This window comes from Zootoca vivipara, chromosome 8 (genome assembly GCF_963506605.1).
Source record: "Zootoca vivipara chromosome 8, rZooViv1.1, whole genome shotgun sequence".
NCBI classification, from domain to species: Eukaryota; Metazoa; Chordata; class Lepidosauria; order Squamata; family Lacertidae; genus Zootoca; species Zootoca vivipara.
In genome coordinates this window covers 22,465,193-22,929,582 of record NC_083283.1, presented here as the reverse complement: position 1 = coordinate 22,929,582, position 464,390 = coordinate 22,465,193, and the positions used below count along the sequence as shown (strand labels likewise).

General features: G+C 40.8%; 3 protein-coding genes and 1 long non-coding RNA gene across 13 annotated transcripts; 3 read left to right on the top strand and 1 right to left on the bottom strand.

The window, feature by feature from the left end:
- Positions 1-21,970: 21,970 nt before the first annotated feature.
- OSR2 (odd-skipped related transciption factor 2) lies at positions 21,971-38,266 on the top strand. 3 transcript variants are annotated; one of them, XM_060277691.1, is made up of 4 exons: positions 21,971-22,039; positions 28,531-29,309; positions 30,836-30,935; positions 32,557-38,266. In XM_060277691.1, exons 2-4 carry the CDS (start codon positions 28,609-28,611, stop codon positions 32,737-32,739), a joined length of 984 nt encoding a protein of 327 aa, XP_060133674.1. In that variant the 5' UTR covers positions 21,971-22,039; positions 28,531-28,608; the 3' UTR covers positions 32,740-38,266. The 3 variants fall into 3 exon arrangements, 2 of the variants coding, with proteins under 2 accessions (XP_060133674.1, XP_034981307.1); XR_009557992.1 differs by lacking the exon at positions 21,971-22,039 and having other exon boundaries at positions 28,555-29,309; positions 32,557-36,436; positions 36,720-38,266; XM_035125416.2 differs by lacking the exon at positions 21,971-22,039 and having other exon boundaries at positions 28,555-29,309; positions 32,639-38,266.
- A 53,810-nt stretch (positions 38,267-92,076) lies between these two features.
- On the top strand, positions 92,077-450,235 carry VPS13B (vacuolar protein sorting 13 homolog B). 8 transcript variants are annotated; one of them, XM_035126123.2, is made up of 62 exons: positions 92,077-92,317; positions 93,824-93,990; positions 102,152-102,295; positions 126,806-126,923; positions 127,135-127,302; positions 127,691-127,872; positions 130,326-130,500; positions 133,252-133,508; positions 135,828-135,923; positions 136,807-136,929; positions 137,346-137,483; positions 140,742-140,829; positions 144,000-144,197; positions 145,742-145,911; positions 146,183-146,377; positions 147,450-147,574; positions 158,387-158,568; positions 200,052-200,186; positions 205,364-205,537; positions 237,321-237,430; positions 247,587-247,731; positions 254,042-254,172; positions 263,634-263,868; positions 268,877-269,097; positions 275,435-275,641; positions 281,022-281,193; positions 282,276-282,390; positions 285,055-285,196; positions 287,233-287,641; positions 291,265-291,376; positions 312,353-312,556; positions 317,171-317,297; positions 318,936-319,079; positions 337,166-337,868; positions 344,705-344,842; positions 350,854-351,258; positions 367,624-367,826; positions 371,400-371,607; positions 371,909-372,093; positions 382,664-382,860; positions 387,557-387,738; positions 389,758-390,107; positions 402,301-402,462; positions 411,098-411,253; positions 412,900-413,163; positions 413,802-413,885; positions 414,049-414,224; positions 415,078-415,248; positions 415,877-416,075; positions 417,512-417,700; positions 418,447-418,593; positions 420,363-420,646; positions 423,993-424,120; positions 424,435-424,634; positions 429,697-429,812; positions 430,915-431,738; positions 435,844-436,020; positions 436,789-436,959; positions 443,075-443,251; positions 446,711-446,813; positions 447,386-447,635; positions 447,728-450,235. In XM_035126123.2, the coding sequence occupies exons 2-62, from the start codon at positions 93,844-93,846 to the stop codon at positions 447,974-447,976; spliced, it is 12,087 nt and encodes a 4,028-aa protein (XP_034982014.2). In that variant the 5' UTR covers positions 92,077-92,317; positions 93,824-93,843; the 3' UTR covers positions 447,977-450,235. The 8 variants fall into 8 exon arrangements, 7 of the variants coding, with proteins under 7 accessions (XP_034982014.2, XP_034982012.2, XP_034982015.2 ...); XM_035126121.2 differs by having other exon boundaries at positions 415,874-416,075; XM_035126124.2 differs by lacking the exon at positions 285,055-285,196 and adding an exon at positions 284,457-284,523 and having other exon boundaries at positions 415,874-416,075.
- On the top strand, positions 205,547-210,319 carry LOC132592537 (uncharacterized). Its single transcript, XR_009557991.1, has 2 exons — positions 205,547-205,754; positions 206,138-210,319. It is a non-coding gene; the product is annotated as an uncharacterized LOC132592537 (long non-coding RNA).
- A 2,400-nt stretch (positions 450,236-452,635) lies between the features above and the next one.
- Positions 452,636-461,733, bottom strand: LOC118090416 (cytochrome c oxidase subunit 6C). Its single transcript, XM_035126128.2, has 4 exons — positions 461,596-461,733; positions 453,901-454,028; positions 453,657-453,782; positions 452,636-452,754 (listed from the first exon to the last, which is right to left on the bottom strand). The coding sequence occupies exons 2-3, from the start codon at positions 454,012-454,014 to the stop codon at positions 453,663-453,665; spliced, it is 234 nt and encodes a 77-aa protein (XP_034982019.1). The 5' UTR covers positions 454,015-454,028; positions 461,596-461,733; the 3' UTR covers positions 452,636-452,754; positions 453,657-453,662.
- Between the last annotated feature and the right edge of the window lie 2,657 nt (positions 461,734-464,390).

Genomic DNA, 464,390 nt, shown 5'->3' with positions numbered 1-464,390 from the left:
GAGGAGGCAGGCTCCGGCGAAATTTGAATGTTGGTCTTTTGACTGCCTAGGACGGTAGTACTGTAGTTGGAAAGCATCCGGGCCAGAGGCATCAGGGTACCCAATTTTGTGCCTGTATTTGGTTTCTAAACTGGGGTCATCTGGCCCTAGCCTTGCATTTAGGTCGCCCACCAGCAAGACCTTTGCTCCCGGATAGTCTGCTAGCAGTGACCTAAAATAAGAGTCCAGTCTATTCCAGTTGCTCTCAATGTCGTTTTTTTGCTAGTTGGGAGAATATATGCTTTAATTATTAGTAAACTGTAGTTTCCCCAGGATATGAGGAGGGCCATTGCTAGTTGATCTAGGGGGGACAGCTCCTTGCAGATGGCATTTAGGCATAATGAGATCAGTATGCATAGCCCCCCTTTGAGCCTCCCTGGTCCTCTGCCTGCAACCGCTCTAACTGCATATGAATAGTATCCTTCCAATGATGTTCCAGTGAAGTTCCAGTCACCACACAAAGGCAGCTTAAGGTCCAAAATAGTTTACTGCTATAGAAGATACAGTTCCGGACAGAGAGAGAGCAAGAGCACTTGTAGGCTTTTGACTTTGGCAGATGCAAGCAGAAAGTATTTCTGTTGCTCCAGCTTCAAGACGTAACACAGACTCCGACTCACAGACTCCCAGGGGAGTGGGCTCACACTGACTGACCCCAACACACAGCGCAAGACCACAGACACTAGTGAAATGACACACCTTAATCATACAGTATAGACAACACTAAAAGGGACCCAGGTGGCGCTGTGGTTAAACCACTGAGCCTAGGGCTTGCTGATCAGAAGGTCGGCGGTTCGAATCCCTGTGATGGGGTGAGCTCCCATTGCTTGGTCCCAGCTCCTGCCAACCTAGCAGTTCGAAAGCACGTCAAAATGCAAGTAGATAAATAGGAACCGCTACAGCGGGAAGGTAAACGGCGTTTCCATGTGCTGCTCTGGTTCGCCAGAAGCAGCTTTGTCATGCTGGCCACATGACCTGGAAGCTGTCTTCGGACAAACGCCGGCTCCCTCGGCCAATAATGCGAGATGAGCGCGCAACCCCAAAGTCGGTCACGACTGGACCTAATGGTCAGGGGTCCCTTTACCTTTACCTATAGACAACACTAGGTTGTTACTACAGTGGTACCTCGGGTTACGTACCTGATCCGTTTCGGGGTGCCGTTCGCACCCCAAAAAGTACGTAACCCCAACAGCACTTTTGCGCATGCGCGCAAGCATGATAACGTGCTTCTGCGCAGAATGCTTCTGCGCATGTGCGCGCAGCGAAACCCGGAAGTAAACACTTCCGGGGCGGCCGCATTCATAACCCGAAAGTACGCAATCCGAAGCGTACGTAACCCGAGATATGACTATACAGTGGTACCTCTAGTTACGAACTTAATTTGTTCTGGAGGTCCGTTCTTAACCTGAAACTGTTCATAACTAGAGGCGTGCTTTCGCTAATGGGGCATCTTGCTGCCGCTGCGCCGCCAGCACACGATTTCCGTTCTCATCCTGCGGCAAAGTTCTCAACTCGAGGTAACTCTTCCAGGTTAGCGGGTTTTGTAACCTGAGGCGTTTGTAACTCGAGGTACCACTGTATAGCAACTGACTTGGCTGACGTTGCACCTGTTGGCTTATCTCAGACCGTGGGGTGATTTATGCTCATTAAGGAAATTAACCCCTTCCTCCATGTCCAGTTCCTCCAACATGCAGCCCTCGGTTTGAAAAGGTTACTCCTCCCCTACAAGAAATACTGTCAAGAGGAAAATTAGCAGTTATGATATGAGATAGGTGACCGCAGCAGGGAAGAGTAATATTGCACTCAGGTCTTGCTTACACTATTCCTATAGGCATATGGTTGGCCCCAGTGAGAACATGATGGTAGAATAGACGGGCTACTTGCCTAATTCATCAAGCTCTTCTTATGTTCTTCACTGCCTTTCAATTATATATAACGTATATAGATTGTGAATTATACATGGTTTGATGTCAAGTTAATATTTCAGGTTATTGTATTTCCAAATAGTCAGTAGAGCTGAAGATAAGCTGTTTGCATCTTATTCAAGGTTTTATCTTGGAGATAAGAGAAGCTTATTTCTTTCTCTGTTTTGTATTTCTCCTCAGAGGGGGTAAATTCCAACCGTCCTGTCAAACACAAAATAACCTTGCAAGCTTATCTTAACATGTACATCCTTAACCCTGGTTATAAATAATACTGTTGCAATCAGAATCTGAAGGATCTTCAGGGAAGAGATTGCCCTTCAGTATTTCACACAAAATGTAGGTTTGATTGAAACAAACTGTTGAAGAACCTTAGGATTATATTGAAACTGATCCATATAATTTGTACTTGGCTGTCCCTTACTTTCACACTGGCCATTATAACTGATAGAATGGCTGCTGATTCAGAATTAATCCAGCTCTAAAGCAATAACAGCCACAGGTTGCCCGCAACACACACTGATTTGCAATGTACAAGCAGCCTGCAATCCATGGGGGGGGAAACAATTTTTCTTTTAAAATATTTTTAAAGTTTTACACTTTTTTTAGTCCCATCATGCATATTCCATGCAGATTTTTGTTCTTAATTATCACACATTAATGGTGGTTGGACTATTAAGGTAAGTGTAAAATTTGGGGGAGAGGGAATCCTAACTTAGAATGCAGACCTAACCCCAGTTAGCTGAGAGCAAGTACCATTGGATCCAGTAGGATTTCTTAAGTAGACCTGGTTGGCATTGTCCTGATGCACAAACAGAGTCTGAACTGACTATGACTAGCCATTCTATTCCAACTTGTTGTTATAAGAACTCTGTAACTAAGAGCTAGTGTCTGAGCTTGCTGTTTTACTCCTTCTCCCTCACAATTCCCTTTCCTTCTGAGTTGTGCCTTTGATATTGTAAGCCTATGAGAAGGGATTGTCTCACCGCTGACATTCGTAAGGTGCTCTGGCAGCCTTGCTTGGCTAAACACCAGAGTTAAAATGTTTGAAATGAATTAAGAGCTATTGCAGTCATGGTGGAAAGCTCAGCTAAAATGCTGTCCAGAGTGCAATACATGTGGAAAAGATTAATTCCATCCTAGGAGTCTTTAGGAAAGGGAACAAATATGTAACTGCTGATATAATGTTTTCATACAAATCTGTGGTGTGGCCACACTTAACAACTACTATGTTCAGTTAGATGCCTCTTCTCAAAAAGGTTATTGTAGAGCTAGGAAAAGGGCATAAAAAGTCAGCCAATGTTATCAGGGACCAGAGCATCTTCCGCAAGAGGAAAAGCTAAATCATGTGAGGCTTTTTAGTTTATTTAAGAAAATGCAACCAAGTGGAGACGTTATAAACTTATGCATAGTGGAAGTGGAGAAAGAGAGAGGTCTTCAGACCTTTCTCATTATAATAGAACCTGGGTGTTGTGAGTGTCAGGGGTGCACTTCTGCTTGCACTGTTGGGTGATATACCTGCTTGGGGAGGGTCGAAAAGAGAAACCTTCTTGCTTCTTAGACTGCCCTTCCCGTGCTGACCTCTTGATCTTCCTTCAGTGTTAAACTGATCTGATCTTAGGGTTGCTGATCTGACCTCCCTTCTTCACTTCCTCTTTATTCTTCATCATGCATTCCTCATGAGAGGAGACATACTTGAATCTCTCCAGCCTAATGCGCAAGAGCAAGCATGGCTTTAGGCATCTCCAAGAACTGGATAACTTTCCTATCAACCACGGATTTCCGGTAATAAACATTGCTTTCTTATTTAACAAAATAATAATAAGAAGAAAATTCCTTCCAGTAGCACCTTAGAGACCAACTAAGTTTGTCATTGGTATGAGCTTTCTGTTGCACACTTCTTCAGATACCTTCATGCACACAAAATCTCATACCAATTACAAACTTAGTTGGTCTCTAAGGTGCTACTGGAATGAATTTTCTTATTTTTTATTTTTTTATTTTGGTTCTGCTATGCCAGACCAACATGGCTACCTACCTGTTATTTAACAAACTCAGAGTTCCAGTGTGGTTGTATGTTGCATATCCTGCAGGGATTTTGCAGCAAGTTTATGTCTGCTGATAATGTAAACTCAAAATGCCATCACTGGGATCATCCAGTTAATCTGACTGTGTTTCATGACATGGCACATAATTCATTTATGGAACGCTATGCCACAAGATGTCACATCCAAGATGTACATCACTACATCTTAAAAGGGAAGTAGACAAGAATCAGGCCATCAGTAACTAATTGTCATGATAGCTGCAGAGCACCTCCTTGTTCAAAGGCACTGTTTTGTTTGGTTGGTCACTGCAGAAAAGAGGGCGCTGGACTAGATAGACCTTTGATCTGATGGTGTTGCAGGGCTTCCCTTACACTCTTAAGCCTGTGGATCATCCATACAAGGAATTCAAGAAGAAGAAACAGGTGGGGAAATGGTGTCCAAAAAGTTAATATTTGTATGCAATCTATGTATTCAGGAAGTGGGGGTGCTGGTTACATGTTTTTAAGTAATTCCTGATCAATATGTTGCTGATTGTCCATCTTCCTTTCATCCCAGTTCTGTGTTCCTTCCAGTTTTATTCTTCTTTGTATTTGTTATATACAAGCTGGCTGGAATAACTAACCACAGTTATTTTCAGTTTAAATCAAGACACTGCTGTAATGATTGGTCCACTTTCCTTTCATACAAAATATTTAAACTTCTTTTTTTATAAGATATGGAGTTACTTTATCTGAGAACTGGAGTTTGACTTCAATGTCAGAAACCTGCAGCTGCAACAATAAGAAGTAGAAATTTGACCCCCTCCAGGTTGAAGGTGATGTCGATTAGAAAAATAGTGTTAGAGAACCTTGCCCTGTGAAATTGTAGCCACCGCATAAATCAGCCAATAGCCTTGGCTAGCTTTTCCACAAATAACATGAAGATCTGTAGCCTCCCTGCTACTATCAGGACTGGTCATCTTGTTCACTCATACTGAGACACCAGATGTAACTAAGGGGCCCAGAGGGAAAGTAGGAGATGAGTTGAAATTAATAATTGCAGTGGCAACAAACATGTGCTATTCTGATATGAAACGGAAACCTCTGTGATATTTGGGGGCATATTCAAAGCTCCGATAGTGCAGAAAACCTAACTGCTGACTTCAAAACAACCCCACTTTCAAACACTGCTGATAACAACTGAGAAGAGAGCAGGTGAAACCTTGACTGGATTTATGCTTTCTTCTCCTCGTTCATTCCTAGATCACTTTTTTTTTTTTGCAGCTGCTTTGATCTACACTTCATAAGTCCTTGTACATCTAACTGAGGGGGAGGGGGAGAAGAGTGAGAAATACATATCAGCCCTATTTGCTTCCTAGATGTGTTGTTTCTGTCACTGTGGGGTGGGTGGCATTTTAATGAATGAAAAGGAAGGGGGTTTTCTTACATTTCAATGTTAAGCCAGTTCAGGTTGTTGTGAGACAGTGAGAGGTTTCATTTCCTGCTTTTGCATACTGAATGAAGCAGCCAGGTAGACCAGAGGGGAGATTATAATCCTCACCACCATGTGTTACTCGGGATAATACCTTGTGCATCTGATGAAATCTGTCCCACAAAAGTTTATGCCGTAATGTGTTTGTTGCTCTTTAAAGAGCCAAAAGACTCTGCTGTTTATGCATTTATAAATATATCCCTGTATCCAGAAGAAACAAGATGGAAACATATGATAAAGTGGATTCTAGCCCATGAAAGCTTATGCCATGGTAAATTTACCAGTCTTTAAACTCGTGTCCCAATATGCTGTTGGTTTTGCTGAAACAGGCTAACAGTGCAGTCCACAGGAGCCAACTCCTAGGGGCCAAGGTCCCTTTGCCCCCCCATAAAATATTGGGGGGGGGGCTGTGGTGCCCAAAGTTGATGGGCATTGCTATTCAAATGGTGTTTGTGTGCCAAATCTTGTGATTGATTACCTGCCTCTTCCCAAAATATATTATTCAAGTTGACACCCCTGCTGCAGTCCCAATCCCATCTACTCAGAAGTAAGTCCTTTTGAACTCAGTGAGGCTTGCTCCCATGTAAGTGAGGCTAGGGTTGCAGCCTAACCCCTCTGGAAACTAAGATTAAAAGGCATTCTTAGCCTCTGCTGAGAAATCAAACAGTATTCATGACCAACTAAGGCTTGTTGTTGTTGTTGTTGTTTAGTCATTTAGTCGTGTCCGACTCTTCGTGACCCCATGGACCAGAGCATAGTCCTGCTAATATTACTTTTAGACTGAAAGCTTAGAAGGAATAACTGTGCTGTTAGAGCTATTAAAAATGCTCACTCATAAACCACAGTAGGGTAATACTTTCATTAAAAGTAAAGGTAAAGGGGCCCCTGACCATCAGGTCCAGTCGTGTCCGACTCTGGGGTTGCAGCGCTCATCTTGTTCTGTAGGCCGAGGGAGCCGGCGTTTGTCTGCAGATAGCTTCCGGGTCATGTGGCTAGCATGACAATGCTGCTTCTGGTGAATCAGAGCAGCACACAGAAACGCTGTTTATCTTCCTGACGGAGCGGTCCCTATTTATCTACTTGCACTTTGGTATGCTTTCGAACTGCTAGGTGGGCAGGAGCTGGGACCGAGCAACAGGAGCTCACCCCGTTGCAGGGATTCAAACCGCCGACCTTCTGATCAGCAAGCCCTAGACTCTGTGGTTTAACCCACAGCGCCACCTGGGTCCCTCTAATACTTTCATTAGGACCAACCAAAATGTCACAGCAGGGTTCACCTTTTCCATAACTTAACTTCAGCCTTGGATGTTAAGCCAAATGGCATCTATTCTTAATAAATGTTCAGGAGAACTTGGAAGTTTCAGCCCTTGTATACCCAGTCAATTGCAGTAACTGTGGGTGAGGGCCTCTTGAAGATATCACCTTATTAGGAGGTCCATTCTGATGATACAGGGATTGGGAATTCCCTCCTGTTATATATTAGACAGGTGCAGTCTCTGTGGTCTTTTCAATGTCTAGTGAAATCCTTCCTCTTTCAGCAAGCCTTTTAAGTGGAGATCTTTATCCCATACCTTATTCATATTGGAACTATTTTTAACTTTTTTAAAAAATGTGGAAGCTGTTTTAAATGTTTGTATTGTTTTTTTATATATGGATTGTTCTTAATTGTTTTATATATGGATTTTAAAATTATTTTAACACTTGGTTTTATGGTTGTATATGTTTTCATTTCATCTTATTATATATCTGTGTACTGTATTCTGTTTATTGTCTTAATCTGCCCAGGAACCTTATGGTAGAGGGCAGGTAGGAAATCTAATAAATAAGGATATAAATAAAAGTTTGTTCACCATTCCACGACATTTGGATTGGCTCTAATTACTTCATAATGGACCAACATGACTACTTTTGTTGATCGTATCTACTATTCATGATAATCCTGTTTCTCTTCAATTGAGTAGATTTCAAACCTTTCTCTCCTGGAATGCAAATTCACAGTATGACCATGGCTGCTCAGGAGGTACATAGCATAGCAGAATCAGAATCTGGGGACGTAAATGAATAAGTACTAGGAAAGATTGGGAATATCATGATCTAGGTCAGTGATGGCAAACCTATGACACGTGTGTCAGACGTGACACGCAGAGCCCTCACTGCTGGCACGCGCCCCATCGGGCCCATTCGTGCTGTTGTTGTTGGTTTTCCTCCTTTTGTTCTCCCGCTCTTCCTACAGCTTGTCTCCGCTGTTAAAACCAGGATCCTTTTTTGTTGTTGCTGCTGGTAGCCAGAGATTGGTTTTTTAACCCTTTCTGTGCTGTTTTTCCCTGGCACTTTAGCAGATTATGATTGGGTGTAACAGCGTTAGTTTTTTAATCCGTTCTGTGCTCGTTTTTTTGGTGCTTTGGCAGATTATGTTGGTGCTGCGTGTTAGTTCCAGCAAAGGTATTATTCGTCATTTATTTCTGTTCTCTTCCCCCCCCCAAAAAAAGCGCAGCAGCTTTGGGGCATCCCCCCCCAAAAAAAGCAAAGCAACTTTTGCACGCACCCAAAAAACCTCCGAAACTTTGGTCAGCAGCTCAACAACTCTGGGCACTTTGTGAAAAATAAGGGGTTTTTGGTTTGGTTAAATAATTAGTGTTTGGTTTATTAAATACAGTTATATATTACAATTAAACATTTTTGTTATTTAAACTATAAATATCGTGAAATTATGGTTTTTTCTCGAAGTGACACACCACCCGAGTTATGCTTGGTTTTTGGGCGAATTTTGACACACCAAGCTCAAGAGGTTGCCCATCACTGATCTAGGTGATCATATGAGAATAAACAGTAGGTGGAGACAGTAGTGTCACCAAGGCAGGACTTTGAGGCAGACATTGAGGACCTCTCTCTCCAAAAATCAAGAAGGAAGGCCCTCAGATATAGTACTGGATTATTTTATTTTATTATTTAAATTTATACACTGTTTGATTATACAAAAGCCTGAAAGTGATTTACAAAGAAGATGAAATTATCAATTAAAAATGACAATAATTTAAAGCCAATGCATGCAGAAAATGATCAGATGCCTTCAGAGTAATTTCTGAAGTAAGTGGAATAATAGACATTATCATTAAAAGAGGCCCCTCCCATAAATGCATTAGGTAGTCCACAGTAGTATAATTGCACCACTGGGTGGAGAGCAAACCTATCTTCTTCAATTCCCCTTTCTAAAGCTTCATTCTTGAAAGAAAAGCAATTATTAGTTCCTCATAGTGGGAAAGAACCACTGATTTAAGCACTGAGTTCCCTCTTCAGATGTTATTATATACCCCCCAAAAAAGCAATTTCATATGTTAGCCACTCATACTTTTGCTTTCCCCCATATCATTTAAAATCACTTAAAATACCATAGTTACACTTGCATATAACTTATAAATTTCCTACATTGAAAACACTACCCTCTAGAAGAGAAGCATGCAAAACATATGTAGGTTGTCATGTATGATTATACACACAAGCACAGAGTTTGCAAGATGCACATGGAGGGCACACATACTGTACTACAAATCTGAGACCAAAGGTGGTTTCTGGTGTGTTCCTATTCAGAAAAAATAGATGCGAGTGGAGGTGATTGTACACAGGGAGCAGAAAACTTGTAATATATGAGTGGCCCTTGGATGCAGTTGTTTTGAGGGGGGGAAAAGATGCTTAAAAACATAATTAAGCCACATCCTATTGAAATATGCACCAGCTATCCGATGCTATCGGACTTCTGAAGATTTTAAAAATAATTTAGGGAATGTAGCAGTAACATGTCTCCGGCACCTCCATCTTTTTACATCTTTACTTGACATTGCTTGAAATTGGCAGATTCCCATTGAAGTTACTTCCTAGAGGACATGACAAAAGTGATATAAAAACTATTCCACCATATACCCAGTCAAACGGTAAACCTAATAAATCAAGTGCCTAAGCAAACAAATAATCAGAGCCTTCCACGTTGCATGATGTTACCCCCTTTTTTTAATTCTAGTACAGTATGTTGAATTAGGGGGAGGGCATAAATTCAGACAGGGCGCGCACTGAAACTTGCAACGATTGTTTTTGCTGAACGATTCCACTTCCCAGAGTTACTTCACGCTACAGAATGAAAAACTTTAACCCAAATGGTAACAGTGGAGAAACTCACTCGCCTTGGCCCAGAATGTGCTGTGGAACATGGAACAACAAGCGGTATCCCCTACGCTACGTGGATATACCTACTGTTCAAAACAGTATTTGTGCGCAACGCGGACAAAATTCTACCGGATCTCCTCGTCGTGCATTCAGGAGGACCAGGTAATGTGGACTTTTGCGTGGCACTGCATCTCCCTGCTGGAGTTGTGGGCTCTACACATCCGAATATAATAACTAAAGCACGGGTGCATAAGGTGTACAAGGATCAGAGTTGCCTCCTCCTCTGCAACCCCAAGAAGCCTGGAGAACTTGAGACGTCTCTCACGCGATTGGCTGCGCTCCCCTTTCTATACGTCCAATGCTACGTCCTCACTTGTTTCTCTCGGTGAAAGTCGCTTAAGCGAACAACAGGAGGCGTGCAGAGACTCGCAGGGCTTCCATCAGATAAGGTGCCCTAATACTTCGCTCCTCATCCCATACACGTTAATCTCGGCACGTTTGTCCTGGGATAGATCCGTAGCCGCCCAGCTGATTATGGGCCGAGCTTAAGATGGCGTCAATCAGCTGATCGGTTAAGATTCATATAGCATATTTGAAGTGATTTAGCAACGTGTGGAGCAAAGCAAGATCGTGGCTACCAAATGCCAATAGTTTTTTATTGTCTCCAATGTTCATAAACGCTGGGGAGGGGAGCATCCATCCAGTGATTGGAAGGATTGATTCCTTAACGCCTAATTTAACATTTTGATCTGAACTGTTTTACCCCATTTAGAAAGTTCTGTTACGTTCGCTCTCTTTTTCTCCTCTTCAGATAGGATTCCTCTTTTCACTGCTGCTGCTGTGGACTTCGTAATAAAAATCTTGAAATAGTCAGGTGCTTTGGCGTCCTGTGGCCGTTTTAATTGGCTAATCCACCAGGCAAAAACTAGATCCTTAATCTCCGAACATTTTAAGGAATAGGTAGTACTGTAATAATAATAATAATAATAATAATAGCAGCAGCAACAGCAACAGCAACAGCAGCAAATCAGAAGCCTAAAGTTAAATAATTGCATCGCCTTGTTTTTGCATAAAACAAGTATTTGTCCATCAAGGATTTTTTTTTATCCTCTTCTTTTCTTAGTTATGCGCACAGACCACTTAAGGGCAACTACAGTTTGGGATTCAGCTCTCTCAAATCCCCGCTGTCCCGTTTAACTACCTTGTGGCTCTCTGTCTGCAGGGGTGTTCGAAGATTAAATTCCTAGCGTTAGGTATTCAACCTGCTTTGCATATTCTCTTTTCCTCGACCCTTAAAGGAGAGAAAATAGAAGGTGGGATCGGACGGGATGAAACTGCGGAGCCTCGGTTCGCTTTTCCCATTTCCCACATCGTCTTGTTTCCCGTCTGGGCCTTTCTGAAGTCCAGACCCAGGCAAATTCCTACCTGAGCGCAAAAAGCCCAAGGCTCCTGCCCAATTATCGTAAAGCAATGCTACCAGAATGTATAGCTTATGATTCTTAAACGGATCTCACATTCACCCTCGGCTGTGTTTTTCCCCTGAGCCAAGATGCAGCTGCAGGATCGGGAGGGCTGCGCTCCTGGAACTCTGCCCTAAATCTACTTGCTAAGTTTACTCAGGAGAAATCGCATGGATTTCCATGTGACTTGCTTAGTTTTGCAGTATATTTAGGAAACAAATCCCACTGAACTCGGTGAAAATCTATTTAGGAATGGTCTGTGGGTGATCTTGGTCCGAATGGTACATTCAGAAGGATTAACAGCGCACAGCTATCCAAATGGTTAGTGTGGAATTAGGGGCGCGGAGGGGGTGCTAATTAAATCCATGCCTTTTGCTAGTATGGGGGGCGGGGGCTGGCGGAGGAGTTAGAAGAGACTTGCTTCGAATTCATGGTTCACGGTAAAAGAAACCAGCCCTTTCCATGTATTCCTTTCCCAACAGGAATAAATAAACCTAAAATATTTTCAAGCTTCTGGGACGAGGTCCAGAGATTATACAAACGTTGTCGTTTTGAAAACTCAATAAATTGAATTAAAGTAGCAAAGCTCTCTTGCAGCCTGTAATGCACATTTCGCAATGTAAAGCCTGCATTCTTAGGTTTTGCTCTCGAAGGACGTGGGAAGCAACTTAAAGGCAAGCGATTCGATTTAACGGGGTCTGACGTCGATTTGGATTGTTCAATAGAGTAGCACGTTAGGAACAACAAGCGCGGAGAGGCAAGTACCTAACTACAAAGTTCCCGGGATTTGACTTCACCAGAAACTCGAACGCAGGAAATACGTGTAAATCCAGATACCCCGCCTGGGCTCATTTGGAGATCAAAGGATGTTATATAGGGAAGCTGCCGGCTGCTCCGGGAGCCTTTTTCCTCTCGGGAAGGAGGCGGCCAGGTGAGAGAGGATTTTAGCTGTAGTGAAAGTTTCTGCGGCGCAGGAGCTTATTTACATTCGCCATAACCACCCCCCTTCTAAGACTATGGATCGAAAGTTAATTTCCAGCCTTGTAGACTGAAGGCTTCAATATCAAGCCAAACTTTTTCTCATCGCCACCCCTCCTCCAGCTTTACTGAGCGTCATCACGCCTGGCGAATAGTTCTGTTAGTCTCAGAAGCTTGCTCCCTGTTTTCTTACATTTTCATTGGTCGTAATAAAGGCGCTGGGGATTTCTCGAAGTAAAAGTAGCAGTTTAGACCCCCGCCCCGCCCCGTCATTCCTGCCTCTTTCTCTGATAAGCCCCACCCCAAATAAAACTTATCTATTAAGAAAAGGTGGAGAGGATTCGCCAAGAGCGCCCCAATAGATGGCCCCGTCGCCCCTGCGGCAAAGGAAATGGAAGCTGAAGGCCAGGGTCCCTGCTCCACCTTATGCCACTGGTTAGCTGGGGATCAAGACCAATCCGCAGTCGCTCCTTTTCTTCCCGTGGGAGTGTCTCGACTGAAGTCGTGTATTTTGAATATCCCGGGGGATATTGTGGTCTCCTTTCTGGGTGAAGACGGTTGTCAGTCCTGCTTGTTCCTAACTCAACCCCACCTAGAAGAAAAACCCTACAGACCGCTGCTGCACCTCGAGACCAAGAATGGCAGGTGATGGGAGCAGGCAAACAGGCCCGCTCTCAACATCTGGTCCACTGGCCTGATGTTATTACAGCCCCATCTTTTATTTCTTCATCGTCAGGGATGGAGACGCTCCTTGTGTTTTTGTTTTTTGTTTTTTTACTTTAAAAACGTTTTATTATTTTCTGCAACAAATTGGTGCTGCCACCTAAGAGACCCAGGTTCAAATCCCCCACTCAGCCATAAAGCTCTCTAGGTGACCTTGGGCCAGACACAGTCTCTCTCCACTTAGCCTTCCTCGCAGGGCTGTTGTTGCGAGGATAAAAGTGGAGAGGAGGGATTCCGTGTGTCGGCCACTTTTGAGCTCCTTGGAGGAAAGACGGGAGTATTAAGAGAAATAATAAATGTGCTTTGTCTCGGGGCAGCAGAAGCAACTCAGTTGTATGAGTGCGATTATTTATGCGAGATCAAAAGGAGAAGCTCGCGGTGTGTGTGTGTGCTCAGAGTGCTTTTTTTTTTTTAATTCGGGGTTGGCAATTTCGGGAACGAAAAAGCAGTGGAACGAACGGCTGGGGAGAAGATAAATGTTAACGGTGTGCTTCGCAAGTGAATGCACATCTGGGTCACCTTAAAGGGAGGAGCCGTCAAACCACTAAACCCAGAACTACCTATATGCGCCACGCATGGGATTGGGTCCGGTTGTGCCGAGGACCGCAGCCTGCATCAGACAAGCCTCTCGTTTCTTGATCTCTCATCTCTGAATCGCCGACACTTCTGCAAGCTAAATGTGTGAACCTTCCCCCTGAAAAGCACAGCAATTATTTCATGAACAAGGCTACATGTGGTGTTTGACCCTTAAGAGGTATTTCGCACTGTATCACCGGGCGACTTTGCAAGCCGCCTGGGCATGTGTGAATCAGCTGTGGCCCTCGTGTAAAATGAAAGAAGGGCACCGTTTCTTACAAGCTCTGAATCCCTCCTTTCCTATTGATTTAACGACACACACGTGTCTATCAGAACAGTAATGCACTTAAGTAATTTTAGACTGGGGACTTAAAGGTCTTAAAGCCCCCTCCCATCTTAATGTTGCAGCTCTTTGCTTCAAAACGTAGCCAGACAGCCCTGCTACGGGGCAGAGACCTGAGACGCAAATCGATTGCTTAAGAAAAGTCTCAGTTGGGTAAATGAAGCTGCCTCAAAAATTAGTAGGTGTCAAAGGGCTTGATTTGCACCAGCCCCCAACCACATAATCTGTTTTCAGCATGAGAGCCCAATTCTGGGATATATGAAGAGCGTATCTGAGCATGGGCAGAGAGCACTTGTGACCACCATACTGGCTTAAAATCGTCTAACTGTGCATGTCCTGATGGGAAAATCTAAACCCTATTTAGTGACCTAACAGGGGTGTTTAAGCCACTAGCAAATGTGGTTTAATGTTGTTTTTCCTTGGGCAAGTAGTTTGAGAGTTTTTATTCAAACGCAGCTTGGGAGCGCTATGAAATCGAAAGCGTGGAGATTCTTCTTCTAAGAATCTCCTTTTGAGTTGCAGCAGAAGCCGGGAATCTGGATTAAATGGCCCAGAAGCAGGTTAGGGAGCAGATGGGACCTCTGCAGCTTGTCGGTTCCCAGGCTGTCGCGCTGGGAGTTTTTGCCGGAAGCGCGAACTTTTGAGGTCTGCGCAGGAGAGGCTTCAGCCGAGCTCCACGCGCTGAGACCTAGATCCAACCTCCCAAGCAGAAACGCATCTGGGAAATGCGCAAAGCTTCAGCGGAGACAACAGGTCCATTGAAAAGACAACGTGGGATGAACTGAGCTGCAGTCCACGGGTGTCCCTCTGGGCAAATGAGCCGAGGCCATTTTGCCTTCAGTCATTACAGCTTTATACATTTTGACACTTATTCAAACCCACGCCAGTCTCTTACGCATAAACTAGCCCTTAATCATGTTGCTATAGGGAAAAATTGGTAGCCAAAAAAGGGGGGGGGGAAACAGACGCCAGAGCATCTATATTGGGTTGTTGCTACAGCACCATCAAAGCAGGACAGGGCAGTCAGATTAATTTGTTTGTTTTCACAAGTGTATATGTAATGGTTATTTCTTCACAGTTCTTTTCTATGCGTGTTTATTTCGAATTCAGGTCGCTGTGCATAATGGGATTAATTCCTAAGGGAGTAAGCCACTTAAAAAGCAGCCACTTTGTTTATCATATTTAACCGTATCCAAATATTTTAAAAGGGGGAGTAAAAGAGCTGTCACGACATTCCTTTTGGAAAGGAACTGGGGGGGGGGGGTAATAAGACCCAACTCGGAAAGGGAAGTTCAGGTAATCAGAGCTTTATTTTAAAACTGAAGGGGGCTCGAGTTCAGCCAGAGGTGCGACCTTGCTCTTGATTCCAGGTGTCTGAGGAGGGCCGGGTTTGTAGAAAGAAAGGAGCACTCTGCACATGCCTGGATGCACAGCCACCTTTCTTAGGCCCTCACGTCTCCCTCCAATTCAAAAGGCGATCTAATCTGAGGGCTGTGCTCTGGGTCCTTGACTCGCTTACCTGGAGACGAGATCACCTGCTGTAGGAATTGCCACACCTTTGCCCCGGGTTGGCTAGCGAGAAATATAGCATTTGCTTCATTGGCTGCAGGGCAAGGAGCTACTACTGTATATAACCGGGCACACCCAGTTTGTGCCCTCGCGCTGTCCATAGGGTTTGTTCTCCCATCCCCACCCCCGGTCTGTCCTTCTTCAATCCGTTCATCAGTCCCCATGGAAAGCCTTGTGGTACCTTAAGAACGCAGGACAAAATAAAAGTCCGCTGGATCCGGCCAATGGCCCGCCTCCTCCAGCGTCGTGGTATCGCAGTGGCCAACCAGATGCAGGTAGGAAAACCCGCAAGCAGACTTCGAGCACAAGAGCCCTCTCTCCTCCTGTGCTTTCCATTTTATTTATTACCGTAGATTTATATACCGCTGTGCATCATAAGATCTCAGGGCATTGCTGCCTCCCAACTAATAGTACGTAACCGATAGCCCCCTTCTTCCATGGATGTACCTAATCCTCTTGTAAAGTCAATTAGGTTGGGGGTCATCATCACTACCTCCTGTGGGAACGAGTTCTATATTTAACTATGAGCTGCCCTGAAGAAATATATACCACCTTTTATGAGTTCTAGAGAGGGAATAAAGCTTTTCTCTAACCGCTTTCGCCATGCAATGCATACTTTTGCAAACTTCTATCCCTTCACCTATTTCACAATGTGCGTCGATCCTTGCAGAGCATCCTTTCGGGGATGCTTCAGAACAGCGTTTTTGTCTTGTTGTCTCATAGATGCCATCCCGTTGTCTATTCAGAAGTAAGTCGCACCGAACTCAATGGCTGCAATCCTAACCCCACTTGGACAGTGTTCTCGAAGCTACCAACATGAATCTGACCAAACTGCGGGATGCAGTGGAAGACAGGAGTGCCTGGCGTGCTCTGGTCCATGGGGTCGAGAAGAGTTGGACATGACTAAACGACTAAACAACAACAAAGCATCATTGAATTCGATAGGATTAACTTATGAGTAGACATGTCTAGGATTTTGCGCTTGGCACATCAGCTCTATGGCCTGCCAGCGTCCAAACGAAGACATGTTTACTCAAGAAGTAATTAAGTGGCACTGAAATCAATGGGCCTTATTGCTCCCGGAGAAGCAAGCACAGGAAAGAAAGGCGCTCTCAGCTCAGTCTGCAACCACACATGCACTTTATTGGGAGTAAGATCCAGTGAGCTCTGTGGGGCTTACTTCTCAGTAGGCATTTATTGGAGTGAGCTGTCCGACTCAGCCGAGTCAGCCCTTCTGAATTCCATAGGATTTATTTCGGAGGGGATCGCGCTGTTCCTTAGTTAGTCCTACGAAATGCTGATGCCGAGCCCTTCTTTTACCTGTGTAGATAAAAGTCTTTATAGAGTGCCTCGATTCTCTCTGGTTTAGATCTCATCCTTAGTCTTTCGTGCTGTGGTTTTAAATACACACAACTCCCCGCGCCGCAAGGGGCACAAAATAACCTAAATACAGTGACCGGGGGGATCCTCAACCTTAGAATCAGTTAGCGAGGAAGTGCAAGAGTGAGCCGGAGCTCCGCCCAGCCGCTTCTTTCTTGCGTGTTAGGGAAGTTTCCTTAGCCTTTTCTGCCCCGGTCGCCCCTCCGCGAGCTTCGACCTTACGGCCGCAAAGCAAACAGATGCCTCCAGGGGGCGCTGGAGCTCTTCGTTTCCCTGCTGCTGCGGCTGCTGCTACTGCTGCTTCCTAAGCAGACCTGGACAGCCGCTAACCTCACCGCTTCCCTGCCTTGGCCCTCCAGCCGCCCCCTCCACCCGAGTGCCCCGTAGGCATTTCGTGTCCCCCACCCCACCCTGCGGGCTCCGTCCCCGGTGCTCAGGAGTCGTCCTGCTGCCCTCGCAGGCTTCCTCTGGTTCTGCCTGGACCCCTGGAGAGGAGAGCAGGGGGCGAGAGGAAGGGGGGCGCGCGCCGGCGCTGCGCAAAGCAGGCAAGTAAGTGGCTGCGTTGCGCGCGCGCGCCGCACCAGGCAGCTTGGCAAGCAGGGGAAACGACACGCCGGGAAAGTGCCCAGGCGCCGGATGATTCCGCCTGAGACTTATTTTATTATATTATTCGAGTCGGAGGCTGATGTCCCTAGCCACGATTTCGGTCTATTTGGGCCTAACTGCCTTGGGCAGCTGACTACTCGCTGCCTCTACCTCTAAAGTCCTCCTCCTCTCCCTACCTGCTGTCCCACCCACCCGGCTCAGCCAGCGCGCCTAGTGGTTAGGGATAAATCGTCGTCGTTGGAGCCCAGCAGAAAAGGTCTTGGAAGGTCACGCAGGTTTCCCCACGGCTGGTCTTGCAAACAGCGAACCTTCCAAGGCCTAGAACGCGTCACTCCGACACAGTGTCTCATAGCTTTTAAGAAAAGCGTGGCGGCGGCGAGAGAGCTTCCGAGCATGAGCAGAGCGTCTTCCGCTCGTCGGGGTGCGAATCCCACACCGCACTCCCCATCTATGAGATCGGGGCAGAAAGCGGAGCGAGGAGAAGGGCCCAGCGCGCGCCTTCTTGATCTTGCAAAACGAAGCAGTGAGCTTTTCGGTTTGAAAACCTTCCCCTGCTTCATCGCTTCCCTGCAGGACTCCGGATCGGGCTTTCTGGGTGGCATCACCGCCTCGGGGAGAAGTGGGTCCCGCTGCGCTTGCACTGCTGCTCCCAGGCTCGCGGGGGGGGGGAGGAGAGAGAGAGAGAGAGAGAGAGAGAAGCGGGCTGGGGGCGAGCAAAGGGTGTGCGCACGGCTTGGATGGGGAAAGCCAGCCCCAGCGAGCGAAAGCGACGGGTTTAGAGTGGGATGATGCCCTTCCCATCTCATTGCCCTTGGAAAGGAACGCAGCCAAGGCCGGATCCGCTCCCGGCGGGTCTCCTCCGGCTCCTGATTCCCTGACTGACAGCGGCCACCGGTGAGGACTTGCAGCCGCTTCTCCAGCACGCGGACTCGGCTTCGGGAGCGCCTTCTTGCTTGGAAGTAGAAAGCTCTGCTGCAGCCAGAGCGAGCAGTTGCTTCTTGGTCCTGGGATCCAATCCTGGGCACATGAAGTTCCTCGGGTGGCCCGGGGCCTCTCTCTTCCCCCCCCCCGGCCTATCCTACCTCACAAACTTGTTGTGAAGATAACACAGAGACACACACAGCTCCCTCCGCCATCACCCGCCGCAGCTCCCTTGCACACTCAAATGCCCCGCAGAGATTGCGCGCAGAGAGAGTGCGGAATCTTCCTCCCAAGGTGTAGGATGCAGCCGGTCTCGACGGCGCCCAAAGGGTCTTCCTCGCAAGTAAGTGTGCGGGGCTCAAGCTTCGTCCATTCAGAACCAACAGGGCAGGTCCCAAATCCCTCTACAGTACAGTATTTAGGGACCGAGAGGCCGAAGCAGTCGTGCATTTGTTTGTGTGTTTGTACATTTGCTTGTGTTTGTTGTCGTTGCTATTCAGCGGCGGACCGTAAGGAAAAACACATCCAAAACCATTTTCAACATCGAATGAATTCGACCCCACTTTGCACCAGATGCTTGGATTCGCTCTTAAGGTCTGATAGAGGGAGCGAAAAGTCTCTGGCGGGGAAACCAGAGCGAAGGAAAAGCAAAATTTGCTAGCTCTCGCCCAGCTTCTGCCCCGCGGAAGCACCTGTTGAGCCTTGTATGTATGTAAATGAAAACAGTCTCAACCCAAAGGATTGGGGCCCAAAACATTGTGCTCTCATCGTCGCCGTTGCTCTCTACCACTTGCGACTTTGATAGCGGCATAGAGGCAACGGCATATTATTTATTTATTTATTTATTTATTTATTATTATTAGCCTCAACAGCAGCAGCAGCAGGATCAACCTCGTGAATTGTTTTGCAGATTCCTTCTTTCACTCCAGTGCCAATACCTTACCCAGCCATTGTAATCCGTGGGTGATTTTGTTTTCTATTATTGCTGAACCTAGATACTGTAATATGGAATCTAGAAATAACAGCGGGGAGATATGGTCAATACATTTCCTCTCTCTTTTCATTTTGGGGAAAACAACAACAACAACGACCATGGAGCGCTGATGGGAATTTAATTTATTATGGCTAAAGGGAGTCAATATTGCGCGGGGTGCGGGGCAGAGACATTTTGCTCAGATCCTCCTGCTCTCCGGACATGGGTCTTTTTTTAAAAAAATGAGGAAAGGTAGTGATTGTTCCTCCTAACATATGTAGCCATGCCAACACATTGCAGCTATGGCCACGCATACATTTATCGAATAAAAATAGAGTAGCCTCGCCGGAGGAAAAAGCTAGCAACCCGGTGGGTCGCTCCTGTTTCTCCGCGCCGTCCTCCGTTCACCTTTGGAGTCAGCCGTCGAGGGAAGGGGTCTCACTCTGAGCCCATGGTGCTGTTGCCAAAGGCCGCTGGCGAGCGGGAGCAGAGCCACTAAGTCTCACAGCTCTCCATGGAACTGAATTAGAAGGTTCCTTAGGATTGCAGCCATTGGGTCAAGGGGGCAAGATAATGGCCAGGCAGTCCCTTTAACCCCAAAGATGGGGACGAGAAAATGGTCTCGCTGTCTGCCCTGGTCTTGCATTCACATCCATTATTATTATTTCTTTCCGCCCTTGATTTTCCTGCTCATTGCCATTCTCCCCAACCACCCCCCGCCGCCGCTGCTCCCTCCGTCCTCTGCATCTTCCTTTCTCAGTTTCTAATCATCTCCTGTTTTCTTTTATGTGCAGGGAAATTCAGGAATCCTAATTGCTCTAGGACAGGCGCTTCGGAGGAACGGATCCTTCAGTGCCCACTCAGTTCCTTATCAATAGGAGACTGGAAACAGGGAGATCTGGCTTCTTTTCGTTGCCTCACTCAGCTTCTCACATTTTCCCAAGTTTCCATCACTGGCGTGTTTATTGAGAGTATTTGTTTCGCGCTCATCGTTTGAACCAGACGCTCTTTAGCATCTGGCCCATTTGCCCGAGATCTCCCTTTCTCTCCTTCCCTGTCTCTCTCCCCTAGCTCTTAAGCAGCACGATCTTCCTCCAAGTCCCGAGAGGTGGAGGGTGATTGGGGGGGGGTGTATGCCTTTTAACGTCATTTCGCCATGTGGATTGTTTTAGGTTTCAGGGAGCCGGTCCTGCACAGTTCCGTCTGGGGGGCATAATCAGCCCTCCGCGCTGCGCTCCGTGCCATTAATGAGTAGTTAACAAATATTCGTCTAAAACGCCGCTTGCATGCAGGGAAAAAAGGAGCCCGACCGCAACTTAACCACGAACAGTAATGTGTTTCTATTTATCCAGGGGCTCAAGTTAAACAACCTGTGATTGGTCACTTGGGATAAGTAAAAACAACAACAACATAAAAAACCCCTCTTGAACTGAAAAGGAGGAAAAGTGGTAGCAAAAGCCCCCGAGGTCCCTATAATCTTCATGCATAGGCTTCCAACAATTAAATGTATATAAAATATATTTTAATATATATATTTGGGGGAGCTTTCTAATCTAACAGAGCAAAACCATTTCCGAATTATAGTCACTCAGGAAGTTTTAAAACTACCTTTCAAGATTTTCCTAGATGCGAGATATTTATTTATTTTTATTTATTTCGCCCGGGTAATGTTGGCGGTTGTTCATTGGGATTCACCTGTTTCGGGTAGAATAAAATCGTTTGTTCAGGAAAGCCAGGTTTTGAGAGATGATTTCTTCAGCTGGGAGATTATGATTATGACACTAATACAGTACTTTGAAATGGCTATAACAAAGCGGCGCCCTACAGTTTTGTTTTAAAAACACGATTCTCTCGGGAACCTTACAATCTATAACAAATTAAATAAAGAAGAGGCAAGGGGGGGGGAGAGAAAAGAGGGGAGGGAATATATAGGATTAGATAATTCAAAGAAGCCTTCTAAACTATCGAGTTCACCTTGATCTGCTTCACATGAAGCAGGGGAAAAAACGATAATGGCCTGAAGTATTACTCGGAGTGTATATACAGAACATATAGCCAGCATATTTAATCCATGAAAACGGTGTGTTGGACACGTTCAACTTCTAGAGCTTAGCCTGAGATAGCTACTGAAGTTTCTGCAGTTGGAGTAGCCAGCGACAGAAGCATTAAGGAAGGAGAAGATCTTGATTTATGCACTGATCGTGTTTTCTCAAAGGGAGAAAGTCACCTTAGGTAACGTTGGGGGTGGGGAGGGAAAGTGGATGGGGGGGAGAGAGAGAGAGAGAAAGGAGCTCTGCCCCTTTAAAAGCCAAGTTGCTATCCAAACAGAAGTAAACAGTGGTGGTAGAACAGAGAGGCGGGGGCGGGGCTTCGAGGGGCGGCCCTCGGAACGTTCGCAACCTCTCGAGCGTTCGGAGAGGGGCGTGGCTTCGAACGCTGGGGCAGCGAGCGTTCGAATTGCTGCGGCTCGGGGTGGGACTGCGGGCGGGGACAGAGCCCCGCGCCACGGCGAGCGCTGAAATGCGATGGACCCGCGAGGGGGAGGTTCAGACTCGCGCCGAGCTCCGCCGGAGCCGAAGGCAGGACGGGGCTCCCGGGGAAGCTCTATGCCGGCACTTGATTCACCGCCTCCCAGCCGCCGGAGGAGCCTGAAAGCCCGGGCCAGAGGCCTCCTGGAGCCGCCCCTCTGACTCCTCGGAAGCAGCCCCTCGGAACATGCCCGGAGCCCCCGGGACTCGACGGCTCCACTGAGCGAGCTCCTCTTCCGAGTGGATCTAATGACACCGCGAAGGCACTTGCTGGCCTGAGGAGCGCCGGGAGGACGTGGGTCCGGGGAGGAGGCGGAGGCGCCGTCGGAAGAAATTGGCAAGTGGGAGGTAGGTAGAGTGACAGCTCCGGGATGGTCGCCTTGCTTGGGAACGGGGCACCTGCGGGTGGGAAGTTAGGGATCTGGGCAGGAAGGGGCTTTAGCGGGGCAGAACAGGGGAAGCACCCGATTCTAAGCTCCTAGCTGCACCCGCAGAGAACCCCAACCCGAAGAATTGTCCTCGGAACCGTCCAGGAACGGGCTTCTCCAACAAACAGATCCTTCTTGCACTTAATAATGTGACTGTTAGGATCCTTTACGCGTTTTACCTGGAAGTAAGGCTCACTGAGCGCAGAGAGACTTCTTTCCGAGTAAGCGCGCTTGTAGAGCTCGGGCTGGCCCCAGAGGGCTTTGTCAGTCAGCTCGGTCTCTTGCCGAGGAGGAGCGAGCAACACCTCGCCTTTACTTTCGGTTTGAATCCCGGCGGCTCACACCAGAACAGGGGCAGACCTGTCTTTTGGTGCACAGAGCTGGCTGTGTTCTGCGCGCTCCATAACGCTCCGGGCATGTGGAAGGGCCTCCAGGACCCCCCCCCTTTAGAAAGTTCGCACTCCAAAGGCTTCCAGGAAACCCAGGTGAAGTCGCATTGCTCGTTCATCAAATCTTGAGCGAAAGATTTCCTTTCCTCCTCTTGATTTGTTCGCGATAGCCTTTGGGAACGCCGGAGCGGGACGGAGGTCTTGGTTTTGGCGAGGATAAACAAATACAAATCTGTGGAATCTGGCAGAGATCGTTTCCCCCAATTTCAGCCGGCATTTGCCTACCTGATAGCTGAGACCCTCGGCTTGATCTTAGCCTTCTCCTACCGAGAGTGGTTATTTATTTCCCTCTGACATCCAAGCAAAAGCTCCTTTCAAGTCCTTGGCCGTCGGAAGCCCTTCAAAAAGCAAGGCAGAGGCAGCCAAAGATCACGCCGGGAAGACACTTGTTTCTGCAGACACTGGCCTTAATTAAATTAAGGATTCGGAGTGGAAAGGGAACTGGGAAGTGACAGTGTGTCTAAATAACATCCGTGTTTGATTCGCACCCTGACTACCAGTGGGCTCTCAAAGGAAAACACTGCACTTTCTGGCCTAATTTCTCACCCCACGCCACCCCCACACTTTCTCATTGTCAAGTTTGGCACCTAAACGTATTTACTTTGTACTACGCTGCTTGCTTTCCGTGGAAGGAAGGTTGTGAATATAGGACTGCAGCCTGCAAGATGGCTCAGAGAACAGTAACGTCTATATCTAACGTTGTTCGGGGTGCAATCTTACGCCTTGTTTTTATTCGATTCTGTGAAATACTGCCTTATGAAGGGTGAAATAATGAAGGGTCAAACAGCAGGTAGAGAATTTCTGCTATGTCTTATTTTAAAAAGACACCACCTTTCGGTTGTGTTGAAGCAAAAACAAGATCGGTGTGAATATTACACAAGTTAAACACGTGGTTTTGAAAGTAAACTTTAGCGTTAAAAAAAAACTTACAGGCTGTAGTGGATATCCCATTGAATCAATGAGCAAACGTGTGCAGAATCTTGTGTAGAGAGGCGATCCCATGTAAATGAGCATGTTCTCCTAAAACCAGCGCTATTATTTTCCACGTAAATGTATAAAATGTACTCCTAAATATCATACTTGTATGAACACTTACTATGGAATGAAGTTGCAGTGGTTTAACTAGGATCAAACCTCATTTCTGAGTAGCAATGGTTAGGATTGTGCTTAAATAAATGGGACCTACTTCCAAATAAACATTAATCGAATTGTCTTTTTTTCCTTGCAATGGGAGGCTCTGAATATATTTGCATTTTTTAAATTTTTTTTACTAAAATTATATTCGAAAAGTGACGTATTTTTTCATCATATGCCTTTAATCAGAAACGAAAATGTCGGTGTTAAAGAAACAAAAACCCGTCAACTTGGTTGAGAACAATTCATATAAAATAAACCATAACTGGATTTTTATGTGAGCGGCCTAACCCCAGAGTCCTGGCCCTCGCTCTTACAACAGGTTAACATTAAAAGTAACTCTCGCTTGATTCATTAGGATTGTTTCACTTAGTGTGTATTAAGCAGCACAACAGGAAGTAAACTCTAATTAGATCAGTAGCTCTTAAGTTTCTGAAGAATGTGTTTTTAGGATCTGTGAGGGAATCATTTAAAACGACTCAAATATTCAAGCCGCTTGGAAGGAAAATGCCAAAACGAAATTGGAGGCTCTATCCTTAGCACATTTGCTTGGAAACAAGGACCATCGAAATCCGAAGGACTTCTAGAAAATGTGTGCGGTGAAAGTGTTTGGGGACAAATTGCATCGAGGGCGTGTAAAAGCTGCACATCTGAAATATAAATACCTAGGCATAATACTAGTACTTTGGTGCTATGCATTACAGCTATTTTAATACAGAACAGAAAGTTGTTGTTTTTTTAATTTAAAAAAATCACGTGCTTTCTGGGTGCCCCCCTTTAATCTCCGAGAAAACATTTGTCTTTTTTTTTTTTTGGTCAAGCATACATTTCAATTTTTTGTGTCAAGGTCCTGCTGCATGATGTTTTATCTAAATCAAGCAGTCCAGCCCAGATGGAGAGGGGATCCCCGCCCCCTCGTTAGGAATGGACCCCCTTGAGTAAGTTTTGGAAGCCCCTTGACCCTGGCACGATGGGAACTCCAGCAGGAAAAAGTAAACGAATCTTTCCTTTTTGCTTCCCATCTCTGCGTGGCGACGTCTTTTATCAGGATAGCCAGCCCTTGTGCGGTAGCGTTGCAGTGTCGAGGGGGTGGGTGGGGTGGGCGCCATGATGTATGCATTTATTTATTTGCAAAAGGGAAAGTGATGAGTGGTGGGAAAGTCGTCGGGGGGGGGTACGGGAGTTAATAGTTTCGGTTGAACGGACTGAGTGAAACCCTCTGACTGTCACACACCTCTCATTAACTCCCTTCCCTGTGCACTCGGATCGCATACCAGAGGCAAGGAAGAGGCTGCGTGTTTTGTTTTGTTTTTTGCTTCCCCTTTTTAGCGCTGCATTAATTTAGAAATGGTCGTCGCCGCCCCCAACAACCCCCAGAAGAAAAGTTCTGTTTAGCCCGGGCGCGAGTGGGAAACTGGGCCGAAGGCAACCAGGGCGCTACGGCCCCTTTGCCCATCATATGTTGATGCAAAATAGGAAAATAATGCACGATCAAGTGCGCTTTACGTTGGCACACATACCGTATAAGACCCTGATGGTCTCTCCTCCTCCTCCTCCTTTCCTCTTTGCAAGCTGGCGGTGCAGAGGCAGGCCTACAGCTGCCATTGGATAAATCAATGAAGCCTTCTACCCAAACTGGCTACCCCTGCAGACTAATAACCCAGACTCACGATCCTCTATTTTTTGAAATACAAAAACAAAAAACGATGCCTTTAAAGAAGGGGGAGAAAGCAGATTGTTTCCACTTCCCGCCCCGGTCGCAAGGCGCAATTCGGGGGTAGAGAACCGGTAGCTTTTTTCCCGACCTGGCATTTGAAATAAAGCTTGGTTAAGCTCCTGTGAGCATCTTCCAACTGGATTGTTGTTATTATTTTAGAGAAAAGTATCTGGGGATGCATATAAAGGAGCATCTGAAGGCTTTTTTATTTTCTTTCGAAAATTGCCTTGTGAGAGCGAGAGGGACTAACAGATGTGGCCGGGCCGAGCCCGTCCCAGAAGCCCGTTTAAATGCTTAACTCCCAATTGGATTTTAGGGCCGCTTTTATTTTTCTCGAAGTATCACATTTCCCACACTCCTTTCGGGAGGCTGCAGGGACGTTCCAAATGCAATAAGAAAGCGGAGCAGGGAAGAAGAGCCAAGATCCTGGGGCAGGAATGGCCGCGAAACTGCCGTGCTCGAAGAGAGAAGGGCAGGGGGGCGAAAGAGTAGGCTAAGCCTCGCCTGCCTCCTCGAGCGAGCAGGGCAGTGTTTGCCAATGCTACTAATGCGGGGCTAAAGCACCCCCCCAAAAAAACCCCTCGGCCCCAGATTAAGGTCCGGCTGCCTGCTGGAAGCCTAGGAGTTGAATCCCATGTAGGAGATCCTCGGGGCAGCGCCCTGTTGCGCTTGCCTGTCGCAGAAAGCCATCCCCGATCGAGGTGGCTCTTCCTAAGGACTCCCAATGGAGGGGGGCGGGTGTTTCCCCATTCCCCCCTTGCAGAAAAGCGCCCAACCGGGCCCTTGGCCAGGGCGCGCGGCTACTACTGGCTTTTCCCTGAAGGCAGTCTGGGAGAGTCCCCCGGGCTGCCCCTCTTGGGTGGCGCCTTGGCCAGCTGAAAGAGATCTGCGAAAGAGAAGGAGGGAGGGGGTATTCCGAGCCTGGAGCGCTTGGCGTCGAGGGGCGACGGGGGAAGTGTTGCTTTTCTCTCTTTCAATTATCTTGATTAATGAGTTGTCGCTGAGGGAAGAAAAATAAGCGCAGCAGCACCGGGGAGGGCCAAGGCGGGCAGCCCCACCGCAACGAGCCACCAAACCCTCCTCTCCAAACGCCCCCGCCTTTCCTCGCCTCCCGCGTTGGGTCTTTGCTTCCCCGCCCATGGAGACCCCTCTGCTCCCCTCCCCCTGACTTAACCCCACCAGGCCAACCTCAGCCGACGACTTCCAAGGCCCGGGAAAAGGCGCTATGCCAGTCCAGGGCCCCCGAGCCTCGCCATTGAAACCTCGCGGACACTTCCGACGGAGCCGGTGGAACTGACTTCCAACGGCGAGGAGGATCCCAGGCGCTGACCCCCACCCCTATATTATCTATAGATGCGAGGAAAGAAACAGCCCCCAATGTGAGAGGCGCGTTGAAATTGTTCTCGCCCTTTTATTCAGCACCGATCGGCCCTGATCGGTTGGCGTTTTATATCCCCTTTGCCAATTCGAGGCCCAGGCTGCGATCCTGGGTCCACCTGCTTAAAAGCAAGTTCCGCCAAGGCGAACGAGCCGTCCACCCATGTTTCCTCGGAAGTAGGCTAACGTACATTAATTTGAACCGGATTCCTCTTCCATGAAAGCATGCGCCAGGTCATCGGCCTTACCCGTAGATGGAGTTGCTTACTTGGGAGCAAGCCCCCTTGTAGTCAATGAGACCCCTATTTGTTACATAATAGGATACTTTGGTGGGAAATGCACTGGATCGGGCCGCGCGCATTTGGAAGTGTTTCAAGATGGGGCATCGCCTTCTTCATTCAGTCTTACAACCAAGGCCAGCTTCCCAATGGATTGCTGGTACGGTAGTAGGTAGCTGCGATCCATAATACAGCCAAATTCAAAGTAGCTGACGTCGTACCGGTTGGACCTAGTGTGCCCTTTGCATGGTGGAAGGAAGTTAAACCGACCCAACTGAGTCTTACTCTTGGGTAATGTGTTTGGGATCGGGGGGCCCTCCGTTTTCACAGGTTAAATGAGTCGGGAGCCATGTTAGACGCACTGTGCTCGCACTTATTTCCCTGTGCAGAGGAGGAATCAGCGAGTATTTATCACTTTCCCCTCTCCGCCCCTTCCCCCGCAAGCCCCTGACATGACTTATCGCTTCTTCACAGGCATCATGAGTTCTTAAAGAGCCTCCTGCTCCCCACCTAGGCGCATAAAAAGTCCATTCGAGCAAGCAGGATCGCAGCCAAACGCCTTTAAAAAAATCTATTTGTGAAGCTCGCTCACGTTGGACGGGAGTCAGTAGCTCGCTTGTAAGGGCGCGCGAACTTCCCTACTTACACCACCAGTGTGTGCGCTATGGCAAGGACACAGAAACCGCACACCAAAGCAGCCCCCTCTTCCAAACGGCTCCTGTCCTGAGCCTCCAGCCTTGCAGGACAACCGCCTCGAGCGTTAAGTGGCCGGCACATCGCGCTCCTCCTGGGTTGTTTCAGAAATATGGACTTTGTACGTAGTCAGTTCGGCCATCAGTACACCTCGCATTCAGAGGGGGCGTCCTGAAGACGTCGAAGAAATGCTGGATCTGGAATCTCCCCGCCGCCGCCGTTTTCAAAGATTCTAGTCCTCGTGACCTTGCAGGCAGACGCAGTCCTTGCCAGGGAGCTCTGCTTTGATTTCTTGATTCATCTAGATATTGGGAAGAAAGAGTCACACTGCCTAAACGAATTGCGGAGTGTGTGTGAGTTGCAGGGGTCCGTGCGCTTGCCCGGGTTCATTGCTATTTGATATTTTCAGTTGTTATTGTATTTGGGTTGGCCGTTCCTTCCCAACTTTGCTTGCATCTCTGAACTTTATATATGATTCCGCCGGTTTGGGGCCCACTTCACCAGCGAGATCAATTCGGAGTCTGAATTATTCGCTGATCTAACGACAGTCCTCTCATTTGGGTCCCCTAATTATTTATCCTGGTTGCATATTATTATTATTATACTGTAGTTGCTGTTAATTTTATTGTTAAATTCTACGTCTTAAGGGGACCTTCAACTAGATTAAAACTCTTGTCAAATCCATGTGTAGACGCTGCCCTTCCAATAACCTGCCTCTCCTTGTTTCGTTTCTGTTCCCCTCCCTCCCTGTGTCTCTGCTCAGGACCTGCGCCCGTGCGTGCGCCCCGAGGAGCCGCGGGTCGCCTCCGGCCCTCCACGGCCAGGCCAAGCCGCCGGGAAGATGGGGAGCAAAGCCCTGCCGGCGCCGATCCCTCTGCACCCGTCTCTGCAGCTGACCAACTACTCCTTCCTGCAGGCCGTCAACACTTTCCCGGCCGCCGTGGACCACCTGCAAGGCCTGTACGGCCTGAGCGCCGTGCACACGATGCACATGAACCACTGGACGCTGGGCTGCTACGCCGCGGCTGCCGCCACGGCCGGAGGCGGCGGCCCGGCCGAGATCAGCCGCTGCTCGGCGCTGAGCGAGATGGCGGCGGCGCAGGGCCTGGTGGAGCGCTTCCCCTTTCCGGCGCTGCCCTTCGCCACGCACCTCTTCCACCCCAAGCAGGCGGCCGCCATCGCGCACGTCTTGCCGGCGCTGCGCAAGGAGCGGCCGCGCTTTGACTTCGCCAATCTGGCTGCGGCGGCCACGCAGGAGGACCCGCCCAAGGCGCACCAGGCCGCGGCGGCGCACGGCGAGCTGGCCAAGCTGAGCGGCCCCCTGTCGGCGGCGCTGGGCAAGCTCTCCCCGGACCGGAAGCCGGCGCGCGGCAGGCTGCCTTCCAAGACCAAGAAGGAGTTCATCTGCAAGTTCTGCGGGCGCCACTTCACCAAGTCCTACAACCTGCTCATCCACGAGAGGACCCACACGGACGAGCGGCCCTACACGTGCGACATCTGCCACAAGGCCTTCCGGAGGCAGGACCACCTCCGCGACCACAGGTCAGCTCCGCCTCTCCCTCCCTTCCTCGCTCTCTGGAGATGCAAAAGGGGGACTGTTTGGCCACTGTCCTCACTCCAGCCTCTTTGGAGAAAAGGGTGTTATCCCATGCAGGATCCAGCCACTCCCCGACCCTCCATTTCCCTTGGAAATTAAGCCTTATGATGGATGGCCTAGTGGTGGTTCTGAGGTTGAGGTGCCAACCAGCATGTCCTGGGCTCCAGTTTACCCCTAAACCCACCTAGATAGGCCTAGAGGAGAAAGAACTGTGTTTCTCAGCCTCCTGTCTGCAATAGGGAGGTGGTTGGTGTTAATAGAATGCTGCCCTAACTAACACTAACAGTGTAGTTCTAAATATGTAGGAGGGACTCCGATAGGATTTATTTCCGAGAGAACAAGGTTGGGACTGGGATTGTTGAGTTGATTTGCATAGAAGCAAGTGACATTGATCAGAAGCAAGTCTTCTTCCACTTCAGTGGGCCCAACTGAGGGTGAGGGGTGGCTTCAAGGTGGTTTGGCTTTCATGGCATTTCCTGCATTCTGCATCTGATCCATACCTCCTGATGGGCTTTCCAATCTTTTCCCTTTTGCTTTCTTTTCTAGTCTGAGAGGTACAGCTTTAGGACTTGATAAAGGCTTGGTGATCCCAGCAAAAAAGCAACAACAAACCACTTTGCCTCTGTAGGAATAGCACTTGATAGAAGTCCAGTAAGGAAGCTGCAGGAAAAATTCAGTAGATTTATAGCCTAGCAAATGTGGATCAAAAGACGAAGGGGAGGGGCAGAGAGAAGGCAGTATGTTCCTTGAAATGAATATTTCCTAACACTAATGGGATGTTTGTTCTTTTCTGTCCCATACATGCCAGAGAAACAACATTTACAATGTGTTTGTAACAATGTACAAATGGCCCCTTTCCTCTATTGCTTGCTCTGAGAAGCTCAAGGGCTTTCTGCCTTTTCTCATCCCATCAAATGATAATGAACTGTGGGCCAGATCCTGTGGGGGTCTATAAACTTAGTAAGGCAAAATTCCAGCTGACCTCAGCTGGAACAAGTGGGACAACAGCCTTTACATGTTCACCTGAAAGCACGTCCCAGTGCACGCATGTGAGAGATTGCATACTTACATAGGACTTTTGTGCATTGCTACTCAGAAGTAAGTCCCACTGTTCTCAGTAGAGCATACACTGTAGTAAGTGTGTTTAGGGTTGTATCCTTAATTTGTTAGCAGAAAAAGGCAGTGAAGCCCTTTGGAGAGACTACTGTTAAGGGGCTGTGGAAAAAAAATGTATGAAAAGAAAATTGGAAACGTAGATTTCAGTGTGGCGTTAGGCTTAGGCTGCAACCCTGTACCCTTACCTGGAAGCAAGCTTCATTGACCTCAGTGAGACTTCTGAGTCAACATTTATAGCATTGTCCCATTAATATAATTCCCCCCCAGATACTTGAGCTACATAGACTACTGGGAACTGTTATGGCTCTTTCTGTGTCTACACATACTGATTCCAAATGCCTGTATTGGCTTCTAGATACATCCATTCCAAAGAAAAACCGTTCAAATGTCAGGAATGTGGGAAAGGATTTTGCCAGTCCAGGACTCTAGCAGTTCATAAAACTTTACACATGCAGGTAAGGTTAGATCCATATTGCTTTAGACAATTTATTTTTATCTTAATTCTGTTTCAACTCTTTATACATAGCAATATTCATTGTGGATAAGTAAAGACATGTAACTGTACCAGAGGAGTGGTGTTGATGGTTATTTAAATTAGATAATTTATCCACTACTGACCTCCACTTTGCTTCATTGTGCAGAAAATATGACACAGTCTGAACTTTTATTTCAGTTGTTCAGAGACATTTAATGCATTTTTGGGGGTGTGAATTGTCTTGACTCATTCTTTATGATAAAGAAAATAAGCACACTGGGATCTTAAAAGGATTAAATAAGCCTGCAGAAGTTGTTTATGGTTGTGATCCAATGCACAATTACTGGAGAGTAAGTCACATTGAATTTAACAGGATTTTATTCTGAGTAAATGTGTGTTGGCTTGAACATCAGTTCATTTAAGACTTGCATATTCCATAGCTGGAAATTATTCATTGGGAAGTCTGACACTTCTGAAGCAGATGAAATGTATGCTCTGTTTTTAAAAGTTCAGACTAAAAAAAAGACTTGCTTTGTGGAAAGCTTTTCACTGATAGAGATGAGGCAAGTATCCCTGGGAAGCTGGGTGGATTAGCAAGAAGCATTTTTCAGTAGATCCTAGAGATGGGGAAATGTGATGAAGTGAGGATTGTCCTTGACAGGCAAGAAGATATATCCGTGCTGTTAAGGCTGTAATCTTAAGCATACTTACCAGGGAGTTAGTTCCAGTGAGCTCAGCTGGACTGACATCCGACTAAATGTCTATAAGGATCAGACTGCAAAGAATTGTGATCTTGTACCTACAGCAGATAACAGTACATGAGCTGCCCCCCCATGCATTTACTGGGAAGTAAACTGTTAATAAATTCAGTAGAACTTGTCTTCAAGTAGGGCTGAACTCCTAAGCATACTTGTTTCCTCCCTCTTTGTTCATTTTTATCTTCATAACAACCTTGTGCAGTAGGTTAGCTAGAGATATAGGGCTTTGACAGAAGTTCACCTGGTGAGCTTTCTGGCCGAAGAAGAATCCACATCTCCCAGGTCCAATCCAAGCTTATATGTACTATCCCTGACTAGCTCTCTGTTTTATTTTTAGGGACTTACTTCCAGTTAAATGTGCTTATGACTGGGCAGCAAGTATGCTAGGGGTCCTCACCTTACTTTCAGGACTCTAATGATCTTCAAACTTATGGATATTTACTTTGGAGTAAATCCCACTGAATGCCATAGGATTTACCTCTAAGTAAACACACATAAGATCAGGCTACAAATGCACATACAGCCTAATCCTGTTTTGGGTTTATTTGTTCTTTTTTTAAAAAAAAAAAAACTAAGAAGTAAACATTGTTTTCCGTGGTGTTTACTGCCCATTTAAATGTGCCTAGAATTGCAGCCTTATGTGGAAACCACTTCCATGGCATTTAGGCCTGAGAAGGGGCACTTAGGATTTGTGAAGATTTATTTCCCTCTATGGCATTGGTGTTTTGAAGGGTAACGAAACTGGGGAGGGTGTGTGCGTATAACGAGAGAAGTTTTGAGAAACTCAGTAAACCAGGTAGTGTGTAAAGGGTTTAATCCTTTGCTTGCTTCAAATCTGAACAGGAATCTCCACACAAATGCCCCACATGTGGAAGAACCTTTAATCAAAGAAGTAACCTGAAAACTCACCTTCTCACCCATACAGACATCAAGCCCTACAACTGTGAGCAGTGCGGCAAAGTGTTCAGGCGAAACTGTGATCTGCGGAGGCACAGTCTAACTCACACCCCGCGGCAGGACTTCTAGAACCCTCCACAGGGAGCTAACTCTGGCTCAAAGGACTTGAACTGTAGAGAAATCTTTAAGCCCATGCACATGTGGACAGATGTATGCAGGGCCCCATCTTCTCTCCCTTGGCTCCTGCCAAAAGCAGCTGGGGTGGGCAGCACAGGGGAAGTGACAGCAGCCCCTAGCTGCCTTCATCACACCCCTCCCCTCGCCCAAGAGCACCGGCTAATCTCTTGTAGATAATAACATCGCAGCTCATTTTAGAGCTCTGTACAGAAACTGTGGCGTTATGTGTACTTCCTTCTTTTTTTGTCTTACCAAATGCACATTGGTAACAAAGACGAGAGTGAAAAAATATTTTTAAAAAGTGTATTGCAAAGTAAACCAGTTTCCCCCCCAACTCTCTCACGTTTGATAATTAATGATTCCACGGACAGTGTGGTTATTCAGTCCTCCTTTTGGTGTCAGTTAAAAAGCAGGAGAGTAACTGACAGGTAAATGGTGTTTCTACTTAAGCTGGGTGGTTTGGTTTCTTTTTTCTTTTATGTAAAAAAAGGTTTTGATTTCTAAATATCGTCTGTATGTTTGTAAAAGGGATCTACATTTTCAAGTGTTTTAATGGTGCAATACTTTGCATGTTTATTCAGAAGTGAACTATTATTAAGTTCAGTTGGACCTCAAGATCAGTTTAATAGTACATCCCAAGACATGTCTCTCTTGAGTAAGCTCACTTGTGTTGTATAGGATTTACTTTTAGGTAATGGATTTCAAGGTACATATTGGGCACTGAGCCTCATTGAGCAAATATGCAGGGGGAAATGCTGCAGAACTGCCATTTCTTTACTTGAGAAGACATATTACAAGCATGCATACGCACAGAACATTTAAACTACACCCCAAAGAATTTTGGGGACTGTAGTTTTTAAGGGTGCTGGGCTTTGTAGTTCTGTGAGGGGCTAAACTACAGTTCCCATGATTCTCTTTTTGGGTTTTTTTTAATGTATGGTATGTATAGGGCCAGGCTGCATTAAATCTGTAATGCAAAAAAACAAGCAAGCCGGGTTGCTTTCCTTAAAACGTCAGCACGTTTACCTATATATTTCCTCTCCTACGATTCCCCATGCAAAGCTTTGAAAGAAAGAGAAACAGCAGGACGGGTGGTAGGCTGGGAAATGCTTCAGAACCCTAAACCCTGAAGTTATTTATTAGTAACTTATTGGCAATCGAGCCTCAGAAGCAATAATCAGCTCTTCTCTACAGATTGCCTGAGATAGCGCCCCTGCTTAGACTTTGAACGCGGGTGGCGATTTGCCCCGTTTGAGACAGGGACTTTACACCGCCCAAGACGAGGCTGCTGGCCTGGCAGCTCCCTCGAAAACAAATACAGCGCGGCGCAAAGGCGCCTGCCCGGAGGGGTGGGGAGAAAGGACCCTGCCTGCCCCCTCCTACCCTCCCGGCGGCAGCCGAGCGGGGCTCCGCGGTGCCGCATCCGACGAGGCTGCCCAGGGGGAGCCGCGGAGGGCGCGGGACCCACCCGATCGCCAAGGCGCAGCAAAGGAAAGGGAGCTCATTTCCAAAAGCGAGGATCGGGGCGGAGGGGATCGGCGTTCACGAAGCGGAGGAAGGGATGCAAAGCGAGCACAGCAGCAGCTGCCGAGGGAAGCCAAGCCGACAGCTCCGGGCAAACGCCTCTAGGCGGAAGGCTGCCAAGACGCGCTCTGGCCGGCTTCCCGCGCTGGGAAACACGCGGCGGGGGTGCAGAGAGAGCTCGAGGGAGCCTCGGCTCTGCCCGAAAGGCGGAGAGGTGGAGGGTCCGGTTGCTAATGGGTAGATCTGGGTTGTTATCAAAGGTGAGTTTTTTGAGGAGGGTCCTCCTATATTCCTAAGAATAGATTCGGTTGCACTGCATAGGATTTTTCCCCCTAAAACGTGCTGCGGTTACTTGTTTCAGCAACTATAGTATAGCAAAGTTATCAATACAGGCCTAGACATGGGCGCAGCCAGGATTTTCGTAAGGGGGAGCAGACCTTTTGTTAGAGGGGGAGAGCCTCAGTTATATATCTATCTATCTATATTGGGGGGGGCAGCTGCTCCTCCCTGCCCCCTGGCTACACTCATGGGCCTAGAAGCCCCCTGTGGAAGGGAGGGGTAACCAAAACAGTTGTGTTGGATCTGGGTGCCAAATTTAAGGGCCTCACAACATGGATGTCCCCAAATGACCGTCCAGAGAGTGACCAATGTTGGGGGCAGAAGTATCCAGACCCCACATAAGTACCTAGACTGGCACCTGGGCACCTGGGACCCAGCAGGGCCTACGCTGATTGCCGCAGCATCTTTTTTCTAAAAAAATTATAATCCCACATTTTATAGTTGCGTGGGGGCTGGGGTTGATGGCCTTGTCTCACTCTGACCAGGCACATACAGATGCTCATTTTATAATTTTTATTTTGAACGCGTAGTATCTTTTTCCACAAAGTGGTTTTTATTCCCAAGTGAATGTGCTTTTTAACCTTAAGAGATGCAGAAGCAAACCCTATTTTGTTCAGGGTGGTGCTATGATTTAAGCGAGTTTAAAATGAGAAACTCCATGTGTTCAGAGTATTCCCCCCCCCCCATCAGGGTTGGCAAACTTTTTTATTTGCTCTAATGTATCAGGAATGCAGAAGCAGCTGTAAAACATGAAGTGATGGAGGAAGTAGAGTAATGTTAATTTTGTGCTTCACAACCAAAATAATACACGTGGCTATGTAAAGGAGGGAAAGGTTGTAAGACCACCGAGTGTAGGGACTAAAATTTCTGAGCTGTATGGGAGGGTGGGGGAAGGCCAAAGGGATTTGGGCCTTTGACATGTCAGATGAGTCTACATATGCATAAGTATAACCATATAGGTCTATTCTACACATTTTGAAGTGCTAGCAAGAAGGGATTGCTACCTATATACAGTGGACGCTCGGGTTGTGAACGTGAACCATGCGGGAGGCACGTTCGCAACCCACAGCATTCGCGACCCACAGCGCCGCATCTGCGCACGCGTGGGTCGTGATTCGGCGCTTCTGCAAATAGCGCGAATTAGTGCTTCTACGCGAGTGCCAAAACCTGGAAGTAACCCGTTCTGGGACTTCTGGGTTCAGCACGGTGCGCAACCCGAAAACGTGCAACCTGAAGTGGCTGTAACCCGAGGTATGACTGTATATGAAGCTGCCTCATACCGAGTCAGACCATTGGTCCATCAAGTGGATTGTCTACACTGAAAATTGAAACAGGAGTCTTTTTCAATCCCACCTGGACATGCTGGCTAAGAAACCAGGGACCTCCTGCACACAAATTATGCGTTCTCCCACTGAGCTAATGCTTATCCGCATTTTTTCCTTTAAAAAAAATCTCTCTGAAACTCAAAATCTCACACAACAAAGAAGCGGGCTAGAATACATGTCGTCCTAGTCTGATATGTTTTTGCTTTCAGATATTTTTGTGTGGTGGTGGTGGTCATGTAAAGTATGGGAGCATATAAAAATGACACACACACACACACACACACACACACAACTACTGTACAGCCTCAAAGTGGTAACAGTGTTCTGCCGCCTCGTTCTGCTGCAGGTGTAGACCAGGACCCAGTGTGAAGAACCATTGAGTTGTCACAAAATATAGGTGCTTCTGTGAAAGGATGCCATGAGATCTGAAAGACATCTGTATGTGACATTGATGCAAATCGGTGAGGACAAGATGTGGTTACTCAGTAATAAGGGGGGAGGCTATTCACGTGCTCCGAATACTGTATTATGACTTCACATGCTCCAAAGCTGAGCCATAGTGTGGAAAAAGAAAGGCTGGCTTGGAGCCCTGTCTAAGATTAAGTATAATAGTAACAGGGGCAGTAAAATGTTACAAGCCAATGTTCCCAAAGTGGGATTTCAGCTTTGGCGTGACAAACTCAGAAGCTCATATACTAGCTACTTAACTGACACTGCTTTCTCCCTGTATGCATTATTTTACAGAGTGACCCTGCAAACGCTACAACTGTTGTCTGTGAAGGTGTTTTCCATATCTCCATATTATAGTTTTAACCCAAACGTGTGAAGCATTTTACATTTATACTTTAAAAACCTAAGCAGAAACCCCAAGGCAATCCTTTCCCTCCACACCCAACATTTCAAACCACACTTGCTTATTTCTTAAGTGCTATATATTTATAAGACATTAAAGGTAAGCACAACAAGAACACTTAAAATGCAGTATGTTGGGACTGTTTAATCCTGGATATAGTCAGCCTTTGAACGTTGGCCATTGAAATCTCTTCTTTGCCCATCAAAACATCAAATAATATTGTTGCATCCAAACGAAGCTGCTCTGTAGTTCCACTGAAATCAACAGGAGTAAAGACTGTGACAGCTAAATTGTCAGAAAGCGTGATGAACAATCTGGATCCAACAGATTTCTCCTCCTTCACTAATCTAGTTCTCTCCCTCTCTGTAGATACTGATTCCTATGTTCAGCCTGCATTTGAGGAGTTAATAAATATAATGGTATAAAAGAGAAGGAACATTTGCGCTCAATATCTTCTTTAGCGTGGGTATTATGTAATAGCCTTGAGGACAGACTTGTATACTTGGCAAAGCACCTTGACATGAGCGGAATGGAGCTGTCTTCTCTGTGTAGTTTGCTGTTTCATTTACAACTGTATGTTTACAAGGCTTATGTTTGTAATGCTGACCTAAACATTTAAAACTCACATAAGACCATTCAAATGCCCTTTGCTAAAAATATTCACACAGCTGGGAGCAGCAGTTCTATGAAGTGCGAAGAATGGGCCACTCATCCCCTGTAAAATAAAATTTCTGCATAATCCTAAATTATGGACCTTTAGGATACATGTTACCAGTTTCACTCACAAATACATGCTATATGGGGAGACAGATAGCAGAGCATTTCCTTCAGCATCCCTGGTAAAAATGGAGGGCAGGACCCAAATCTGATGATTGAAAATTATTACTATTATTTGCCCACACTTTACTCTAAGGTCCCCAGATAGGTTACAACATCTTGGGGGGGGTGGTATTTTCAGCCCCCAGAAATGAGTGAGAAATGTTGGGTGGGCCTGGAATGTTTTGAATTTAGAAGAGGGAAGGAGATTATTACTATGGGAACAAACAGCAGTGGTTTCCTCTCACCGCCTAAAAAGATGTCTAAAATATATATTTGTTGCTCCCTGCGATAGTGGCAGCTGAAGAGTTCTTCTCAGCAGTCACCAAGAAAAGCTATGCAAAAAAAAAGCATTTTAACATTTTTTTCAAGGAAGGAAAACACTGTCACCTGCTGCTAAAATTTCCCACAAAACCAGGGGTATAGTCCCACTCCTTGACAATCTACAAATTCCACCCCTCAAGTCTGCCACTTTTTAATATAGTGGTGTGATGGAGTAATTCATTTCAGCCCTAGTACAGTCAGGGGGATTCCAGAGGAGTATTGGTACAGATTATGAAACATTTCAAGGTGCTCCCTCTTTCTATTCTAATGTTCCATGAAAGTAACACATAGGGGAGCAGTTAGAACTCTTTAAGAAAAAGCAATCTGACAAGTTTTAAAGGCATCCTTAAATGCTTAGAAATAAGAGGCTAGGCACAATTAAGTGGAGAGGGGGATTCCATAGCTATGGGGCCACCACGAGGAAGCTCCTGTCTCTCAAGCCTGCAAACTTCATTGACCTTACTAAATCTTGCATTGTCTTCAACAGGCAAGGAAGAGCAGATATTGCATAGCACATATGACAATGGAATGCTCATATATTCACTCAAGGTTCAGTCTAAACCACTTTAAAATGTAGGTAGGATGGCTGTTTTTCATGAAAGAAAACATCCTTGCACATAGAAAACTAATGTGTCACAGAGAGGGGTGGAGGGGTAGAGTGACTCAAACATCCCTAGTTGATGTTTTTGTGTGCTGAGGGGTTAGTCACCTATATTATAGGAAACAGTATTCCATCAGGGAGCTACCACCTGCAATCTGAAATAGTACAGCCTAGACCAGGCATCCCCAAACTTCGGCCCTCCAGATGTTTTCGACTACAATTCCCATCATCCCTAACCACTGGTCCTGTTAGCTAAGGATCATGGGAGTTGTAGGCCAAAACATCTGGAGGGCTGCAGTTTGGGGGTGCCTGGCCCTAGACCCAGGTTTGCTATTTCAGTGGGCCCAAGGATAGGTAAAGGGACCCCTGACCATTAGGTCCAGTCGTGACCGACTCTGGGGTTGCGGTGCTCATCTCGTGTTATTGGCTGAAGGAGCTGGCGTACAGCTTCCAGGTCATGTGGCCAGCATGACAAAGCCGCTTCCGGCGAATGCCGTTTACATTCCTGCTGTAGTGGTACCTATTGATCTACTTGCATTTTGACGTGCTTTCGAACTGCTAGGTTGGCAGGAGCTGGGACCGAGCAACAGGAGCTCACCCCGTCGCAGGGATTCGAACTGCCGACCTTCTTATCGGCAAGCCCTAGGCTCTGTGGTTTAACCCACAGCGCCACCCGCTACCCAAGGATAGGACTGCTCTAAGTCATGCTGTTTGAAAAAATGCAGAGCTATTTGTCCTAGACAATCACTCCATAACCATGGAGAGCAGTCATCCGGGATGAATTGTGCAACCCGTCCTTAACAAGTGCTTCCAGCTAATGGATGGAGCTAATTTTCTGTGTCCTGAAAGAGAGAGGTTAAAAATTAAGAACCAGAGCAGCAGGCCTGTGGCTTTATCACATTGAAGTGGAAAAGAATAGCAGTGACACAGGCTATCTCATAGCTGGATATAGAGCGCCCAAACAGTGCAACTATACATGACAAGGAATCAAACCAGTCTCAAACAAGCCAGACTTTTTTTAGGGACCCGAAAAAAGAATATATTGAACCAGTGGGTTATTGAATGAATTGTCCAAACAGAGAAGCAACATACCCACTTTAAATGTAAATTCAATATTATGAATTTTGAAGTGAGAAAGATTAGCAGCTGGAGCAGAATCACACCTATTCCAAATTACAAAAAAATTACAGGTATGAGTATCAAGGACCTTGAAAGCCTCCTGCTGCTACAATTACAGCCCTACTAGACAATTTTCAAAAGAGATGTAGTTGGCCTCAAATCTGCTATCAGGCAAGTCAAGACTCTTCATGCAGCAGATTTGGGGCACAATTAAAGGAGATAAAAGTTGTTGGTTCTGTGTGTGGAGTTGGTTAGATTTTCTGTCCCTGGAGTTGAAGCACCTCTTGTTTGGCCCTGTTGGAATGTCACATTCTTTGAGCTGGAACCCTTCCTCTGTAATATGAAGCATGCTGCAAACTGTGGTTGCTCAGTGATGATAGGAAATGCATTCTGCCCATGTTTAGAAACACATTTTTTCTAAACTACCGCTGTGTAGTCTGGTATCTAGTTTTCAGCCTAAAAGTTTCTCCTCTTCCCTGCTCCACTGAAACACACATTTAACAGCAGGCATTCTGAACCAGCCGTCCAAGTGAAGCTATATTTTTTCCTCCAAATTCTTCACATCTCTTTGGACCAAACTCTTTTACAATTCAGTGGATCAAAACATGACTTTGGAATAAGTTTGATAGCTTACTCAGCATGATGCCTGTGTCATTTTAGATCGCTTCTCACACTGTGGGCAATATAAATGACATGAATTTGTTAGGACAGTGGTTTTCAGTCTCTGGTCAATGGATCAGGGCCAGCCCACAGATTGCTTGTTGCTGGCAGCAGAGGAGTCGCAGCTTTTTGCTGCCAGATGGAAACTTCACTTCTCTCTCCTTTTTGTATTCTAGCACCAGGGATCAAGCACTCAATATCCTAGCACTGGGGAGCTGAACCAGCCAGCCTCTGTTGATTGGCTGGACTGGAGCAACATGTTTTCTCTCATTAAAGAGGACCAATGCTGTATGGGGAGAGTGTCTAAGATAGGGGTGGTTGACTATGTCAATTTCAGTTTCTCATTATTCTAAACTTAAGTTCGGAATATTTTTTGCATCAGTTTGTGATTTTTATACCAAAAAAGAGAATTGGCATAAAAAGTTCATACACATTTTCCTGTGCATTTCTCAGCAGACCAATAAGTGAGGGAAGGATTCACTGAGGGCAGGAAACCTGAAAAACACAGTCATATTTCAATGTCAATGAAGAATCATCTAATTCTAGTCCTACTCAGAGTAGACCCATTGAAACGAATGAACATGACGACAGTAGCTCAATTAATTTGGTATCTGAAGAAGTGTGCGTGCACACGAAAGCTCATACCAAAATAAAAACTTAGTTGGTCTTTAAGGTGCTACTGAAGGAATTTTTCAATTAATTTTAGTAAGTAAGTAAAACTTAGTTGGATACAATGCAAAGTCATTATGGCTGCAACCCTATCCTCCTTTACCTGGGAGAAAGTCCCACTGAACTCAATGGGGAGCTCTTCCAAGTATCCATTATAGGATTGGACTGTTTAAGGCTTACAGAGATAAACAATGGAAGTTGGCTGTTTCCCCCCCTCCTTAAATTTCCCCAACCACAAATCAAAGGAAAATATTTTAATTAAAAATCAATAGAACACTGGAATAGGATACTAACACCTTTTGCCTATCTTCATTTTACACTGAGACCTCACTAAAACTCCACTACTTAAGCACCACCATTTAGAGCAATGCTTTTTTGACATTGAATGCACTGGGTTGCAATAATATGGCAATATCCTTGTTGCTCATTTAGAGAAAATGGCTTCTGTCTCAAGCTTCAGTAGCTCTTAGTTATGAGGTTAAAAGGTCTCATCATTTTCCCGTAGTGGGAAACCTTTAATGTTTTGTATGCACACATAAGTGAATGGGGCTGAGTGATTTTACTAAAAAAAGAGAAAAGGTAGCATTTTTCTTAAGAAAAAATAATCTGCGGTGGTTTACAAGGTGCAATCACTTGACTTGTCAACCAACATCCTTTGGAGCATTACTCGCTTGGTGAAAGGGTCAGGATCATTGCCCGAGGTGTTTGGAAGGTGCTTCAAGGTGTGTCAGCATATTCATCTCATTTCTGCACCTCTCTGGCATGGATTGAAAAGTACAGTTTCGAAATCTCCCCGTGACCCATTATCTATGGATCACTGATAAGAGAGAATGCAATTGCTCTTGTCTGTCATATTCATACAAGTTTGCCTCTGTGCAAAGCAATGCAGCTGCATTTCAACCTTGTATCTGGAGCTTCAAAGCTAGGGCAAAAACGTGTGAATTTATTTGCAGACTGTGTATTAAGCAGTTTCACTTACATTATGCAATGTTTAGACTAGCTGTTGCATAAGTAAGTAAAACAGACTCCAGCTCTAATCCTAAACATATAATTTATTTCTCACATGTGCCTCTGCCCTTTTTCCAGTGAACTCTGGGTGCTGCACACTTCGTTAATTTGTCTTATACTTTCAACACCTCAGGGAAGTAGGTTAACAAGAAAAGGTAATAGTCATGTGCCCAAGACAATCTAGATTGCTCTCAGTATCGTAGGGATTTCCCAACTTCCTGGTTTCCAGTTTTACCCCTTCCTGGTCTAATCCTTTAACCTAAGGTTGACCATATAGTGCTTCCAGATGTTGCAGAACTACAACTCCCATCATCCCCCACCATTGGCCATGCTGTCTTCTCGCTCTCTTTGGCAATCACTTGTAGCCGAGTAAGTTTGTCTTCCATAAACACGGTTTTAACAATGGGTCCGTAAGTGACTGTGGAGGCCAATTCTGGATCCACATGTCCTTCCACAGTGGAGACATTGGTTTCCAGGCAGGAGTTGATCATGGTGTGGATTTGCCAAGCGTGCCTTCCTCTTAGCACGTTTCTCCCTTGCGTCCTGAGATAGTTTCTTCAAAGCCCATGACACCTTCGGTAAAGGCTGTTCTCCAGCTGAAGCGCTCGCAGGCCAGTGTTTCCCAGTTGTCAGTGTTTATACTTTTTTTTTAAAAAAAAAAGATTTGCCTTGAGACAGTCTTTAAACCTCTTTTGTTGACCACCAGCATGACGCGTTCCATTTTAAAGTTCGGAATAGAGTACCGGTAGTTGCTTTGGAAGACGATCATCAGGCATCTGCACAACATGACCAGTCCAACTAAGTTGATGTTGAAGAACCATTGCTGCAACACTGGTGATCTTTGCGTCTTCCAGTACACTGATATTAGTTCACCTGTCTTCCCAAGTGATGTGTCAAAATTTCTGGAGACACTGTTGATGGAATCTTTCAAGAAGTTGGAGATGGCGTTTATAAGTGGTCCATGTTTCACAAGCATATAGTAAGTTTGGTAGAGCAATAGCTTTGTAAACAAGCATTTTGGTTTCCCTGCGAATGTCCCGGTCCTCAAACACTCTGCACTTCAATTGGAAGAAAGCTGCACTCGCAGAGCTCAGGTGATGCTGGATTTCGGCACCAATGTTGGCCCTGTTTGGGTTGGGTTTTTGGAAGACGCCTGTGCGTGAATTTGTTTTATGTGTGTAGATCAGTGCACGCTGACCAACGCACAGTTCTCGCAGTAGGCCTTGAAATTCACTTGCAAACAAGGCCACAAATTTGCATTTGTTTTGTGCAGTGTGCAAATTTATGTCCTCTTCTGCAGGTGGGTTGGGGGAGCAAAAGATAAATCAGTGGCAACACATGTAATATACTGTCTGACATGCCAAAATAATGTCGGATTTTTAAGCTTAGCCGCTTTAATAAGGCGTCCCTATAAATCTGCAGTTGCTTTCTTCTTTTTCTGCTTCAGAATATTTTTATAGCATTGTTTGAGTTCGGCTACTTGCGTTAATTTATGTGTGGTGATACCGAGCCATTATTTTTAAAATTTGAATATGCCGCCATGAGGGCTTCTTTGACCTTAATACAATCTTTATCAAACCATGGTCGGGATATAGGAGCGGCCACTCTTACCATGGATTGGGGATCGTGGCCATAGTAGGGTGACAATACTCGGACCAGAATTTCGTAGGTCCTTACTGGATTTTGTTCTTGGTCTGAAGACATCAGTTGCTGTCTCAACCTGGTAACGGTTTTATTGGCTAGGTCCTAGGACTTGCTTCAACTGGAGGTCTAGTTTAGTAGTCCATTTTTTCCCTGCATTTGATTTTCATTTGAGGAAAAGCCATTTTTGTATTGTATATCTCCAGATGTGGAGATACTTGTGAGCAGCAAGCGCTATCTTAATATAAATAGGCAGATGATCACTGTTAATATAAGGGAGAACCCTAAAGGTCTCCACCCTAGCTAGTAAAGGTTTAGAGATAGCAAAATAGTCTAATGTTGAAGCTCTGTTTCCAGATAGGTGAGTATATTCTCCCGGGTAGCGTGCAAGATTTTGCGCCAATGCTATTAAGATCCGGCGCGCTTATACAGGAGGCACTCAAATTAACTCCTGATCAGAGTTAGAAAGATTCCGTTTTTAATTTATAGTGTATAGTAAAAAATGCTTATGTATTATCTAAAGATCAAATGACGGCTGATGCCTTTTTAGATAAATGATTTTAGTTTATTTAAAAAAATTTAATTTTGAAGACGCAATGCAATAATTTACTGTGCTGGTCGGTGACCATAATAAAGATTTGATTGATTGATACTGTCTGACAGACAGACAGAATGTGAAGCTTTTCCTATAACATGTTAAACTTCTGCCTGCCACATACTTACTGTAGCTGTTAAAGGCATAAGAACCCTGCTTTTCCCCAATGCCAACCCTAAACTAAAGCTTAGGTTGCAATCGTGTGGCTACTTACCTGGGACTAATCCTCATTGTTAAAACCGTGTTTATGGAAGACAATCTTACTCAGCTACGAGTGATCGCCAAAGAGAGAATCCTCATTAAACACAAAGAGACTTACTTCTGGATAAACATATTTAACAGTGTACTGTATTAACTATACAGTGAATTCTTAATGAGTGTTTGATCTTTAGCTCCTACCTGGGAACTATTACAGCAGGAAATATGCCTGAGCCTTATTGCAAAGTTTTCATATTTTGCACTTACTATTGGAGGGAAGGATTCTTTAACATCCCTCCCCCACAGTTGTTGTATAGCAGTATTTGCAGAAAATAACTTTTATGGCGCACCAGATCTCAGATGAACTCACCACGTGAAAGAGGTACAGTATATGGGTTGCTATAAAAAGAGGAACTGCAAATTATGCAGCTTCCAATGGCTAGAAAATAAGACAGAAACAGGAAATGTTCACTAAAGGAAAGGTGGGGAAAGACATTTGGATCCCAGGGATTCCTGTTGGGTAGCTGATGGTTCTCAAACCCTCAGTGAATTACAGACTTCCCCTGCGTGCACATACTGCCTCTGGCAGATTGAGAGGATGAGCGCAATAGTGGATCCAATGGTCAAGAAGGCAGTTTCTGCACATGCTATAGAGGGAAGTGAGGGGCTGATGGGACTTGTCAACCTGGGAAGGTAGCCCATCTAGGAAAAGGAAAACTGATCCTAAGCCTCCACTGCCTTGCGGGACATCTTCGGGAAAAGAAAAGGCTAAGGAATAAACCCTACACAAATCTGGAGCAGAGTCCCTAAGATGTTTGGATGGCGCCTTGTATGCTGGTGCAAAACGTCTTGCTTTGCTTTCCTTTGGACCACATCAGCGGGGCTGAAAGGGGGGGGGTCTTGTTCTCTGGGCAGCAGCACAGGACTTCCACACACACTGCCTGGGCTTGCGCTCTGGGGAAGTCACTTTGGTGCTGTGAACGCAGTGGTTTGACTTCACTCCCAAAGGCGCACTCCATTGTCTCTAGAGAAAGGTGGATGCCAACAACTGATGTCCAAACAACTCAACTTACCATTCACAGCTCTGCCTTCACTCATTGTCTAACAACGCAGATAGGTGACAGCAGTCGGGCTGGCTCATCTCACAGTAATCACTTAGAATAGTATCTACATTATACTCGCCTTTCAGCAGCCCTGCTTGATAGTAGCATTAAGAAGGCTTTTCCGTGGGAATTCCTGGGCCACCACCCTGCGTAGTACCAGGAAATATATTCAGTACTTGCCTTGCCAATGAGGTTTGTGTGACACATCTCTTCGTTCCCTGGCTATTGTTGCCAAGCATCTATGATCATGCTTCACTGCTTCCTTTGAGAGATTGAACCATTGATAAGCTGCACTTGTCACAGTAGTGTTGACAAGCATCTTCCTTCAGCCCCGTGCTAGTTGTGAACAAAATTCAAGCCCACTTTTGACCGACTTGTTTGGTGGCTCCACCTCTTCAAGACTGCTGATATGACTATTTTTCTTTTACCAGGCTTCTCCCACACACTTTCCATTAGCGGTACCTCGGTTTACAAACACAATTGGTTCCGGAAGTCCGTACTTAAACTGAAGCGTACTTAACCTGAAGCGAACTTTCCCATTAAAAGTAATGGAAAGTGGATTAATCCGTTCCAGGCAGGTCCACCGAGTACCTATACTCTTTTCGCTGCACACTGCTATTTTGCATTTTGCCTTGTAGTGACACATCTTGATTTATTGCTCTTCAATTGTTGCCAGGCACCTTGTGCATCTCTGATTGGAATAACAGCCTCTAGACATGTAAGGAAAATAAAAAATAAAAAGTTGTATAAGGATGAAATGGTAGTAACAGCAGGTAATTGCCTTCAAGCTCCATAACCAGAACACTTCTATGTGGATAAAAAAGTCATATCACTGAATACCTTGCTCTTCTAAGAGTGCATATAGAAACTGACCACATCTAAGCAAGGTCCATTGAATCACTCAGCTTCTTTGGTCTCTCCACTACAAGGTGTCAAGTTGCCCCACTCTGGCTGCAATCCTGTGCACACGTACCTGTGAGTAAGCGCCACTGAACACCCGGCAGTGGGACTTACTTTCAAGTAAGCATTCAAAATATTGGACTGCACAAGTTGATTGCTGGTAGCATTAAAGAGCCATTCTGTCATTGTGCAGATCGATGTAAGCAGCCGCCTTTTAAAACTCAGGCTCCTTGTCGATTTTCCCATATTGTGTGCCTCCTCTGCGAGAGTTCAGGAGGACGGCAGCATGAGAACAGGCCTTTTCTGCGGTGGCACCCTGCTTGTGGAATGCTCTCCCCAGGCTTGCCTGGTGCCTTTGTTACATATCTTTAGGTGCCAGGTGAAAACATGCCTCTTCTCCCAGATCTTGGGCTATTTAAACAATTGATGGCCTTTTAAAGTGTGTGTGTGTGTGTGAGAGAGAGGGGGGGGTATTGTTTTTGTTTGTTACTATGGTATTTTTGCATTTTTATATTGCAAATTGTCTTGTGATCCTTGGAATAAGGGTGGTATAGAAATTTAAACAACAACAACAACGGTGATGATGCTTCCTCTGACAGGCTGCATGTCTCTGGTGTCTTAGGCAACACCTGCAACCTTATCCTTTTAACTGGAGACACATGAAAGGGTGTGCTCTACCACAAAGCAACGGTCTCTCCTCAGCTTAACATAGGGGTTAGAATCCTCATTGTATTTGTCCTACCCGCCCTGCATGACAATCCTTGCTCTGATCCAGTACAATTCCTCATGGTGGGTGAATGGAGATGGAACACTCACAGATATGTTGAGACCTGTGCTTTCAAAGCAATGTGTCTTGTATCAAAGGTGAAGTAGCTGAGGGCTAGACAGCCAACCTGGTGGGCCTCTTCTGTCAAGCACTTGCTGCAGGTGGATGAAACACGGCCCCGTGCTTCCATTCTCACCTTTTTACCTATTGTTTTTCATCCTATCTCTGCAGATCAGCTTTGATCAAATGTCCTAACATATTATAACACCTGCCTCTTCCTCATCTCTTTTTACATATTTTGCTGTGATTTGCCCCCTGCTCACTAGAATGAAAGTATTTAATTTTTAGCAGATCATAGAATCATAGAATCGTAGAGTTGGAAGAGACCACAAGGGCCATCCAGTCCAACCCCCTGCCAAGCAGGAAACACCATCAAAGCATTCTTGACATATGCCTGTCAAGCCTCTGCTTAAAGACCTCCAAAGAAGGAGACTCCACCACACTCCTTGGTAGCAAACTCCACTGCCGAACAGCTCTTACTGTCAGGAAGTTCTTTCTAATGTTTAGGTGGAATCTTCTTTCTTGTAGTTTGAATCCATTGCTCCGTGTCCGCTTCTCTGGTGCAGCAGAAAACAACCTTTCTCCCTCCTCTATATGACACCCTTTTATATATTTGAACATGGCTATCATATCACCCCTTAACCTTCTCTTCTCCAGGCTAAACATACCCAGCTCCCTAAGCCGTTCCTCATAAGGCATCGTTTCTAGGCCTTTGACCATTTTGGTTGCCCTCTTCTGGATACGTTCCAGCTTGTCAGTATCCTTCTTGAACTGTGGTGCCCAGAACTGGACACAGTACTCCAGGTGAGGTCTGACCAGAGCAGAATACAGTGGTACTATTAGTGTGATTAACAGTGCAATCCTATGCTTGTATACTCAGAAGTAAGTTCCATTGTTTTCAGTGCAGCTTGCTTCCCGGTTGAGTGTTCAATTTACAGGAGGTCAACTTGCAATCCTGGGAATCTGGGAATAAACCTCAGTGAAAATAGCAGAAATTACTTCCAAGGATCGATAATACTGTGTGGAAGCTTTCTCTAGCAAGGATTTTCTTTACCTTTAAAGCACTTTTAGGGCTGATTTTTTATCATCTGAGGTCCATCTCTATGTGCCCTCACCAAGGGAAATGTGGAGGGTGGCAACAAGATATGGAGGGTGGCCTTTTCAGTGGTGACTCCCTGCTTAAGAAATGTTCTCTCCAGGCAGCCATGCTTGGTGCCATCACTGGCTACTTTTAGGCACCATAACAACAACAACAACAACAACAACAACAACAACAACAACAACAACAATTTTATTATTTGTACCCTGGCCATCTGGGTTTCCCTAGCCACGCTGGGCAGTTCCAACAGACTATAAAAACACAGTAAAACATCAAACATGAAAAGCTTCCCTTCAGGTGTCTTTTGAGGCAAAAACATTCTCTTCAGCCAGGCTTTTGCCCTTTAACATAGAGGGTTTTAGATATTATGGTTCCTTTAATGTGTGGGATATGTTAGACTGCCTTTTATGCATTGTTGTAGTTTTCATTTCATTTTTATTTTTTATATTATAACTCGCTTTGAGTTTACTCTTTGAAAATATGTGACTAAGAACTATATGGAAGAGAAGTGAATGAGATGGATTGAAGAGTGGCAGCACTAGTCCTGGACGACCAGGAACGAACCCTGAGAGCCAAAGACATCATAATAACCAGCAACTTTTGGGGTTGGCTATTCTGCTTCATTGAGAGGAAAGCTTCTGGCAGTCATGTCTGCCATATTTTATTCCCCAGAGAGCTCCTGGGTCCCATTTGGGTCCACTGGCACTCTAAGAAAAGGAACATATAGGGGGCAAAAACAAAGAACTTTGCTCCACTTGATGCAGTGCATCTACTCTCTAAAGGACTTTTAAAAAAGGGAAATGAGTTGTGGGGGGCCCCCCCTTCACCCCCATTGCAATTGCCCGATAAACAGGAGGGGAAAGAGAGACTAGGGAGACCGACCAGGCAAGTTTTGAGGTGAGGTCAGGTAATGAGCAGGTCAGCTGGGACTTGTCATCCAGGAATTTGGAGTCAACATGTAGGCAACACCCATCTATCTCTTTGTTTTATCGGAGCTGGGAGAGGCATGGCTTGGAAGCAGTCCTTGGAGATGGTGATGGACCAATAAACTGAAGCTGTATCCTGAAACGACAGAGGTGTTACCGGTATATTTCCTGAATTCTCAAGTCAGGGAGGTGGGGAGATGGCCTGTCCTGGAAGAATCAGGTCTGCAGGTTGGGGGAGGTTCTGGATTCATTGGAGTCTCAGGTGTCCTTTGGTGGCTAAGAGTGCCCTTTTCAGCTGTGTCCAGTTTGCCAGTTACAGTCCCTTTTGGACAAAAATGACTTCAAGTGGTCCAAAATGCAGCAGCTAGGTTACTGGCTGGGGGTTCAGTTTGGTACTAGCATAACCTCTGGCTGCATTGGTTGCCAATTAGTTCCCGGAGCCCAAATTAGTGTTAAAAGCCCTAAGCATCTGAAAAACCACTTATTTCCCTACAGAAGCTCTCAGGTGTTAGGATAGGCATGGTAGTTCCACCATGCTCAGAAGCTCAAGGTGTGTAGGTGTGTGTGGCCTAGGAGAGGGCCTCAGTGGCAGACATTGGGCTCTCAAATTTCAGCATTGCCTTATGCAATACCAAAATTACTCCCCACCCACCCCCGGCCACCACTCGTGCTCCATTCTACAACATTGTTTTACTGCCCCTTGCAGTGTGGTGCCCTTTGGCAACCAAACCAGTCACACCACCCTAAAACCACTTCTGAGGGTCTTCCCTGTAGGAGCCCCTAAATTGTGGGACTCCTTCTGTATGGATGTAGATCTGGCACCTTCACCAAACAACTTTTACCTTTGCCTTCCTGCCATTTGCTGTCACAAAATAACCCCTCCTGAGCTGTATTGTCCCCACAGGAGAAGATATTACGAGGTTTGAGTCAGGTAGGTAGGAAGTTATAAAAGGGGGGGGGGAAGAAGGGTACATTTTGAATGAGCAAGGAAACAGTTAAACAGATCCTTACCTCTACTGTTATGAATTCAGCATCCCACAAGTGATTTCAATTTTTTTTAAACAAATCTTGACAGGAGGAAAAACCACTGAACTGCCCATCACATTTTTATTTTTTATTGGCTTGTTCCATGTGTGTTTGTGTGGAACTTCAATTCCAGATAATCATGAAACAAATAAAACATTTCCTCTCTGGAGTGAGGAAAATGAGTCAACTGAGATTTGAGGCAGCCTGTCTAACGTTATTTTGATATGCAACAGGCCCAGAGTCCCTGTTTTTATTACCTGCAAAAGACTATCAGAGAAAGCACCAGCTATTCTTACACTTCTGAGGTTTGTCCCGTTCATTTGCTATTCCAGAAAAAGCAGTTAGATTGCAATTTCTCAATGATTACCTTCGCAAGAGGCTGCTTCAGAGGACTGTGCAGTTTCGTATGGGCTCCATCTTGGAAACATCAATAATAATAATAATAATAATAATAATAATAATAATAATAATATTTATACCCCGCCCATCTGGCTGGGTTTCCCCAGCCACTCTGGGCGGCTTACAACATAAAAATGAAATAAAATAATCTATTAAACATTAAAAGTCTCCCTAAACAGGGCTGCCTTCAGATGTCTTCTAAAAATCTGGTAGCTGTTTTCTCTCTGACATCTGATGGGAGGGCATTCCACAGGGCAGGCGCCACCACCAAGAAGGCCCTCTGCCTGGTTCCCTGCAACTTGGCTTCTCGCAACGAGGGAACCACCAGAAGGCCCTCGGTACTGGACCTCAGTGTCCGGGCAGAACGATGGGGGTGGAGATGCTCCTTCAGGTTTACTGGACTGAGGCCATTTAGGGCTTTAAAGGTCAGCACCAACACTTTGAACTGTGCTCGGAAACGTACTGGGAGCCAATGTATATCTTTCAAGACCAGTGTTATGTGGTCTCGTCGGCCGCTCCCAGTCACCAGTCTAGCTGCCGCATTCTGGATTAGTTGTAGTTTCCAGGTCACCTTCAGAGGTAGCCCCACGTAGAGCGCATTGCAGTAGTCCAAGCGGGAGATAACTAGAGCATGCACCACTCTGGCGAGACAGTCTGCAGGCAGGTAGGGTCTCAGCCTGCGTACCAGATGGAGCTGATAGACAGCTGCCCTGGACACAGAATTGACCTGTGCATGCTTTGCTGATGAGACCAAGGAAATACAAAGGAACAATTTGCATGACGAACAATAGCTAGACAGGCGTACATGGGACCAGGATAAGACCATGTCAAAATTCTAATGCATTTTTAAGAACAGGTGGTTGGGCTCCTACTTAAATTATCACAAGACCAAACTAGGCAGAACTTTAGCTCCATATTTGTGCCTTAAAGTCAGTGCTCCCCCCCCAAAAAAATGTTTAGGAGTACTGTACTCTCATTTTCCTACTCATATTGAAATACTGGCCCTCAATGAGGCCAAACTTAGATTCACAAAACGTTTAGGGGTATGCGTACCCTTGTGTCCCTCCAGAAAAAAGCACTGCTTAAAGTGCAGGATTTTTAAAAAACATAGATTGCCCCCCCCCTCTCTCTCTCTGTGTGTGTGTGAGAGAGAGAGAGAGATCTGGATTAGGGGGGGGACTCTGGTGTATGGCTATGGGGCTTTATTCCTTTACCTCCTATCATAGTTCCAATCTAGATCACACCTCTTGTACAGAAGAATAAGCTCCTGTTAAAGAGAATGGGGCTTTCCCCTCCTCCATGCCTGCCAGTATTAGAAGTACAGTGGTACCTCAGTTTTCAAACGTAATCTGTTCCGGAAGAACGTTTGACTTCCGAAACGTTCGAAAACCGAAGCGCAAAGGGCGGTCTGCAGAAAACTGGTAAAAAAATAACATGTACACGCAGCAGAAGCCTTTCGACTTCCGAGGCAGGTTTGAAAATGGAAGCATTTACTTCAGGGTTTTCAGCGTTTGAAAACCGAAATGTTCAGCTTCGAGATGTTCGAAAACCGAGGTACTGCTGTATTTTTAACTGGTATTAAGGGGGGGCAAAGGGTTAAAGTCCCACTACCCATATCCAGATAAGGCATCCTGCGCAGCCAATTTATGTGTTTTAAAAACCAAACAATCCCCATAGTTAAGGGCACAGATTTGGAGCTAACATTATCAACTAGTGTGGCCCTTGGCTTTGTGGCCCTAATTTTAAAATTTTTCATGCTGACGAGCACCACATAATAATTAGATAATAAAGCAGCACACCATGTTGTTATCGTTGGGTATAAGCAACCTTGCATACACCCGGCCAGTAGAGGGCAGGCTTGAGACTAAGAGATAGGGGGAAATACACTTTGTGGTTTCCCACTAGCTCTGCCCCATCCCCCCATCTCTCTTTCTCTCTCCTTGATGAAACAGCCAAGAAACTTGCTCCCACCTGTAGGCTTAGAACATGGGGAGGCAAACTAAGGCCTGGGGGCCAGATCCAGCCCAATCGCCTTCTAAATCTGGCTGGCGGACGGTCCGGGAACCAGCATGTTTTTACATGTGTAGAATGTGTCCTTTTATTTAAAATGCATCTCTGGGTTATTTGTGGTGGGCCATAGGAATTTGTTCATCCCCCCCTCAAAAAATAGTCCGGCCCCCCACAAGGTCTGAGGGACAGTGGACCGGCGCCCTGCTGAAAAGGTTTGCTGACCCCTGGCTTAGAATATGAACTTGAAGAAACGGTAAGTAAAGAACCTTTTCTTCTTCTTCTGCAGTGGAACCTCTATGTGTATTATTTTACTCTTTTAAGCAGTACTGGTGAATTAAATAGAATGCGTGGTGGTGGGATTGGGTAGCTCCAGCTTTCAAGCTTTTAACTCTGCTATAAACTAACCATTTAAAAAACAACAACCCAATAGTTATTGATTTATGGGCAGAGCAACCCTATTCTCTAATTACACCAGGAAGCGGGAGATACTCTGCCATTTTGGGAGCAGAACAGCTGCCATATCTTATACCAGTGCACCTAAAAAGGCAGGGAAATGGCAGATATGCTCACAGGGAACACAGCCAAAGTCCACCAGTCAGGGACTGTGTTGGTAACAACACCCACTCATAGCGAGAGCCAATGAACCCACAAGAGCAAGGGACATTCTTTCTTCTTCTTTGGCGATCACTTGTAGCCGAGTAAGATTGTCTTCCATAAACACGGTTTTAACAATGGGTCTGTAAGTGACTGTGGAGGCCAATTCTGGATCCACACGTCTTTCCACAGTGGGGACCACAGTACCTTGTGGAAAGGTAACTGCCTAGGTAGGAGGCCAAACTACAAAATGACACCACAGCACCATGAATCCATCAACCCCAATACTGTAGTACTAGAGAGAGAGAGCCAGTGTGGTGTAGTGGTTAAGAGCGGTGGACTCGTAATCTGGTGAACCGGGTTCGCGTCTCCGCTCCTCCACATGCAGCTGCTGGGTGACCTTGGGCTAGTCACACTTCTATGAAGTTTCTCAGCCTCACTCACCTCACTGATCACTGAGTGTTTGTTGTGGGGGAGGAAGGGAAAGGAGATCGATAGCTGCTTTGAGACTCCTTAGGGTAGTGATAAAGCGGGATATCAAATCCAAACTCTTCTTTTTCTTCTTCTTCTACTACCAGCCACAAGCTAGCTACATCTGAAGGCAACCCTGTATCTGGAAATTTTTAATGTCTAATGTTTTACATTTTTTTATGTGCTGTAAGCCGCCTAGAGTGGCTGGGAAGACTTACAACAACAACAACAACAACAACAACAACAACAACAACAACAACAACAACAACTGCTGCCAGTCCCCAGGCACATGTCCAGGGCAGGCAGGCGTTCAAATCCCCTTATGCTGCTCAAAAGCACTAGTTTGGAGCACAACACACAAAGGGGAGGAAGGTTCGCTCACACAAGATGCCAAACATAGCACCACACACACAGGGGAGAGGAGGAGAGTCCACCTAACATACAGTAGTTACCTTAGCAGCAGACCTGCCCCACCAACTGCTTCATAGGCTCTGGAAGCAGCCCGCGCCCCACTTCTGCACCCTAGGAGTTTAGGGAACCTGACTTAGAAGACACTAGAGGGACCACTACCCCAGAGCCCATCAAGCGCTTTGCCTGTCCACCTTAGGATCCAACCCCAAGACCAGCCGAAGCTAGTTGTAGGGCTGGTGTAAAGTTGTTCCACCAACTTGGGCATGGCCATTATATCTGGATAGGTATAAGAAACCACAGGTGTGCTCCTTCCCTGGGCCACACCCATCTCACCCACAGCACCACCCTATTTTAGCTGTGTCACCAGCACATCTTTCGCAGTAGAATCACTATGCTTTTTGAGAGTGTTCCACCAATGCATCTGTCATGGTGTCCAGGGATAAATGTGATGGCCACCAGATTTTGCTGGACTACAACTCCCATCAGTCCCAGCCAACATTGCCAATGAGCAGACATGATTCAGCAACATCTGGAGGCCTCCACATTGCCTACTCTTGGCATATTTGTGTTCTGCCGGCATAGCGGAAGTTCCGCCAAATCTTAGAGCCCTTTAACCAGCAGAATTTGAGCATAGGACTGTAACCTAATTCATTTATGTGGATTCTGAACATGCTTTATCGCTGATTGCTCATCAAAGAACAGTATAATTTTTCCACAACTATAGCTACTCATGACACCTGGAAATTAATCCTGAGAATATGGCACATTTTCACAAAACGAAGTAAAAGCAAATAAATGGATTTATATTTATATTTTTAGCTCTGGTGTCTCCTGTGAGTTAAATTATCAGGGCTTGATCTGGCTCCCATTGGAAAGAAAGGCAAAGCTCACATACATTTTCAATGTTTTGCTCATAGAACTATGAACAACTTTGCCTACGGTCTTAGGAAGGCAGGGATTACACATGATTGGAATGCTGTTGTTTATACTTCCACATGAACATAACAGGAATGTGAGGAATGCATGGTTTCATTAATCATGCCCAATCAAACCTTTCATTTTTCTTTTAGCATTTTAATTGCAGAATTATTCCAACCACAGGGTTGTTTTGTTTCTATCTACTGAGAGTACACATCTCTTTTCTAACAGTCTGCCTCTTTTTATTGGCTCGGACCTAAAAGCCTGTCAGTGAAAATAGAAACTATTGTGAGGATGTGATCCTATGGGATGGATTAGTTTGCTGAGCGGCAGAAGGATGCTTGGGAAGACATCTGAAGGCAGCCCTGTTTAGGGAGGCTTTTAATATTTAATAGATTATTTTATTTCATTTTTCTGTTGGAAGCTGCCCAGAGTGGCTGGGGAAACCCAGCCAGATGGGTGGGGTAGAAATAATAAATTATTATTATTATTATTATTATTATTATTATTATTATTATTATTATTAGGAAGGCCTCGAGATGCCCAGGTTTTGAAAACACTCAGTCTGCCTGTGGGGCAGCTCTGTGGCAGGAAATGCCTTGCCGTCTAACTAGTGGATACATAGGGCCCAGAATTCAAGTACGCCATGGGCAAGGTGGGGGGTAGATGTCCATAGTGGATACATGGCTGTTGGGGGGTTGAATTCAATGCCAGTACTACCCAGCATAGACCCACCGAAATTCATGACCACGGCTAACTCCGTTCCATTAATTTAAATGAGTTTGCTCTGAGTAGCACTTCGCTACAACCATAGTACTGCTCAGGGAAAGTTTTACAAACAAGGAACAGGGGTCCTGTGTCAAAAAGAGAAAACCAAATTGCTATCATTTTATTTCATTTTTATTTCATTTTACCATTTTACAGGAGTGCCTGGCGTGCTATGGTCCATGGGGTCACCAAGAGTCGGACACGACTAAACGACTAAACAACAACATCATTTTATTGCTGTCATTTGATTCAATTTATAGGTAGTCTCTTTCAGCTACTGTAAGCTGCTCAACACCTTACTAAAATAACAGCATTATAAACCCCACAGTTATCTGAATCCAACATAAAATTGATAAGGGTGGATAAATAACACTGCATGGATCCTGCTGTGATGCTTCCATAGAATTACAGGGGTAAATGTTTGAGGGCAGCTTCTCTCGTTCATATCAATGGAGCATATCTTGGGAATTTCCCTCTGGATTGTGTTCCCAGAACTTCCTGCATATATATCTGGGTGCCGATGACATATATTAAAGAAAAAGCTGAAAAGGCACCATTTGCCGTATGCTGGACATCTATCGCCACAAGCAATAGTAACTGTAAATTCACATTGGCATGCATAATAAATAAAGTTATCCTTTACTTTGCTGACTCCATACTCTCCCCTGCTACACAAGCACATACACACCTTCACACACCTCTGTTAATATCAGGTAGGATCCTAGGTCAGTTCTTTTTCATCATTATGTGTCTGTTGGGGCCACTTTTCTACCCTGTCCAGTTCGGTGTACAGAGAGGATTTGTCAATGTATGTATATTTTAAAACAGCGGTCAGCAAACTTTTTCAGCAGGGGGTCGGTCCACTGTCCCTCAGACCTTGTCTATATTTTGAAGAAGAAGAAAAATGAACAAATTCCTATACCCCACAAATAACCCAGAGATGCATTTTAAATAAAAGGACACATTCTACTCATGTAAAAACACACTGATTCCCGGACTGTCCGCGGGCCGGATTTAGAAGGCGATTGGGCCAGATCCAGCCCCCAGGCCTTAGTTTGCCTACCCATGTTTTAAAATAACAACAGTATCTTACTTTCATTAAGCTAAGCTTCCTGCTGATGTCATCTTACATTACAAAGGTCTTAATTTAAACCATGACATAAATGCTTTTCATCAGTTTAATTCTTTCTTCCTTCTCTCCCCCCCTTTGGTTCTTTGTGCCAAAGTCTTGTATTTTTTTTTAAATAAAGGGTATGCTGTGTAATAATTGCTGCAGGACAGGCAGCTTTATTCTTAAATATGAAAGACAAATGGGGTGTGACATGCATGTGTTTCAACATGCAGAAGTTATTTCTACAGGACCTCACGTTTTTCCATTCTCCCCCCCCCCGAATATTCAGCTTCCTTTGAATTTGACCTAATAATAACACTAGATTTCAAGCACAATTCCCAGAAATGATTGGACCAGGAGGTGAAAGCTAATTTGCCTTTTGAATTCTCCATCTCACTGTCACACATGCTCACACTTCCACACAGGTACTTGTGGATTATATTTAATGACAGCCTTTTAAAAGAAGAGATGAGATGTTTCATTACACACACATATTCTGCCTTGTGTGATGCCAATAAAGGCCCTTTGCAGCAATGTAAGGAATAATATAAGTGGTTTCTTTTGCTTTGTTTGACGCATGACAGACATACAGCACTGATTAAAGCTTTTCAAAGGTAACATTCCCCACCCCCCACAGAACGGACCCTAATTCAGCTTATGTACTGCAACACTTTATGGATGTTTCCCAGGAGTTTTAGAATTCATGAATATAAATTACGAAATGTACTTTGCGTTAACACCCAGATGAGGACACCATTCAGCACTTTCATTTTATAGCAATCTTTATGTTTCTTTTTAGACAAAAATGGATAGCAGTGGAGTTAGATTCATACTAGACATTGATTTAAAACTTATCGGAGATATTGATTTTGTTTATCCTAATTTATTATATTGTCTTTCTCTTTGTCTGCGAACATATAATGGTTTTAATCTCTTTTTGTTCTTCTGAATATTAGTGATCTACTGTGTTTCTGTGTATTTTTTTTTACATTTTTAATTGTATTAGTTTTAATTGTATTAGTGGAATTGTGTTCCATTGCGGGAGGCAGTGGAAGACAGGAGTGCCTGGCGTGCTCTGGTCCATGGGGTCACGAAGAGTCGGACACGACTAAACGACAAAACAACAACAACAACAACAACAATTGTATTAGTTATTTTATTATCTGAAAAGCTTAGATGGCCTTGGGAATGTGTGCATACAAACGGACTCACAATCATAATATGCCAGGGCCTGTCATGACTTTTAGTCTTTGAAATGGACCTGGCTTTGCCATGCCGTAACTTTCTAAGAATGTGTCTCAGATTGTTTTGTCTCTGTCCTTCCTACACTACACTGAATTTGGAATCTTGTTTCCTTCCCTTGGAAGCAACCAGGTCTGAAAAGAATAGCAGATTATTATTGCAGGGACCCAGGTGGCACTGTGGTTAAACCACTGAGCCTAGGGCTTGCTGATCCGAAGGTCGGCGGTTCGAATCCCTGTGACGGGGTGAGCTCCCGTTGCTTGGTCCCAGCTCCTGCAAACCTAGCAGTTCGAAAGCACGTCAAAATGCAAGTAGATAAATAGGAACCGCTACAGCGGGAAGGTAAACGGCGTTTCCATGCGCTGCTCTGGTTCGCCAGAAGCGGCTTTGTCATGCTGGCCACATGACCTGGAAGCTATACGCCGGCTCCCTCGGCCAATAATGCGAGATGAGCGTGCAACCCCAGAGTCGGTCACGACTGGACCTAATGGTCAGGGGTCCCCTTTACCTTTAATGCACTTGCAAAAACAAATAAGGCGGAATTAAAGCACAGAATACAGTTATGCTGAAAAGCAGGCTTTGTTGCATTTTTTTTTAAAATACATTTTTACAAAAGGGCAAAACTTGCTTCCACCCAACCAAAGGGATGTTAACTCCATTCATTGGTGGGAAGGCACAGCTTGAACATATATCCCTTTCACATAGCACTGGGGCCCCATCTGCTGCATACAATTAAAGTGGGATCATACCACTTTAAACAGTCGTGGTTACCCCCAAGGAATCCTGGGAAGTGTTTGTTAAGCATGCTGGGATAAGAATAACAATTGTTTGTTAAGCATGCTGGGAGTTGTTAGGAGACCCTATTCCCCGCATAGAGCTACAAATTTCAGAGTTGTCTGGAAAGAGGGATTGACTGTTAAACCCCTGGAAATTGTAGGGCAGGGCATGGGGTCTCCAAACAACTATCAGCACTCTCCACAAACCACAACTCCCATAATTCTCTGGAGGATGTTTAAAGTGCTATGATGTTGCTTTTTAAAAATGGTGCAGATGGGGCCCGGAACAGACTGGAGAGGAATCTTGGCTCTTTGTACCTAATCTCCAGCCTTTTCCTGCAGAGGAGGGGAGGCAGGTTGCTTGTGCTTACAGTTTGGCAAATAGGGATTACAGTTTGGCAAATTAGGGCAGCAGTGACCCAGCTGGTTCCATTTAACTCAGAATTGTAGAGTTGGAAGGGGAGCTAAGGATCATCTAGTCCAAGCATCCCCAAATTTCGGCCCTCCAGATGTTTTGGACTACAATTCCCATCTTCCCTAACCACTGGTCCTGTTAGCTAGCGATCATGGGAGTTGTAGGCCAAAACATCTGGAGGGCCACAGTTTGGGGATGCCTGATCTAGTTCAATGCAATGAAGCAATCAGAGCTCAACAATCCCTGCAATGCAGGAGAGTCCACCACCTCCCGAGGGAGTGTGTCCCACTGTCAAGCAGCTCTTACCATCAGAAAGTTATTCCTGGTGTTTAGTTGGAATCTCCTTTCTTGCAACTTGAATCCATTGGCTTGGGTCCTACCCTCCGGAGCAGGAGAAAGCAACGTTTATGGTGTTGCTGCTGAAAAATTTAATGCAAGTTAAAAACAAAACAAAACAAAACTGTGGAGCCCGGAACTAGAAATAGTACTCCAGAGTGGTACTATTATTTCCTCTGATCTGGATGCCATCCTTCTGTTGATGCAGCCTAGAATTGCATTAGTTTTTTTTGCAGCTGCATCACACTGTTGACTCACATTCAGCTTGTGGTCTGTTAGGATCCTTTTCACACGTAATGTTGTCAAGCCAGGTGTTCCCCATCTTATACTTGTGCATCTGATTATTCCTGCCTAAGGGTAGAAGCTTACATTTGTCCCTGCCAAAATTCATTTTCTTAGTTTTGGCTCAGTTCTCCAATCAAGACAGTAGACTATTCTCCCATCACCCTTGATTTATGATGGTGATCTAATTCATTATTTAAATTGATTTTAACAATAATGAAATTTTCAGTTTCACAACTTTTGCATTGAGCAATTTGTATTCGTACTCTTGCTGCTCACTTTAGGAAGAAGCAAAGCATAGAAAAATTCAAATTGTTTCCCCCTTTTCTTTTTACGAAAAAAAATGATTCCCTCCACAAAATTAAAGTGGCCTCAAAGTCTTCTACCCTGAAGTTTATCTTTTGAGGTTTAAATAGGGTAAGTAGGAACCTGTATGGGATTCTTAGCAGGTACTGGAGAGTCTTATGTTTAAGATATAACCTTATATTGTTTCAGAAAAGGAAACAATGCTCCTGAATACCACTCACTCAGAACATAATGAAATCCACATCTCCTATCACTGGATGGCAAAAGAGGACAACAATTGCCCTAACAGTCACAAGTTGATCTGGTTTGGGCAGATATTTCTTCATGATCTCAGGGATGGCAGTTAAGAGGAAAGGAAATTTCAGGAATGCCTCCCTACAGTGAATTACTTTTGGGTAAAGCTATTCCACACATTACAACAGTGGCCCTCGGTCTGGACTTCTTGGGAGTGTAGGACACTTGGATGGGGGCATGAACTTCCAGGAATAGATACAAATGAGATAGGTTGAGCTTTTGTTTGCCCCATTGCCTAGAGTTGGGTGGTTAAATGCCCTTGGCACTAATCAATGTTGGTCTTCAAGGGATGACTACACCTGTGTAGCCCCATCTTGCCATGGGAAGAAGAGAAACTTACAATGTATTCCTGGGCATAATTTTAAAGGGGGGTGTGTGTGTCAGAGAGACAGAACCTGTTTTATTCCTTTTCTTATGCCAGTGTTAGTTAGTGCCCCAGTCTGAACACAGCAGCAAGCTGGATATACTGTACTACCCTTTGCAGATACACACAGCCTCTCAGTATTCAGGTACTCTGTCATGCAGCCAAATCTTTTGTTTATGTCTTGTGGTTATCGGAAAATACATTGTTCGCCCTTATTTTGAGCAAGATTTTCACTCTGTGTTTATTAGATCTTACCACAGATCTTTGGCAGCCACTCTTAAGTCACAATAAGATAGAGAGAGAGTGTGGCGGGGGGCAGGGGGGGGGCTGATCTCTGACAGTTAAGTATCTTCTATGAATGCCCTCATAATACTTGCATTCTCATGTTTCAAAGAAGCACTAATTTCCATGGTTCTTGACAAGCCATCTCTTTAGATCCACTATCACATTCTGATAGGAAGCTACAGGGTGTAATGTCATAAGAGAGATAATAATTCAAAGGCCTTTTCTCCCGTTATGAAGGGAAAGGAAGAAGCCCATAAATCGAAGAAGCAGGCATGTACATGCAAAGTATCTGTAACTGCACCAATGCTTGTGTGATGTCAGCCACTCGACTCATTCAAGTGGAGAAACTATAAGCTCAGTTGAGCAGCATTTGTTTACATTACTGAGGTGCAAGGGAAGGGCTGGAGCCGGTTTTACTCCTCTGTCAAGACCAGAAGAGGCCTAATTTGCTTCGTAATAACAGAAGAACCATGCGGCATCAGGCTCAAGGACTACCTAGTCCAGCTCCTATTTCCCACACTGGCCAGTCAGATGTTTATGGGAAATCCAAAGCAAAGCAAATATTTAATAAAAACTAATTAAAAACAAAAGAGATCCCAGCAACTGGTGTTTGGAGGCAGGCTGCCTCTGATCCTGGAGGCAGGATATAACCATCATGACTAGTAGACATTGACGGCCTTATCCTTTATGGGTTTGTTTGATCTCCCTGTAAAGCCATATAATCAGCAGAAGTGTGTCTGCATTCCCAGTGTCTACCCAGTCTCCAGTCTAAGCGACTTGTCTTGAAAACCAGTACACAAAGTTATGCAAACAAACAAACAAAAACACCCTGCGTAAAAGGTGCTGTTTCCTGTTTCTCTCCAATACTTTAGGCTAAGATTTCTTAGGTGAGGAATTCCATTTGCAGACCAGGAGGTTGGCCTTTTAAGAGACTGTCGTTCTCAAAGAGGTGGAGCCCAGGAGAGCTGGTCTGGAGGCAGAGGCTCAAAAGGCCTCTAAACTTCATTGGAGCAAGTTTCTCACTCCATGGTGCTGCCATGTCTTGTGGGCTTCTCTGCATGACAGAACAGGGTACTGGTTATTTATTCTCTGGTCCTGCCTTTGGGTTTACCTTGGATTCCTCCTGGCTCACTCCAGACTTCTGCCCATGACTGAATCCTGGTAAACACACAGCAGGCTAGCAATACAACTTAAGAGTTCCCTTGTGTCTGACCATTTGCTGAAGAAACATCTGTCTCCATTGGGAGCTCTCCTAGGTCCTGAAAATCCCGACCATGCCCTTCTACAGTCATACCTCGGTTTAAGTATGCTTCAGTTTGAGTACTTTCAGTTTAAGTACTCCGTGGACCCGTCTGGAACGGATTAATCCACTTTCCATTACTTTCAATGGGAAAGTTCGCTTCAGGTTAAGTACGCTTCAGGTTAAGTACAGACCTCCGTAACCAATTGTGTACTTAAACCGAGGTACCACTGTACATGGAAACCACTCCCTACTATCTGATTATTCCAGCTTAAAGGCCTGCTCTCTTGCTGAGCGTCCTGGAGGATGTCATGGGCCAGGAGTTGGCTTCACCTGCAGAGCAGCAGCCTGAAGGAGCAGAGGCAGGAGATCAGTAGGGGAAAAAACGCCTCCCACTTCACTTTCCCAGGGCCTTCTGTTGTTCTGCAGTCTGAAAAACAGCCACTAGGTTGTTGTACGGTGTCTGGAGTGGATCCACCCTTCTGTATATTCTGCCTACTTTTTTATTCTGCTGTAGGTTTCTGTTTATCATTGCTCTCTCTGCCCTTGCCTTGCTGAGTCAATGCACTGAGTCCATGAGAGTCCCTGACTTCTTCACCGCATAGGTTCTGTGTAGTCTACATTTTCTAAGAGGTTGAGCCGTGAACCAGAAAGTCTGTGCTTCAGATCTCATCTCTATCAGGGATTAAGTGGAAGCCTTAGGCAAGCCACTATCTCTGTCACACTTTCCATTAGCAATATGGCAATAATAATAACAATAACCTACCTTGCAGGTGTGGTGTAAGGGTTATTGAGAAAACTTATGTGAAAATAGCTGCCACCATCATCTCATCTACATAATTGTGTTGCAAGCGCTCACATTTATCTAGAACAAAAAGCTACCAGAGGTTTTTTTAAAAAAAAATTAGTAATGTGTCTGTAACCCAGTCCTTTAAAATGCCACAAATCCCAGGACCCGAATGCTGAAATAACTGAAATACATTTTGCCAATTAATCAAACCTCCATTTGCTTTTGAAATTTGGAGTTTATTTACATGAATGTTTTAGAATATGGTGGAAATGAGGCTTTGTATGTAGCAGAGCAACTCCCACAGTTGTGATGTATTTAAAGTCACCCTCCCCAAGTCCTAAGGCAGCATTCTTCAGATAGGTAATTGCATTTTTAATATTCTTCTAGGGGGGGGGAATCCTGCAAGTAGAAAACTAGCAGAATAGGGAGTTGGTACAGTAAGAATCTTGCTTTTAGATGGGCTAGTGTTTTTAGGGAGTTTAAAAATAAAAATAAAGAGAAAATTATGCAGAAGTAGCTTCCAATATCTGCAGACTAAAATTTCCAACTCATTGAAAACTTTTTTTAAAAAAAGTGGTTTCAGAAACAAAGAGACTGAAGTGAAGAGCCTCAACAAAACACCATAAGTTATTCAGATTCATCAATAGAAGAGAAAACACCAGTCTGTGCCTTATTCATGTTAGTTGTGAGAAACTTGTGTGGGGAGAAAGGCTTAAAAGATCTGTTGCATGCAGAAGCTCAATCCCTCAATGCTTCTAAACTTTTAAGAAAAACACCACATACATTTTTAGTGTTTAATCTTCTACACCGAATAATCAGGACTAGAAACTTGCTTTTTAAAAACCTGACGTTCCCTGAATTCTTCAGGAACTGTTTTGTGATATGCCAATTTTGGGGACATGTCTTTATGGGAGTGTCCCACACTACAAGTTTAGTAATTTACCACAGTGCTTGAAGCATGGGAATGAATCCCTGAGAAAAGTAGGGTAGGCTGTGGCGTGGGGATTAATATGCCAACAGTGCTCCTTCCTATTTGTGAATTATGATTAATGTTACTGAAACGGAACAACCCACCCCCATGTGGGGGCATGTCACTAGACACTTTGATGTGAAGATACCCTGAGGCTCATCAGTCCTGATTCATAGATGGTTTTCTGTATCCCAAGTTACAATATGCACATCTGATAAGGCTGTATCTTGGAGATGTTTGTCCCTAACATTGGAAGCTGTCAATACCCAGGGCAAAATAAACAATTTAAAACATGAACAGACTACGGTGTTTAGTAATCATGGAATGTTTCTAGTTCATGCAGGGATTGTCCTCAGGCAATTCAATCATCATAATTGCAGTTTCACATTGTCTTCTGACATATACTTCTCTGTGTACTCCAGAATCTGGGATTCTTTATTTTGAATAATCATGGTTGTCTCCTTCAGGGTCTAAAGGAGCAGAAAACCCATCAACTACATTCCAAAATAAACTCTCATAAATGAAAAATGACTGCTTGCAGCACTACTTCTCAACTTCATTATTATTATTTCAAGTGTGTACAAAATTTGCTCTTCTTCAGAAGCAGTGAGGCACAAAGGTGATAACCATTAGGCTTATAGTCAATTTTATGTTTGGATACTTCCTAGTGTTGCTGAAATCAGCGGGAGATTTCCCATTCAATGTCACAGAAAGTAGCTTTTCACCATTTAGCAATTTATTATGACGCACAGGCCAGTTAGTTGCAGCAGGCTGCAGGTAAACAGAGACATTTAAAGACTGGGTTACAGGAGCAGGCATTAGTGTCTGCTTGTCAACACGCTCAACAATTGAAAGCTCCCTGGCAGCCAATAAATTGTTAGGAAAGTGGCCATAGGAAAACTGATGGCTGGGGGCTGCTGCTGACTGCATTCAGTTAAACTACAGAATTCTCTAGTACAGTCATACCTCAGTTTAAGTACGCTTCAGTTTGAGTACTTTCAGTTTAAGTTAGGGTCCCCAAACTAAGGCCCGGGGGCCGGATGCGGCCCAATTGCCTTCTAATTCCGGCCCGCAGACGGTCCGGAAATCAGCATGTTTTTACGTGAGTAGAATGTGTCCTTTTATTTAAAATGCATCTCTGGGTTATTTGTGGGGCCTGCCTGGTGTTTTTACATGAGTAGAACGTGTCCTTTTATTTAAAATGCATCTCTGGGTTATTTGTGGGGCATAGGAATTCGTTCATATTTTTTCTCAAAATATAGTCCGGCCCCCCACAAGGTCTGAGGGACAGTGGACCGGCCCCCTGCTGAAAAAGTTTGCTGACCCCTGGTACTCCGCGGAACCGTCTGGAACGGATTAATCCACTTTCCATTACTTTCAATGAGAAAGTTCGCTTCAGGTTAAGTACGCTTCAAGTTAAGTACAGACTTCTGGAACCAATTGTGTACTTAAACTGAGGTACCACTGTACCACAAGGTGTAGTAATGGCTGTCAAGATGGATGGCTTTAAAAGAGGATTAGACATGTTCATGGAAGACAAATATATATGCCATCTCCAGGGTTAGAGGTAGCATGTTTCCGAATATGAGTTGCAGGGGAATGACAGCGCCTGTGTCCTGTTTCTGAGTTTCCCCATAGGCATAGGTATGAACAGGATGCTCGGCTTGGGTGGACTGTTGGTGTAACTGGGCAGGGCTATTCTTATGGAAGATGGAACAGGATATATCACTTCAGATACATACCAATAGTTTGAAAAGTACATGGGTAAGCATTGAGTGCTTTCTCCCAATTAATTTTTTACTCACATGTGCGAGACTTCATGTGTATAACTCATGTAGCAAGCAGCCCCCAGCCTACTTTAGAACAGTGTTTCCCAAATGGTGGGTCCTGGTGTGTACCTGGGTATGTTGCACAATGTGGAATCCCCTACCCCCATTTCCAGCGGTTTTTAAGACTCTAGACCAGGTATCCCCAAACTACGGCCCTCCAGATGTTTAGGCCTACAACTCCCATGATCCCTAGCTAACAGCACCAGTGGTCAGGGATGATGGGAATTGTAGTCCAAAACATCTGGAGGGCCGAAGTTTGGGGATGCCTGCTCTAGACACATATGCTTTGGTCTAGAAAGGATTTTTGAATTATACAAATAGAAAGACTGGAATTGGCCCAGCACAAGCATCATCCTGGATCCAAACAACTGCACAGCAGTTCCACATGCCCAAGGGGGCCCTGAGCTTTGGTCTGGCTGTATGCCAAAGCTTTTTTTAAAAAAAAAAACTACTGAGAGAAGTTTCTCAAAAGCAGCTTGTGACAGGCATGAAAGTCTGTCATTCAAAGAGCAGGGGAGTCAAAAGTCCCACAGGGGATGCCAAAAACCACGGGCGCACCCAAAATCCAAAACAGATCTTTGGCCATACAATGCAGGAATACCAGAACTACATCCTCTGCCCCTTCTATTTTTCTTCTTACCTCACAACTATTCAGTTTTCAGGGCATAACAATTATCTACAGTCATACCTCGGTTTAAGTACGCTTTGGTTTGAGTACTTTCAGTTTAAGTACTCTGCAGACCTGTCTGGAACGGATTAATCCACTTTCCATTACTTTCAATGGGAAAGTTTGCTTCAGGTTAAGTATGGACTTCCGGAACCAATTACACTCAAACTTTGGGTTAAGTACACTTCAGGTTGAGTACTCCGCAGACCCATCTGTAATGGATTGATCCACTTTCCATTACTTTCAATGGGAAAGTTCGCTTCAGGTTAAGTACGCTTCAGGTTAAGTACAGACTTATGGAACCAATTGTGTACTTAAACCGAGGTATCACTGTACTGTACTTACTTTTCTTTCCCAGCTCTCTCGTTACTTCTGTTTTTCTGTCGTTCTCATGACTGGGCCAGTGGGCTAGGAAGAGTTGAGTAATTCATACCTTGTAGGCAGTAAGCCTTCTTTTGTTTGATATTGCTGAAAAATAAAATAAGATTACAGATATGTGGCTTAGGACCTTAATACCCCAAGGACCACCACTCCTCACATAAACCAACCCAGACACTGCATTCATCATCTGAGGGAGATGCGGAGGGAGGTAACACGAGAAACAGACCTTTTTAGGGGTGGCTTCCCATTTGTGGAATTAGTTCCCCAGGAAATAACACCTGGCACAATCACTGCCTGCTTTTAGGCAACAGGCAAAACCATCAGTATTTACCCAGGCTTATGTTTTATAATTGAGAAGGTGGTTACATAATGTCAGTGGGTTTTGTTATGACCATCCTTTTAAGTGGGGTGGGTAAGACTTGTTCCTTCAAAATATGTTGTTGGAAGAGTACAGTACTTATAGTTTTTGTTTACTGTTGTTTTTGTCTGATTTTAACGCCGTCGTTATTTTATTTTTACTATGCGTAAGTCACTTTGAGGCACCTGAGTGCAAAAAGGCAACTAATAAAAACAAACAATTTGGACTGAGCAACAGCAGCACACATACAATCACAGCAGCTTTTAGCCACAAGTTCATGTGGGTTTGAATACCCCCCCCCTCCAATTCTGTGCCATAAGCCTAGAAGTTTGTGCAAATTGCAATTAAAGTATATGTCACATGAACAAGATATCTACAATGTATACTGAAATAGATAAAGATAGAAGCTTAACCATGATGCTAATTTGCTCATTGCACCCCTGCAATTCCCATTAACCACATCTGCAGATTATAGGTTGCCAGTCTTCTTAGTCATTTTTGTCCCTTCCAAGGGAGTGTCCTTGGCAGATAGCATGAATACATATTACCAACACACAAACATGATGGGTGGATCTATTTACCTTATTACTGAGGACAAACAGATGAGCTTGAATAACAGCCCCAATGCCCAAGACATATTTTTATTTAAAAGTGAAGTGAAACTAAGGAGCTTTGCAATATTTGAAGATGCTAGGAACCTAGGTATCAACCCTGAGTTTCAGGTTTTGCCAATGAGATCACATATTGAATAGCATTGAAGGTGAAAGTACAGTAGAATGTTAGTAGCCAAAGAATGGGTGGGAACTGATTATATACCTACCTACCTACCTACCTACACGCACGCGCGCAGACACACACACAAAATTATAATAGAATGTTGCAGTTTCTGTACAATTGGACTTTGTAGGAAGCAAAAAAGGGACTGACAGCTAAAACGATAAAAGTGCAGTACAGGCAGAAGCCACACGTATTTGCAAAGAGAGAGACTCGATAGCTTAGTTGGTTATAGTGTGGTGCTGATAATGGCAAGGTTGCAGGTTTGATCCCCGTATGGGACAGCTGCATATTCCTGCATTTCAGGGGGTTGGACTAGATCAGGCACCCCCAAACTGTGGCCCTCCAGATGTTTTGGCCTACAACTCCCATGATCTCTAGCTAAGAGGACCAGTGGTCAGAGATGATGGGAATTGTAGTCCAAAACATCTGGAGGGCTGAAGTTTGGGGATGTCTGGACTAGATGATTCTCAGGGTTCCTTCCAATTCTATGGAACTTCTAGTAGTATCTGTTCCCTGGTAGCCTATTGAATAAACTCAGCACTTGGTCCTGGAGTTACATTCTCTGTTGATGCTCCTTGGCTTTCGTTCAATCAAAATGTTCAGAAGTGTAGGAGAAAATCTTGAGCTTCAAGGGGTACGTACAAAAATTACTTACTGTAGGAGCTGGAGCAACTCCCCTGTGAGGAAAGGCTGCAACACTTGGGACTTTTTAGTTTAGAAAAAAGGTGAGTCTTGGGAGGGCATGATAGAGGTATACAAAATTACACATGGTATGGAGAAAGTGGTTAAAACATTTTTCTTCTCCTCTTATAACACTGGAACTTGGGGTCTTCCAACATTCAGCTTCATTGAATGATTCAGGACAAACAAAAGGAAGTACTTCTGCAAACAGCACATGAACTACTAGTCTTTTTCACTCCTAATCTTTAGCACTTCTGAGAAGATATAAATGCACTTGGGCTGTTAGTACTTCTTTTTGTCTGTCCTGAATCATCCAATGAAGCACCATTGGGTTGAATGGGCTTACTCCAAGGTAAATTCATATAAGATTGCAGCATAAATGATTTAGAGATATCTCGTTTACAAAATCTAGCATACCTATATCTCTAAAAAATATATGCTTTGCAGTGTATTCAAACAGCTTAAGCAGAAGAAAGAATAATAATTTTGTATTAGATTTGTTCATCACTATTTATGAAACATCTCAAAGTGACTTACAAGACAATTAAAATACAGTACAACTTGCAATTGTTGCTTATCAAAACTTGCACTAAGTATGGAAGTAAAATCCAGACCGAATTTGAAAAACATGGCACTACACCTGCCAGAGTTTGCACAGAGGGCAGTGACTGCCCTCGTTCCTTGTGTCCTACTGCCTAATGAGACTGACGCTGGTTCCTACTTCTCAGTTCCTTATTCAACACGAGCTGCATAAACTGCATCTCAAAATCCTTGGGGACATACCAAATTATATGCCCCTATTTCCGGAGACAGTCCCCTTAAAGAATTCCCAGCATTATTTTTTAGCTTCAATATGTCCAAGCCACTGAAGGGTTTGTGCCACAAATCCAGCTTCAACATCATCCCATTCTAGCACCTTCACTATAACTGTTTGGGTGAGTCTCCCTCCTTCCATGCCACCACTGCAGCCTTATAGCTCTGGGCTGTGAAAGGTACCTGTTCTGTGCCTAATGTCAAGATGACAAAGTTAACTCTCCAGTTCCTTGGGGGTGAGGAGAGTTTTGGTTCTGCATAAATCAACCTGCCCACCAGTGTCTGCATGTGCTTCCTGTTCATCCGGGGAAACTGTGCATTTCCCAGCCTTGGGGTTTACTTGTGCTGCCTTTGACAAGCTCTTTCATCAGTCTTGTGGTTCTGTTTTCTGACCTGTTCAGTGGGAACAATGGAATGCTCTTGTGATGAATTTGTGGTGTTTGTGCGGCTCTCCTGGGAATGCATTGTCAAGCGTGGCACAGGGTGGCATTTAGGTCTTTTTACCTCATCATTATTTGCCTGAAATCAAGTAATATTGGCAAGGAAACAAAGAAACAGATCGGGTGGGGTGAAGACAGTGCAGCGATTTGCTTTTCACAAACCAGAGAAGCTCTTGAGAAGCCCTTGTAATTTCTCTCTCTCATCATTCATTCATTCATTCATTCAGCCTGCCTCTTAAAGTCAAGCACCACCATTCCATACCTGTATTTACACTTCTCAAGTATCCTTTACCCTCAGCTTTTCATCACTTTACAACATTATGTAAGATGGAAGAGTGAGTACTCATTTCTCTTATTAGGGAAGGACATCATACTCAAAGGTTACAGGCATAATTGCAAAGCTGTTATAAATCATAGACTGTCACTGAATCTTAGCCTCCCATGGTGCCCTATCCCTTTTGTGTGCTTGTTACTTTAGTGCCTTCTTCTGTGTTTGAAAACTAAAAGGCTCTCTTTGCTCTTCTTTTCCACATTAACGAAATGCATTTCTCCCATTTATACCACACAACGGCATTGCTGACAGCTGTGAACCCGTCCTGATCCACACCCACACACTTGTCAATCAGGCGTAATATTGCAAAAAAGGGAAAAAGTTTGTGTTGCAACATTAATCAACATTAATCAATGGTTAATGCAGTCATGGTATGACGTTAATGTTATAATATATTTACTTTGAATTTGCTTTGATTAAGCAGCAGCTACAAGCTGAACACAAAATATGTTGCCACTCCTCTTAGATATGCTGTAGAAATGGGGCTTCGAATATTACCTATCTTGAATAGTCAACATAAGAAGAGTCTGCTGGATCAGGCCAGTGGCCCATCTAGTCCAGCATCCTTTTCTCACAGTGGCCAATCAGATGCCTATGGGAAGACCAAAAACAGGACTTGTGTACGAAGGCACTTTCCCCACATGTGATTCACGGTAAGTGTTATTGAGGGGCATAGTTTTGAGATACCTTCCGGTTCTCTAATCCAGAGGTAGACATCATGGTGCCCTCCAGATGTTTTGGACTCCATCTCTCATTAGGTCCAGCCAGCATGGCCAACGATCAGGGAAGAGTTGGAGCCCATGGCATTTGCTCTAAGCTATCATTTCACACCCATCCTCATCTTCCTTTGCATTTACACAATATGCACCATAGCAGACATCTAGGCATCTTTTCCCTTGGCTGTTGAACATTCCAGTGCCATGTCAGGCTATGCCTGGTCATTTGCTACCAGTGTTTGAAATTTCTGCAGAACTGGGGACTTGGCACAGCCCTCCATCATTCAGTAAAGGAGCAGCTGAAGTTTTAAATAAGCTTGGTATTAAGTTTCACTTTTCTGTTTTAAGTATTGCTAACAAATACAGGCATGGAGATGTACAGCAATTGATTGATTGGGATGAAGAAGGAACAGATCTATACCGTAATCTGTCTCCTAGCCCAGTGCAGATATGTATACATCTGAGTTTGAGATAAAGAGGTTTCAGAAGAAGCTGGCATATTTCCCTAACGCAGCTAGGGAGATGCATATCCAACTTTTGGAACTGTGGATTTTTAGTGCCTACATAACTGTTAGATTGCATAATGATTTTATTCAAGGCAATTAGCTTTTAACATTCCTCAAAATAAAGCAGAACTATAAAATGTGCAACCGTACGAAGGTAGAACACTTTACCTGGACAATTCACAATGCAAGTATGTATTTGGAACACCTCATAGCTCGGAGATAGTTAAGCTTGCTATCAGGAAGAAAATATGAAATAACTGGGAACTCTCAAGGTAAACTGTATACCCCGTCACCTGTGTGATAACTTCATGTACAGGTATTCACACCTTGATCTTTGCACAATATTACTGCATTCCTGGCACAGATAATACATGGTTTTTAGGATATATATTATAAATAGATTCAAGATAAACTCAGCCTATGGACAAGGACTGATAGAGTAAGCAAATATTGTGTGTGTGTATAAAATACCTTGTTACATTTCTTACTAATCAAGGCTGAGTAATCTCATGCCTTTGTAAAATGCTATCTTCACTTAGATCTTCTTTAGTAGTCAATCATAGAACAACCGAGTTCCAACTAAACTTTTTTTTACTAACAACACTCTCATGTCAACGCACCTCTGGATTCTGTATTTATTCACATTCACTTGCATTTATTCATATTCTGCTATAAACTAGATTAGAGATTTCATCTGAGTTACAGGAATATATGATCTTGTGCAAACAGGAAGTAAAGGAAATCATCAGCATAAGTACTTCCCTTTTTCATACAGCAGTCCTTCCTTCCTTCCTTCCTTCCTTCCTTCCTTCCTTCCTTCCTTCCTTCCTTCCTTCCTTCCTTCCTTCCTTCCTTCCTTCCTTCCTTCCTTCCTTCCTTCCTTCCTTCCTTCCTTCCTTCCTTCCTTCCTTCCTGGCGCTTGCCACTTTTACACTTAGTGAAATTGACAACCTGCTTCAAGGTACTTTCTTAATCTGTTTTCCATCCATATAATATATTCATACGAGGGACTTGCAGGAGAACTGTACAAAAGGGGAAATGTTATGTAGGCAACTTGCAACTTACACACATTAAACTCGTGTGTACTGTATTCAGCTTTACATGCATGAGAACATTTTTTTCTAACTATTAAAAAGAGGGTGGAAAGGGAGGGGCATATCCTTGGGGAGGGGGACTTTGGCAACCCCACCCGCCATTGCACCCAATGTGTTTTGACTATATGCAATTTTGGGTTTATGTGCTATCTCCAGAACATAACCCCTGCATACACTAAGAGTTGCCTGTATGCAGAATCGCAGAGTGATTCTGCAAAGACCAAAATGTGGTAAAGCCATACTTTCAAGTTATTATCTGGATAAGCTGCCAAGGTAGATAGTACACTGGGCCAGATGAAACACTGATTTCTTCAGTATAAGACAGCCTATAACATCTGGTTATCAGTATATATTTTAGCTACTGCACAGACTTCCTGGGTGTGGACAAATGTTTGCTGGCATAACATTTGAGCGAGTTTTGCAAATGGGGAAATGGTGTCACTGTGGATGTTGTTGGACTCAAACTCACATCAGCTTCACACAGCAATTCCAATGACCAGGGAGAATGGGTTTGTAGATCAACAATATTTGAAGGGCCACGTTCCCCATTTCTGCTTTAAGCACAATACAGCCTATGCAGTAAGTGGCATCTTGCATGTGCAAAACTATATTAATGGGGTTTAATGCAATAGAAACAGCTGTATGGAACCCTACCTCCATTCTAGCATGGGCAGCAAATTGTCTTCTCTTTCTTGTTTGTTTCATTCTCTTTTGCTTAGTTGGTACTCTCTTTTTCTTCCCCCACCCCTGTAGTTCATATTTATGGCACATAAAGTGGATTGCTTAAAATGCTTACAAGAGCAAGTCAGGCAACAGTTTAACCTTTGACAAAGGGAGCATTTTTAGATTTAACTGAAAGCACTTAGTTAAGAAAAATCTGTTTCCACTTTGCTGATGAGATATTTTTAAACAAATGGCAGGTTACAGCTACATGTGGCAAAGCTATGGTTTTTCTAAAAAGCCTGAACTTCCATTCTTTATTCCTGAGAAGTCCAGGGATGTAATCAGAGTCATATGACCAAGGGTACAGATTACACTTCCAAACAAGAAAAGGTACTTCATCACAATGCATGCCCTACAAACCCATTAAGTGCCCTCTGAATCTTTCCCAGTGAGACTATGAATGCAATCCTATGCATACCTAAACAGAAGTATATTCCATTAAGTTCAACAAGACTTTTGCCCAGGTACGTTAAGTGTGCCTAAGGCAGCAATCCTGTACCCACTTACATGGAAGAAAGCACCACTGAACTCAATTTGGACTTTTGAGTAGACAGTAACAAGATTGGGCTATAACTCTCATAAGATTGATGCTTGGTAATCCTGTGCATGAGTCATAATGCAGTCTTAATATACTAATATAAAACCCTGCATGGTGGATTATATGTGTGTTTGATGTACCGTAGGTGTTCTTGTAAACCTGTTGAAAAGCCAAGAAAATAAAGATATTACCTGTCAAACAGGTCAGATCTGGAGAATACAGCATATCCAATTTGCATGGCCAGATCACTCTCAAAACAGGAGAAACAGAAGTAACTCATTGTTTTGGCTAGCTATAATACATCTCAGTTAAGGCACAGGCTTTCCTGGGTACGAAGGCTTCTGGGAATATTTTTGCTTACCAACCATTGGTTTTGTGTTTTTTTTTTAGAGATACAGCACTACTATAACATTGATGTCTTCAGAATTTTTATCCACATTGTTCTGAATTCCTGTGCAGTTTCTACTCCACATAAGAATGCAGTCAGATTTGGCATTTGGAAGGCATATGTTATTTGAGAAACACCAGCTTACTCCATTGGAAGACAACATGGAGTTGTAGAATGGCCACCACCCTGCTCTGGCATATCTGCCTTGTAGGAAAGGTGGGAGGGGGGTTATTAGTTTTTGTTCGTTCGTTTATTATGGTTTTTTGTATTTTTATCTTGCATTTTTATGCTGTGAACTACCCGTAGATTTTTCGATGGTGATAATAATAGTAATAATAGATGCATTATTTACAGTGGTGCTGAAAGGGGATAGTTGGGGTGGGGGGTGCTGAGCCATGGGTCTCTTGCACTGGGTCCCAAAACTACTGCAGGAGATTTGTTTTCTCACATTGTCCGAGTCCATGGATTTTCCTTGTAAAATCCAACTAGACATGGAACCCCCCACCCCCAGTGCAGTGTTGTTGTTGTTGTTTTTGACTTGCAATGATCTGTCAAGGAATATAACTTATACTGAGGGGAAACATTACATCAGAATCTATTCTGAGCTGCTGATTCCCTTTGAAACATATCATCTTTGTGTCTCCATTTGCACATGCAGCATAAGCAGCTGAAGATGCATCTCTTAACACAGAAATGATTTAAAAGATGCTGGGAGTGGAATGGAAGGAAAATCTGTGTTACTGTCATGCTAAGCTGGAGTGTGCAATGAATGATCCCATCCTTATTGGTATTTGGGATTCAGAACAGGCAGAGCCAGCTGTTTAGGAGTGTTGACTTTTTGAGTGTTAAAAGACACATTATGCCGCATTCTGTGACCTCCTTCCAAAATTGTTCTTAATATATCCAAACCGATAGTGCTTAGGGAATTTGAGGAAACTATTCTACTGCTTTGCATCATCAAGCAAAAATGTATTACAATGCAATCCACTGTGTGCCTATGCAGAAGTAAACTCCTAGGTGTGTGTTTATTTCTTTTTTAAAAATTATTAAAACAACCACATTTCTAAACTACACCTTCATCCAAAACATGGATTCCGATACAGTAGCAAATGTAGAAATACATTTTTTTTAAAAAAAAAATCAAAACAATATATGAGAAATAATAGGATGCACAGAATTGCAACTTTAGTTTAATTGTTGTGGAATCTTTATTTTGAATGCTGACAAGAACTAGAAAAAAAGGGTACTGTACTGGGCATGAAGTTACAGAATTAAGCGGTATATAAATGATTAAAGCCAAACAAGTAAAAATATGGGAAGTTCTGGCCTTCACGTTCAAGCCTCTGCCTGCCGTGCAGCTCACTGCCTTGCAATTGGATTTCAGCCCAAGCTGCCTCGAACGGTTGCTTTTGCGATGAGAAAATGAGATAAATATGACAAAGTGCTTTAAAAGGATTATGGAAGCAATTAATAATAATCCTCCCCAAAATTAGATTATATTCACAAACCTATAGAGCAATTCTATGAATGTTTTCTCAAAAAGTAAGCAGAAGTAATTCGCTTCAGTTAAAGAATACACTGTAAAGCAGACATAAAACATGCACTGAATTCTTCATACTCTTAAGGTGAGGATTGGGGCAACGGGGTGGGGGTTCTGCTGCCAAGAGCAGTGGTGACAATTACAGCCACTTGCCGTTTGGATGGTGGCAGAAGTCACCTGCCTTTTCACAAGAGCTAAATGTTACTATGAAAATAACCTGGGGGGTGTGGTAAACCATACTTTTCTTTGTAAATTTAAAACTGAAGACCATTAAACAAATGCATATCCAAACTAGCAGAAAAATGAGTCTATGGTGTTTGGTGGTGTAGAATTGTGTTGTTCTCTTTTAATAGGAAATTGTCTGGTTACAGGTAGGTAGCCGTGTTGGTCTGGGTCGAAGTATACAGTGAAATAGAAGTTTAAATAATGAAGAGTAAACCTGGGCTGAAGGAAATCTAGATTTCCTGTTCACTGCCGCTGACTTTAAAATGGTTTATTTTTTTTTACAGATGTAGCCAAGTAAATTTTACTCAGAGTAGATTTATTGAAATCAATTAACCTAATGTACTCCTTCATTGTCTCCTGAGGCAGACGGATGTCAACAGCAAGAAGTAAGTCATGTCCAGTAATTTCAAGGGGCCTGCTTTGAGTAGGACTAACACTAGATACAGCCGTGCATTGCTCCACGTTAACCTATATATTGGTCCTCATGACGCTTACATTAATGCAACTACAGCTATTAAAGCTTCAAAAATAACCAAATATAAAAAGGATATTAACACATCAGACCAGCAAAAAAGGCGGGGAAGGGAATTCCACAAAGAAGTATCTACAGCTTGAGGGGCCTTGCTTCTGATCACCCACCAAACATATACTGTACCTTACATGCAAAAGTCCCAGCAACTCCAAGTAAGACTGAGCCTGGGAGAGACTCTCTGAGACCCTTGGAGAGCTGTTGCCGGTCAGTGTGGGCAGCACAACAGCTGATGGACCATGTTCTGACTCAGTATAAGGCAGCCTCCTATGTTCTTAACTGACTTAGAGACAGTTCACATTGTACTGTTTTTCCTAATGTAAGATGTCATTGGCTGTGCCTGTGGTCACAGGGAGAAATGTTAAGCGCGATACAGGGAGAACGTGGATGCAGTCAGACTTTTATCCAGCTGCATTGATCACAGGAAATGATACTGGCTGTGTTCATGCAGATCAAAGACCATCTAGCTGTGAGACTTGCTCCCTGTTTTCCGTCCGACTCATCTTCCACCTGACCTGTAATGGCCCTCACTGACTCCAGCTACAAAGTCTCCTCCTGCTGCTGAAGGGCCTTAAGGACCATCCAGCAGTCAGCCCTTCAAGATATGGTCCCTGCTCTCCGGCTCATTTTCCTCCAGGTGGGGCCCCAATTTGATGTAGGGGTTGTTGCTTGAGGCAATGTTTCCTTTTGTTTTAAGGTTTATGGTTTTTGTTGCTATTTAGATTTCATTTTTGTATTTCTGTGATTGAATCTTACGGTAGTATGAATGATCAGTGGATTGTTTCATTCTGTGACAGCTCCGTCAACAGAACATAAGGTTGTGGGTTTGAGCCCCACACTGGTCAAAAGATTCCTGCATTGTAGGGGATTGGACTAGATGATATTCATGGTCCTTTCCAACTCTACAATTCTATGATTCTGTGATCTTAGTGCACAATTGTTAACATGAGACTGCTTTTGTAACGGTTAGTGAATTATCTTGAAATATTGCTAGGTTTTATTATTTGAGCTTTTCTAACGCTGTGAACTTCTCTGATCATGTTTTACCCTGGAAAAGTAGTATATAGTACACTGGTGGTAGTGATGTGTTGTTGTTTTTACTCACACATACAAAAAATGTCACGAGACACTGGAGTTTCTGCTGCAGTTAGTCTCATGCTGTATCATCCAATTCCACTTGACATGAAGACGTTTTAAGGTTCATGTTTGGCTTAAGATTAAAATCTGCTGATACTGGTATCCAGTACACAGCACTCTCTTCCCAGTCTACCACAGACCTGACACAATCCTATCTTCAGGTAAGAAAAAAATCAGCAAATAATTAGCAAAAATATTCCCAGCTTTGTAACACACAAAGACCTGTGTCTCCTTCACAGGATTTCCTTACCTCTACACACAACAAATAAAAACTAACTTGAAGCACTGTTGTAATAATATATAGATATATACTGTATATGCATATATACACACCAGAAACTTAACTTTCCATCCAGGACAGAAGCAATGAAAGCAAGCAGACATCTTACTTGCTACTAGTGTTAAACAAGAGCAAGTCCCCAGCTGCCACACTGCATTGTATGGGGATATTTTTGGAGTTTGTTTTGTATGGGAACCCAGGTTTTATAGCCAGATTTCCTGGCAGCACGCTGTGCAGGTTGCATGTGAAATCTGATTGAGGTGAGTGAATTAATGTGGTGGCGGTTTGGAATGTCGTCCAGCTGCCAGTTAGAATTATGTTTGTTTGCCTTTGGCATAAGTGTGAACGGAGCAGCCATACATTTCAGAAGTGTGAGCGTACATTTTTACATCTCACACTAATGAATACATTTTTTTGTATCCTTCTCACTTGGGAGAATGCATTTGTGGCTGTTGTTTACCACTTGTGCGGTACGGGGGTGGGGGTGGGGACTTTGACCTCAGATTTAATGCGGCAAATACAGCACTAGATAGATGAACAAACTTAATTATGTCTGCAATTAAAAACATAAACGAGGCCATAAGATTTGGGGCAAATTTTGGATGGCTGAAAGGCAGTGTTATAAGAATAACAAATCTTTAGAGACAAAGTTATTGAAATATTTATTTATTTATTTATTGCAAAAAAAAAATGTATTTTCTTCAGAGGGACTTTTTAAAAATAAAAATAAAAAAGCAACAGTTTCACATGCATACCCTATGTCTCATCCTCATGCGCAACCTCTTTTATCAACAAGCTGATAGTAATGCAATTTACAATGTGTTTTTCATGTGGAAGGTGCTATATAAAATTAAATTGCTGTTGCTGTTGCTATGGCCAGAATTTTTTCCCCAACCAAAGCTGTCAATAACTGATACTAAACCAATAAGTTACAAAGTACACTGCAATAGTGTCAGACACCGTTGGCTTCGCTCTTTATCCTAGATAAACTATTTTCTTTCTTTTTTTTTCTTGGGGGGTAAGTAGGAGAGGTTACATTTATATACGGTATAACTCATTTTTATCACCTTCTAATTAATGCATACAAAATCCCCTCTTTTTATGTGTTTTGTTGACATGATTTTTCTAATATAATGTAGATGTGTCTGTCTGGCCCTGTCTAAATTACTTCAGGACATGAACTTGGGGATTTGAATATGTAACTTACTTTCACAACAGCTGACACGCCAAATTGTGTAATAACAATTACAATTGGAAATAAACTCTTCTTTACGCTGAGCAATTATATGCAGTGTTTTCTTTATTTGTTTTTAATGAGGATTTTTCCTGTGTACCAAGTGTCAAATACTGGTAATCTAATCAGTTGTGAAGGACACATTAATGTGTAAATCAGCAGGAGAGGATCATGCCCTGGCCTTCATACATTTTAGAGATTTTAGAGAATGTAGAAATCTTCAGGTATTATGTAGGGCACACGTGTTTTGGTACTCAGACTTGTAGTACAAGACTATAAAATGTAGAAAGTCACGTTCCGACTGTTGCAGAATGCAGAACGTGCAGAATGCAGAACGTGCAGAAAGTCACGTTCCGACTGTTGCAGAATGCTTTCCAAGTTGAAAAGAGGGTTTGCAATACTGCATTCAGTTTAAAACAAAATGTGTTCAGTACTTACTAGAAGAATGGGTAAATCAATCACAATAGATATAAACAGAGGCCATTTTGACAAACATGTTCTATAAAATATGTACAAAGTTCATTGCTTCTCCCATGTAACTATAGCTCTGGATTTTTTGGCACTTTACCAATCATTCTGTTTTCATGCACAGAATAAGTCAGGGGAAAAAATATCTCCAGATATTTGTCTTTGACCACCCCCACCCTCACCCCAATCCATTTCGGACCAAATGTGGACTGTTGACCTATGAAAGAAAGCTAAAGCTGCTTTAATATGAAAATAGGGACATTTGATTGATTTGGAACAGAATGTCTTCATTTTAATGCAGTGTTGGAGAGAATGTGATTGAGTGATAGCCAATATGCAGATCCTGTTAATTCACAGGCCTGTGAAAACACAATTTAAGGACTGTAGGACCACATGATAAGAGAGTCATCCTCCCACAATGAACTCGATCCAAGTCCCAGGTATGAAAGCACTTGGAACTGAGGTTCAAAATCAGAATGCAATGTTCCAAAAATTCATAGTATATGGAACTGGTATTGAGATTTGATAGGTAAGTCTCAAAATGCTAACACTGTGGATTCCATTTTCCCCCTTTTCATTTTTTCCCTTGTAAGTTCAATAACATTGCGATTATAGTTGTCTCATGAACATGGGAACTCCTCCTACATGTCCTTTCTTTAAATTTAAACTTAGACCAATCCTCCTCTCCTTGAGTACTTCCTTGTTTTTGCCAAAATGGCTGTATTTGTCAGCAGCAAAACCTGAACAGAATTTTTAGCTGACCTGCTCCCTCTTCTGGCTGGCATCTAGCTTTTGCGGCACCAGAAGGAAAAATAAACAGACTACACGTGCATAGGTTTATTTAAAATAATGTTTTGTGTTTATTTCTTCTGATTATCTGCAAGTTTAGTGGTGTTATTTTATCTTATTATTATGAGAGATATTAATCTTGAGTGTGAAAAGAGAGGGCACTGGTGTATGGGTTGGAGTAGGTTCAATGTATCGTTGGGTATTTCATTTTTTGAAACAGTGAATAAGTTGAGGTGTAGTGTGACAGCACCACAGGAGTGCAAGATGGGAAGTCACAACTACTGAGGACCTGTAACCAGTAGTGGCCAATTTATCCTTGTTCTTTGCGAGTCTCTGTTTGGGTTCCTTCATCGAAAAACTCCCTTTCAAAGATGGCAGGTTTCAGTCCCACTGTGTTCTAAGGACACCATAGACCAGGGGTTCCCAACAAAATTTTCTCGAGGACCCCTCATCGAGCCGCTATTGTGACAAGGACCCCCATTAATTCCTAATCCTAAAATTAAAAAGTGGGAGCCAAATTAAGAGTCTTTTTATATTTATACGTTTTTTACAGTTACAACAGAGTACTCCATCAGTATACAGTTAGTTTTAATTTTCAGTTCTTAATGAGATGAGTTAAAGAGGCAGCGCGTGCCAGGGAGGAGGGAGGGGAATGGAGAAGACAGGGTACCTGCGCAGTAGCGCACAAATGAAGCCGACGCGCGCAAAGCATCTTGGGGAGGTGAGCGTTAGTAGAATTCGCGTGCTGCCTCTTTGCAAAACAGTAGTGTTTGTAAAGCGCCACCTAACGGCATACAGCAGAACTACTGCCTCTATCTAATTCTAGTTTTGCACTAGACTCTGCTCATGCAGGAAGCGGCCAAAACAAAAAATCTGTTATCATACGAAATATATTTAATATATTCTTTATTCTAATAGCATCTTGCGGACCCCTCTGGCATAGCTCGCGGACCCCTGGGGGTCCCCGGACCACCTGTTGGGAACCACTGCCATAGACGCTGCAGTGTCAGGCTTCCTGCACACCCAGTCAGCTGGCTCCCAAAGACCATTCTCAGGACACCAGGCCCTACACACCCCCTGCTTCAAAGCTAGCTCCTCAGTCCAAGGAACTAAGCTCTGGAATTGGACTTTCCCCTAGCCCATGCTCCATATTCCATGTTGCTGCTTTGTCCGAGCCCACTCCTGCTTCTGGCCCATTTGGATAGATAGTCAACTCCTGAAACCTGAAGGGCCAGATCCCACTGAAGCCAGAAACACAGCAGACCGTGTATCCTTTTTACTCGGCTTGAGATTAAATGATCAATATTTCACAGAAACAGAACAAATACAGTGGTACCTTGGGTTAAGAACTTAATTCGTTCTGGAGGTCCATTCTTAACCTGAAACTGTTCTTATTCTGAGGTACAACTTTAGCTAATGGGGCCTCCTGCTGCCACTGCGCCACCGCCGCGCAATTTCTGTTCTCATCCTGAAGCAAAGTTCTTAACCCGAGGTACTATTTCTGGGTTAGCGGAGTCTGTAACCTGAAGCGTCTGTAACCCGAGGTGCCGCTGTAGCTGATTCAATTCTGTCAGTGGAGCTGATAGAGAGTAGGTACCTGTGCCCAGGGTTGTGAACCACCAAGCCTGCAATCCTAAGGCAGAAGATGAGGAAGAAAAGACTGTCTTGCCCAGGCACCCCCAAACTTCGACCCTCCAGATGTTTTGGAGTACAATTCCCATCATCCCTGACCACTGGTTCAGTTAGCTAGGGATCATGGGAGTTGTAGGCCAAAACATCTGGAGGGCTGCAGTTTGGGGGTGCTTGGTGTTGCCTCTTCCAGCGCTCTGCTGGAAGTAAGGGAGAATGAGCACTCTTGTGCTTCTCTGTAGTTTCCCTGGTATATATATTATATATATTATTCACTACCGTTGGGAAGACTCAATATATTCACTGCCCAGCTATTTGAATACATTGAACACTTTTCATACAATTTATATTGTTTAATTATGCAGTGACTGAATACTTAGGATTTCTTCCCACCCCTTCACCATTAATTATACTTTGGAGCTAAAAAAAGTAAAGAAATGCTTGTAATTCAGCATAACAGCAAGTTAAAAAAACAAAACCAGAAGTTGAAAAATACATGCAAACCAATGTACTGAATCTGCATAACTCGGAGAACAAATTAATACAATTGCACTCAGACAGAAGGGTACTCTGTGTATATATGGGCCAAATTAGGATCCCTGTTTGTATTAAGCATATTAAGGCAAAAGGAAAATACTTACTGCTGGTCAGTTTTCCACAATTATTGTGTTTCTAACAGTGTGCTAAGTTTGCAGATTACTAGGATCAGTCCCAACCCATGCTTTTGTAAAAAATAAAAACTCTTCCCATGTATTTGGCTGTAGCCTCCATAATTTACGTTTTTAGTGAAATAACATTTATTGAAACTGTCCATATTCCAATGGGATTCTTCACAATGTAAAACAAAGCACTGTCACTAGAAGCACACAATTAAGCAGATGAAAAACAAAGGTATTGCTGTTGTGTCAGCATGAAATAAATCTGCTTAACTTCTTCACCGCTCTTGTGAGATACATGTAGCCCTTTATACAGCACTTCTGCTCTCCAAGGTGTCAAATGCACTTACTGCCTTTTTCCAAGAAGCCTGATGTTTCTCCACAAAGCTCATTTCATTGTTTTTGGATAAACTTGGGTGGCATCAGTCATACTACAAAAAGACATTAAGCACCTCCCTGGAAAACAACAGAATCATGCATATCATGGAGTAAATAACTCTTTTCAGATATTTGTATTGCATTAGGATAGGAGGAGGAGGAGGAGGAGGTCCTGCTCTGATTAGAAAGGAGTAGGAGGAGAGCAAACCATCAGGATGTCAAGTCCATTGAAGAAGAAAAGGGAAAAAAGAACACATCTGTTCTCTATTCTCCTTCTCCCAGTGTCTGGAAACACACAGATCTAATTTCTCATTGCAGCTGGCCACAGGGAGGTCAATTTGAGTGTATTCCTATTCTCTGAAGATTATCTCTAGAATTCTTTGGTTCCAGTCCCAATTTCTAGCTGTCTTCTGCTTTCAGCCCGGTTTGCAGAGTGCATTTTGCTCAAATGCATTTTGTTGAAATTTGTATGTGATTCTTGAATCCACTACAAAGTTGACTCCTGAGTTCCGCAGAGAGGAATCTAGTATCCCCCTTGTTGGTTCACATGTGGCTGTTGTTTCGTATGATTGCCTTTAAGCTCTCATCCCATGTGATTCGTCATGAATCACTGCCCACTTAGTTGCTCTTCACTTCCTCTGCTTTATGTTTAGATTTTAATCATTTTCCTTAGAATGTTACAAGGGGTTCATCTGTGCTCCTGAAAAGGAACTCTCCAAGGCTATTGACAGGATGTTTTGGTATTTGGTCAATAGGTTGCATTTCAGAAACAGGCAGAAAGAACTCTTGTCCAAATAGCACATGCTCTGAGCTGATTGGGTAATGTCCCAAAGCTCCCCTTTTTGAGGGGGAGAAGGTTCAGCAACGGACCAAATGACTTTAGTGTGCATGTATTGGTCCTTTGGGGTTCTGATTATTTTTAGACTTTCAGGTTCAGATTATCTGAAGAAGTGTGCATGCACACGAAAGCTCATACCAAAATAAAAACTTAGTTGGTCTTTAAGGTGCTACTGAAGGAATTTTTTTATTTAGGTTCAGATTAGGCATACTGAAAGAAGACTAAGAAATTTTGGAAGGATGGTGCAGAAGAAGATTTGCTCATAAATACTTGTTGGAATTATGCGGCCTCAATAGTTCTTTCCAGAGTGATTTCTACATATTCGGCTGCTTGTATTCCAAAAGTAGTTAAATAGACATTTCCTGGTTCTGAAAGGATAGGTCCACCAGCACAACCAAATACTTTGCTGCCCCAGCCAGTATGGCCAATGATCAGGGATGATATCAGTTGTAGTGCAGCAGCATCTGGAGGGCATCATATTGGCTTATCCCTGCACTCTACCCGTGGGCTCTAAGTAGTATAAATGCATGCTGAAAAATCATTTAAAAATAAATAAATTCTGGAACATCAAAGTGGAAGTTCTTCCTTTTTGAGATTCTAGTTTGATCAATCATATCTAGTCAGAACCTCTTGGCTTTACTATAATCTGTTTACTAACAATATGACCTATCAATTGATTCAGCTGGATAAAGAATGTATGGGTAGCTGGGTGGTGGAGAGACAAAATGTGTTAATGGATGGATTTGTCTAGTTTAAACAATATTTTTTGAATTGTTTGGCATTAGGGTGAAAGAATAAGAGCCGGTAGGTGTACGGTGGGAATAAAGATTTTAATTCTTTTTGGGTATCAATTTATGATACTGTCAGGCTGTTCTTAGCACTTTTGGCTCAGGAGAGGAAATAGACTTTAGTCTAACCTTAAAGACTTGAGATTTGGAAAAGTCAGCAGTTCCTTAATGTTTGCTGCTCACATGGGAGTTTTAACTGTTTGCCAAATTAGTGAAGCAACCTTTCCATCTCCTTCTCTAAAGATGGCAGAAAGTGTTTTGTTTCTGGAAGAAGGAAATGAGGATGTTGATCCTTTGCATTGGGAGCATTTTCCTTCATCTCCTCTTGAGACATACACTTACATATGAGCAGGATTTACACAGCATTGTAGGAGGAAATGGTCATGCAAAAGCAGCATTTTTGAATAAACATAAATAAAAATGTGGGATCATTGCATATGTAGTATTTCAATAAGAAATCTACTATTTCTAACATCTATGTGATACTCTTTGAAAACAAATGGTTTCTCAGAAAGAAGCTGCCATTCATGTTTCACTCTGCAATAACCTTGTACAACTTTAAAAAACAGAATGAATATTTAATACTGGTAGAAATGTTTCATTCAAAATGGCAATTTCCCATTTTGGGGAATAATATTCATTTGTTGTAGCTCAAATCTTCCCAGAATATCTAAATAAATGTATGTATTTGATTAAAAACAGGGTAAAGCTGCTTTTGCAAGTTCACAGATTTTATTTTTTGTAAGACCAAGGGCATAAATCTGAGGACATCTGGAGGTTACAATAAATCATGGACCGTTCCTTTAAAAATTATTTTAAGGCTATTTATCATATTTGTATGTCATATACTGCAACCAGAAACACTTTTGGGTGGATGCTTCCTGGTTTCAGAAGTATTCACTCATGAGATGTTCAAGTGAAATATGTTTTGTCCAACGGAACAATAAAACACAAAATGGAAAATTGCAAAATGACTTCATATGTTTTGGTCACGAATCTGATAAAAAGGTTGAGAATTACTGTGCATATCCTTAATCCTCACAATCAATTTTACGTTCAGGATTATTTTGCCAGCAACACATTGAAGCATAGCTCCTGGAATGCTTTTTTTTAAAGGTTGATTAAGAATAAAGATGTTTATGATGCTTGTTACAGTATAACATCATAAAACACTCCAGTAGAATTGAGATTCCCCCTTCTCTTTCCACTGCATCCATGGATAGAAGACTGAAGGTTGTAAAGACATTATCAATAAGCTTCCAAAGTTTAATGCTTCAAATGTCTGTCAAAAGGAGTCATACCTGATAATAACTTTAGTCTCATACATGTTTTAATAGTCTGTTATGATGTCCAATGTAGTTTGAAGATAATCTGCCTGTCCATGATATTAGGTGCAGAAAATAAAGGACCACCATCTTGTGTGAAATGTCACTGTTTTTTCTTTTCCATGGGAAACCTTAATATTATGGGTAATCGGGAATACTTTACTGCATTTCTAATCAAAGGTACAATATAAGAAACGGCTGTTTATTGCTGGCAAGATACAGCAAAATCTAAAAGATTGAAATTCAAGATACACACGGTATAAGTTATGTACAGTACTACTTTTTAGGAGTGTGGAGGAATCATATTATTCCCTCCACATTAATATTTTTTATTCTGCGTAGAATGTAAGGATTAACAGTTCTGTAAGATGTCTTGTGTTCCTGCTAGGAAATGTGGAGATACATTATGTCAGCAGGAGGCCAGCAAGTTGCCTCAGTGACACTTAACTTGCCATTGCTTACATTGTTTTAAATATTAGATTGTTATATCTTCTTATTCCTCTTCCTCAAGTTACAATGGTATTTCAAGGCCAAAGGAAGATACCCTATTATTGCCACCTACTGGCTATAACATAATACTTCTCAATTATAATTGCCCATAAACTCTTATCTTCTAAGAACTTCCACAAAATTGCCAGCCCTTGACCCTAAAGATTTTTGTCTGAAAGATATGACCCAAAGCTAAATCTACAGTAAATGCTGAAGTTATTCAATTTATGGAAAAGAAGCTCCCTCTCATCCCTGCATCTCAAATAACCCTATACTGTACTTGATAATCAGCTCTTTCTTCTACCCTGAAAACTTCACAAAGTGCCAACCTATCCAACAGTGAGATAGTTATATGAGGTTATATGAAGGCACCAAGACATCAGAAGCTGGTAAATTCTAGTTGGCCAGTTGGTATACATTCTGCTTCATCCTATTGGATCATAGTTCTAGGCCAATGACATGGCAGAATCCAACCAAAACTGAAATGATTGGCTGCAGGGACTATGGCTGGAGACAATAAAAGAGCAAGCTTTGGGCAAGGAAAAAGTGCTGAAGGAAGAGTTGGAAGTCAGGTAGTGGGTATTGAGGAACTTCAGAAATGGCTTGGAAAGGCTTGAGAACCAAGAGCTAACATCACTAGACTAGGACTGAGAATGTTCACAGGGACAGTATATTACTAGCTTATTAAATAACCAAACATACATTACAATCTGTTTATGGTAGCAATTTAAAATAAAATGTAGTATACTCTGTATTTACTTTATATTTGGATATCTGTGCTGTTTTGCCCTATGCTTAATCATAGCTACTGACGGATAAACGTATGAAAATACTAAATGGTAGTGAGATAACATGGTTGGTAGCAATAACAAAGGGTTAAGGAAAAACGTGCTGGGTCATAGCAGGGAAAACCGAAAGTGTGAAATAACCCCCTCAATAATAAATGAGTGAGGTATTTTTCATGAGGTAAAGTACATGGATGGGTTTAAAACTATAAAGTGAATAATATTCCAAATTCCTTTGTCTCAGAACTCAGAAAAGGATTTTCATCAGAATTTTTTATGTTCCATTAAAATTAAATGTATGCTATGTAGTGTTTCCTGTAATCCTTGCATTTGGCCCTGGACGTTGTTGCGTATGCCCATCTCACTTCAGCACAGGATTTCATTATTATTATTTTTTAAAGATTTTAACCCTCACTCTTCAAGAAGTTCCCAGGGCAGCTTACAAAATTTTTTAAATTACAATAAGATTAAATCAAATCAAAACAAAACATAGTATAAATGAAGATATACCCACACACCAGCATAAAAGCAGTGTACAAATTATAAACCCTGGGAAAATAAAAAAGGTGTCTGCATGGTGCCAAATTTACAACAAGGCATTTGCCAGATAAGCCACCCTGGGAAGAGCCAGAATGCCATTCCACTGAAGCTACCTGCCACACCTTACACAACTGTGCATTGCATGAATACTGAAACAGTGTTATAGTTAATGAAAAAATAAAAAACTGACAAATCACCAGGTCTGGATGGCATCCAGTTGAAAATTATTTAAAGGGACCAACCTGACTCTGCGATCATCACCTGAGGCCTTTCTTTGTGTGCCTCCTCCATGAGAGGTCCAGAGGTTGGCAGCATAAGAACAGGCCTTTTCTGTGGTGGCTCCATTTGTGGAATGCTCTCCCCCCAGAGGCATCAGGTGAAACTGTTTCTCTTTAACCAGGCCTTTGGCTAATTAACATTCTATGCCCTTCTAAATGTGTTTGTGTAAGGGCGGTTATGTATTTTGTGTTTTCACTTTGTATTTTTTTGTTGTGAACTGGCCTGTGATCTTTGGATGAAGGGCAGTATACAAATTTAATTAAAAATAGTAATACAATTAAAAAGTATGTGAAAATATTCAAAAATATGCAACTTGCTTCTAAGACCAGGCTCCATATCCTAGAATTGAAAAGTGGCCAACACAACACCAATGATAAAAAGCAGATTCACTGGTGTTCTTGAAAGTGAGACCAATTCGCTGGATATCTCTCTTGGGAAAACTAGTGGGAAATATTATTAAAGATAAAATTATCAAGCATCTAAGAGATTTTTCCCCCTCTGAAGCAGAACCACCATAGCTTCTGCAAGGGTAAGCCATATCTGACAAATATTTTAGTTGTCCTTAAAAGGGATGAGAGGGGAGCATATACCGGTAAATCTTTCTGTACCTGTTGATCCAAAGGATTGTGTTACCATGCTAGGAAGAAACATGTTGTTGTTGTTTAGTCATTTAGTCGTGTCCGACTCTTCGTGACCCCATGGACCATAGCATGCCAGGCACTCCTATCTTGCCCTGCCTCCCGCAGTTTGGTCAAACTCATGTTCGTAGCTTCGAGAACACTGTCCAACCATCTCGTCCTCTGTCGTCCCCTTCTCCTAGTGCCCTCAATCTTTCCCAACATCAGGGTCTTTTCCAGGGAGTCTTCTCTTCTCATGAGGTGGCCAAAGTATTGGAGCCTCAGCTTCACGATCTGTCCTTCCACTGAGCACTCAGGGCTGATTTCCTTAAGAATGGATGGGTTTGATCTTCTTGCAGTCCATGGGACTCTCAAGAGTCTCCTCCAGCACCATAATTCAAAAGCATCAATTCTTCGGCGATCAGCCTTCTTTATGGTCCAGCTCTCACTTCCATACATCACTACTGGGAAAACCATAGCTTTAACTATACGGACCTTTGTAGGCAAGGTGATGTCTCTGCTTTTTAAGATGCTGTCTAGGTTTGTCATTGCTTTTCTCCCAAGAAGCAGGCGTCTTTTAATTTCATTACTGCTGTCACCATCTGCAGTGATCAAGGAGCCCAAGAAAGTAAAATCTCTCACTGCCTCCATTTCTTCCCCTTCTATTTGCCAGGAGCTGATGGGACCAGTGGCCATGATCTTGGTTTTCTTGATGTTGAGCTTCAGACCATATTTTGCGCTCTCCTCTTTCACCCTCGTTAAAAGGTTCTTTAATTCCTCCTCACTTTCTGCCATCAAGGTTGTGTCATCTGCATATCTGAGGTTGTTGATATTTCTTCCGGCAATCTTAATTCTGGTTTGGGATTCATCTAGTCCAGCCTTTTGCATGATGAATTCTGCATATAAGTTAAATAAGCAGGGAGACAATATACAACCTTGTTGTACTCCTTTCCCAATTTTGAACCAATCAGTTGTTCCATATCCAGTTCTAACTGTAGCTTCTTGTCCCACATAGAGATTTCTCAGGAGACAGATGAGGTGATCAGGCACTCCCATTTCTTTAAGAACTTGCCATAGTTTGCTTTGGTCGACACAGTCAAAGGCTTTCGCATAGTCAATGAAGCAGAAGTAGATGTTTTTCTGGAACTCTCTAGCTTTCTCCATAATCCAGCGCATGTTTGCTATTTGGTCTCTGGTTCCTCTGCCCCTTCGAAATCCAGCTTGCACTTCTGGGAGTTCTCGGTCCACATACTGCCTAAGCCTGCCTTGTAGAATTTTAAGCATAACCTTGCTAGCGTGTGAAATGAGTGCAATTGTGCGGTAGTTGGAGCATTCTTTGGCACTGCCCTTCTTTGGGATTGGTATGTATACTAATCTTCTCCAATCCTCTGGCCATTGCTGAGTTTTCCAAACTTGCTGGCATATTGGGTGTAGCACCTTAACAGCATCATCTTTTAAAATTTTAAATAGTTCAGCTGGAATACCATCACTTCCACTGGCCTTGTTATTAGCAGTGATTTCTAAGGCCCATTTGACTTCACTCTCCAAGATGTCTGGCTCAAGGTCAGCAGGACTTCCTTGAGCCAGGAAGAAACATATGTCTTCCCTATTGCTCAGTGGTCGGAAGACTTACCTGGTATTGGGGCCTGTGCTTTTTAACTTGTCAATGTATTCATTATGATCTAGAGCTAGGGGTGAGCAGTGAGGAAGCCAAGTTTGCCTATGATATCAAATGGTTCAGAGTAGTTTAAACAAAAAAGGATTTTTCACACCAGGTGAATAGGTAGTATAAAGGCAAATGCAATTCAATAAATACAAGTGCAAAGTGATGCACATTGGGGCAAAACATCTTAATTTCACATACATGCTCAACTGTTGGTGACTGGCCAGGAATGAGACCTTGTGGTCATAATGAATTGCTCAATTAAGTTGTCAACCCAATGTGTGGCAGCTGTGGAAAAGGCAAATTCCATGTTGGGGATCATTAGGGAAGTGACAAAATAAAAATGCCATTATACAAATCTATAATGAGACCACAATTAAAATATTCTGCAAGGTATTGGTTGCCTCACCCAAACAGGGTATTACAGAGCTGGAAAAGGGTCAGACAAAGGGCAACCCAAATGAGCAAGCAACTCCCCAATGAAAAAGGGTTACAACATTTGGGGCTCTTTAGGCAAAAGGTGCACAAGGAGGAACATGACAGGTGTATAGAACTATATACATAGCTGCCAAGTTATCCCTTTTTTACAGGGATTTTTCCTTATGCTGAATAGGCTTCCTCGCGAGAAAAGGGAAAACTTGGCAGCTATGTATATATGTTGCGGAGACTTATTTATTTTTACATGTTTTACTACTAGTGCTTTTTTCTGGGGGGACGCATACCCCTAAACATTTTGTGAATCTAAATTTGGCCTCATTGAGGGGTAGTATTTCAATATGAATAGGAAAATGAGAGTACCCCTAAACATTTTTTAAAGAAAAAAAGCACTGCTTACTACCCACCCCACCAAATCCTGTGGTTCCTAATCCGATGTAAGAGTACACTCAAATACACCAGTGCATACACTAAAACAACTTTCTTTCTTTCACCCTCATCAGCGAACAAGCCAAAAACCAGTACATATCCATAAACTCAAGATAAACCAGCACATGGAAAAGTAACGCAGCTGCTTACGCTGTGCGGGCAGCGAGTGCGAAAAGCCGACAAAAGGCGCCAGCGAGGGAGCCCATGGCATATCCAAGAGATATGAAGAAGTAGTTAAGAGATGTGGCCAACGAATACCGTGCTGTCTGAAATCCTTCGTTTTAAAACAGCACTTTCCCCTCTCTCCCTCCTTTCCCTCTTGCACAGCAGGGCAGGAAGCCGTCGCCGGGAGCACCGCGCGCCCCTCTCCCTTCTTCCCTCCCTCCCTCCTGCAGCCTTCCGCGTCCCCAGCTGGAGCCTCTCTCCGAAGCTTTCCGCCGGATGGTGTCACCGCCAAATGTGTCCGGCGAAACGGAGGCGGCGGCGGTTGTTGTTGTGAGGCTGGAACCCGGAACTGCCTCGGCGGCCGACCAAACAAACCTCAGGCTCCCTTGGCCCTTTGGCGACGCCTTGTCGGCTGCTGAGCATGAAGGGGCGAGCTGCGGACGGGGCGCCTCGCGGGGAGTGAACCACCACCACCGGCGAGCCGCCAGCTCCGTTACGGGCAGGAGGAGAAGCCCCATGAGGAAGCCGAGGCCGCGGTAGGGTGAGAGGCGTCTAGGTGTGGGGTGGCAAAAAGGGCGGCGCGCGCGCTCAGCTTGAGGGTGTCGTCGGGGTGCCTTGCAGGGAGGGTTGAAGCAGGAGGAAGGCGGCGGGCCGTGGGGCAGGGAGAAGTTGTTGAGGAGGCGTGTTGGAGAGAGTCAATGGTCCTGAGCCTGGGGTGGGGGGCATGAGAATCCAGGGACGCTGTGGTGGGGTGTGTGGGGTGGTGAAAGTTGCACGGCGCCTGGTTGGGTTCCCAGTGGCAGAATACGCGCAGGGCGACTTGCCCTCTCGGAGCCCACGTGGACGAAGAACCTGCTAAAAGTTTACACCTGGTTGGTTTGACGCTGCCCTGGTTTGGGTCGCGCGCCAACAAGGATGAAGTTTGTATGATGGTGTTGAGTTGACCTTAAGAGAGAATAGCGAAATAGCTTACAGCTGTTGTCACCTGTGACGCTGTGTGCGAATGCCTCGGTTGTGTTTAGGATGAAGAACGTTTGGGACATTACAATAATCCCATATGTTCTGCATTAAACAGAACCAACACATTATTATTGTAGTAATCGGCAGTTTGATAAGAGGATATATTTAAAGTAGGTGAACAAATGAGGAAATAAAGTTATTTTGGATATGCAGAAGATATTAAGAATAAATTTAAGGAACTGCAGGAAGAGGGGGGAAGGAAGTCAAGTTTTGAAATGTTAAAATAATTGTAAAATTAGTGAAATATATAAACCTAAAAAAGAAAAAGAATATTTGGGACAGAAATGCTACCTCCCTTAGCAGAAACCCATATATGTTTGAATGTGTTGCTTCAGATTTGTTCCCTCATACTAGGCACTTTAATAGGAGTTGTTTTAAAGTGATACAATAGATGCTTTTATTATTATTATGGGTTGCATACAAAACTTATTATATTTGGGCTGCAAATTGTCATCGGAAGTGATACACAAACTGGTGGTGAGATTATGTGAGCTACAAAACTTATAGCTTTGGAATTGTTGCTTAACAGCCTGTGCTGCAAAACAGTTGAGAGAGAGAATAACATTATTTAAGTCAGGCATGACCAAACTTGGCCCTCCAGATGTTTTGGGACTACAGCTCCCATCATCCCTAGCTAACAGGACCAGTGGTCAGGGATGGTGAGAATTGTAGTCCCAAAACATCTGGAGGGCCAAGTTCCAGATGGGTCTGTTCCAGACGGGTCCACGGAGTACTCAACCTGAAGCGTACTTAACCTGAAGCATGGGTGTAATTGGTTCCGGAAGTCTGTTCATAAACTGAAGCATTCATAAACTGAAGCGAACTTCCCCATTGAAAGTAATGGAAAGTGAATTAATCCGCTCCAGATGGGTCCGCAGCGTTCGTAAACCGAGGTGTTCATAAACCGAGGTTCCACTGTACTCTGATTTGAAAGTTTCTGGCAGTGGCAGTAGGTTAGCTTTCTACAGTAATTTTATGCATACTAGGAAGATATAACATGAGTTTCTTTTCTTTTTTTAAAGGTTCCATCAACAAAGACACAATGCTTGAGTCGTATGTGACTCCTATTCTAATGAGCTATGTGAATCGCTACATTAAGAACTTGAAGCCTTCTGATCTACAGCTATCACTCTGGGGAGGAGATGTTGTTCTTAGCAAGCTTGAGTTAAAACTTGATGTACTTGAACAGGTATGTTTTTTGTGCTTAACCCTGACCATTAGGTCCAGTCATGACTGACTCTGGGGTTGTGGCGCTCATCTCGTGTTATTGGCCGAGGGAGCCGGTGTACAGCTTCCAGGTCATGTGCCCAGCATGACAAAGCTGCTTCTGGCGAACCAGAGCAGCACACGGAAACACCGTTTACCTTGGTACTTGGAGCGGTACCTATTTATCTACTTGCACTTTTTGGGGTGCTTTTGAACTGCTAGGTGGGCAGGAGCTGGGACCGAACAACGGGAGCTCACCCTGTCGCAGGGATTAGAACCGCCGACCTTCTGATTGGCAAGCCCTAGGCTCAGTGGTTTAGACCACAGCGCCACCCACGTAACATTAAATAAGCTGTCCTGAATTTACTTTGGGTGAATGATACCTTTTTAAAGCATTATTGAGACTAGTGTATATTCCATGTTTCTCAGAAGTAAAATCAGGTGAATTTAGGGTGCAAACAGTGCCTTACTACTCTGGAATACTTTTCTATGTTAATGCATGAAGGTATTTTTTCCCCATCCTTCCATGTTTGTGAAGCCTGGCCTCAATTCCTCTCTCAAGACCCTCCATAGCTCTGTCTCAGGCTGCCTAGTTCTATATTGGTGGCATCTCTTTCCCATCAAGCACCTTTGTACTTACATCTTCTGTTGCTGAGTATGCAAGAAGCTTTGTGGTACAGAAGCCACAAATATTGTGCTCCCATAGCTTGATCTCAGGGCTTCATGAAGGATGATCCTTCTTCACATAACGTATTGTTAACCGAGTGGACCTGACTTTTTCATGAATTTAAAAGGAGCTCAAGTCTATTTCTGCATTTGTCTGAAGTAATGAGCCACCTGCTATATTAACATAATTATTTACAATTAAGTATAGTAGACAGCAGTCTTGTGTTGAATGTCAGTAACATCTTGGTACTTGAGGAAATTAACTTTGGTTAGGATCCAGTGATGCAATGTATGTATAGGGGGAGAACCATACCTGCACCTGTTGCTTGCTTTGGTACAGCAGTTCTATTGCTGAAGAGACAAGTTGCAAATCCTCAGATGTGGGAATTGTTGCATCATAACACAGAAATGTAGGGATGACTGTTGTGGTTCTCCTGCTATGTGTGAATCTTGAACATTACTTCTTTCCTCTGGAGCAGTGTTAGAAACTGAGATATGAAAGCTAGGAGCTAAATGGCACCTTAAACCTAGGTTATGGGCGCAACAATGGAATGTCTAGGCACACTTTTTTATAACAAGAATACGAAGCTGAAAATGAATGAACTGCAGCTAAAAACGCAAGTTCATTTTTCACAAGGGCTAGTTCTTATCTGAAGACTGCAAAAAACAAAGCCATGCTTCCCCTGCCCGCCTCCCTAATAGGATCTCTTCTCCAGTATTCAGAGAGTGGCTGGAAGTGGGGAGGCAGAAAAAGGTCCCACTCTGCAGACAAGCCCTGGATTCTCCCTACACCCCCTTTCCTTCATATAAATATGTCTTTTTTGACACCACAATTAACACATACAAAAGGCCTACACATCTGATGGCAGAAACACCCACCTTGAGTGTCCAGTTTGCAAACCTAAGACCTATCGTATTGGAAGCCTAGCGGGGAGAATTTCTCCCCCCACACCCTCAGTGCCAACAGTGGCAGTTTTAATCTGAAATCTTAGGCACAGTACTGCGCTCAGAGCTCAAAAATTCCCTGTCGCAAAATGTGCCTAGAACAATGGGAGTTTTGAACGCTGCTCTGGAGAATAAACTCTGGTCCTCAGTGGATATTACTTCTGACTCACTGTGTATTTTTATAATTGTCCTTTATAATATAAAAAAACTTGCTTTAGCATACTTTCCCGGTAAAGGTAAAGGGACCACTGACTGTTAGGTCCAGTCGCAGACGACTTTGGGGTTGTGGCACTCATCTCCCTTTATTGGCCAAGGGAGCCAGCGTACAGCTTCTGGGTCATGTGGCCAGCATGACTAAGCCGCTTCTGGCGAAACCAGAGCAGCGCACGGAAACACCATTTACCTTCCTGCTGGAGGTACCTATTTATCTACTTGCACTTTGATGTGCTTTCGAACTGCTAGGTTGGCAGGAGCTGGGACCGAGCGACAGGAGCTCATTTATCTAATTACTGTTAGTTTTTTTTCCCTTTTGCCAAGTGTTTTTTTCAAGAATTAATTTGATTCAGTTTTATTGGTCATGTGTTCTGTGCTTTATGATTTTAATTTTTTTATTATACAGAACCCTGATATATTTTTATGAGCTAGAAGTTTATAAATTGTTTTATAAATAATATATATAGGCCTACATCATATTCATGTGATTAAAATGAGGAATATTTTTTATCTCATATGGATGTAAAAAAGATTAATAGATGAAAATTCCCTTTTTTGATCAATGTTTATGAAGTTTAAAATTGCCACACTGGTGTTTCTGAAACACAATATAAAGAGCTACAGTAGAGCTATATTATAGAAAGTTTTTTGAAATTGAGAAAAGATTCAAGATCAAGTGTCACACATGGTGTGGAGGAGGCTAAGGAGGAAACTGCTTTTTGAGGAATATGTTCTGTGTTCTAGCATAAACATTAAAAAAATATCTTCTGAAGGATTCTCAAATTGCTTGGCTAAGTTGAACATATTTCTAGACCTAGAAATGATATTTAGAAAGAAGGTGGGTATGATGTATCTGTTTAAACTTGCTTGTCATTAAAATGGATGTACATATTTGTTCTGTGTAGCATCAATCAACATACTTAATAAAGATAAAGTCTAATGTAAGATATTGGACTATATTCTTTTTTGACACATATATATTTGGCAATCTTTCGGTCAGCATATTAAAGAAGCTCTCTTCATCTAAACAAAAGAGAGCATACAAAACAGATGTTTTGTTTACTCAGAAGTAAGTTGTTCAGTGGACTTGCTCTCAAAAAATGCATTGGATTGCAGCTTTAAGTGGTGTCTCCTGGGTTGTCAGCGTTTGACATCTGACTTGATTCTACATTTTGACAACTTTGACACTTTGTTAAGTTGAAAACGTTTGTTGAAAAAACACCGAGCTGTATTTATACAACAAATAGTGAGTCAGGCAGCTGTCATAAAAGGCAAGCAAGTTGTTTTCAAACTTTCAGCACCTTTCTGTTATCCACTTCTATGTTTTCTTCACTGTTATTCTCTACCCTGATGGAGGCTGAGCTCCTGTGTTTCCTCTTGAAGCATTAGGACAGTGGCATTGAATCTTCTATCTTTTCCAAAGTTGTGAAATTGCTCTACACAATAGTAGTAGTTCATGGGAACTTATGTATCTTAAAACCTAGCTTATAAACACAGTGGACCTGGACCTGATCTTGAGAAACAGTTGCACATCTTTTCATAAAAACAGAATTGAACAGTAGCCCCTAAAGTAACTTCTGTCCCCTGCACCATGGTGCTATCTCACATACTGCTGCTGTAATACTGTGCACAGTACCAACACACACACCCCAACACTGGCTTGGGCATGTGTACACTCACACCCTTGCCTGAATGGTTGCATGTCTATGTGTAATAACATATGACCTTGATGGATTATCAGGAAGGTTCCTTTGATGTACTGTTTTTGGTGCCTGCTTAAATAATTTTTGTTTAGGCAGGCCTGCCCAGTCCCTGACCTATAGATGTTAACATGCTTTTAATTATTTTAACTGGTTTTATGTAGAAGTAGATACCATTTCTCATTGGCATTGCTTCTTGAGTACATGCATTCCTTGGTCATTTGGCCTCTGTTACTCAATTCAACAAATAGCAGTTCATGTATATGACAGAGTGCTTATGAATCAAGGCGATTTTATGTAGGATCAGAATATAATGTTTCTCCTAGGCTTGGCTATACAGTAGCTCCTAGGATTGCCATACTCAATAGAGGACAGGACTTCTGTGCCTTTAATTGCCCTGCTCTCTTTTGAGTCTGGAAACCTTAAAGAGAAACCAGCAGACCCTTTGCTTGGAAATTAAGCAAAGGGTGTGCTGGTTTCTCTTTAAGGTTTCCAGACTCAAAAGAGAGCAGGGAAATTAAAGGCACAGAAGTCCTGTCCTCTACTGAGTCTGGCAACCCTAGTAGCTTCTAATGTCTGTTGTTAGTGTCTGGAGTTCCTTTTATATGTCAAAAGTGAACTGCAAATGTGCCATGCAATTCATAGTGCAACATCTCTTATTCATGACACAGTTGTGGAATAAGGGGCTGACTTGTTATACATTATTGAAACCTATTGGGTGAGCTAACTGGGCCTCACCTGACTCAGATTGACCTGCCTGAGTATTTGGTGTGGCACCAATCCAGAGGGTGGAGGGCGGTTGCTCCTGGGGGTGGGTGTCTTTAATATTCAAACTGAGTCCACCTTATTAGGACCACCTCAGAACTTTATGGCCACCTTAACAATTGTGGGGCTGTCTCAGTACTGTATACCATTGACCCAGCATATATTGCATGTCTGACGACTGATCTGGAATTTGCTGGAGAGTGAATTTGGAATGATCCAGTGGCTGTGCGGAGTTTGACCCTGTTGTGGGTGGAATTGCTCACTGGTGAGGTTTGGATTGGCTGTGGCTGTCTCCCCCTGTGGAGGTGCGGGACCCATTAAGATGGATCTTGGAGCAATGAATCAGCCCAGTTCTCAGTCTCAGGTGCTACACATCACAGAGCAGCTACAGCCTACCATGTGGCAACATTGAAAACACCTATTCCACAACTGTTGCCTCCTCAGTGAACTTTTTTTTTAGTGGCAAATGGTCTGGTTAAATCAAGTTTGGTAATAAAGTCAGATAATTGTGGTGGAAGCTGAATTCTGTTTGTGCTGACTAGTAAGGAGGAGGCAGACTACTGCCGAAGCCACAGGTATATTGTATGAAGCTTTCCAAGGAGAGGCATGGTGGAAAGTTGGATTTAATTACCTGTGAAGTGTTATTTTAGTCTCTGGAGAGTAGAGCATACAGGAAAAGGTTGTCTCCTCTTCTGGAAGGCAGGGTTAAAACTGGAACAAACTGTTCAAGGTGGCAAGACTGACAAAGAGGGAATCTTCTTAGCAGCCTTACAGACCTCAGGGCCTGTGAGTTTTGTCAGGACCACGTAAAGAGGAGAGAAACACCAGCTGTGGCATATTGCCACCTTTCTCTTTTGTGTGTGTTCTTTTTCTACTATGGAAAAGGAGTGGGAGATCTTTGCTGTTTATACTTGTGGCCGATGATTCATACCACTCAGGATAAGGTCCTGGATGAGTTGGAGAGAGGGGTGAAAGTTGTTAAGTTGCGCAAAGGTCACAAAGTAGAGTGGGGACTTTGTGTGACTATCTTGCTGGGTTTTATTAAATTGACATTTGTAATTGCTGCCCTTATTGCAGTTGCTTTGTTTGCATTATCATGGAACTGTTTGTTGTTTACTGGGCCTGTTGATATGATTTTGTAACTGCTGTACATGGTTATATTTTTCTGTATGTCCTTTCTACTTTGTTCTTTTGTTTCCGCACTCTTGGATTGAAAATATTCAATGAATAGCAGGTTATAAATATTTCTAATAAAAAGTAAATCACTCAGAAGCTCATTGTGGTTTATGTAGCTCTTTGAAGGCAAAGTTGCAGCAAGCCCATGCTATTAAAATCTGGAAGGAAGGCCCTGGTTTTCCCGTTGATGGGGATGAACCCATGTGCTGATTATACGGAGCAAGGACTCCTCTGTGGCAAATGCCCTATATGTGGAACACCTTTCCTGGGGATGTTTGGTTGTTCCCTTCCCTTGATGGCTTTCAAATGCCAATGAAAGACGTGCATCTCATCTTTAGCACATGGTTGAGGAAGTTGTGTTATGTTTTTATATTTGTACTTTGATACAAAATTTTAATTGATCTCCTAATTGTAGTTTTGAGTATATTTTTGAATTCTGTTAAGCATTCTGAGCTCCTTGGGGAGGAAGGAGGCATAGAAATTTGATAATAAGTGTTTATTTGAAGGCAACCTCAGGATCCACTTCCTAGCTTGAGAATTCCTATTCAAGTTTACTTTAAGTGTTTTGTATGTGTATGGGGGGGGATTAGCAGTGTAAAACCATGTCGTTCATTTATTTTTGTTGAATTTTAGTGGCCATTGATAATTAGGCAGAGGGCCTTCTCGGTGATGGCGGCCGCCGTGAGGAAGGCCCTCTGATCAGATGTCAAGGAAATAAATAACTATCTGACTTTTAGAAGACATCTGAAGGCAGCCCTGTTTAGGGAAGTTTTTAATGTTTGATGTTTTATTCTGTTTTTAATCTGTTGGGAGCCACCCAGAGTGGCTGGGGAAACTCAGCCGGATGGGCGGGGTATAAATAATAAATTATTATTTTTATTATTAGAAGTTTGGGTTAACTATATAGTTTATGGATTTTATGTTTTATAAGTTGTGCTTGTTTTTTCAATGAGTCTTCAAGCTTAGAACTGAATAAAAGGCAAATGAATTAATGCAGTGTGTGTGATGTGTCAGAATAGATACAACCTGACACACATTGATTATGTTCTTGGTTTATTTATATGAATGAGGTTGTTGTTGTTGTTGTTGTTTAGTCGTTTAGTCGTGTCCGACTCTTCGTGACCCCATGAACCATAGCACGCCAGGCACTCCTGTCTTGCACTGCCTCCCGCAGTTTGGTCAAACTCATGTTCGTAGCTTCGAGAACACTGTTCAACCATCTTGTCCTCTGTCGTCCCCTTCTCCTAGTGCCCTCAATCTTTCCCAACATCAGGGTCTTTTCCAAGGATTCTTCTCTTCTCATGAGGTGGCCAAAGTATTGGAGCCTCAGCTTCACGATCTGTCCTTCCAGGGAGCACTCAGGGCTGATTTCCTTAAGAATGGATAGGTTTGATCTTCTTGCAGTCCATGGGACTCTCAAGAGTCTCCTCCAGCACCATAATTCAAAAGCATCAATTCTTCGGCGATCAGCCTTCTTTATGGTCCAGCTCTCACTTCCATACATCACTACTGGGAAAACCATAGCTTTAACTATACGGACCTTTGTCGGCAAGGTGATGTCTCTGCTTTTTAAGATGCTGTCTAGGTTTGTCATTGCTTTTCTCCCAAGAAGCAGGCGTCTTTTAATTTCGTGACTGCTGTCACCATCTGCAGTGATCAAGGAGCCCATGAAAGTAAAATCTCTCACTGCCTCCATTTCTTCCCCTTCTATTTGCCAGGAGGTGATGGGACCAGTGGCCATGATCTTGGTTTTTTTGATGTTGAGCTTCAGACCATATTTTGCGCTCTCCTCTTTCACCCTCATTAAAAGGTTCTTTAATTCCTCCTCGCTTTCTGCCATCAAGGTTGTGTCATCTGCATATCTGAGGTTGTTGATATTTCTTCCAGCAATCTTAATTCCGGCTTGGGATTCATCTAGTCCAGCCTTTCGCATGATGAATTCTGCATATAAGTTAAATAAGCAGGGAGACAATATACAACCTTGTCGTACTCCTTTCCCAATTTTGAACCAATCAGTTGTTCCATATCCAGTTCTAACTGTAGCTTCTTGTCCCACATAGAGATTTCTCAGGAGACAGATGAGGTGATCAGGCACTCCCATTTCTTTAAGAACTTGCCATAGTTTGCTGTGGTCGACACAGTCAAAGGCTTATGCATAGTCAATGAAGCAGAAGTAGACGTTTTTCTGGAACTCTCTAGCTTTCTCCATAATCCAGCGCATGTTTGCTATTTGGTCTCTGGTTCCTCTGCCCTTTCGAAATCCAGCTTGCACTTCTGGGAGTTCTCGGTCCACATACTGCCTAAGCCTGCCTTGTAGAATTTTAAGCATAACCTTGCTAGCGTGTGAAATGAGCGCAATTGTGCGGTAGTTGCAGCATTCTTTGGCACTGCCCTTCTTTGGAATTGGGATGTAGACTGATCTTCTCCAATCCTCTGGCCATTGCTGAGTTTTCCAAACTTGCTGGCATATTGGGTGTAGCACCTTAAATGAATGAGGTAGTTCCCCATTATCCGGGAAACTATTTTGAAATGCACCAAAATTTATGTCAGACAGCTTGCAGCAGAAAAACTTGTTAAATTGAATTTGGATAACTGTAACTATATGCTCAAGCTGCTCATTTTATTTCATTTTGCTTTTAATTGCTAGCTTGGTAATTTGATATGACTTTTGTTTTCAAGGAGCTGAAACTACCATTCACATTTTTAAGCGGACACATTCATGAACTGCGCATCCACGTACCATGGACAAAGCTTGGTTCCGAGCCAGTTGTGATTACAATAAATACAATGGAGTGCATTTTGAAGCTGAAGGATGGAGTCCAGGTAAGAAAACAACATGAAATCTTTAAAAAGACAATATATATGAACTTAATGGATTTTGCAGGAACTTGGATACATGGTTAGTTTCCCTAGCAAAAGGCTACCATGATGCTCACCTTATCCTTATGGGGTTTCCTCCTGAAAGTCACTTTCTATTGCTGTCAAGTTGTGATTGGAAGCTCAGTTTCTTGTTGATTTCACTGATTCTTTGAAGAAGGTGAAATGTTTTTCTTGCTGTAGCAATCTTTTGGACTAGCTATAATTGTTCCAGTTTTCTGTTAACTAAAAATCTGGATCTCATTGCTGGAGTTGAGTACTGACATCCTTCCAAAATGAGGAAGTGAAGTAGGGAAACTAGTACCGGTAGTTTTTTATTATTGTGCTTCAATATTTTCATACCAGTGCACTTACCACATTTACATTTTGATTTTAATTTTTATTTCACTTTTCTTCTTTGTCATCCTGGAATGGATCTTTGTAGTTGAGTTTTTTCCTTTCCCCCCTTTTTTATACTTTCCCATCATTAAGATGTTGAATGTGCAGAAGGGATGTTGAGATGGAACAACAACAACAACATTATTTTTTTTGTACCCTGCCCATCTGTCTGGGTTGTCCCAGCCACTCTGGGCGGCTTCCAGTATAGTGAAATAGATTCTGGTGTTGAGTAGTACACCAGGTTTTACTTTCTCCTAGCTGCTAAACTTATGAATATGTGCTTTTGCACAATGGTAAGCAAATATTACTGGATTTTTAAATAAATAAATAAATAAATAAATAATAAATAAAAAATAAATAAAAAATAATACTGATTATGAAAGAAGGTGGCCAAGGAGTGGAGCAACACGTGAGGTTGGTTTAAACCAGTAATGCACAAAATTGTGTTTATTTAATGAAGTTTAAGATCAGAGGTCTTTGGTACATTCCGAAAATGGGAACGTACCTTTCCCCTAATACCTTTCTTCAGTTCTACTATGCAAAGCTGCTCCTTCTACCTGTTCTGCCCACACAATCCATTTTTGTATCCCACAACAGTAAAGGAAAGCTTTGTGTTGAGACACAGTACATCTCTGAATGCAAGACATGGAGTGGGGCAGTGGAGGGAAGACTCTTGGCTTCATTCCCTGCTTGTAAGCATCCCAGAGATGCTGGGTGGTATCCAACTAACTTGTCCCATCAGCAGAAGGAATTCGGCTCGTGCAATGGAATGTCTACCCCCTCCTCCCCGCACCTCTCATTTCCCCCCTGCGCAGACTTGCCATTAATCTCTGGAATTCACCATCATAAGATGTAACAGTGGCCACTAGCTTTGATTACATTAATTATCTCCCCACCCCCTGATTATGGAAGATAAAAAACTGCTAACATTGAGTTTCAAGGTGGTACACCACTAAAAAACAGATGCTAAGAACTAATGGAGAAAGGCCATTACTTTCATGCTCTGCCTTTGAGCAGACACTGTTAGGAGCACAACCCCAAAACACTCTTATCCCTCACATGCACTGAAAAATACCTTTGTCTTTGAAGATTAGCTTTCCACACAGATTTACTTAGAACATTTTTACTCTGCCTTTCAAAGCAATAGTCTCAAGACAGATAATATAAATATAAATAAATGTTCATTCACTCATAGTGGTGGTTCCCCCCCCCCCCCCGGGGAGTTTTCTGAACTTGATGCAGTGATAAGACAAAAAGTGCAAGCATTCAGGTGCTTAAAGTCTTGCACAAAGACTTGCATTCCTTCCATGCAGCAAGCTCTACAATAGCAACCAACTGGAAAGGCTTATAAAATTCCAGTATTTCCGGGAAGTAACACCTCTGGAGCCACTTCATGTGGAAATCTGACTAATCAAACAAAGAAAGCAAAGGGATGGGTTAAGCCAGAAACAGTTTGAATCTTTTTTTTAAAATCATGCTATTCACTTATACATTGTGGCAGATAGAAAAACACCATTAGGTTGTTGCAGGATCTTCAGTGACACATGAATTTCTTACTGGATTGATATACTGTAATTGTGTCCAAGTATGTTTTATACACTACCTGTTTCTGTGTTAGATACATAGATATTGCAAAAACAAACAAACCCCAGTGAAATAAAAAGTAACCATTTGAAGCAGCAATGACAAGCAGTGATTACAGCTATAACTGGTATATTTAGTGGTCAAAAATTAATCTGAATGAAAATATTTTTAAGTCCCTGAAATGGACTGTGCTGCTAGATTTGGCAATTTCTTGTGGGAGATGGTTCTATAATCTCAGGGCAACATTCTCAGCTGTTGCCACTAATTTTTAGAAGGCAGTTGAAATTACTATTCTTCAAATATTCTACACCTAGGCTTTGAAACTAACTCTCAGCATCTAGAATCAATCTGACATCTAGTTGATTGTGTACTTAAACAATTGGTTTATTAAACCTCTTTACTCCATTATATTCTCCTAAAAATTAGGATCGCTACTAAATAAATACATCTATACGTACTATATATGTGTACATTTTATTCATTTTGTATTTGGATTGTCTACAAAGTACCAGTGCTACTAAGGGACGCAGGTGGCGCTGTGGGTTAAACCACAGAGCCTAGGACTTGCCGATCAGAAGGTCGGCGATTCGAATCCCTGCGACGGGGTGAGCTCCCATTGCTTGGTCCCAGCTCCTGCCAACCTAGCAGTTCGAAAGCATGTCAAAGTGCAAGTAGATAAAGTGCAAGTGGGAAGGTAAACGGCGTTTCCGTGTGCTGCTCTGGTTCGCCGGAAGCGGCTTTGTCATGCTGGCCACATGACCTGGAAGCTGTACGCCGGCTCCCTCAGCCAATAACACAAGATGAGCGCCGCAACCCCAGAGTCGGTCACGACAGGACCTAATGGTCAGGGGTCCCTTTACCTTTACCAGTGCTACTGCATACAATGCTCTAATCTCCTTAACAGGCTCGTGTTTAATAATTAGCATGGAAAAATCTGACTACATCTGAAACATCATTTGCATACATTTAGATTATTTAGTATTTCAGCATAATGATACAGTATAAATCTCTGTTTAAGAAGTCTGGTCCAATTATGCCACCCATGCAGTGACACAAGCACACATATATTTATGTATTTAAAATATTCAGAACACTAAGTATTTTTTCCATGCAAAAGGTAGACGTTTCAAGGCCAGATGTCCCATAAGAAACACATTTTAGAAGCAGCAAATTACAACTAATTATAGAAGCTGCAGAAACAGATTTGTAACACATGACTTTGTGCAACCCAGAACTAATATTTGATATTGGACCATGCAGATGGCTACTGCTGGAATGATCATATTTCCTGCTTGCATGGTATTTGAAACTTGAATTTTGTGGTGCATACGGCAAAAGGTCAAATGCCACAAATGTAAAGCACTCTCAAAACAAGTATTTGTTACAGATGTTTAAGAATCTATAGTAAGAAGGGGATTTTGAAAATTACAACTGACATTTGGACAAATTATTCCATGGTATGTACAACCTTAGAGAGTAACATTTGGATTCATGCCAATGATAGGATTTATCTTTGTAATAATAAGAATGTAAATGAAAGCAATCTCTTCTCTTTTTTGAACATGTATTTAGGAAGTTATAAATTCACTTCATTTCATGACAAATAACTCCTTTTGGATTTCTGGTTCCCAAGCTCTCTCTCTCCCCCACCCAGCTGCCTTTGAGAACTTCAGGTACCAGCTTAAGCCCCTTCTTTGTATTTTATAGTATAATATATCTTAAATTTGTAAAGGTTTTGTAAAAGTTGATTTATGCATATGGCTTCCATGTTGCCCTTTACCCTGATAAGAGATGTAATATCTCCAAATCCACTTCCATATTATTTATTTATTTATTTATTGTATTTCCCTGTTGGAGAATAAATCTGATTAGTTCATAGGTTTAAACTTCTGCACCAACATATTTTTTTTTTAAAAAAACTGTACTTTTGTTTTATAGTTAATCAACATTTGACTTTAAGTCAGCTTTTGACTATAAATCAACTTTTGAGTATATAAGATAGCAAATACGTAGCATTGTGTCAAGAACCTTGTGGAAAATTACAGTAAGTAGTTAATTGGCATGAACTTAGTTAAAATTTGGCTAATTTTTATAAGGCTATTGTCAGGGAGTTGTTGCGGCTACTCCCGAGTAAAGACGCTCCAGTCCGTTGTGTCTTTAAAGGTTTTATTGTGCATGCTATTTACAGTGCAGAGATAGCAGAAAACATGACCTCCTAGTCACTCTCAGAACCCGGCAATGGCACCCGTTGGCTTCGGGGCCAGCATAATAACCTGGGCACCCCGAAACGCCGCCCCTACGCCCTGTGTTTGGGTGTGCACCTCAATTTGGGCACCGGAAGGAGGGTGCCCCTTCTTCCCCTGGCTGGCTCGGGCAGTGCCTGGGCTCCAACGTCTCCCTGAGCCGTCCCCCCTCCACTTGTTGGTCAGAGTGGTGCAGGGGCTCTGATGCCTTGCTGAGCCCTTCCTCCACCCGTCTGTTCCCCAGAGCGTTGCCAGGGCTCTGGTGCCTCGCCGAGCCTTCTCTCCTCCATTCTGCTTCCCCCTGACCCACTGCTAGTGCTGTCGCTGGGCGAAGTGCTGGTCAGGATGATGGGGGGAGGCTTCCTGTTGGAAGTCCCCCTGACAGCTATCATATCATAATACTTTATGCCACATTTTTCTACTTGTTCATGAATCATATTGTTGTCATAGTAAAGTCTTAGTATGCAGTACAGAAGAAGAAAAAAGATGGTAAGAGTATAACCAGATCAGAGGTGTAAAACAGGGTCTGGTCTGTGTCACAGAGGTTTATTTCCCCCAGCACTCGCAGGCATGGTTTACAGGTGGAAAGTGCCATCCAAGTGGAAAGGGCCATCCATCCAATCACATGATGTCACGATGTCATCAGATGACTTGGTTTTGACCAATCAGTCATCTGATTGTAAAGTGCTGCAGATCCTGATTGTTGGCAAAGTGCTGTGCACAGTTTTTCAGGTGTCATTGATCACCTTCAAACCCCATTTGACACTGCCATGTCTTTCTTTACCTGCTTCACACTTGCAGGGCAGGTAGGTGTGGCTTGGCCAAAATGGCACTCCTGGCCAAATCGGGAGGTGTGGAGGGACTAACTAGGCATGTGGACTGGAGGTTCTTGTGATCTATATATTAAAAATGACTGAAAGAGGACCGTATGGACAAGCAGTGAGAGTGTGTACTTGTTTTCTAAATACAGTAGATGGCTTCTTATCTCTTTATTTTTCAAGCCTAATGTTTTGCAGAAAAATACTCAAGTGCTGGGGAAAATAATCTTTAAAAATGGGCGGGGGAGGGTCACACATGCTTTGTGACCTGTAGATATGACAGTGGTTTGCTTTGGTTTTCAGTTGCCTGCAGGTCATCCCATTATTGTTAGTGACAGTTCCTCAACCACAAAGTTTAGGAAAGAGAGTGATTGTTCCCAAGTGAGGTGGACCTGCAGAAACCTTACAGATTTCAGCTAACTAGCATGCCAATCATTGCAATCCAACCTTACAACCTTCTCCTGTATACAGTATACCTACTATGATGCTTCCTGCATCTGAAGAAGTGGGCAGAAAAACTTATGCCACATTAGTGCCATAAGACTCATTGATTGTATATGTGTTGTGAGTGCTAAATGTGACATTTCTCAAGTCCTCATTTCTCTGTTCTGTTACTAAACTTAGTAAATTGCATGTAGTTATGATGTTGGAGCACAGACCTGGATCAAGTTCCAAATGAAATGAGTACTTCTGTAACATCCATCTCCAGTTGTTCAATTTGCTTTCGATATGTTTTAATATGTTGACCTAGTAAACAGTGATGGAAGTTGTTGTAGACATTGTAATAATAAGCAAAATGCATACTTTATGGCAAACCACTGATTCCTTCTCCCAAGTTCTTTGGTAAAAGCTTTCAGAGTAAGCATTGCTGTCAGGAGGACAAGAGTAGCAACGTATCTGAAGAAGTGTGCATGCACACGAAAGCTCATACCAAAATAAAAAAAACTTAGTTGGTCTTTAAGGTGCTGCTGGAAGGAATTTTTTTATTTAAAAAGCAATCAGCTAAACTAGTATGTCCATTTGCAGCAACATAGATGTTTTGGAAGAGAAAGTAACCTGCATGTTGCAAAACACATTTATCAGTTCCTAACACATGAAGGGTGTGTGGTTCCCATTTATGGGGAGGGGAATGCTTTCTGTGCCTACAGCTCTGGAACCAGTCTGCCTCAAGTCATTACACCAGGCAGCTGAATTCCTTCATCCCTGTATCTTTTCTCCTCTGCCCCAGCCAGCTTTTAAAATGCTATTTCCCCCCCTGTGTTGTTTCAGAGTGGCTGGAGCAACCAAGTTAGATAGGTGGGGTACAAATAATAAAATTATTAAAATTGTTATTATAAGAATGTAAGAAGGGGCAATATTTTAGTTGCTGAGATAAAGGGTGATACCCAGTGACGTCATACTCCAGGTAGACTTCTTGAAATCAGTGGATTTGTCTTTGAATTTCATTGAGTGTACTCTTGAGTATGACTCAGTTGGATATAATCCAAATCAATGCTGTATAGAATTTTTATTCTGGTTGTGTTGCTTAGGGGCAAAGAAAGTCACTTGCTGAAGTGAAACAGGACTGGGCACTGTCAGTACCAAGTTGGGAGATGGTTTGGGAACCCCTTGCATGTTGTTTTGAGCTTCATGAGTGAAGAAAGGAAGGGAACATGAATGCAAATAAGTACAAAATGCATCTAAGTTGTTATATCTGCATAGCTCATAAGAGCAAGAAATGCAATGCCCCCAATACCTTGGCATGTTAAAATGTATAATACTAGGACTGAGTCTTGCCCATCCTTTTGCTGTGGGAAAACATATGTTATCAATGATTTAAGGCTATATTTAAGCGAGTGCACAAAGTGACATTAGAAGCAAGCCTATTATGTCTGTATTTAAAGATTTCATTTTCTTATCAATGTAGTCAGATTACTAGAAATAATGGGAGGACTGTTCAAAATTAGACCTAATCTTTTTCAAGCTTAAACTTCTAAGATGGCTCTACTTTTTTTTAGCATGCTATGAGGCATGAAAGTAGGAAGATGCTTCCAGAGGAAAAAAAGAGAACTTCATCAGAAGTTCAACTATAAAGGAAAAGAATTAATTCGCTACGGTAATAAAAGAAAAAAATTGCTTCAAATAATTATTGTAAATTTGCAATGGGTAACTCAGAGGGGAACAAAATATGATCCACGAAAAGAAAAACAAACAAAATCAGCAACAGAAAGTGAACAAAATTAAAGAAGGAGGAGGGAACAATTCAGAGTATAATTACATGCTTAAGTCTTTACAAACAAACAAAATCTGAAACACATGTAAAAAATGAATTTTGCAAGAATATAACTTGGCTTGAAAAAGTGAAGGAATTGTGTATCATAAAAGCAATGTGAAAGAAAAAAGTCCCAAGGACCCTTAAAACATTAACACACTTTGGTTATGTAATTTTTCAAAGAAATCTTTAACGTCAACCGGTATGGGATGCACCAATTTAAGCTATACATTTAGCCTTCATTTGCATGTAAAAGTTAAGCAAAGTTAGTATGACTGTAGTGCTAAGATTGATAGCATTTTAATAATACTTACATATATATTTCTCTTTTATTTTTGAGGTACTATTGCATTCTGTTTGGGACGCGGGTGGTGCTGTGGGTTAAACCACAGAGCCTAGGGCTTGCCGATCAGAAGGTTGGCAGTTTCCCCGCGGCGGGGTGAGCTCCTGTTGCTTGGTCCCAGTTCCTGCCAACCCAGCAGTTCAAAAGCACGTTAAAGTGCCGGCAGGAAGGTAAACAGCGTTTCCGTGTGCTGCTCTGGTTCACGAGAAGCAGCTTAGTCATGCTGGCCACATGACCTGGAAGCTGTATGCCGGCTCCCTCGGCCAATAATGCGAGATGAGCGCTGCAATCCCAGAGTCGGTCATGACTGGACCTAATGGTCAGGGGTCCCTTTGCCTTTAAGCACTAAATACATGGATTGAATGTATGGGAATGGTTCAAACTCTCCCCCCCTGTTTGCTTTTGAGCCTAATAGTGAATTCCCATGACTTTGGCAGCAGTGTTAATCACAATAAGGGGAATCAGGAGCACTATTCAGGGGTTAACCGCAATTGCACGTAAGCATATCTGGGATGGGGAGTATATTATCAAATCTTGCTCCTCTGGCATATTGTCCCCATTCTGTGTACAGCTGCCCACAAGCCTTAGGGTGAGTGAATGTCTGCAGTGGTGAGCTGCCTCTGTGCAGGAACATTCTATGTGTGATTTAGATCAGGGTTTTAAAATGTGTGGAGTCTGTTGTAGGTCTTCATCTGCAAACATGGGGACGACTGTACATGGATTCTGCTGTCCAAAAACCCATAACATTCTAAAATGATGAACTTATCAATAAACCTGTGGTATTTTATAGCAATTCAGCCAAAAAATATATGCTGCCTTGCTTTATTTTTTAAAAAAATGTTCTTCTAAAGAAGACTTTTTTTTTTGGCTCAATATGCATTTGAGAAGGAAGACTATTAAAATAAAAAATAAATAAATTCTAAATAAAGATTCCTTGACTTGATAGCTTAATTTTCTTGTCACTTGCTTAGCCATAACGTGCAGTTGTTCCATACATTAAAAGCTGAATCATGTCAATCTGTCATTTCCTGCAGTGCTTACATAGTTCAATTTCCACGTATTTACTTGCTTTGTAGGCTCTACTAAATCTTGGGTGTATTTCCTTTTATTGGTTTTAGGAAGCTGCCCTTGGGAAAGAATGTATAGAATCTTCTTAAAATTTAAATTTATTTCTCTTGCTGGATAACATTTTATCAAAGAGGAAGGTTTTGCCATATGCCCTAAAGTTGCTTAAATTCCAAGTGGTTGAGTTCCTAGGGGAGAGCATTCTGTAGCTGGATCCTCTCAACCGATAATGCTTTAGCTCCGGATCGCATGCATTTGTCAGGAATTCATAAATGTCATTGTCCCACAAGAGTGCAGCTGTCTTGATGGGTCATGGGGATGTATTTGCAGATGTATTGGAGCCCTAATTAGTGTGTGTTATTTTATGTAGCAATTTTAAATCTTAAATGGAATACATTGCAAACTGTTTATGCTGAGCTGATTTGTTCATGGAATAATGATTGCACTAAAGGAATGTATTTAATGTTGGCATTAGTTTTAGCAGTTCAGCGGAAAGCAACATAATGCTTGGTGATTAATAGCATAATGACATTTTTTTTTTAAAAAAAGGAGCATGACAACCTCTTTATATGGATCAGGTTCTTAACAATTTTGTTGATTGTTGAAATAACCTTATTTGCAGTCCCATTGATTTTCAGTAGGACTTAGGGCTGCAATCCTAAACATACTTGCTAATGAATAGTTCCCATTGAACAAAGTAGAACTTAAATGTTTACTCTGAAATATGGAATTGCACTGTAAGCATTCCAACGTCTGCACTGAACTGAGTCTGCACAGTCCTTTCAGCTTTGTGTCTGATCTGACCAGTTGCAGGTTTTTATGCCCTTGCTATGGGAGAGAGGTGTTCCCAGATCCTTTCTCTTGGTAACAAATTTTATTAGTTTTCAATTACAGTCCAGTAATAGCCTCATTATAACAATACCAATTTATAATACAGTTATTAATACCAATCATTTGAATACTGAATTACATAATTTAGTTAAAGTGCGTGCTAGATTTGATGATTTTCTTTATTTCTGCCTTCCAAAATCTTACTAGTTTCAGTTGCATTCCAGTCATAATAATAATCCCTTATACAGCAACTGCAATACTAATAGCTTCTATTCGTGTTGACACATTAAATGATATATAAAACTGCAAGTGAAGAACTCAAACTATATCCTTGTTCATCCTATGTGTGGCAATTATTCTGTCCGTGGTGTTTCTTCCTGTCCTTGTAAGATGTTATGTCTTTCTTTCTCCTGATTGTTGCTTTTGTCCGTCATGCTTTGGGCAGACCTGATATCCCATTGTTGTTCCAGAAATTTATCCATGTTCCCAGATCCTTTCTGCCGTTTTCCTGTCCCTCCACCTTACCAAAGTCCACTATCCGCAAATGAGCTAGCGGGACCTATTCACAAACAGGAGGGAGAGGGAGGAGGATGTGTTATCACTGTGGACAAGAGGAATTGGAAACAAGTGGTAGCATCTTCAAGTAGGAAGGGCAGCAGCAAGGAGGCAGTGCTGGGCTTGCCTATGACACAGTTCTGTGTATGCCACATATTACTTTAGCCAGTTAATGTTCAAGGTGCTCTAGAGATTAACATAAGTAATAGATAGATGCCTGTTTCTTCCAGGTTTAAATAGTGCCAGATGCAGGGAGTATCGAGACAGCAGTGAAGGAAAGGCAAGGGCATTGTCTGCTATCCAGCTTTTAACTGTGAACCACTTTGGGTGGATAGTTGGAAGCAGAGGTCAGATCTACCCACTTTTGTTGCTAAATTATGCGGCCTAACTATTAATACATTGTGCTGGAAAAATATATGACACCAGTTACTGAAAGTTGGTATCAATGTATTTCTCTCTATGTGTTACATTATAATAGATTGTCTTTAAAGCAAACAAATCAGTTGATAGCAGTCAAAAGAGTTAGTGCATCTGCTTTGCATGCCGAAGGTCTCTGGTTCAATTCCTGGTATCTCCACGTATGGCTAGGAAATCCCCCTGCTTAAAACCCTGGAGAGCCACTGCCAGTCATTGCTCTGACTTGGTATAAAGCAGCTTCCTGTGCTACTAAATCCTCGTGTTTGCTTAACTTACATCAGGCATCCCCAAACCTGGCCCTCCAGCTGTTTTCGGACTACAACTCTCATCATCCATTGCTAACAGGACCAGTAGTCAGGGATGATGGGAATTGTGGTCCCAAAACAGCTGGAGGGCCAAGTTTGGGGATGCCTGACTTACATGAAGGAGAAAGGAGAACTATGCCAGAAGTTTCATATTTGGTAGTTGGAACAAATTAAACATTTGCATCTTAACCAAAAATGTAAGTGTTTCAGTAAAAACGAGTGCTTATTGGCGAATTGTAAAATGTTCTGAAAAGGGAAGCTGAAATTCTTTGATTGAATGTAATCTACGTAATATATTTTCAAGGTGAACATTATTATTTTTTGCATGCCAATCATCAAGAAGTAGGTGGGATAAAATAAGAATTGGAAAAGGCAAAATAACAGCACTTTAGTACTTCACAATGTACTTTCATCTGTTTTCTACTTTGGAGAGGCAATAAAGTACGCATTGCTGCCCTTTCAGCCTTGCAATCTCTTTAGAGACATTGCCATTTGTCCCTACTGATTTCCTTCCCTTATTTTTGGCTGGGTATAGAACTTGCAGAGGTGAAGTTTGCAGAGGATGGTAGAACTAGGCACCTTTCTTGACTGAATCATAGTTTCATGCGTGATTTTGAGGACCGCATTAATCATGTAACTTTGGAAATTGCTTTAGTTGTACAGTATGTGTTTTTGAATGATAGTGTGTCTTAAGATCACTCCAAGGAAAGAAGTGAGTGTCTATTTACAGGCAGATTTTGAAGGGACTAATTTACTCTCTTGGCATGCTTACAAGAAATTCATTCCAAGATTAATGCCTATTATTCTTGTGTATATCTTCAGTGATTTATACTGGAATTATTCCAGATTTACATTAGTTCAGAACAGATCAAATTCTGGCCCTTAGTGTCCCATTATATTTTGCAAAGGCCTTAGATTGGTGCAGTTTAACATTGAAAAGGTGAGGTAATGCATTTAAAATTTTACCTTAGAGAGGAAGTGGGTTTTCCTTATTTGATGATAGATTAAAGAAGAGTTAAATTTCTGGGACTGTGTTTTTAACATGTTTCTAGAGCAGAAGTGGTAGTTGTGCATTAGGTATAACCACAGATTTTTGTAGTGGGGAAAAAGTGTAATGTGCCTTAGTTTAATTCTTTAAGTGCTTTCTACAGGTCTTGTTACAGGTCTAAGTATAATTTTCTTATACAGTACTTGAGAATAAAGTGGGTAATGACTCATTTCTATACCAGGCCAATATGATCCCCTCTTTCACTTATAGTCTCTTAAGTCAGTAGGGTGGTGTTCTCTTAACCATTGCTAAGAGATTGGGTGGAAGGAAGTGCTTATATTGCATTTGGTTTAATTTCCTATTAGACCTATTTCAGAGCATGCAACTGGTGCTCTTTAACTCATGGAAGAGCTTTTGATTCAGTGGATGCTTTCACTAACAGAAGTGGAGTGCAGGTCGTTTTTGCTGATGTACACTCCCACCAAGTGCCCCTTGAAAATCAGCTCTGGATAGAACAGTGGGGAGGGTGGTGTGGGGCTTCAGAACAAAGGGATACAAGCAAAAATTGGCACCCCTCTTCTTTTCATGGATCAAAGCCTTTCAGTGAATAGAAGGGCATCAGTTGTAGTCCACTGTCGTCTTATTTTTCCTTGTTAGGAGATGGTAGCCTGGCTAATTAATTAATACCGTATTGGCCCAAATAAAAGCCGCACCCAAATATAAGCCACATCTTTAAAATTCAAGAGAGAAAAAAAGACAATACCTGAATATAAGACTCCCTTAAAATTCTGCAGGCACTCACACCCGCTACATTTTACCATGTCTGTTTCAGCAGCGATAATGTCAAAGCCAATTTTGGTAAGGTAGTGAATTTAAGCCACACATTAACTCTTCACTGTCAGAATTTGGAAAAAAAAGTGAGGCTTATATTCAAGCCAATATGGTAAGTTGTTTGCTGGCAACACTTTGGTAGGTACTTGATGGAGCCCAGTATTTCATAGAATTGTAGAGTTGGAATGGACCATGACGGTCATCTAGTCCAATCCCCTGCAATGTAGGAATCTTTTGCTAAACGCAGGGCTCGAACCCACAAGCCTGAGATTAAGAGTCTCATGCTCTACCGACTGAGTTATTCCAGCTCAGGTCTGTCCCAGTCTGTCATAAGTAGAAAGGTCATGGAATGTGGGATGAACACAAAAATGAATCCCACTCTCCCCATAAGCATGCATTGAAAGGGTGAGGGGATAGTTTAAAAACTAGTAAAACAACAGCAAAGTTTTATTTCCCAGTCTTAGAAGTAGTATGGCTAATTCATGATCCTTGTCTGCCAAATGCCCATTAATCATCTGATATCACAATGATGTCAGGTGATTGGTTGCTTTGAAGTCCCCACTATTTGCAGTGATTAGATGCACAAGGGGGTTCCTTGTGCAGAACTCCCTCATTCAGGGCGCTTTGTGCAGACATTATGTATCCGAGGGAGTTCCTTTGGGAAGCCAGTGGGTGCTTTCCCCTGCAAATACACAACCAGGAGAGCACTTTAAGGCTACCAATTTTTATTGGCAACCATGTATCTACCTGCCCCATACTATCATCACATATATATCTACTCTACATTTTTCACTTTATGCTGCAGATGCACCTCTTTACCCTGACCCATGACACTTGAAATGTATATATTTATGACCCACCCAGTTATTGTGATTGCAATTTGTTTTTAATTGCTTTTAATCTTGAATTTTAAATTGTTGTGACCTGCTCTGGAACCTTAAGTCAGGTAATAAATAAATGCCAGTTAGGTGGCTGTGGAATTTGAATCCCTGGCAGACCTGGTTTAGCCTGTGGGCCAGAGCGCCCCACCCACCTCTGGTTTATTGAAAGGGAAACAAGCTGTGTTCCTGCATGCTTCCTTTTTGGCATGCCTAGATTTAGCATTGATATAGTGGTTTATTAACCATAGTTCTCCATGATACCCAAACCAGGAAACTTTGTTTTAACCACTCCTCACAGAGCAAGATATTTGCCAGACAACAACAGCAACAGCAACAACAACAACAACAACTTTTATTTCTATCATAGTCTCGCTGCTTCATGAATGTTGCACATAAGCATGCATACACAGTCTTATATTCTGTACTACACCTGTGATAGACTTAATGCAGGAACTTAATACCAGGACTTAATGCAGGAACCTGTTTCCATTGCTGGAAGTTGATTTTAGAACACTGTAGGAAAGAAAAAATAAGTTTGTAGCTGGTTGTGTGCAGAATATTCTAATTTTATTGCTGAATAAAAGTAACCATTCACGTAAGACATTTTAAATTACTGGTTCCTTTGAGAGTGAACAATTTACGTTTCTTAATATGTTCTGCTTGCTCAGAAAACTGTGGTTTAACAAACCACCATATGTGGGCAAAAGCTAGGTGTGAAAGACAGCACATGAGAACAAGGCTTGTTCTGTATTCCGTGGTGAAATTTAAGAGCTATTTAAGTAGCACTTCAGTGCTAGCGAAAGATGTAAAACAACAGAGGTGTAACATACTAAGGGAATTTTCTCTTTGCAACTGAATTGGGTAAGAAATTTAAGAATCAATGTAGATAGATGCAAAAAAAAAATGTTAGGGAACAGTGATTTTCCTTGAGATTAAATGTATAGTGCTTTGGAAAATGTTTCAGCAAACGTAATAGTGTTTTCTATGCTGTTTAAACATTGTGGAATCTATTTTTCATGAGACTAATAAACTTTAGTTTTATTTGCCACACAGAAATTATTGTAACCACTGCTTTGTCCTCAATAAATCAAAAACCAAAAACTCTGCATTCTTTTTGAGGCTGTGGCAACTAACAGAGACCCACATCATTGCGAATAACATGGTAATGGCCTAATTCAAACCAACTTTTGAGAGAGAGAAGCCAGTGTGTGCTAAGTGAGGTATTTGGAGACAGTAAATGAAGTGACTTAATGATTCACTGCTTTAGAAAATGAATCCTTTCCCACCAGTAGTGTCAGGATTCAATTAATATATTGCTACAGTAGGTCTGTGGTGTTCATAGAAGCATGTGATTTATTCAGACACAGATATGTTACTTTTAACATTTCTAGTTTCGACGCGTGGGTTCCATTCCTGATAAATACAGAAGATTAATTCTCAATGTCTTTGTGAGCTTTTGCTTCACTTTTTATACCATTCTGTGGGCAAGGAGAAACCTTTGAATCCCATGGCGTTTTGGCAGGTGGAGTGCAGCTCATCAAGGGTTTTCGAAATGAAGAATTCCAACCCAAACTGGATGACTCCCTGGAGATCTGCAATGGGATCTCCTGTCTCTCTTATGCTGAGGGCTGATAATGAGCTGAAAAGCAGGATAGATGTGATAAAATAAAAGTGAAGCAATGTCATGTCTTAACAATTTTTAAAGATCTAATGTAATTACTCTTTCTGTGGCTATTGGTGGTTCAATCTACATCTTCACTTTCTAGCAGTGTTGGCCTTATGCGTTCTCAGATTATTTTTCTGTCTTTACTGGTAACACAATCTTTGCTGGTAATAGTAATCAGCAAACATTGTACAAAACTTAACCCTTTTTTACAGAGAAGGATGAGAGGCTAAATCTGCTCTGCACTATGAGGGCCTAGGAGATCTTGCAGCTCTAGAGTTCACAAGGCCTAGAGTCTTATGACGAATTTCAAGAGAGGAAAAACTATATGGAAAAAGAACAGTTACCAGAATCCAAATTTTGTAGAAATTTTACTCAGGCAAGGCGTCTGAACCCACCTACACACTACCCATAATTTGAGGCCATTCATTTTCATGGTAGTACAGATATTCAGGCCAAAGCAGTATCCTTATATAGTCCTTGTAAATACATTTGGGAATCGTTGGGACCTGCTGGCTGATCATATCTCACTGAGATGTGGACTCAGAGGCAGATAGCATATTCCAAAGGGATATTTGCAAATATATGGGAATTACACATGAAATAAGAATAGCACATGAAATAACTTGCCCTCCAGTTAAGGATACTGTCAATGCTAACTGAAATAAGCAAGGTATATGACATCCTTTAGCTTTAAAATTGAGACTTTCAGTATTTTGGCAATTACTTGATGTGCCGGAGAATAATTCATTAATGTTTGTTCCTGCCTTTGATTTAGAGATCTGCCAATGGAACTATTTGATTTCTGGCAACTCGGCAATAGAGTTGAGCTTTACAGTGCTGCATATATAATTGACTGAAATGCTGCCATGGGATGCCTGTGGGAGTTCTTTTCATACTAGCTGGTTTGGCTGTCGCTCAGGGAGTTGCTTTCAAAACTGTTTCAAAACTATTTTGGTAAACTTAAGGATCATATGAATAATGAGTCACATTGTAAAACCGAGAGCCCCGAGCTCTTGCCGTCAGGGGATCACTTCAAAAGTGGACAGGAGAGCATTAAAGGATTTGAGATCACTTGTATTCTTGAATCCAGTGTTTTGATTACCTTCATAAAACTCATTTTCTTAACTGAACAAAAGCTTCTGCTTTAAGTGGTGAGCACTGGCTTGGCCTTCTAATTGTAAACTTGTTGATATTTCTCTAGTTTTTTGTGAGACACTGAATGCCACAGTCCCTCTCACAAAGTAGTTGCTAAAGGTTATCATTTAGATTTTTTAAAAAGAGTTTGGTGACTGTATATTAAAATGTAAGATTGCAGTCCTTCTCACACATTGAATTCAATAGGACTGACTTCTGAATAGATGTGTAGGCTAGCATTATTAGCTACAAAAAAATCCCAGATATTGCAATTCTTACATGTTTGGTACTGTACACATTTTAGATCATCAGTTAATTTTATAACAATAGCATTTAGCATGTCTGTGAATCCACTGGAGTCTCCCATCAGGGAGTCTGTATGCTTGCATGTTCACACCAAGACATAGGTTGACTTAGCATTGTGTGCAAATCAGCTCACTGTGTTCTTTCATTTAAGGCTTTCCCCTCTCAAATTATATTTTTGTAAACTAGAAGAAACAGGTTCCTAAATCTTTACTCCACATTTAATGTGCTGTTATATCCTGCAGTATCTTCATGTAGTCTCCCAGCAGATGTAAGCACTATTAACTTAAAATTCTTTTGATCCAAATCATCCTCCAGAGTCATTTTTAAAGCACATTTTTACTACTCGCTGTTGCTAAATCTAGCAAAATATTTATTTTTGGGTTGAGAAACATGATCCTGCATCTCCAGGAATATTTTGGGTTTATCAAGATTTGCAGGATTTGCTTTTCTGTATTTTTTTAGCGGAAAGTTCTCCATACCTATACACTACGGATTAATTTTCCATGGCATTAAATATATTTTCCTGACTATTACAACCTAGAAATATAGGAAGCCCAAAGCTGAGGTTCAATAACCCATAATTGTCTAAAGTGATATAGTTTTTAAATGATTTTGGTATCCAATTAAGTCAGGACTAGACCCATTGAAGTAAATGGACTTAAGATCATAATGACATACCACCCTTTATTTGGGCTTTTGTCATCTTTTGGTACTGCATGTTCTCATTTAAAATATCCTGGTAAATGTTCTAGGTTTATGTTATTTCTGTAGTAGCTGTTATAGTCATCCTAATTCCAAAGCCCATGATCCTAATTTTTCCACTTTGTTGCTCCAGTATCAATACCTCTAATTGGTCCCCCTTTAACCATACCAGTACTTATTATTTTAAACTCCATGAGTTATGACTTACCTGTTAAGACCCAAGATATTTTATTATTATTATTCAGTGTGTTTGTTTCCACTCCAAATTATTTTAAAGCTCTCCTGAGGTACATTATGAAGACTTCCATAGACATTTCAGCTTGCTTTTAATTAGGTGTGCTGTATTCCTTTCCAACAAAGCTTGGGATCTGTGTAGACTACATACCTATCAAATTGCACCTGGTTTTCATACATCATTATCTCCTTCTGACTTGTGAGAATATTACTTCTAAGGTCATGCCATTGAGTTTGTGGCCTTACCCTTGCATTTCTACAACTGTATTTGTCCGAGGAACTAAGTGACACCAAAGGATATGAGCCATGCATATGCATGCTCAGCAGAATGCTTTCTTTTCTTTCGTTTGTTCCTTTAAACATGTGGCTTTGTTGTTGCCTTGTAGAACCTAGAAAGCAGAAAGCTATTCCTACCCTTGATTTACATACAATGGGAAATCTAAACTAGATTCTTAATCTGGACCATGGAGAGCTTTGTGGTACCCCGACAAAGATGTATGTGGCAGGAGTCAGTCATGCGGCAGAATGTCAGTATATAACATGAAAGAAAGCAATTTTAACATTTAATGACAGAATAATACTATAATAGTAAAATTTGGCTCTACCTTTACTATAGGCTATTACTATGGTTTGCTTTAATTTGAAACTTTACATTATTTTCTCTGTAAACACTCAATACTCCCCAAGCTGCTTCTATCTGGCATTATGTATGAAAATTGGAAGATGCTTCCAAAAATTTACTTTCCCACACTTCCCTTTTCCCCTATGTTACTCGTAAATCTTTCTTACTCCATTCTGTTAACCCTGCTTTCCATATTTTTAGTAAACCTAGTTGAATACTGGAAAGCAACTCTTTGTTTTTTCCATTTCCTAAAGTTTGAAGATCCCCCCACCCATTATTCCTCTTGGTTCATCTGAAATAAGTACTTAATAAAAGAAATTTATTTATTTGCTATAATTATGGCAAAATAATCTGGATAATTCAGTAGCAGAGAGAGAGAGAGAGACATGTGAATATTGCTTTTCATGTAGGCTGTAAAATCTTGCAACCTTGTGCATAACTTTTTGAATGAAATTATTTACACTTAATGGATGATTATGTATCTATACAAATTATGTAGCATCCAAAAATAAATATTGTAACTCTTAACAATTTAGAGTGCAGTAATCAAGACTAGGTTGGATCCAGAGAAGAACAAGCAAACTTACCTAATGCAACAGTAAGCTTTCCTGACTCCTCAACCCCAGTGACCCCTCCCCAAACTCCTATTTTGCTTGACTGACACAATTCCAGAAGTATATTGGTGAACCGGAACATATTCAGAGAAAGGTTATAAGGATGGCTAAATATCTGACCATCAACTTATATCAGAAAAGTCTGAGGGAGTAGAAAAAAATAAAAGGAAAAAGCATCAGGTTCTTATCTCAGTGCTTTGCCACACCTCAAAACCTGAACAAGGACAGCACAGGAAGCTTTCAGCAGGTGGCTACAAATGATGGCTAGGCTTGGTAAGCAAGTGTTGGTTTCTATAGGTCAGCTTATAATGTCCAGTCCCGCCATAATATCACAACAGTACATTAATTTATTAACACAGATATTCATTGAATGAACTGATGTAACTGTTGATATTTTTAAACAAAACTCAAAGATTATTTCCACCACTTTTGACATGGTTTCCCCTTTCCAATTGTACAACTTTTTTTTCTTTCTTCCCCACACCCCCAAACAAGCCCTCCACATGTTTTACACAAGTTAAAATATATTGAACAACATTTCTGTTCCTTTTTTTTGGTACAAACGTGGGAAAAGTGTGGCTTGAATTAAGGTAGACTACAGAGGATTTCTCCCATTCACCCCTTTTTGAACCAAGATCTACATTGATTTCTTTTAAATAAAAATATTTGCTGTTATGAATGTTAATAAATGGAAATACAGTTGATTCAAGCTACAATGCGATATAGCTTTTCTAAGTTGCATGGGCAGAGAGTTTCAGTGATACAATCAGGGAAAAACTGCGTCTAGAAGTAAACTCTAGCCTTAGCCTATGAAAATTCATGGCATTCTAAGCACATCTCCTAAGAAGTTAGCTACACTGGATAAATTGGAACTTGCTTCTAAATAAACATGCATAGAAATTTTTGTTAGTCTTCAAAGTGCCACAGGACTCCTTTTTCAAATGCAGCTCATTCTAATGGCGAAGCATTGCCAGCATTGCAGGATTGGACTTGATGCTTCCCTTTACTTTTTTAATAAACAAAACCTAGGAGCACTTACTGCACTAGTAAAAACTGCTTGTAACCAGTTTGAAACCAGAGTTTCAGATATTAAATGGGGTGTGCATCCTCTGGGTTTGTATTAAACATGGTTCATGCTGGTGCAAACCATGATGAACCATGGCTAAGGACAGTGGGAGGAAATTCCTGTGGGGGTGGATAGGGGTTGCAGAAGTGAATTCATGGCCCTGGGACCAGCTTCTAAACTTTAACCCTGTTAAGGGCCTAATGACATGACATCTTTATTTCACTCTATGCTGATCTGTATTCATGGGACAGTGCCATTTGAAATTGGTGTGTTTAATGTGCTTCCTTGTGATTTATATTTTTTAGCATAGCATCAAACTGTTTAAGCCTTTTAAAGTACTGATGATTATTTTTCCAAATGTCTATGCTTTCATTAGTGTGCCTTAGCTTTTGGTATTATTTTTGGCAACAACTGAGCAGAAATAATCTTGTTTTCAGTTATTTGATTTGTATGTAATCCAGGACATTTTATTTAATGTTAAGCCACTTAAAAATGCTACTTGTCTCTGCTTACGACTTATGAAGCAAGTACCAAGGCCTGGCTCTATCAACTTGGGATTGAGGCCTTTTGGATCTTAGGCCAAATTGATCCACTGAGGATACAGCCCATTGATTGCCCTTCCCGTATCGAAACCGCTTTCTGTCTCAGGAAACATGGAGGAGGGCAATAATTATTTAGAGGATGCAATAGGAAAGAGAAAGGGGGGGTACACATGCATGAAGAGGGGTTAGTTCTTTAATGCATATAGATAGCTGTTTTTCCTGCTCCTGCCTCAAATCTACAGAACGATTTCAGAAACTTACTGGGACCTGTGCTAACAAATGCAGGATAAGATGCTGGCATGTGTGGGCATAACACTAAGTTAGCTGGCACATTGTCATCAGATCAACTTGCAGCCCGTATTCACTGGCATCTGTCTCAGGAGAGCACTTTGGAGTTGCAGAAACAAATAAATATATAAAAAGATACAGTGGTACCATATTTTTCTGTGTATAAGATGTCCCCATGTACCCTGTTTCTCCGAAAATAAGCCATACCCCGAAAATAAGACAGCCCCTGAAAATAAGCCACTGTGTGTTTTTTTGAGGAAAAATAAATATAAGACGGTGTCTTATTTTTGAAGAAACATGGTATAAGACGACCCCTGTTTTTTTAAAACTCCAAATTAAGTTTAGCTTTTGGGGTGGTGGTGGGGGAGGTCACTTCCGCCAATCGCTCACCTGCCTGCTTTCCACTGCCAGTCGCACACCTTGCCGCCGCCGCCAATTGTCTGCTAGCTCACCGCCACCAACAGCCCCCCCGCCCACTTGCCGCAGCCGCCAATCGCCTGCCCAATTGCCGCAGCCAATCGCCAGCAGGCCTTGCTGCAGCCACCGATCACCCGCCCAATTGCCACTGCCAATCTCCTGCTTGCTGCTGCCATTAATCGCACGTCCCCCTTTGCATTCACTATCCGTGGACACCCAATTTTTGCCTTTTTTTTTTTTTTAGCAAAAAGCATAATCTTTTGCACGGAAAAATACGGTATATTGTATGTTGATAATATATATGTAAATATATACAAGCGTAATATATGTAAATAAATATTGGGCAAAGTAGCATTATTTACCTCTGAAACCAGCTTTTCTCCTTCGTGGGCTATCCCTCAAATACTGTAAGCACTGACAACCCCCTTTATCTTCTCCATATTTCCAATAATAGTCATGCAGACTGAGAAACCTTCCATTTTACTTACTAGCCACCTTTCATCAGGTGGCAGTCCCAGAAGTGTCAATGCAAAAATTAACGTTTGTCTGGTTTTTTTTAAAACTTGCTTCATCATGAATGCCATAGTTACAAGGGGAAACTCGGCAAAAGTAAATATGAGAGAGGTGGATTGGGAAACGATTATAGGAAAAAAGTATTTAGAGTTCTTTCAGATTTAGGCACCTACAATCACAACTAAAGTTTTTTTGGAGTAATTCTTACAGTTATTGAAGCCTTTTCTTTTATGAAATCCTGTATTTGAATTCAAGCTAATAAAATGGATTTTGAAATGGGAAAATATCATTTACATTTCTTAAACTTTAAAATGTTTGTCATATGCTGTGACCTAGATTTATTAGACTGTAGTAGTTTTAGTGCATTTTGGCTGGGAAGTGTGTCATGACATCAGTGTAATCTATGCAGTATGTGATTTCAGTTGGTCCCAGTGTTAAATATTTTCATAATTATGCTGGTTTTGGCAGTTAACTTGGAACTTTTAATGAACATGTTTTATTTCTGGGCTTGTGAGCAGCCACATATGTTTCAAAAATTAATTGTGTGTTTTCAAAGTTAACATTGAGCAGAAATATGTATGACTGCAGATTGCTTTGACATAAAAGGTCTAAATAGCAAAATAGTTCTTGCAAGGTCATGGCCACACGAGTTGTCTTGTAATAATTAGGGTTTACATATTGTGTTAAAGATATCATTAGCTGTTGTTCACTTAAAAAATAATATTTTGAGAGCTTCACTTTGGGGTGATTTCCCCCCGCCCCCATGTAGATAAGAACAAGCATAACTTGGTTTGCATATCACATCAGCCATCATCTAAAACAGGTAGGAAAGTGGATCTGGCTAGTGGGTCCCATTTCGCCAGGTGGCAAGCTGTGCTACAGAAGAATTTCCAAGCCAAGCAAGGCTTGAAGTTACCGCCTGTGGTGGTGACTCAAACCTGCTTTCTGCAGGGATCGGCTGTGCGACTGAGTTCTTCATGGGAATCTTGGTTGCACGGCTGACCCTGTGGGCTTGGAATCACTGCCTCTTAGCTGATAGTTGGTGACTTCATGCCCTCTTTGGGCAGAGGTCAGCTGTGGTACCCAGCAGTCTTGTTCTCACTGCCAGTCAGCCTATAAGCAGTGACAGAAAGTCTTCTTTGCCAGTGAACCATCAGGAGTACGGTTTGAGGCTTTTGATTTTCTGTTGACAGCCACATCTGTGCTTGCCCCACATATGACATCCAGTTTGGGGCAGATGTGCATGGTTTGTGGGAAGACTGTCTCACATATTAAATTGGGATCTGTGCTGGGCCTTATTAGGTCTGTGGGGCAGAGTGCTACTATAGCATTCCTTAGAAGCCAGTACTTTTTATTTCTGTCTATCCCAAACAAACCACAGAAGGAGGTCAAGGACAAACCTTAGCTGCCTCTCATGGATTGCTTTGAGAGAAACAAAGCGCAAGCGTGTTTTTTTGCACCGAACACTAAGCTAGTGCTGCAGTTAGTTTTCTCCTGGTTTGGCAAAAGTAGGTGTAGTGTGGCTACACTTTGAGCAGCAGGCTTTATATGCTGCTCTTTCATGATAAACTATAGTGCAGGGGTCCCCAGACTTACCGCGCGGCGGGCCGGTGCCCGCCGCGCCGACCGCGCGGTGGGCCGGAGGGCAGGGGAGTGCGCGCGCAGCGGGCCGGAGGGCGGGGGAGTGCTCGCCCGTGCTCATGCGCACACGCACACGGGCGGGAAAAAAAATCGCCGAAAATCGCTTGTGTGCATGCGTATGGGCCTCCCCCGACCCGGAAGTGCACCAGAAATGACCTCTTCCGGGTCGGGAGAGGCCCATACGCATGCGCACAAAGGATTTTCGGCGATTTTTTGCCGATTTTTTAGATCGTCGCTGCGCCGCGTGCCGTGAGAGCGGGCGGCGGCAGCGGGTGGCGGGGGTCGTCGCGGGCCGGATTGGAAGGCCGATTGGGCCGCATCCGGCCCGGGGGCCGTAGTTTGGGGACCCTGCTATAGTGTATTTTAGACTATGGCTTCCTATGATGTGCAAACAGGGCTAGAATTTGATAGCCTTAAAATATTCCTTTTGAATCCCACATTATTCAAATATTAATTAGAGATAAACATAAATACAGGGCTTTTGTCAGCCAGAACTCTCCAGAACTCAGTTCTGGCACACCTCAGGTGGGCACCATTGACATTCTAAGAGAACGAGGGAGTCATTCATGGTGAGTTCCGGCTCCTACTTTTCTGGAAAAATAGCACTGCATAAATGACTTTTTCACATCAACAAATACAAGGAGTTGAAAGAGGTGTCAAAATACCAAGGTTCTTTGTTTATTATATTAAATATATTTATATTAAAAAGAGATACTTCCGTTGAAAGGGAGAATTCTAGGCATCTTACACTGTATAGATGTAGTACCCTTTTGTATTGCTGTGAACAAGTACAAATGGCCATTGTGGCGATTGTGTAACTGTAGTTTGAGAAATTTAAGCCATAACTCCCTCTGAGCATGCATATTCAGTTCTTTGAAACTGTTCTGTCCACCAGTCAGTCCAACCATTATAAAATGTTTAAAATGGGATAAGCAATTATAGAGCACAGTTGTAAAATTGTTAGGACTTTTGTTTGCTTTCATTATTTCGTAGTCAACAGCTTTCATTTCTAAAGTACAGTATTAGACCCCCAACGTATCCATTCTGTTGTTCATTCCTTTTCCTATTACATATTTAATTAGTTTATATCTTTCTTAGCTTTGTTACTTTTCACCAGCAATCTGTTTTTATTCTTTATTTTCTTTTAAAAAATTAAATGATTTCCCCCCACAATTTTTCCCCTGTTGTGGATTCAGTATGAACATTTGCTAACTTTTATAGGATGATCATGAAAGCTGTGGTTCAAGTTCAACAAATCGTAGTACTACGGAAAGTGCAAAAGCAGCAGTGAAACCAAGAAGAATTCAACAGGCTACTCCTGATCCAGATTTACCACCAGGTGCTTTGTGATAAAAATATATATTTAGTTATTTTAAGGACTCTGTTCTTTTGGCAGTTGTTAGTTTGCTTGAAGCACAGAAAGGCTGATGTTTTGTTTTGTTTTATTTAAACACTTGATATCTCTTCAACTGGCTTTTTTTTTTGTATTTGGCAACTTTCTAGTAAGGCTCCCAAGCAAAGGGTTTAATAAAACCATGATTTCTTTTTAGGCTATGTACAGAGTTTGATCTGGCGGGTTATAAACAATGTCAACATTGTCATCAATAATCTCATACTCAAATACGTGGAGGATGACATCGTTCTGTCAGTCAATATCACTTCAGCAGAATGTTACACAGTGGATGAATTTTGGGATCGAGCATTCATGGATATATCTGGTAAGCAGACTATTGAATTTTTAAATGACATTGTACATTTTTTTTACGATAATGTTCTAAAATAATTTTGCAGAAAAAGTGACCAGAGAGACAAATGTTTATCTATTTTAGAGGTGAGCTTTATTCTCTTGAGTTTCCCCATTGAGTTCTTATAACATAGTGCATTGTACAGCTTCAAGCTTTTCAGATTCTGCACACTTGAAGTAGATACCAAGTAGGCAGCATTTGAAAGCTCCTCACTCCTGCAGTCTCTCCAGTGTTTTGAATAAAACTTTGGATATGTTAAACTTGTGAAGGGTCCTTTAAAAATGTTTCTATGTATTAAGTAGTGCGAAGTAAATACGAGCGTTTGCATAATATTTACTTTGTTTTATCTTCCTTTTGAAAGCAACTGATTTGGTCCTAAGGAAGGTGATAAATTTTTCTGACTGCACGGTTTGCCTAGACAAAAGGAACGCTAGCGGCAAGATTGAATTTTATCAAGATCCCCTGCTTTACAAGTGTTCGTTCAGAACTCGTCTACATTTCACTTACGATAATCTTAATTCTAAGATGCCATCTATTATTAAAGTAAGTACATTTCTAGATCTTTTAAATTTGATGTGTGAATTGTTTTTCACCATGTACTCCTAAGAAAAATAAAAAGCGACCACCTAAAACAGATTAATTTCTGCTCTGCCTTTGGGGACCACTCATTTCTGAGCCTCCAGATGTGAACATTGGGTGGCTATAGCCATTCCAGGACTTTGTGTCCCAGGAAGAGTAGTTTGCGGGTTACTTCAACCATTCTATCCATTTTTTGAGATGCAGTTTCTAGCATCAGTGTGGCTAATTCATCTTACTTAATTTAGTTACTTCTTCATAGTGTGAGCTTTTGCATACTTAATTCTGGTGCTTGTATGGATAATAAAAAGGCTGACTGGGGTAATAGATAAGTGAGAATTCAAAAAAATTATGATGCAATTCAAGGTACTTAATAGTCTTTAATGAGATTGTGTATTCTAATCTACTTCAAGAGAGGATGCACATATGTGGGAACAGTGGTGCCGGAGCAGTCTGAAAGCTCATAACAGCATGTACTGTGGATCTTTTGTGAATTTTTGAAATTAGATTGAGAAAGCGAAGTATTGTCTGTTCTGAACATGTTTCCAGATGTGCCCACGAGTACTGTAGTTTATCTGTCCCTGTGTGCAGCTAATTATCCTGATACTATTGATGCCAGATGCTGCATAGGAGTTGTTTTGCACATACATTTATCCAGTAGCATGTGGCTGTAGGGTCTTAATTCAGACTAACAATTCATTATTAGGTACTTAAAGCTATTCAGTTTAGTTTCAGTTTGTTTAACTGTAACAAACTTTCTCCTGTTTCTAAGCCAAGGATTGGAAACGGATATCCAGAGTAGTTCAGGATCTGTACGGCTCTCTCTAATCAATACAGCTATCAATCTGGCATTCTCTGTGGCATTTATCCAAGCTTAATGTTCTCTTAGATCAGGCATAAGCAAACTCCGGCCCTCTAGCTGTTTTGGGACTACAATTCCCATCATCCCTGTCCACTGGTCCTGTTAGCTAGGGATGATGGGGACTGTAGTCTCAAATGTCTGGAGGGCTGGAGTTTGCCTATGCCTGTCTTATATCTTCAGAGTTTTCATTGCATGCATTAGTTTTTAAATACTGTACTAAAACGGGGGTAGGGAACCTTCTGCAGTCCAAGGGCTGCATTGCCTCACAAGCAACTTTCTGGGGCTTCACCTTGGTAGGCAAGAACCATTATCACAGCTCAATGACACATTCCAGCCAGGCAAAAACACTCAAGGAGGGAATGAAGCTGGCCTAGGGAGCAGTGTTGACTGGTGAGAGTATCAAGGACCAGGCATTCAGCCCCCAGCCTGAGTTCCCCACACCTGTCCTAAAGCCTAAGACAAGCACTATAGACAAAATTACTTGTCAGATTCTTGAATTGATATTTTCTCAATTTGTCTACAACTTTGCTATGCATACTGTAACACTAGATGGAAAGAGATGACAACTAAAGTCATTTTGAGATTTGTGCTCAGCAGCTTCTGAAACATAAACAGGTTCTTGTCTTCTATTAATCATAATAAACTCTGACATGCTAAATGCACTTCACTGCGGTACTATGCGGCCATTGTAAGTAAGCAGAATATTAAATCTTGGCCTTCTCTCTCTCTTAATCTTAAAGTTTGCCAAATTTTTGTTTTTGATCGAGGAATGAAGTTCAGTTGTGGGCTTGTTCATTAACTTTCATGCCAGGTTTTAGCAGAGGGGATATTGTAATGACAGAATCACAAACTTCTGAGAGCATATAATGGAAATATTGACACAGTCTTCACTAATGTCAATTGGTGCTGTGGTTCTAATAAGGAATTTCTGTGTTTTCTATTCCTTCATTACTTACATAGATGGTTTTAATGAATTCTGAGTTATGTAGCATAAAAAGCATGCCAGGGAACATAGATTAGTGTGAGCATAATTATAATTATGTTTATAAATAACTTGCCTGGTTATCTCTATTGGTGGCCACAGTTCCTCATCAGGGTACCCTGGAATATCTGTCATTAAAAATGAAATCAACACAATGTTTAACATACTTCATAATTACAATCTTCATTTGCCTTAGATGTATATTAACATTTACTTTTAAAATCTGAATTTTGTCTCTTGTTGCTTATGTGGAGCCTGGTCCTATATGTGTGTTTAAGTCTGACTGTGCTCAACAGAATTTATCCCTTATTATGCACAGGTCGCCATCTAAGACTGCGGGAGATAGGCACTACTGCTTGTGCAAGGCAGTTCAGCTGAATTCTTGTAATTTCCCTGTCCTCCTGCAACTCCGGTAGCCCACTTAGGCGGTTCCAGAGGATCCATTGTTGCACAATTGGAGTTCCATTCATTCTTCCTTTCATGTATTGTAGGGGATTGGGCCAGATGACCCTAGGGGGCCCCTCCCAGCTCTACAATTCTTCAGATCCAATTCAGTGCTTTTCTCTGTACTTGCAGATCCACACTTTAGTAGAAACCCTGAAGCTCTCCATTACCGATCAACAACTCCCTATGTTTATTCGAATAATGCAACTTGGAATTTCACTCTACTATGGAGAAATAGGCAACTTTAAAGATGGAGAAGATGAAGACTTGGTTTGTCACACTAAGGATGTTTTGGGGAACATCTCAGGTAAAACAGATTGAATTCGTTCGCAATCCTCCAAAAGCGTCAGAGAAACAGGGCCGTCTCTAGGCCCGGGTCCGGTGGCGCGGGGCGCCAGGCCACCAGGGGCGCTGCTGCACCCGCTGCGCCTGCAGAGAGGCGCGGCGGAGGCGGCCCCAGGCACACCTCTCAGCTGTTCAGCGGCTTCAGGCCGCTCTTCGGAGACGCGTGGACCTGGGGCCGCCTCTGCCGCGCTGGGAAACGGGACGGGGGGGGCGCTGGAGGGATCCGCCGCACCACGGCGCCAGGCATGCTGAAGATGGCCCTGCAGAGAAAGAACATTTCAAGTGCAGATAATGCAAAACTAGTTGTTACATAGGTTCTTGGGCAATTTTGTAGGTTGGTTTGAGGCAATTTAAAGACATAATCAAAACTTCATGTTTAATTCTCTTATTATGGTTTAAATAACAAGTAATTATTCTGTTAGCTTCCTAGAGAAGCTATATGTAAGATTGTGAAGGCAGAACAAATTTCCATATTAACCATTTCATTTTGGTCTTTTATGGAACAATTTTTCCAAGGTTAAATTGGAACTTTATAATCCATTCAAACAATAACATTGTTTACTGTATTATTCTTCAGGCAATGACAAATATTTCAAATTGATTGCAGTCTGTGTTGTATTAAGGGCTTGATTCTTTTCTTGGGTTGGTTAAAAGAGCTCTGTAACTGAGTTTGAGGGCCTTTGTACTAAAGGATAGCCACCAGTCATTTTCAAAATATGTACCAAAACATGAAGTAAACAGTTCAAAATTCTTTCTTATTCTTACCTTAAAAGTACCTGGAATAATCTTGCTCTGATACTCTAGATTATTCTGTAAACCCCATATTTTAATTTATTTGGAAGTAGTCAGCCCTCAAGTCACATCAGCTAACTTTATTAAAGAACTGATTTAATAAGTCAATAGAGCAGTTTTCGTCAGAAGCTATGTACTAAGTATTCTTTTTTATTATTTATAACACCTCATTACAGTAGTATTAATAATATCTAAAATGCAACCTAACTACAGTATGTAGGCATGGTTGTTTGCCACAACCTGTCATTTTTGTGTGTGAAAATGAGATATTTGCAAGAAATAATGTAGTTACAGATTGGTGTGGTATCCCATGGTGCCACCTCTGCTAACAGAAAGCATTTTTCAATGGAATGGGGAAGGAGGCAGTTTTTGATGATGATTCCTGCAGCCCCATACAGAATCCCAAATTTATTTAACAATATTTATATACCGTTTGATTGTAGTAAAACCGCTTGAGTGGTTTACACGAAATGTTAAGATTATTAACAAAAACCAGTTAAAAACAATTTAAAACATTTTGAAATAATTAAAATTAACAATAAAAGAGATTAAAACACATCGGCAGCTACATGCCTGGATAGGTTTGCCTAAACAAAAATGTTTTAAGCAGGTGCCAAAAGGAGTATAGTCATACCTTGGTTGTTGAACGCCTTGCGACTCGAATGTTTTGGCTCCCAAACGCCTCAAACCCGGAAGTGAGTGTTCCAGTTTGCGAACATTCTTTGGAACCTGAACGTCCAATGCTGCCTCCATGGCTTCCGATTGAGTGAAGGAAGCTCCTGGAGCCAATCAGAAGCCACACCTTGGTTTCCAAACGTTTTTGGAAGTCAAATGGACTTCCGGAACGGATTCTGTTTGAGAACCAAGGTACGACTGTACAAAGAAGATGCCTGTCTGATGTCAAGAAGCTGTGAGTTATAAAGTGTAGGTGTTGCCACACTAAAAGATTGATTTTATACAACAGTGGAATGAGTACCGGTATTATGTGGCACCTGTAATAGTATACGTTCTGCAGATCGAAGCAGTTGAGAGAGCACGTAATGGGGTAACGTTATCATGTAAGTAAACTGGTCCCAAGCTATTCAGGGCTTACTGAAGAGGGTTAAGGAAATCCCCTGGGACAGATTAATGAGGCACTACCAGTCAGAGAACACAATCCTGGCCTAGATGGTCTGACTCGCTGTAAGGAGCCCTTATATATTTGATTTCATTGTCCCGGTAACTAGGGTAGGCTGGCTGCTTTCACAATTTACATTGCCTTTATTTTTATTGGTCTTTCTTATAGGCTCTTTAAAAAGCACAAGATTCTGGAGGCACAGTACTTTTAAAGGGTTTACACATCTTGCAGAAAAATTATGGCCTAAGGCATCAGTTTGTCCGATTAATATGCCATGTCACTCTTGACATAGGAATCAAAAATAATCCCTACAGTTCCTATCATGTTCGGCTATGAGACCACCAGCTAATTCAGACTAATATAGTGATGTTTTATTTGTGGGGAAAGGGCATTTATAACAATGTGAGGTTTTTCCTTTTAAAAATATGCATCTGGACCGTAGCTCTGAGCTATGCTTCCACTGCAGTGGTAGAAAAGCCAAAAGCATCTACTTCGGTTGCTACTCATGTAGGAATGTGTTGTTGAAGACTTTGTCTGCTTTTATTATGACCTACATTATAATATTAAATCCAATATAAATATGTATAGACAGGGCCTGTGCCTAGGCAACATATCACATACCATTCAGTATGTACAGCCTCTACTTTTCACGTTGTTTATACTGCCTTTCTCATAAAATAGGTATAGCATATATTGTTTAAAATACATGTTGTATATAAGTATAAAGTAAAATGCCTCTTGTTTCTAGCTTGTGGCTAATACTGTATTTCAAGCTGAATAATCACTGCTTTGCTTTTTTTAAAGGTGCAGAAGATGAAATAGGCCATGATATGCAATATATTTCTCCAGAATCTTATGTTCAACAAGATGATGATCAGCAACAGGGATGGGTGTCATGGGCCTGGTCGTTTGTACCTGCTATTGTGGGCAATGATGAAGAAGAGGGAGACTTCCTTGGAACAGATGATGGAACAACAATGAATCAGCATAAATCGCCAGCAGTTAAAGATCCCATTGTTTCTATAGGATTTTATTGTACAAAGGCTACTATTACCTTCAAGGTAAACATTTATTTTTTTTAAAAAAACAACAACCCAGAAGTATATTTCTAGTTGTTTTTGCTAAGTGCTAGGACAACAATAATAGATGGCAGTATATGGTCATTGGTTCTCATTGCGGGGAAAAATTTATGCTGGTTCACATATAGTTGAATACCTTTAACAGTGCAATCCTACATATGTCTGTCTCCCTGTCCCCCATGCTGCCTACACATGTGTGGATCATCTGAAAGCCAACTTTGTTAGTTTTCAGATGATCCAAACGTGTTGGCATCAACTTTAATTCTTCCAGTCAAGGACTCTGATTGATCATTGGGTGTTCAAAGTAGATCTATGTTCTACTCTGGGGATATGAAGAAGGGAGCAAGTATATTTTCTCCCAGAGCACCAGTCTCAAAACAATGATTCTTCAACATCAACTTTGTTGGACTGTTCATGTTGTGTGGATGCCTGATCATCGTCTTCCAAAGCAACTACTCTATTCCAAACTTAAAAATGGAAAGCATAATGCTGGTGGTCAACAAAAGAGGTTTAAAGACTCTCTCAAGGCAAATCTTTAAAAAGGTATTATAAACACCAACAATTGGGAAACACTGGCCTGCGAACGCTCCAATTGGAGAACAGCCTTTACCAAAGATGTCATGGGCTTTGAAGACACTCTAACTCAGTGTGCAAGGGAGAAACATGCTAAGTGGAAGGCACGCTTGGCAAATCCACACTGTGATCAACTTCTGCCCGGAAACCAATGTCCCCACTGTGGAAGGACGTGTGGATCCATAACTGGCCTCCACAGTCACTTACGGACTCATTGTTAAAACTGTGTTTATGGAAGACAATCTTACTCGGCTAAAAGTGATCGCCAAAAAGAAGAAGAAGAATGTTCTACTCTGGGGCTATGAAGAAGGGAGCAAGTATATTTTCTCCCAGAGCACTCACGTTCTTCACTATCCATGGATTTGTTCGTACCTTTGTTGTTTTGTAGTTGCCTGATCCTATCAGTCACTTCTTACAGCAGACTTGTAGGATGAGCCTGCCCAGTTCAAGAAGAAAAGGCCACTGCAGCACTTTAAAAAGATGCTTTTTTTGGTAATCTAACATGGAACCCAGTGGCGTCAACTCTAGTTCGGATATTATTCCCACTAAATCTCATAATAAACTACTAGTCTATTCAGCGTCCTTTGCTGAAGTAGGTAAAACCCCTCAAAAGGAGACTGTGTTTTATTCTTGTGCATTTAGCATTATACATTAAAATAATTTTACCACATCCTAACATATTGAGTGTTACATTTTTTACACTATAAAATGGTAAGCATAAGAGAATTATGCTGGCACTTAGAAGGAAAACATTAGAATTCATTGTTCTGCTTGAATGCTAAGAATGTATGGAATTAATTTGTGCTTCATATTTTGGTCAAAAACAAGCTCAGGTTTCTGCATTAGCATTCTGAATAGCTGATACTGCTCCAGCTTAAAAAAAACCCCACCATGCCAAATTAAATGTTGCATTTTCCTAATAATGTCGAAAATTGTTCTTGCAATGTTTGAGTTCTTTTAATCAATTAATTGCTTTTCCTCTACAATGATTGCAGACAGCTGAAGGGCGGGTTTTTAAATCCTGTTTTACTTGAGCATTTGCTTTATAGAACTTAGCTTCAAAACAGCAACCATGTGTACACACAGTTGGAAATAGCTAAGTAATGAGAGCTTCTAGGAATTTTATGTTATAAGAAAATTAGAAGGAATTAGTTCAGCAGTTAAAGATGCCAGAGTTAGGAGCTGTTGGGGCTAAACATTTAAATGTTTCATTATTTTGCCCTTGTTTAATGAATGATGTTGAATAGTCAAAAGTACACTGTTGATCTCTTCTTGCTGCTTTATTCATGGTGATCAGAGCATAGACAAAAAGGTAGTATATTTACTTATGATTGAGGTTCGCAAGGGTTGCTTAAGTACATCCATCTTGTGAATTACTTCCTATGCTATTATAATAAACTGTCAAGTTCTGTCAAGTTCATAAACTGAGTTGCACCTGCGTATCTGTTAGATTACCTTTTTATTCATTGTTTATGTATCTGAGAAACTAAAAATGCTTCAGTGTTTTTTAAGGTATTTTTAAAAATTGTGCCAATACATAGATTAAAGTTGTTATTTCCAGTGTGGATAATATATTGCAGCTGTTTTAGTGCACCTGTTTCCTGCCCAATCATATTCACCAATAGTAAAATTTAATTTGTCACCATCTTTTCTACACAGTAATAATAGTTTATATGTAGCTAATACGAATGTTGACTAATGGTAAGTGTTTGGCATATTGTTACACAGCTCACAGAAATGCAAGCTGAAAGTAGCTATTACAGCCCACAGAAAGTAAAATCCAAAGAAGTATTATGCTGGGAGCAAGAAGGAACTACAGTAGAGGTAATTTTCCATTACTTTTGTATATTTATAGTAAATTTCTTGGCATCAGTATTTATTTCATCAGAGTCATTACTTTGGACTGGCAGTTGCCGTATTGATTTTATATTCACCCATTATTGGATGGCTATAATAAAAACATAACTGAAATAGAGCCATTCTTGCACTTTAGCTGTAGTACTCTAGGCAGTAAATAATAAGCTCTCAAATCTAGTGTACATTACTATTATTCTTCTACTTCATTTGTTTTTTAATTACCGGTAAGTGCAAAAACTGACCACAATAGTCCTGCTTATACATTCATCCACATAAATATTAATTTTGGATAGATAGGTGTGCAGTTATTTATGTATGTATTAGATTCAGACCCTGCCCTTTATTCCAAAGGTACCTAGGGTGGCAAACAAGGGATAAGACGATAAAAACGTATTTTAAAAATCTTTAAAAACAATTCCAGACTGGGAAAATCTTAACTTAGAAGATTTGTTGATAGAGGAGAGCCTTCAGTAGACAGTGCCTTTCTAATATTCAAGGGAAGAGGATATTCAAGGATAGGCTTGGAATAGTCTCGGTTCTCATTTTCTCTTCTGTCATTGTCCCCTGTCCCATTCATTTGTTTTCTTTTAGATTGTAAGCCTATGGGTAGGGAATGTCTTACTTTGATTTTATGTAAGCCTATCTTTTGGAGCCTTTTTAGCTGAAGAGTGGAGTGCAAATGCTATTTAAATGAATGAATGAATGAATGAATGAATGAATGAATGAATAAATAAAGGCGACAAATAAAGTTAGATAGGTGAGCCCAACAATGTGTTGGTTCTTGGCTAGAAGCTTAACTCTCTTCCAGTTTCTTTATGTACACACTCAGCATGTTAACATTTTCCCCCAGGTCCTCATGAGTGGAGAACCTTTCTTTGATTGCCAAATAGGCTTTGTTGGTTGCCAAGCTCTATGTCTCAAAGGAATTATGGGAATTAAAGATTTTGAGGATAATATGAATAGAAGTGATGCGGTAAGTACAAGTTATGCTTTGCTAGCTTGCAGACGTGCACACAAAGACATGGTTCACACAAAAAAGACAGGTAGCCGTGGTAGCCGAATTAGACAAACCACGAGCCTCGGCTCACATGTAATACTAAGCCAAATCATGGCTTAGCTCTTGGTAGTGTGGCAACAGCAGATGCAGGGTGGTGTTGTAGGGAGTGAAGAAGCTGCAATTTCCTGCTGTGTACCAGCAAACTTGATTGTTCATTCTTAGCTGCTGTTTGGCTTATCATTGTGCAAACAAGACCATGGTTGGGAGGGGGGAATGGTTTCTTCATGTACCATGTTTATAAAAAAGAAATCAAATAACATGTTATTTTGTTTGTTATGTTTTGTTACTATCTTTCTACTCCCACTCATATATTTTTTCCCCTTTTATAAAAGGAGGCCTACTTTTTCAACTGTGGTGAAAATCTGAGCACAAAAGGGATGACATACCTTACCAATTCACTATTTGATTATAGAAGCCCTGAAAACAATGGTGTTCGTGCAGAATTCATTTTGGATGCAGCCGCTCATAAGGTCTTAAATAAGTTTTCTTTTAAAATTTTGGATTTATGCTCTGTGTTCATATTCTGTCACTTATTTTATACACATCTATGTTCAGGAGCTCTGATTATGGAGTCAGTGTTAACACCTTATTTCTGCTAAAGTATTTTGTCACTTAATGAGTACATGAGTTATGTCACTATGAGCTGCTTGAATTTACTTTTATTGCACATTTTACTTGAATGACCAGAGGCCATAACTAATTTAGACTTTAAAAAGGTAAAGGTAAAGGACCCCTGACAGTTAAGCCCAGCCGCGAACGACTCTGGAGTTGCAGCGCTCATCTCGCTTTACTGGCTGAGGGAGACGACGTTTGTCCGCAGACAGTTTTTCCAGGTCATGTGGCCAGCATGACTAAGCCGCTTCTTGCAAAACCAGAGCAGCGCACAGAAACGCTGTTTACCTTCCCGCCAGAGCGGTACCTATTTATCTACTTACACTTTTGATGTGCTTTCGAACTGCTAGGTGGGCAGGAGCTGGGACCAAGCAATGGGAGCTCACCTCATCGTGGGGATTTGAACCTCCGACCTTCCGATCGGCAAGCCCTAGGCTCAGTGCTTTAGACCGCAGCGCCACCCACACACTAATCTAGACCTTAGTATTCTTAAATTAAGCCTTATTAGCTAAGTTGGAAATTGATTATTCAATAGCTGGTTTAGCTCAGTTTGTAGAGCATGAGTCTTAATCTTAGGGTCATGTGTTTTGAGCCCCCCGTTGGGCAAAAGATTCCTGCATTGCAGGATGTTGGACTAGATGGCCCTCGTGGTCCCTTCCAACTCTACAATTCTATGATTCTATGAATGAACCACTTTTAGGGCTTCCGCTGGGATAGAATTTGAAGAGTAAATAGATAAGAGTCAGTCTTGAGTAGTGGGTAAATGCACAGAGTGTTTAGTCTGGAGAAGAGAGACCATGGTTCAAATCTCCTTCAGCTATGAAGCTCACTGGCTAATTATTAAAGAGTTTATCTCTTTCAGCATAAACTACCTTTAAAAAGTTGTGAGTATAAATGAGAGAACTGAGAAAGCTGCCTTGAGCTTCTTGTAAGCAGGGCAGACACCTGATAAAAATGAACATAGCTTTAGGGCTTATTCATTCCCACTATAAATTTTTGTACTCGGGCATGTGTATCAGAGTACAAATTGCACAATTCAGCTATGTTTTGCTCAGAGTAAACCCATTGAAATGTATTAATATTGACTAAGGTCCATTAATTTCAGTGGACTCTGAGTAAAACTTAGTTTCTAACATCCTACAAGTTTTCACTCAAATATAAAGTGGTAGCAGAGGTAAAAGTAGATACCTCTTCTTTTAAAATATTCAGTATTTGAAGAGTAAATAGATAAGAGTCAGTCTTGAGTAGTGGGTAAATGCACAGAGTGTTCAGTCTGGAGAAGAGAGACTGAACTGGAGAAGTGGTTCCCAGTTGCCACTTGCAAGTACTTTAGAGAACTGCAGTTAATAGAAAACTGTGAATCTATACTCAAGTCTAAAATGCTGAAATTAATACGTTAAAAAGAAATCAACTCTTTAATCCTTAGTGTCCCTGCACATTGAACTGAACTGTGCTTCATATTTGTTTTTTTGTTTTTAATAAGATGTGCCCTTGTGAATTGGACTAAAGGCCCATTTACTCTAGCTTCTTGCAGTGGTAAACCACAACAGCACAAGCAGGGCAAAAGCTTGTAAACTACAGCCTTCTTTTGCTGTGGATTGCCAGCAGCTAGAATTCAGTAGCATACTTCCTTTGAACATGAAAGATCTATATAGTCACTGATAGATTTATCCTCTGTGAATTTGTCTAATCCCCTTTTCAAGCCCTCTAAGCTTGTGACCATTACCACATCTAATGGAAGTGAATTCCATAAATGATGTGAATAAATACATTATTTTGTCTGACTTGAATCTATTACTTATCAATTTCATTGGACTAAACTTTTCCCACACCATACATCACAACATTATGCTGTCCCTTTAACTGCTTTCTCCTGAAACAAAAAAGCTCAATCTGGTTTAGCCTTTTCTTGTAGTAAAACTATTCTGGTTGCCTTTTCTGTGCCTTTTATAGCTGTGTGATACCTTCTTTGAATTGGGGCAGTCAAAACCACACACAATTTTCCAAATGTGGCTGCACCATAGATTTCTACAAGGGCATTATGATATGGGCACTTTTATTTTTAATCCCTTTTTAATGACATCTAACACAAAATGTACCCTTTTCACAGGTGTTGTAGAGGTTGATGTTTTGATTGAGCTGTCTGCCACACAACTCAAACTGTTTGCTGGTTAGTCATCACCTATTTGCGAAGTTAGGATTTTTTTGCTGCCTTGTCATCATTTTACACTTTTTCATATTGAGCTGCATTTCCCATTTTGCTGCCCATTCACCTGGTTCACAGAGATTCTTTCATAGCTCTTTATAGTCTGGTTGGGATAAATTGGTATTATTCATTAATCTGGCCTCAACTCACTGCTCATTCTTAAATCCAAATCATTTCTGAGCAAGTTAAAAAGCACTGGTCCCAATACACATCCTTGTGGGGCATCACTCTTTTTTAAATATCCGTGTGTTTATATTATATACTTCTTTTTATTTTCCTCATCCTTCATAGAGCAGGAGAACAGAGAAACACTGAGAATTCCATGTATCTCGTTACTGCCCAATAAACTCATTTTGTTAAAGCTGCGAATTCTCCTTCTATTGGTAGTAATAATAGATTCCATTTACTTAAATGTCAACCTTCATGTCTAATGACGTGATTAGAATGTTACTTACGACTCACTGCTTCCTATGAAGACAAGAGCAAACAAATACCTACTGAGTCCAATTTCTAGCTAGATGTCCTAAAATGTTTCGGAAGTTGCAAATGTTAGATACGAAGTTTGCCATAGTCAGCTGGTTTACTAGTGAGTGAGAGGTCAAGCTGAATTAATTGACTCTGCTAAAGATACTAATTAACTAGCTGCTTTGGAAAAGTGGACAAAACATCCAGAAGAGTTATAGATGTCCTTTTGTGTGGTCTAGTCTAGATGTTGCATTAGCTATCTGAAGGATGAATTCTTTGGCTAACCTCTGTCCTTTGTTTTGATAAGGTTTACCATGTATTCATGCACAAACCCAAACAAGTATATATCTCTAGTACTTGACTATAGCCCTGATACCATTGGGTTGTAATCTCAAGATTCTTTCTTAAGCGAACATTAGTTGTATGTACTTTGCTTTGTTGGTAGGAGATGTACACAGAGATAGCTGGAATGCAGAGGTTTGGGGCTTTCTACATGGATTATCTGTACACAATGGAAAGCACCAGTGGCAAAGGTACTTCATTACTTTGTTTGCTTGCTTTTTGAATAACAGAAACAAAGGCTTCCTCAGAGGCACCTGACAGTCCTTGACCGGCTGTCCTCAGATTTACCTTTTTGACCTAATTTAAAATCTGGATAGACTTGCTGAAAATTCTGAATTATAGTGTGCTTGTTTGCTCATATACCCTTTTCCTGACTTTGCCCTGAGAAATGCAGCAATGTGCGATTTGATATGACTGCTTTGCCTGTGTGCTTTGTTATCATGCAACGATTTAGCTTGAGAAAATCTGGGTTCAAATTGCTGTTCAGCAGCGTTGTTGTGAAGGCAAATCTGGAGGTGGGCAGAAGAACGTACTTTAAAGCAGCTTTGCAAGCTTTATGCTGGTTTAAAGGAAATAATCTAGTCTGCAAGGGTGATGATTATGGTGATGAGCAATTAAATTTGTATACTGTCCATTTAAGATGATAGGGCAGTTTACAACATTAAAATACAGAATGAGAACACAAAATACCTAACAAAAACGAATAAAAACAAACCAGTAACCCTCTGGGGAAAGCATTCCACAAATAGGGAGCTACCGCAGAGAAGACCAATTCTTGTGTTGCCACCCTTCAGACCTTTTGTGGAGGAGGAACACGAAGAAAGGCCTCAGGTGATGATCGCAGGGTTCGGGTCGGTTCATATGGGGAGATTACATTAGAGAAAGACAAAAGCTTCTCTTCTGTGTGTGTATATTACAATCAGTGCTTCCCCCCCTAGAAAAATAGGTGCCAGTACTCACCATGAAGTTGTTACAGTAAGTGCCACACTTTTTAACAACAACAACAACAAAAAAGGTGCGAGTACTGTGTACCCTGAAAAAAAGAGCACTGGTTACAATATTCCTTACAGTGGCATCCTATGCATGTGTAAGCAGCAGTAAATAATAGTTGCCTTCACAGTGTCATGGCAGATGAATATGATCTGCTTTATATAAAGGGCAGGAGTCTAATAATCTCTCCAAAGTGAAGGTCCTTGGGCTTCCTTGTTTGCTTTCTGCTTCCCTCTATGAGGAGGAGAATGGTCACTGGAAGCTCCCATTTCTGTTTTAGGTTAACCCAGGCATCCCCAAACTTCGGCCCTCCAGATGTTTTGGACTACAATTCCCATTATCCCTGACCACTGGTCCTGTTAGCTAGGGATCATGGGAGTTGTAGGCCAAAACATCTGGAGGGCCGCAGTTTGGGGATGCCTGGGTTAACCAGAATTTAGAGCCCTATCTAAACTATGCTCTTAGTCCACCTCAGTGTGCAAGGCCTCTGCGTGATCAGAGCACTCATGCTTATGGGTGTTCTAGTTATGTGGAGTCCCTGCACATGAACAGGGGTTTGCATGTTGGGTCTTCTTTGTAGACAACTGTGTTCAACATGAAGCTGAAGGAGGAGACTTGATATGGTTGGGGTAGTACTAAAGGCATGGGCCTGATTTCAGTTAAGTGCAGCATTGCCCTATATCTGAGTAACATAAATAGGGCTTAGTACAGTGGTGGGAAACTTTTTCTAGCCCAAGGGCTGCATTTCTTCCAGGGGTTGCATGCCACTGGTGTGCAGAGCAAGTCCTTCCAGGGGAAGAGCAACAGATGTGTCTTCTAACTTTGTACTGTAGGATACATTCCATCCATGCAGACGTTAGAGATTTCTGCCCCCCCCCCATTTCTTTGTCTTCCAACAAAGCAAACAAGAGGCATTTCCACAGCTTGAGAGCACATTCCAGCCAGGCAGAAGCACTAAGGAGGGTACTGAGCAGAGCCTGGAGACAGCCTCAAGAGTTAAGAGGGAGAGGCCTAGAGGATCCACATTTGACTCCCAAGCCTGAGGTTTCCCAACATGTTGTAAATTGTGGTTAATCTTGACTGTGACCAAAGTTCTAATGAACTTGAAATCAAAGCAGCTTTCTCATCCCATTAAGTGGTTATTTAAAAACACAGCTGAATTGGAGTTGGCAAAAAAGCATGTGCACTATGGATATGGGTGGTTTAAAACCCTGTCTCCAATTTTGAGTGTAGTATAGTTGTTGAGAGCATGTGATTTGAGCTTTAAGTTTTAGTTTTCAGCTCAATATTGCCACTCACTGCCTACTTCATCTTTCCTTCTGTAATGGACATGAAGAAAGAAAAGTGGGCCTCCCTGTGAAAATGCATTGGTGATCTTGCTTGTATTAGTTTATCACGAGGAAACAAAGTGCAGTTAAGGCTATTGTGTGAGTGTTTATAGCTAAACACTGATAATTGCAAGAAATTATTTATAGCTAACCACTGATAATTGCAAGAAATTATTTTTCATAAGTAGCCCCCCCCCAATTGTCCCAATCAGTGTTAGAAACTGAGATATGAAAGCTAGGAGCTAAAAGGCACCTTAAACCTATATCATGGGTGCAACAACGGAATGTCTAGGCACACTTTTAAAAATAACAATAATACAAAGCTGAAAATGAATGAACTGCAACTAAAATCTTATATTCATTTTCCCCGGGAAACCCCCATTTTATCGTACCATTTCCCGGCGGTCCCCTGTATCAGTTCGTCTCCTGTTATTCTCCCTTATTCCGCTCCTGCCGCCGGCCATTTTTCCCCCTGCTTTGCCCATCTATGGGCACCGAAAATGGCCGCCGCCGGCACCGGAAGTCGCGTCTACGCATGTCTGGAAGTGCGTAGACGTGGCTTTCGGTGTCGGCGCCGGCCATTTTCGGTGCCCATAGATGGGCAAAGCAACACCGGAAGTTGTGTCTATGCATTTCTGGACATGCGTAGACACGACTTCCGTTGCCGGCCATTTTTGGTGTCCATAGATGGGCAAAGCGACACCGGAAGTTGCGTCTATGCGGCTGCTGGTCCCGGATTTTGCAGTCCAGGACTTGGCAGGTATGCATGGTCTAGTTCTCATCTGAAGTCTGCATAAAGCAAAGACATGCTCCCCCCCCCATATTCTTAGAGAGAGTGTCTGGAAGTGGGGAGGAAAGGAAAGTCCTCCTTTCCTTCCACTCTGCAGTTTTTATCTGAAATCTTAGGCACAGTACTGAGGCCAGACCTCAGAAACTGCTTGCGCTAATGAAATTCCATGTAGCAAAACGCGCCTAGAACAATGGGAGTTTCAAACGCTGGTCCTAATGCATGTATTAACTATCTGTAAATATATATGTTGTAGTTTTAGTGTCTGGAAACCAGCCAGATGTGACTTCAGTAAAGAGTGAAGACTTTGGCCATGTTCAGGAGATGTCTACAAAAACCCTTATTGTGGGCCCTCTCAGTCTTCGGCTTGATAGCAGTGCAGTGCACAGGATTATGAAAATGATTGTTTGTGCTCTGGAACATGAATATGAACCATATAGCAAGTCTAAGCAAGGTATGTCGTGATTTATTTCTTTATTCTTTATTTTTATTTTTACAAACAAAGCAGGAGAGCTTCAGTGGAAAACTGTTAACTGCAAATAATGTGTGTGTGAAGAAAGGAAAGCTTAGTAGTAGTTTATTTGAATCTTTTCATTATTGTCTGTGGTAAGAGCTCAAACAGAATCTGTTTGTGGCACTGTTGATCTGACCAATGTGGTGTTCGATTAAAGTAGCCATTTGCAGCACTTTTTGAGAGAGCAACTTGGCATGTAAGACAGTAATAGGCAAGTATCTCCTAGTGGCATCATGGGGTCACCGGATTGGGCTCTGACTCCACTCTGATCAAGAGCAATGACTTCTTGGGAAAGTGGATGGCTCCCAGTCAGATTTTTGCTCCTGCCAATTGAAGCAGTCATGTCACCTTTAGCTCCCATTTTCCCCACTCCTACTTCAGGCTAGTTTCTTGAATATTTTCTTTATCTGTTTCCTGTTTGCCTTCCCTACCTCCCTTGTTTGCTATCTCTACTAAAAAATACTTTACATAAAAAGTTCTCCTTTTCCACCCACCCCACCCCTCTGTTAGTTCTGTTAGTTCTCCTAGTTTCGTTGGTTGTTACTATATTTGGGGAAAGTGGACTCCTGTTATTTCCCTAATTATGCTGTCTCCATGGACTGTTTGAGCTTGGCAAGTCTGCAAAACCTTCTCAAAGAATCTTTGTTGCTTCCTCATGATCATGGTGCAGTCAGAGCCCAATCGGGTGACCCCCATGATGCTATTCGAGATCCACACTTCAGATGAGTACCAATTGTAGTCTTTTTTAGGAAACTGGAGAACAAGCAAGCTCTAACATAGGAATATCTTATTTACCGTACTCATTTAGCTAGTGCTATCACACTTTACAACGAATAAGAGGTCCTTTCCCCAAGAGCTTGCAGTCAATCTAAGAACTGTCACACAGTGGATAACGAAAAAAGCAAACAACAACAACAACAACAACAACAACCCAGAACTAAGACAGTCCCCACCCTCAAGTTCACAGTCTAAAAGGATGTAGCTCACATGGGGAAAAATGGTGGTAGAAGCGAAAAGCAAGTTCAAGCAGAAGTTCTTCCAAGTTATAGTTCTTACAAGACAGTTATGGAGTTCTGGCTGTGTGGAGTCTGGCTGTCCAGAAGAGCAGCAACTCCTCACCAATGTCAGTGGCAATTCTGTCTGTCCTGCCCATTCTTCTTCCAGATAAGATTTAGGAACAGAGCAGGTGACAATGTCCAGGCCAGAAGGACAGGTGAGCTCCTGCCACACAGTTCTTCCCTCATGCAGCTGCCTAGATGGTGGTTAAAATGAACTGTGGTGACAATTTAAAGGCAAATATATAAAGAGAGCCCACTTGATGTTCCTTGTGAGAAATGCAACAATGGAAATCTCTTTGCCCTTTTGACATTTAGAGGAGCACAGAGTGATCAAAAGAAAATAATAGTTATGGAAGTAATTATGGAAGACTATGTACATTCCCATTGATAATTACGTTAAATTTGAGTAATTATAATTTATTACAGATTCTGTAGATGGAACCAAAGCTATGCCAAGCCCAGAAGAAGTAGCAGCTTTGGAAGAATATATTCCAACTCGGATCACAAACTTCACAATTCTGAAATGCACTGTGACAATCCCCATGGCTGAATTCAATTTGCTGGACCACTTGTTGCCTGTTATCATGGGTCAAAAGGTATTACAATGTAGTCTGTCATGAACTATATTCGGAATTAAAACATATGCACCCAGTCAGTTACATATGCTTATTTCATATAGGTTAATTTAGTCTGTATATATTTGCATACATGATAGACTGATTTTAAAAAAATACTGTGCAAACATCTAGACATCTAGAATGAAACTTTTTTAAAAGTTAGATTTGGAAATGTTGGGCTGTATTTTTAAATGTATGGGGTGTTACATTAATTTGGCTTGTATTTTTCCCCCTACTATATTCCCTGAAGAGTTCAAGCAGCCTCTTAAATACTACAAATCTTCAGCCTTTGCGTCCTCTGCCTTGTATCCAAATACTGGTGGACAAAATGGCCCTGGAACACTCCATGCCAATGTATGCTGAACAGCTTGTGCAGACTGTCAGCAGCCTTAGCCAGGCATCTGATAACTTACTTCACTACTGTTATTCACACTGCTATCTTAAGGTAAAACATTTTCAATACTTTTTTTTGGTTCATTGAAAATTGCCGAGACTTCTCAGAAACATTATTACAGAGCGATCCTAATTCTTGCAGGGAGGCAGCAGAGTGGAAAGGAGTGGCAGATCATCCACCACATTCCAAGTCCTGATGGACGGGTGGTGCTGGTTTTCTGTTCACTGCACCATTTTCAAGCTTGTGCAACCGAGGACTCAAGGATCAGGCCTCTCGGGTTAACCTCGGGGCTTTGGATACAGTAAATTCAAAGGCTCTGGCATCCGAGACTTGACCTTGGGATCATCACCTGAGGCCCTTCTTTGAGTGCCCCCTCCACGAGAGGTCTGGAGGGAAGCAACACACTAAAAAACCTTTTCCGCAGTGTCTCCGTTTGTGGAATGCTCTCCCCAGGGAGACTTACCTGGTGCCTTCATTACATATCTTTAGTCACCATGCAAAAACATTCCTCTTCTCCCAGCCCTTTGGCTAATTAAACAATCTATGTGGGGGAGGGGGTTATTTTTGTTTTGTTACTATGGTGTGTATATTTGTGTTTTTATATTGCAAACTGCCCTGTGATCTTCTGATGAAGGGTGGTCTAGGAATTTTTAATGATGATTATGATGAGGATCATCACCATCCCAGGCAGAAGCCCCCTGTTTGCAGCTACTATTGGCAGTAGCCCTCTGTCTGCGAGGACAAACCTGGTGCTTCCACCATGGTGGAAAACTGCCATGACACTCCTTTCTACCAGCAGAGGCTTACACTGCTGCCTCCCACAAGCCATCAATGTGGGTTGTTAGGATTGCACTGTTATACTGACATCATGATAATATCATGTAATTATAATACTCATTGTGGTTCAGATTTGTTAATGTTTAGTCAGTTCTTTCAAGTCAGTAGGACATACTGTTCCTGTGATATAAGCTGTGTGTGTTTTTATAGAAACATGATTTTCTATCTTACATTTTTCTTGGGGATAAAAAAATGGCTTAAAATTGACATTGGTTTATATTAAAGTAAAATAATTTGTACTGATACTTTTTGTTAATGTACAGCTTGATGTTTTGGTTTGTTTCAGATATTTGGTTTTCAGGCAGGGCTGTCATCACTGGATATTAATGGATCTTACAACTCACCAGTTTCAGTTGTTTCTCCATTCAGTACTGCTGTTTATGTCAAAATGCTTAAGCTTCCTAACTACTGGTGAGTATTAAATGCTTTATATTCACAAGCACTCTACATGTGGGTCCATCATGGGTACATTTTTATTTTTACTGTACTGTACTACATTATATTATACACTTCTCTCTTTCTCTAGATACAGATACATACACACACACATACACATATACAATTTTCCGCATTAATGTTTTAAATATTGGTGTCTCTGACCATATCACTTAGACTGCCATTACCAAAAGCATTCTTTTTCTTCTTAGAATTTTAGACCAAAATGTTTGCTACTAATGCATGGATATTGCTGTAGACTTGTTTTCATTTGTTCTGAAATGAATACCATAACTTAGAGGTTGACACCAAGAAAAATGTGCTGAAGATGTCTCTTCTCATTCAACAGAGTATCCCTTAGCCCTGAGGGCTGATGCCAGCTGCCGCAATATCTTAAGTAATCTAGAGAGATGTGTGTGTTCCTTATTCACAGCTTCTGTGAATGATATTTTAATCCAGATATTAGTAGTACTTTGCCATATTTTCATAACTGTCACAAAAATCTTGCAATGTACTCATTGGCTGCAACCTCGTTTTCTTCATATTTTGTATGGGTCTTGTCATATTTTGCTTCATTTGATAGTTCTTGTTTTATTAAGTAAAACCTTTGTCCATTTAGGTCTGTGGACAAATTCTGCTGTAAGTTCTGTTACAATATCAGATATTCAATAGAATATTTCTGTATAATGACTAATAACCACATTTGAACTTGAACAAATAGTAGCAATTTACACTTGAACAAATACTCCCTGTTTCATTTTCTTGCTCATCTGTTTCATTGGAAACAATTAATTAATTCAAAATGATTGCTTTCCATTCAGCTACTTTTCTTAGTAAAGGAAATGCTTCATGCATTCAAGTTTTTGAAATTATGTCAAAGCTGAAAATAGTATTTATCTTTCTTGTGATGTGTATGAATACAAAAACCAGTTTCCAGCGGATTTCAGATCACTGTACATACATGGATCTGTGTGTGCATGTAACATCTTGGTTTACCCAGGTGTTTATAGATTGCTGGCTTGTTTTGCCAATCTTTACTGTGCTAAGTGATTTCTTATTTATATTTTGATTGTTTTAATATAATAGTGTTTTAGTCATGTTGTACACTGCTTTGGTATGCACATGAAAAGTCACATAGAAATCTGTTTTTATAAATCAATAATATATGTATATGAATGATTAATTCATATTGGTTACTGGTATTTTAAAGTTAGTAAGAATAGTACAATGGAGAAAAACATTAGTTAAGCAGAGGGAGATTAATATAAAATAGATTTAACCTGTTTGTAGCTAGTGCAGTGAATAAACTGGATTAAATCATTGCCTTTTAATATATGCATGTAGAAATGTGGGCGTGCATGCGCACGCGCACACACACACACACACACACGCAAACACATTAATTTGTACTAAGAATGTAAACTAAGACCAAAATATAATAATTTGAGGATAATGAAGTAGAAACAAATGAATACTGCAGCCACATTGTTAAATGAAGTGCAGTATGAAGTGAATAAAACACCAGATGAAATACATCAATAGCACTTGAACTAAATCGAAATCAGCATGCGGACTGAAAGCTTCATTGAAGTCATGAAATGAGTGGGAACTAGTCTGGTAGAATAACCTGGTAATGTCATTAAACGTCCACTCTTTTTTTTCTCCAAAAAAATTATAGCACCTGCTTTATTTGGATTTTGAGATTTCACATTCCAGAGTTGCCTAAAGTGCACACATCTGATGATACATATGTTCTATATACACAACAGGTCATAGTTTTTAAAAACAAAGACACTTTATGAACTGTTATGGAATCCCCTAGGTAGTATGTTTTGAATTAGCAGTGAAAATCTCAACTTTATTTCTGACATAAATCTGCAAAATAGCTTTCATTTTTCTTGTTTAAAAATAATTCCAAGCGATATACATCCAATATATGGTATTACTGTAATATTTGCGCTTTTCAAAATGTATTTGAAAAACTTGGATAACATACTTCATTGCCTAGATGAAATAGCGTCATTAGAAAGGAGCAATATTAACTTGTTTTAAAAATCAGCATAGAAAAAATAGTTCTATAAAGTGTACTACTTGCTACTCTAGCTTTCAGTGCTAAGATATACTGAATATCTCAGAACAATAAATAATGTTTACAGATATGACTTCATTGTCAGAATGATAACACTTGCCTTACTAATTCCACATTTTATATACTTGAATTTTCAAACACTATGCTCATATTTTGCAGGCAAGTGAGTTGCTCCTCCATAAGCCATTTGAGTGCTGCTGCTTAAGAGAATTTAAAGTACCTCCATGAGAATTCTCTCCCCAGAGAGAACTAATATTCAAGATACATTACACCTACCAATACATAATGATGAGGGAACATCTGAGTAAAAAATTGGATTATTTTTGGTTTCTACAAGGAAACATTCTCAATTCTCACAGGGGAGAGACATAATAAAAAAATTCCTTCCAGTAGCACCTTAGAGATCAACTAAGTTTGTCATTGGTATGAGCTTTCGTGTGCATGCACACTTCTTCAGATACACTGAAACAGAAGTCACCAGACCCTTGTATATAATGAGAGGGTGGGGAGGGGTACTACTCAGAAGGGTGGTGGGAACGGGTGATTGATAGGTGTGGTAAACCCATTGGTGACTGTTAACGACTGCAATTGATCTTACAGGAAAAAGCAAGGGGTGAGATGGCTAAAAGAGAGACATGTCCAAGATGCTTAATAGACTTTTGGCTCTCTTGAAATGAAGCTTGGGTCCTTCCAAAATAGAACGTCTTTTGGCTAAACTTTTAAAAGATGCAGCCTAGGTTCTTCACAATGATGCCAACTGCGGTTGATAAGTGATCCCCACACCTTGCTTCACATCAGTCTTCTTATTCAGCTTCAGTTTTGCTGCACTGAGGCACCCCATTACTGGAAAGCCAGGTGTTCACCTGCATTTTGACTTTCTGCATAAAAATGGGAGCTCTAAGCCAAATCTCTGGGGTTGCAATGTCTTCACTTTTCCCCTGAAGCAGGCCTACTTTAACAACAGGAATTGTGTGTGAACTTCGGACTGGTGTATATGATTTGCCACCAACATTGGTACAACTGAGCCTGCCTAAAAGAGCAGTGCGACTCTCAATGGCCAACTACTTTTAGGAAAAGGAGCATGTCCCACATGCTGAGGAATGCTGGATTAAACATTCCAGGGCAGAAGCATCGTCTTTCAAGATGCATACCTATGTCACCTTAAAGACTCCATTACTATTCAATATCATATACATTTTTTTCCATTCCATTCCAGGCTCTCTCACTGATCTGAGGGATTGTTTGGTAGTATACTGTTTTTATTTACATAAATAAAGTTATTATTTACATAAAGTTTATATTAATTATTTTATTCATTAATAACACTTATAAATACTTCTACCCCATTTTCTACTGCAAATTCAATATTGATAAACAATATATCAACACACTTAAATTAATTTTGGAATGCTCCAAAATCAGTAAGGCCCATCAGTTAAAATTTAGTTGGCCTTGTGTTATTTTTCCTAACGTTTGGAAAGCTAAGAGTGCATGTTTCTTAGGTTCATTCACAAATTTTAGCTCAGTGAGTAGTCATCTTCTGCTTGCTGTTGCTGGACTGAAGCCCAGAAAAGAGAGACTACTTCCTCATCCTCAGATTCCAGGTTTTTGTTTTTCTGTGCAGCCTTGAACATTTTCTCTTAGTCTCACATAGCAGATAGAGTTACAGTAATTTTTCCTCTGGGACTACAGCTTCTGGCTTTACTGTGCATTGTTATTGTGTAGTGTTATTCTTTGAAATAAGGAATCTGAATGTCCAGGTCTGATAATTTGAATATTTTTGACAAGACCAAATATTCCAGTTGTTATAGCCAAGTGATCATATCATTGTCTTAGGGTTATGCAATATGTTAGGTTTTTAATGTTTAGTTTGTAAGGTAAAACATGCTTGGTGTTGCAAAATATGTTTTTGGTACTGGTGAACACAGTTGGAAGGTCAGCAGTTCGAATCCATGTGACGAGTTGAGCTCCTGTTGATCCCGTTGATCTGTCCCAGCTCCTGCCAACCTAGCAGTTTGAAAGCATACCAGTGCAAGTAGATAAATAGGTACCACTGTGGCGGAAAGGTAAACGGCGTTTCAATGTGCTCTGGTTTCCATCATGGTGTTCCGTTGTGCCAGAAGTGGTTTAGTCATGCTGACCACTTGACCCGGAAAGCTGTGTGTGGACAAACGCCAGCTTCCTCGGCCTGAAGCGAGATGAGTGCCTCACCCTATAGTCAACTTTGACTGGAGTTATCCATCCAAGAGTCATTTACCTTTTAACCTTTTACATTTACACAGTTGGAAAAATGTTTTTTTGGTCTCCCTGAGATCTCTCCCCATATTAAATGTGAAACTGTTCTCACACCGGATTCCTAAAATGATTTTTCTTTCATAGTGGTAGTATACAGTGGTGCCTCGCTAGACGAATTTAATCCATTCCACAGGTGAATTCTTATAATGAAAAATTCGTCTAGCGAATCCCATAGGAATGCATTGAATTTTTTTTTTAAAAAAATTGCCCATAGGAACCTATTAATTGAATTTCAATGCATTCCTATGGGAAACCGCAATTCGCTAGACGAATTTTTCGTAAAACAAATTCGTCTAGCGAGGCAACCTCCGCTCGAAAAATCCTTTCGTTAAGCGAAAAATTCGTCTTACAGGGCGTTCGTTTGAGAGGCATTACTGTAATATAAATCAGCCTTCTTTGGCGATCACTCGTAGCCGAGTAAGATTGTCTCCCATAAACACGATTTTAACAATGGGTCCGTAAGTGACAGTGGAGGCCAATTCTGGATCCAGTATGAATCAGTATATTCATATTGGCACACAACTTTTCATAAAACTAATTGGTTGAATGATAGCATATTCTACTGCATTCCCTTTTTAGTTTGAGTTGCTTCCTTATTCTAAATCTATTTAGTTAGAAATGTGTCCTACTGATGTTTTTGCTGATTTTGTCTAATCCTCTTTTAAAGCCATTCAAATTGGTGGCCATCACTGCCTCTTTTGGGATTGAATTTCATAGTTTAATTTTATGCTGTGTGAAGAAGTATTTTCTATTGTCTGTCCTGAATCTTCCAACATGCAGCTTCACTGAATGCCCCCGAGCTTTACTACTGTGAGAAAGGGATAAAAATTCTGTATAATTTTACACGTTTATCATGTCTTTTCCTCCTCTAAACCAAAAAGCAACCAAACTTTGTAGCCTTTCCTAATAGGGGAGTTGCTACATCCCCTTTATTATTTTGGTTGCCCTTTTCTGAACCTTTTCCAGCTTTGCAATATCTCTTTTTCAGGTGAGGCGACTAGAACCGTGCACAATATTTCATGTACAGTTGCACCATAGATTTCTATAGCAGCATTATGTTTTCAGTTGTTTTCTGAATACCCCTGGCATGGAATTTACCTTTTTCGCAGCTGCCGCATACTAGGTAGACATCTTAATCGAGCTATACATTACAATCCCAAGGTCTTGTTCCAGGTCAGACACTATTAGCTTCAGACCCCATGGGGGTATATGTGAAATTTATATAGTTTTGCCCCATTGTGTATCATATTACATTTCCTTTCATTGAATTGCTTTTGCCATTTTCTTATTTCATTAAAAATGCTGCCCATTCACTCAATTTTGAGAGATCCTTTCAGAGCTCTTCACAATCTATTTTTGTTTTAACTACTCCAAACAATTTGGTATCATAGGCAAACTTGTTTACCTTACTTCTCAGTCCTCACTCTAGATCATTAATAAACAAGTTAAAAAGCACAGGTTGCAATACTGATCCTTGAGGGACTCCACTTTCTACACCATAATAATATATAATAGATTTGAGAGCAAGAAGCAATAGCCCCTTTCATGAAATATCCATGTGGATTTTCAATTGTGGACATGTATTTTAGTTAACTTACCCATCAAGCTGCTCTAAGAGCCAATCCATATCAGTTCCCCATGAAACAGTATTAGAAATGGTGTTGTGCCTGCCTTTAACAGCAAGAAAAATATGTTGGGTAGTGTTCAGAATCATTTTCCCACCTTAAGTGTTTGTCTCCCTACAGCATCTCTGCCTGAATGCTTTTCTTCTTAGCCAGGCTAAGCTACTAAAATACTGGGCCTAAAGCATTTGGGATATTTGCTGTGGAATGAAATTGGCACTATGCATGGGAGGGTTCTCCACCCCTCTTTTACACATCCCTTCTGCTGTTAAAATTTGATCTCTTCCTGCTTTTTCTATATTGTTGTTTGTTATTTAGTCGTTTAGTCATGTCCGACTCTTAGCCTTTGCTAACCTGATGGCCTCCACATGTTTTGGACTACAGTTCCCATCAGCCCTAGCCAGCACAGTCTGGGACTAATGCAAGTTGTAATCCAAAACATTCAAAGGGCACCAGCTGGTGAAGGCTGTGCTGTATGGTTGGGGAAGTTCTTGGTTTAAATGAATTGAACTGTTACCACATCTAGTTTGGCACCATTCAGTAAGTATTATTGTGAACAAATATTTCATCTAGGGAGCACTGCACCCTTTCTCTTACAACAACACTACTACTAATAACAATACAATGTTATAGTTTTATTAATTGGCATTGGTATTTAATAGTTGGATCCTACATCAGACAATAATCAATCAATCAGTCTCCTTTATTGGCATAGGAAAAGGTGCATCACATACATGGATCAGTCTTTAATACTAATTTGTTACCCTGAATGAACAGATTTATATGGAAAGTAGATAAAAAAGTACACATATACATGTATATTTAATTTAAAGACATGGTGTTCTGTCCATTATTTCTATGTTACAAGATCATGAGCATGTTTCTTCTTGTAGCAAAAGAACCTGTTCACTAGTGATCCTTGAAAACTGTAAGCTACATGGTGTTTGAGAATGGTAGGGGAAATTGAGGTTGGATTTACAAAGTTAAGTGTGACATTCATATTCCAAAGTGTTGGTCTATCCATATGTGCTTGGGGATAAGTAAAAAAATGGCAGACCTGCATATCACTCTTTATCATCACCACCGCTATCATTATTAAATTTAAATTAATATTACTTCAAAGGTGGCAAGGAAAACAAACAGCCTTATGATACACATTATTTGGCTGTTGACATGTATAACTGGTTGGTTGAATGAAGTTGGTGTTTTGACTAGATGATCAATACCACTATCAGTATACTTGCAAATATTTCTTTTTCCAAAGAGCTAAGCATGTTAAAAAATGTTTTAATCAATTGTGTAAGTGCCAACTGAAATGTATCCCTTAAAAAAAAAAAGCAACAGCCCCCCCAAAAAACTTGGCCCCAAGTCATCACTAGGTTCTAGTAGCAGGTTTCTGGTCTTGTGTTGGAAAAAATGAACTAATCTTATTTTACTGTACAGGATATGAGTAATAAAAAAAATTAATTTTTGGAAATACTTGGCAGGTTCCAGTCTTACATTTGGGGACTCTGTATAAACTTTTGGAGCCAGCTGTTCACTGCTATGTTCATTCAATCACTATGAGGTGTTGATTTTAAAGGAATGGGTTGCTGTTTCTAAAGGTACACATTGCTAATATTTCACAGAGAGCCTGTGGACTTGCATGGATTGGTTACATTAGTCCCTTCACATAGAGGGTCAATTCATTTTTACATTCAAGAACAGGGATTAGAATTGCTTTAGCAGTATGTCAGATTTATTTAAACTCTTTAAGGCAACTTGCATCAGGGTAAGCAAACTAGAGAGAAAAACAAATGAATTCTAAAGTAATTCACTTAGGACAGAATCTTTTTTTAAAAGAAATACCATGCCAAAGCATGGCAAACATTGCGTGTTCTTCTTTCCTTAAATTTATACTGGAAATGTTCCAACTTCAGCTTTAATGAGTGGCAGATTCCCTTAGCTCTACTAAGGTTTATTTCACCCTAAAGAATAATAATTGGATTGATAGTTTTTTAATCTGTTCTGCTAAATAGGCATATGTTGAAGGTCCATTTTTAAAGACAGAAGTTGTGAAACAGATGCTTTATAGACAATAAATGGAAATACCTTTTAAAATAATGTAGTGTTACAACAAATTCATAGCAAAACATTACCAAAACTTAAGATAAAAAGATGAGAGATCTGTTTGACATGATAATGATCATTCTTACATTCATTTGCATTTTACTCTGACTACAGGAAAATATTTTCAAAACTTTATATTTCAAAACAGTTATACAGTAATAAAATTATAAAATAGCTTTTCATCTAAAGGCAGCTTACAGAAAAATCCTTTCAGAAACATTTGCTGCACGTATGGTACAGTAGAATGTACTGATTTTTTGTATGTGGCCTGCTTTTGAGAGTGTAATATTTTCTTTAAGTTCTTCCCATTCACTGAAAATCAGTATCTTTCTCCCAAAGGAAGTATTAAAAATACAGTAAGTTTTAAAATTTGCATATTGTTAATTCCCCCCCCCCCCATTTAATATAGTGTTACCAGCCATCAGGGAACATTTTATGTGAAAGCTGTAAGTTTAAACATCACTGTAGTTCAGTACAGTAGCTGTATTCCACATCAAACCAGAGGTTTGTTGTTTTTTTAAAAAAAAGTTATTCAAAGATTCTGCATTATGAATAGTTGTTATTGGTACTGATGTCAAACCCACGTGCGTTTATTTTCATCAAAATGCTTCCTTGAAATTTGGAGATTGTCTGTCTCAGTGCTTATGTCCATGCTTAGTTCATGACACTTTACATTCCCGCTATGTGGTCTGCTCACAAATTACATGTAGTGTTCAATATTCAGAAGAGCAATTTCATCCAATAAAACACAACTACATAAAATATTTGAATTAGAGTAATAGATTAGAATCAAATAATTGTAGAGTTGGAAGGGACTCTGAGGGTCATCTAGTCCAGTGTTTCCCAACCAGTGTGCCTCCAGATGTTTGGGGACTACAACTCCCATCATCCCTAGCTAGCAAGACCAGTGTTCAGGAATGATGGGAGTTGTAGTCCCAAAACATCTGGAGGCACACTGGTTGGGAAACACTGATCTAGTCCAACCCTCTGCCTTGCAGGAATCTTTTGCCCAACGTGGAGCTTGAACCGACAATCCTGAGATTAGGAGTCTCATGCTGCATTGACTAAGCTATCCTAGTTAAGTTGTTACACTTCAGATATGGTATAGATTCTTAATAACAACAACAGAAATCTGCCCTTCACCAGCAGGGCAAGTTACAACAATATTTAAACAGTCAAAACAGAACAGAATCACAGGAATAAGGTGTAACCTGAAATCATGTGTCAGGTGTGAAATTGCACGGTAAAGAGCTGCTTCTTTAGCATTTGCCGAAAGCTCTATAGCGACGAAGCCATAGACACCTCTGTGATCAGTTTATACCAAGATCTGCTAGTTCCAGAAGTAATAATAATGATAAACAAATAGCATCTGTATGACTTTCAAGTGTTCAAAGCACTTCACATACTTTATCTCTTTGTATAGTAATCCTTGCAAAACGTCGTAAGGCAAGTCAGTATTATTATTGACAAATTAAGAGAGACTGGCCACCTAGGGAGTTCATGGCGGATGCAAGATTATTCTAGGACTTCCTGATTTGTAGTTCAGCCTCTTAGCAGTCAGCTCTCGGTTTCATGACTTTGGCATGGGCCTTCTAAAATCCTCACTAACTTATCTTAAAACAAGCTTCTTGCAGACATACCCCAAAGTAACAAACAACATGGTGGCTAACTTTTAGTGCATGCAAATTGGCATATTGGGGCCAATTTTACTGGGAACTTCTGATGAACTAAAGGTAGAAGTACACATTTTGATAAATACAAACGTGCTGAAGGAGAGGGCAGCCCTCTGTTGAGTTGTACCTTTCCCTGCTCTCTCCATAATGTATGATAACACTTACCCATGGCAGTCTTTCTCATTGGGCCAGTTCGGATGTGACAACCCCAGCTTGCTAAACCCATGGTTTAGCAAACTGGGAATAAACACCCAGTTGGACCCACATGCTCTTGCCTCAGTTCTCTCATCCTCCCATTGCAAGCTGGTTTCAACTCTATGATCTAAGCTTGTTTAGATCAGAGTTCCCTGTTAGATCCCAGTGGGGATACCAGGCTTTAATGTCACTTTACAGAAACCTCAACCAGAATTGATTTCAGTCTCTCTAAATGAACAATCTATATCAGTGGCTGTTGGAGCCAAAGAATGGACAAAATGAGAACACGGTAAGTTTTATTATGTGTTAGAGGGAGAACTTGACATAGGTTTCTGCTTTTTGGCAACAGCTCCATGTTGCTTGTAGTATGAACCCTTGTACAAGTTGATGTCCTTCTGCCTTAGTTTGTGTGGTTGTCTTAGTATGTGTAGAACTTTTGAATTGTTGAAGAAGTGTCTAAATTGTTATATGCTGTTCCCCTTGTCTACATCAGGGGAAGAGGTGAATATTGTAGACTGGTTATAACTAAACAAATACAAACCAGCTAGAGGTTTTGTGAGAATGTGAGGTTCGGAGATTCATTTTTGGAACATGTTCACATTCAATGTATAAACTTTAGCAAAATAATTGTACTATTGCCTTATGTCACTAATTTTTAAAGTTCGGATAAAATGAACATCAACTAGCCACGTTTTCAGTGAGCTTTTCCAGTGTTGTCTCTCCTAGGGATTTGCCATTAGGCATTTCTGCCAATAAGCCTGTATACAGATTTAATCATTTTTTTGGTTTCTGTTGTATTTTCTAGGTTCAAGCGTTCTCATGTTGCAGTGAAAGAATGTATATTTGAGCTTCCAAGTCTGACAATTCAAGCAACAAGAGCCCAGACCTTCCTAATGCAAGCTATTTGGCAGAGTTGGGCTTATACTGGAAATGTTAGTTCACCAGTTGTGAATGAAGCTTTAGTGAATGAAGTCTTTCAACTATCAGGTAAATACTATTTTTTTTCTTACCAGTATACTTAACTGATATCTCTGCCCCAGTACAGTATTGCTTTTAGTTTTCATATACTGAACTTTATCTTTAGAATCTAGCATTTAAATATATTTTAGTTGGAAAAGCAGTTTGAATGTATTATCATTCAAACTTTCTGCTTATAGATTAAGAAGTCACCAGGCTTCACTTTTTGCAAAAGCTTCTACATTCATTTAAAATTGCTTTTCTTCATTTTGGATGTGTCATAATATAGTAACCAAAGGAAATTTACATGTAAACCTTTGGAATAAAATGTATAGAACCAGGAGTGACTTGAATCAGGACACAGAGTATATATTTTACTGTATTATATTGGTTGCAGAATTGTAAATGTTTAGAGGTTGCAATGTTTGGAGGGAGGGTAGGATGTTTTGTCTTTAAAGTATGAAGAGAGGCTTCTGTAACAGCTTTATATGCTGTAGTGAATGTTCATGTCTGTCTACTAAATGTGTTTCTATCTTGCTCTGTTGTTATGCCCGGGGAAAATGAAAAACAACTTTATGTGTACAGAAAAATATGGAAGATACTCTGTTTCTTTCACTGCATGCGCCATTGCATCCACTCCACCTTTGACTTTTCTGTGTTGCTCATGGTGTTTGGGGCAGGTAATAAATTGAACTAATGAGTGATTAAATACAGGCATCCCCCCACTTACGTGTGACCGTGTATATGCATGGCACCAGGAATAGAATCATACCAGGAAATGGCGGGAGCTGGAGAGCCCTCGTGGCTCACGAGGAGAACCTCCGCAGAGCCCAAAGGGGACCTTACTGAGGGCATAGGAAGCCCCAAATAGACCTCAGGAGCACCGGAAGTTGATTTAGGCTGCTCAGCCTCCCTGCCTAACAGCTGACACACAGGTTAGCACAGCAGCAGCAGCAGCAGCAGCTTTCCTACACAGCCTCCAGCTGACTCAAAGCTCAGATGTTTTGGTCTGGATTGGAGAGAGAGCAGGGAAAAAATAGGCATTTACAGGCTTTTTAGAGGGTGTTCCCCACTTTATGTGATTTCACTTATGCACACAGGGGTGCAGATCGTAACCGCATAAGTGGGGAGACGCCTGTACACTTTAAAATCCTGAGAAGAAAACAGCATTCATCAGGAGAGATTACCCTCTGCCCTGTGGCTTACGTGGCTTGGTTTTGCGCACTTGGTTTGTGCAGAGCAGGAATACACCCATTGCGCTGAATCAAAGAAGCTTTGGGGGGCTGTGAATAATTACTATTCTTTATTAATTTATATACTGTTTAATGTCAAAATATGTTTCAGAGCAGTTTACTTCAGAGGTTTCTCTTTTCCTCTCTGCTTTCCACCTGCCTGGGAGTCAAGGCTAAGCAATAGAGCAGCATTACGGCACCCCCTGCAGTTGTTCCCTCACAGTGTGAGCCCTTTCCTCTCCTCCTTTGGGGGAGGGAGATGAAGGGACCACCCAAGATCCATGACTGTGGTGTGACCCACCCAGCTGCCACACTCCCACAAGCATGCTCCAAGCTTCCACGTGGTTGAGGAAGGAGAGTTGGTATGCCAATTCTGGTCCAGCAGCTTCCAGAAGCCTTAAGGTGGCATCCAGCAGCAGCAACTAGAGCTCACAGATGCCAAGAGAAGCAGTAAAGGTGCTGCTGCAATTGTTGTTGTTTAGTCATTTAGTCGTGTCCGACTCTTCATGACCCCATGGACCAGAGCACGCCAGGCACTCCTGTCTTCCACTGCCTCCTGCAGTTTGGTCAGACACATGTTGGTGGCTTCAAGAATACTGTCCAACCATCTTGTCCTCTGCCGTCCCCTTCTCCTTGTGCCCTCCATCTTTCCCAACATCAGGGTCTTTTCCAGGAAGTCTTCTCTTCTCTTGAGGTGGCCAAAGTATTGGAGCCTCAGCTTCACGATCTGTCCTTCCAGTGAGCACTCAGGGCTGATTTTCTTCAGAATGGATAGGTTTGATCTTCTTGCAGTCCATGGGACTCTCAAGAGTCTCCTCCAGCACCCTAATTCAAAAGCATCAATTCTTCGGCGATCAGCCTTCTTTATGGTCCAGCTCTCACTTCCATACATCACTACTGGAGAAACCATAGCTTTAACTCTCCGGACCTTTGTTGGCAAGGTGATGTCTCTGCTTTTTAATTAATACCTCCAAAATAATACTCCTGGGAATTTCTCCTAGTTTCTCACCCTTTTTAACCTCAAGAATTTTACCAACATCATTGTGGTTGCTCCAGTCTGTTTTTTTCCTCTCAGTGTCGCAGTTGCTCCCCCTTCCCCTCATCTGTGGGGAAAGTGCCTAACTGCAGTACTGAGGCCTAGTAAATTTTATGGGAAATGTGTAAGCAGTAGTGTACTGCTAGTGAATTGAGGGTTAGTATGTTTCTTAGTGGAGTGTAGGACGCAGCACCTTGTGGTGGGTGCTTAAAATGGCTGCTGGAATTAAGTGTCATGAGAAGTTCAGGATGGTTTCCCATCCAGGGTAGGCAGGTTGTTGCCAGAAAGCCGGTGTCTCTCCTTTGGTGGAAGCTTGGTAACCCTCTTAAACTCCATTGCAGCTTTGTGTGAGAAATGAATGGGTCACCTCGCTCCTTATTTGCTCCAGAAAATAGTACATTTTCTCTTTCAGTCTTGAGACACAGAGGTAAGAACAGCATGTAAAGGAAAGCAGCTCTTTTTTACTCATGAGCAGATAACCGCCCCCCCCCCCGCTGCCGCCACCACATTTTTGCCCTTATGTGGTGCAGGGTGTAGTACGAAAAGGGGAATAGGCAACCGAGGAGATAGCCTTTGAGGAAAGGAATGGTGGCTCCTAGACCCAGACTCCCTCCTTCCCTCAGCAAAGCAAACCATCTCCCACTGAATGATGAGCCCAATGTTGTCAAGGAGTTGAGGCACACACTGGAAACAGGCACACAAAGGGACTGACCTCTCCCCCCCTCCCCCTGTGTGTGTGTGTGTGTGTGTGTGTGTGCAGGATAAACTACTCCCCCTGCAGACTCCCATGTCCCCTATTTGTGTTGCTGTTCCATGTTCAGGCTTAATGTGATAGGGCGATAGTTGTGTTGTGAATGGAATAGGATGCTAAAAAGAATGTTCCTTCAGAATGGTGGGGTGCTTGTGGAGGTGGTCTTATTTGTTTAAAGTTAGGCTAGCCCTCTCCAGAGAGGAGGAGCTAGCCACTTGAGCCTCAAGTGACACTGGTGGAGCCATAAGTATTCCCAACCTAGTTAACTCCTCCTTCAGAGGGAGTGTAACCCCATCAAGAACAGGCTACTTCCCACCCATCTGGTCTAGGGAGCCACTGTAAACAGTGCCTCAGTCTTGTCTGGATTACCGGTAAGTTTCAGTTTATTGGCTCTCATTTCAGTTTTTCCCCAACCAATTTATTCTAAAGAAAAATTAAAAGTAGGTGAATTCTCTTTAATACTCTTTCTAAGAACCATTTGGGACGCGGGTGGCACTGTGGTCTAAACCACAGAGCCTAGGGCTTGCTGATCAGAAGGTCGGTGGTTTGAATCCTTGTGACGGGGTGAGCTCCCGTTGCTCATTCGAAAGCACGTCAAAGTGGAAGTAGATAAATAGGTACCGCTCCGGCGGGAAGGTAAACAGCGTTTCCGTGCGCTGCGCTGGTTTCACCAGAAGCGGCTTAGTCATGCTGGTCACATGAGCTGGAAGCTGTCTGTGGACAAACGCTGGCTCCCTTGGCCTATAGAGCAAGATGAGCGCCACAATCCCAGAGTCGTCCACGACTGGACCTAATGGTCAGGGGTACCTTTACCTTTTTAAAGAACCATTTAAAAGCAATGAATGATTTTTGCCCAGGGAATGCTTATTGGCTGTTGAAGGACATACATTTCAGAAATAAATAAATACAATGGGATATAAATATATTGCCAGAGTTACAAGAACTACCCATAAACATTTATGTTTCATAATAAACTGTTTTTGTTAAAATACGTTTGGGTAAAAATTTATTTTCCTAAGTAAAAATCATCTCGGGAAAGTTATTAAAGTATATTGAATTAGTAGAGTGTGAAGTGGTCAAGCTTTTGTTTCAGCCCTGAACTATATTTTGGTTTGCCTGTAATAATTATATTAGTAGCATAATTTCATTTGTATTACTGGATAGAAAGCTTAGCAAAAAAAACCCAAAAAACTTGCTGCATACATTGCACAACAGAATGAATTTACCAGTGGAAGATTGCCATTGGCAATCTAGGCCTTTCAGTATGCATGCATTATGCATTATGTTTTCAAATTTCTGTTTATCATAAACCTACTTTACTTCAACTAGAAAGGTACTAGATAAATATGTCCAAAGTGAAGATCTAGGTTTAATATTATTTGTTTTAATTGAATAACTGCATTAATAAAAGCTATCTCCTGCTTTAGAGTTCTCATTAAATGGTTATATTTAGTGCACCTAAAACGTCTGGCAATAGGCCTGCTAGTATGCTAGGAAAGCATAGATGCAGTTGCACATGCTTTGGTTTTCTCAGGAAACTGGAATTGCTGCTGCACTCTCCTTGTACTGTTCAGGTAGTTCATAATTTTGTTGACAGTCCAGTTCCATTAATCTGGTATTTTTTTAGGAAAATTGCTTGCAGACCTTAAATTTCTCTGCTTAAGGTGATCAAATAGGCATTTGCATCCTTCATGTAAATGATGTATTAAAGTTAAAATAAAATCTACTTTCCAGAAAGTAACTGCAAAACTATTTTATGCAAGACTTCATGTGGGATACCTTAATGGTTGAATAATAAATTTTACCTCATAAAAATGAAATTCAATAATACAGTAGCTTTCTCAGCGCAGTAGCATCTGGTTAAATCTCAGGAGAGCCAATATTTTCCAACTCATTAGGATCATGTCATTCTGTATGTCGTCAACATTGACTTAGCCAAGCTACCTTTACTTACATAACCACCAAACTATTAAATAGGTCTCTTGTGGAGTGAAGTCAAATATTCCTCTTATTTTCCTTTTGCCTTAGAAGAAGAGAAGAAAATGTACATGTTGTAACATTTAAACATCTGGTCGAAACCACATCAGGGTAATGCTGAGGAAAGTAACAGGATTCAGAATTCTTCCCAGGTGTGCATATAAAAAGGGTTTTGGAGTTGCTGCATAGTTCTTTAACCACTTAGGAAAAAGATTGAAATATAGTGATTTGCTGTTCTAATGCCCCTGTTTGAAATCTGCTTTCCCCCTCTTTCTCCTCTTTTTAAAAAACATTTCTGAGTTCAGTTGTAATGCAGGTTGTTGAGCTTTAATCATTTCCTTCCAATGTACTGGTTGGAATGTGTGTTCCACATAATACGGCCAAGACTGGTGCTTATTTTGGGCGCTGCAAGTTTTGATTTTAAGCAGTGTGCAATCTGTGTTCAGGGTTGTGTTTTCATGAGTAATTGCTTGGTTGTGTTCAGAGCACATATGGAAGAGCCTTGCAATGTGTAAATGTTTCGTTGTCTCCTGTAGATCATTGTACTTCCAAGAGTTTTGATCCCTGAATAGGCTCCTGTGCTCAGAGCTATTGTGCTGTCTTAAATCTGTATTTCACTGATGGGTTTAGCATGCCATTCCAGAGAAACTCGCGTTTTGCCTGTGGCTTGAAGTTGGTATGGGTTGATATCTGTCACCATAAGGACTCTTGGCATTTCCTAGCCTCTTAGAAGCAGATTTTTGCTGCTGGCTGAGCAGCAAAGAGGTGATCAGAATAGTTTGTAGCAGGGGTGCCAACTTGAATAAAATATTGTGGGGGTCCTGGTAAGCCCTGCCCCACATAATTGATCACATGACGCAGTGCAACACGCCATTTGAATGGGAATGCCCATCAACTTTGTGGGGGCCCAGCCCCTCAAATATTTTATTGTGGGGGCCAAAGCCCTTACGGCCCCTAGGAGTTGGCTGCTATGGTCTGTAGGGATACCTCAGAGTGATTTAAATGGATCTCCTACTCAGATTGTCATGAATTTGGAAGATCACTTTAGGTACTTTTTTAGAATTGGGTTGCAGGTGGAGAAGGAAGTGGGAGAGATAGGCAACACTGCACAAGCAAGGTTCAGAAAGAAATATAGGGAATTACATAGAATACGTGTGGTAAGCCTGCTCAGTTTCGCTATTGGATCAGATCATGTCTCATGTAACCTAGTTCTTAAGCATTTAAAGAGCTTATGCTTAAAAAGTTTTCTTCAGTTTCTGTAGAAGAAAGGCAGGATATAAATTTTTAAAATAAAAATAAATTTCATTATTTAGAACCCAGCTTCTTCATTGATCACTTGGGTAGCTGCCCACGTTCAACACAAGCTGCCTGCCTTTTTGTCTACTGTAAAGCCATTGTAAATGTTGCTTATTTCATTTAGTTCCTGCAAGTCTAGGTGTTTTGTTAGCTATCCAGGATATTAATGCCCCAGAAATGTGAAGTGTAAATATTGTAATTAGCAATCTGAAGATAGCACAGCTGATTTAAGATGACTGCAACAAGAAAATGACAGCCAAGCACAACTTCCTTGCAAATCTGTGCAAGAAATACACACTGTAGTCTTGAGCCAAGATAGATGCTGACAGCTGAGATAGCTTCAAAGAGTTGCTGTTCCAAATGCTCGCAGTAGAAAGAGCTTCAAAGGCAAACTGACTCAGCTGTTCCTCCCCCCAAAGTATTCTCACACTCTTAATCCTGTGCTTTCATTACCTGTCACCTTTTCCCATGCAAAGTTGAGTAGTAAGGTTGTGCTATCACTTAATTGGTAGAAGTAAGCACTGAGATTGTTGAATTGTGGTACATTGTGGTGAAAGAGAGAAACAGGGAGCTTTGTTAAGCAAATACCGTAGATCTGCAGTTCTGCTCATTCTGCTAGGTATGGGGAGCACTGGTTATGTAGCATTGTGTGTTTTCCTGTGCTCCTTGAACAGCTAATTCATTTTGCTGTTTCCCGGCATCCTCTACCCCAGTGGATTTTTGATTGCCTCAATGTTAAGAACTGGATGAGAGCAGCAGTGGGTCTCGTGTCCAGGAGGCATAGAAGGCAATAGAGAGAGGCCACACTAGACTTCATTGAAACTGCTCTACTTGGTGCTTTTCATGGGCAGTGAGCAGGATTCCCTCTCAATGTTATATTATAATCCTAAATTTAATTATGTATGTGGGACCCAGGTGGCGCTGTGGTTAAACCACTGAGCCTAGGGCTTGCTGATCAGAAGGTCGGCGGTTCGAATCCCTGTGACGGGGTGAGCTCCCGTTGCTTGGTCCCAGCTCCTGCCAACCTAGCAGTTCGAAAGCACGTCAAAATGCAAGTAGATAAATAGGAACCGCTACAGCGGGAAGGTAAACGGCGTTTCCGTGTGCTGCTCTGGTTTGCCAGAAGCGGCTTTGTCATGCTGGCCACATGACCTGGAAGCTATACGCCGGCTCCCTCGGCCAATAATGCGAGATGAGCGCGCAACCCCAGAGTCGGTCACGACTGGACCTAATGGTCAGGGGTCCCTTTAGCTCCTAATTTTTGGCCACCTTGTGAGAAGAGAAGACTCTCTGGAAAAAACTCTGATGTTGGGTAAGATGGAGGGCACAAGGAGAAGGGGGCGACAGAGGACGAGATAGTTGGACAGTGCTATAGAAGTGACCAACATGAATTTGACGAAACTCGGGGAGGCAGTGGAAGACAGGAGTGTCTGCCGTGCTCTGGTTCATGGGGTCACGAAGAGTCAGACACGACTAATCGACTAAACAACAACAAGCTCCTAATTTAAATTCATTAGCCTCATAGCTGTAAGCAGGAATACTGTTGTTGATGATGATGTTGATGATGCAATAGTCAAAGCATCAGTCATCAAATCACAATAATCAATAAATACAAGTAATCTTGCCTGAATTTCAGCAGTGCATGATTCCACAGTTAACACTATTGTTATTATAGGCGACCAACTTGATTATGAGCCCTGGAATACCTGCTCCCTGCCTTGCAGGCCTTTTCCCACCTGGCCTGGGAGGGTGGGGTTCTGGCTGACTCCAGCTACAAAAGCAGAAGCTGCTGGACAGAATCTTGGGCTGGGCTATTGTTAAGCAGTTTTTGTTGGAGGTGAGGAGTTGTTGCCTATGGCAATGTTTTGTAGCTTTACTTTGGATCTTAAGATTTATGTGTAAATTGTTCAGTGTGGATGTTTTATGTTTTGTTTATTGTTTATGACTGTTTTATGTTTTGTTTATTGTTTATGACTACTTTCATTATGCTTGTAGCCCGTACTTTTTTCCTTTAAAAAATGTTTAGAGGTGCTCTCATTTTGACTCAAGAAAACCACAATTTTATAGTTCAAATTGGGAAAAATAAATACAGTAAATGGATAAAAGTACAAAGATTCACAAAATGTTTAGGCATATGCATGCCTCTGCCCCCCCCCCAGGAAAAAAAGCACTGCTTGTAGCTATGCGACTTTTTAATGCTAGAAGCTGCCTTGAAGATGGTTTTAACTTTGGAAAGGTGGCATACAAATAAAATGATTGATTGGTTTCTTTTATGTGTAACTCCAAATAGCCAAACCTCAAAAGGTTTGTACCTCCAAATACTTGGGTTAATGTCAGTCTGGATCTGTGTATTTTGTTGTTGAGTCGTAAGAACCCCAACTTTCTGATAGATAGTTTATATTGAATTTGCTGGTTTTGGCAAAGATAATTTTGGCCAGGCCTTGGAAACTTGCTAACAGTACTCTTATAAAGGAATGGATGATTAAAACGAGATAGGTTGGTTTTTACAGCCAAAGTGTAGGAATCAAAATCCAGAATCTGTTGCTCATCAGAATTTCCAGGCTCTTACTACCAAAACACTTTAAGTTTATTCTTGAACCCGAGTTTCATCAGTATTGCTAAGGGCTGTTTAATGCTGTTACTTTGTACATTTCGGCACCTGTTTCACAGAAAAGAGTCTTCTTTCTAGGATTTATGTGCACAATAGAGTTGTCTTCTAGATTGTTTTCATCTGTGTTAGGAACTGTTTGATATTTAAGTTGCACAACTGTTTCCCAACAAAAGTCATGTGACATCAGCACTGAGGTGCAATAAGAGCTCTCTTAGGATTACATTAAACAGAATGGAAGACTTTGAGTATGTAAGGTTGTGTGGCCTTGAGTACAGTTTATATTTGATATATGAGCTGTCACATAGCTGTTGCATGACTGAGATGTGCCTGTAAGCAATGTACTATGCAGATGGGTTTTCTCTGAAACAAAGCCAGAGACTAAATCTGAATGTGTTCATTTGGAGGGTAGAGAAGACTTCATAAAACATATGGAAGCATTTCCATGTTTTTATTAAATAGGCCTTTTAGTATTTAAGTGGTTTTGATAATAATGTTGATGCCAGTTACCTGAAATTTCAATGTCTGAATCTAGATGTGGGAGATATAGTTAGAATAACATGGTGAGGAATTGATTTCTTTAAGTTATCAGGTTTTTTTAAAAGTATTGTTAGTTATTAAGTATTGCAGTTAGTAAATGCCTCATACGAGTTATTTTTTTGTCTTCACTAAGCATATTTATCCAAGGACTTCTTGGGTAAATTTCTTCCTGCTCATTAAATAATAATCTATTTTTGCTTTGGATGTAATCCTTTGGGGTCCTATGTAATTTATGGACCAAATTCCGCCCATGCATTGTGTTTCACTGTGGTTCCCAAGACTGACTGGACAAGGCTTCCTTTCATGTTTCTCAACTGTTTTAATCTGTAATCTGATCTCTGATAAATTTCTACTCTTCTTTGAGTTGCATAACCCCTTCAAGCTTACACGTGGCCTCACCCCTTTTCTTATTTATTTTCTAATTGTATCTGTGGCTTGCTCATGTTCTTTATACTTTCAATTTCCCCTCACTGTTATATTGGACTAGTCCTCAGTTTCCTAGAATGTGCTCTATGATACATGATGGCCTCTTCTTTACACTTGGCACCAGTCCTCATCCCTTTCCTGCTTCATCCAATATTTATTGGTTAGTTTTCCTTTCTCAACTCACTTTACACATTTTTCTCTAGCACCTCCATCCTTCTTCCCTTTTTGGGTTTTCTCCTAAAGTTTAAATTATTTCTCTTTTCAACGTAGATTGATTTTTAATGTCTTTTACCATACATACTCTGTTTTTGATTTCTGCTCTCTATCTTCTAACCTCTTTTAAAGTGAGCCCCAGGTACATCCGTTGCAGCATGCAATTTCTTATCTTTTTCCTATTTATTTCTGTTTAATAGATCATGCAACTTTTCTTCTGTGTCTACCATTACCTTTTATTTGAATGTAAAATATTCAAACCATTATGAGATCTTGATTAGTTGCGGCTCCCATTTTTATAGCAGTGACTAGGGCTACTCTGAGTTCTCTAGGGCTACTCACCTAACATCTTATGGATGTCAGTGAAGATGTGCAGTATGCAGGAAAGGGTTAACTCCTCTTCTGGAAGGCAGGATCAAAACTGGCCAGTCTGAAGAGGAGCGAACCAGCCTGGACTCTGCCTTTGCCGGAAGAACAAAGTTAATTTGTGGCTTCTACATGCCATTTCTGAGGGTGCAGGGCAGCTGCTTTTTCTTGAAAGATGTAGGGAAAGGGGTTGTTTTTGTTTGTGGTTTGTCCTGTTGCCTCCTTCACTTCTGGTATTCCAGTTGCTGATGTTGGTAGGAAAGGCAAAGAAAGGTGTTTGAGTGGGAACGGCAGGCATTTACGTGTGGAAAAATGGGGCCCACAAAGCCGCAGAGGTAGGCAGCAGCATGTGTCTAAAAAGCGGCATGCTGCAAACCATCACCACAAAGCCGGTCCAAGGAGAAGAACAGTAGAGCGGCTTGGCACCCTTACTGCTTACATGCCAGGATTTATTTTCCCAAGGCAGCAGGAATGCTTGCTTCCCTGTCACTCCTCGCAGGGGGTTGATCTCCTCCTGCTTCTGTAGCCCACCCTCATGCTCATTGGGATTCAGCTGGGGGTTTCTGAGGAGAATCAGGCAGGAAGACAGTCTCTCGCTCATCCCTTCCTCCACTTTAAAGGCTTCTATTACCTGCACACCCCTGCTTTGACTAAAACGTTGGGCTGCTACAACTTCTTGCCAAGTCATGTCCACGAGGGAGAGAGTAGGCTATGTATGGGAGGCATGTGTCAAACTCTGGCTTTTGTCATGGGCACCATTTTGCTTCCCACTTCAGGGAATGAAGGAGGCATGGACAAGGACTCAGAGTCCTCAAAAAGGATGTAACCTCCAGCTTGAGGCAGAGCCTTTAGGAAAGAAAACAAAATTCTCTTCAGATACGTTAGGCTGGATTAATAGGGAGGCAGTTTTCATGTAATACTTCAAGCCCCGGTAAGTGATGTAGAAATAAAAGGTGTAGAGGTCATGGCTCCATTTCATCCTTCGTACTCTTCCAGTTTCTCATCTAGGAGTGTTGCAATAATGGGAAGGGGTAAAGTTAGGTGGCACAGAAGTCATAGAAACAGCTGTTTCATGGGGACTGGGAATAGGAGTTCTTCTCCTTCCCAGTCCAGATGTTCTCTTCATGCCAAGGAGTTAACCTCTAATTCACAAGGAGAGGATATTTTTCCATTCCCTGAACAGCCACTATCACCTCCAGTTCCACCCTCTGTGTCAGGAGGGGGTGATGCAGAGACTTCTCCATAAAAGTTTGCTTCAGGGAGAGAAGAGTGCAAACTGTCAAGTGAACCATTATCTCCCCCTGCCATTATAAAAGCATCTTTTCCACACTGAAACTTATCTATAAAGACCTTGCTGATAGAGCCATGTAAGTAGGCTACCAGTATTCCTGAAGGCTGAGGAGATAAGGCTTGGGGAATCACTCAAGGTTTTCCCCAGAACAAGTCTTTTAGACCCAGTAGTTTATTAATGTCCTCAACTCTGTAATAGCACTTTGTCACAGGAATAGGGAGAACCAGACAAACCCAATATGCCTTCCACTTTCACAGAAACTCTGTGCATCTTACCCAAAGCAGTTATGGACATTCTGAATGTACTAGCTGTTTCAATTCCTAAATCTGTGATTTCACAAAACGGTGTCGAATTTCTATTTGCCAGGCCATAGAATGGTATAGGTATCTTCATGAGTGGCCATTAGACCAATTTCACCATGACAAGGACTTCTTTCCTCTGTGAATTGCTGTTCTACTGAAAGCCAGCTGAAGCATCTCTCAAACTCTGTTTGCTGCACCTCAACTAGCTCCATCCATGGGGCAGCTGCCACAGTCAACCCACACATTGGTGCTTCTATAAAGCACTGTATGGCACCTATTTTGACTCACCAGTCCACCAGTTAAGGTTTATCAAACACTGTATTCCTCCACTTTTGGCAGAAGGGTCCTTCAACAGGTAACACAGTTCTCCCTTTCTTCTGGGCATCCTTTTCTTTTATCACCCTCCTGTTCCACTGACCAAGAATGGCAACTTGGATTTACTGTGAAGTGTTTTTCGGGTCAGTGGAGAGTGGATAGTTAGGAGCAGCAGCAGCAACCCTCCTGTTTAGTTCTGTCTACCTGTTTGGTTCCTTGTTTTGTAATTTAAATTGGCCTGAGTTACAAGGTTCTTTGAATTGCAACTATGTTCTTTGTTGAGGCTTAATCCGGAGACTGGTGGAAGGTTGCTATCTCTTCAGGCTGGTCACCACGCTTGAGATGGTTGACAATTTAGTCTGCTTGGGTTCCTCCATAATCAACAACCTCTCCATCGACACTGAGCTGGATAAGCATATTGGCAAGTCAGCTACGGCAATGACTCACCTCTCCAAAATGGTATGGGAAAATGTGATGCTCATGTCCAATACCAAGATGGAAATCTACCAGTCTTGCATGCTAAACATGTTGCTTTATGGAAGTGAGTTGCGGGCAGCTTACAACTATTAGGAGCAGCACCTCAATGCCTTCCACATGCACTGCATCAGAAGGATTTTGGCCATCACATGGCAGGAGAGTCTCAAACAAAGAAGTGCTCTCCCAAGCCCACATTCCCAGCACGTTTGCACTCCTGTCTCAGAGTTGTCTATGCTGGCTTGCTCATGTCCACAGAATGGAAGATGGCAGGATCCCCAGTGACTTGCTCTATAGTGGCTTCAGGAAAGAGGCCAGTTAGCAGACCAACTCTGCATTACAAAGATAATCTGCAAATGTGACATGAGGGCTGGCATCATGAAGCCTGCTGTGTAGAAATCCCTTGCAGACGGCTGCAGTGCCTGGAGACAGGCAGCCTGGTCATGTATCCATAGCAGTGACCAGAGGAGGAATGACTCCTGGGAGAAGTGCAGAGAAACACCATGGTGCATCTGTAGCAGCACAACCCAGACGCCTTCATCTGCCCCTGCTGCAGCAAAACATGTCTCTCCTGTAGGTGCTGTAACCTTCCAACAGTTTGACTTCAAGGCGCACTGTTCCACTGTCTCCCAAGACAGACAGATGCCAACCAAGTACAAATTCAAGTTCTCCCAAACCATTCACAGATGGCTGGCATTTTGCACCTGGGAGGTGCATTTGTTGTTCTTTGTAAAAAGAAAAAGAAAAGAAAAGAATTCTATCTGTTCTGAAATGAGCTGGGAATGATGTTATTAATCCCATATTTTTCTTTCAGTGTAAGAATTTATTACCATATTTCCTTGCGTATGAAATGAACATAGGAACTCTTTGCAATAATTGGTGTGTGGTATAGATTTGTAAATAAACTGTATTTATGTAAGTAAAGGTAATTCCCCCAGCTCTTAATCAGCTCTAACTCCCCCAGTGCTTAAACCTCTCATACTGCTGTTGTTGGGGCTCTGGGGGCTTTCTTTGTAATGCATACTTTAGTCAGTTTTTGGGGTGTTGAGCCAAACAGATTTTTTTCTCTTTGTTTGATTTCCACTTTTAATTTCCCCTGATATTTTTTATTTCCTATGGCAGGGTTAGCCTTTATTTCAAATGCTTGGATATTTAGAGTGCCCACATACTGTGTAGTCACTGGGGTGGAACACCAACAACTGTTTTCTATTGTTCCCATCTCCTCTCCTCCTCCTCCCACTCCCCCCCCCTTTTCTCTCTACAGTCAGTGTTAGAAGGTGAGATATGAAAGCTAGGAGCTAAGTGACACCTTAAACCTAGGTTATGGGCACCACAATGTCTAGGTGCACTTTTTAAATAACAAGAATACAAAGCTGAAAATGAATGAACTGCAGCTGAAATCTTATGTTCATTTTTCACTTGGTCTGGTCCTTCCCCTGCCCACCCCCCATATATTCTCATGAGGGTCCCTTCTCCGGTCTTCAGAGAGTGGCTGGAAGTGAGGAGGCAGAAAGAGGTCCTCATTTTCTTCCAGAAGTGGCAGTTTTAATTTGAAATCTTAGGCTCAGTACTGCGCCCAGAGCTCAGAAACTGCTTGCATTAATGAAATTCCCTGTTGCAAAATGCGCCCAGAACAATGTGAGTTTTTGAACGCTGTCTACAGTATATCTTTTAATATATAGATCCTGATATGCTCATTTTAAAATACCAAGATAATGGCAAGATACTGATAGTTCAGGTTGTAGAAATGGACACAATGCCTGTTATATTTTAAGTACATTTTCTCTAAATTCTTTTGTCATATGTTCTGGTCCTACCGTATTTAACAAAACTGCTTTCAGTTTCTTTGAAAAGTTAGAAGAACTGCACACTCTTGATTTTTATGTTCCTTATTGATCAACTTGTCACCTAAAGATGAAATATTTGCAATAAATGTTAGTATCTAGGCCTCCATGGTTGCAATCCTGTACACACTTAGATGCTAATAAGTCTCATTCAAATTAGTACATCAAAGAGGACAAACTTCTGCCCTCCAGATGTTTTGGACTACAATTCCCACCATCCCTGACCACTGGTCCTCTTAGCTAGGGATCATGGGAGTTGTAGGCCAAAACATCTGGAGGGCCGCAGTTTGGGGATGCCTGCAGTAGTACCTCGGGTTAAGAACTTAATTCGTTCTGGAGATCCGTTCTTAACCTGAAACTGTTCTTAACCTGAGGTACCACTTTAGCTAATGGGGCCTTCCGCTGCAGCCACCCACAATTTCTGTTCTCATCCTGAAGCAAAGTTCTTAACCCAAGGTACTATTTCTGGGTTAGCGGAGTCTGTAACCTGAAGCGTCTGTAACATGAGGTACCACTGTATTGTGTTTAAACTTCATTGTTGCCTACCTGGATTACAGTAAACCTGCACACTGTACTAAATGCTCTTGATAACTGGATTCTAAATGCAAGTTGAGAAGTGTAACGTTCTGCTTAGTATTTTTGCTTAGTCCGAGGAATTTGTATGTGAACGGGTTCATACAAATAGCCCTAGTTTTAAGAAGTGGTACAGTTGTATGCTTTAAGATAGTAAAGTTATACACTGGTTGTGCATCACTCAAATTGTAGGCGTCTTTTTGCCAGACAGACTGGAGACCTTGAAAGTGATATTACAAGTCCTGAATGTAGTGGTCTCATTGCAAGTGTTCCTGAGAGAAATGTGGGTAAAACTCTTAGTGTGATGCATTTCAATATTGAATTAATTTCTAAAAGAATGTCTGCTTCTTATTTTGAAGATAATGCCATATTAATGTATGCTTGGCATATGAAAATGATTATGGAAATAAGGGTGTGAGATCTGAGCTGCATTTTCGGTTGGAATGTAATACAGCTTCTGTTAAAGACCCATGTAATTCAACACCTCTGCTAATAGAAATATTAATGTTTCTTGTTAAGGGTAATGATCTCTTCCATCTTTATATGTCTCTCTTGTTTTTGCTGGGAGAGCTATTATCATACATAGTCATAGATAAATTGCAATTTGATTTTGACACATTTCCTCCATTTATTGTAATTGGGATAAAATGGATTCAATTTTGCTTCCCTTTGAAATGTATCTTGTAGACCTTCCTTTGAATGGAGAACCGGTGGCTCTTTTCTGCAAAGCAAGATATTAAAAACATTATATATCATAAGAATTTCACTTCCCCCAGTATACTGAAGAGCAGAAAAAGTACAGTGATTAGGTTTAACTGGGTGACCTTGAACCATTAGTAACTGTCCCTCAGCCTAACTTACATCACAGGGTGGTTGTGAAGATAAAATGTACACCACCTTGAGCTCTTTGGAGAAAAAGGTGATATATAAATGTAAGAAAGGAAGAAAAATTGAGATTGTTACTTCTTTTTCAACTCACTAAATGATCCAGGGTGGCATGTATGTACCTTTGCACTAGAAAAGCATCATGAAAGTTTACATTGTTCGGCAGCTACAGCTTTAGGAATGGAAAAATAGAAGATATCCGCCCGTATATTTATCTATAAATATATCTTAGACATGTGTCTCAAGTGACAGGATCCCAGTGCTAAAAGAGGAAGGAAGTTTACCAAGTCTCAATCCTGAATCTGCAGCTTTTCCCCTTGTACCCGTGTAATGAAATACTGGTGCCCCCCCCCTTTACGTGTGATTGACTTGCATGTGACTGCATGTGCACATGGTGCCGGGAGATAAATAGATTCAAAAGTGAGGAGACCCTTCCTGGAGCCCAAAGAGGACTTCATTGAAGGCGGAGGAGTCCCCAAACAGACCAGAGGCACAATGGGGCTTTGTTTAAGCTGCTCAGCTTCCTGCCTGGCAGCTGACACGCATCATGGTAGCAGATTTGCAGGTGCTGATGCTGCTTTTCCATGCATCCTCTAGCCTCCAGCCAGCCCAGAGTTTCAACTCTAGTTGAAGAGAGAGAGTAAGACCAGGATAAAACTGGTGTCTATTGGCTTTTTAGAGAGTGCTCCTCACTTATTGGGGGGGGGCATAACGCAACCCCTGCATAAGTGTGTGGGGACACCTGTAATGTGCTCTTGTTTATGAAGCAGAGCAAGGGTCAGGATGTCTGAGACCCTTTCACATGCAAGCTCAAGGACTATCAGAGCAATAAAAGAGCACCAGCTTCTGCATAAAGTTTTCCAACATAGTGTCCTCCAGATGTTTTTAACTACAGTTCCCAGCAGACCCAACCAGGTTGGGAAGGCTGATTTAGGTAATGGAGGCAATAAGTGTCAGCCTCTAGTGTAGCTGAGGGAAAGAAGGGAGCAAAGGTGTAGTGGCAGTAAGTGTCTGTAGCTAACACGACCAGATCTTCTCATTGGCCAGATCAGGAAGCATCCTAGAAGTTTTTACAGGAGGTTGGTGAATATTTCCTGAGCTGCTCTTGTCTGTTGGTGTGTGAAAGCGTCCTCGTCTGCACAAATGGGATTGGGTGGTGGTACATTGGCTAAATTCCCACCTGAGTGATTTATGTCACCAGTTCAAGACCTGCTACGTGCTTGAGTCCTGAAAATAGGTCGGGTTTAGGTGACAGTAATCAGAGGTGAAACATAATTACATCACCCCACTCTCTAGTTCTCTCTGTGTGATTTACCCTTAAATTAAGTTCAAACCTGAGAGCTGAGCTGAGGCCTATAATAAGGTAGTTGCTTGAATTAAATTCACTGTGTTCACTTTTGTCTCATGGATGAATTCTGCTGATATAATATTGGAGTGGAAACAAATACTAAACACATAATTTTGCATACCAACAGGCAAGAGCAGCACTATTTCCTGAACACCTGTAAAATTTTCTGTGGTGTTGCTTGCTGATCTGGGCAATGAGGAAATCTGATCCTTTGTGATATATTATAGGAAGCCAGAAATGGAATGAATGAATGAATGAATAAATAAATAAATAAATAAAAATGTGCTAGAGAAAATGAGGTTTAAGCCATGTTTTAGGTTTCACCATGTTTGAAAACCATGGTTATGACTGATTGTTGTTGTTTAGTCGTTTAGTCGTGTCCGACTCTTCGTGACCCCATGGACCATAGCACGCTAGGCACTCCTGTCTTGCACTGCCTCCCGCAGTTTTGTCAAACTCATGTTCGTAGCTTCGAGAACACTGTCCAACCATCTTGTCCTCTGTCGTCCCCTTCTCCTAGTGCCCTCAATCTTTCCCAACATCAGGGTCTTTTCCAAGGATTCTTCTCTTCTCATGAGGTGGCCAAAGTATTGGAGCCTCAGCTTCACGATCTGTCCTTCCAGGGAGCACTCAGGGCTGATTTCCTTAAGAATGGATAGGTTTGATCTTCTTGCAGTCCATGGGGCTCTCAAGAGTCTCCTCCAGCACCATAATTCAAAAGCATCAATTCTTCGGCGATCAGCCTTCTTTATGGTCCAGCTCTCACTTCTATACATCACTACTGGGAAAACCATAGCTTTAACTATACGGACCTTTGTCGGCAAGGTGATGTCTCTGCTTTTTAAGATGCTGTCTAGGTTAGTCATTGCTTTTCTCCCAAGAAGCAGGCGTCTTTTAATTTCGTGACTGCTGTCACCATCTGCAGTGATCAAGGAGCCCAAGAAAGTAAAATCTCTCACTGCCTCCATTTCTTCCCCTTCTATTTGCCAGGAGGTGATGGGACCAGTGGCCATGATCTTGGTTTTTTTGATGTTGAGCTTCAGACCATATTTTGCGCTCTCCTCTTTCACCCTCATTAAAAGGTTCTTTAATTCCTCCTCGCTTTCTGCCATCAAGGTTGTGTCATCTGCATATCTGAGGTTGTTGATATTTCTTCTGGCAATCTTAATTCCGGCATGGGATTCATCTAGTCCAGCCTTTCGCATGATGAATTCTGCATATAAGTTAAATAAGCAGGGAGACAATATACAACCTTGTCGTACTCCTTTCCCAATTTTGAACCAATCAGTTGTTCCATATCCAGTTCTAACTGTAGCTTCTTGTCCCACATAGAGATTTCTCAGGAGACAGATGAGGTGATCAGGCACTCCCATTTCTTTAAGAACTTGCCATAGTTTGCTGTGGTCGACACAGTCAAAGGCTTTTGCATAGTCAATGAAGCAGAAGTAGACGTTTTTCTGGAACTCTCTAGCTTTCTCCACAATCCAGCGCATGTTTGCTATTTGGTCTCTGGTTCCTCTGCCCTTTCGAAATCCAGCTTGCACTTCTGGGAGTTCTCGGTCCACATACTGCCTAAGCCTGCCTTGTAGAATTTTAAGCATAACCTTGCTAGCGTTTGAAATGAGCGCAATTGTGCGGTAGTTGGAGCATTCTTTGGCACTGCCCTTCTTTGGAATTGGGATGTAGACAGATCTTCTCCAATCCTCTGGCCATTGCTGAGTTTTCCAATCCAATCCTCTGGCCATTGCTGAGTTATGACTGAAGTTATTTAAATTCTACCTAAATTTAGAACTAAAGGTGTTTCAAATAGCTCATTTCTTCTCTTAGTTTTTAACTATTTCAGTATATGCATGAGAAATTATATGGGTGAGATTCCCCTAACTAGCCCCATTAGTGGAAGCCCTAGTCCAGGCATAGGCAAACTTGGCTCTCCAGATGTTTTGGGACTACAACTTCCATCATCCCTAGCTAACAGGACCAGTGGTCAGGGATGATGGGAGTTGTAGTCCCAAAACATCTGGAGGGCTGAGTTTGCCTATGCCTGCCCTAGTCAATAAGTTTTTCCCTGTGTAACAGGACTTTCTGCTGTCTGCTCTCACTACAAAGCCCCCTGCACACCCCAAAATTGACTCTGGGAGGGGGTCTGTACTGTATGCAGAGGGAGGATGTTCTGTCTGGCAAGCTGAAATGCTTGTGCAGATGGGATGGTTATACGAGCCTAGCATTGAATTCCATCCTGTGTGACTAGTATTGGTAGATAATGTATTAACATGGACATTTTATATATATTTTAGTGACAACAGACAATTGAGGATTTTCAGCAAAGTGATAAGTGCAAATTGAGTCACAGTGTCTACAGAAAGAATATACTGTACTTGGATGTGAGACTGCATACCAGTTTCTGCTGTATCCAGCAGAATCTGTATCCAGATTTTTTAAAAAAGATAAAACAACCATTTTATATCTCATTGATCTTCCCTCCACATCCATGAACCTATTGAAGACAGATCCACGAATATATAACCTAAGTCTGTAGAAACAAAAAAAAAATCCCTCAACCCATTTGTATTGTTCTTTCGCATTAAAATAATGCAAACTCAAAACAGTGGTAGTCCACTGATTTAATTATGAAGAGATGCAAGAGATAGTATTTACTGGAGGCGAAGGAGTTCTTGAAGATTAGGCAGTTGTGTAGGTTCCAAACAAGTAACAGAGCACACATTTTGCTAACTTAAGACATGGCTTAATTTCATTAACTGTGGTCTAATATGTTGTGCATCCCACTCTTGGTAAACCACAGTGGCATTTACTGGCTATTGCTTCAAAGCACTACTGTTTTTCATCCATTTTCATTGACGAAATGTGTCATAGCAACATTAACTAAAGTCTGGAAAATAGTTCTCAAGGCTTTTGCTTTAATGAAAAATCTAACATGTATTGCACTTGCTGATATAATCAAGTCAATGGAATTTCCAAAATCTTGACTTAATGTCTTCTGAGTATGAAGCAATAATGTTTTTTCTTTTTTTTATGAAGTAGCTTTTAAAAAGCATTTGTTGAAGCAAAGAGCAGATGGATTAGAAGGGTCTGTTTGTAACAGCAATCAGCAGTGATCATGGTATACTATTACAATCACCCTATAAAATAGCCTGTATTAAAAAAAAAAGTGGAAAAGGAAAAGAAAGGTTGTGGGAGAAGGGGAAGCATCCATATATGTGAAGCCTGTGGGGGATCTGGAGCTCCTTATATTTTGAGATTGTTTCTCCAGCTGTCTTGATGAACATTAGTTTTCAGTCTGCAAACTTCTGTGACTTTAGCTTTCATTTTAACTTTGTTTATAGTAATTATGGTTATGGTGACTAGAAAGATATTTAATTATAATGTTTCCCAGACCCCTGTTCTCAAAGAAAAAAAAATGCAAAAGCTAAGTTGTGTTTTAAAATGCTTCCATTATTTTTTTTTGCCTGCACAGTCATGACAGGGTAAAATATGCCTGCCCGTTTCTGACTCTATAGCTACTGCCAGCTTCTAGAATCATTGGGCCCTTTCTGAATTGTCTGGTCTGTTTAGCTCAAGTTTGCATACTGCCTCTGTTATTTCTTCTGTTGTGTCTAATAAGATAATCAAGCAATCCTAGGCTCTATTTAAGCTGTGGAGGCACCTATTCCAGTGTTGTGAGTGGGGGGGGAGGGGGAGAGAGAGAAATGTCACTGCAGAAAACACAGTTGAGGAACATTATCAGCCACACTTGGTGTAATAATAATAATAATAATAATAATAATAATAATAATAATAATAATTTATTTATACCCCGCCCATCTGGCTGGGTTTCCACTCTGGGCGGTTTCCAACAGAAATATTAGAATACACTAATTTCTTAAAGATTAAAAACTCCCTAAACAGGGCTGCCTTCAGATGTCCTCTAAAAGTCTGGTAGTTGTTTTTCTCTTTGACATCTGGTAGAAGGGCGTTCCACAGGGCGGGTGCCACTACTGAGAAGGCCCTCTGCCTGGTTCCCTGAAACTTGGCTTCTTGCAGCGAGGGAACCGCCAGAAGGCCCTCGGCACTGGACCTCAGTGTCCGGGCAGAGTGATGGAGGTGGAGACGCTCCTTCAGGTATACTGGACCGAGGCCGTTTAGGGCTTTAAAGGTCAGCACCAACACTTTGAACTGTGCTTGGAAACGTACTGGGAGCCAATGTAGGTCTTTCAAGACCGGTGTTATGTGGTCTCGGTGGCTGCTCCCAGTCACCAGTCTAGCTGCCACATTCTGGATTAATTGTAGTTTCCGGGTCACCTTCAGAGGTAGCCCCACATAGAGCACATTGCAGTAGTCCAAGCGAGAGATAACTAGAGCATGCACCACTCTGGCACAAATCACTGTACCACACCAGTTATGGGGTTCATGAGTGACAGTGCCCCATGTCTTTCTATCAAGGAAGGAACTAGTCTACTCACAAAGATAGAGACACGCTCTCCAACACCTCTCTATTTCACCTCACACACAACCCAGCATGCATGACTAAGTCCCTGGCACAAGTAAGAGTGCCATTCTGTCAGAGTTCCTGGCAAGCCCTGAATGCAGTGGCTCAAATGCACACATGCATTTGACATGTGTACACTCCTCGGAAATATCTTTTTGACAGAGACGGATTTAGGGCATCACAACCTGTTTCCCTGCACAGGGCTCAGAGCCAAGAGGAGTGCCTTCGGGCCTCCTTCCCAAAGCCTAGTAAGTCCTTCCCAATGGGGAAACTGTGGTCCCCAAGAGGTTGTTGCTCCCACATAATCCAGCTTTTCCCTTTGGCTCACCCCTCACCTAGCAGACCATGTGACCATTCCCTTCCCTGCTATTTTGTCTGACAGGCCGCTGTATTATCAGTGCAATTGTGCTGTCCTTGGAATGTGGTTGATTTTTGAAGGGATATAGGATGTGACATGTCTGCTTCTTCCCTGTTCCACCCATGTATGTACCCCGTTATAGGATTCAGACACTCCATGTATCACTGTGGTTGTGTTGGCATAATTTATTTCTGCTGGCACAATGGGGCTTCTGCTATATCCTTTTGTATCTAACACTCTTATTTCTGTTTAGGCAAATGGATCTTTTCTGTCATGCCACTACTAATTTAAATGGCCTCTTTCTAATTTATTCAGACAGTAATGAATGCCTATTAGATTGCAATTTTAGGGGTATGTCCAGTGTTCTTTCTTAGATTGTCATATTCATTTTTTTGAAATGTTTTTAGTTTCTGTCTACTAAATAATATCAGGTCTTGATATTTAATGTTTCTCCCCGCCTCTCCCAAAATTTGAATTTTTATGAACAGATTTTGTACAGATGAAATGTGATCTCTGAAGAGCAATTGTATTAAAGTGTGTATTAAAAGTGCCAATGCAGACATAATCCTAAATTACTGGGGTGGGTGGAGAATCTCAAGTTTCTTTATTGGGCATTCTTTTAATTAGGATTTATTTGTATGTGATGAAATCACTGATGCAGTTAGAAAATGCACAGCAAAAAGGTTCACTGTTTCAAAAACTCACACAGGAAAAAACTGAAAACGCAAATAGTAAGAAAGCAGTATAGTTTGGGAGAGACATCTCAAGTGATTGTAGCTGTGAATGTTGAGTTTTGCATCTTTTAAAATTATTAACTAAGTAGACTGAATGTAAGAGAAAGCAAATACAGTATAAGCTCCGAAATGTTACAAATAACAGCACCAACTAAAATTAGTTTTTCATTGTGTAATGCCTTTAGCCTTATAGAGGAACAGTAAAACTAAGTGGGAGGTAAAGCTCTTTTAAATAACTTAACATTTGTCGTTGTGATCACCACACACCTCTCTAACTTAGCCTAGGATCACTTGCACTGGGCACATTCCTAAAAATGTTTCCTACTCAGTAGAAATAATGATTTGATTGAAATACCAGAAAACAGGATCCAACTATAGTGACTCACTAGCAGACTTGCTTGCTAACTTTTATTTCCAAGAAAGGCCACTAACCCCATTGCTTTAATAATCCTCTGTGTATGTTCTGGCAGGAAGGTGTGCCCCACAGCTGTTTTGCCCTCTGTAGGGCAGTCCTGTTCTGAAGAAGCTGCTACTTACACATTCTGGCTGGGCATTTGTCGTGTGTTCTCGCACATCCACGCCCTTAAAGGATCTTCTGACTTAGAGTGGGGAAAGTTGGTTTTCATATTCTTAATAGATTTGTTCAGAGAGTGATGGAAAACAACACTAGGTTATGTAGACTCAAAGAAACATCTTTCACCCAGTTGACCTCGCCCTTTACAGAAATGTGGTGTTCTAATGATAGATAGATAGATAGATGATAGATAGATAGATAGATAGATAGACAGACAGATAGCGGTGTTTACTTCTTGGTAAGTGTGTTTTGGATTGCTGCTAAATGGGAGTTAGTTCTACTGAGCACAGTGAAGATTACAGTATTGCTGAATACCGAATTTGGATCTTTATTATTGTATTGCTACATTTCTTCTATTCTGGATACACTGGGTTCAGGTTCCATCTTTAGAAGCACATTTGAAGAAGTAACCCCCCCCAAAAAATAATAATCCTCCCCTGTGTTCATTAGGAAAAGTAGCTTAATTTATATGATAGGATAAAACAAAGATGGGTATGTTTAGCCTGGAGAAGAGAAGGTTAAGGGGTGATATGATAGCCATGTTCAAATATATGAAAGGATGTCATATGGAGGAGGGAGAAAGATTGTTTTCTGCTGCTCCAGAGAAGCGGACACGGAGCAATGGATTCAAACTTCAAGAAAGAAGATTCCACCTAAACATTAGGAAGAACTTCCTGACAGTAAGGGCTGTTCGGCAGTGGAATTTGCTACCAAGGAGTGTGGTGGAGTCTCCTTCTTTGGAGGTCTTTAAGCAGAGGCTTGACAGGCATATGTCAAGAATGCTTTGATGGTGTTTCCTGCTTGGCAGGGGGTTGGACTGGATGGCCCTTGTGGTCTCTTCCAACTCTATGATTCTATGAAAGATTCAGAGAACTTGCTCAACAACATCCTTTTATGTTTCTACATGTCTTCCTTAGAAAACCTTTAAGTAAAATAATTTCCCTTAAAAACAACAACCAAATTCTATTTTCAAAATAAAAGCCTAACTCCAGGGAGAGTTTTCACAGCACAACTTAATATATTATTAACTAAGCCTATAAGTATCCACATAAGGATCACAATATTTAAAACATGCTTGCAATTGAGCTCCACCACACAGAGAGATTCACATTACCAGGCATGATCAGGGCTGTCTTGGGATCTCATCTCTATGCATCTTGTTATAGCATCCCATGAAACCTTCATTGTCATGCAGATATTTTCTTGTCAGGCGCCTCATGCCAGTTTTAATGCGTGAAGCAACCCAGTGTCTCCCTATGTCATCTCTCTGGAGATGGTATAGCCTATTATGGTAATTTGTTAGAGATCAAGGACATCAGATCCTAAAGCTGTTCTGACTTCACTGTCCTTCTCTTCATAGGGTAAGCAAGCCATATTCCACCAGTTAAGGAGAAACCTGTTGACTCAGCTGCCTACCCTTAAAATGTGCCCTTAATTTTTGGCCTTGGACGCTGGAAATTTTTGGGTGATTTTGTAATTGCCAGATTCAAGCCAAAATCAAAGCTGTCAAAAATTTGCATAAACACATGATACTAATATGACATTTTACAAGAGAAATATTTTCTCCTTAATTTGATGTCAGGCTCAGAATTCCCAAATATTTGTGCTCACCAAAAATATGTAGAAACCTCTTAAGTCAGTTGATATTAAAAATCCATAGAGCAGAAAGCACTGTATAATTATGGCAAAATAAAATATATAACCAACAGGAAGTTTCACAATATACTAATTTGAATTGATTCCAATGATCCTGCTAAAGCCAATGCAAACAATGGTAACATCTGTCAAAAACCACCTCTAGCGTAAAACCCTTTAAACATTTTACACATAATAAACTATTTTATATATAAACTACCTTATTGTTTATGTTGCAAACTAAAAAAATAGCCACTCTTTTTCCAGCATTCAAACAAAAACTTTAATAAGTAGACATTGCATAAAAATGACACAATCCAGCAGTTATTTCGTAAGGCCAGCATAATCATAAATTTGCCATCCATGCTTTTCCAAAAATACTAACCCATATTGTTCTCTCTGGACCTGTTGCAGAGATGATTAATCCAGCTGCTGAGGTCTCCCTTTATGCGTTTGATGGAACACTTGGCTTGCTAGGCTACAGCTGTGTGTTTATGTGCAGTGCACACCTGCAGGGGCCTGACAAATAGCTGTAGTATGCACAGTATACAAAATTACCCTGGCAGTGCTGCAAATAAGGAAGTTTCTGTTTTGAAGTCCATATGTGTGAGAGCTTGAGATGCCAGCTGGGGTATTTTTGTTGCGTTGCACAGATGTAAAACTGCCAACTGATTTTATACCAAATAAAGGCTAATCTTTTTATACATACTTGGTGTCAGAGTTATGAAGTGGTATGTACCGGGTAAGAATGTTCTCACGACTTAAGCGTCTTTTAAAATAAAAGCTGATGTTTAAAAAGGCTCTAACTTAGAATGTGAGTAGAAAAATAGAAACAAAAATAGACTGCATTTGTTTAGATAAATGCTACATTAAAGTTTCCTAAAGGGGTTATTATCAATGATGTATAGTTATTAGGTGCAAATCATGATAAGGATTTGATTTATTGTATGCATATCCACTATATTACAGAACCTTTTTTTCCTGTAGGTCACTTCATCTCTGTGTTGAATCCATTTTATGGGCTCTGAAATGTGAAAGCCAAATGTATATTGCTACTTAACTTGAAAGCTTTGCCTTCCTGTTTTCAGGAGTATAATTTGTAACAGACTGAAATGTATAAAACCAGACACTGTGTACATGTTTAGCATTTATTTTAGTAAATCAAACTTATTAAATATATTTTATTTTTCACAGAATAGAACTTGGCGCATTTCTTTTGAATGTGTGCTTAAAACAAATAAGTGTAAAGGTAGTAAATATTAGTCAAGCTTCTGTAGATGTTAACAGCCGAATCCTTGTTAGATATATGATTAGGGCATATAGCAATAAAGAAGATAAAATATATCAAGTGGCTTGTTAAATTGGGGGGGGGGGGCTTGCCTCTTGTAAATGGTTCTGTGCTGAATCTTGAGAGTATGCTTCAATGAAAGGCAAGTGCTCTAAGTAGAAGAGTTAAAAGTTTGAGGTCATATGAATTCCAGTGGAAGGCAAGGTACATTATACAACCCAAAAGGTTCTATTGAGGAACAGGAGAAGAGTGCACCATTTTTCTATGCAGAAGCAGAAACTAGGGAGTAAGGATCAGAGCAAAGTTTGAGAAAAGGGGAAGCAAGTCTGGGAAGCAAGAAAACTAAGTCTAGTGTGGCTTTGATGAGTTGTTCAGATAGAGAGGGTAGTGTTCAGCTAACACATTTCCTGTTGGCTAGTGGTGTGCAAAGAGGGAGAAAGGCAGCTTGGATAGGAGATTGCCCCTTATTACAGCCACTACTGTGATCTACAACCTGCCCCCCAACTGTTTCCCCCCTCTACCCTTACGGGACACACATAAGTGGGGATTTCCCTATTTGGCCCCTGCCCCCTTTCAGTGCCATTTTTGGCGAGTGTGTGAGTGCATTTGTCAATGGGAACTCAAGCAATGCCACTGCTCTGCAGGGCTGAGCTGATGCACTCCACATGAGTGCCCCAGCCTGCCTTTCCCGAAATTAGTGTGTGCATGGTGGGCGGGGGAGGGGGTGGAGAGGGCAAAACAAGATTAAGATCAGAAGCAGAAATATTTCGTTATTGTGGGGAAGGAAAGCTAGAAACACACAGCACAGGACACACATGCAGACATGGTCCTTTCCTCCAACATTCTCCCTGTCCTCGTAAAGCTGGGTGACTGTTAAGGAGGAGAAAGGTTGCTTGCAGGGAGAGGTACGGTAGTGAAGAAGAGGGTAGATGGATGTTGAGGGTAGAAGGAGAGAAAAACACAGAAGACACTGTTCACTTTCATAGTTATTTTTAAATCCCTACTTATAGAGCACACATACATCCAGGTACAGTACACACACCATCAAGCTGCTTTGCTATTTTCTTGCATTTCTCAAGCCCTCTGTGTAAAACTAAGGAACTGTTAGTTACTGAAGCTGGGGAGGATTTTTGTTTGTGTGGGGGAAAGAAGGTTTTAAGAAAATGCAAAAGTTTTCCCCCACTTTTTTGCCGCTATTTTATTTCGGGAAGATGACGGCCTGCAAGTTTAAGCTGCTGGCTCCCCTGAATGTTCCTCGGAGAGAAAAGAGAGATAGATAATCCAAAAAGATGTGGTCTGCAAGTTAATGAAAGGACAGCCTCACTCCCCCAGGGCTCCCCTGAACAGTCCTCAAGTCACCCCAAGGTGCCACGGCACTCTGCATGAAAACAAATATTTTAGTTATTTCGATAGTTACTTGAACAAAAGCCACCTTTTAGCATATTTTGTTTTCTCATTATTGGCAGATTTAGAAAACCAATATTTGTATTTGATACAAATACAGGAGACTGAGGGTAGATGGTGAGTTTAAAAATTGTGAAATGAAATTCTGTTGGACTGTGATGCTAAACTCAATTAGGCATTATTTCCTTTATTGAGAATATTTTATTAATCCATTTAGCATAGGGTATTTAACAGAATATTGGACCTCCTGTGAGAGGCAATACTACAAAGATGGTCATTTTACTTAGTGACAACTTCAACACTTCTAAGAAGGTTTTCACTTCAAACAGCTTGCCGCCACTGCAGGTTGCATGTATACAGTTGAGAGTTTCTAGTTCTTGGCTCATGCACAGATGTCTTTCAATAATGCTGGCCTGTAATTTCGTCAAATTGCTTGGTTTATCAGCAGCACATGTCATCAATCCTAGAGTGCTTGCTCAAGTCAAGCCTCAGAATTCTTAGCTTACAGATGCAGCTGCAAACAGGTGAACTGGCAGAAAGTAATTTGTGCAGCTTGGTGGCTGTCAGACAAAAGACAGACAATCTGTGTTTTAAACAGATTGCAGGCCTTGCATGAGCCAGACAAAAGGGATTTCTACAACTGCAAATAATTCCAAGGTTGACATATTTTCCTTTCTGCCATTAGGTGATTTGTTAAAATTGGAAACAATGAATGTAATAAATCTACACAGAAACCGGAGATAAGATGAAAGAAAAAAGGAGATCACTAAATAAGTTTACATTGCTCTGTTGAAAAGGATACAACTGACATTCATATAGCTTATTCTCTTGCCAAGTTACGGAGTTAGTCTTTGTAACTCACAAAGCTACTTATAGGCACATGCAGATGTTACACAAAGGCAAAACATCAAATAACAAGAATTACTTGTGCATTATATTTATGAGACACCTCATAAAATAAATTCTCTCGGCATCATACAAATAAAAAACCACACACCTTACAACAAAGGTGGTTATCTTATACCCATTTACCTTGTAGCAAACCTATTGAACTCATTAGTTCTTACTTTAAAGTAGACACATATGGGATTACACTGTAAAGGAGTTTTTTTTAAAAAAACACAAAAAACCCTAATAACAGGTGATAAAAAATGTAAGAGCTTTTGTGAGGCAAATAGTGAGCTGCTCTATTTTCCAAGCTGCAAAAAAGCAGGGGGGGGGATTTACTTCCGAACTTTATTCATATATTATTTCTTCTGATAGCTAATTGTGTCAGATGAACATTTTATACCCATGGGTATGATACAGTGTGCTGTGTGATCTGTGCCCAAAGGCTTGCATTGCATACGTTTGCAGAGAAGGTGAGATCATCATCTAATAAAGAATGGTTTCAATTTGTCTTAGTGAATCAAATGGATACCGTGTTTAAGGGGCGGGGGGAATGCACTCATACAGGTTGCTGTCTGCAGTCCAAATCGCTGATCAGAGAGTCTTTATACACATTGGTAATGTGCTGTGCAACATAAGCTGAAATATATTCCACAAGGGAGGAAAACGGAATAGTTTACATACACTGTTCCTAAGTGTAATGAATATAAAACTCCATTACTCACTTTAAGCAGGTGCTTTTTATATGAGGTTTTTTTTAAAAAAAACTTCTGGTGAAATTATTGGTTTCTACAGGCACTTAACTTCCAGTGGCCTGACCAGATAAAGAGGCTAAAAATACTATCAAAAGCATTTGTTTAATGCTTTATGGGATGAAAGGTTAATATCCTTTTGATAGAAGGAACTGTCATTTTGGACAGTAAAGTCAAAAATCCAAAAACACTACTGTTGTGTAGTTCTGCGGCTCAGCAGGTGTATAGATCTCTGATAGGATGGGGTAAACGGAAACATTTCAAGCTTTTTTTTTTGGATTAAATACTAGTATGATTTAAAGATACTCCTTTATATTAATATCCATGCCAATGACTGAGGAACGGGGATAATCTGTATGTGTTTTACTTGGTTTTATAAGTGTATATTATATTATATTATATTGTATTGTGCTGTGGGATCTTATGGTGAAGGGCAGGGAAGAAGTCTTAACCAATATGAGCTGCTGAAGTAATAGAGCAGCTATGGCCCTGTTAAATGGCATCTTGGACCATTTGCTCAGTCCTCTTTTCCTTATCTTCCATGGAAGATCATGTGTTTCTGTGTAGGTTGGAGGGGAGGATTGTTTCCCCCTTTGGGTGGGTATGTATTTAATGCCTTTACGTCTGCATACCTTGGGGTTCCCTCTTGTTTATGGGTGGAACAATTTTGGCTGCAGTGTTGTAGGTACAGCCAACCTGAATTCAGTATTAGAGGGAGTTTGTTCCTGTTTCCTATTAACTGTATTAACAAAAACACAGCACAGGACTGTGCAGATGAAAGGGCCAATACTAGGTAGATAAGGACTCCTTTGGGTCTCAGAGCTCCTGTTTGGCTTCTGTAGGTTGCAATCAAAGGCGTAGCCAAGGCATAAAACTCATATCATTTCCTTATACTCTGAGATATCAAGGACATAGTTAGTCTTTGTTCCATTATTTCCCCCGTTTATTTTCTCCTGTATGAGCAATTAGATTGGCATTTGCCCTCATGGGAGGAAAACAAAGCGCTGGACATAGCACTGTAGTGGGGGCGAACCTTTTCCACTCCCCTTTCTATTGTGTGGCTCACAGACGCATCACCACTTCTAAGGAACATCTTACTAGAGCCAGTGTGGTGTAGTGGGTAGAGTAGAGTGTTATGCTAGGACCTCAGAGATAAGGGTTCAAATCCCCTCCCAGCCATGCAGCTCATTGTGTGGCTTTGAAAAAGAATAATACAGATTCACGGAGAACACCTGTGGCTATTAGTTGTGATAAGTAGAAACAAAAACTCACAGGCTAGTGAGATGAGCTGTTCCCATCATGACTCATTACTGAGCTTAATTTATGCATTTGTTGATGATAGTATGCTACGTCATACTTTTTGATTGAACGAATGTTATTATGATAGAATCCTTTAAAGTATTAGAGATTACAGAGTCAAAGCAAACCTACCCTACCAGCAGGGTGTTTTAATACAGGATTCCGAAAGCTAATTTTGTGTCCTTGCCCTCATCCCTAGGTTTGTGTTTCTTTTCTTTGACCCAACTCTTTCTTGTTGTTTAGTCGTTCAGTCGCGTCCGACTCCTCATGACCCCATGGACCACAGCACGCCAGGCACTCCTGAACTCTTTCTAATTCCTGATAGTGTTCAATTCTCCAAAAAGTCCATAAATAATTATAGAAATTGATAACTGCTGTAACAGGGTGTGTTGTATTGTTAGGTATTGCTACTAAATCAGTATTTTTTCTATTATTTTTGATTGCAAATTCAGCAGTACACTCTCCACTATAATTATTCATTTTATAGACCCTCTTTGATCTATTTTCTCTTATATTTTCAGTATCAACATTTTGTTCTCCATTGAATTCATAGGGTGGAATTCAACACTGAACTATGACAAATGCTATGTTGGTGTAAGCCAGTGTTTCTCAACCAGTGTGCCTCCAGATGTTTTGGGACTACAACTCCCATCATTCCTGACCACTGGTCTTGCTAGCTAGGGATGATGGGAGTTGTAGTCCCAAAACATCTGGAGGCACACTAGTTGAGAAACACTGGTGTAAGCATTTCAGATTGTTTAATCTCACTGTAAACAAATGGTACATTGACAATAAAGTATTTCTATATTTCTATCAATATTGGCACTTGTGGAAAGATAACTGCCTAGGTAGGAGAAGTGAACAATGTTTTCCAACGTTACACCATTGAGTTGAATTTGTGGCACTGCAGAGGGGTTATTTGGTATTTGTTGGTGCAGCACTTTGGTTTTTTGGATGTTGAGTGATAGGTCAAGCTTTTTGTAAGCTTCTGCAAAGATATTTAGAATGGTTTGGAGGTCATCCTCTGAGCGTGCGCACACTACGTTGTCATCAGCATACTGAAACTCTATGACGGAAGTTACAGTAACCTTACTCTTTGCTTTCAGCCTGCTCAGATTGAAGAGCTTTCCATCTGTTCCATATATGATTTCTACTCCGGTGGGGAGTTTCCCTTCGACAAAGTGTAGGATCATGTCAATGAAAATAATGAATAGAGTTGGGGCAATAAAACACTCTGTTTGACACCTGTAGCAGCTAAAAAAAGCCAATGCAATTCTGGGCTGCATCAATAGGAGTATAGCATCTAGATCAAGGGAAGTAACAGTACCACTGTATTCTGCTCTGGTCAGACCTCACCTGGAGTACTGTGTCCAGTTCTGGGCACCACAGTTCAAGAAGGATACTGACAAGCTTGAATGTGTCCAGGAGAGGGCAACCAAAATGGCCAAAGGCCTGGAAATGATGCCTTATGAGGAACGGCTTAGGGAGCTGGGCATGTTTAGCCTGGAGAAGAGAAGGTTAAGGGGTGATATGATAGCCATGTTCAAATATATTAAAGGATGCCATATAGAGGAGGGAGAAAGGTTGTTTTCTTCTGCTCCAGAGAAGCGGACACGGAGCAATGGATTCAAACTACAAGAAAGAAGATTCCACTGTCAGTAAGAGCTGTTCAACATTGGAATTTGCTGCCAAGGAGTGTGGAGGAGTCTCCTTCTTTGGAGGTCTTTAAGCAGAGGCTTGACAGCCATCTGTCAGGAATGCTTTGATGGTGAACTTCCGGTTTTGCCGCGGATCGTTTCACGGGCAGGAAAGAGGAGTTCCGTAACTCCCCTAACTTTTGCTGGCGAAAGGGGGGTTCCGCGTGGCTAGCGGACCTCAAGAAAGGTCGGGGAGGCGATCCCCGACCGAACGGTCGGTCGTGCCTGTGCGTTCTCTTGCTATCCCGCGCGTACGGCAGAGGAGAAGAAGAGACCAGGGCACTGCGACGCAGTAAGAACATCGCGGCCAGCAAAGAAGCCAAAACGCACCCGAACGATTACGCCGGTAAAATTCCTTTTATCTTAACCCCAGTGAACACCCCAGGCGTAAATTGACTGTGGAGAGAAGGGACATAAAAACGCTGAGAGCGTCCCACCCCGCGCGGTCAGAGACACTGGAAAAAAAACTTTAAAAACGTAGCGGGGGAGAAGGGAAAGAACGAACTGAAATCTTTTGAATACGTGACGTTACCGGGGGATAAATCAGTGTTTTATTTATGGGGGATTGCATATGGACTAAAATATAGGAACCTGCTGGACTTTGAACTGATTGGAACGCACACACACAAGTCTAGAGTCACGAAACAAAGTGGCGAAAAGGGAGGAGGGGATACATTCAAGGCATGAAAATGGCGACAGAGTTACAAACAGTATGACTAAGCAGACAAAGCGTCAGAGAACTGGGAAGTGACGTTGTGCTTGCCACTACGAACGCTTGATAGTTAAAGAGACGTTGCCTCTCAGATGCTGTCCCTTAGTTAAAGAGACGCAACACTAGTAAAGAAAGGCAACAAAGCGACAGCCAGCAGGCTCCATTATATCCACAAGATCTAGCGACCTCTCTCCACCAATAAGCAAGAACGATACCGTGTGGTGAAATAAAGCCATGCCACAGGAAAATAAGAAATCGGAGAAAGTGAAGAGATTAAATGCTGATGGTGCAACACAAAGAAGGATATCATTTTCAGACCAAGAAATGGAACTCAAAGAACTGATTCTGAGTCTAAAGAGTGACATAAGCGAAATTAAACATGACCTGGCAGAAATTAAGACTGAGATGAGTGAAAGAGTGAAAACCCTGGAGGATAAGGTGGAAAAAGTTGAAGAGAAATATGAAATCATTGCAAAGGACACCCAGGAAACCAAAAACCACCTGGAAAAATTAGAGGAGACCACAAACAAGTCGACAGAAATTATTCAAGAACTCCAATCCAAAAACCAAACCATAGAGAACGCGCTAGAAAAAATTACCAAGGAAAAAAGAGGCGGCAAGAAGGAAATGGAAAATTTAAGGAAAGATGTCGACAATCAAAAGGCGGCATTTGAAGCCCAACAAGATGCCCTTGCCCTTATGCAAATGAAATTAAGAGAGAAAACTCTGAGATTTCGGAATATACCAGAGCTACCACACGAGAACATAGAACAGAGAGTGATTACAGCCCTGGCTAATTGGCTACAAATAGAAGAATCCGAGATAGAATCAAGAATTGAAGAGGCCTTCAGGATTAACTCTAGAAAAGCAAGAATGAACAATTGGCCAGGGGACTGTTTAGTGTCGTTCACGACGCTATGGCTCAGAAATAAAATTTTGCGGACTAAAGGGAAAAGGAAATTAATGATGGATGGCGCTGAGATAGTGGTTATGAAGGAGATTCCACCACATCTGCTACAAAAAAGGAAAAAATATCAATTTTTGACGAAACACTTGCAAGCAAAAAAGATCTTCTTTAAATGGGAATACCCAGAGGGTCTTTCACTCTCCTACAAGGGAAGATGGAGAAAGTTTGAGACGCCAGACACTGCTGATAGATTTTACAGGACTTACTCGCAGCAATTAGGGGGAGAAAGGAATAGAGAGACTAAAGAAAGACAAGAACTAAGAGAGGAAGAAACAGACGTTGAACTGGAAGGTGAAGAGGGGGAAGCAGAGATAAGTGACCTGGATGACGTTGATGAAGAGGGAGCGACTGGAAATTGAATACCTCTGACAAAGCTTTCCTCGGCTGACTTATTCTTTTTAGAATGGACACTTTTACAGGTTATAAACATTTTTTTTCCATTTTTCTTTTCTTTTCTTTATTTCTTCCATTAAAAGCCTAACCTATTGTATTGAATAAATATGAGTCTTAAGGTAATTTCTTGGAATATCAATGGATTAAATAATAAAAAGAAGAGGAATAGGACAAGCCATATCTTGAAAAAAGAAAACTGGGATGTGATATGTCTCCAGGAGACTCACGTAAACAAAAAACATGAAAGGGTGCTAAAAAATGAGAAATTGGGATTAGAATTTGTAACTTCTGATATGAAAAAGAAAAGAGGAGTAGTTATCTACATAAAAAGCAAATGGAATCCAGAATTATTATGGATGGACAAAAAAGGTAGGATAGTAATAGTAAAAACCCAGATCGAGGGAGAAAACTGGATCTGGGCTGGGGTTTACGCCCCGAATGGCAGCAAAGTAACCTTTTTTAAAGAATTGGAGGACCAATTGATGAATTATCATGGTGACAAAATTATACTTTTAGGAGATCTGAATGGCATCAACAATCCGTCCTTAGATAAATCAGGCCCTTCTCAGAAGAAAAAACAAAACAAATTTCCAAAAATTTTTGACGAATTGACGGAAAATTTAAGTTTGGTAGATGCCTGGAGGCATAAACATCCCTTTCAGAAAGGCTTTACCTATTTCTCACATAGGCACCAAGTAGCCTCCAGGATAGACGCTATTTGGATTCCCAGGGAGTTTACTTTGAGGTTGACAAAAGCAGATATAGGCCCACAAACGCTGTCGGACCACAATCCGGTAATGATAACGTTGGCTCCAGAGATAAAGGATAAAAGATGGAGGTTAAATGTTTTCTTGTTAAAAAATCCAAAAGTAACACAAGGGGCCTTAAAACAATTTAAAGATTACCTGGATACAAACAATGGGGGAGAGGTGGATCCCACTATAGTCCGGGACGCAGGGAAAGCGGTGATGCGAGGGTTCTTCATCCAACAAAACCTAAAGTTGAGGAGAATTAGAGAGGAAAGGAAGAGTAATTTGTTACAAGAAATTAGAAAGAAGGAGAAAAAATTAATTTCAAAGGGAAACGAATCCATAAAATATGAGTTAAAAGTTCTAAAATCAGAATATGAGAAATTAATTGATTACGAATTGGAACAAAACTTACAATTTTGGAAATACAAAAATTTTAAATGGGCAAACAAGCCAAGCAAATTATTAACATGGCAGCTAAAGAAAAGACAAAAAGAGAAAATCATTAATAAGATTGTATTCGAGGATAGAACCCTTGAAAAGCCAAAAGAGATCTTAAAAGCATTCCAAAAACATTATGAATTAGTGTACCAGAAAGAAGGCACGAACATGCAGAGAATAGAAGATTATATTAAAAAACATAAATTGCCACCTATACCGTCAGACAAATTAAAAGCATTAAACAAAGAAATATCAGTAGAGGAAATAAAGGAAACCCTGAAAACGATGAAAAATGGAAAAGCCCCTGGTACTGATGGTCTGCCAACTGAATTCTACAAAGCACTGGAAGAGATAATGTTGGTCCCCCTGAAGGCTCTATTTAATACAATACTAGAAAAAGGTATTACTCCGCAATCCTGGGAAGAGGCACAAATCATATTAATTCCAAAATCGAAAGCAGAAGTGGTAACACCAAATGACTTTAGACCAATCTCACTTCTAAATAGTGATTACAAAATATTTGCAAAATTACTAGCGAACAGGTTGTCCACTATACTTGAAGACATAATACAGAAAGATCAAGTCGGTTTTGTGAAAGGTAGATTTGCAAAAGATAACATAAGAAATGTTATTAATATTATTGAATATTTAGAGAATAGAAGAGATAAACAAGCTGCTATCCTATCTGTGGATGCGGAAAAGGCCTTTGATAGGGTGGCCTGGGACTTCATGTTAAAACTGTTAGAAGATTTGAATTTGGGGAAAAGATTAGAAAAAGCAATAAAGGCCATCTATAAATCACAGAATGCTAGACTAATCATAAATGGAAGATTTACCAACAAAATTAACATTTTGAGGGGAACAAGACAAGGATGTCCCTTGTCCCCTATCCTTTTCATTATTACACTTGAAATATTATTAAACACAATAAGGAAAAAGGAGGAAATCAAAGGGATCGTGGTCGGTAATAAAAGACATAAAGTAAAGGCCTTTGCTGACGATATCATAATAACCTCAGAGGACCCAATTATAAGTATTCCCAGTGCCATCCAGACAATAGAAGAATATGGGGAATTAGCCGGCTTAAAAATAAATTATAACAAGACAAAAATATTAGTTAAAAACCTCGAGAAAAAAGAAGAAAAAGTATTACAAGAGAAGACAAATCTCAAAATTAGTAAGAAAATGAGATATTTAGGAATAGAGATATCAACTAAATCAATTGATTTAATCCAGGACAATTATTTGGAAATTTGGAAACAAATTAGAAAGAAATTTGAAGTATGGAGGAAATTAAAACTATCATATACGGGTAGGATATCAGCTATTAAGATGTGTGTGGTTCCCAAGATGAACTTTCTTTTCCAAAATCTCCCACTGTTGGGAACTGAGAAATGTTTTAAAGACTGGAAGAGAGACATAGCAGAATTTATATGGAACGGGAAAAAACCCCGGATAAAATATAAGATATTAATTGACCACAAGGAAAGAGGGGGATATGGTCTCCCAGACTTGGAAATATATCACGATTCGGCGGCACTAGTTTGGATCAAAGAATGGATAGAGTTAAGGAATTTTGATTTATTGGACCTAGAAGGTGATGGGCTAGGATTTGGCTGGCATCATTATATGATGAAAGATAGAATAGACAAGAGAAACATTTTCACGTTTAATATAATTAGGAAATCACTATTCAAAGTTTGGATAAAATATAGGAGATTTTTTGAAGCAAAAACCCCCTGGTGGCTCTCCCCTGCTGAGTTATTGGCAGTGAGGAGGCGTAACATGGAGGGCATTTGGCCTACATATCGCGTACTCCTGGAAGAAAAAGAAGGAGTATTGAAACTAAAAGAATATACAGAAATCAAAAATTATCTAAATACGTGGCTAGATTACTTCCAAATTAATCAGAGATTTCAATTAGACAAAAATGTGGGATTTGAAAAAGATAAATCAAAATTAGAAGAAATCTTAATTGAAAAGGAAGGTAAATATATATCCAATTTGTATCAATTATTGTTAAAATGGGAAACGGAGGAGGAGCTAACAAAAAATTATATGATCAAATGGAGCCAGGATTTGGGTAAAATAATTAATCTACAGAAATGGGAACAATTATGGAAAAGAGATTCGAAATTTACTCCAAATTACGATTTGTTAGAAAATTTATTTAAAATGCAAAATCAATGGCATTTAACGCCGGCCAAACTAGCTAAAATGTATCCTAGTGCCAATAATATTTGCTGGAGATGTTGCAAAGAAATAGGCACATATATTCATGTTTGGTGGAATTGTGATCGTATCAAGGAATTTTGGGAATTAGTTTATAATGAGTTGAAAAAAATTCTGAAATATTCTTTCAAAAAACAACCAGAAATCTTCCTATTAGGAATGCTGGGAGAGGATATAAAACCTAAAGATAGATGTGTAGTGAGCTATGCGACTGCTTCAGCAAGACTACTAGTCGCAAGAGCATGGAAGTCACAAGAAATCCCAAGAAAGGAGGAATGGTTAGAAAAATTAATTTTATATTATAACTTGGCAAGAAAACACGAAATATTGAAAGAAACAAATCTGGAGGATAACGTAGGGAAATGGGAGTCACTTACCGCTTATTTGAGCACTTATATAGATAAATCGTCTCTCCTCTCTGATGTAACAGGACTCTAGAAATAAAAAGATAGTAAATTAGTTATATGAATGTTATTGACATTGTAATAATTATAATTTTTTTTTGTTTTGTTTTTTGTTTTGTGAATCTAGTAGTTACAAAAATTAAGTACTTACCGTGTAATAACGTGTGTGACCGGAAACAAGTATAGTATAGATAAGTCTAAGTTAGGTTGTGAAGGATCAGGGATAGGGGTGGGGGTAAGACTCAGGGTGGGGGTGGGGGATTTTTTGTATTTGATAATGTGCTGAATTGTTTTGTTATGTTTTTGTTTTGTTTTGTTTTTTCCATTGTTGTATTTGTTTAAATTATTAATAAAAACCTTTTTTATTTAAAAAAAAAAAAAAGGAATGCTTTGATGGTGTTTCCTGCTTGGCAGGGGGTTGGACTGGATGGCCCTTGTGGTCTCTTCCAACTCTATGATTCTATTCTATGATTCTATGACCTGATCCCACTCTGAATGGTTCACTTTGAGAGCCATTGTTATCTGTGATTGTTGCTGTCATACTATCATGGAGGAGCCGAGTGATGTTTACAAAACAAAGCACTATTGCATTATGCATACATGTAAGCCAGTTGTGGTATTTTGTCACCATCTTGGTCAGGCATCCCCAAACTGCGGCCTTCCAGATGTTTTGGCCTATAACTCCCATGATCCCTAGCTAACAGGACCAGTGGTCAGGCATGATGGGAATTGTAGTCCAAAACATCTGGAGGGCCGAAGTTTGGGGATGCCTGATCTAGGTAAACCTTTCTCAATCTTACCTCCCTAGATGTTGTTGGACTACAACTTCCATCATTCATAGCTAGTACGGCTGGTGGTGAGGGATCATGTGAGTTGTACTTCAAGAACATCTGGGGACCTAGGGTTGAGAAAGCCTGATTTAGGTCCTAGATCAGGCATCCCCAAACTCTGGTTTTTGAATGTTTTTCGGAAGCTGAGTGTCCAACACAGCTTCCGCTTGGCTGCAGGAAGCTACTGTAGCCATTTGGAAGCTGTGCCTTGGTTTCCAAATGTTTAAGAAGTCAAAAGAACTTCTGGAACAGATTCCATTCCAGTTCCGGGGTACGACTGTTTTAGTTTCCATGATGATGTCCCCTCCTCCTTCTGAAATCATTGAATCGCAAACAAAAACTGACCATCTAATTTTATTTGTCTGTGCTACTGAAATGGGATTTGATTAATAAAAATGGTATTTGTACAGTAGTGCAGCCTTATAACTGCTCCCTTGGGCCTTGTAACAGTGTTTGATTACATTGTCTCATGCTATTTTTCCACAGCAGGGATGGCTCTCTTGAAAAAGCACTATTCTCATCTTTCGGTATGTGGCCCCATAGCTTTTAAATACCAGCTGGCCTCAAGAGTTTATAGTGGAAAGAGGCCCACTCATTTATTGTATAGCAATCGGTGCAAACTTGCCAGCTTTGGTGTACATGAATCTGCTACAACACCAATTAAGCAATTGGAAAGATATGGCCTGGAGAACCATGTGAAATGAAAACCAACATTTGGTATTAGTGGTGTTGACCAAGTAGTAAGTTGGTGTGTGTTACTGCAAAAAGTGTTGCACACTGTGCAAATACTGCAGCCTACTTTAGCTAATGTGAGGGGTGTAGGCTTCTCTAACAGGTTTCATCTATGCTCTGCAGTGTGCAGCTGGAGACTTCATATCTAAATTTTAAAAGGCATACTTTCCGGTTAGGGAGTCTATTCCTGTCCAGTATGCAGCCTAACAGAGCAATTATTTTATGTGGTTAATGGATGGTAAGGTGCATCATTTGAATATAACAGTCAGCCATGACAACTTCAAAGGGTCAAGCAGATTTCATTCATTTGGATTTTTGAAGATATTCAACAACCTTGTTTTGTTTTGTTTTCCTGGGACATCACACGGAATATGATCTGCACCCATTTGGGTGCAGTGGGTGGATGAGCAGAAGGCCAACTGTGCAATCAGTCTCTCTCTCCTACCACTGCAACCTCCTGTACCCCCAAAAAGCCAGTCCAGAGGGTCTGGGGACCCCCTGTGCCATGTTATAAGGGGCTGCAGAAAGAAAGGGGCATTGCTCAAGATTGGGCAGCAGAATCTTACACAAGCAGAGCTCTGCTGTGTGTACAAGGGAGATTTCCCCTCCTCCCCTGCAACTCACTTTTTCTCACAGGTGCCCAAGCTAACTTTTCCAGATACTGTGAGTTAATGCAGCTTTCCTGAATATTGCAGTTTATGAAATAATGGCAATGGATACAGCCAAATGTAATGTGGGTGGGTGTTCAGTTAGCTTTCCTGTGCAACTGCCAGAGTTGTGCACTTGTGACCTGTTACATCCCCGACCGCTGCAGTTCTAGGTCTCTCTTCAGAAACAGCTGCCAGTAAGTGCTGAGTTGTGCCAAACTGTGTGGTAGCCTCCTTGAGTGTACAAATGGAGACAGAAGAGACCACCAAACCGAGTTCCACTTCTGACCTGAAGCAAAGTTTGAACTTTGGTTTCTGTAAAAAGATGACACGTGTAAGTGTAGTTAGTTACCTGCTGTGCAACTCAGCTGCATAAGTTTAATTTTTATTTTGCTACTGAACAAAATGGTTTTAAGTGAAATCTTAGATGGTTTTTTTTAAAAAAAACAACAACAACAACTCGTTTTAACACTCTGAAATTACAGGATTAAAAAGAGGAGCTAGAAGAGCCTGGCTTGCCTTTATATGAAAATGAAAGCAAAGTTTCATGCATATATGAATATGACCAGCTAATTAATTTAATGCAACGTTCTGTGTTTTTATGTATAACAAAGATCTGTATTGTTATGTAGAAGATATATTTGTATAGATCTAAGCATATAATAATTGTATGCTATAAATAAATTATCTTTAGAATCCAAACAGAAATATTATAAAGCAGATAATTAAAGTATAATTAAATTTAAATGTCTTGGTGAAAGAAAATAAAAATATTTAAATTCAGCAGGCTAGTACATTTGCAGTTTTCTTTTATTAGGTGTGAAATCTAAGAATCCCCTGCCAACTCTTGAGGGCTCAATCCAGAATGTTGAATTGAAGTACTGCAGCACATCGTTGGTCAAATGTGCCTCTGGGACCATGGGATCAATAAAGATTTGTGCCAAAGCCCCAGGTATGTGCAGCTGGACCATGTAAAAGTTTATAGCCTGTGTAGGAGAATTGGCCTTGCTTTTTACAAGGAGAGTTACTGAAACAAGAATTTATTCATTGTTCCTATGAATCAGATGTATTTTTAATTTTTTTGTTTTTAGAAACAGGATAGGATGATGTAGCATGGCATCATCAAAGGTAAAAAATAAGAAACTATGTTAAGGTGTTTTGGTCACCACACTTTTAAAGGCATTCAAAATCAACACAGGTCAAAATCAAGAGTCTGCTTGATAATGCTGTGAATGTGAGTGTAGAAACTGAATTCTGTATCTCCATAATGATTAAGTTTTTTGGGGAGAAATGAAACATTGTTCCCTTGAACGTTACCTAATGCCAGATACATGAAGTGCACAACATTTAAACTGATTTGCATATGAATGTAAGATCTTTGCTGAGTATAACCTATATCTAAAATTGGATGGATTCTGTACCTGTGCTTAAATATATTGAATGCTGGTTTTCCTGTGGGCTTTTGGACTAAGAATCACAAAATGTCAGGTAAGAGCTTCCAATTTATGCATATGGGAAAAATGACAACAAGATAATTATAAGTGCCCTAACAGAATATGATTGTAGTCTTAGAATTAATGATCCATAAATAATATTCAGTTAAATAATAGAAAAAATAGGGGCAGGGAATCAATTGCTAAAGCCTATTTTGGATCCAGTTAAGAGAAAACAACATGGCTACTTGAAAGTGTACCACCTGCTATAATTTACTCCTTAGGTAGATTTGCTGCTGCTGGACAAAAAAGGAAAGAAAAAGCCCTGCTTCTGATTTTTCCCTAAGGCCCCTATAAATGAGGCCAGTACTATAATTGCAACCAGAAGGGGTGCAACAGCACACAGCAGAAAGATGACAAAAAGGGCAAAGCCAATTTGTGCAAAAGGAGATAATTGAAGTCTTTTATGGCAAATCAAGAAAACTGATTTATTAGATTAGATTTCTTTATTGTCATTATGTAATTACAATGAAATTAGATGCTATCCCATAAAAACAAAAACAAGAAACAAAACAAAAAGCACATTTTCAGCCACACATTCACTGTAAAGGAGCATGAGGTGAGACAGGTATTGAGGATGGTGAATCCGAGGAAGGCTGCTGGCCCTGATAGTATCACAGGAAGGGTGTTGAGGGGCTGTGCAGATCAATTGGCGAAGGTCTTTACTAAGATCTTCAACAAATCACATTTAACATACTGATAGAACATTGGGAGCACAGTCTTAAGTTTAGCATGGTTGAAATCCCCAGCAATGATGTGCACAGCTTCTGGATACTTGTCTTGCTGGCTGCTGATAAAGCTCTGCAGAGACCTCATAGCTAAGTTGGCATTGGCATTGGGTGGAACGTACACACCAGTTAACATAACAGCTGTGAACTCTCTAGGGAGATAGATTGGTCTACATTAATAGCCACATACTCCAAATCTGGTGAACAGTGACTGCCTACAGTCTTAGAGTTGTTGGACCAACATTTGTTCACATATACACAAAGCCCTCCTCCTTTGGTTTTTCCAGTGTCCATGTTTCGGTCATGATGATGTAACACACAACCTTCCAACTGAATAGCTGTATCTGGTATGGATGAATGAAACCATGTCTCGATGACAAATAGAACATACCGGTAGCAGTCCCTAATAATCCTGTTTTTTGCCGCCTGGAGCCTCAAATCATCCATCTTGTTGGCAAGGGATCTCACATTAGCAAGAAATATGCTAGGGAGTGGTGGCTTATTTGGGTTCTTCCATAATCTTACCAGCACATCAGCCTGACAGCCCCTCCTTTGCTTAACGGCAAAATTTAAATTTTTTGGTTAAATTTAATTTAACCTTTGCTATTTGTTAACAAATGTTCAGGTAAATTCGCAACAATATAGTTGACTTATGCACATTTCAACTATTAATCAAGTATAATAATTATTCCTTCAGACTAATAACTTATTATTTACCATTCGTGATCAAAACTAAGTTGCACCCACTGCAAATAATACTACCTTATAAGTCACTGCATTATTAATATAATGCAGACAAAACCAGTATAAATTTTGTTGCTTATCTCTCACTATTTTGATTCAGTACACATTAAATAAGGAGCCCTAATTTTGGCAGCTCCTTTTCACCTTCTGGCTAGACAATGGCTATTCAATGGGCATAGTAATTCCATCTATATATATCTAAAAATGTAAAAAATCATGAAAGTGCGGGCTCCACTTTTCTCCGTAACCGCTTGACCGATTGTCTTGAAATTTTGACACAACGATCCAGGCCACTCCCTGAGTGTTAGGGAAAAAATCCCTCACATCCCTCACATCTCACACCTCCTCAGGTAAAAACCTGTTTTTCCACATTGTAAAACAGCGCCCTCAAGTGGAATTCCTCCCACAGTACACCCCCTCCCTTCCTCTGATATCTACACCACACCCACAAACCCTGCCTCCACCACGAGATCCACCACTCACATATATTCATCTGGCAGAGGTGTCGAAGACCTCAATGGAGAAAAACGACATCAGCATCTTTACCTCCTACCAGCCTCCAAAAATCTTCTATAACTATACATTTCCCTCTCAAACTCCCTCAATCATCCTAATACATCCAATTCCACAGCAACCAATTGAAAACAGGCCTTTTGCAACAACAAGGCCCAACTAGCCCACAGCAGACTAGGCAGCTTCCCAGACTATGCCAAGTGGAGGTAGGGGCCTGCCTGGGGGGGGGGTTCAGGCCGTTTGCATCAACAAGGCCCAACTAGGCCACAGCAGACTAGGCAGCTTTCCAGACTACGCCAAGTGGAGGTAGGGGGACTGCCTGCGGGGGGGGGGGTTGGTTCAGGCCTTTTGCAGCAACAAGGCCCATCATTTCCCAGCAGAATGAATAGGCCACAACAGACTAGGCAGCTTTCCACACCAGGCCAAGTGGAGGTAGGGGCCTGCCTGGGGGGGGGAATGGGGGCAAATAGGGGGCAGGGATAAGTAATGGGTCAGTCATTCATCATTTCCGCTAACACGCACTTGGGGGCATGCCGAGGGGCTTCTGCTTTTTAATTTAGTGGGCGTTGTGTCATATGCGAGGCTCCAGAGGCCATTTTAAGTAAGGGCAGTCGTGCAGCTTTTAACCTAGGCTTCAATTCCCCCCGCTCGATTTACAATCCCTTACCTTCCCCTTGCAACTTCCTGGGTTTTTTATGGAACCAAACAGCTTGGGCACTTCAGAATATGCCTTCTGCTGCTACGGGGCTGTGGGGCTTCACTATTTGTCCCCCCCCCCCCCGGTCGGGTTTTTTAAAGTAGTTCTCTGGGTCCCGGGACGCATCATCACCCCCGATCCTTCTCTTTGCCCAAACGGACTTCTCTACCCTGGCTTTGGGCTTTGCCCAAATGGACCTCTCCCCAACCTTCCTCAACACCAAATACTCCTCAATTATATCACAATAAAAACCATAAAAAGAAAAAAGTTACAAACAACACAAGGGGACTTGATACCTCATGGGTCAGGACAGAGTAGGGCAGAGTAGGGCAGAGTGGGGGTGGGGGGGAAAGGGGGTGCGATAGCTCATGGGTCGTGACAGGATGGGGGCAGTCACAGGGATGAGCCGGGCCGGGTGGGGGGAGGAGGCGGCAGGATAAGTCATGTGTCCGGACAGAGTGGGGGGGGGAATCAGGAAAGAACCACAGCAATGCGTGGTCGGGTCAGCTAGTATTTAATAAAGAGGATACAACCAGTTTGGCCATCAATTCCCTAGGGATATTCATGCTAAATTATACATACAGCATCTCTTAAACAAGTGAGGTACAGACAATTCTGCATTAGCAGCCCCCAAAGTGGGTGGTAAAAAATAAACAAATAATCAATGTTTCATACTGAAAACATATACCAAAGAGAGAACAATATTTGTATTCAGATTTTATGTCTTTGACCATATCAACCATATTGATATATCAGATTTATGTCAGAAAATTGGTTTTAAAACGTTCAGCATTCCTATGTTCTTCCTCAGGACACTGGATATAGAGTAGTTTAGTCATGGAAAAAGCTGTTTTCTTCTAGTTAGTTTATGTTGCCATGGTTACACACTGTGTCAACCCTCCCGGTTTGCCGCTTACCACCCAGTTACAATATTGAAATGGCAAAACTGCAAAATCAGCCTAAGTTGGGGAGAACAGTGTTTTCTATGACCTGTCACTGTAAAACAGCAGTGCAATGTCCTCTGAGGAGGGCATTTCAAATGTGTTGGGAATTCAGAGACATTTTAAAGCTAATCTTTCAATAAATCTGGAGTCTTTGCACTGGTTGGCCTTACCCTTCTCTTGTTTTCCGTATTGTTCAGGTATGTAGCTGATCACGAGAGCAATGTATTGGACAGTCTCTCAGTCCTCTCAAAATATTTTTCTCCTGGCTTTGGGGCAGTTTCTCTAGTTTTTGACAAGTGGATGTGGCAGCCAGCAGCTGTCTTATCCAGTTTGTCCCATATGCAGAAGAATTATTATATGCATAATAATTATTTGGAGCAAGTGAATATTTTATCTGTGATCTTTCAAGAGAAATTGCCTTCCACTTTATAAAGTCAGTAAGGCTGATGCTATGTTCAACCTACCACAGCATTGTGGCCAGTTGGCAGATTAGTCATGAACTTGATTCACTTATCTTTGTCCTTTAGTCTTCATAATAGGAAGACAGTAACCTCCTCATGACACTTTTGCTCTCTTTCCAAAAACTGATTTTGAGGAGGCTTCTATGATAAATCAGCGTATGTATGACTGAAGCTCATGTGTTCAAGTAACACAGAGAAGTAAACATTTTAAGATGTTTATTTTATATGTTGAAGCTCTGAAATGTGATGCATTTAATGTTTCCATAGAACATACATTTCATGCAGTTTAGCCCTAAAATACCTTGAATGTGCTTAAAATGTTTGCAGGTAAACTACTGATATCATCTTTTAACGTTATCAAATTATTTAATATATTCTGACCATTTTTTGGAAATTATTATTTGCAGATTATTTCTGTCCTTAGTAATAGAAACGGCAATGTTATCTGGCTTCTTCAATACAATAAATGCCATTGTGATTATATAGTTCTCTGAGGTTCACTGAACATCTATTCACTAAACCACAATGTTGTTGTTATAATACACTTAGGGGATGGTGGAAAGGAGAAGCTGATCCCTTTAATTCAAGGCCCATCTGATACCAGAGATTTATACAGCAGCAAATGGCTTAATGAAAGCAGAAAGCCAGAGTCTCTCCTTGCTCCAGATTTGTTTGCCTTCACAATTCAGATCCCTCAACATAAAGACCACAGCTACAGTTCTGGTGAGTGCAGAAATTATGAGAAATATTCATTGTGTTATCTTCCTGTATCTAATATAGTATTCAAAAGGATGGTAAAGAGTGTTAAGGGAACCCATGGAAGCCAATGGAAACTATTTGTTTCTCACATTGTTTGTGAAATACGTTGAGAGGCACTGCAATCTCATTTGGAAAGCTGAAATTCAAGCCAGCTACTGGAATCTTCTTGTGTTCTGCTAAGGTATAGTATCTTAAACGATAAATGACAAGAACTCGGGCCAAAAAGGATAGTTTCAAAAAGGATAATTTCAAAAAGTCTTCAGAAAGTTTTATTCAGGATAAATTCCAGTAAGCATCAACATCAGGACAAGGCTCTGTTTCGATTATTCTTCATCAGCCAAGGCAAACATACTTGGTACACTTAGACCTGAGAAACCTCGCTGACGAAGAATAATCGAAACAGGGCCTTGTCCTGATGTTGATGCTTACTGGAATTTATCCTGAATAAAACTTTCTGAAGACTTTTTGAAATTATCCTTTTTGAAACTATCCTTTTTGGCCCGAGTTCTTGTCATTTATCGTTTAATTTTGGATTTTTCCAAGAACTCCAATTTCCACTGCAAGGTATAGTATCTTAACACGGTCCTAGGTTGCTTTGCATATATATTGTCCTTGTGCTACGTTTATTTTTTAAAAGGAATATGATTCATGCTTTACTGTAGGGGTTGCCAGCCCATTGCCTGGCAGGTTCCAGTGTGCCTTCCAGTCCCTTTTTACAAAGCCTATGAAATGTTTGAATAAATCTTCTTTGAAACCCATAATGCACATGAGTTTCTGTTTGCACTGGTTGACCTCTCCTATGCTTACCCCCCCCCAACATGCCCACATTTCTTTGGATGCCAGGATTGGGCACCTACCCTCCTTCTTTTCTGAAATGAGTAGGGATGCAAAAAGCTTTTCTCTGTCAATGAGCACAGTAGTGGCTGATCTACGGTATGTGCCTTTTTTCCATTTCTTTTGTGGCCATTCCCATGCAATTTTGTGTTTCTCTTTTTCTGCTCTATTAAATGTGGCAGAAACTCCTGCAACGGCTGTTTTTTAAAATAATAATATTTATTCATTTTACAAGATAAAACAAACAAACATAAAAACAAATAAACAAAAATATTTCTTATAAATTCATACTTTTTTCTTAAACAATGGTAAATGACTCCCCCCCCCAAATCCCCTCCCTCTGAATTTCATGTCAAATCATCTTTGGCAGTTCCAAAATTCATACCTCCTCAAAATCTAACTATTAAAAAAACCCAAAAACTAAAAACTTAACCTATTCCCTATATTTACACCGACAGCCTCCAACACTTTCCCTAAGGGATATTAAATATTACAATATTTTTCAAGATACTGTATAACTTAGATTTCTATCAATCTTCCTCCACCTCCTCTTCTTCCTGGTCACGGAGTCTCCCAGTCCGTTCGGCAAGTTCCATAAAGCCCACCATCTTCATTTGCCAGTCATCTATGGTTGGTATATCTTGTGTCTTCCAGTTCTTGGCAAGTAGTAACCTCGCAGCAGATGTGGCATACAGAAAGAATGTTATGTCCTTTTTGGGGATTTCCTCCCCTACTATTCCCAGTAAAAAGGCTTCTGGTTTCTTTGCAACAGCTGTTTTGTTTCTGGTGCCAATGACACTTTCACAAAATTACAGGTGGACCTACTGGCCCCAAAAGGTTGGCAACTACTTTAGTCCTATGTGGACAAGCTTGAGCCAAATGTTGAGCTCTCATGCTGCCCCTAATTCTGTAATAAATTTCATAGCAAGTCAACTTCAAACCATAGGTCATAATGATGACTTGTTAAACTAACCAGGATTTCGGGTTCAGACATGACATTAAGAAAGCGTTTTGTAATGGTCAGAATAAACTCCAGTGAAGTCCTCCTCCCAGCTGTGGGGGGGAAGGTGAAAGAGTAATGGGGAGCAAGTTAACTTGATATTTCACTCAGGCATGCTCAGGCAGTGCTAAACAATGGTTTAGCATAAAATGTGAACACAGTCTAAGTATTTGCTACATTAAATGACTGAAATGTTATTAGGAGCTCTTTAGAATTATGTGCAAACTAGGTATTTAGCTTTTAGTCTTGCTTTTTGCTGTACACATTTTGAATGTTGTATGGCAACTCTGAGCCATCCCTTGCCGCTTTCCATCATTTTGCCTATTTATTTATTTAACAAAATTTATATACCACTTGATTGTAATGAAACCTGTAAGCAGTTTAAAAGAAATCATACCCGTTTGCAGGATGTCATGGAGACCCATTAATTGGGCCAACATGAAAAATGAGGATGGAATCCAATAATTTTAATTGGCTGAAAAAGGCCAGGCTTTGGTTTTAACTCCCATGCTCAGCATATTTTGTTAGTAAATCAATATATTCTTTAAACATTGAGAGCTGCCTCCAGTTTTTGAAAGAAGCGCCCCCCCCCCCCCTTTAGATCAGACCAAGATGCATGATGAGAGGAAGTGCTTCCTTGTCATTCATTTAACCATCTGAAGTGGTTTCAGGATAGTGATATGCAGTATACATACTCAGACATAATGCTGCATTTCATATTTGCAAATTAGCCTGATTTGTCCACCTGTTTTCAGAGGGCAAAAACAATCAGGAAGGTAGTAACAAGTTTTGAATGTGAAGACTCAGAAACTGTTTTACTTGCAGAAAGAACGAGACTGTAAAGTAATAAATGAGTTGGGAAAGCAGATGGAAATAAACCAAATCAAATCATAAGATGCTAAAACATAAGTTTCTTTCTTTTACTTATGTAGTTTGGAAAATTTGTTCACCACCCCAAGGTGGCTATTGTTCCTAGTTACTGTACTGGAGTCTATTGCATGGGAATCTCCCAATTGTGCATATCAAATGTAATAATAAATCACTTGATTTTGCATTAATATTAAACTATATGCCACATTTCCTTAATAATGTTGAAGTTTGATCTTGTTTGCTTTTGTTAATCCTGTAGAAGCCATGCAAAAACAATACTATAAATTTGTTTCAAGTATTTGCAAATACTCATATTTTTCAAAGCAATACTTCTTTTTCTTTCTTAATTTTTAATGGGGAAATCTAGGCCTTTCTGCATCCTAATAATGTTTGGTGTGGTAGGATATTTCACATATTACCTTTTTTTACTCCCCCCCCCCAAAGTATAAGGAACAAGTCCCATACTACAATCTGCAGAAACATAAATTATAGCAGCAACAACAATGTTACTTGATACTTGCATACTTTGTAAAGGTTAATTTTGTTCAGTGGGGTTAATTGGAAAGGAAGGGATGGGCATAAATCCAGGTTTGCTGCCTCACTTTTTTTTTGCATTCAGGAGAGGGCAAGATGAAGTTGCCCATATTTCTCATTCGTAATTCAGGTCCAAGATGCCATCATCTCTAAAAGGGTCTAGACTTCAAACAGTGTGGCTTTTAAATATATATATATATAACGTAAACTCATATGATCAAAATATTTAATACATTAACTGATGGGCTTTTAAGATATATAATAACTGCATTAAAGCATTGTAGTAATTAAAGACAATTCACATTTATGATTTGGGCATAAAAGCATAAAAATGATACCCATCTATCTTGTTACATTTCCTCTTCTCTCCCTGAGGACTTAACTATGTACTTTATCTGTAATTGTTGCCAGTTTTCTATCACGTTCCCACTGGATTTCTGGTGCAAAAAAAAATAAAAATCTTATCCTCCTGCTGACAGAGCTTGCTTGAATGATTTCATGCCCTTAGCATTTTTGTTCACGGGAATTAGGAGCAAAATGTAACTGCAGCTGAACATAGCATCTATTTTTGTAATTTTGAAGTTTATATGCCATTATTGGAACTAAATGAAGAGATACAGGTGTTCTCCAGCTCTTGTCTGTTGGGATTTCTTGATGGCCGAAGCTTGAAAAGAAAATGCATGTGTTTTCAGAGTCAAACAGCAGCTGTGAGACAAGGATTTATGCTTTTCTCAGAACTTTGGGATTTCAAAATGTTACATTTAATCACAGGCACAGAAAGAGAGCAAATGTTAAAGATGTTACATCTGAAAGTAGGGATTGATCTCTTTACCATACCAGTCAGTTGTGGGAATAAGGAACAAAATAGTCTTTAATCTTCATATGAATAATTTCAAAAGTATTAGGATAGCTGCCAGTACTCAGTGGTCAAGGTACTTTCACTGGGGCATGGAATAATTTAATCTTTCCCACAGAATTTGATATATTTTCATTACTTTATCTTTGAATGCTTGGTAAGAGAAAAAGTCCTGTAAAGTTTGATGAAGCCAACAGTAATTGCTTTTAAGTCTCATTGAATTTAAGTCCCTCTGAAATCAGTTGGACTTAAAAAATGTCCTTTTGTAATTTTGAAGAGCAGATTAAAAATAGTTTAAATTCTTACATAGGGTTTGCTTAGGTAAAAATAATATCAAGATGAGTATTTGATAGTTCATTGTCCATAATCTCCAGAAGGAATGAGAGCCATCTACAATTTCTAAATTGCTTCTGTCTCTCTTAGGGAGATTTCCAGATGGCACTGTGTGGAAATATATCATAATATTTTGTGTGAAACTAGTAATAAAAAAATGTACATAACAGAATACACTGGCAATAACAGAAAGTTGACCACATAAATGCTAAATAATAAAATGGCTGTGGCACCATTTACTTTCCTTTGAGGTGTAGCAGAACAGATAGAGTTTAACCTGTGCTCTAATATTGATGGTGTTTCTTGATAGGCTTTTTTTTTTAAAAGAAATTCCACAGCTTTGTCAACCAATGTGCATGCACACACATGCAGCCCAGCTCCAAACCAATACAGAATGATTCTGTCTAGAGCAGAGTTTAGGAAAAGAGCCCCATCTGATTGTGTCAGTTGCCCCAGGGGAAGTAATCTCTAAGGTACTTGGTGTCCAGGATAAAGGTAAAGGGACCCCTGACCATTAGGTCCAGTTGTGACCAACTCTGGGGTTGCGCGCTCATCTCGCATTATTGGCCGAGGGAGCCGGCGTATAGCTTCCAGGTCATGTGGCCAGCATGACAAAGCCACTTCTGGCAAACCAGAGCAGCACATGGAAACGCCGTTTACCTTCCCGCTGTGGCGGTTCCTATTTATCTACTTGCATTTTGACGTGCTTTCGAACTGCTAGGTTGGCAGGAGCTAGGACCAGCAACGGGAGCTCACCCCGTCACAGGGATTCGAACCGCCGACCTTCTGATCAGCAAGCCCTAGGCTCAGTGGTTTAACCACAGCGCCACCTGGGTCCCTTGGTGTCCAGGATATTTCACACTATATAGCACTAGCACCTGATGATATGACACACACACACACACACACACACACACCATGCTTAACCTCTTTAAAGGGACAACAACATTCCAACAGCAGTCATTGAATTAGTACATGTTTTGCTGTGGTATGTTTCTGAATTAGGGTCTGAGTTTCATAGTTGCTATTAGATACTTTTATGGGTTGAAGAAATTGTTTTTTCTGATGCTATGCAGGTTCTCCTCCTGCCAGATCCTGTGGTGAAGTCATAGTTCTGTATTTATGATGTAATGTTCTGTTCCTATGGAAATTGTGATACAGCAAATTCAGCATTTCAGATTTATAAAGATTAAATAGGAGAAACAGAAAGGATATGAGCAAATGCAGTACTTTAAAAATGAAATCTTGCTGATTTAGAAACAATAGCAGCCATAAGAATTAAATTATAGCTATTTGAAAGGTTTAGCTAACGTAAATAAGTCTAATCTCCTGTAAGTTGTTTCTACAAGTGTAACTGGTTTCTTTTCTACTCTGTAAAGGGGCTTTGAATACTTCAGAGAACCTTGTTCAGCCCCAAATCACTTCTGCATCTGCTGGCTTATAAAAATCTGTGACAGTTTTAGGGTTATGAAATGTTGTGATCTAGCTACCTATAGCAAGTGAGAAACAATGCATTTCCTGTGTTGCTCCTGTTGCAGTTTCAGATTATGTTAGGGGCATATTATAGTGCAAATCCAAAGCTTTCTCCATAGGCACAACTGTTGGTTAATCAGGGAATAGTGGTAGTTTTATAGACAAAGGAAGTTCGTTCAATGCACTACAGTTCTGTGTATGTAGTTCTATGCTTTATGGAATGTACCTGTATTTTTGTGCCTGTAGCCTCAATAATCTGACAGGAACAGGTCTACTACCCATACACTGAAATGTACAAACCCTTCCCTTGTCGTGCTTTTTATTTATTTGATTTATTTATCAAATTTCTATCCTGCTTCATGATACATAAGGACCCACAGGGCACTTTATATATGAAATAATACAGTGCAATTATACTAAGGCAATTTTTACCATCTCTAACGAATAGCATAGCTCTGAGGTAGCATATCCTCTCCACCTCACCCCACCCCATGCTGCTTTCATTAGGTCATTGAGGCTTTTTCCACTGCTATTTCATTCCCTCAATTGCTGGCAATGGCTGTGTGTTCCTTATTGCCTTCCCCTGTGGACTGCTGGTCTTTTTGCTATCTAAGTGCAGGGAAGGAGAAGTCTGATGCAGCCACTGTGAACTGCAAAATGATGGCAGCTAGAAGTTCTCTTGCCTGTTTCCTCATTAGTCCCTTCCTGCAGGATTTCAGGTCCTATTGCCATTCAAGTGCAAAGGACAATTTTAGCTTGTCTCCATGAGCTAGTAGTGGTGACAGGGAGGGAACTATAGTCATACCTTGGTTTTCAAACGCCTTGGGAGTCCAACGTTTTGGCTCCCGAACGATTGAAAACCGGAAGTGATTGTTCCAGTTTTCGAATGTTTTTTGGAACTCGATTGTCTACCATGACTTCCACGGCTTCCAATTGGCTGCAGGAGCTTCCTGCAGCCAATTGGAAGCTGCGCCTTGGTTCCCACACGTTTTGGAAGTTGAACGGACTTCCGGAACAGATTCCATTCAACTTCCAAGGTACCACTGTAGTTTGGACTGGTGGGAAATTTAGGACAGGAGTGGGAAACCTGATAAAATGTTAGTAGTTCTGTGTCTGCTATTAAATATATTGTGTCCTCCACATCTGAATTCTCAGTGCTGTTTGGATACATTCCCTTGTCTGCTTTTTGGTCAATGCTACAAAGTACTTCACTCCTATCTTTTGGTTAGTTTACACCAGATATCTTTTGAAGTAGATGGGTTCTTATAACATAGACTTCGTACTACAGAAGTGCTCCTGGCAACCTAGCAGTTCAAAAGTACGTCAAAGTGCAAGTAGATAAATAGGTACCGCTACAGCGGGAAGCTAAACGGCGTTTCCATGTGCTGCTCTGGTTCGCCAGAAGTGCATATGAATTGTATGTGTTATAATTTGCCTTCCAGCTGTGATTGTATAATAGATACTTGATTATTTCCATTGAGAGAACAAAGAAGTCCACAAGACTGAGAGTATGAACATTTTATATCCCTCTAACATGAACATTTTCTAGTCATTGGACAGATGGGGGAAGCCCTCCGTTCCACCTCTTTCTCACTCATTTTGAAGACCTCAAAAAGCACATTTAGTGCTGAAGTTCATGCTGGTTATTAATGCTTCTCATTTACTTAAATGGTGAATATTTTGTCAATGTAGCCCAGCAATAATATATTCATTTTTTACGCTGCTGACTGAAATGTAGTAATTTGTTTGCATGCAACAAGTAATTTAGCACATATTTGCCAACTTGCACACTAATTTTTGATGGTTTATATATTGGATAATATTTGCAGAAGAAAATGGTACACTTGTTATGGTAATGCATTTTAACATATGAAACTATCAAATAATTTTAAATCTTAAGTCTAAAATTAATAAAGAATTAAAAATAACTTATCTTAATTTCTCCTACTATTAGTAAAGTATGGTATAAGGCAAACAGACCCTCCAAAAGGGATGGCTAAACACAAATGTTAATGTATTTGGAGTGAAACATCTTTATTAAGTTAATACAAGATGTAGTCGTGCCCTACTTGAATTACTCATTTATAATAGCTGAGCAGCAGCCTGCATGTGGACTTTGAAATCCTGGGAAAATAAGATGCATGCATGCATTCTGAAGTCTTTGCTTTAAACAGCTGGAAAATGTTCCAGTGAGTAGTCAGCTACTAGCTGGTGTCTATTGTTTCTGTCTTCAGGGAGACATGATCAGTTTAATTACTGACTAGCTTCATTATTCCTTAGTCACATTCTGAGTTGTGAACTTGGTCAGTTTATATAACTTCAAGGTTTAATTGGCCGTATTACATAATTATTCTTCTCCTTTGTCTCTTCTTTGTGACTGTCTACAAACATAAGCAACTCCTTCAGTAACTTGAACTCAATTACAGTTAAGTTTGACAAGTGAGTTGTCATTTTTGACATGTGCAACCAGGATAATATCCAGAGCCAATGTTTTGGCAGCCAGAAAGCCAAATATAAGAGCAAAAAAAAAGGTTGTTCAATGTTTTTTATTGTACTGTGGCACATTATTTTAATAATGATACAAGTTGAGGAAAATATGTACCTATTCTATATCTAACAGCGTGCTTCATGTGGTGCAAAATACAATCATTTCCTCAAAGGGATTTAAGAAAATTGGTCCTAAAGTAGGAAAGCCGAAGAATGAAAAACAATTCAAAGAAGTTATCCAAATAGTGGTTGGCAAACTGTTTGGTCTTTGCTTCAGAAGCAAGTTTTCTCCCTCCTTTTGCATCTCCGGAGAGCCAGTGTCATGGAATTTGACTGGAAGTACTCAGGCTGTTCCAAGTCTGTCCATTTCCTCAAGCAAAGCAGAATGAGAATATTTGATTTGTTGTTCTGAGTTGTAGAGCAATTTTGACAATTTTTGGTGTTTTGTGAAGTAGAACAATGTATTTGGTTCCATGACATAGCGCATTGATTTCCATTCCTGTTATTTATTATGGATTATTTCTGGTGTTTTCTACCTGAGGGAGAGCCCTGAAGGAAATGGAACGTGATGGTTTAGTTTCTCTGTGCTTATTATTTTTACATCAAAGCAATTAATTCCAGCCTTTAAAGGTGTTAGAGCTTTATGGATATGTAGAAAGACAGAAGCAACTGTGTTACATTCAAGCATTTCTAGATAGATAATATGGATTTTTAGACTTCAGCTGTTCATATGTATTCTGTATTCTCATCTGTTCAAACTGGGGCTAAAGCTCAATGAATGAGCATCTGCTTATCACACTTAAGGTCCTTCTCACTGTTCTCTAGGCAGCACTAATGGAATTTTTCTGACTAAGGGTTATCTACAGTGAAGCACTTTGGGAATATTCCATCTGTGCAAGGCTATGCTTGTGCAACATAATGTTCTCTCTCTCTTCTTTGCCCATGTGCCCCCTAATTCTGTTTTAGGGGTTTCCCCAACCCTCTGGAGCAGATTTGGGCTGCACATGTAGGCGAGGAGGAGGGTCAGTTGTGCAAAAGGAAGTCCTTGCACTGATGGAATTGGTTAGTTGAATTATTTACTTAGAGCTTTTTGAAGTGGTGATGTGATTGTTACTGTATTATGAAACAATTAAGTATGAGTGGTTAGGTCTCTGCTTCAAGAGAGTTATGATATACAATTCAGCATGGGGAGACAAATAGAAAGGAGAGGGAAATGAAGCAAAGAGTAAATGGGGAGAGTTGTTGCCACTGCATCTCAAGATTTCAGGGTGCCAACATTAAAAAAACAAACACACACCAGTCCTTACCAAAGGGAAAAAGGAACAGTGAGGAAACAGGAAAAAAAGCAAATTCAGGAGCTAATCTTTATAAAGTTTCATACTACATATAAATATTAAAAGTATTGATGAAAGCTCTTAGTGATGATTTATGGCAGTTCCAGTGTTTGCTCATTGAAGGTCCCGTGGTCAAGAATATACAGTTATTTCAATTAAATGCACTTAGGCTTATTTGCAGTAGGGTGAGGGCACTGTGATCACCTCAGTTCACTGCCCATTAACTACAGAACACCTTGTATCCAATTATAGGAAATTAAAAAGAGGTTATCCAAGGGTACTAAAGGAACTTGTAATCTCAGAGCCTCTGTCTATAATCTTTGAGAATTCTTGGAGAACAGGTAAGGTCCCTACACACTGGAGATGGGCAAATTTTGTCTCCATCTTCAGAAAGGGTAAAAAGGAAGACCCAGGCAACTCCTGAGCTTGATGTCTATACCAGGAAAGGTCCTGTTGTTGTTGTTTAGTCGTTTAGTCGTGTCCGACTCTTCGTGACCCCATGGACCATAGCACGCCAGGCACTCCTGTCTTCCACTGCCTCCCGCAGTTTGGTCAAACTCATGTTCGTAGCTTCGAGAACACTGTCCAACCATCTCGTCCTCTGTCATCCCCTTCTCCTAGTGCCCTCCATCTTTCCCAACATCAAGGTCTTTTCCAAGGATTCTTCTCTTCTCATGAGGTGGCCAAAGTATTGGAGACTCAGCTTCACGATCTGTCCTTCCAGTGAGCACTCAGGGCTGATTTCCTTAAGAATGGATAGGTTTGATCTTCTTGCAGTCCATGGGACTCTCAAGAGTCTCCTCCAGCACCATAATTCAAAAGCATCAATTCTTCGGCGATCAGCCTTCTTTATGGTCCAGCTCTCACTTACATCACTACTGGGAAAACCATAGCTTTAACTATACGGACCTTTGTAGGCAAGGTGATGTCTCTGCTTTTTAAGATGCTGTCTAGGTTTGTCATTGCTTTTCTCCCAAGAAGGAAAGGTCCTAGAACTTATAATAAAACAGTTGGTCTGTGACCATTCAGAAAAGAATGCTGTGATTTCTAAGAGCCATATGGGTTTCTCAAAAAGAAGTCTGAGCAGACAAATTTCTTTTTTTGATAGAATTGCAAGCTTGATGGACCAGGGGAATTCTGCGGACATAGTGTATTTTGATTTCAGTAAGGCTTTTGACAAAATACCCCATGATTCTCTTGTGGAGAAGCTGGTAAAATGTGTTCTGGATGAGGTAACTGTTTGGTGGATTTGTAGCTGGTTGACTTGCCAAACCCAAAGAGTACTCATTAATGGTTCCTCATCATCCTGGAAAAAGGTATAAGTGCGGTGCTGCAGGGTTCTGTCTTAGGCCCATTGTTGTTGAACATCTTTATAAACAACTTGGATGAAGTAATTGAGGGGGTGCTCATCAAATCTGCAGATGAATATAAGATGAGGGACCCCTGGCTTGCCAGGTAAAAAGGATCATGTGAAAAGGATCTAAGGGTCTTAGTAGACCACAAGAGTAACACGAGTCTGCAGTGTGATGCAGCATCAAAAAAGTGAACGCAATCCTAGGGTGCAGCAACAGAACTATGGTGTCCAGATCAAGGGAATCAATAGTACCACTCTATTCTGCCTTGGTCAGATCCCACCTGGAGTACTGTCTCTAGTTCTGGACACCACAGTTTAAGAAGGTTATGGACAACCTGGAATGTGTGTAGATGATAGAATCTGGAAACTAAGCCTCATGGCAGCGGGCTGAGGGAATTAGCTTTGTTTAGCTTGGAGAAGTCTGAGAGGTGATATGATGGCTACCTTTAAATATCTGAAGGGCTGTCATGTGGAAGATGGAGCAAGCTTGTTTTCTCCTGCTCCTGAGGGTCTGACCTGAACCAATGGATTCAAATTACAAGAAAGGAATTGCCTACAAAACATTAGGAATAACTTTCCAGTGGTAAGAGCTGTTTGAAAGTGGAATAGGCTACCTCAGAAGGTGATGCACCATAATCAGGAGTTGGAAGGCCATCTGTCATGGATGCTTTAGTTGAGATTCCTGCATTTCAGAGGGGTTGGCCTGGATGATGCTTGGGGTCCCTTCCAACTCTTCAGTTCTGCTTCATGACACTTCAAATAGAGGACTGTCCTCTGTAAAGTGGCACAACTGGCTACACAAATTAATGAGCTAGCACAAAATCCAAATCAATGAGCTACCCACAAAAACCAAACTCCTTATCTGACTCAGCGGGGGGGGGGGACCTCAAACACACCAACAGACAAGTATGTGAAGCAGCTCTGTAGCCACCAATCTAGCTAAAACATCATAGAGTAGGGCCTTATCTCCTTGTATTCCCCAGGAGTTTCTCTCCCCTCACAAGGGATTGCAGCAGCAAACAGCGGGATAATTCAGGGATGTCCCACTATTCTTGTCTTTTATATGTGGGTTTTTAGGGCAGTTAGACACCGCCTGGGCATGGTAAGGTATGCATCTTCTCTGGATGTTAAGCTCTTTTTTCATTATTGGATGTCACTGAATAGAGCAAGCGCCTCCATGGAATTTCTATACATAAGAAAGATTATTAAGACCTTAACGGATTTAGAAAAGACTGTAGGAAAGTGATGAGCATTCCTGTCTAAAATTTCAGAGAAAACAGAAGGGGAAAACAATTTATTGCCAGCAGCTGAACCCCATTTTCCTCTTGAATTATTCTAGCTGTTTCTTCAAGTAGCACGTATACAAGTTGACCCTATGAAATAGCGTACCACAGTGTCAAGGAAATTGCTAACAGCCTGATCATATCTAGAGCTTAAAGTGATGTGCACAAAATATACAAAGGAAAGTGGCACATCTGTACAGAGCTTGGTTTTACTTGACTCCCAAATTGTTTTTATTTCTGCTACAACTATGACAGCATTAGATATCCCCAGGCCTTTCTGGAACCAACCAATGGGCAATGTGTGACCCTTGTTTTGACATGGACCCCTCTCCATGTTACTGCTAATTATGACTGCTGTCTTGGTACAAGGGAAGGGGACAACTCCCAGTTCACATGGCAGATTTTTAACTTTGCTAAAAATCGTAGCATATGCAGCATTCGGTTATGGAAAAAATGCTTTTAATGAGCGCCATTCATCTTTTTTTTTCAGCTGTAACTCACTGGAACTGAGTTCCGGCACCTCTGCAGCATTGCGGCACGTCGGCACATCGCTCAGTGCTGTGCGACAGAGGCTGCTGGTGGCACTGCGATCAGTGTAGCGTGGCAGGTGGTGGTGGTGGCGGCGGCGGCGTAAGCAGAGAAGCTTTTTTTAGGGGAGATCTCCAAAGCTCAACAGCTTCGGCTGGGTGCTCCTCCATGTTTTGGCACCTCTTTTTCTAGAAAAAAAGCCCTGGTGCCATTCATATCTCTTCCAAATTTCTGTACGCTAGCGATTACAGAAAACAAACATGCAACTTTGCAACTAACAGAAAATAACCCAATTTAAAATATGCTCTTAATTGGATACATGAAAAAAAAATAAGCGTTCAAGACTCAATTGTGTTGAGTGATACATTTTAAAAGGACATTTGCTACTATAAGTTTAATTTACTATTATATTCCGTTTGCCATATAAGTTCATTTGAATGCACTTTGATCTGATACACATGGTATACCTAATGTTTTGTTTGCTCAAGATCAACATTTAAATATATGTTACCACTTTATAAATTAAAAATATATATGGCTATATGAGTCCAAGGAGATACTAGTTTCTTTCAATGCGTTTTGCATATCGTAATTGTTTTTGCTAGTAGGTGCAATTCAATCTGGGTTATCTGTAGTGCTCATTATAGTTGTTATGCTTTGGATCAAAAGAAAGATAAAACAGATTCAGTTACCAAGCACAGAATGATTTAGGATTTTGTCCGTACGATAGAAGGGAGCTGAAGTTTAGACTTACAGTGAATAATTTTGAGTAGTTTTCTGTGCCATTAGCGGAACAAATTAAACTTTCACTGGTTGACTGCATATACCTAAACAGTGCAGTGTGGGAGGATTATCAGCCAGTTAGTCTTATTGGTTTATTGGCAGCAGAGCAGATTTAAACCAAATTTTCCCATGGCAGAGGTACTGCACTCAAAATTCCAAAAGTTGTACTAAGAAATTTATGAAGTGGTATGAAAGTAAATTACTGAAGAGCCATCAAAGTAAGCATGTTATTAATTGACAATTTATTGACTTCATCCTCAGTGCCAGTGTTTTTTTTTTAAAAAAAGAGGATTAGCTTACAGACTCTGCTTTGAAAGCTGTGTGAGGTCTTCAGTTTAAAATACTTCAGTTAAGCTGTAATTAATTAACTTAATTAAACAAATATTAGTGAAAAAACAAAAGCACACTTATTCTTATAGATCTGGAAAAGCAGTAGTCACGAAATCAGCATAAATACCTAATCGAAAGTGTGAATCTGGATCTGGTTAGGATTGAATGCAACACTGGCTATCTTTGATCTTCTGAGAAACTTGGGACGCACTCAAGTGAATCTTTTGCTGACAGCACTTGACTAATTGCCTTAAATTGCATGATACGTAGCCCCCTAGTTGCTTATGGTTAATAATGTATAACTTGTTCAAACTGCTGAGCTTGCAATTTATGTTGGCAAATTGTTGGAACATGTATAGTAGTAAAAATACAAAATCTGCTTTCCCAGCTCAGAGGCTTGTATGACTTCATTGTGGCATGCTTTTTGGTAGGCAATAGTCTACTTGGTCGGTAAGACTGAGCTGCCAGCTGAGACCGTTACCATGCAATGATAAGCTTCATGTTGTGAAGGAGCAACACCATCTCCACCATACACCTGAGGTGCTGTATATGGAGGCTAATATGTGCAGCCACATAGTTAGCATGTTAATTTGCCCAGGGGGAGGATTGTGCAAATTGGGCTACAACACCTTAAGACCTCGGAGTGGTAGGCACATCATATGTTATGTCAGGTGCCGGCTGAAGAAGAGGGCTAACATTACCATTTATCCTCCACACAAAATTCTGTTGCTACCTTTTAAACATCAAAACTTCACCTATGATGAAATGAGTTCCTTAGATGCAAGTAGCAGTTTCCATAGAAGCATAGAATTTTGGAGTTGGAAGGGATTCCTGCAGTGCAGGAGCCTCAACTAAACTGTCCATGACAGATGGTCATCCGACCTCTGCTTAAAAACCTCAAATGAAGGAGAGCCCACCACCTTTTGTGGGAGTCGGTTCCACTGCATACCTGAAGGAGCGTGTGTTTTAATATTTTGTTGGAAGCTACCCAGAGTGGCTGAGGCAACCCAGTCAGATTTTTGGCATATAAATAATAAAAATATCATCATCATCATCATCATTATTACCATAATCATCATAATCGCTGTCAAAGAGCTCTTACTGTCAGAAAGTTCTTCCTGATGCTTAGTTGGAATCTCCTTTCTTAGAACTTGAAGCCAGTGGTTCAGGTCCTACCCTCCAGAGCAGGAGAAAGCAAGCTTGCTCCATGTTCCTTGCGACTTTTCATAGTTCAAGTACTTAGTTCCTTATTACAGTATAGGTCAGATGTGTTAGCATATACTGGCCTGTTATGCATTTTATTAATAGTATTTATAATCCTCCCTTCACTCAAAGGTCCCAGGATAGAAATATGTGCAGTCTAAACCAAGATTAATCAATGGGATCAAAACAGCTTTACACAAAATTCATACTTCAGTTACATATAAAACCAGCAGCATGATCACCATCACCACCACCACCACCACCATCATAATGCACATCAATCTCTGGTTTTTGTCTTCTGGGTTTCTGGGGTTTTTCCTGTTGTTATTCTGTCTCTCACAGCTACAATAAACCTACCATTAAAATTATGGACTGGTCATTTCTTTGTCAGGGGGCAAACGGGCGAATTTAGCAGGGGATCAAATACTTTCCTCCTCACTGTATTCTAGTGATATCGTGACACCTCCACCAGATCATTATGTGTTTTTCCTTTCTTTTTAATACTACTACAGTGGTACCTCTACTTACGAATTTAATGCCTTCTGAACACACATTTGTAAGTCGAAAAAATTTGTAAGTCGTATCCCATAGGATCGCATTGGGAGAAAAAATTCGTAAGTAGAAGCAACCCTATCTAAAAATTCGTAAGTAGAAAAAATCCTATCTAAACGGCATCCAAGATGGCGGACGGAGCTCCATTCGTAAGTAGAGGTACCACTGTACTTCTTTGGCGATCATTCGTAGCCAAGTAAATTTGTCTTCCATGAACACAGTCTTAACAGTGTGTCCGTAAGTGACTGTGTGGAGGCCAATTCTATTTCATTTGGGGCTGATGATGATCTCCTCAAGTTCTAGGCAATTTCATATTAATGGGAAATGCATTAAAATGATATGCCTCTTTCTGTAAAACCAGACTGCATGAAATGATTTGAGAGGTCATTGCAGTCATTACTTAGGAAAACTATGATAGTGTGGGTTAGGTTTTTTCTTTTGGAGTTTTGAGATCAAGAAGTTTTCCAATATATTGCAATAAACAAAAACTAAAAATGGAAGAAATCACTAACTAGACAAAAGTAAACAAAAACTGGCAAACTCAAAATGTTTTTAGAAAGAACTGGACTTCTTTTGTTGAGTTTTGTAATAAATAAACTGTTGTATTTCAGGGTGGGGTTAGTTTTTAATAAAAATAGATCTTGAAAGATATTTTCAAAAGCTTTAGTTTTCCAAAATTTCTACATGGCTGTATATAGATAGAGGTATAGAAGATTATCCACCCAGTTTTCTAATCATCACCAAGCAATTAGGAATGATCCTCATTATCTGTTCTTATTCTCTACCTTCTAGAGTGAAATGTTATGTTGTCAGAAACTTTAGGAATGATTAAAGATAATTGCTGGTCCCATTTTTAGCATTTGAAATCAAGTTTGAAGCTACTTGTAAGTGCTGATCCACTGTGACCCCCGTTTAGCCTGATCTGTGGTTAACATTGCTGCTGGTATAATGTTTAACCTTGGTTGAGGCCTTTATTGGGAATTTGTGCTCCAGAAGATAACCTGTATAAAAGGAGGTTTATTATCCCATGCCCTACTAACATGGTGCACTGTGAAGAAAGAAAGACCCAGAAATGTCCAGAGAAGCAAAACAAGGGGTCAATTGGTTCTTGGCCTTGTATTTTACTTTATACAGCACAATTCTATATATGTTTATTATATTCAAAAGGAAGTCCCATTGAGTTTACTCTTAAGAAAGTGTATAGAGAATTACAGCCTGGTCTTTCAAGCTGTGTTGAGATAACAAGTCTTTATCCTTTCAACTTTTATACCAAAGGAAACATTCACCAGCATAAACTTACTACGTATTTAATTTAATTTTATAGGATACAGAGAGCCAGTTTGGTTTCTGAATCAAATATTAAAATGTTCACACTCCTAAGCAGTTTCAATCTTTAGAGTCATCAAAGCATGCCTTAAATTTAGAAGCAGATGACCATGGCTAATTTTTCTGCCTTACTGAACTTTTGAGAAAACAAAAATCATCAAAAGGGGAAACAAGCCCACCATTTAAAAATGGACTACCAAGGTTCTCTTTTGAAGTTACGTAGCAAGTAAAAAACACACTTTTCTCAGTAAGAACACCCAACCCTCACAACCATCTTATCTCTGGCCATCAAAAATTGACATACTGTATTTTAGGAGTGCCACAAACAATTTATGTACAATCCCAGAACATTTTGGAGAAATTATATGAGAGGATGGCTAGACAACATTTATTTCTAATGATGGCCCTGATGAAAGACCTTCTCCAAAATGTGTCAGTCTTTGAAATACATTATTTGTGGCATTCATGAGAACTTTTCTCTCTTTGTTTTGCTGGTTGGTGCAGTAGTCCCCCCCCCCCCAGGTTTCTTCTGTACAGTATTTAAAAAACAGCAACCATGCTTCCAGGTTTTTTTCCTGGAACAAAACAGAGGAGAGGCCCTTGCAAAAAAACAAAAAAAACCACCTGATCCTAGTTACATATGTTTAATTTGCTTTAATGTAATTTGTAACTGTGAGCAGGGTTATAATAAAAATTTGCAAAGGTTGCAAATATGGAACAACAGGTTCATAGAACAGAGGGTTGTGAATGACTGAGTTGATCTTACTGGTTATTTTGATATTCTAGATCATTCCTGGATCAGATTTGCAATTGAGAGAATTGTCAGCTTTCTGTTTCTGTGACTATACTTAGCTACAACTGTTAAATAAGGTCCTGCTCCAGTAGGCAGAGAAAATCCATCTGCCATAGAGGAAACTCCTTATTAGTTCCAAATTATGAAGAAAACTGATATCTTTTCAGTCTTTAAGCAACTTCCATCTGTAATCAACCCTACAGTTCCTTCTGGCAGTCAGCTGGAGTTATAGCTATCAGCTTAATCACCAGATATGCTCCATAGCTTTGACCCTCTTCAGCCCTGGATAGGGCAGTGTCTGTTCTTTGAGCTAACAACCTGACACAGATAAACCTTTCCTTTCTCTGCACCGGAAATCTGCATTAGTCTAAGTCTTAGCCAAGTCAGGTTGTGATTTAGTCATAGTACTCTTCTGTGACTTAGAGCAAACAAATCTTTCCCGTCTTTGACTTGCATGCAAACCAAACTTTTTGCGCCCTACCTTAAAAACAAAACAAAACAGAACAAAATTACTGTGGTTGACTCCTAGTTATAAACCTTCCTTGCTTGTTGTACACCCCAATAAATTTGACTAGTGGGTTCTTTTAATACATCATACATTTTCATCACACCCATGAGTAAACTTTCCTTCCTTCCTTCCTTCCTTCCTTCCTTCCTTCCTTCCTTCCTTCCTTCCTTCCTTCCTTCCTTCCTTCCATTTCTGGTACAGTGGTCACCACGACTTAATGCAAAGATTGCAGATTTGATCCCCTTAAGGGACAGCTGCATATTCCTGCATTGTAGGGGGTTTGACTAGATGATCCCCAGGGTTCCTTCGAACAGTATGATTCTATGACTTAAAGGCTTTGCATGTGGAATTGACATAAATCCTGAGTTAAGATTGTGAAGTAATATGGAAATATCTCACAATCTCTGTGCTAATAGACCTTTGAACTCTCGAGAATCCAAACGGTGAGATTTGAGCACTGTCTCCTGATTTTGAAGTCCCCTGATCCTGCTAATTGACCCATCAGTGTATATAATTACATAAACAGCAGGCCCCCATTTGCAAATTTCAGATGGGAACTTAACTTACCTGGTGGCAAGGACTATTAATGTGGTTAAGAAAGGGGGAAAAATCTTATCTTAGAATAAAATGTGCATACCTAGTCATTTTAGCTGTTAAATTGTATGTATTTTCCATAAATGAAAAACAGCTCTGTACATGATTTGAACACATTATTCTCGGGTTGCATCACTGCCCTTATTCCAGCCATTCGTTAATGGTATCTTGTCAGTTTGGGATGGAGCACTCAAATAACTGGTTCTATCGCTTTCAAGGGACACCATATGCACTCCAGTGGTTTTTGATGGTTTCGGACTTGCTTAGTCTTGTTGATAAGGCATGCATTATATCTTACCATGACCAATCAATACAGGTTCATATACTTGGCAGTATTTCATGGTGGAAAAGTAGAGGGAACTGGGAAAAAAGATGGTCGAATCTCTTAACCATCTACTGCAGGCATCCCCAAACTTCAGTCCTCCAGATGTTTTGGACTACAATTCCCATCATCCCTGACCACTGGTCCTGTTAGCTAGGGATCATGGGAGTTGTAGGCCAAAACATCTGGAGGGCCGCAGTTTGGGGATGCCTGATCTACTGTGATGTTTTTATGTTGCCTTATAGATCAGTTGCAAACACACACAGCAGTGGCTAATCCCAGGAACATACTTCATCAGGATAACATCATGACTGAAACTCAGAGGTAGACATTAAGATGTGAAACTGCCAATATATTTTGTTGAGAGGAAAATCCTATACACACTGGAGACATAGCTGGACACTGGGTGGTCTTAAATGTAATTCTTCAGCGGGATTTTAAAAGAGGGCTGTTTGGTAGGCCATAACCTTAATGTTTTATATTTACTTCTTTCTGACGAACAGCTTTATATATATATTTTTCACTGAGAAAACCTAAGGAAGTTTTCTGAACAAATAATTAAGGTATCTATAGTGCAGTTATTATTTTTCTTAAACGTTACTGCCCCCATATGGACACAATGATGAACATACGCTAGCAATGTAGGTAAAGCTTCTCCCTAGGTTGCATGGCTTTAAAATGTCTACTTTAAAGTTTTAATCCAGACAGATATAAATAAAGTTTGGGTGATTAATGGTTAAATCAAGTTGATCATGTCTCCAGACTTGTTTGCTGTAATTACTTGTTTTCTGGCATACCAAATATACTTCAGTATTCACCTAAACTGATTGCACCTGCAATTGCTTAATGTAGTTGACTTTCCATAAAACTTACTCATTTTTGTGTACTGGTCATCTTTCCTTTCTGAGGATAAATTTATAATGGACTTTGAGGTGTTTAAGGTTTGGTAAATGCTTTTCATGGTAACTTGGACTCACAATAACTACTGTGTTACTTTCATAACCTGTAAAGCCCAATTAGAGGTGGCTTCATAAACCCCTGAAATTGCAAAGTCTACCCATCCTTATCTTTAAAAACATTTGTAGCTGCATCCATAAAATAGAATTGCTGACAGTTGCCGACATTTCTGAATGAGGCACATGCAGTTTGCACCTCCCATTATTTTCTGGGATTCACTAGATTGTTATAAAATTTCCAGGCTTGAAATAGGTGGGGTCTAAAGATTTTTAACAAGCTATGTGTGCGTGCAGGGATTATAAGGTTTTAATAACATTAAAATTTACTGCTACTACCACAGCATTTTTAAAGTGGAAAACTAAAGAACAGTCATACTTATTTTTAATCAGTTAGAAGTACTGCATGCCAAGTCAAGTGTTCTTTATTTATTTCAAGTAGTTCATTCACTGAATTCTTTGACTGTCCCAGAGGGCTCAGTGTGGAAAGGATGTTTACAAGTACAAAGTCAGAGTTATACACACTGCCTGCTCAACTCCGGTTTGTTTCATATGCTGTGGAATTGGTTGTTCTTTTCAACTTCATAGCTGCATTTTCAAAGACAAAAAGCACAGCTGCATTTCAGAATCGGCAAATAGTTACACATTCTATATTTCCTCATACTTTTTTGCTGTGATCAATACATTACAGTACAGGAATATGGCATTAACAAATTTAAAGTAGCCTATATGTTCAGTCCTGGCAGAAAAGAGTTTGTTCCATCTCTAGCTGTGTCTATTAATGCATCAGAACTATAATCTTCTTAAAGGCCACTTTGAAATGATAATGTGTGTGCCATCTTCTACATTTATGATATTTAATGACAGTGGAATTCTGTTTGTGCCACTGTTTAGAAATTTGTCCATAATCATCCAGCATAGGAGGTATGCACATTGATAGGTGCATACATGCATCTAGATTAATGTGTATATCACATTGATGTCTCTGTTTGATCATGGCCAGCTTTAGGTCTGGTGCCTAAAGGTGTACAATGAAGGTGCCAGTCAAACCTCCCTGGGGAGAGCATTCCACGAACAGGGAGCTACAGAGATCTTGTGAACTGCCCTGAGATCTTTTGATGAGATATAAATCTAACACATAGATAACAAGTAATAAATAAATACTTGTGTTGCCACCATCCAGACCTCTCATGGAGGAGGCGCGTGAATAAGGGCCTCAGATTATGAGGACCCAAGTGTGAGTAGGTTTATATGGAGAGAGGTGGTCTTTAAGGGTATGGTGTTCCTGAGCCATTTAAGGCTTTATAGGTCAAAACCAGCACCTTGAATTGGACCCAGCAACTAATTGCCAGGGAGTGTAGTTGGGCCACGATTTGTGTTATAGGCTCAAACTGCCTTGCCCCAATGAACAACCTAGCTGCTGAATTCTGCTCCAGCTGAAGTTTCCGAAGCGTCTTCAGAGGCAGCTCTACATATAACACATTGCAGTAATTTAACGCAGAGGTTACCAGAGCATAGACAACACTAGTTAGGCTGTCCCTGTCCAGATAGGGGCACAGCTGGGTCAACAACTGAAGCTGGTGGAAGGCACTGAGCCATCACTGAGGCCACCTGAGCTCAAGTGACAGCAAAGAATCCAGAAGTATCCCCAAGCTGCATACCTCTCCTTCAGTGTAAACCCGCCGAGAGCAGGCAGGTGGTAAGGAGTGAGTTGTGTGCCATTCATACAATGGTGAAACTGTACTCCAAACCTTCCAGTAGTTTCATATAAATGTTTAAAAGCATGGTAGACAAAATAGAACCTTGTGTGGACCCCACCGCGTAGCCACCATGGGGCCCACAGACGTCCCCCAGTGTTACTCTAGTAGCGGCTTTGCAACCAAGACTGAAGCCTGGCTGAAATGGGTTTAGATAACCCATTTAATCCAGGAGCATTTCACTGAACTAGCAACACTCTCTAGATCACTTTCATGAATGATATGTCTAAAACCACCAGGACTTGTCAAAGACATTTTGATGTCTGAAGTGGAGCAGCAGACAATGGCCCCTAGCCAGTCAAGGTGCACAGTACCTGGAACAAGCAAAGAGTTGGTTTTAATGGAACATTTTCTGTAAGTTAGAGCAAACATAATCTACATTACTCTGCCTCTTGCTTTTCTTTCCAGAGGACTGAAAACATGGCTTTACAAAACCTATATATAAAAAAGCTCCACCTACCACTGTGTCTGGCCTGCTTGTGGAAGGCAGCCCATGAGAGAAGGTGGTCATTGGGCTGAAAAGGTTTTAACCACCCTTGATTTAAAGCATTTATACTCTTGTCTCTTCTTAATTGTTAATCGTTTCTTAATTGTTAATTGTTAGCAAGGCAGCTAACAATAATTAAAATAACTTTAGAATAATGAAAAACTAAAAGCTGCACACTTAACTAAAAAGATAAGAAGTGCAAACAGCCATTCAAGGCAAATTAACCAAACTTGTTACACTAAGTTAAAAGCAATTCAGTGAGAAAGCTATTATTGCTCATGGGCTAAAGCCCCAAAAGGAAGGTTTATACAATCCATCTGAAGGACATTAGAGGGAGACAAGATGAGCACCTTTGTAGGGCAGTTCCAAAGCTTGAGTACAACCAGTGAAAATGCCTTATTCCACCATCTTGACATACTGGGTATGCCAGGGCAAGGGCATCCTTGAAAGTAGTCTTTAGGGAACAGCAGGAAAATTATATTTCTTTTTTCACAGAACCATGTGTAGACAAAAGCATGGTAGACAAAATAGAACCTTGTGTGGACCCCACCGCGTAGCCACCATGGGGCCCACAGACGTCCCCCAGTGTTACTCTAGTAGCGGCTTTGCAACCAAGACTGAAGCCTGGCTGAAATGGGTTTAGAGAACCCATTTAATCCAGGAGCATTTCACTGAACTAGCAACACTCTCTAGATCACTTTCATGAATGATATGTCTAAAACCACCAGGACTTGTCAAAGACATTTTGATGTCTGAAGTGGAGCAGCAGACAATGGCCCCTAGCCAGTCAAGGTGCACAGTACCTGGAACAAGCAAAGAGTTGGTTTTAATGGAACATTTTCTGTAAGTTAGAGCAAACATAATCTACATTACTCTGCCTCTTGCTTTTCTTTCCAGAGGACTGAAAACATGGCTTTACAAAACCTATATATAAAAAAGCTCCACCTACCACTGTGTCTGGCCTGCTTGTGGAAGGCAGCCCATGAGAGAAGGTGGTCATTGGGCTGAAAAGGTTTTAACCACCCTTGATTTAAAGCATTTATACTCTTGTCTCTTCTTAATTGTTAATCGTTTCTTAATTGTTAATTGTTAGCAAGGCAGCTAACAATAATTAAAATAACTTTAGAATAATGAAAAACTAAAAGCTGCACACTTAACTAAAAAGATAAGAAGTGCAAACAGCCATTCAAGGCAAATTAACCAAACTTGTTACACTAAGTTAAAAGCAATTCAGTGAGAAAGCTATTATTGCTCATGGGCTAAAGCCCCAAAAGGAAGGTTTATACAATCCATCTGAAGGACATTAGAGGGAGACAAGATGAGCACCTTTGTAGGGCAGTTCCAAAGCTTGAGTACAACCAGTGAAAATGCCTTATTCCACCATCTTGACATACTGGGTATGCCAGGGCAAGGGCATCCTTGAAAGTAGTCTTTAGGGAACAGCAGGAAAATTATATTTCTTTTTTCACAGAACCATGTGTAGACAAAAGCATGGTAGACAAAATAGAACTTTGTGTGGACCCCACCGCGTAGCCACCATGGGGCCCACAGACGTCCCCCAGTGTTACTCTAGTAGCGGCTTTGCAACCAAGACTGAAGCCTGGCTGAAATGGGTTTAGATAACCCATTTAATCCAGGAGCATTTCACTGAACTAGCAACACTCTCTAGATCACTTTCATGAATGATATGTCTAAAACCACCAGGACTTGTCAAAGACATTTTGATGTCTGAAGTGGAGCAGCAGACAATGGCCCCTAGCCAGTCAAGGTGCACAGTACCTGGAACAAGCAAAGAGTTGGTTTTAATGGAACTTTTTCTGTAAGTTAGAGCAAACATAATCTACATTACTCTGCCTCTTGCTTTTCTTTCCAGAGGACTGAAAACATGGCTTTACAAAACCTATATATAAAAAAGCTCCACCTACCACTGTGTCTGGCCTGCTTGTGGAAGGCAGCCCATGAGAGAAGGTGGTCATTGGGCTGAAAAGGTTTTAACCACCCTTGATTTAAAGCATTTATACTCTTGTCTCTTCTTAATTGTTAATCGTTTCTTAATTGTTGGAATATTGGGGTGTAAATCACCAATATTCTTACTACTGCCACTGGCTTCGGTAAAGAAGACAGCAAACAATCGTAGGTGCTAATCTACGTTTATTCAGAGAGTGTGTGTTCAGCCATCACTCTCCAGTTCAGAAGAAAGTGAAAGTAGAAAGAGAACAAAGAACATCACATGACAGGAGATCAGGTTACAGCTTGAGCTCCTGTGTGGGAAAGTTACAGCAATCACATAAAGTAAACATTCATCCACATGCAGCATCTGTGCCATGCAGAGGATTTATGCTAACATCTCCCCTGAATCCTAAAATGGAAAAAGATGCAAATGTGAGAGCATCATTAAGAGAAGTGAACAGACAGTTGTCATAAACAAAATAGGACTTTCCTGCTGTGGAACTCTCTGAGACTGGATTGACCAGCTTTGGCTTCCAGGGGACCAGAGCAGTTGCTCTGTTGACAGAAACAGTGTTGCGTTTGACAACCTGTTGTTGTGGCTTAGCCTGTGTGACTGCTGCCTGTTTTGGAGTTCTAAGCACAGCTAAATTTGCAATTGCTGTGTTGGCAAACTCCTGAGAATACCTCTTGGGTCCTCTTCTAATCCTCTCAGACCTGCGTGAGAGGTGCAAATCCTGTTTACTGAGATTCTCCCCCTCAGGACTTTTGGGAGAACTCATACCAATGGTAAACAGTGGATCTAGTGCTTCAAGCACTTTTTCATCATCCGATGATGGTCTGTTAAAAACAGCATGAGTTCCTTTGTGTATGACTGTCTCCCCTGTGTCAGAGCTACTCGGGGTAGAGCCTTCAGCAAAGGAATCATTATCACTACAACTTGTGTCAGTGTAGGAATCATCAAAATCATTGGCACCTATGGGAAATTCATCAAGAACATATGTTTCTTGTGGCGTAGGAGTGTGTTCTACCTCTTGAGTAAGAATCACCTCATTGGAAGAAAGCAACATAACTCTGTATTGACCTTCCTCAAAACCCAATAGAATGCTTTGGACTGGCTTGCCCTCAAGCGAAGCCACCCACATTTTGGTTCCAAAAACCTTAGTGTTGCTCATATCAGGCTTTTGTTGGAACAGAATCTCATAAGGAGAACGTTTCTGTCCTTTAGGAACCTGTCTGAGCCACTGGTAAAGGAAAAATGAGATGCTTTCAGCCCACAGTTGTTCAGACAATCCTGAACTCAGCAGTTGCGCTTGCATGCCTGCTTCTAACTCAGTGTTAACCTTAACACATAAGCTTTTGTCCCAAGCTGCCTGGGTTTTGGCAAACTTGTGGTGAATGCCTTTGTCATCAAAAAAAGCTTGAAACTCCTGTGAAGTAAAAAGAGGAATGTCATTGGTCAATAAACATTCAATTTTACAACCATGTTTCAATTCAACCTTAGCATGAAATTCAGAAAATTTCACAATAGCCTGCTGAGGCTTTTGCAGAGGATAAAACCACGTATACTTAGAGAAGTGGTCAGTTATCAGAAGATAATATTTGGCCTTGCCAAGGGACTCTGGCATAGGACCAAAAACATGAGCAGAAACGATCTGGAAACAACGTGTTAGACCTTTCTTGCTTGGTTGCTTCTTTGCCACCTTAGGCTCCTCTGGACCTGTCAAACAATCATCAACAACATTAAAGCATGCATCACTTTTATCATAAGATAATCTGAAAAGGTTATCTTTGTCTCTGTGTCCCGTCAAAAGAACTTCTCCATCTTTAGAAATCACACAGGTGCCCCTGTGAAAACACAGCTCAAACCCCTTCTCATCAATTTGAGAAACACTGAAAAGGTTTTGCTTCAACTCTGGAACAAGATACACATTACTGATACTCAAATTTAGAGATTTCAGAAAAATAGTTCCTTTTCCAATGGATTTCAAGGAATTGCCATCTGCCTGTGACACGATGGAGTCCAGCTTCTCGAAAGTCTGGAACAGTCTCTTGTCGTTGACCAGATGGTGCGAAGATCCCGAATCTATGATCAGATAAGACCCGTCGTCGTCTTGGTCATCAAGCTGAGTGAGCATTACAAGCATTTTGCGTGCAGTAGGGCCCTTGCTGCTGCCGCTGCTGCTGCTGCCGCTACCGCCGCTGCCTCGCCCCTTAGGCCCAGAAGCCTGTTGTTGACTTCCTGAGTCCTTCTGGGGTCGTCTGCATGTCTTGGCTGTGTGCCCAGGAATATTGCATAACTGGCATCTGACCACAGTTTTAAGGGCTTGTGCAGTCTCTGCAGATGCACCAGGTGAGGGTGAGACGCGCTCCCCGTTGGCCTCCGCCTGTGCGCGGGTCCTGTCCTCCTCATTAAGCAATGAAGCATAAATTCCTGCTGCAGTCATTTGCTGAGGGTCTTGAGCCCCCAGCTGGGCTGCAATAGCATTATAGGACTTGGGAAGGCTATTTAGCACTGTAAAGCAATAAATGTCGTCATCCAAATTGACGTTTCTGTCAACTAGCTCCTGGCGTAGTTGACGCATCTGATGCAAATGGGCTCTCAGGTCTCCTCCCTCCTTCAGACGCAAATTAATTAATCTCTGAAAGTATAACATTGTTGATCCGGCGCGCAACCTAAGGTGCTCGTCCCGAAGATGAGTCCAAACATCATAAGCATTATCTAAGTTCCGAATATGAACCAGCTGTGATGGGTCCAAATGCAGAACTATTGTTGCCCTTGCCTGTGCGTTGCGATTCAACCACCTGTGGCCTGGCAAAACGGGCGGTGCGTTCTGAATCAACTCAATAAGTCCTTGCCGGATAAGAACACATTCCATTTTAACACTCCACGTTGCATAATTTGAGTCATTTAACAAAGGACACAAACTCTTGGGTGTTTGATCTGAATCCCCGGCTTTAGCCATCTTGCTTCTGTAAGCGTGCTGCTAGCTTCTGACTTCAAAGTACAAAGAAGCTGCAAATTAGGCTTTCGGCAGGCATTTGCAATTAAGCTGCTGCTTTAGAGGTTTTATTGCCGCTATAAATCAGTCCCGGTTACTCACTGTTCCCGTGATAAGGAACGCAGACTATCCGTGCACTTCCTCCCCTGGAACGCAGGAACCGGTGACTCCCAAGCAGGCGAAATTCCTCAGGATCAGCTGCTGCAGATTTAGGCCTGTTTACGTGCCTGTTTTCACGCTTTTCAGAGGTCCGAAGATCGGAACCAGAGCTCAACCATCCTCTGCTACCACTGTTGGAATATTGGGGTGTAAATCACCAATATTCTTACTACTGCCACTGGCTTCGGTAAAGAAGACAGCAAACAATCGTAGGTGCTAATCTACGTTTATTCAGAGAGTGTGTGTTCAGCCATCACTCTCCAGTTCAGAAGAAAGTGAAAGTAGAAAGAGAACAAAGAACATCACATGACAGGAGATCAGGTTACAGCTTGAGCTCTTGTGTGGGAAAGTTACAGCAATCACATAAAGTAAACATTCATCCACATGCAGCATCTGTGCCATGCAGAGGATTTATGCTAACAGGGGCCCACAGACGTCCCCCAGTGTTACTCTAGTAGCGGCTTTGCAACCAAGACTGAAGCCTGGCTGAAATGGGTTTAGATAACCCATTTAATCCAGGAGCATTTCACTGAACTAGCAACACTCTCTAGATCACTTTCATGAATGATATGTCTAAAACCACCAGGACTTGTCAAAGACATTTTGATGTCTGAAGTGGAGCAGCAGACAATGGCCCCTAGCCAGTCAAGGTGCACAGTACCTGGAACAAGCAAAGAGTTGGTTTTAATGGAACATTTTCTGTAAGTTAGAGCAAACATAATCTACATTACTCTGCCTCTTGCTTTTCTTTCCAGAGGACTGAAAACATGGCTTTACAAAACCTATATATAAAAAAGCTCCACCTACCACTGTGTCTGGCCTGCTTGTGGAAGGCAGCCCATGAGAGAAGGTGGTCATTGGGCTGAAAAGGTTTTAACCACCCTTGATTTAAAGCATTTATACTCTTGTCTCTTCTTAATTGTTAATCGTTTCTTAATTGTTAATTGTTAGCAAGGCAGCTAACAATAATTAAAATAACTTTAGAATAATGAAAAACTAAAAGCTGCACACTTAACTAAAAAGATAAGAAGTGCAAACAGCCATTCAAGGCAAATTAACCAAACTTGTTACACTAAGTTAAAAGCAATTCAGTGAGAAAGCTATTATTGCTCATGGGCTAAAGCCCCAAAAGGAAGGTTTATACAATCCATCTGAAGGACATTAGAGGGAGACAAGATGAGCACCTTTGTAGGGCAGTTCCAAAGCTTGAGTACAACCAGTGAAAATGCCTTATTCCACCATCTTGACATACTGGGTATGCCAGGGCAAGGGCATCCTTGAAAGTAGTCTTTAGGGAACAGCAGGAAAATTATATTTCTTTTTTCACAGAAAACTTTATTACTGCAGAAAATAATTTAGTTTCTTATATTATGCATAGATGCTTAACAGGAGAATTGTTGATTTCTGAGAGTGGGGGTGCATTTCATGGTTTCAGAATGAAATGCAGGCACATTCCATTGAAGTCTATGGCAAAACCTCATGGAATTTTGATTCTTATGTGATAAAACTTGTGTGTGTGTGTGTGTGTGTGTGTGTGTGTGTGTGTGTGTTTGAATTTTCATGCTGTATAAGAGACTCTTTAGCCTCTGCTTCAGCTATAACTGAAAATTATCACAGTACTCTGGAGGATCCAATTGGAAAAGTATGTGTGGAATGTCAGTGTTTTGGCAGTATGCAGTAGCATCAAAACACCAAATGTTGTCTGCTATACTAAAATTAGAGACAGTTGGATATTTCCTTTTAGTGATTTATAGATCTGTTATGTACCAGATTGTCTTGTATACAAAATGAATGTTGTTTGCTTACATTCATATGGGATAAGTTGTGCTATTTATAGGCTCATGTGCATTAAAACCACACTCAAACATGCACCCACCCACACCCCTTCTGCGTTACATAGACAGCCACCTTAGTTTTTCCATTGGATATTACAGGCATAGGCAAACTCGGCCTTCCAGATATTTTGGGACAACTCCCATCATCCCTAGCTAACAGGACCAGTGGTCAAGGATGATGGGAGTTGTAGTCCCAAAACATGTGGAGGGCCGAGTTTGCCTATGCCAGGGATATTGGAAGCTGAATATGTTTTATTAGCCATATCAACTTGTGTAATACTAATAGACTACGATTGTTTAGAATGCTTCTTGTTAGTTTACTGGAGTCTCTTGCTGCCACCTCCATTACTAAAATATATGCTTGCCAGAATCATATTCTTAGCTACAGAAACCTTTCACATTAGTAGAATGGCGAAGTTTGCTATGCCGTGTAGAAAACAAATGCCATGTAGTTTCATACTGAATATTTATACTGAGTATTAGATTACAAAAAAATGCATTACTATTTTAGCTTTAAGAATGTTAAATGCTTGGGAATCATTTAAACTCTAATTAGTTTCTCTTAATAGCTGTCTACTTGCAAAGGACAGCGGTATGATAATTGTTTTATGATGCTTAGTGTTTACTTAGAAGCCTCCTCCACTGGATCATGTAAGCATGAAAGAATATGACACTTCATACGGTATGAAAAAACCCCCAGAGCATTTGCAAAAATATTTTCAAGTCTTAATTTTTTTTAAGTAAATGGGTTTTTTATTCACATGTATATTTATTTACTGCCTTATTCAACACATTATGGATTTTGTGGTTGCAATAATGTTTCCAATATCTCTTTAATGAAAAATGTGGAAGGTTTCTGAGCTGGCATATGTATGGCTACTTCTATGTTAATATACATTGCACAGAGGCAAGTGGCTTTAGCTCTGTATATTCCATTATTTGCCAGATACAAGAGTGGCCAAAAAATTGACAACAAAGGCTGACTTGCTACTTGTTTGGAAACTGCAGTTAATTAAGGGCCATTGCACTCATACTACAATCCTACACTGGTTTATTGCAAAAAAAAAGCCTATTGAAATCCATGTAAGATTTATTAATAATTAAATATGCTTAAGACATTTTGGAATGAATTTCAATAAATTTGAGTTACTATAATTATTTCTAAAAAAGAAAAGGCATTTGTCCAACACCTGTCTCTAAAAATCTTCTGCAAATTTATGATGAGACCCTGATACCAGTAGAGCTGATAGATTTTCTTCTTCTTTTACTAACTTTTAGGAGAACAAGATCAACTCCTCAGTTTTGGTATTTTAATTGAATTAGATACTATGTAACCATGACCTAGAAGTCTTTTATGTTTTCATCTTTTGACGTAGTATTCCCATGGCAATGTATAAGGGCTCTCACTAAGTACACACACACACACACACACACACACACACACACACACACACAGAGAGAGAGAGAGAGAGAGAGAGGCCAGTGCTGTTGTAAAATAAACTTGCCAGCTCAGTATTATTATAGGAAGTACCTTACTTTTCCATCTATAAGACGTTCCTATGTATAAGATGCCCCCTATTTTTTAGGGACTCAGATTTAAGAAAATTGGGGGAGATGGCACAGAGTTGTCGACCTTTTTTGGGGGGGGGGAATTGCCAAAAATTGCTCACCTGCACACATCACAAAATCTGCGTCCCATCGCTGGCAGAAACTATCGCCCGCCCAACTGCCAGAGCGTCAGCCAATCAACACCACCCATTGACGCAGCAACCAATAACATGCACAACAGTAATTGACAGCTGCGGCAGCAACCAATCAAATGTCTACCCTATGCACTACCCATGTAGAAGACGACCTCAACATTTTAGCATGGTTTTTAAAGGAAAAAAATAGTCTTATACATGGAAAAATGTGGTGGCTGGTGTGCACATAAACTCACCTGATGCTCTAACTCAGTAATTCAGTTTTCAAAGTGTATTCTGCCTGTGGCTACTCAATGGAAAATAATTGCAATTTTTGAACTCAAAACCATGGAATGGGTCCCTCCAAAAAGTACTGTGTAATGAGAGAGTACCCTGCATTGCAGCTGCCACTCCCCAACCTTCCTTCTAATGTTGACTTTTACTGTATACTGTTTGTTTTGTATTGTAAACTCCCCCAGAGTTATATATGGGGTTCTGTAGAAAATAACGAGTATAGGTGTTTGGGATATTACTACCCACGGTCTGTCCGAGATGAGAGGGATTTTTAAAAACATTTCCCCCCCTTGTGTGTAATGTGTACATCTTTGTTATTTTTGTTGTTATGTAGGAGCCGTGCTTTTGGCCAGCATGCAGGGCTTAACAGTCAATATCGATCCGATTTTATATACTTGGCTCACGTACCAGCCTCAGAAGCGAAGCAGCAGGCCGATGCAGCAGGTAAGAAATACTGAAATGCCTTCTCTTTGTGTGTACTTAAGTAGAATGTCTTGTCTACATTAGTGGGAAAGAAATGAATGCCATCACCCTGCATCTCTTATAAGTATCTTGCTGTTCTTCAATAGTAGAAGCACACTTGTGCTTATTGTTAAAAATAGGAGTCTTCTGTTTTGTTAGCTGTTTTATGTTCACTGTATAAGTGTGTGGTTCTGTCCATCACCTACCTATCATCTATCTATCTATCTATCTATCTATCTATCTATCTATCTATCTATCTATCTATCATCTAATCTATCTATCTATCTATCTATCATCTCCTATCTATTTTAGTTTACCCATTTTGAGGACAACATCATTGAAAATGTAACTAATAAAATCAACAGGACAAAATCCCCTCTAATGTAAAAAATGTATCTTTAAACAAGTAATTTATGTGAAAACTGACTTCATTTTAATGATTTATGGCCAGATTAAAAGAAAAAAGTTACATTATTTTTAAGAAGATAGCCAGATATTTCTTTGGCTGTCCTCTAGGGGGTAAGCATGCCACCACTGAAGGGCAGCTACAAAGAACCAGTTTTCTGACTGTGTGAAGTATGTTCTCTGAGCCCTGGGAAGTAAGGAATGAGGTCCACACATCACAATGGGACTCCCCCCCCTACTTTCCCCACATACCTCCCACACCCCCTAAATCTTCTCTAGAGAGTTGGGGGAACCCACACAACAGGTTTAGGGGGTGCAGGGGGTGTATTCCTTACCTCACTTAGTGATTCATTGATATCCACACTACGTTTTCTGACCCGTATGTAATAATATACTATAGGTAGCATACTCTGCAGCAGGAGAGGCTAACCTGTGGCTGTCCAAATGTTGTTGGACTCCAATTCCCATCAGCCCTAGAGAAAATGGCCAAAAGGCAGGGAAGATGGGAGTTACACTTCACCAACATCTGAATTATATATTTGCAGATAGGATTAATATGAGTTTTAAATCAAAATGTTAATTTGTTAAGCTGCTTCTTTAATGGCTAGCTAAAAGTTGAACACGGCATTGTATTGTTCTGAACATTATTCTTTAAACGTAACTTTAGTTAGGAGCCTAATGCCTTCAGAATATAGCAACATCTGTCATATTTGTGCTTTTCCCACTGCAAATGAAAGCACAAGCCAAATCGTAGCGGCTGTTACATATTTGAATATGGATCTATGTAGTTCCTGTTGCAACTATGTGGTTAGTGCTTTAGGGGCAAAAGAGGATGTTTTCCCATATCTGCATTTGGCTTCCGCATGTATCTGAACATTTCCCCCCCCCCCCCCATTTTGAATAGTGAACAGTGTGGACATTCAGCATTTTAAAGAAATAGTAAAGATCCATGAAAAAGTTTATGAATGCCTGCATAAATCTGCATAATACCTTCTGACTTTCTTCATTGATCACTGGTAAAATACAGTATTTCTTTCTTTTTTAAAAGGAAAAGCAAATAACAAGCTCAGTTAAATTTATGGAAAATCAAGTTCATAATTTTCCGAGTATATCATCCAGTTATGATTATCGCCCAGGCTGTCCAGAGTCTAAGCTGTGCTGCTGATGCCACAACACCTAGGGACGCACCTGATCTTTAAACAGTATATGCATTAACAAAAGGGGAATATAAAGTTAGTGGGAAAGGTTTGGGAGTTGATGACATTGCACAAACTTAACCGTCACAGAATGTAACAATAATAACTGCTGCCCTAGTGGCTGTGCAGCATCTGTCACAAGCACAAAACACTCAATAGATTGGGCTGTTGCACTGTGAGCTGAGAGCAATGTTCCCAGTAGCAGAATGGTTGTTGTGCTTGTGGGCTGCAAAACAGGAAATGACCCAGTGTGAAATATGCTTTCAAAGTCTAATATACTTATTTAATGGGGTGGCTGGTGCCCACTAGACTTAGTGGGGCTGCGAGGAGGTCATGTACGCATGGGCAGTGGGTGGCCAAGTTGTTCTGGTTCCCTCCCCCCCCCCCCCGCAAATTACTGTGGATACTTCAAGCATTGCAGTTTGACTAAAAGCACCTAACTAAAAGTGTCTTACTTTGGTTCAGAAGGGGGTCTCTGCTGCCACAATTTCTGAGTAATATAAAGCTGTACATTACTCAGAAGTAAGCCCCACTCAATTCTATGGGGATTACTCCTTGGTAAGTATGTACAGGATTGCCTCCTGAATTGGTTAATCTTAAAGGTACTACACAGGACTGTTAATAAGGGATTTCATAATTTTCCAAACCTATGTGGATAGATTTTTTTCCTTCTCTAGCTTATTCACTTCTACATCCCCCCTCGCCCCCAAATGCAGGATATGGTGGAAGGATATTTAAGTGGAGTAGGACCTAGGAGACCAGGATTAAAATTAGCCATGAAACTCACCATGTGACAGGGCCAGTCACCGTCTCTCAGGCTAACCCACCTCACATGGTTCCTTTGAGGATAGCATGGGGAAAAGAAGACTCATGAATGTCACCTTGAGCTCCCAGGAAGAAAGGTGGGATGGATATAAACGTAATAGGGGTACATAAGGAACAAATAAAACAAGTTTCTCTCCAGCCAGCTTGCCCCTGATTTTGAATTGGGGTAGGGGGTCAGGTTCAGAAGAAGGAAAAAAGGCTAACCTGAAAATCAAAGAAAAAGTAATCAGGGATACAATCAAGATATTTAGGCCTTGTAGGCCCACAGCAAATCCAATTTGTCTGCTGGGACAAGATTGCTTAAGTGTGTAAGTCATGTTCCTATACTACATATAGGCTCTGCAGCCGGAGTTCTCATCTGCACTATCCTATTGATGTAACAAGAAATTTAAGAAATTTGGATTACATATATTTTTAAGTACTATTTCTATCAATAAAGTGATATGTGATACATTCTTGTTTAATCAAACAACTAATATTTTTTTTAGAAGTACTCTTCCTTTTCTTTTACTCTCTCTCTCTCTCTCTCTCTCTCTCTCTCTCTCTCTCTCTCTCTCTCTCTCTCTCTGTGTGTGTGTGTGTGTGTGTATGTGCAGAGCACACAGTTTCACATCTGTGGTATCTGAAGAAGTGTGCATGCACACGAAAGCTCATACCAATGACAAACTTAGTTGGTCTCTAAGGTGCTGCTGGAAGGAATTTTTTATTTTGTTTTAACTAACTAACTGACTAACTAACTAACTAACTAACTAACATATGGCACATGTTTCCTCAAGGTGGTACATGTCTCTACCCTATGCATTTTTTACTCTCATAACAACTGTTTGAGGCAAATAAGGCCAGGAGATGGTAGCAGGCCTAATTCACCAAATAGCCTTCATAGCTGTGTTGAGATTTGAAATTTGGTCCTCCTAGTCCTGCGGTGACACTCTGGCCACCACACCAGCTCTCTCAGCATGTGCATTTTTTAGCATAAATAAATAGTTATAGTTTACTGTAGCATTTTCTCTGATCTATGGCTGAATACTTAAATTTAGGGCTTAAAATAGTTAACATTCATTCAGGGGAAATGTCAACTTGAGTACCTTTGATAAAGCTCACTTTGAAGGTCAGTCTACTATTTGCTACATTTTAGTTAGTGTTTTTTTTAAAAAAAACATATGGGTTTGGCCGCATTAATCCCATTGACTTCAACAAATACAAAGCCTCTTCCTCAGCTTTGAAAATATACCCCGTAATGCTTGCTCTGTGGCTTTAGATATTTTCCACAGTGATGCATTAAAAGGTTAGGTAAAAGCCATGTAATTATTGTGCATTCTATACAATCTTGTGACTGTTCAAAAGAGGGGGGGAAAGCATATGTCCACATGTGTTCTCCTCTAACCATCTGGTCTACATCAAGACAATATCTGCATTAAAAATAACTGTAGTGTTCTATATTTGTCAGCCTTCCTTGAAATACAATTTTCTAGTGGAGATCAATTTAGACACAAAATTAAGACACGTGTGCATTGCATGAAGGGGAATCATGAGTGAAATGAGGCTGCATGGCTGTGCAGCGTTACCGGTAGGTGTAGATGTCTGTTAGAGAAAGGCTTTCATTTACTAATGTCTGTGCCTGATGTGTTGCTGTCAGAAGCAGAGTCATATACAACTCCTTACCTTGGTGCAGACCAGAGTTCTCCACTCACGTCCCTTTGTATGTGCGATTCCTCTTCATCCAGCATACAGTGTAGTAAAACGTCCGGTATATACTTGCAATTACCATAACACTTTGCACGAAGAAATGAGAACAGTGAGAGTTAATAGTTTATTGACGTGGAAGGTTTATTTGTTGATATGAGGACCAGTTACAGTCTAAATCATCTCCATACTATTGGTGATTCTACGGTTCTCAACAACAACACCCTTGCTGTTCTTTATTAAGCGTTGTCTTAGGGTCATCCAGAGAGGAGGAGGAGGAGGTTTCATGTCACAAAAAGGTCATTCAGGTCCCACTTTTCTCTGTGTGCAATTGGCACACACTCAACCACTCTGCGTGAAGATAATCTGGACAATAGTGTTGAAGGACTATGGCCCACTTCAGATGTTAGGTACTCCGGTCAACGAAGCATGACTAGTAATAGTTTCAGTCTCTTGTCTGAGAGCCCAACAATGGTTACATTGGTTCAGACATCATAAACCACACATGTGAGTGAGACCCAGGGTGTGAGCTCTATAGAAGAGGGATCTGTGCCAAAAATGTGTCAGAAATTTGCCCTACTTCCCCTTAAGACAATTCCAGTGCTATACAACTGTTCTATCAGTGGAAATTGGTAATAATTGTGGACTTGGCCCCTTGGCTCCAACTTGAGGCACCAAATAAAAATGTAAAAATATGCAATTTTGTTCTAAAATAAATGCTAATTTGTGCTCCAGTGGATGTTGTACAAAGGATACATGCAGAATCAAAACAGAAAACGTGAAAAGCTGTTTTTATAATAAATATGCTATTGGATATTTTTCCACTTCTTTATTGCTGTTTACTTTGCTATTAATTAGGTGTGTCACCCAATTATGTTCTCTCTCTCCCCCCATCCATTTATATTCCATCTTCCTTCTATAGAACTCAGAGTAGTATAAATAGGATTTCTTTTTGGTCTCCCATTCAGGCATAGACCAAACCAGTCCTGCTTAGCATTAACAAAGTGGCTGTATCATGTGTCTTCAGATCATGTCCATTATAGTGGCTGAGTCTAGATTTTTAATGTAAAACCCCCGTAAATTGCCTTTGAAGAAAATGTAGCACCAGTAACTGCAGCTTGATAGTTGGCACACATCCATTTCTTTGTATACCAGGAAATGGCTGTGACTTTATATTGAAAAGTATAAGGTTTTATTTTTATTGTTGTGTGACTCTCTTTTATTGCCGTCATGCCAGTTCCAAAATGGTAATGTAATAAAGGTGACAGTGTATTATTCTATGTAAGTAAAACTGTTTTTGAAATATGGAGCTATTCATTATATTTTGCTCAGTTGTAGTAGCCTCCAGTAGAAAAGTGTTTCCAATAATGATGTTGAATAAGTAAGCTGAAATCTCACTTCTTTGATTGCTTTAGTTCATTTTGGATTTCAGAAATAGTGCACCAGTCTTTGTTATTTTAACTCATGTGCAACTATTCATTCTACATGCATATTTTATGGCTTTGTTTTTCATCTGTTAATTTTTGCCTGCTGCAATTGTTACCTCTGTTTTATATACCGTACATTATAAATGGAAAGAATAATAAAAAAAATACAAAAAAGAAATAATGCACTAGTAAAACACACTGCATTGTTCAGGAGGCTAATTCAATTCTCTCCTTTCTGGGGAACAAAATAGCATAAATCCGTCATCACAACCCTTTCTGAGCTGTGAAATTATTATTTATTATTTTTTAGTCATACATCCTTAGCATTCCAGAGATGAGAATTTGAAATTTTTAATACTTCATACACGGTGCCATTGCCCAGATGTTTTCAGAGCCCCAAAAATAACTGAGCACTTCTTTTAAATAATGCATTCTTTCAGAAAGCTCATGTGGCTTATTGAAGCAGAATGTTGTGACTGAGTCAGTCCAAAGTGCACACGCCAGATCTTCCTGTGTCCTCTGGCTTTTCCTTTCCTTTTGCTTCACAGCTCCTGTTGTTGAACTCACAGAACCTACTTTCCAAACTTGGAGAATTTTAAAAACAGTTTGTGGTGTGATGCATGCTAAAACCGTTGCATGCTTCCTCTCCTTTTCACATTGTGTTATTGGCTTGCCAGAATAGCAGTCTAATATGTTTGTGTTTCAATGTGGATTTAGATTTTTTTTTTTATGTATCTTTGGGTCACCCCCCCCCCCAAATTTCAATGCTGATCCTAAAGTTTCTGCATGGAACTAAGTCAGGGACAGCCCACCCATGAAGTAGGGTGAAGCAGCTGCCTCAGGCAACACCCATGTGGGTCCCACCACCAGCCTGCTGCCTCCACCACTGGTGGAGAAGTGGCACTGGCATCAGCACTGATTTCCAGAGAGAACTTGCCAAAATATTGCAAGATCTCACAGAGCGCGAGAGATCACATAAGATCTCGCTGGTGCCGCTTCTCTGTGGTTGGTGCTGTTGGCAGAGGAGACGGCAGAGGTGGCTACGGGGCAGAGTAGGGACAGTACTTTGCATTTTGCCTGACACATCAAAATGGGATGTGTCATTCCTTAAGTAAGTGTCATTTATTCCGCCTGATTTTGCTTTATTCACATCCAATAGTCTTGTTGCAAAATTACTAATTTTCTTCTTTTACAGAAAAGAGACATGTAAAAGTAGGTGGACTAAAAAGACTCAACTATTTCTCGGTATTGCAAAACTGAATTGTCGCTGAAGCAACTGCTAGGCAACTGTTGGTATTTGTTCAAAGGACACAAGCAGCATCGTACTTGGTGTTGCTAGCAGATTCTAAGAAACAAAAAAAAAAGTTTTGAAATCAGATCGGCCTGCCATCTTGATGCGAAAGATGGATCCTGACCTAGTTTACTTGATCCTGTGAAGTAGATCAGGATCTGCTTTCGGTGTTTGTCTGGCAGTTTAATGTGATGCAACTAACCAAAGAGGTCACAAAATTTAAACAGTTTCTTAAAATTTAAAATGAAACCCTATTGATCATATCAGTGAATTGAGATGTTGTTAATTTTGTAAGACATTTCTGGAATCAATTAAATGTAAAGTATATCGGAATGCAGATATAATGCAGAACAATTCTGATTGTTGTATTTTCTCATTATTAAGCAGTTTTCTAGAGATAATTGACATAATTAGCATAGTTATATTTGAATAATTGAAATCTTTAATTCTAGAGATAATTGACATAATTAGCATAGTTATATTTGAATAATTGAAATCTTTAATTCTCATAAATACATTCCAGTTGCTTAGTTTTCTGTTAACTGGTGAGTGTTTTCTTCTTCTAGTTAACTGGTGAGTGTTTTCTTCTAACGTTAAGGTGGCTGTGCAGAAGTGACAGAGATAACAAATCAATGTTGTATCACTTGCATAAGAATCCTTCTCATGTTCTCCAGCTGTGGTGCAGTTGTCATTTGCTATTTTTTCCAACTGCAATTTCCTTGCTGGTTTGTGGCTAAAACCCAACATCTTGATCATTTTCCACCCAGTTTAAGATTGATCTTTCATTTACTTTATAGTTACAGCCAGCAGTGCCAAAAAGCTGGCAAAATTGTATTGGGTGTCATCAGCTTCAGCTTCAAGCCTGAGTGCAGTGAGCAAAGATGAAACAGCTGTTTCATTGTCCAGATCAGCACCCAGTACATGGCCATAATCTTTTCCATCTTTCTCTGGCTGTGATCATTTTTATTTCTCCCTCATTTCAAATAGCATAGTGTACAATATTTACCCTTCTCTACTGTTATACCAAACTGACTATATTTTCAAGCCATGTTTTTGCATCAAACTAGTTGTACTGTCTCCGACTTTTGTTTTGCTAGGTTTTCAGCTTTCTTTTATATTTGACATAGTAGCATCTTGGCAACAGTATGGTCAGTAGTTGAGAACAGAGGAGGGAAAGGCCTTCTTTCGTACTTTTTCTTAAGACGACAGTTGTATTTTATTTTTATTTTTTTAGAATTGTAACTCAGAATTAAAATGACATGTAGCAATCCTATCTTCTTTATACTGGCATCCAATCATAGAATTAAGAGCTAGACTTGAGGTGTCACTGCAATCCTCTAGTCTTAGTATGAAGAACTGGCTGCATGCATAACTGCCCAAGAGGAGAGGTACTGTTTGTTGGAGATTCATTCCCCTTGTTTGCATTCATGGGATTGTTGTCTATCACATGATGGTATATGTTTTCATTCCACAGTGGGAAGTGACGAAGACAGGATGTTTGTGTTACTGTGTTTCCTGAAGTGGGACTATTGTCCTTTGTTCATGCTCTTTGCTGTCTGATGCTAGAGAGAGAGGGAGCCATGTTGCAGTGCTCCAAGTGTATTTTATGTAAATAAATGTAGATTGGCCAAATGCTGTGCTACTGAGTTCTGTTACGCAATTGTGCAAACTCTGCGGATCAGTTGACATCAGTCGCTGTGATGTTCGGGCTGAAGAATGCTTTTGAAGCTCCCAAACAATCGACCAGGAGGGAGAGGACATGCCATTCAGGCATATGTCTCTGCCAGGGTCCTACTTGCGAGTAAGAGATCCTAACACTGTTATGGATCAGGAAATGGTTAAGCAGTGGGAAGCAGACAGTAGGAATAAATTGACATCTCTTCAAAGGGAGGGATGTACAGCGTTGAGTTCCCCAAGGATCGGTATTCAGAACTGTGCTTTTTAATTTGTTCAGAAATGATCTAGAGTTAGGGGTGAGCATGAGGTGGCCAGGTTTGCTGATGATGCTAAATTGTTCAGGGTCATTAAAACAAAAAGAGATTGTGAAAAGCTCTAAAATGACTCCTCCAAACTAAGAGAATGAGTGGTAAAATGGCAAATGCAATTCTATGTAAACAAGTGTAAAGTGATGTGCAAAAAATAATAATATTAATTTGGGTTTGAAGTGGCAGTGACTGACCTGACCAAGAATGAGAGCTTGGGATCATAGCGAGTATCTTGAGGAAGATGTTGATCCTGTGTTTGGCAGCTGTGAAAAAGGAAGATTTTGTGCTAGGGATTATTAGTAAAGTTTTTCTTCCTCTCTCATAACGTTAGAACATCCAATGAATATGAATGCTGGAAGATTCAGGACACATAAAAGAAAGTATGGGAAAGATAAACTGGGACTTGCTCAGATAGCTGCCATCTTGAATGGGTGTACAAGTGCATTAGACCAGGCATCCCCAAACTTCGGCCCTCCAGATGTTTTGGACTACAATTCCCATCTTCCCCGACCACTGGTCCTGTTAGCTAGGGATCATGGGAGTTGTAGGCCAAAACATCTGGAGGGCCGCAGTTTGGGGATGTCTGCATTAGATAAACACATGGATAAACACTGTTTACCTGGGAGCCTGTAGGCTTGCAGATTTGCACTAAGCCATGGTTTGTCTTAGCATTATGTGCAAACCAGGTTTCTGACTCCCATAGCTGTAACTCTGCTCTACAATATGAGGATAATAATCCTGAAGGATTTGCTTTGGGACAGATTCTTAGACTGGCATCCAAAACAACTGTAGGGCCACCCAAACTGTTGACAATGACTAACATTACAATGATGTCGAAACAAAATAAATTCCTTCCAGCAGCACTTTAGAGACCAACTAAGTTTGTCATTGGTATGAGCTTTCGTGTGCATGCACACTTCTTCAGATAGATGTTGGTCTCCAAGGTGCTGCTGGAAGGGATTTTTTCATTTTGTTTCGACTATGTCAGACCAACACGGCTACTTACCTGTAACTATTACAATGATGTGTAATGTTAGGGCTCTCTCAGTGGAAACTTAGTAAAAGCTTGTTTTCTGTAATTGTTAGGAAGAACAAATAGAATGGAGTTGTATACAAGAATGTGACCATTAAAGCTTTTCATCATTCCATTTTCACAATTTGCTTTGGCATTCTATATTCTTTAGTTATAAAGTCAAAGCTATTTCCTAGGAACTTATGGTGATAGAAGTACTGCTTATAGTGCCCTTTCTATGATATGAAGTATCTTTTCTTATGTACTGTTCATAGTTTCTGAATAAGTCACTGTACTTTTCTTTCTTTTTCTAGCAGTCTGGATCTGTTTCTCTGGGGACACCAGTGACTAGGAAAAAAGAGGATGAGGTATCAGTTGGAAGTACGCCTTTGGCTAAACAGCAATCAAATCAGGCCTCTGAATATGCCAGCAGCCCTGTCAAAACAAAAACTGTAACAGGTATGTTTTGTTTTCAGTTAAATCAACCCATTCTCCAGGAACTCCCCCCCCCCCCGACATGTGTACATTCCTGCCGGGTTAGGTGTACATATCGGGACACATTTCTGCAGTTAATGTAGGAAGCTTCATATACAATTTCTAGAGTTTTAATGGATATATTTTCAGTTCAGTTCTACAATGTTAGATCGCATTTTCTAACTTTAACCCCAAATTATTTTTTTATAGTACTTCATTTTAATACATTATTGGGTCAGCTCAAGTTTGCTGGCCTCTCCAAAAAGATAGCTGTTCAGGGAATGCTTTAGTGTATCTTAGTTTTCCAATGCTGTTGTATAAACAAGACACACTGTGGTATTATGGCAAAGAGTGCTGTGTTTGGTTGCAGGAAACTTGAGTTAAAATCCACACTTTGCCCTGAGGCTTGCTAGATGGGTTTTTTTTTTGCAAGTGTAGATGGAGATAACATAATGTAAATAATAGGTCACCTGGTACATAATACAGGAGGGTTATTATACAGTATTGCATGCCATGCTTTGGGGCTTCTTGGAGGTACCTCTGGGAAATGGGATGCTGGACTAGATAGACCTTTGGTCTGAAGTAACAGGGCTGCTTTATTTCCTTTCCATTTACATTAACATCCCTTGCAGTGGAGCCTTCTCTGTTGGCCGAAATGGAGCATAGCCCGCCTGAGATTCTGAGCCACCCCAAACTCCATAGTCCAGTCTTTCTCCTGTCTCCCACAATCATTATAAATGCATTTTCTACTGAATTAGAGGCTTCCTATATATACTTTTGCCCAACTCCTCGGCTTCATCAATCAAAACAATCACTACCAGCAGGTTCCATCCCTTCTCCAGCAGCTCTCACAGAAATGACTTCAGTAGGGCAGTTGATTCTTTTGATGCTACTCAGGGAGTGGTCAGTGCCCTAATTTTTCTTGTTACAGGTAGGTACCCGTGTTGGTCTGACGTAGTTGAAACAACCAAAAAAAAAAAATCCTTCCAGCAGCACCTTAAAGACCAACTAAGTTTTTATTTTGGTATGAGTATGAAGTGTATCTGAAGAAGTGTGCATGCACACGAAAGCTCATACCAAAATAAAAACTTAGTTGGTCTTTAAGGTGCTGCTGTAAGGAATTTTTAAATTTTGTTTCGACTAATTTTTCTTATTTCTCAAGAACCAAAGTGTTGGTGGCTGCATTAGAGGAAGGGAGTGCCCTGGGTTTTATGCCTTGCTGCTGTAGTTTAACACAGCTGAGGGTTTGGCCACTCATCTATTTTAATTCAGCTATGAAGAGTAAAGGCCACAACAAGCATCTTTAATTTGCTGTATCATCTTTTGAGGAAAAGCTGTATCTTAAATCAACCCTAGAGATGGATGGAATCAGTTTCTAATTATTTAATGAAATTAATATTTGCTCATGAAGAAGGAAGCCTTTCTTGGTGGGACTGATACATTTTAAAAACATTTCCGTTATAATAACATACTTTCTTTTACCAGCTCAACTTAAATCTGTTTCTTTTTCTGTTAATTGGATCTTTAGTTTTATTGTAAAATAATTCTGTGGAACTGAAACTTGCAATTAATGAACAGCATATGGTAGATTTTATTCTCTTAGGAGATTTTTTGGTTTGATAGCTGTTAGGCTTTATTGTAATTTTTTGGACTATTTGCATTTGTTGATTTAAAAGTCTGCTGCTACCTATCAAACCTTAAAATAAAGATAGCAATGATTTTTGGAGCCCATTTTTATGCATGCTAACTTGAAAGCCCCAGTGAGTTCAATGGGGAAATATTCCCAAGTGAGTGGGCATAAATTGCAGCCTTAATGTCACCAAAATTGTATATTTTAGAAAACTTTTGAGTGATTAACAAAATGTCCTGTGCACTGTCTTAAAAGTCCTTTATGACTTTCAGTTACAACATGAGTCTTAGGGAGCTGTCTTGAGAACTGCTAGAAACTGATATTGTATCTCGTGCTCTAGGATGGCAACTTTGGTTGCAGCTGGTATATAGCTTAAACTCCTGTTCTTTGTTTCTAGTAGTTTGGGAAGTAATGGCAACTGAAACCTTGCTCGAAATAAAGGGTGGGAAAATATTATTTACTCGGGAAATAATAATAAAAAGCCCAATGTTTTACAAACACACAGAGACACACAGCTCTTGCCCTTGCTCTCAAAATAAATGGCCTTGTCTCTTCTGAATTCCCAATAATTTTCTCAGATGACATTTTCTTGTCCCTCTGCTCTTTGGAGACAAACAAAGGTTGTGTCATCTTGAGGTCAAGACTTGCCACTTTGAAAATATTCCCTAGTTCTGTGTTTCCATTACTGAGCATTCAGCAGAGAGCATTCCATCCAGACATATATCACTTTTAAAATATGGTAGAGCTTTTTATAAGTTCAGATAAAGTTTTTGTGGCTGTAAACTATTTTTTATTGTTTAATCAGTATACAATAAGAGTTGAACATTTGCACAAAGAGGTGTTTTAACAAAATCACCCACTATAGTCCTTATTACAGGTAGGTAGCCGTGTTGGTCTGCCATAGTCGAAACAACAACAACAACAAATCCTTCCAGTAGCACCTTAGAGACCAACTAAGTTTGTCATTGGTATGAGCTTTCGTGTGCATGCACACTTCTTCACTTATTTTGACATTTTAGCAATGTGATTTCTTAGAATGAAAAATGTATAGGGATAAGAAAAAGGGAAACTACTTCCCTTCATTTAAAGAGATGCTAGAAATGACCACCACCTCCAGTATGCAGTTTTCAGTCCATGGCTAGAATTTGTCAGTGGCTGAAGAGAATATGTGAATTCTTATCTTCTTCGTTTTAATTTTGTTGGACTTCTGCCATCCCTGTCCATTGGCCATGCTGGCTGGGGCTGATGGGAGTTGTAATCCAGTATCTGCAAGCATCATGTTGACTATTCCTTGGATTAGAAAATTGGCTATGGAGAGGGTCCCTTTAATTCTTTCCCTTGCCTGCTCAGCCCTGAATCCTTTAGTGTGCATGCTATTTGAGGAAATCCAAAAAGTGCCGCCGGAAATTTGCCAATAGGATGCACCTAGTTTTTAGAGTACGAAAACAAGATATATATATTTTTTGCTTTTTTGAATTGTCCTAGGCATGGCAGCCAACTCCTAGAGGCCTAGGTGCCTGTGCCCCCCCCATTAAATATTTGAGGAAGCTTCTTTTGCAAAGGGGGAAAGCTCCATTTTTGAGGATCAGCTCAGAGTTGCTGAGCTTACCTTGCAAAGGGAAAAAATCCTGTTTTAATGGGGTTCAACTCACAGTTCTGCAGCTTCTCTAGGAAAGAAATGGACCCATTTCTACAGTTTCCAGACAGAAAATCTAATCAGCCACTCACATGTCGCTGGGGAAACAAGCAGCCTCTCTCTGCAGACAACAATTGAGGCCTGGGCAAGGGGCCTGGGCGGGGCGGGAAGGGAGCTAGCTCCCTTATCTGCCTCCCTGATCTCTTGCAATCAGCTGCTGAGCGGGTCCTTTCAACACTCTCTTTCCCTCTTGTTAGTCTTTAGCTCTTTCAAAAAAAAAGCACGATCTGCCTTTCACCCCTGGGCATTTCGGCTCCAGGGACCATGCATTCGCTCCATAAGATGCACGGACATTTCCTCTTACTTTTTAGGAGGAAAAAGGTGCATCTTATGGAGCGAAAAATACGGTAACCTCCATATCTTATGTATCGTTAACTATGTGCTCTCACGGTTATGAGGGAGTAAAACGTGGACACTTTAGGAGGCTAATTAGATGGTGAGACTTGTATAGTCTTTCTGCAGCACTTAGTGGGGTTTTGAGGTGTCTTAGAGTATGGTATGTAAGTGTATGAGTTAAGTCTGGGCCCTGAAAGTGACATGTTCAGTCCAGCCCTGACTGAAGGAGGCAGTGATATATGGAAATAATTCAAAGTTTCATCCATGCTTTGTAATATGATATTTAATGTGATTTTTCTGTACAATAAAATTTATTCATCATAAAATTGCATCGTTATGTTAAGCTCCTCCTTTTAAGCTTTTTTTTTAAAAAAAAAATCACAATTGATTTATACTCCCTCTCCTGTTTCACTTTTGTGAGTGACATTCCCACACCTCCCACTTCACCTCTGTAAATAAATCCCACCCACCCCTTTCTTTCCTTGCTGAGTTTGTCACAATCTTAAAAGGATTTCACATCCTAATTAAGAGGAAAGCCTAGCCTGTGTTAGGTTTGTTTAACATTGGGGTTGATGTAATACTTAATTTGCAGAAGTGAACAGTGCATGCAATCCTGTGACCCTCTAGCAATTGAAAGATCCCTAACCATTACATCTGCACCACCTCTTTGAATGGAGGAAGGGTGTTGTAGAAGTAAATGGAGAGAGAACTAATAAGTTGGGACAACTGGAGCGTTTAAACCAGCTGCAAAATACCCAGAAACTTCAGGGGATTCAATGTTGGGCAGTTCATCCTTCATAATTATTTTTTCTTGGTTTTGTTTTGTATAAAACTAGGAATCAGACTCAATTTGAATACAAAACCTGGATTCATTCTTACACTTAAATGGCAAGACTTTGGTAGGCTGTGAAATCTGTTGGCAGAAGGGAAGCACTTAAATTAGGAGATCACACATTTCCGTTTAGATAACTGAAGGGCTATTGTTTGTGTGTGCCTGCTGTGCAGTGGATGCTTGAACAAGGATGCTTTAGGTGGGTGAAGAATGTTAACTAGACATGAAAGAGCGCAATATTTTTATTTAAATCTAATATTTCCCAGAAGATTCGGAGAGGGGGAAGAACGTTTTCCGGTGTATTTTTCACATGCTGGCAGTAATCCATCAAAACAAGCCCAACCATGTTGTTTTGTAGAGATTCTGTTTTTGTCCTGCATACTAGTGACCACAAATTTTTATTCATATTGATGCAGAGCACATTGTACTGCTTTCTCTTTTGTGTATCAACATCTTCATCCTTGGGAGCTAGTGAAAGGCATCATAAGGGATTAAAAGCAGAAGTATTTCTCTTATACAAAACTTATGCAAAATAACTTTTAGCAAAGGCAACTTTTACAACTCAGTAAAGTATGAAAACCATAAGATGCTTGGTTCAAGGGGGAAAATGGGGGGGAGGGAGGTGTCCCAGAGATTCAAGTACCTTGTCAGGGTTGTTCTGTCAGCACTTTGCATACATAATAAAATATACCCATTCATCGCAGAAAGTGTCTAATTTGCTCCCAAGGCAGTCAGACCTTTCTTGCTGTCTTTTCATACATTGTCATACCATCTATCATTGTCCCTTCCAAGGTTTTACATAACCGTACTATTACAAGTCTGCCATCAGCATGAACCCAATCAGCTCCTAACTTTTAAGATTTTTGTTTTGTCCATCTGAGATGTTTAGCAAAGTCAGTGTGGAAATAGAAAAAGAGCTGGTCTAGTGATCATGTTACTTTCCAAGAACTCTTTCCCCACAAGTTTGCCACACAAGGGTATTCCCAACAAAGTTAGTAATATGGCAACACAAGCAAATCGGAAACAGGTTTTTTATTTATGTAAGATAACTTACATAATTACTGAGGTGTAATTCCAATGATACACAGTTTTTTACATAGTTTCATTTAGTTACATGCCGATCAATGTTAACTGCTTACCATCCCAAGCTTGTTCCACGCTGAGAAAGTTAAGCAATTGTTTTAAACATAGTGCACAATTACTCTGTCATTGTAATTTATGTTGATATTTATTGAAATTTCCTACTGTCTTTTAATTTTGTTGTACTCATTCTTTGATAAAAGATACTTGGAAGATATGATGTTGTAATTGTAGAGGATCTATAAATGTAATATCCTGCTTGTTATGTGCTTGAAAGAGTGGTGCTATTTATAAATAAGCAAATAATAAAATTATGAATATAAAAGCACGTACAGATAGCATCAATTTTTAAGGAATGTGATATAAATTGAAGAGACTTCCTAGATTTGATAACCAAACTGCTGAATTTCTAATTCAGGTTCTTTGGCACATTCAAAGCTAAAATCTCCCTCTTATTTGCCAAATATTTTTGTACTAAATTATTTGAAAGTAACCGCTAGCTATATGAAATGGTGGGATGCTATTGGACTATTTTAAAAATCTGACCTATCCACAATGCTTGCTCATTTAGTTCAATTCAACTAAGTTACTTCTGATTAATTAGAGTTACATAGGTTTCGGTAGAACGTGTGGTGACTAACTTTGGTTAGATTATGCTACTAGGCATCAAGTAAAACAAACTAAGTTCTCAAATGTATTCTATCTTCCTTTTATTTTTAAGAATCACGACCTTTATCAGTTCCAGTGAAAGCCATGCTGAGCTCATCTGAAAGCTGCAGCAGAAGTCCTGAGGAAAAGATGAAAGAATTTATTGGAGTATTGTGGAATGCAGTCAAGCGCCTTACACTTCAGGTAAGATGCTGGCGGGGGGGGGGGGGGGAGAATGGAATATTTGAAATACTTGATACTTTCTAGGATTTTAGCTTATTTTGAAACTCTTTTAAGATAGGTTCCCAGCGTTTGTTTATATAAGAAATGATGAAGCCAGTCTTAAGCACTTTAAGCCCCTTTGGTTGAAACAAGAGAAGAGTTAAGTATGGTCTTCTGCACATTGTCTTATGTGTGGCTCACTTTGACAGTGAGCTTTCTGCAGTGCCTTGTTTGTTTGTATATTTTATACAATATATCATGGTCATATCCAGTTAGACTGCAACCTATGACTATCTTTTGAGTTAAAAAAGAAATTAAACTCACAGGTTGTTGTGGGAACCAGGCAAACAGTGCTCCAACTCCAGTGTACGGCAGACTTTTGCTCCATTACATTTCCGGTTCACTTGAATTTGAAAAGCATAGATTTCCTACTACTACAGATTGCCTTGCTTATCTATATACTGTTTGAATGAGATGATTTGGAGATCTAAGTCAAAAGTTACTCTATTCTCAGCAGAAATTGTTGCCAAATGATAACAGGGTGGGTTTCCCCCCTATTGGGATTGTTTGTCAGGGAGATTTGAGCTCATGGCACTTGGGTGATTTTATTATTCATTTCAATTCGAAACTAACAATACATTTGTACTTGGCGGCAATAAAGTTATAAATCTAGCTCCTGGTAAAGCAAATTGTTAGCCAGCCTCAGGAACGCATCCCTCCTTAGGCTTAAAATCTAGAAGACAGGATGCAGGAGGAAAAAGGAATGGGAGGAGAGAAAAAGCCAGTTCAGGCACCAGTTCTTAAAGTTTTACATTCCTATAGCACAGCTATACAGTTCTGCCAATGCAGTTTCTGGCTGTCTTGGAGAGCAACCCCTTCCCCAGAAGAACTCCCTGCCCCAGAATCAAATCTATGAGCAAAGTATGTAACAGCACCCAGGCCAGGAGTTCAGGGCCACCCATGCCACACAATTCTTTCCTCCAACTGCTGACTCGGTGCTAGTTGGGATTATCAGCAGAGGGGGCTTGATAAAGTCCTCCTCTCTCATTGATGTCTATGGCAGTTCATTGTTTTAAATACTGATTTAAGGGATTCCCTTGCTAACCATGTTTCAGGCTAACAGCAGTACTGTCAAAGTGCTTAACTGCAATTGAGGAGGGATTTGCTTGAGGGCAGTGGGCTGCAGTTGAGGTGTGTATGTACCGGTACCCAATGTTCCTGATTTGCTAATCACGTTTGCAGTGTGGTTGTGGAGCCAGTGTTGCATCTGTTCTGGCCCTTATTATAATGCCCAAGGTATTTTTTCTATTTGAACAATGGTATAGCATTCTTGGGAGTTCCACCATCGCTAAATATAGAACAACAATCTGAGAAAACTTGAAAGCTGCCCTTCTCATTGTAGTCAGCCAGGGCTTATGTGAATGTATTTTGGCAGTATGGTTTGGGGATAGCGATTTACAGGATGACAAATATAGACTGAAAAGGAGTCCTGAGTTGTCAACAGACTGTTGTCTTCATAATTTGAAAGCATGAAAGGGTTGTTCTTTGTATTTATAAATAAATAAATAAATATATAAATATATAAATGCTTAGAACAGAAACACCTGGAAAATTTACTTTGGATCGAAGGCTAGTGTCTGCTTGCCTGTTTTGCTCACAATAGTGTCCAGCATGACAACTCCATGAACTAGGCTTGTTGTAAGTAGTTATGATGTAATTTTAAAAATGCTGTTATGCAAGGGCTTTTTTCTATAGCTGCTAACGATTTCAGCATAAACTTTGCAGTGTCTTTTGGCAACTATAGCATGAGGGAGGGAAGTGTTCACTTTGCATGTGTTCCTGGTACTAATAGCTGCTCAACTTATGAAGTAACGTAAACACAATTATTTTTAAATGGTTGTTAATGCTTGATTTCATTGAGAATAACAAGGGTTCCACATTTTGGCATGAGTTAATAATGAGTAATAGTATGTTGAGCACCGACCAAATAACTCCATATTTTTACTAATATGTTTCACATAAATACACTATTATCAAAATGTTCCTTAAGTACTTTAGAAAATGAATCCTTAGTTACTTGAAAATATTTGAATCGGTATTTTAAGTCAATATGATTTGTATTCACTGACATATTGAAAACAAAATGAATTGGAGTTGGAAATATGGTGATGGCGTGGTGTGTGCAGTATGGAAGGCTCTTAGCCTCAAATGAAAAGATAGCCAGAACTGGTGCACACAGAGTCCTGTACTCTTAAGTGCTGTTTCCTGAACTGTCCATGTGTGAGTGGAATAGACTGCTGATCATGCAAAGGGACTTCCCCTTCCCCTCACCCCTTGCAGTACTCCCCCCATAGCCTTAAAATCAATTCTAAAAGGTTGGGAGTCCCTCTTGAGCAGGTTTTGGTAGTACACAGGACGCTGCAGGTGGAAGAAAGGAAGGTGAAATTCTGTGGCATAAGCAGAGGTTCAAAGTGCAGTTAGACTCCACCTTAACTGGCTATACACTTTGACAAATTATTCCCTTGGGTTCCCTCACTTGCTTTCTGATTGTGACACAATTCCTGCTTTATTTGCACTCATAGTTGTTCTAGTAGAATGTCTAAACCAGGCACCCCCAAACTCCGGCCCTCCAGATGTTTTGGACTGCAATTGCCATATTCCCTGACCACTGGTCCTGTTAGCTAGGGATCATGGGAGTTGTAGGCCAAAACATCTGGAGGGCCGCAATTTGGGGGTGCCTGGTCTAAACCCATGAAGTCAACCTGACAGGAATCTTTGCTGCAGTACAGTATAATATTTCCAAAGGAAACATTCCCATTTCCTCTGTGTGTGTTCATAAGATCACCACCGAAAGCAAAAGCATATGCACAAAATGTGACCTTGAAATCAACTCTTTGCTTCACCCTTTGGCCTCGTTCCTTCCTTCTGCCTTGCATTACTTGCTGCTTACCTTGGTCCTTCCATACTTGCGTTCATTGATCTCCTGACTTTTGATCACTGGCGCTGAATTCTTCTTGTTGGAGTTGCTGAAGATGATGGTGTGGATCATCTTAGGATCTCTTGTGAACTTCATCCAACAACTGGTTGTTGCTAATTTCTAGGCTGTAAAGTGTCATAGAATCATAGAGTCAGAAGAGGACCCCAAGGATCAACTGGTTCAACGACCTATAATGCAGGAATTTCAACCAAAGTAGATAGTCATCCAACCTTTGCCTAAAAACATCTAATGAAGGAGAATCCACAACTACCCAATAATACTCCACCCCCACCCCCCAAAAGCACCAGCATTGATTTGTTTGAGGCTGGAGATGCCAGAAAGCTGAAACTTTAATGTCTTGGAGTTGATGATGGGGTTGTAAAATAGATTGGAGTGGGGGTGGGGGGGATTGGTCCAAGGACCATGTTCCTTTACAACCAGTCTTCCAGGGGTGGGTGTGTCCAGAGGCAAAAAAGTGGGAGGAGTAACAGATGTGGCTCTTACCTTTTTAGTGAAGGATGTATTGAAGCCACGCACAATTCAGAGGTTTCTATACATACATCTCTCCATCCCGGAAAGTAAAACATATCATCACTGTTGATGGATGCATCCCATCCATGCAAAGACACTTAAGCAAGAGATGTAGTAGGGCTGATGAGGAGTGTGGTGTAGTCAGAAGGGGTGGAGCATGGTGAAGGGAGCATGGCTGGGGCGGGTGGACTGAGGGCCAGACAGGGATCCCTTCAAGGCTGCATTTGGCCCCCAGGTGTGACGGTTCCCATCCCTTTTATAGATGTTACCTCTCTCCCTCAATGTCACCTCCAGTGTTTCACAAATTTTAAATATTATATTTGCCAAAGATTAATATTTACAGTAATTACAATTTACAGTGTTTGAGAACATCCCTATTTTACAATACACAATTTAACATTTAAATCATGTGGACATATGAAGTAAAATTCTTATAAATATGAACCGGTGCAATAATTTTCTGGAAAGATCTTGTTCAAATCTTGGGTGAGAGATGACTCATAAAATTACTGTGTTTTTAATATTTATTGTGTTTTTAATATTTCTGTTGGGAGTGGCTGGGGCTATCCAGTCAGATGGGCAGCATACAAATAATAACATTACTATTATTATAATAAAATTATTAGTGAGGGCACTTTTCCCTCAGACTGTAAATGAATTATGGAGACTATAATGCTAGTCTCCTTTGCAAGTTTTGTGTAAAGATTGCTTAGAAAATGTAAGTGAAACATTTTGAAAACATGCCATATCAATATGGATATTACCATTTTAATACTATATTGTTCTTTTTTCTAATAGAAAACTAAAACTTCCCTGTTGTGTAACTTAAAATTCCTATTTGGTTCAATTTGAAGTTATACAACAGGAGAATTTTAGTTTCTTACTAAAGACTGATTTTATTAGTGTGGAAATTGACACATTTTGAGACTTACGCATTTTATCAAGAACACAAAATAGATGCATATTTTGCATGCATATTAGCTGCCCTTTGTTGTTCTGTTATTAGGGAGTGTTGCATAGCAAGCACAATCCTTAACATAATCAAAAAGGAGGTGATTTTGTTTCAAGAATTTGTAATAATTCCTTGTCTTTAGCACACAAGTATGTTCGGTATTGGCAAAAGAACACGTTGCTACCAAAACTGAAATACGATCCTTGAAACAGAAAGGATGTTGCCATGGAAAAATGAAGTAACACTCAGTGCAGCTGTGATGCATTAATGAATAGGATATTTTTTTAAAAGATCATTTGTGTTTGGTGTGGCTTAGAGGGTCCCAACCAGATGGTTTCCATGAACAGGATCTGACCCCCAGCTTGAGGACTTCTTACTGGCAGATTACTTCATTTTCTTTCCCTTGGATTGTCAGATCCTTACATTAATGTAAGATTTACTGCTGCAGATTTATATTCAGTTATATAAATCAGTCACATTTCACATTAAATTCACAATTTTAGACACACAGTTTAATAGTTATTTTTAAAGTGTAAAAAGATTTATTTGATAGCTTTAATATAAGCTATTGATGTAACAGGAATTTTAAGATATTTGGATTACATATATTTTAAAGTACTATTTCTATCAATAAAGCGATATGTGATACATTCTTGTTTAATCAACCAACTAATAATTTTTTAGAAGTACTCTTCCTTTTCTTTTACTCTCTCTCTCTCTCTCTCTCTCTGTGTGTGTGTGTGTGTGTGTGTGTGTGTGTGTATGTGCAGAGCACACAGTTACACATCTGTGGTATCTGAAGAAGTGTGCATGCACACGAAAGCTCATACCAATAACAAACTTAGTTGGTCTCTAAGGTGCTACTGCAAGGATTTTTTTTATTTTGTTTCGACTACAGCAGACCAACACTTCTACCTACCTGTAACTACATACATATGCATGTGCTTCTTCTTTGATTGTCTTCCATAAACACGATTTTAACTCTGGAGGGCAATTCTGGACCCACACGTCCTTCCACGGTGGGGGCATTGGTTCCCGGGCAGGAGTTGATCACGATGTGGATTTGCCAAGCGTGCCTTAGCACACTTCTCCCTTGCGTTCTGAGTTCAAGTGTCTTCAAAGTCTATGACACCTTTGGTAAAGGCTCTTCTCCAACTGGAGCGCTTGCAGGCCAGTGTTTTCCAGTTGTTGGTGTTTATACTACATTTTTTTAGATTTGCCTTGAGACAGTCTTTAAACCTCTTTTGTTGACCACCAGCATTGCACTTTCCATTTTTAAGTTCGGAATAGAGTAGTTGCTTTGGAAGATAATAATCAGGCATCCGCACAACATGACCAGTCCATCAAAGTTGATGTTGAAGAAACATTGCTTCAACACTGGTGATCTTTGCTTCCAGTACACTAATATTAGTTCGCCTGTCTTCCCAAGTGATGTGTAAGATTTTTCAGAGACACCGTTGATGGAATCTTTCGAGAAGTTGGAGATGGCGTTTGTAAGTGGTCCATGTTTCACAAGCATATAGTAAGGTTGGTAGAACAATCGCTTTGTACACAAGCATTTTGCTTTCCCTGAGAATGTCCTGGTCCTCAAACACTGGACTTCAGTTGGGAGAAAGCCACACTCACAGAGCTCAGGCAATGCTGGATTTTGGCATGCATGTTGACCCTTGTAGAAAGATAACTGCCTAGGTAGGAGAAGTGATTGACATTTTCCAATGTTACACCATTGAGTTGGATTTGTGGCGCTGCAGAGGGGTTATTTTGTACTTGTTGGTGCAGCACTTTGGTTTTTTGGATGTTGAGTGATAGGCCAAGCTTTTCGTAAGCTTCTGCAGATATATTTAGGATGGTGTGGAGGTCATCCTCTGAGCATGCGCACACTACGTTGTCATCAGCATACTGAAACTCTATGATGGAAGTTACGGTAACCTTACTCTTTGCTTTCAGCCTGCTCAGATTGAAGAGCTTTCCATCTGTTCGATATATGATTTCTACCCCAGTGGGGAGTTTCCCTTTGACAAAATGTAGGATCATGGCAATGAAAATAATGAATAGAGTTGGGGCAATAACACAACCCTGTTTAACACCTGATCCCACTGTGAATGGTTCACTTTGAGAGCCATTGTTATCTGCGATTGTTGCTACCATATTATCTTGGAGGAGCCGAATGATGTTTACAAATTTATCTGAGCAGACAATTTTCAGAAGGGCAGTCCACAGGGCATTACGATTTACAGTGTCGAGAGCCTTAGTCAGGTCGATAAACTCCATATACAGGGGTTGGTTTTGTTCTCTGCATTTTTCCTGAAGCTGTCAAGGGGTGAAAATCATGTCCACTGTCCCCCTAGATGGCCAAAAACCATTTTGGGATTCAGGAAGGGTCACCTGGGATATTGTTAAGAGACGGTTTGCTAAGATCCTTGCAGGATTTTTGCCGGCTAATAGAGAGATGCCTCAATAGTTTCTGCAATCAGTTCTGTCACCTTTTTTTAAAGAGATTGATAATTTTTGGCATCCCTAAAGTCTGCTGGGATCGCTTCTCTTTCCCAGATTTATTTTGATGAGCTTGTGAAGTTGTTGTGTAAGTTCAATTCCACCCACCTTGAAGATTTTGGTAGGTATCCCATCAGGTCCACTGGCTTTGTTGTTTTTCATTTGGTTAATAGCTGTACACAACTCTCCCAGATTTGGAGATATTGTAAGTTCATCTCTAACTTGTTTTTGCGGAATTTGTGAGAGGACCTCAACATCTACGGTGAAGTAGCGGTTAAGGAGATGTTGGTAGTCTTATTTCCAGCGCAGTGCAATAGCTTCAGTTAGCTGGTTTCCCCAACATAGAAATTTGTCCAAATGTGAGCTGTCCAGGTGTGCATCAAGATCTTACAAACGTATTCTTATGTGTTGCAGGAGTGCACATGCCAACTGATTCTTTTTCAGATGAATACCAATTTATTGTGAATAAATTGTTTTTTGGGGGGGCAGCAATTTCATAATGTCAAAGCATGAGCTTAATACATATGCACAAAGAACACTAATTGGGGGTGCGATTCTAATTCGCATATGCCCCTGTCTTATTCTTTGACAGAACTGGTTAAAAAGCCATCACGGCTTGAATTTCTGTTGAGATGTCCAATTTCTAAAGAATGCAGAGAAATTGGGTATTTTGCCTATTCTGATACGGGTCTGAAAGTATCTTCCCTAATACAGGTTTGAGAACTTAAAAGCATCAAGCCTTAAAACAAACCAACAAACAAGAAAAAATGTGAGGATGTCTGTGATTCAGCCGTCTAACAACATTCTAATAATGCATAGTGCTAGATCCTTATGGCAGTAGCATATGGTGCAGCATATTTAGGCAGAATGAAATGCAGCTGAGTGCTTTGCAAAGATTATAGCTTGTGACTTTCTAGTGCTTGCCTCCCTTGGTGAAGTACAGCAGGTACCAGAGGACATGCAAAGTTCCTCCGTCTTCCCCATTCGATTGCCGGTGGAGATCCTTCTGATCTCTCATCACCCGATAGCCATCCTTAAGCTGTAACTTTGGTGCTGCTAACACAGTGGTTTGACTTCATCTCCAGAGGCGCACTCCATTGTTTCTTGAGGCAGATGTATGCCAACAATCATTTCCCTATACATACCTATGTAATATCTAGATTCATTTAGGCTGCATTCTTAGCCCACTTACCTCGGAGTAAATCCACTGAATTCAGTAGGGCTTCTCAGACATGCAAGGAATGCAGCCTTACTATATCTTACTAGTTTTTGGGTAAATAGTATATATAAAAATTGATTTCAAACATTAGTATTATTTCTAGAAAAGTTACGGATTGGCAAGTTTATATTTCAACTGGTTTTTTGTCATGTAATTTTCTGTGCGAGCACAGACACAAATTATTGCATTGACTATATATATATATATATATATTTAAATTATAGGGGTGCATTTGTTTCTATATCCAAGTTCCTCTACCAACGGCAAACTTTAACGATCAGTTACATGAATAGTTTGCCTTTTTTGTGCACAAAGCTACGGTACTTAAATTGTGCTCTTTTATTCTAAATGTGATAATTTCAGTTATGCAAATTTTGGATAGTTTTTATTTCATGGAGGAGAACTATATTTGTAATGGCATATAAGATAAGATGCAGCGAATGAGTAAGGTTTGCATGACTGATAGTATAAGGAAGGAGCATCTGGTCATAATTGAAGCCTATGAATACTACATCCTTTTTGGCACACTGTGTGCACACTTTTCCTTCTAAACATGGACAACACGCACACTTTCAGACCTATTTCTTGTACAATGAAGGCAAGAAACCTTTTGATTCCCCCCCCCCCAAACATAAACACAAAGGCTAAATTTCCCAAGTTTCTGTGCCAGTTATCACATTCCATGTACACATAACTGCAGAAGATAAACCGTACTAGTAGTATGTGGTTTTGGCAATAATGAGCAATATTTGGCGAAATAACGAAAGTTGCACTTTCTTTACATTTTTTGAGAACGATGCAGGCTCCACAATGCACGAGTGTCTCAAACTACAAAGAAAACAAAAAGTAGCAATATATGAGCTACTAGTCAAATCTGAAGCCTTAGCTAGTGCTAACAAAAAGGTAATACATGGGAAATGGATCAGGATTTTCTTCCTCTCTCTCTCTTTTGAGTTCACTTTCCAAATCAATCACCTCCCTTGGAAAGAGGTGTGGAAAGGTAGATATATATTCAGCTTTTTGTACAAACAGTTTTCTGAACAAGTTTATAGGCTAAAAAGACACCTCTTTAGGTGTGACTTCTTTCTAAAAGATTTCCAAAATATAAACCACCTGCAGCTTTTGGGCCTTCACTTGAAATTTTGTTCATAAGTTGTAGAAATATTTCTAGCTGATTTTGATTCTTGCTATTGTGTGATGCTTAGATACAGTAAAAACATCTTAAGGTCTGTTTATGAGATTCCTTTTATGGATTTGTTTTTGTTTTTCAGCTTGAAGTTCAGTCCTGCTGTGTGTTCATTCCAAATGACAGCCTGCCATCCCCTAGTACAATTGTGTCTGGAGATATTCCTGGGACAGTCCGCAGTTGGTATCATGGGCAGGCTAGCATGCCTGGAACTCTTATTCTCTGCTTACCTCAGATAAAGGTTATGAGTGCTGGCCACAAGTACATGGAGCCCTTACAAGAAATTCCCTTTGTTGTGCAAAGACCAATTCTTGAAGAAGGTAGAGTATAACATATTCTAAAAAAGAAAAGTTCATTCTATGGTCATCTTTTTCCCTGTGTACATTTTCAATGCGCTGAAACCTTTATGTTGAAAAATGTCATTCAAAATGCTTACATACTACAAAATTTCTTTATTTTGTGATTTTGCTCCTGAAATTGTGTTACTTAGTCTTCTCACTTCTCAATCTTTAATATTTTTGAAGGCCACCGTTCTTCCTATTGCTGTGGTTAAATTGCCAGTAACATCCAGGCTTATCTTGTTTATTGCAACTATTCATTCATTCATTCATTCATTCATTCATTCATTCATTCTCTTCCTCTTGCAAACTTTCCCCACCAGACTCATTTGTTTAATATTTGATTGTTTTGTACCCTCTTTTATAGTTGTCGTAACTTGATGTTCCTTTTAGTGATACAATTTGAATGATTATCTTGAAACCCTGAATGAATGAGGTGGTTGCTGTTGAGAGCTCCTCTTTGTTGACTTTTCGTAGCCTGAGGATCTGCTGTTCTGTTACATGTGCTTGCCCTGTTTTCGTTGGCTTGAAATGCCCTTCTAAGATGCATTGAATCTCTTCATAGAAAATGTAAAGCTTGTTCCTTATTATATTTCTACTGCTGGCAGCCCCTCCCGCCAATATATGGAGGGGTTTTGTTCTGAGGAACTGTACATGCTGGTGAAATCAAGGTAACCCATTGAGCTGCAAACGTCCTTCCCCGCCCTGCTCCACCCCTGCCCTGCCCCGCCCTTTTAGCGACATTTCAGTGACATCTTTATGGTGTTTCCAGGTCATTTCCAGGTTCGGCATGATGCATATATACACGGTCGCACACATATTAGATGCACGTAAATGTGGAGCTGCCTGTACTTGTTCTTTAACACATGAAATTGAAATTATTCATGCAAACTTGTGTTTAAGTAAGCCTGTTTCTATCTATTGGTTCATCCAGCCAATAATCATTTATCAAACAGTCAATTATGGATGCTTTCAGGTGAATATATATGTATGGGGAGGGAATGTGAATGTGTTCATGGCAGCCAGTGTTAGGTATCTTCATGATTTTCATCTTCATCTGTGAGAGGAATACAGCAAGGGTGATGGGGGGGGGTATGTTTTTTAACTGAGATTTGAGCCAGGACTTCCCAGTACATAGCTCATGGTTCAGTGGTTCTCAATAGCCATCTGTTTAGTTTGTAACTGAGGTAAGACTTGCCCCATGTCTTTTACAGGCCTTGCGCCTGGCCCCTCTACTAGACAGTAGTTGTGTGAACAGTCAGCGTTAATAGCTGCTGTTTTTCAAATGTGTAGTTTGCCAATTTCATGTCATAACATGGCAACATTTGGGAAAGAACTATGTTTGCTATTAAGCTCTGAATGGAACTTTCCTGACAATTGTAGTAGGTTTAAATAATGACATGTGTAGATTATTTTTGTTAGAATAGGAAATACATGCCATCCATATTTTAGGCCGTATACTATATGAATTTCTTAAACCAGCTTATGTTAACCGTAGACGTAAGTTTCATCTGTATTTGTGCAGTGTTGTTTAAAATGATAGCTTAGGCTGCAGTCCTAATCTCATTTACCTGGGAGTAAGATCTATCAAATTCAGATTTACTCAGACTTACTTCTGAGTGGACATAGGTAGGGCTTGAACTGCCATTGGCCTTTCTTAGTGCACAAAATCACTTAGAGCGTTTCCATTCTATGACTTTCCCTAAAATGTGGTTTGGATGTATCAGAAGGTACAGTATATTAAAAGATGCATTCAGTATTCATGAAATCCAGTGTTTTTGCAAATAAGTAAATAAAATGCTTCACATGTTCTTTCCAAACTCTCAAGTAAAACTTGCTGTGTACATTTAATTCTATCTCTACCCCTGCCTTTTATATCATGAAGTATTATTCACCAAACCACAGTAAATGCTACCTATTTAAAGCTAGTGCTAATCTGTGTACATGGATCAAAACAAAAGTTGAACCCAACTGTGGCCATACACCTCATCATTTGAAACACTACTACCTAATTTTCTCGGAACTCGCTCAGCCGAATTTGTAGAAATACCCGTAAGTCTGGATGAAAGCAAAACCATTTGGCTAGGTAGACTTTCAGCACAGTAACTCCCCAAAGGTTACATTTTGGATGAAGCTACAGTGCACATGTTTGTAATGAATGGAATCTTCATTCAGCACAGTTCCCCATTGAAAAACCTCAGTGTGCTTCTGATAAATACAATTTTTTGCTTTTCAATGCTGATGCCACCCTGCCTGATATAAAGAAAAGCATGTGTAGGCATATGTATCTGTTTAGGTACCGTATATGTATAAGACGACTTTTTAACCCAGGAAAATCGTCTCAAAAGTCGTCTTATACGCCGGGTATAAGAATCTGTGGCCACTGCATATGGTGGGGGGAGCTCAAAAACAGCTGCGGCCGCATCCCCGCTGTATGCGAGCAGAGGATCCCGGCGCTGGAGTGCCGCCGTCGGCAAACCGCTCTGTAGTGTGCATGTGGCTCCGCACCCTGCTTGCCCCACACATGTCAGGCCCTCCCCGTCCCTTGGTGGGTCGGCATTTGGGGCAGTTCCGCTCTCAGGCGCGGGGTGTGCTGGCGACACCCTCCCGACCTGTGGCGGCCCCAGCGCCCACATGAGTGAGGTTGTTCTGGGAGCCCAGCCCCGGCGCTCTCCACTCCCCCCATCCTCATCCTCCTCCGCTCTCTCTCCCCCCCCCCACTCGCCTCGGTGCCTGGAACAATAGAGTGCGAGTGGAGTCGGCTCTGGGCTGCGCTCCCTCCCCTTCTCCCTCTCCCCACCTCCCCTCCCTCCCCTCCCACCCGCCTTGCGCCAGAGGCAGAATAGCCGTCGCTGGAAGAGCCGGTTCCATGCCCACTGGAGCCTCCTCTCGCCGCCGCCTCGTTCTCCCCCCTCAGCGCGCAGCCCTGGCATGGACGTTAGGTTTTACCCTTCCGTCCCCACCACCATTGGTTCCTTGCCTGGGGCTGACCCCGAGGGGTGGACGGCGGGTGGGCGGACGCGGGGGGAGGTGAGGAGGGATGGGCGCAAGTGACCGGGCAAGGATGGAGGATGCAAGTGACTGAGGAGGACGTGCGTTCAAGTCTCAGCCCCCCACCCCACCCCACCTCCCCTTATTCCCCACATCTTCTTCTTCAAGAGCTAACTGCAGTTTTTATGCTTCAGCTCCTTCCCTCCCTCTGAATGAAATCTACGGTAGTTCAAAATGCTACCGTAGTTCTTAGCATGCCTGCAAGTAAGTGCATTTAATCATCTGTGCATTTAAGCACAGTTGTCTCTTTTGGCTTCATTTACCGGTATTTAAAAAGCGGGGAGAGGAAGAGATGCAGAAAATTTTTATTTGGTGTGTGTTGGAAGTTTGGGATATACTCGTTACGGAGAGTATATCCCAAACTCTATATTTTGACTGGAAAAGTAGGGGGTCGTCTTATACGCCCAGTCGCCTTATAGACATACTGTAATGGGTGACATCCAATGCTGTCTGTGCAGTGAATTGCCCCTCATGCAATCCGGCTTCTCTTTCCTGTTCTCTCTCCTCAGCTTCCTGCATCCCCCCAAAAAATATATATTCTCTAGGGGCTTAGGGGGTCCTCCAGAGGCAATCAGCATTTGAACAGATTCTAGGTCATTAAAGCATTAGAAATATATTTGTCTGTTTACTTACCCATGTGAAGAAGGATAAACATTCCTTTAGTAGAGTTCTTGCTCTCAGCAGTTTCCATTGTTAGTAGGGAGGAAAATATTTAATTCATGGTACATTTGTAAGGGACGCAGGTGGCGCTGTGGGTTAAACCACAGAGCCTAGGGCTTGCGGATCAGAAGGTCGGTGGTTCGAATCCCCGCGACGGGGTGAGCTCCCGTTGCTCGGTCCCTGCTCCTGCCCACCTAGCAGTTCGAAAGCACGTCAAAGTGCGTGTAGATAAATAGGTAGCGCTCCAACAGGAAGGTAAACGGCGTTTCTGTGTGCTGCTCTGGTTCACCAGAAGCGGCTTAGTCATGCTGGCCACATGACCCAGAAGCTGTCTGCAGACAAACGCCGGCTCCCTTGGCCAGTAAAGCGAGATGAGCGCCGCAACCCCAGAGTCGTCTGTGACTGGACTTAATGGTCAGGGGTACCTTTACCTTTACCTTTTACCACTGTTATTGGTCTGGAAGGTTGGCATGCTTGGACTCTCCAGTTGCATAGTAGCTCTCCATTTTAGGGAAATACATTTCCCAAACTTGAGATAGGTGGATAGCAAACACATTTGCACTTTTGGAATCATCTCCTTAGTGGTATGGCGACTCCTGCTTAATGGAACTAAGTTAGTTATGTCCATTAATTCCAATGGGTCTACTATGAGTAGGATTATAATTGCTACAACCCCAAAATCTGTTCAATGATCTCACATTGAATGATTACCCAGAACTGCCATGCCCTCTTCTCATATTCCTGTAAACATATTTGTTCTCTTTAAAAACTTTGCTCTCAATGATGTGGCATTTTAAGCATTTTTAAGATGTTTTATCTACCCGTATTTTTGAACCCCAGTGATCAGAATTCTTCACTGCGGGAGATGTTTTAAATTGGAGGCTATAATCCACCTAAAACCAAATTACTCTTAAGTCCCATTGAAGGGGAGAGCATAGTCTTAAATCTATCCTGCTGAAATCAGTATAAATTAAAAGCAGTCATGGGTGATTGCTATAAAAACAATGACAATATGGGGGTTCATCACATGGACAGGTGCAAAATATGGAATATAATAACAGATATTCTTGATGTGTGTATTATATGTAGCAGGAGATTAATTCTAAGTTCCGCACAACACAAGGTAGTTGCTGGTGATCATTATTTGATTTGAGCTAAAGAAAAATTGTAGTTTGCTACAAGAATCGTCCCGTCATGAGGTGGGTTAATTTATTTAATGTATTAAGCTTTTGATATTTTCTTTATGTATTGAATATTTGCTTTGTTCTTGATCCACTAGGTGATGCTTTCCCTTGGACAATTAATCTAAATCATTTCAGCATATATACTCTTCTTGGGCAGCAAATGACCCTGAATATAATAGAACCAATGGGCTGCACTTCTACTCTAGCAGTTACATCGCAAGCGCTACCTGCTGCAGGACCTGAATCCAGGCACTCATTCGTTGTATGTCTTCACGTTGACCTTGAATCTCTTGAAGTAAAATGCTCAAATCCTCAGGTTGGTGCATTTATTTGATTTATTGGGGCAAATCAAAAATGGTTGATTTAAGAATTACTATTCTGGGTTTTGTAAAAGAAATACCTTTCTTTTAAGCGCTCTCTCCCCCCCCCCCAAACCGCAAAAAAAAGGAGCCATCAAGATCACTGTGCTTAGATTAGATTACAATTTGCTTTGAAGCTCTTTCAACTTTTGTAATTTAAATTCGTCTCAAAGTGTAATAGCTACGGCACATAAATGCATCTTTTGGCTGATGGAGTGAAATGACTTGCAGATGTACTGTTCAATGTTGGGGCCCAGCTTTGCTGTCACTGTAGATGCATCTGTTGAAATGATCTAATGTAGTCTTTGTGCAAATTAGCACATACCTGTTCTCGTCCAGCGTAACATACCGTCCATTAAGGCAAAAGGCTATTTATTCCTTTATTTATTTATATACTTTCACTCTGGCTCTCCATCCATGCAGACCCCAAGGTGTCTAACCACAAGTGGAGCATAAAACAGATTTAAAATATACGTAGTTATTACATTTTTAAAAAGCCAATAAAATTCAAAAAGGGAAGCAGGAAAATAAGTCTTCAGTCACTGCCCACACCAAAAGCACATTGAAATAACATGTTTTGTCTGAAGCAGGGGTGGAAGGAGGAAAACCAACTGGGAATTCCAGGGCAAAATATTTCATATCAGTTCCACCGCTGAGATGCCCCTGTCCCATGTATCCAAATAGCATACCGCTACTAATGGTGGGATAAGTGGCATAGCTTCAATTTAAGCCTGCCAAGTGAGCCCATAGGACATTCCGTTAAGCATTCCAGGCCAAAACCATTTTGCACTTTTAAGGGTCAGAACCAACACTTCTAATTTGTCTTAGAAGTTCCGGAACTAATAAAATTGATATAATATCAGTGTAATGTTCTAAAAAACAAACAAAAAACCAGGCCCCAATCAGGATGTTGTATTCTGTATTCTGCACCAACTCAAATTCCAAGTGCTCTTCAAAGACAGTTCCTTGTAGAGCAGATTGCAATAATCTAATCTGGATATAATCAAGGCGTGTCTAACAGCGACCAGATCCAGGCCTGGATTAATTGTATTTGATTGCATGGGTGGAGCACAACACCTCCTCCCTGTTCATCACCTCATTAGCAAGGTGCTGAGTTGGAGACAGTCATGTCAGGGGTTGCAGTTCAATCCCAAAATGGTTTTTGGTAAAGAGGGTTTATAATGGTAGCAGCATGCTGCCCCCCCCCATCTTCTTCCTCTTCTTTTTTTTCTTTTTTAACTTTTACAAGCTGTCAGCTTGGGCAGTGTAGCAGAGATCTGGCCACTGTTGTTCTCATGCAAAACCAGCTCCTTTTAAAAAGAAAGAGGGAGAAAATGATCAAAGAGTATAAAGGTAAAGGTAAAGGACCCCTGACAATCAAGTCCAGTCGCAGACTCGGGGGTTGCGGCGCTCATCTTGCTTTACTGGCCGAGGGAGCCGGCGTTTGTCTGCAGACAGTTTTTCCAGGTCATGTGGCCAGCATGACTAAGCCACTTCTGGCGGTACCTATTTATCTACTTGCACTTTGATGTGCTTTCGAACTGCTAGGTTGGCAGAAGCTGGGACCAAACAACATGAGCTCACCCTGTCTCAGGGATTCGAGCTGCCAACCTTCTGATTGGCAAGCCCTAGGCTCAGTGGTTTAGACCAGTGGTCCTCAACCTTGGGCCCCAGGTGTTTTTGGCCTACAATTCCCATGATCCCTAGCTAGCAGGACCAGTGGTCAGGAATTATGGGAATTGTAGTCTCAAAACATCTGGAGGCCCATGGTTGAGAACCACTGGTTTAGACCACAGTGCCACTGGCGTATATGATGATGCAATTAATGCATGCCTACAAAGGGCAGACATGTAATTAAATTGCTTTGGATAATTATTTGCTAAATTATGATATGCATAATACATACCACCTGTATCTTGAACATTCTGTGGAAAAGACAGTCCCTTAAATAACTTAAATGCCTGTTCTTCCTAATTTTCCCTTTCCCAGGTTAGCAGGATGGGCTGTTGGCTCCACCTCTTTGGTTGAAGGCAGGGCTCCCACCATGCATATTTTCATCAGTTCCTGTGTGTTTTCATCAGTTCCCTTTGAGCACCCACTTTGGTGACAAAGGGTATAACAGGGGTTAGTGTTGCTGTCACGAGCCTGGTCGGTCCCCGGAAATTCCTGTTGGTAGTGGGAGGCACAATAGAGTACTCTGAATGACAGCTCATAGAAAGACCCAACAGCTGCTAGTCTCTTTAGCTTGAGAACGCCTTGTTTTTCTGGGGTAGAGGCAGTAGTCTCTTTCTGTCTTCAAAAGCGAGAGTGACACATAGAGCAGGGGACTTAAGCCTGTTCCCCAGCTCAGAACATTCAGGTTCTAGGTTAAGCTGATGTAGGGTTGCCTCAGATGCCACAGGAGAGCTATGTGCTCAGGCTAGTGCAAGCATGCACTAACTAGTGATTTGGAGCTAATAGGATCTGCACTGTGTCTAGCATGATTCTCAAAACAGTGCTCTCTCTCTTGTGCTGAGGTCCCTATTATAAGATTTGAATAGAGTGTGTGCATTTTTAAAAAGAGATTTGCGCATCTCTGGATTGTTAGTCTTGCTTTTAATTATAGGTAAAGGTAAAGGGACCCCTGACCATTAGGTCCAATCGTGACTGACTCTGGGGTTGCAGCACTCATCTCACGTTATTGGCCGAGGGAGCTGGCGTACAGCTTCCAGGTCATGTGGCCAGCATGACAAAGCCGCTTCTGGTGAACCAGAGCAGCACATGGAAACACCATTTACCTTCCCGCTGTAGCGGTACCTATTTATCTACTTGCACTATGACGTGCTTTTGAACTGCTAGGTTGGCAGGAGCTGGGACCAAGCAACGGGAGCTCACCCCGTCGCAGGGATTCGAACCACTGACCTTCTGATCGGCAAGCCCTAGGCTCTGTGGTTTAACCCACAGCGCCACCCGCGTCCCTCTGCTTTTAATTATACTATACTTCTAATTTTGAAGATGTTTCCAAAGCTACCACAACATTTAAGTAGTATTGCCAGAGTTGGGAATGAAAGGGACCTCACACCAGTACCGGCTCTCTTTAAATTATTAGCTGCATATATGGGAATGATCAAACAGTTCACTTCAGAGTTGCCACCAACATGATAAATAGAAACCACCACCCCCTTTATAATCAAATGCAGTTAATAAAATATAATCAGATACATTTCTAACCAACAAGTGAAACCTTAGGTCTTCTTCACTTTACCTATGGCAGGGTTGTTTAGTGTTTCTTTCATATTACAGAAAGGGTCTCTTTCTGTATCTTGTGTGCAAACAACACATAGGGTATTTTAATTTTTTTATTTTCCTCCCATGGGAAAGTAGGCCATTCATACATCCATGGTGTACGTTATAGATTCAGGTTCAATACAGGTTGCAAAATCTTGCTTGCTGATAGCATCTCAGGCACAACTATTCTGAATCATAGAATCATAAAATTGTAGAGTTGGAAGGGATCCCGAGTGTCATCTAGTCCAGCCCCCTGCAATTCAGGAATCTCAACATGTGTCGATGACATCTATGTTTCAGAATACATTTTTCAGCAGGGGTGTGAGATCTCAAATTCTACACCATCTTCAGGCTTCACAACAAGATAAAAAGGAGCCACGAGTGTATATTTTATTGATTGCTTATTTACTTGTGCCTTAAGAAAGTGTTATGAAAAAGCACCATCAAAACCTGCCATAATACTATAACAAGGCACAGAAATGGACAGATGCTGCAACTGAAAGACAATTGATGGTTTTCATCTTCTTTTACTTTGCCTTGAAAATATTTGGCTGTGGAAAATATTTTACTGTTACATTGGATTTTTTTGTTTTAGAAAGAGTACTCTGCTATGGCCATAGCTGCCAAGTTTTCCCTTTTCTCGCGAGGAAGCCTATTCAGCATAATGGAAAATCCCTTAAAAAAAGGGATAACTTGGCAGCTATGGCTATGGCCTCTACAAGTGTAACATTGGCTCCTTGTTAACCAATCTAATTTATTAATTGTGATGTTTAATGCTGTTCTTGGCTAGGGTGCTTTTGAAACATTTGTATTGAGTTTCATTATATTGATTTGTCTTGCAAGCTGGCTTGGATGCCCTTTGTAAACAGAAAGGCAGAATAGAAATATTTTGATAAATATATACATAAATCTGGAGCCTGCTTTGGATACTTGTATTCCCTCCTTGTCCCTCCACTCACTTTCCTTTTCTCTTCTTCTGTAACCACAATTAAGCAGTTTATTGGCAGATGGTTTCAGATACTCTTTAAAATGTTTTCTTACCAAAAATGTGGTTGAAAACCTCCAAGTATACTTTCCATTGAAGAACTTAGCACAGAAATAAATGTATGCCATAGCCCTTCTAGGATAGTGTCACTTCCATAGTTGTAAACAGTGTTCCCAAATTTGGGGCACAATTTTCTTTCTGTAAACAAAAAGTGTCTGGGGCGAGATAGATCCCACAAAATCTATTGATTTGGGGAATTATGGTATTTTCTTGTCCCGATCAATTTTAACCACATTGTTTATCATGCAAAAACTGATCAAGGGAACAGGTTATATATAGTTTTGTCTTCTCCTGACACATCTCATGTGGATTTGTTTGGGACAGTCTTGTCCTCCAAGGTACATTTGAATTTGGCTTAAGGTAACAAAATCCTCCACAAAGTTGTGTCTTGTCAGTTTCTAAGTTTTTGTCAATGAAGGTTAGGAAACCATTACTTACATTAACATTGGTGCTGAAAGAGCATTTTTACCAGGGAGGAGCTTTCATTCTTAAGGCTAGGATCCTATTTGTTAGTAGCTTTCAGGAGGTAGTCATTGCATTATGTGATATCCACATTGCCATAAAACAGTGAAGATGATTTTAAGAAGCACAGTGGTACCCTGGTTCTCGAACGGCTTAGTTGATGAACAAATCGGCTCCCGAATGCTGGAAACCCGGAAGTAAGTGTTCCGGTTTTCGAACGTCTTTCAGAAGCCGAACATCTGATGCGGCTTCCGCTTGAGTGCAGCCAATTGGAAGCCACACCTTGCTTTTCGAACGTTTCAGGAGTTGAACAGACTTCCGGAACGCATTATGTTCGAGAACCAAGGTATCACTGTATCTTTTCTGTGGCCTAATAATGAAATTTCACAAAGTATTTTCACGCCACAGGAGACTGGGAGAGATGGCTTGCATGAATCATTGACACTTGATCAGCTTAGCAAAGTATACTAGAAATAGGTATTTTTTCCATGTTAACAATATTAGATTTATGCTGTACTGCCATCCATATGTGCCACAATCAATATCCTTATGACAGTTACCTGTGTAAATACTGAAAGATGTTAAATGTATACATTTTAAAAAGTACACCTCTTTACAAAAAGCTGTGTGGCAAAATGCATGAGGAGGACTGTTTTCTATCTATGTTTGATTTAAACATAAAACATTAAAATATTAATTGAGAGGGATTTTGGGCTCTTACAAAAAAACAAACAAATACCTCCAACGCTGTAGCTATATAAAGACAGTGAAACCAAAATCTGAGGATAAATCATATTCTCATATGTACAAAATTAAGTCCTGTTTTCTATCAAATTTAAACTGACAACAGTGTTTTTCTGCATCTGTTCTGCCCACATTAGAAGCCAACGTCATTCTCTGGATATGTCCCGAGGCTGGAGCTTCTTTATAATATATGAAAATTTTGATTCCCCTCACCCTCAAATAATGGCAAGCTGGGTATGGTGTCCAGCTGTGCATCTGCTTATGTATCGTGTTTGCAGATTCCCTGTTCTTTTTAAAATACAGTATGTGGCAAACTGTTGTCATACAGATTCTATGATTAATGCTTATTTGTGAAGCCTTGTGTAAATACCTTCGAACTGAGTCAGACAATGCAGAGTTATACAGAGTGTTTTGTGAATACTGAAAAGACACATTCCAAGAGACTGTTCAGTCCCCCCCCCCCCCCCCGCAGACTGAGAACAGCTTCATGTCTGCCATGAACAAATAATTTCGCATTTTGCAAACTATATTGCCTTTGTTTTTAGAATTTGAGATTGTTGTGAGTCCACTGAATGGGATGAGCATTTGTAAGAGCCTGTGAAAAAGTGTATTTTTAAAAAAGTATTTATTAAAACTCTACCTTGCCTAGGGCTTGCATTTTTATACTGTTACATGCTTTATACCGTAGCAAAAATGATCAGGTTGGGATCTTTACATTATAAAATCTTGAAGTTATAATGATTTGCTGATCCTTATTACCTTTTTTCCCGTTTAAGGTGCAGCTGCTGTATGAACTAGCAGATATAATGAACAAAGTCTGGAATAAGATTCAGAAGAAGGGTATTTTGCACCAGTCTCCAGCTTATACAGAATCCACTTCAGGGCCTGCACCTCCAGGCTCCCCTGTCAAAAGTAGTGTTGAGACAGTTCCACCAGATACCAGCACATGTAGCCCATCTGCTGACATTGGAACAACTACAGAGGTAATTAAAAATTATATTGACATGCTATGGTAATTGGCTAAGAGTCTGAGGAAGTGACCAAATAGGAATCCACAGGATAAAAGATGTAAATAAATGAACATGGATAAATATTCATTGAGGTTTAATGAACCATGCTCAGCATCAAACCTTCACAAAACAGAAAGAAGTGATACAAATAGAACATTATGAATGCGTTCATTGTTTATTTTCATATAAATGAGCTGCAGTGAGCCTTAGGCTTGTCCTTCCCCACCCCCTCCCTATCCAGGTGCAGCAGTGAGGAGGAGATTGGAAGCTGCTGCTTCTGTTTTTGATACCATAGTTCTCCTCTTGGTATCATGAGGTCACTGGATTGGTCACGAGGCAAGAGAAGAAGCTCTTTGGGAATGTGGGCAGTTCCCAATCAGCTTTTTGCTCCTGCCTGAATGAAGCAGATACATCACTCTTGGCTCCCACTGTCTTGTGGGGCATACTTTTAGTTTGCACTTCCTGGATAAAGTTGCAAATTATATTGACTATTATCCTGAAACATGAAGAGCCATCTTGTGCTGCTGCAGATATAATGCCATTCCCTGTCTCTTTTAGGTGGGTCTATATAAAAACCATCTCACTTTTTTCATATTAACTCAACCAAGTCTGGTCTAATTCTCCTACTTAAGCCAATGGCAAAACCTATATGTGATTTGTAACTTTGCCCATGGGGGAAACAAAGCAGAATTCTAAAAGAATGTCTGTCCGATAATGATTTCCCTTTTCCTTCCTTCCTTCCTTCCTTCCTTCCTTCCTTCCTTCCATCCAAGAAACACTTTCGACCAGGGTTGGGGGATATGTGGCCTTCCTAGATGTTGTTGAACTCCAGTTCCCATCATTTCTGAACCACAGGATTGATGAGAGTTGGATTTCAACAACATCTGGAGGGCCATAGGTTCAGCAAAACTGCTTTAGGCAATTTCTACTTTAAGCAACAACAAAAAAACCCACCCAACAACCTAGATTTTTATTGTATTTTGGTAGTTATCCATTATACTTCATTACTCATAAATTACCTCATTTTAGCTTCAGCTAGCTTTCTTCTAACATCAGATCTGGCTCAATAGGTTTCCATGAACACCTAGCCAATTGCTCTGCAAATTGATAGTAAAAATATACTATGTTGTGTAATGATTTGTTTAAGTAGGCCATGTTGGCAAGCTATGTTTCAGTCTCTCTTGTGGCATTCTAATTCCAGGGTGCTTCAGCATGTGGTGGCTTTGTTTAAAAAGGGAGCCAGGAATAAATTTTCCCGTGCTTCCTTAGAGAAGCATTTTCCTGGTTACATTAGAGCAAATACATTAGTTGATAGCTGATGGGAAAACCAAACACAGGATAAGGTCTTTCTCGACTCTGCCAGAAGTTCCTTTTGGATTATCTTTTGGTATGGACCAGGATTTACTTTCAAAGGATTCACTTGTTGGAGAATAGTGCTAGGGACACCAGTAGATTCTGCCCCCTTCAAGAGGCTGTGACGGTGCTTGACTTGGACTGTACCACCTACCTTGAACACAGCAGTTTATAGCACCTACATCGTTCTTAGGCTGGGGAGGCAGCAACAGCAGAGGTTCAGAATTTGATTGCAGAAATTATTAAAGAAATGGAGTCCATGAGAAAATAGGTTAGATTTAGAGACCATAAATCTCTGAATCAGGGATCATCTGAGATCTGAATATAGTTTATTACCTTCTTCTTTTACTCTGTATTGTGAACAATAATAGTATAGTAAACTCATTAAGTTAAAAGAGTTTGTTTCATCAGGGTTTATAATATTTTAGCTATGTTCCAATTACTGGAACATGGTACGGTGTAACATTTCCTGGGTATATTTAGATTATTGTTGGAAGGGGGACTGCTCTGAAATTCGTTACTGTTTTGTTTATACATCCAGTACAATTTATGTTTAAAGCCTTGAACGTTGTCAAATAAAAATACGCTTGCATCCTTTGTATGAATTTTTTACGTCAGACATTTCACAGTTAAAGCATACTACTTCTCTTCTGGACCAGAATGATTATTTTGAAAGGTTTCACCCCTCAAAGTTCTTTCAAGTATACAAGTCTTTCCATAAATGAACTGGGGGCGGGGAGGGAGTTGGGGTGGTATGACCCACTCCAACAATTGTTTGTATTAAATAGCATATGAAGTATTTATTTATACTATCCATAGATGATTTATACATTTAAGCTGTGAGTAATTCTTTTCATGCTGACAGGTTGATAGGGAGTGCTGCTCTCTTATGTGTGTACAGCTATCAGGATTCCTGAATTTCAAACTGGGTGGTGGCTAAGATGGAAACATGAGTGAGAGGCTAAAGCACCAGAGCTTAGAAACAGTTAATCATTTTTACCACCCCTGTATTGGAGCGAAGGTAGTATGGACTACAACAGGCCACTTGTTACTGTTTACTTAAGTACAAACAGTTGAGGAAGTGTTTAGTCCTTGGGGGAGCTGTATGACTGAACAGAAACACAGAAGTTATTTTGATAAGGCAGAGCGGTAATTTGCCCAAAACTCTGATCATCCCTTAGCTTTAATGCAGGCCAAGGATGAAGGCCCTATATGTTTGGTTCCTCCAGATGAATAAAGATAAATTCTCCTGGAAAAATAAACTCACTATTTTGGGTCAATTTGCAAGAACTGGCAAAAGAATTAAACTGTGTACTTTAGGGCTTGGCATGAGGAGGGGTGGGAAAATAGTTCAGCCTTCTAGATTCTGGCATTTTTATGGATTTGGATGCAAAGTGGAAAATTAAGGCATAGATTTACTTAAGTATGTATGCGAGGAATTAGGAATTCAAAATAAAGCGGAATGAGAAATAAAAATGTTTCTTGTCAGTACAGTATTCTAACATTTTGATTGGAACCTAGTATTTCAAAAATAAAAAATTAAACTTATGATGGCCTCTAAAAACACAAACTGCATGGAAAGCTGTTTGTGTGAAACATGATTTTAGACGGTTCTGATCAGGACATTAAAATCATTCTCTGTGCAGTTTTTTCTTGTGTTGTCTTAATTGCACAACCAGTTTTCTATGCAGTTTACATTCTCAGCTAAAATCACACTAGCAGTTGCTCATTCCTTCCCGCAACTTGGATTAAGCCGTAAAATGGGAGATGTTTTGAGCAATCATCTTTGAACATTTTTTCCTTTTCTTATATTTGACAAGGAATGAGAAAAACATTGAACAATTTACATTTCTGTATACTTCAGAAGCAAGGGCATGATGGCCCATGCATCTGTGATAGATTTTCTGTAATGTTTGGTTCATACAATGAGATATTATGTGATATTTTCATGCAGTTATTACCTAAGAAGTGTTGTCGGCTCAGATAACATTTGTAGTGTACTTCTCAGAATTTGCTAGGTTTGCTGTTGTATTCACTGGAACACAGATTTGAGTCCTTGAAAGCTAAACATGTGGAAGATAATTACATACTCATTCCTTCTGTAGAGAATGATTGAATATTTTTGAAATGCTTAATTTATGTTTGGCTTCATGAATTTAATTAATGCTACCACAGGTGAAGTTATACCCTAATTATTAACCAGTTGGTTATCTGTGGAGAGTGATTGAATTTCTAATATGTTCAGAATATATTTTGAAGCCTTTTCCCACACTCGGGTTTTTTTCTTCAAACATTGCAAAGATATCTGTAACTTCCAACTGCTAAACACAAAACAGATTTCTCTGGAAGGAAGTTCTACATCTCGGATTAAAGTCTGAAACAGCTGAATGCAAAAGTTTTTTTTTTTTAAATCCAATTTATAAATATAAAATCTTGCCATGACCTTGTTATTTTCTTCTTTCTATGACTTTTTGTTTACTATTGTTAGGATAGATCTTTTGTCATGAAAATAATTTTTGCAATTAGGTCAGTAAAAAATATAGTTTGGCAGATCAAACTCTGAAAATGATCAACAAAGAAATTCTGCAATGCTGCTGTTTTCAAGCACATGGAAAAGTATTCTTTCACTAAAATTAAATCACTTGGGAGCAGCAAACCTATCTAGAGAACATCAAAACTGACTTGAACTTCACTTTTGGACCAACAGAGAACACGTTTTCATGTTTTAAACAAGTAATACTTTGATTCCTAATAAGATATATTTGTTTACTTCTGTTATGCTAAATCCATACATTCCTCATGCAGAAGAGAGATTCTGACTCTTCGTCGCTTTTAATTTTTAGTGTTCACCCCAACTTATTTGTCTGTTACATGCTTTTGTACCTGACCAAGTGCATTGTAACTGGTTCTCAAAAGTTTATATGAAATTTAGATGAATTTTTTCAGGAAAAACTGGATGCAAGAAGGTGAAAATATAATGATGGACGTAGTTGTTTAGTTACAAAACAGTGGTGGGGAGGGGAGGAACTTGTTAAGTAGCACTATATCAAGGATGTCCAACTTCCAAGAGACTGCGATCTACTCCTGGGGGGGGGGGGAAAGTGGCAGTGATCTACCCATTTGGGGGTGGGGGGGAGTTCAGAGTTGTTGAGCCTTTTTAGGGAAGCTTCCCAAAGTTGTGGACTTTTTTTAAAACAATAAGTGTGCAGAATTAAAATAAATCGCTCACCAACAATGCAGCCGCTAACAGACGGACGCAGCGCTGCAGCAGACAAAGGATCGCTCACTTAACGACCGTTTGGACACCCCTGCGCTATGTCTTGAATTGGGCTCAGTAGCATGTAGGCAGCCAGTACAAGCTCTCCAGAAGTAGTATTATATTGTTCTGGACAACTGAACCTGACAATATTCTAGCAGTTGCATTTTGCACCAACAGCATCTTCAAGGGCAGCTCAGTTCAGAGTGCATTATAGTAGTCTTGCCAGGAGGTCACCAATGCAGCGGTTACTGTGGCCAGAGTTTCTCCATCTAGGAATGGCAGTAGTTGATGAACTAGAATAGGCAATCCATGACACTGATACTACTTCAAACTCCATTGAGAAAATTGGATAACCTGAAGTTAAGTACCTGTTGCCTCAAAAGGAATACAACCCCATCCAAAACAGGCCATTTACTCAATTATTGGACCTGACAACTCACAACACCTTTGCCTTGTTGGGATTCAACTTCAGTGTCTTGTGTCTCATCCAGCCCATTACCACCTTCAGGCATACTCGGCCAAAATCCCACTCTTTTCTGCCTCTGCATTGTAATTCTGTTGAATCTTCCATGGTCTTTTTTATATCTAGGGAGCAGGAAAAAGAGATATAAACACAACAGAAATGAACAAGATCATACAGAAAAGCATTTTACAAATGTATTTTATATAGATTGGATCTGAATATGATACATTTATGTTAGGTTTCTACTAATGTTTTGGGGTTTTGGTATTTTTTGGCAGGGTGAATCTCTACAAGGTGGCGATGATTCTCCTTTCTCAGATTCTGTTACCTTAGAACAAACAACAAGCAATATTGGCGTATCAAGTGGACGTGTTAGCTTATGGATGCAATGGATGTTGCCAAAACTCACTGTAAAGTTATTTGCACCAGACCCAGAAAGCAAAGGAACAGGTATTGCATACAGCATTTTTAAAACAAAACTAGTAATTTGAAGTTACCGGGCAGTTTTGTTCCAAGTCTTCTAGTATTAACAGAGATGGCATTTGAGAGTCCTAAATCTACAGTCTCCAGACTTATTTATTTAAATATTTTAGTCAAACTCAACAGTGAAAGCTCAGGATACGTTAGGGTTAAAATGACAAAACAAATATAGAAACACATCCACTTAAATATTAAGATAAGCCCAGAAAGATTAAAATCTTTACTTGCTAGTCTCCATCCCAGTGCATCTGTGACTAACTTCTTTTTCCAGCCAGTACATTCAACCTTTGCAACAGATTACTATTTGGCAAATGCTGTTTTTTTATGGCTGCTTGGAGATTGCTTATATATTTGGGGTTGGATCCAGAATTGCCCTCCTACAAATGGAAGGGCTCCTTGTGTTCACAGAAAGATCTGAGATCAATCAGGGACTCCTATCAGAATAAGTTGTAGAGAGGACTTTTAAGATTCCACTTTTCCAATACAGCCCCCCAGCCCCCAGTGTCACCTCCCATACTGCTCCGCTGAATTCCATAACCACCTGGAATAGTTTTGCAGAGGGCAGAAGGCACTGCAGAGAGAAGGAGGCCTCAAAGTATGGTCCCAGTTGTTCCTTGACAAGCAGGGCTTGTATTTCATGCCCTTCAAACTTGGTACCAAATGCAAGCTCCCCTCGTGTCAGTCTCGCTCAGGAACTCCAGAGTGCAGTCTGTCCCTGGCAAATGCTTACCAGCAGTGACTGCAACCCCTGCATGGATCAGCTGCACTTTGGAGTTCCCAGTTGAGAGCCCCCAAATGCAACTGATCCCTGCTACTAAATGCAGGGTGTGCAGTCAAGTGCCAAGCAGCTGGAATTAGCTGCAGAGCTATTCCTTTGCAACCCAAACTTGCCACCTCTTATGGAATACCTGCAATAGCTGTATAGGAAGACTTCATTTTTGTGGTAGAGAACTTCAAATAAAATATATGTGGTCGATGCATATATAAAATGACAACTTCTTAAGGGTTCGAATGCATGGCTTATTTTCACTGGATATTTATTTATACTGCAGAAATATGTGTTGTTGGTGAATTAGAAGACCTCAGTGCCTCAGTAGATGTACAAGATGTCTACACTAAAGTCAAATGTAAAATAGAAAGCTTCAATATTGATCACTACAGAAACAGGTAGCAACCACACCTTATGTGCATTATTATTATTATTATTATTATTATTTGTTAGTGCTCATGTAGAAACATTTTACTCTTCTTTTTGATCGGGGTGGCTAACCCGTTTCAGGCATTGACTCATGATCAACATTTCAGGGGCTGCATCTTATAAGTGGGCACTGCTGAAGTGTGAAAGTGGGTGTGAGGATAACTACAGCTCTGAGTTGAGCATTAGAGGTGTCCAGGGGGTTCCTTCCACCACTTACAAAGCAGAGAATGAGATCAACTCCTCCTTTTTGCCAGCAGCGCCTCCCTCTGCTGAACCTCGGTTTCATTTCCTGTGTTGCCTGGAGTAGTACCCACTTGCCCCTTTCCAATGCATACTTCTATTTTTAAAGAGAAGTATCCAACAGCACATTCCACTAGAGCAGGCACATCCTCACCTGCCTTTTCTACCATACACCTCTGGGAGACGATTGCTGTAGTAGACCACACACGGCCACCTGTCAGAGGTTAGCTGGGGTATATCTCACTGAGGCACCTTCCAGTCTTCCACGTTCATCTTAGAATGCAGTGTTGGGAACTTACCACGAACATTATTCTGAGCTGAGTCCCTTGGTGGTGTCCAGGGCCACACACTGTCAGGTGGTTGCAACTAATCACATATAGATGCTACTCTTCTCTTAACTGGATCTCCGCACTCCCCCCCCTTCCTTACAGAATCTGTGGGCTGGGGTGTTCTTTGTTTCTTTCATTCTCCTTCCCTTTAGAGTACATTATGCTCAACATTGGCATGAAACATAACTGAGGTTCAGCAGAGGGAGAGGCTGTCAGCAATGGTGATCTAATTTCCTGCCTTCTGAAAAGTTAAGAGGAATTACAACTCACTTAGACGCAGTAAGCTTCCATCTTCCCATTCTCGGAGCTTCCAAAGGTCTTTCCCATCAGCTATTCTATGCAATTTTAAATAAAATATTTTTTATCACTCCATTACTCATCCAGCAAATAAAATAAAAATTAATGGAAATTTTTTAGATGGGGAGGCTTGGGGTGCCCTACAAAAGCCTTTTGGCACCATGGCATTATAGCAGTGTGTGTGTGTGTGTGTGTGTGTGTGTGTGTGTAAGTGTAAATAGAAATCTCTAATATTTTTAATGTGCTTTTTGAAATTACACATTTTGGCAGGCCACAAAAACATATTGGAGTCTCAAATATGGCCAGTGGGCTGCTGATTAGTCACCCCTGTCTTTAGTGGTAGTGGTAATGATACAAATAAAAAAAGAGATGATTTGAAGTGCTATTGCTTTGCCACAATTTGCACATGTAAGAAAACAGCATTAGTTGTAATAAGAAGAATATACAGTACTCAGTGTGACAAAGAACATGCCTCTGCTAATATCTGTAGGTTTGATACAAATATTTACCTTCATAGTCTCTGGAGAGCAATATGTAGTCTTATGGTACAAACTGAAGATTATTTAAGGTTACCTTTCTAATCATTTTATCATGGTGGTTAACTTAAGACACGAAGCTGGATTTCATAACTATGAAACCTGAAGCTGATGTTTTGTATTTCACATTAATTATACTTTAACTATCACCTTCTGGAGTTGTTGTGTTTATGACAGTACTTGTGTGAAATTATGCAGCTATAACAAACAGCCTGTGGAATTAGGAAATATCTCTGCACCAAAACCTTATAATGATCTAGTGAAAAAAGGCTTGCACTCTGACAGTAAACAATTTTCTTAGTTTTTTCTTATTCTTCCAATATTGTAACTTTTTTTGTAAAAAAAACCTGCATGTATTATAGTAATTAATTCAGCATACTTTTCATATACAGTATCTATCCAAATTATTAAAATACTCTTTCTGTCTATAGATTTAGTGCAAATGCTTGATGCCACTGGTATATTCCAATATAAAATGGCTTAACACTGGTGGGTTTGTACAGTTTGGTTTGCAAATCAGAATGACTACTATATATATATTTAAAAATATTCAAAACATAGTTTCATGTAGTTTCAATGTTTAGATTCTGACCAGCTGCAGAGAACAGATAAGGTGAATGTTGTGTTTTCCAGACCAGGAGAAGGTTGGCAGTCTGGACTTTTTGAAGGCATATTCCTACAATGCAAAGAGAAACTTGTGGTGAGATTTTTGTAGCAGAATAAGATATTTAACCAAATAACTATCCTAAAATCTAAACATTTTTTTTCTCATGCAGAAGGGCGAAGGACTGCAAGAATGATGGTATAAACCACCAATAGCTTTTAAAATGTCAATTTGTTATTGTGGAAAAGGAGAAAATACAATTTCCAGCTTTTAAAAAGTCCATTAGTTCTTGCACTCCATCTCTTTCCATTCTAATAAAGCTTCTATTCCCTTTTTATAATTAATTGCAAATCAAATTACACTTGGACATTACCTAGGGAGAGTCCTGCTCTACTTTAATTCCTAATAATTTCTTATTCTACTGCCAAATAATTAGGCTGCGGCAAGTTTCAAGGTTATGATTTCCTTCTTTGGATTGAATTGAATTGTGATATTTGAGGTGAAGGACTTGCAAAGCCTGCAATGGATATTGGCAGAATTCAGCTTTGTTTTAAAATATATGATTCCCTCCCCCCCTTATGGCTTTATATTTGTTTTTTGCTTTTTTTTTGCCTGCATCACCTCAAGCTTTGGGGAAGACTCTTGGTCCCTGGGGAAATGTGGAGGTGTCTTCCTTTCCTGTACTGACAAGCTGAACAGACGTACATTGTTGGTTCGACCCGTCAGCAAGCAGGACCCTTTCAGTAACTTCTCTGGCTTCTTTCCCTCTGTAAGAAATCAATGCAATATGTATATTACAGAACTTCCATTAACAAACAGTAGTTTAGAATGATGAAAAGCTTATTTATCAAGCTGGTGTTTTTATTTTGTTTTAAAATAGCCTCTCTCTCCCAGTAATGTTCTGGCAACAAGTGTGGTCTGTCTACACAGTTGGGAAATAGGATGGCTTCAGAGCAAAGGAAGAATATTCACTTGAGCATCTTTGTGTGTTACAAATGTGACCCTAAAGGGAAGGTCACTTTGATGTTTTAAGCTGCCGTGCATAGGTTCTGGATAACTCCTGAAATATTTGAGCTGTGCTTAATTGAAGTCCATTGATTCCTGTAGCTCTGCTCTAAGCATGGCTAAAGCAAACATTTTACTAAAATTCAAAGCTGCAGATAATAGGTTTTATTGGGTCCAGCTAAAATGCAACAAACTAGTGATGAGGCTTTAAAGTTGTCCAAAACTCTTCTTCAGACACTGTGGATTAAGCAGCCCAAAAAGTGATGTGGGTGGAGAGAACTACTCTCAGCTTTAAAGATACATAGACTACCAAATTTTTGTGACTTTGGATGCCAACAATTGGTCTGAAAAAATGGGTTATTCTACTGTGGCCAATGCTTTTTTTAAAAAAAAAAAGTTTAGGTGTACTCTCATTTTGACTCAAGAAAATCACCATTTTATAGTTCAAATTGGGGAAAATAAATACAGTAAATGGACAAAAGTACAAAGATTCACAAAATGTTTAGGGGTATGCATACTCCTGCATCCCCCCAGAAAAAAGCACTTACTGTGGCTTTAGGGTTTTTCAGACATCCACATATGCATTATTTAAATTTGTGTATTTAAGATGTGAATCTTAAGACGTTCCATTTATTGGGAGTAAATCACTTGTTACTTTCCTGTGAGAAATTTCAACTTGTTGTCAATTTGTGGTGTGTGGTCACACCTTGCTCTCCCTTGGCAGAAAAAAAAGTAACAAGTGAATCTGACTGTTTGATTACAGCATCTCCCTGACCACCTAACTGAAAATGCACTTATCATTCAGCAGATCAAATAGCCAGGAAGACACTGCATTCAGATAAACACAGTACAGTCTGGTCCCCTTGTTACTTTTTCAAGGGCTCGGGGTGAGAAAGAGCCTGAGATTTTAACTAAGTTGAGGACACCCCCCCCCCATTGAGAGTAATGAATGAACAGACCCAGCATCAGTTAAGAAACCCAGCAAGGGAGGTTGTTGTTGTTGTTGTTATTTATTATTAAATGTTAGTGGAAGTTCTGTTCTCCATGATTATTTTCTGTCAAGAACATGTACATGCAGAATTACTGTTGCTGCTTATCTGAGTTACTTCATTCTAACACAAATGAAGCTAATTTACTAATTGTTTACCATTTAAAAAAATAATTGCATAAATGTAATTAAATAATCGAGTGTATCTGAATGACATTGTTTGAAAACGTATAAAGAGCCATTTGTGCTATTAGCTAAATTGTGCTGAGATACATTTGTCTTAGTAGAACATTAAAAGAATATGTCTAAATTCATTGAACATACAGGAGCATTATTGTATTTGCAAAGCTCCTGTTTAAACAAGGATTTCCCCATTGATTTCACAAAAAGGGTTGTATGAATAGAAATTCCACTGTTATTGAAATGAATGGGGTTCTGCAGAACTTTGGATTAGACCTCATAGAGTCAATTCGTTGACTATTCTGCTATTGGCTTTGGTGGGATTTTGGTTGTGTTGGGGTGCAATGTGCAAGCTTGCTACATATTCATTGCATCTGAACAGAAAGTTGTCAAAGTCAGCATACCCTGATCTGAAACAAATGCATTTTAAAATATCAGTTGTATTTAAACCAGTTCTAAGATTAGCCATGGCAGTTAACATGTACTACAGAAACCTTTTCATCTGATGTTCAGGGAAGTATATACCTGAAAATAAATAAAAAAATGAAAGGGTTGATTGACAAAAGTTCTCATAATTTTTACACAGTGCAAATTCATTACTTATTTCTCACCATTTCTATTTCCTGATACAGGCAACTGCAAAACTTTTGGAAGGTTCTCATCAGCAACATGGATTTCTGTCACTGACTTACACAAGGGCAGTCACAAAAAATGTCCGTCACAAATTGATTTCAAGAAATGAGCGAAGAACTTTGCATAAATTATCTGAAAGTTTCACTGATGGTTCTCCTCATTTCCTTCATGAGATTCTTCTCTCGGCTCAGGCATTTGATGTTGTCCTCTGTTTTCCTTTTCTCAATGCAATTGCAAGTATATTTCAGGCAAAACTGCCAAGAAGCCAAAAAGAGAAAAGAAAATCACCGGGCCAGCCTATGAGGACTCATATTCTCACATCTCGGAACTTGCCGCTTATTTATATCAATACTGGGGTAATCAGAATCTTTTCCCCCAAAATGGAGGAATTGCAGCACAATATTGAAGGTACTATATTCTCCACCTTATATTAATACAATAAACATATTTTTCTTGGATACTGTTGTTCATGAAAATGCTGTCTCCACTATATATATATCTGAAGGGTCCTCATTGGCTTGTTCTCCAGTCATGATTTGCAAATTTGAGAGAAAATCCTTTAGAAGTCCAAAAAAAGCCTTTCCGGTCATAGAATACATGTAAGCTCAGGGTAGCTACCTCTGCAGTGACCTCTCCAGGTTTCCTCTTATTAACCTTCCCAGGGAAACACTTGTGGCAAAGGACTACTGTGCTTTTGTTATATGTGTATATTTTTGGCCTTTCGTTCAGTGCTCAGCTCTACCGTGTCAAATCAGTGGTTGAAGTGGATTCATATACTGTCTATATCCAGTATACTTAATTAAATCTATGGTTTTGACATAATAATAGGCAGTAAACCTCAATTTGCCCTTTGTATTCTATGTAACATACAAGTTTCAGGCATGCATAAAGATGCAAGCAGTTGTTAAAGGATGTACAGTGGAACTTCGGTTTTCAAGCGTCTCAGAAGCCGAACATTTTGGGACCCAGAAGTAATTGCTTCCATTTTCAAACACGCCTCGGAAGTCGAACAGCTTCCAAGACGCATTTCTCAATTTTCACCATTGAAATTGCCGACAGCCCTTTGTGCCTTGGCTCTCGAAAGTTTCAGAAGTCGAACAATCTTCTGGAACAGATTACGTTTGACAACCAAGGTTCCACAGTACAATTGCTTTCTAGAGTGCTCAACTATCCCTCCCCTTCCCAAGGCTATGTCTTGATTGCACCAGGAAGTATTTAATTGTCAGAGATTGAAGTGGGAGAAGAAAGCTAGTGAGGTGACTTCATTTCAAAATAGCTCAGTCATGTCCATTGAAAAGTAACAGGAAGGCATCCCATCCCACTTTATAGCATTTTGAGTGCTGCCCACTTCTCATTATTTTACCTGGCAGCTACCTGCCTTCTCACTTCCTGTCTTGATGGAATACGTTGAAAGACAGCAAACAAGCATTCTAATACAGGGGTAGGAAACTCCAGAAGTTGCTAGACTCCAATTTCAGCACAGCCAGTAGTCAGAAATAGATAGGATCTGTCGTCCCTCATCTTCTGGAAGGCCAAATATGTCTTCCCCCTTGCAAGCTCTACTACCTGCAGAGAATATATTGAGCTCTTCCAGTCCTAACCCCGTTTCCATTAGGGACCTAGAAGACTAGCTTGTTTTCTCCCTCTTCTTCCAAGGATTGGCTTAGTCTTCTGTGTGGGTAAATTGTTTTCTGCCAAGTGATTAATAATAGGTGCATTTTGGACAAATCAATTCATTGCTTTTTGAACTAGAGTAGTTTCCCGTGATCTTGAAAGTGGCTTCACACAGATCAAAAGGTCCTGAATGGAAATTTCATTTGAAATTTCCCCAAAAGGAAATCAATGTCAGACTCGTATGTTAAATGTGACAAATGTGCTAATGTCTATTTTGTGGTGGGAGGCAGATAAATAGACATATGTCCACTTCATTGATATACAATGATATTCAAAATTCATATTGATTTGCTTTGTGTTCCTACTGTCAAAGCCCAAATTAGTCAGTTTGCCTATTGTTGGGCTACATACTACAGAAAGATTTTTTTTTTTTTAATGCTGTCCATGGGATTATCATTTTGCACATGCTCCTTCACAAAGGCTGTAGCAATGTTAGTTCATTTGGGTGGTGCTGAATGATACTTTATTTGATCATAAGTGAAAGCATGCATGAAATATGATGCTTAGAGCTACATTTATTTAACAGACTTACTTTAAAAGTCTACAGATGGATTAGAGGGAGCCCCAGGAGTCAAATAAGCACCACCAAGAAGCTAAGTTTGATGATTTAGAAGTTGTGTAAAGTTGATAGCATAAATGTCCTGTAGTTTAAAAAGAAAAATGTTTTTGAGGTTAGCTTAGACATCTACCAAAGGATTTGTAACTGAAAAAACCTGAGTATCTGTTTAGCTTGATTAAAATACAAATGCTTTTTCCACCTAACTTCCCACATAACCATGGCTTCCCAACCCTATTTTCCCAAATAGTTTATTATACCTTATCTTCAGTGCAGTTCCTTAATTATTTTTGATGTATTTCATAAGTATTTGATAGCATTGCCTGACACACCCACACCCCTGCCATGGTTTATTCATTAGCTGTGTGTCCAGATTGTTAATCATAGTCTCAGTATGTCTGTCTGATTCATCCTGGACGCATCTCAGTGGTGTTGCAGAAGCCAGCTTTTATATACACAACACACATACACATGAGTCTTCTGAGCTGCATGTGAAGTTTGCTTGTTCTTTCCACATCAAGCAACGTGTTATTTAGTAAAGTACTTAGCACTCACCACACTCTTAGCATCTGTAGCTGAAAGCTTAGCTTTCAAAACAAGTTGTCTGGGATATCTCACTGGGTGGCCACAGATGGGGAAAGGGGATTGAAAGCTTACGTACATCCTCAAAGCATAGGCTTGTGGAGAACACTAGGCCCAACTGCATGTATATATATCGGATGTCACTGTCAGCTTCTAAAATGTCATAAAATTCTTCATGGGCAAAAAGAAATGTTACGGGATATAGAGTCTGTACTGAAATACATGTTTACATCTTTATTTCTTCACAGTATACCTTGTATTTTTTAGTAGCCGTGTTAAAATTAATTGCAATGATGGCAAAGGCACAATATTTAATAGGAGCTAAAACTGTTAAGATCTCTAAAAAAAAAAAATTAAACACTTATTAGGTAATCGGTAAGCTTGCCAGGAGTGCCTGGAGTGCTCTGGTCCATGGGGTCACGAAGAGTCGGACATGACTAAACAACAAGTTTGTGTATGTCAATACCCAACATTCTTTTCCATTCTTCCAGCAGCTAGTCCAAGAATCAGGACTTAGGGCATAGCTATGCCAATAGGGAAATACTTGTTTGTTTCCCATTAAGCTTTCTGGGGGAAAGTGTTTAGATTGTAGATTAGGACATCATTGGAGAAATTGTTTGTTTGGAGAATATTGTTTCTTACTCCAGACACTGAGATAGGTGTAGGGAGCAGTTTTAGCTCCCCCGCCCGCCCCAGCATAGTGTACCTGAGTCCATCCCTTTCCTTTCATATAAATTGGCTCCCCACACAAAGGCTGCATACACACTATATACTGTATTTAAAGCACACGACACCCCACCCAATCATAGGAACTGTAGTTTAACGCCACACACACACAGTTACAGTTTCCAGCACCTTTCACTACAGTTTCCATGATTCTTTTGGGGAAGTCATATGCTTTAAACATACAGTGTACTCAAAGCCAAAAATGCACAGAGAAGCATTCATTCTCCTTTTTCTCTGTACATCAGTCAAAATAGCATGAATACCAGGCCTAGGGGCGGACAGGGGAACTATCTATCTGCCTGCCTGGCTGTCTATCTATCTATTTTGTGTGGTATTAATTGATTTACCAGTATTCATTGCAGAAGTTAAAAATAATATGGTTGCTCCACTGAAAAGTCACCTCACTCATTGCATTGGAAATACCTTAATTAATACATCTGGCTCTCTATGTACCGTATACACAAATGTTGTTTGTTTCCTACTTCAATTGCAGATAATAAGATGAATAAGGAAGATACTTTGGTACTTAAAATTGGCTCTGTATCGATGGCTCCTCAGGCTGACAATCCTCTTAGTAGAGCTGTGCTGAGGAAAGACATTTACCAGTAAGTGTTTTTTTATTTGACAAATTAGAATGAGAAAAATGTTTGAAAAATCTAGAAATGTTTTTAAAAATCAAAACAAGATATTTTCTTGAGATAGAAGATATGAAATCATTGATCTGGCAGGCATGGTTGACGACTGGGATTGCATTGTTTTATCCCTGCCTGCACATTGCACATTGAATAGTATTTGCATAGCCCAGTGTGCCTGAGTTCTATCTGCACAATCTGCACTCTTGATTTTGTATTCAAGACATAGTGCTCATGTAGTCTGAGCAATGCACGTTGGGTTCTGCATATATAAGCTCACATGCAAAAATAAAGTTGAATACACAAAGAACTGGCAGGCTAAGTAAATGTGCATGATCCTGAGCCCCTCACTAATTACACAGTTTAATCATCACCACAGGGCTGGAATAAAAGTTATCCAGTAGAACATGTATTCTGACGAAAATCTTTTTGTATAGAATTTTCTATTTTTCCATTGATTACTTGATTTTTGTGCGTGCTTTCATATTTTTTTCAGTTATTTTTAGTTATGTTATCATGATCTGCAAGGGGGGGGGAAATCAGTCAGGAAAGGGATCTCTCTCTTTTTGCACATACCTTCTCTCTCAGTAGCTGCCTAGTGTGAAAGTGATTTTCATAATGTTAAATGGTTAGCAGACATTCAAAATGCTGGACTGTTGATGTCATGTGGATCAAAGCTGTGAAAGAAAGCAAACTTCTAAGGCAAAGTTTCACAGTAAACACATTTTTTGTGTGAATGTCGTGCTCTGGATTGTGTCACTGACTTTCTGCAAACCACACTAATCATATGTAGGCAGCAAAACTGGAGAACATATGTAATCAACATGATAAAAATAATATATGATTCTTAGTAGAGTTGGCACTGCTAAGAAACATGAAAGTAGAGTTGCAAATAATACCAAGTGAGAAAAGTCACAGAAATACAGATGAACAAGTGTCTTATGCTTCCTGTTGGTCTGTTTCTCAGATGTGGCATTTTTTTTGTGTTTGAAAAGTACTTCGAACTGTACTTCAATAGAAGTATGTTACAAACATCAAAATCCTTTCCCAGCAGTAAAACATTTTACGGCTTTAAAAATGACAGATATTACTTTGTCAAGCATAGGAATTCCTCAACTGGTTCAGGCTCCTTGCAACTTAACAGTTTCTGTCCAATGGGGTGGGGAGAGAAACTTTGTCATAGCGCTCTTAAAGGTGGATTTGCCTCTGAATACCATTTTCACATATTCAGGAAAATGTGATATATGAACTGGTGTCATGGGTTTGACTTGGAAATAGACCCATAAAAATCAGGAATGTTTTCCTTGAGCATGCAAGCACACCAAGAAAGCAATTGTGTCATCTTCTTTAGGAAAATGAAGATTAGATGGAGTGATAGGGTTGAATGGTTTTCTAGGAAGCTTACACATGTGAAAGTAAGAATAAACGCCTTGGGTACCAGAAGTGCATGTGTCCCCCCCCCCCCAATATACCTTAATGTGCTTGAGAAAGGTGTGCCACGGTAGGGCAAAATGTGCATCCATGTGAGGTTGTATTCTGTGAATGTCCTGTTTGGCAAAAGCATTTGGGATGCATGGCTTTTTGTATTGTGAAAGCTGTGAGGTTGTAGAAACAATGAAGAATCTTGTGAAATCTGAAAGGACCTCTCTGGAAACTGAGGTTATGATAGTACTGTTGTAATCAAAACGCCACGTAGGGTATTTTATACTGTGTACTGTTCAGAGGTGCATTGTGCATTTGGGGGATGGAAGCATTCTAGACTAACTTCCTTCATCAGTTCAAGCAGCCCTCAATATGTGATTATAGTGCTGCATTATGGTATGAAATTCTATAACCTCTCTGTAAAGAAGACTAGATGGCTTCATGCATTTGTGGCAGGGGATGGGGAACCTGCGCCTCAGACATTGCTGGACTATAGATACCATTCATTATCCCTGACAATTGGCTATGCTGCTGAGGGTAATAGGAGTTGGAGTCCAGTAACATCTACAGGGCTACAAATTTCCATCTCTGCTTTATCGTCTCCCAGTTAAAACAGTAGCATTCTCACTTTGATACAGCAATCACTTACAGCTGTACTTGACATCTCTTTTTGCAGTGGGACATATTTCTATCAGATGAAAAGCTGAAGGGCTGCACAGAACTTTGTTCCATAGAAGCCAAGAAACAAGAACTAAATGTACCGTATTTTTCCGTGTATAAGACTAGGTTTCCCCCCTTAAAAACAATGTCTTATACATGGATACATCTCCCCCCATTTTCTTTAACCTGAGTCCCCCAAAATAGGGGGCGTCTTGTGCATGGGGGCGTCTTATAGACGGAAAAATGCAGTATTTTAATCTGAAACAGGCAGATGAACCTTTTCTTAGTTGCTTGTTTGAATATTTGTTGTACTACTCTTTGGTGCCCCAAAATTCTCCCAGGATAGTTTACAACAAGGTACAAAAACACAATGCACAATTTAAAAAAACTGAACAATAAACAAACACTGGACAAATAAAAAGGACTTTACTCAGATGTCAAAAAGATGCCAGACTCAGCACCAGGCAGAGGAGAGTCTAGAGAGCATTCCAGAGCTGGGGTGCCACCGCAGAAAAGACCCTATTCCCGGTTCATACCTGCCTTACTTCCAAAGGCATAAGAAAACAGGGGAAAGCTTCTCAGGAAGATCTTTGTGAAGTTCATATGAAATAAAGGGATACTTTGGGGGGCAAGCCATTCAGGGTTTTCACTGTTAGTTAGTTAGTTAATTGATTAAACAATGTTTTGTGCTCAGAAGCGGTATAGAAGCTGATACTGCTGTTCAGCCTGGACACTGAGATCCAGCGCCGAGGGCCTTCTGGCGGTTCCCTCACTGCGAGAAGCAAAGCTACAGGGAACCAGGCAGAGGGCCTTCTCAGTAGTGGCGCCCGCCCTGTGGAACGCCCTCCCATCAGAGGTCAAGGAGATAAACAACTACCTGACATTTAGAAAACACCTAAAGGCAGCCCTGTTTAGGGAAGTTTTTAATCTGTGATATTTTAATGTATTTTGGTATTTGTTGGAAGCCGCCCAGAGTGGCAGGGCAAACCCAGCCAGATGGGCAGGGTATAAATAAATAATATAACAACAACAACAACAACAACAACAACAACAACAACAACAACAACAACAATTTAAGACTAGAAAGATACATTCTGTATTTCCAGACAGTAATCTTACTAGTCTGTTTTGGCCCAAATACATTCTTAACAATGTTCAACAACAGCCCAATGTACGTATCATGCATGATGGTGGTTAAAACAGCTCCTCCTCTGTGTCTCCATATGATAAAATGTGGTCAGGGTGTGTAACATGGTATACGTGGGGTGTTACTCTTGGGATCAGAGGATATACTGGAAGCTAGATGGAAACCTCTGAGGTTCTGTGTTGACCTGTGTGCATCCAGCTGCATATCCTTAACTATTAATAAGCCGTTTCCTTTGTGACAATACTTGAAGTTTGTTAGAATGTGGAAGCAGTTTGTAGGGAACCAAGTTCTCAGCTTGATGTAGTTGAAAGTGGACTGAAAACATGAAGTTGGAAGTTGGAAGAATACCCCACTATATTGTCTTATTTGAATTTCAAAGTACTTATTTCACCTTGTCTAAAAGCTGCCCTTTTCACCTCCTGTTACATCATGGCTGGTGTTCTTGGAGGCTACTTTATCTTTAATGGTTGGTAGAAGAATCTGTACTGTACTTCAAGATGCGGCTCCCTTAACTTCACTTAGGCTGGAAATGCCTGCCTGGTAGTAGTGTGCCTGGTGCAATTTAGCAGAGAATCTGAGTCTTGTGCAAAAGCACTGTTAGTATTAAACACAATTAAAGCAATATTTAACATTTCAGATCATTTACTAAAAATTTCTGCAGGCTCTATGGTTTTGCTGCTGAACCTTTTATGGCGGTTTGCTATTCACAACATTATACTCTTTTTGTATGTTTGACAGGCAAAAAAGATTTGTACAGAGCACTAGAAAATGAAGTCAGGGTTCATCATGGTGTAGGGCAGGCATAGGCAACCTTGGCTCTCCAGATGTTTTGGAACTACAACTCCCATGATCCCTGACGACTAGCCCTGTTAGCTAGGGATCATGGGAGTTGTAGTTCTAAAAGATCTGGAGAGCCAAGGTTGCCTATGCCTGGTGTAGGGAGATTATTTCTTAGGTGCATAACCATAGGTATCTGGGGTGTGTGTGTGGCATATTTGGGAATAGTGGCGAACTTTCGGCTCTCAAATTTCAGCAGTGGCCTGTGCGACACTAAAATCTGGTGCCCCCTGGCACCCAGCTGAACCAGTCGCACTACCCTAAAACCACCTCTTTGGGGAAGATTATTACACCAGAGCACTGTCATAACTAAGTAGCTTCATAATATTAATATATCTATGAAAATGTGGAGAGCTGTTTTCTACAAATTTTCCAGACTCTGTGATGTGGATGTGAGAACCTAGTCTTCAAGATTTGGAAAAGCAGTTTTCTACGGGTGATTAAATTATATGATTTCAGGTCTTTTCTCCTGTATGTCAAGCTTTAGAGAGCCTGACATGCATTCTTTTTTGGACCAAAGCAGTAAAGTGCCCTAGTGTGCATTTTGCTGATGTTGCCCGTTAGCATGCAATTGTATTTGTATTTAAATCAAATTCCAGTTGGGCAAATAGTTGACTTTCCACAAAACATTTCATTGTCCCTTGGGCTCTTCCTGCTGATTTCAAAAATATGTTTTTGAACAGTCATTTCAAGGATACTTTGCTGCCATATATGTTTAACATTGACATATAAAATCCTTGGTTGTGGTAAACAGTGTTACTGTAAAATAATTCAGAAAAGCTTCAGAAAGCTTACTGTTACCATTCTTTATTAATGGCTTGTGAGTAAATATAATTTACATTGTATTTGGTTTCAACAAATGTTTTGTTTGTTTGGAAAATATTCTCTAGTAATATTTAAAACAGATTATTTTCTTTCTTTTAATTATGGTGGAATTTTAAGTTGAATATAATGCAAAGGCTATGCTTCTGTTACTAAGGTAACCATATCCTTGTTGTAATGAGACATTTGTTAACTTCTGTATACAGCTTGTGGTTCATTCCATAAATACTTGTGGGTTCTCTGATGTCCTTCACAAGGTTTTATCTATGACAAATTTTTACCACAGCTCTTGAAGTGCTTTGTGAGAATGGGTGTGGGTTTCTTTCTTCTTAAAATTATTCCCTAAAATCTTAGCACGTTTTTTTAAAAAATCTCCCTCTTCAGCTTTGTTGCTATTTAACGTATTCCACCCTTCTTCTTTTTTACCATGTGGAATCTTCACCTATTGAGATAGATTTATCAGTAGCCCTTCATTGAGTTAAGGGGAAATGTCTTCTGTTTATTCATTAGGTAAGTTTATTTTACACCAGTATTGTGGGACCAATACTTTATCCCAGGTTTACTTTTTATTGCAAAATTTACACTAAGGATGTGGCCCTCATAGTCAACAAAAGAGTGGCAAAAGCTGTAATGGGATGCAATCTCAAAAATGACAGAATGATCTCGATACGAATCCAAGGCAGACCTTTCAACATCACAGTAATCCAAGTTTATGCACCAACTACCGGTGCTGAAGAAAGTGAAATTGACCAATTCTATGAAGACCTACAACAACTTCTAGAAATGACACCAAAGAAGGATGTTCTTCTCATTACAGGGGATTGGAATGCTAAAGTAGGGAATCAAGAGATAAAAGGAACAACTGGCAAGTTTGGCCTTGGAGTTCAAAATGAAGCAGGGCAAAGACTAATAGAGTTCTGTCAAGAGAACAAGCTGGTCATCACAAACACTCTCTTCCAACAACACAAGAGACGACTCTACACATGGATATCACCAAATGGGCAGCATCGAAATCAGATTGATTATATTCTCTGCAGCCAAAGATGGAGAAGCTCTATACAGTCAGCAAAAACAAGACCTGGAGCTGACTGTAACTCAGATCATCAGCTTCTTATAGCAAAATTCCAGCTTAAACTGAAGAAAGTAGGAAAAACCACTGGGCCAGTAAGATACAATCTGAATCAAATCCCTTATGAATACACAGTGGAAGTGAGGAACAGGTTTAAGGATTTAGATTTGGTGGACAGAGTGCCTGAAGAACTATGGATGGAGGCTCGTAACATTATACAGGAGGCAGCAACGAAAACCATCCCAAGGAAAAGGAAATGCAAGAAAGCAAAATGGCTATCCAACGAGGCCTTACAAATAGCGGAGGAGAGGAGGCAAGCAAAATGCAAGGGAGATAGGGAAAGATACAGGAAACTGAATGCAGATTTCCAAAAAACAGCAAGGAGAGACAAGAGGGTCTTCTTAAATGAGCAATGCAAAGAAATAGAGGAAAACAATAGAATGGGGAAAACCAGAGATCTGTTCAAGAAAATTGGAGATATGAAAGGAACATTTCGTACAAAGATTACCATAATCAAGGACAAAAGTGGTAAGGACCTAACAGAAGCAGAAGACATCAAGAAGAGGTGGCAAGAATACACAGAGGAATTATACCAGAAAGATATGGAGGTCTCGTACACCCCAGGTAGTGTGGTTGCTGACCTTGAGCCAGACATCTTGGAGAGTGAAGTCAAATGGGCCTTAGAAAGCATTGCTAATAACAAGGCCAGTGGAAGTGATGATATTCCAGCTGAACTATTTAAAATTTTAAAAGATGATGCTGTTAAGGTGCTACACCCAATATGCCAGCAAGTTTGGAAAACTCAGCAATGGCCAGAGGATTGGAGAAGATCAGTCTACATCCCAATTCCAAAGAAGGGCAGTGCCAAAGAATGCTCCAACTACCGCACAATTGCCCTCATTTCACACGCTAGCAAGGTTATGCTTAAAATTCTACAAGGCAGGCTTAGGCAGTATGTGGACCGAGAACTCCCAGAAGTGCAAGCTGGATTTCGAAAGGGCAGAGGAACCAGAGACCAAATAGCAAACATGCGCTGGATTATGGAGAAAGCTAGAGAGTTCCAGAAAAACGTCTACTTCTGCTTCATTGACTATGCAAAAGCCTTTGACTGTGTCGACCACAGCAAACTATGGCAAGTTCTTAAAGAAATGGGAGTGCCTGATCACCTCATCTGTCTCCTGAGAAATCTCTATGTGGGACAAGAAGCTACAGTTAGAACTGGATATGGAACAACTGATTGGTTCAAAATTGGGAAAGGAGTACGACAAGGTTGTATATTGTCTCCCTGCTTATTTAACTTATATGCAGAATTCATCATGCGAAAGGCTGGACTAGATGAATCCCAAGCCGGAATTAAGATTGCCGGAAGAAATATCAACAACCTCAGATATGCAGATGACACAACCTTGATGGCAGAAAGCGAGGAGGAATTAAAGAACCTTTTAATGAGGGTGAAAGAGGAGAGCGCAAAATATGGTCTGAAGCTCAACATCAAAAAAACCAAGATCATGGCCACCGGTCCCATCACCTCCTGGCAAATAGAAGGGGAAGAAATGGAGGCAGTGAGAGATTTTACTTTCTTGGGCTCCTTGATCACTGCAGATGGTGACAGCAGTCACGAAATTAAAAGACGCCTGCTTCTTGGGAGAAAAGCAATGACAAACCTAGACAGCATCTTAAAAAGCAGAGACATCACTTTGCCGACAAAGGTCCGTATAGTTAAAGCTATGGTTTTCCCAGTAGTGATGTATGGAAGTGAGAGCTGGACCATAAAGAAGGCTGATCGTCGAAGAATTGATGCTTTTGAATTATGGTGCTGGAGGAGACTCTTGAGAGTCCCATGGACTGCTAGAAGATCAAACCTATCCATTCTTAAGGAAATCAGCCCTGAGTGCTCCCTGGAAGGACAGATCGTGAAGCTGAGGCTCCAATACTTTGGCCACCTCATGAGAAGAGAAGAATCCTTGGAAAAGACCCTGATGTTGGGAAAGATTGAGGGCACTAGGAGAAGGGGACGACAGAGGACAAGATGGTTGGACAGTGTTCTCGAAGCTACGAACATGAGTTTGACCAAACTGCGGGAGGCAGTGCAAGACAGGAGTGCCTGGCGTGCTCTGGTCCATGGGGTCACGAAGAGTCGGACACGACTAAACGACTAAACAACAAAACACTAAGGATGGGGAACTTGTTGCCTTCTAGGCTACAACTCCTATTATTCTTGACCATTGGCCATCTTGGCGGAGACTGATTGGAATTGTACTGCAGCGACATCTAGAGGAGCATACGTTCCCCACCTTTCACAATCCTTTTAGTAAGGGTCAGCAAACTTTTTCAGCAGGGGGCCGGTCCACTGTCCCTCAGACCTTGTGGGGGGCCGGACTATATTTTGAAAAATATATATGAATGAATTCCTATGCCCCACAAATAACCCAGAGGTGCATTTTAAATAAAAGGACACATTCTACTCATGTAAAAACACGCTGATTCCCAGACAGTCCGTGGGCCGGATTTAGAAGGTGATTGGGCCGCATCCGGCCCCCGGGCCTTAGTTTGGAGACCCCTGCTTTTAGTATTAGCTAACATGGTGTCCTTTGACTCCCAATTTCCCTCAGCCACAGCTGGCATGGCCAGTGGTTCAGAATGATGGGGGTCGAATTTCAACACCATCTGAAGAACACTACTTTAACTCCTCCTGTTCTAGGGCTGGGCGCTGTTTCCCCAGTGTGTTCCATGTGCGGAAGACCCTGGCAGAGCAGACCCCGGCTGCCTTCAGGACTGAATCCTCTGGAAGATCCCATCTTGCTGGGGTCTGCTTCCAGCTGGGGAGCAAATGGCTCAGTCCTGCTCAATTTGACTGCACATGTGTGCTCCCCTGCGGAACAGGCATGTGCAGAAAACTTCTTTTATTCTATTTCTCCTACCGCCATGCCCCCAGATCACATGGGATGCCCACCCCAGTGCAATCTGGGGCTATCTCCATCGGACTAGCCTGGTTCTGCCCAAATCAGCCCAATATGATTGGGTTTTCAACTGAATCCAGCTTGTTGCCCTATCAGATACATTAGCTGATGGGAGTGCCAACATTGGTATTAATATAAAGTACGGTAACCCTGAGACTCACTAGCAGACACCTAAAAACAAATCTCTAAATTAATGGTAACTGAATTGATATAAATAACAATTTTCTTACAAGTGGAAACTAGTGTGACAGTGCGAAGAACTGTAGCTGGCATAAAACCACCATTCAAAAACTGTCTATGACATATGTCTCCTGTATATTGTGTGCATTGATGTTTAGCTGATTTAACTTGAAGGCTTTGTGTTTGGCTTTGGCAGTCACAAAAGCAATGGTGTACACTATGGCTTCCTGCAGCAGGAAATAAGTTTCAAGGAATACTTTCCCTCTTGCTGCCAAAATTTACCATAACAATACTGTTGGAAATGACTGAAGAGTTTGCTGCTTGCCATTTTACTACTTTTTAACTATTCAGGTTTAAAAAGTATGTTTTCTATATGTTTTCTAGTTTTGCTTGATATTTGCTGGGAATCTGTCCTTCTGTTTTACTCCTTAAGAAAGCTCTTTTTCATTCAGGTGGTATTTGATACTTTGCAAATACAGTGGTACCTCGCTAGACGAATGCCTCACAAGACGAAAAACACGCAAAACGAAAGCGTTTTGCAATTTCAATGAAGACTTGCAAGACGAAGTTTCCTATGGCGCGCTTCGCAAGATGATTTTTTTTTCATCCCATAGGGTGCCTTGCAAGATGAATTTTTTCCCCGTCTTGCGAGGCTCCCTATGGGAAACCGCACTTCAATGTGTTCCTATGGGAGCCGCTTCGCAAAACTTTTTTTTTGCTATACGAAGCAACTCGCGAAACGAATTAAATTCGTCTTGCGAGGCACCACTGTAGTTGCATGTTTGGAACCAGGGCTGTAGTCCTAAGCGCAGTTACCAAGAACTCTGTCGAATTGAACCCAGTAGGACTTAGGTTTGAGTAAATATGCATAGGATCACACTCAGTTCTTTGGTCCCCTTGATATCAATGGAATTTTAATCATGCTTTACTGTACAATAATGCCTGACCCAGTAGCAGCTGGCAGGGTGAGAGGGACTGTGTTGCTCTCCCATCTTCTCAACAACTTGTCTCACTGCTGGTACTAACAGGGAGAAGGTGAGAGGTAAGGCAGCAAGGAGCTTAGCATCGTATGGGCACAGTGTCACATAGGCACCACTGCTACACCTGCATCACACTGAGCTCTGTGCTGCCTTGCCACTCTCCTTCTTGATACTAGCAGAGATGAGAGAACAACAGAGACCCACCCATCTCATCCCACTGGCCAGTCCAGTTTATGTTTGCAGAGAAAACATCCCTATGCATATTCTTTGCTGGCTAGGAATTTTGTATATATGCATGATGCCTGTGTCTAGAATTCCTTTTCCTTATCAAGCTGCTGAGTCTATGCATGTATAGCCTGATAAACAGAGTTGAAATCCTGTCTATAGATATTCAAACAATTAGAGGTGGGTGTAGTGTCCCAGTTTTATTGCTTCTGCTAAACAGCCAAGTGGCATAATCTCTTGGGTCACAGCCATTGTCTGTAAGAAATTTAAACAAGTGATGTCAAGGGTATTTAAGTATTATGCATGCATGTTACAAATTAAGAAAGAACAAATGGCCATAGGGATGATGTAAAATCAGTTGGGGAAACCACTTCCATGAGCCTCTTTGCATGTGAGACCAGGCCTCCTGATGCATGAGGATAGTGCATCCTTAGAGCCCTGGATAAGAGCATTGGGTTTCATCAAGGATCAGAGTGAAGAGCTTGCCTTCTCTTCTGCCCAATGCCATTGCAAAGACATGCGTGACCTCAGGATGAATGCAGCAAGCTACAGCCATCTCCTAAATTGAAGGCTCTTCAAGGCTGTGCAGGGGATGAGCAACTTAACTTTCTGCTCTGACCTCAAACACATTGCTGCAGCTTTTGCTGGTTTGAAAGAAAGCCTAAACATTGAGCCCCAGAAGCCAAGAGCTGAACTTATAGGCTGCTTTTTTTTGCTGCTAGATACTTAATCTGGCAACATATGGCAGTGCAATTGTGCAGTCATTACTCAGTAGTAATTTTGGAGGGATTGGTGGACAGCAGTGGGATAGTCATACTAAGTTGGTGTTGACAAATAGATGATGGAATACTAGCGGATTACTGTTGTAGTTAAATGTGCATAAATTTGTATCCAAATAAAATGAGTTGTAATGATTTTTTTTGTGAGAGGAGTTAGAGATGCCTTTTAAAATGTCACCCACCATCCATGGTTTTTGTAAATACATGTATTAAACATTCTCATATCTGCTGTCCAGAATTATTGGAAATAACTTTTAATGCATATAGCTCATCAGTCGGAAAAGGCAGAAGTGTTATTGGAGCATTGGATGCCTGGGAGGTGGGGAGGCCACCTGCCCTGGATGAGATTGCACTCCCCTGGAAGTAGCAGGCCCACAGTTTGTGGATGCTCCTAGAATCAACACTATCACTGGAGGCTCAGGTGGCCTTAGTGGCCAAGAGTGCCTTTCTTCATCTACAGCTACAGCTATTTAATCAGCTACTGCTTGACAGAGATGACATAGCCATTGTATTCCATGGTCTGGATTGGATTACAGTAATGTGCTCTACATGGGGCTGCCTTTGAAAACAACTTGGAAACTTTAATTGGTCCAAAATGCAATGGCCAGATTACTGGCTTGCGTTCCCTTCAGATGTCCCGTTTTGAAACAGCTGCACCGCTTGCCAGTTCGTTTCTGGGCCCAATTCAAGGTGCTTCTGTTAGAGTTTAAAGCCCTTAAACAACTGAGGCCCCAAATACCTGCTTCCCTACAGACCCTCCCAGGTGCTGAGATTGGCAGAGGGAGCCCTCTTGGGTGTTCCACCGCCATCAGAATCTCTGTGGGCGGTGGCCTGGGGGATGGTATTTTCTGTGGCAGCCCCTAAGTTGTGGAAGTGTCTTCCTATTGAGATGCATCCAGGGCCTTTATTATGCACTTTTCAGGAAATGCTGAAGATGCATCTTTTTGCCCTGGCTTTGGACACTTGGGATGTATGTTCTGTAATGTAAAGTTCTTTTAAACTATTTTTATTGTGTTCTAATTGTATAGTGATTTATGGCAGTATATATTATTACTTTGTGCAAAGGTAAAGGTAAAGGGGGCCCTGACCATCAGGTCCAGTCGTGTCCGACTCTGGGGTTGCGGCGCTCATCTCGCTCTATAGGCCGAGGGAGCCGGTGTTTGGCCGCAGACAGCTTCTGGGTCATGTGGCCAGCATGACAAAGCCGCTTCTGGTGAACCAGAGCAGCGCATGGAAATGCCGTTTACCTTCCCGCCGGAGCGGCCCCTATTTATCTACTTGCACTTTGATGTGCTTTCGAACTGCTAGGTGGGCAGGAGCTGGGACCGAGCAACGGGAGCTCACCACCTTGCAGGGATTCGAACCGCTGACCTTCTGATCAGCAAGCAGCCCTAGACTCTGTGATTTAACCCACAGCGCCACCTGGGTCCCATTACTTTGTGTATTACTCTGCAAAAGCAATTGGTATATCCAAAGTGATCACTTCAATTTCCTCTCCTCCACCCATGCGCCCCGGGAACTTCTTCAGAGAGTCCCCAATCCTCTGGAGCTGATTTTGAGGGGGCTGCAGATGAGAGGAGAGAAGGGGGACATTCCATTCCACTAGTACAAGTCTCTTGTGCTAGCAGAATTGGAGCATTGGATACCATCCAATTAAATAATATCGCAATATTTCTAAACAGGTAATATTTCTAAATGCAATCTAATTATCAAAAGCTGCAGTTAATACGAGTTTCAGAACTCTCAAGAAATTTGAAACAGCACTGAAAGGCACAAAACTGCTTTGTTATGCATAGCAAATCTTGACAACTAAAGGTTTTAAATATGATTCAAACACCTTCATGAGCTCTCCGCCAGACCCCCATCAGCAATATTGGAATGTAATGATGTAAAATTAAATATGCAGATCACAAGGTCAAATGCAAGTATATATACCATATTCAAGAGACTTTTGAAAAAATATAACTGCCCAAATTTGTAGTTTATTACACATAAATTTAGGGTAACTTGCCATAATGTATTGATTTTGTAATAGCTTTAAATAGCTTTATCCATGACTGTAAAAGGAGGAATTCAATAGACAGTATAAATTTGTCTTATTTTGTTTCTTGAGAAGCAAGTGGCAATTTTTTTTCGGGGGGTGGGGGTGGCACATTGTAGAAAATTAATAATTCTGACATGCTTTGTAGGTTTATTGTACGCTTTACTGAAATAATACATGAACAGTGCTTCAAGTACTCAGGAAGGCTGAGATGAATGACTATTGCCTTCTGGTTTCTTGTCTCGGACTCTTTATTGCCAGTTCACTCATTCATCATAAGGAATATATTTGGCTTTCATTTCTTTCTCCCTGCCTTCTCTTCTAGACCAACCCCATTGTCCATACCCTTTCAGAGAATATTTATGTGCAGATTTCTTTGAGGGCCTATATCCCTAAACCTAAACCTTCAGTCTTTCCCAAGGCTTGGTAACTTCTAATATTTTTATTACTGGTTTGTTTGTCTCTGAAAGCAGACAGCTTTTACTCGAAATCAAAGGAATATAATGTTTTGCAGACGTATATCAAATGCTTTACATACATTGTTTCTCTGAAATGACTGTGATTCTGTACACCTTGGCACCCACCTGGCTTCTTTGGGTATACACTATACAGTATATTATAATTTCCCACAGATTTTTACATTTAATTGTCAAAAAGCACAGCATGTACATTCTGCTGAATTCTGAGACTAAGGCTAGCATACCAGTATAGTACTCGCAAAACAAGCATACACTTCTATCTTACTAAAAGTTATCATCTCTAAAACATGTGAATAAGAATAAGAATAGAGTATCTTACTTTTGTTACTGTTCCTTCTTTGTCAATGCAGTCTTCCGTGGTTAATATTCCACTGATTCATTAGAACAAGCATTAGCTGAAGACAAGACTTTGAAGAAAGAGCAAATGTTAGTTTTGTTAATGTAGCAGAGTATTGCATTTCAACTTTGGGAAAGGATAGTTGATTGATGCAGCTTGGCAGGAGCGTAAGGCCCCACATGCTGCTGAAGTAGGGTGAAAAAACTGTAGATTATAATATACCTCAGGATGGGTGTTTTAATATGTTGACATTTTTTCTGCTTTATTTGAGATGCTGATAACACTAGGTAGAATTCCACATTTGTTATTAACCTGGCTTGTATCACATTTAATATAGAAATACCACATTTCTATGGAAACTCTGACATGCATGCTGTTCAACAGATAATACAATAAAAGTGTGAAACTATAGCAACTTGGGTTTCTCTCCCCCCCCCCCAATAGAATATAGTTCACATCATAAACTCCAGTCCTCCTTATGATTGCAGTTATTATGAATGCAGTTATTAACTAATGTGGACCCCCCTACATTATTTTCCCCCACTATATACTGTACAAACAATTGCATAAGAAGTTAGAATGGTACAGAGATAATGTGTGTAATATATTTTTCCTGTTTCTATAGAGAGCACAGTACATATCATAAGTATAAAATATCTATTCAAATAATTTCAGTGTGGTCATTGGAGGATTTGACCGATATCCACGTATGGGTTTGATAAACTGACACAACAGCGAAAAAAGAACTCCTGTCCCATGTCAGCTTATCAAACACACTATGGATGTTCTGTCTTTCATCTGACATCAAAATAACATCCACAGAGTAAATAGGAAGCTTGTGTTCAGTGAAACTCAACCTCAGTACTTCCAGGTGAATATATACAGCACCTGATAAGGCTGAGGTATTGTACCACTAAACAAACAGAGCCTTCAGCAACCAATGAGTGCCAGGTATGCCAAAATGAAAATGGGTGTAGAACCCGAAAGAGGTTGTTTGCCTCAGTTTAGTGGTAAGCCAAATATTTGTGTAATATTTTAGAAAGCCAGAACCTAGTGTCCTGTTACAGACAGGCAATGTTGAGTTTGGAGCTAAAATTATTTAACCCGTAAAACAAATCAATAAAGAATGTGTTATGTTCTTACATCTGGTTTTAGCACCAGTTATTTCTTCTTGCTGCTGACATTACTCCCTGTTCTTTGTCATCCTTTCTGAGTCTATTTAGAAAAGTTATGTTCCTCTTGTGACTGCTGGAAATGTTTTATCATCCAAACATATCACGAAACCTCCATTTAGAATTATGAATATGCATCATTTGCACAGCTATCAAATCAACATTTAGAACAAGTCCTGCAGTAAAAAGTAAATCAACATTATTCTCTCTGAGCACAAAAAAGTATTAAAATGTTCACTCTCACTTTAATTTATTGTTGGAGCATTTAAACAAGAAACAGATACTTTTTAAAATTACCAGGCAGAATACACATTAACACAGCAAAAAGCTGAAACTTAGTTGACTTTTACATTTCCCCGCTTTTAGTCTGAAAATATATACAGTAGTTGCCATACTTTACCTTTTTTTCCTCACTATTGTGCTCCAGATATATGTCTAAGAGACAACTGCAGTGGAAAACGGTCTTCTGCTTATTTGTGGTAAATTACTGTACACAGAGCTTTTTGGAACAAGGCACTACTTTTAAATGTCTGGTCACCTCACGGGATATGTAGTGCATTTCCTGCCACTAGGATAAGAGGAAGGAAGCACAAGGCCAAAACGTTTGATGTGTGGTCTACTGTAATTCCTTTCATGTGTTCAGTGGCTTTTGTAGGATCCATGTACTACAATCAATTCTGACCATGCTGTGGTCCATTTCATTAAAGCTGACCTTCCTAAATGGAAAACAAATTCACATTATAGTGGCATTCACCTGCCATCATTACAGGGGAAAGAGTTATCATATTTTGCCCTTAAGCTGATTCTTTTATAAGTTTTGTGGCTTATAAACTTTATAAGTTTTGGCTTATAAAGTTCATTGGGTGTGGAGATGAATATGCAAAGAAGAGGCTCAGTGTTATTTTTCAAAGATTAATATATTAATATTCTAAGATAAACTGTGACTGAGAGCCTCTTAGACCCCTTTTCATAGTACAGCTGTCATGTGCAAGCCATTTGGAACTCTCTGTGTTTTGGTTGCTGCCAGCTTCCAATCATTTAATGTAAATCAAGCAGCCATGCACAAGAATTTATATTAATCTATTTTTGCTCCATGTCAGTTTCACATAGTGTGCTTATTCATAATGCCCTTTCTGTCACATTTCTGCATTGTGGGGTGGGGTGGTTTTTGTTTTTTTAAAAGAATCTATGAAAAGTATTTTAAATAATACTTAAATATTTATATGATTATTTTGTCACAAAATGCACTTTTACCTTTTCCCCCTCAACATACACATTTCTAAATGGATATTCATACACATTTTGGTACATTTTTTGAGCTGAGCACTATATTGCAAAATTCAGGGAAGTGCAAAATGTAAAAGATAATTACGTTCTAATTCATGCCTTAATCTAGGAGGTGCAAATTTAGGTCAGTTAAAAATATGGATCAGATAAAATTAGCCACCCCTAGTTGGATGCTGCATGAACACAAACTGTGTAGTGTGGGCTAGTCTATACATTGAATAGATCCACATTAAATTGACTTGTGGCACGAGGCAGCTGCTATGCAGACTCAGATCAATGTGACCTCCATGCCAAAACTGTATCATGAGAGGTGGCTTGGAATATGGGTTTATACCAACACTAACATTATTATGTGAAAAACAATTATGTACCATTTCCACTTCTGTGTAAAATGCTGGTGCAAATGCAGTTGGTGGCTCATTTGCCTTTCCCTGTTTAGGGAAACTTTTAATATTTGATGAATCATTGTATTTTAATATTCTGCTGGAAGCCGTCCAGAGTGACTGGGGAAACCCATCCAGATGGGTGGGGTAATAATAATAATAATAATAATAATAATAATAATAATAATAATAATAATAATGATAAATTATTTATACCCCGCCCATCTGGCCGGGTTCCCCCAGCCACTCTGGGCGGCTTCCAACAAAACATTAAAATACAGAAATCAAACATTAAAAGCTTCCCTAAACAGGGCTGCCTTGAGATGCCTTTTAAAGGTCTGGTAATTGTTGTTCTCTTTGACCTCTGGTGGGAGGGCATTCCACAGGGTGGGTGCCACTACCGAGAAGGCCCTCTGCCTGGTTCCCTGTAACTTGGCTTCTCGTAGCGAGGGAACCGCCAGAAGACTCTCAGCGCTGGACCTCAGTGTCCGGGCAGAACGATGGGGGTGGAGACGCTCCTTCAGGTATACTGGAGTCCGTTTAGGGCTTTAAAGGTCAACACCAACACTTTGAATTGTGCTCGGAAATTGTGGGGTATCAATAGTAAATTATTATTATTTGCCAGACAAGATGCAACCTGTGGCATCTATGAATAAGATGTTTCATTTTTCAAAAGTGTTAACAATAGCAGCAGGAGCGCCTAATTTGTATCAATACTGTAGCACTGGGATAGGATTTTAAAGATGTCGTCGGCGTCCCCTCACCATTTTCCTGATTAAAATTACTTCACCACCATAACACCCACACCCTATTTTTCCCATGGAAGAAATTCAAATATCCAAGTAGTACCTCTATCTGTTGTTTGCCCGAAAATAGCAAGTGGGGGAGGGGGAAATGGGTGACAAACCCTCACCAGTGCCATAGACCATATTCAAAGGGTCTAATGCAACTTTAAAATGACTACTAATGTGTTTAAAGGGAAAGGGGGGGAGTCTAATTACTATTAATAGTACTGCTGCCTCATGTCGGTTCTGTCCAAAGCTTAGCACTGACACTCTTTGATGGTTGAATGAAATTTGCTTTCATTTACAATTTTACAAATGGAAACTGAGAACAAAAGTTGATGTCTCAGCCTGTTCCTTGATTTTTTTAAAAAAAGTAATTATTCACATTTAGACCTATACACAGGGCAAAGCAAGTCCACACTTTTGACAACTGCACCATAATAAATTATTTTGCTAAAGCGGCAGTTGATTATTAACTTAACCAGTGGTGGTCTTCCACTAAATTTCACATGTTTTTGGTGGAAGATGGCAGAGTGCTTCGTGTGTATTTCTCAAGAAGATGGGGAATGTTGTCATGTATAGAATAAGCATATGACATTTTTGTTGAAAAGTAATTGGTTTAATTGAACATTATAAAAATGTATAATTCTTCAATCTGCATTTTTTTCCAACAGCCAGAAAACAAAAGGCAGTTTGTGCAGTTAACACTTTTAAAGGGTTGTATTGCCATAGACACCTTCTCAAGTTTCTGAATTGCTCTTCAAATTGCCCTGAGTTCATTTTGGTTCTTGGGCACAAGCAAGAACATTTCAAATACAGGATGGGAAACACAGCACATGGAAGCTAGCATTTGCCCTCCTTTTGAAAAGTGCTTGCACCTGATTATTGAACTGCTTTTTGAATATGAGGGCAGTAATCCACTGGGGAGAGGAAAATCACATGACCCTAAAGAATGTGCATACACGGTCTCTGGAGCCTGGTTAAGGGCAGGTTACAGTGCATCCATAGCCCATGTTTTAGCTTTACAACCCTGTGTAAAGTATGCTGAGTGAGGCAGGTGGGAGTGTGGCTTTCCCAGTCACCCAGGAAACCAAAGCTTCCGAACAATAACCTTCAGAGCCAGACATTCCCAATATATAATATGAATATTCCCCTAGCTTTGGAGTGAAGAGAAATGTGTGAAAGTAAGGCTTCCTTTAATAAATGCGATTAAGCCATACATCACTATTATTTATATCCTTTTTCAAAACTTCTATTTTTTATTTTTGGTTTCTGCAGCCTTTTATAAGTCTCAACTGACCTGTAAGGGAATACATTTGACTTTCTTACAATGAACCTCTGAATTATGCCTATTCAGCAGTGAGTAATAACTGATTCAACATGAGCTGTGTCTTATATAAACATACAAAATGCCTGACCCAGACTAAATCAATTTAAAAAGGAAAACATCAAAGTTATGTTTCCTGTTACATGCTTAAGGTCTTCTTTGGGTGTATTACATTAGTATATTATTTACCAACTATAGTAGGCTTTTAGTTTATTCTCTGATGCCACCTGCAAAGAGAACGGTAGAGAACGTATTGGATACAATAAATTGTACGTCTAATGTAATATGTCACAGTGATTAAGAGAAGCTTTTACAACAGGGATCAGGAAGTCTTTAGCATACCTTACAGTCCAGTTTTTAGTTTCTATAATGTTCTTATGCTGCAGAATGTGACCAGGGTAAAGTTCAGAGGGGCCACTGATTGCCTTGGGTCATGCCTCACCTGGATTTTAAAGTCCCAAGAAAATCTCCAGGATCTTGGAACAGGGGTGAGAGACAGAAACATCTACTCTTGTGCCCCAGAGAACATTAGCTCAATTCTCTGAGCTGTCCCAGTGTGCTTTTGGCCTGAACCATGTAGCAGAAGGAAAATGAACTTGTACATCATTTACAAACATCATCATAGGCCCTAATCTGTTTCACTGCCAAGGGGATTATGTTGGTAATATGAGATGGGGATCTGTAACTCCCCCCCCCCAACGAGAAATTTGACTGGATCATTATTATGCTTTTTAGATGAGCAGTCAAGCAGTTTTATTTTTCACCAGGCTTTTAATTTATTTTAATTGTAAATTAATTTTGCTGTTGGTTGGGTTGTTTAACTCTGTTTTGGGGTGGCTGGCATGTGATCCTCCAGATGTTCTTGGACTCCAGCTTCCATCAGCCCCAGCCAGCATTGCCAGTAGTCAGGGATGATGAGAGCTGTAGTCCAACAACATCTGGAGGACTAAATGCCAGCCATCCCTTGCTTTATTCTCACTCTTAATACATTATGACTGTGTTTTATTGTTGTGAACATGTGTATTAGGGTATTGATGAAGAGTCATCTGATGTTTAGAGGTGAGCTCCTCACTTCAATTCCACCCCCTCTTACTAGCACATACATGTCTTGCTCCTGTTTTGCAGCAATTTAAAATGCATCCCAGGTCTCCGAACTCAACTTTTGTCTGTTACGCTGGGTACAAATGGGGCAGCTGTTCCATTCTACTCTGATACAGGGCTGAGCATTGTCTGTGGCTGACATGTAAAGGGCAGTCCAGAATCAGATGGCAATTTCCCCTCGTTAATTTTGAGATGTGGCAGAGTAGAGGGTTAGCATACAAACTCTGGATCCAAGTATTTGTTCTCATGCACATACTGACTTCAACAGAGGCAAGATGAGGCAGATAAGGCAAAACAAGGGCACTCTAGCTGTGCAGGACTCAGGCTGAATGCTACATGAGAGCAGAGCTCACATAATGTTTCTACAGCAATTGCTCTCCAAGTGAGCCTTTTTAGGAGCTGCAGTTTTGTCTCAGTAGCTGGCTGCACCTTCACTTAGATGCTTCTTCATTTAAAGGGATGCAGTGGAACAGAGGGGAATTTGGTTGTACTGGGACTTCTGAGATGAGTCAGAGAAGACCATATGACATCCTTAGTCCAGAAGCCTTTTCAATAGAGAAGGTGCTTCTGGGCGTGACCTTAAAGCCATTTACACCTCCCACTCTGAATCACCAACCTCATCCTCCAAAGAAGGAGAGTCCAGCCCCAGGGTCTAATAGCCATTGACCTAATAATTAACACTATTGTTAAGTTACAGTTTGTTTAGACCAGGCATCCCCAAACTGCGGCCCTCCAGATGTTTTGGCCTACAACTCCCATGATCCCTAGCTAACAGGACCAGTGGTCAGGGATGATGGGAATTGTAGTCCAAAACATCTGGAGGGCCGAAGTTTGGGGATGCCTGGTTTAGACATTCTGCCCACATTATGGCCTTGAGACTTGCTCCAGTCCATAATCTCAGAGATGAAAAAAAATGCAACGTCTCTCTATTATCTCTTTATTTTTTGTCATTGTAGGAGAGCATTGAATTTGGGGATTCTTCGTGATCCTGGATCAGAGGTGGAAGACAGACAGTATCAAATAGACCTCCAGTCAATCAACATTGGTACTGCTCAGTGGGATCAATTGAAGCCAGAGAAGGAGAATGGTAAAGGGAGGACAGTGCCAGAGAATGAAAGGAATTCTCAGAATCCAGCACTTGAGTGGAATATGGCTAGTAGGTAAGAAAGCAGTGGAAAAATAGTGGCTCGTGTTCTTTAGCAAAAAAAAACCTTAATGATAATAACATCCCACATATTTCAGCTGAGCATGCTGTTGTTTGTACATTCAAGTGTGTTTGCATTCCCTAGCAAGCATGTTTCCCGTGAGCTAGAGATCTGAACAGTACACTTAAAATTTTTGTTTTGTAGCACTGTTGCACTGTAATTTCCATGCAGATAAAGTTATGTCTATATTTCCATAATAGCTTATAATATGGCCATAAAATATAACTCCAGGCTGAAACCTGGCATACACATTTCCAGTCTATGAACAACAGAGTTGTTACCCTTTTGTTCTTTTACAAAGTTTGAACAAAACCAGTTTAGACATTTTTAAGCCGGCAGAGGACAAAAAGAGTTTCCCCCTTTGTTGGCTGCAAACCAGTTTCTGTGCTTCTGTAAATGAAAACAGCTGCAATTTCTGAAATGACAAATTTCTGCTGATTTGTTGATATGCAAAAGAGGGCTTCCAGCTCAAGTCTACTTATAAATGTTACTTTGACATCTTCCATTTTTAGTGTTCCATTTTGATTATATTGCTACAATAGACTTTGATGCTTTTTTCCAGTTAGAGGTCACAGTAGCCCTGTGCAGCTAACATGCTTTTCAGAATGAGTGCTGGGGGAGGGAGTTGGGATTGTGCCTGGTGAACACAGTTTATGTCAGGCCTGTCTGTCTGCAAAATCTCTACCCTGCAAAAATGTACAGTATGGATAACACCAGCATAACCTGCATTTTTACATTCACAACAGAATACCGAATTGTGCTAAGGTTTAAGGTTGGAGCTTTGCTCCCAAATCCATTCGTTGTACAGTACAAGTATATGGTATACACAGGGCTATAGTGTGACAAATTGATGGTGACATTTTGTTACATCTGCATGGGAGATATAACGTGGTAGACTTGGGATAAATGGGTTTGTTTGTTTGTTTTGCATGAAACTAAAGCACTACATTTTGATTCCTGAATTATAGTTAGTATTGTTTAGTTATGTTTCTGTTTTCTTTATCATGGCTATCCAAGCTGTTCACACTGTCTTGAACAATCTCTTCCATATTCAGAAGAAGTGTGCATGCACACGAAAGCTCATACCAATGACAAACTTAATTGGTCTCTAAGGTGCTGCTGGAAGGAATTTTTTATCAGGATTCTGAGTTAGCCCAGCAATATAAATATATTATAAATATGCAGAGATAATGCAACAGAGTAGACGTCAGAAGACATGAAGGAACCCAACCCAGTGGAAACATACACTAGGAAACTACAAGATGTTGAACACTGTATTTAACAGACTTTAGAATATCACACTGACTCTTATAAATCATAAATGTTAACTGTAATTTTGTTTTAAAATGATATAATTTTAATGACTTTTTAGAGCTGGAGACTTTGTTTCAACTTTCAGTCTGCAACGAGTCATCCTATAAACCCCCAAAAGTGCAGTTTGCAAAGGAAATGCTGATTCCACAGTAACTTTAGCTATAATCATGATAACTGTATAGCATGTACGTTTGTAAAAACAAACCACAGGTGGGGCCCCTATCAGATGCTCTGAAAAATTAAAGAGCCTTTAAAAGCTTTGCAAATGATTCACTGCTCTTATCTATTAGATGAAGTAAAATGTGCTGATATTTATAACTGAAACTCTTGATGTAAAACATCAAAAACTCCTTTGGTGCCTTCAGTTGAACCACTTAAGGACTGGATCAATGACAGTAGTTTAAACGATTTAGGCAGATTTGAGCTTTTAGCTGTTATCAGAAAGACTAGATAATGGCCAAAATGTAAGAAAATTAGAACACGGTGTATTCCTCTATACACATTTCTTAAAAGGGAGGGGAACATGAATCACCTCTCCTTCTTTGCAGAATGCCATTGTCTTTGTTTTAGGTTTAAAAACACAGTGTATGGGCTTTACTAAGGTCCCTGTGTGTCTTATTTCAATGGGTGCCAAATTTCTAATGGAAAGTTCTAAATATTCCTCTGGGATCTAATGGTAGAGAACCTATTCAAACATGCTCCCCACACACCGCCATGGGAATGTGCAACATGTGGAAAACATATGGCTGGAATGGAAAATCCAAGTGGATTTCATAGGACAGCTATGATAAAAGGATACCATCAGCTCCTGTGCCCTGATATTTCCTGCAAAATCCACGTGGATGCTTAATTGTCCAGGTCTTCATGGGATTCAGCATAGAGGCTTGAATGTACTATGATAAGCTATTCAATAGGAAACATGTATTTCATTTCTCTTACTGTAAAAAATGTTTGTTAGACTTCTCTGATAATTTTTTTAAAACAACTTTAGTGCTTCCCAATAACTAAAATGATTGTTGCATCGATGAAATTAGGAGAGATCTGGTTTCTACTCTCCTTCTTTAGAATGGCTGTACTAATATACTTATGTAACCAAAGGCCCAACTAATATACTTATGTAACCAAACTTGTGATTGCTGGTATTTCTCCATTATTTCTGCTTATAATTATTTTCTGTGGACATATAACAGCTTTCTTGTTTTCTCTATTACTCTAAACAGATGTTCTTTAAGGTATACTAAGATGGTCAGCTACTTTAATATTTCTGAAAGTCTTGTCTTTGAAAAAGGTATAAATATGTAACAGATGCCTAAGTGGATCCTGGAGTGAACATAGTGTGGTCATAGTACCATCATTACACCGTTCCTTATTGAGGATGCTCATATGGTACCCAGCTGTGTCAAGTTAGCAGAACCCTTAAGGACAGTACAGTGTGGAAGACTTAATAAAGAAAGTGCAGGTTTATTTCATTTTATTTCCTTGGGATCACGGAAATGGACACCTCACTTTTGAAGACAAAGTTGTCCTCAGTTTCTCTTTATAGTTGCATTAATTCTAATACCTGTTTAGCCATCTTCCTAGATCAAACCATTAAAAAAAAACCTTAAAAGACCATTTTAATGATTAGGAAATTGGTACTGATATATAGTAAAATAGTGAACAATCTTTCCTTTCTCTGAATATCAACCAATGTGACGATACTAGAGGGCTGAAAATGTCAACTCTATAATAGATTTATGCAAAGATGATATTAATCCTTATGCTATTATATTTCCATCCACTATTATTATTTTCCATAAACCATTAATTGCCTCATGACTCCATTTTTAACCTGGGAATTTGTTTAAAAAGAGCCTAAATTGTAGCCTAATAGCCATTATATTCCAATTGATTTTCCATCTCATTAATGGTAAGCGGTAGTCCATCTTTGTAAACATATTTCAAATACTACCATTGATTTTCTTTCCACACATCTATATTAAAGGCTCTATGTTTATTTTTGAAAAACCAGTGGAACTGTAATGGAATAATGGGTGAGAGGCCGTTGGACCATTTTGTCCAAATTTTGAAACTTTGTAAGTGTGAATGGATTTGTAAACCACCGTAAAGAGCATAATTTGCTTTTTGAAAGTTATTACTTTTATAGGGACACCATCTATTACCAAGTTCTCTAATGTGCTCCATATATTTCTCTTATTGCCAGACATTAGGTCTGTCATGTTCTAAGTTGACATGCATTGTAATAGCTGTTTAGATTTGGGCCCCCCGATCATCCAACAGTTGGGTGATGGTACAGCAAAGATTTTTAAATGTGTCAGATTGAAATATGAATTTGTTTTAATTTCAGGCGTTTGGTCCATAATAGAAAGTTTCATTTTGTTCAAGCGTTGCATGTCCATATTTATTATATTCCAGACTTTTGCTATAATTTCCCCCCGATAAAATTTGTTTAATCAGTTATGGGCAACCTGAATGCTTAAGTATCTGAAGCTTTTTTCTAGCTTTGTAATATTTGTAATATTTTGGAGAAGGTTCCAGGGGAATATGAAAGAACATTACTTCCAGTTTTTGAAATTTTACCTTGTCCAGAGACATTTAAAAAGGTATCCAATTCTATACTCAGTAACCTTACAACATTAATTGAGTACAGTAAGCAATACATAAAACAGTACTGTCAGCATGGAGTCCCAGAATGTATTCTATTCCATTGCTAGTTGCAACCTTTCTTGCTAGAATTTGGTGTAATCTTATTTCCAGGGGTTCTATAATTAGAGCAAATAATAAGAGTAATAATGGGCAACTTGGTTTTGTCCTGAGGCTAAGTTAACATTTTTGTGAATTTGTATTACTTATCCTAATTGTAGCAGATGTAATATCATAAATATTTTTCAATATTCTTACCAGTTTAGGGCCAAAATCCAAAAAAACTTCTCACTCTGATTAAGTGCTTTAGTTCTACACAGTCAAATGCTTTAAATATATCTAATGATAAACACACTACTGGTGAGACAGTCTGTTTAGTATGGTATGTTTAATAATTTCCTACTTGGGTCTGCAGTTTTATGTCCCAGGACAAACTGAGCTTCATCCAGATTAATATATCTCCCAATAAAAGTTTTCATTCTGTTAACCCTGACTGTTGTGAAAATCGTGTAATCTAAGTTGAATACGTAGAGAAATTGGGTGTTATGATTCCACTAATGAAAGGTTTTTTTAAAGGTATGGGAATTATTATAAATTTTCTTTTTCTTTTAGCATCAAGCGGCATCAAGAACGAAGAGCTATTTTAACTCCAATTTTGACAGACTTTACAGTGCGAATAACTGCAGCTCCTGCCATCATTTTCACAAAAGTAATCTCACCAGAGAATTTGCATACAGAGGTTGGTATTTGACTTGAGATGTACTCGCATGGCTTTTAGATTCATGTATCTTTCTGAATGCAGATATTTGCAATTGTTAAAATGCTACATTAAGTTGAGTTTAATCATAAAACAAAAACCCAGCATTAGCTATCAAAATGTTTTTCGAAAGGCTCTGTCTTCTGTAAATCCTTGTGTGTAGGTCAGAAATAGAGATTATTGCATGTATGCTAAGAAAAGCAATAGATGGTAATTGTATGCATGTTAGCCTGTGTTTCTGTGTTTCTTAATTACATTTATAACACACATGCACACTGTTTAATCAACAAAGAAACCCTGTGAGGTGGATTAGGCTGGCAGCAGGGATGGTCAAATTAGTTTATTTCTGCTCCATGTCAGTTTAGTTTCACGTGTCCAGTCATATGCCTGGTTCATCCTTTCCAACACACACACACACACACACTTGAATTCTATACATTCCTCCCTGAAATACATGTCTTTGATTTAAGACACAGCCCCAGACCAGAACGCCACCTCTACATTACCTTGCAGCTTCCTTGATTTTTGCTTCAACCAGTTGCTTTCTTCCTTTCTGTTCACATCAGTTCCTTACAGGCATCACACAGCACCCTCTTTGCTCTAAGCCCAGTTGGAAGAGGAACCTATCCTTGCTATCTGAGACCCTTTCACTATAAATGCCAGGGGTTAAATATGGGGGTTATGGGGCATTCTATGCTCAAGGGATATTGTGTATTGATGAGCTGTGGTCCATCCTCACAATGCTGACTTGCTACTGCAAATGTGCTGGAAATGAAATCTAAAGGAAATTGTTAAATGACCTAGGGAATTGCTGTGCTGTAGAGAAGGCATTCCATGAAAAGTAACAGTTGAATTTTACTGTAGCTCTTGTTAAAGAATGTAAATGTTTTGGTTATTTATTTATTTATTGAATCAATTCTCTTGATGAAATTCAGTGAGGAAGGGAGAGGCCTACTACAGATTAATAATAAATACTTATGCACATGTCATGATAAGGGTTGTGAGCATCTGCTTAGTAAGCAAACCTGCTCATTTTCTTCTTTCCGTCTCGGAAGTAATTTGCCAGAAATGGTCAAAAGCTTTTTCCTATGTGTTTAACAACAGCCATAAAATAATGGTCATCTAACTATAATTCTGCCAAGATGTCAACAGTAGTTTACAGGCGGCTACAAATCAATTAAGTCGGTTATTTGTGGGTTGCAATGTACAATTTCATTATAAACCAAGATGAGTTTGTATTCCACAATGTATATCTGTCATTGAGAGCAAGGAAAGGGGAAGTGTGGTCCTCTGCCAAGAACATGAATAGAGTCTCTGGCAGCCCAGAATTTGATGCAACAAAGAAACAGGACCTCACACATGAAACAAACAAAATGTATCTTAATCATCAAATATCCTGTTGGAAGCCTAGTGGTATGCTATTCCACCACTCCTCCACCTGATTTCCTTTTACAGATGGCGCACAGTGCTTTTCTGCCTGAAGAGATAAGAAAATGTTAATAGTCCCAGTTTGGAGAGTATAAATAGTCTACATTGTGTTTGGTTAGAAAAGAAAATTACATAATTGCCTTGAAACAGCTGGTATCCATTGACTTTGTTTTACAAACTTGTTTTTCACAGGAAATTTTAGTATGCGGCCATTCTTTGGAAGTGAATATGACAACAAGCCTGGACTTCTTCCTCAGTGTGGCTCAAGTACAACTCTTACAGCAGTTAATACAGACTAATATGGTTGGACTGGAACCATCCAATAAAGCTGCAGAGGTAACTTCATTCTTTCAGAGTTACTATGGTTCATATACTGCCAACCCCCACCCCCCCAATGTACTCTTCAGCATGTTTTGGCTGGAAATGTGTGTTCCCATTTCGCTGCTACTGAAAACATCACGTCAGTGTTGGGGTCTCTCCTTCATGCTATCTATGCAGGGACAAAACCCTGTGACATCTCTGTGGTACATATTTCCTTGGTCTCTCTTTATGGTGTCCAGATCATTTGAGGGGAGAGGGTATTCCTTTTCAAGATTTTCTTCTCTTCTTCCAATTATTGGCAACAGTAAAACTGCCAAAATCACATTGACATAATCCTTCTGATGGGCCTGCTCGGTGATCCATACCTCTGGTGCTCAGATAGGCAGGCTTGCAAGCCTAGTCCTTGAAGTCCTTTGTTTTAACCCCAGTCCCTAAACACATGAATGGATGGATGGATGGATGTTTATTATTACGGCCAAACAGCCAGCATAAGTCCCTAAGCACATTTCTTAGGTATTTCATTTATTGTATTATTTATCTTCCTTTTCTTTCAGGATACTTAAGAGTAGTTTACCTGGTGTTCCAAGTGGTTTCCCATCTAGATCAGGTCTACGCCGGCTTTAGCTACAGTAATAACAAAATAAATACTAAAAAGCTACAGTATTCATCGAGATTTCAAGAGAAACTAGTCCCTACCCTATGCCATGGGATTGATTGGGGGTTGTGGGCTTAATCTTAAATCACACATTGAGGTTGAATATCAATTTGACATGTATTTATTTATTTCATAAAGTGTATACACCGCTTGATTGTTTAAAAAACAACCTCAAAGCAGTGTACAAAGTGTAAAACAGTAAAATCAAGAAAAAATAATAAGCCTACTTTAAAGCCTACAAAAGTTAGAATAAATAAATAAATAAGTAATTTACCTCAGCTTTCTAACCATCAGGGTAGGCTTGCTAAACAGGAAAGTTTTTAGCGGTGTCTGCTTGATCTATTGGAAACATGGTAAGTGTCAAGAGAAAAGAGCAATTCTGACACTTGACTTGCCACAACTGTCCGGCAGAGGAGGCCAGTTGTGTAGTATCATTCTTATCCTTTCTACCACCACCTTCTGCCTCTGGCCAGTAATGGATTCCAGAGGTATGAATCAGTTATCTGCCTTGGTAAGATAGCACCTTCCCATCTCCATGCATTTTCTTTTCAGAAAGGCAGATCATTCAGTGGATGGGATATGTGCATCATTTTACCATATTCATGTTTGCATCCAGGTGGCCTTGATTGACTGGCTGTTTGACACAGTCAATGGACTGAGTTGCTCATAGGCAGGCAAGCAACACCTTTTTAGCGGCCAGGAGAATTAGCTGGAGATGTGTTAACTGAAAAGTGGACTGCCCAGTCTCCTTCCTTTATACAGGATATACAGGATATATCAAATGATGTAACATTTACTGGAGTTGCATGACTTGGTTGCTTGGAAGGGATGATGACCGGAGAGGCTGTATGTGGGAAAGAGCCATACCCTGATATGGCAGTTCTGTGTCACAGCAATGTTTCTATTTTTGTTGAAATGCCGAATACAAGACATACCGTTTTGCTTTTTCTTGGATACTTTGCAATCATGGGGCCTCTTTTGGAAGTTAGCTTTCAGAGCAAGTATACTATGGGAATATTTGCAATAAATAACTTACAAGGCAGTATTTCCCATCTTGGTGGAATGGATAGAATCATGAAGTTGAGCGTATGCCCAGAATTTTAATTTAGGGACGGTGCTGCTCAGAAATCCAGCACTTTCAAATACATAGCACTTTTATCATGTCCAGAGAATGACATACTCTCTCTAGTTCATGCACTTCTTAATTAGCATAGGCCTTTTAAGGTAAAACACTTAATTTTGTATTCTGCTATAGAAACAGCTGGTCAGTCAGGACATAGTTATTTAATGCCTTTGCATGAAGTGATTTATGTCATACCTGCTTCCAAACCAATCCATTGTAAGCACTTCAAAATATTCACCCCAGTTTTACTATGGTTGGTGTCTGCTTGGGTTCTGTTCTGAGAGGGAGGAGCTTAGCCAACACAGCACTTCAAAGACTGGGTGGGAAGCAGCAGAAAGAGCAAACAAGTTGTGTTGCTTTAAATTAGGGAACCACGTCAAGGTTGTTTGGTTTCTGTGCTATAGAGAAAGGAGAGGTCTTATTTTCTTGTAACTTGTCACAAAAATAGTAATCCCACGCCCCTTAGATTCTATAGCTATGCTTCCTAGCCTTGCTATTTCTTCCCCTACTCCAGGCATCCCCAAACTGCGGCCCTCCAGATGTTTTGGCCTACAACTCCCATGATCCCTAGCTAACAGGACCAGTGGTCAGGGAAGATGGGAATTGTAGTCCAAAACATCTGGAGGGCCAAAGTTTGGGGATGCCAGCCCTACTCACTATTTAACCTTTCTCTTTATTCCCTTGCTCAGACCCTTGCACTTACTGTTTCTTCTCATCAGTTCGACTGAGTGGGCTACAACCCAGGGCCTTGTAATCGGGGGGGGGGGGGCTCAGTCTCTTGCCAAAATAAAAAAGGCAGATTTCATGTGATGTATGAGTCTGTGGCTGTATAACAGTTACACAAGTGCGTACTTGCTGTTTAGAAAAGTTCATGGGGGCTTTAAAGCTACTCAGAATCAACTGGTAATGTCAGCTATGAAGCAGTACAAGTGTTCGGATCATGGTATATAATTATAAGGTGCATTTTGAGAACAAGTGAGGATTCTTTTATATCACTGTGAATCACAATAATATTTAATTTTGACTTCTCGTGAAAATAATGAGTAAATGATATGAAAATGGTGCTACCCCTAGCTTCAGCTGTTCCTAGCTATCCTGACCTTTGCTCCTTCAGCTGCAGTGGGCTGCTGCTGACCCTGCTATGATGGATCTATAACTGGAATTTTGCTTTGTTTCCTCTCTAGTCCTCAAGTGTCAGACCTGAAGTCTCAAACTTCTCTGTCACATACGAGGCAGAATTGCACTTGTCCAGCACTTCTAATGGGGCTGACTTCTGACCACATGGCATGCCCAACAGGGTAGGGGTGGAGAGATGTGGGGGATTGCAATTTGGGTATTTTTTCTCCTCATGGCAAGAGTGATGGTGTCATCTGCCAAAGCGGTGTTTGCCAGCATTCTAAATGTGTGTTATTGAAGGACACATTATCTCTTTATCTGGAAGGCTTCGCTCAGAAAGTCACCCAGTAAAGCTTCATGGCTTATCAAGGATGTGAGCCCAGGTCCCCGCAGCCCAAGTTTCACATGCTATATACCACAGCACCCTTTTGACTCTTTGTGTGTCTGGGGAGTGGCAGTGGGGAAGGTCCTTCAGAATTTACCACTGTATCCCTGCAAATGTCCTGACACAGCTATTCTTTTACAAGGAATCCAGGAGCAAACAAAATGATGTGTGTTTATTGGAAGCTTCCTGGCAGTGCCCATTAAAAAACCCTCCATGCCTAACTAACCCTCAGACTGCATTTTAAACTTTCATATCAGCATACAGACTATGTAGTAGACTGTGTCTTTAGGAATTTTGATCGTTTCTTTTATCTTTCTCTGGGAGTTGTTATAAATTATTTTATGGCAGAGGGCTTTTGTTTTCCCTTGCCTCCCTCTCACAACCATGTTTTTCTTCTCTGAGGAATGAACAGCCAGAAGAAGAAATAAAGAGCCAAACATTTGTTCCCCTTGCTATATGCTTTCCAGCTCCCGCTAGAAGCTCTCTCACATTTCCTTCACCAGTAAAGGAAGGCCATCTTCTGTTATCTAAGCTGCAAACACCTCCTCCAGCAGGCAGCCCTTTGAAGCATCTACAAACTAAAAGTTCAAAGAAAACCAACAAAAAATATCCAGGACTTTAGGCTGATTTATTATCAAGGTTTCTGAAGCTAAATATATATAGTTTGACTAAGAAATGACAAATGGAAAAGAAAAGCCATAAATCTGCAAATATTTGCAGGATATAAACAGAAAGGGGAAGTGTTAGTGTTTCACAAGAGATCCCTACTAGAAATCAGATGTTGACATTCAGAATGGAATTGTTTTAGAGGGAGACCAGGAAGCCTATTGCCTGTGCCTAATGCATAATGCTATAAAATTATTTTGCAAGGAATCGTGTTGAATTGTTTGAATTAAACTGAATTAAACACTAGAAACACCAGGCTAACCTATCTTTCCCTACTCCTGCAATTGTTCTTCATTCTCCAATCCTGCAGCTTCTCCTGTCTCTGCCTCTCATCTCCTGGCTGTTACAGGTCGTCCCCGTCCCCCCCATCCCGCGGTTCACTGATCACTTCTTCCAAGTCAGTCTCCAACCCCTCCATCCTCTGCTGCCCAGAATCCAGCCACCACTCCTCAGTGCCCAGCCAGTCCCTGACACTTCTCTGTGGTCACCCCCAGGTTGTGGAATGACCACACCCCTGAAATGCATCTTGCTCCATCACAGTATGCTTTTCTGTGATTGTCCCAGCTGCACCTCTTAACCCAGAACTTTTTTTGAAGCAGTGTTTTCCCTTCCTCTGTATTAATATACACTGCTATTCTGTTATTTTGTGGGTTTGTTTTATGATTTTAAGATAATCCTTATTTGTTTTTAAATTGTATTTTTATTATCCATCTTGAGATCATTTGTGAAGCGTTGACTCATAGGTTCAAATCATCACTAAATGCCTAGCTGTATATGATTGTGCCCTAACATGTTGCTTTCTCTCCCCATAGGACTTTATAGGCAGGTAGTCTCTTTCTTGAGGATGTTCCTTGTTTTTAAACTTTGCTTAAGGCCCAAACTCGCTTGCAGTGGTGCAAAGTTCTCTAGAGGTAGCCTCCCAGCCAGTGCTGGCCACAATTCCTGGGATGATATAACACTCTAGTGAAGTTAAATTCACCATTTGGGTGAAGTTAAACACAGGTAGGGTGGGGATGGAGAGGAGGCAGATGTTTGTGGAGGTTAATCCTAAAATAAAGCCTCAATATCTTCCTATCACCTACACACACTGAAGGGGACAAAGGAGGCAGCAAGAAGGTGCTTTTGCTCTGAGGGAGGTGTCAGGGACTGACATGCTTTTTTGGCTTCCTCTTGTCCTTCTCTGATGCAGCTGTACATATAGCCCTTTGAGGATCAGCAGAAGCTAGCATGGTGCAATGTGGCTGGAAACAGGGGACTGTCAGCCCAGCATGCTCCACGGGAGACGGGTGGATTCGCAGGAAGTGGCAGGACTTTACGCAGTTCAGCCCCAGAGCAGCCATACCATTCTTACCACCCTACCCCCACCCCTTCAGCAGCCATGCTGCTTCTATGTAATTTTGTTTTCGTCTGAATTTTAAATATTGACTTGGAGGCTATATGATATAAAAGGAACCCTCCAAAAGTACAAAAGCAAAATGCTACTGCTACATTACAATAATTGAATAACAAGCTGGTTGTAGAATGTGGGCAGCAAAAGCGGAGTGTATCAAGACTGCGTGGACTAGATGGATTTGGAAGCAGTAATTACGTCGTTCACAAATATCAAGTAATCATCAAATTAAACCCACTTCCAAAAGAACCATATGTAAGGAATAACATATGTATACTTCTGAAACCAGTGTTATAGAGTAAATTAAATGTTTATATTTTAACAAAACAAAAAACATATTGTGTAGAGGCTAAAGAGGAACCACATAATTAAGACCAAAAATGGTTGCTCTTTGATCTAGGTAGGTGCTAAAGGACAAGGCATTATTTTATGCTAATGCCACATTCTGAATTTGTTGATACCTCATGCTACAGTTCTCAGATCCTAATTCATACAGAGTTGCCTTATTCTGGTAGAACTTGCTTCCTTAACATTGCCATTCTTTTTGGAGTTTTCATTTTACTTGTTTATCTGTCGCTGAGATTAGAGCATTTAAGACAAATTTAGAAGCTTCTGTGGGATTGTTTAGTTTCTGTTAACATAACAAAGATCTCGCAGCTCTTTTATGTTAAAACTTGTTTTGCAAAAGTTAACTTTACATTACTTAAGGTAATAGAGAAGCAATCTACGGGTAAATCATCTGGCATGTTACTTCACAGAAGAAATATTTGTAGACAATGCACTGTTGAAGGAATCAGACACATTTGCTAGTTTAGAAAAAAAATCTTAATTTTAAAAGAAGAATGAAGCTGAAACTTTTCTGTAGTTCACTAAAGATACTTGATGACCTCCAATAGTGGTCACCTACCAATGGAAGAGGCTTCTTCTCGAGTGACCAGACAGCCTCTCCTCCATACTGCAGTGCCTTGTGCACTCCCAAAATATGCTCCAAAGGATTGTGAGACCCTTTGGAGCATATTTTTCTCCAAAGGCTCCAATGTGAAGAAGATTTGGTGAACACACAAGGGGGATGACAAAGTCCAACTGCATGAATGGAAGTCCACTCACATAACATTGAATGTTGCCTTATGTCTTTGGTGTATGAATCTGCAAACAAGTGAGCAAGCTTTCTTTCATGTTCATCCAAATTCTTTATCAGGCTGGAACAAACTTGGGGCGCAATTCTGCTAAAACACACTCCACACTGCAGCATTAAAATACTACTGTCCACTTAAACCTGATATGGACAAATTACTTGTCTACACACACACACACACATACACACACACACACACACACACACACCAATTTGAATTTGAAGTTGCAACCCAAATATTCTTGTAGTTAATTTTAAAGTGCTGCCTTTTTGTTTCAAGTAAATTTAAGGCTACTTTGCCATTTGTATTTCATTTGAAAAAATAAACACATAAATATTGATAAAACAGATTCCAGAAAGCCGTATACAAGAAGCCAGACAGCTTAAATGTGAAGTGGCTGATACACATGCTATGCAGATGCCATTGATTTGTTACCATCCCTGATGAAAAATCTGTACATACATATATATAGAGAGAGAGAGAGAGAAAGAGAGATTATTTCTGAAAAGCCATACATTTTTCATACAGTTTTATATGCTTCCATTAATCTGTGAGATGCTAACTGTATTTTTTATCCAAAAGTTAAAACATGTATGGTAAAGGTAATTGATGTAATGTTGCTTTTTCTGAAAATTCATACTTCAGGTGCCCTAGCAAGGTTCCCTTCTCACAATACAGCCACCATGTGGAGGCCACATGAAGCTATCTCAGCTGAGTGGCTGCTTCGTGCAGCAAATTGTTTATGTTTACCGGCTCCCACCCATGTGTCTTATTTCTACACTGTCAGAAACAGCTTGGAAATTGTGTGGACAGAAGCCATGTGGTTAGCGAGTGCTGAGGGCCACTGAGTACAATATGACCACCACATAGACACTGTTTGAAACAGTGAAACTACTTGGCAACTGTTCCCACGTAGCACACCATGATCTATAAAATGGCTTGCCATGCAGAGTCTGTTTGAAGCAGGAATGTTTGGGGCTGCGTGCAGAGAAACCACCTGGCAAGGTACATACCACACAATGAGTTGGCATATACATATGAAGCATCACCACCACATGGAGACAGTTTCAGGCAACCACCCTGAGAAGCAGCTCACACAGATATCTGCTCACCCTACAGCAGGCATGTCAAACTTGCGGCCCTCCAGATGTTATGGCCTACAACTCCCATGATCCCTAGCTAGCAGGACCAGTGGTTGGGGAAGATGGGAATTGTAGTCCAAAACATCTGGAGGGCCGCAAGTTTGACATGCCTGCCCTACAGTCTAAGCCACCATACAGAGGCGGTTTCTGGCAGCCTCCATGTGGCAACTGTGTGGAAAGAAGCCGTTCTTAGTAACTAAGGTGTCAGAGTTTGTTGTAATGTGTATTGGTATTGCGCATTAGTATGAAACAAATTATAACGTCATGGGGCCAGATAGCACAAATGGCAGCTTTTCCTATGTTAATCCCCGTTTATCCAGTGTAGCATATAGATTTTTTAAAAACTCTAAGAACTGGAGTAACAATTACTGGTTTATGGTTTCAAAGTATGCTATGTTTTCTTCTTTTTGTATTAACAAATGCTTATCTAATTAGGTTTTAGGAAAGTTTTCATTGGAAACATTGCCTCCCTTAATAAAGAAATGGAAAGTTATTTGTAAGCCAATGGTCTCCTTGACACTAGTGGTGCATTCACATGCCATATGCTTTAGGACTTGTACAAGAATTAGCACGTAATTCATGTTACAGGTAGGTAGCCATGTTGGTCTGCCGTAGTCGAAACAAAATAAAAAAAAATCCTTAGAGACCAACTAAGTTTGTCATTGGTATGAGCTTTTGTGTGTTTTGTTTACAGATAGAAGAGCACACACATTCATGGGCAAAGGAACTAGGATTTAATCATCCTCTAAAAATGATTGTAGATCGGAGCAGCATGCAAGCAGTTCTGGGTTTTTCTCACTTTAAATAGCACCCTGAGCAAGCAAGGTCAGAGTGATGCTTCTTGGAAGTCAACTGTGATTGAATTCACAGGTAGCCAACATGGCGCCCCCTAGATAATGATGATGGTAATAATGATGATGATGATGATGATGATGATGATGATGATGATGATAATAATAATAATAACAATAATAATAATAATAACAATAATAATTTTTTATATATATCCCGCCCTCCCCAGCCAAAGCCGGGCTCAGAGTGGCTAACAACAAATAAAAATAGCACAGTGTACATAAAATCACACAAATAATTAAAATATATTCTAAAATCAATTCAGAATCAAATTAATGGCAACCATTGGGCTAGAGTTCTATGAAGATTACAGAAGGAGAGAGGGGATCAGACTGTGCCTTGGCCAAAGCCTGGTGGAACAGCTCCATCTTGCAGGCCCTGCGGAAAGATGTCAAGTCCTGCAGGGCCCTAGTCTCTTGTGACAGAGCGTTCCACCAGATCGGGCCCACGGCTGAAAAAGCCCTGGCTCTGGTCAAGGGCAGCCTAACCTCTCTGTGGCCCGGGATCTCCAATATGTTTTTATTTGAAGACCGTAAGGTCCTCCGTGGGACATACCAGGAGATTTTATTGGACTGCAACTTCCACCAGCCCCAGCAAATATAGCCAACAGTCAATGGTGATAGGAGTTGTAGTCCATTGACATCTGGAGTGCACCACATTGGCTACCCTTGATTTAAACACATTTCTGAGAACTCTAGAGATGTGGTGCTGGTCTTCCTTTGGTAGTAGGTAGTACAGTCAAGGTGGTACTTGCAGTTGATCTCCACCATTGTTCTAGTACAAAGGAGTACAGCCGTTTTTGAGGTTAATCATCTGCCCTGCAATCTTAAATATCTAGCATACTGCACCCTAAGCATTTTTTCCTGGCAGAGAAGGTTAATGGGAGTTTAACATGGTCTATTTATTTTTCTGTTATTTCTTGTAAAAATCAGATGTGACTCTATCCTTAGCATCCAGAATATAAGTGCCCCACTCACATGACCTTAACTTCATATGTTATTCCAAAGGATAAACGTTTGTTGCAATGGATTATGTAATCCTCTGTTGATAAAGACTTAACATTTACTTCCCCACCATCATAAAATTGAGCATGCTGGCCCATTACCAAGATGATAATGGCCCCCAATAAGTTGATTTTCCCCAAGAAAAATCATGAAAAAATCGTGCAATCAAAAACATAAAAGATAAATCATGTACTTGAACCAAAATAGATTTCTGCCCTCGTTTTTTTAAAAAAAGTTAATCTGAATTATTTTTATTTATTTTTCAATGTGTTTGAGAACTAACCCATATGGATCAAGCAGTTTAACCTGAGTGTTAAGTGCAAGATAGGGTTCAGTCCAGATTTTAAGGTCTATGTTATTTGGTTATCTGAAACAGACCTCTTTGTTATTGGGATTATATTTCTTTTTTCTTTGTCTTTCCTAAGTTTAGTGGTCTAAAAGAGATGAATGTTCTAGCTAGTCCCTTTCAAGGTCTATAAAAAAATTTGGATAAAATGTGTCAGACCTTTTTTTATGTCTCATGTATAGCTTAAATAAATTTTACTAAAACTTCACAAACCTAGCTTGGTAGCAAATGGGTTGTGTTTTGTTTTAACTGTTTAAATTTTAAATAGTTATTTAGACCTCGAACAGCTAAGTATTCTCCTGTTTTATATTGCAAAGCACACAAATACTACATCTTAGCTATTTATTCCAAATATGTTTTTAAAAGCTTCTCCTTATCTAAATAGAATGCTGTCACCTTAAGAAATTTGTTTTAAAGTGTTACACCAAACTGGCTTTCACATTAAATCACAGTATGTTAAGAGTGTTGGATTAGGACTTCGGGGCTCTTGGCACAAATCCCCACTTAGCCATGAAACTCACTTTCTTATCGTGAAACAAAATAAAAAAATTCCTTCCAGTAGCACCACAGAGACCAACTAAAGTTTGTCATTGGTATGAGCTTTCATGTGCATGGACACTTCTTCAGATACCATTTTTTATCGTTAATTTCTTCATGCCAGTCACCCCCTCCCCGTCTCAACCTATTCTATCTCTTAGGGTTAGTAGGAGGATAAAATGAAGTGAGACCACAGTTTTCCTCCACTTATGTTCAAGCTGTCTCCCAGCTTGTTCTCTCGCCCTAAGCTCTGGGCAATCGTGTTAGCAGCCCAAGCCATTTGGATGTTCAAGAGTTTGGCCAGGGCTTCAACAGGAGTGCCAGTCATGGCAGCTAAAAAAATCCCCCAGAGCTGTCAGGAAACCTCTGAGGGCAGATCATCCTAATTGGTCCCCTGCCTCTGAAGAGGGGGAAAGTTTCTGAAAGCCTCAATCCCAACGGAAAATGATCTAACCATGACAAAGGACTGATGCCAGTATCTCCTACTTTCTTATCACCCTCTTCCTGCCCTGTTGAGAAAACGAAGTCCAGAGTGTGGACTGCCACACACATTGGGCCAGTGACATGTTGGGACAGCCCCATGGTTGTCATGGCAGCCATGAAGTCTTGAGCCACCCCAGAACCAGTCACTTTGGTAGGATGTTGAAGGCTTCCAAAACCAGGAGTCTGGGAATCCTTGGCACTGCCTACGAGACCAGTTCTGTCAGCTTAGGCAGGGAAACTGCTGGGCAGCGAGGCAGGCAGTAAACCAGCAGAATTCCTAATCTGACTTGATTGCTCAATGCCAGGAACACCACCACCACCACCACCACTGTGAGTTAGGTTAGACTGAGAGTTGCTCTTAATGGCTGAATAAGAATTTAAATCTCGGTCTCATCGGTCCTATTCCAACACACTTAATCACAACACTGGCTCCATAATCCCCACACTGTAATTATTTATGGGTGGGTTTTTTTTCATATTTTGAGCTGATGTGGACTCGAAAGGATTTCCATAGGAATAGAAAAAATGAACCCCCTTTCTAAAATTCTGATAGAAGAAATCAGAATTAATGTTCATGCGCTAGTCAGGATATTCTTTGCCCACAAAAACATTTAACTTTTAGCTGGAGCACAAAATTGGGTCAGACGTCATAATGAAGAAGAAGATATGATTGGCACGTTTACTCTGTGGTTTCACGCTTGCAATTTGTTCCATATTTTATGTGATGTGAAAAATGAGCTCATGATTGGCTAAAGATGTTTAGATGAGAGTTTGAAAATGACTATGATGCAAGTTGGAAAGAGGACTTAAATAGTCCTGTTACATAATTATAACTAAAATAAAATGGAATTGCTTCATACAGATGTGTAACATTCTTCATTCAACACACCCACTTCAGAAGTATATTCTGTCTTGACTATGTGACCTGAGGAGTTTTCTCTGTTGTTAAAATATAGTACCAGAGCCAGTAAATCCCTGAAATATATTTTTGCCACCACTACATACATATATATTTTCCCACAATTTAATCAAGCATTTCAAACATTAAAACAAGCTTCATATTAATTCAGTGTTTCCAGTTGGTTAAATGATAAATTAAACTACTGGTGGCAGGAAATGCACTCTTTGTTTTTTTTAAAAAAATCCATCCAGCAGCACCTTAAAGACCAACTAAGTTTTTTATTTTGGTATGAGCTTTCGTGTGCATGCACACTTCTTCAGATACACTGAAATAGAAGTCCCCAGACACTTATATTTAGAGAAAGGGTGGGGGAGGGGTATCACTCAGAAGGGTGGTGGAAATGGGTGTTTGACTGACTGATAGCTGTAGTTGACTGTAAACTACTGCAAATGGTCTTGCATGAAAAAGCAAGGGGTGAGATGGCTGAAGATCGCTTTATCATGTATAATGAGATAAGAATCCAACATCTCTGTTCATACCAGGTCTCTCCATGGTTTTAAGCTTGGTGATAAGTTGCAATTCAGCAACTTCTCTTTCCTGTCTATTTCTGAAATTCTTTTGTAGTAAGACAGCTACTTTGAGATCTTGTATAGAATGTCCTGGGAGATTGAAGTGTTCTCCTACTGGTTTCTCTGTCTTGTAATTCCTGATGTCAGATTTATGTCCATTTATCCTTTGGCGTAGGGTTTGGCCTGTTTGTCCAATACAGAGAGCTGAAGGGCACAGTTGGCATTTGATGACACACACAATGTTGGAGGATGAGCAATTAAATAGTCCTGAGATGGTATGTTGGATGTTGTTGGGGCCAGTAATGGTGTTGTCCGGGTGTATGTGGCAGCAAAGTTGGCATCTGGGTTTATTGCAGGCTCTGGTACCAGTGTCCATGTTAAGTCTGGTGGTTGTATTATTGTGGGTGAGGAGTTGTTTAAGATTGGGTGGCTGTCTGTAGGCAATGAAAGGTCTTCCTCCCAGAGCTTGAGAAAGAGAGCTGTCATTGTCCAGGAGAGGTTGTAGATCTCTGATGATGTGTTGTACTGTTTTAACTTGGGAGCTGTATGTGATAACTAGTGGTGTTCTGTTATTTTCTTTTTTGGGGTCTGTCTTGCAGCAGGTTCTCTCTAGGTATCCGTCTGGCTCTGTTGATCTTTTGTTTAACTTCATCAGGTGGATGTTTTAGTTCTAAAAAGTTTTTGTTTTAAGTTGTTCACTTTTGGAGCAATCTTTTTGACCATCAAGGAGAGATGATGGCTCAAGCAAGGGGGAGGTCAGTGGTTCGTGGTTCCCTTTGCAGAGCAGATGAGCAAGGCAAAAGTCAGCACCTGGTTAGGAGACCAGGGTGTGGGTCTAAGACCCTGGATACCACTCCTGCGGCTGAGGCAAAACAGATAAGTTGTCTTAGTAAAATACTGGAGCAAATAGTTGAATTGTGTAACAGGAGTATGTAGTCATGGATTAGTGGCCCCATCTCCAGAGAGTTGCATCGTGGCTAGTTAAAGTGCTGGTTAAATGAGCTTTTGGCTCATTCAAGATAGTGAAGTTTGCAACTATGGGTTCAGTGTTGTGGAGGTGGTTTCCAGTGCCAACAAACCCACAGGGGATGGGCAAAGGCATGGATCAATCTCTTACTTAAAATTGCAGTTGTTGGAAGATGTTGCCTCTAAGGAATCCTAGTCTGGGACCACAAATAAGCATACTACAATTTTGTGTGTGTGTGTGTGTGTGTGTGTGTTCATAAAGCAAGAAATGATATGCAAGAGAACTGGATTTTCTTCCAGGCTATGTGTTTAAGAAAGTTATTCGGTTAAAGCAGGAAAGGATAGCCGAATAATTTTATACCAAACCTATTTGTGATTGTAAAGAAATCAGGTCTGTTTCAGTCATCATTTCAAAGTTGCCAACTGACTTTTAATCTATATACTATAAAGGAAGCAACCCACTGCAGTGTTAACAAACTGTAATTGCAAGCCACCCACCTCTCACTTGAACAGCTTGAACCATGAGGTTTTACAGAAAATAGTCCATGATCAAAAGAACATCTTAGAATCGTGTCATGGGGCTAGTGTTAGCCTACTATGATTTCTAAACTTGAATAACTAGTACCATGCCATACTACAAAATGGTTTTGAAACACTCCTCCATTATAAAAAGAAGAAGAGTTTAACGTGCAACACGGGGAGCTTCTGTTAGTAAGACAGGTCTAACCTTAATGGGGTCACTGTAATTGTCCCAAATCCCGTCTGGCATAAAATGATTTTGAGGCTGGCTTTTCATTTCCTTGATTTCCTTGGAGATTTTAGTTTTCATATTAATACATTGGAGTGACAGTCCTTCCAACTATTAAGGTAATACGGCTGCTTAAAGAGGAAGTTTCATGACATATCATGGCTTTAGTAATAAAAAGCACCTGAGCATATTTACAACAATGCTTGAGGATGCCCAGCAATAGCAGCGTGTGTACTGTAGCAGCTATAGTTAAGCCTTATCTCTCTATCTTCCCTAAATGCTTTTGAATTCAAGGGGTTAAGCTAGTAAAGTCACTTATCTCAACACATGACAAGGAAGAATTTGCCACAGTTCCCTAGCTACTACCATAGCTTTCATCACCTCCTCTATAGAGACTGCCATGAAGTGAAAGGATGGAGAAAATGCACTGAAGCAATCTAATAAGTAAACTATCAACTTGACATTTTTCAGCGATTGAAAACTTTTTCACGTAGCAATTCATTCAGACAGAGAAACTGTAGAATCCCTCTGATTTAAGGCCCATCTGGTTATGCTCAAAGTTTTAAAGCTATTCTATCAACATAAAAAAAAATCCAAGTTGTATACTACTTTTCTTCGCCAAACTATCCATTTTTAAGCCACAAATATTTTCCCAGTACTTTTAGATTTTATCTAAAAAGTATATTTTAACAGTATTTTAAATAGTTTTTAAAACAATAACAATTTATCTTGATAGATGACATGCTGTGTTTTTTCATTTTATTTTAATTAGCCATTGTGAAACCAAATTCCCCTTTGTTTTATTCCTTTGAATACTGTTTAATTACGGTTATCATGCCAGATATCTTAAAGGTTATTTTACCAATACAGTTTCATTTAACATAAGCCATATGGAATCAATAGTGCTGTTTCCTAAAGTAAATGCTTGGAAAATCTTACATTCATATGTTAAGAGTGCACATCCTTTCCTCATTAGTTGGAAAGTACAGGGATTTTGGCACAGGTTCTGTGTGGAAGCATTGTGCAGCTTTTATATGGATTTTGTTTTTAGCCTTTGATGACACTGTTTAGAATAGGAAGTATCTAATAAGTAAAGCATTTTGTCTAATGTGCTGCCAGTGTGTTTAATATATGCCTGGAGGTCTGAAACATTATCTTCTCCACTGCAGTAATATGCATTTAATTCTCTGAAAGCAGAAGGTCGAACTTTTAAAAGGGACTCAAAGTACATTTTCAACTAAAATAATTTAAAACACATGTGATAGGGGACCTGAGTAATGTACAGTTGGTTTTTATGGTTTAATCATGATCATGTTAATGCACACCAGTAGCTAATTAAAGAAAACTTTTATTGTTCGTTTTAAATGGGTTATGTAAAGAGTAAGTGAACTGATATAAATGCAGCTCAACGATAAATGTTGCCATTACATTTGCTATCAGGAAGCCGATATTGGTGCTTTTGGCATCTTTAAAATATTGGCCCATTTCTTCCATAACAAAGCATGGAACGTTTTTAGAGTTCTTGCATTTGGAATTGCTCACCAGTATAAAAGGATATTCCATTTGATGCCCAGATTTATTGCCAAGCTTGCCTTTTAAAGTTAATAGCTGCAAATCCCAACTCAGTAACTGGCTAAGTGACATATAACGATATATATCCTCCCAGAGATCATCCCTAGCAGATCTCTGTGTCTTGCCATAGCCCTTACAGTCTGCTGGATATAGTTTCCTGGAGGCATTGCCTGTGTGCCAAGTCAGAACATCAAAAGGTGATAATGCTGGTGTACTTTCTAGCTATGCAACTCCCTCCCCTCAGAAGCCTGTTTAATTCCAAGTCTGGCTGCTTTCTAGAGACAGTACTGGCTTGTGGTGTAGTGACTGATGACTTTATCCAGCTTTTCTTATATATTGCCTTATTGGTTTTTTTTTGAGGGGGTGGATTTTATGGTTTGGTTTTCTATATTCTACTTTTTTCATGCAACAGCTTGCACTTCTGGATCCGCATGATAAAAAAAAAATAGTATACAATGCTTCAATACAATTCTTACTAATTTATTAGTGAGACACATATTCAAACCAGTGTTCTATTTTGCATAATATTTTGAAAAATAAGGCTGCTCTTCTGTTTTGTACAATACTTTTTGTAGAAGCAAAAACCATGCGACAATGCGTTAATAGAAAATGCTTGTTTGAGATAGAACCAGGGATTTGGGCATTAAAAAGCAGGGTGATGAATCATGCTTCTCTGTCATTAATTGATAGTGCCTGCCGCATACTGTGCAATATCAGTACAGGACTCACCACTCCTACTCAGTTCAGCCAGTGATTAATATAGAGACTTTTGCAGCCTGCTTCAAAAGCCATTCCGGGATATTTAAATATCATGGGTTTGTCAAGGTTACAGTAGTCAGTGCAGAAGTTTAAGAAATAGGTATTGGATTCAAGTTGGAAAATCTGTAACTAAAAAACAAAAATTTATAGTATTAATGTTTCTCTTTGCAGTAGCTATGCTTCAGTACAAAAATTGATAGGTCTAAGGAAATAGTTGTTTCCTTTGACTCATAAAAAGTCACTTTGTGGACACATTTCAGTGGGAATTTTTTCTTCTATTTTTATGCTGAACATCTTCTAAGTAGACCATATTGCCTTTTCTTTAGCAACAGGCCTATTGGGAAGAGAGTGGCTTTAGTCCCAAATCTTTGCTTAACCACTCAACAGTTCTTGTGGTACACAGCAATGCATTGAGTGGGAACAAAGTCAGCAGGACTTGTTTGTCGTCATGACTTCAACACACAACATCCTGTTAGCGACCAAGATGGTTTAAAGATGTGAAAGGCAAACAAGTGGCTTGCTGAAGGAACTGGTCATATTTTCTCTACAGCAGGGGTGACTAAACTTCAGGCTGAGGACCATACTGGCCCATGCTCAATTCTCTCCTCCTGGGGCCAAACTGGGTGTGGCAGAAGTGTATAAGTGGGCATAGAATCATAGAATGGTGGTGTTGGAAGGAACCTTGAAGGTCATCTAGTCCAAACTGCAATGCAGGAATCTTGAACATGTGGTCCCCTCCAATCTACTTTGAAACCATACTGGACCCTGCATAACCTTGCAAATGTGCTAGCAGAACAGCCAGTGTTAAATTTTGTTAAGAATGAGTTTTCAGGGGTGGGGCTCAGAAAAGTCTTTTGGCTCCACAGAATCCCGGCAAGGGGGGGGGCGCTATGGAGCAGTCAGTAACAAATATTGTTTTATTTTTATTTATTTTGATAATAATTGACAAATTGACAAATTTGGAAGCTTTGGGGGATGACAAAAAAATCTTTTGGCATCACAACAGGGACCTATATCAACAATTGAGTTATAGAAGTCGTTATTATTATTTTTAAGGAAGAATTTTGTGGGTCATTATGGTGTCACAGCAGCTGATCAGTAAACCAGCCAGCAGTTTTAAATACTGTACCATATTCTACTGGCAAGCCAGGTGCCCCCCCCCCAAATCTTATATTTGTACAGCTGGTTCTTCCTGCCTAAATGTAGAACCTTACCTTTGTCCCTATTAAAATTCATTCTATTAGTTTGGGCCCAGTTTTCCAATCTGTTAAAATCATCATGAATCCTGATTCTGTCTTCTGTGGCAATAACTACCCCCTCCCAGTTTGATGTCCTCTGCAAATTTGATGAGCATCTCCTCAATACCTTCACCCAGGTCTGTTATTTAAATATAATTAATTACTTAAAAGGCGGCTGATCAGTTAAAACATCTTTAATTGGATGACACACTATCTTTTGAATTCCTAAATGGTCTGAAAAACAAATTAGTTTGAATGTAGGAAACATGTATTCCTCCTGCCACATCTTTCACTAGCATGTCATTAAATATGAGTCACCATTTCTCTGGAACAGACACCTGCTGAGTTTTCATGAGTGATTCCTATTTTAAAAGTTAACTTGGCAAATTTCTTTTTTTTAAATAGAATTCTCTCTCTCTTGACCTCATGTTTATATAGCAATTGTTTTATGTTGTGAAATGGAAATACTTAGGATATGGCTGTTTTAAGTTAATATGATATTTTTCTTCCCAGGTTTCCAAACAGGAACAGAAAAAAATGGATACATCTGATGGAGGCATGACTGAAACATCTTCACGTTACAGTGGAGCCCAAGACAGTGGCATTGGCAGCGACAGTGTTAAAATCAGAATAGTCCAAATAGAACAACACAGTGGTACCAGCCACCACCGCATTGCCCGTCCTTCTCGGCAATCTTCTATCGTGAAGAACCTGAACTTCATTCCCTTTGATATTTTTATTACAGCAAGCCGAATATCCTTTATGACTTACTCATGTGCCAGCTTACCTAAGTCAAAATCGCTGGAAGATCAGAAAGATGGAGAGAAAGCAGCCAAAACTTCATTGAACCTTCCTGAAGCAAACTTGAGAGTTGAGCACGATTTCAAGAAGCCCAGCGGAGCAGGCATTTCATCTGTAACAGCAGATGATCTATTGAATGCCAACAGTTCACTACCTTCTGGGAAAAAACCAGGTCTTCTATCTCTTGAAAGTCTTCATGCTTCTACAAGATCATCTGCTAGGCAAGCCTTGGGCATAACTATCGTTCGACAGCCTGGTCGCAGAGGAACTAGTGACTTGCAGTTAGAACCATTTTTGCACCTTGTTGTATCCCAACCTTCTTTGATCTTAAGCTGTCACCATAGAAAGCAGAGAGTGGAAATATCTGTGTTTGATGCTGTCCTTAAAGGTGTAGCTTCAGACTACAAGTGCACAGGTAAGACCATTTAATGACTGGCAGAATAATAATTCTTTTGTTCAGACATTACCTTGATGTACTGTGGACAACTTTCCTTCATGACCACATAATCTGGACTCTGCTCAAGTTCAGAAACATTTTTTTTTTAATCTTAAGAAAGCAGTATTGTATAGCTAAACGTTTCAGTTAGAAGTGTTTCCCCCTTTTCTCGCACAAACCAGTATATGAATGTCATTATTAACCTTTAAAACATTAAATTGCTCCATATAAAATGGCATGCTTGCTGTGGAGCAGTACTGTTGTTCCTATGACATCTTTCTTTTAAGCAGTACTGTACTGCCTTAAGAGTACTGCCTTTGTAAGTACTGCTTTAACAACCTTTGGGCCCATGAAAAGCCTTCTAGTAGGCTTATCAGATCCAAGTATTAAAGGGAATCTGGATCTGCTGGTTTTTCTCTGGGGGCTCTACTTGATCAATGCACATTTGCCTGGGGTTCCCCAATGATTTTAAAAAGATATGATTGCATGTCAGTGTTGTTTTGAAGGGTCTGTTCCATGCTGCTACCTCAACCCCATTTTCACTCCTGAAAATGTCATGTCAGCCGCTTGTCCACTTGGTAACATCAGGGTTTTGATTTCAAAGGGTGATGTGAATACTGCACAGACATTTGTGGGGAAGTGGCCACAACTAAGAGGACCTTTGCACAGAAGGGAAGGACTGTGCAGGAACTATCAACCACCCTGATGCCTGGGACTATTAGAAGGAGCTGCTACCTAAGGAGTTTCTCCTGCTGTCTGAGATCGCGTGGTGGGGGGGAGATCCCTTGCCTTTTTGGCAGAAACCTGAGTGCATTTGAATGTTATTGGTTTCCGAAATGTATTAGAATTTTGTATTTGTGTGGTATCCTTTCTGAGCCACTTTGGGGGGCTTTTTGGTGGCACTTAAATAGTCAAGAACAAAAGATCCCAGGTTCCACCCCCAACCTCTCCAAGTAGAGTAGGGAAACACTCCTGCCTAAAACACTGGAGAGTCAGCCAGTGTCAAGGGTTGTTGTGGCTACTCTTGAGTAACAACCCTCCACATCTGCTTGTCTTTCAGATGTTTTTATTGGTGCATATTATTTACAGTGCAAAGTGTCCATAAAACATGTCTGCCTCAGTCTGAGTCAGAATCTCGCAATGTTTGCTTTCTGTTTCGCGCCCAACATAACAGCCTGGGAACTGTGAAGCGCCTCCCCCTGCTCCGACAGGGAGCCGTTCGCCTCAATTCCGGCGTGGGGGGGGGGGGGAATGGCCTTCCGACTGACTGTCTGCCGGTCCCTTCTTCCCCTTCCCTCTCTCCCTCCCCTTGGAGCAAGGGCTCTCTGATGCTGTCAGAGCCTTGGCTCTCCCTTTCTGTTTCCTGGCTCTTCTAGTCTGATCCTGTGCTTGACTTACTGCTTGGGGAGGAACTTGACCTGATGAGGGGGGGGGGGTTGTTCCCTATAAGCCTTCCCCCTTACAGTCAGCATAGACAATACTGGGCTAGATGGACTAGCTAGCTTCCTAGCTTATTGTGGCTGATCGTGTACAGAAGTAAGGACTAGAATATTGGTATGTATGTGCATCATTTGCAGAAAAGGATGAAATGAAATAGAATGATTTTCTACTTTATTCCATTGCAAGCATTTAACAAGCATTAAATAGGAAAGAAAATACCAATCTTCTCGCTGACAAAACTGACAAATAGCAGAATTTTGATCCGAGATACTGTTTCTCAATCACTCCAAAATATTTATATTCATATTTGAAATTGTTGGCCTAGATTTACTTTAACTTATTCAGCATGTGACGGCTTTAAGATTAACAGCAGCAATCTTTCTCCTCTTGCCAAACTTTGGGCAATCCATTTCATTTTCAGAAAAGAAATACATTGTTAGATTTAGATGTAGTACACCACATTTTTATTCTCCAAATTTCTGCCTAAAGGTATTAACAAGTTTGTTAAATGCTTTGAGCAAAAAGGAGAGTAAAATCATATTGGAAGCCATAGTGAGAATAAATGCCATCTGTACTAAAGCTGTCTGTAGAATAAAATACTGAAGAAACTGAACTGATACCTTGGCTGGGATCCAAAGAGCTACTTTAGGCATACCCAGCAAGTGCAAAGTTTCCACTTTGCCTCTAAAATCCCCTCTCTTTTTGTGTAGTTTAGATTTCGAACATGTGAGCAGGGCCTGTGTGCTGTATTAGTGTATAGTACAAAGTATCTTTTAAATACTTTTATAAGGAATAAATGGTGATGACAACAATGGGGACCATACACACTCCTCTTTCTCTGTTCTGAGATGTAACAGGAGCATTTTAAAGCAGCATCACTAGTATATGTAATAACATGTGCTCCTTAGATGGGTCTAGTGTGTGGTCATCAGGTAGGTCATTTTCTCTGTTTGCAGAACTTTGCTAGCATCTAGAATCTAGATTAATGAATAAATTGAATGCTTCAGCCATGAACTATTCCATTTTGGAATACTTTCTGTCCACGAAAGATTCTGAATTCTGAGTTCCACTGTAAAGAGGGCTACTGGTAGTTCTAGCAACCAGACACAGACTTTTACTTATCGTGCTACTGTTTGGCCACTTGCTCGATTGGTGTCAGCTTTAGAGAGTCCATCTGCCCATTGCCATCTCTCTCCTCTTTGTGCTCGTGTCTGTGGTGCTTCTTAACTATTTAAACCTATAAACAAACAATCAGATTTAAATAAATTAAGGTATTTTATCAAGTAACCAGTATCGCATCAAAGCCGCTGTTGTGGTGGCTTATTTAGCAGCATTTCATTGGCTTATTTTCCAAACTTCAACCCTTAAAGCACAGACTACTAAGAAAAATAAATGTGGCTTTACTTTTACCAAACAAAGCAATGATGTGGCTCCATGAAGTTTCAATTGTCTCATAATTGTCAGGATTTGTGGTCAAAACTCACTATTCCATCACTCGTGAGGAATGTGGTCATCCTATCGTGTCAGCGTCATCGTTTGGCGGTTTAAAAAATAAAAATAAATTAGATTTGCCACACACATCTCAGGGATATTTGGCATGTATCATTTATTACCAGAAAATATGTCATTGGGAACTGTGCATGACATTGTTTAAACCATTTAATTTGGTTAGTAGCATTAATATTCAAGCCAATTCCTGCAGCTTGGGTCTGATAGATCATCTGTTAGTACTTTGTGGGGGAAAGTAGTATCTTCCAAAGAAAATGTAGGGTTCTGAAAGAAGAAAATTAGTGTGTGTGCGCACACATCTCTAGCTTGTGGGCAGAGCTGCCCTGAAGCGGAAGACACAAGGAAGTTCCTCATATGGAAGTGTGATACCCTGTTTCTCATATTTTAAGACATACCCATAAAATAAGCCATAGCAGGATTTTAAGCATTCAAGGAATATAAGCCATACCCCGAAAATAAGACATAGTGATAGGCGCAGCAGCAATGCCAGCCGTGGCAGGAGGAGGAGGAAAAAAATAAGACATCCCTTGAAAATAAGCCATAGTGGGTTTTTTTGAGGAAAAAATAAATATAAGACATGTCTTATAATATGAGAAACACGGTAATACAATACATACACCGCAGATGTTCTATAAAGAAGCCATTGCAGCCTGTTCCTGATCTGGTGATAGGTTGGGACACTGGAGGAGGAAGTTACTATTTCTTTCTCTCTGCTAATATGATAAGAAAATGCTACTTTTCTCCACTGTCAATTTATTCCTAATCTCTGCTTCTTAATTCTGTTGTAGTAATAATGCACCAGCCGTGTCTTTTTACCTTTATGACCGCTATATTCCCCCCCCCTTAAGAATCTGAATGACTTTTGTCAAAAGCTTTTTGAAAGTTTAGGTATAGAATACCTACTTATTTATAGACTTCACCAGCTGCATAGAAAGCTGCCTTATATCGGGTTGGACTTCTCCCATCTATCCCAATTTTGTCTACTCTGACTGTCAGTGGATCTCTCCCAGTGGTGAACTTTCATGAAACCTGCTACCTGATCCTGTTAACTTAGGTGTGTCAGGGATTGAATCTGGGATCTTCTGTATACAGAACATGAGCTGTACCACTAAGATGTCATTCCTCCTCTATATTACAATTTGAATTTTTTGATACAACAATTCTAAGTGGTTGGTGAGGCAAGACTTCCCTGTGCTGAAATCACAGCACATTGACATGTTCTGTAATTCTAGTTTTTCACCAGCTTATCTATGATTTATTAGGATGGTGGGGTTTTTATAAAACAAATCATCAAGTTATTCAAATTATGTGGCCCTCCCAGTAATCTTTTTCTTTACCTAAATTTACAATAATGTGAAGTGTATGCAATTTCTCCTTAAGACATAGTTTGTTAATTATCCATTTTGTTGAAAAATCAATAGTTTCAATTTGAGTTATTTAAGAACTCTCAGGTGAATATTAATGTGTTGTTATTTTTTAAGTTGTCAGTTAAACTGATGCACTTGGTTTTATAGGCACACACACAGAGAAAATGAAAATTTGAATTTAAGGACTCATAAAAAGTAACCTAGCATAAATGGATTGCAGTATGACAAATTTAATTTTAGTGCGTGAGAATCTTCTCTCGGACTATCTATAGTATCTGATGATCAATTCTAATCTCATTGACACCTTTAAAAAGGCAAAAGTAGTTGGATGTTTTATATATTATTTCTGGATTTTTAAGTTTTCAATACAGTGCTGTTTTACATATGCATTTTTGCTTTTTCTTTGCTTTGTGATCTATTCTGATGAGAATTGAATGCAAATATTGGAAATAAATAAAATGAACTTGAAGGGTTGATTTTACAAACAAAACAAAACAAAACCCAATCTTGGTGATGAAGGGTATTCTAAGCAGAAAATGCATTTGAGCTATCCAGTATTGTATTCTTTTGTAATTACCATTGGAGCAGGCAGTAATTTTAAGTGAAAGAAAAGGAAGAGCTTATTGTAAAATATACAGTGGTACCTCTACTTACGAATTTAATGCGTTCCAAACACACATTCGTAAGTAAAATAAAAAAAGTAAATCGAATCCCATAGGAATGCATTGGGAGAAAAAAATTCATAAGTCGAAGCAACCCTACCTAAAAATTCATAAGTAGAAAAAAATCCTATCTAAACCGCATCCAAGATGGCGGACGGAGCTCCGTTCGTAAGTAGAAACATTCGTAAGTAGAGTTATTTGTAAGTAGAGGTACCACTGTATAGTACAAGCTTGTACAGTGCTGTAAAATCAAGACCTGAATATTGATCAAATAATGATATTGAAAAACCAACAGAGGAATGTGCTAACTTTTAGTTTAACCTTTGACTTCCCATGTAGAACTAAAGTCACAATTACTTGGTTTCAGTATGTTATTTGAAATTACACGAGGTTTAATACCTGCCAGGTTATATAGCAATCCTGTGATTAAGTCAAGAAATGCATTCCAAAACATAAGTCCATACCACACTGCCATATGTTGACTATAAGCAAAGATATGAAACTACCGTACAGTACTTCAAGAGAAAGCACCACATCCTACTTGTGAATAAAGCTATTGGTAACATATTTAAATTATCTGACTATCAGGGAGCAGTATTCTCTGCAAGCATCACTATAGAACAAAAGAGGATCAAGGGTCATGGTGGTAATGCAGTGTGGGATTAAGCCAGAATGAAACAATTTTGTGGATAAAATTCTTAAAGCGGTTCTTTTTAATGCTTAAGCACTGCAGCTACTTAAGAACAGAAAACAAAACACCCAATTGAAATATAACAAAGACTGTGGGTTGCCGTAGATTTTAAAAAGTTTTACGCAGTGCTGATTTCTCATATACATTGTCCAGGACATGAAGAAAGACAGAGAACTGAAAAGTACCAAATGTGAACTTTTAGTCACAATTGGGAATATTAAGGATTGAGCAAAGGGGTTTCATTAAAGAGGGCCAAGAGGAAAAGCTACTGAAGTTAACTTCAAAAGCCTAGTAGTAAAAGGGGATTGCAATGTCAGTGAAACTGCAAACTGTATCAAATAACCCATAAGTAGAACCACTCTACTGCATTTCCAAACATGTGGTTTTCTGATCTCTAGGGCTTGTTTATAGTTTATTCCTTTTCTTGTTTGCTTGCTTTTACTTTTGTGCTTATCGTTTGAAAAGAATGCTACGAAATTTTGAATGCATTGCTAATAGGGTTAGAAATTAGATCATAGACCTATTTTGAATGCCCGGTTAATAGGCACCTATTAGTTACACTGAACTTAACTGTTTATATGTGGCACCTTTAAACATTTGATGGTAGTATCTGATGATTTGCAGTCATTTCTATAATTATCATATTATAGTATTTATATGAGATATACGTGTATACTGTGGCCTGGTTTGCAAGACAAAGTAAGCCAAACCATGGTTTACCAGGGCCAGGTGAATGTGTGGGCTCCTGGACAGACCCCATACTTCTGGTTTGGTTCTCTCCTCCCTAACCATGAGCTGTTGTAAAGGTTTATTCTTGACTGCAATTTGTGGTTAGTGAGTAGATACCATAATCACAAGCCTGGTTTGGACACTTAGTGTTGCACAGGAGCAGAAAGGCCCAGAGAGGAGAAAAGCAGCTGTGAGTTCCTTTCCAGGAGGCCACCACTTCTCACTTTCCCATCGGCCTGCAATTTTCCTTACTGTGTCACATGAACCAGGACTTTATCTATATAAACTTGATGGTATATGAACCAGCCATAGATATTTAAAAGCTATGAATGCACATTACTTCCCTTCACTACTTTATTACATTGTTAGCTGTTGTATTAACAACATGTCCTAACCAGACTCTTCTCACTGTGGTAGACCCTGGAAAAACTCTCCCAGAAACTCTGGACTATTGCAAGACATGGTTACAGACAGTGGCAGGGGAAATTGATGCTAAAAGCGGCATCCCACCTCCTCTCATCTCATTGCAGATTAAAGACTTCCTCAATGGACCAGGTAAGCATACCATTGTTATTATTACTCTTGCAAAGCAAGAGGCACAAGCAACAGTTAGGCAAGGTTCAAAGTCCACCTCTATCTCTTAACCGTTGGCGTTCACTGGGTAACCAAGTCCGTGCTTCCGAGTTCCGTGTCCAATTGTGGGCTTCTTGTCCATCAGTTTCCCCAAGGATTGCTGTTTGTTCCAATTCTGCAGTAAACAGCGAGAAAGTGTCAGGAGGAGAGAGAAAAAGCCCTGCTCGGACATGGACATGGAAATCACAGACCTGTGCTTGGAAAGCAGATTGCAAAAGGAAGTCTTGATAGCCCTTAGTGTAGTATTTGAAGAAATGGTATCAGTAGTAATTTACAGTAAACAAGTATGGGACCCTCAGCCAGGAGTTGATCTGGGCTGCTTGAAAACCCACATGCATGGAACAAGTTTCAAGTGACCTAAACAAAATAATCTAGGTGGCACTCCACACATAGAGCAACAGGACCATATAAATAGTTGATAAAGAGAGTAAATACATCCCTACAGATGCTGGTATTTAAGTTGTGTGCCATTCTATAAATATGTGGGCTGATGGTTTATGTTAAATGATTACTTAAAATTATATTGCAACTGTAAATATTCCAAGGTGTATACATTCGTTATTGATTACCGTAGGGACAACTAAACTAAAATCGTTTTACAGCACTTTTATTTCAACTCTTACAAATGCTAGCAAAATAAATTCCAATTATCTCAAAATTTATAGAGTGAATAAATGTCAAGCTATACAGTACTGTGTTTTTAAACTAGCCCTTTCCATTCATTTGTAAAATACATAGGAGAAAATTATTCAAGATTTCAGTTTTTATACTGCAGCCTAACATGTAACTCATTTTATGTGATATTTTATACTAATAAATGCAAATGTGTGTACAAAAGATTTGCCTCCTTAAATTTACATTACCTGTTTGTAATGAGAGAGAGAGAGGGAGAGGGAGAGGGAGACTAATAGTGGTGAACTGCATTTGAAAAGATGCAAAGTTATATTAAGTCCTTGTTGGTCAGCTGGCCATGATGGAGATTATCATATTGTTTTATGACCTCACTGTTCTTTCTAATTGATAACTTAATATTTTTCAAAGATAAAAACATTAAATACGGGGATGTTTTGGCTTCCTGACATACTTTATCCCAGTCTTTGTGAAAAAATATTACAAAAACTGTCAGCAATTCATAAAGTTTAATATACCTAAAAGTTACTAATTACAAGTCTAAGGAAAATGCAAGCTTTCTTTTTATATATATATAATATATTTATTGAAAATTTTACAATATAAAAATATAAAAAATACAAAATAAAAACGAAAGAAATAAAAAGAGAGAAAAAGAAAAACAACAAAACCAAATATCAGAATCTTATTAATGTCTTATCCTCGACTTCCCCGTCCCTCCCTTCCCGAATCTATTTTATATCCCATTATGCAGCTTTCACAATGCTTACAAAATAACTCAACAATTACGATTCTTATTCTTCACTCAATCGTATGTCTTACTCACTTTTAGACATCATCTTAACTTCATCTAAGTATATCCTTTAGCCTTTAATTTCTCCCTAAAAATATATATCATTTTCCCCAAATCCTCCATCTTCATATATATTTACAAATCCTCTTAGATCTTTCCCTCCCTCCCCTGGGTAACAATTCCCTCAATTCCACCACCAGATCCTTGATCCTTAATCCGTAATCCTTAATCCTTTCCATTTCTCAAACCTCATAAACCATCCATTGATTAATAAGGAAAATGCAAGCTTTCTTGTGCCAAAATGCACACCCTTGTCATTTTCTTGGAATGACCTGTATGTATGAAATTATTAAGTTTATCATATTTTAGCTGTATGAGTTATTTTTATGTACAACATTTTGTCCAGTCAAATTAAGGAATATGGTAGACTCTGTTTTATCTTTCAGCAAAGAGGCTGCAGGAGGTTTGTTTGTCTAGGTTTTCCCCTCCCCCACTTCCGTTGGTCACATGTTTGTGATGAATAACATACCTCTCGCCATACATAAAAAAGCACTTTGTAGGGTTCCCTCCCCCTTTACCTCCAAAGGCAACAATTGTACCCATTAGCAAGGTCAGTGGTTTGGAGAAACCTGGAAAATAGCAGCTACCAGAAACCCACTACAATAATATCTCCAGCAGGTGATAGATTAGTTGGAACAAATTGGAACCATTGCACTTCGACAATCCTGGTTTCTTTCAAGCTGTTTTAAAATGTCGTCATTTTAATACACAGCCTCAGCCCTGCGGAACAGTCCACAGCAGGTTAATTTGAATCGTATGATGTGTCACTGCCCTCAGTTGACATGAGCTCCATTCCATGTGTGAAGCCATAATAAATCCATTCCCAACCGAGGCAAATTCCCTGTGAGAAGGTGAACTAATCCAGGCCTCACACTGGCATGTTAGCCCTCCATAATTGAAAGCAGGGCCACCTGTTCCCAGCACAGTTAGCCTATAGAGAGAGAATTAGCATTAGATCAGATACTTACTATATTGAAAAATCATTCATATTTTTGCGAGTTCAGCTGTGGGCTGCTTAGCATGACATCATATATAAACCTAGGAATGTGCCCACTTGATCCCAGTTTAACAGTTTTGTTAACCATGGTGTTGGTTAACTTTGAAATGAGAATTTTTTGATTTAATGAGAGCTGACATGTGAGAAGGGGAACTGACCGGGGTGCAGACTTTTCTAATTAACTTAGGGTCATTTGCAAAAAACACTCGAACACTCCGGTAGGGTTTTTTTTCCATTGCTTTGTTACAAATAGGTTTTTGAAATAGTGACGTAATTGGATAGCTGCATTTCTTAATAGAATGAAGAAAACTGCCAGATAGTAAATATTCATTAACACAGGTATGGTTTTAGCTGTTGCAAAGCATAGTTCTAGGAAATGCTTCAAAGAGCAAGAAATTGTACCTTCTCCATCCATATGAGCTATCATAATCTTCATAGTCTTGCTTTTGTTTTCATCAATTATCTCTCTTCACACCCTAAAAGCCCTTGAGCTTTTAGGTTTTCACTATACTGTATGTCTTAATTTTTGATAGATTAATTGTTGCTGAATTATGGATGAGGGTCTTAATTGTATACCTCGGGTGTTTCAGTCTGTGAAGAGGAGGACTTTTGATCCAGTGGATGACTCAGCTGACAGGGAAAGGGAGATAATTTTCACCAATTCACCGCTGCAGCTACCTTAGCCCCCAGAATATCTATCTAAGAAGGAGCAAATCATGATTGTAATGGATCAGGATTGTGATGGAAATGGTACATACTGCTTTTTCCATATGTACTTGCTAAGTAGGATAGTGAAAATAGCAACAGTGGGAAGCAAAAAAAAAAAGGAGTTTCTGTCCTCTTCTTTTCCCTTCCTCCTCTGCCATTCTGATTGATTTCACAGTGACCTGGATATGCTAAACTAAATCATGGCGAATAATGAATCTCTGGTGTAAAGTGGTATATAAGTTATATTCAATAAATAAATAAATGAACACATGAGTAAACAGCTTCCTGAAGAGGAGTTAGATGCTGCTTCACTCTCCCCTGGTAATTTTGCTGCTGCACCATGCTGAGCACTGCTTGGCTTGGCTTAGCATGTCATCAAAGCCTAGGCTTGTGGTTTAGCTCTCTCCAGATTAAGCACATGCTATAACCAAGGTTTGTCCTACAGATATGGCTTGAGGTTGGTCTGGGAGAGTTAAGCCCTGGTCTGGGGGACTTTTAAGTGAAACTGGATTAACTCAGTGCAGCACAGCTGCAAAAAGATCTCAATCTCATTTCCCTCAGCCTGCATCATGCTAAGCAATGGTTTGGCTTAGTGCAGTGTTTCTCAAACTTGGGTCCCCAGCTGTTGTTGGACTACAACTCTCATCATTCCTAGCTAGCAGGACAGAGGTCAGGGATGATGGGAGCTGTAGTCCAACAATAGCTGGGGACCTAAGTTTGAGAAATACTGACATATTTGATAAATATTTTGAGAAATACTGACTTATGACTTGAACAATGGAGGAAGCTGAACTAAAATGAACAGAAAAAATATTTTAATGAATGGGAGCATCAAGAGCTGAACAATTAAAGTGGAGATTCAGGGCTTGGAGAAGAATAATGGCCAACCATCTCGTCCTCTGTCGTCCCCTTCTCCTAGTGCCCTCAATCTTTCCCAACATCAGGGTCTTTTCCAAGGATTCTACTCTTCTCATGAGGTGGCCAAAGTATTGGAGCCTCAGCTTCACGATCTGTCCTTCCAGTGAGCACTCAGGGTTGATTTCCTTCAGAATGGAGAGGTTTGATCTTCTTGCAGTCCATGGGACTCTCAAGAGTCTCCTCGAGCACCATAATTCAAAAGCATCAATTCTTCGATGATCAGCCTTCTTTATGGTCCAGCTCTCACTTCCATACATCACTACTGGGAAAACCATAGCTTTAACTATACGGACCTTTGTAGGCAAGGTGATGTCTCTGCTTTTTAAGATGCTGTCTAGGTTTGTCATTGCTTTTCTCTTTTTGTCAGGAGGTGATGGGACCAGTGACCATGATCTTGGTTTTTTTGATGTTGAGCTTCAGACCATATTTTGCGCTCTCCTCTTTCACCCTCATTAAAAGGTTCTTTAATTCCTCCTCACTTTCTGCCGTCAAGGTTGTGTCATCTGCATATCTGAGGCTGTTGATATGAGGTTGTTGAAATGAGAAAATAGACAAGCTTTTCACATTACACACTTTTAAAGATATCGTTAAGGAACGTGCCTCTCAGATAGCATCAGGTGAACAACTAGAACGACCTCTCTACAGACACTACATTGGAAGCAAGTTCAGTTGGCATCAGATAAACTTCCAAGTATGCATGTTCCTGTTCCAATTTGGCAAAAACATTATGAAGAACTGAGATTTTGAATTCAATAGTTAAATGAGAACAATGTCTACAATCCAGTAAGGAGCATGAGCACACTGAAGACTTTCAGCAGTCCCCCAGGAAAGCTTAAAAAGTTGTTTGGCAGTTTAGTAACGTGAACTGCCAGAAAGGAGACCTTTGTTCCAGACTATGGTCCAATTCACACATAAAGTTAAACTAAACCATGGCTAAGTGTGACTATGGGAGCGTGTGGATAGTACTAGGAAAAACTTGTGACTGTGATGCTTCTCTGGTCCTGTTGTTGCCATGTTACCTGGGGCTAAGGCATAGTTTGGTTTAGCATTACGGCTGAGCTCAGGTTCATGGTTCCTCTTCCCCACCACAAGCGGTGTATCAAGAACCAACTTTGGCTACAGCTCATGGGTTGTTTTGAGCAGGTGTGGGGAACCCTTGGCTCTGCAAATGTAGCTGAACTACAACTGCAGTCAGCCCCAGCAAGCATGTCCAGTGACCAGGAATGACAAGAGTTGTTGTTCATCACCATCTGGAGGGCCAAAGCTTTTCCTCACTTGGTCCAAAGTGAAACAAACCATGAACTCAGGTTTAGATGTAATGCTAAGCCAAACCATGGCTTACCTCTGGGTAGCAGGACTGTAGCAGGACTGGAGGAGAAGCAGCATAACCACAATTTTTCCTTTGCATAGTTTTACTTTAAGGATTCCCAACACTTTTACTACATAATTCCTCCCCACCCTCTTGTGTAAAACAATGCTCTTCTCATGATGTGTTTTGTTAAAACATTTGCTGGAAGGGCTGCACTTTGAATATTTATGAAATTATAAATACAATTAGCCAAGAACAGATTGCTGAAGAATTTGGGTTGTATTCAACTATGTTTTACTCAGAGTAGGTCCATTGAAATTAATAAACATGACGAAGTTAAGTCCACTAATTAATTAACTTTGAAGTAGGAAGCCAGGTTATTACCTTCTTTGAAAAGCAGTTGGGTTGAACTTCATTTTACAGTAAATTAATCGTTTGAGGATGCATAATTTTTATAGGGGGGGAAATGGTTAAGACAAATTTCTCTCTCCACCCCTACTTTCCTATTTGTCCCACAGCTGAGATAAATGTGGATATATCAAAGCCTCTGAAAGCAAATTTGAGCTTTGCCAAGTTGGATCAAATGAAACAATTTCTGAAAAAGATCAAAAGCAAAAGTGATGATGAGACTCAGGAGGAAAATGCTTCAGCAGCTGATAGCCTTCCAAAGAAGGATGACACATTAACACCCCAGTGTTACAAAAGTCAGATTTCTGACTCTGAAGACCATGGTGATGGAGGACAAAAGGCATCCCAGGAAAACTTATGGATGGACATTTCATTTTGTCAGAAGGTTTCTATCCACACCACTCAGATTGTCATTTCTATGGAAACTCGTCCAGATCCTAGGAAACCCTGCCTATTAACATCTTTATCAAATCTCAGTGGAAATTTGAATGTCAAAGCTAGCTCAAAGGGCAAAGGTAAGAACATTTTAAGTCCTACTTGTTTATCACAGTGGTATCATGAGAACGTTGAGATAGAAGCAACTTGAATTAGACACAAGGCACTGGTAGTACCAGTGGATTGACAGGCCTGTCTGTTGCGCTCATTTCCAGTACTTAAATGTAAGAGATCTCTAGAAACAATTTTATTCCATGGCTCACCTGTGGTTTATGTAATTTTGCTTAGATTTGATCCCTGAAAACAGAACTTCAATTCTGCTTATTATTGAATTTGCATCTCAGAATATGTGTATGGTTTAGTTAAATTGAGGAAACTGCTAATATAATTTAAGTTAAAATAATATATGTGCTTGAAACGGAAATAATGCAACACTTATAATATGCTTTGGACTCTGAACTAGAATACAATTTGTTTATATTGATTAATTTGCAAGCTATCAACCTGGGTAAAGCATTGGCTCCATAAGATGCAATAGCATATAAAAGTACAAAATGATTTATTGAATATGCTCCTGCATTATATGTGTATGAATTGCACCCATGACTGTGTTCTAAGAAACTTTGTGGTATCTACTATGGTATGTGCTCAGAGGATCAGTACAATTCGCCATCATAGGCCCAGTTCAGATAAACCAAGGTTTAGAACTCAAAAGATTGGTCCATGTGATCTTATGCCTCTTGCACATATTAATTGTTGCCACCACCACCTTTCTACCTAGGTTTGGCATTAGTGGTTAGTACTAACCCAGTGCAAAAATTAACCAGATAATTTAAGTGAGTTTCTGGATCAGTTAAGACAAAATGTGAAACCATGGTTTAGCATTTCAAGAATAGGAGCATTTGAAAGCTTCCACTTTCAATGTTGAATAAATCTGTTTCTTGTGATCCCCAGACACAGGAAACCACAATCTATTCTACCTGTGGTTATTTAAACAAACTAGTTAAAATCCTCTAGCTGTAGTTTCAGATCCTGATTATTAAGACTAACCACAGCTAAAATAAACATGTGTTCCCCCAGATTCAAACTTAAATTAAACCTTGGTTAATTCAAAACTAAAACTGGAAGCTTTCAGTTGCTCCCCTTGATGCATAAAGAGAAGAATGAAGAGATGAATATGTATGCCTGAGGCTCACTGCAGGGTGTTCTCATAATGTTGAGCCATGAGGGCTGGGGAATCTGTGTCCCTCCAGAAGTTGTTAGAGTCCATCTCTCAACAGTCTTAACCAGTATTGCCAATCATCAGATTTGATGATAGTTTTAATCTGGAAAGCCCCACTTCCTTCATTCTAGCGTTACACGATTACACATGAATTGGGCTTATGAGTGTACTAGGTTTCATTCTAATCTGGTTCGCTGATGTCAAATATATAAGAGTGAGTGCGGAGTGCTTTGAGGAGTGTGCACAATTCTGTGGTCTTTCCCTTTTTCCTGTGACCTGGTTTTCCTGGACCCTAGTGGGTGGCTTGTGAATATCACCCAACAGAATTTGAGACAACTGTCCCTTTTGTTCAATAAAACAATGGACTATGATTGCCATTATGGGAACAACTCTAGACAAACCTTGAGCTCATACACTCCGCTGCCACTTCTCCTATTGTGGCTCAGCCGCAAAGAGAAGACCAAAGAGCTTTGGCTTCCAATTTTGACTAATAGCAGCTTGTCATTTTGTCCAAACCAGGACAAACTATGGTTAACCTTAACTATAGTTTATTAAGGCAAGCTGGCTGCGTAAGCAAAGGTTCGGTGTTGACTTGTTTATATAAAACACAGATAAGACAAATTGCAGTTTGTCTTGATTTCGACAAAACAACAAATTGCAGTTGGTCAAAAGCAGAAGCAAAAACTTCCAGTTCCTTTGCAAATATACTCAAGGGGGGGGGGGTGTCACATGAGATGGAGACTCATCAAGGGTCATTCCCATAATAATAAACCATAGCTATTAAGTCTGAACAACTGTAGAACATTTGGTGTTTTATAGAAATACTGGAAGCATACTAAACTGGAGATGAAATACTGCTTAGCATATACTAAATCAATATGCCACAGATTTATTTATTTTTTTAAAAAAATGATAATTTAACCATCCTTTGGTTTGAAGTGGAGGGAAAATCCATTATGAAATTAGGATATTAAGTTCCAAATTTTCCCCACTAATTCCATTAATTATTGGAAGAACACAAAGCTTAACTGAAAAGCATGGATCATAAATGGTTTATCATTCCGTGTTTGGATTTATGCTGTTTTTAATGCTGTGTTGGGGAATCTCATAATAAAAGTCATTTAAATTGTACATTTTCCTCACTGGATATTGGCCAGGTTTTAGTGAGTTGGCATAAGTAGCTTAAGAGATAAAGATAGCGATTTGTAGCTGAGAAATATAAGTTCCAGGCCAAGCGAGGTGATTTATAGCTTTTTCATCAGGAATCTTCCTTCTCGGGCCAATAAATCTTAGCACTTTTTATTGTTTTAAAAGTTAAAAAATGAAAAATTTAAGGTTCATAGAACATGAAAGACTGTGGAAGTGCTAGAGGCCAAAATAATTTTTATCCATTAAAAAAATGCTGTACAGACAAGACAAGCTAAGGCATTCCCACCCTTTTCCAGTTGTGTCTCAATTGCAGCATGAAAGACCACCGGCAGGAAAGAATACACGGCATTTCTTAACATATTTACGTACTTATGAGCCCATCTTGTCAGTTCCGATCGTCCTTTTCAAAAGCTTTCCCTCATCTTCTCTTGCGTTATTGCTTGTCTGGTATGTTTCAATTTCTACAAGAAGTCCCTATATCTCCAAGCCCAGGGTCCTTCCTGTTATATATGAGGCTGTAAAGAGCAATTTGGCAGGCTGAGCAGTAGGTATCACTGTTTCTTGAACTTCATCCATCTGTTTCAGCAACATAATCCTAGTAGGTGGGTTGGTTGATTCCGGGTCTTGAAGGCACATCTTCATCTGCAAGATTTAAGCACAAGTGACTGCAGCTTGACAGACACCCTCACTCACATGCCCACTCACCCAAGTTGGCAGGTGGCAGCGGTGACAGGTAGCAGCGGTGACCAAGAGCAAGAGGCGTGGCCCAGAGAATCGGAGAGATGAGCATGAGGCGGCTTCTTTTCCTAGCCACCATTACCACTTGCCCAGTGGCTTGCTTGGGAAAGCAAACAGACACTGCCCCTTTCCTCATGAGTTGTGGTGGATGCTCCTAACACATGTTGCCACTCACCATTTCATTTCTTTGGGCAGGCAAAAGAAGATCAATGGCAAGTAGGAGCTGCTGCCACCATCTGCCTTCTGCCCCTGCCTGGAAGAGAAATGTGAAGTGGTGGTGGTGGTGCTATGCAGTGTGGCCATAGTGGGACTTCACAGTAGCTTATAGACCATTGATTCCCATTGATGATGGCATATTCCTCCATTCTAGAAATCTCCTCCAAATAGTTTTCTGATATGCGAGGGAGAAGCATTATAATCAGCCCTTCTCCCTGACATGCTAGGTAATTTTTTTTGCAGATGGGGAAGGGTCCTGGTGGGAGGAACCCATCATGTGAGTGAACACCCACCTGCAGTCTGAAGTGGCGCAGCTCAAATGCAGGTTGAACATTTCGATGAGAACTAGCACATTCTTCTGCAGTCAGTTATGCTCATACACATACATGGTATGAGCAAGACTGTGAATTTAAAATTTCGAGAATGTTTTTAATTCAGTAAGAACGCGTAATAAAGTCATAGCAGTGTCAGACCTAATTAAAATGAAAATTCATCACTGAAGGGGAAGAACATCACTAACCAGATTATACAAAGGGAAAGGCAAAGTGATTTCATATTTCTCTTACTGTAGCAATAATGAATTTGATAAAAAACAAATAAACCCAAAAAACCTCCCGGCAGTTTCTTGATCTGGCTGTAATAATTAATGAAATGAATACATTCTTGTTTTTAATCAGTAGCAAAGCATGTTTCATGTGTTTTAATCTCAGGCATTTCGTGTAATTTTAAAAATAGAAAATACTCATAGGAACAATAGGATAAATGCTAATGTTATACATTAGCTGGTAAAAAATTCAGATAGGACTGCCACAGAATATATATATTTATTAAAGTTTTACTGTGGAAATATATAGTTCCACAGGTAAGCGTAGTTTGCCTGAACATAAAATTGCAGTAGCTACATCTAAAAAGAGAGAGAGTATAATATTAAAAACATGTCAGTCGGCCCCTTTTTATTTTCCAAGTTTTATGGATATACCTTTTGAGCTGAATAGAGCTGATGTTGGCATATGAAACTAATACACAAATACTTCACTGTGTTTCGGGTTTTTACAATCGCATAACTATGGTGACCATCTGCAGCAGCTGCATTTTACGAATTATTTGCTGAAGCAAATGGCGTACAATGACAAAAAGTAGTCATCTCAGATGGACTGTTAAAAAAGACAAAATAGCATTGCTTGCCTTTTATACAGAATGGCCATCTGCTGTACAGATGTTATAATAAGGAATGACTTCAGATTCAATAATTTTAGAAAATGTTCATTAAAACCTCAACAATTTGCACTTGTTTACTTGAATCTGCATAATTCTCCCATGAGACAACACAACACACTTGGTTTTTTATTTTAGTTCTCACTAGCATTGGCTTTGATCCTTTTTGATGTGCTGACTTTAATAAACATAGTCAAAAGGCGCTGTTCAGAAAACATCATGGAAAAAACTACAAAGGAACAATTATAGCAGCAGAAACTACTCTAATCCCTTACTTACGCAAGCTATTTTTAGTGAAATATGTTTTTTTACAAATTTTATTTGACAGTATTTTATAAACAGTGTAAAAGGCCTCTTTTCCAGATGAGTCTTTGTGTAAGAGATGGAAGTTGGTTTGTAATGTAAGAGGAATCTTATGTGCCGAGAACCATTTTTAAAACCCTCACTTGGGAATGTGTTGTAGGCATGTTTCCTCCTTCGTGTTGGCAAAAACAAGAGCTTATGACCTCGGCTAATAACTTTAAAAGAGTTTCGATTAACTGATAACCTTGCATTAAAATATTTTCCCCCAGATATTACTAATTAGGACCTTTTAATCAGGAATTTTAATAGCTAGGTTTTTGTCCTACTTTGTACTTTCGTAATTCTGAAAAATGTGGTTTCCTTTTATTAGTTGCAACTTATATATTTTTTCTTTAAAAACAACAACAACACCTCGATCCATGTAGTGAAGTTCCACCCACAGAACATGCTCTGAAGGATCCTGCTTGCAGCGCTACTGCTTGAGTCTTCTGTGTGCAGAAACTCAAGCTAGCAGAATTCCACATGTTTAAACAGACACAGTGGTTATGCATGCCGTGTGGTTAGGTAGTCTGTTCTTCCGCTTGGAGCTAATCATGTTTCATATTTATGTGTGAAATGTTTATAATGCTTAATGTAATACTAAAAAAATTAGTGGTTTACATAAAAACAATAACAATCCTAAAAGCTAGATGAAAATAAGATTAAAAACAACAGAACGGTATATATTGCAAACTGAGCAATGCACAAGACAAAAAACAAAGTGTTAGAAGGTGCCCCGCTAAGTACGCTAGCATTTTGCACAGGCTGTGACCTCCAAGCTAGGTGCAAGTGAAGCTCCACAGACAGCACATTTAAGTAATCTAATCATAATGCTATCAGTGCATGGGCCACCATGGCAAGACAGTCCCTGTCCAGGAACAGTCATAGTTGGTGTTGTGCACTCTGAACCACTGAGGTCACCTGAGTCCCTAGATGACTGGCTACAGACTACACACCTGTAGAGGAAATGCAACACCATTCAGAACCGGTGCACAATCCATTCCTGGACCTGGGAACTAATTACCCACCCATAGGATATTTGCATTCTCTAGATTCAGCCCATGACTGCATCCAGGCAGCAGTTTAGCACCTGCTCAGCCTCTTCTGATCCAGATGTTACTGAGCAAAAGAGTTGGAATCATCAGTATGCTGGTAACACCTCACCCCAAATCTCCTTAAGATCTCCCCCGGAGACCTCATACAGATATTAAATAAGATTGGAGTTATTAAATGGAATTGGGTCTTGAGTTCTATACCGAGCTTTTAAAAATGTATATTCTGTTTAAAGGTCTCATTTAACTTTTTAATGCGAACAAGGGAACATGTCAGATAGATGTGTGTATTGTATGGCTCTAACTTACAATGCATTAGTATTCTCTCATTTTCTATTTTTCTTCAAAAACTCCTCTTATCCTTTCCCCTCAGGACCCCCCACCTACCGACCCAAAAACTCTGTATTCCAACCAGCTTTACTCAGCATGCAAGCAGTAGCTGGTTCTGGCATTTGTCTAACCAAAAAGACCATGGCACAGCTAGGAGATGGGGCAAGTGAAGAAGAGGGTCATGACAGGTTGTGACACTGAAGCCCATAGCCCACTGGTGGGTCCTAGGCCACTTCCACTATGAGGAAAGGTTGTAGCAGTTTGGAACTTTTTTCTTAAGTTTCCTTTATTGCACCTCACAATAATGCAAGCAAAGCTATAAATACATTTTGCAAACAGTTAGTCCTTAAATGGTCCTGAGGTGGAAGGAAAGCGTAGTGATATATGCATTCTGCAAAGTGAAAGGAGGAGATCCATTTAAAACAACAAACCTCTTTAGCCAGAAAGGACTTCAGTGCCTTGGGCTAGAGAAGGAAATGCAGTGAACTGTATAGCTGCACTTCAGAATAACATCTGTTGTGGTTTTTATTGTGTGTGATGTTTTATCTTTAAATATTCAGCAACACAAACAAAAAGAAATAGTCTGAATTTCTTCAAAATTATTCAAAATGTAGTGCAGTGGAAATATTTGTGAAATATTAGAAATCAGAGCGGTTAATGATGAGTATTGAGCAGAAAACATTCTTCCCCAATTGAGAATTAACTGGTTCTCATGAGAGAACTCTACTAAGATGTTGCAATGGCCCTTGGATGCTTCAGATCTGAAAGTTAGCCTAAGGAGAAATAAAACATCAAATTAATTTTGACTACCTAAAATAATATGCTAGAGTAACAATCCATTTACGGCACCCAGAAGACCTTTGTTACTTTTAGAAAGAACTGTAAACTCTTTCCAACACTTGAACAATAGGAAATGAATTCTTTGTCAGTAAAAGCCAGAGGACAAACTAAACATTTTAATGGCCACCGAGGATTGAAGTGGAAGTTCAGCCTGTAGACAGCTATACAAATCACTAACGAACTGTAATGAATATTGGGTGTAGGCATCAGGGTCCTGTCAGTTTTGACACTGTGTCCCAAGTAGCTTAAACACAACACTCAAGGAAAGGTGGAGACCTCATCAGGTCTCTAACATCTGGGATTTTATTTGTCATTTTGGCATACCCTACAAGCGCAAAAGAAAGAGTAAAAGGGGATTATCCTGACAATGAAATGAGTTACTGAATCTTGTGATAATGAAAAGCAGAACAATTCTAATTCCTTTCTATAGTCCCTGAGGTAGAGGTGCGTTTATAGTTCTGCAGAACTAAATGTAGGAGGGAAGAACAGATGGCCTAAAATCCATGAAATCAGACACCACCTAATCCCAGGACTGAGTACCACTATTAATCCTGGTCAGGTTCCCTACTGTTACTTTATAATAGAGTTCAGAGTTGCTACTGATGAACTGGCATGTCCTATCCCCCCCCCCCCCCCTAAAAAAATTACAAATTAATTTGAGCTTGCTGATTTTGGGAAAGAAAACTCTCAAAAGATATATGCCCATTAAAACTGTAGTTCCACCTGCCAGTTCACTTAGGAAAGTGCAAAGCAGGGATGACATTCAGATGGACTGATCTTAAACTGTTTTGTTCCTTTCAAAAGGTTTTCCCCCTTACTGTTACATTCATAATGGATGTAATCGCATATCCTCTGAGAAAGGAACATTTTGTTTATTAAATTGATGTATGTGCTGTGCATGACATCGGTACGTTGGAGTCCTGGACCCGACACATTATATTTTACTATTATAAAACTACTATCAGAATATTGTTAGCTGTAAAGTTATACTTTGCTGGAACAGCTGGGATCTAGTAAATATAAGATGGAAGGGAGACTCCCGAGATTAGGGACACAATCTTCCAGAAACTTTTTCTGCACATGCTTTAAGAGGGGCTTGCCCTACAGAAAAATGGAAAGTGTACTTGGGAGTATTGCTACTTTAAAATGTTCTGTCTGAACTGAATTTATTTTAACAGCCACTCCCATACTGTCATTTCCTTACTTCCCAGTTGGGTAGTAATAAACTACGGTACTATACTATTTTCAAGCACAAGGCTTAATTGTTTTGAACTGCATTTTTGTCATCATTTATTTAGCAGATCATTTTATGCATAAAATAGTAGTTGACTGAAAGTGAAAAAGTGTCCAGAATTAGGGTAGTGTTTTCTGTGAACCAAGTTGCTGAAACAAAAAATAAATCAAAAATTATCAAATCACTGGCTATCTTGTGATTTCCATGCTGTTTAGCATTCAGTATTGAACATGATGTACCTGCTTAGCCTTTCTTAAATGGAGATGAGCTCATTTCATAAAGATAAGCATCTTTGACTTTGCTTCTGATTCATCACTGGCCTGAACTCCACTTGAACCTTGTTAGACACAAAACAAGCAGGACTCCTGGCCCAGGCTATAAAATATAATTAAGCCCTTTTGAAAAGATGCGTAAGAGAGCATTGCTGTCTGCCCCTCAATATATATCCCACTACCGCCAGCACAGCCAATAAAGTTAAATCAAGCACTGCCTGCAATGGATTAAAGTAATAGATGTTCCTGAATTCTTTGTGTTTGAAGTACTTGAAGAAAATACATGCTCAAGCTGCCAGAGCTGCTGTAATGCAGGAGGGACATACATTAATGATGAATTCAAGGATTTGGTCTGTTCAAGGTCATTAATTTCTGTTTACCATTGGTAACACATCTTGTGTTTTTACAGAGCCCACATGTGGCCATATACAATGCTGAAAAACTCTCTCAGTGAAGAATGGTTAATTGGTAATGCAGAAATATAGTACTCTTGGGGAGAATGAACCATCACAAGACTCTGTTTCACACTAATGAGAAATCCAGTAGTCTAATTCATTGTACTCGATCATTGCTAGCATTTTCACTTAACTTGATGTCTTCTGTTTCTTTGCTGATGGTGTTGGTCTGGTCATTCCATTTAGCACACGATTTCTGTTAACTGGTGTACCTGCTCAACAGCTCTGTTCTTTCAACTTTTAATATTCAAGTGTGTGAGTCTCTGCATAATCTTTTGAAACCCCATTGACCATTTTAAATTGGACAGTGGGAGGATCTGAGAAAGAACACATCTATATGGGGGCAGCGCTTCCTTTGAGCACTTGCAGTGACCCGAGACCCTTTCAGGGAGTAAATAACTGCAGAGTACGTCTCATTAGTTTTAAGAGCATAAGCCCATTAGATACCGTATGTCCTGGTGGATCAGGCCAATGGCCAATGTAGTCCAGCACCCTGTTCTTATAGTAGCCAACTATGGAAAGCCTGCAAGCAGGAATTGAACACAACAGCAATCTCCCCATATGGTTCCCAGCAACTGGAATTCACAGGCAGTGGCAGCTAGTATTGGCTATTAATGGGGATGAAGCAAGCTTACTTTTTGTCTTGCTTGTGGACCAAAAACGAGCCGGATGTAGCTTGAAGGCATTATAGATTATGTGGAAGAGTTGCAAGGGAACGAAATGGAAAGGCGAAGGGTGCTCGAAGATTTCCTCCTCCTTACAGTATAACATACAAATATAATTATGTATCTATACTCAAATACCCTGGGGAAAATACAAAATACATGAACCACTGGAATTTTGCTGTTTGTGAATAGAAGGCCCTTGCTCTTACTTATTTGCTCCTGTCAACTATCACTGTGCAAGATGTTTTAATATCTCATTTTCAACAAAGATAAATAAGTCAAATGGTGGAGGGCAGCCTTTGGTTTTATAGGATTTTAATAATTCAGTCTTGATGTAATTGTCATGCAAATCAGCTTCTGGATAGTATCCAACCACAGACTTGTGGATTTGTCAAGTGGTCCTAAATCATTTCCAGCTGTATAAAGAATACCTGGATATTCTTTGCTAACATATGTCATCCCAGACTAATCTTTATAATGACATACAGAAGCCTCGTTGTAAAGAAGCCCGGTTGTCTCTTGCTCCGTCAGCACGGTGGTACATCCGAGTGCTATTATAGATCAAAGCAGAGCCTGACAATGTAAGGCTGGCAGCATTTTGTAAACATCATCCAAACCAAGTGCTTCATTTTTATTAGTCTCCTGAAGGGCTATTTTTAAAAGTCGTGAAACTGCTTGCTCCTTGTCCTAAATTATTGCGCTCCCTGAAAAGTATGCGAGGGCACAGCAAGCGGCGGTGCAAGCTGAGCGTGTTAACCTCTGGATATCACAACAGTCGTTTGCGAAGATACGTTGATTCAGTGAGCTGCCACATCAGGTTGAGTTGAAATTGTTGCTGTGATTTAATCTGTTTAAAGGGAAGAATAAATTCTTCGGTAGGTTTTTGAGGGAGGCCGGAGGAAGCTGTATAAAGTCCTTTGGGTGAGTGTGAAGGGGAATTTCACTTCATTTCATCTTTTCAAGTGGAGCTATTCAGTCATAGGAAAGTAACCTTATAAGTTCAGCTCATACTTTGTAATTCAACCAGGTGCTTAGAAATCCTAAAATAAGACTCTGGGCACACTGATATATGTTCCATTGGTGCTTCTGCGCTTCTTTCCTTTAGGATGCAAATTCCGTTTGTCCACACATGGCAGCCTGTTGAGATTTCTCTGAATGTGATGCTCCACTGAAAGAAGCTTTACTAAAGCCCATGCCTTATTTCACTCACCATTATTCTTGTTGTATGTTCATAGCTGTCTGTCTTCAGCTGTTTTTTAAAGTACTTACTCTGTTAACCCTCTCATGATTGCACTTTGTGTGACTTCTGACTGAATATTCCCCTTCATTAGGTGCGCTGTGATTTATATAGCAAGATTTATTTCACCTCAAAGACGGAACAGAACAGCTGAAGAAGAAAGTTATAATGTCCTTGAGGAAATTTCTGGCTCTTAGTAAGATTAAAATAAAAGAATACATTTCAAAATTGTCCTGCATCCCAGTCCAGTTCTTTTGCACAATGTAAATCATCATCGGTTGAAATTCATAGAGCCTTTTTCTTTTATAGATCATTGGGGCTTGAATGAAATTCATACCACTTGGAATGTCTCTTTATCACTATCCCACCTAATTGAAAATACAGTATATTCCAGCACTGATGCTGTTGTAGGCTTCTAGATATGCCCTTTGGTGCAAAGTATACAAGGCCTTTCTTGGGTCAGGCTTTGTGGTATAATATTTTTACAGGGCCAAGCAAGCCAAGTGACAATTTTAGCTATGCCAAGGAAGCAGAGTGCGCCCCGGGATCCTTTTCAACATTAGAGAACAGTTTGGGACACACCCATCTGGTCACAAATGTTGATGTTTAGGGCAGTAGAAAAGTTTTGGGGTGGTTCTGTGGCTCAACAGTTATTTAAATAACAGGTAAATAGGCCTCAGCTTTTATGGCCCGCTCCCATTTATGTTTAGTGATGGTAGGACTTGGTTAACCAGGATCCCTGGATAGCCATAGCTGCATTTATTACAAGCAGTGCAACTAACTTTGGAGATGTTAGCTCAGTGAAAAGGTGGGCGGGTTGCATTACATAATTCTGCATTGCAAAAAATGCCTGCTGGTCCTCAGAAATAAACCTTTCATAGAATCATAGAGTTGGAAGAGACCACAAGGGCCATCCAGTCCAACCCCCTGCCAAGCAGGAAACACCATCAAAGCATTCTTGACATATGGCTGTCAAGCCTCTGCTTAAAGACCTCCAAAGAAGGAGACTCCACCACACTCCTTGGTAGCAAATTCCACTGCCGAACAGCTCTTACTGTCAGGAAGTTCTTCCTAATGTTTAGGTGGAATCTTCTTTCTTGAAGTTTGAATCCATTGCTCCGTGTCCGCTTCTCTGGAGCAGCAGAAAACAATCTTTCTCCCTCCTCCATATGACATCCTTTCATATATTTGAACATGGCTATCATATCACCCCTTAACCTTCTCTTCTCCAGGCTAAACATACCCAGCTCCCTAAGCCGTTCCTCATAAAGGCATCGTTTCCAGGCCTTTGACCATTTTGGTTGCCCTCTTCTGGACACGTTCCAACTTGTCAGTATCCTTCTTGAACTGTGGTGCCCAGAACTGGACACAGTACTCCAGGTGAGGTCTGACCAGAGCAGAATACAGTGGTACTATTACTTCCCTTGATCTAGATGCTATACTCCTATTCAGAAGCAGATGTAGACAGGGGTTAGCAAACCTTTTCAGCAGGGGGCCGGTCCACTGTCCCTCAGACCTTGTGGGGGCATAGCTGCCAAGTTATCCCTTTTTTAAAGGGATTTTCCCTTATGCTGAATAGGCTTCCTCGCGAGAAAAGGGAAAACTTGGCAGCTATGTGGGGGGGGGGGCTGGACTATATTTGGGGGAGGGGGGGAATGAACGAATTCCTATGCTCCACAAATAACCCAGAGATGCATTTTAAATAAAAGGACACATTCTACTCATGTAAAAACATGCTGATTCCCGGACCATTCGCGGGCCGGATTTAGAAGGCAATTGGACCGCATCTGGCCCCCGGGCCTTAGTTTGGGGACCCTGATGTAGAGCAAAAGGAAGGTCCTTATTTCTGGGACATTGCATTGCTCTATCTTAGTACTGTAGCTTTCTGCTATCAATAATTAGCTAAAGATACGTGCAGATTGCAGCTTGATATTAAAGGGTTGAATGTTTATGGGCAACTGCAGAACGACCTGGTAACAATTTTGTTGCAATGAGTACTGCACATAGGGAAGGAAATGGGGGTAATTTCCCTCTCTCGTTTCTCTTTCTTCAGATACCTCATTAGAGTCCTAATGAGATCTTAAAGGGGGAAGTATTGAGGGAGGAAACTTTATTAGACACAAAGGATATATGTATCCCTTTGTGACATGATTTTAAGAGGGCAGGAAGAGCAGAAAAGTGAGGAAGCATCGCTCCAGTACTTTTTTCATTGCAGGAGTGATTTTGTCACTTGCAGGAGCACTAGTTGCCAGTGCTGAAAACTTCATTCATTTACCTGGCAAAAGCCTCTTCCGCTCTATTTTAAAAGACCTAAAGGTTTATTGGTTCTTTACTTTTAGAAAGTAGCATTTTTAGTCCCTCAGTGGTCACCATGAGCTCCTGCACTTCAAAATTTACCACTAGCCCAGTGTGCGGAGAAATCCATTCAAGTGAGAGTGAATAAGCAGCAATAGGTTGGCATAATAGACTTCTCACCTCTTGCCTGCTTTCTTCCCTGAACATGCATAGTCAAGAGCCTGCTTTCAAATCTTTTTTTATGACAGAGGACCTGAGTGAGTCAGGCATGTACTGCACCTGTGCACAATTGTGTTTTAGCTGTGGGTACAGGAAGGTAGCTTCCGTTGCATTTCCTACTATTTTTATTTACATCACCCTCTTACACGTTGGTGATACTGTTTTCCCTACACAAGAAATGGCACTCACACCTGTACAACAGAGAGATGATCGCACGGGCCAATGGTCAGTAGAGTATAGGGCAGCTTCTTGTGTTATGTGAACCTTTGGTCCACTCTGGGTCTCTTAACCGCGGTTTAAGAGAAGTCCCCTATTAGGATTGCACTGTCTCTGTGAGGAGTGTGAATCTGGTGCCTGTGTGGCTTTGCTTTGGCATGTGCGCCATTTTGTAATCCATGTACAGATGTTCTTTGACAGAGGCACCTGAGCAACACTTGGTTTGGGGCCTGAGATTTTTCGCAAATATTCATTGCCAAAAAATAAAAAAATGGCTCGTGCACATTATTGTTCTGTAACATAAACCTTATTTTTAAGGAGCAATAACTCAATACATTTATGAAATTATTCTTGGCATGATAGTTTCATTTGGAAATTTACATTAAGGAAGCAGACCCATTTTTCCTAATTTCTAAAAAAGATTCATAAGCAAATCCCTCTGCTTCTTCCTCCCCCAGCACATATTTGACACAGGTGTGTCTACATTATACATTGGATAGAGTTTTGACTTATTAGAGTTCATTTTTTTAGCAGACATTTGAAAATCCCATTCTCTAAAACAGCTGTCTGTTGTAGGCCCTAGGTGTTTTCTTAATCTTTCATCTTTTATAAATATTAAATTACGTTAGAAAAATAAGCCTTAAGCATTACAAATTAAGTATGCCGTAATTTAATATTCACAACGATAATTCAAAATATGAATAGCAAAGTTGGTAGTGGAGGGGAAGACTCCCTGATCCTTAAGTCCACTGTTACACAATTTAATGTCCTAAAGTGTGGATGGATGGATGGGAAATAGGTGCGGGACTTCAAACTACAATAGAAGTGTATGGAATTATAGGCAATCTTTTGCTCAAATAAAATATTTTTGGGACATTATATCTAGCAGTGTAATCACTTCAAGGTGTTATAAACATTAACTGCAAATAGTTATGTTGCTTTTTTACATATATCAATTTATTTTGATAGCATAGCTGCCAAGTTATCCCTTTTTTTAAGGGAAATTCCCTTTTGCTGAATAGGCTTCCTCGTGAGAAAAGGGAAAACTTGGCAGCTATGTTTTGATAGTAGAAATAGCAAAAGTGGCAAAATATATTCAGTGAAGAGAAGGTAGAGAATGGTCTATTAGCTTATGTAAATTGTATGCAACTGTACGTTCTCCTTCGTTTTCTTTCTTTCTTTCTTTCTTTCTTTCTTTCTTTCTTTCTTTCTTTCTTTCTTTCTTTGTTTCTTGGCAATGCGAAAGTGCCTAGGTAATGAAAGCATCCGTTTTCTGCTTTAAACTAGTCAATGTCTATAGCTACGTATGTAGAAATTGGGAGGAACTCTGGTTAAGAATTTCAAGATATGGTTTGTTGAAAGAAGCCAGGATCATGCTGTTGTTTATGATCCTGGTTGTTACTGAAGTTAGTAAATACATGATTTAAAAATGAAGCTGAGTTTGCTCCAGTTTGTTTTAAAACCGGAAGTTGCTGCACTGGAGGCAGAGAGCAATGAGCGTTTGAGCCTCCTCCTTACCTTCTTGCTTGTTCATGTTTCTGGAAGAGGAATAAGAACTTGAATTCATATTATTGTTCTAAGGTACTTTAATCACCGAGTAATAATTTGCAGAACAATCCACATCACAGCTGCTGCCCAGCAATGTGTGAGGGAGCAGCAGAGCCGCCATCACATCTGTAGCCCAGAAAGAAGATATGGGGCAGGCAGCCTAGTTTGGGCCCAATGCCATCAAATGACAGCCGTGGGGTTGGCTTGGGATCCAGTGGGATCCAAGAACAAAGCTTTGTACAGCTTGTGGTTTGTCTAGAGTGAAACAAACGGCAAGCCTGGCTTCAGATATAAGATAAAGTCAAACCATGGCTTTGCAGCTTTGCATGGTAGTTGCAGCAACAGTAGGGCAGGGGAGCAGCCAAGTGGCTGAGAATTTACTCTTGAGTACCCACACTCTCCTGCTTTCATGTTTAACCATGGTTTTGGCTTAGTGTAGTTACATGTGAACTGGCCTCTGTCTTTCAACCTGTAGCGTTATGCATTGTATTAACAACTAGGCAGACAAAATCACATTTCTTAAGCTCCCTCTCAGCTGGAAAGGCTGAATCCTTAGCTCTTTTTAGTCACAGTTCAAGGACATACAGTAGATGACTTTGAGTATGTAAGTGCCTGAAAAACCTTGCAAGATAAGGAAGTGGTTTTGCTGCGGAATCGTTTGCATTTGATGCCTAGTTTTTTCTCCAGTCAAGTAATATTTTCAAAAATATTACACTTGTGTTTTTAAATATACAGAATGAGAAGTTCTCTTTGTAAGTTGCCTTGTGTTTTCATATAATATGAAATTAGTTGCTCATGGAATAAATCGAATGGTAAAAATTACTGTTTTATGCACAGCTATGGATGGACCTACAGTGGTACCTCGGTTTATGAACTTAATCCGTTCCGGAAGTCCGTTCTTAAAGCGAAACCGTTCTTAAACCGAGGCGCTCTTTCCCTAATGAGGCTTCCCACCGCCGGTGCCCTTCCACCGTTCGGATTCTGTTCTTAGACCGAGGTAAAGTTCTCAAATACTACTTCAGGTTTCGCGGAGTTGGGAAACCAAATCGTTCGTAAACAGGACTGTTCTTAAACCGAGGTACCACTGTATATTGACCTTCCTTTCTATGAAGGAAAATGATACCAATGCATTTAAGAATGGGTTTGTACACACAACTGTAATGGCATTTTTATTTTATTTTTTGTCCATTTGAACATTAGGAATCATTAATGGATCGTCATTTATGCTTGACATCAGTGATATCCTAATTAAGACAAGTGTCCAAGAAAAAAGCAGAACTCTGGTTGGACCTGTTTGCTGCTCTGTGGCTGTAGAAGCCAAATGGTGTAAACACAGTGGTAATCCTGGTCCAGAGCTGTCAGTTCCAAAAGTCTATGTTGATGTGAGAGGTGGACTGATGCAGGTTTGTATATGGATTATGTTGAGTAATTCTTATTTGTTTAACTGTGGACAGTGTTAAATTGAGGAGCATAAGGGGGAAAAAACCCACTAGATTACAGAACATTTTAAACCATATGTAACCCCCCGCCCACAAATATATATATATGTGTGTGTGTGAAAACTGACATTCAGTTTTGAGTGCCCCTTAGGAAGTATCTGATTGCTAGCAAAACCCTCTTCAGCACTCTGTGCTATGCAAGCACGATCCTGGTTTGCAGCTCTAATAAGTAAACATCAGTCGTATAGCAATATTGGAAACATTCACAGGAATCACTTCGTAGTGTTGATTGTGACAGGTTTTTCATATTCATTTTACAAAACCTCCCCTAAACTTGAAAAGAATCCAACGTTTAGTGACTAAACGTGGCAGATTGGCAGATGTTCCAGAGCCTAGTTGGTGTCTGTTTGTTGTTAAAAAGTGCCAACCACCAGAAGCAGACGTTCCATTGATCTTAAGAGCCTCCTGGTATCTGGCATTTGATAGAACCTGAACCGCAGATCCATCTCCAGAGAAAGGGGGCAGAAGGGGCAGAGGTTGGGTGTTGGTAAAGACATCAACCCACGGAAGCAGCCCTTTGGGGAGATTACATGACCTATTTGCTCAAACTCTTTCTGCAACCTTAGGTCAGTGGCCTATTTTGGGAGAGAGGAGGAGGAACATGAAGACAATCAGTTGCTAGACAGCGGCCTTGTTTCTGCCACATGCTCAAGCAAACCTTGGCTTAGCAGCACTGTGCAAGTATGCTGCCTCCTGCCTTGCTCTTCACTGGTCCTTTCAACTGCTGCCAAGTTGGGACTTGTGCTTATGCTCTCAACGCCACTAACCACAAGATGCAGCCAAGTGAAGAGAGAGTTTTGCCACGAGCCTCAGTTTGAATGTCACTGCTGTGGGGGAGAAAAGCATGGGGTAGAATTGGTGTACTGTGGCAGCTAAGACTCTGAGCCTGGAAGTCTGCTGTTCAATTCTTACCTCAGCCATGTATTCTGAAGAAGAAGAAGAAGAAGAAGAAGAAGAAGAAGAAGAAGAAGAAGAAGAAGAAGAAGAAGAAGAAGAAGAAGAAGAAGAAGAAGAAGAAGAAGAAGAAGAGGAGGAGGAGGAGGAGGAGGAGGAGGAGGAGGAGGGGGGGGGAGGAATTTGGCTTTGATATCCCGCTTTCTCGAAGCTACGAACATGAGTTTGACCAAACTGCGGGAGGCAGTGCAAGACAGGAGTGCCTGGCGTGCTATGGTCCATGGGGTCACGAAGAGTCGGACATGACTAAACAACAACAACAACATCCCGCTTTAGCACTACCCAAAGTAGTGTCAAAGCGGCTAACATTCTCCTTTCCCTTCCTCCCCCACAACAAACACTCTATGAGTTTCGTGGGGCTGAGAGACTTCATAGAAGTGTGACTAGCCCAAGGTCACCCAGCAGCTGCATGTGGAGGAGCAGGGATGTGAACCTGGTTCACCAGATTACGAGTCTACCGCTCTTAACCACTACACCACACTGGCTCTGCTGCCCCTTTCCTTTGCTATATTGGGGGTAAAAGTGACTTCCTTTACAAGATTGTTGGTGTGTGGGTTGTTTGTTTCTTTATATAGCGTCATCTGTTGTAGATGGTGCTTTACAAAGAATGAGAAAGCAAATCCATGTGCCAATGAGTTTACAGTCTAAAAATAGACACAAGAGAAATAAACAGAGGGCAATAAACCTCTCCCTCTGTTGATCCCCAGTAGCTGATTTTCAGAGGCCTGCTCCCCATGAACCTGGAGGCAGCATATAGTCATCATGGCATGTAGCCATGGGATGCAGAGTAAAACAGAAGAAACATATATGATTTACTGGGATTATTATACACAGTACAACTGATGTAAGGATTACAGAAAGAATTTACGTGATGAGCTTTGAACACTAGAAAAGTCATTACATTTCTGTAATGCCTTCTCTCCTCTTCCTCATCATCTTTGGAGGCCTTGAAGGAAATTGCAGGTGCTAGTTTTAGCAACTGTATATGACCTTGATAAATTGGGCATGTTCTGTCTCATATGGAAGCCACGTTTACAGCAGATTTTCTTATTACACCACCCTAATTCTCACAGGCATCTGAGAGGCCACTGTGAGAACAGGATGCTGGACCAGCAGGCTCTTCTTAAATTCTTAATCTTATTCCTTTCAATTTCCTTTTCTTACCCACCATTTCTAAAAATGAAGTGGCCAATGACAACAACCAGACCCCACTATCCTCCTGTAGATTTACCTGTGCAATCTAAGCCACAGAGTACAGAGCAGGGGTGCCTACTTGAATAATATATTGGGGGAGCAGGTAAGCCACACCACGCATAACCAATCACATGATGCCATGCACACAAACCATTTGAATGGCAATGCCCATCAACTTGGAGGGGGAGGTCTCCTCAAATACTTTAGCGGGGGACCTCAGCCCCTAGGAGTTGGCTCCTATGGTGCAGAGTATGTATACAGTTGTACCTTGGTTTTTGAACAGCTTCGTTCTCAGTTGTTTTGGCTCTCGAACGCCGCAAACCCAGAAGTGACTGTTCCGGTTTGTGAGCGTTTTTTGGAAGCCGAACGTCTGACGCGGCTTCCACAGCTTCGGAAGCCACGTCTTGGTTTTTGAATGTTTTTGGAAGTCGAATGGACCTTCGGAACAGATTCCGTTCGAGAGCCAAGGTATGACTGTATTGCTGAAAGTTGCTTGCAGAGCAAATAACAAGCCAAGCAAACAGTTTGAGTATCGTTACATTCTCTGGGGACATTTTTTGAACTGAAATTTTATTGATAGATAATATTTGCTGCATCTAGTTGTCTTGTGGAAACCATATTAGATCTAGGCGTCTTTTAATAAGAACTATTAGAGCAATAATCCATGGCTCAAAAAAAAAAGTGATGATAATTTCACAAAACAGCAGAGGTATTACTACTATGGTGCAAGTTTTCCTGAATTCCACAGCATCCCATCTTCTTCCTTTTTTTCCATAGCAGAGGATCAGCTTGCCACTGCTCACCTTCCCCAAACATATATCATAAGGAAGATCCTAGTGTCTTCTTAGTATCTGTATTCTATTAAACTGATTGACAAAAGGCTATTCCTGTTTTATTTTTCTTCTTCTCTGGGGGTTCTCTGATTAATTTTAAAGGGTATTACATCCCATCCTAGACCTCTGTCTCTTTTTACTTGACCTCTGCTTTCAGAGGGGCAGAGCCAAGAGTCCTGTCTTTTCTGCTTGCTACTACAGGAGGGTATAAGTTTTATTTTTCTTTGATTTAAGGAAGTTCACTGTGAGCTGTCATAAGAAACCCTGCTGCTAGTTCCTTGCACTCAAAATCTTTCCCACTATAAATAGCTTCTGCTTTTTTAAAAATATTTCAGGGCCAGGGTCTAAATTTCTAAACCCTTCAAGATGCTCAAGCCTGTTTATCTGATATGTCTGGAGAATTCCTAGAATAAACTTGCTAGCAATTAAGCTGGCTTCATGAATGGCTGAACACAAAGTGCTTAAATGTTGCTAAATTTAGCTTTCTTTTTATAAGGTTTTTTGGGGACAAGAGCATTTGAACTGCTTACTTCTTCTGCATGAACTTCTGCAAAGTTACCTTGTCCAAGAAGGCAAGATGCACTGGCAGAGCACCGATCAAGCACATTTGGTGCAGAGTCCTACAGACAGGAGCCAGGGTTCTAAAACAGAGCATACGTCAGACGATCTGCGAACAGGCCTCTTTCAATACATACAAGATACAGGTACAAATAGCATTTTGAAAACGCACATCAATAACAAAATAATTTCAGTAGTAGGCTATTAAGGATCACTTTCCTTTAACAGCATTTTTTTGGTAATTAAAGAAGCATCTGGTAGAAAACTACCTTTTTATGTCTTTCCATTTTACTATGACCTTTTAAAACTTAGGGAAACTGCTTTTTTATTTTCCCTCTGTTTGATCCTAAGAGATTTGTTTTTAACTGTTTTGGTCTCGTAAACCAGCATGCTCCCTTTTTAGAAATTATATAACCAATTACGGCTTTCCCCCTCCTAATTTGATAGATGCACAGAAACTACCCAGTGCCTATGAAGTTGTGTTTTACAATGAAACGGAGGATAACCCAGGAATGATGTTATGGAGATACCCAGAACCCAGAGTGCTCACACTTGTGAGAATCACTCCTGTTCCCTTTAACACCACTGAAGATCCTGATATCAGTACTGCAGACCTGGGAGATGTTCTTCAGGTGGGTAGGGTTTTTGTTATTTTGGAAAGTATATTTTCACAGTGCTGGTGGGAGGTCATTTATTATATATATTTTAACACATCGCTGGTTTATAAGGGTAGAAGGGACTTAGGATGAGTGAAACTGTTGGTTCTCGATTGCTTAAAGTTTGCTTTAAGCTTTTGATTTGAATAGACTTGAGAAAAGAATAAGAAAAACTCTAGCTCTCTACAGACATAATGTTACAGGGAACGAAAAGCATCAATACTAGGCTATAGGATCACATACTGGCCCATGGCCTGGACCAGATTTGTTATTCAGCCTGCTTAAAATTAACCTAGAGAGAATCCTAAACACCTGTGCAGAATCCTGGATTAAAGCCTGAGTTCCAAAGGGGTGCTTGCTAACAAATATTAGTATATTTATTTCATCTGTTCATACATATGAAATATTTCCATGGAGTTTGGGGGTCCACATACATCCACCATTGTCACTCTGTTTAGGGTCTTTTGGGGCCATCAGCCTATCTAGACAGGAAAAACCTGGCTGCAGTAATCTATGCTCTGGAAATCTCATGAATGGGTTAGTGCAAGACTGTTTGGAAATTGCAGCTAATGCAGAATGCAGCTGCTGATTGTTGCAGACTTGAAGCAAGCTAACCATATAACATCAATTCTGCCACAGCTTCACTGGCTACTTCCATGTTTCCAAACCAAGTCAAAGCCCTAAGCTTTGGAACCCAATTCAAAGCCCTAAGATATTGGAGCCCAGCATCTTTTGGAGCCTCTCACCTCATGAGCCTACTTGGACCCTTTGATCTTTGTCTGAGGCCCACCTCCAAGTGCCCCCTCTGAGGAAGATTCAGCGGATGACAAGGGCTTTGTCAGTTGTGGGAAGCTCTTCCCAGTGAGGTTCACTTAGCACTATCATTAACATCCTTTCGACACCAGGTGGAAATATATCTCTTCTCCCAGGCATTTGATGGATTACTATGTCTTTGCTGCTGTTCTAATGAGTCTGTTCTGTGAGTTGGCATCTGTCTGTCTTCAGAGACAATGGAGTGCGCCTCTGGGGGTGTGGTCAAACTGCTGTGTTAGCAGCACTGAAGTTACCTCCTCGGGGCAAGCCTGGGCTGTGTGTAGGGTTGCCAGACTCAATAGAGTACAGGACTTCTGTGCCTTTAATTGCCCTGCTCTCTTTTGAGTCTGGAAACCTTAAAGAGAAACCAGAAGACCCTTTCCTTGGAAATTAAACAAAGGGTCTGCTGGTTTCTCTTTAAGGTTTCCAGACTCAAAAGAGAGCAGGGCAATTAAAGGCACAGAAGTCCTGTCCTCTATTGAGTCTGGCAACCCTAGCTGTGTGTATAGGCGGTCTTGGGCTGCCCAGACAACAAAGTTCTTGTATGGCTTTTATTGTGTTGTTTTTTTTCCTTTTATGTTATGCTTTATTTTCTTACAATTTTGAAAGTCACTTAGAGACTTATTGTAAGTCACTTAGAGCAGTGTTTCCCAACCAGTGTGCCTCCAGATGTTTTGGGACTACAACTCCCACCATCCCTAGCTAGCAAGACCAGTGGTCAGGAATGATGGGAGTTGTAGTCCCAAAACATCTGGAGGCACACTGGTTGGGAAACACTGACTTAGAGCATCAAACAACTAGTAAATTGAAATAGGAATCACAATAGTAGCCTTTTCTGAGAGGTCCAGGGTTGTCCCCATTTCAGCAAGGATAAAGAAGCCCAGGCTCCTCCAGTATTAGGTGGGCTGTCTTAGCAAGAAGCAAGGAACTGCTATGGAAAACATCAGTTTTTATTTGTTCTCACACAGGCAACTCCATGTTATGACATGGCTGGACCCAGATTTTTTTGGGGGGGGTCCTGTTCAGAATGTTACAAATGAAATATAAAAACCAGAAACCATTTAAAAATTTAATTTGCTATTTTTATCCAATGTAGGTTTAACATTAAAGTTGCAAGCTTAGGCTGCAACTTAGTCACATGACATGTAAATTGCTTTTGTTGGTCCCAAGTCAGTTCTCTCCAGCTAGACTATCTTGAGTTTTTATATTTGAAATGGCTTGAACTTTTTCTCCCTTTATGTGGGAATGTTCATTTTAACAAATGTCAGGAACTCTTTGATTTAGCCAGATTTCATCGATTCGAAAAAGAGTCTGTTAGGAGGAAGAAGAAGAAGAAGGAGGAGGAGGAGGAGGAGGAGGAGGAAGCAAAACATTATATGGTTATCAGAAGAGCATAAGAGTTTTGCTGAGACTCAGTAGAGGGAAAACCTAGTTAATCAGCCCAAACTTTGGAAGTAAATGCAAGAATCCTGCAAGATTCGTTTTCTTTTTTATATTTGATTCCAGCAATATGTATAATAAAGTACAGTACGGTAGTTCCTTACCTTGAAGAGCTTACAGTCTAACATTCAACACAGGGGGATCTAGGGGAAGGGGAGGGGAAAGGAAACTTTGTAAACAAAAGTTAACTGTGTCAGAGCTATAAAATAGCTATAAAAACCCAATGTGGTTTTGCATGAGCAGAAAATGACCTACCATTTCCCACCCTCCCACAGTATAAATCCATGCTGTTTTGAAAGGTTACCTGATCTCAAGTGGTTTGAGGGAGGCGGTGTAGAATGGAAAGCCCCACTGGATCTTCAGGTCCAACCAAATATGTGCTATATTTCATTATATGTATCACTGGAAATTTTAGGTTTAAATGAATGGATCACATTTAGGGCAGATTTATTGTCTAAGTGCATCAATAAGCCTGGGCTTGCCTAAAGTATTCCTGCACTAAGAGTTTATGAGTTCGGTATTTTCAACACTATGTTACCCTATAAATAGACCGCTTTTTAAATACTTAGTTGCTGCTTAAAACAGTGGCTAAAGGAAGTATGGGCTTTAGAGCAATTGGCTTGAGATTTACTATAAGTCATAACTTCAGGAAATATTTGACATGGCAGTCAACAGGAAACTAATTATGATCAGCGTCAAAGGCATTAATTTTTCCTTTTAACAGAGAATACCTCATATTTGGCTGATTCTGTTTCCTTTTTGATTTGCATTCCCCATTGAGACTGCAAGGTTGAGCTGGCATTTGAGAGGCTGGGGAAAGGACTTTTTGGAAAAACCACAATTTTTACTGATGTCTGACTCATTTCTCAAATTTCAGAAGCAAGTATTTGGGAAATCCAAATAATTTGGGCATGACAAGGTAGTGAGTTAAGTTCATAGCATTAGCAAGGGAAGATACAAAAGTTCTGGCACAATTATCGACAGCAAAGAGTAACACTAGCCTGTTCTAAATGCTAGTTATAGCAAACTGGTTGAACAGATATTTTTTTGAATATGTAATCTCTTTCTCTTGGCATTTTAATTGGTAAATAAAATGACCACAGCTTCTTATAGGTAAATAAAATGAACACAGCTTTTTCGATCTTAAGTGTGCGATCCCATGGCCTTTGGGAGGGCATCTCAGGGACCATAGAATATATCAGGTCTCCCTCTTCAGCATCCAAGAAAGAGCTGTGGTATCACATTCCCTTCCCTACCACCTTAAAAACCTCCTAACACCCCAGCACAACTGCTGTCAGATCTCCAATGTCACTGGCTCCTGAAGGGGGTACTCTGGGAAGAGTGAGAATTCCTTGGATCCAAAACCTTCTCGGTCCCCCAATACCGCTCAGACAGTCATTTCCCTCCTATCATTCCCAGTGGGGGTGAGGGTGGTCAGAGTGACCTCCAAGCCCAACAGAGCTTAGGATATGGATGTTAAAGCTGCCTTCATTTCCCACCAACATTACCACCTTAGGACTGCAGCCTAAATTCTGTCTGCTGCAAGGTTCCCAATCTCTGATGTCCAAACATCAAGATGTTTTCTTAGATGAATTTGTGATTTTTCCATACATGGAGATGGAATGCAGGCAGTATTTGTATATCTGTGGGAGCTCTCAAGCTTGCAAGCAACTGCCGAATCGGAGTATCTGCCAATGATAATTAGAGCTATGTGCTTGGAGCCCCTGTGGCTATATCTTGAATGCTATCATTTTAGCCTCAAAGTGCTAAAATTATAATTTAGCAGCCCTGTTATTGCTGAGTGCAATCCCAGAACCACTAGTTAAAGGATCTCTGGTAGCAGGGCTGGGAAAGAGGAAACTCTTGCCTGATACGCTGGAGAACTGATGCCTGTCAGAGTACTAGGCTAGATGGAGCAACGGACTGATTTGCTATAGAGCTAGAACTAGAGATATAAAATATCCACACAGAGAGTCCACAAAGCACTACGGCTGTCTGACCTCAATCCATTATGTATCAATTTGTCTTTCTTAAAGTGCCTTTCTTATTTGTTTGCACAGCACGTGATGTTCTCTTCCTCAAAGTTAGTTGAGAGCTAAATAAACAAGCAAATGCCCAGCATGTTGAATCTCTACATTTCAAGGTGATATGTAGAGTACCTATGAAAGCAGTTCAGTATGAGATGTGCATCCATAGCTCTGTATGATACATAGCTCTGCTTCCATCAGTTGCAAAGCCAAGCAGTACATATTAAGAGCAGAATATTTGTACAACGCCTTTCTGTCCGTCTTTGCAGTCAAACTTTTAAGTCACCTCCAAGGGTATTTGTACAACAAAAGACAGGGGAGGCATTCCTCATATGAAATTGGTTTGAGTCTTATCAGCATATTATCAGATATATACCGTGTGTGTGTGTGTGTGTGTGTGTGTGTGTGTGCGCGCACATGCACATGCACATGTTTCATGCATGTTTCATGCATCTGTGTTTTCATGAAACCAATATTTTAAATATTTGTTTGTTTCCTTTTTAATGAGAATAAATCCAGTCTTTGTAGCACATTGCAGTCCACAGCACACCTGCATTTGCTCTAAAACCTAGTAGCTTGATGAATTGATAAGATAAGCTGGCCACATGCTTTCCCTAAAAATAAAGGAATGCCGCATATTTCTTCGTAAAGGTTAAAAAAGTATTTCTCAGGGCTCTTGAATTACCATATTCTGATACCAAGGGAAAATAAAACCTCAGCTTAGAGTCTTGTTTGTACTTAGAGGGCTTTCCGGACAGGAAGGCAATCTTGATGCAATGCAGCAAAGCCACAATACCAGTGGGGCATTACAGGTGAAAAGCGAGCAGCTGTACCCTGTACCACAATGTATTACAACTGTACAGTGGAATATTTCCTGCACAGAAATAGGGCTTGGTTAACTTTGTTTCCCAAGAGTATATCACATTAAAATGTTATAAAATCATGATTTCCTGCATTTGAATACTTGTGGTTTCTCAACTGGTTCCAATATTACAAAGGGGGTTTTATGGCTTCTATTAGTTGAAGATGTATAGAAGCCTCTTTCTAAAGTCATCTAAAAGGCGGGGAGATAATGTAAAAAGAGAACTATATTTTTTTCCCATGCAAACATGACTTCTCTGGCATTTCAGCTATATAGCTGAGTGTCTATGGTTTGTTTTATAGAACATAATATATACTCAAGTGCAGTGGAATGCGTATAGAGTATATACTAGCTGCTTGGTGCATGTAATGGTCATGACTTGGAAGCAAAATGCAGGTGGTGGTTGTTGTTTTATTTTAATTTTTAACGTTAGAGGAGAACATTTTTAACATTAGTTTTATTCAAGGCAGTGGTCCTGTTCTTGATTATATGTGAACAACTCCAACTGAAGTCAATGGATATAGATGCTGATGATTAATATCCTTCAAATGACTGCCTTTAACTTGCAGCATAGCGGCAACTTGAATACCAAACAACCACTCTTTAATAAAACCCAGGAGCATAGAAAGATAGGAAGTTGCCTTAAAAAGTCGGGCTATTTGTCCACCTATCCATTATTGTCTGCTCTGATTGATACCTGCTCTCCAGGGTCTATCTTAGTCAGGCATCCCCAAACTTTGGCCCTCCAGATGTTTTGGACTACAATCCCCATCATCCCTGACCACTGGTCCTGTTAGCTAAGGATCATGGGAGTTGTAGGCCAAAACATCTGGAGGGCCGCAGTTTGGGGATGCCTGATCTTAGTCCATCTTCAAATTTATTTATTTTATTTATTTACATCCTGCCAACCTCCCAAGTTGGAGCTCAAGATGGCTCCCAACTTATTAAAAACATCCTTACAAAATGCAAAGTAACAAAAACAAGTTAGAAACAATAATTAAGAATAATTTTCTTTGGGGGGGGGCAAACCCCTAAATTCAGCTGTCAGTCCAAGAGGCATGATGGGGGAAGTGAAGCCAGCCAGAAGCTGTAGGCCAGAGCTTTCCTTTGCAGTGCAGGTGACAACTGGGAATATACTTTGGCTGATGATATCCAAAGCTGTGAAATGATCCAGCAAAATAAAAAGGGTCTCAGACCTCCTATTCTCCTAACCTCCATCAGGATGACCAGAGCTGTTTTGGTGCCAAACTCAGGCACTGAGGGCTCATCCACACAAAAGGTGGCCCATTTATCATTCCAGGGAGCTACATACAGTTAGGACTCTCAGGCCACCCAGTTTACTTAGACATTAGCAGTCACTGTCCCCTCATGAAGAGCATGTAAGCTTCAGTAGCAGCTGCTTGGCCCACCTTTGTAGTAGGAGCCCAAGTCATTGTTGTCATTGCCCTGCCCTGCCTTTGACTGCTTCTGCTCAGCTTCATTCATAAACTTTGGTCCCATGCAACACATGGAGAACTGAGGTGTGCAAAATCCAGAGAGCTGCTCTGTTCTGGCTGTGTGTGTGTGTGTGTGTGTTAATGGCACTTTGCCAGTGTACTTTCCTTGCTTTTATTGTGGAAATGGTAGGAGCAACATCCCAGGAGGTGAGCATTATTTGAAATGTAGGTAGAGTATTAATCATTTTGAGGACAAAAGGAATACAATTTTATTTTTCTTATGGGACACTTTCTAGTGCAACTAATATCCTCACTTCCCTCGCCCATGAGTCATTTTGTGGGATATACTTGATATCCAAGTTTCAAACTATTATTTTTGGCAGCTGCTACTGCACAAAGCAGTCATCTTCCTTTATATTTACCAAGCCGGGCCATTACTAATAACCCCCATCCACCCACAAAGACAAATAATGTGATATGCTTAGAAATGTAGAGTTTAAATCAGTTTAAATTGCCAAATCCAGTTTCCAAAGCTCTGAGCCACTGTAAACCACATGCATTTCAGTGGGACTTTCCTCCTTGCTAGGCCTAGTGGGTGTCAGGCTATAAATCATTCTTAAATATTTCACACTGCAAAGTTTGATATTCTTCCGACTCCCAGAATCTAACTAGCATTCCTAAAGGGGATCACTAAAATATGAATGTGCAGTTTTTATTTTACAGCATATTACATTTTCACTGTATCTTGTATATTTGTAAACATATGAGGGCTTTAATGTTTCACACTAATTAAAATGAAAGATTATGTGAAAATAAATCTTTGCTTTGCTTTTTTAATAGCTGTGTGTTTGGGTTGGTGGTTTTTTTAAAGGCCTTCTTCTAGTTAACCTTCCATAAATACATTAGAAGCGCTCTTCTGGAACAGACCAAAGTCCCATCTAGTTCAGGATTCTGTTGTCAGCAGGGGTGCCAGATCCAGAAGACCAAGCCCTTTTGCACCCCCCTATATTTTCAGAGTTGGGGCTGACACCCCCTTCATCCCAAAAGTGCAGAGGCAAATAACAGAGCCAACCACGTTACAGCCGTGGAGGGGAATGAGGGTCGAAGCAGCAGCCTCCAGCTAGTGGCAACATTAGGATGAGGAGCCACCAGCCATTGAAGCTATGCAGATGCAGCGTTTGGCTCCAACCCAGCTCCTCCCAACGTCCTGACATCATGCGTGTGACATCGGGCCCCCAATCGCCCTTTGGTTTTCACAGTGGCTAACTAGATGCTTATGGGAAGCCCAGTAGCAGTCTGCCCAATTGTTATTTGACTGATTCCTCGTGTGTGTAATCACATGTGTGTAATCACCTTGAGAGAGGAAGGTTGTGTTCTAGGTAATGCCACTGCCTAAAAAGAACTTCGGGAAAAGGACAATAGGGATTTTGAAAAGGAGTGGGAACCTTTTATATTATATTTGCAGAAACAAGGAAGGAATATTGACCTGATGGTAGGATTTAAATAAACATTCGCAACCTTATGGATAGAGAAAAAATAATGCAATAAAAGGAAAGATATGATGTTTGTGAAAATAGCAGAATATAATAATGAGGATAATAAATCAGAAATGGAAGTTGAGGGAAGTCCAAAGGGGGGGGGGGAGATGTTATGTAAATTGTATGTTATAAGTATATTTGTAATGAGAAAAAAGAAAATCTATAAAAAATTTTTAAAAAGAACAGTTATATAACTTACTGCTCTATCAAACTAGGGGAATATGCACATGGGAAGAAGAGGAGCAGACCAGGAGGGGGAATGTAGTCAAGATCCCACCCCAACAAACATGATATGCACTACAGTGGTACCTCAGTTTATGAACACAATTGGTTCCGGAAGTGTGTTCATAAACTGAAGCGTTCATAAACTGAAGCGAACTTTCCCATTGAAAGTAATGGAAAGTGGATTAATCCGGGTCCGCGGAGTACTCAACCTGAAGCGTACTTAACCCGAAGCATGGGTGTAATTGGTTCCGGAAGTCTGTTCATAAACTGAAGTGAACTTTCCCATTGAAAGTAATGGAAAGTGAATTAATCCGTTCCAGATGGGTCCTCGGCATTCGTAAACAGAAAATTCGTAAACCGAGGTGTTCATAAACCGAGGTTCCACTGTATTCCCAACATTTTAAAGTTATGTTTTATTATGACTTTTTGTATTGGATCCGATAATTATAAAGTGTGCGTTCTTTGTTGTATATTTTGTTGCTGGCAACCGCCTTTTGTATAGTAATATAGAAAGGTGGTATACAAATTAAAAATGAAATGAAAGTGAAACTAGTCCTATACCAGCTCTGGCCACTGTGTGGGGATTTTAAGTGTACTTCAAGTGTACTGCAGGACACTTGTATTCATGTATATATTTGTATAGAAACCTAATGCTTGCCTCAGCCTGTTATGTTAGCATATGTGACCAGTAATTTCTTCTGGAAAATCTGCAGAGCATAGTGGTAATTCAGAACAGTGTGCTGTAGTGATTTGAGTACTATATATTGTTACAAAAGTTGGGTGCTACTCCCACTCTCTTCTAAGCCGTAGCATGATTGCAGAGGGTTGCAGGCACTTATGCAGGGTCTGTGTTCCTTTGGAGAATTGAGACCATGTGGAGACTGTCATAGCTTTAAGAAATATGGTTTATTCGCCTATTTACACCTTCACTCTACATGGAGGGAGTCCAAATCTTACAGCATGGTCATCTCAAGCAGGGCTTGTTCCCCAAAGCGATGCAGCACTGGAGTCAAAGGCATCTCTCCTAGCCAGCCTTCAGCCAACCTGCCCAAGATGGATACCAGTCTTTTTTTCTCTCCCTTCTTCTTCCCAGCACACCTTGCTCTAAAGACTCTCTTTCCCTAATACCTCAAACACACATCGCATCACCATGCAACTTCTGTTCCCCAGGCCCAAGAATTCCTCTCAGATGGGCCATCAGCACCTTTTGCCATGTTAATGCCTCTATCCCTGGTGAGGCCCTGGCTTGGTAGGAAGCTTAGTCTGTACTTTTTCACTGGCCTCCAATCTTCCAGTCAAGTAACCAAAATTCTACAATTTATTAATTTATGGTGTTTAGGGGGAGATCCCCCACAAATCTATAACAATATTGGATCACTTGGTGAAATATTTGGTGGGTGATATTTGCCCTCTCCATAGGATTGAATATGTAGAGCTTAACAGGACTGTGTTTTGCCGCTTTCCTTGCTTAATAGCAATTTGAAATTGGTGGAGTTCTGGAGTTTAGTGTTGTCGATATGTTCTACTTTTCATAATCTGAATTGGTAGTAGCTGTGACATTTCTAAACTGGTGCTTAGATACAGTAGGGGGCTGTACAGCAGTTAACAAGCTGATACTGTATCTAGATAAGAACAAACTTTTGATGGTTGGTTTCCACTGTGGCTTAAGAGAGGTGGAATATCCTTTCTTGGATGGATCACACCCTTTCTGAAAAGGGCCCAAGTGGATAATTAGCTGCTTACTGTAATAAGTTCTGATCACTAACATATGTACATTGGGAAATAATACTTTCTGTCTCCAACTGTATTTATACTATACAGAAAATTTAAGTCACTTAATCAATGTCTTAAGAAAATATATTCTTGATGCATGGTGGAATTCACAATTCAGTTGTGTTTTAGAGTGTTTAATATCTGTTCATAATGTATTTTTGTGTGATCCTGGGGTGTTTGTACAAATTGTCTGGTAGTAACCGGAGATGTATCCTAACCCCGTTGAATTGAATAAAAACCTATATCAATGCCAGCTATATTAACATGAAACTTATAAAAAAAATCTGTTAAGGATATGACTGAAGAGATGGCAGCAAAGAAAATATCTTGGCTATTTAACATTAAAATAAACCAGTAGTATAGCTACAAATGCATGTTTTTATATTTGTCAAGAAATGTCAAGCAACTAAGATTTGTTTGCTAACTTTACAGATTCCCTGCAGTTTGGAATACTGGGATGAGCTCCAGAAGTCATTTGTTGCTTTCAGAGAATTCAGCCTATCAGAAAGCAAAGTTTGTGAGCTGCCACTGCCTAATATCAACTTAATGGTTGACCAAAAAGAGCTTGTAGCTGCAGATCTTTGGAGGATTGTCCTGAACAGCAGCCAGAATTCAGGGGATGACCAAAGGTAATCAAAACTGCAGTTGTTTAATGGAAATGCATAACTTATGGTATCAGGTCACAGAAGTAGGTCACCAAAGCAAAGAATGCCATTGACTCTTCCCACAATATATTAGTTGTGGCAAGAAGGTTTGCTATCCTGACAGTCGACTAATACACCAAACACTTCAGTATGCCGGTTTGCAAGACTAGAAGAATGCTAAAATCTGTGTGGTCAAAACGCGTAACTGGGCAAAGTTATTCCAAAATACCAATTTAGACATAGAATTGTAGAGTTGGAAGCAACCCTTAGGATCATCTAGTCCAAACCCCTGCAATGCAGGAATATGCAAGTGTCCCAAACAGAGACTGAACCTCACAACAGAGCAGCCACACAGAAAACACCCCTGATAAATACCTGTCCAACCTAATTACTGTGTTTCTGGTACTTATTTGTTTGCTTGCTTGTTATATTTTAATCTTGTTTTTTTCCAGTGACTTCAGGGTTCTCCCCCCCCCTCCTGTTTTTATCCCCCAAACAATTTGGTTAGTCTGAAAGCACAGGGTCATCCTACGTGCCCTAAGGAGGATTTAAACCCAGGTCTCCCCACGCTTGTCTGACATTTTAACCACTACAGCGCATTGGATCTTAGAATGGACACAGAAACACAGAAGTTTTCAGTATTTTTTATTAATTTCTCCAACTGAAGTGTCATGAATACATATATTTACCTTTAAAGTCCTAAATGTATCGGGCACAGAATACATTAGGGGCTGCCACCTCCTGTACCAGCCTACCTGTGTCCTTTTCTGCATCCTGACTATGGCAACAAAGGTCTTTTCAGTGGTTGCACTGAAATCATATTATTCTTTGCTCCACAAGGCTTGATTGGTCCCCTCTTATGCTGTTGTTTTGTGAAATGGTGAACACTTTTTAATTCCAGCATACCCTTGTTTTAGGTAAAGGTAAAGGGACCCCTGACCATTAGGTCCAGTCGTGACCGACTCTGGGGTTGCAGTGCTCATCTCGCGTTATTGGCCGAGGGAGCCAACGTACAGCTTCCAGGTCATGTAGCCAGCATGACAAAGCTGCTTTCGGCGAACCAGAGCAGCACACCCTTGTTTTACTACCGTAGTAGATAATTTCCTGTTCTATGTCTTTGTTTTATTTGCTGAATCTCTCTCTGTGTAGGTGTGTCATATTTTTACTTCTATAAAATATTGTATTTTCTAATTGTTTCTAAGTGTAAGCCTTCTTGAATGGTGTGTGGAAGGGGAATATAAATATACATACATATCTATATAGCTATCCATCCACCCACACATTCTCATACACAACAATAACAAAGCAGCTGAATTAGGAGAGTGGAGTTTGCATATTTTTTGTCTCTCTGTGTGTGTGAATAATTCAGGGAAGAAAACGGATAACAAATCAATAAAAAGTATTAAACATCTGGTTTCCATTGATCATACTAGGTTGAAATGATTTCTTGATGTTAATTGTGAAGGAATGCATTTTCATCACTGAGAAGTTAAGTGTTTCAGACAAGGTTAATTCCTCTGAATGTGGGACCTTCGCAAAATTACCTTCGTGGTCAGCTTAGTACCACAGAAATGTGAACTCTGTGAGAATTGAGCAAAAAGCTTGTGGAATTCAGTAGTGCCCCCCCCAACCCCTTGCCCTTATCAAAGCAGTTAGAATAGCTGTCACAATTCTTGTTATATGTTCATTTGGGATTTATCACTGTGCCTGAGATTTCATTAAAAAGTGTTATCTGAAAGGGGTTTTGACGATGATAGCCCTGCTATAATTTCTTATTTCTATGTGGGATATTATGATGTGGGAAATATTCATTGTTCCCTAAATTGTAAAATAAAAGTAGAAGTGCTTACTTCCATTGACAAAAGAATAATATGACTCAGAAGGTACCTTCAAGGCATTAGGAGATGGTGCTGGGTAAGTATAGGGCTCTGAAGCGTGACTATAATTTTAGTCCCTAAACAGCAATAACGGTGTTTGTAATGTAAGAAAGCTAGTGTGATTTAACCAGCAAGAAGACAGGCTAATAAATAGTAAGGGAGGGGGGCAGCGAGGGGACCAAGGGTAGCCTCTGCATGAGGGGGAGGGGGGATTTCGTTGTAGCTTTCGGGAGAGGGATTTCAAGTTAGAATCATAGATTGTTGACTTGCTTAGAACTACAAAAAGAGAGATGCAGGTGGTTTTCCTAACTTAAAATTGGAAAGAGGAAATGCAGCATATCAATTTATCAGGTTAGCTGTATTATACTTGCAGGCCTAGGAATTGGGAAGCCAGTTACAGGTATCCTTTTATGCCTTCTCAAAGTGTCAAAAAAATCCTCTTGCCTCTCCATATATACTTTGATATATTTTGAAGTTCCCCAGTACTGTAGTCCTCCATATGTTATTGAACTGCAACTTCAGTCTTCACTGAGCATTGGCCATGTTAATGAGAGTTGAATTGTAACAGCATCTGGAGAGCCGCAGACTCCCCATCCCTGACCTAGCGCAAGTAAAAACTAAATATGGATGCCCTAAGACAAAGATAATTAGATACTGGGTCTACTGTTTAGACGCCACCCCTGCTGGTAAGGTAAAAGTAAAGGGATCCCTGACCATTAGGTCCAGTCGTGACCGACTCTGGGGTTGCGCGCTCATCTCGCATTATTGGCTGAGGGAGCCGGCATACAGCTTCCAGGTCATGTGGCAAGCATGACAAAGCCGCTTCTGGCAAACCAGAGCAGCACATGGAAACGCTGTTTACCTTCCCGCTGTAGCGGTTCCTATTTATCTACTTGCATTTTGACGTGCTTTCGAACTGCTAGGTTGGCAGGAGCTGGGACCAAGCAACGGGAGCTCACCCCATCACAGGGATTCGAACCGCCGACCTTCTGATCAGCAAGCCCTAGACTCAGTGGTTTAACCACAGCGCCACCTGGGTCCCTTTTACCCCTGCTGGTAGTCAACCGCTAATGCTATTCCTCTGGGTTTTCTTTCTACTGTCAAAAGTAAACTGGCTCCAAGTGGAGCTGAGCTACTGGGCTTTGCAGTGTGAAAGTTCATCCTCTCCTACTCTCTGCAGTTGAAAGGAAAGGGTTGGTTAAGGTAGCATTCACACAATTTAAAGCATTTGTTTACTTTTTTCATAGTCATGGCACCCTCCAAAGAACCCACAAAACCCAAATTTGTGGGTAGTATGAGTGCTTTAAGTTTATGGTGTCAATGTGACCCAGGGTTTACCAGACTTCTTTTCATTTTGCCCCCAAAGCCAAAAGGTTTCTGAGATGCTACATAGCGTATCAATAACTCTACCTCTGTCTGTCCTTATGCCTAAATGCCCTTGTATGACATTGCTCTTCTTTATTGGATATTGTAATGGTGTTTCAGTTGTGCACATCCTCGGCAGTCCTAAGGCACTGTGGTCTAAAACACTGAGCCTCTTGGGCTTGCCGATCGGAAGGTCAGTGGTTCTAATCCACGCAACGGGGTGAGCTTCCGTTGCTCTGTCCCAGTTTCTGCCAACCTAGCAGTCTGAAAGCACACCAGTGCAAGTAGATAAATAGGTAGTGCTGTGGGGGGGGGGAGGTAAACAGCATTTTCATGCGCTCTAACACTCATCACGGTGTCCCTTTGTGCCAGAAATGCACATGTTGGCCACATGACCCGGAAAGCTGTCTGTGGACAAACGCCAGCTCCCTTGGTCTGAAGCAAGATGAGCGCCGCACCCCATAGTCACCTTTGACTGGACCTAACTGTCCAGGAGTTCCTTTACCTTTACATTATCCATGCTTTTATTAAGTCACAAATTTAAATCTCCAAACAAAAGAAACAGGGATGATTGCTACCAATTAGAATGAATTAGTGTGTGTGTGTGTGTGTGTGTGTGTGTGTGTGTGTGTGTGTGTCACACCATAATGTTAACCTATATAACAATATAACAGATGGTGTTGTTGAACTCCAGCTCCCATCAGCCTCAACCAACATTGCTAATCGTGAGCAATGATAGGATTTGTAGTCCAAAAACATCTGGAGAGCCACAGGTTAGCTACCCCTGCTATATAACATTTACAGTGGAATCCTATACCTGACTACTTAGAAATAAGCCCCATTGAGGGGATTTGTGGATGTTTGAAAATGATTGCTGAATAATTTTTGGAAGCATTTCATGGCACTGCAAATGGTTACTGAGAGGCAATGTAATGGGATAGTATGTTAATGGTAAAATTACAGCTTTAGATTTCTATCTTAAAATCTAGGTCTTTCCACATTTGGGGAAGTCATTTTTAGAGGACAATTTAAGTGCAAATAGGAAGGAGAGCAATATTGCTTGAGAAGTGTGCAGTGCGTTTGTACTTAAGTGATAGGCTCTGGTTACGTTTTTAAAACTCCTGTATTGTGGTGTTGAAATAAATGTTCAGACATTTATGAAAAAGTGTTTAATAATTGCTGAAAGGTTGTTTCCCTCACCCTTTTCTCCCCCAAGAGCACTTTCCTTGTTCAGATATGCTAGCATTTTAGAAAACTTTGCAAACTCTTCCCTAGAAATGATGCGTGCACCAGTTGTGTTGCCACAGTTATCCAAAATAATCACGGTCTGCTCAGTGTTTGTGCCACAAACACAGCATTACAAATTGTCAAATCCCATAATTTAGCACCAGGATATATTGAAAGAATACTCTTCGTGTTTTGTTTTGTTTTTGCCACAGCTCTGAAAGCGAATCGGGCTCACAAAGTGCTTGTGATCAGCTTGTAACTCCTACTGCCCTAGCAGCCTGTACCAGGGTGGACTCCTGTTTTACCCCCTGGTTTGTGCCTGCCCTTGGCGTTTCAATTCAGTTTGCTCATTTGGAACTTCACCTTTGCCACCATCTGGATCAGTTGGGCACAGGTTCGTATAGTACACTCAGAAGAAGAAAACTGTAACTGTTGTTTTTACATTTCCTCATCATCACCCCACCTGCTTTAGATTTGCAGTTTCTTGGTTCCTGGAACCATATGCTCAGATAACTTGCAACCATTTATCGGAAGCAAGAATGTGTAGGAAAGAGTGTTTGGGATCCAGTATCTGCAGAAGGTGCTGCAGCCTTTTCTAAGCCCTGGCTAATGGTCACAAGCGCCCCCTTCACTTTTCTTTGGGCCATCTGATAGAACAAATTCAGCCACTTGCCAGCATACTTGCCCTGATGCTGGAAGTTTTTACATCCTCCTTTATCAAAGAAATTATGAAGCGAACTCCAAGCATTGAAAGCTCATTTGTTACTCTAAAAAGAAGGGGAAGGGGAGTCCCATCTGTTTTTGTTCAGTAACTATGTGCTGCTGTGTTAATGTCAAATTTATTCCAAGAAATTTTGTTAGATTGTCTGATATCAAATAATGCTTTCCAGGAAAGATGAGCAAATAACTAAGCACACTTCAAAAATAGGGTTTCTTACTGAGGTTGTTGAGCCTTTAAAAAGAAAAACACAACCTAACAACTAAATATTGGAAAAACAAGTTTTGCTAACGTTAATATGTACAGTCTTGAATATAGTAGTGTATTCCTTCTTCCCCTGAATCTATGCACACACTTCCATATTTTTCACTTTTCAAATGATAAATAATAAAAAGGCAAAAGCTGATTGAACCAAATACAGTTCCTGGCAGTATATAAATTTTCCTTTTTCAGAAAGAACTTTCCTTAGGCAGCTACGGTATTATCGTATTCTCTGCTTGTTTATTCATAGTAGGACAATTAACTATCCAAAACTGTGGTTACTTCAGACTTGCTATAGGGCCGATAATTTCTAGGATGTTGACTTTCTGCAAGTTAAAATCCTATTGTTCTGGAATGATGACATCCATTTACTTAAAATAGCATCTACATTTTTAAAATACTGTATGATTTCATTTATACATAGGATAGTTCTGTTTCCTTTCTACTTTGCTAATTGTAGATATTTTAATCAGTTTTACTTTTCTGTTTCCCTTATGTGTTTACCAGATGTTGAGGCCATTCCTGTTAATAATTGCATTTTTTTCCCTTCAAAGTGCACATCAGCGCTATATCTAAACAGATAATCATATGAGTTTATCTGCATTCATCTCTCAATCCTAATTTGGTCTCCAGTTTTTAACTTTCCAACATCTTTCGTTGGCTCTGATCCGTAGTACATATTTCTACTACTATTGGGCTAATTCTTGATTAGCTCTATTGGTTGTGTAGGGGAATTATTTCTGCTGATTCTGTTTTTGTTGTCATCGTAATTGCAATGGTAGTCAGGGATAACTAGTGTTTCTACTTAGTGTGGGGCCTTAGTGTACCAAATTTTGCCCAACACAAAAAAAGACTTCATTGTATTACATTCATATCCCACCTTTTTCCATTGTGGAACTCAAAGGAGTTGTATGTGGGATTCCCAGGCTGTTTCCCATTCAAGCACTGGCCAGACTCAGATTTGGTTAGCTCCTGCAAGAATTCTATCATGTTCCTTTAGACCATGTTTCAAGCCTATGCTTAAATATGCACATACAGAGCAGAAACCACAAGCTTTTGAAAAAATAAATATGGCTCAGCTCAGACCCAATCCATTCAGGTAAATGTACATGTACATACTTAACTGTTTTGATTTAGAAGAAAGTAAATAAGATACAGTTCCTGACAGCACTGAGTCTTTGAATAACAAAAAAAATCTTTATTATTTGTCAGTATTTAAATTTACAGTTTCATTTTCATTTCCCGTGTGTTTATTCTGGTTTCAAATAAGACGGGATTTCCATATAATAGTGGCTACTTAACTGAGCTGAACAAATACATAGATTTTTTTTCTTGTAAAGTGTTCTGCATATATTGATCTACTGAACACACTCATTCCCAGTCTGCTTTTGTAACATTGTACTAATGATTTCCCCCCCCCCCTTTATTTCACAGTGCCACCAAAGTTCCTTCATCCATTTATCTCTGATAAAAATGTGCCATCCGAACTAGAATATTTGATCATTTCTTTCAAAGAACCACACATCTATCTAAGGCAATGGAGTGATGGCTCCATCTTCAAGGAGATCCAGTTTTCTACTAGGATTGACTGCAAACTGTTGGAATACAGAAATGTAACAATGCAAGCTGTTGTGAAGCCCTTTGGTGTCCTTGGACAGATTGCTATTTCTGGCAATTTAGCGGAAAAGATACTGGATGGAAATGTGATGGTGGATCCCATATTTATAAGCTTTGGGCAACATGCTATTCACTCCCTGCATAAAACCATCCAAGCTTGGGAACAGGTAAGGCCAACAGCTAAACATTAAATGAAAATGTTAATCTGGATACAGTACCCTTATTCTGGATTTCTAAAAATGGGGGTTACCAATAGGCTAGTAGGGTGAAGGGAGAGGGAAGATAGGGCACACTGTTACCTGCCCTTTTTGCAGAACCAGAAACTTGATTGAAAGTAAATGAAATTAATAGGCAAAGTGATAGCGTACAACATCATAAACACATAGAACCAGTTCACATATAATGCCAAACCAAGTTTCAGTATATTTTACATGAGTTGGCAGAACATAAACACTTCTAAAAATGGATAAAATACATTTGTAAGCATCAGACTCATGTGCACTTTCCTCCTCCGCACAGTCAGATTCAATTGTTACTTCCTTTTTAGCAGAACCCATACTTTGCCATTATAACCAAATTGGCAAGCAATGGTTCGCACCTGCTGTTTGCATCAGCAGTGCAAGCTATGGTTTAATGGTGGTTTGCATTCTGACAAGCCATAATTTGCTGGTTTGGTGTAACGCCCAAGTATGGTTTGCTGCAAATCTAAAAAAATAAACACCGACAACTGGGAAACACTGGCCTGTGAGTGCTCCAGTTGAAGAACAGCCTTTACCAAAGGTGTCATGGCCTTTGAAGACACTCAAACTCAAGATGCAAGGGAGAAACATGCTAAGAGGAAGGCAGGCTTGGCAAATCCACACCATGATCAACTCCCGCCCAGAAACCAATGTCCCCACTGTGGAAGGACGTGTGGTTCCAGAATTGGCCTCCACAGTCAATTACGGACTCATTGTTAAAACTGTGTTTATGGAAGACTTTCTTACTCAGCTACGAGTGAACGCCAAAGAAGAAGAAGCTGCAAACTGGAAGCAACTAACTGATCCTCGGTATATGAAAAGAAAAGCAAAGGGACCTTATGGGCCCACAGCTAGTTCCTGATCTTCCAAACCATTGGGATAATTCAAAGCTGCCATGCATGACTAAATCGCACTTCCACTCTCACAAAGTGGTCCCCTAAATTCCACCAATTCCCTGCTTCCACTGCAGCCCCTCATGCCCATCTTAAGCCATTTTAGAGGGGGCACTGACCCTCCAAAATACCATTTTCTGTGGTGGAGGAGCTTTCATTGGTTTGGGGCAGAAGCCCCATTGGATGAGCAGAAATCCACACGCATCTCCCTGGATGCAATTCAGTGGTTTGGAGCAGTCCCTTTCCTCTTGAAAAAAATGTGCAATTACTCACCATGGTTGTTACAGCAAGTGCCATACTTTTAACCAGTACTTTTCTTCTAGGAAAAAAAAGGTGCCGGTACTGTGGGCGGAAAGCACTGGTTTGGAGGATCTTACATCTGAGTTGAGCCATGTCAGAATGGGCAGGGGCTGTGATAGTGGGTTTCTATCTCTTCAGTCAGCAGAGAGCTAACTGGGCAGGGCAGGTGTGAACTTCTGAAGGTTTGGCAAATCTACTCACAGAATAAAAAAACTGGCAGTGATCTACCCCCTTTTTGGGGTTCACGTCAAAGTTAGTTGTTGAGCTTTTTTTTAGGAAGGAGGCAGGCCCGTTTTTGGGGGGTTCGGGTCAAAGTTGTTGAGTTTTTTCAGGGAGAAGGTAAAATGTTTGGCAAAAGCTTTGAGAAATCTAGCCTGACACTTTATTGTCAGATTTCCCCACACTTTATAGTAGAAGTCTTTTTATTATCACATAAAACATGTTTTCAAAGGAAATTAAAGCTCCGTGGGCCATTTTGGGTGGGTTTAAGTCTATGCCGGTGAGATCAGGATCTGACCTGGTGAATTGTAATATGTAGCATTTCATTGCATATGTTTTATAAAGTCAGTGAATGTTGGGATAAGCAACTATGAGGACCAAACTCCATGTAAGGTGGAGATGTGGTCACAGATCTTCTGGGTTGTTTTCAGTGTTTAGCCTACTCAGAGTGAATTTATTGAAATTATTGTACATGGCTTATTGACTTGGAGTAAAACTTAGTTGGATAAAGCCCTCTGTCAGGTATCTCTAGCTATTTCCCCCTCATTATATTATTGAAAGCATTCACTACATCTTGCATCCTATTCTGTTCATACAAAAATAATGGTGCAAGGCAATCCAAATATATATGTAGATTATTTTTCCCTGCAATTGTTCAAAATGCCTTGAGTTGTCCTAAGTTATCCAGGCCTGCAAGAAAATAATTTTCTTTACCAATCTAAATACCAAAACGAAGTACTGTGCATTAATTACCCATCGCAGAACTACAATAGCAAAGCTAGAAAAGATAAAAACATCTGTTTCGTATCAAGAGTTTCTTTTTTTCAAGCCATTCCATGGTTTTCTTATTGTAAAAGGACGTTCATAAAACAAGAGCTAGTGTGATTTAAATCTTTACAGCTGGTTCAAATATCACTGTGAAAAAAGAGTCTTTGTAGCTCCAATTTCTGCTTTTTGTCATATTTTGAGCAATGTGCTTAACAGAAAACAAGCAAACAGAGTTTTGGATGAGGCCCGTTACGCATGGGCTGGCAGGGCAGCAACTACTGCAAAATGGCCTTCAGAAAGGTCAGTTGCTTTGTGCTGTTAAGAAGTATCAGACATCGTATACATATAAATAAAATGCAGTGTATAAATATTTAAATGTCTGAGACCACATCAGAGTGTGAATGACTGACTTGGACTACAGGAGTATGCCTTACAGGAATACTCTTGAGTTGAAAATAACAGAATTGTATATTTGATTAAGTAGAGCCATATGTTGCATAGCAGCATACTCCTGACAGGTACATTCTATGAATAGTTGGGTCTGATTTATACACGGGGGTGGCAATGTTCAAATGACCCACAGGAGGATATGCTTCTGTAATTGTTGTTGTAATTTTCTCATTTCCTCTCATGTCAAGGGTTCTTGCCACCATCTTCTGATGTGGTGGGTGGGTCTCTAGCCCAGGGTGCACTTGATTAAAAACTCAGCCTACTTTTAAATTAAGGGACATCAGACGCAGAAATGGACCCAGAGCTGCTTATTAACGTTAATTGTTAACAACATGTTCCTTATGTGGCTTCTCCTCTTCCACATACCGAAAATTAGCTTCCCACTAAGTGCTGTTTGGTGTGCAGTGCTCACAATCAACACATTATTCTGCTGGACAAAGTCAAGAGCACCACCGTTAGTTGAGTTTTCCACATTTTCTAGCTGAATTATTAGAGACAAGTAATTTTGTACACATTGTAGATGGGAGCTGACATATGAAGCATAAAGCAATTTGGCCTTGCACCTTTAGGTCAAGAGTTCAAGATTAACAGAAGCCTCTGTCAGTATTTGTTTCTACCAATATGCGGACTAATTTTTTCCCCTAAATAATGATGGTAGTTTTAGAAGTAGAATTAGGCTTTAAAGACATCATCAGCCTCTTTGCTTGTAATTCTAGGTCACATGTTCAAATCCCAAGATGATGAATCTTTCCCTTTTTCCCCCCAAGGCACTGATTCTCTTTTGTACGTAACAGTCTTAAGAGTCTAATGTCTTACAGTGGGAAATGCCTTCTAAAACACCAGGAGCACAATTTAGCCAAAACGATTTAGCTTAATTTTAAGCACCTGCTTAACTCTCTCATTGAAATTAAGGGAACAGAAATGTTTTTTAACTTCAGTCAGCTGATTGATCAACTGATTGTTAATAGGTACATTTAAATGCCAGACTTGAGTCGTTTGTTGTTGAAAGCAGTTCTAGAAGTCTTGAAAGATTGGCCCAATAAAATCTATCGCCTCATCAGATTTGTGTTTGAACTGTAGTAAGATTTCATTTAAAAATAACCAATTTATAGAGCATATAGGTTGTTTTTAATTCAGCAAGATTGTATAAGTAAAATGAAAATATGTGAAAATGTATTATTTGCTTCAATTGCATAATTCTTTATTGCTTTAAAAATTGTTCTTTGAAATGAAATATAGTGGAGAAGCTCCACATATTCCATAGTATTTCATTATTGCAAAGGGCTACATATATAGGGATAATGAATTCTGTAGTGAATGGGTCAGTTAAGTAAGAAAGCCGCGGACATTTCATTAGGGAAATGTAAACCATCCCACCAGACACGTTCTTGTTAAAATAATTTCTAAAGTGCCACAGAATTTATTACAGGCCACTTTTTAAATATGAGTAATCCATTTGTTTAAATCCGAACAAGTTTCATTTGATGGTTTTCTTTTTTTTACTACCTAAACAAGATTTGACTTTAAAACTACATGTATAGCTTTAATGGAACCGACCCTGTACCTATCCTGGAAGAGAGTGCTTGGGAAGACTCAGCCAATGAGCTTATTGCGTGTGCAATATAAGACACTGATGGGATTGTGGTGAGTGGTATATTTTACCATGCTCTGCAACCTCTTGAACCAGCAGACAAATCCTACAATGATATAGAGTGGTACCTCGGTTTAAGAACAGTCCTATTTACGAACAGTTCGGTTTACAAACTCTGCAAAACCAGAAGTAGTGTCCCGGTTTGTGAACTTTACCTCAGTCTAAAAACAGAATTCGAATGGTGGAAGGGCACCGGTGGCGGGAGGCCTCGTTAGGGAAAGCGAGCCTCGGTTTTAGAACGGTTTCGGTTTAAAAACGGAGTTCTGGAACGGATTAAGTTCGTAAACCGAGGTACCACTGTACATGTGGCCATCAGGACATTTCCTATCTTGTAGGAAGTTCCAAAATATAGCTACAGTGGTGCCTCGACTTACGAATTTAATCCGTTCCGAGGGCACCTTCGTAAGTCGAAAAATTCGTAAGTCGAAAAGCGCCATTGGAAACGCGATTTCCCATAGGAATGCATTGGAAACGGAAAAATTTGTAAGTCAAAGCAGCCCCATCTAAAAATTCGTAAGTCGAAAAAACCCTATCTAAAACCGCCGCAGTTTCCGTTCGGATGTCGAGAAATTCATAAGCGTGTGGCCATTTGCCCCATTCGTAAGTCGAAAAATTCGGTTGTCGAGTCTTTCCTAAGTCGAGGTACCACTGTACTTAATCAGCCCTGCCTTAAAATTAGATCAGAAAAAGTGCAGCCTCAACTACACATACAGAGTTTTTACAGAGTTTTTACACAAGCAGTGAGTGGGTGTTCATAAGCAAGAAAGGAAGCAGGTGCTATGAAAAGAGATGCTGTTTTCTCTCTGGGCTCAGAGAAAGAAGGAAGCAGGAAGAGAAAGTTAACACAATGGATACATTGCAGAGGAGCAAACCATGTATCTGCCCTTCTAATTGGGTAAAAGTCTATATTGTGGCACTTCCCCATTTGAAAGGAAATATGTTTATTCCTAAATATCCTTATTGTCTGATATAGTAATTGACAAGTACAAATAAAAGGGTTATAGATTTAAGGAGGCTGTGATGGGTCTAAGTCCTCCAAAACTACATACATGGATAGCTCTAAGACTCATTCCAAGGAACTGATGAGTGGTGTACAGTACATAGAATTATTTATTTACAACAGCCCTGTAAGATAGATAGACTGGAAGACAGTGATTGGGTGGACTCACCCAATGAGCTTTGTGACTGAAGGTGGCCTTGAATATGGGTTTCTCATTGCATTGCACTGCACCACATTACCAGGAAAATTTCTTTAACTGGAAACAGATAAATGAGCAGAGAGCTATATGTTGGTGAAAGTCTGTAGTTCAGGAGTATATTAGGCTTGTTTTTCTCCTTTTCTTTTTTCATGCTACTCCCCAGATCTCCCAAAGGGAAAATAGAGGTCTGGGAATCTAGTCTAGAGGGCATTGGTGCTTTTTCTATTTAAAGTGATCTGCCCATAGTCAGCTTGGAGTGTTGAAGTGCTGTTGAATCTTTTGCTTTTTAAAGCCCCCCTCCCCCAATGTCTTATTCTATAAATGTTTATTTCAGACTCCTGTTTACTTCTTGTGCATCCAACCACTTGGCCCAGTTTGTTTAAGTTTAGCTTCTTTGCACGCACTCCTGACTGAGATTCAGTGTACACATGCAGCTACCTTACTGTGGCCGTACTAAACGTGTTCCCATACCTATCTTTTCCCCTTTGTTTTGTTTTTAATTGCAATCCAGTGATGCCTAATTAAATACATCAGACTCAATCAGCCTAAGTTGATGTGTTAAAATCATGGGATGCTGGGATTTCTAGTGACCATCACCATGCCTAGGAATTTCAGTGAATGTCTTATGGACTGTGAACACCAAAAGACTTTTCATACTTCTCTTTTCCAAGAGCTCAGAAACACATGCTGAGAATATATCAGGCTTAGCCTGCCCCACTTCCTTCAATGTCAAATGTCTCACTCTCATTGCTAAAGGAATACACCTTGATCACAATTTCTCTTGGACTGGATGTAGATGGAACAAAGCAGTGAAATCCTTGTGTTCCCTTGATTGCTTTCACTCTTTCAACGTGTCATTTTAGGAACATTTCTTCTTTTCTATACTCCTCATTTGTTGAAAATAATAACTAGATAGAAAGGATGTTATCGTGGCACCAGTTAAAAAGTTCCAGCAGTGTCATAATTTTCTTTGATATGTATTTTGTTATAATGTTCATGAAATGAAGTACTAACAACAATTATTTCAAAGCATTAATTCTATCATTCAACAGCAAGCTATCACTGTTTTGGAACCCATTTTTAAAAGAAAAGCCTGACTAGCTTTTCAGATATCTTTTAATTGAATAACTTTGCATTTATATCTATTTTACTCCAAGAAGACCCATTACTCCTAAATATAACCCAATAAGGCAGACATGTATGTACAAAATATTTTTGTTTAATGTGATCCCGTTGAGATCCCAAGTTGAAATTTTGCAGGTAGCTCTTAGAAATATTAAATAATCACTACAATTTTGGACATATCATTTGACATATATCATATTAAGATCCATGAAGTTCTGAAGAAATTGTTATTTTTAGTTTTGAAACGTCTTAATTCTGGGCTGAGCTTTTAAGGTTTTTGTGTAATCGGGCAAGGCCAAAAGTATCAATTTTTTGAAATTTCAAACCATCGTAACTCTAAAATGGGATAAGATAAAAGAAAATAAAATTTAAACTTGGTTCTGATCATTCCACAAGTGTACAAAACATTAAGAAAATTGAATGACATGAGGTAAAAAATGGATCACTTGATATGGAATGACCCTTCATTCCTTCAGTTAATATAACCAGTAAAATGCAAGAATTATTGTATTAAAAAGTAGCTGTATTTTAGCTGGTCCTATTTGAATATTACATTATGTATCCTAAGTCTCAATGGGACAAAAATGTATATGACTTTATAGTGCATAAAGTGATATTTAATCGCTTCAAATGCAGTTTCTAAATCTATGGAGCTTATTCTGGGCTGCTGTATCTATGCTAAAGGTAAAGGGACCCCTGACCATTAGGTCCAGTCGTGACCGACTCTGGGGTTGCACGCTCATCTCGCATTATTGGCCGAGGGAGCCAGCGTATAGCTTCCAGGTCATGTGGCCAGCATGACAAAGCCGCTTCTGGCAAACCAGAGCAGCACATGGAAACACTGTTTACCTTCCCGCTGTAGCGGTTCCTATTTATCTACTTGCATTTTGACATGCTTTCGAACTGCTAGGTTGGCAGGAGCTGGGACCAAGCAACGGGAGCTCACCCCGTCACAGGGATTCGAACCGCCGACCTTCTGATAAGCAAGCCCTAGGCTCAGTGGTTTAACCACAGCGCCACCTGGGTAACCCTATGCTAGTAACTAGAAAATAAATATACTGACATTACAGTGTAGACTAGAACTTTGATTTGCACAGTGATGATCGAATCTGTTGCAGCCTCCCAAACAGATGCTTAGCTTCTTGGAGACCATCCTGTTTCCTTTAGATTAGGGATGGCCAACTGCTGTATATCTGGAACCACTCTTTTCTGGTCCTGGGCCAGAAGTGTATTATGCTTTACGTGCTGACTCCCTCATAAGTGGCCAGGCTCCATATACCATTTGGCACCATCTAGCAGTAAGGGCTTTGCAGACATGCAACCAATGGACTGAGGCATAGTATTACCATACATATAAATGTGTACATATATGTATTAAAGGTAAAGGGACCCCTGACCGTTAGGTCCAGTCGTGGACGACTCTGGGGTTGTGGCGCTCATCTCGCTTTACTGGCCAAGGGAGCCAGCGTACAGTGTACAGCTTCCGGGTCATGTGGCCAGCATGACTAAGCCGCTTCTGGTGAACCAGAGCAGCGCACGGAAATGGTGTTTACCTTCCCGCTGGAGCGGTACCTATTTATCTACTTGCACTTTGACGTGCTTTCGAACTGCTAGGTTGGCAGGAGCTGGGACCGAGCAACGGGACCTCACCCCGTCGCGGGGATTCGAACCGCCGACCTTCTGATCGGCAAGCCCTAGGCTTTGTGGTTTAGACCACAGCGCCACCTGTGTCCCTACATTTATGTATTACATACATATTAATACTGTACAAATAGAATGCATAAACATTTCTATCAACTGCACAGGTTTTTAAAGTATGATTGTTTATCTTGGTCTCCACTGAAGGTAATACTGTAACTGAGTGCATAGATTTCCAATAACAAGCAAATTCATTAACAAAAGCTGCAAGCCTACACATATCTATTTGGGGGTAAATCCCATTCAGCTCAGTGGAACTTAATTTGAAGAATGCATGCATATGATTGTCCTGTAAATCTGGGCTGATTGGTAGAGTGCAAGCCAAACCTGTTACCTCTAACCCCATGAGGTTTTACATCCGAGTATGGTAAGATGTCACTGACAATTCCATGCATAAGGAAAAGAAAAATTCTTTCAAATAGTATAAGGAGTTTAATATTATTCATCTGTTCTCTACATGGGTTTCTGCTCATAGGCTTAAGCCCATAACCATGCAAAAATATTCACTTCAGTAAACTGACAATAAAACTTCAAATTAACTTATTCCACTAAGATGAATTTTAAACATGTTGCAATGCTAAGCTTTCAGTCTTTTTGGGTACAGCTTTAACAAGAAAATCCAGTAGATACTTCCTTGAGGGGGAAATGCTTTATATATTCCTATATGTACTTGATAGCAACATACTCAGTTCTTTAGAGTTTAAATCCTTCCTTTAAAGAGGAACATTTCGTAAATCTGTAACAAGGAAATCCATGTTTGTGGGTAGATTTCTGAGCATGTGGGTATGGCAGCTTGACAATATAAAGTAATAGATCCGCCATTATAGAGTGCCAAAACAAACTGTGTGCTCTGAAGTGGCACCAGGAATGTCAGCCTTACTTTCCTCAGATAAACTGTACATCCAGATGCTCTGTAGTAGTCTTCCCTGCTTACAAAATGTGAGTCTTTGGCTGTTCTACTGACCTTTTCTGTATAGAATATGTTGATGAGAACAGGGCCAAATTAAACACCGAGATTTATACTGTAGCATGGAGCCCATAGCTTTGGAACTCCCAAAGGAAAATCCCCTTAAATCTAGTTCTATCCTAGATACCTCTGGTACCCTTCCCTGCATTCACCCATTTTTTTGCCATACTTAAATGGTTCCACCTCTTTCGCCTGCCACCTTGGGTGACAGCATTTAAACCAGCACCCCCATATTCTTCAGAATTGGATAATATTTTTGTTATCTTTTGCTTCATGTCAGCATGTGTTAATCAATACGTGTGGGGATGGATGTCCATCTACAGATAGATTTTGGAGAAAGTAAAAGGTGGGTATATAAGCAGCCTATATAGAGTGAGCACTTACACAAGGCTCAAAAGAGGAAGTGTATCACCCAAAATGAGAATATGGATTTGAATAAAATTTGCATATGCATAGATGCGTATGTAGAAATACTATAATTTAAATAGATACACAATGCATCTCACTATAGCAGGAAAGACCCAGGTGACCCATATGCTTTCTCATTCCCTTTTCTAGGCACTGCTATCTGTTGATGGGCAATTTCTTTCTTACAATTCTTGAATTTTGAACAGCACTTTTAAATGGACAGCCCTTCACATAGAGTACTGTTGTCTGTAAAATAGGATGCCTTGTCACCGTAGACTTATGTGGGAAGGATGCAAGAAATATGTCTTAACATGACTCCTGCCATTCCTCCAATATTTTATTCCGCCTCTAGAAAAGAAAGCATTAAAGCCAAGGGGAGATGTTTTTGAAACGCAGGAATGCAGTAAGAACATAGTTACTCATAATGGAAAATGAAGTACTGTATACACATTTGAATATCTGGTCACCATAGAAACCCAGTTCTGCTTTGTGTGTGATGATGGGGGTGTTCATTTAATGTGTGGAAATTTTGTACACCCAAGAACTCAAAATTTCTTTTTCTTTTTTCTTTTGGTCAAAATGAGGTGTTGACAACAGCAGCTACCAGACTGAGCTCTGTGAAAAACTAGTGGCCAAAAAGGAGTTGGCTGGCTAGAGAGGCCTGGCTATCTTCCTTGTTTTTATATGCTTCTACGCATTCTCTGGCATTTTGCTGACAGAATCTTGAAGCAGCTGTAATCAGCAAGGGAAGAGACTGTGCTGGTACTGGTGCCAGGAGAAGATGCTACTATGGAAGAAAAGGACAATGGGAAATCCAGCTCTCTAACAGACTGAGGGCCATCTTGAAGCTGCCAAGCCAACCAGGGGTGGGGCGATGGTGAAGGAATGGTTAGGGAAAGTCAAAATGGTTGAGGGGAAAGGCAACAAAAAGGGAAAGGAAACATTGCTTGGATTATATTGACTCAAACGGAATGTGTGAAACCAAAGTAGAGTTCTTCATAATGTGGTATACAGTATTACATTGTTGGAAAAGAGGCTGCTGTGAATTGGAAGGTAGTTTCAAGCTGATGGAAGGACTGGATAGGAATATTTTAAGCCAATGATACAAATCTCCTTGAAGGACTTACAGAAATATTGCCATCTTCGGCTGGCATCAAATCATTCCCATAATGCAGTGAATTGCAGTGATTAATGAACCCCTGAGACATTGGTAATTTATATCAACCATCAAGTAAGCCTATCATTCATACAATATTACCAGCGGAAAATGCCCAGTTTGCTCGTAGCTCAAGTCTGATCACTCAGAGCATCAAAGAGCATCAAAGCTTTTCTGTGTGCATTTTAAAAAAAAATCCAAGTGGATTTGCCATGCTGTGGTCCAGGTTTCATGTCCACACCTGTCCTGCTATATATACATATTGATACAGGAACCTTGCTCTAGAATACTGAAACATTTCAGAGTGAATACTGAAGCATTTCAGGACACTTGTGAGTTGACATGGCATCAAATTACTCTTTTACTACACAGAACCTTTGCACAAAGTGAACTTGAGTAAATTGTATTTGCTTAAGTCAACGTAACACAGCATTTGTAGGAATTCTCTTTGAGGCTATTTTACTTTTTGCTCCAAAAAGTATTAAAAACACATTTTATTTTTCAGAAACCTCACACTAAATCCTAAATATCAGTTCAGATGTCTTTGAACAAGTGGTTTTATTGTCAAAATCTCTAATATGTGTGGATGCAGAGGGTCATTTGGAAATCCAAGGAAACTGTAATGGGTCCCACAGGATATGCATTTCACAAAAGAAAGAAAGGCAGTGCAGAAACACTCCACCCCTGCAAATACAAAACACTACAGTCCCCAAAACTAAATGGGGAAAAAAATCAGATAACACCTCTCCCCACAAAACAAGCAACTCCATGCCAACCAAACAACCATCTCAAAAGCACAAAAGAATCCCTTAATTATAAAGAAATAAAGAAAGCGGGAACAGGCAGGGGGGTCTTAGCAAGCACTGTGGGCACCGGGTTGCCCACGGGCAGTACAGTGGGAACCCCAGGCATAATGGCTCATGAGTAGGTTTTGTATTATTAGGTAGAATCTCCTCAGGCTGTTCTGTACACTACTCTGCAGTAATCTCTGATGTTAATTTGGCTCAGATAATCTTTTAAAAGTTGTTATTTCATTGTCTTTTTTGCTTGTAGTTTACAGTTCAAGGAATATAAATATATTTGGGGGGTACCCATTAAAATATATTTCAGGGTACCCATAAATTGCTTTGTGATTTTATGATATAGAAAAAAACGTTCTGTAGGAAAAGCTTGTGACAAGGAAGGTTTTTGTGTGTGTATAGAAACATTCGCCACTGGGCAGGCAGCTGCCAAACATATTGCAATTAATCTGACCCTTGTTTGGCTTTCATATTCTTTTCCTTTCAGAACCAGTGCCCTGAGGCAGAAGAGTTGGTCTTCAGCCATTTTGTAATCTGTAATGACACACAGGAGACACTGCGGTTTGGCCAGGTGGATACTGATGAAAATGTTTTGCTGGCTAGCCTCCACAGTCACCAGTACAGCTGGCGCTCTCACAAGTCCCCGCAGGTATGAAAGAAAAAAGCATTACAAGTGCAGTGATTGTTAAAATTGGGTGGTGTTTCAATCATTGATTCTGGGTTTTTATTCAAGCATTCAGAAATCTTTAGCTTTCCAGATTCCAGCTGGAGTCACACGCTTTAGCTGCAAGAGACACAAGAGATAAACAAAACGGATGAGGAAACCCAGAAGTGTTTAGATTTCATTCAAGTTTGGAACTGAACACCCACACCCTTTCCAAATGAAACGAGAGAGAGAGAGAGAGAGAGAGAGAGAGGAGAGAGAGAGAGAGAGAGAGAGAGAGAGAGAGAGAGAGAGAGAGAGAGAGAGAGAGAGAGAGAGAGAGAACTGCAAGCTTCTGAACCCAAAGTACAGCAGTAATTTGTCAGGTTTAAGAGAGAGAATTTAGTCTTCAGGTTTTGGAATTTTAATCCTAACAGTGTGGACACAAAGCTCCCATTGAAAATAAAATTGCCGCTGCCATAATGCCTTCATGCAAATCTATGGTGTTGACCACACTTGGAATACATACTGTGTGCGGTTCTGGTCTCTGCATGTCCAAAGGAGCAGAAAAGGGACATTAAAATGATCAAGGGGCTGGAGCAATTCCCATGTGGGGAAAATTTATAACACTTCTGGCCTTTTAGTTTAGAAAAATGGTAAGAAAGACAGGGTAGAGGTGTGTAAAATTATGCATGGTGTTAAAATGGATAGAGAGAGGTTTTTCTTCCTAACTTTAATAGTATCAGGGGTCATTCAATGCAACTGGGTGCTGGGAGATTCAGGAGAGACAAAAGGAAGTTCTTCACACAGTATATACGGTAGCTAAACTGATGTGATGGCCACCAGCTTGGATGGCTTTAGAAGGCCACAAATTGATGGAGGATAAGGCTATACCTTTTTATATGCTACCTACAGTACCAGAGACAGTATGCTTCAGTTGCTGCGGAACAACTGCAAGAGAGCACTATCATATTCATGTTCTGCTTTTGGGTTTTTCATAGGTATCTGGTTGGCCACTGAGAGAAGAGAATGCTGAACATGATAGGAATTTTCTCTGATTTATCTTATGTTTTAATGGTTACCAGTCCCTCAGTCTCATATTGTATTGCTGCTGCTGCTTTCCCAGAATAAGCTGCAGCCCCTAATGAGGAAGGATTGCAGCTTTCACTTATGCTTAGGCAAAATCAGCTTGCAGGCAACTTATTTAAATGCTTGAAGTTATTCAACATGCCTTTAAAATGCTGCATTTTAATTACCCTTTATTCTTTTGGCAACAGGTGCATGCTTTTTATATTTTTCAACTTTTATGTGGCAGTGGAATGCTCATGAGAAATGTACATGAAAATCATTGTGAAGATACAAAACCATATTCTTCCATTAAGGAAAACTGCTACATCAGAATTAGTTTTAAATGGAAGTTGCATCTAAGAAGGGAGGGCTCCTTACTTCACCTTTTTACTATGCTTTACCTCTGGTAAAGCCAAATAGAGAGGCAGTGAAATGCTATGGAAGCCTGCTTCATTTGCCATTTGTCTCCCAGCTGTAAATTTTGCAAGCATTTACAAGGAATTGAATCAGAATGAGGAACATTCAGTTATGAATGGCTGCATTAAACGTGACAAAATCCTACACAAAATATACTTCTTTGGTGGATATAGCAAGCAGGTAGCCTGCTTGTAATTTTTGTACCTGAGTAATTTCAGTGTAAGCATGATGGCAGACTGTAGCCCAGCATTTATATCCGTTATACAATGCACATACTTGTTCTGTATATGTATTGTGACCGGCTCTGGTACATGATGATGTGAATATCAGCCCACAGTACTGTAGCATATGATAATTCATTTGTGAATATTCATGAAGACAGTTATCTGATTTCACACACACACACACACACACACACACACATATCATGGCACCTAAAAACATAGCCAGGGCTTTTTGTGGGAACTGAAAGTGGAATACTTGTTCCATAACTAATGTAATTTATACTGCCATAAGAGTGATGGCTACTAGTTTATAGGTGGTTGTAAGAGACATCTGGGAAACAACAATTGAGGGCATCCTGATCAAGTTTGCAGATGACACCAAATTGGGAGGGGTGGCTAATACCCCAGAGAACAGGATCACACTTCAAAATGACCTTAACATATTAGACAACTGGGCCAAAGCAAACAAGATGAATTTTAACAAGGAGAAATGTAAAGTACTACACTTGGGCAAAAAAAATGAAAGGCACAAATACAGGATGGGTGACACCTGGCTTGAGAGCAGTACATGTGAAAAGGATCTAGGAGTCTTGGTAGACCACAAACTTGACATGAGTCAACAGTGTGATGCAGCAGCTAAAAAAGCCAATGCAATTCTGGGCTGCCTCAATAGGAGTATAGCATCTAGATCAAGGGAAGTAATAGTACCACTGTATTCTGCTCTGGTCAGACCTCACCTGGAGTACTGTGTCCAGTTCTGGGCAGCACAGTTCAAGAAGGATACTGACAAGCTGGAACGTGTCCAGAGGAGGGCAACCAAAAATGGTCAAAGGCCTGGAAACCATGCCTTATGAGGAACGGCTTAGAGAGCTGGGTATGTTTAGCCTGGAGAAGAGAAGGTTAAGGGGAGATATGATAGCCATGTTCAAATATATAAAAGGATGTCATATAGAGGAGGGAGAAAGGTTGTTTTCTGCTGCTCTAGAGAAGCGGACACGGAGCAATGGATTCAAACTACAAGAAAGAAGATTCCACCTAAACATTAAGAAGAACTTCCTGACAGTAAGAGCTGTTCGACAGTGGAATTTGCTGCCAAGGAGTGTGGTGGAGTCTCCTTCTTTGGAGGTCTTTAAGCAGAGGCTTGACAGCCATATGTCAGGAATGCTTTGATGGTGTTTCCTGCTTGGCAGGGGGTTGGACTGGATGGCCCTTGTGGTCTCTTCCAACTCTATGATTCTAAGTCAGGAACATAGCTGCCAAGTTTTCCCTTTTCTCGCGAGGAAGCCTATTCAGCATAAGGGAAAATCCCTTAAAAAAAGGAATAACTTGGCAGCTATGGTCAGGAATGATATATTATAGGACTTTTTTTTTTTACTCGGTTTGCTTACACATAAACATAAAATGTTTATGTGTAAGCAAATTGAGATTTCAAAATAGTCTTTTAAATATACAGATTATTTACACAATCTTATCCTTACTGCAAGACAGTTACATATATAAATTTGTCAATAATGATGCTGGGAAGCAGGATGATGTACTCAGTGGGTATATACTTTGATCCAAGATTTTCTTAGGCCACATGAATGTATAAGTAGACTCTTCTCTAGTCATTTATCTGAAGGAGTACCAGTTTTGCTTTATGCTAAGATGCGAATTCTTGTACTTCTAATCACACGGTTGCCTCTGAGATGCAGCTACAATATATCCTGTATATCAAGGACTAGTATCTAGGAGCCCTGAAGTCCAATTTCTGTTCTAGACTTGTTTATGTGTCCTCCTGCCTCACAGGGCTGCTCTGAAGTTACAAGTGATACCGGTAGCTCGGAAAAAAAGAATAAAAATGAAATACACGTGATTAGTGGTCTAAGCAATTTATGTTTGAGTTTGTTTTTTCTTGTATTGTTAGTTATCAGGTCTGTGGTGCTGTTCTTTGGAAGGGGACAGAACAAGTCAACTGACAACATTGGCTCTTGATATATGAGGAATGAATGATGTGCCAGAACAAATGGGCATACAGTGTGAAGCAGAGCAGGGGAGAGACAAGGAAAGCAGGTCAGCCGTGGAGCAGCTTCTACTACCACTGGCTGGAGAGCAGTTCTTGATTCTCTAAAAAGTTAGATTATTGGGACGTTTTCTGGCAAGAACTGAACTAAATGAGTAACTCTGTTGAATGGCCCCCAAGCCTTGTAATATTTTCTGTGTTATTATTGTTCTGCTGACACTTTATCGCCTCTCCCATGTCACCAGAATGTTGAGATCTTAGAAATGAACCATTTGGGCAATTTAACATACCAGGAGCATGGGGCGCTTTTCGTGCATAAGTTGATTCCGTTCGTTAAATGCTGCAAAATCCCCACACCCAGATCTGGGTGTAGTTTGTATTGTGAATTTTAAACAAGAACTCACGATGCTATGTTCTCTGGAAAGAACTCTGGAGATCTTGATACCCTGTCATCTCGGATATGCAAAGTTTTATTTTTAACACCGTGTCCTAATTTTTTCAAAGTGGGGTGTGTAAGTCTACAAAATTAATGCAACTTAATTAGGACTTCAGATAGTTGTGCATATTTTATTGTGGCACATTCCAAATTTCTTTATGGCTGGAGACGTTCTTGAGGAACTCATTATCCAGAGGTCAGAACGGTGCCCAAGCATGGACAAGCCACTCGAGTGTCAGATTAATGGAATGCTAGATTGCTTCATAGTTTTGAAGTTATTTCATTCCTCATGATAATTCTCATCTTGCCAAGTTAGTGAATTTTAAGAACTCTGAGAGCAGATTGTGAGATAAATGTGAAATATGAAATAATCCATACTTTTTGGAGTCAGGGACTTTCCTCTAGGCATTAGTTCATACTTGACTTTCTTGACTTACACTTGGGGATAAAAATGAGTTAGGACAAGGTCTCAGATACCACATTCCCTTACTGGGAAAGAAAATCCACTTGCACAACTTTGGACAGCTCATGTTTCTTGTTACACAGGCACTAAGCAGCAGCGGTTGCCATAAAATACTTTATTTAACCTTTGCAAAAATGTTTTTTTTAGTATGGCAAGGCAGCTCAGTTAAATGAAAATAAATAGTTTTCAAAGGATTGGGTTTCATTAAAATTCGTATCATTTAAAGTATTAATTTTTCTTTCACTGATTAAAGTTAAGGAGAGGTGTTGTAATTGACTGTTTAGAATAGATAATATAAATAAATGAAAGGAGTTTTAAGATTCCTTTGGTTTTGCTGTGGCGGTACAAAGCTAAAATCTCAAAACACATTTGCTTCAGAAGTAAATGCATATAAATAATTGAATCATTGGATTTAAAGTAAACATTTTATTTCATAGTCACTATGCACAGGCAATATACTGTACATGTTCTGTTTTATTTTCTCATATTTTGAAAAACCTCTGCAAATCCCAGTGAGTATGAGGGACTTATCTTTTTTAACCTGGAATTTCTCAAAATTATCCACTCCCCTGCATTCTTCCAGCTCCATAAAAGTTCATTTTTTAAAATTTATCATTACATTTAGTTAAGATTTTACTTCATTGGGAGACACTGGATCTACATATATATATATTGATTTGAATCTTGCATTTGCTCTAAAGTTCTTGACCTTGCATTGGGTTCAATGTGTTTCTGATAAGGTTCTGCACAACTTTGTATGTAGGAAACTGGTGAAATGTCTTTACTTTCAACAATACCAGTAATTTAGTGGCAGTATTTGCATGCAACAATAAGCCAATAACCTTGGTTTAGTAACCCATAATATACACACAGCCCAATTGCTTCCACTTCCCTCCTCCTCTGGCACAAGTAGGTAAACAAATAGTTAAGCATAACAACCAAACCCAGGATTGTGGTTTGCTTCTTACTCATAGGCCAATATTTGTAAGCCAGCAACAAACCTTGGGTTAAATCTTGCCAGAGATCTCTGTTTATTAGAGAAAAAAGCCATAATCCCAGAATTGGAATGTTATGCTAGGCTGCTTTGTTTAGCTGCTCATGTCAAGAGAGGGACAAAGAGGTAGTGATCAAACTGCATGCACTAGCTGGCAGCTTTTACACACTATGGTTTATTAAAGGTTCTTGGCTTCTTGTTAAGGGAAATGCAACTAATGGTCTCATGAAAATCTAACATTAAAGTTTAGAAAAGTAAGAGGTCTTCTGTTTCAAACTAGGATCTTTGTACTGTTGTGCTCATGAACTGTTTTTGGGCATCTCATTGGCCACTTTGAGAACAGGATGCTGACTTTTGGTCTGATCTAGCAGGATTTTCCTGATGTTCCTAACCCTGTGTCCAGAGATCCCGTAGCTGTGTTATACCACTGACAGACAGCATCTTCCCTCAAACCCTGAGTTCTCTTTGTCACCTGTTATGTTTCTTAATAGTCCAGTAATTTTTGTAAAGCAACTCTACAGAAGATCCATTGTATATAGGGAAGATCTGATCCCTGTTCTTTATACCAGGAGTGGCCAACTGTCAAGAGACTTATATCTACTCACAGAGTTAAAAACTGGCAGTGATCTACCCCCTTTTGGGGGGGTTCAGTTGAAGTTGTTGAGCTTTTTGGGGGGGAGCCTAAGTTGTTGAGCTTCTTTGAGGGGAGCCAGTGATCTACCACAGACATCAAGTTATCTACTGGTAGTTCACAATCTACCTGTTGGACATGCCTGCTTTATACTATTTATGACTTCTTGATGTAAAATACAATAGTGGTCAAATCGCTTTTCACTTAAATCCTCTCCTGTCTGTTATCACCAGTCCACATATCCAGACTGTCTTTCCCTTTTCCTGCTTTGCTTTATCACTCTGCAACCAGAGGTTTTAATTTAGCAGCACCTCGTGGCATTGATGCCTGGTTCCTTAGCCAGCCTCCTTTGTTGCAGCATCATGAATTCTTTGTCTGTGCCAGCCTTGCTAGAACTCACAAACTTTCCCACTTCTGATGATTGGCTTACAACATTGATGACTTCATGATTCTGAATGGCAACAAATAAACAGTTTGGCTCAAAACTAAATTTAGTAGCTTAAAATAGAAAACCATGCAGGCAATTCAAATTAAATATTGAAGGAGAACAAATTGCAGTGGACTCTGTAACCAAGGCCAAAAATGATATGTGAGTCTTAAATGTTCCCCGTTCCTTGTTGTCTCTCACTCTTATAAGCCAATTTAAACATTTCCATGAAGGCCTTGTGGTTCCTAAATCTGTAAATTAGGTGGGCGGTTCTGAATTGGGTTGCACACCCACTAGATGAACAGGTACATAGTCTGGGGATGCTCCATCACCCATCATTGTTGCTGGAGGCACAAGCAGCCAAGGCATCTTAGCAAGTGCCTTTCACCAGCTTGGCCACCTTGTTCTGTTTCATACCTTCCAACACAACGCAGCCCAAATCTGGCATGCCTTCTTCCAGGTCTGCACTCCCACACAAGTCAGGTGTGACCCACGTGAGCTAAATTCCCAACAGTTCTCAAAATGTGTGTGGGGAAACCTAAAAGGCAGCAAAGGTGTCCCCTAAAGCAGTGGTTTAACTTAATTGGCTGAGTATGATGTTTGCTTATGCGCCGTGAAGCTCTCACAAAACAGCGAGATATAAATAGGAATTCTTTCCGTAGTACAGAGCTTACAATGTCATCAGGTACTCGCTCCCAAGGGTACTGTTTTCCTAGCCTTTTCATACATTTAACGTGAAATGCACATCAATCTCCGTGGTGCATGGTTAGAAAATAATCGGCCAATGTTTGTAAAGCTTTTGATGTAAACTGGTGGCATATTCCTGGGTGATATGAGCGGGCTGTTCATACCAGGTGGGAGGAGATGCTCCAGAAGGGAAGTTCTGTGTTCAGACTCATCATTATCTATCACAGAGCATTTGTTTTCAATAATTTTTGAGCACATAGGGCCTGCTTTTGTATAGCATGCCTTTGTTTGTTTGTTTGTTTGTTTGTTTGTTTGTTTGTTTTCCCCACTATCGTTCTCTCTCAACAGCCAGCAGCCTTCTCATTTCTATCAGTTTGGGTATACGGCTTCTCCTCCATACCTCACACACACACACACACACACACACACACACACACACACACACACACACACATGGAGGCTGTGAGCAACTTGGTTTTAGCCACAGCAGTTGTTTCTCTTTATTCTGTGACTAAGATTTAAATATCAAAGCCATTAGGAGCTTTTATGTCCCAGAGTACATTTTCCCCTCAGGGTATACTTATTATCTTGTATATTTGTGTTAGTAGTCAAGGCCTAACTTTTGTAATTCAAAAGCCACCCACTGTATTGAATGTGTTTGTTTTACAAGCAGTTTTGTGCTGAGGGGACCAAAAATTGCCAGCAGGCTACTGACTTGTAACATCTTAGCGTTTGTTATTGTGGCTCCTTCTTAAAGGTCAAAGTCAAACTTCACTGGAAAAAACATAATTTCAGTCCATTAGCCTTGATTCATTGCCCTTGATGTGTGGGGGGCTTCATTATCTCCTTTTTCTAGACCTTGATGTAACTTTTTTTTTTAGTACTATATTCATAAATCAGAAAATTTGTGACTTTTTCTTTCTTTTTCCCTTGGCAGTGGTTTCATACTGAATAACTATATGATAAACCGGCTTCACTTGGCCTCTATTAAAATAGAGAAATGTACTTAGAAATTCACCTTTAAAGACTGGAAGTTTATTTATTTAGTTTATTAAATACAAAGCACATGATTATCAAGACCTACGTTGCTTTGGTACACTGGGTTACAAGGGTCAATACGGCTTTGTTTGTTTTTAAAGAAAGGTATTAAACATGTTCAAATCTTATAATGAGAATTTTTGCAGCGATGGGACTTGGGTTTTGCTGGAAGGTTAGCTGATTAGTACAGGTCATCAATTAATGTGCTGCTTGTTTGCTTTGGGTTCGTTATTATTGTTTTTTATCTTTTTCAGCTGCTACATATCTGTATTGAAGGTTGGGGAAACTGGCGGTGGTCTGAGCCATTCAGTGTAGATAATGCAGGAACATTTATCAGGACTATTCAGTACAAGGGCAGGACTGCATCGCTTATTATCAAGGTCCAGCAGCTCAATGGAGTACAAAAACAAGTGAGTGTCCTTATGCATGTACATTTTGCTCAGGAATTCTTTTTCCAACAAACATTAAGTTGTCCAAGAGGATGCCACTAACTTGAAGTAATTAAGTATTTCTTAGATCCATTCTGATCTGGGTTCAGGCTTGGGTTTCTGGGTACAGAGAGCAGAGCCTGGGGAGCACAAACTTGCTTCTGGATCAGTTATCGGCTCAGAATGAGCCAAATAAAAGTAATGGCTATGCTAGATATTAGGAATCCTTTCAGTTAGTGGCAAGTTCATTTTGTCAATATTTTAGGCCAGTGCAGACATAATGCTGTGTCTTGGAAGTCTTCATTTTCTAGCTGGCAGTTAGCCTTAGTGCTCCCCCCCCCATTCCTTCCCCACATTACGCCTGGTTTCATGATGCATGTGCACCAGTGCAAACAGTAATTAATGCAAACCAGGCTCCCCTGTAACAATGGTTAGCAAACTCACTCTAAACCGTGGTTACAGCAACTGATTTATTAGAGAACCATGGATTTAACATGGAACAAGAAACCATGTTTAACACTGAGGGGAGAAGAAGGAGATGGGATGCTTTTTACAAGTCTGGCTCTTCACATGGAAACTATTTTGTTTGGGGAACCACCATTCCATCTAGAGCGGGCCATAGAGAGGCTGATTCAGATATTTAATATAAACATTTGTCAGGGTTGAACTTTATACTGATAATGGCATAAAGATAAAAATAAATTGTGTTTATTTGGCTACAATGCAAAATCAGTGCTGATGGCTGATTCCTAAGGCTAAAATCCTATACACACTTTTCTGGAAGCAGCCCCCATTTCACTTGGTTGGGCTTACTTCTGAGTATGGGATTGTCCTGCAGGACATTAAACAACTGGTGGACTCAGCAGCGAGACTCAGCCTTGTAAAGTTCCATCGGAGTTCTTAGGGCACTTAACTTCACATAGAGTCTTAATTGATTTTGGTGAGCAGCTAACTTCTTGTATCTCCAAAATTGAAATTGCTTAAATTGAAAGCATTCACTGTGACGATGCAATTAAATTTAGTATTTAGTTGAATTCTTCGGCTCATCGCCGAAGAATTGATGCTTTTGAATTATGCTGCTGGAGGAGACTCTTGAGAGTCCCATGGACTGCAAGAAGATCAAACCTATCCATTCTGAAGGAAATCAGCCCTGAGTGCTCACCTGAAGCTGAGGCTCCAGTACTTTGCCCACCTCATGAGAAGAGAAGACTCCCTGGAAAAGACCCTGATGTTGGGATGAGGGCACTAGGAGAAGGGGACGACAGAGGATGAGATGGTTGGACGGTGTTCTCAAAGCTACGAACATGAGTTTGACCAAACTGCGGGAGGCAGTGGAAGACAGGAGTGCCTGGCGTGCTATGGTCCATGGGGTCACGAAGAGTTGGACACGACTAAACGACTAAACAACAACAAATTTAGTTGAATATTAAATTATTGGTATCTGGTCAAAATAATATTTTACTGATGATACTTATATAACTCAGATCGTTATAGCTGAACTATTATTATGTTTCTTTATCTCCATGTGAACATCCATAAAATAGACATTTTTCAACTTAAACTTTATTGTAAAAATCAATTCATATAAAATATTTATTTGTGTTTGTGTCTCATTGTTCCTGATTTAGATAATTATTTCTGGAAGACAGATTGTGTGTAGTTACCTCTCTGAAAGCATTGAAATCAAAGTTGTTCAGCATTACACTGGGCAGGATGGACAAGCCGTTGTAAAGGAACATTTTGACTGCCTTGCACCCAAGCAGAAGCTGCCATCGTATGTCCTAGAAAACCATGAACTAACAGAGCTGAGTGTGAAGGCTAAAGGAGATGAAGACTGGTCAAGAGATGTCTCTCTCGAGTCTAAAGACACTGACTATAGCACAGTCATCCAGGTACACAAACAAATTGTTTGCAAATCAGAAGTTTGCAATTTTCTATAAAAAAAAACTAATGTGTTTTCCAAGATAACGATTCTCTTATTAATACTGTGGATTTTGGATGAGTGCAAGGATACTAATCAGCCTCAAACCCATCTGCTAGAAAGTGCTTGTTTTCAGGATCAAGAGGGTGGAGTAGGATTAGCCCTTTGTCTCCTGCTACAGTCCATATTGGACCTACCCACCCACCCACTGGGAATTTGCATTGGGGAAAACTCTCATTGATGCCAATAAGAACTTTATTCCCGATGTCAATAGGTGGGTGTAGAAGGAAACCACAGATCTAGAAGGAAACCACAGTTGAAGCCATAGGGTAAAAGCCCCCCCCCTAACTGCCATCTAGGTCCTTATCCAAACTTGGGCACCTTCCCGTTTATTTATATAAAAATGTGATATTGCTAAGTGTGCGAATGGTTTCATGCGTAGTTTAGCCCTATCTAAAATAATGTGCAAAAAAAGAGAGATTGTTTTTCTTTGAAAGCTGGTCTTCTTTTTGACTTGCAATGTGTTGATATATCAGATGATACAAAATATTTAGCTCTGCAAGGCTACCGTAACCTCAGGCAATACCTATCTTTTTTTCTTGTCTGCAGGTCCCATCATCAAACAATTCCATTATTTATGTATGGTGCATAGTCTTGACATTAGAGGCCAATTCTCAAGTACAACAACGAATTGTGAGTACATTCCCCATTGTCCAAATTAATATGACCTCACATGTTCTGAAACGAATTAAGGTCAAACTGACCCACAGCAGAGATTTAGTGACAGTCTGTTATAGCTGGAATGCTGGATCCACAGTTAAAAAGCTGAAACGGTTCTACTGTTTTGATTTTGTAGATTGTTTTCAGCCCTCTTTTTATCATGAGGAGCCATCTTCCGGATCCCATCATCATACATCTGGAAAAAAGGAGCCTGGGACTAAATGAAATGCAAATTATTCCTGGGAAAGGGCAAGAAAAACCATTGCAAAATATAGAACCTGATTTAACCCATCACCTCACCTTCCAAGCCAGGTATAGTATCTATACCTAAGCATGCTGGGCTGCAGGATGAGTTTAGTGTTGGAACAAAAGTTTACTAAAACCACCTGTTTCTCTGGTGGGTAATGGAAATGCCACTGTGCAGTGTAGACTCAAGACAGATTTTTGTGTGTGAATGGACTGTGAGCACCAACCTGGTGCTGAAAGCCAGTTCTTAGGCTGAGCATGTGCTCAGGTGTGCTCCTTTCCTGAATTTTTCTTACAAATATTATTTATGTATACCACTTAGAGAGCTTTTTTTTTAATTAAGTGGCATATGAAGATTAGTAAGCAAATAAGCTGGGACGGGGTGGCGCTGTGGGTTAAACCACAGAGCCTAGGGCTTGCTGATCAGAAGGTTGGCGGTTCGAATCCCTGTGACGGGGTGAGCTCCCGTTGCTCAGTCCCTGCTCCTGCCCACCTAGCAGTTCGAAAGCACGTCAAAGTGCAAGTAGATAAATAGGGACCGCTACAGCAGGAAGGTAAACGGCGTTTCCGTGTGCTGCTCTGGTTTGCCAGAAGCGGCTTTGTCATGCTGGCCACATGACCTGGAAGCTCCCTTGGCCAATAGAGTGAGAGGAGCGCCGCAACCCCAGAGTCGGTCACGACTGGACCTAATGGTCAGGGGTCCCTTTACCTTTACCTTTAAGCAAGTAGGCTAAATAAATTCCAGTTGTGTCTACCACCACCTCTGCCACTGTCTGTAGCTGGCTTCTGATGGTGGGTCCACATGTCTATTTTAAGAAAAAATAATCCCACAAGCCTGAAGTCTGGTGTAGAGCACACACTCAGTTTCTCTGATTAACCCATGCAATGAATTAACACCCCTGCTTTATTCTCATGGCAGGGAAGAAGATGATCCTTCTGAATGTGCAGTCCCCATCTCGACAGCCCTCATTAAGCAGATTGCCACCAAATCAAATGCAGGAGGCACTGCAAATGAAATACTTTCCGATTTCTATGGGTGCTGCAGCTCCCCCCAGTCTGTGTGGCCTTATACTAAGAAGGATTTTGTCAGGTACTGGTGTCTTACTATTTTCCTTTGGAGTTGCATTACTTGCAATGAAATAAATACATTTGCAAATGGTGGGAGCCTAAAACAACTTTTATTTCATGGGAAGAGCATCATATTTTCAGCATTTATCAATAACTTTTCTAGGTATATCAGCTCCACCTGCCTCCTGGATAGAAAAGACACATCTTATTTTTTTAAGCTCCTTATCCTAAGCAAATTCCAAAGCAGAGAGTGGCTTTTGATATTGCAACATATTGAAAATATTTTTAAAAATCGGAATCATATTTTCAGGGAATCATTTGCTGTCATATTTGTAGGACTAAGAAACTGCCAAGGAGACTGAATGCCAGGTGTTGTCCTGAGACTGCTTTTAATTCAATTATTTCTAAATGTGACTTGCTTTTTGATCCTTGAATAAAAGCCTATTTCAATCAAAGAAGAAAACCAGCCTAAATCAGGGACAGATTTGGCCTGGCAGAATCTCTTTGTATTTCAGAATCATATCTGTTATCAGGAGGCACTACAGTGTAACAAAAGCTTTATGAATGGCTAGGATGATGAACTGCAAATCTTACCAATGAATTAACCACTTTCTTTTATCTCTCCTTTGATACGTTACTTGGGAAAGCAGCGAACAGCTCACTCAGTGGGATAGCCCAATGCGAGTGAAACTGTCAGTGTGGAAGCCATGTGTGAAAACGCTGCTGATAGAGCTCCTGCCATGGGCTCTGCTGATCAATCACTCCAAGTGGGATCTTTGGCTGTTTGAAGGCGAGAAGATTCTCCTGCAGATACCTTCTGGGAAAACAATGATACCTCCAAACTTTCAGGCAGGCATACTATTCAAAACAATATGCCTTGTTTTGTTTTAACCATTCTCTTTTCATTTGTGTGCAGGGACAGATCAAAGGTTGCAAGGCCCGCAACACATCCTGCACAACATGTTTTTTTATTTGTCAGTACGTGCAAACATAGACAAACATGCAAACAGTGGCAGGCTTCTTCCCCACATGGAGTCTGGGTGCATCTGGTCAGTTGTTTTGTTCCTAATGTGGGGCAAGCAGTGAATATTGCAGATTCCTCCTTGCATCATAGCCAACACATCATTGCTGTGAGAAATGAGAGTAGCTACCACTTTTTAAGCTATGTAAAATTGTAAAGGGAGTATTTAATCAGGAAACGGTCATGCATTTGGAACCCCTAAATAAACTGCACCAAGGCCCTTTGAAGCAGCTTACCCATTTCCCAGTTTATAACAATAAATGGCAGCCATCTACTGTGGATTATTTCAGTGTCTTAATTTTTTTTTCTATGAACCATTTGACCACAGGGCCTCAAGATTAAATTCTATATTGTACTACCTTGAGTATACGAAAAGTAATCTCAGCCTTGGCTTATACATTTAGCCAGTTCGGCACTAAGGTAGCATGATGGAGGCTACCTTAAGTCCCTCTCTCCTACAAACAGCCTCCGGTGTCAACTAGGACCTGATAACCAAATGCACTGAGCCCAAGTTTGGGCCTCCCCCTGTGTTTTTTTTTAGGGTGAATAGAATGCTTGCATCCAGACTGTTCTTAGCCTTGAGTACAAGTCCAAACCTGCAGGGTGCCAGGAGAGTTCTGCAAGCAAAAACTGAAGTTATGCAGATAGCTATTTATTAGTAGGGACAGTGTTAATTGCTTTTGTTCTGACCAGGGCTAATTAATGGCCAAATATAAGTGCTTGTTTGTGATAGCCGTAGAAAACTAGTTCAGGTGCAGAGTAGGTCATTTGCAAACATCAGAAGTGCTTGCAAAGTTTATCTTCTGTGAATGAGCGTACCAAATGTATGTCAGGGTTTGCTTTCTCTGTTGTGCATGCAAGAGTGCATCCTCTGTGCAGTCACCTATAGAGTGAACCTAAAGGGGTTAAAGGTCATGCTTAGGGCGCCAGCTGGACTGGGTTCTTGGGTAACACAATTGTTCTAGCACATTACTGCTGCGCCACCCACTGAATATATAGACAGACTGTGGCTTAGGGATGTGGAATAGGGATATGGAATATGGACTAGGACCATGAAATCTCGTGGTGAAATGCAGTTCAGCATACACATTTGGCAACACTGCTTGATATCGCACAAGCAAATAGTAAGTGGCTGGAAAAAAATATATAGAATTTAAATGGGATCAGATTTATGTTTGCAATCTCCTCTTGTCTTATATTGAGTTGAAGTATTGAAAACAGGAAGTACTGAACATAGCCCCGAATTTTTCCTGTTTTGTTTTAGGAAGCTTTTCAAATTGGCATATACTGGGCAAACACTAACACTGTGCACAAGTCAGCAGCAGTCAAGCTGGTCCACAATATGACATCACCCAAGTGGAAGGATGGAGACAACGAGGAGGTGGTGACACTGGATGAGGAAGGATTTGTTGAAGCTGAGATAAGACTTGGAGCCTTTCCAGGACACCAAAAGGTTAGAAATTTTTAAGGTATTATTTCCTAATGTTGAAAGGAGAAAAAAAATATTACGTCATTCAGAAATATGGCAAACTAAGGAGAACATTTACAAGATGAACTGATCAAGCATACCCAGAAGAAAACCGTAATTGGGAATGGTCTGTTCATATGGATTTGTTTAAAAAGGTAGAATAACATTAGCTGCCTTCCCCTGGGCAGAGTGGTTGCAAAAGGAACATCAAAATCATGTCATTCAGGTGTCTTTTCAGACCCAGGACCCACTTTTAACATTTGGGGACCCATTTCTGAACCCTTTACCGTATATATGCATGGTAGTACAGTAGTGCTCTTGTTGCAACCCACTAGTGGGTCCCAACCCATCGGTGATGTAGTTCAGCTGCCTGCCAATGACAAAAATCCACTCTTGCCGCATGCCTGAAAGGTAAACACAGTCTCTGCTGCAGAACCTCTAACAAGGGGAGCTGCCACCTTCCAGGAGAGTTTGTTCCACTGCCAAGCAGCTCGTACCATTGTGAAGGTCTTCCTAATGCATGGTTTAAATCCTTTATCTGAGGGATAAAGTGGCAGGAAACAGTGATTTGCTAATAGATTTTCTTCCTTAAAATAGTGCTTAAGGTGGTGTGTATAAGGGTTCCGATATTTTTGAGCATCAAAATGAAATATTTATTTAGCAGTTCTTACATTGTTGGAAAATATATGTCCTTTACCTGCTAATCTTCTGCTCCTGATATTATCCTGCAGCTGTGTCAGTTCTGCATTTCTTCTATTGTTCAACGTGGTATTCAGATCCTGCAGATTGAAGACAAGAGCATCCTCATCAATAACACTCCATACCAAATATACTATAAGCCGCAGCTATCTATTATGAAGTCTCAACTAAGAGAAGAGGTAAAATATTAACACTGTGTTTTTTGTTTTAGCTTCTACAGTGGGTATAAATTACTATTTATATAAAGGCTAAACTTCTTATTGAAAGGAAAACACTGGATCAGGACTTAATAAAAGTCACTCATTTTCGATGGTTTTAATTGAGAACATAGATGCCACAATACAGTTGACCATGGTAATTAACTTGTGATCTCTGCATAGTTGCGGATCTTGGTACTCTGTAGAATTAGTTCTGCTTGGTCCCCATATGTTCTGAAGCTGAAGGCTGCTGTTGAAACAGAGGCAGCATAATCCATCATCGCTATTGAAACAGTTCTAAGAATTCCCATATGAAAAAGTTGTATCTGGTTTATAAGCACTGGGAAATAAGCTTCATTGAATTCACTGGGTCTTACTTCTGAGTAGGCAGTGTATTGTCAGGGACTTAAATCAACTGTGCTTGATGATAATAGCAAAAATGAATAATAGCTATATTTATTTAAATTATTTTATAATCCAGTCTTCATTGTTCACACAATCCCAGAACCAGGAACAACGTAAAAATTCAGTAAGGAAATATTTCATTTAAATACAAAATGTAACATCAAAATATGTTGTTGTTGTTGTTGCTGTTGTAGTTGTTGTTAACTTTTTATACTACAACATAGCCAAGAGACGGGCACCACTTTAACCAAATGCTCGGGTGAATAGCTACGTTTTTGCCTGACAGTGAAACTCCATTCACATTGTTGTGAATTGCACCTGAAAGTGATGCCGCTATTGAGAATGCCCTCTCACAAGTTGCCGCAGGCCATATCACAGAGAGCCGATGCACCATGAGGAGTCTGGGCAGGTGTATAAGAGATTAGGGGTGTTTCATGTATACATACAAGAAATGCCTGTATAAAATAAACTAACAAGATGATATTCACGAACAGATGCCATTGCAATTGTAAAATGATGTAATTTCAGAAATGTTAAAAAACAAATAATGTGAAGTTCATGGTAGTTTGCATCCTGAGTATAAAAACCAGAAGCAGCAGTCATGTGTGTGAAACTGGTAGGACAGTCCACTGGCAGCAGGGAGGAGAATGGGAGCAAGAGGCAGCATTGCTGATCCACTTTAGGTAGCAGAATATCTTAGCACAGCCCTGCATAGGTCTATCAGGGAGAAAAATGCACATCCTCTATTGCAATTGTTCACAGCTCTTTAGAGATGCTTCACAGTTCTTTGAGTACTATTGCCCTGGATTATCTGGGAAATACATCTTTCATTAGTGCATTAAATGACAGGCAGACTGTTCTGGATACAAAGGAGTACTTTGCCTTTATTTTTTTAAAAATCAATGCAAGCTGATTTAAAATGTACGTTATAAAAGTTCACATTATTTCCTTTTTTTGGATTTATGAAACTACTGTTTTACACGGCTTCTCTTACAAATTTCTGGCATTGCCACTCAGTGCCTATCTATAAGGATATCCTGCTATACCAGTGCTTTTTTCTGGGGGGACGGATACCCCTAAACATTTTGTGAATCTAAGTTTGGCCTCATTGAGGGGCAGTATTTCAATATGAGTACAGTAGGAAAACGAGAGTAGCCCTAAACATTTTTTAAAGAAAAAAAGCATTGTACCATACCAAAGAGAAGTGGACGCAGGCAAGATGTTTGGAGATTTAATGTAACCTTAACATGAATATATTCTGAATTGTGCCCCTTACAAATTCTGCAGAAACTGAAGACTTGCATTAAATAGCTATGTACTCCCTTTCTTTCTTGTTTTCTTCCTAGTACTTCCAAGTTCCAGACAGCAGTACATTCAGCATCTGCTCGGCTACAGAGACAGACACTGCCAAAGCAAGTTCTGTTGTTTTTTGGGACTTGATGCCTGATATTACCCAGCCAGATTTTGATATGCTCCCTCTTCAAAAGTACATGTTGCTAAGCTTCAAACATAGCATTAATTGCCGTGCCATTTCATGTTGGAGTCCACCAGCTGTCATCCGGCAGGAATTCCCAAGGCAGAGTATAGCTGTACCCATTGGAGGTAGAACTGAAAATGGATTCTGCACCAGGTATGTAGAATGCGTGTGAAGGAGCTTTATATTGACAGGCAGAGGACAATGCCAGTCTTAAAAAATGCAAGGGGTTGATTTAAAAGTTAAAATAGTGAGGCTGGTCCTCAGTAATGCTGTTGTTGTTGTTTAGTCATTTAGTCGTGTCTGACTCTTCGTGACCCCATGGACCAGAGCACGCCAGGCACTCCTGTCTTGCACTGCCTCCCGCAGTTTGGTCAAACTCATGTTCGTAGCTTCGAGAACACTTTCCAACCATCTCGTCCTCTGTCGTCCCCTTCTCCTTGTGCCCTCCATCTTTCCCAACATCAGGGTCTTTTCCAGGGAGTCTTCCCTTCTCATGAGGTGGCCAAAGTATTGAAGCCTCAGCTTCAGGATCTGTCCTTCCAGTGAGCACTCAGGGCTGATTTCCTTCAGAATGGATAGGTTTGATCTTCTTGCAGTCCATGGGACTCTCAAGAGTCTCCTCCAGCACCATAATTCAAAAGTATCAATTCTTCGGCGATCAGCCTTCTTTATGGTCCAGCTCTCAGTAATGCTATAGACTCTTAAATACAAATACAGTGGTACCTTGGTTTTCGAACGTAATCCATTCTGGAAGGCCATTTGAGTTCTGAAATGTTTGAAAACTGAAACCTCAATAGGCAACACCTAGGCCTTGCACTCAGCGGAAGCTGCGTGGCATGTTCAGCTTTTGAGGCATTCGAAAACCGAGGTACCACTGTACAAATACTTTGATAGTGTGCAAGAAATTCACTTTGAATATAGCTTCCCTACATTATGGGTAAACGGCATGTTTCCAACAAAAATAAAATGAAAAGTATATTGCATAATGTTCCTGTGACCTCTTTCTGGCATATTTGTGTGGGCTAGAAGAGACAAGGGAGAAGTTATCCCCCCCCCCCAAAAAAAATCAGATTACAATTTTACAATCGCATATCGCATACAACATAAAAACAAGATTCCAGAGAATCTCCTGGACTTCCCTCTTCCCCTTTGTGTGTCCTATTGTCAATCATTTCCTCTTGCATCTTTTATGATAATTCAAATCTTTTACCTCTCCATTGTGTCCAAAATTCACCAGTAAACTACAAGTGTTATTCCAATTCTACTAACAATTTTAACTGTTTACAATGGTTTTTAAGATAAATTTTAATTCCCCCCCCCATTCCTTATTAAAATTTTGGTCTTCCTGATTTCTGATTCTCCCGGTCATTTTAGCCATTTCGGCTTAACCCATCAACTTGATCTGCCTTCTTCTCTGGTAGGGACTTTATCTACTTTCCATCTCTGGGCCAACAACATCCACACAGCCGTGGTCACATACATAAATAGTCTTTTCTGCTCTATTGGGATTTCGGCATCTAGAATTCCAAAAAGAAATGCTTCAGGGGTTTTTTAGGGGGAAAAACATTTCAAACATTTTTTTCAACCCATTATATATCATTTCCCAAAATTATTTTACTACCTTACATTTCCACCACATATGATAAAAGGTGCCCACAATGGAGAAGTTAGCATATCATTCCTGAAAACAAGAGGGTAAAGATCTTGATTGTTTCATATGTTGCATTCAGACAACAGACGCAACTAGGGAGGCATTCTTGATAGTTTCTATTCAATTATGAAATCAACTTGCTTTGGAGATTTACCCAGGTCAACACTTGAGCATCATAAGAAAGCACTATGAAGCTCTTTGGTATGGACAAGTGGGAAGTAGATTGGAAGGGCATCTGCTGGAAATTCATGCTGATTCATGCTTCATCTTAGAGTCTACAATATATGCACCACCACATTCCACATAGCACCCAGAAATAATAACAGCAGGAGTGGAGGGCTGAAATATTGTCATTTGTCTTGCATGGCATATAGAAATCATGTATTTCTTGCATTAAAAATGTATGTTCTGCTTTTAATTGCTTAAGCTTTGCCATTTTTGATATGAAAAATGATTTTGTTCTCTGTTCATCTACTTTCGTAACATCTTGATAGCTTGAGAAAGAAATGTGCTCTCAGACAGCTTGTGAACAATTATACTTTTAATAATCCAATTGTATGTGTCTCTGTCTTCTATAGCAGTTTAGCTATTTAAAATGGCACATTATATGTTAAAAGAAGAGGGGGGCGGGGAAACTTGAATAGGAACAATACTGAGAAGACAGTAGGAAATGTAGAAAACTTTCCAAGTCTAAAAGGCTGCCTATATCTAAAATTGCACCCCCTTTTGAAAATAAGCCACTGTATAGTAAAAATTCCACTGCTTCATAGAAGACATATTTTCCGTTTCCTGCCCCCAAAACTGATGTTGTTCTTACTGTATGATGCAGATCTAAATAAAGAGCTATATAGAGCCACGTAAGATCAGAATCAGCCATATGGTATTGCCCTTGCTGTGAGCTGTGTAGGAGATGCTTTGAAGACAATGTGTGCTTCAATCTCTTGAGCATTGAGGAGGGAATACCTATATCAATTCAATTACTCAGCAGTGACTCTTCTGGGTGATTTATGAATGATGTGGCTGGACTCAAAGAGATTCCAATATGGGCCTTAGAAGAAAGGATGCTGACAAAATACAGTGATCCTAACAGGCGGGAGCAGGAGTCAAAACCAGGATTATGAGAAAGAGGAAACTGTTCCCTCTTCCAAACTGACACATTTTTATCTTCACATATTCTTGGGGGGGAAATCACTCTAATAGAATAAAGGTGAACCAGGCAGCTTTAAAAAGAATATGTGCGAACAGGAATTTGTCTGTGAGCCCAGTGATGTAGGCATCACTGTCAATGGGCATGATGCATGATGCGGAGCCCATCAACCCCAACCAGGTTCAGGGATGTTGCAAGTTGTAGTCCCGCATCCAGAAGAGACCTATTGGTGGGAGGTATCTTTCTGCTTCATTGGATTTTTATTGCCTTTTTTTGCGTTTCTTTCATACCAGCAGCGTGCGAGTTGCTTTACAGTGTATGCTGGTTTTCTATGCAAGAAGGCTATTTAATAGAATTACCATCAAAAGTTACTTAGAAAATAAAGTTTCTTTTAAAATCCATGAAAACCGAGGCCACCATCGTGCAAACTTTTGTATGTGACCTTAAATATGTTCATAGGAAGTTTGATCCTTTGTTGACGTTGTTTCCCTTCTCTTTCTTTCTTTTGAACTTCGTTTTTGCTGGACACACAGCCACTTTTTTAAAAAAGTGGGCAAGTATTCATGAGATCTTGGTTTTAAGAGTAGAGAAATTCCCCATAATTGGTTGTTCTTTCATACATTACTAGGTTGGTATGAAATTTGTAACAGTAAATTAAGTTGACTTTCAGATGTCTAATGTTACAATCTTGTTCGCTTTAGAGCAATTGCGCTGACTTATCAGGAACATCTTGGGGTGACGTACTTAACTCTATCAGAAGATCCTAGTCCTCGCATAATTATCCACAACAGGTGTCCTGTCTCATTGCTTGTGAAAGAGAACATCAAAGGTATGTAATTTATCCTGCTTCGACATAATGTTTAAGCCTTTGAATTAATTGGCTTGCTTTCCTCTTAAATTCTTAATTTAAGAAGTGTGCTCAGAATTAACATATTTAATTCAAGAAGCAGTTTGTGTACGAAGGGGATATGAAAGGGGGGTCTGAAAAATAAGCAAAAAGCAATAATTGTATTTCCTGATAATTTCTTGGGCAGAGTTTGTTACACTCTAGCTTGTGTGTGTGCAATGAAATCAGATGAAACTGTGCCATAAATACAAACATCTTTCCTTAAATAACTCTCTGGATCTTTTATCAAATTCCAGACACGCCAAAGTTTGATATTTACTGCAAGCATGTTCCAGCTGAAAGCTCAGTACACCATGAACTTTATCATCAACTTTCCGGCTATCCAGATTGCAAAACCAAAGACCTGGTGCCCAGCATCCTTTTGAAAGTTGTATCATCAGAGGAATTAACAAATGAATGGAGTGATTTTGTGGATATGAATAACCAAGGCACACAGGTAGTTTAAGTCAGCGGTTTCAACCAGTGTGCTGGGGCGCCTTGAATGATGGTCAGGGGTGCCATGGGCAACACTGACCTCTGCCCCTCTTTCCTGCCCTCCCTCCTCTAATGCCCTCTCGCATCTCTGCCTCCCCAAGGCTTGCACAGCTGGTTGTTGCAGCAGCCCTGGCTACAAGCTCCCCAGACGAATGGTGCCTCTGGCAGGCAACTCTCTTTGGGGCGGGGGGGGGGGAGGTGCAGCTCAGAGACAAGGGTTGGCAGCTGTAGCTGCACAGAGGACTCCCAAGGAGGAGGGAGGGGAGAGGAGACTCAGAGAACAGTCCACAAGGGAGGGTGTTCAAAAAAAAGGTGAGAGGCTGCCAGCCCTGCAGGCAAGGGGTGACATAACTGGGCTCCACAGGGGTGCCGCAGAAAGAATGGAGTTGGTTAAGAGAGCTATGGACTCAAAAAAGTTGAAAACCTCCAATTTAGGCTAAGTGTTCTTTCTTTGTCTAGTAAGAAAGCTATATATGTATTTACTGAAATTCACATCTGCCATCCACGATCAGAGGCAGTTCTGGCTCAGATTCCAAAGTTATTTGATTGAAGTGTTCAGAAACAGGCAAGAGTTGCAAGGGGTGGGGGAGCACTTTCCACAATGCGAGATTAAAAGGATACTTGGTGGAAAGAATGTCTCTAAATGTAAAGAAAAGAAATAGAAATACTTCCTCCGCTGTGTTTATTTGACCTGTGGAATTAATTGCCGTCAGGAAATCTTCAAAGAAATAATTTAGCAAGATGTTATTTCATATATCAGAGCAGTGCTGTGGCCGCTCATAACATTTGTAAGCCCAGATAAGGGTAGTACGGAAACAAAAACTAATTTATCTAGCTTTTAATAACATGGTTGGTTTTGGAATGGGTCCTTTCTCTCCGCTGTTAAGTTAGTGCATTCCGGGGTTATTCACCTGACTCAAAAGCAAATGAACACAGGTCACTGGGAGGGATGGCTCCAGCCAATGGCATTATGATGCAGTTAATAGTAAATGAATTCTGGACCATTTAATTATTAAGATACAGCATCCGTGGTTTTTAATTTAGATATACCGTAGCAATGTTTCTACTATCAATAAACCTAGGAAATAGAAAGTGGATCTGACTGCTGTAATTTTTCTTTAAGAAATGCACATTCCTTTGGTGGATGTGTAGATTCTTCAGCTTCCAAAGCCAACTAGACTGCCCACTTTTGCTTCTGCCTTAATCAGTTGGGGATTCAGATTATTACGGTACTTATTAGTGAGATTGTCCGTTCTCCCCATTTCTTCTGCAGCTTTGGCTTTATCAGTGCTGGAGAGGTGCCTTTGTCAAGTCTCGCCAATAAACCACCTCAGTAGGAGCACCATATTTTTGCTGGTGTTTGTTACTGTGGGTGGCAGCTGGTGTTTTTTCCCCCATTGCGCAGTCAGTTTTTTCCTGCCCCGTCCTATTCCATGCAAGGTGGTTCTCTCTCACCAGATCATCTCTACCCTTCTCTTATTCTCATTTAGCAGAAGCAGATTGGATGGCTTTACAACTGCATTTTTAACTATGCTAAGAGTCCCAGTCTACATTCACATGGTACTAAGAGTGCTGCGTGACTACTTGTGCTGCTACTAGAGTGGAAATCATCACTGCTTTTCCATCAAGGCATCTGACCCCACTATAGACACACAAATGCACACAGCCCGGGAGCAAATGTTTGCCTCCCATTTCCCTGTCTAGCCCCCACCACTTGTTCTTTGCCCACATTCTTTGATTCAGGTGAAGGAGGGAAGACTGGACAGGAATAGGAGATGTGCTCAGGCCTTACATTTTCCATATCTCCATAATGATTTCATTTTCTGAGACTATTATTACATAATCCTCTTGAAGAAGAGAACTTGCTTGGTTGCCAGGCTTTGTAATGCCACATGTCGGGCATTAAGTCCCTCCAGATGTTGTTGGATTCCAACTCCCATCAGCTCCATCCATCTTGGTCAGTGGTCAAAGATAATGGGAGTTGTAGTCCAACAGCATCTGGAAAGCCACACTCTGTCATAAGAAGATACCTCCACATGCGGGTGCTGTGTCCTTGGTGGGCTGGATTGGGGCCATAATATTTTGCACCTGGAAAAATGTATGTTTCCCAGATAATGCATTCATAATCATTGTGGCTGTTCATCTGTTGGGCATAGCTTATTTCTAAGAGGGGCTAGTGCCATTCCTCTTATGTGTTCAGTTGCATTCTGCTAGCTGCTCAATCTTGCCATGGCATACTGTAAACATTTTCTCCATAGGCAGTGCATATGAAAGTTGGCATTGATTTTCTGCATTCTCAACGGAGACTTGCATTTTATTGCTTTTGCACCATTTAGCTCTTGGCTTTCCTTTAGATATTTTCTATTTCATCAATAGAGCCTTCTTGGCTTGTGTGTTCAACCTGCCTTGGTGTAGCTCCATAAAATCCACTCTGCATGCTGCTGTTTGGTTTCTTCTTCCATAAAAAAAGAAGAAGCAAGCGTTGCACTCTTGACTATGGAAAAAGTAGATCAGGCTACAGCTATAACAACATTCCCAAGTTGTCAGAGCTGTTTAAACCAAGAGAGCTACCCCCAAAACTGTATGTCTTGCAAACCACTGCATGTTACATACTGTTCCTGCTGATACAGATTCTACACTCCCCTTTGATTGGCGCCTTTGATTTCTCAAAAATAGCATGGAGGGGGGAATGAAAATCGTTCTATATTTAATGTTGCCTCTATGTAATTTCCTGAGAAATAAGCTTTTCTAAGTGTTAATCCCACAACCCCATACTTGAGGTGTTTGGAATCATGCTGAGTTCTTCCTTTCCAAAGCGGCATCAACAGCAATAAAATTCCCTAGGGCAGATTATTGCTTCATGAACAAATATGCTACTGCCCAAACTGTGCTGTCTTCTCTGCTTTTATTTTCACCTGAAATTAAGAGGTGGTGTTACCTTCACCATAGCAAACGATAGAAAGAAATCTCGGTGTTCTGGAAAAAAAATTGTTAATACAATCCTGATCTGTTTGCTTTGGTATTGAGACAACAAGAAAGGAGGGCCACACTGAAAATTGCCAGAGAAGGAAAAAGAGAGGTGAACCTTCAGCAAGAGCCTGAAAGAGAAGTTACTGCCTCAAATACACTGCCCCATTTCACCCCCCCCCCAAAAAAAACTACCTTCCTCGGGGACAATTGTTTCTCCTATTTAATTTTTTTAAGTGATTCCTCAGAATGCTCTTTAACATAAGATGTTCTGCTGGAACATTTCTTTAGACTCCTTTTTTAAAGGATTACTCCCTTCTTGCTTCACCACCCATTTAGACCGCACAGCCTAAATTTGAATGTCTGCCCCACCTGAGTGTTTATTTTGGTAGGCCAGGGGACCTGCTCCACTGTAAAGCCATAGATAAGAGGTAGAGAATCTTTTTCAGCCCAAGAGGCCACATTCCTCCATAGGCAACTTTTCAGGAGCCACATGCTACTGATGGGCAGGGGTCAGAGACAAAAGTGGGTGGCAGAACGATGCATATGGCTCTCCTATAGTAGGCCACATGGCTAGGTGCACCTCACTGGGGAGAACCTTTCACAGACGTTGATCTGCCACTGAAAGTTATTTTTCCATGGGCCCCAGTGCTGTGCACTCAGTCATGTGTATAGGGTTGACCAGTTTGGCTGTGAAGTAGACACAGTGCTAAAATGTCCATAACAAGCATGCCAAAATTGGAAGAGTTGCCAGACGGGAGTGCCTGTGTAACTTAATCCAATATTGTGCTAACTTCTGAGGTATTCCCGTCTTTGCGCCACTTTTATGTGAAATGTGAAATAGTTATGAAAAGTTAAATATGGAACATAAAAAACGAGTCGGGTTGAAGAGAACACTTCCCTTTTCCATGCAATGGGAGCATTTTTACACTGATGACTTTTAAACACTTCTCCACGCTACCAGGCCATAGTAGTACTGAGATTATGAACGTCTTGGTGGCATGATGAAGTGAATGATACTTCAAATTTGTTGTTGTTGTTTAGTCATGTCCGACTCTTCGTGACCCCATGGACCAGAGCACGCCAGGCACTCCTGTCTTCCACTACCTCCCACAGTTTGGTCAGACTCATGTTCGTAGCTTCGAGAACACTGTCCAACCATCTCGTCCTCTGTCGTCCCCTTCTCCTTGTGCCCTCCATCTTTCCCAACATCAGGGTCTTTTCCAGGGAGTCTTCTCTTCTCATGAGGTGCCCAAAGTATTGAAGCCTCAGCTTCAGGGTCTGTCCTTCCAGTGAGCACTCAGGGCTGATTTCCTTCAGAATGGATAGGTTTGATCTTCTTGCAGTCCATGGGACTCTCAAGAGTCTCCTCCAGCACCATAATTCAAAAGCATCAATTCTTCGGCGATCAGCCTTCAGTATCAGGCTGATACTTCAAATAGCAGCCTGCAAATGGATATCAGTGGTCAAAGTACATCTCCACAAGATACTTTAGGCCAGTTTCAAATAAAAGTTAGTCAGATTATGTAGAACTCTGTCATTAGCCTTTTCTTTCTCCCCTCTCTCCACTACTGCTAATAGGAAATTCTGCTGTTTTGAGGAGTGTGGTAATGTGTGTTTATATGCTGCGTTGCTTGTGCAGTATACATACTACAAGCCTTTTTTGAGTTTCTGCCTCACAGAAATGATTGCAGGACTGTGTGGCATACAACATGTGGCAGTGTGCACAAGCAAGCAAAACAAATGGCAAGAGTGAGGTAAAGAAAAAATGTCTTGTGCCATGTCCAGTTCTGGTGGCTTTTAAAGAAAACAGATGTTTGAATTGTTGTATCTTTGTGTCTGATGCCGTAGGAAATATGTTCTTATTATTTCACTTGAAACAGAAAGTTAAAACTAAAAGCTGCAATTTCCAAACAAGTTGTGTCACTATATTTGTACAGATGTCTATAGAACTATATTGGAGAAAGTGTTTTTAGTCCAAAGAGTATTAACATTAATTGGCTCAAGGTGTAGCTATATTTCATAAATTTCTAAGTAAGCGTTTTCTCCGCTTCTAGATTGTGTTCTTAACTGGCTTTGGCTACGTTTACGTGGATATTGCTCATCAGTGTGGAACAATAATTGTCACTTTAGCACCTGAAGGAAGACCAGGACAACAGATCAGTTTGAACAGGTATGTTAAAACTGTTTTAGAAGATCATAAAAGAGAATTTTCCCGTGTTCAGTCCTTTAGGTGTGAAGTGACTTATTAAATCTAGCACAACTGTTTGTTTTGTCTAGTGTTGCTGCGTATGTGTTGCGTATGTTTAGACCACATGTTAACATTTTGTATATCACAGTAAAACATGACAATCTAACATCTGAGGTCATGTCACCCTAGGATAAACACAAAATGCCTGGTACAATAAACAAGGCTAAGAGAGGACACACAAGTTTAAAGTTTATTTGGCCAGATTGGCAGTCCTTACTTGCATAGAACTCCCATTGAGATCTGTGGGAGTTCTCACTCATGATGCAGGGCAGAAGAATGGTCCTAGGCAAACTATGTAGTCAATCATCTTTATTACAGCTCCTTATGCCCCAAAGTTACAAAACCTTTGTTGCAAGCCACACTCAGCTTGAATTATAACATCACCTTTTTATAACAGTTGAAGTTCTTGGCTTCCAGAGGTGCATCACAGAAAGAGCAGGGTGCGTTTTTGTGGATTTTGCTTATATGCCCTATAATGAAGTATTAATACCCATGAAATTAGTGATTCTCCATGCTTAGTAGCCCACTTATTAGTTAAGTTTTGCCAAGAGTAGTTAACGCTATAAAGCAAGCAACCCATCATCAGTTTAAAATAGTTACAGTGATTTAATAAGGGAATATATTGCTTCCATAATGTGAAGTTAATGATCCGTATTAGAAACGCTCTGTTTTGTCTGCTGCAAAAGAGCCAAAATCGTAACATGTGACAACGTGTGAAGATATTTTACGTTGTCTGCTTTAGCTTCATGCTACATTGCAAGTACGACCAAGAACTACTGTGCATAAAACGTTATAGCAAAGGTCAAATATATCTTTATGTTAAATGGGTAGGACGGATGTAACTTGGCATAGACAAGCAATAATACCTCTTTGTATGCTTTGGCTGTAGGTATTTTGATCTCTAAATCTGGTTCCTATTTATAACATTTGCACATTGACGTACCCGATTATCATTTTTTCCCTTGGCTAATTTCATTTGAAATTGGAGGAAACTAGTTGCTGTTTTCTCTCCCCCCCCCCACAGAACTCAAGAGCAGAGCCTCCTTCTTAAAACGTTCATCAGCCAGCTGAGCCTCACTGTATATGATGACATCACAAGCCCAAAAACATCGTCTGAACTTTTGCGGTTCACAGTCGACCACATTTACCTTCATATGGTTCCAGTTGCCAGCTACCTTAGGCCTCTCTCTCATGAATTTCACGGAGAGGCCACCAGTGGCCTTCAGCAGTTTTATACACTCCATATCTATTGTGGAGACTTGCAGCTGGACAATCAGCTTTACAGCAAATCCAATTTCCATTTTCCTGTCTTGCTGTGCCAGGGAGAGAAAAACGAAACCACACAATGGACCAAAGTGCACAACCTCATGGTATCCAACAAAGATCTGGAAGAATATAATGAAAATTCCTTCATCAAACTCTGCCTCACTCTGTCGGAAGAGCAGAATTTGCGGTTTCATGTGAATGACCTCAGCTTTGAAATGAAACCAGCCAGGTTATATGTAGAAGACACATTTGTTTATTACATTAAAACTTTATTTGAGACCTACCTGCCAGACAGCAAAGGCATTTGCCACTCTGCAGAAGCCTCAGCTATTAGCCGGATACTTCCTGAACCAGTAAGGCAGCATGCGAATGCTTTAGCCAATCCAGTGAAATTAAGGAAGTTAGCAATCCAGCCAGTGAGCCTCTTGGTCAGCGTCCATGCTTCCCTGAAGCTCTATATTGCTTCAGATCACACTCCTCTCTCCTTCTCTGTGTTCGAACGAGGACCCATTTTTACAACTGCCAGGCAGCTCATTCATGCGTTGGCCATGCATTATGCTGCAGGAGCATTATTCAGAGCAGGTATGTTTGTTCCATAACATATTTGTACCTTTTTGACATAGCCCAATGTTTGCAGCATGTGACTAAGTGACAATTCAGGGTACACTTGATTAGACACCGATGATGATCAACAAGCTTAAATCCACACAACTATGATCAGGCTGCCTGTTGGTTTTTGTTGGGGAAGTCAAAGATGACCAAGGCTTGGACATTACATTGAGTAAAATGATAGATCTAAAAATGATATGAATGTGAAATAGTAGAGATCAACATTCTCTTGCAGGCTATTTGCAAAGCCTGTGAGAAATAGGGGAATAGCGCCGTATTCTGATTTTCTTTCTTTTGTCCTAGCCAGCCTGCACAACTCAGAATTCATAGCAACTAATTCCTAACATGAACTCAACAAAAGGAATTTCTTTCATGAAATTATTCAATCTGTCTCGATACATTTGAGGCAAATTATGCCATTGAACACTGTTTTCTTGTTCAATCTCCTTTTGGCTGCCGTTTATGATTAGCAATCTGTCTTTCTTCACAGAATCCTCATGCTAGACTGGCACACAGATGTTTATTGTCCTTTGATCTGAAGAGTGTGTTTGTTTTACTGATTCTTTCCCATACAAGATCAATAGTGAGCAAACAGTCTATTAGATTAATGGATACCTTGTCTCACTTCCATACATGTGCATTCATAAAGTGACTCAATCTCTGCAGTACCTTTGCTATATAAGAACATGTACGTTGCAGTGGAAAAGGAGACTAGCCTTTGATCACCCACAGCCAATGCACTATTGCTTTGGCTGAAACATGATCATTATCTTTCTCCATGCCAATTGCTGTTGGGCCCTGTACCATTCAACAGCGTAACAGTCTGTGAACCACTTTTATTGTGTGTTATGTGCAATTAAAAAGTCCTACTTATTATAACATCATAGCCAGATAGGCTACTTGTAGGAACTTGGAGTGCTCTTTGATCATATCTGATTCTCTTATAGTGCAAGCCTATGCAGGAGCACATTCATCTACACCTGGGTTTCCTAAACTTGGGTCTCCAGCTGTTTTTGGACTACAATTTCCATCATCCTTGACCACTAGTCCTGCTAGCTAGGGATGATGGGAGTTGTAGTCCAAAAACAGCTGGAGACCCAAGTTTGGGAAACCCTGGTCTACATGGACTGACACACAAGTGACAGGCATAAAGAAAATTCTGGCTTGAGTTCCTGGCATCTCCCAGAGCTCTAAGAAAGACCTATGCCTGAGACCATGGAAAGCTACCACCAGTCAGAGTTGAAAATACTGGGCTACAATAGCATATAGGACGAATAGGCTGACTTGGTATAAAGCAGTGTTCTTATATGTTCATTTGTCATTCATTCATTCATTCATTCATTCAAGTTGTATAGTCAATAATGATGGCTTTCCTCATGACAGTCCCTTCACTTGGTTGTGCAAATTCGATACAGGGTAAATTTAAACAGTCTAACAGACCAGACTTATTAGGATAACAATGAAGTGGTATGCAATCTGAAAGGTGAGCCTCAGAATCCCTTACGGCAGGGATGATTCACCTGTGACCCACCCTCTGTTGGACTATGATTCCCATCATCCCTGATCATTGGCCATACTGGCTGGGGCTAATGAGAGCTGGAGTCTCATAACAACCAGAGGGCCACAGGTAAACTACACCTGCCTTACAATGTTACAGGGGATGTTAGGGCGCAAAACTTGCTATTAATGTGATTTGTGTATTGCACTGAAGGATCTTCTTCAACATTTGCATCCTGGTGTGCATATGCAGCTATTTGGGATGGTGCCTGATGAGACACTGCCATTTGGCTGAGTGCCAAGAGTGGGAAAAAACTCTTCAAGTGGTTTTTGTAGTTTCACATATTTGCAGCAGAATCAGATAAACCCCAAAGGCACAAGTCTTGCTATATATGCACATGTTGGAGGAAGCAGCAGCCAGTCAGCAAGTCCCTGTGGAATGTACCCACACATATTTTTTAATGTAAATCCATTATAAATTCCTAGTATGTAATAGACAGGTTTGTGATGATGGTGATGGTGATGGTGATAATTTGAATTGATATACCACCCTATATAGTACCTGTAGCCCTTACTAGTGTTTGGTTGCATTCATTTGAATCTTTCCTCCACTTGCATTCAAGCAATCTCCCAGCTGTTTCCTCGCCCTAAACTCTGGAGCAGTGTTTCCCAACCAGTGTGCCTCCAGATGTTTTGGGACTACAACTCCCATCATTCCTGATCACTGGTCTTGCTAGCTAGGGATGATGGGAGTTGTAGTCCCAAAACATCTGGAGGCACACTGGTTGGGAAACACTGCTCTGGAGTATACAAACTTGAGCTATGCTACTTAAACCACTGAAACCAAACTCCATTGCATTGACCGTTTTTCTAAAGAGGACCATCTCTTGGATCCCTCCGTTTTAGGGCTCTGAACAAACTGCACAGCACATAGGAACGGATTTTGCCCTCAGATAGAAGCCAGCTTAGGCCTTAGGGTGCCAGGACGAAGGAGAGGAGCAGATTTTTTGGGGGGGGCAGTGTTTGGTGGCCTGCTTGTGAATTAGCTATTCAGACTCACTGTAGAGTCAGTGAAAAGGCATAGCTCTTAGTATAGGAGACTCTGAAAAAGGAGAAGTCAAAAGGAGACTTTAAGTTTCAGTATATGCAGAATCAAAGTTTATGCTATTGAGGGCTCTGATTCATGTAAGTGCATGCTTAACAATATACTTATTAGTTTTTAAGGTGCCACAAGCCTCTCTTGTTGTTCTTGCAAAATTTAATTCAAAGAACAACTCCTTGTGATGAACATCATCAATAGAAATAAATTTTGCCCACCTGCTTACGAATCAGGCAGCGTACCAAGTTACTCCTGGATTTTCCACATAACCTTGTTTGGCTCATGAGTTAATAGATATAAATCCCTCTCACATTATGATTTGTTACAGAAGTACGTTACTGAGGCATACCATTGACCAAAAAGTACAGATGTGGGAAGGGGAATTGTCTGTCTGTTCTGCCAGTACCTACTATAATTGGCAGCTCAGTTGATCATTAGAAGCATGATTAAATGTCTTTGTTTTACTTGTACAGCCAATGCATAACCAAACCTGCAGGCAGAGACCACTCCTGTAATATTCTGATGTCACAGGCTCTTTCCAGGTAGCCTCATGGGGCCATGCTGTTGGGTGCTGCAAACACCCAGCAGTTGTGTGACCTTACAATCCCTTTTGACAGTTCCTTTCTGGCTTCCAAGGCAGCATAGCAGCACAGCTTGTAGCAAACAAAGGACAATGTGCTTGGACCTCAGGCTACCTGCCAGCAACTGTAATTTTATGGAGGAAACCAAATCCTAGGAATCCTCCATACTCATCCCCTTGTGGGGAACTCATAAGGGATCCTTCTTCTGAGTAACATAATCAGCATGCAAATGTCATTGCTGTTTACACAACTGCACTGAGCAAAAAGCCATTTATCTGGCTATAACTAGACTCTGCAAGAAAGTGATCAGCACAGAGCTGTTGGGGTGGTTTAAAATAATTCCTTGTGCACTTGTCAAAAATCTGCATCCCCTTTCCCAACACCCCATCAAGCAGTTTGACCTTCACACTCCCCCAAGGCTGTACACTGCATCACTGTAAACTAGCTGTCATGATTCTTTCACTGTGAGGACGTGAAATAACAAAGTTGCTTTACAAGATGTAAAGCCTTCTAAGCAAAATAAGCCTCTGCTCCTATTACTTCGAGCTATTTGAATGCAGCATCCATCTCTCCACACGCAGTTTTAGCAGAAATACGGGAGGCTCATGGAAGGAAGTCATTTTAAAGCTATTTGTGTTTTTGCCAAAGGGATTTCTTTGATTTAGAAAGCATGAAAGATTGCCATTGCTGAATCCGTAGTGGATGAGCTATTTCCCGTGTTTTTCTCAAAGGAAGTTCGTGATGTGATAAATTTTTGTGTAAAAGTGGGAGGGAGGGAGGGAGAGTAGAGGGGGTTCCCCTCCCTTCCTTTTTGGTTAAACTGCTTTTTCTGTGGTTTTAGTGAGCATCAACTCTCTTCCCCCCCCCCCCTTCTCTCTCTCTCTCCTTTTTCCTTATGTAGGATGGGTTGTTGGATCTCTGGAGATTCTTGGCAGCCCAGCCAGCTTGGTAAGAAGCATAGGGAATGGAATCGCCGATTTCTTCAGGCTCCCATACGAAGGGCTAACCCGTGGTCCTGGAGCCTTTGTTAGCGGAGTATCCAGAGGAACATCATCATTTGTAAAACACATTTCCAAAGGTAGATACCCTGCTGCTTTTTTTCCTAAGGGTTTTCAAAGACAGCGCTGAAGCTCTCAGATTTACCGTCCTCATCTTAGTTCTAGCTTGTTGGGTTTCAGCAAAATGCTGGGAGGGTAACAAACCTCACCAACCCTCTGTGTTTTTAAAGCAAGCAGTTCCCTTTAACATTATCCTAGAAACACTCGCGGTTTAAGCTTTCCCGCATGGCCACTTTGTCATGCAGCAACTGAACGGAGATGTTAAAGAAGTTCAGTACTTTTGCCGTACCTTGGAAATCCTACACCACATTGCCTCATCATATGTAGCCTTTTTAAGAAGAAAGGTAGGCACCATCGCGAAGTATTTCTGAACATGTTTTTGGAGCAAGCGTACATCTGGATTTTCCTGGGCTTGGACACAGACATAGTGCCATCTTGTGGCTTCAAAACCCAGCTGCAAAATGCAGAGGATTCAGAGCAAGAACTGTTGCTCTTCCAGCATTGCAGAACAGTATAAAAGGTCCCTATGTGGACTCATTTTTCTGTATCTGTGTGGCATTAGATTAGCTGAGCAATTATTGCTAGAAAGCTTGGTGGGTTACAGTTATGCCAGACCTCATAAGAAGGAAGACTGAAGGGGCTGTGGTAAAACCTGCACCGTACACCAATAAAATGCATTATTGATCTTTAACAGAAATACTGTATAGATTTTGTTCCTTGATTGAATGGACAAAATGCCATTGTTTCAGCAATTTGTTGATTTGACTTTCTAATCTGTTTGCACTTAGGCACACTGACATCAATTACAAACCTGGCAACAAGCCTTGCTCGGAATATGGATCGGCTGTCCCTGGATGAGGAGCATTACAACCGGCAAGAAGAATGGAGAAGGCAACTCCCTGAGAATCTGGGAGAAGGACTGAGACAAGGCCTCTCTCGGTTGGGCATCAGCCTTCTAGGTAATGGTTGTATGATTTCATGATCACTATACCCAGTCTTTGGGAGGTTGGGCTCCAAAAATAGTTACAAAAAATATTTTCCTCATTTTTAGGATGTTCATTTGGGGATAGTGTCCCCCTCCCACCTCCCCCACCACCAAATTATTGTGGGTTGAAAGACAAGAGACAGGCTTTTACAGTATATTTGGTCTCATGGGGCAATAGGTGCGTAGCTGTTGGAGGCGAGGGTAGGAAGAGAGCAGACTGCACTGAGCAAAGCACACTTCCTCAGCTGCAGTTAGCTTTGCTGCTTTTTTCCCTTAGCAGAAACTGACTGGTATGTTCTTAGGTTTTGTTCTCCACATTCATGCAGACCAAAGACTGTTGAAATGAAGGCTTATGTCAGATCCAGCCAACTGTCAAGTGAAGGGCATGGGGTCTAGGGAAGAAATCCAGGCAATGCTGACAAGGCAAAGGCAGAAGGTCCATCTATTATGGGGTAGCAACAAGCTGAGTTCTCAAACTGTGGGGTAGCTGCTGCTGGTGCTTGTGATGTCTCAGTGAAAGTTATAATTCTGAAGAAGATGGAGCCTTCCTCCTAATCAGGGGGTAGGTAGGTAGATTGTCTTCAGCAAAAAGCTCTCACTGGCCTATATCCTCAAACAGAAAGGAAGCTCAGGGATATGAGCTGCTTTGTTTATTTGTGTGCAGCTTTACTTACAGGAGGAGACCAGGGTTCCCTGTTCCGGTCCTCTTGTTATGCCAGTGTTGAGTTAGTGTTTCACATAAAGCAGCAGTCTGTAATCTGTTGCATATGAAAGTTGTCTTACCTGTGGAACAGATAGTTGGAGGCTGAGCATCACAGGGTAGATTAAATTCAGAAGAAGTAAGCAATTTCATGAGAAACAGTGGTTCAGATAAAGTCTGACCTGGAACCTTCTGTGGAAGTGAGGTTTTGCAACAAGGCCTGCCTTTGCTATCAGTGTTGCAAATTCATTGTCTTGCGAATTCAGATTGGTATGTTCTAGCTCCCCACCTGTGGTTAGCCAGTGTATACAGCTTGGGGATAAATCCCTGGCCATATATATCCTGATGAGGAACTGCTGCAGTCTCGAGTTCCCGACTGAACAGGTTATCCTGCTCTTTAATCCAGCATTAAATATTAGATTCAGTGTTCTGTTCCATTGCAGCTAGACAGGTTACAAAACATTTTCTGATGACCCTGTTACATGAGAAGGGAGTTTAATGCACATTTAAAAAACAAGCAAAAGCCAGCTGCATTTAAAATAGTGGCTGAAAGGGAATACATTTTTATTGTTAATGGTAATTGTGGGTATTTAGAAGTACAGTTATCCTTTAATTTAGATGTGGCAAAAGATGCTGGGGGAATGAATGTCATCACGTAAACAATATAGATACAAAGACATGATCATTCCAGTGTTTCCTTTTAATGAGCTACAGGAAAACCTTTCAGACTGGTTATTTCCTTTGCATCATAGATAACTTAGATGCTTGTTTTTGTTTGAAAAACATTTGGGTATAGTTCAAATGTCAAGTAAATGTTGACGAAAAATATTTCTGCAGCAGAAACAGTTACATCACATCAACGTTGTATAATAATATGAAAACTCCGGCCAAAAGGCTTAGCTAGGGGAGAAGATCACCATGGGTGTTTTAAACTATTACTTGCAAGTTTAAAAATTAACCACTTCATAGTAATTTGTGAAATGAAAGTAGGATTTAAAACTGAACTGTTTAGAAGCATGTGCGTTGCAGAGCATGCATGCATCCATTTCTTAAACTAGCAAAAGAACACAATTTATATTGCTTGGTAAAATGGTTTTGTGCATACTTGGGAGTATGTATCACCCTAAAAGATCAAAATGCTTGGAAATCAGCAGGCTTAGTAATTTAGAGGCTAGCTTAAAAAATACTCTCTTTTAAAATTTTCAGTTGCTATACAGCAGAACTTTACATAAGAAACCATCAGGCTGTCATAAAGAACAGCTGCACCATCTCAAGCTCTCAGTGCTTCTTTCCAGTAACCTGTACTACAATTTAGCTCCTTTCTGACATTGTTGTGCCGTGTATTTCACTGTCCACACCAACAATATTTATTTACTTCTAGGGTACCTTTTAGGGAAAGCCCTCAAAGCAGCTTGCATAAAAACAATTGAAGAAATCATTAGCCTGCCCCAGCCTGGTACCTTTTGGTGTTATTGTAGCCAAGTCCCATGTTCCCTGGCCATTGGCTCTGCTGGGAATTGTAGTCCAGACTATCCAGAGGGCACCAGGTTGGAGAAGATTAGACTACAGTATCATGTTTCAAGGCAAATGGGTAGCATCTGGACACAAAGTAAGTTTAAGTAGCTATTATAGAGAGAGAGATTCAACACAGAGCTGCCGGCTTCAGTGGTAGATTCATATTTCTTTTAATGTATTGCCAAGGAATTGGTGAAATGTTGGAAATTAGGTTAGGGCTGCTGGAAATTATTTCATAGCATGACATAACAAGGGCTTTGAAAAATGCAGGATGATGCAACAAGACTTTAAAAAAAAATCCCTCCTAACAGCAGGTGAGTGCCATTTCCTTCAGGTGGAAAATATCAGTCTATTAATAAAAATGTCCATGCAGTAGAAAGCAGATTTCCTAAGAGTGGGGAATGCAGATATAAAAGAAGTATACCTACAGTAGTTAGGATCTGAAATACTGAAGAGCAGAATCAACAAAGATCTCCACTAAAATGAACTGAAGCAATTTAAGATCTGTCACATTGTCTTGCTAAGTTGTCCTCACAACAGTTGATTTTAAGGGTGTCAGTTTTTAAGAAGCATCGTTTTATGTTTTAGCTATGATAGGAAGGAAACTGCAATAGACAAATTGTGGAGTGTTCTTAATACACATCTGGAGTGTCTACCACTTACTCGGGCTACTGGAATCTACACCACCATATAACTCTGCAGAAATGTTCCTCAGCAGTTATTCTAATTTTTTTTGGAAGATAGTAAAGTCCACAGTGTGTTAGAAGTCATGGCATCAGCAAATTGCTCTTAGCTTAAGCATATATAAGACCTACTTAATTTATCTTTCTCTAAAGATTTCCACTCTTGACTTGGGTTGTGGAAGTGACAGTTGTTGTTGTTGTTGTTGTTGCTGCTGCTGCTGCTATTGTTATTGCTATTGCTATTATTAACCCTACACCAGCAAGTCTTAGGGTGGGTTGCTAAAATTCAAGAGTCAATATTAAAAACAATTAAAACACAGGTAGGTAGCAATGTTGGTCTGATGCAGTTGGAATTTAAAAAATATTTTAAAAATTGTCCAGTAGCACCTTATAAACCAACTAAGTTTGTTCTGGTATAAGCTTTCGTGTGCATGCACACTTCTTCAGTGCTTCTTAAAAACTGCACACGAAAGCTTATGCCAGAACAAACTTAGTTGGTCTATAAGGTGCTACTGGACAATTTCTTTATTTATTTTTTAATTTCAATTAAAACATAGTCACAGGGTGAGCCCTGAAAACACATCTCAGGTGTCAAAGGCCAGGATAAACTGGTACATCTTCAGCATTTGCCAAAAGCTTTATGGTGAAGATACTGTACCAGGCTTTGACAAAAGAGTTGCACAATTTGGGAGCTGCCACAAAGAATGCCCTCTCCTGGGCCATGACCACCCAAAACTTCTTAGGGCAGTGGAACTAACAAAAGAGCCCCTCAGCTGATCTTAATATCCAAGAGGGTCTTTAGGGTAGCAGGTGGTCTCCCAGATATTTGGGACCTAAATTGTTTAGGACTTTAAACACTAGTGTCTGCTCCTTGAATTTTGGCCCAGTAAGGGACTAGCAGCCAGTGCAGCTGTTTTTAAACAGGGGTTATACGAGTTCTAAAGGCAACCTCAGCCAGTAATTGAGTTGAATTGGAACAGTAGAACCCCTGTTTTTCCAAGGTTAGACATTGTGCTGGAAATCTGAAGTTATTGCTGTTATATTTAAGAATACCAGACTGCTTCTTTTTCTTTGTTGCTGCCTTTACTCAAGATATGGACGGCAAACTTTAGTTTATAAATTGGCTTAGACTGCAGTTGCCTGTACTGTTTTACTTACACAGAACGAGGAACTTAACCCGTCTCTCTGATTCTGTTTACAAATTCTTTATTGCTGAAATAATGCCCACTGTTCTTAGTCACAGAAGAAATTAACCACCCAAATAAATATATGCACGTGCATTGTAATGTGAACAAGCAAGTGCCCAGATTGTATCTTACAAGTGAGAGATTAGCAGGCCACAGTTGTTCACGGAGCATCAAATTTCATAGTTTGATATGCAATCCAGCATGCTTGTATAGTTCAATGGGCCCATCAGCACACCAGGCCATTAGTGTCATTCTTGCAATCTCTGCTCTGTCTCTTGATAGGGTGGTAGGTTGTGATATGTCATGACTCTTCTAGCTTCCACTGGCTTATCCGATGTCATAAACAGGTTTTCCTAAAGGGTCTCAAAAAGTCCCAGTACAGCTATAATTTGAATGCAAAGCACCACAATGAGAAATATTAAGAAGCATTGCAGAACATAAACCATATTGACTAGTAGCCATCAAGAGCCCTCTCCTCCTCCACGAATTTGTCTAATCCTCTTTTAAAGCCATCCAAGCTAGTGGCCATCAGGAACAACAACATTTTAATGAGACTGGATTAACTGAAAAGCAAGATTCTTTCCTCAAAAAAATGGAAAGCAACGAGGGACAAACTACACGTTGCATGATGGCTGCATGTCGTGAAACACTGATGGCCCCTTCTGTACTCCCGTACACATCAGGGAACTTCACCCACCTTCACCATTCTGTGTTTTGGGGGGCAGCCAAAATTGCTGAACAGTTACGTTTGATTTCATGTGCACATAGTGAACTGCAATTGATCAAGGTGCCCATTTTTGTTGTCCACATGGAACCAAATAGATGTCCCTTCCAGGGCAGCTGTTTGATCTCTCTGTTTGTACAAAGAGGTCTAAAGACTTTACCCAGTGATTTCCTCTGTGCTGAACAACCGTGGCCTATTGCTCAGGCAGCTAAGCTTCAAATTGTTGTCACGTAACACCTTGTCACTTTGTTCAATCATTGTCCTTTTAGTGAGTTCCAAATAGCTTATCCATCAAAGTTACAACAACTAGAGACATCTCTGTGGTAAGTGGCTTGAGTAAACTCGAGATCAAAGAGAGATCCCACCTTACGTACCTGTTTACATTTAAGAAGATTTAAACTGCAGTCCTCTGTTGATACTAAAAGCCGGAGGGGTCATTAAGGCACTTGTAAAAGTTTGACCCATGTACATTAAAGTAAAATATGGTTGTGTTCACAAAGATAGTAACAAAAAGTCTCAAAGCCTAATTCTACTAAGCTTGGTAATATATCAGAGGTTGCATTAGTTTATGAGCATTGCTGGCAATAGAAGGGGATATTAAAATGATATATGGAATGCAGGTCTTTTTTTCTTATGAAGTCCATCTTAGGCTTAGGTGAAAATCTCATTTCCATAGCAGCTAAAAAACTCTTGAATGTTAGCAGACATTTATTCCAATCTAAAATACATATATATAAACAGTATCCTAAATCCTTTCCAGTCAACAAATGCACTTGGAAAGAAAACACCAAGAATAAATGCATTATGAAGCCACCAAGTGGCCTGGTTTGCACAAACCTCAGCTTAGTGAGAACATACTAGCTTCCAGGAGTTTCTTCTTAGTTATAGCGCATGGTTAGTTGGAAAGAGCTTAACCAGGAGCCCAGGTCTGGACAACATGCTCAGCCAAACCTTGGCTCAGCTCCGCACAGCGTAGCAGGGAGAAAGGGCTGGGAAGGAGCAAATTGTGTAAGCTCCTCTCTGGAAGCCCACACATTTATGTTGCGCCAGGGTTTGGCTTCGCATGAAGTATGAACCAGGCCAATGTAAATGTTTATATGAAAAAGAGAAACACAAGAAGGGACAAGCGGAGGAGAACTGAATTCAGTGTATTCCTCAGGTTAATTGGTATTCCTTATTGCTGTATTAAGCAGGCGATACTCAGATTCTCAGTCCAGTATTCTCTGTTAATATTTATTCTTGTTCTAGGAGTTTATCCTTCTGTCATACTCTCGTTACAGGTGCGATTGCCGGTATTGTAGACCAGCCAATGCAGAACTTCCAAAAAACGTCAGAGGCCCAGGGTTCAGCTGGACTCAAGGCCAAAGGTGTTATCTCTGGTGTGGGGAAGGGAATCATGGGAGTTCTCGCTAAACCCATTGGGGGAGCAGCTGAGCTAGTATCACAGACCGGCTATGGTAGGTTTCAATGAATCTGTGAAACTATTTGTGTTCTTTATTCATTGCCAGTTTTTCCCCCCATAATAGGTTTTTATTGGTATAATAAATACACACAAAAGAGAAGAGATTACAACAAACCCCCAAGTCCCCATGTCATCATCCTTATACCCCCAGTGATAATGGGTTGTATAGCCGCATAATTGCCTTTTTGATCAATTGAGGATAAATATATGTATAAAGTTTAATGTCCAGGGGGCTATTTTGAAACGGGTCCTATGAATCATTCTAGCCAAGGAAGCTGGCAACACCCTAAATCACAAGGTCATTGTCAGTTTTCAAATTTTGTTTTAATTGTAGCATATTGTGTTCCTGCAGATTTAAAACAGTATGTTTTCATAGAATCATAGATTTGGAGAAGACACAGTCATCTAGTCCTATCCCCTACAATGCGGGACAGATGGCCATCCAACCTCCAAGGAAGGAGAGTCCACTACCTCTCTTGGGAGTCTGTTCCACTATCAAACAGCTCTTACTTTCAAAAAGTTCTTCTTGATTTTAAGTCAGAATCTGGTTTCTTGTCACTTGAAGCTAAGCGTTTGGGTCCTACATTTCAGAGGAGAAAACAAGCTTGCTCCATCCTCCATGTGTAACAGCCCTTGAAATATTCGAAGATGGCTATCATATCTCCTCTCTGTCTCTTTACCAGACTAAACATACCCAAAACCCTCAACTGTAATCCTCATGGGATTGTTTCCAGACCCTTTGTAATCTTGGTTGCCCTCCTTTGCACGTTCCAGCTTGTCAATCTCTTTCTTAAATTGTGGTGCCCCGAATTGGACACAGTATTCCAGGTGTGGTCTCGCCAAGGCAGAATAGTGTGATATTATATGCTGTGAGCTAACGGGAGGACAACCCCTACACACACACACACATTTCTGGATAGCTCAGTTGGTTAGTTCATGGTGCTGACAATGCCGAGGTTGCAGGTTCAATCCTTGTATGGGATAGCTGCATATTCCTGCATTGCAGGGAGTTGGATTAGATGGTCCTCGGGGTCCTTCCAACTCTAAAATTCTATGATTCAAGGTAAGTATGGCTACATTGCTCAGACTCTGCCTGGCAATTCTTATGCTGGCAGTTAGATCTGCTCTCCTGCATTGTGCAAAGCTTCCATTTACCAAACTGAGCGAGGATGCTTCCTGCTGTTTCTGATCAAGAGGGGAGAGTGGAGAATAACTGCCAAAGATAACGTGAGTCCTGCTGTAGCATGTTAACCACTTACTCCAGCACAACTCCACAGGTACAGTTGTTCCATTAATTGTTAAATCAAAAAAATCTAAGGACTTGCAAACACTTTACTTTTTACTCATATAATGTGAAAGTCCCTTTTTTCTTTAATGGGCTCAAGGTTTCCCTTCATAAAAGATGAGTCACTGACCACTTACACTGGGAAAGCCCCACTGAAGCTTTTAGATTTCCATTAACTAAATCTGTGGACATCATTTTTCGCCCAAAAGGTTGTCGAAAGTCTGACCGCAAAGTCTCTCTGTTAGGCTCTCCAATGCTCTTTCAAACATTTTGAGGTAACAACCATGCCTGTAAAAGACCTAAAATGAAAGGCTCATGGGCTCCATTTATTTGCAAAAAATAAATTTGTGTTTGTGTCCAGCAGTTATGCCTGTGGAATGGGACGTTCTGGACCCAACCACCACCCTCCTGTGACGCCCCCCCCCCAACAAAAGCATCTCCTTGAGGATGGGAGACCATCAGGAAAGGCTTGGGTGTGATTTGGATGCAACTATTGCCTCTGTGTATTTGTACTTGTCTTTAGACTGCTGGGCAATTATCATGACGATATAAGCTTGGGATAGCTTGATTTTAGTGAAAACTAAGCCTTTGTGGGATGGGGGGGTGGCATAGAAAATAAAAATATAGGCAAGTTCAATTCTTTTGACACCCACAAGGAAGCAGTACAAAGCTGGGAGATGCTGTGCGTAATAGGCTTCCCATGTATTATTTTTAAAATGTTAGCAAATGGTAAACAACCCAAAATAAGATGCAAAAAAGATGCAAACAGTGGCTTGGATCCAGAGAGTTACTTTAAGGGAGGTAGGATTCACCCTTCCCTGCTTTTGCAGAGTGGCCACACACACACACACACACACACGGTGGCTGCTGTCCAGAAAGCACAAATGCAGAGTGAGTTCCTTTATTGGGGGGGATGCTAGCCAGTGTCTGTAACATATTTTACTTTCTATATCCATTGAACAATAGTGCTAGGAGAGGATACACAAGTGGCTCCAGATCATAATAGATGGTACTGCATGGTTGAGTACCCTGATCCCATCTAGACTGGAAATGGGATTATGCCCAATAAAGAGAATGAGAGGATGGGAGACCACACAGAAGTCAACACATGTTCTTTCTTTCTCCACTGCAAATGACATTTTCATTCGCATAACACTGTAAAACCTCAATCAGCTAATTGTTACAACTGGAATGCCTCTTTTAAGCATTGCCATAAGCAGTTAAATATTAAGCTATACCATCCCCCTCGCCCAGCATAACCAGTGCATTACTTAATCTGGGCATTAGTTATTAGCTTTATTAAATGGACTCTTGAGTTGCTTAGACCCCAGTGCAAAAATCTCTGCTTTGCCATGGAGTTACTTGACTTGTCCAAGTCATCCCTGCCTCTCCTCCCCAAATGCTTACATCTTAGCGCTCAGTTCATTGCTGCACCAGGCTTAGCCTAGCTTCGATCGGTCTTGTAAAACTTTTATTATATCTGTGAAGTTTTTACACCCCGCTAATTCTCCATCTAATGACCATGCCTTCATTTATAAAAATTTACAAGCCATCAGAAACCGCACATGCCAGGTCACCCCTTAGCTCTGGCAGTTCTGCTCAGAACAAACAGGAAAAGAAGCTGCTCCGCAGAGCTCTACCTTGGCACAATGAAACACTCCTCATATTTTGGATGCCCCAGGAGAGCCCATAAACGTTTGGGATCCATGTTTAACAGCTGGATTAAGTAACCTCTATTGAAATGCAGTATCTATGGCAAGCTTGCCTTCTAATGTTTACTAATCATGACATATACATGGAAGAATCTGAATATGAAGCAAGAAAGTTAACAGTGGCCTTGACTTTTTATGCATACATTGTTAAATGACGTTTTCAGTCCCATTCTGGACTGATGGCTCTCAAGAGCATTATGTTTCCCCTAATTGCTCGTATGTGACTGACATTCTGTCTTTTGTTTATTTCTAGCTAATGCTAAAATCCACTAGGGTTAAGTGCATGATTATTGTATTCTAATGTTGAATGAATTATCTCCGCTAGAGTGTCCAAAGATGTGACATCACTTTGGATCTGCACTGTTTTATGGACTACTCTAAGAAGATGACATCACTACAGCATGTTCCTGTTTTCTGAAAAAACAACTAGTAAAAATCTTAACTTCTCTTACCACAGGTATTTTGCATGGAGCTGGACTTTCTCAGCATCCCAAACAGCGTTATCCTCCAAGCGATCAACATGCTGAGCAGGCACCAAACAGCCACGTCAAATACGTCTGGTAAAATTATTGAGACACTTGCTCATTTTTCTGTCCACATTGTTGATTAATAGATTTTGGCCTGTGGTCAAGTTAACAGGCTAAGCAGAGTTACTGCACAGAGGCCCATTTTGCAAATGATAAGCGGATGATCTCCTTTGAGCTTTGTAACTCCGATGCTACTCTGTGTTTGTTTATCTAAGCTTTTACTTAGTTGCCTTTGCAGTGGACCCAAGTTCTGCACGTTTCCAGAAATAGCTGCTGGTTTCTGCTCTGTGTTTGGTTCCAGCTTCTTGGGGTGGATTCTCCACGGGGAAAAGAAATGAGTTGGAAAAAGAGAATGCAATTATGAGCATCGATTAGGTCAGCTTTGCTGCAGATGATTAAGGAGTTTTTATAATGTTACAAAATAAGCATGACATCCTTTTGATTTAAAACTGAAATGGGATTTGCAAAAACTGTGGTGCTTAGTATCCTTCCAGCTTGCTGTGATTCTTTATATATATTTTTTAATGGCAGCTTCACTGAGAAACGATGCAACTGACCGTATCCTTTGAGCACAGGTTCCTAATCTTGAATTATTCTTTTAACAGGAAAATGCTTCAGTCTCTAGGGAGACCAGAGGCCCACATGGCCTTGGATGTGGTAATTGTGAGTGGATCAGGCCAAGAATATGAAGGATGTTTGCTGCTTACCTCAGAGGTGCTGTTTGTGGTTAGTGTCAGTGAAGACACACAGCAACAGGCATTTCCAGTGACAGAAATTGAATGTCTACAAGACAGTGAACAAAGCAACTTGCTGAAGGTGCAACTCAAGCAGCAAAGAGTCCCTTCTGATTTGGAGGTAAAGCTTCCTAAACACCGATTTGTAGCCTTTATTTAAATTTGCCACATGAATGCTGTACATTTCAATAAATCTGTGTTGTCTCATTTTAGGCAGATGGAGTAAGAGAGAGATTGTCTGAACAGCAGTACAACAGACTTTTGGACTACATCACAAAATCATCCTATCACTTTGTTCCCAGCACTTTATCTACACAAACCACAGCACAGGTGGTAGCTGCTGAACCCATTCCTACAACAGTTAAGACTTACCAGTACCTTGTTGATCCTGTTTTTGCCCAAGTATTCATCAGTAAATTTACTATGGTAAAAAATAAAGCCTTGAGAAAGGGGTTTAATTGAGAACACCCAGTGGCAAGACTTGTTTTCAATTTTTAAAGTAACATCTATGCAGTTGCCTAATGTGAACTTTTAATTTCACATTGTGTCAAATACGTGTGTGGGCTGGTTTAGTAAAGTAGCACTTAAAAACGAACAACCCCACAATAGTCTTATTTTTTTGCCCAGCCTACATGAAATGTGTTGATTCTCGATTTCTGTGCATGAGGCAAAAATTCAGGAAATATTAGTGATGCAAACCTTGTAATAAGCTAAGCTGTCTAGTAAAGGGAAATGTAGCAGCCCTATAGAATGACAGTGAACACATTCAGTCCATTCTTTTTAACTGGAAATCAGACAGGCAAGGATAAGCAAAACTCTGCATGTTGCAGTGTTCTTGTCCCAGAAAGAATATCCGTGTTCTCTGTGTCCTATTTTAGGGTCTGCCAGTTTCTATTATAAGCAGAGTTTATAACTCAGCTGTAAAAACTAGCTCAGGGCTGAAACTTTTACCCTAAGTTTTCCATCCAATAGCAAAACATTTCCTCCCACTCCAACTGAAAGCATTGAAGTGGCTGTTTTAAGTTACTAGTGACAGCTGGGTTTTAGCACTGCTCTAACCTTATAATAGCCTTCTTTATTTGACTGAAATTCTGCAGGACTTTAGTCCTTAATATAAACTAGTGCCTTTGTGTAGTTTGGAGAGCAAAATGGTAACTACGGCATTAATTTATTTTTGAAACTTCCTGTCTGTAGTAATCTTATTCCCCAGCAGATTTTTCTTAAGACTTTTGAATGTATATGATGTTGTGGATTGTTGGGCAATACATAATTATGCAAGGTACATCATCTATTATTGTGGGACCAGTAATATGCATCGTATCAATTTTAGGAGTGGTGTTCAGTCAAGTGTACCAAAACAAAACAAAAACAAAAACTAGACAAAACTCAGTCTCCAATCCAAGCTGCATTACTCAGAGGTCAGTCCCACTGTAAGTAGTATGATTTACTGCCAAGGATACTGTTTATAGTTGTTCTGTCAGTCTTGTTACACATTTCAACATAAATGCTAATTGTATGCATTTTACTAATCTTGAGGCCTATATCTGTGCTCTTCAAATAGTTTATGTAATTTGACTATTTTGTTCTTGGTCTCAAACTTACCAATCCAATATTTAAAGGTTAAGAAATAGAGATTTAAAACTAACAAATGTTAGTTTTACTATATCTCTGTGGATACAATTTAATGAAGATAGATTAATATTGTACTAAAACGATCTAGGAACTGAACAATCTGGAAGCAAATAGATCATTCCTTTCATCATCTTTGTCTCCACTTTCTACACTGAAAAACTCACTTTAATTGGGAAGGATTTGTTAAACCATAAAACTAAATTCCAGTAGTTTGGGGTTCTGCTCCTAATGCTGTTCCTGTTGTGTTTGAGAAGTCACATTTCCCACCTCTTCCAATACAAAGACAAATATGTTACTGAGTACTTGAAGCCTTATCTAAACCACTGCATAAAGAACAATTAAAAGTATGACTGATGGGACTCAATCCCATATTGGGGCTATGAGTCACATCACATTTACAACATCCATTACAGGATGTTATCAGCCTGATTTGATGGCTTCTCACACCCCTAAAGGAGCTCCCATTTGATTGTCTCTGGAGTGCTCCTTGCACATTTAGGATTCTAGTGTTTTGAATGAGTTTTGTTATAGGCAATTCAAATTCTGTTTTCCTCTTTTATTTTAAAAAAATCACTGTTGCCATAAGAACTATTAGCAGATTGCAATGGGATCAGCAGTCTTAGGTTTGGGAAAATCTATTTAATGTGGGTTCTTAGCTATTATCTGTTTCTGCTTCAAAACTTTTGTTCCAAATGATACTCCTGGCTCAACCACTCAGGGCAAGAACTCAACATTATTCTGTGGAGATTCTTCCTATACTTCAAAACTATGCCCAAGACAGGAACTGAAATGAAACCAAGTCACTACCATAATAATGATCTATTTTTGTTGTTGTTGACATCTCCTTTGCATTCTTGGTACAAACTACAAGAACATTTTGGTTTAAATGCTTCTCTTGTAACCCACTTTGCTAAGAGTTACTTCTGGAAGCCATTTTTTTCTTATTTATTGATCACGATGAGTGTGAAGTGAACACAGCCATTGTTAACATGTCATATGTTGACTTGTCAAACTGGTCATTGTTTACCTTTGAAAATGTATACATTTTATTCTTGAATCTTTTATGGGAAATAAAGAGTTATATTGCCAGTGTTGCATGCTGACTGCATATATTAGAACAAATTTATTCAAGGAAAACATATTTTAGTTCTATATTTTTGTGACCCACACAGATAGCTGAGCCAGGCAGGCAAGCCACCACATTGCCATCACATTGAGTGAACTGAACTATTCAAATATCATTTTAGCACCTTCCTCCAAAAACACCTTCCCTGCTGTCGCCCAATTCCTGCAGACACAAAGGAATGCTGGGAGGCACCAACAGGGCAACCTCTCAAGGGGAAAAGACTGGGAGGCAGTATCAGAAGCTGAAGAGGTAACAGGGTTTAGTGGGCAGGCAGAGGCTGTGAATCAGGAGAAAGGCCAAGAGGCAGAGATGAGTCAGCCTGGTGAAGAAGTCATACTGTCTCCCCCTCCTGCTGCAACAAGCTCCCCTCCCCACTGGGCTCCCAGGACCAGAAACCTGGGAGAGGAGGAGACTTAAGTCAGCTGTGGAAAGGTGGGACTTTCAGTCTCTTCAACTGCCTCATAGAGGCAAGACCTACTGAGAAGAGTTGCTGTGCTCATTAGGCCTGGTGCTCCTGAGCAGGCCTTATTTCTTCTAATAGAGAGTTAATTTCACAGTGACTTACTGCTAGCTGGCTCACTGACACACCCAGTCCTTGCATTTGGGACAGCCTTGCTTACGATGACAGCATAATTTTGCTGCAGCTACACTACTTATATCAAGAAGCTGCTTTAAATGAATAGTGCTTTTCCATGGTCCCTGCACAACCCTGAAGCAAAACACAACTCTTAAAGGAATTTTCCAAAATCTATCTACGCTGCCCAAGTGTTCAGTGAAGCGACAAATTAATCCCCATACTTTTGCAAGCATTTTGGTCCATCCTCTGTAGACCAATTTAAAGTAGCACCTCAAATGCTCTCACTGATGGCAAAACTACTTTCAGAATAGTTTCATTAGTTTTAATGGTTTCAACCTAGTCCTGCAGTTTATCTATATGAATAACACAATCACCCATCAAAAGGCTGCTGCTTGTGATCTTTTGAGCTGACTATAAAATCTTCACATAAAGCAGGATGCCAATTAAGCCATCTGTATTGTATTTTCAAGTTTGTAAATTCAAATCCCGATAGCAAAACATCTACTTCAAATGGACCATTAACATCAACACTTTGTATATATACACATTCTCCAAAACCATTCACTCTAGTAAGCTACTTAGTAACTTCTTCGTTGATTCAAAACACAAAGTTGGAGTAACAAGGGACTTTCAGACTTTCCAGGCACTAGACTCTTGCCTTAAATTAGGGAATACATTTTTATTGGCATTTTTACATCAGTATTTGGAAGACCTCTAATGGACAAACTCACTCACACACTGTTCCATTAAACATCAGCTGGAGAGCTGTGTACCACTGGAAGCAACACTATAGGATACTAGCAGATAAAGTTCAAGAGTGTGCAACGAGCAAGAATGTAAAGCCTAAGGAAAGCTAAATGATCATTAAGCCAGTCACGATGAGATGTTTTAAGGACTTACTGGGAATATCTGAAAATACAATCACAGACGTTGGCTGCTAGTTGTACAAACTAGACAGATACTAGGGGGAACATAAAGGCTGGCATGCCTGTGAAAACAGATGTCAAGCCTGCACAATACAGATACTGCTATGTCTGCAAATATCCACAGTCAGACAACTACATATATCCTCCCTTATCATAAGGCAAATTGTTAACTGATCTTTGCTGAAGCATGTTCTAGTACCCATTAGGTATTTAAACAGCTTTTTAGAGGCAGCTGTGCCCATTATGGACCTAGCAATCATCCAACACAGCCCAGCCTAGACCTCTTTTCCTGCCGGGTTCCTTTAGAGCAGTGGTGGCCAAACTTGGCACGTCAGCTGTTTTTGGACTACAACTCCCATCATCCCTAGCTAACAGGACCAGTGGTCAGGGATGATGGGAATTGTAGTCCCCAAACAGCTGGAGGACCAAGTTTGGCCACCACTGCTTTAGAGCAACAATGACCTGCAGCCCTATAAAGTTGCAGAACTACAGCTCCTATCTTCCTATCAACCATGGTGGCTGAAGTCCAACATCTGGAAGGCCGCATACTCCGTACACCTTAGAGACAAGTGTTAATAAACAAAAGACCAGGGTAAACCAGATAGAAGGCTTTTGCTCTCAATCTCCCTACCCAGTTTCAATGAAAGGAAGATGTAATCAATCAAACATAGAATCCAGCAGATTTTTCCTCTCTCATTCATCAATCATTCTCCAAAAGCTTTCTAAGAAAACTTGAAATGATGACTGGCAGCTAGTACCTCAACAATAATACATAAAGGGGGGGATAATAGTACATAAGCATTCTGGAACAGAAATTACTACCTCCTCGCTATCCAGTTTGAAAAAAGTCCAAACATCGCTTAACTGAAGTACTTAATTTAATGATCAACGTTACAGCATGATCAACACCAAAGTGGATCACAAGGAATAGTTCACTGAAACAGTGATGTTCAGTTGTCAGGTATCCAGAGAGGAGGGTCTGAAAAGGAAGAAACAACAAGTTATAAAACGAATCAGTTCTTAATCTCAAGGCCACTTATGCAAAGGTTTTTGTCTAAAATGAGCAACAGGATGCTTTCACCTATATATTTATGCCCCATGAAAACCAGTATTGTGTAATAGATATAGGAGTTTACAGACCAAGTTGGACAAACCAATGTGAACAGAGACAAATACGTAATACACATATGCAGATAAACACCTCACTGCAGGCATAGTAATACCACTAGGGGGCTTTGAATAAAACAGGTTTTGAAAAGTGGGTAGGAAGGCAAAAGCAGCAATACAGCATAGGTATTCCAGAAAAAGAGCTCAAATATTAAAAAAAATCAAGGGGGCTAGGCCAAGATTATTAACGAAAAGATACTAGGGGCAGGGAAAGATAGCAGGCCCCCTCATGGGGACTGAAAAGACAATATATAAATGTTTCTAAAAATAAATAGGTTCAGATGAGTAAGTCTTTAGAAGAGATGCAATCAAACACAAAAGCTAAAATGTAGAACATTGCAGGGCTATCAATTGATAATGTACATAAGATGGGTCTGGTGGATACAGAGCTAAGACAAAATATTACACAGTTTAAAATAGTTTTACAGGACAACTTCTTGTTGGTTTTCTCACTTTCTAGGGCCAGGACATTTGCCATTGTCCTCATCCAACTTCCTTTTCTCACTTAAGAATTGCTTTCCATGTATACAGCATGAAATATATTATGATATGTATCAGCAGGACATTACATACACAGCTGCAGGATCATACTATTATAAGCCATCACCCACCATAAGCCCCAGGGATATAGCAGACCTCACAGCAAAACATCCATCATACCTAAGTAATATTCTCCTGCCAAGGTTAGACAACGGAAAGTTTTCAGATACCTACTCATGATCATTTGAGTGGTGCACTTTCAAACACCCCAGTTTTTCTCATGGCCTCAAACTCCTTCATGGCATCATAGTTTTTATAGAACTCAGCATATGCTCTTTTCCTTGGTTCAGCCACACCAAACTAAAGAGAAAGAGATAAGACTGCAAGTTATTACTGGAAAAGTTGCATCCTCTCACTAAGACAGTCTTAATAAAAGAACTATCTCACAAACTGACTTCTTAATGCACCACAGTCTGACCTTGTATCCAGCTGCACATGACATCGAAAAAAGGAAAGCCACGACAATATGTTTTCTCAGACGACTGGCCAGGAGGCCTCTCATCTGGGGTTTGGGCAACAAAGCAGCAGACATGGTGATGTTTTCTCCTAAAAAAGCAAATCAAAGAAAATTAAGCAAGGCCTTGCTGTCACAAAAGCATCTCTGTGACCAAAAGTGAAAAGCATCAGCAACAAAGATGCGGTTATTTGAATCTCTAAACCCTATGCAGCTGATGGAGCTAAGCTTTTGACCAAACTGATGGAACAAACTGTGCTTCCTATCTCTCCCACAGAGGCAGTCTGATGGAGTGCCTTCCCACGTAAGTGACAGTTGAGAGAGGCAGCCTAACAGGGCTGGCCAATCACAGCAGAGCTGATGGGAGTGCTCTGCTTCCCATCTCTCCCACTATTAGAATGGCTGCTTCCAAATGAGGGTTGAGGGAGGAGGCCTTAAGGAGCTGGCTATATACAAGCTATCCCAGTGTATGGTTCATAGAACAAAAAGTTGCCATGTCTGCCCTGTTTAACCATCATTTTGCATCTGGTTCCACCCCCAAAGACACTACATGCACCTTGGTTTTTGAACAGCTTAGTTCTTGAATGTTTTGGCTCCCAAACGCTGCAAATCCGGAAGTGACTGATCCGGTTTGTGAACTATTTTTGGAAGCTGAACGTCTGATGGAGCTTCAGTAGCTTCCAATTGGCTGTAGGAGCTTCCTGGAGTCAATCAGAAGCCACACTTTGGTTTCCAAACATTTTGGAAGTCGAACAGACTTCCGGAACGGATTCCGTTTTACTTCCAAGGTATGACTGTATTTTATGCTAAAGGTACCTTCAGTATCCTAATTCTGGACACATTTTCTTACAATATTGTACATGCTATGTGTCATATGGAAACATAACACCTGAGAGCAGCGGTCGTAATTAACCACTCGCCAGCTGTTGTGACACAGGAGCACGACCTAGTGACCAAGTTTAGATTTCCAGTCACATAGTTTGTGACTGGCTGTGCGGGAGAACCACAGCATCAGTTTTCCCTTTCTGCCTGATCCCCAGGAAGCCTTTTGATGTGCTAAAAAATGTGGTTTGCAAACAGATAAGCAATTGGGGGGGGGAGCAGCAGGAGAGATCCAGCTGTTTTGCCTCTGGTCACAGAAAAACAGATAAATTGGTGCAGATTCTATAAATTAGAATCTTTTAGAAACAGAAGTGGAGTTGATTTGTATGAACTTTTAAGTGCAAGCGATGCCAGTAAATCCTAGTTATCAATATGGAACGGTATCTCTTTTTTCCCTTTTAAATGCAAACATTTCCCACAGACTTCCTCTCATCCACACTCAATTAAGTTCATACACTGTAACTGCAATGGTAATTTGGAATGGGGGCAAACCTACAAAGAAACGAATGGTCTTGAAATAGTGGAGTATCACCCTACTTTTAAAAGCAGGCATCCCCAAACTTCAGCCCTCCAGATGTTTTGGACTACAATTCCCATCTTTCCCAACCACTGGTCCTGTTAGCTAGGGATCATGGGAGTTGTAGGCCAAAACATCTGGAGGGCCGCAGTTTGGGGGTGCCTGTTTTAAAGATTTGCATGAGTGCTCCTATACCATTTACAGGGAAGTGCTTTCCTTTACAGAAATAAAAACATTAGAACTTTGAAAATAATCATAATACATGAGCATGAATAGAGACAATGTCCCTCACTGGTAGCTCCATCTATCACAGAAACTGTGGCTTTGCAAACTGAAAGACAGAGGTTCAACCCAGTGAGAGCCAGTGTACTGTAGTAGATTGTCTGTAGGACACTATGTGTTACTGTCCTATACATGTCTAAACTTACCGTAAGTCTCACTGTTAATCTCTGTATGACTTGTTTTGCTATGGCTGGTTATAACCCTCCAAATACCACAAATTACACCCCCCCCAAAAAAAAACCCAAAATAATTTCTCTATGAAAAAATAAATAGAAAGTGCTATTGTATTGGGGGGAAAGGCGACTAGCCTTTGTTTTTGTACCTGTAACCCAGGTTCCACAAGCAGTTTCTAACACTGCCTAGGAGTGGTGCGCCAACACAAGGAGGAGGTACATAGAAAATGCAGTCACACCTCAAAGCTGCCCACTCTGAATAATGTAAAGCTTATGTCTTGGATGCCAACAAATATCTCTTTCCTCTCCTACTTTTGGGCAGCGTTTCTCAACCGCTGTTCCGCGGCACACTAGTGTGCTGCGAGACGCTGGCTGGTGTGCCGCGACGTGCGGCGACGAGAAGGGCGATTTGCATTGTCACGTGCCTGGCGGCCGCCAATTTACAACAGTGACCCACCGGAAAGGAAGCCGGCCGGGTCACGACGCGGAGCGAGCACAGCTCTCAATAGCCACCACCACGGGAGGGTGGTTTTAGACAAACTTAAAGCTGGCTGGATGAGCTCAACCTGAAACTTGCTGAGCAAAGGATTGTGCTGGCAGAGAAATCAGCGGCTTGTGAAGCCTTATTACAGGAGATTGCAACCAACACAGCAATTGGCAAGTGTTTCTTACAGTCATAATTATATAGTAAATATAGGGCGGCAGAGTTAAATTTTTTAACTTTTTTAATGGTGGTGTGCCTCATGATTTTTTTCATGGAACAAGTGTGCCTTGGCCCAAAAAAGGTTGAGAAACACTGCTTTTGGGGCTCATGCAAGTTTCTTTCGCCAGTCTGACTTTTCTACTTGATTCACTGATAGTTCACAATGGATCAATATTCCACTGATGATAGCGTTCCTCTGAATAGGTGAAAGGAAGGTTTGCAACCATTTCATAGCATCACAGCAGCTTAGCCAATGACAGACTTCAGGTGAGTTTGGCTTCAGCCAATCAGATACAAAACTATCTGGTGGGCTATATACGTAGATATGGAACCTGATGAGCTCTACATTTAAGTAAGCAAACAAAACCTCTTCCAACACTTCCAATTCACATGTTTACTTATTTTTATACACATATCTTTGCCCAATAAATAAGATTCTCAATGGTTGAAAGAACCTAGACATGCCCCATTGGTCTTTGGGAACTGAGCACCAACCCAGCCTCCAACAAGAGCCCATGTAAAACACAATCAGGTTTTTGCCAAGTTCTTTCAGCTACTACAGATCAGCTTACCTCAATGAAGCTAGCTACGTTTAAAGACTCCTCCATGCCAGAGATGTCAAGCTGTATCATCTGCAGGTCTTTGCATTTGATAACAATGGTGCCAATAAAACATTTTTCAATGGAAAAACCATTGAAAACCTTTACCCTATGCCCTGCCAGGCTTATGGTGGCAGGGTGGGAGAATGGTCCATTTTCGGTTTTAACTTTTTTTCCTTTTACGCTTAAGATTCCACTCCCATTAAAAACAGTGGTAGGGAAAGCAGAGGGAGAGATTTAGTCACGCTCAAAAGCATCTCTAAGTTTCTCACTGGGTTGGGTGTCTGTCAGGGAACCAGGATGGCTTAGGATCCTGCAGATTGAAGCCACTTGCTAGAATGCCCCATTTTTTAGCTCTTCTGATGTCACACCTCTGACAATAGTTGGGCCAGGACTTTGGAAGAGCCAAAGGTGGCTGGGAGGCAAACTCCAACTTCTGACATCAGAGGAATAGATCTGATGTATCTGACGCCCTCACACATAACTGCATCCTAACTATCACATGATCATATAATTACATTACACAATTGTGCCCTAGAAGAGTTGGTCATGGAACTGACCATTCCTTGACTTCATCTTAAGTGGCACCCAGGAACTTGTGCAAGATTTAAGTGTTGTCTAACCAATTGGGAGCAGTGGCCATAGTATCATTAAACTAGTATCATGAAGCCCGTTAAATTAACGGGTGCTAGAACATATGGAGCAACTTTGGGGACATGCGCCGAGCTGACCTAGTGGCTCTCGCTTAACAATGCTCGCCCGCCGCCCGTTGTTTAAAACACACGGGCGAAACCAGGATTTATTGGGGGGGGCAGGCTTTAGGTTTGGAGCAGGCAGAACCGAGTTACCTGCAATGCAATTGGTCAGATGAGTATTATTATCATTTATTTGCTTGATTTTGGGGGGTGGAAGCTGCCCCACCACCGCTTAAACAAACGAAACAAAACACCCCCACGGCGTCCTTCCCCCTCTCAGCAAGGAAATGAAAAGCTGCCACGTTGCTGCTAATTATGAGCCATTTCCCTTCGATAATGCTCAGCTTGCTTGTCGTCGCAGGGTTTGCCGTTCCCCTCTGCCAAACACCCCCCATCAGGTGGGCCGTCTGGAGCGCTCTTACCAGGGAGTAGACCCCACAGAACACAGGGACTTACTCCTGAGTAAATGCGTGCAGGCTTAAGCCGGGCTCAGTCTCCTCCCTCTCACCCCCCCTTATTTTTGCTCCTCCGGCTCCCTCTCAGCGCAGCGCCCCGAGCAGCCGGGAAAGCACAGCACAAAGCTCCCCTTCAAGGACTTCTGGGGCTGTTCACTTTTTCTCCCGGGCTCTCTGTGCCTCTGCGTTCCAAGTCCGTCAGGTGGGCCGTCTGGAGCGCTCTTACCGGGGAGTAGACCCCACAGAACACAGGGACTTACTCCTGAGTAAACGCGCACAGGCTTAAGCTGGGCTCAGTCTCCTCCCCCTCACCACCCCCACTTATTTTCGCTCCTCCAGCTCCCCCTCAGCCCAACCAACCGGCCAGAGCAGACCGTCCCATCCTGCTCCACCACCACCGCCAATGAACAACACACGACTCTCAAGCTCTGACGGACTGATTGGCTGAACTGAGGGAGGGAGGGAGCCGAATGCCTCGTGTCTCTGCGCTCCAAGTCCCAACGGCTGCCCATGGGGCACATGCGCAGTAGCGCAAACCCAGGGACACAGGGACTGGACGCAGAGACACTTGGACTTTATTATATAGGATTAAATATACATGGATATGGCCAAGAAAATCCAACATGGCCACATTAGACTTCAGCAGAGGAAACTTCCAAAAAATGAGACATGTGGTAAAAAGGAAGTTGAAAGGCAGAATCAAGGTCAAACCACTTCAACATGCTTGAAAGTTACAATTACTTAAATATGATTGTAGCAGAAGGGTGGCTAGAGAGGTAGTTAGTACCCTGGATGACAATTGAGCCAAGGTATGCTAAAGGAGGATGAGATTGCAGAGAAGTGGAAAGTCTTCACAGCAGAAGATATAGGGCAGATCCCTGTTCCTCAAGTAACTTTTGCAGGAAGGAAGTATGAGGAACTGAGGCATAGAGTAGTGATGAGGGGTGAAGTTCTAGGCCTAATAATAATAGAAAAACTGACTAATAACCAGGCCTGGATAGCATCAACCTGAGAGCTCTCAAAGGTGAGCAGCAGTTGCAGCCTTGGTGGCTTTTTAGTTTAGAGAAATTGAGCACGAGAGGTGGTATGACTGATGAAAACAGTGGATAGAGAAAGGTTTCTCTCACAACACAAAAAATTCACGGATATTCAATGAGGCTGAATGGAGGATTCAGGGCAGATAAAGGGAAGTTCTTCACACAGCACAAAGTAAAATTGTGGAATTAGCTCCCACAGGAGGTAGTGATGGCCATCAACTTGGATGGATTTAAATGAGGATTAGGGAAGTTCATAGAGGTAAGGGCTCTCAGGAAACTGCAGGAGAGTGCTTCCCATAGGCATCATGTTGGTCACACTGAGAATGGGATACTGAAATAGGCCAGTGGCCTGATCCAGCAGGCTCTTAAGTACAATTTTAACCTGCTCTTCAGACAGTCAGAATGTTTATTCGGCTTTACGCCCATCATAAAACACCTGCTCTTCCTGTTTCATTCAATGTGGTGTACATGGTCCCATTCCCTTTTATTCTCAATATTCACCCTAGGAAATGTTAAAGGGACCCCTGACCATTAGGTCCAGTCGTGACTGACTCTGGGGTTGCGATGCTCATCTCGCGTTATTGGCCAAGGGAGCCGGTGTACAGCTTCCAGGTCATGTGGCCAGCATGACTAAGCCGCTTCTGGCGAACCAGAGCAGCACACGGAAACGCTGTTTACCTTCCCACTGTAGCGGTACCTATTTATCTACTTGCACTTTGGCATGCGTTTGAACTGCTACTGGTAGGTTGGCAGGAGCTGGGACTGGGCAACGAGAGCTCACCCCATCGCAGGGATTCTAACCACCGACCTTCTGATCGGCAAGCCCTAGGCTCTGTGGTTTAACCCACAGCGCCACCCGTGTCCCTAGAAAATGTTAGGCTAACTTTAAAAGACTGGCCCCAGAGATCACCCATTAAACTTTGTGGCTCAGGGTGGAACTAAAGCAGGGGTCGGCAACATGCGGCCCATGGGCCAGGTGTGTTTTACTGGCCCACGAGCTGCCCCTGAACTAGCGCAGCACGGCACGGGCTTGCCGAGCGGCGCCGAAAATCGCAGCTGCACACCCGCAGATACTGGAAACCACGTCTGTGCATGCCCAGATGTCGAAAATCTCTTCTGCGCAGGCGCGATTTTCAGCGTCTGGGCAAGCGTAGATGCGGCCCAGTCCGGCCCACAGATGATCTCCATGGGAGTGATCCAGCCCATGGCCGGTAAACCCTGCCGACCCCTGAACTAAAGTCAAGTCTCCCAATGCTATCTACCACATCGTATGGACAATTTATATATACACTCAGTTTTACACAAGCCTAAAAAAACGGAGGGCCCCAACAAACTACCAGTTAGGTACTCAAAGTTTAGTTTCATGCTTTTGAGAACCAGCACAGCTCAACACAATTCTTTTCCATTCACAATTTTGTTAAAGGGATTTGTGACCACAAGTACCCATGTTCCAGCAGAAGATGACTAAGAATTTACTCCTACAGCTTTTAGCATTTTCCTAGGCTATAGAATTGTAAGTGTGTGATACATACATACATACACATACACACACACACACACACACACACACACACACACACATATATATATATATATATATACACACACACACACACACACACATACACACATAGAACCCATGAAGGCCTGCAGCCTCCTCTGCGTTTTTAAAAAGGTAACATTGTCTCTCCATGCACACACGCCGCACAAATGTAAGGAGAGTGGAACGAAAGTTACAAGGAGCCGTTTTCTCGCCTTGGGCCCCCTTGGACTGTTCACGCGAGAAATTATTAAAAGTCCCCGAAGGCCTTAAGAGGCTCCGCCGCGCCTGGGCGTCTGGTAGCCAAGCAGCTCGACTTCCGTGCACGTGAGGAGCAGTTTACTCCACTAATTTCGAGCAGTTTACTCCACCACTGACGCGACTCCAGCACGTCCTTTCCAAGGAAGGGGGAGGGCAGCGAACCACTCCTGTCAGGGGGCAGCTTCCTTGCCCGGTGGCGGGCGAGCGGGGTGAGCGTAGGTGCCCTCACAAGCACCTCCCGCTAGCGCCATTGCGACGGGACGGGCCACTCCCAGGGCAACAAGGCCGAGGAGAGAGGAGACGGGCCTGGCCGCAGGGTAGCCAAGGACCAAGGCCCAGGCCTCCCCCTCCGGCGCTTCTTCGTCCTTTCCCCTCCTCAGAGTCCTCCACCCCGCTCAACCTCCTAACGTCCCAACGGTCACACCAGAAACGCGCAGGAGGAGGAGGGGGAGGGCTGAGGGAACAGGCACGGGCGGGCCCACCAACCAACCACCCACCCCTTGCAAAGCACTCACGTCTCACAGAAAACGCTGGAACCGCAACGTCCTCCTCGCACACGCAACTATCCTGCGCTGTCCTTCCTCGTTCACCTTCCGAACCACAGCTCCCGCCTGCGCACGCGCGTTGCGACCGACGGCTACGGGAAGGAGCTCGGGTCAAATTTAATAGGGCGCGGACGTCTCCTCCTGCGGTCTGATTCCGTGTTTATATTTTGACTTCCTTCAGTAATGTTTTGTTCTGGGTTGTTTTATTTGATGTTTTAATGTGTTGTAAACCAAGTTGAGATTTTTTTTAAGGCACAGAAATGAAATGAATAATAATAATCACAGAACCGTAGAATTGCGGCGTTGGGATCCCCCAGGTTCATCTATTCCAACCCCCAACCAACAATCTTCTGGATAATAGCCACACACACTGACCCAGAAAGGCTTGTGTTAGCAACTCTTCCACCATGTTTGTTAGAATAGCCACTGCTTCATTTTAAGTTGAAAAATAAATCTAGCTGTGAATGTGTCACAATCAAAATCAGATTTCTTCTTCTTACTCTCTGAGGCCAATTCTTGCCTTAGTGTAACAGACGTCAGGCCCAAGACAGTATACCACCATTATGAATCTGGGATATTAAAGTGGCAGTTAAATAAAATTATCAAAATTGTATCAAAGTTAGAGACATATCTGTTAAGATTTGTTGATTCGACACCACAAGTATTATGCAATAATACAATTCCAGTAATAGCACACTACAAATCTGTCATCACACATTTGTGTGATTCCTCTTATTTTCCAGTGATATCAGTTAATTGTTTCCATTACTAAACTTGTGTGCTATATCCACAACAATATTCTTGGGTCACTTCTAGACTAATAGTATATTGTGCAAACCTCCTGATTTGTTTACACAACATTTGTGCAGAGGTTATACGATATGGTCATCACATGGTTGCTATCCTCTTATTTTTTAATTGCATAAAGTTCATTTTCTTCCTCCCCCCCCCCCTTTTTTCTTGGAAGCAGTTGCACAAAAGCACTATTTAGCTGTTCCTATTTATTGCAGGCTGCCCACTTTATTTGTGGTAGATTATGAAGATGCACTCTTATTGTGCATACAGCATGTACCTGGATGTGCAAAAGTGAGAGAGTCTGAAAGCACCCCTGGTGCCATGGTTCGGTTTTAAGATTTAGATAACTCTTATCTAAATCTAGACAAGGTTCCAATTTACAAACCTCCAGTGAATCAAGCTTTTTAAAGCTTAGACTATACTTGGCATCAGTATTTTCATTGCAAAATGGCCTGTTTCTACTTTATTGTTTTGTTAGAAAAGAATCTAATTAAGAAATAGGGGATCTCATGTTTCTTCTGCGTTGACATGTTTGAGCTTAGTGATTAACAGAACTGGCAATAGATAGCAGCGTAAACAATCCCACTTAAACGTATTTTGATTAAATGAATTTGGTGCACATTTTCGCAAAGCACATTTGGCCATGTTCAGCATGGTACGCTATGTATACATAATGGAAAAAAACTGTGGCGGCCCAAGCAGAAGGTATGCAATTGCTACAATTCATAGCCTCCCATCCCAGTATTAATTAGCTTGTCTCACCAACCCGAGCTGTAATATATATAAATGAAATTCTAGAAAGGCATCAGCAAGAACAAGATGTTGAAGCCAAATGGAAAACATGAACCAATAAAAAGGCTGAGCTAGTAGAAGGGCAAGCTTAGCCTTTGAAGTTGTTTCAAGTACTGCATGCTTTAATTTGGGGGTAATCGTATGACGATAGATACAAACAAGAAATGCAGGAACAGCTTTTGTAACTTTTGGGCCAACTGGAGACAAATCAATGTGTTGAAGGTTACCAACAATTGCCACAGCCATTGAAAGCATTAGTCATTGTTAAGCTGGATTTTTAATCACTGGCTTGAAAAAGATTTGTAAAGGTGGCGCGAGCACAAATTTCCAGCGCCAGCACTTTTTAAAATGGGGGTAAAGCACCACAGTTCTTAAGAACCTAGAGGAAGAGATGATCTTAGTAGTTTGGCAAACAATAAGAAGCCTGTATTTCTTCATATCCGATGTTTACATTGACTTGTTCAACTTAATGGACCTGTTTGGGGTTAATTTACCATGGCAATAAATTAATGATGAGTGCTCAAGAAACATATAAGTTGCTTGCCATCATTATTTTAGGTCATACTCTTTCGGGTTATGTTTATATGGTTTAAAAACAAAATTATTATTATTAGTATTATTATTACTATTATTATTATTGCTTTTTTAAGAAAAAAGGTGCTGGTACTCACCATGAAATTGTTACAGTAAGTGCCACATTTTTAACATTTTTTGGGGAAGGTGCTGGTACTGTGTACCCTTCAGTACCCCCGGAAAAAAGCACTGATTATTATTATTATCATTTCCCCCCCCCAAGCTTCACCCTAAGGTGAAGGGGCGGGTTGCATCAAGTGAAACACAATACTGTATTAAAAACAGTTTTAAACAACTTAACAATCATAGAAATTAGGGGGATCATTGTTGTTGCTGCTGTTACTATTAAATGCTATATCACCTGGTGTCCCTATGACCACTCACTGAGCCCCACTGAGCTGTGGGTGTAACAACTCTTCCCAACCACCTCCAAATTTGGTCAACTGGGAGTGGGAGAGTGGCTTGGCATGATGTGTTTTTTACTTTTACACAGGGCACCAGAAAAACAAGAGTCAAGGCTATCCCCCTCCCGGAAGAAAATCTTTTGTTTTGTTTTTTGTTTTTTTAAAAAATGCTGTTCATCTTCTTAGATTAGCCAGTGCCAA

Bases quoted from the DNA above. Each gene is read 5' to 3' on its own strand.
- OSR2 (XM_060277691.1), top strand. From the start codon at position 28,609: ATGGGGAGCAAAGCCCTGCCGGCGCCGATCCCTCTGCACCCGTCTCTG. The intron at 29,310-30,835 runs GTCAGCTCCGCC...ATTGGCTTCTAG, and splicing joins GACCACCTCCGCGACCACAG to ATACATCCATTCCAAAGAAA. The intron at 30,936-32,556 runs GTAAGGTTAGAT...AAATCTGAACAG, and splicing joins ATAAAACTTTACACATGCAG to GAATCTCCACACAAATGCCC.
- VPS13B (XM_035126121.2), top strand. From the start codon at position 93,844: ATGCTTGAGTCGTATGTGACTCCTATTCTAATGAGCTATGTGAATCGC. The intron at 344,843-350,853 runs GTAAGCATACCA...TTTGTCCCACAG, and splicing joins AGACTTCCTCAATGGACCAG to CTGAGATAAATGTGGATATA. The intron at 413,886-414,048 runs GTGAGTACATTC...TTGATTTTGTAG, and splicing joins CTCAAGTACAACAACGAATT to ATTGTTTTCAGCCCTCTTTT.
- LOC118090416 (XM_035126128.2), bottom strand. From the start codon at position 454,014: ATGTCTGCTGCTTTGTTGCCCAAACCCCAGATGAGAGGCCTCCTGGCC. The intron at 453,783-453,900 runs GTCAGACTGTGG...CTTTCTCTTTAG, and splicing joins CATGTGCAGCTGGATACAAG to TTTGGTGTGGCTGAACCAAG.